We start from the raw sequence: 534555 nt of genomic DNA on the forward strand, positions 1-534555 counted from the left end.
AAAGAATAAAGACTGGAAAGATCTGCACCAAATGGTTACCAGTGAGACAAGTAGGGTGGGGTGGAGGAGTGAGGGAGAGGTGTTCACCTTCTATATTCTTCTTCTCTTTTGTTTGAATTTCAAAAGTATCTATTATTTTTATGTCTATTTAAAAAAGAACAACATTTTAACTTTTGAAAAAAATAAAAACCCAAACCTCTAGCCTCCAACTTGAGGCTAAAGCCAAGTCATTATCCTGCTGTCTTTTGGCACAGGCTTCTGGAAAGGTGGGGAGTGGGGGATGAATAATGCCCATAGTACTTAAAACCCACACACAGCAAGGGGACCTCATCAGAGGAGATTCCTAACCCATTCAAAATCCCTGGGTAATATCTATCTATTAGGTCTAAGCTGAGAAAAGGGAAATACCAGAAAAAGCAAAATCAGACTGAGAAAGTGATTTGAACTCCCACCCACCCATCCTAGGGAAGAGAGTGGGAAGTGTCTCAGGGCTATTGGCCCCATTTGGGTTTATAGGCTGGATATAGGCTGGAAGTAGGTAGTCGTGCAAAGACTCCAATGACCACAGTACTTTAGGAGGGGCAGGTGAGGAGAGGCAACAAGGAAATATACTCTATAGGCCAGGGCCTGAGGGATGAGAAGTGTAGTGTCAGGTAGGGCTTTAGCCCATGGCCTGAAGCTCCTCCTCCAGGCAGGGCTGCTGGAACCTCTTCTCCAGCCCATAGACATCTAGAAGATGCCAATAGGGACCTCATCGTATTATCCATTAGGCCCTGCAAATCGAGGGCTGTAGTTCAAGAGGCTGAGTCTTCCCAGCTGGAGACCCTCTATCCCCACTCCTAGTCTATGTCAGAGGCCCAGGTGGCTATAGCCTCTAGCTAGCCTTGGAAGGGTGGAAGTGGGCTAGTCCAAGAGGGCAATGGGGCTCTTCCTCTGACCTTAGGCCCCTGTAGGGCCTGGGGACAGCAAGTGGACAGGCAAAGCCTAGCAGTTAAGAGTCAGAGCTAACCCGAGTTCAAGTCCTGACTTTGTCCCTTAGCTGGGTCACCCTGGACAAGTCACTTAACCTCCTCGATCCTCACTTTCCGAATCAATAAGGTGGAGACAGTAGTACTAGCCCCATGTTGTTGTTACAAAGATTGAATGAACTAGTGTACGTAAAATGCTTAGCAGAGTGTCCAGCACAAAATCAATGCTTAATGAATGATAACGTGTCAGAACCCCTAAATCCACAACACCTTCCTCCCTCTGTTTCATTCCCTTCAAGGCCCATCTCACCTTGAATCCCTACTTTGTGTAGTGACCAAGGGCAAAGGCTTTGGAGTTAAACTATAATGTCTTCAAATCCTGGCTCCTCCACTTAGTAATTACATGACTTCAGGTAATTACATATATACACATTTCTTTTCTGTAAAATAAAAATATTCAATATCGCAATATATAAATGTATCAAGCCAACACACTGCACATCCTAAATGTACACTATGTTATATGTTAATAATATCTCAATAAAAAGTAATTTTAAAAATTAAATTTAAAAAAGAATAATGGCCTAATAATACCTACCTCTTTGGGTCGTTAAACAAATGAGATCATGCATATAAATTCCTGGCCCATAGTAACAATAAATGGTGGCTCTCTGACTCTTTTGCAATCTCAAGGGTACTGAGTTTAAGAATGAGCATGAAGACCATTTCAGAACATGCTTGTTTACAGACTAACTGCTAGACCCTAGAGACAAACTGATATCCAAGCTCCTTGGATATTGGGATCTAGGCTAGAGGGGGCCAGCTCTGGTACCCAAACAGGCTGATGATGGAGAGTAAGCCCACCTGAGGAGTCGGGGGGGTGGGGAAGCCCTGGATCTGCCCAGTTCGCAATAGTATGATCAGCCCTGAACACCAGAGTTATTTTAGGCAACTCCCTTGGACATCCATGGGCCACTAGAAGGAAGAGGATACAGGCCAGATTCAAGAAGGAACAATTAGAGTCCAGCAAGCTCCTCCCCAATTCAAGGTTAGGAGCAACTTCCTTCTCCCTGGCCCAGCAGGGAAGAAGCTGGGGGAATCAGCACATCCCACCTGAATGAACTCACTGTCCCTATTTCTCAGAAACTTACCTTAGACTTCCCCAGGTCGCCTCCAATCAGCTTCCCTACAACCTCACAACGAAGGCTGTCAACTCCACAAATTCCCTCTTACCAGCCAAACCCTACAGCAGTGTGGTCTGTCACTAGCCCCAGCCATGGCTTCCAACTCTTACTCATAAAGGTCTCCCCACCCAGGTCTTTGGCATAAGTGGAAGCTGTGATGGGGCCATTAGAGACCAAGGGCATTAAAAACAAAAGCTAAAGCAGGGTTTTAAAAGGAAAAAAGGGAGGGCAGCCCTGGAGGCTCAGTGGTTTAGCGCCACCTTCAGCCTAGGGTGTGATCCTGGAGACCTGGGATCGAGTCCCACGTGGGGCTCCCTGCATGGAGCCTGCTTCTCCCTCTGCCTGTGTCTCTGCCTCTCTCTCTCTTTCCCTCTCTGTGTGTCTCTCATGAATAAATAAATAAAATCTTAAAAAAAAAAAGGAAAAAAGGGCACTGATCACTGTAGTCTCAGTGAGTTCCAACACCTTCCCCCCTTTCAAGTCAGGAAATTCAGGATGAGGTATGAGGTTTCCCAGCTGGGGAAAAGAAGTGGCTCTCCCACCTCTCCTTCACAATAGAGGCTACCTTAGCTTTTCACACAACGTCGGCCACATTCTATAATATTCAGCGGACAACACAATCAAGTGGGAAGGAACTGCCTCCCTTCTAGACTCAGCCAAGACTCCTCCTCCAGGAAGGCCCTAAATAAATGGAATTCTATAGCACTTGATATGTAGGCTTCACCTTTTCCTATAACTTCACAGTTACCAATATAGCATTTGTATACCATTGCCTCTGGGACCTGCCAGGGATCGCGTCAGAAGGAGCCCAGGGCAATGACCCTCACAAAGGGACAGCCAACTTGACTGTGGGAACCAGACTAGGCAACTTCCTGACTCTGTGCTAAAGAAACCCCATCATCAGTTCAACCTAAGTGCAGGGATCTGGAGAAATATTTAAGAGATTTAAGTTTAAAAAAAAAAAAAAACTCTGGCAACCACCCCCATATCAGCCTGACTATATATAGTCAGCTCCCTGTATGCTTAAAATGGAGAGATCATTGGTAAAACTAATCCAAAATGATTTTAAAAATCCTAAAATCATTGCTAGTTCTTAACTCACAAGAGAATGGGGTCAGCAATGCAATTTCTCCTAAAGGTAACCCTAGCACATAGTTTTCAACAAGTAGTTATTGAATGTCCAATAAATGAAAGGCTCTCAAGTAGACACTTGGAGATATTCAAACCTCTCTATCTGTCTGCACCTGGGTTATGCCAGAAAGCTCTCTGGACTGGGAGTCAGGACATCTGGGATTTGGTCTCAGCTCTACCAGTAACTGTCTATGTGACCTTAGGTAAGTCACAATATTTAATTTGGTGAGAGAACAAGAGCAAATGCAAGCATGTTCCCTTCAGCAATGTCATTTAACAGAGCCCCAGTTTTATGACAATCATCCTATCTCTAATTTGGCACAAAACTACAACCCTTTAGCCACATGGTAACAACCAGATAGCTGAAGATGGGCAATGGCTGACAGAAAAGGTAACGAGAGGGGGGCTTGAAGAAGGTGCAGGAGTATGGAATGTCAGGGAGGTCATCTACACCATGTTTCAGAGTTGGAAAACCACTTTTAAATCAAGGCCCCCCTCATTTCCTGGCCTGTGGTGGTATGTGAGCTCCAAGTTCTCATTTACTAATTGAGAAGAAAACTTCCCAATACTGGAAGAAAAAGAAAGGGCTTGGACGGCCAATTAACAGAATACAAATGGCAAGAAATATAACGCAGAGGGGAGGTGTGAAAAATGTTTGACCTCATTATTAACAGAAGAGATAGAAATGAAGTGACACCGAGATTTTTCACAAGTATCAAATTGCCAAATGTTTAAATGAGATGTGTTGAAGCAGGCTCTCTGATACACTGCTGGCAGGAGTAACAGTGACAGGCTTTCTGTAAAGCAATTTGGCCATATTTATTGAGAGCCTTTAAAGGAGCACTCCATTTGACTCTAGTGATTCCACTTCTAGGAATCTATCCTAAGGAAATTATCACAGATATACCTATATAGAAAGAAGTTCATCACAATATTATTTATAATAATGTAAAATGAAACTCCTACATGGCTGACAATAGGGGGTTATATATATGTTATAGAATCATTAAGTATTTTCAAATGATTTCTAATGATATGGAAAATGCTAAGAAAAAAAGCAGGATCACAAACTCTATTTATAGTTGAATTCCAGTTACGTGCACACTGGGGCACCTGGCTTGCTCAGTTGATAGAGCATGTGACTCGATCTCAGGGTTGTGAGTTCAAGCCCCATGCTGGGGGTAGAGTTCACTTAAGATATATATGTAAATACATACATATATATGTATGTATGGATATATATGTATACACACACACACACACACGCATGCACAGAAAAAAGTTAGAAAGAAATACACCAAAACATTAACAGTGATTATTATATCTTGGTGATGAGTTTATGGGTAATTTAAAAAAATCATCTTACTTTCCTATACTTTCCCAGTGTTCAACAATGATCATGTATTGCTTTTAAAATTAAAAAGCACATTAAGGGTGTGAGGGAAGAGGAATGTTTGTTTATTTTCTGACTTTTCCAAATATTTAGAGGTAGAAAAGGACCTTTGATATAATACAATAGGTTCTCAACCCTATCAGCCCCAATCTTCCCTTGGTAGATACAATATGATATGCCCTTTGCCACCCTGAAATGACTTTCATAGGTAACATAACCTGCTTATATACATCATTTCCAGAATAGTAATATAATACACTAATTACAATATAAAGGAGAAAAAAAGGAAGTTTGTTTATGAGATAATATATATTTCAATATGCAAATGCCTGAACAAGACTATACTAAAAGATGTAAGAGTCAGAGACTTCCACTTATATATGTAGAACCACTGTGAATGCAATTACTACAAAGAAAGACAAATACAGGTACACTGCACTGGCACCTTAAAAATCCATGAATGGCATTGCTGTTGGTGACATGATTTTCAAGTCACAAATCTTGATAAAGTTCTGAACCAAATAAAATGCCATCTTCCCTTAATTTGCATAATTGTTGCATTCCTGGAAATTCAGTGTGTATATTAAAATTGTAAAAAGAGGGGCAGCTGGGTGGCTCAGTCAGTTAGGCATCCAACTCTTGATTTCAGCTCAGGTCATGATCTCAGGGTCGTGAGATCAAGCCCTCCATTCATCTCTTTGTTCATAGGGGAGTCTGCTTAAGATTCACTCTCTCCCCCTCCCTCTGTCCCTCCCCCTGTTTACATTCTCTAAGTGAATAAATAAATGTTTAAAAATAAATAAAATTGTAAAAACATACTTTGTGTTGATTTGTAAAATAATCAGACCAAGCTAATTACACTAGGTGATCCCACTTACATTAACATCCTATAGGACATTCAAAAATGTACAGATGCAGATTTTTAGCTCCCATTCCCACTTCATATTTAGCCAAAACATGAAATTCACAATGACTCTCTTTTTGTGAGTTGGGCTTGCATCCTTTAAAACTAATGATATGCACAGTTTTAGCCTTTGATACTATTTCTAAAATCTATTGCCTAAGAATAGCAAGTGATTCCTATAATATATATATTTTTTAAGATTTATTTATTTGGGAAAAAGAGAATGCACATGTGCACCTGGGCACACTCGTTCAAGCATGCACGCAAGCAGGTGAGGGGCAGAGGGAGAAAAATCTCAAGCAGACCTCCTGCTGAGTGCAGAGCCCAATGAGGGGACTCAGGGGCTCAATTCCACAAGCCTGAGATCATGACTTGAGCCAAAATCAAGAGTTGGATGTCCAACCAACTGAGCCACCCAGAATGTATTCTTAAAACCGACACAGATGCTTTTGGAATTATTGAAAGCATTCCTGTTCTTTAGTAGTACCAGGGCACAAGGGCAAATTATCAGTTTACTGTGATCCCTTGGTGATTTTCCCTAGCCTGGCCCCAGCCTCAGGAGAATCAATGAACAGAACTAGAAGAAAAGCACTAACAGGGCTAGGCCATGAGGAGAGTGAGGGGGCTCGGTTGCTAGGTTACTACTTGAGCCAATCTAAGCAGTCCCAGAGTACCAAACATAGGACAGGTCCCTCTCCCTGTCCCACTCGGCTGAGGGCTTTCTCAAAGGAAGGGAGTCAAAAGGTGGGGGAAGGGCTGGTTACTCACACTAGGCACAAGTAAAGAAATAAGGCAGAAGCACAAAAAAACAGACATCCCTGTATTTCTAAAACCATTCAAGTCTCCTTCATTAATTGGCTTCACCCCAAAAAGAAAAATTTCTTTATTAAGAAATACCAAAGAGTGAAAAACCTACCACACATACACATTTGTAGGCTCACACAAAAGTGCAGAGATTTACATATTAAATTGCATTTAAGTTAGAAAATAGATTTAAAAACAAAATACTTTTTTCCCCCCAACAAGGTAAAGAGATTTGGTCAGTAGGAAAAGGGTCCTTTAGGGGCAAAGGCAGGAAGGGCAGGGCATGAAGAATGGAATTTAGTTGCTATGAAATTAGAACCCATATCTGTCACTGGGAAAAAAAGCAAAGGGGGCAGATGATGCTCTCCACTAGAGCAAAGAGGGTCCCAGAGCCCAATAGACATGGAGAAGTGGTCCTAAAATAGCCAAACTCCACCATCCCTCAGCGGTTTTGGATCTGTTCCAGCCATCCTGGCCCAGGGAAGTGAGGTGCATAGGAAACTTAAGGGATGGAGAGGAAGGTGAGAGGTGGAAAGAATGTCAGCCATTGAAAAGAGTAAACAATTTAAGGCCTACTCCCCCCGGGAAAGGATCAATTCTTCAATCTCCTCTCTGACCCAAACTCAGACTAGGGATGGTCCCAGCTGGTGCATGGTATGAATGGGACAAATCTTCAGGCCAAGGTCTTAAATACAGAAGATTTATAAAGGAAAAGAAAGAGGGCAGGGAGTATGAAAAAGCAGAAACTTTTTAAAAACTCATTTCACACTAGAGATAAGGGATTTCCAGGTTTACCCTTCACCTCAGAATAGCAGAAGAGTGGTTGAGGTAAGGAGAGAAAGTGATTGAGCAAGGAGAGAAATCTGTCCTAACCCAAGGGAAGAGATGGGCTGAGACAGGGTAGGCTGAGAGTGGGCTAAAGGAGTTCATCTGAGTGTCAGGTTAACTGGAAAAATCTAGTAACTTCCAAATTCTTCAGGCTTGGCCTTATGTTGAACTAATGAAAATCTAGCTACAAGAATAAAAGTGAGAGATCCAGAAAAAGAATAGAAAAATAGAGGCAGATAGGAGAGGAATCTGAGTCACTCAGAACCCATCTCTCTGCTTCTCCTGATTGCTACACTCAAACTCTAATACAAAGAAAATAGGAAGACATACAGAAATTCTGGAAGCAGCCAAATTTCATTAATTTTGATTAACTGGGAAGGGTGAGATAGGCATTGGTAAGGAGTCTTGATTTTAGACCATTTAAAAAAGAAATATATGCCATTGCTTGTAAAAGATCACTAACAAAATATTTCTAAGAGGAGGCTCCAAGGAGCCTGCTTTAATAATCAAGCTGCAATTAACAGCATCCCTCTGCATAAAAACAATATCCTAATAAAGAACATGTTCTCTTAAGTAAATATACCCCCTCCAACCCTCCCAATCATGCTAAACTGTATATTGCTTTGAAAGCCCTTTCTTCATAGTCCAGAATAAGGTAAACTTCAGCTCAAAATGTGGTCTAGATCAGTGGAGAGTTTGGGAGCTATTTCTCCAACTCAAGGCTCCCCTAGAAAATGGAAGTATGTAGTAACAAGCAACCCCTTCAACCCCCACCCCCACCCCCCACACAAAGACATTCACAACCTCATGGTGGTTTTTGAAATGGAAGGGGGGAAGGAGGAGGCAGGCAGTTTGCATTAGACACAGTTTAATCACCTTCAAATAGATTAAAAGTTCTGGTTTACACTCCCCACCCCTCCCCGTAAGTCATCCAGACAGGACCCTGGCTTAGAAAGAGGAAAACACAGGTGCTTTAGGAAATATAGCCACATATAATACATAAATCTTCTTCCCTGAAATAGAGCAGATCCTGAGCAGAGCTGACTGGGGGCCAAAACACACCCCCAGGGTGAAGCAGCTCTGGGACTCTGCCGGTGGAAGTGCTGGAAGAGTGGGGCTTGGAGGAAGCCCCCGTGTGGTTACCAAGCCCGAGGTGGGCCAAGGCCTTGGAGTGGGTTTACCCGGGAGGGCAGCAGTGCTGGGCTTTCCCTCCTCACTCAGCCGAGGCCTAATGGAAGTACTGGTTATTCTTTTTTTTCTTTTTTTTTCTTTTTTGAGGGGACATAGGGGGAGAGGAGAGGAGAGGAGAGCCTCTCTGTGCCTTGGTTTCCCCATTTGTGCATTCAGGGCCTCTACAGGCCTCACACAGGGAGTCTGAGGGGGTAGTGTTTAAGTGAGCACTCAGGCTTCCTATGAGGAAAAGGAACCACCAAAGTGCAGACTTTTATTACTGCTGTTCCTGCTCCTAGCAGGAGCAAGAGTCAAAAGGAAAACAAAAGGGGCTAACGAGAAAGGAGGAGAGATGAGACAAAGAGTGCGAGGGGCCATGTCATTGGCATCTCATAAATTCTTACTAAGAATGGCACAGGTATTAAAAAGTTTCTGGGTAGTCTACAAGAAATGTGGTTGTTTTTTCTACAGTAACTACTTACATATTTCTAGTTGAAAAAGAGTGGGGCTTGGGTGTTAGAGAGTGGGCAGGGGACAGAGGAGAAGCTACATGAATAAATACAAGTGGAAGTTATCTGCCCCATTCCTGAAAGGATTTGCTGGCAATGTTGGCACTTTGTAGCCAGGAGAATCCTCCAAGCCCACTCTCCATCCTCTTCAGTTCTGAAGGCCCTGGGAATCCAGTTAGGATTCCTTGGCCAGAGTTCTCTGTGACTGCCTCTGGACTCATGACATGCAGCAGCTTGGGAGGATTTGAGCCAGTCTCAAGAAACTTTAACCCCAGAATTGGGCCAATGACCCCAAGCAGGAGAGCTGGCATCTGGAGGAAAGAGAGGGGAGTCCAAGGAGACTCCATGGCTAAGGCCATTGAAAGCCAGTGTCGGGGCCCAAGGGACCCATTTGTCCAGTTACCAGAGGTGATTGACATCTTCCGTGACTGCCTCAAGTCCAGAAATTAAAAAAAGCTTGCAGCAAGAAAATGCCAGTGTGCAATTGGGTGAATAAAGACCAAAGGAAAACAATAAAAGGGACAGCTCGGTTGCTCTCTGTCTCAGGTTTATCTTCTCCCCTTAAATCTCTCTCAGCCCTAATTAAACACGAACAAAAGTCTCTTCCATAGATAGGCTACTTCTCAGCTGCAGTCACCTCCTGTGGTGGCTCTGGGGGCTCTGGGGGTGGCATCTCTTCAGGAGTGCTGGTGTCCTCCGGCATCTCATTTGGGCTCAGATGTTCTGTTGGGGCCTGAGAAGGAAAACATATCAAATTCAATACAAAGCTCTCCCTTAAGATCTAAATGGAGATAATACATAGACACTTAACTCTTCCTCTGAATCCATCAACCACACTGATGCTACAAATATACAGCCACCAACACCAAACTCAGAACCAAGACTGAACTCTAGTCTTCTCAACAGAATGTGACTGAAGTTTGAATTCTATTCTTCACTGTTGTGGATAGATGTTTTCATCATTATTTGTGATATTAACAAAAGGGACCACAAATAATTACACAGACCCCTTCCCTTCACAACAGAATGCTATAATATACTTGTCTAAGAAGGCCTGAGTGGTTCTCAGTCTTTTTTATTCCCTAACACACAGCTCACCGGAACACTGATCCTAAATCAAATAGGGTAGGGTGGCAAAATCTTCAGATGGGATATGTGGTTTGAAAATGCCCCCTTAGTGATTCTAAAATACTATCCTTCCCTACCTTCAACTTAGCATCACTAACCTAGATTGTTATAAGATCAGATTCATCAGGAAAATGAAATTCAAAATGATAATATATAAACCAGAGTTTGCTGTACTTCAAAAAAGAATTCAAAATTTAGGAAAGGTAGAGAACAATTATCTACTTTACAAAAATCATCCACTTAAAAGTAGGATTCTATTTGAAAAGAAAGCTCAAATCTACTAAAAATCTATTAGAATAAACTAGTCTAGCAAGGTTTCAAGATACAAGATCAATATAAAAAATTAATTGAATTTCTATATACTTCCAATGTATAATCCAAAAATGTATTAGGAAAATTATTTCATTTTCAGTAACATCAAAAAGAATAAAATACTTATGAACAAATGTAACAAAAGAAGCATTAAACTTCTACTCTGAGGGCGCCTGGTTGGCTCAGCTGGAGAAGCATGTGACTCTTGATCTCAGGGTCATGAGTTTGAGCCCCACGATGAGGGTAGAGATTACTTAAATAAATAAAACTTAAAAAAACAGCTTATACTAGCGGTACCTGGATGGTCCAGTTGGTTAAGCATCTGACTCTTGATTTCAGCTCAGGTCATGATCTTGGGGTCATGAGATTAAGCCCTGCATCTGGCTCTATGCTTAGCACAAAGTCTGCTTGAGATTCTCTCTCCCTCTTCCCTTGCCCTTCCCCCCACTTGCATGTGTATGCTCTCTCTAAATAAATAAATAAAATTTTTTAAAACTTTTTTTTTTTATTTATTTATGATAGTCACACAGGGAGAGAGAGAGAGAGAGGCAGAGACATAGGCAGAGGGAGAAGCAGGTTCCATGCACCGGGAGCCTGACGTGGGATTCGATCTCAGGTCTCCAGGATCGCGCCCTGGGCCAAAGGCAGGCGCCAAACCGCTGTGCCACCCAGGGATCCCAAATAAATAAAATTTTTTTAAAAATGTACTCTGGAAAACACAAAATGTTGAAAGAAGAACTTTTTAAAGATTTTTGTTTATTTATTCATGAGAGACACAGAGAGAGACAAAGAGAGAGACAGAGGGAGAAGCAGGCTCCATGTAAGGAGTCCAATGTGGGACTCGATCCTGGGACCCTGGGATCACGCACTGAGCCGAAAGTAGATGCTCAACCACTGAGCCACCCAGGCATCCCCAAAATGTTGAAAGAAATTAAAGAAGACCTAAACAAATGAAGACAGCCATGTTAATGATTCGTAAGATTTAATCTTGTTAGGAAGACAATACTCCAAAAATTGATCTATAGCTTCAATGCAATCCTCATCAAAATTCCAGCTGGCTTCTTTGCAAATCCTAAGATGAATATGGAAATTCAAGGGACCCAGAACAGCCAAAATAATTGAATAAGTAAAGAACAAATTTGTACGACTCACACTTCCTAATTTCAAAATGTACTACAATACTACAATAACCAAGATGGTGTGATACTGGCACAATAATAGATATACTGATCAATGAAATCGGACTGAGAATCCAGAAACAAACTCTTGCATTTACAGTCAATTGATTTTTGACATGGGTGCCAAGACAATTCAATGGGGGAAAAATAGTCTTTTCAACAAAGGGTGCTGAGACAACTGGATATCCACATGCAAATGAAAGAATTTGAACTCCCTACATTACACCATATGTATACAAATTAGCTCAAAATGGATCAAGGTTCTAAATGTTAAGAGCTAAAACTACAAAACAATTAGAAAAAACAGAGGCATAAGACTTCGTGACCTTGGATTAGACAATGGTTTCTTCCATCTGACAGCAAAAGCCCAAGAAATAGAAGAAAAAAAATAGATAAATTGGACTACATCAAAATTTAAACTTTTGTGCTTTAAAGGACACTATTAAGAAAGTGAAAAGACAACCCACAGAATGGGAGAAAATATTTGCAAATCATATATCTGATAAGAGAACTCTTGGTACTCAATAATAAAAAACCCAACTTGCCCAATTTAAAAATGGATAAAGGATCTAAATAGATGCTTCTCCAAAGAAGATATACAAATGGCCAATAAACTCATGGAAAGACACCCAACATCATTAAGGAAATGCAAATCATAACCACAGTGAGATACTACTTCTCACCCACTAGGATGGCTAGAACCAGAATGTCAAATAATAATGACAAGTATTGCCAAGAATGTGGAGAAACTGGCACCCTCATACACTACTGGTGAGGGATGTAATAGGGTGCAGCCACTTAGGAAAACAGTTCACAAGGTACTCAAAAGGTGAAACATAGAGCTATTATATGACCCAGTGATTTCATTCCTGGTATATAGCCAAGATAAATGAATACATACATGTCTATGAAAAAACTTGCACAGGAAAGTTCATCACTGCATTATTCATAATCAAAAGGTACAAACAACCGAAATGGCTATCAATAGATGAATATATAAATAAGATGTGGCATTATCCGTATAATGGAATATTATTCAGCTGTATAAAGGAATGAAGTACTGTTATATATGACAACATGGATGAACCTTGAAAATATTGTCAAATGAAAGAAGCCGGTCACAAGTGACCACACACTATATGATTCCATTTACATGGAATGTACAGAAGAGGAAAATCTATAGCAAAAGAAAGTAGATTAATAGTTGCTTAGGGATTGGGCTGGGGGAGCTAGGAGGAAAAAGAGTGACTGCTGCTGGGTGCAGGCATTTGGTGAGAGATCATGAAAATATTTTAAAATTGATTGTTGTGATGATTGCACAACTCTGTGACTATACCACAAACCAGTGAGCTGTACATTTTAAATAGGATTTTATAATGTGTGAATTATAGCTCAATAAGGCTATTATAAAAAATGAAATATCAAATAGTAACTTTTTAGGAACATACTTTATAAAGTATATCCTGAGCAAGACAGCTGGGAGATTTGCTACAACCACTGCATATTCCAAGGATGAAGCCCCCTTCTACCAAGGTAACCCCTTCATTAACTCTAACCCACTGCTGCCCTGACCCCTATCTTTGCTCTGATAGCATTTTATGCCTCCCTCCTCAAGGCACTTTTCACAACATTGAGCAATGGCCTGTTTCCTTGTCTTTCAACCCCACTACACAATGAGTTCCTTGAGAGCAGTGAATTGTCTTGTTAACTGGCATATCCTTAGCACCTAGCCCAGTGACTGGCACAGGATGTCAAAGAAATGACTAGCTCTTAATCTACCTCAAGAGCACAAAGATCTGAAGACAATGTCGGGGCAGAAGCAGAGACAGAGAAGCTGGAGCAACTGGACATGAAATTGCCTAATTATATCTCAAAGGCATAAATTTAGCCTACACTTTCTATCACTGATTCAGCCATTATGTCAGGAATACTTACTGGGCTCTGTGGCAAAAGGCTGCTACTGGTCTCTTGAGTACTGGGAGGTCGACTTCCACTTTCCTCCAGTGGCAAAATACCCCTTCGGTCCAGCACACTGAAGGAGAGAGGACAATTAATAAAGCACTTTGTATTCATCCCTTCCCCCACCCTCCCCACTGAACCTTGCTGCATGTACTAGAAAACATAAACCTACCCTTTAACAGACTAGCATTATCCTAGCACATGCCTCCTGTCTTCCATTCATGGTTTTCTTCAACAAACCAAGGAAGAAACAAACAAATGAATTAAGAACGAAAGGTTATCCCTTCAAAACAACTAGCCTGTGGTCTGTGGTCCATGTAGCAAGGCACCAAGGGATAATCCTTGGGAAGACCTATTTGACACCAAAAAGGCCACATTCAGAAGGATGCATCAGGGGCACCTGGGGGGCTCAGGCAGTTGAGTGTCTGACTCTTGTTTGGCTCAGGTCATGATCTCAGGGTCATGAGATCGAGCCCCATGTTGGGCTCTGCACTGGGCATGGAGCCTGCTTAAGATTCTCTCTTTCCTCTGCCCCTTTCCACCCTACTCTTGTGCTCGTGCTTGCTCTCTCTCTCTCTCTCTCTAAAAAAAATGCATCAGACCAGGTAATAGGATTAGGTTAAATTGCTTGTCCCAAGAATCCCAGGGTCTTCTAGTTCTCTGAATACCTGGGGGGCAAGGGGCCACATAGCACTTCACAGCAGTTCTTCACAATGTTGCCATGGCTATAGGGATTCTGGACACGATTCTTCCCTGTCCATGAGCCTTTGATCTGCAAGATAAAAGCCAAGACTTATAGTAAAAAATATGCTGCAGAAATATCTGCAACATGGAAAGATGAAAAGCTCTGGAGATAGATGGTAGTGATGGTAGCACAACATGAGTGTACTTCATGCCAGTGAGTTCTACATTTAAACATGGCTAAGATGGTACATTTTATATTATATATATTTTACCACAACAGGAAAAAAAATACCTGCATAGCCATGGAAAAATGTTCACAATAGAGTGAAAAATCAGAAGCTGAATAATATGTATTATTTTCAACTAAAAAAACAAAATATATATTCATCTAAAACACGGAAACAAGTCTGGAAGACTACAAATCATACCATTAACAATGGTGAATTTAGATAAAAACTTAAAAAAAAAAAAAACCATGGCTCCAAGCAAAGCAGTGTGCTTTCTCTTCCACATGTTGGATTTAACAATCTCCCTAGGGTTCTGTCTGCATTGACCTTCCAAACCCTGGAGACTCAGTTCTCCAGCAGGAAATGAGAGAATAGGCTCTGGATAGAGGAAGAATGTGTGATGAGGAAAAGGGAAAGTTGACTCACGTCTTCATTGGTTGTCTGGTTGAGAGCCACGAGGAAAGTGTGAAACCCAGTCAGTCCCACGACGGACCAGAGTGTGAAGAAGCAAATGAGCACTTCTAGAACAGTGAGGTGATGTTAAGGAATGTTGAAGAAGCTACACCAGGGGGGCTCAATGCTTCAGCCCATACTCTTGGCACCAATCATACCATCCTTACCTCTCAGAACATATATCACAAATGGCCAAGTATCTGTATATAATAAACAGGAATTCTAAACTCGCTGGATATATGAAAGGTAGAGGACTCCTGTTTAGTCATTACAAGTAGCTCTCTAACATTTCTGGTTCATTTAAATACTTGTTTATTCATCATTAGCTCTTTGAAGAGAACATTTAGAAGAGAGCCAAAGCCATCACTGCCAATGGAAGGAAAATCCATTGAAAAATAAACCTTATAAATGAAAAATTGGTGGGAAAAACAGAACATGACTTATAGAAATCCCATCTGAGTCTCCTTTTCAGAAATACAACTGCTGTACAAAATAAGCCTTAGCTGTAACAGAAAGATAGGACTTTGGTCAAGTGACATGAGAGGTGTACTGACACTAGAGGAGGCAGGGCTGAGCCTGGGATCAGAAGGACTTTGGAGGGAGGCAGTGGAGAAAGGGGTGAGGGAAAGACCTTCCTTTAAGCCCTGGTCATCTTCCATTCTGGTTTCTACCATTAAGACTACACTTTTTTGTTTTTTTAATTTTAGACTTTGGCACTCTCTGACATCTGAAAAACGAGATGGTGGGAGAACTGCAGAGAGAAAGCCTACTCGAAACTAGTTTAAGAGGGCGTCACAGGAACATACTGCCAGGGGAGGATATGTTCCAGGAGTTTCTTTCAACGTCTCCAGGAAGCCAATTTTCAAGGATTCTGTTAAATCGGGAGGACAAGTAGAAAGAAAAATCAATGACTTTAGTAAAAAATGCACACTTATCCTAGTACCCACTCATTTCCTTTCCTCCCTATCCCTTGTTACAAACTGGCAAGAGATTAAGCCTTCACTCAGACAAGGGACTCTTACCTACAAGCAGGTAGTATCCTCACCAAAGAGTTTACACTTTCAATGTGGGACCTGGCACTGGACTACAGAGTCTGACAGAAGCCACGCTTCCTGTTCCTCTCCCTTTTCCTTAGCCCCCAACTATGGACATGGATGGAGAACATTCATTCGTAGATGAAAGAAATCAGAACTATCCAAGAAAAATTCTCTCTCCTCACCAATCCATGTCCCTCCCCTCCCTTGTTCAAAATCCAGCTGAGAACTCATCTCTTGATCAAGAAGCCTCCTTTAACTCCACATCTCATCTGCCTTTAGGGGGATTTGGGGGGGTGTATGTGTGCACACATGTGAGTGTGTATTCTCTGTCTCCCAAAGTAGACCACAAGCTACTGAAAGTCATTTCTCTAGTATAACCCTTTCTACTACCTGGCACAGAGCAGGTCTTACAAGGAAGAAGAAAAAAGGATGCAGAACCGAAATACATCCTCAATCTTTGGGATCACCTCAGAAATGCCCCCTACTCTGGGTACAGACCAGTAATCAGGGCCTCAGTCTTCAGCAGAAGGCCAAAGGAGAAGGTCAACACACTCAGTAATACTGATTGATGTGAGTTAAGTTTTGGAGCTCCAATTGAGAGCAAAAAGTAGTGTTCACTTCTAATTGGCCCTAGGGTGCCTTTGCAATGGTAAAGTCCCACCAGGAAACCCAACCACTCCCCTCAGATCTCCTTAAGTCTTCTCCCACCCCTCACCAAGAGACACTGCCCTGCATACTCACTGAGAGCCACATAGACGATGTTGAAGGCGAAGACATAGATCGTGAGGAGGGAGAGAGATAGGATAAAGAGGTAGAAGTAGCGGTAGTTCCTCTTTCCAACACAATTCCCCACCCAGGGGCAATGATGGTCGAAGCGCTCTGTGGGAAAAAGGGAGAATCCAGTGCCAAAGCCTCCAAAACGAAGCACAACACACCATCTACATAGTACCTAATTTATTTTTTTTTAATATTTTATTTTTTTTAATTTTTTTTATTTATTTATGATAGTCACACAGAGAGAGAGAGAGAGGCAGAGACACAGGCAGAGGGAGAAGCGGGCTCCATGCACCGGGAGCCCAACGTGGGATTCGATCCCGGGTCTCCAGGATCGCGCCCTGGGCCAAAGGCAGGCGCCAAACCGCTGCGCCACCCAGGGATCCCGTTAGAGACCCCAATGACCACTGTCAATTTCAATTATAAAAAAACACTGGTTTCTTTTTTTCACTTTTTCACAATGTTTTCATAGTCATCTCATTTCATCCCCACAGTCACCCTGGAAGTCAAGCAAAAGAAGATATTCTTTTCCTCCAATTACAGTTGAAAAAGCTAAGGCACTGAGGGGTCAAGTGAGCTGGCTCACTGCCAGTTGACAACAGAGACTTGGCTTTTCCAAAGAAAAATGTTAGGTGGACTAAGTTCAGGAATAAGAAGTGGGTGAAAACAGCCAAGGAAATTTTTTAAAATGAGTAGTGTGGTTTTTCTTAACTTCTAGTTATCTTTTAAAGTGATAAAACTACAGGGGCATCTGGTGGCTCAGCCAGTTAAATGTCTGACTCTTGATTTCCACTCAGGTCAGGATCTCAGGATTGTGAGATCCAGTTACACATCAGGCTCCACGCTGGGCATAGAGTCGGCTTGAAATTCTCTCTCTCCCTCTTGCTCTGCCCCACCTCATTCCTTCTCTCTAGTTCTCTAAAAAATTTTTTTTAATGTAAAAATAAAATAAAACCATCAAATAACTATAAATAATAGATGAGGGGTGCCTGGGTGGTGCAACCAGTTGAGTGGTCAACTCTTGGTTTTAGCTCAGGTCGTGATCTCAGGGTCGTGAGTTCAAGCCTCAAGCCAGGTTCCACATTCAGCACAGAGTCTGCTTGAGATTCTCTCTCCCTCTCCTTCTGCCCCTCCCACTCCTATTCTCTCTAAAATAAATAAGTAAATAAATCTTTTTAAAAAAAGAATAAATGAACATTTATCCCCTATATAGAAAAGGATTTTCTCAGTAAGCATAAAAGTAATGGAAGAAAACACAGATAGGGGCGGCCCAGGTGGCTCAGCGATTTAGCACCGCCTTCAGTCCAGGGCGTGATTCTGGAGACCCAGGATCGAGTCCCACGTCGGGCTCCCTGCATGGAGCCTGCTTCTCCCTCTGCCTGTGCCTCTAGCTCTCTCTCTCTGTGTCTTTCATGAATAAATAAAAAATAAAAAAAAGAAAACACAGATAAAGAAAAATATATTTGACTCCATAAACCTTAAAAAAATTTTATACATATTAAAAATATCATAAAAGAATATTAAAGAGAAAAAAACCAGTGTAAATATATGTAAATTCTGTACCTTAGTATATGAGAAGTCCTTACAAATCAATAGCAAAATACAAATACTCCTTCAAGAAAATAAGGGTGAAAACAGTTAACAAATACCACATAAACATATAGTTAAATGTTTTCAGATTCACTAATAATTCAGTGCAATACTAGTACAAAATAAGACAATTTTTTGCCTATCAAAATAAGAATATAAAAAATAATATCAAGTGCTGGTGAGAATAGCATAAAATGGATACCACTATACTCTTTGTGGGAGTATAAATTGAGATAACCTTTCAGAAAACCAATTTGGCAGTGTGTATCAACAGTCTTAATAAGGCTCACGCCCCTTTGGCAAAATAAATTCATTTTCAGTAATTTCTCATAAGGAAATAGAAATGTGCACAGAAATTTAAGTTCAGTAATTTTTTATTAGATTTTGTATTGTGGAAAAATATATAACATGCAATTTGCCAATTTATTAATTTTAAGTGTATAATTTAGTGGCATTTTTTTAAATTCACAATGTTGTACAACCATCATCATTACCCATTTCCAAAATTTTTCACCACCCCCAAAGAGAAGCTCTGTACCCATTAAAAAATAACTCTCCACTTTCTCTTTCCCCCAGCCCCAGTAACCTCTAATCTTTCTGTCTCTATGTCTAGTCTAGATATTTCATATAACTGGAATCATCTTGACTTTTTCTGTCTGGCCTCTGTCATTTAGCATGATGTTTTCAAGATTCATCCACAATGTAGCATATATCAGCACTTCATTCCTCTTCATGGCTGAATAATATTCCACTGTATGGATATAACACATTTTGTTTATCCATCCATTGGTTGATGAACACCTGGGTTGTTTCCACCTTTTGGTTACTGTAAACAATACTGCCATGCACACTGATGTACAAAAATGTTTATCTATTTTCAAATATTTTTGGTATTGTTATGGACAGAATTGTGTCCCCCTCAAAATTCCTATGTTAAAGCCTTAACCTCTAATGTGATTGTATTCGGGGACAAGGCTTCTGAGGAGGTAAATGTCTTAAGGGTAGGGCCCTAATCATGTCAGATTGGTATCATTATAGGAACAAGATGAGACATCAGGAGTGCATGAGCACAGAAAAGAGGCCATATGAACACAGCAAGAAGGTGGCCATCTGCAAGCCAGAGACAGAGACCTCACCAGAAATCAATCCTGCCAGTAACCTGATGTTGGACTTCTAACCTCCAGAACTGTTAAAAAATAAATTTCTGTTGTTTAAGCTACCCAGTCTATGATATTTTGTTATGGTATCCTAAGCAAGCTAATTTAGGTATATACACACACACACACACACACATGCACACACACACATACATACATACACACCCAGGAGTGAAATTGCTGGGTAAATGATAATTCCATGTTTAACTTTTTGAGGAATGGCCAAACTGTTTTCCACAGTGGCTATCCCATTTTTTTATCCCCACCAGCAGTATATGAAGGTTCCAATTTCTCTACATCCTTAAATTTAATCATTTTTATTGCAGTGTAATGATAATGAATAAAATGGAATAGCAAATAATATGTAATTAAATAAACTAGAAAATAATACATTCAAAACATATTTAAGATGTAGAAAAATGCTCAGGATATAATGTTAAGTGACAAAGGCAGGATGAAAACTCTATCTAACTTCACAAACAAGTGACACTGGAAGGAGATACAGCAAAATGGAGAGGAAATTTGGGTTTAAGTTTTATTTATACTTTCTGTACCTCCCATATTTTCTACAATGAACATGTATTATTTTAATGAATAAAAAAGCTACATACTAGACAAAATTAATAAGACTGTAAGAATGGTACATCTCTTGGCTAAAGGGCTACAATATATCTTTTCAGCAAAGGAAAAGAAGATGTAGAGACAACCTGCTCAAGTGATTAAGGTAATATCTGGATCAAGAATTACAGATATGGCCTCACTTTAAGCAAACCTGCCATAGAAAAACACTGGAACCTATAGATTTATACAGATATATTTTTACCATTTTTATTTTATTAAGATTTTATTTATTTATTTGAGTGAGAGAGAAAGCATGAGTGGGAGGAGGGGCCGAGGGAGAGGGAGAGAGAGAATCTCCAGTAGACTCGATGCTCCATCTCACAAGCCTGAGATCATGACCTGAGCCAAAATCAAGAGTCAGATGCTTAACTGACTGAGCCACCCAGGCGCCCCTAATATATTTTAAATCATACTTTTTCTGATAATACAATACAATTAATATATGCTCATCACAGAAAACTTGAAAAAAAAAACAAAGAACAAAACAAAAATGAAGGAAACAAAATCATTTGTAATTCTACAATCCATAGATAATAAGCTACTGGTATATTTTCTGGCATATTTTCCTGCATATATCTTTGCATATACTTATATTGTTTTTCAAATGTGTAACTGAGATCACATTATAAATGTAGACTATCTCCTATTTTATTTCATTTAGCTTTCTTATATGAGCTTTTCCCATAAATCTATTGCATGAATGTCCCACAATTTATTTGACCACTTATCTATGGATGGACAATTAGGTTTATCCAATTTTTCCACATTATAACAATCCTGAAGTAAATATTTCCATACCTAAATCTTTTACAGGATCCCTGATTATTTTCTTAGCACAGATCCCTACAAAGGGGATCACTTGCATCCAAGGGTTTACATGTTTTAATGCTTTTAATAGGGGCTCCTGGATGGCTCAGTGCTTGAGCATCTGCCTTTGGCTCAGGTCGTGATCCCAGGATCCTGGGATCAAGTCCTGCATCAGGCTCCCCACTGGGAGCCTGCTTCTCCTCTGCCTATGTCTCTGCCTCTCTGTATCTCTCATGAATAAATAAATAAATAATTTTTTTTAAAAATAAAGCTTTTATGAATCTACTAGGTTGTCTTCCGAAAAGTTTGTTCCAATTTACACTCCTGTCAGGGAGTGTAAGCATGATCAGGTTTTATTTGCTAATGTTCTGGATTTTAAAAGATCTTGTTTTAATTTTTATTTCTCTGATTTATAGTAAGGATGAACCTTTTTCATGTTAATTAGTTAATAACATATCCCATTTACGAACTGTCCATATTTCTCCTGGAACTTTTTTCTTTTTTGCAGAGTGGGGTGGATGCTGTGAAATCAAACAATATAAGTGACATCACCAAGTTTTAAAAGAATGGGGATAGCTATTCATTAGAGAATGAATATAAGTACCATCATTGCCACCTTAATATTTCTTTTTATGTGCTTTACATGAAGACACCTGTGAGACAGGGTTCATGGTTCATCCTCCCCATGAGCCTATGATTCAAGGGAATTACAATGTCATCTTCTGCCCCTCAGCGCCCAGGCACAGAGCATACCCAGAACTGGATGAACGTAAGTTGACAAACAATCACACCATAAAAATTTGAATGACTGCAACATGCATTCGTTATGGAGAGAAACATACTAAAAGGAAGGGAGGTCACAACAATGTGACAGCTCAAGCCTGGGCTCAGGCCCAGTGATCCAGCAAAACAGAATTGACCTTGCTAACACCTGCTGTGAGATGCAAGAGACCAGTTTCTCTATAATGTGAATGGAAAGAGGATGATAAAAGGTTACATCTTATATCATGCTCAGCTCAACAATTAAAAAATCTGTTTATAAACAAGTTGATAATACAATGCACATAAGAGAAAATAAAAATCATTGATCTCTAACCTAGTCTAATCCATGCATTTTGGTCTATTTCCTTAACAAATAAATAAACATTCACGACTTTTAAAAATTAGAGATCACATTATAAGTACAAATTTGTATTCTGTATTTTTCACTTATCATTATATGGTGAACTTTTCCAGGGTTGTTAATTTCTCTTCTGAAAACATTAATATTCGGCAATATAATATTCTATCATATGCATATACTGTAATTTATTTAACCATTCTATATTGTAGGACATTTAAGTGGCCTCTGGGTTTTTACATTTAAATGATGTTGCATGAAAAAACTTAAAATATTACAGGTAAAGTTTAAATCCCCTTTGATCACCACTCCAATCACAATTCCTACCTCCCCTCCTCAAGAATGTATACATGTATTGGGGCACCTGGGTGGCTCAGGCAGTTGAGCAACTAACTCTTAGTCTCAGCCCAGGTAGTGACCTCAGGGTGGTGAGATTGAGACCTGAGTCCAGCTATGGACTCACCGCAGAGTCTGCTTGAGATTCTCTCCCTCTCCCTCGGCCCCTCCCCGCACTCACTCACTCTCTCACTCTAATAAATAAAATCTTAAAAAAAGAATATAAACATGCATTAAAATTAATTTCTAAAACATAAAGGAAAAAAAGGAAAGCATGTTGAAGTCTGAGCAGTAATATATGAAGTTGCCAGCATAAAAATAGCCAGCCCATATTAAAAAAGAAAAAAATGATGTACTGAAAATCCTTCTACAGTAATTTGTATAACTGATTATTTCCCTTAAATAAACTCTAAGTGAAGTGGAATTACTGGGTCAAAGGGTATGAATCCTTAAAGCCCATATTGCTTATTGCCAAAATGCTTCCCAGACAGTATCAATTTGCACGCCCATCCATCTGCAGCATATGAGAATGCCTGTCTCGTTGCACCCTAGATATGCAGGATAATTCTAAAAACAGAATAATTTTTCAATTCACTTTGATTTTAAAAATATCTGCCATATGGAACTTTTTTCCTTTTTTTGCAGAGTGGGGTGGATGCTGTGAAATCAAACAATAACAGTGCATCACCAAGTTTTAAAAGAATGGGGATAGCTATTCATTAGAGAATGATATAAGTACCATCATGCCACCTTAATATTCCTTTGCATGTGCTTTACATGAAGACACCTGTGAGACAGGGTTCATGGTTCATCCTCCCCATGAGGCGCTATGATTCAAGGGAATTACAATGTCATCTTCTGCCCCTCAGCGCCCAGGCACAGAGCATACCCAGAACTGGGATGAACGTAAGTTGACAACAACTCACTAACATAAACATATGAATGAATGCAAAAATGCATTCGTCTATGGAGAGAAACATACTAAAAGGAGAGGTCACAACAATGTGACAGCTCAAGCCTGGGCTCCAGGCCCAGTGATCCAGCAAAACAGAATTGACCTTGCTAACACCTGCTGTGAGATGCAAGAGACCAGTTTCTCTATATGTGAATGGAAAGAGGATGATAAAAGAATAATCCAGATGGAAAAAAGATGGCACACACAACTCTCCCTCCTATCTTGCTCCTAACTACTCCAGCTTTACCAGGTCTCCCCTGAACTCCAGCTGTACCAAGACACCCAACCTCTGCCTTCTCCCCACTATTTCCACTTTCACCCCATCCCTAAGCTCAGATGTGCACAAACCTGTGTCCGCTTAGCTCAACTAAAACAGTCTGGAATTCTTCAAAAAGAAATTCACTAAGAAGCTAGAGGGAAGGACACCTGGGTGGCTCAGCGGTTGAGCATCTGCCTTTGGCTCAGGGCGTGATCCTGGAGTCCTGAGATCAAGTCCCACATCGGGCTTCCTGCATGGAGCCTGTTTCTTCCTCTGCCTGTGTCTCTGCCTCTCTCTCTCTCTCTGTCTCTCATGAATAAATAAATAAAATCTTTAAAAAAAGAAGCTAGAAGGAAATGCAGCTAAAATAAACAAAAGAAATACAAAAGATTGGAAGCTTTCAAACCCCTCTAAAAGAGTATCAAATCAACACTGTAAACTTACACAATGTTGTGTCAATTATATCTTGATAAAACTGGAGGAAAAAACATCAAATGGAAATAGGAGAAAATATTTCATTGATGATAGCATGCATATAAACATTAGGAATAAACTCGAGGGCAGCCTGGGTAGCTCAGCGGTTTAGCACCGACTTCAGCCCAGGGCATGATCCTGGAGACCCAGGATCGAGTCCCATGTCAGGCTCCCTGCATGGAGCCTGTTTCTCCCTCTGTTTGTGTCTCTACCTCTCTGTCTCTCTGTTTCTCATGAATAAATAAGTAATAATAAAATCTTAAAAAAAAAAAAAAAGGAATAAACTCGGGCAGCCTGGGTGGCTCAGCGGTTTAGCACTGTCTTCAGCCCAGGGCTGATCCTGGAGACCCGGGATCAAGTCCCACGTTGGGCTCCCTGCATAGAGCCTGCTTCTCCCTCTGCCTGTGCCTCTGCCTCTCTCTGTCTCTCTCATGAATAAATAATAAAATCTTTTTAAAAAAGGAATACGCTCAATATGAGAAATACAGAAACTAGATTTTAAAACTATAAAAATGTTATTCAAGGGCATAAAATTCAATCAGAAAATAAAGACATAGTATTTTCTTAGGCAGATAATATTATACACATGTAAATTCTCTCAAAAATATAAATGTAATGTAATATATATTATAACTCTAATATGTTTGTGTGTTTCTAGTTAAATAAAATAATATTAAAATAAAAAATCAAACAAACACCCTAACAATCTAAAGACTAACCATAGATTGGTGGTCCATGGGCATACCTTCTAGTCTTACAAGTTCTGGGTCCCGTTCTTCTACTCTATCTGGATTCGATGCTGATTCAAGCTACTTGGGTACTGGACTTGCAAACAATTTAGGCAGGCACTGTTGTTGGTCTGGGGAGCTCCTAGTTCCTCCTAGTACTAGTATCATGGCCTTTTTTTCCAGTGCGAGCTCCTAGGATATTCCCTCCTCTAGTCTCTAGCCCTTAGGATCTTCTGCTTCAATTTGTGGAGCCATCCTGGCTTCTGGCTAGTGTAGCACTTCATCTCTATCCCAAAGAGACCTACCCTGAGCTGAAAACTGCACTGTAATGAGCCTGTAACTGCTTCCTTTACCTTCTTTTACCTTCCTAGAATTCCCAGTGGTTCCTGGCACCACAGCTGTCTCCTCTTACCTTGTGTATTGCCTTAAATCAGGAATTCTTGGTGGGGCCTATGAATGTGCTTCAAAAGATCTATGAATCCCTGAAATCACCAAAACTATATGTATATGCAAATATATAAGAATATTTTTATGAAAAGAAGGCTTAAAGCTTTCATTTAAAAAATCAAATGAGTTCATGACCCCCCAAAAGTAAAAAAGCCCATCCTCTTGGGAACAGTACAGCAGGACTTTAGTAACAAACCCCTCCTGAAACACAACCCAACACAAGGAAGAATGAAGCATATAGCTTTCAAGTCTTGCTAAATCTGCCTTACCAAAATCATAGGGTGGTCATGATCTCAGATTCAGGATCTTGCAGGAAAAATACTAAAAATGATTCTTAATCTGCAATTACCATTATGATTCCATTCCCTTAGTGATTAAAGTCACTCACTGCACAGCATCTCACCAGCTGGTTAGAAAACTCACCTATCTCCATTTCTATGAAAGCCGCTTCATCTGGGAGGGCCCGAGGGATCACTCCTGGGTCACTGAAGCTGGTCCTCAACAGTGTAGCCATGGAGAAAAGGAAAAGCATGGCAGCAAACACAGGGATGGCAGGAGACAGCTGGACAGCCAGGTATCGACATCTGAAGAAAGCAGGCAATTGAACATTTAGCTATACCTACATTAGCTATACCTCAAACTGTTACCAGCGTGTCGATCTTGTCTTCACAATAAAATCAGCATGACCTTGAGGGAAGGGCCTATGTTTTTTTCTTCCCTTGAATTACCCATAACTCCTAATATATGGCTCTGCACATAGTAGGAGCTCAACACTTACTTGATCAATGCCACCTATAACCTAGAGAAGACAGTCTCAAGGGACTTACCCTTATCAGCAAGTCTCAGCCTGCTGAGAACCACATTTCCTCTGTGCCTTGGGAAAGGCTCACACTTACTAAGGTCAGGGAAGCAACTGGGCCTGGACTGGTAAGTACCACAGGCTGCTCTCACTCTGAGAATGTCTAGAGCTTTTCATGACCTCTCATCAGGCATTAGGCCTGAGCTCAAGGAGGAGGAAGAAAAATGAGTACGATCCATGAAGCGGGGTCCCAGCATCAGGCAGAGGGTACATCTGGCATGCTTCAAGGCCAGTGAAAGCTTCAGGGCTGCTGACTGTCTTTGCAACATCCACCTTCTTCTCTCCTTGATCAGCTCTGCTAGTAGGTGCTTAGTGACCTTTGGCAAGAGAATAAGAAAATTGTATCTCCTTGGCACCCATTCCCAACATGTTTGCTCCCCCTCTTTCCTCATAATTCACCTGGAAGGCCACTCCCCTTCCTCTCTGGATATCTCAGCTCTACTCATCTTTCAGGTCCCAGAGACATCAACACCATCACTGTCAACATCACAACTTACTGAGCACTTGGCATATGCCAGACACTGCACTAAGCCTTTTATATGCATTACCTCATTCAATTCTCACACTAACTCTATGAGGTAGAGTCTATTAGACCCATTTGATAGATGAAGAATCTGGGATTTAGAGAAATCTTGCCTCCTCTGATAGGCCTTTCAAGGTGCACTAATCTCTCCCTTCTCTAGCGTCGTCCTCACTGCCAGAGCCTCGCATTGTTTCCTAGCTGTTTTTCACTATGTTGACCTCATCTCCCCAGCTGGACTTCATGAGAGCAAGAACCTTGTCTTTTTGGAGTGGGGATGTTTGGGATTGAATTCTGGCTCCACCAGTTCCTAGTTGGGTGACTTAATTAACTTCAGTCTCCTTAGCTGTGAAATGAGGATAATAATAGTACTACATAGGGTCATTGTGTAGATCAAATGCATGAATATAAATGAAATGCTTAGAACTGCACCTGACACATAGTAAACGTTAAGTAAATGTCAGCTATTAATATCACCATCATGGTTCTCTATCTCCCAGAGCTTAATACAAGTATGGGGACAAAGAAGCTATCAACAAATACTTGTTGCATTAAACTGAATTTCAAACCAAATAAATAGGAATATGTGATGAGAGTTATCACTGACCTATTTTTATTCTCTTCCTCCTGAGGCACACTTTTTCCTTCAATACAGAGATCTTCTCTTGGAGGCAGACTATAAGTGGATGAGCAAGGGCCAGAGGGAGAGCAGAGAAAGTAAGCTAAGGAAAAAACGCTTACCTCATCCACATGGGGATTAAGCAAGCTGCTGTCCACTCAGAGCAAACATTTAACCCCATGTTGTACATTCGCTGTAGTTTTGAAACAATACATATGAGATCTTCCCTCTGCCTCCCTGACACACTGCAGGGGCCAGTGCGAACCAACTATTATATTAGGCTGAGCAGTTTGTCCTGAAGGTGAACATATGTAGTGAACCTGCAAAATGATTTTTGTGGCTTTTTGTTTGCTTGCCTGCTTGTTTGTTTTTAACAAAATCTCTTTGGTCATAGCCTTATTTTATATGATTTACTTCCTTCCCCTAAAAGCTAAGGGTAGGGGGTAAATTTTGAAGAACTAAAGAATCTAAATACAGGGTAATTAAGGCCCTTGAATTTCACTAACTTGTGGAACCCCCTCTTTCCCACTGTTTCACTTTCAGTAGCATAGTTAATCAAGAAGTGAATTTGGAAACAAAAGTCACCTCTGCCTATCAGGGACCCAAAGGACACAGGAGAAACACAAGACTCTGTTTCACGAACAAGCCAAGTAAAGTTACCACACTAACAGAAAACAGCCATCTTTCTAGTCACTGCCCATTTCTAAGATCACTCTTGAAAACAAATAATTTCTCTAGGACTCAAATTGCTCTGGGGGTACAGTCTCCAACAAATGGACTTAGAAAAATCAAAACTATCTGATTTGCCACCAAAGGGATTTTAAATTGTTTTATTACAGGAAAAAGATATAGAGAAAATAGAACTCTCTCTCTTTTTCTCTCTCTCTTTCTCTCGTACACACACACACACACACACACACAATATCAATGTTGCCCCCATGCATGAAGGATCCGAGATTAACCAAGTCCCATTCCAACACCTGCTTGTTAACCAGACAAAGCACAACTTAGATTTGAATTACGCTACACCATCAAGGATAAAGGTCTCTGTAATCTCCACACGGACTATCTTCTGCACCTGCTAAAACAATCCATTCTGTATGTCAACAAGTACACAATAGGCCCATTGTATTGTTCTCCAGAGATGAGGCTATTGGCAGCCAGTTGTCACTAGTGAGTGGGTGTGGCTGGGAAGGCAGATGTGGGACCAGCAGGCCTTTCCACTCCAAGTAAGAGGAAACTTAGAGAGCCAGTGGCTAAGACTGTTGTTAACTACAACCTATAGTGTCTGTCTTTAATAGTTATGGTCAAAAATACCCCCTTAGGTTAATCTGATAACTGCAGTAAGCTAGAGATCTGTCTCTGACAGGAATAGGGTACATGAAGATTTGGTGGCAATTCCCAATACCAACCTGAAAAGTCAGGAGTATCCTAAATCACGAATTCATCTTAGTGGAAGACTGGATATGTCATCCATGAATATAAGCTAACTGTTTTTGAAATTCCCTAGCATTTTCCATTTATATCACTTCTTGGAATAATTATATCCATACACTTCTTAAAACAGAACTCTCTTTTGTCTTCAAGGTGCCAAGAGGCTTTCCCCCTTCCAGAAGGTTTAGAAGTTGCTTTTCTCCCTTTTGAATTTTTTAAACTCAACCATGTCCCCACTAAGTATTCATTTATGCCACCTGAAGAGATATCATTTTAAGCCACCTTCTACCAACTTCTTGATTGGCCTCAGGCTCCATAGCTGGGTAACATGACTGGACTTCCACATGTCCCATGGGCCACATGGTGGTACTGTCTAGCAGTAACCAGCAGTGCCAGGCTGGGCTGGTGTGTCATGTCCCATCCCCCAACCCTAGCATGCTAGTTCATTGGAGGGACAATGATAATGACACAGACTTCAATTGAGATGAAAAAAACTCAAAAGAGATTCATGAGTAGAGCTAGTAAGAAACCAGACAGATTCCATAGCAGGGCTCTGCCTCACAGACTAGGAGAACAGATTGGTGTTCTTTAAAATACTCTACCTCTAAGTCTCCCTAATAGCTCAGTGCAATCAATCAGCCAACAAGTGCTGTGGGTCTAACAAATGAAGAACAAGAGAAAATAGGAGTTAATTTTGTTGGGAAAACATAACTAACATATGAAACAGCTAGAGAATAAGATAAGACCAATAATCAAGTGTTAGGAGGGTGATTCAGACCCTAAGGACTATAAGTGGTCAGAGAAGAGCTCTCTTGGGAAACTGATGGCTGCTTAAAACTGCTCCTACGGCAGCTGTTAAGGGTGGCTTTAAGAAAAAGCTGTGCTTGGAACAACAGAAAGGGCCCAAGGTTAGAGCCCCACGATGGCCCTTGTCCCACATAATAGTAATAAGCCTTTACTATGTCTTCACTCATATGGACAGTTTTCTGTTCTCTTACATACTACCTACCTTTAAAGCATAGTAAACATGTAGAATCACCTATAAGGCTGGCTCAAGGGTCTTCTGATGACACTCAAGGGTCTGCTGATAGGGAAAAAGTTTCCTTGAACACTAAAAACATAATTTAAAATCAGCCTCCAGATTGACTGCTATGTGAAGGTCAGAGGAAGATGCATAAGCCTATTTTGCTCCAGTAGTAATGGGGAAAATTAACCAAACAGGGACATTTTCAATTATGAGGCAATGAGCCATCCTCTCACTGAGGAGGGCCAAAATCTCTATCCAGGCAAACTTGTTAGGTAGTTGCTAAATCACAGTGATAATAGCAAATTTCACTTTCAATTATAACAAAAACAACAAATTTCAAGTATAACAAATAACAAATTTCAGTTATAATGTACTCCTGCTCAAAAACTTAGAACAAATCCCTGCTGCTTATTATATGAATCCCCAAACCCCACAGGCCAGTATTCTAAGGCCTTCCATTAACTGGCCTTATCTAATCATCATCATAAGGTTCTTGCCTTCTCATCACTCCATTCCAGAAATATCCCCCCTAATTATCCTGAATTCACTAGCTTCTTGCTATTGCAAAAGGCATAAGGTGCCTCTTTTGTTCTTAAACACAATACCAGCTCAGGCATCTCTGAGGAAGAAGATTTAGGAGGTCTCTTCTCTCCCTCGATAAACATCTCAACTGATGTCAGCATGCTGGGGGACATCCCTGTTCTTTGGGTTCACTTTTCCTAAAATATATCACTATACTAAATTAAGACTCATTCTCAAAAGATGGAAGGGGTGCCTGGGTGGCAAAGTCCATTAAGCCTTCAACTCTTGGATTTCAGCTCAGGTCAGTATCTCAGGGTCCGGGGATCGAGCCCCACATGAGGCTCCATGCTCAGCACAGAGTCTGCTTGAGACTTTGAGACTCTCTCTCTCTCTCTCTCTCTCTCTCTCGCCCTCTGCCTCTCCCACTTATACCCTCTCTTTCTCTAAAGTAAATAAAGTAAAAAAAAAAAAGATGGGAGATGCATTCAATAGAGACTGACAGTGTGAAACATTACCACAAAAGGTAGTAGAGGCTGAAAATATATAGATAAATTCTGAATGACAGAACTGCAAAGGAAGGAAAGCATACTGTTCAGGAGACATAACCCAACCCTTCTCCAGGGAACGTGCTTTATCAGGAAGTTGAACTTAGCTACGCACTATAACAGATTGATATCAGAGAGGCAACTGTGACTTTCTAAAACTGCCATTTGGTTGGCCAAGTCACACACAGAATCTTGAGCTAGGTAAAGCACAAGACAGAATCTCCACAGAAAAATTTTTCAGAGAATGTTTTCTTGGTTAGAGATCATAATAAAGTCACTTTTTCCTCTTCCCAATCTCATCTAAGTAACTTCAGGAACCTGGACCTTGGTACTACAGGCACAAACATTCTGCTGTGTCAGTTTGGCTTTGGTCTACATAACTGTGTTTCTTTAAACCTGGTAACTTTGTGTTGTCAGATTGCCTTTTCTCTCCCACATATCTGCAGGGATATGGTGCTCTTCTCATCAGGATTAGGATCACCCACATGGTAATGAGGTAGGGAACACACACTGCTTAATTTTTCTCCAAGCCATCCTCATTGAGGCAGCAGGGACTATGAGTAGCTACAGAGGTGATGATCTGTCCTAAGTCACAAAGCTTCCTTTCTAGGTTCATACTTAAAGATGGGCATCTCTGTTCCTGCAAGGCTACCAGAATGCCATGCTAGAATGCTATTAGTTTTCTACAAAGACGCCTTCATTTCCTAGGAGCATGAGCTGCAGAGGCCCAAATAACCTAGATGCCATTAGGAAACACAACAACTAACTAGCAAGAACCCAGAATATGCTGGTCTAGCATTTGGCACTATGTTCGCTTTAATAAATCTAAATGTCTTCAGGATTTCACACCCAAAAGGTAATAATGAGATGAAAAGCAGTGTCATACAGAGGCATTGGCTGGCTGACTAATCTGATAAAGGGACCTCTCTTCTGTGGGCCCAGTTTCCTCACCTGCACAAGGATGGAGATAGTCTCCAAGGCCCCTTCTAGTTCTACCATTCTATGATTCTGCGAGTCAAGATTGTTATATTTTAAGTGTATCCAAAATGTATGAATTCAGTTACATTTATTGACCACCTACTCTGTTAGGTCTGGTGGAGGGCACTATTGGGGCTACAAAGACATAAAAGATAGTCCCTGACATTGAAAGAGCTCAAAGTGTAATTATCATAGAATTTAAAAATCTAAGAACTGTCCTATGATGATGTGTTAAATGAGCAGTATGTACAATTAGTCTTACAAACGCAGAAGTTACTGGAAAGGTTTCATGAAGGAAGACTCAAGAAGGGACTTGAAACAGAGGTAGAATTTGGATAGGCTAGGAGTGGGTCAATTACTAGGCAGCACTACAAGGCTTTTTTCAGTTCACCCAATTCAATGACTCCTCTACACATCAAAAGCATCTGTGAAGGTCAGTCCAACAAGGTCTGATAGTGCCTTGATACAATTTCCTCTACACACAGCACAAGGAGGCATAAGCACTGATCATTGACACAAACTGCTTCTACCTCAGGGGTCAAGAGTCACACAGTCATCCTTGCCACAAGAAAAGTCTGGGTACCTTGACCCCACCAGTAATCTGGTCATAAAATTAAAAGAAACAGCTAGGAAGCCAACACTAGAAGACAGTGAACGTGTTCCTTCCCCCAAGCTTTATCAGGAAGTTGAATTTGGTCAAATACCACAATAGTCTTTGAGTAGCTGGACATCTCACAGTTGTCAGCGTCATTCCACTAGAATGTCCTGACATTACCAGCCAAGCTGGTGGCAACGTGTTCATGCAAGCTAGACAGGGTTTGGGCAGAAAAGACTGAGAATGGTTCATGTGGTCAAAGCTGAAACTGGCACACGCACTCACATCTAAATACCTCACCCTAAAAATAAATTAGGAAATCCTTTTTTATTTTTATTTATGTTTTTAGGAAATCTTTTTTTAAAGCACTGCATAATTTTCACGTTGCTTTTAAAGTCAATACATTTACCATAGATATAATTACATTTAAATATGGAATATATTTAAATACAGCTATCTACTGGTAATCTATCCTTCCCTTTTCAGGGTGTGTATTTGAATCTTCCAGACAAACATAATGGTTATACAGAATTTCAGACTCTCAGGGGTGCATGAGGCTTAGTGATAATCTAGTCCAATTTCCTACTCCCAGCAAGAATTCACTTTGTGACAGCAGCCCTGAAAGATGGCCACCCAGTATCTTTGGAAACACTTATAACAATACAGAGCTAACTAGCTCCTAGAGAGACAAACTTTTCTCATTTTATGTATTCAACCTATTCTCTGTCCACTCAAAATTATAGGTCCCTTCTCTTAGAAGTCAAAACGTGTGAAGGCAAAATCCAAAAACAAAAAGATACCACTGGCACTACTAACACTGCATGTTTTCATCAAGGGGTGCCCGCGTGCCTGGCCAGATTCCTCAAGTCATCTGGCTGACCCAGGGCTGTGCCGGGGGCAGCTATAAATCAACTTGCACTTGTTCCTAAGCACCTGCTGCAGGCAAGACCCTATTATGAAAATGCAGGTCCAGATGTGCAGCAAGATCTCGACTTCCCCAAGGCAAAAGTGCAGCAGTCAGAGGATGTGCAATCCACACCCCTAGACAATTTGAGGATGAAAACAGACAGCCCTCTGTCACTGGTGGTTCAGATGTCATCACCTGCCTGAAGACAGGAGATTAGATCAGCTGATTTCCTGACGTCTCCCTAAGCTTTAATACTAACCAAGGGGCCCACATTCTGCCCCCCAAGTCCTACCCCCTAATGTGTGGTTGGTAGTGAATTATACTCCAAAGGAAAAGGTCGACCAGAAAGAGATTACATGTTTCAGAGGCATGTTGCTGTCCTTTGTACAGCTTGTCACTGGCTAGTAATAAGGCAGCCACCACCTAGAGTCTCTGTGTGTCTATATATGACAGACCCAGGCAAACACATATGCACACACATACAAACACGCACGCATATGCACTAACAGATTTCACTACCCTCAATAAAAAGGATTTATCGCCAGGGTCCTCTCCCCTTTGGTTAGATTTATGCTTTCCCATTCCACTCATTCGCTAACCTGTTAACTTCCTTCTTCCTTCCCCTCTCCATTCTCCTTCCCCCAGCCCTACCCTCAAACATATTTATTCTATCTGAGTGGCTCAGTTGGTTAAGCACTGGACTCTTGATTTCAGCTCAGGTCATGATCTCAGGGCTGTGGGATCAAGCCCTGTGTTGGGCTCCACACTCCGCATAGAGTCAGCTTGTCCCTCTTGCTCTGCTCTTCCCCCAGCTTTCTCTCTCTCTCTCTCTCTCTCTCAAGTAGATAAGGAAATAAAATCTTTTTTAAAAAATTGCTCTATCACTCAGACAGCTGGAACTCATGGCAGTTCACAAACAACCTCACCCCTCATATCTGAGGGCAAAGCACAAGAAGTAACTTGGAGGGGAAAGTCATTTTAGTAGAAAATTCAACCTGCCTCCATCAAACAGTAACTTGGCTAATTATAAGCTTCATCCCACAGGCAGTTTTGTTCAGAGGCCTTTGGGGCCCAAGTGGGACAGATCCGAATCAGACTCTGTCTGGCTCCCAGATACAAAAAGGGCCAAATGCCAAACAGTTCCAAATTTCAAATTCCCCTGGACAGCCAAACCAGAGGTTGTCTGGGCCCAGAATTACCAGATCACTCAGGGCCTGGAAACAAATCTCATCTCTGTTTTAAATGGTTCCAACCACAAAAATTTAACTCTAGGATGGAAGGGTGTGGTGGCAAAAAGAGCTAGTGTTTCAGCAGGGGAAGGACTGAAAGAGAGGGAGAATGACAGAGAGCAGAGTTCAGCTCTGCACTTCAAAAAGAAGCCAGGCAGGAATAAAGAAAAAAAAAACCTTGAAGAGTGACAGGGGAAACATTTTTTTTAACAGTACACATATGCCTGCCTGACTGCACATGTTCACATGGACCACACACAAGTATACACACAGACACACACAGACACACACACACACTCCACCATAAACCTCAGACTAGGAAGCAGCTAAGAAGCCATCACCAACCTGACTTTGCCAAATACTTCACAAAGTCGGCAGCAACAGCAGCAGCAAAAGTGCCTTTTACAAAGAGCCTCTCTGACCTTCCTTTCCTAGCCCTGTTATAAACTGCCCCCCTCCCCCTGCTGTTATCCAAGCCAGCTGCAACCATCAAAAAGTCTGGCAAAGCAGCCTTGAAAAATCACTCTTGATGCACCGGGAAGGCCTGGAGCCCTCACAGAAGAAGGGCAAAAATGAGCTCCAGGAGGGCAAAGCTCATTTTAATTACCCACAAAGGCTGGCTGAGGAGCCCCCTCCTCCCTCTCATGGCCACGCCCCAGCATGGGAGCTCCATTTCCAGGTCACTCTAGTATATGAACTATAGCAGGCTCATACCAGGTATGGCTTCCAGTCTGTACACACACCTCCTGGCTTCCCAGGGCTCTCATAATAATCCCAAAATTAGCATTGCTCCCATCCCTCGAGTATAGAGCATTCTCAGCACACCCAGTAGTCATGCCATAGTACCCTAGAATCCACCTGGCCACCTCCCTAGAGCAGTGACCTATACAGGATTCAAACGGTGACTCTAGTACTAGCTATTACATCACAGAAAAAAAAATAACTCCAAGGCTGGTATCAGGCTCACAGAGAATATGGAGTTGTTTATGTTGAGTGATCTTGAGTGAAACTCACATTTAATAAGCACATATGTGCCACACATTCAGCGAGTTTGTGGCACATTTGAGGCTGGAACCGGTCTGCAGGTCCCCAGTAAGTTAGTTTTCAATTTAATAGCTAGCAGAGAGCTGAGCCCTAAGGAAATAGGACCCAGAGTAACAGAATAGGTGAGTTTTGTGGTACAGAGTAATGACCATGAGGGCTACCCTTAGGCCTAGACCGGGTGGGGAAGAGGGATTCTGTCACTAAGCACCTAAGGAGACCACTGAAAAGGAGAGGCGAATAACAAAGAGAAATTCCTTTTTTTCCCAAGTGTGCCAGGGATAGTCCCAAATCAGTGTTATAAAATTGGGGTCAAAGGTCTTGGCCTTTTTAGGAAGCATGGACTCTGCTATAAGCACAAAGAAATGAATTCAGTCAGCATGATCTAAGGACATTGCTCAAGAGGATAGTGCCATCCAAGGACCATCAACAAACTTCCCAGAAAGAGGGTTCTTCCCCTAGACCCAAAGTAACCGTTATCAGGCAACTCTATTCAATGGAAACTCACTCGAAGGCGAAGAAGAGTGTACATGTCCCCAGGATGAGGAAGAGGGTCAAATAGAAGATGCCCTTTTGCCGGGCCATCATGACTCGCCCATCACAGCAGAAGGTGTTCCTGCCTGGGAGTTTCTCCCATTTCCGTGTCACCTTCTTTCTCACCACCATCACAGACATGACTGGAATTCCTGGTCCAAAATGGGCTTTGTGATTACAAGAGGGAAGAAACAGAAGCTGAGCCCAGGTTTGAAATCACGATGCCTGCTATTGCTGCCGCAGGGTCAAACATCATCAAAAGTCCAATTTCTAGGCCTAAGAAAAAGCACAAAAGGTAAAAAAAAAATGAGGCAGGAACAAGAAAATGCAGTTCAATCCTCCTTTCCCAGAGGTGGAAAGATGAGCACTGCCTGAAGGGGTAGGGGTAGGGAAGTGGGAAAAGTATATTTCTAATCTGTGTTAGCAAAGGAGAAAAGGTTAAAGGTTCTCAAAAAAAAGAGGGGGGCTAGCATACCTTCTTAAATAAATCCCTATGCTTCCAATATAATACTGATGATTTGATCATCATAGAACTTTGGAACTAGAAGGGCTTTTATGGGTGATAACCCCAATTACTTTGTTTTGGAAGTGAGTAAAGTTAAGACCAAAGAGAGGAAGTAACTTGTCCAGTGTCACACAGCTGCAAAGCTAAGCCAAGAAAATACGTCTGCTGACTTCCAGTTCAGGGCACTTTCCACTATACCACTGTTGTATAATCATCAGTAAGAGGCCTCTAAAAACAATAGTAGAGTTTGTGTCCCTAAGGAGCTATTCCCTCCCCTCCTCCACTTCACCTTCTTTCTTCAATTAGCCACTCAAATATGAATCACACCCGGGAACAAGCCACCCTCTGGCAGGGCTAGGAGGTTCTGGACACTCTGTACACATATCCAGGTTGTATTTACTCAAAACAGATTTCCCCTAATCAAACCCTCTGTAACTTCCTGAGTCCGGGAAATGAATCAATCTTGACAGTCTAGCCTAACATTTGTGGGAATCTTAATGAAACCACATCACAGACCCATAGGTGAAAGGCTGACTTAAGCAGGAGAGGTTCTGGAATGGTTAGGGGTGGGGGTGGGGGTGGTGGAGTGGACATGGCAGCAGCTAAGAAAAGTCATAAAGGTGCTTGCTTTCTGGGACATTTCATAAGTGCCATCCGTACTCGGCATCCTGAACACCCCGGCCCAGCCTTTTTCAGCCACTGCCCACCTTCTCCTCTCAGGTGTGGTGCTGTGGCCTCCATTTACTGACACCACATGCCCCACGCTGGCAAGAATGAGGTGGAAGCCTGCAGACTGCCTGACTGATGAGAAACAACCAACCCAAAATCATTCCGGGCTGGAGAGGGCAAGGGTCCAAATAGAGACCAGGAGATGAGCAGGGAAATGAGAAAGCAAGAAGGCTTGGCCAAGGGGAGGGAGCACCAGAGGTGCAGAGAACACTTCCTTTGTGTAAAACTAACCTGGAAAACAATCTCCTCCAGATAAACCGGCCCAGCGGGAGAAGAGAGACCAGGAAGGGGAGCCGGGCCCTGGGAGAACAAAGATCAAAATCCGTCGAGAGCCAGCGACCGGCCCACCAGCCGGGAACCGGAGGCCCGAGTCCGGGGCGGGCGGCGGGCGCGGCCTCGGGAGGCCAGCCCTGCCTCCGCCACGCAGCGGACCACCGCCCCAGGCAGGTTGGGACGCGCGCCACCTCCACACGCTCGTACACACTCACACACGCCCCGCCACGTGTAGTCACCCGCGGCCAGGGGCTCGGCGGCTGCCCAGATGAGAAGGGCAGCTGCCGACGTCCGCACCGCCCAGAGCAGCGAAGGGGCTGGCAGCCCACCATGCGGCCGAGCCCCGGAGACCCCAACCCCCACCCCTCGTTACCTGAACCCGGGAGACCGAACTCGGCCGGGACTGAGGGCAGGAAGTGGACCGTCCCAGGGGACCACGTCAGCTGCCAGAGGTGGCAGCGACTTCTCCTTCCCAGCCCGGAGGCTGCCTCCTCCTGACAAGGGGCCCCAACGGTCGGGGCCCTAAACCAGCTGTGGCAACCGCCCACCGCTGGCCGAATGGAACGCTCCTCACGTCACCAGGTCGTTCCAGTAGTTGCTCGCCCGCCATTGGCTGCTCGGCCTCAGCGCCTCCGCCCCTGCCACCCCTGCCCCAAACTACCATTGGCTATCCCGAATGCCATTCGACGCTGCCTCCGCCCCACTCCCCCACCCATCTCCCGGCTTCGTGCCCACCTGCCAAGCCACTGCCAGCCTCCCTTTGGGGTCCGAGCGCCAATGTGAGAAGCGTCGCTTTCTACTGTTAGAGTTACACAGAGACGGAGATTAAGGGTAGTGCTGATGGGACAAGGAGGGATGGGCCACCAACCTCCCCCCGCCACACACACACGGTGAGACACTGAAGCAACACTGGCTCATAGATCCGGGTGCTCACCCCATACTAGGTCCGCCCTGGGCCCCTTTGGCCCTACATGCATGAAATCAACTTGCGACCTGGGATTTTACTCTTTATCAGCATAAAAACAAGTCCTCTGCCTCCCAAGTCCCATTCAGTAGTTTAGGGACCTCACCTCTGTCCCAGTCACCCTGGCCTGCATCTCTAAGGTTTCCGGAACAAAACAAACAAACATAAAAAGGAACTTGAAAGGGAGAACTGTCCCCAGGAACATGCAATAATTTTGCAGCACTGAAAACAAATAATTGATGGTGATGAAGTTAGAGAAACTCTACTGACAGCACTTAAATTCTTCCAGTTCGGTAATGAGGTAAGATTGCCAAGAAGGTTGCAAATTACTGTTCGCTTTGGAGAGCTTTAGATAACTGGAGGGGGGCGGGGATACAAGGCAGAATCCCCACCCACCAACCACATTGATTCTTTCCTTCGACCTCTCCCTTCTGCAGCTACAGCCACAATGAGCCACTGCTGATCCCAGTGAGCCTCATCCTTTGGAAGTTCGAGATGGGTGTGGGAAAAACAGTTGAGAACCAGGGCATCACTATTATACAGCGGACTTTAAAAGATATCATATCTGCTTCTACTAGTATAGTTCCTTACTTCCAAATATAACGGGAAATATGAGAAAGGGCTGAAAGTGGCCTCTCCTTACCTGTCACACTGTTGGGGACAGTGCCTAGGTTGCCAACCATTTTCCTGAGCTTGAATAAAGTTTCTCTAGGGTGAGAATATTTGCAATTAATATGCAGGAGACTGCCAAAGCTCTTCCCAAGACAATTTTTGTGTGTATTAGTTGAAGGACCATATACATGGTCAGGAACTATTTCTCCTTTACAGTATTTGGGTCCCACATGATAGGAAGAAAAAAACTATGTAATGATAATTACATTTGACACTTTCATGGCACCACCCTTCAATCAAAAATTTAAAAGGATTGAAAAATCACTAGGTAATTCTCTTATGAGAGAGATGTGTTATAATTAATTTTAGGGTTAAGTATGTCTTTATAAAGCTTCTATTGTTCCTTAGCACTCATACTGATTATAATCATTGCTTTATTCCCTATAACCTGTATGATTGGTAGTATCATTGTCTCCAATTCTACCCTCTTTGAATCCTGGAGGGTGCTGGTATTGCATACACTTGGTATGGAACAGAGAAGAACTTCCCTTGGCTCCATCAGACCCCTGGATTCCTCAGCTAGTGTACACAAGATGCCCTTAGGAATTAGCATGTTTGTCCCAGCTGCCATCCCAGTCAAAGATAAATCTCTGCAGCTTCCAAACATACTTTGTCCATATCTCAGATGTAGGTGAAGCCCAGGGAGTCCTGGAATCGATGTGTCACAGCAACACATTTCTGGGCCCTGCCCCTCCCTGGTATGGGTCACATCCCTCCGGGATTAAGTGGCTATGTAGGTCAGGCTTGTTTTGTTTTTTTTTTTAGGCTTGTTTTATTATTATCTGTTATTGCTTGTGTTTACCACTAAAAGAAACATGAGGAAGATTTATATGAACAAATATTCCATAGCACTTCCTTCTATGTACTTACATCAGTTTATATAACCCTGAAAGTCTTAACACACACACACAAGTAAATTGTGACTATAAAATGAGATGGTTTCTTTTTTCTCTTCTCTTCCCAACAAACCTCCCAGGCTTTATGTATCCAAATGAGCACTGGTTCCCTTCAAGGAGAGTTACAGTCACATGATGAGCACTAGAAACACAACTGCAATCACCTTCTGTTGTGTGGTATACTATACATTTTGGTATGCCTCTTTAAAGATATCTGTCTCCATATTTATGGCTCCCATGATAGTATGTGTTTGTGGATGTGTAGGGATAAAGTGCTGGCCTGAGTGCTGCCAGCGGGCTGCAGCTTGCCTGTTAGTTTTGCTCCAGGTGTTTCTTCTGCAAACACCCAAAGACCCATTTAGCACTGCATGTAAGAACAGACCCCCCAAATCAGCCTTCATCCTGCATTCTAGCTCATGATGACCCTTTTCTTTTGCTCCGTCTTAAGTTCCAACCCTCCTCCCCACCCTTGTGTCCCTTCCCACTCCACCTACCTGACCTGCCCTCCTTTCCCAACTCTTTGGCTATAAATTAATATATATTTGTACCATGAATTGATGAGCAAAAGAAATAACCATGAGACACCCTGCCCACACATAACCAACTAGCTCTTAGGCAGCAGCTATTTCCCTGAGGCCTGGGCTGCTATCACTGACATAGAAGAGGCAGAATGGTGTGTATAGCAGAAGGCACAAAAGCTTTATGGCCAAATAGACCTGGATTCAAATCTTGGCTCTTAGTAGCTTATATAAACTTCTGTAAAATAGAGCTAATACCTATTTCATGGAGTTATAAAGGAGATTAGAGATAATATGCAAGAAACATCTGGCACATAGGAGAAACACAATCAACACTATATGTTATGATGATGACTATATGTAACTGCTTTACTATACGTAACTACATCCTATCTCCCTCCTTTATCTACACTGCTGACTAGGGGTAGAAAGGTCAGAAGAAGGAAACCCATTCTTCACTTTGTTGAACCTGTGTCATCCATGTACCCTCATATTTTCAGAGCCTCTAAATTTGTCACTGAAGTTAATCCTTATCTGCCTGACCTCTTGGTTTCCCAATCCCAGGGGCACCCTAGTCCCTGATTAGGAAAAGCTTGGGCAGTAATCTTGTTCTGGCCTAATGGCTGCTCTATAGCACCATCATTTCAACTGAATCCTCAACATTGCCATCATGTTATCCATTTCAACAGGTGAGTGATCAATGGAATCTCTTTCATTACACACCTCCCGTATTCATAGCACTGTGCTGGGATTGTCGGCTCCTGTCAGAGACTGAAAAACACCTTGAAGATACCACTGCATAAAAGCCAAACATACAGAAATCCCCCATCCCCAGAAAATGCCTGGAGTGGCAGGGAGGGTGATATTACAATGCAACTGAACTCAAACCGAGCCTCTGTTTCTATCACTGATACTTGTCTGCTCCTGCTGGTTCTCAATTTTGTTTCATCTCTGAACTGTGGATTTCTGACTCCAGCCTGAATGGTTTTAGGTGCTATGCTTGAACCCTCAACACTAGCCCTAAGATTACTCTCGCACCAAGAAAAGACCACTTATTAAGAACTCATAAGAGCCAGGGACTAAGCTAGGTGCTTTAGGACTAACCTAGGCTCCTAGGTTCCTATCTAGGTTCCTTAGATATCTAAACTTGATATCTAGGTGAGAGCATCTGATACTGACCCGGCACAGCCCTGGTCTCTGACTCTGCCCAGCCTTCTCATTCCAGGAGCTGACCTCGAGGGATTGTGTAGCCCAAAATATAAACTGCCTTATCAGTCAATCATTAAGTATGTACTGAGCATCCACAGTCCTCCCAGCCTAAACTAAGCACTATAGGAAATACCAAAGAAGTATATGACATGATCCCAGGCTCTAAGGAACTTGAAATATTCAAAGACAGAAAAGAACAGCTCATGCAAAGTCATTAAATATAAATAAAAAACAGTGCAGAGTCCAGTTCTCAACCATGCACAGCAGAGCCTCCAACCTTTTAAGGAAAGCTTGCCTCAAAAGTTTGTACTCTCTCAAAGAGTAAATTAGCAATTTTTTTCAGTAGGGCTATTTAGGAGTATCAATGTTTTTACATTTCATAGCCATTGACCCAACAAACGTACTTCTATCAAGAAATAGCACAGGGGGGACGCCTAGGTGGCTCAGTGGTTGAGCGTCTGCCTTTGGCTCAGGGCATAATCCTGGAGTCCCAAAGATCGAGTCCCACATCTGGCTCCCTGCAGGGAGCCTGCTTCTTCCTCTGCCTGTGTCTCTGCCTCTCTGTGTGTGTGTCTCTCATAAATAAATAAATGAAATATTTTTTTAAAAAGAGAAAAAAATAACACAGGGGTGCCTGGGCGGCTCAGTCAATTAAACACCTGCCTTCGGTTCAAGTCATAATCTCAGGGTCCTGGGATCAAGCCCCATGTCAGGCTCCCTCTTGGTGGGGAAGTCTGCTTCTCCCTCTCCTGCTCACCAACCTCCACTCATTCTCTCTCTCACTCTCTCTCTCTCTCAAATAAATAAAAAATCTTAAAAAAGAAATACTAGCGCCAAAGTCCAAAGATATATGTTCCAAATGTTTACTATAGCATTGCTTGTAATTGCAAAAGTTAGCAAACAAAAAATTCTTTATTGCATAGCAGTACTATGCAGCTATTAAAAATAATGAGATATAGCATATATACAGAAAAGAACAGACCATTGCCTTGCTGTATGTGTATATATTTTAATAAAATTATACATTAAAATCTAAGTATTGGGGCACCTGGGTGGTTCAGTCAGTTAAGTATATGACTCTTGATTTCGGCTCAGGCCATGACCTCAGGGTAGTGGGATCGAGCCCCACATAGGGTGCCATGCTAACCATGAGATTCTCTCTATCCGCCACTCCTCCCCCAATCAAAAAAATTAAAATTAAAAAAATTAAGTATCTATGTGCTGATACGCAAATATGCCTAATATATCAAGTTTAAAAACGCATTATCTAAATGTTTATAAAATCCAACTTCTATCAAACAAAAGAATTTATCTTGTGTATATGTATATGATTTTGTATATGCATATTTTAAAAGTATGAAAGGATATTTACTAAACATTAGTCACTTCTGGGGAGTGAGAGTGGTGAACAAACTTTTAAGTTTTACTTTATACACTTTAATGTCTGAATTAATTGCGAGAAACATAATTTTAGAACTTAAAAATTAAGATTTAAAAAGGTATTTTAATAAGGCTCTGTATTTGTTCAATATGTCAGAATGACCACATGCATTTATCTGCTCTCCCTCCTAAGACACCATTAGAATTATAGTGAAGGGATTTAAAAGGTATAAGCACACACCAAAGAAAAGGGGCATCAGATTACAATATATGTAAAAAAATGAAGGGAAAGGTGTTGACAGAATACACAGAACTAAGGCTGATTTGGGAGCTGATCAGCTCAGGAAAAGTGCCATACAGAACATAGGAGGACTCCAGGAAAAAGGGCAATCAGCAAAAGCGATGATATGGTTAAGAGCTAGGAAAATTGGGGCACCTGGCTGGCTCAGTCAGTAGAGCGTGCAACTCTTGATCTCAGGGCCATGAGTTTGAGCCCCGTGTTGGGCATAGAGGTTACTTTAAAAAATAAAAATTGGGGATCCCTGGGTGGCTCAGCGGTTTGGCGCCTGCCTTTGGCCCAGGGCGCGATCCTGGAGTCTCGGGATCGAGTCCCGCATCAGGCTCCCGGCATGGAGCCTGCTTCTCCCTCCTCCTGTGTCTCTGCCTCTCTCTCTCTCTCTCTCTCATAAATAAATAAATCTTAAAAAAATAATAAATAAAAAATAAAATAAAAATTGGGGTACCTGGGTGGCTCAGTCTTTTAAGCGTCTGCCTTCGGCTCAGATCATGATCCCAGAGTCCTGCATCATAATGATGCTGAGCAGGGAGCGTGCTTCTCCCTCACCTCCCAGGAAGTGCTCTCTGTCATTATCTTTTTCTCTATCAAATAAACAAGTAAAATTTTTTAAAAGAGCTAGGAAAATTAAGGATACAATAAAGGCACAGAATGCAAGAAATAAATCCAAAAGGAGCAGTAAAGAAATCCCAGGGAAAACAAAAGCTATACAAGAAGTCCATGGGTCAAACATGAAGAAATGGTTCAAACTAACACAGGAAGTGGGCCTTAAGGAGAATAGAATTTATTTTGAGCAATAAACAAAATGAGAAAGAAACTGGAAAATAGAGATACAATAAAGAAGGCATGTTTAGTCTACCCATAGCATACATACATACATACATACATACATACATGAATGGCAATCAGAAAGTCAAGGAACTGTTTAAAATGTTTTATACATATAAACATATAAAACTGTTTAAAATGTTATTTTCCAATAATTAAGGCAAATGGAACATGGAATGATATAGAGCAAGCCATGGAGGTTGTAACATTGCAACTACAAAGAAGAAAATGTAATCAAGACCCATCCCTTGGCTTTACACAGATATATATTTATATAGTCATAATGACATAAGCACTATCCTTATTGGTTTTCAATTTGGGGGATCCAGTCTAGAGGCAAATAACAAAAAACTTAACTGTGATTACAAAGTATAAAGTAAATGTTAACAAACTTAATGTAAAAAAAATAGCATATAGAAATTGGAGAGTAGACAAAATTAGGGGAGATGGAAAATTGCTGTAAAGGCTAATACTCCAATTTTAGAAAGTGCAGAATCAAGAAATACTATCTGTAGAAGATGGAACAAAAAAGAGTTTTAAGAGTTTAAAAGTCTTCTATAAAGGCAGAGAGATAGCCAGGAAGACATACAAACAAAAAGATACACATTAGAACTGTTGTCTCTGGAGAGGTATACTAAGTAGAGGAACTAAAGAGAGTGAATAAGAGCCATGTATTTGGAAGAAGAGAGTAGTGGGGCTGCTGTGTAAGTGAGCAAAATCCCACCTATTAGAGCAGCAAGTCACTAGATGATGTTTAAAGCTGGTAATCCCTGATGGGCAGTATCCACATATCATTTAGAGAAAAGGGATCATTGGAATACTCCCCTTACTGATCTCCCCATTTCTATCCTTCCCCCATTTGGTCTATTATTAACACAGCAGCTAGAGAGATTCTTTTTTTTTTTTTAAGTATTTATTTTAGAGAGGGAGAGAGATCGTGGGGTAGGGACAGGGGCAGAGAGAGAGAGAGAGAGAATCTCAAGCAGACTCTGTGTGAGCATGGAGACCAACTCAGGACTTGATCTAAGGACCCTGAGATCATGACCTGAGCCAAAATCAAGATTCAGATGCTTCACTGACTGCACCATCCAGGCATCCCTAGAGAGATTCTTTTAAACATTAACCCAGACCTTCCACCCACAGCTTATCCAATGACTTCCCATCTGTGAAATAATAGGAAAAATATATATATTGGTCTCTGCTCCCCAGTTCATGCGTGGCACAGAGCTAAAACCCTTGTAAATTGGGATCCCTGGGTGGTGCAGCGGTTTGGTGCCTGCCTTTGGCCCAGGGCGCAATCCTGGAGACCCGGGATCGAATCCCACGTCAGGCTCCCGGTGCATGGAGCCTGCTTCTCCCTCTGCCTGTGTCTCTGCCTCTCTCTCTCTGCCTCTCTCTCTCTCTCTCTCTCTCTGACTATCATAAAAAAAAAACCCTTGTAAATTCCTAAGTGGTAAGAGTACTACAGCATGTTTAGTTCTAATATTTGGTCTTTGACCCTGATTCCTGACATAGGGCTCCTGAAACCCTTGTAATTTCCTGGAAGATAGAAGCATCTTTTGTTCTAATGAAGCAACTCTAAGTGGGCTCTTGGATGGTTCCTGGATGGGGGCTAGTCACCAGCAAGATCAAACCATGATTAGAAGCTTGGAATTTTCAGCCCCATCTTCATCAAGAGAAGGGAGAAGAGCTGGAAATGGAGTTAATGATTGATCATGCCTACAAGATGAAACCTCCAGAAAAGTCCCAGAAATATGGGATTCGGAGAGCTTCCTGGTTGGTGAACACATCCATATGCCGGGAGGCTGACACATTCCAGCTGCATAAGGACAGGAGCTCCTACACTCGGGACCCTCCCAGATCCTGCCCTATGTAGACACGTCATCTCTTTCTGGCTGTTCATCTGTATCCTTTAGGATATCCTTTAATAACCTTAGATCAACCTAAGTTAAGTGTCTCCCTGAGTTCCATGAGCTGCTGTAACAAACTAACCAAACCCCAGAAGAGGGTCATGGGAACCTCAGATTTATAAGGAGTCAGTCAGAAGCACAGGTGACAACCTGAACTTGCCACCGGCATCTGCAGTGGGATGAGGGGAACCATCTTGTGGGATTGAGTCCTTAACCTGTGGGACCTGCTGCTATCTCCAGGTAGATATTGTCAGAATTGAATTAAATTGTAGGACACCCAGCTGGTATGACAGAAAATTCCTTGTTATAGGGGGGAAAAAAACCCACACACCTGGTGTCAAAAGTGTTGCAAATGTGACAGTAGAGTGAGAGTAAAGGAGACCTGCAGGAGGGAAGAAGGAGACTTTTCTAACACATCATCTCCCTCAGAACAAAAGCCAAAGTCATTACAAGGGCTCACTAGATCTTATACAATCATTTCTCTCAACATCTCCCAACCCCTGCATGTCCTGCTACTCCCCGTTGTTCATTCTGCACCAGCCCCAGTGGTCTCCTTGCTGTTACTTGAACATGTCTGCGATCTTAGTACTGGCTGCACTTTCCATCTAGAATGATCTTTCCCCCAGATAGATGCATGACTTGCTCTCTCACCTCCTTCAGAAGATCCTTACCTTATCCTTATCCTGTCCCCTTCTCAGAGAGCTTTTCCCTGGCTACACTATTCGAACTTGCAGCAGCCCCCCCCCACAAAATCTCCCTATCTCTTTTCTCTGCTTTCTTTTTCTCCCATAGCACTTAGTGTCTTTTAACATACTACATATCTTTTTAAAAAGATTTTATTTATTTATTCATGAGAGATACACATAGGGGGGGGGGAGGCAGAGACACAGGCAGAGGGGGAAGCAGGCTCCATGCGGGGAGCCTGACATGGGACTCGATCCCCGGTCTCCAGGATTGGGCCCTGGGCTGAAGGCGGCGCTAAACCGCTGAGCCACCCAGGCTGCCCACATACTACATATCTTAACTATATATTTACAGTGTATTGTTGCTCTCCCCCACTAGAATATGAACTTAATAAGAGCAGAGACTTTTGTGTTTTGTTCACCACTTTATCCCCAGTGCTGAGAACAGTGACTGGCACATAGTAGGTGCTTATTAAGGGCTAAACTGCAGGGGCGCCTGGTGTCTAAGTTGGTTAAACATCTGCCTTCGGCTCAAGTCATGATCTCAGGTCCTGGGATCGAGCCCTGTGTCGGGTTCTCTATTCAGCAGGAAGTCTGCTAGCCCCTCTCCTGCTTATGCATTCTCATTCTCTCTCTCTCTCTCTCTCTCTCTCTCTCAAATAAATAGAAACCTTTTTTAAATAGGGCTAAGTTGCATTCCCTCAAAATTCATATGTTCAAGTCCCAATATTACAGAATGTAACTGTATTTGGAGATTAGAAGTTCTATAAAGAGGTGATTGAGTGGAAATGAGACCATTGGCATGGTCCAGTATGACTGGTATTCTTAGAAGAAGGGGAAGAGACACCAGGGGTACAAATACAGAGGGACAATCACACAAAGAGGCAGCAAGAGGGTGGCCATCCACAAGTCACGGAGAAAGGCTTCCCAGATGGTCCTCAGAGAAAACCAAGCCTGCCACAATCTTCATACTGGACCTCCAGGTCCAGAACTGTGAAAGAATCAATTTCTGGGGACTTCTGGGTGGCTCAGTGGTTGAGCATCTGCCTTTGGCTCAGGGCGTGATCCCGGAGTCCTGGGATCGAGTCCTGCATAGGGTTCCCTCCGGGGAGCCTGCTTCTCCCTCTGCCTGTGTCTCTGCCTCTCTCTGTGTGTCTCTCATGAATAAATAAAATATTTTTTAAAAAAAGAATCAATTTCTGCTGTTTAAGCCTCCCAGGCTGTGCTATTTTGTTATGGTAGCCCTAGCAAACAGAGAGCTCAGTGAATATATGGTTTGAATGAATGGATGAACAGGTAGGTGGGTACAGCAGGAACATTAGAAAAACTCAAACCAGAAACAGCTTAAAAGTGGTAGACCTCAGGGATGGGAATACAGGTGAGGAGGAGTGGGGCAGGAGATAGTTGCTTTTTATTATAAGTCATTTGGCTTTATTGAATTTTTATCTACATGAATGTGTTATTTCAGTAGATATTCTTAAATGTTGATTTTTAAAAAGGGATTTTACAGAAAAAAAGAATATAGGTTCATGAGGCTTTATATTATTGGTTCTCAATCCAGAGCAGTTTTGCCCTCCAAGGACATCTGGCAATGCCTAGACCTTTTAGATTCTTAAATTGGGGGAGAGTGCTACCAGCATCAGTTTGGTCAAGGCTGGGGACACTGCTAAATATCTTCCGGTGTGCAGTACAGCACCCCACAAAATGTCAATAGTGGTGAGATTGAGAAATCCTTTTACATAATTATGTGGATGATTGTGCCATAACAAGCTGTTAAGGAAAGTTATGGCTATTTAGTAAATAGAATTAACCTCTGAGAAGAATATAATATAGGAGAACGACACTACAATCCATTCTTTGGTGCCTTTGTCAGAGAAATATTCTGGACTGATGATAGTTCTAATGGCAGAGCTAGGAACATGAGAAGTACAGTAAAGATAGGAGGACTGACTTCTGTCTGTAGGTCTTTATCCAAACCTTCAATACAGACAAATGTAAATGGCCATTCATCCCACATTTCCTCACTCTCACCTCACTGCCTCTCCCTGCCATTCTAATTCATCCCCTCTGCTCTCTATAAATCAATATTCAGCACTCTTTTTTTTTCTTTTATCCCAAACTCCAATTCCAAGATCTGCACCAGACCACAACTCATGCTGGAATGCCTTTTCTGCACCTTCCAGTCAAGATTTCTTTCTTCTTTTACCTCTCTCATAAAATCTCCACTCCCTGGAAAAGAGGGAATAATTCCTCACAGGTTCCATCTTGTATAAAAACAGAACCCCTTCCTTGTTCAAAAACCTACCAAAAGCACCTACTTTCCCCCACACACCACTAAGTAAATAATATCTAATGTATGGGTCTATTAGGTGTTTTGATTGTTGTATATTCATGATAAATGTGTCTGTGGTAGTGTTGTCCAGTTAGAGGTGGTGTAGACAAATGTCTGGTGATCTGCTTTGGGAATATGTTTTCCAAGGAGGGGTATGAGAAGAATCAAAGGCAGTCACTGTTCCATGCTATTGGTCAGAATATTAGTTTTGACCTCAAAGAGCAACATTTTCATGTTGCCAGGTACTAAGAGCTTGCTAGGGAAGGGGAAAGATCCTGTTTCAGAAACAGGGCACTATGGAACACCTGTAGAAGGAAGCACAAGAGACTGGTAACAGTGGTTGCCCTCAGAGGTCAAAACTGGAGAACTTAGAGATAAAGGTGGGAGAGAGACCTCTAATTTTCAGTGTATATCCTTTTATAGCTTTGGAATTTTGTTCCATGTGCATTTATTAGCTTAAAAATTAATCAATTTTCGGGATGCCTGGATGGCTCAGTAGTTAAGCTCTGCTTTCACAATCAGGGCGTGATTCTGGAGTTCAGGGATCGAGTCCCATATGGGGCTCCCTGAGGGTAGCCTGCTTCTCCCTCTGCCTATGTCTCTGCCTCTCTCTCTCTCTCTCATGAATAAATAAATAAAATCTTTTTAAAAATTAATCAATTTTTATGTCATTATACTGCACAAAACTATAGTATTTGTATCTCAAGTCAAACTTCTACCCAGCTACAAATGGATATGAAAATATCATGTTTTTTTATACTCAGAACTGAGGTATTAAATATATATCCTGGCAATCTGTTAGACTTTGAATCACACACTGAGAAAAAGACTAAAAAGAAATTATCTGCAATGATATGCTCCTTATTGATATGATTGTCTTTAAATGGCATGGAAATAGGCAGAAGAAAATGGACCTAAACTATACTGTTCATATACTTCCCTAAAGCAACACTTATAAAAATAATTGGAAGTCTGAAAACATGCAGCGAAAAAAAATTATTTACATTTTAATATAATATATAATTGATTCACCAGGAGCTTTATTTAAGTGCTCTGTGTTCTAGATGACAAGAGAAGACCATTTTATCTAGGAATAAATAGTTCTCTGCCTTGTTTTAGTTTGGATGCAATAATGATGAATACCAAATCCCCTGGGATGAAAAAAATGCTTTATCAATAACTCCACTTCCTCAAATTTCCCTCATTTCTCCAGTGACTAAATATCAAATGTCATAAGCTTAAACAAAACCAAGATATGGAAATGTCCCTTGCTCAGCCTGAGCCTCTTGTATGAAGATATGCTCTTTTTAAAAAATATTTTTAAAATTCATTTATTCATGAGAGACAGAGAGAGAGAGAGAGAGAGAGAGAGAGAGAGGCAGAGACACAGGCAGAGGGAGAAGCAAACTCCATTCAGGGAGCCTGATGTGGGGCTGGATCCGGGGACCCCAGGACCACACCCTGAGCCAAAGGCAGACACTCAAACGCTGATCCACCCAGGCGTCCCTACACCTTTTTTTTTTAACCTGACCTGTAAGGCCCTTCTGAACTTGAGGAAGTCTACCAGACCTCTGGCCATCCAAGGTAAAGGGTCATCATTCTGGTGTACCTCCCCCTGGCTACTCCAGGAAATTGACTTTAGTTCCCACTAATGAACCTCATCCTACTGACACCTCCTATCACATTTTGCTTCTAATCTCTGAATTAATTTGCACAGCAGGTGAGCTGGAGACTAATTTTCAAAAGGTGACATGAGCATGTTTTAAAAATGTGCTTCTTAACCCCTCTTATAAATGATGAAGGAATCAGGCAGGCTAAGCTGAATCAGCTAAACGAGGCAATCTACCAACCTGGAGATACTCGGTATATTTCTTTCCCTATAACCTGTGTGTTTCTGTTCTGGGTTGAATAGACATCCCATTGGTTATTATATTTATCTGTGGAAATTTAATCTCTGTTATTCTAAAATTAGAAAGTCATCTATTCACCCTTACAAAGTCTGTGTCTATCTGATGACAGCTTTATTGGTTGTGAATGTATACTGATACATTTGTCTGTTAAGACTGCCATAACAAAATACATAGATTGAGTAGCTTAAACACAGAAATTGATTTTCTCACAGTTCTGAAGGCTAGAAGTCCCAGATCAAGGTGCCAGCCAGTTCAGTTCCTGGTGAGGGCTCTCTTCCACCCTTATGACCTCACTTAACCTTTATTACCTAGTTATAGGCTCTATCTCCAATACAGTCACATTGGGGGTTAAGGCTTCAGCATATGAACAGAGTGGAGGAATTCAGTTCATAACAACTGAATTCACAGTAAAACAGACTGTTTCATATTTTAGTGAATTATCAGGTTATCAAAGATATACGCAGAAGCATGTATCTACCCACATAGATACAAACATTATTTGTAGAATTAGTGGGGATGGTGCGTAGAATGTATTTGAGGGAGGAGGAAGAAGGGTGTTAGGGAGGAATGGAAAAAATCATCTGCTTGGAAAGGAAAGGAGAAACAGCCAAACTCTACAAGGGTGGTCTCTAACCAGGAGAGTGTTAAGTTTTTAGTATAATCTTGCACCAAAGCAAACAAATTCCACAGAATTGAATAGGATTCTTTGAATCCCCACTCCTAATGTGCACAAAGCCAAAGCTCTGCCAGGCAGGCTGGAATATGAACATTGGCCTAACCTGTCCCATCCTGATTTCAAGCTGGAGAATGGCAACTATGTCCCTTTTACTCACTGTCTACACTACTGCTGGGCAAAGAAGCATTTAAATGTTTTTGATGGTGATGATTATGGAGAAAAATGGAATATAAATGGCTACTGGCAAGTTTCATCGAAACAACTTTTATAACCCCATTATTAAAGAGATGAATATCTTCATATTCCTAAATAAGAGGTAATCACATGTCTAAAGCCTCTTCGCCCCTCACTTATTTTCTTAAAATGCTATTCTCATTTATTCTCAATCTTTTCTCCCGGGTGTGCATTAGTTACTATGGAAACATTGGGATACCATAGTTTGAGCATATCAACATTCCCACATTCTATTAGAATATGAAGCCAATTTATACTGTGGTATTAGAGAGAGAGTTCTCACTCAGAGTTATAAATGAATGCAAGACAAAATGAAATGCATGGCACTGCCACACAAATACAAGCCCCACTTAGCACCACCAAATGGGCAAGGCTCATCTTATCTGCCCATTCCATGTATCAGAATCCTGATTGTAGTTATCAATGTAATTGTCTTAGTCTGTTCATGCTGCTATAACAAAATACCACAAAAGGGGTTGGCGGGGGCTTATAAACAACAAACAGTTATTTTTCACAGTTCTGAAGGCTGGGAAGTTCAAACTCACATATTTGATGTCTGGTGAGAAACTGCTTCCTAGACAGTCAACATCTCACCGTGTCCTCACATGATAGAAGGAGCAAGGGAGCTCTATGGGTCTCTTTTATAAGAACACTAATCTTATACATGAAGACTCCATTCTCATAACCTAAGAACCTCCCAAAGGCCCCATCTACTAATATCATCACTTTAGGGGGTAAATTTCAACAGATGAATCTGGGGGGGGGGGGCAAAAACATTCAATCTATAGCAGAGGTCTACCAAGTAAAGACATTTATCCATTAAGAACATCAGCACGGGTTCTTTGTTCTTTTTGCTGTAATTGTCATTTATTCATAAACAATTTATTTGTGTCATTTCCACTTCAACCCAAAAGCTTTTAGGCTAGTCATTTTAAATTTCAAAGTGACCAGATTTTTTTGCTGTAGTTTGTTAATTTCTCATTTTTAATTTCATTGTGGTAAGAATCTTTGCCCACGTGTGTGTACCAACTATACATCTCAACCACAATGTGCCACATACAACTAAAACTGTGAATGTATCATCTTCTCTCTTGAGCTCAATGCTCCTCCATATTCTTTACCTCAGTTGCAATACCACATCCACCCAATCACTCAAGCAAGAAAATCTGCAAGTCAGCTTCGCCTCCTCTCTCCCTTATTCATTAAATTGGATCAACCACCAAGCCCTACAAATTTTACCTCCTAAAAACCCTTCAAATTTCTCCCCTCCTCTATATTTCTTGACATCTACTAGCTAATGCTATGAGAGATAAGGATTAAGTTTACTTCCGCCACTCACATCTCCCATACATCCCTTCCAATATAGTTTTAACGTTAATTTTATTTCCTCAAATGGTTGTCTTTTTAGCTTTTTAAAAATACTTTATTTATTTATTTATTTATTTATTTACTTACTTACTTATGCTGAGCATGGAGCCCAATGTGGGGTTCCATCCAATGACCCTGAGATCAGGACCCAAACTGAAATCAAGAGTCAGCCTCTCAACCAACTGAGCCACCAAGGCTCCCCCTCCTTTTCACTTTAAATAATATGCATAAACTTACATTTCCTGCTTGATCAACCATAGGTAGTTTCTCCTAACTGCCCATTTTGTAAGATGAAGACATTAGTATTCCACATTTCCCTCTCCCTCTTCCCACACCTACCTCCCAACTTACTTCTGCTTCTCCACATCTCTGTTTTCACACTTATCCATGCCATCATCTTTTTAAAAAAATATTTTATTTATTTATTCATGGGAGACACAAAGAGAGGCAGAGACATAGGCAGAGGGAGAAGCAGGCTCCCTGCAGGGAGCCAGATGTGGGACACGATCCCAGGACCCCAGAATCACGACCTGAGTCAAAGGCAGACACTCAACCACTGAGCCACCCAGGTGCACCCTGTGCCAACATTTTATCAAACTCCCTACTTGGTCTTCCTAGTCTCATTCTCAGCCCCTCTTAACTCTTCACATAATAGCCAGAGTGGGGGCAGCCCGGGTGGCTCCCTCTGCCTGTGTCTCTGCCTCTCTCTCTCTCTCGCTCTCTCTCTCTCTAGCTCGCTCCCTCTGCCTGTGTCTCTGTCTCTGTCTCTCTCTCTCTCTCTCTCTCTCTGTCTCTCATGAATAAATAAATTAAATATTTTTTAAAAAATAGCCAGAGTGATCGTTTATAAGCACAAATCAATTTCTACTTTTGTCAATGACAGACTAGCTTGTTTCAGATTAACCATTCCATTGAGAGCAACTCCAAAAGCTGAACACATAAAAACATTTTTAGTTACATTGAAGGGTCATCAAGGCAACAAGAAATTGAGACAGGCCAAGATTCTGGAAGAGAGAGGGAGGAGGAGAGATGAGAGATGTGAACAAGCTATCTGGCTGCATTTTTACTTTTAAGCCATTTGGTCATTTGAAAGCTGTAGAATTATAAGCTAAGAACCTTAGCAAAAAACAAAGCAGAAAATAGTGCCTGAGAGCTAAGAAGCTGAGAAAAGCTTTCAGAAGTCTAATGAAACTGAGAAAGGAAAATGGAGTCGAGTGGCCATGAAGGAGAAGCTCTGGTAAATACCACAGAATTTCAGCTGAATCCCCCAAAGGGCCACAACCCAGAAGTAAGAGAATGGGAAAAAGATCAACTCTCATAAAGATGGAAGCACAGTCCCAATCTCTAATCAGATTAAGGTGATGTATCCCTATCCTGAGTGCTTGCCAGAGTAAAAAGTAAACCCCCTCTGGAGGAAGATAGCATAAACCAGCACCTCAAATTATCTCTTTAACTTTTTATATGTGGTCCAACATTCAATCACTAGTCATAAAGCATGCAAAAAGGTAACCACTGGCTGAAAAGCAAGAGAAAATAGGGACAGAACACGTGGGTGGCTCAGTCAGTTAAGCATCTGACTCTTGATCTCATCTCAGGTCTTGATTTCGGGGTCATGAGTTCAAGCCCTGCATTGGGCTCCATGCCTAGCATGGAGCCTACTGGGGAAAAAAAGAAAGAAAAGGAAATCAGGAGAAAAATAGACAATAGGTACAGAGCCACAGAAAACCCAGATACCAGAGTTCCCAGACATAGACTTTAAAATAAATGTAATTAATACATTCATGAAATTAAATGACATAATGGAGAGTCACAGCTATAGAAGATTAATTGCCTATAGAAGAATTAAGAAAAATTGGGAGCCAGATTTCCCCCTTTTAACCTAGTAAGAGGGCCTGGGACCAGCAGCAGCCTGATTACTATAATAAAATGCCATAGACTGGGGGGCTTAAATAACAGAAATTTATTTCTCATAGTTCTGAAGGTTGGGAATCTATGATCAGGACACCAGCATGGTCAAGTTCTGGTGAGAAGCTCTTCCTGGTTTGCAGATGACCACCTTCTCATGGTACCCTTGTATGCTAGAGAGAACTCTGCTCTCTCCTTTTTCTTATAAGGGTACTGATCTTCCATCCTCATGACCTTATCTAAACCCAATTATCTCCTAAAGGCCTCATCTCCAAATAGCAACACATTGGGAATTAGAGCTCCAACATATGAATTTTGTGGGGATACAAACATTCAGTCCAGGGTGCCTGGGTGGCTCAGTGGTTGAGCATCTGCCTTTGGCCCAGGTCGTGATCCTGGGGTCCTGGGATCGAGTCCTATATTGGGCTCCCTGTGGAGAGCCTGCTTCTCCCTCTGCTGTGTCTCTGCCTCTCTCTGTGTCTCTCATGAATAAGTAAATAAAATCTTTTTAAAAAATTCAGTCCATAACAACCCTAATGACAGTGAGCAAACCCAGTGCCCAGATCTTGGTTTCTAAATACTAACCTCCATTAAAAGGAACCAGGGATCCTTGGAAAAAAGATTAATCCTAGGACGGGGGCACAGAAAGTATAAGACGAGCCTGAACCTTCTTTTTGTCCCTAAAAGTAAAGAAGTGCTCAAAGAATAATGGGGGAAATATCAAAAGGACACAGAAGCCAACCTAAAAGGGCTCCATTGGCCAAATTAGACCATCATAGTAAATGATAGTAATAGATTAAGACCTATTGAATAAAGTAGGAAATCATGAGTGCATACTAAAATGAATGAATGAATGAATGAATGAAAAGTTTGATGAGGAACTGGGGATAGATATAGATATACAGTTATACAGATATACAGTTTCGAAGAACCTGTCCACAAAATACTTAATATTTGTGAAGGCAAAAAGAATCACCCTACAGTCGAGAAGCCTGGAAGACATCAACTTAATGCAATGAAAGAACAAAGCATCACTTCTGTGGTTTCCTGCCGAAAACTTATAAACCAAATATAATCATGAGGAAATATCAGATAAACACAAGTTGTGGGACATTTTACAAAATAACTTGGGCATAACCTTTAAGTGTCAAGGTAATGAAGTCAAGGAAAAACAGAGCAACTATTGTAGATTGCAGGGCACTAAATAGGCATGACAACCAATTGGAATGCTTCATTCTGAATTCGATTCTTTGGCTGTAAAAGACGTTATTGGCAAGTTGGTAAAACTTGAATGGGTATCTGGGTACTGGATAATAGTGATATATCAATGTTAATGTTCTGATTTGATGGTTATATTGTAGTTTTTAAGAGAATTCCCTTTGTTTTTTAGGAAATACACATGAAACTATTTTGAAAAGATAGAACATCATGCCAGTTACTTACTCATAACAGGTTCAGGCAAAAAATTCTTCATAATGTATTTAAAACTTTTCTGTAGGTTTGAGATTGTTTCAAAATATTTTTAATGTCTTATGAGGTTAAAAAACATGATGAATTAAAATTCATAACATTAACAGCATACAACAACAGCTCAATTTATAAGGGAATAAATAGAGTTAAAGAATTGAAAGGTTCTGGGATCCCTGGGTGGCGCAGTGGTTTGGCGCCTGCCTTTGGCCCAGGGCGCGATCCTGGAGCCTCGGGATCGAATCCCACATCAAGCTCCCGGTGCATGGAGCCTGCTTCTCCCTCTGCCTGTGTCTCTGCCTCTCTCTCTCTCTCTCTCTCTGTGACTATCATAAATAAATAAATAAATAAATAAATAAATAAATAAATAAATAAAAAAGAATTGAAAGATTCTTACACTAAGCAGTGGTAAAAGTAGTAACAGAAGGTTCTAGTCAATACTACATGTTGTAATTTTTAGGTTAACAACTAAAAGAAAAACAAAAGAATATATTACTAGTAAACTAAAAGATGGAAAGTAGAATAATAAAAAACACATCATACTTAGTGGCTCACTGCCAAAGGACAGAGTATGGGAGGGGGAAAACATAGTAACTTTACAGTGAAGTAACCTGGCAGACACACCATCTTTTTTTTTTAAGATTCTATTTATTTATTCATGAGAGAGACACAGAGGGAGAGAGAGGCAGAGACACAGGCAGAGGGAGAAGCGGGCTCCATGCAGGGAGCCTGTCGCGGGACTTGATCCCAGGACTGCAGGATCATGCCCCGGGCTGAAGGCAGGGGCCAAGCCGTTAAGCCACCCAGGAATCTCCCCAGACACCGTCTTAATCAAGGTTAATAGGACCAATGATAAGTCATGTTGATAGCATGTACCCTCCAATATGATGCGATGAGAAAGGCACTTCATCTCTGGGATACACTCTCTCAAAACCCAAAAATCTAATCCAACCATGGGAAAACATCAGACAAACTCAAATTGAAGGACATTCTACAAAATGCCTGGTCAATCCTGCTCAAAACTGTTAAGGTCATGAAATACAAAGACTAAGAAACTGTCACAAATCAGAGGAGACTACAGGGACACGACAACTAAAGGCAATGTGGTAGTACAGACTCTTGAAATCCAAATAACATCTGAAGTTCAGTTAATAAAGATGGAGAAATGTTTGTTTCCTAATTACAACAAATGAGAACATCCCAGAAAATTGAAATTAGGAGAAATTGGACCTGAGCGAGAGGTTTACAGGAACTTTCTGTATTACCTTTGCAACTTTTCTGTAAATCTAAAAATAATTCAAAATATAAAGTTTATCTAAAACAAACTTCATAAATCCAAAAGTAGACAAGAAAGGAACAAAAGAAAAGAACAGGTATAATAAAGATGCCAGAAATAAACCTAAATAAGTCAATAATTACATTAAATATTATTAAAGTTCCAATTAAAGAAATGGTCCAGGAGTGCCTACCTGACTCAGTCAGTAGAGCACGCAACTCTTTTTTTTTAAAAAAAGATTTTATTTATTTATTCATGAGAGACACAGAGAGAGGCGGAGACACAGGCAGGGAGAGAAACAGGCTCCATGCAGGGAGCTCGATGTGGGACTCGATCCCTGGACTCCAGGATCACGCCCTGAGCTGAAGGCAGACGCCCAACCGCCAAGCCACCCAGGCATCCCAGAGCACACAACTCTTGATCTCTAGGTTGTGAGTTGAAGCCCCACATTTGACGTAGAGCTTACCTGAAAGAAAGAAAGAAAGAAAGAAAGAAAGAAAGAAAGAAAGAAAGAAAGACATAGTCCAACTATATGAAAAAATCAACCATATATTGCTTGTGAGAGCTACATTTTAAGTGTAAGAATACAAAATGGTTAAAAATAAGCAACATATGGCAAAACAACATATCATGCAAGCAATAATAAAAATATATCAGGAGAGGGACTCCTGGGTGGTGGCTTAGTCACTTAAACATCTGCTTTCGGATGGGGTCATGAGTTGGGCTCGCTGCACAGCTGGGGGCCTGCTTCCCCCTCTCCCTCTGCTCCTCCCTCTCTTTCTTGCTCTCTCTCTAATAAATAAATAAAAATCATGTTCATGCATATTCTCCCTCTCTCTCTCTCTCTCTCTCTCTCTCTCTCTCTCTCTCTCTCTCATAAATAAATACAAATCTTTAAAAAATATGTCAGGATAGCTATACGAATATTAGACAGAATAGACTTTATATTCTGGAGGATCTGGAAGGCTGTGTGCCTACAAAGGGCTGCACACATGCTCAGGGGAGATCAGAGATGGCTGACCTTAGGCCCTATACAAGCAAAGAGTATAAACCAGAGAAGACTTGTAAACTGCCTGAACTTATAATGAGTATACCAACACATGCACAGATTCCCTAGGAAAAAAGGTGGAAACCTTGCTGGCTCAAAGTATTTAAGCAAAATCTTTGACAAATAATTGACTAATCATTAAGTTATGATGACCCAAGGGTGAAACCTAGATGGCTAGGCTTAAAAATAAGAACGATAATTTTTTTAAAAAACTGAGCAAAGATTCCAGTTGTCACACACTACAGGGGAGATGCACACTAGAAAATTAGTCCAAGCATTATCACCAAACAAAAACAAAGGAACATAGTGCAACACAAAAAATCAAAATAGCTCTCCAGCCATCCAAGATGCTGAAAGGAAAGAAGGCTAAATGGAAGAAGATGGTCCCAGCCTCTGCTGTTATGAATAAGAAGGAGGTCAAGAAGGTGGTCAATTCCTATTTGAGAAAAGTCCCAAGGATTTTGGCATCAGACAGGACATCCAGTGCAAAAGGGACCTTACCTACTTTGTCAAATGGCCCTGCTACATCTGGCTGCAGCAACAAAGGGTTCTTCTCTATAAACACCTAAAAGTGCCTCCCACAATTAACCAGTTCACCCAGGCCTTGAACGTCAGCTACTCAACTGCTTAAGCTAGCCCACAAACACAGATCAGAGACAAAGAAGGAGAAGACGCAGAGATTGTTGGCCCAGACTGAGAAGAAAGCTGCCAGCAAAGGGGATGTCCCCACTAAGAGGCTGCCTGTCTTTGAGCTGAGGTTAATACTGTCACCACCTTGGTGGAAAACAAGAAGGTCCAGCTGGTAATGATTGCACATGATGTGGATCCCACTGAGCTGACTGTCTGCCTGCCCTGTGTCATAAGACAGGGGTTCCCTACTGCATTATCAAGGGGGAGGCCAGGCTGCGGCATCTGGTCCACAGGAAGACCTACACCACTGTCACTTTCACACAGTATAATTTAGAAAACAAGAGAGCTCTGGTTAAGCTGGTGGAAGCCATCAGGACCAATTACAATGACAGATACAAGAAAATCCACCGCCACTGGGGAGGCATCGTCCAAATTCGATGACTCTCATTGCCAAGTTACAAAAGGCAAAGGCTAAATAACTGGCCACCAAACTGAGCTGAGTGGATGCTGTTGAATTTTCTGTACATAAAAGTAATAAAAAGTTTTAAATAAATAAATAAATAAACAAACAAATAAATAAAACAAAGAAACAAAGTATAGCCCATACACAAGGGGAAAAGCTTGTATAATATATATAAATTATAATATAATAAGCCTGTATAATATATATATATATATATATATATTGCCTGTATAATATATAAGTTGTCTGCAGCAGGGCCTCCATGATAGTATTAGTACATAAAGACTTCAAATAAGCTATTGATAATATGTCCAAAGAGCTAAAAGAAACCACGTTTAAAAAAGTAAAGGAATGCATAGTGACAATGGCTCATCACATAGGGAACATTAAAAAAGAGATATTAATTATAAAAAAGAAATGAATAGGGACACCTGGGTAGCTCAGGAGTTGAGTGTCTGCCTTTGACTCAGGGTGTGATCCCGGAGTCCTGGGATCAAGTCCCACATCAGGCTTCCTGCATGGAGACTGCTTCTCCTTCTGCCTGTGTCTCTGCCTCTCTCTGTATGTCTCTCATGAATAAATAAATAAAATCTTTTTAAAAAGAAATGAATAAAAATTCTAGAGTTAAAAGGTACAATAACTGAAATGAAAAAATTCACTCAAGGGGTTCAATAGCAGATTTGAACTGACAGAAGAAAGAATCCGCAAACCCAAAGGTAGATCAATAGAGCCTATCCAGTCTAAAGAACAACATGTGAAAAGAATGAAGAAAACTGCAGAACCTCGAAGGCCTGAGAGACTTCATCAAACACACCACATATGCATAATGGGAGTCCCAGAAAAGAAGAGGAAGGAAAAGGAGTATAAGTATTTGAAGCAATAATGAGTGAAAACTTCACAAATTTGATGAAAAATGTTAATCTACACATCCAAGTTGATTTTCTACATCCAACCTGCATCCAAGATCAATGAATTCTGAGTAGAACAAATTCAAAGATATTTATAGCTAGAGAGGTAGAGGTCATAGTCAAACTGTTGAAAGCCAAAGAGAAAATCTGAAAATAGCAAGAGGAAAATCACATGTGATATACAAATGAACCACAATGAAATTAACAAATGACTTGTCATCAGAAATAATGGAGAAAAAAGGTAGTATTATGACATATTCAAAGTGCTGGGGAAGAAACTGTCAAGAATTCTAGGAGGCAGGTCACCATGGCAACAGTTCATGACAACACTTTCTTCTCCCAAGTTTCTGGGTGTCCCTTCAGGTCTTCTATTGTAAGCTGTGCTGAGGGGAAGGTGCGGAAGGTCTTTGACCTGACACCATGGGAGACAGAACAGGGGACAACTTTGAAGATATGAGCATTGACTGCCTTAAACTGGAGTTATTGGAAGAAATCCATATGAGAGATTTAGTACAGCTTTCAATACTTGAAATAAGACACAAGATAGTAGAACTGGAAACCAAACCCAATACTGACAATGAAGGTAGTGAATGGAAAACTCGTTATGAGGCACAACTTGAACTAAATAATCATCTAGAAAAGCAAATTGCTACTCTCAAAGAGAAAATGGAAAAAATCCGTGGAAATCCTTCAGATAGACTATCTTCTATTCGTGTCTATGAGCGAATGCCAGTGGAATCCTTAAATGCATTACTTGCACAGCTGGAGAAAGAGAAAAGGAGTCTTGAAAATCAAGTGAAAAACTGTGCACTTAGACTGGAACAAGAGTCAAAGGCTTACAACCAAACCAATGATGAACGCCGTATATATCTAGCTGAAATGTCTCAGCTCTCTAGCTCACACCAAGTTTCTAAAAGGCAACAGATGGATCAACTTCAGAAAATAAAAGAGAATCATGTGAAAACAGGAAGATATAATTCAGCTAATCAGAAGAGAGTAAATGCCAAGAAGGTACCAGCAAAAAAGATTACAAAACCAAACCATCTTCCAAAACTCAATCCGTGATTACAGAACCCGGTGGATTTCTATTTCTTCCCTTTCTTCATATGTACTACTCAACTTGTGAAGTTAGCATTCACTGCATTTTTCAGGGAATTAAATAGATTTTTTAAAAGAGCTATTAAAACTTCTTTAGCTCCTCTTCCAGATGTTTGTTCCTTTATCTGCGTGAAAATAATATTTTTAGTAACTTAGTTTCAAAAATTACTCTAGAAAGTAATTTTAGTGACTCTAATATATTTAATAGTAGCATTTGTGATTCTTAAAAAGTCCTAGAGAACCTGAAGATTGTCATCATTATACTTGCTTTAAATAATCTCTCTATGATATGCTTTGATAAGTAACGTTGCTATTTCATTTGGTTTCTGGTCAGCTGTAATCTAAAAATGTGAACTTGGGGTGCCTGGGTGGCTCAGTCAGTTAGGCATCTGACTCTTGATCTCAGCTCAGGTCTTTTTTTTAAAATATTTTTTAATTTTTTTTATTTATTTATGATAGTCAGAGAGAGAGAGAGGCAGAGACATAGGCAGAAGGAGAAGCAGGCTCCATGCACCAGGAGCCCAACGTGGGACTCGATCCCAGGTCTCCAGGATCACGCCCTGGGCTAAAGGCAGGTGCCAAACCGTTGCGCCACCCAGGGATCCCTCAGCTCAGGTCTTGATCTCAGAGTTGGGAGCTCAAGCCCGGCTTGGAGCCAACTTAAAATAAATAAATAAATAAAAATAAAAATGTGAGTCCAAAAAATAAATAATAACTTTCAAAACCTGAGTTCACCAAAATTTTTTCTATTTTAGTCTATATCATGCTCATTTTTTAGCCCAAAGTTTAAACAAAGTGGTAAATCAATGGCATTTAAAATCTGACTTGATAAAAATAAAAAAGTAAAAATTAAAAAGAATAAATTTTGACTTGAAGTATCACAGTATTGAGGAAATAGACTTCAATCAGGAATCAGCTTGGTTATAGTCCCTACTTTGCCATGAACTTGGGAGATATGGGGAAAGTCCCTTTACCTCATCAATTTCCTGCATCTGTAAAATGAGGCAAACTATGTTACTTCTAAGGTTTCTTACCATTCTAGAAAATCAATATGTATTCAACTACAAGGTCCTGCCACTTAGCACATGGTGAATTAAGTCATGTTTGTGACGTTTATTAGTTTATAGAAATGACCTTATTTTTTTAACCAAACTTGGCAAATGTCCACAATACTCAAGTCTAGAAGTGGAGATAGAATGAGGATAGGAGAGAGTTCTTTTTTTTTTTTTTTTAGGAGAGAGTTCTTTTAGAAAATTGATTAAGTTCTCGGGGCGCCTGGGTGGCTCAGTTCGTTAAGCTTCTGCCTTCGGCTCAAAGTCATGATCCCGGAGTCCTGGGATTGAGCCTCACATTGGGCTCTCTACTCAATGGGAGCCTGCTTCCTTCTCTACCTCTCACCCCACTCATGCTCTCTCTCTCTCTCTCTCCTCGCTCTCTCAAATAAATAAATATAAATTGAAAAAAATTAAAGAATAAAATAGGGAGGAGGGGCAAGATGGCGGAAGAGTAGGGTCTCCAGGGATCCCTGGGTGGCGCAGCGGTTTGGCTCCTGCCTTTGGCCCAGGGCGCGATCCTGGAGACCCAGGATCGAATCCCACGTCCGGCTCCCGGTGCATGGAGCCTGCTTCTCCCTCTGCCTGTGTCTCTGCCTCTCTCTCTCTCTGTGACTATCATAAATAAATTAAAAAAAAAAAAAAGAGTAGGATCCCCAAATCACCTGTCCCCACCAAATTACCTAGATAACCTTCAAATCATCCTGAAAATCTACGAATTCGGCCTGAGATTTAAAGAGAGAACAGCTGGAATGCTACAGTGAGAAGAGTTCGCGCTTCCATCAAGGTAGGAAGACGGGGGGGGGGGGGGGGCGGGGAAGAAATAAAGAAACAAAAGGCCTCCAAGGGGGAGGGGCCCCGCGAGGAGCTGGGCTGAGGCCGGGGCGAGTGTCCCCAGGACAGGAGAGCTCCGTCCCAGAGAAGCAGGAGCTGCACCAATCTTACCAGGCCGGAAAGGCCTCGCAGGGACTTAGAGCAGGACCCCAGGAGGGCGGGGATGCCCTCGGGCTCCCTGGGACCTAACAGGCACCTGCCCCCGGGGAGAGCGCGCGGAGCTCCCTAAGGGCCGCAGCGCGCACGGCTGGACCCGGGAACAGCTCGGAGGGGCTCGGGCAGTGGCTCCGCGTAGGGGGCTGCGCGGCCCGAGAGCAGCTCGGAGGGCTCGGGCAGAGGAAGAGGCTCCGTGCGGAGGGGGCTGGGCGGCTCAGGAAGCAGCTCGGAGGGGCTCGGGGGGCGGCTCCGTGCAGGGGGCTGTGCGGCCCCGAGCGCGAATCCAACATCGCAGGCCCCGGAGCACAGGGCGCCGGGACACAGCCCAGGATCCGGCCTCCCCCCGGGACAGGCAGAGGCCAGGAGGGCCCAGGACCGCAAGGACGCTCCTGCCCGGAGTTGAGCAGATCAGCGGCCCCGCCCCAGGAACCCCCAGGCCCCTGAGACAGAGAGCTCCGTAGTTACTGCCTGAGCTGAATCCAGGGCTCCAGACCTGGCTGCCGCCACTGCGGTTGTTCTTCCTGGGGCCTCACGGGGTAAACAACCCCCACTGAGCCCTGCACCAGGCAGGGGGCAGAGCAGCTCCCCCAAGTGCTAACACCTGAAAATCAGCACAACAGGCAGACAAGTTCCAGGGGAAGTCAAGGGACTTAAAGTACACAGAATCAGAAGATACTCCCCCGTGTTTTTTTTTTTTTTTTTTTTTTTGCTTTTTGATTTGTTTGCTTCCCCACCCCTTTTTATTCCCTTTCTTTTTCTTTCTCTTTTTCTTCTCTTTTTTTCTTTTTTTCTTCCTTTTTTCTTTTTTCTTTTTCTCTTTTCTTTCCTTCTTTCTCTCCTCTCTTTTTCTCCTTTTCCCAATACAACTTGTTTTTGGCCACCCTGTACTGAGCAAAATGACTAGAAGGAAAACCTCACCTCAAAAGAAAGAATCAGAAACAGCCCTCTCTCCCACAGAGTTGCAAAATATGGATTACAATTCAATGTCAGAAAGCCAATTCAGAAGCACTATTTTACAGCTACTGGTGGCTCTAGAAAAAACCATAAAGGAATCAAGAGACTTCATGACTGCAGAATTTAGATCCAATCAGGCAGAAATTAAAAATCAATTAAATGAGATGCAATCCAAGCTAGAAGTCCTAACGACGAGGCTTGACGAGGTGGAAGAACGAGTGAGTGACATAGAAGACAAGTTGATGGCAAAGAGGGAAACTGAGGAAAAAAGAGACAATCAATTAAAAGATCATGAGGATAGATTAAGGGAAATAAATGACAGCCTGAGGAAGAAAAACCTACGTTTAATTGGGGTTCCTGAGGGCTCCGAAAGGGCCAGAGGGCCAGAATATGTATTTGAACATATAACAGCTGAAAACTTTCCTAATCTGGGAAGGGAAACAGGCATTCATATCCAGGAAATAGAGAGATCCCCCCCTAAAATCAATAAAAACCATTCAACACCTCGACATCTAATAGTTAAGGTTGCAAATTCCAAAGATAAAGAGAAGATCCTTAAAGCAGCAAGAGACAAGAAATCCCTGACCTTTATGGGGAGGAGTATTAGGGTAACAGCAGACCTCTCCACAGAGACCTGGAAGGCCAGAAAGGGCTGGCAGGATATATTCAGGGTCCTAAATGAGAAGAACATGCAACCAAGAATACTTTATCCAGCAAGGCTCTCATTCAGAATGGAAGGAGAGATAAAGAGTTTCCAATTACAGGCAGGAACCGAAAGAACATGTGACCTCCAAACCAGCTCTGCAAGAAATTTTAAGGGGGACTCTTAAAATTCCCCTTTAAGAAGAAGTTCAGTGGAACAATCCACAAAAACAAGGACTGAATAGATATCATGATGACATTAAATTCATATCTTTCAATAGTAACTCTGAACGTGAACGGGCTTAATGACCCCATCAAAAGGCGCAGGGTTTCAGACTGGATAAAAAAGCAGGACCCATCTATTTGCTGTCTACAAGAGACTCATTTTAGACAGAAGGACACCTACAGCCTGAAAATAAAAGGTTGGAGAACCATTTACTATTCGAATGGTCCTCAAAAGAAAGCAGAGGTAGCCATCCTCATATCAGATAAACTAAAATTTACCCCGAAGACTGTAGTGAGAGATGAAGAGGGACACTATATCATACTTAAAGGATCTATCCAACAAGAGGACTTAACAATCCTCAATATATATGCCCCGAATGTGGGAGCTCCCAAATATTTAAATTAATTAATAACCAAAGTGAAGAAATACTTAGATAATAATACACTTATACTTGGTGACTTCAATCTAGCTCTTTCTATACTAGATAGGTCTTCTAAGCACAACATCTCCAAAGAAATGAGAGCTTTAAATGATACACTGGACCAGATGGATTTCACAGATATCTACAGAACTTTACATCCAAACTCAACTGAATACACATTCTTCTCAAGTGCACATGGAACTTTCTCCAGAATAGACCACATACTGGGTCACAAATCGGGTCTGAACAGATACCAAAAGATTGGGATCGTCCCCTGCATATTCTCAGACAATAATGCCTTGAAATTAGAACTAAATCACAACAAGAAGTTTGGAAGGACCTCAAACACGTGGAGGTTAAGGACCATCCTGCTAAAAGATGAAAGGGTCAACCAGGAAATTAAGGAAGAATTAAAAAGATTCATGGAAACTAATGAGAATGAAGATACAACCATTCAAAATCTTTGGGATGCAGCAAAAGCAGTCCTAAGGGGGAAATACATCGCAATACAAGCATCCATTCAAAAACTGGAAAGAACTCAAATACAAAAGCTAACCTTACACATAAAGGAGCTAGAGAAAAAACAGCAAATAGATCCTACACCCAGCAGAAGAAGAGAGTTAATAAAGATTCGAGCAGAACTCAATGAAATCGACACCAGAAGAACTGTGGAACAGATCAACAGAACCAGGAGTTGGTTCTTTGAAAGAATTAATAAGATAGATAAACCATTAGCCAGCCTTATTAAAAAGAAGAGAGAGAAGACTCAAATTAATAAAATCATGAATGAGAAAGGAGAGATCACTACCAACACCAAGGAAATACAAACGATTTTAAAAACATATTATAAACAGCTATACACCAATAAATTAGACAATCTAGAAGAAATGGACACATTCCTGGAAAGCCACAAACTACCAAAACTGGAACAGGAAGAAATAGAAAACTGAACAGGCCAATACCAGGGAGGAAATTGAAGCAGTCATCAAAAACCTCCCAAGACACAAAAGTCCAGGGCCAGATGGCTTCCCAGGGGAATTCTATCAAACGTTTAAAGAACAAACCATACCTATTCTACTAAAGCTGTTTGGAAAGATAGAAAGAGATGGAGTACTTCCAAATTCGTTCTATGAGGCCAGCATCACCTTAATTCCAAAACCAGACAAAGACCCCACCAAAAAGGAGAATTACAGACCAATATCCCTGATGAACATGGATGCAAAAATTCTCAACAAGATACTAGCCAATAGGATCCAACAGTACATTAAGAAGATTATTCACCATGACCAAGTAGGATTTATCCCCGGGACACAAGGCTGGTTCAACCCTCGTAAAACAATCAATGTGATTCATTATATCAGCAAGAGAGAAACCAAGAACCATATGATCCTCTCATTAGATGCAGAGAAAGCATTTGACAAAATACAGCATCCATTCCTGATCAAAACTCTTCAGAGTGCAGGGATAGAGGGAACATTCCTCAACATCTTAAAAGCCATCTACGAAAAGCCCACAGCAAATATCATTCTCAATGGGGAAGCACTGGGAGCCTTTCCCCTAAGATCAGGAACAAGACAGGGATCCACTCTCACCACTGTTATTCAACATAGTACTGGAAGTCCTAGCCTCAGCAATCAGACAACAAAAAGACATTAAAGGCATTCGAATTGGGAAAGAAGTCAAACTCTCCCTCTTCACCGATGACATGATACTCTACATAGAAAACCCAAAAGCCTCCACCCCACGATTGCTAGAACTCATACAGCAATTTGGTAGCATGGCAGGATACAAAATCAATGCCCAGAAATCAGTGGCATTTCTATACACTAACAATGAGACTGAAGAAAGAGAAATTAAGGAGTCAATCCCATTTACAATTGCACCCAAAAGCATAAGATACCTAGGAATAAGCCTAACCAAAGAGGTAAAGGATCTATACCCTATAAACTCTAGAACACTTCTGAAAGAAATTGAGGAAGACACAAAGAGATGGAAAAATATTCCATGCTCATGGATTGGCAGAATTAATATTGTGAAAATGTCAATGTTCAGGGCAATTTACACGTTTAATGCAATCCCTATCACAATACCATGGACTTTCTTCAGAGAGTTACAACAAATTATTTTAAGGTTTGTGTGGAATCAGAGAAGACCCCGAATAGCCAGGGGAATTTTAAAAAAGAAAACCATAGCTGGGGGCATCACAATGCCAGATTTCAGGTTGTACTACAAAGCTGTGGTCATCAAGACAGTGTGGTCCTGACACAAAAACAGACACATAGATCAATGGAACAGAATAGAGAACCCAGAAGTGGACCCTGAACTTTATGGTCAACTAATATTCGATAAAGGAGGAAAGACTATCCATTGGAAGAAAGACAGTCTCTTCAATAAATGGTGCTGGGAAAATTGGACATCCACATGCAGAAGAATGAAACTAGACCACTCTCTTTCACCATACACAAAGATAAAGTCAAAATGGATGAAAGATCTAAATGTGAGACAAGATTCCATCAAAATCCTAGAGGAGAACACAGGCAACACCCTTTTTGAACTCGGCCACAGTAACTTCTTGCAAGATACATCCACGAAGGCAAAAGAAACAAAAGCAAAAATGAACTATTGGGACTTCATCAAGATAAGAAGCTTTTGCACAGCAAAGGATACAGTCAACAAAACTAAAAGACAACCTACAGAATGGGAGAAGATATTTGCAAATGACGTATCAGATAAAGGGCTAGTTTCCAAGATCTATAAAGAACTTCTTAAACTCAACACCAATGAAACAAACAATCCAATCATGAAATGGGCAAAAGACATGAAGAGAAATCTCACAGAGGAAGACATAGACATGGCCAACATGCACATGAGAAAATGCTCTGCATCACTTGCCATCAGGGAAATACAAATCAAAACCACAATGAGATACCACCTCACACCAGTGAGAATGGGGAACATTAACAAGGCAGGAAACCACAAATGTTGGAGAGGATGCGGAGAAAAGGGAACCCTCTTACACTGTTGGTAGGAATGTGAACTGGTGCAGCCACTCTGGAAAACTGTGTGGAGGTTCCTCAAAGAGTTAAAAATAGACCTGCCCTACGACCCAGCAATTGCACTGTTGGGGACTTACCCCAAAGATAGAGATGCAATGAAACACCGGGAGACCTGCACCCCAATGTTTATAGCAGCAATGTCCACAATAGCCAAACTGTGGAAGGAGCCTCGGTGTCCATCGAAAGATGAATGGATAAAGAAGATGTGGTTTATGTATACAATGGAATATTACTCAGCCATTAGAAACGACAAATACCCACCATTTGCTTCAACGTGGATGGAACTGGAGGGTATTATGCCGAGTGAAGTAAGTCAATCGGAGAAGGACAAACATTATATGTTCTCATTCATTTGGGGAATATAAATAATAGTGAAAGGGAATATAAGGGAAGGGAGAAGAAGTGTGTGGGAAATATCAGAAAGGGAGACAGAACATCAAGACTCCTAATCCTGGGAAATGAACTAGGGGTGGTGGAAGGGGAGGAGGGTGGAGGGTGGGGGTGAATTGGTGACAGGCACTGAGGGGGGCACTTGACGGGATGAGCACTGGGTGTTATTCTGTATGTTGGTAAATTGGACACCAATAAAAAATGAATTTATTTAAAAAAGAGAATAAAATAACTTCCCCTTAAAAAAGGAAAATTTATTAAACTCTCCTATTCATTCATATTTCGACTATTTTTGTAACCATCACATAGGTCTTCAATACACACATAATTTATTTGTTCAACTTCATAAGTGCATTTAAATTCCCAGAAATCATCCAATAGTACAGTTTTTAGTTAATGGTGTTCTCACCTTGTATCTGTCACTAAAACCTAAAACCTATTCAGTATCACCAGTAATGAATACCAAATGCATTTCTAAAGCTATCTCTATAGTTATTCACTTTCTTTAAGGAGAATGCATAAATTCCATATAGCCAAATAATTCTTTTATAGGACTACAAAATGTAGTGCAGTGAAATATAAAGTCACTTCCTATAAATCACTCTACATTGGAGCTGTTTGGAAATATTTTCTCATATTCTTAATTAAGCTAACTATAGATATTGGATACTATGGCCCATATTATCAAATATTAGATTTTAATGTTTTACACTACCTTTCTTAGTATTAGCAACAAATTGATAATATTAGTAATAAATATAATCAGAGATCATCACTGAAGAATAACATAAGGTTTTTTTCTATCTTATAGAGGTAGGCCATTGCAGGGATTGAATTGAAGAACATTTAAAATTATCTCAATTATTGTGACGGCCTATTAATTACCACGGGGATCTCTCACATTTAAGTGTTAGTTCTGCAGGGGCTTCTTTAGAATACTTTCCAGATATCAAAATATGTCTGTCTTAAACACAGTGATATAATGTTGATAGGGTAGTGAAACGGGAGACTTTTGAAGATCTGTGTTCTTATATCAGTTTTGCCACTTCTAAGCTTCTGACTCTAAGTAAATCACCTTTTATTGCCTCACTTTCATTATATAGAGAGCTGGGAATATTTACCCTAACTACCACCTTGAGATTGCTGTACAGATCAAGGGTTATTTACAAAACATTTATTTATTTACTTCTTTATACTTTATTTCCCTCTGAAGGGGTGCAACTGAATTTAGAGACATAAAAGCAGCATCCACAACATAGAAAATGAAAATAAAAGTCAAATAGTTTTGCAAGGATTTGTGACTAAGAAAAACTCTAGCTTTAAGCTTTCTAACAGCCAGCACAAAGAAGGAATGAGTTACAGAGCTCTCATTATTTTTGCAGATGGAATACACAAGTAGTGAAAAGGTTTTCCCTTGTTCCCTATTTCTAAGGTCTGAATATAATTTGTCATGCAAGGTTTTAAAAGAAAGTGCAATTATTTATTGCAATATTCAGAGCAAAGATGAGAGTTTGGGATCCTTCTTTGTTTAATATTGAAATACTAATATTGAAATATTAATATCAGTAATTTTTAAGTTTAGAATTTGTAAAACAAAAAAGTGATAAAATAATATTTAGTATATTTCAAATTTTTAAATGTCTAAATGTATTACAAAATATCAAGAAATACCATTTCAAACACAGATGTTGCTATAATCAAAAAGACAGGTAACAAGTATTAAGGATGTGGAGAAATAGGAACCCTCACACACCACTGATAAGGATGTACAATGGCACAGCCGTTTTGGAAAACAGTTTGGCAGTTCCTCAAAAGATTAAACACAGAGTTATCATATGACTCAGAATTCCACCCCTACGGATATACCCAAGAGAAATTAAAGCCTATGTCCACATAAAACCTTGTACATGAATGATTATATCAACATTATTCATAATAGCCAAAAAGTGGAGGCAACCCAAATGTCCATCAACTGATAAATGGATAAACAAAGCGTAGTATATCCAAACAATGGCATATTATTCATCCATAAAAAGAAATGAAGTACTGGGCAGCCCTGGTGGCGCAGTGGTTTAGCACCGCCTCCAGCCCAGGGCGTGATCCTGGAGACGCTAGATCGAGTCCCGCGTCAGGCTGTCTGCATGGAGCCTGCTTCTCCCTCTGCCTGTGTCTCTGCCTCTCTCTCTCTCTCTGTGTCTCTATGAATAAATAAATAAAATCTTTTTTAAAAATGAAGTACTGATATATACTCTGACATGGATGAACTTTGAATATAAGTGAGAAGGCAGTCACAAAATACCACATATGGCATAATTCCATTTATATAAAATGTCCAGAGGAGACAAATCCATAGAGTCAGAAAATAGATTAGTAGTGCCTGGGGCTGGTGGAGCCAGAGGGAGTGTAGGTGATGGGGATGTGACTGCAAAGGGTACAGGGTTTCTTTTGGGGGTGATAAAAATGTTCTAAAGTTGATGGCACAACTCTGTAAGTATACTAAAAACCATTTAACACTTTAAGTGAGTTAATCGTATATGACTTATATCTCAATAATGCTGTTATTAAAAAATTATCTTATACCCACCAAAATAACCTTTAAAAAGAATGAAGGCGGGATCCCTCGGTGGCTCAGCGGTTTAGCGCCTGCCTTCCACCCCTGGCGTGATCCTGGAGTCCCGGGATCCAGTCCCGCGTCGGGCTCCCTGCATGGAGCCTGCTTCTCCCTCTGCCTGTGTCTCTGCTTCTGCGTGTATGTGTGTGTGTGTGTGTGTGTGTGTGTGTGTGTCTCATGAATAAATAAATAAAATCTTTAAAAAAAAATAAAGAATGAAGGCCCCACAGAAAAAGACATTCCCAGTGCAGGGGGAGAAGCCCAGGAGAACTAATTACTATCAGATCTGCCTTACAAGAAATTAAAAAAAAAAAAGGAAGTTCATCAGGCTGAAGAGAAATTGTAACTTGAATCCACACAAAGAAATAGAGCATCAATAAAGGTAATTACATAGGAAAACATAAAATACAATGTAAACATATTTTTCTTTACTTCTCACAACTGATTTAAAAGCCATCTGCATAAAACAATAATTATTAAAATATTGGCAGGTTTAGAATATATAAAGGTGTAACAAATATGATAATAGCACAAAGGAAGAGAGAGGAAAGGGAGCAATATTAAAGCATTTCTGTACGCTACCGGAAATAAGTTAGGATTAATGTGAAGTATATTGTTTTTGGTTTAAAATGTATATTGTAATCCCCAGATCGACCACTAAGAAAATAATTCAACAAATAGAGTCAATAAAGGGAAATAAGATGGCACACTAGAAAACATCTATTTAATGCAAAAGTAGGCAGTAAGGAAGAAATCAAGAAGAAAAAGTACATGAGACATAGGAAATAGCAAAATGGCAGTTAAAATTACATTTATATTATAATCAATAATTATATGAAATATAAATGAAATAAGCATTAAAATAAAAATAGATGATCAGATAGATTTAAAAAGGGGACCTGGGGTGCCCGGGTGGCTCAATCAGTTAAGCATTCGACTCTCAATTTCAGCTCAGGTCTTGATCTTAGGGTCATGAGTTCAGGCCCCACATTGGGCTCCATGCTGGGCTGGGAATTCACTTTAAAAAGGGACCTAACTGTATGCTGTCTAGAAGAGACACTTTAGATTCAAGGCACAGATAGTTTGAAAGGATGGAAAATGATATACTGTGCAAACTGTAAGTAACCATAAGAGAGCTGGAACAGCTATCCCAACCCATTAGTCTGCTATTGCTGTGTAACAAATGGTCACAAATTTAGCAGCTTGGAAGAATAACCATTTATTAGTTTACAGTTCTGCAGGTCATAAGACCAGGCAAGTTCTCTGCTTAAGGACTCAAAAAGCAAAAATCAAGGTATTGGACAGGCTGGCTTCTTATCTAGAATCCCTAGGGAATAATCTGCTTCTAAACTAACTAAAGCATCTGTTTCCAAGTTCAAAGACTCTGTTTCCAAGTTCATGTTGTTGGCAGAAATTCCATTCCTGGCAGCCATAAAATTAAGGTCCCCATTTCCTTGATACATTGTCCCTACTATCTTTAAGCAAGCAATAGAATTTCAAATTCTTCTTGTGCATTGAATCTTTGTCAACTTAATTCAGCACCAGCCAGGAAAAAAAACGTCTTAAAGGGTTCGCCTGATTAGGTCAGGCCTACCTAGACAATCTTTGTATAAGATTAACTGACTTGGGGCTTTTCAAATATTTTTTTTATGTTTTAAGCAACCTCTATGTCTGATGTGGGGCTTTAATTCACTACCCCAAGATCAAGAGTTGCATGCTCTACTGAATGAGCCAGCCAGACACCCCTGACTTGGGGCTTTGATTACATTTGGAAAACTGATCATTTCTTAACAATATACAGATTAGTATCTCAATGAATAAGAAGGGAACAAGAATCTTGTGGGGTCATCTTTAGAATACTGCCTACCACAAATAATAAATAACAGATAAAATAGACTTTAACACAAATAATGTTAAAGGAAAAAATTACAGTTTATTGTGATAAAGAGACTTAGCAATTATAAATACACACCTAACAAAGGAGTTCCAACATAAATGATACAAAAACTGACAGAACTGAAGGGAGAATAGTCTCTAATATCTTACTCTCAATAATTAATAGAACAAGCAGCAATGTCCACAATAGCCAAAGTACAGAAAGATCCCAGATGTCCATTGACAGATGAATGGATAAAGAAGATGATGTAGTGTAGGGACACCTGGGGTTGAGTGTCTGCCTTTGGCTTAGGATGTGATCCCAGAGTTCCAGGATCAAGTCCCAATCGGGCTTCCTGCATGGAGCCTGCTTCTCTCTCTGCCTGTCTCTGCCTCTCTCTGTGTGTCTCTCATGAATAAATAAATAAAATCTTAAAAAAAAAAGATGTGGTATACACGCACACACACACACACTGGAATATTACTTAGCCCTCAAAAATGAAATCTTACCATTTGCAACTATGTAGATGGAACTAGAGAGTATTGTGCTAAGCAAAATAAGTCAATCAGAGAAAGAATTATCATAGGATTTCACTCATACATGAAATTTAAGAAACAAAACAGATGATCATAGGGGAAAGGAGGGAAAAATGAAATAAGACAAAACCAGAGAGGGAAACAAACCATAAGAGACTCTTAACTCTAGGAAACAAATTGAGGGTTGCTAGAAGGAGGTGGCTGGGGGAAACTGAGTGATGGGCACTAAGGAGGGCTCTTGATGTAATAAGCACTAGGTGTTATATGCAATTGATGAATCACTAAACTCTACCTCTGAAACCAATAATATACTATATGTTAATTAATTGAATTTAAATTAAAAATGTAAAAATAATTAATAGGACAATTAGAGAAAAAAATCAGCAAGGATAAAGAAGACCTGAATAACACTGCAATAAAATTTAATCTAAATTATATCTATAGGACATTCCACCACCACCAACAGAATACACAAATTTTTTTTCAAATATACATTGAACATCCCACATTGTTTATGTTTGTGCCCTATGATAGGCCATTAGATAAGCTACAATAGATTTAAAAGGATTGAAATTTTAAAAAATAATTGAAATCATGCAATGTATATATCTGACCACAATGGCATTAGAAATCAACAATAGAAGGAAATTTAGGAAATCCAGAAATATTTATAAATTAAACAATATATTTCTTTTCTTAATATTTTAATTTTATTTTTATTTATTCATGACAGACACAGAGAGAGAGAGAGAGGCAGAGACACAGGCAGAGGGAGAAGCAGGCCCCATGCAGGGAGCCCGACGTGGGACTCGATCCTAGGTCTCCAGGATCACACCCCAGGCCGAAGGTGGCACTAAACCACTGGGCCACTGGGGCTGCCCTAAACAATATATTTCTAATAACCCATAGGTAAAAGAATAAATCACAAGGGTAATTAAAACGAAATTTGAGGGACACCTAGGTTGCTCAGTGGTTGAGCATCTATCTGCCTTTGGCTCAGGTCTTGATCTCGGGGGTCCTGGGATCAAGTGCTGCAACAGGCTCCCTGCATCTTCTCCCTCTGTCTATGTCTCTGCCTCTATGCCTCTGTCTCTGCCTCTGTGTGTGTGTGTGTGTGTGTGTCTCTCATGAATAAATAAAATCTTTAAAAATAATTTTAAAATAAAAATAAATTTGAACTGAATGAAAACCAAATCACAATGTGTTACAATGTGTAAGATAGAGCTAAAGCAGTGCTTGGAGGGAAAACTATAGCTTGAAATTATAGGAGAAAAGAAGGAAGATCTCAAATAAATAACCTCAGTTTTTGCCTTAAGAATCTAGAGAAAGTAGAGCAAACTGAGCCCAAGGCAAACATTAGATGGAAATAATAGAATTTACAAAGTAAATGTAAGAAGAAATAGAGAAAAAATACATGAGATACAGAAAACAGCAAAATGGCAGTTATAAATAAATTTATGTTATCAATAATTATATTAAATGTAAATGAAATAAGCAGTACAATAAAAATAGATGATCAGACTAAATTTATTTTTTTAAAGATTTTGTTTATTCATGAGAGACATAGAGAGAGAGGCAGAGACAGGGAGAGGGAGAAGCAGGCTCTCTACAGGGAGCCCGATGTGACACTGGATCCCAGGACCAAGATCATACCCTGAAAAAAAAAAAAGGATCACACCCTGAGCCAAAGGCAGACGCTCAACTACTGAGCCACCCAGGCCTCCCTGATCAGACTAAATTTAAAAACGGGATGGGGCGGCGGGGGGGCTGGATGGCTCAATGGTTAAGCATCCAACTCTTGATTTCAACTCAGGTCATGATCTTGGGGTCATGCTCATGACCCCGCTCAGCAGGTAGTTTGCTGGAGATTCTATCTCTTCCTCTCTTTCTTCCCTTCCCCCTGCTCTCTCTTCCTGTCTAGAAAAAATAAATCTGTTTTAAAAAATAAATCATATTGGGATGCCTGGATGGCTCAGTGGTGGAGTGTCTGCCTTCCACTCAGGGCATGATCCCCGGGTCCTGGGATCGAGTCCTACATTGGGCTCCCTATGAGGAGTCTGCTTCTCCCTCTGCCTATGTCTCTGCCTCTCTGTGTCTCTCATGAATAAATAAAATATTTAAAAATAAAAAAATAGGGGATCCCTGGGTTGCTCAGCGGTTTGGCGCTTGCCTTTGGCCCAGGGCGCGATCCTGGAGTCCCAGGATCGGGTCCCGCCTTGGGCTCCCAGCATGGAGCCTGCTTCTCCCTCTGCCTGTGTCTCTGCCTCTCGCTCTCTCTCTCTATCATGGATAAATAAATAAATCTTTTAAAAAAATTTTTAAAAAATCATATTAAGAAAACTTTAAGGTGCCGATAATAGAGGTTTTCAGGAGAAGGGCTTAAGTTGTCCCAAATAAGCTTAGACATTTTATTATGGGAGTAAGAAGGAGGAACACAAGTAAAGGCATGAATCCTTATAGGTCAGCCCATAATTAGGTTTCTTATTTATATGCTAACATCTAAGAGAATGGATTTGAAACTTTGGAGGTCTTTAACAATATCTTGGTGGAGTTGTAAAGTGTGTTAGAAATAGGCTCGCGTTAAGGTGGCAGGTCTGGCAATTATGTCGTTGGAGGGTATGAACTGGAAAGTCTATGTAAAGATTAGTCGTATTTGTGTGTAATTAAAGGGAAGGAGTGGTTGTGGTGGTCATGGTCAGAGATACAAGGCAGGAGATTGTGATGGATAGCTGGAAGAGAGTAGTAGAAGGCACTTTGGAGTGAGTAGTCCTCTCCCTAGGAGGTCGAGGGGTTGACTCATATGAGGCAGATGTTTCCTGGGGAAAGCAATGATCTCCATTACTTTTTAGAAAAATGCAGACAGTAGTAACCTCTACCAGATTTCCCTTTAGACATGGGAGTATAGGAGTGTATTTTTTTAGCAAAGAACAAAAAGTATGGCAGGATCATGAGCTCTGCAGACAATGAGCTTAGGAACATAATAGGATCCCTAGTATCAGAGGAAGAAAAGCAAAAATGTTCTGTGTCCATTTTGTGCATTAGGAGAGACAGTTCATGTGCACTGTTTGAGTGGAGGTCTTGGCACCTAGGGTGAAGTTATCTCCAGCACAGGGAGTGAAGTCATCTGCAGTGGTGATGTCTTGCACTAAGGTGGTGTTGTCTGAGGTGCTGTCAACTCCAGTGGTAAGTTCCTGAGCCAGGGCAACGTCATCTAGGGAATTTGGGTATCCTTTTTAAGGCGATACCTACTCAGGTTGATGTGGGTCTTAGCATTTGCCATGTTTGGTTGAAACAATGGCTTACTTGGAGAGTTGGGCCTCCAGATTATAAACAAGTGAAAAAGTATTCAGACTTGTGATAAGACTACAATCACCAGAACGGCGTGTAGCTACAATTAAATAATTTGAGGTAAAAGTTTAGGTTCAAGTAGGTCATAGATCACATGAGCAGCTGCCCTGCCTATGGGAAAATCTATATTTAACAGGTCCTAGGAGAATATGCATGTTTGATCTGGCTTCCAGCTCTTATGGGATGGAGCAAGAGCAAAAATCTATAAAGATTGGTTAAGGCCCAGGGTAAGATAGAAACTCATAGAGACTGAAATTTGAAAAGAAGTTTCTTGAGAAGACCATTATGTCTCTTAAACAGGCTACTTGGAACCTACTAGGGACATGGAAGTTCTATTGAGAGTCTTTTCCAAGAGCCAAGAATTGTATATTTTGAGGAATTAAATGTATACCTTTGTTACTATTATTATTTCTAACCCCCAAAGTAATGAGTGTCTTGGCAAGGCCTTACATTTAGAGGACAAGTCCTTCCATATTTTGGGTATCCATGAGGCAAGAGATTCCCAGAGTTCTTTAACCTGAAAGAGACCATTTTAAGGCAATGGTCATCAGTTGACAATAAATGTAAAGATGGTACCATTTGTTGGCTAGGGAATCCTGTGTTAAGATGACTACCTGAAGTTTGGCTAAGTGTGTTGTTTTTTTTGGGTCCCATCCTTTATATAGAATATCCCGGCTAAAGGATGGGAAGCAGCAACATTTCACTTAACTCAATCATGTATGACAGCAGTGCTACTGGCATAGTCTATGAACTCTATTGTTGATCACTCAGTTAATCCCTGGGGGTTTCTGAGGTATCCAAGTGTCCAGAGGAGAACTGACTTCTAGAACCTTGGCATCTGGCAAAGGACTGAAGACAGGAAAAGCTATCCCTCTTGCAAGTAGAATATGTCAGAGGGCTCAGATGTGGTTGCATCTTATTTTGTTTTTTGTTTTTGTTTTGTTTTTTAGATTTTATTTATTTATTTGAGAGAGAGAGCAAGAAAGCACGCAGGGAGGAAAGGCAGGGGGAAGAGAGAGGGGGGAAGAGGGAGAAGCAGGCCCCCCACTGAGCCAGGAGCCCAATGTGGGGGTGATCCCAGGACCCTGGGATCATGATTTGAGCCAAAGGCAGATGCTTACTCAACTGAGCCACCCAGGCACCCCTGTTGCATCCTATTTTAAGAAGGCCTCTGTAGCTGTGCCCAGTTTGTGGAGTGCTGTTTCCATGACTCGAAGGACACTGGGCAGCGGAGTATGTAGGATCAAGGCTCAGAATCTATGAAAGCCTCTATTTTCAGGAAAGCCCAGTAAATAGCAAGTCATTTTTGTTGTTGTTTGTTTTAATGGTGTATAGTGTAAGATTTGAGGGAGGCAGTTTCTTGCACCTGAAGCCCTTGGTCAACTCATAGCCAGCCATCAGAAGCAGCCCAGACTCCAGCAGGTATGAAAAGTCACCGCCAAAGTGCTTTTGGTGAAGGAGCTGGGTTGTGGTCGGGGGGGGGGGGGGGATGGTGTGGAAAAGTAACTGACAAGAAGGTCGGTGGATTTTAATTTGGGAACAAAATTTGTAAATGAGGAATAATTGTCATCAGAACCCAAGATGGACAAAAAGATCTTGGATTGGTATGCCTTTAGTGAGTATGTTTAATGAATCTCCTTGGAGGAGAGTTATCAATGTAATGTCATACCTGTGTTCCTATAGGAAGGTGGATGTAGTTAAGATCTTGTCTGTAAAGACTGCATAATGGTGTATCGGTTGAGGTGCACCATAGGTAGCTTGGAGGTAGATTGTGTCCCTTCAGAGGTAAATGAAAACTGCAGTTGAGAGGCTGCTGAAATAGATACTGAACAGAAAATGGTAGCCAAATCTATAAAAGCAAAATATTTACCAGTTGCTCACTGAACAAAATCAGTAATTTAATAATATTGGATGTCTGATGTGGGGGGCCTTGATGGATGGGACCACAGCATAAAGATCATAGCGATCTACCATGAGGACTACCTGCAAACACACAAGTTTTTTTTTTTAATTTTCTTTATATATAGGAACAGGCAAAATTGGACTGTCAAGAAGAGGCAGTGAAGATAATCACCTCTTTATTAATTAGGTTTTATATAGTGAGTTTTAATCCTCGATTCCCCCCGTTTTAATTTATATTGGGCTAGGTTAACTATTTTAACTGGGAGGTCTATGGAGTCCCATTTCATTAAGCCAATTTGTAAGTCTCAAAGACCTACTTTATTTTTTTAAGATTTTATTTATTTATTTGAGAGAGAGAGAGAGAGAGAGAGAGAGAGGTAGCAAGAGAGACACAAGCAGGGGGGAGGGGAAGAAGGAGAGGGAGAAACAGGCTCCTGGAAGAACAGGAAGCCCTATGTGGGGCTCAATTCCAGGACCCTGGAATCACAACCTGAGCTGAAGGTAGCCACTTAACTGAGCCACCTTTAAAGACCTACTTTAATTTTAATTTACTATTTATTGTGTCAGAGCATGTATGTTCAAATGGAATATTTTAGGTCAATGGGTATTATAATTTTGATAACTTAGGCAAGGCTGTAATTAGAGTGAGGCAAACCAATTTTTTTCTTCACTTTATATTTAGTTATCTTCTTAAGATTATAGTGGACACAATGCTTAAGTTTAGTGGGATTCCAAGACACAGCTATAATTTGAGCCCCATCTTGATTCAGTCCATAAAAGTCTTATCAATTGATGTATTTCAGCAAATGTTAAAGTTAAATTAGAACAAAGGTTGTAGAGGCACAATAGCCAATCAGCAGTCTTTCTATCATTTAGTTATATAAATTCTTTAGTATATAAATTTTGGATTTCCAACTGGATCAATTTGGGGCTTTGTTTTAATTTAGTTATATATATATTTCATATATGCATATATATAATTAATCTATTATATATTAATATTAAAATCTTATATATGTACACATAATTACTTAATTACATTTAATTTTCTCCCCTTATATCTTGAAGTTTGTTTTAAAATCAGTAGGTAATTTAGGGCTGGGGCGATTGGGAGGCTCAGTCGGTTTAAACACCCAACTCATGATTTCAGCCCAGATCATGATCTCAGGGTTGTAAGACTGAGTCTCACATCTGGTTCCCTGCTGGGCATGGAGTCTGCTTGAGAGTCTCTCTCTCCCTCTCCCTCTGCCCCGCACCCCTGCCTTTTCTCTTTCAATCAATAAATACATCTTTAAAATAAAATAGGGGCACCTGGGTGGCTCAGCAGTTGAGCATCTGCCTTCGACTCAGGTCGTGATCTTGGAGTCCTGGGATCGAGTCCCACATCAGGCTCTCTGCAGGGAGCCTGCTTCTTCCTCTGCCTCTGTCTCTTCCTTTCTCCTCTCTCTGTGTGTCTCTCATGAATAAATAAATAAGACAGAGAGCCTGATGTGGGACTCGATCCCAGGACCATGGGATCACACCCTGAGCTGAATGCAGATGCTCAACAGCTGAGCCACTTAGGTGCCCAAATAAAAATATTTTAAAATTAAATTAAATTAATAAGTAATCTAGGGCTAGCATTATGTTTGTTAGACCTGCATTTGCTTAGTACATAAGGTTTAAAGTTCCTCCTTTCCCCCTTGAGCTTATATCTGCCTAAAACTGCAGTCTTTTCCCCCCTCTGTTTTAGGCTTGCAGCCACCTGAATCCATAGTCTTTAGTTTTTGTCTCCAGTTGATAAGAGGGAAAGAGGGGAGAGAAAAGGGACCTCAAGCCCATAAGCAACCTCTTATTGGCACCATCCTTGTCCCCATTAAGCTTTTTCCTTTTAAAATGGCCTGTGTGCCTAGGTAGCTAAACTCCCTCCCCCCTTTTTTCTTTTGGAACCTAAGTATGTCAAACCAGGGAAATCAGATTTGGCCCAGTGGACCAAGCTGTCCAAGGTAAGTTGATAACTAGTGAATTGGCAACCACCAACCAAGACTTCAGCATCTGAGACTAAATGAGGAATGCCATGAAATGCTCATGCCTTCAAGGTCCTCTTTGTTTTAGCTGGAAGGTCATGGCAGTATTCAGCAGATATATCATGAAGCAGTGGCATCCAGAGTGCCAGCATGCCAAAAGCTAGCCATGCCTTTGCCAGTAGTGCTCAATGTTTGGTAAAGCTAGTCAGTAAGCCAAGAGCAGTCTGGAACCAAGCCCCCTACATAGCTTACTGTACCAAATTGTTCTATGTCCAGGTCTTAATTTATAAAGATGACTGTGTGATAAAGGAGGGATAGGTTTAGGCCACTGACTTAATTGGGATTTCTGTGGGAAAGGTGAGACAGGGTAGCATAAACAGTTTAGGATTGGCTAGTGTGAATAATTTTGGCAGGCTCTAAATTACAGGGATGGTCTCTAGTTGCCTGATACTTGACCCCAGGATGACAAAGGCAAAGGAATATTGCCTCTTGTTTCTAGAGGAACTGCAAGTAACATTAAACTTTTCTTTCAATGGCATTTATCTCTCCATGTTGCCACTCAGTAACATTTATCAATTAAGACCCGGGCATAGAACAACTTCACACCCATTAGGATAGCTATTAGGAAGGAAGGAAGGGGGATCCCTGGGTGGTGCAGTGGTTTAGCGCCTGCCTTTGGCCCAGGGCGCGATCCTGGAGACCCGGGATCGAATCCCACGTCGGGCTCCCGGTGCATGGAGCCTGCTTCTCCATCTGCCTATGTCCCTGCCTCTCCCTCTCTCTCTCTCTGTGACTATCATAAATAAATAAATAAAAAAAGAAGGAAGGAAGGAAGGACAAAGAGTATTAGAAAGGATGTAGGGAAATTGGAATGCTTGTGCATTGCTGCTGAGAATGTAAACTGGTGCAGCTGCCACAGAAAATGATACGGCAATTCCTCAAAAAATTAAAAATTAAAGGTAGAATTACTGTATAATCCAGCAATTCCACTTCTGTGTATATGCCAAAAAGAATTGAAAGCAGGGACTCCAACAGATACTTGTACACCAATGTTCACAGCAGCATTATTCACAATAGTCAAAAGGTGGTGCAGTGGCCTGAATGTCTGTTTATAGGCTACTAAGTCTGTGCCATTTTGTTACAGCAGCCCAAATGGACTAAGACAGGTGGCAACAACCCAAGTGCCCAATAACAGATGAATGGATAAACAAAATATGGTATATATATACGCAATGGAACATTATTCAGTCATATAAAGAAGGAAATTCTGACACATGCTACAATATAGATAAACCATGAAAGACATTCTGCTAAGTGGAAATAAACCAGTCACAAAGAGACAAGTATATGAGTCCACTTATATGAGGTACCTAGAGTAGTCAAAATTAGAGACAGCAACTATAATAGTGGTTGTCAGGGGCTGGGAGGAGGAAAAGCAGGGAGTTATTGTTTAACAGATAAAGAGTTTCAGTTTGGGAAAATGATACAGTTCTGGAGGTTGCCGCAGGTAATGAATGTGCAGCAATGTAAATGTATTTTATGCCACTGAAATGTACACTTAAAAATGGCTTAAATGATAAATTTTATGTTGTTTATATTTTAACATAATTTAAAAATTCTCAATGAAGTCAGAATAGAGGGTAAATTTCTCAAACTGATAACAGACATGAGAAGTCCATAGCTCACATCATAGCATTATCATAGTATCAACGGTGAGAGAGTGAATGCTCCCCCCTTTGATTGGAAACAAATCAAGGATGCCCACTCTTGCCACTTGAATTAAGCACAAAACTGGAGATTATTAAACCAGTGCAATCAGGAAAGGAAAAGAAATGAAAAGCATCCAGATTGGGAAGGAGAAAGTAAAACTGGCTTTTTTGAGAGATGACAATCACCAGTATAAAAAGTCAGATGAAATCCACAAAAAAACTACTAGTCTGATAAGTGAGTTTGGCAAGAATGTGAGATAGAAGATCAATATAAAAATAAATTGTATTTCTATATACTAGCAATGAAAAACTGAAAATGAAATGAAAATAATTCTATTCACAATAGCATCAAAGAGAATAAAACACTTAAAAATAAGTTTAGCCAAAAAGTGTAAAACATACATAAAAGACTATAAAAATTGCTGAGGGGAATTAAAGATCTATATAAATGGAGAAAAATTCCATATCATGAACTGATTCTATAAATTAAATGAGATCCCTATAAAAATTCTAGCATTTTTTTTGTAGAAATTAACAAGCTGAAAAAAAAGAAATTAACCAGCTAATCCTAAAATGTATATGGAGGGCAGCCCTGGTGGCGCAGCAGTTTGGCGCTGCCTGCAGCCTGGGGTGTGATCCTAGAGACCCGGGATTGGGTCCCGCGTCGGGCTCCCTGCATGGAGCCTGCTTCTCCCTCTGCCTGTGTCTCTGCCTTTCTCCCTGTGTGTGTCTATGAATAAATAAATAAAATCTTTAAAAATAATAATAATAATAAAATGTATATGGAAATGCAAAGGATCCAAAATAACAGAATAACTTTGAAAGAGAGTCAATAGGAGAATTTTAGCCTCCATATTTCAAAACTCCCTATAAAGTCAGTTATTGAGACAGTGTGATACTAACAGGAAGATAGAAATATAGATCAATGCAACAGAATGGAGATTCCAAAATGAACCCTTAGGGTCAACGGATTTCTGACAAGGTACCAAACCATTCAATGTGGAAATGACAGTTCTTTCAACAAATACTGCTAGGACAATTGGATATCCATAAGCAAAAGATACATTTAGACCTTTATCTCACACCACACACAAAAAGTGAACTCGAAATGGATCAGAGTCGAAGTAATAGTTAAAACTACAAAACTTTTAGAATTAAACACAAAAAAAAATCTTTGTAACTTTGAGATTTATTTCCTTGTGGTCATATGACTGAGTGCCATGCCAGTTTGACCTATCAACCAACTAAACAATTGACATTTCTACAACACTCCAACCAACAATAGAATACACATATAGGGGTGCCTGGATGGTTCAGTCAGTTAAGCCTCTGCCTTCAGCTCAGGTCATGATCCCAGGATCCTGGGATGGAGCTCCACATCGAGCCCCCTGTTCAGCAGTAAATTTGCTTCTCTCCCTCCATCACACTCTCCCTCTGTATGCTAATTTGCTCTCGATCTCTCTCTCAAATAAATAAATAAATAAATCTTTAAAAAAGAATATACATGTATTTCAAATGCACATAGAACATTTACCTGTATATACTTTATTTTGAGCCATAAAACAAATCTCAATGTATTTATTGTAAGAAATTTACATTATAAAAAGTATGTTCTCTAATTACAATTAAACTAGAAGCCAATAACAGAAAGAATATTTGGAAACCAAACAGCACATTGCTAAATAACCCAGGAAAGCAAAGAAGAAATCAAATGGAAAATTATAAAAATTTTTGAACTGGAAGATAATTTTAAAACAGAATATGAAAATTTGTGAGATGTTGAGAAAGCAGCACTTGAAGGAGATTTATAACACTAAATGTCTATATTAGAAAAAGAAGAAAGATTTCCAATCAGTAAACTCTGGTCTCCAGCCCCTCTCCCCTCCTTGATGTAAGGGCAGGGGCCTGACATTAATTATGGTTGGTTCCCTGGTAACTAGCCCCCACCCTTAGGGTACTTAGGGGCTTTGAGAAGTCACCTCATTAATATAAACTCAGGTGTGATGAAAAGGGCTCCTTAAGAATGATAAAAACCACTTCTATCACTCAGAAAATTCCAAGGGTGTTGGGAGCTTTTGGCCAAGATCCAGGGGCAAAGCCAAATATATTTCCTATTATATCACAGAGGGTGATTGCTAAAGATGGTACAAGGTTTGTTTTTGGGGTGACAAAACTTCTAAAATTTATTGTGGCGGTGGTGGCACAACTATGTGAGTATACTAAGAACCACCAAATTGTACACTTAAAAAAACAAAAAAAGAAGAAACTATTGATATACACAATAATCTGAATGAATTTCCAGTGCGAAAATCCAATCCCAAGAAGTTGCATCCTGTATGATTCTACTTATAGAACATTCTTGAAATGACAGAATTATAGAAATGGAGAGATTAGTGGTTGCCAAGGGTTAAGGAGGCTGTGATGGGAGGGAAGCGGATGTGCTAAAAAAGGGCAATATGACTGATCCTTGCCCTGAAGGAATTTTTCTGTGTCTTGACTGTATCTCAGTATTAATATCCTGGTTGTAATATTGTATTAGAGTTTTGTAAGATGTTACCAATAGGGTAAACTAGGTAAAAGATACATAGCATCTCTGTATTTTTTCTTACAATTTGTATGCAAACCTACAATTATCTCAAAATTAAAAGTTTAATAAAATGCTTAATTAAAATGGCACAATGAAGGTAAAAGCACTTCATCTGTTCAGGCCACTATAATGAAAATACCACAGATTGGATGGCTTATAAACAATAGAAATTTATTTCTCACAGTTTTGGAGGCTAGTAGTGCAAGATCAAGTTGCCAGCCTGACTGGATGAAAGCCCTCTTCCTGATTCATAGCCAGTGCCTTCTTGCTGTAGCCTCACATGGCAGAAGGGGCAAAGGAACTCTCTAAGTCTCTTATAAAGTCATTTAACTAATTCATGAAAGCCCTACCCTCAAGACCTAATTACCTCTAAACTGCCCCACTTCTTAATACCATCACCTTGGAGATGAGAATTTCAACATACAAACTCACACCATAGCAAGCACCCTACAAATTCTAAAATTATGTACAGGCACAGTTTGTTTGTATTGTGCTTCACTTTATCGCACTTGGCATATATTATATTCTTACAGATTGAAAGTTTGAGGCATCCCTGTGTTGGGCAAGTCTATTGGCATTGTTTTTCCAATAGCATCTGCTCACTTAATATCTCTGTGTCACATTTTGGAAATTCATGGCAGCATTTCAAACTTTTTCATTATTGTTATTTGTTATGGTGATCAGTGACTGATGGTTTCTTGAGATGGAAACTATTCCTGAGGAAGACGCTGTGAAGATTGTTGATATTACAACAAATGATTTAGAACATTACATCAACTTAACTGATAAAGCAGGGGCAGAGTTTGAGAGGATTGACTCCAATTTTGAAAGTTCTGCTGTGAATAAAATGCTATCAAACAGCATCACATGCTACAGAGAAATCATTTATGAAAGTCAATCGATGCAGAAAATTTCACTGTTCTCTTATTTTGGGAAACCACCATAGCCACCCCAACCTTCATCAACCACCACCCTGATCAATTAGCAACCATCAACATCAAGGCAAGACCCTTCACCAGCAAAAAGCTTATGACTCACTGAAAGCTCAGATGATGTTTTAGCACAAAGTGTTTTTTTTTAAAGATTTTATTTATTTATTCATGAGAGACACAGAGAGAGAGAGAGAGAGAGGCAGAGACACAGGCAGAGGGAGAAGCAGGCTCCATGCAGGGAGCCTGACATGGGACTCGATCCTGGATCTCCAGGATCACGCCCTAGGCTGAAGGTGGCACTAAACCACTGAGCCACCGGGGCTGCCCATGGCACAAAGTGTTTTTTAATTAAGGTATTTACATTTTTAGATATAATGCTATCTGTATGCTTAATAAACTAAAGTATAGCGTGAAAACTTATATGCACTGAGAAACCAAAAAATTCATTTGATTCACTTTGCTGCAGTATTCAGCTTATTGCAGTGGTCAGGAACCGGATCCACAATATCTCTGCCTGTACAAATAATTATTATTATACATCTTTTATGAGAATGAATAGCATGGAACTATTATGGCTTTATTTAATCATGAATTTAAAAAACACTGAATCCCTTATTATTGTTCAAGGACTAGGTTCGATGCTGCAGAGTATGCAACATCATAAATTTATAGTAAAATCACAGTTGTTACTATTTGCAAGTTTTGGCTGAGCCTGGGTCTTCTTTGTGAAATGTTTAATCAGTTAATATATAAACATTAGGGATAAAACTATATTTACTGATAATCACTAATGGCTATAGTTGAAATCAAAGGCCCTTAGCTAATTATCTTTCACAACTCTTATAGCCAATTACATACTTACTATCTGTACTTAGGTACCTTGCTTTCAAACCACAAAAGTACTCAAATGAACTTTGGGTCTCACTCCCCAGATCTGTTTCCTTCATCGTTATTAGTCTTCTACATATTTTTTAAGATTTTATTTATTTATTTGAGAGAGACACAGAGACAGAGACAGGGATAGTGACAGAGAGCATGAGCAAGGAGAGGAAGAAGCAGGCTCCCCACCGAGCCAAGAGCCAGACTCAGGGCTTGATTCCAGGACTCTGGGATCATGACCTGAGCCAAAGGCAGATGCTTAACAGACGGAGCCACCCAGGCACCCATAGATTCTACATCTTAACAAACAGCCTACTGTACTTGCAAACCAGTAATGTAAGCATAATCTTTCTCTTTCCCTTACCCCCCACATTCCTCTGGTGGGTCCATCAATGACTCTATCTCCAAAGCCACCACCCTATTGCAAGCCATCACCATCTCCTGCTGTACTACACAATAGCAGCTTCCCGACTGGCCTCTCTGCTTCCACTTGTGCCCCCACCCCTGCCAATGCATTCTCTGCACAACAGTCCAAGTGATTTTAGTAAAATCTCTACTATGTCACTCTCCTATATAACCTCTACATAACAAATTGTGAAGTAAAATCCAAATTCTATTATGGCCTATAAGACCCTACAAGACCTGAATCCTGCCCATCTCTCCATCCATCTGTTATATTTACCTTCTCGCTCACCACCATTCAGCCACACAGGCCTTTCAGTTGCTAGAATATAGCAAACTCTTCCTAGACCAGAGCGTCCAAGTATACACCATTTCCGTTGCCCAGAACACTTCCCCTTTCTCCGCAGTGCTGTTTCCTTCTCCTTTAGGTCTCAGCTGAAACGGCTGCTGTTTCATAATTCTATGTAAGAGAGAAAGGGGCATCAATCTGGTTAGAGCTGGAGAAGGGGAGTACCTAGGGAACTTGCCTCAAAGCTGCATTTGCATAGCAAACACACTGTCTTTACTTAGATTAAGTATAGATCAATAAAAAATGTCAATGTTTTCTTATAATGCTTTTATTCGTACTTTTTATAAGATTAAGAGAACATCATCTGTCCACAAAAATATAATTTGGAGTGTCTTGGGGGAAGCAGCAAGCAATTCCAAAGAGGTTGGAGAGGTAGGCAAAGACTAGAGATTTTTTAAATTTTATCTTGAAGGTGATGAGGGTCTATTTGCATCTTTCTGGTAGGGGTGTGACATGATCAGACTTACAGGATTGGATGAGGAGAGACTAAAGACTGAAAAGACAGTACAAAATTCTTATTATAGCTAACATTTATTGAGCATTTAATGTGTGACAGATATTATTCTAAGAGCTTTCCATTTATTTTGGTGCTTTATGTATATGAATTCATTTAGTCCTTGTAACTACCCAATGTACTATCATACCCATTTTAAAGGTGAGGAAATAAAGGCACAGGGAAGTGATTCACTCAATACAAAGCTAGTAAGTAGCGGAGATAAGATTCAAACCCAGAGAGTCCAGTTCACAAGTCATGCTGTTTATCGATATTCTATAATGCTCCCCTTCACTATAACAGTTTATGGCAATACGACAAGCTTGAAATTGCAAGGGTCTGATGGATGATGATGGAAAGCTGGGGAGATGCTCAAGAGAGATTTGGGAAGTAAAACCAACAATGTGAAGACGAAAGGTAACTGGGTGACTCAGTTGGTTAAGGGGCCTACTATTTCAGCTCAGGTCATGATCTCAAGAGTTGTGAAATCGAGCCCCATGTCATGCTCCACACTTGGCAGGGAGTCACTTGAGATTCTCCCCCTCTCCTTCTCCCTCTGCTCCTCCCCCTGCTTGTGTGCTTTCTCTAAAATATGTAAATCTTTTTTTTAAATTTTTATTTATTTATGATAGTCACACACAGAGAGAGAGAGAGAGAGAGAGAGAGAGAGAGAGAGAGAGAGGCAGAGACACAGGCAGAGGGAGAAGCAGGCTCCATGCACCGGGAGCCTGACGTGGGATTCGATCCTGGGTCTCCAGGATCGCGCCCTGGGCCAAAGACAGGCGCCAAACCGCTGCGCCACCCAGGGATCCCTAAAATATGTAAATCTTAAAAAAAAAAACAAAAACGAGGAGCAACTCTGAAGCATAAGGTAGAGAAGAATCAAGGATAATTCTGACTTCTGACTTGCCTAACTAGTAGTTTGGTGTCAGTCATAGAGATGAAAAATACAGAACTCTGGTAGAAAAGATAGAAGTTATTGGACAAATCATGTTTGATATGCCTGTAGAACAAAAAAGACTGCCAAGAGGCAATCAGAAATACTAGTCTGGAACTCTTGAAAAAGATCGGAGTTAAATATAGTAGAGTTTGGATTTCTCATGCAAGTGTTAAAGGCCTAAGAAGACCATGTGGAAGGGCACCTGGCTGGTTCAGTCAATGGAGCACATGAGTCTTTATCTCCAGGTGGTGAGTTCAAGCCCCATGTTGGATTTAGAGATCACTAAAAATAAATAAATAAATAAATAAATAAATAAATAAATAAATAAATAAATAAATAAATAAAAGAAAGAAAGAAAGAAAGAAAGAAAGAAAGAAAGAAAGAAAGAAAGAAAAGAGAAGAGAAGAGCTTGTGGAGTAGACAAACAGGCTGCGAACAGAGCCTGGGGAACATCATCATTTAGAGAGTACAGAAAAAGTATCCAGCAGAGAGGACTGAAAAAGATGGCCATAAAGCTAAGATGCCAGGAGAGAGTGGTGTCATGCAAGCCCAGAATGGAGTTCCGACAATGAAAAAATCATCTGTAATCCCACTAGAAAGTCAATCTATAAGCCATGGAACGTGTCTGTTTTGCGCACTAATGTCCCCATATGTCTAGAGGCCTGGCACATAGTAAATGGTCAAAAACATTTCCTGAATATGAATAAGAAAACAAACTAACAGTACCAAATACCACACAAAGTTCTGGAAAGACAGAGTGAGAAATATCCATTTTATTTTAGCAACTGAGGGTGTCACTGAGGATCTTGTTTGGAGCAGTTTCAGTGGAACAGTGGGGCAAAAGCAAAACGGAAATAGCTTAAAACAGATGGCACGAACGTTTTCGTACTTTTCTACTTTTTAATTTAAAAAAACATTCTTAATAGTTGATGGGAGGTGAGGAAGTTGCAGCCACCAACAGAGGCCCATTCTTGGATGAACCTTTGTTCCCTAGGGAAGGAGGAACTTGGTGCTGCAATTACAAGGGGGCACAAGACGCAAGGAGATTTTTCCTTTGGAGCGGGGGGGAAACTTGCTTTGTTCACTGCCAAATCTCGGGGGCCTAGCACAACGCTGGCCACTTCTCCGGTATTAAAAAAAACCGTGAGCTGGCCCTGGCCGGCGGCAGACTCGCAGGACGCTGTGGAACACGGACGGTCGCCGGAGCCTCTCCTTTCGGATCAGGCAGGGACAACGAAAGCTCGGCCACTCCGGGACAGCGCGGTGCCCTCGCCCTAAGCTCAACCCACCTCGGGCCGCGCGGAAACCACGAGCCGGGGGCGCGAACACCGACGCTCCGCAGAGAAGATGGGAGTAGGGGCGGGGTGGGAGGACAAAGCTCCGCCCGCCGACAGGCTTTAAATTCCAGTCTCCCAGTGTCCCACAGGCCCCTCCAGAGGAGTCTCCAGTTTCTCGCACGCCCTGGGGCGGAGCGGAAGTGACGCGACACGCAGCGCGTGATTGGCGGAAGCAGAAATTGCTTTGCGGCCGGCACGGAAATTGCTTTCCTTTCGGCTTCCGCTCCTGGCCCATGTGTGAGACAGGCTGCTGAGATGAGCACGGTCCGGGCTGCGGAAAGGTGAGGGATAAAGATCGGAGCGGGAGGTCTGGGTGTCGTTTGGGGCCGGGTCTGGAAGCTGCCTTTTAACAGACGACAGTTGTTCCTCCTCCAAGACCTCATCATTCATTACAATTTCCGCGATAACATCCTCGAAAAGTCCTTTTCATTTAATTTAATTCACTTTGTCCTTTCCCCAGCTTTTTGGCCTCATCCCTGTTGGTTCTGATGTGGCCTCACCCTTTTCCAGCTAATTTGTTGCACTTTCCTCATCACGTGACTCCTTTTTCTGCTGCTGCCGAGGCACGTTGCCACTCTGCGCAAGGAGTGCCTGCGTTATAAATTCCCCTTATCTTGATTGGAGTCATTCGTGACATTTTCTCCTCTGATGTTTCATCCCCGCCCCCCAACAAGCGAGCTAAATATAATCCGTTTAGTAATGGTTGCCTTGTAAAGATTGGTACATACTGTTGTGTAATAGTAGAGTCTATAATTTGGTTCAGGGTACCAGTTAGGCATCCACTTTGCTGAGGAAACCCCAGGAAAAATGGTGTACTTAGCTGCTTTCATCCAATTAACCCTTTCCCCATTGTTGGGAACAAGTAATCAACATGTCACTTTTGAGTAAGCTGCACCTATAAAGGTGTCTTCCTATAAGGTGGAGGATGCTTAGAAATATTAATGGCTAAACTGCTTTGCCTCAAGGGCCAGCAACAGTGCCTTCTTGTCACCTTAACCCAGAGTCTGACATGTTTACAGCCTCCCGGAGGTCAGTGGAAAATGCAGTACCAATCACTGAAGGTTAGCTCTTTTTCACTCCATACAGTTGTATAGGGGTGTCACCACCCACTTCCCACCCCTTGGGGTTGATGCCTGACTTAAGTCTAAATTTAACATCTTGACAAATTTCTAAAATACCCATTCTGCTTGGTTCGTACCTCTTCCAGGGAAAAGGGCCATTCTTTGCTATAATAGAAGTTATTCCAATTGATAATAATTCTCTTTTGCCTCCTTTAACAGCCTTCTGGCTTTAAGCCGACAGGAAGAATTAGAGGATTTACCCAAAGACTACCCCTTGAGTCCCAGTGAAGACGAGGTGGGTGACAACTGCTAAACTGCCTTCTCCATTTCCCCTTAGGTTAGACAGCTCGTGGCTAGACAGAAAAATGGTGGCAACATTGTTTATATTTGCTTAGATCTTGCAAAGAGATTACAAATAGTTATATAATGTTTCATGTATAAGATACTGCATTAAGTGCTATGGAAATTTGAAGACTGTATAAGATACATTGTTTTCAAGTTGCCCAAGTATAGCTGAGTATGTAAGACCAAAACATGGGGTCTTCATTTTATGATTTCCCTGTTTCCCAAGTTTGGATTTTTGTAGCATTATTTAATTACAAATCTTCTTCAATTTAAGATGGCATTACATCCTGATAAACCCATCATAAATTGAAAATATTTTAAGTTAAAAATGCATTTAATGCACCTAACTGCTGAACATCATAGCCTAGCCTATCCTACCTCAAACTTGCTCTGAACACTTACATTAGCCTAAAATTGGACAGAATCATCTAACACAATGTCTACTTTATAATAAAGTGGAGAATATCTTGTGTAATTTATTGACTACTGTACTGAAAATAAAAAATAGAATGGTTGTTGTGTGGGTACAAAATGGTTCTAAGCATATCAGTTATTTACCTTTATGATGCATGTGGTTGACCAGGAGCTGCAGCTCACTGCCAGTGGCCAGCATCACAAGAATCCTATCCCATGTTGCTAGCCCGGGAAAAGATCAAATTCACATTTGAAATATAGTTTCTACTGAACGTGTGTCACCATCATAAATTCAAAAATATTAAGTCAGACCATCATAAGTAATGGCTTATCTGTATCTGACTGAAATATACATCTACATAATTAAGCTGGCTCTCCAACAGATGCTATAGGAATGCCAACTCTATTCTCTTGACAAAACTACTTATTGTGGGTTTTTTTTTAATGGCAGTATTTCTGTGTCAGATCATGCTATATATTCTATACTGAAACATTCTCATAGCACTTTTCTTCTTGAGACTGATTAAGACAGAGACATGACATTAGCCACAGATCATCAGACACTGTGGCTCTTAATAATGAAGAAGTTTGGCTTTTGAAGCAGTTCTTTGTTTGAGCTTGAACGCCTGCACACTAGACCTCACCTGATTCCCCAGTCATCCACTCACCAAAAGAACAAGAGATTTCCATGCTCCTTTCCCTTATCATCCTGATGGTTTTTCCTTTTCTATGTCTAGGGGGACATTGATGGAGAGAGAAAGCATCAAAAGCTTCTGGAAGCAATCAGTTCCCTTGATGGAAAGAATAGGTAACATTCCCATCCATTTGGACAGGTTATAACTAGCTGATTCCATGAGACAAATCTGCAACTAACACTTATTGAGTGCCAGGGCCCCTGGCTGGTCAGCTGTTAGAGCGTCTGACACTTGGTTTTGGCTCAGTTTTGGCTCAGGTCGTGATCTCAGGGTCCTGGGATCCAGCTGATCGGGCTCTGCACTTAGCACAGAGTTTGCTTGTCCCTCTCCCAACCCCCACTTGCTGTGCTCCTACCGCATGTGCATGCGTCATATCTCTCTCTCTCTAATAAAGAAATAATCTTTAAATAAATAAAATCTTTAAAAATAAACATTTATCACGTGCCTAAGATAATGAAGACACAAGTGTCAGCATCATTATTAAGATCACATACTTCAGGGATCCCTGGGTGGCGCAGCGGTTTGGCGCCTGCCTTTGGCCCAGGGCGCGATCCTGGAGACCCGGGATCGAATCCCACATCAGGCTCCCGGTGCATGGAGCCTGCTTCTCCCTCTGCCTATGTCTCTGCCTCTCTCTCTCTCTCTGTGACTATCATAAATAAATAAAAATTTAAAAAAAAAAAAAAAAAAAAGATCACATACTTCAGAGACAGACTCTATAGGCAAATTTTTTTTAAAATTTTTTTTTAATTTTTTATTTATTTATGATAGTCACAGAGAGAGAGAGAGAGGCAGAGACACAGGCGGAGGGAGAAGCAGGCTCCATGCACCGGGAGCCTGATGTGGGATTCGATCCTGGGTCTCCAGGATCACGCCCTGGGCCAAAGGCAGGCGCCAAACCGCTGCGCCACCCAGGGATCCCTATAGGCAAATTTTAAACCTTTCTGCACCTCAATTTCAACTAGAAAATAAGATTAATAACATTTCCTACCTCAGAGGGTCATCATGACATTTAAATGAGTTAATAAACATGAAGATCTTAAACTAATGCCCAGCATATAGTAAGCATTATGTAATTGTTAGCGATTATTGTGTTAGAGGCCTTTGTGTGTTTGAATTCTTCATCCATACTTAGTCTTTTGAAGCATTGACTAGGAACTTATCCCCATTAGAGGAGTTGATTGCCTTGCTCCAAAGTCATTCTGCTCGTAAGTGGCAGATCCAGGAATGTTTGAAGCCAAGTCCAATACCTTTTCCACTATGCCTACCTCATATTGCCTTGTGTTTTTGAGTGACTGAGTCTACATTAAGAGATGGCTAGAAAACCAAGCCCAGGTTAGGAACAGATTTCCTGGTTTCTTTGTGACAAAACCTGATTCTAGAAGAGCAGTACATTAAACCAAAGCCTTGTTTGAAAAGAGAAGTGTTGGTTCCCTAGCAAAATGTGTTCGTTCCTACTATATTCTGCTTTGCCTAATTTCAGGTGGAAATTGGCTGAGAGATCTGAAGCTAGTTTGAAGGTATCTGAGTTCAATGTCACTTCTGAAGGTAAGTTAACAAAGGAAGCCATCTGTGTGTGGAGCTTGTGGAGTTAAAAGCATAATGATCACTTCACATTCAACTGTTTTCAATGTGGTTAATGGATCCTACCATAAATACTTATATGAGTGGTCAAAGAAAGTCAGATGCCCTTGAGTTTTTTTTTCCATTTCTAGAAGAAAGCCTTAAAGGTCATAGTCAAGATCTTCTACTGATGAGCTGCTTCTAGGGTACAGGGACATGGATGAAGACTGCTGCCTCTCACTAGCTTAATCACATCCATGCTTTCATTTCTATTTCAGTTCTTACAGAGTTTGGACAGGCAGATAATCTGCTGGAGCTCAGAGAAGTCAAGTTACTTACTCAGGGGCCTTCGCCTAGTACAATGCTTCTCAACCTGTTTTATTCCCCCAAGAAGTCTTTTTAGACTGTTTTTCATTACCTCCCCCCACCCTGACACACACACATACTCCCACTCCTACAAGCCAGGAAATCAGATACCGGGGAATAAGTTTTTTGTTGGATTGGGTTGAGCTTTGGAGGAACACAGAACTTGGGAACATTGAAGATTTTTTTCACCACTCCCCCCACCTCCAGAACCAATTTTCATCCCTTGTGGGCAACTGATATCACCCTACTGGGAATACATGATCTAGGAAATTGCAGAGTTGGAATTTTAGGCTGATAGGAAGTCTGGATGCCATATCTTTTTCACCATATTCACAATTTAGGCAGCTTGAATGAGTTAAATGGTTCTAATAACCATTAATGTAACCCCTCAGAACAAATAATAATGTATTCAAGCTTATTCATTCAACAGATACTTATTCTATTTCTACTATGTCAGTTTCAGGGCAGTTTAGATACTGGGGCTACAGTGATGTCTGTGAGAAAGGCTTCATGGGGTCTAACATTCTTAGGGAAGATCAAGGTGGGAGACAATAAGGATTAAAACATGGTGATGCAGTAAAGTGACTAAGTGGCTGCTTTAGTTTGGCTGGGCCATGTCCTTTGGAATGATGTAATTCCAAGTATAAAGGTAGAGCCACTGGAGGATTTTCAGCAGGATCCTCATGCTGTGACTTACAGTTTCAAAATACCACTTTGGCTGCCTGTGAAGAATGAAGTGCAGTGAGGCAAAAGTGGAAGCAGAAGGACCAAGGAAAAAACAAGTGACTTTTTAAAATAAATAATAATTTTCTCCTCTTTGCTACCCTCCAACACATTTGGGAATGTAGGAAGGTGGTGTCATTGTGGCTGGCGGTTAAAGTAAGAGAATATTCCTTCTTCCCTGCACATCTGCCTATCTGATTTTATACTGAGGCGTCTCCCAATGTTATATTGATATTTTTGCCTCATTTCTCAGTCTGACCAGAAAGTTTGGCCTTTCTGCAGGATCAGGAGAAAAGTTAGTCCTTTCAGATCTACTTGGGCCTGTTAAAACTTCATCTTCATTGGCTGCTGTGAGAAAGCAACTGAATAGAGTCAGATCAAAGAAGACTTTGGAGTTACCCCTCAACAATGAAGAGGTTGAGCGGGTGAGTTATAGAGAAAGTGGTCTGTTAAGGGGAAGAAATCGGACTAACAAGGAAAAATAGGGTAAGAAGGGAAGAGGGGGAACTGGGGGCGGGGAGAGGGGATCCCATGGATTGCCAGGGAAAAGATTAAAATACTTCTTGGGGGAAGTGCATCCTGAGAAGTAAGCAAGAGCTACTCTAACATCCTGACTCTTAGGCTGAGAAACATTGGCACCTGATTCCCTGCAGATCCTCTGAGTTCAGTGCTTAATTTCGTGGCTCTTTCCTTTCGTATACTTTGCCTGCTTCAGATCCACAGAGAAGTGGCATTCAATAAAACCTCACAAGCCCTCTCCAAATGGGATCCCATCATCCTGAAGAACCGGCAGGCAGAGCAGCTGGTTTTTCCCCTGGAGAAGGAGCAGTCTGCCTTTGCTCCCATTGAACATGTGCTCAGTGGCTGGAAGGTGAGTGCAACACCAAGAAACTGCACCTTGGCAGGTGAGATTGGTGTGATTGGACCTGGTAAGCTAAAACCCCAGCTGCAGTCTTTAATGTAGCAGTCTAGCAAGGGGGAGAGGGGATAGTGGGACTCATGGTCAGTCGTGCCATTGCCAGCATTGCTCTGTAGTCACCCTTCTTCTGCTGGTAGCACACAGTACATGGTTCTTTCCATGTTTTTGTGTGAAAGCATCTGATTGCCCATAGAGAGGGAACACAGCGATGTTTTCTGTTTCACACCCGTTTTTAAAAAGCTTTTAAACCTGCATTCTGATCTGGGGAAAATCAGGAACTCAGCAGCATGAATGAGCCTTAGTAGGACTACATATGAGCTAGAGAACCAATGTTTGCTTGTAAAGGACTACCACATTAAAATATAATGTATCCATGGGTAATGACTAGAAGTTTAGTAAGTAACTCCATACGACTCTGAGCTGCAGAAAATAAAAAAGTTATCTTAGGGCTGGGTCATCCAAACACTGATCCCTGGCAAATATTTCATTCGTCTGAAGCAAAAAGGATCGTTGTAAGTACGACAGATGTAAAGTTACCAGCTCTTCTTTACTAAGAGATCATACTTTCCATTTTAATAGTGTTGAAATAGCTTTTCTTTTATGAAACTATGGATAGATGCCTTCTTTATGCTTTTTCTCTGCTTTCTACAAATCCAGAAATAATAATGTTCTACGTGTCGGGAAGTTGAGCTAACACTAATCAAGTAAACATGGCTTGCTGCCATAGCTAGACATTGAGCAAGTCATTGCTTTTTTTCGGGGATAAGCTCTGTTTTGGATATTGTTGTTGAAGTCATTACCAGTCTCTTTCTAGGATGCTTCCTTTTCCACATGAAAAAGAGATCAGGTTTAAAGTATGGCTGCAGGATGGAAGGGAGACTTTAGGAAAAAAAGTTAAGAGGTAGTATAATTTGTAGGATTCAAAAATTTAAAAAAAAATACATAGCTAAAAGTCTGATCCCTGCCCCTGTCCCCCCAATCTGCTCATTTTTACCACCATACTCACTCAGAAATAACCACTTTTGTAAGTTTTTGTTGTTGTTAATATAAAGATATAATTGCTATATTTGTGTTTACCTCATTTTTTTAATTAAAGAGTAGTAATATGCTACTACACATCATTCTGCACCTTGCTTTTCCCAAATGATAGTGTAATCTTGGAGATAGCTGGAAAATGCCTAGTTGGTTATTAAACATGAGATGGTAGAGGAGGAGGGTTGCATTAAGAATGGTAAAACCTGGGATCCCTGGGTGGCGCAGCGGTTTGGCGCCTGCCTTTGGCCCAGGGCGCGATCCTGGAGACCCGGGATCGAGTCCCACGTCGGGCTCCTGGTGCATGGAGCCTGCTTCTCCCTCTGCCTGTGTCTCTGCCTCTCTCTCTCACTGTGTGCCTATCATAAATAAATAAATAAATAAATAAATAAATAAATAAATAAATAAATAAATAAATAAATAAATAAATAAATAAAACCTTTAAGAATGGTAAAACCTCAAAAAAAAAAAAGGGTAGTACAACCTCTACTCTCCAGGAACTCCCTGCATAAGACAGAGTGGAGGCCCCCCCAATCCAGATGCTATACATGAATCCACTGTAGCATTTATTCTAAGATTCATTTTTGAGAAATCAGGCCAGTATGGTACAGAGCAATAAAGAAATGCTTAGTTCAAGGCATGCTTTCTGATTAGCAACTAAGTTCTCTTCTTACAACTTCAAAAGTACCAAGGACTGGAGATTAAGAATCCAAAAAGTATGCACTATAGTTTTAGCCCAGATTCCTAAAATTCCATTTTACTCCAAGAAGATTTAAATGGTATAATGCATAAGAAAGCATTTGTAAACTGCAAAGTGCTAGAAATGATGTAAGGTTACTTCCCACCCTACACTAGCCATTACCCAAAGTGTTCTTCTCAAAACCCTAGTTTCTCAATATGCCCTCAAAAAAGCGGGGTTCCATTGCTAGAAATGTTGCATGCCCCTGCTGGAGATTGGCAGTTCATAATAGACACTAGCATTTTAAAGGCTATGAGAAGACAATAAAGAAACCTCTTTGACTTCTTCTAACCCAGAGTGCACAAACGAAAATCAAATAAATTTAACTTTAAACCTTAAAATAATAAAGTAAACTTTGTTAGTTGATGAGGAACACACTTTAGGAAGAGCTGGTCTTTGCTGCTGCCTCCGTTCTCTCATCTTTCCCTACTACCCTATTGAGTCTTCTCTCAGCGGGCATTAGTGAGAGGCCTCTGAATCACCAAATTCCAAGCCCTCTGAGGCTTTAGCCTTTTGGGTCCTATTGACACATCACATTGGTTAAAAAACAAAAGAACAAAAACTCTCCCCCCCCTTGGTTTCTGTGATAACATACTTCTGGGGGTTTTTTTGTTGTTGTTTTTTTAATCTATCTAACTTTTCCTTAGTTTTTATTCTCTGTAAATTCGTGGCTGTTGGCTATCACCCATAGATACTACAGATCACTCTCAACACCTTCTTCTGAGCTCCACTCTCATATTCCATAGGACCAGTAGGCCTCGCCTGGTCTTTCATAGGCACCTTAAACTTCACACACAGCAAAGTAGGCTTGGCATTTCCTTCCCCAGACTCCCAAACCCTGAACCACCACCATCATTCTGTAACTGAGTCAATAGCAGAACTTCCTACCCTGGTCCCTTATGTTGGAAACCTCAACCATCTGAATCATCTTCCTCTTCCCCTTCCTCCTCCTTCCCCCCACCCTTAATTGCTGCTCCTCCCCAGCCCACATAGTGGGCTACTCCTGTGCACTTTCTCCTTAATAGCTCTCAGAAACCGGTTCCTCTTCTCATTTCCATTGTCACCTGTCATTTGACACTTTATATATAACCCCTTACACGATCGCCATAATTTTCTTTCTGAAACACAAAACCGATTGTCACTCTCCTGCTTCAAATCCTTCAAAAGGCTCTCCACTTATAGAATAAGAGAAGCACCTAGCATTTTAGCTATACTGGACAACACATTTTCCTTTATATATCTCTCCTGTCCATATATCTGTTTTTATTTACACTCATCTCCATTTGCTACCACCACCCCCTGCCCTTACAGAATTGTACTTAATGGCTCAGAGCCACTCAAAAAATCCTTCCCCAAGCCTAACCCACCTCCTAATCAAAATTCATTGTTCACTTCCTTTGTTATCGCTCCTGTGGACTAACACGTGACCCATTATGTTGCCAGTGGTACATGTGTCTTTTCCCTCTGAATGGCTATGAGCTCTATGAGGACAGGAACGATCTTAATCAATTGTGTATTCCTAGCACCCTGCACAAGTGCCTGGAATGTAGCTGCAATCAATAAATGTTTGTAAATTGAATTGGAGGAAGATTACAACATTGTAATATAAATCATTTTGTAGCCTGTGATTGATCACTACTGCAAATACTAAAAATGGAAGAACATTACACCTTTATCATTCACTAGAATAGGCTTATGGTTAAATCAATAGTACCATGTAACATGTGATGATGTGTGTTTATGCATCTGTCCAGATATTTGTAAGTTTTAATACCGACCATGATGTATATGGCTATTAAAGAAAACCACATGTAATACATGTGTGAGGTTTGAAACAGGCTCTGTAGCCTAGGGCTATCTTTGCGCCTTGCCAACCAAAGTGAACCATGGCATGATCAGCCTGATTATTTTAACCATCTACATGGTATCAATTGAGCAGTAACAGCATCTTTTGTTAACATGTGAAGTAAGTGGTTCAGTCCATTCATTTCATATATATAGACTACCTAGCATGCAAAGTTCACTGGAAAATAAGGGACTGGAACCAAAGATAGAAAATGACTAGAGTTAAATTTGAACTGTCAGGAAGCTAAGACTTAACTTTCCCTCTCTTCTAGAAATGTTCTTTAAAGGAGGCTTAAATGAGTCTTAGATTCCTTGCTATACAGTTAATACACATAGATACTTCAAATATACATAATACAGGAACCATTTTGTTTTACCACTATCAAAACTGACCATTTGGTACTGCTGTTCCTCCATCCTGCCAGCATTTACCTAAAGGACATCCTGCTTTGATATTTAAGAGAATGGTATTCTGTTTTACATATTTTGGTAATCTGAACAGAGTGATCACCTCAGTAATATTAGAGAGTAGCTTTGGAATCCCCTTGCTGAAGTTGTCTTAAATCGGAAGAAAATGAGGTTTTATCTACACTGCTGAACAGTAACACTGGAACCCTTTCTCTTGCTGTAACAGCCGATCCTTTCCAGTTTGTGATTCCCATTATAGTGTCATAAAGCAGATGGCCATAAGATTGTACACAGCGAGGCTAGGAGCATGGATTAAGACTTAGAATGTTCTATTGCCTCCTTAAGGCAAGAACTCCTCTGGAGCACGAAGTTTTTAACATCCTCCATAAGAACAAGCAGCCAGTGACAGACCCTTTATTGACTCCCGTGGAAAAGGCCTCTCTCAAAGCCATGAGCCTGGAAGAGGTAAGTGTAACATGCCCTTTGATACACCCAGACATGCTCTGTTCCAGTATTTGCCCTCAAGCCCAGGAGTCACTGTGAATGTCATTCATTGTAGGCTAAGATGCGCCGAGCGGAGCTTCAGAGGGCTCGGGCCCTGCAGTCCTACTATGAGGCCAGGGCTCGAAGAGAAAAGAAAATCAAGAGCAAAAAGTAAGGAAGCCCCTACTGAAGTGGCCACGGGTGCTCTGGAAGAAAGTGATCTGGCTAATCATGAGTCCATAGGAAAGCCTTTGACGTAGCAACTGGGGTCATGTGGAAGAGGTCCCAAATAGGAGTGACTAGCTTTTTTTTTTTTCTCAGTCCAACCTCATAGTTTTGCCTGCTTCGGTAGTGCCCTCTCCTCTGGCTTTGGCTTTCAGTCTTGGTTTTGCTAAAAAGAGGACTGTTCAATTACTTTCTCTCCCTTCCAGGACATCACGGAATGGTTCTGCAGAATGAGCTCTGAATTCTACAGCTGTTGAGGCCAGTAGGGCTTCCTTCCTGCCTTTTTGCCTCTTTGGAACTTCTTCTACTCTTGCCTTGCGCTCTAGAAGCAGAGGGGACTCTTTGCTCTGCAGAGGTGTGCCCCTGGGGGCTGCAGGGACGGAGAGGCTTGCCAGTCTTCTCAGGTCCCAAACTGGTTCCCTATAGTCAGCCAGCTCTGTGATGTCCATTTTAGCCCCTGCATAGGGAAACCCCTTGGGGAGCGGGAACACCTTTTGTGTGTGGCGCCCATGTTTTAGCTAAATCTCTGCCCTCTCACCCTGTAGGTATCACAAGGTCCTGAAGAAAGAAAAGGCCAAGAAAGCCCTAAAAGACTTTGAGAAGCTGCAGAAGGTCAATCCTACCGCAGCACTGGAAGAACTGGAAAAAATCGAAAAGGCCAGAATGATGGTGAGGCTGCCTCTCACCCCCACCCCTTGAACCAGCTTTCCCCAAAAAGTGGTAAGGAGCTCACTCTACCCTTTTTTTCCAGGAGCGAATGAGCCTTAAGCACCAGAACAGTGGGAAATGGGCCAAGGCAAAGGCAATTATGGCCAAATATGACCTGGAGGTAAGAGATCATCGGGGTGAGAGAAGAGATGGAATTGGAGGACAGAAAGGAAAATCAGTCCATAAGGATGCTAGCAGAAGCAGAGTTGGGGAAAAGCCCTGAGGAAGAATGGAAAACCAGGATTCTAAAAAGGCATCAGAAAATCTCTAAGGCAGAGAGGAAAAGAACCAGGAACAAGGTGGAAAAGGAGAGATGAAAGGGAAACAGCATTGAAGGCAAGTCCAGTTAAAGGGGAGAGGAGCTTTTTTCTTTTCCTACCTTGTTTCACATGTTCATTTCCTTGAGGACAAAGAATTTGTCTCCCATTTTATTCCATAGCTGTTAATGCAGTGATATAGTGCAATTTAAACAGTAGGCACCAGTAAGAAATACTTAAAATCAAATTGAGAGGAGGCAGCTTTACGAAATGAACCAGGAAAGGTGTCATTGCAGTCACTAATGACAAGGCGCTTGTGCTGTGACTCCTTCCTCCAGGCTCGCCAGGCTATGCAGGAACAATTGGCCAGGAACAAAGAGCTGACGCAGAAGCTACAGGCAGCCTCTGACAGTGAGGAAGAGAAGGGGAGTGTGGAAGAAGAGGGTGAACTCCTTGTCCCCGATACAGTGAATGAGATTCAGAGGGATGCCGATGGGCCAAACCCCTGGATGCTCAGGAATCCCTTCAATGGCCCAAAAGAGGCCAAAGTCCAGGACGCTGAGCAACTTCTGGAGCCTGTGGCCCATGAGGCTTCTGAAAGTAAGGAAGAAGAAAGACCAGGGGCCGAAGAAGACATCTTGTTAAATACGTTTGAGGAAAGGCGAGCACTTAGGAAAAAGTCTGGGCTCAGCCAGGATGCCGAGCCTTTGAGGAAACAAGAGTCAGAAGGTGAGTTGTGGTGGGCTGGATAGGAGACCTGCCTGGTGCCAGTGCCGTGGACGGGCTGAGGCAGGAAAACCATCCACACACACATACTGCAGTGTGGCTAGGCTCAAGGGCCATGGGTCCCTGAAGAGAAGACTGATTTCATAATACCCATCTTGGAAGGCATTACTATGTGGTCATCAAAAGACAGAAGTGCACTACCCTTGAAGTAAGGGCAGGAGTTGACTTGACTGGTGCCCACAAAGTGGAGAGAACTGCGCTCCCACCCACAAACATGGATGGGTTTTGAGGCATTATGAAATTTCGAATCACTGCTGCAGTTTTCAGTTTTGTTGATAAAGCAGGAATGGCATTTTCAGCACTTCGTGATGTCAGTTGATAGATGTTGGGGGGGGGGTGGACTTTCTCAACGGGAACAAATGACTCCACAAGCTACATGGCAAATTAGAATTGTCACCCCATGCTCAGAGTCGATTTGTATATTATATTTTCTGTTATCTTTTTTTTTAATTTTTTTTTAAATTTATTTATGATAGTCACACACAGAGAGAGAGAGAGAGAGGCAGAGACACAGGCAGAGGGAGAAGCAGGCTCCATGCACCGGGATCCCGACGTGGGACTCGATCCCGGGTCTCCAGGATCGTGCCCTGGGCCAAAGGCAGGCGCCAAACCGCTGCGCCACCCAGGGATCCCTATTTTCTGTTACCTTAAAGAGATTTTATATTAACAACCTTAGCACCCTTGAGATGGGTCAGAAGGCTCCCACTCTGGGGAGAAAGTCTGCTTAGGAAACTACATTCAGAAATCGTTTGGCTATCTGGACAGATTCCTTGGGTCTGATTTTATGTCCTATAAAAATAATGCATTCAGATGGAAAGAATCTGTTTTTCTGTGAAAAAAATATTTGGAAAGAGCTGTAGCTTAGCATGTATCATAGGACCTTTGCTTAGGGTTCTCAGCTGGAGAGTGCTGAGATCAATAGTTACAAGCAGTCACTTCCAGGAGGACTTTGGGAAACAGCACTGCAGGCCGAGATTGTGGGTCCGTCTCTAAATGACCCCAGGACATCAGCCGTATCCTGTTGAGCTTCTCAAAAGCGGGTCATCTTGCTAAATGTGTAGAGCAGTTGGTTGTGGTATAAAAGGTAGATTTGGATTTCTTTAGATGATAATTTAATAGAATGTTCCCAAACCTTCAGGCAAATAGTCCTAAAATAGTGGAAAATTGTGGACTCCAAATAAAATGAGCAAGGACCTTGATCCTTGCAGAATAAACATACAAGTGTCCAAAGGGCAGACTTAAGTAGCTTCTTAGAGTGGCTTCAAGCCACAGCTAGGGAGCAGGATGAACTTGGGAATGGAGGCAACTCGAGTCAAATGAAGAAGAGTTTTTTTTTAAAGATTTTATTTATTTATTCATGAGAGATACACACACAGAGAGAGAGAGAGAGGCAGAGACACAGGCAGAGGAAGAAGCAGGCTTCATGCAGGAGCCCGACGTGGGACTCCATCCCAGGTCTCCAGGATCACGCCCTGGGCTGCAGGCGGCGCTAAACCGCTGAGCCACCCGGGCTGCCCTGAAGAAGAGTTTAGAAGTGTGTCACTGCCATATTTCCCTCAGGACTCTCCGAGCCTGGTGGTATTTGCTCAGATGTTGCCGGTGACTAAAAAATGCCAAGTGACCTGCCTTGGCCACAGCAGATGATGAGATGCTGCTTTTGGATGAAACAGTGCTGGATTTGGTTTGGACAAATCGGAAACGACAACATAAATGACAGATAATAAATTAGAATTACGTTGCATTCAGAGGCTACCTGTAAAAATGGCTTTTTAAAAATTTGGAACTTGAGGCCATCTCTCCAAGTGAGGTTTACTGCAAGGGGAATTAAGCCACAGTTCCAGTTATGCCATGAGTCACTTAAATAGCTGGGAATAGGACCCAGGACATCTGCTTCCCAACATGCTTCTTTTAACTACTAAACTCTTGTTGCTTGCTTCATGATAGGCAATGATTAGTGAACTCTCCAAGAGATATAGCAAATGGAATCCTCTCTTCCCTCTAGTGCCCGGTCCCATGAATGGGAGCATGTAATGCTCCTTGTGGAGTGTGCTCATTGGTAAGGCAACTTCTAGCCTACTTTACTTGACAGCTTTCATTTCTTCCCCTAGATTCTAGCAGCCAGGAGGTGCTGTCTGAACTGAGGGCACTGTCTCAGAAACTCAACAAAGCAAACCAGCAATCTGGGAAGCAGAACATGACTTCACTGAGGACAGTTCTGCCAGTCCAGAGAGAGGAACCTACCGAGGCAGAAGAGGAGCCCCTGTTGATGCAGAGGCCAGAGAGAGCACACACTATGGAGGAGCTAGAGGAGCTGGGGAAAGAAGGATGTTTTCAAAATAAGGAGGTCCCCAGGCCTGTGGTAGAAGGGCAGCAGTTGGAGAGGAACCCACATAATCTGCCTGGTGCTCCCAAGGAAAAGAAAAGGAAGGAGCAAATGATTGATCTACAGAACCTCCTAACCACAAAATCTCCTTCTGTGAAGTCTTTGGCAGTACCCACAACAGTAGAGGAGTTGGTGAGCAGAGCCAGGGGTGTGGGCCATTGTGGGGGATCAGAGCTGGTGCAGAAAATGCCCTTCTTGCCCAAGGAGTAGAATCTGTGGAGTTTTGTTATGCCGGGGGCACATGTCAGTAGTTGAAAGGTCCGGAATAGTATGGAGCCAGGCTGGCCCCCATGACCATTAATAGATGCAAATATGTGAGTGCTGCCGACACTCCCACATCTTAAATCCAGAGCCACCAAACCCTCCCTGGGGTGACTCTAAACCTCCTTCAGAGGAAAGCGGGAGGCACTCAAAGCTCTGGCCAGATCCCAGGCAGGACAACTCAAAGGTGAGTCATTAAGCTGTTGCCAAGGTTGTGCTCCATTCACTGGGATCTGAAACGATTAGAGACTGCCCGATTAAGTAATTGAAACTGCTTGAATGAGGGGCTCTGGCACCTGTCTTTACAGGGATGTAGGCCAGAGGGCACCCACATTCTGTCCAGGCCACTTGAAGATCCTCCTCCTACACAGGCCATTCCTTCCTCCGCGCTGCAGCTTCCTTCCTGGAAGTTTAAAAATTGTGTCATATGATAATGAGTTAGGGATATTTACCCTAGAGAAAAGAAAATTGGAGCATGATTGGCTACCAGTTCATTTATGTTGCCAGACCATCATTGTTCAGAGCTTTCCCCCTAGGGGGCGCTAAAACGTCACAACCCAAAAATTCTAGCTTTCTCGCCAGGGACCTTGGCTCTTAAGGCAAGCAGTAGCTCTCACTCTCGTTTCTTCCCAGGAAGCTGAAGAGGAGAGACATCAAAAGCAGATGATAAAGGAAGCTTTTGCTGGGGATGATGTCATCAGAGACTTCTTGAAAGAGAAGAGGGAAGCTGTGGAGGCGAGTAAGCCAAAGGACGTGGACCTGACTCTGCCTGGCTGGGGCGAGTGGGGTGGTGTGGGCCTGAAGCCCAGTGCCAAGAAGAGACGCCGGTAAGAACAGGGAAGAAAGCCTGTCAGAAGTGCACCAGGTTCTCCCACCTCACCCTCTTGCGTCTTCCCTGCCCTTTTGATTAAGTCCTTAATGCTCTTAGACGTCCTGTTGTTCTGCTTTCCAGGTTTCTCATTAAAGCCCCGGAGGGTCCTCCAAGAAAAGACAAGAATTTGCCAAATGTGATTATCAATGAGAAGCGAAATGTCCATGCAGCAGCTCATCAGGTGAGGGAGAGAGAAACTCTTTGCTGCCTAGCTCCCTTGCTTAAGAGGAATATTCTAGTGCTGTGTGGTCAAAGAAGGATGTGTGATCTTGACCACAGAATCAAAGCTGTTCTCTTTTTCACTGACTGGCTCTGAGATGAATAATTCCAGGTCAATTCTGGTGTTTTAATTTCTGAATTGGAAGAGGTTGAGGATTAAAGGAAAATCTTAACAACGATAGTGGAGCCCCAAATCTGAGTTTTCAGCTAGCACCCCAGATGATTCTGATGCAGATGGGTCTCACCAAACTAAGAGTTACTGTTCTTCAGGCTTGTATTCATAGTCAAGATAACATTGAGAGGCTATGGGTTTAAGCTGCATCTTAAGAAAAATGAAGACAAAGTGGTACTCATTCAGGATAGCAAGTGGAATTAAAATTGTGTACTATGACAAGCCAGGGATGTTTACCTAAGAGAGAAGCAAACTGGAGCATGATCATAGTCTTCGAGTATATTAAAGGCTGTTGTGTGGAGTGCAGTCACATAAAGTAGCAGTTAGAGGAAAATCAGGAAGTTCAGTGCATGGAGAAACCTGGGATGCCTGGCTGGCTCAGTCCGTAAAGCACGTGGCTCTTGATCTCAGAGTCCTGAGTTCAAACTCCACATTGGGCATGGAGCCTACTTAAGAAAAAAAAAACAGGAAAAACTTTCTGCTGGTCCACAGGGAGAATGGGTTGCCCTGGGGATATGAGCCTGTGTAGAGGAGACGCGGGAATGAGACTGGCTGGACTCAATGATTTCTGTGTTCCTGTTCCCTTCAATTCTGAAAGTCTGTGACCCTGAGATCTGTCCCCAGCCTATTTAATACTGAAATGAGTTGTAGTTTTTCTTCTGAAAAAGAGGGGGAACTATTTAGTAGGTATAAAGAAGAAGTGAGAAATGATCACTTCAGTAATACTCTATCGATCTTATTTTGTGAACCAGTCCCTGCAGAAATTGAATTGTAACCACTGTTCATCCCAGTTGCAGATCTATAACCACAAAATAGGTGATGATCAAGCAGTTACAGAATAAAAGAGAGAGAAAAAGGGTGCTTCACCGGGATAGGAAGGGCAGTGTGGACCTCAGTAAAATCGGGAGCTTTGCCTTTTTAGAAAAAAATACAGTCACAGTAAACTGACAGTTTTCCAAGAATCTCCCTGATTTTTTTTTCATCTTTTTAATAAGCTATAGACTGCAGGTCCCAGGATGCAATAGAATAAAGTATGGTTCGAGCTGAAGGAAAAAAGAAAAGCCCCTCCCAAGACTATTTTGCCCAGGTGTTTTGTTCTCTCACTTTACGTGACATGTGCAAATTAGCCAGCAACCCCACCCAATAAGACATAAGACATTCCCTTAACCTGAAGAGAATCTGTGTCCTTCACTACCACCAGGACCACCCGGCAGTACTCCACTTCTCTTGAGCATTCCACTGAGTATCTCCAGAGACTACTGATTGTAACTTCCTGATTTTCCTGCTTATGTTGTTTTTCCCCTCTTCTTCAGCCTTCCGGTCAAGTGTTTAAAGGTGATTTAAATGTCTGAAGGTAGTACTAGGCAAGGAAAGGAGCCCTGGGTTCTGTTCTCCCTTACTGTTCATTAATTTACCTGGGTAAATCCCTTCCCCTCTCTAAGCAAGATTCTGGGGCCAAGGGAGATGACCTTTTCCATTAGCTAGGGCCTTCCAGCTCTGACATTCTGTGATGCCAAAAGAGGATGAAGCTAACTAAGCATCACAGCCCAGTGAGGTTCACCATTTTGGGTTCTTTAAAACGTCAGTCCTGTGTATCAAAGAGGAAAAAGCAAGGTTGATTGAGAGCTCCAAGAAGGTAGGAGGGTCACAACATTCACAGGGATCGATAAATGCCCAGATGTTTCTTGCAGTCTCACAGTACTGGATAGGAAGACCCACTTAGAGTTATAGCAGCCCTGGAGCTACTATAGTGTTCCTGTACTACAGGGGCAGTGTCAGGGTGGGTTTTCAATTCCTAGATTGTTGGGTAAGCCTCGGGGATGGGGGGGCTGTCTCATCCCTGTTAGATGTCTTCCAATCCCAGATGTCCCCAAGCACATTGGAACTTCTAAGGTTAGACTGGGGGTACTGGGATTCCTTGACCTCTCTGTAGCTTCATTCACTGCAGCCACGTAGAACTGTGGCTTATGCACTCAACTACCAACCAGTTGCCATTAGAGTTTACCAACTGCACCCCAGGCCTGACTCCTGACAAGTCCCTCTGCCTTCCTTTCCAGGTGCGAGTGCTTCCATATCCGTTCACCCACCATCAGCAATTTGAAAGGACCATCCAGACCCCTATAGGATCTACGTGGAACACACAGAGGGCCTTCCAAAAGCTGACTACACCCAGGGTTGTCACCAAGCCAGGTCACATCATTAAGCCTATAAAAGCAGAGGATGTGGGCTACCGGTCTTCCTCAAGGTCGGACCTCTCTGTTGTACAGAGGAATCCAAAACAACTCTCCACACGTCACAAAAAACAGCTGAAGAAAAACTCTGTAAATTGAGTTGCTAGAGGAGTGACTGACATCTTGGTGCCCAGAACTAGGAACACCGACTGCTCCTCCACTGGCCCGGATTTACTCCAAGCTGCAGGATCAATTTGCAGGCTGGCTTAGCACATTGTGAGTGTAGTTAAGCCACATTTTAGAAATAAATGCATTTTTATCTATTTAACTGGAGTGTATCCTGTGTTGTCACAAGTCAGACAGGACATCTTTGGGTGCTCCCCATTGCATTTCTCCAGTCACACTTGTCAGGGAAACCTCACTTTCTCACTTAAGTTTATGTAGTTAGTCCTAAATTAGAGAGATGTTACCATAGCCTATGATCTTAAATACATATCAGGCATGATCCACTAGAATAAATTTGAAGAGTCAAGGATAATGACTAAATACCATATACTCTTAACCTCTGAACCTAAAAACAGCATGCACACACACTGCAAGTGGATTGTGCCCTGGGCTGGTCCTCAGCAGGTGCTGAAGCTAGCTTGAGCTCTAGTCCAGCCACTACTGTTGTCATGTGTGAGCCTCAGAGCTTGCAGGGGTTGAGCCTCAGAATTTGCAGGGGTTGTGGTCTGGCGTAGTTGGCACTTTTCTCATTCTTAAGACAGTTTTTACCTTTACCTTACAGATGAGGTAGCTGAACTTCCAGAAGTTCTGTTTTCTTTCCTTCCTAACTCAGGACCAGCATCTCATTCCAACTGCTTTATGGCAGTTCACAGGTGCTTCTCAGCTCTGAAGAATCTGCCTGTCTTTGATTGACATATATATGGAAAGAGTCTCCCTTCCCCCCCCCCAACGGAGATTTCTAACAAGGAATTGGAGAAACTTGCTAAGATTCCAAGAGGACATAACCACTATTGTATGACAACCCCCTGCCTTGGAGGTTGGACTCCTTGGCCCTTTTAGACCAAGATGTGAGTTCATTTTGTCTACACCTCTGAGAATTTGATGGGAGTTATGAACCCTCACCAGAGAAATGCACAAACATGCACACCATTTTACATACAGTTAGAGGAACTTTACAGACATTAGGGATTCCTGGGCCCAAAGCTCTACAACTCGACGGAGTTTTCTTCTGCAATCCTCCCCCAAAGCGGTATAGCCCAGGTTTTCGAGCACACCACTCGCCAGATCAGTTCCAAAATGTTTAGAGCTAGCTAGGTAACTTAGTCTCAATGCCGTTATTTTATAGGCCAAAGAACACAGAGTAGAGTGATACATCTAGTGCTACACATTAATGACTGAGTAGACACTAGGAACCGAGACTAACTCCGAAGCCAATAGCCACACCATAAATTTCTATGAAATTCCTAGTGGTAGCTGTGGACCCTTAATACCATTGCTTATCTTCTCAAAAGCCAGCCTGGGGCTGGGAAGGGAAATGAATATGTTGATCGGGTTTGGAGCCCAGGGTGTATTTTTTTAAGTTTTCCATTGGTTAGAGATTATCCTCCATCCACTTGCTGGTTGACACTTTAGCCAGTGGGGGGGCCCCGGGCACACTCCTGCCTCTGTTTAAGAGACCATAACCTTACCTTCACTCTTGCGCACAAAGCTGCCACCCTTGTCTCACCCACCCCCCAAATTGAAGCGCCCAATCAAGTGCCCCCGGGAAACAACCAATCCTCATCTACTTTCCCGGGACCCTCCTCAGTTCCTTGTGCACCCCGCAGCCCAGGAGTGATGCAAGCGACCCCATCCTTCAAAGGGGAGGGCAGGCGCTGGAACGTGCTATAAACGACGCCCACTCCCAGCCTCTCAAGCCCCCAAACGGATTCGATTGTTGTTTCGTGGAGCTTTTTTTTTCTTTTCTTCCTCCGAACCTCCGAAGTGTTCTCCCTTCCCATTGGTCAAAGCTGCCCCTTGACGCCACCCTGGCCTTGCTCTCTGATTGGTCCATTCTGGATGTGCCCAAGCCTTTTTCCCAGGGTGTGGCGCCCCCCCGCCCCCAACAGGGTTCTGACCCCTGGCTCCTCCCTTCCCCCCCAAGCCCCCCTCTCTGTTCCGAATGGTACCGCCCTGGCTCGGCTCCCCTATGGCCCAGGCCGCTGCCCTTAGGGCCCCCGGACGGGGCGGGGCACGCTGGGGACGGGCAGAGGGCGGTGGTGGCGCCTTCCTGCCGAGCCCGAGGCCGCCCCCGCCACCCTCCTCCAGCCCTCGTAGGTCCCACTTTCCCCTGGGCAGTTTTCGTCCTGCCTTGGGAGCCCCGTCCCGTCTGTGCGGGCCTCCAGTGTGGTCTTTTGGTCATCCCGATCAGCAGTGTTAAATCCCTGCCCTCTGCGCTCCACGCACGCCCATCCGCCTCCACCCTCGGGTTCGCGCAGCACTCCCTTTCCCCGAGTCTGCTCACCCTTCTCCCGAGCCTGCCATAGCCCCGGCCCCCCTTCCTCGAGGACTGTCCATCCCCAGGATCCCCCTCCCTGCGTGTGGCCGTTCCTCCCAACGGCCTCCCCTTCGTGGCCTCCCCTCCCCTCCGTGGCCAGCGTGGTGGAGCACTCCCGGCCCACCCCCCCTTTCTCCGTACCCCCGCACTCCCTTCTTATGTTGTCCCTTCACGTCCCTAAGTCCCTCCCACACCATGGCCCCCCCACACTCATACCCCTCCCTCCGAGGCGTCCCCCAGCGCCCCTCCCCTATCCCCGCTTGTCTATGCCCCTCCCACCCACCCCGTCCTTTTGTCTCCTCTTTGGTCTCTAAGTCCCCCGCCCCTCCCTCACTCCCGCCCTCGCTCCCCGCGAGCACGCTCTTATCTTCCCCAGGTCCCAGCGCCCCGCCCCCTGGCCGCGCCCCGCCGGCCCCCTCCTTCTCGCGGCCCCATCTCCGCCCTCCGCGCTCCGCCCTCCCCCCCGCAGCTCCGGCCCGCCAGCCGGCAGTCCTCCCGGGTTCCCTGCTCGCTCCTCCCGCCGCCGCCGCCACCACCACCGCCACCGCCGCCGCTCCCCGACCCACCCTTCCCGGGCTGGTGGCTCGCGCTCCCGCTCGCTCCCCCCCACCCCCGCACATGCGCTCCCTCCGCCCCGCCTCGCTCGCTCCCTCGCTCGCTCAGGCCGTGCGGTGGCACGGCCGGGAGCTGCACGCAGCCCGCCCTCGGGGGAGCCTCGGCGCCCTGGGGCCAGGGGCACCTCACGGGCAGGGACACGACCCCGGAGCGCGAACCCCGGCCAGGTCGCCCCTGCCCAGCCCAGCGCGGCCTGCGGAAGCCGCCCGGCTGCAGGCGCCCGTCGGAAGTGTTGGGGCGACGGGCGGGCCGCGGCGCCTCCCGCAGCCCAGGCCTCGCTGGAGCACCCGGTGAGACGCCGCGACCGGACCTCCGGGATGGTTTTACACGAGCCTCCTCCCGGCTCCCTCCCCAAATCTGTGTCACCAGAATGCGACACGAGGGTAGAGGAACGGCGGGGGGGGTGGGGGGGAGTGGCTGTCCCGAAAATTCCGCGAGAGACCTCACTCAGCGGCGGACCGAGAGGCCGGGCGGGGCGAGGGCGGGTGACACGACAGGCCACCCAGGCAGAGGCCGAGCGCCTCGCCCCCACCCACCCACCCCCGCGACCGATCCAGCCCGGGTCTCCCCCCACCACGCCGCACAGAGCGATGTTGCCTCTGGCCCTTTGTACTGACCCGCGTGGAGAACTGGCAAAAACCCCTCCATCCGGGTTTTGGGGACGCGGCTCAAGTGGACAGAAAACCCAGCCATGTGCCCATAGATACTTCAAAAAAATACCTGTTCCTTGATGCCCAAGTTGACCATGTTTCCTCTCCTGAACCTCTTCTAAGTCTTCGCTTAGTCTTACGTATTTAGCCACCAGACTAGAAGCTCTTTGAAGGGGGCCCTGTTAGTCACTGTGGTTCAATCAATGGATCCCTTGTGACTGGCAGACAAGTGTATGTGTTAACCACTGGCCTTTGGGATCTGTGTCATTATTGTGTGCCTTAAGGTTGTAAACTTGGGAGGGCCAGGACGGGGTAGGGATTATTAGCTCGTGTCAGGCACAGCATGATGCCCAAAGAGATGGGCCATGAATGTTTTTTGACTGATGAAGCTAATTATGCAGGAGGCAGATGCTTACCTCCTCCTGATCCCCAGAACTCCCAGTTCCAGAACTGGATGTCCTGAGTGAGGAAGAAACTAAGGAGCTGCCTTAGCTCATTCCCACTCTGAGGCTAATTTGCTGGGGCCAGATCCCCTCGCACTCACTATCAGGACACATTGGGTGATGTGACTTTCCAGTACTGGGAGTGGGTTTGCACGGAGTCATAAACTCTCCACTGTAACTTCCATCACTTTGCAACTGGATCTGGAAGGAAGGAAGTAGCCAGTTTTTTTCTCAGTGTGAAGCAAACAGGTCCCATATATGGATCAAACCTGTAGTTCTTCATCCATTTACCCTAAGGCCAAGCTAAACCCCAATCTATCAGAGGCAGAAGGCTACAAACAACTGGACACCAGCAAGAGCAGTTAACTCCAGGGAAGGAGGAACAGTGCAAGTGCAAGACTCACTCTGGACTTTGCAGTGGCTCATTTGTAACCTGGTTGCTTTAGAGTCATTCCAACTCCCTGCCCACTTCACACCCTGTTCCCAGGCAGACAGGTCCTCTCTGTCTCTACTCAGCCCTTACACCATCTTCACCCAAGCCAGCCTGCTCTAAATGGACATGGTCAGTGATCCAAGCAGAAACTGAAACAGTAACAATTGGACAGTGTCAAGAGACTAGGGCAGAGATGCCTCGGAGCGCCCGGCCTCCTCCTCTGCCTTGGCACAGATGTTCTTATTGTCCTGGAAAGAAATAGGAAATACCCTCCCCAAGCATGAAAGGGGGGGTGCTCCAGGGCATAGCCCCCAAGAACAGAGTTGCCCGCCCAGCCCAGCCTTTCTGCCTCCTAATTATTCAGAATAGGACTGTCACCATTCCTCTTCCTCATCCTAGCCAAGGCTGGATCCCTGGGCCATTTGTCCCCCTCACAAGGAAATTAAGGGGAGTGGGACTAGAGCTGCATGAAAAGATTACTAAAATCTGGGTAGTTCTCTTTAGGGACCGTTAGCACATCAAAATACATATTTGGAAAATGCTCACAATTAACACTGGGAGCAAAACAGTAAACACAGTGTCACTTTGCCAGGCTCAACAGTTTTGTTTTGTTTTGTTTTGTTTAAATGCTAATGGCCTCAAATGGGGAGCAGCATCCATCAGTTAAATAAACAAGCCATTAGACTGAGACTAGAAGTGTCAACACATGACTAATCTACTAATTGTGAGCTGGTGAGGAACAAGGCAGCAAAGCATGCTGGAGACTGTGGAGTGAGCAGCTAAAACACACAGTATGTGGGCTTAGAGCTGGTAAGATCCGAGTTTGAGTCCTGCCTCTACACAGTTGATAGCTGTGTGGCCTTCTGTTTCTTATTCTGTACAATGGGGACACTCGCAGGCCTGTTGGGGGGATGAACTGCTATACTACAAGTCAAGTTCTTGCTACTGAGCCTGCCACATTGTAAGTGTTGGATGCCTATTAGCCATTATTGATAACAAAAAGTACCTAGCAAGTGGTAGGCATTCAATACAGATGGAAATGAAATGACTTATGGTTGCTAGGTATTAGCCACAAAAGGTGAATGTAGATCCCTAGTGAGGACCCCTGGTGTCCCCACAGCCTCCCAAACACAACTGGCAAAGGGATGCTTTGGGTTGGTGAATTCCAGCTTCTTAAGGCTATCCCTGTCACCTGTGTGCAATTAGTTCCAGCCCTTAAGGATCAATGTCCTGTCCCAGGGTTGCTGGATTCTGGGGCATTCTCTCCTGACACCTGCCTAAGAAGCTTGGGTTAAGCTGGCACTTGCAGGTGAAGACCAGCCTGGCAGCATCCTGGACATCCTTCCCCAGTCTGCCAGACCTGTCCTGTAAAGAGTATTCTGGACTGTTTTTGACTGCCTCTCTCCTGTTGTGTGTGTAGACAGGTGGGAATCACAGTACTGAGAGGGGCCAGAGAGAAGATGAAGGAGGGTGGAAAGGGGTACACAGGACAACCAAGAGAGATAACCCTGACCTAGACAAAGTTGTTGGTCTTTGCTTCCTTGCCCCACCCTCTACTTTTGAAGCCACTGTCTTCCCCATCACCTGCTGAGAAGGTCATCCTCGGCCAAATGAAGTCTCCCTCTTCAATTAGCAGCCCTGTTCTCCACTGACACTCCCCTCTCCTCTTATCCCTTCCAGTTCAGAGTCTTGCTCTCCACCTGAAAGATTGGTAAGTTCTAGTTTAGATAAGCTTCTCCGCACAGGTAAAGAGTGAAGTAGACAGTGGCTTAACATGCCACCTCCTCCCTGGGTCTTGTAGCTGCGTAGTGGCCTTTTTAACTTGAAAAAAAAATCCTCAAGGTGCCTAGAAAAGAATGAAAACAGACCATGGGGCTTTCTGGGCCTTCCACAGGCTGAGGTGGCTTGGGCGGAAGAAAACTTTCACCCTTCACTGTCCATCATGCTCTGTTCTGCCTGCTTGTACGTCCTGCCTTGAACTCAGGCCCCCAAGCAGACTACCCAGGCAGTCTGCTCTGCAGTTCTACATCTGGAGGACCCCCACCCCAGCAACCAGGTGAGTTCTCAAGCTCCATTCTCCATCATCTGCATCTCCCAGTGGAGCCCTGAAACAGGCCCCTTCCTGGTTCTGCACTTAACCAGGAAAGAGCAGGTTAACTTGATCAGTTAAGCCCTCTCCACACCTGCTTATTGACTGCTAAGGAGTTAAAATGTGTTCTCCCTCCTGCCACACCCAACTGGACTGCAGTCCTCAAAGCCTACCAGTCACGTTCTGTTCCAAAGTCTGTGCTGCTGGCACCTGTTCTCTGAGCCTGGACCACTATAACCAGCACCCCCCCTTCTCTGCAAATCAAATTCCCTTTCTCAAAGGACAGGCTGAACTGCCCCTGCCTTCAGGAAGTAGCCCACCATGCAGCAGGTGAGGTCACTTTTCCCTCCAGCAGGGGTACAGGGTACCTCCTAGTCCTGTTTGAGGGCATCCTTGCACATTCTTCCTGACATAAAAATTAGTTGCTGGCTTGCTTCTCTCCTATGAGATAAAGTAACCTTCTCCTGGACAAGAAATGCCTCTGCTTCCTTTTATAGTTTGGATCTCCAAGCTACACAAAGAAAAGGATCATCCAGCTGAAACCCCATCACCTGGATTCCACAGCTGTCAAGATTTTGCCACACTTCTGCTTCATGTTTGTGCCCCCCCCCACACACAAATGGTCCCTGTACTGCCTGACACAGCACTTTCAAGGGGGCTGGGACCTGTTGGGAAATGGGAATCCAGGTTTGCAGGGCAAGCTCTGGGACTGACAGGGGCTGGAAGAATGGGCAACTATTATAAAAAGTTGTCCCTGCTCAAGTACCTGTTTTGAACTGGGCGCTTTACAGTTTATCTCATTGCACCCTCACCCCAACCTTATGGGGTAGGTACTGTGACCCCCATTTTACAGATGAGGAAATGAGGCTCAGGGAGGTGAAGGGTCCCCCCCAGACGGGCAGTGACAGAGCTGGGATTTGAATCCAAGTCCTGTGCCACTCTCACTGTGCCCTGCAGCCTCCCTCAAAGGGTGCCAAACGGGCTGCCACCTGCTCTGCTTCAGTTTTACAGAGTACAAGACATGCTTTGTGTGTGCCCTTACAGAGTAGTATGCGTGCACACACGCACGCACACCCACGCAGCGAGCCGCATGTTCACAGTAGGATTGTAAAATAATACACTGAGTTTTATCTGTGGGATCTGTCTGCTCATTTTAGAAGTCACCCTTTAGACCTGCAAGCATGGAGGGGGGAGTGTGAGGGGACAGAGGGCTGAGCCCTGTGTGTGTGTGTGTGTGTGTGTGTGTGTGTGTGTGTTGCCCAGGAGTTGAGGGAATTTAGGAAGCCTCCCCCACAGTCTCAGTCTCCTGGGACTGTCCTTCTCAAAAGGGAAACAAAGTCTCTTTCCTGCTCCCACCAGTACAGTACATTCTCTTCAGATCTCCACAATGACCTTGCAACCAGCACCCTCCTCTTCAGCCCTGCTGCCTCCCTCAACAAACATTGCTCTTTGCAGCCTTTGTTCTTTTACACAACCCCCCACCCCACATGGATGGCTTCACGGTGTTCCTCCAGCCTGGGCTATCCTCCCCCACCATTCTCCAAAACTAAATTCTCCAAGTCAAGCTTCAATACTCACCTCCTCCCAGAAGCCTTCCCTGATTCTGCATGTCTCTCATCAACATTTTCATCTGGTCTGTTTTTTTCTTTTTTTTCTTTTTCACCCGAATCTTGATGCTCTGCTCTTCTGCCTTGTTCTCTAGTTGTTTCTTGTAAGCTGTTTCCTTGACCACACTTTAAGCCCTGTGAGCTCACAGTTTCAGCTACAGAGAAATAAAGGAAAGTCTTTCAAGAAAGACACGTGGTCAGCTTCCTTTTTCTTCCCATGGTCCTCTTGCTTCCTCCATGTTGTTGCTTGGGTTTCCAGCTTTGCAGCCACTGGCATGTTCTCTACAAAGATCATGAGGTGTAAAGGAGATCCACGTGTTTACCTTGATCTCTCCTTTTTATTTTTTTCCTTCTTCTCTTTCATTTGCTCAGGTGGGTAGAGGGCTAACTGGGGTCCGAAAAGCCTTAAGCCACAGCAAATTCACCCTGAAGCTACTCTCTAACTTTGCAGGTCGTTTTTCCTAAGCATTTGTGGGAGGAAAAGCAAAATCTATTGGGCATGTTAATGCCTGCAACACTACCTCCCACTTCCCTCCCCTATATCTACTTCACTTCCCCCAGCTCCATTTCCTTACCCCCTTCCTGCAAAAAAAGAAAAAAAAGAAAAAAAAACACCCCACAAACAAAACAAAACAAAAACAACCTCTGCTACACACACAATTACAGCTAGAAAGACACAGCCCACTTTCCAGATTTCAGGAGCTCTGAGCAGGAAAGTGTTGGGAGGACAGGGTCCTGCAGACCCTGAAATGGGGCCACATCATGCCACCAAAGGAATTCTTTCCACTTAGCAAATTGCTGGGCATTGAGGGATCACCTTAATCTCTGAGCAGTGACAGTTGGGATAGGTCTCCCCTGCCAGGCCAGGGAGGATTGAGAGGCAAAGGTTGAGCTCCCTCCCCCCCCAATTTAAGCTGGGGGAGGGAGCAGGGGCGCAGAGTCCTGGCCCTTAGAAAGGTCTAAGCTAAATGCCCAGCCTTCCAGTGCCTGTCAGCAAAGGCACCAAAATTAACTGTAACTCTCTTACAGTTACCTCTGCTTCCCTCCCAGCTGAGCCTGGAACTAGAGATGCTGCAAGAATGTACCCAATTCTGCCTTGTGCATTCTTCTCTATTCCCAAGGTTATGCTGCCCATTGTACAGAAGGGCGGGGCTGGAGACTGAGGCACCGAGGGAGACGCGACTGGTCAAATTATCTCGTAGCAAGGGAAATTCCTTGCTAGCTTTGGCGACCTCTTTATCCCTGGGGGAGTCCCTGTCACCTCCGCTAGGGTTCCCAGCATCGAGGAGTTTTGGCAGAGCTTCTGGAAATGGAGGTGAAGAGGGGATGGTCCATTCCTTTCTGTCACTCGAGTTCCTTTAACCAGGCGTTACGGATCTCATCTTCTTTTCCCTCGATCTTTTCTGGCGCTCCTCCAGCAGCTCTCAACGCTCCCCGCCCCTGGGCCCCGCCCCTGTTTCCCAAAGGCCTTTCAAGAACCGCCCCGTGCAGGGCCACTCCCTCCCCGGGGCTAACTTGAAGACCCAGGGGAAGGCTCTGGGCCTTCCTCTGCTGATCCAGCCTGTGGAGAGCCCCGATAGCCACGTGGGCTAGCGAGAGAGCTGTTCTTAAGAGAAGCCAGACTCTCCCCAAGTGAGAAGCTAGCTCTGAGCATCCGCCCTTGGAGCCATGGACTTGCCCTTGCCCTTCTAGTTAAAAGGTCCCTGCACCTGCCTCTGCCTGCCTATAAGAAAGTGCCTCCCTTGACCTTTCAGGGGAGGAGGCTGTACAGATTTACATATATCCTGCGCGTCCCCCTTTGGAACATACAGATTTGGAGGATGGAAGATGGGGGGATGGGAGGGAGAAAAGGCTCATTGTACAATGGAGATGTGTAGAATTCAGGCTCTGGCCAAGGTTGGGGAGATTGGCCGGTGTGTGGAGTTAGGGCCTCCGTGGGTGCCTGGATTAACCAGGAGAGGATTCAGCCTGTGGTCAGGGTTAGAACCAGGATTAGAAGTCAGGGCAATTGTCTCATCTTTGAGGCATCCTATTCAAGAATGTCCAGTCCCTGTCAGGAACTGGGTTTAACTGGGATCCCTTGTTCTAAGAGGCAGTGAAAGGTCCCTAGAGTGGGCCTGGTGTCAAGCAAGTCACTTCCCCTCTTTGATCCTCAACTGCTTCATCTCAACAATTGAGGAATCAGTTTTAATCTCTAAGGTTCTATCTAGTTCTGAGAATGCACTACTTTGGGTCTGAGGGAATATTAAAAAAGCTGTTCTATTGATCTTGTAATGTTAAAAATAAGACAACATAAGGGAAAAGAATCTGAAAACATGCAAAGTACCAAAAAGAAATGAAATGCTGCTTTTCCTCCACTAAAAATATTATCAAAGTATCACATGTTCATTGTAGTCATTCTTAAAATACAGGAAACTATAAAGATCATAAAAATCACTTGTAATCCCACCACATAACTTACCATCATTAACATTCCAGTATTTTATTTATATTTATTATATATATTTAAGATTTTATTTATTTATTCATGAAAGACACAGAGAGAGAGGCAGAGATATAGGCAGAGGGAGAAGTAGGCTCCATGCAGGAAGCCCCATGTGGGACTCAATTCTGGGACCCCAGGCTCATGCCCTGAGCCAAAGGCAGATGCTCAGCCGCAGAGCCACCCAGGCATCCCTTTATTATATATTTTAAATAAAAATGTAAAAATGCTGTGTATAACTGATCTGTAACCTGTAACCTGCATTTTTCATATAAAATGTAACATTGTATTTTAATGTCAATAAATATTCTTTGGAAACATGATTTTTAGAAATTCTGTACTATTACTCCATCCATCGAATGTGTCATAATTTATTTACCCTATGTTTTGTTGGGTATTTAGATTGTTTACCCTTTTTCCATTATTATGATATAATTCCTTGTGAACATCCTTTGTGCATATCTGATTTTAGGAGCAACTGGATCAAGACATACGTATACTACAATTTATGATGGAAACTTTCGAACATATACAAAAATAAAGTAGTGTAACAAACCCCCATATACCCATCTCTTTGTTTCTTTTGTTTGTTTCTTTTAAAAATATTTTTATTTATTCATGAGAGACACAGAGAGAGAGTGACAGAGAGAGAGGGAGAGAGAGAGAGAGAGAGAGGCAGAGACCTAGGCAGAGGGAGAATCAGGCTCCATGCCAAGAGCCCGATGTGAGACTCAGACCCCAGGATCACCCCCTGAGCCAAAGGCAGACACTCAACTGCTGAGCCACCCAAGGCATCCCTCCTTGTTTTAATGCTTATCAACTAATCATTAATCTTGTTTCACCTACACCTTACTCATTTCTTCCTACCTATGGATTATTTTTGAAGCAAATCCCAGACATCATGTAATTTTAGTAAATGTATTTTAAATATTTTGACACACAGTACTGAATTGACCTATTAAAAGATCTTGCTAGTTTACACTCCTACCAGAATATTCATACCAGCTTTATTCACAATATACCAGTCACCACAAACTGGAAATCGACCCAAATGACTACCACCAGGTGAAAGAATTTTTTTAAATGGTATATTTATTACAAGAGTAAACCCCCCAGTTATGGAAAAGAACAAGCTACTGATACATGCAACAACATGGATGAATCTCAAAAATGTGATGCTAAGTGAGAGAAAGCAGACCAAAATATTATACAGTGCATAACCCTATTATATAAACCCTTAGAAGATACAAATGAAACCATAATAACGGAAAGCAGATCAATGGTGACCTGAGGACAGAGGTAGAAGAAGAAATGGACTGTACAGGGGAATGAGCCTAATTTTGGGGGTGATGGGTATGTTCTATATCTTGACTGTGGCAGTGCTTTCATGGGGGAATACATATGTCAAAACTCATTAAATTGTACCACTTAAATGGATGTCACTAATTATCTCTCAATAAAGCTGATTTCCTAAACTGACAGAATATTATTTAAATAAATAAATATTATGAAAATAAATAAAAATGTATACATATATATTTTCCACCCTGATGAGCAAAAAAGTACAGGTCAACCAGGATGCCTGGCTGGCTCAGTCAGTAGCACATGCCACTCTTGATCTCAGGGTCATGAGTTTGAGCCCCAGGAGGGTTGTAGAGATTACTAAAAAAAAAATGTATCTCAATATGTGATTTGTGCTTCTTTTGTAATATGGAATATTTTTCCTAGTTCAGTAGCCATTAGTATTCCTTGTTTTGTGGATTGCCAATTCCTGTCCTTTGCCTGGTTTTCTCATGAGATAGTGGTCTTTTTCTTGTGGATTTGTAAGACTACTTTATATCTCAAAGTTACTACAACTTCATCATAAATTGCAAGTACTCCTTGCCGTTAGGCTTTCTAATTTTACTTTGTGGCATTATCACTTTTAAAATATAATTTTTTTTCTTAAGCCAGACAGGGAAACACAAATATCAAATGATCTCTCTTACATGTTGAGTCTAAAAACAAAACAAAACAAGTTCATAGATACAGAGAACAGATAGGTGGTTGCCAGAGGTAGGGGGGATGGTGAGGGGTAGGGGAAAATGGGTGAAGGGGATTGAAATGCAGAAGTTTTACATTTCTACATAGCCAAATCTGTATTTTTGTGTCCTTTATTATTTATTGGTTTATCTTCATGCCTAGAATGATTTTTCCCTATTCTCAAGATCAAAGGAATATTCATTCTCAATATTCAAAGGAATATTCATTCATTTGTTCTAGGTTGCATATGGTCTTATTGTTTGCCTTTTTTTCTCTCATTCTTGACCTCTCTGGAGCATAATGGATAAAACACTACAAGTTCCCACTCTGGGACCATACCTCGGTTCCACCCCTTACTTACTAGATGTGTGGCCAAGGGCATCTTCAGAGTCCTCCTCTATAAAGCAGGTGATAAATAAGTTTCCAATTTGCATGGTTGTTTTCAGGATTAAATGAAATAATATATGTAAGGCAATTGGCTCAACACCTAGCACATAGCTAGTGCTCCAGAAACACTAGTGACTGTAACTGGACATTTTTGGCTTTGGTTGCTCAGTATCCACATACCCTGATGATTGAAAGCAAATCTCAAGAGACAAGGAAGGTAGATAGATATTCCCTCCCCCTATCCACTAGCAGCTGAGGTAGTGGGAATGTGGCCCAGGGTCTGCCAGTCAGATGCTCTCTTTCCCTTTGGACTTTGGTTCCTCAGCAGTACAGCACTGCAGGGGAGAACATCAATTATTCCTGAAGGTCAGGGCACCTGGGTGGCTCAGTGGTTGAGTGTCTTCCTTTGGCTCAGGGCATGATCCTGGGGTCCTGGGATCGAGTTCTGCATCAGGTTCCCTGCAGAGAGCCTGCTTCTCCCTATGCCTGTGTCTCTGCCTCTCTCTGCATGTCTCTCATGAATAAATACATAAAATATTTTTAATAAAAAATATTTTTAAAAATTATTACTGAAGTTCTCAGCAGCCAGGCCTCCAGAAGAACAGCATCAAGTCTCTGGAGGGGGCCACACACTTGTGGCCTCCTGAGCAAGGCCACCCTGTGGCATGATCCTGACTATACTTGCTTCCCTGGGTTCCTACCCTTTTCCTGAGGCTGGTTCTTTGTGTTTCCACTCACAGTGAAATCCCCAATAACCTTCTGACAAACTCCTTTTCTGCTTCAGTTAAAACTGGATTATGTAGTTTGCAACCAAGAACCTGGCTGATCAGGTTACTATGATATAACTCTAGAATTTATTTTGGAAAAAAAAAAAAAAAGAATTTATTTTGGTGGATGGCATGAGGCGCTAATTCCCCCTCCCCTCAAATAATCAGATATCCACGAATCATCCATTAAATAATCCATTCTTTCCCCCACTGATTTGAAATGGGTGACATCTATTGAATGGGCTCTCACCCTTGGGACTATCCTATTGACTAGCATCCCACACCTCTCCTAGAAACCCAGAGGGTTTTCTATTCTCTTCTCTCCAGGAAAAGTGGCATGTTCTAGAACCCCAGACCACCTGCTGGATACTGAGCCCTCTGGACAGGTAAGGATTTCCCTGTCTTAAAAGCTGGAGGACTGTATTTGGAAATAGTTCTGCTGGCCTTGGGTCTCCCTGCAGCAAGCCATCTATTTGACAAGCTCTGCTCCAGTTTGAAGAAACTCAAAAGGGTTACAGGGATTTACCTGATGAGAAAAAGAAATGGCCCAAGACAAACACCCATTCTCAGCCCACCCCCTCCCTGTCTCCCTGTTCTATAACTCTCATTCTCACCTGTGGCAAAACTGAAGTGAGAAGGGGACCTATTAACCTTCCTCCTGACACAGGAGCTTGATCTGGCCCTCCAGAGGCCTCCAGTGGCTACAGTGTTTGCCTTCTGGCCTACTTTCTTGGTGACATCAAAACTGATTTTGTAGGGCAGTGGAGGCTCCATCTCTGGCTGCAAAGGTGGAAACAGGACTGGCATCCTTGAGGAACCTCCAGCCCATGGTTAGGGGGCAGGCTAGGGAATTGAGAGAGGTAAAAATGTGGAAGGGGGAGAGGAGGAGTCCTCAGAGATAGTGGTGTGTCAAGTTACAACAGGGTACCACAAGGTCTGAGAATGTCTTGGCTGCCAATGAGTGTATGATAGGGCAGAAATGCCCAAGTGAAAGGATCAATCCCAACTGATGTCTCAAGAAATAACTGGATCTGAGGGGGCTAGGGGTGGGAAATAGGTAGTTCCATAGCTGTCTTCAGTAAAGATTTGGTATGGCTAGGGTCATGATGGGTGAAGGATAAAGGAGATAGGGGGCTGGAAAGCTCTCATTCTTTATTTGTCTTCCAGCTTTACTGAGATATAACTGGCATATAACCTGAGAGCTTTTAGAAAGGGACAGGAATCGGGCGCCTGGGTGGCTCAGTAAAAATACTGTTAGGCCGGGCACCTAGGTGGCTCAGTATGTTAAGTGTCTGCCTTCCACTCAGGTCATGATCCCAGGGCACAGGGATGGAACCCCTCAAGGCGCTCCCTGCTTAGCAGGGAGCCTGCTTCTCCCTCTCCCTCTGCCAGCGTCTCTGCCTACTTGCTCTCTCTCTCTCTCTCTCTCTCTCTGTCAAATAAATAAATAAATACAAATCTTTAAAAAAGAAAGAAATAAAGAAAGGGACAGGAATCAACACAATGGACTATTACGTGACCACTAAGATGATGTTTTCAGGGAACTTTTATAACATGAGGAAATTCTTGTTATAATTTTAAGTAAAACCAAAGAGTCAAGCTATAAAATGGCATACTGAGTTGAATCACAAACTTCTCACAGAAAAATAAATGCAGTTAAAAAAAAACTGGAGGGAAATTCACCCAAAATGTTGGACGGTAGCATTTGATTGGTTTTGGACGGTAGCTGTGCAACAGTAATAGAAACCTGCAAAATGTGAAGAACCCCTTGAGTACCAGGTTCTGCCTTTGGCATTTAACTTACTTAAATTATTTTTTTAACTTACTTAAATTATTGCATGCCTTTGCATAACAACCCTGGGTGGCAATTTACAGGAGGGAAAAGTGGGGCTCCCAGAGGCCAACTCACTAAAATCCACACAGCTCAGAAGTGGCATCATTAAAGATTATTGATTACAAATTATGTTTCTGCTGCTCTCTATTTTCCAAATTCTTGACAGTGAACATGTGCTTTCTACCTTTTCCCAACTGTCCCTTTCTTCATCTCATTAATCCTTCTTGGATTAGGAACAAAGGGCAGCATTCTCTCCAACTCCATAGAATCTGTGATCTCTTTCTCAGCAGAGCAGGAGCTCCTGGTGGAGAGGGACTAAGTCCTGTGTCCTGAGCATAGAGGGGGTACACAGTGGTGCTGAACAAATGTTTGAAGAACAAAAGAGTGAATGAAGCAATACTGGAGTAACATTTATGAACAAGTTAATTGTGATGATGTTAATGTCTTAAGTACACAGGGTGCCTGGGGAGGGTTCAACCTTTTCACTAGAATGTTGAGAAGGGTGCCATGAAGTCTACAGTTTTCCTACGAGGCTTGGGTTCCCTTGCCTTGAGCAGCTCAGCCAGCCATATCTCTAGTTATATCCCTAGCCTTGGGGACTCCACGTACTGGGCCTGCCATCCAAGGCTTATTGCTACTGTGTCCCTCCCCACACTGAAATACCCCTTTGTTTGCCAGGCCCCAGCTCCTAGCAGGCTGGAAGGGAAAGAGGCTTAAGGTCAGGGAGATGCTGGAGCCTTAGAGCACCCTGGAAACTCCTATAGATAACAGGAAGTTGACTGTGTTTTTGCAAGCTAAAAAGGGTAACAGAGAAAGGAATTCACATGATTAATATGCCAGTAAGAAAGGACCAGGATGGCCAAAGAACACCTGACCTGCTTACAGGGACTTGGAATCTGGATTTAGAATCCCTGCTCAGTGACTCTGTCGGCTATGCCAAGCACATGATGAGAGGGAAGGGCAGGGCTAAGGAAACCTCTGGGTGTCCCTGTTCTATACTCACCAAGGGGGTGGCCACCTCCTATTCCTGTGGGGCAGGGGGATATGGGACAGGATAATGATCTCATTTCCTCCTGGCCTGAGCTCCCCCAATGGAAAAAGCTCACTGAGGAAAGTTTTCATTGAACTGGTAGCACTTTGGAAAATTATAGCCAATTCCCAGTAATCAGCATCAACAAGGGGCCAGCGGTAAGGCCTGCAATTAGATAAAGAAAAATAGCAATGTTTACAATTCAATTTGTTTTAAATCAACAGATTTCCCTTTTTCATTGGGAACCAGTGCAGGTTCCCACTAGAAGGAACCGGCTGGTACTCCAGCCCTTCTACTCAGAAGCCCGCCACCTGCATGCACATCCCCCAGAATCCAAAGCTCCCCTCACCCCACAAAGCCTTGTTCAAAGCCTACTTCCTCCAAGAGGACTCAGAGTTCTTCAGTCCTCTCTTTTTCTGCCATACTCCCTCTTGCACAGTACTGGCATTGGGTAGAGCCCCTTTCACCATTAGCTGTTTCTGTCCGTGACCTCCTTTTTCTCCAGAGAAGCTCCCAGAAGGGAGGCCTCAGCCTTCCCACTGGGTCATCCGTCTCAGCAACTCCCCTGGACCTAACACAGTGCCTGGCAAAATGGGTTCCTAGCCCTTGCTTCTTTTGTTCTCACCTGGCTGAATGGACTCATAGACCTGGTGGTTGGGGTATCTCTATGGCCCTGGAGATTCCGGATTCTCAGGGCCTTGGGGGAACCCCTGCAGATAACAGGGAGTTGCCCTTCTTTTGCAAGCTAGCAAAGAGTATTCACCAGGCCTAATGATTCTATCTTTCCAGGAGTGAGGAAGCCTCAAACCTAGCTTCATGGGCAGTGAGACCGCGAACAACCAGGGGCCCCTTGGGCAGGAGGAGGGGTTCTCCGGGCCCTACTCAGTCCCTGGGCCCCCCAAATGAGTGACCAGAGAGTTGAAGCTGGGGCGGGGGCTGAGAGGGAAAGGGAAGAAGAGGGCTGGGCGCGCCGCCCTCCTCCCTCCCGCTCCTCCTTTCTCTCCCGGTCCCCGCCGGCCTCCCTCTACGGCTCTTTGTCTGTCGGTCGGTCTGTCTGTCGGCTTTCTCTCGCGCTGGCTCTCCGGAGCGCTCTCTCTCTCTCTCTCTCTCTCATTCTCTCTCTTTTTTCTCGGTTCACGTGACTGCTCTCAACGGCTCCGATCACCTCTTCCTGAGGCTGCACCTTTCGGTTGGTAACAGGAGACACTCGGGTGTTGGGGCAGGATGGGTTTCCTTCCTCCGCTTTTTCCTCCTCGCCTTCTCGGGCAGCTCGGGCTGCTCCTTTAGGCTCGGCCTCTGGCCCTCCACTCCTCCAGCCTCTCCCAGCCCCCATAGTGCTCGCTCCTTCTCCCCTCCCCCGCCCTGCGCCCGGACTCTCTCCTGCCCTCCGCCCCTGCCAGCCTGATTTGGGGAGAGGGCTTCGGCGCGAGGGACAGACAAAAGGGCCCGGACAGACTCGGGGGCACCCTACTGCAGCTCCCCACCACGTGGCTCCCTCCCTCTGGGGGCGGGTGCTGCTCCCCCTTCCTCTCTCCAGCCTGAGGTCCCGGGAGTTCGCCACCCCCCTCATTGCCCCCCCCCCATCCCTTCCCGGCCTTGTTCGCGCCAATCGCTCCCCGGGCGGGTGCTGAGCCTCCGGGCTTCTCTAATACCAAGGAATGCACCGGTCGCGGGTGGGGGGAGACGCTCAGAGGACAGAGGCAGCTCTCTAGGTTCCCAGGCTGGGGAACCGGCAGCCTCAGTGCCGGGGGTGGGGTGGGGTGGGGGGGTGACTCAGGGCCCCGCCGTCGGAAGGTTCCTGGTCTGTGGGGGTGACGAGGTCTGCAACCTAAAGGAGCTTGAGTTTCATGGGAGAGACAAACTCTTTGCAGTACAAACTCAATAAAAAAGGACGAATCTATAAGTGTGATGAAAGTGCCACGCAAAAGCAGAGCTGGACCTACATCTTCATGAACTTCTCTGGCAGAGCTAGATCCTGCTTCTCTGCCCACCTTGCTCAGCGCTTAGCACTTAGCCCAGCACTGCTGCTCCGCACCCTACCAACCCCCACAGCCAAAATTTGGAATTTAAAAGTGAACTCTTTCATTCCACACCAGGGTAAAAATTTAAACAAAGGCCATTTAAGATGGAAGTTATCAAGTAAATCAGGCAAAACATTTTCAAAGCTGCCTCATTGTAAATGCGCACTTAGGTAGTGGCAAGAGCCATGGTGACTAGCCTGGCCCTAGATACCCTGAGTATGTATTTTAGAGCCTACAGAGGGACAGTTGCCTGAAGCCCCGCAACTGACCACTTAAAACCGTTTTACTCAATAAAACTAAATCCCCTCGGGGGATATTGCCTGTGGCCAAAGCCACACTAGCTGTACCTTTTGCATATCCCAGGCCCATCCCAATAACAAATTATCCAAATGCTGGGAGAGATTAGGTGCCAGACAGAATTCCATCTTTCCAGGATTTTAGGGAGGAACTTGACCTGAGAAATGCCCCAGGCTTGACTGGTACCAAGAACAGTACCTGCTTGCAATAAAATCTAGTAAGAATGGGATGCCTGGGTAGCTTAGCACTTGAGCATCTGCCTTCTGCTCAGGGTCCTGAGATTGAGTCCCACATCGGGCTCCCCACAGGGAGATTGCTTCTCCCTCTGCCTATGTCTCTGCCTCTCTCTGTGTGTCTCTCATGAATAAATAAATAAAATCTTTTATTTTAAAAGCTACAATTTATTGAGCACCTCGAAAGTGCCAAGTACATAGTGCGCATATTTAATACCAAAAGCAGTCTCATGTGGTAGGCACTATAAATACCCCAGTTTAACAGATAAGGAAAGTAGGGTTCAGAGAAGGTAACTTGAAGAGGTCACACATCTGGTTAGTGGCAGAGCTGGGTTTGGAATCCAGGCCTGGCCAATGCACGAGTCCAGGCCCTTAACCACTAGACTATCCCATCTCTTTCCCACAAAGAGTGATTCTAAAACTCTCCCAGAAGGGACAAGGACAATCACAATCACGGGCCAGGGCACAACCCCATTGAAATTGGCTATTCACCAAAATGTAGGTCAACAGGGCGGGGGCGGGGGGGGGGGGTGTTGCAAAGTCATCCCGTTGGCTTCATAAATGCCACAGCCTCCCAAATAAAAGTCTAGACCCTAGATTTTCTACCAGAATCCAAAGGACCTGTCCTATCTGACCATCCCCACAGAAATCATCCCACTTCCGGTTTCTCTCTTTCTTGGGTATTGGTGAGATTTGCATGATGCCAGGACAAGAGAGAGCTTCTTGGAGGCAGTGTTATGGGGGGTGGGGGTGGGCTTGATAATGGACCCCCACTGCCCTACCCCCAGTCCTCCCTGGAGGGAGGACAAATAGGCCCATTGATTCGAAACTCTCCCAGAGGGCATTAGAGTAATGACTCTGGACTGTGTGATGCCTACACCCCCGTTGACCTCCTGACTGACCCCTGCCCTGGGAGGTTCCAAAGGCCACAAATCTCTGTTGCTTGTGGGCCATGTGGTTTGTGGCTGTTTGTAGTTTTGGAAGGGAGGGGGAACCGACAGGGGTAGGGGACACTGCTTCTCACTGTGCCCGGCTTCCCGAGAGAACTAGCAAGGGGCGGACAGGGCCCCTTCCAAACCCTGCCAAGACACACTGCAACTACTGATACGGGCTCCATCATTTATTTTTGAAAGCAGCAGGGCTCTTGGCTCATTTGCATACATGTTTGCACTGCCTGCTATATTTTGGTTCGGGAGAATGGCACCAGGGCACAGAACATAATATACATAACAGATTTGTAACTGGGCAGCTTGAGCTTGCCCTTGGGTAGGTGAGCTCACCAGCCAGCCCAAGATAGCCCTTCACCTTCTGTGCCTACTTTTGAAAGCCCCTCTAAGTTCAGAATCCAGCACCAGCCATATGTAACAATAGAAAGATCTTGTCCCTAAAGGGGAACTTCTAAGCCAGGTGTGTAAGTGAATAAGGAACATTTTGACTTGAAAAGGGCCAGAGTCTGGACTCCTAATTTCTAGTCAGTACAGAAATACTTACTGAGTGTCTTCTACATGCCAGGCACTTTACTGGGCACTGAGATAAATAAGTATTAAGACCCTGTCTCTATCATTGAGGTACTCATAGTTTAGCATGGGTGACAGAAACAGACAGCCTTGGCTTGGTGTGCCATCAGACGGGGGATAAGAGAAGACTGCTAAGGTAGCATTCATCTAGCAGTGGGAAGGGAGTTTGGATAGACTTGGTAGGGGTGTGATTGCTTAATCTGAGTCTTAAGGATCAACACCACCACCACCACCACCATCACCATCTCCACCATCATCTCTAAGCTGTGTTTTAACCTCTATTACTAATGCCTGGAATGTGAGCTCAGTAAATGTTTAAGTTCTTGGGGCTGCCTGTTTCTTCATCTTCAAAATGGGAGCCATAATCTGTGAAGTGAGCCCCTGTGTGTCCTGTGTGCCGTACTTCCCACCTTGCCTGGTCCTATATCAAACATCGACCCCAGAGTGAGAGCCAGGGTGAGAGCCGTAAGTGCTTCCTCAAGATGCACGCAAACATCTGGCAGAGCTGGAGGGAGTGGGAGCTGCAGGTTGCACACATGGGGTGTGGGCCCCAAAGGAAGGTGAGGGTAGAGGTGGGGGGTTAACCTTCTGTTCGGAGGTAACCATCTTTATGGATCTGACCATCATTCCACGGCCCCTCTTCTCCCCCACCATCTTGAAGCGGCAGCAGCACTGGGGAGAAAAGCGGGTTGTTGGGGAGAAGGCACCTCAGGAACAGCAGTCAGGTGTCGCTTGCTTCAGCTCCGCCCCCGTCGCCCCATGCAGTCTATCTTGAGGATGGAGGCACTGAGGAATCAGTTGTCCGTCCGACCTCCACCCTTCAGTGATTGGGATCGCCTTAGTTTCTCTCTGGAGTCACGCTTTTGCCCGCACTTTTTTTTAAATCCTCCATGCGGCCCGCCTTTGGGGTAGGGGTCACCAGTTCCGTTAAGTTTTCTCCCCACAGAGCAAACAAGGGCTGCCTTCTACTCATCCTAAACGACCCCCTTAGGGCGTCGGGAGGGGGGCACGAGAGCTCGGGGCCCGCCCGGGCCGCGCCCGCCGCGCTGGCCGCGCGGCTCCTCCAGGATTTCCTGCGCTCCGCGCCGCGAGGTCTGCTCGAACTTCGGCCTCCGACGAAGGCAACTCGGCTTCCCTTGAAAATGCAGAAACTCCCAGCCCACACCCCCGCCCCTGGGGCCGCCTCCTCCCCCTTCGCCCTCCGCCCCCGCCCTGGCGGAGGCTCCGCCCCGGGCCCTCGGCGTGGGGGCCTCCCTGCCACCTGCCCGCTGCCCATCCCACATGCAAAGCGTGACCGCCGGGGAAGGAAGCCGAGCGCGCGCCCACACCGGCCCTGCGCCGCGGCGACAGTGAGCAGCTCGCCTACTCCGTCCGTCTGCGCTTACCCAGCATGCACTTCCAGGCCCCGAGCTATCTCGGAGCTGCAGCCCCGGGGTCAGAGCGGCCGGAAGAAACAGGAAGTTTGGGACGGTCCTAGTCGTGGGGCCGGGAGTCCTAAACGGCAGGCCCAAACTCCGCGCTGCCTCTCCCTTCCCCCGCCCCCTCCCTCTGGCGCGCTTCCCTGGGGTCCGTTTCGGGGGCTGGCCTGAACTCCAAAAATCCAGATGTGTTGGGGGTCATTCAAGGCACACTCCCAGGGTTCCCTTCGCCGTAGCATCTCCGGGCTTTAAGGATCGAGGGGTGGGAGGGGGAGGGAGTGCTTCCGCCCTGGTGGGGTGGTAGGCCCCGAGGGTGGTTCGCCTTCTGCCCCCGAGAGGGAGAAAGGCGCTAGGTTGGGTGGACATGGAAGGCTGGAGCTTAGCCTCCCATGGCCATCTCTTGGGCAGGTAGGGCCCAGGGTGGAACCTGGTGCTGAGTCCAGGGTTACTGTCTCCCCTCCCTCTGCTAGATACCTTTCCTCCCATCTGCCCTGCACACTAAGGCTGCCCCATCATCCTCAGCAACCATCTATCTCATTAGGGGGCACTGCTGTTCACGAGGGGCACGGGGCAAGGGAGATGCGATGCCTAATGCAGCCATTCAGGGGCAGAAAACGCAAAGGGCATGCCCTGTTGAAGGTGATCTCTTTTCCTCTCTGCACACTCCTTTGGCCAGGCAGGAAGGACTGAATTCTCAGTTCTCTTGGCCTCCCTCTGAGTCTCCACCCCCACCCCAACATAAGTTATACCAGTGCCAAAGGCAACCTCAGCTAGCCCCACTTGAGCCTCTCTGGGCTTGTAGCTGAGAGGGATATAGGTCAAGGTGGATCCCAGTGGGCCTTGTGGATCTTAGTATGCCACTTGGCCAATCCTTTTCAGGTGGTGAAGACATCTTCCTAGATTTCCTGAGAGGAAGAGGGTGACGAGAGCAGGATGAATAGTTTGGAAGTAGGAAGGTGAAGGTAAAAACTCACTAGCTGTGGAGTGCTCCTGAAACTGTCAGTTTTACCCCCAGGCGGAATTAGTCTTCTATGTTCCCATAGCACAGTAGGATTTATTCCTCTATTATTACATTGTATTCTAATTATTTGTTTACATGTTTCTCCTGCTAGACGGTGAGCTCCTGGAGGGCAGAAACTATGCCTTATTTATCTCTGCAGCTCCCTGCACAGATAGTAGCTCACAAAAAGGCTGTTAAATAAATGAACCAGAAATGGAAGAGATTCATTTTGATGACCTCCAGGATCTCGGTCAGCTCGAACACTCTGTGATGCAGTTTAAACATGCACCCATAGATGGACTCGCACATGTGTAAACACACAGACAGCAAATAGACCAACATCATCATGCCACAGTCTGGGTGTCAGTGTAAGACCACTCCTTGGGAAGTGAACAGATGTTACATGATGCCAAGTAACTGGCCTTTTGAAAATTGAATCTCCAAACTTAAACATCTAAAGTGTCAATGGCCAACGTCACAACTGGTTCCACTGTTAGTTTTTTTCACTGCCCTAACTTTTTAAGCAGCCATAGCCCTATGCGTAGAAACAGTGAACATTTGGGCTGAGAGGGCCCTCTGAGATGCTCTGCCACAACACTCTTCATTTTACAGATGAGAATATCCAAAGTCCCACGGCAGCAGAAATGTCAGTCCCACCTTCTCACCACTTAGAGCCTTCACATGTATGACACATGTTTGTATGCAGACAACTGCCTGGATCTGCACAAGTGGCTGCTGACACACAGAGATGTGGGTGCATCCTTGAAACATGTGCCACCACTACACCCTACACACGGGAACCCCCTCCCCCAACATCCACCTCACAAATGAAGATGGCCCCACCCCCATTTGTCTGCTGATGGGGAAGGGAGGGTAGGGGTCACCCTGGGCCTGGGCGGCCCTTCCCAGAGCGGGAAAGGGATAGAGAAGCCTACAGGTTTGCAGCTGTCATTGAATGTGTTTGGCTCGCCCCACTCCCCTCGGCTCTCCTCTGTCTGCAGAGGGCGAGGAGAGGGAGACATTCCGGGCTCATTCCAGCGAGCCGTGTGCACGCTGCAGGCTTGGTATGTAAGTAAGCAGCGCACTTCCAGCTGCTGCCTTACACTTCGAGGGCTGACAGGCAACCCCCTCCCCCCCAACAGAACTGTTACCCACCGCTGGCCTCTCTTCACATGGGCATGATTAAGGCAACCAGGACTGTTCAAGCCCTTCTCAGAAGGAGAGAAATTATGGCTTTTTCTTCACCTCGCCTGCCCGCCTTTCCCTGGGGGATCTCCTTTCTCAGAGCCACCTCTAACTGGAAGCGGACGCAGACTTAACCCCCCACTGGCCTTTGGTAGCCCCTTTACAGCATACTCCTTTAGCGTTCTCATGGATACCTTCACCCTAGTTGTTGGTGCCTACTCATTTTCCCCCATCAGGGTCCTGTCTCCCATCTCCACCCCACTTAACAGGACCATCCCTCCCTTGCCTTTGTAGACTGCTTTATAGCTTTCAAAGCGCTTTCCCATGTGTGTCTGACTTTATTGTTACTACAACCTTGTAAGTCAAATCTTAGTACCTTCATTTTACACACCAGGAGACTGAAGCTCAGAGAAGATAAGCAAGCCACCCAAGGTCACACAGCGAATACCACAATCTCCATCTTTGACTACAGAGTGCACACTTTACCCTCTTGCCACTCTAGTGCCCAGTTGATGTCCAGCTCGCCAAAGGGAGAGAGCCGCCTTTCTACTTCTTTTGTACCTCCAGGCTACCTGCTGTAGGACTGGCTCTGTTCACGATGGGCATTCCAAAGCCTGGGTAGACAGACCGAGGATACAAACAGCAAATCTTGGAATCTCCAGGAAGGAAGAGGCAGTTACCAACCCTGGTGTTGTGTACCAAAGGGGTCTTTTCAGCAGCCCCCACCCGTAATGTCTTCTCTCTGTCCTAACTTGCTCAGAGAGAGCAGCGCCAACCCCAGAGTGGAGATCACCCCTATGGGTGTAGACCCCAGCTCTCCCCTCCTGTTCTCCTTTTGGGCTTTGGAGTGTTCAGATCTCATGAATAAAGCTAATATTGGAACTGGTGGAATACCAGTCGGAGAGGGACTGTTCTCTGGATCCTTTGCAGGGACGTATTGTGCCAATAGAATGCCCCGAGAACCTGGCCCTTTCGCGGTGGCTGGCTCAAACCGAAGGCACCCCCTCCCTTTATGAGTCTCAGCTGATTTCCCTTGAGAGCCGCCCAGCTCCGCAGCGCCCCCCCCCACCCCACCAATCGGACTCCCTTACTATACCTGGGCTCCGCCCCGACTGTTTCAGGGGCGGGGCCAGCCCTAGGGCAAGCTGGGGCAGGAAGTGGTTGCAATTACACACTCCCGACCCCGCACTGGCTGCCACTGCCTAAGCGACAGTACTAATTCGGCTGGCCCCAGCCGTCAGGGTAGGGGCTGGGAGAGAGCTCGGCCAGGGCTCCTGAGCTGGAATGAAGCTCCTTCTCTGATGGAAGGGGGTTTCCGAGGCTGGGCGAGGCTGGAAGCCTCAACTGTCTGCTGGTAACAACCAGGGGTAAAGGGAGGGGCTTGCGGGTCTTCATCCCCAGCCCAGCAGGGCAGCCACACAGCATCACCATCTCTTTTTAACCGGGCCACTAGCTAAAAGCAGCTTTTCCCTGCTATTTGGCCCCTCTGCTTGCGATGGCCAGGACAGCCCTGACCCCTCCTACCAAGGAGGACAAGCTTTGATCTTCTACTGCTGCAAACCACCAGAGCAGCGGCTTTATACCTGCTATTGCTCCCTACTTTCTCAGGCATTCCCATGTGGGGCCAGCTCTGGGCTAGGTGGAGGGTGTGACTGGTGTGGTCATCGCTATGGGCTAAGTACCTTGCAGGGAGAGAGATGGGGGAATTTGAGAATGTTTGGTTGGGGTGGCTTGAGAACTCTCTGGGGTGGCCTTTCACTAAAAGCATCCTTAGCTCAGAAAATCGAGGCTACTACATTAGAGGAATGAAGTAGAGGAGGGGCTCAGTGAAGAGACTAGAGGAATGAAGAAGATATGGAAGTACTAGAGGTAATGGGGATGAATGAAATAGTTAGGTTTTTTTTTAAAGGGTCTACAAACCCAGTGGTTACAATGGGGACTCCTCTTCGCCCTCTAGGAGGATCCTCTCTTGCAAGCCCAGGTTCCTTCGGTATGCCTGCACCCTGCAAAGCCTGCACTTAGCGGTTGCCTCCCCAGCTTCAAAGTCCCATTTCACAACCTACTAATAGCTTCACGGCACACTCCTTTCCCTGTTCTATTGAAACCCTCCCCTTCTCAGGGGCCTGCCCAATCTGCTGAGGTGGGTTGCTGCTCACTTTAGGGCTGCCCAAAGAGGAAAGTCTTCTCTCCCCGTGACACTGATTCTGGCAGAAGCCAAAGGCTTTGTAGCCCAGCTTGGAGAGCTACTGGTCAGCAGCCCCTTTCTCTAGGGTTCCAGTCTGGGAAGCTGAGTCAGAGGCAACTTCCCCAGACAGTACAGCAGGAGAGAAGGAAAAAAGGTGCAAAAAACAAACCAGGGGGCAGGACTCTTAGCCCTGTCTTTGTCTTGCCTCGCTCACAGATGGAGATCACAATCAGAAGATTGTCTTTGAATATGAGATGATGACAGGACACAGGATCAAATACAGGAATAGGGATGGAAGTGTTTTGTAAACTATTAAGTTCTATACAGATGTGAGGGATTACTATTATTATTACTATGCATTACAAATTTTCATTTTGCTCCCATGGATCTAGTTTATTCAATACTCTCCTTAATAAAGGTATGTGACACAGACAGGTTAGCCTTGGGGCACTTGAATCATCGTGTGTGTATGTGTGTGTGTGTGTGTGTGTGTGTGTGTGTGTGAGAGAGAGAGAGAGACAGAGAGACAGAGAGACAGAGACATAGAAACAGGAAAGGAAATAGGAGGGGATGATTAGGTGGAAACCCTTCCCTCATCATTTGTCCCCTGGCAAAATGGGCTATGATGAACAAGGAGAGACTTGAAGGGGAGAGCTCATGAATCATATGGCCAGAGAAGTCTAGGAGACAGGTCTTGTTTGTCTTTGTGCCCTCAATAGCCGATACAAGCTGGGGGATGGAGCTAAAAGATCCAATGTCTGCCCATTTAATGACTGATAGAAGGAAAAGAGAGAGGGGTGCTCCAAGCCTTCTGCCTCCTTTGCTGCCACTACAGTTCTGATCATGTGCGAATGTATTTCACTTCTTTCAGCTATAGGAGTCCCATCCCACCAGCCCAGTCCCCAAATGCTGGTACATCCTTGCAAGTCAATAGCAACAAGTCACTGTACCCCTGATGTGTCTGCCACAAGAAAGCTGGTGTTCAGAGGCCCAGCACACAGCCAAGGCCTCTGACACCACACATACCATTACTATTTGATTCCTCATAAGGCCTTTCAGATGCTTAAAAAGGCTCAGGACCATTCTGAACATCAGTCAACAAACAAATGGGGTCACGGATGGGGAAGCCCTTTGTGACCTGCAAAGCCCCACGTGAATGTAAGGGAGTTTTGCACTGTATTGCAAAAAGAACATTATTATAAAAAAAGAGAACATTCTGATTCTCTAACAGTTGTGGTTATTTGGATTTTGGCAAACAGGAGTTTACTGCATTATAAAATATGTGTTTTTTGGGAGGAGGTGGTGTCTGCACACGTTTGCGTTCAGTGATAAGACCCATAGATAGAAAGTTACCTGGCCAAAAGGCACAGAGTCATTTAGATCATGCAAAGCCAGTATGGCTCAGTTAACAAGAATTCCCTGGCTCTCTATCTTTTTCAATATGCTTTTATACAGGTGCTCTCATCGGATTCTCCCTATAACACTATGCCACTTTTAAGTCCTTCTGACTTAAGTTCAGTAAAATAAAGCACCCAGTGATCTCAGAGGAATCTACTTTTGAGACTTGTAGGCTCTGAGAACTTTGCCTGGGAGAAATTTTCAGGCAGAGAAAAACATTGTCTGTGTAGGTCCTGGCAGGGCACTCCATACACATGCCAACCTCACTCCATTCTCCATCCCCAGAGAGCAGCTCTACAAAGCCTCCATAATGACCTCCAGACCAAGAAGAAAGTTCTCTTTCAGTCATTCAATCAACAAACACGTTTTGAGTGCTTCCTCATCTGTGCCAAGCCTTCCTCTAAGGCCCTGGGGCTACGAAAATGAAGAAGCCTTCATCGTTCACCATTCCTCTCTCACCTCTCAAACAACATGTTTTGTGGCATCTTTTCCCCTTCAAAGGCTTGCCTCCATGTTCATTTTATTCTGCTGAGGGAAACCGGGGCAATTAGTTTTGAATCTAGTCTGGTTGTTCCATCTCTAATGGGGAAACGAAGGACTCCTTTGGAGAGAGAAGTGCTCAGAATATCAAATGGGGCTCTCAGACATGGAGCACAGGTGTCACAAACTCCAGAAGAGACATGGCTTATTTATTTATTTATTTATTTATTTATTTATTTATTTATTTATTATTGGTCCACACACTTGACAAGTCAGCAGAAAAATCATGGGATCAGTGTTGTTTTGGAATAGAATTTTCACCTCAGGTTTTGTCACAGCTGATGCTTTGGATCTGGAAGGCCTCTCTGCTAAGTCCATCTCATGCTGTCACCTTTCAGGGGGAAGTTACAGGGCTGTCTTATTGGTTGTCAGTATATGGCCATGTGTATCCTTGGTGGCAAAGCTCTGGTTAGTTAACTAGAACATTCAGGAAGAATGAATGGATTCCTGGATTTTGGAATTTTCTTGTTTAGTGAAGGTTAACTTCCAGCTCCTTTCTTGTTTACCTTCTTGGTGTGAAAAATCTTTCTAACGGGCATGAGCCCATTTCTTAAATTGTCACTAGAGTCTACTGAGCAACTTGATGGAACCTCTCTTTGTTGATCAGGCACCTCACAGGGAGTTGTCATCAATAGATCCCAAATCAGGGACTCCAAACCCATAAAATCCTGGGAGAGAGTCTATGAATTATATCTGTATCTCATAAAATCTAGTGAAACATACCTGCATGACACTGCAGAGGTTAACTACAACATCAAGTGTTGTTGGCTTTAGCTGTAGTTGAATGACCTCAGTGTGACTATCTTGGGCTGATCAGAAGTTCTGGCATAGTTTTATTTGTATAGGATACATTTTTGTTTTTTCACTTTTGAAGTTTTTCATTTATTTAATAATCTCTATACCCAATGTGGGGCTTGAACTCATGATCCTGAGATCAAGAGCCCCACATCCTTCTGACTAAGCCAGCCAGGCATCCCATCTCTGATACATTTTTTAAGGGTTTTATTTATTTATTCCTGAGACACACAGAGAGGCAGAGACACATGGCAGAGGGAGAAGCAGACACCCTGCGGGGAGCCCAATGTGGGACTTGATCCCAGGGTCTTGGGATCACAACCTGAGCCAAAGGCAGATGCTCAACCACTGAGCCACCTAGGCATCCCTCTGATACATTTTTATTTTTAAAAAAGATTTTATTTATTTATTCATGAGAATTTGACCTCTTTTTATTTTTTTATAAATTTATTTTTTATTGGTGTTCAATTTGCCAACATATAGCATAACACCCAGTGCTCATCCCATCAAGTGCCTCCCTCAGTGCCTGTCACCCAGTCACCCCAACCCCCTGCCCACCTCCCTTTCTACCACCCCTAGTTCATTTCCCACAGTTAGGAGTCTCTCATGTTCTGTCTCACTTTCTGATATTTCTAACTCATTTTTTCTCCTTTCCCAAGGACAAACATTATATGGTCTGATACATTTTTAAATGGCAAATTATTACTTGAAAATACATCCTGTTTAAGTAGATAAGTATTTTGAACACAGAGGGTTAAGAGCCCAGACTCTGGAACCAGACTGCCTGGATTCAGACCCCAACTTCAAAATTTATTAGCTAGGGATGGTCTATCCATACAATGGAATACTATTCAGCCATAAAAAGGAATGAAGTACTGATACATGTTACAATGCGGATGGACCTCAAAAACATGCTGGGGTGCCTGGCTCAAGACATGCTCAAAAACATGCTGGGGCACCTGGCTAGATCAGTTGATATAGCATAAGACAGTTGATCTCAGGGTCACGAGTTCAAGTTCTGCTTTGGGTGGGGAGCCTGCTTTAAAAAAAATATGCTGTGAAAGAAGCCAAAAACAAAAAGCCACAGATAAATGATTTTGCTCAAATGAAATATCCAGAATAGGTAAATCCATAAAAATATGAAGCAGATAGGAGGTTGCCAGAGGCTAGAGGTAGGGAATAAAGAGGAACAACTGCTTAACAGGTATGGAGTTTCATTTTGGGGTGATGAAAACCAACTAGGGAGAAATAATAGCACTTAGCTTATGAGATCGTTAAGAGTATTAAACACGTTACTATTTGTAAAATCTTCCGAACAGTGCCTGGTACATACTGAGCCATATATAACTGTGTTTAATGGGATCCACGAAGGGAGAGACGTAATCAAACCCTTGCAAGTAATAAGTTTGGTGATCCCTGGTGAAGATGAAAGAGGAAAAGTGCTCCATGTATTTCAGTGTATAGTCCAAGAGCCCGCTGTTTTCTAATTCTCAGTAGACATTGTTGGAAATTCTGAGTAGGAGGCACCACCCAGACCTATTCAGGAAGACCCTGGGTGGGAGGGTGCCTTGGAATTTGAATTTTAACAAGCTCCCCCCAGTGATTCTTATGTATATTAAAGTTTGAGAACATTTGGTGTGAGAGTTTAGGCTGAATGTATGTGACAGGCAGAACTCTGTTCTCTGGATTTTTCAAAAACTTAAATCCCAGGTCTCAACTTATTTTTTGATCATCTTGGGACTTTCTTCTCAAAATGGACAATTTTTCCTCTAGAGCCCCTTGCAGTTTAATGAGCAAGAACAAGACACACAGGAATACATATAAACACACACGCCCGAAATAAGAATGGTATATTTACCAAGTTATCTATAGCAGCAAAACTATGTGCTTACTCCATTCGGTGAATGTTGGAAGTGCTATGCTGGGCTGTGTGGAGGACACAGTAAAACGTGGCCCTTGCCTTCTGGATGCTGACAAACTCTTGCATACAAGATGGCTACTGAAAAGGCTGGGACATCATGTGAGTGCTGGATTTAAGAAGTGGTGTGTAAGTGGGGAATGGGGGGTTGGAAAACTGCATGCTGGGCAATACTTGAGGGGACCCATGCCCCCATTGAACGTTACTGTCAATCAATCCCCAAGTATTCATGGAGTGCTGTCTGCTCAAACACTGCCAGGCATTGCGGGGGGGGGGGGGGGGGGGATGCTGCTTTCTGTGGCAAAGTGCCTGCCCTCGGATGGGGGTGTGTGTGTAGAACTAAGTCACACAGCACAGAAAATCACTAAGTGCTAAGCAGTACTTACCAGGCAAAAGCCTTCAGAGACAGCTCCGTGGAAGTGGGGCTTGAAGTATTTGGCCAGGTGGAACAGAACTCAAGTGTAGGCAAATGGAGAGGAGTGAGCATAGAGATGTGTAAGTTCAAAAGGGTAACTCCGTCCCATGCCAACATCTCTGAGCCTACATAGAATTACCACCATAGCCAGAGGAAGTGGAATTGAGTGAGCCCCCATAGAATGTGCGCTACTGAACTGGGTGCTATTCTCAATATTCTTTAGCTTCTTTGGGGGAAGAGAGAATAGTTTTGCTGAAAGGTCTTGCTAAATTTTATTCCATTCCCCTTGCCAAAAATATACCTTTTTTTTCTTTATGTTTGGGTTGTGCTTTTTTCCCCAGGCTTGAATTAAGCAGGTGCTCCCAAGTTCTGGACTCAAAAAACTCCTTGTGCTTGGGGTGCCTGGCTGGCTCGATAGGTAGAATGTGCAAATCTCCATCTCAGGGTAGCAAGTTCAAGTGCTGCATTGGGCATGGAGCCTACTTAAAGTAAATATTAAAAAAATAAATAAAAAATAAAAACTCTCGTGCTTAAAAAAAAAAAAAAAAACTACTGCAGGGTATCCACTAGGTGCCAGGCACTGTTCTAAGTGCTTAACATCCAAGAACTCATCTGATCTCTGTAATATTTTCGGGAAGTATTTATTAGCCCCCATTTTATAAGTGAGAAAACTGAGGCTCAGATAGAAATTAAGGGTCTAAAGTAACATCACTAGGAAATGGCAGGGCCAGGATTCCAACCATGTCTGTCTAACTTTAGAGACCATGTGTTGGCGCTAAATGGGAAGAGAAAGACTAAAGGAAGCTAACACTCAGAATTGAGTCTTTATCGGGCAAGAAGAGAAGCCAGGTCTGGGCCTCAGTTTCCCCACTATGGAATAAGAGGATTAGATTAAATCATCCATCCATTCATTCACTGACAAATTACTTGTAGAAGGCCTACCCCATGCCATAGTAAGAGATTTTGGCAGGAGAGAAAGGAGGCTGTGATAGACAGTTGAGAAATATTGGGTCCCTTTATCCAAAGAAGTGGGAATATTGTTGGAGAGTCAGCAGGCAGACTGTAGAAGTGCTTAATAAAGAGCCAAGCTCAGTCTGTTGGGGGAAACCCCCAGGAGCAGTTAACTTCCATGGGGAGGGAGTGGGGGCCAGGGAAAATGCATGGAAGAACCAGCTTGAGTAATGGTTGAATGAGATTTAAACAAGCCCAGAAGGGCATAGAAAATGCTGAAGGAGCAGTCAAGAAAGCGCTTATCTTGTCTGAGGAATGGTGAGAGGGCTGGTTTGGTGGGAACAGAGGCTTTGTGAGGGACATGGATGAGAAGGAGGCTGGAACAAGATCAGGAGGGCCATGGAAGCTAAGTGAAGGCTTATGGAGTTGATTTTGTTGGCAGTGGGCAGCCACCGCCACTTTTCCAGGAGGCAGATGATATCTTAGTTTCTTCCACCTCTAACACTGTCTGTTTGATTAAAAACCTTGTTAAGTGCCTAGGAGTCTTAGGGAAGCAGGGAGGCTTGACCCCGAGAGGCCTCTGGGGTGATTTTAGCCCCCTTCCTCATTTTCCCCCCTTTGGCTATAAAATCCAGAAAGGCTGTTAGTTGTTTACAGAGTTAAGTTTAACCAGACATGCTGTCTCCCCATCTAGACCTAGGGCTCTTAGGGGGCAGAGAATAGGCTTTCCTCAGCGTGCAGTGGGCTGTTGGAATGCTTCTCCAACAGCAACCTGCTGCAGTAGAGTTTGTGCATGCGAGATATATGAAGAGTGAACAGGGTCAAGGACTTCTCCCCCACGGCCCTTCCCAGGACATAAAGGGAAACACTACCCAGCACATAGTGTATGTAACTCTCGGTCAGCCCTGCTAATCTAGTACCATCCTCACTCTTTCTTTTCTGAACTTGCAAGGCTCTTTCTGTACCCTTCTCTCCCCTAGTCTGCTTTCAACTGAGGTGGCTTAAAATGATCCCTTTGACAGTCCTGAAACTGAGTTCCAAATCTGACTTCACGTTCAACTGACTGGGGCGGGCAGGGGACAAAGAGATGACCAGAAGCTTCAAATTCGTTTCCTTCTGACACTCTAACGAATCTAAACCACTGAAATTGTTGTCATTGTTGTTGCTGTCCTTGTCACAGGACTGGGCTGTTTTACCAGAGACACAAGGAAGGCCTCTGATTTCAGAACAAAGCAGAGAATTGAAGCACTTATCCTATGAATTAAGTCAGAGGTTGGTTTGAGGTCTAAATTACCCCAGGGAACCCCAAATGCCCTGTTTTGTCTGGTTGGTTTCAGGAGGGCAGAGCCCAGGCCTGTGTCACCCCTAGATTTCTGCTCTAGAGAGGCTGGTGATGCGGATGCTGATAATAGTAACACTTGCTTGAGTCCAGTAGTTTATGGTGCACAAAATTCTTTCCCATACACTATCACATTGTATGCTCAGGGGTGTGCTTGTGAGAGAGGCGGGGCAGACACATTGATTTCCATATTTTAGAATTGAGAGGAAGACCCACAACATAGTATTTGGCATTGAGCTAGCACTACTCCAATGTTGGGTCTTGCTTGAGGTCCTACTGCTAGCCATCAACAAGACAGAACTAAGATTTGGTTCTCAGAACTCTCTAAACAGTCCTCTTTCCGTTACACCACGCCGACTCTCTGAGAGTCCAGGCCAGTAGCTGTTATTGATGGAAGAAACAATTATTTAAAAATCTGCATGAAAAGGAACATTTTGGCATGACATGGGGGTGCTATGCCATGTTGAAAAGAACTCTGGATGTGGGGTCAGGATTGCTGGGGTTGAGTCCTGGTTCAGGAACTCACTAGCTATGTGACTTAATTTTATTTTAAAAAAAATTTATTTATTTATTCATGAGAGACACACAGAGAGAGACACAGGCAGAGGGAGAAGCAGGCTCCATGCAGGGAGTCTGATGTGGGACTTGATCCTGGGCCTCCAGGATCACAACTTGGGCCTAATGCGGCGCTAAACCACTGAGCCCCCCAGGCTGCCCCACCATATGACTTAAGCCACTCATAGATGCTCATAGACTCAGTTTTCTCAATTACAAAATCGAGAGTTGTAGTGAGAAACAAATGAAATAACACAAGTGGAAGGGCTTTGTAGACCCCGACATTGTACAAAGGTATTATTATGATTGTGTTGTGGTTCTAGCCTCAAATAAAATAATCATTAATCTCTACTCTTTACAAGGTTTCCCACAGCTCTCCCTACCCTGCTCCTTGATTTCCCATCACCTCCCATAGGCAGGAAGTGTGGCCCCCAACAGGAAGGGCTCAGAGAAGCTAGAGCTTGAGCCAGGAAATAACCATCTTGCCCCAATCTTCATTTCACCAGATAAATGATGCAGCCAAATGGTGAGATACAGATGAATGGGGAACAGAGGTGTCCAGAATCCATTTCAGCCTCAAAGCAAAGAAAAAAGAAGCCCCAGGGCCCCAAGACCCTTAAGAGAAGTGGAAATTTAGTAATTACCAGATGAATTAAAATCAGCAAAGACAGCCAATTTAAATCAAAGCAGAATCGGTGGGGCCTGCATTATTAGGCCCAATAGAGGTGATACCTCAGACCTTAATAATACCTTTAGAATTTGTATGTTGATTAGTTTAAAGGAATATTTTTCAAATTTTCACTTTCCCTTGGTGCAACTTAGGTCAAACATTTTTTAAAGTGTGTGTGTGTTGGGGGGCGGAGTATGTACAGGAGGGTGGGAATGACCAAATAAGACAGCTAGGGAAGAAGTTCCCAAAGCAAAGCAGGCAAAATGGCAAGTGATATGTTCACGTTGCTGGCAGTACATTTTGAGGCTGTTGAGGACAATCCATAGGGGTCACAGAACACCAGGCCTTAGACAACAGAAAAGCCACTGCTACCTTTGTGCCTTACCCTCCTCCACAATACTCCTCCTTTAAACCAGGTGAGGGAGACATACCCGGCAAGTCTTACCTGCCATCTCTAAAGTCCTTTCAACAGAAAGAAGACACCCCATAGCTTAGAGATGGAACCTCTTTGGGCCTGGGACAAAGGAGGGGGGCAGGGAGGAGGAGGAGGAGGAAGACATTAATCCGTCAGGGCTTCCTTCTAGTCCAAATGACCCTCTGGCTTCCTTAGTATAGATAAATATATAATAAATAATATCAATATATTTGCACATAAAGATTTTTTTTTTCAAATTCCTGCTATTCATTTTACATTCCGTGTTTACACAGCCCTGAACCCTCCAGGAACTGCTGGGCACCTCCCCGAATACCCTCTAGGCTGAGGCGATGCCTTTGAAGTCCCAACCACGGGTTCAGGGTTGGAGCTGCTAAGAAACACCTTAATACTGAAAGCAAGTCTGCCGTTAGCTTCAGCTCCTTCGAAAGCTACTCTCCTCCTCGGAGTTAATGTAAAGTCATCAGAGTTCCAATGTGGACCGCAGGCTTCTCAGCTCTTCAGTCCTGGGGTTGGCAGGATGGCCTGGGATGTAAACACATATGAGGATTTATTCCTTTGGCCAGGCGGGGAGTCATTAGGGTAAAGGGTAAGGGTCAAGGGGGCTCGGTTTGGTGACTGAGGAGCCTGGGAGGGTGGGGGGACGGGCAGAAGCCAAGAGTTTTCCTCCAGCCAGGTTTTCCGCCCCAAGTCGTGCAGGCTTCCCCATTTACAGACCTTTCATCCCCCTCCTCCTCCCTCCTCCCTCCTCCCTCGGGCCTCTCGCTCCAGGCACCCCCCCCCACAAAGGTGCCTCCACGCCCAGGCCAGGGGCTATCCTTTGAAGGCAGCCCAGGGGGTTTGCAGCACCGAAGGTTGCCACGAAGGGTGGGCCGCTCGGGAGACGCGAGGCAAGGCAGCGAGCCCCGGCATTTCCCCTTCCCCGGCACCTGTCCCACTTCGGCGCCGGGGCTGGGGCTGCGCCCGCAGGCGGCCTCGGTGCACGAGCGCCAGAGCCTTGCACCGAGGTCGCCCGGGTTAGGGAAGTGGGGGGCCGGGGAAGGGGCGGGGCGTCCGGCGGGCGCGCGCCGCCCCTTGCATGCAAGACCCCACGCCCCCCCATATACGGAGGCTAAACGGAGATAGAGAGTCACACATAAAGCACGAGCGAAAACGCTCGCTCTCCGACCCCGAGCGGCGTTGCTCTCCGCCCCCCCTTCCTGGAGCTGGGGGCTGGCCGGGGAAGGTGGCTCCGTTCTTCCCTCGTGGCCAGTGCGGGGTCTGTGGCTGCCCGGAGAGGTTCCGGCTTCCCCGGGGCTGGCAGGGGGAGCCCCGAGAACTGCAGGCCCGCCCCCCCTTCCTCCTCCTCCTCCTTCCCCTCCTCCCCCACGTGTCCTCCCGGAGCTCAGAGGCCTGATCCCAGCACCCCCCCCCTGCCACCTCCCTCCTCCTCTCGCTTCGCCCGCTTCCCCGGCGGCGTGGAGAAGAGCAAAGTTGCGACAGCGGCCGGGGGGCTCTGCCCAGGTGAAGGGGCGCCGTGGGGGGTGGGGGATGGCGCGGCCCTGCGGCGGGGGCGGAGGGAAGATAAAGAAACTTGCTTTCCGCGGCCCCCACCCCGCGCGGGTTCAGATCTTGCGTGGACCGAGCCCTCGTGGCGAGACGCGGCAACGCCGCTGGGACCGAGGCCGGCACCGGGACCCAGACCCGGACCGCGCGCCTGGGCCGGCTCGGCGGGCGCAGGCAGCGGGCCAGGCCGGCACCCAGGCAAGGGCGGGGTGGGTGGCCGTACACTGGACCGAACCAGAGACTCCAGTGGCCTGGGCGCGGGCCGAACCCGGACCGGGCCGAGTTGGGTGGCGAAGTAGGACGTGGATTCGGGGGCGGGGCGCGGCGGGAGGGGGAAACCAGGCCCCGCCGGACTGGCCTGGGCGTGGGGGCGGGGGGCGAGTTCGGGGCACTTGCTGGGCTCGGGACCGAGCGGTAGGGCGGGGCGGCGCTAGGGGCTGGGCCGGACCCGCGGGGAGAGGGCGAAGGGGGGAGCCGGGGGTGGAGTAGGGGCGTGGAGTTGCGAGCGGGGTCTGGCCTCGGCCGGGGGCGAAGGTAGATCCGCGGGGCCGACAGCGGAGGGAGGGAGGCCCGCAGCAGCGCGGCGGCGGCGAAGGCCAGCTTCCGCGGAGTTTGTGCCCGGGCTTCCCGGGCTCCGGCCGCCTCACGCGCACAAATGGGGCTAGGGGACTGACTGGTAAGCAACTACGAGTGTTAGACGGTGTTTGGCGGCGATTCCGGGAAAAGCAAGGAAAGACACCGTCTGCATTTATGCCGCACCCCCCACCCACCTCTTAGCATCTGGATTTTGCTCTCAGGGGGCCGCGGACCCTCCTTACCACAACCCTTTCACTCTCCTGCACTCCCACCGGCTCCCCCCACTTCCTAGGCCATCTGACTCCCCTAGGGGTGTGTGTTTGAGGGTGGACGACGGCGTGGCGGGGGCGGCAGTATACTCTCCCTCCCGCGGCAGCAGCCTAGTTCGTATCTTATTCCTATATGTAGCGTCGCTTCGAGTCGTGTGGACATTTGGGTTAAGATAACGTACCCCCATTCCCCCCTCAAGCGATTTGATGGCTTCCAAGGAAAGGGAGGAATCCCTGGGTTTCCACGCCTACAGCGAGGTTTGAGGATTGAGATTCACCCCCAGCTCACTTCCACTACCAACCCCACTTTCCTTGTAAGCCATTTCCCGGGGGATCTGAACTTTGGGGGGCGGTATTAATGTGCTTCTCTATCTCTACACAGGGTCGGCGTGGCCAAGGACGGCTAGTCTCTGAGGGAAAGTAGCCACCAATCCAACTTGGGTCGCCCCCACTATTACTTCGGTGAGGGGGGCAACGCTAAGGAGATACTGGTGGGTAGCGACCCAGTATAAAGGAGGGGGCTGGGTAGTCGCCCCCGGAGGGACTCCGTTTCTTGTGAGGTAGGAAGAAGCGAGCCCAGGCTTCAGGGGAGGGGTTCTGGAGAGGGGCATGGGGGGTGGCGACGACGGGGGCGGGGAAGAAGGGGGAGTCACGCCCTGCCAGCAAGGGGGCTTCCCTCAGGCCCCTGGGAGAAGGGGACTGAATGTGTCTGTTTTGTGCTGCCCGACAGGGGAGATCTGGGGTCTCTGGATTTGCACATTGGATCGGGCACCAGTGGCCTGAGAAAGTCAGGTCGGGGCATACGGTGGGGAGGCTTGGGGGAAAGAAACAGAAACCCCTGGCCTTGGCGCCCTGATCTTTTCCTTTCCTCAATCTTCTCATTTGAGGGACATTGAGGGCTGGGGGCGTGGGGCTCTTGCAGCCCCTAGGATTGAGCGCCTCCGCCTCTCCTGGGAGTCTAGCTTTTTGCCCGGCTTGCTGCAGCCACTGCTGCTGCCTCCCTCTCCGGAATCCGCTTGGTCCTCGCAGCGATCCCCTCCTCCTCCCCTCCCCTCCCAGTGTCACCGGGGCTGCTTGGCTCTGCCCCCTTCGCCGCCGCTTGCTCCCTGCTTTCGTCCCTCCCTCTCTCGCTCGCTCCCTCCCTTCGCCTCCACCTCCCCATTCCTCCCCCCCGACAGGTGGCATTCTGGGAGTTGTAGTCCCGCGGAGCGGCGGCTGGCGCCGCCCGCGAACCCCGTCGGACTCCACTTCCCGTCGAGCCCTGCGACCGGCACCCACTCCACCAGGCTTCGCTCGCACACACAGACACACACACACACCGCTCTCCCCCTCACTCTTTCGCTTGCCGCGGCTGCTGCCAGTGTGTGGCTCTGTCTCTCCTCCGCTTTGCCGAGCCCTCCCTTCTTCCTCTCAGTTCCTAGAGTCCGACCGCCGCCGCCGCCGAGAGAGAGGAGAAGGAGGTCGGTGGCGATAAGGGGCGGAAGGGGGGCATCAGATCGGGGCAGTATTAGGCGGGTGGAGGCTCAGAGTGGGTGAGAGGGAGCCCGGGTGGCGGCCTGAGCCTCCCCGCGGAGCCGACCCGGGAACAGGTGCGTCTTTTTTTTCTCTCCCCCAACCCCTCCACCCCTTTTGACTCCCCGGCTTTTTCGTATCCCCCCACCCGCTTCTTTCTATCTTAAGCCTTTCCTCAACCCTGTCCCTTCTTCGCCCCGCGGCCGCTCCGCTTGCCCCCCGGGGGCGCCGTCCTCTTCGTGTCCCCGGACGTAGCGCTCCCTGGAGCTCGCTCTGCCCTCGCCCCTCCCTTCGGGACAGCTCCCCTCCACTTCCACCTTCGTACCCCATCCCTGCCTTACCCTACCCCCTCCTCACCCCCTTCTCCCTTAGCCAGGTGAGACTTGTTCGCCACGATCTGAGAGTCTTCTTCCTGGCTGGGCGGGGGTCTCCATGGAAACGGGGGTCGGGTTGATCCTGGGGGGGAACCATTGGAATTACCCCACTCCTCAGAAAGGGAGGTGGAGGCTACGGTCTTGTTAACTACCTGGCCCTAACAACACCCCCCCCCCCCATCCAAGGATCCAGTGATCCGAAGGGAGGCTGGCCAGGAGGGCAGGGCGAGAAAGGGCTTGTTTTTTGGGGGGGGCGGCTGTCCGTGATGAAGTCTTGAAGAGACCTGGAGAAAATACCCTCCAACCTCTGAGGGGAGGTGCGACGGTTGCTCTTCAGGGCTGCTTTCTCCTCAGTGTTGGGGTGCGGGAACCATAGGGTAAGGGGTACCCCTAGGTGGCGGCGGGGCCTGGGTTCGGGAGTGGGAGTGCTGTGATGGGGGCAGGGGCAATTATCCGAGTCCCTGGAAAAAAGGCGGGGGATGACTTCGGAGCACCCTGGCTCCGCTGCCCTCGCTGTAGGGGCGGGGGCCGCCGGGCCGGGCGCGGCGGGGAGGGGGCTTAAATTGAAGGAGGATGAGATGGGGGCAATTCATACTAGCCCCGGCAAGCCAGGGGGAGATCCGGCGTTCAAGCTCTCCACCCGCTCCGCGCCAGGCCTGAGGCAAGGGGTCTGAGAGCGAAGCCGAGGGGTGGAAGGAGGGAGGCTCCGGTTACGGGGCCGGGTTTCGGGATCAGGGGCAATCCCTCAGCCCTTGAAGGAGGGAGAGGGATGGCCGCGAACCCCAGGGCTCCCCACCCCGGGTCCTAAGGGGCGTGAGGAACAGACAGCAGGCCCAGCGGAGCTGGATTCGAACGGATCACGGCTGGGAAGTGGGGGGGGCTCACTGGTGGGCTTCGGGGGGAGCAGTCCGGCGGCGGGGCGGGCGGGCGGGGCGTGGGGCTCCGGCGGGCGGCGGGGCGGGGCCGGGGCGGCGCTGCTGCCGCCGCCGCCGCTGCCGCCGCCGCTGCTGCTCCTGCTGGGGCCGCCGCAGCCGTTGCTGCCGCCGCCGCCGCCGCTTCTGGGCGGGGAACGGAGGCCAAAGGGAGTCCCGTGCCGGGGCAGAGGGCGCAGGCGGTGCGTGGTGGGGAGGGGGCCGGCCTGGGGGCGGGGGCAGGCGGGGGGTGGAGCCCCCGACGGGGGGCGGTACGAGCCCGGACGACGACGACGAAGAGCCCCGGGGGCCGGGTGCATGGAGGACGAGGTGCTGGGAGAAGGAGGGGGGGGTGGGTCCCGCGACGGGCCTCGTGGGCTTGGCTCCTTGAGGTTCTGCTTCGGGACAGAGCCCTGCAGGGGCGCCCAGAGGCCCGGGAAGGGACAGGGAGGTGAATTGGACGGTGGAGGGGGCCCTCCTCGCCGGGGTCCCGCCGAGGGGAAGGCTGGGCCAGAGGGACGTCCGGGGTAGGGCTGGGAGGAGCCGACCGCACCTCGGCTGGGGATTTCGTGTTATGGAGGGGCGGGAGATTTTTGTAGGGAAAGATGTGGTCGAGGGGAAAGGCGAGAGGGAAGCACACCGCAAGCCGGGAGGCCAACAGCCCAGGCCATTGGAGGTGCCCTTCTATTCCGCCCGCACCTTCCCCCTCCCCCAGGGCCAGCACTATGTTTTTGTTTTATTGTTTTGAAATTTTCAGTGTTGGCTGTAGGAAGCTGTCGATGTGGTGATACTTATTCATTATTGGTGTCTCCTAGAGTAGACAGTAAGGACAGGCATCGCTTGGCGAGGATGCGACTAGCTCGGGGGTTTAGGGGCTCTTTACGCGAGAGCGGAAAGGGGCCTTGCTAACTTCGTGCGAGAGCTGAATACTCTCAAGGCAGTTTGGAGATTGTCCCCGTCGCACAGAGGTGGAGTACAATTGCAAAAATCTTTGATGAGGCTTCTGGGGGTGCAGTTGTACGTTAGTGTTATCCTGGTTGGCCACATAGCTCTTTCAACTTAGAAGGGGATTTCTCAAAGTCTGGCCCCTGACAAACGTTGGGGAAATGAACAGGGGACGCATTTGGTGTTGGAAGTGGACTAGGTTTATAATAAAATCCCAAGGTTGGAAGGGACTTTAAAGGTCACCTCGTTCTCTGTTTACCTGACCTGTCCTTGAATGTTGGGATAGAGGGAGCTTTATTTTGGGGGAGATGGAGCAGAGTTTAGGGGTACTCAAATTGGATGGCCATGTCAGCATGTGGTACTAAAGAAATTTGGAGGATCCCACTGGGGATTAAATGGGATAACCCAATCCCCGAAATCACCCAGAGGCTCCAAATAGAAGCAAAAGTTTGGGGGAGGAACCTGTAAAATTTTTTATGGAAAAGCAAAGTTAGTAAGAAGGACTAGGGGAGCTAGCAGGAGCAGGGGACTTAGTGACTCAAGTTAAGAGAATCTGAAGGTTGATAGAGTTTAAGAGGGACATGGTCGTTTTGGTTTGCGTAAGCCGCTATGTGGCTATTGATAGGCAGACTCATCTTTTGATAAAGCAACTGAGGCAGCCACCTTTGGGATAGATGGGAAGGATAAGAGGCACAGGCCATTGGGCACAGAGCCTTACTCAAATTGACTTTAAGAGGGCTGACCCTGTTACCAGCTATGAAGCAAGGGTAGGTTTCTTTCTATTCTGGTTCCCGGTGTCTTGGAGGAGGAGGTTAAGGAGGACTGGTTCTTTAGAATAGGCCATAAGGAAAATACAGCAAATTATTGGGATAGAGCAGAAGAAAGCTAAGTCCCTGGCGAATTCTGTTGTTGGAGTCTGAATTGGGCAGAATGGAGGGGAGTTCCAGAGGAAATGGTGGCAGCAGCAAGGACACACAGCGATCTGGCTGTTTTGATGACCTAGAGCTGGTAAGGCATAAACTCCCTGTGGCCTAGACTTTTTGGGGAAGCAAAAGGGTTTCCTTCAGGGGTCTGTTTGCTTTATTCATGCTGTAGTTCACTACATAGGAAAAAAAAAGTTTAGTACAGGTGCCAGAGAACCTCACATGATGAGTTTGGATTATGGGTTTCGGAGAGGGGCTTCTTTTAGGGGAACAGAATTATGGGAGAAAAGGACTTGAATACTAGAAAGAAGGAAGACAAAAGGAAAAGTCAAGAGGAGGTTGTTTAGGCAGTGAAGGGGGAAGAAAAGTGATCATCACTGGCTTCATGTTAGGGCCAACTAAGGAAAAAGTGGAACCCTGAAATTTCCAGGCTAAGGTTTTCCAAAGTAAAAAGCTTGAAGAACCTTGAAGGCTCTTTACACTTTCATGCTAGAATCACTAAGGTTGGTGCAAGACAGAGGACGATCTTGAGTAAAAATAGGGTTGGAGAGAAACTGGCTTATAGGAAGAAATATACATGTATACCCATAGGGAAATAGAGAATTTAGAGATAGTATATAGGCTAAAAAATGCAGAATGTGAAAGAGGGTGGAATAAGGAGCCAAAGGGGGAAGATGTTTGTTTGCTTACATGTCATGTAGAGGTAGTGTCAGGGAAAGTAAAAAGTTGCCTTGGATAGCTGTTGTCCTGGGAGAGCCCAGGAAGTAGAGGTTAGCTGAGATCCAGGGCTCACAAGTCTAAGCATTAGTTAGAAAATTTAGACTAAAATAAGGGTACTGGATGGAGTAAGGAATTCACTGACCTAAGTAGAATGGCCTTAAAAGAAGGAGAATGTGGGAATACACCAGTTTTTCCATCTGCAAGTGGAAGGAATCCTAGATATAGGGAGGTGAATTATGGAAATTCCAGAGTGAAACAGGATAAAGAACAGCGGCCCTAGAGCCTTGGGCCAGAATTGAGGGATAGGGTGGGTATATGGAGGAGAGGTGCTAATCAGGGGTTGGGCATCTGGACTGGTTCATTGATTACAAGCTGAGCTCAATTTGAGAAGGAATAGAACGGCCACAGTAGGGTAGAGAGCTGTTTTCCAGCACCAGCCACCATCTGGGATTGAGAGAGGAGGAGTTCATGGTTAAGATGGGTGGGAAAGTGAACACTAACTAGAGTGGCACAGAGAGAGCACGGGGGAAAGTGGACATTGTTGGTATAAAGCAGATGGGAAAGAGGAGAAGCCACTGATGATTATGTAAGTGGGGAAGGAAGACCCTAGACCTTCGAGTTTTCAGAATGAAAGGAAATTTCTTAATGCTGGAGTTCCAGTGAGGTATGAGTCTGTGCTTGCCAGAAGGTTTAGTGTCAGGATGGCCAAAGAGGGAGGTAATAGGAGGTAATCTATCTTTTGGCCACTAGGATGCTAGTACAGTATTTTACATAATCTTACATACTCACTGGGCTTTCTTAATGCCAGTTTTTGAATGGTTATCCTTTAAGTAATGTAGAAGCTGTTCTTTTTCTAAATTGTACCCTTTCCCACTGTTCATAACTTGAAAGCAGTCTTTCATGACAAAAACTTTCTTTGGTGAACTGAAGTTGAATCTTGGTCAAGAGTAAAATTTAACTCTGCCTTCAATCCCCATAATTCAAATATGCTGTTCTTTTTCCCTCTCCCCGCCCCCTTTTTTTAAGCAGATGCCATCCTTTCCCTATAAAACATTTAAAAACGGATAATTGTTTAAAAAGTGGCTGCAGGCTGCATGTCAAGGTCATATTTTCCCTGGTCAATGAATTGTGATGAATTTGAAGAGTGATGATTTATTATTTGTAAAATGTGGTAATTTTCAGATTTATTCGTTGAGAGTATGTGAGGCAGGATATGTCTTCATTTGGATTTTAAGAAGATCTTAAGTTAAGTGTCCGTGAAGAATTGAGAGTACTGAGGGGCAGCAAAGCTTTGTGTTTCAGGCTTCTTTACCAACTGTCGGCTAAGGAACAAAATTTGTTACCTCATTGCTAAGGTATGCCTAGAAATCTTAGTGTTAGTGCCATTTAAGGGTATAGTCAAGTTTTGCTATAATGTTGGTGTCCGGGGACCAGGAAAACAAGCAGGCTTTCATTTTTCCAAGTTCTATAGAGAAGTGCACTGTACATGACTGATCCCCAGGATGAGTCAGTGCACTCTATACCTGGATCCATGAGGTGATTAGATGTCTCATGATGATGAGGCTTTACTCAGTTTAACTTGGTCGCACCTCATATAGGTTAGTGTCTTGCAGTGGTTCTCAAACTTTAGCATGTCTCAGAATCACCTGGAGGGCTTCGGAGACATACTGCCTTAAGTTAGAGTCCTTGCTGTTGTACTCCCTAACCGTGTGACAGGAAGCAAATCACTTAACTTTCTTGAGCCTCGGTTTTCTCATCTATAAAATGGAGATGATAACCCCAGTTTCACGGGACTCTGAGGATTGCACAAGATGACATCTACATAGCAGACCAGGTCCATAGCAGGAGCCCAATAAGTGGCATCTATTATTATATTATAATCTAGTTTTTCTTATTCCGTTGAGTCCTATGACCTTTTATATTACTCTATGGTAAACATGGTGGCAAATAAAAACCATAAATGGCTCCTGAGCACTCCCCATATATCTTGATTTTCTGTGCTCTTTCTCCATATTCCTGTTGTATTAGTACATATTTAGCATTTACAGTGTGATAGGAAGAAATAGCTTGGCTCATCACTCCATTATTGCATCCACCTTTGAGGTGAAAGTGGCAGCTTCTTTAGCAGCTGTGCTGTAACACTGCTCAGTATTTTAGGGTAGGAACTGAAGACTGTATATCCAGTTGAAACTTTAGGGGACATTTTGGGCTATGCTTAAAAAATGACCCAAGCCTAGTTTACTAGGGTGACATTTTAAACAACCATTGCTTTCTGAAAAGGGCTGCTGTATTTAATTATGACTGGTTGGGCTTTCCAGATGTCTCTGACATCTGGAAGTTCTACAAAGGCTGGTAGATAGAGCCTGGGTCTCTTATGGCTCTATGACAAGGATGTTCATCAGTGATTGGATGGTTGAAAACATGTTTTGAATACTTCAGGTATCACCAAACCAAACTTTTCAACACTGAAAAAAAGATGGGCTATAATATAGAGATCCTTTCTGCAGCCAGAGTCGACTTTGATGCCAACAGTCAGCTATGCCAATATAGGGAGAGTGATAGCAGGCCAATTTCAAACAATAGATTAGTTCACAAATTAATAATTTCTTTTTGGCTTGGAAATGTGTTATTATTCTCTACCTGTCCCCCTACCCAGCAGATTTACCTTCCAATTTATATTCTGCTTAGGCAGACTTTAAAATGCATTTGTTCCCTGAGTACACATCTACTATAAGTAGCAGAAGGCAGTCCATCAATTGGCTGGGTTTAAAAATTAGCTGCGGCTAAACCACGCTCAGATAACTGGAAGTTGACTTTGTTTTTTTTTTTTTTTTTTTGGAAGTTGACTTTGTTTTGCCCTGGCCTGATTGTATTTCTGTGACTGTCTTTATTGTGGAAGCAAGGAAAAGAAGGGAGAGAAAGTGTATATGAGAGCAAGGGAAGTAAAAGGCATCCACAGACCCAGTGCTTTTTACGTGGGATTCTTGGTTTCCATATGACCTAGAGAGGATTTCAGTTTTTCCCAGTAGTTTAGCAAGTATTTACTGAGCACATACTATATGCTTTGTATCATGCTAGACACTATTGGGAGTGGTGATTAAAAGAAATAGAAAATATTCTTTCTAGCCTTGGGAAACCTGTAGATCGGAAAGAGGTTGAGTCAATACTGAGAGTTCGAAACTCTGTGAGGTAATTGTGTGTGTGTACACACATACTATATGTATATATTATATATATGCATACATTATATGTATGTACTATATATTATATATACACATACATATAATGTGTATATATACTATATACTGTATATACACATACATATGCATTATATGTATATACTCTATCGTATATATACTATGATGAATATATGTGTATATATACTATATATGTATGTGTATATATTTATGTATATGAGTAATTTATATAAAATGAGTTGGTGAGAGTAGAAAAAATAGTCTGATAATGGCTTTTCCAATTATTTGTGTGGGAGGTCCAGGAGACAAAAAAAGACAAAAGTTTGTTGAGGAGGAATCCACTTTAGATGAAAAATTCCATATCATGAATGCAGTATATTGAAATGGAGATGCCCAAGGGCCACTGTCCCAGTCCGTGGCATGGAAGACACAGAAGCTCCCAAAAGGGATTCAGGTCTCAGATGGCAATGATCCAACTTTCGAGTGTGAAAGACACACCAAATATGCACATGGTTCTTCTGAGGAAAGCCAACTCTTATTTTTGATCTAGGAGAAATGAGAAGTGCTAAAAACAAAAATGACCGTAGTTACTTAAAGTGCCATTTTGAGGTGGCTTTGCATTTTGAAAAGGACTGATGAATTTCATGGTGATCGCTTAGGTTTTCTAGCAATTGGTGATACCTAGAAGTGGCATAAAGTCTTGTGGCTAGATCCTAGGTCTAGCTAGTATAAAGCTATGATGAGATGTTTTCCTTAAATGGGATAAAATTACTTCCTTACAGCAGGAGATGGAAGTACTATTTGAATAATAGGGAAAAAGTACGGCAGTGGGTAGAAAAGCTAAACGAACTGGTGGTATGAAAATGGTAAGAGATGAAAACTTTTGCTTTTTGCCTCCTTCATTGTTGGAATTGATTACCTTTGGTCCTTCAACTTTATTTTTTTAAAGCAAGCTCTACACCTAACGTGGGGCTTGAACTCATGACCCTCAGATCAAGAGTCATACACTCTCCTGACTGACCCAGCCCGGTGTCTCCTATTCTCAACTTGAAGTAGGGACTCATTTATTCCCATTTTGCAGATGATGCAGTAAATGGACATAATGGGGGACTAGAGAGGCTGGCAGGTAGGGGCTGAAAATGCTCTCCTCAACCACCCTCCAACACACACATAGTATAGGTTGTGGATATTAGACTATATCACTCTTCAGCAGTGTTGCTGCTGTGTGACTAGATCTAGGCTGTGAATGGATTTAGGCAGTGTTTTTGTTTGTTTGTTTTTTTAAGATTTTATTTATTCATGAGAGACACACACACAGAGAGAGGCAGAGACACAGGCAGAGGGAGAAGCAAGCTCCAGGAAGAGAGCCTGACATGGGACTTGATCTCGGGTCTCCAGGATCACACCCTGGGCTGAAGGTGGTGCTAAACCACTGAGCCACCCGGGCTGCCCAATTTTGGCAGTTTTTAAACATCAAATTGTCTCTGAATGAGTGGGGATCCAGCACTAGTGAGGCAATTGAGAAAGGGTATGGTTGGGATTGGAAAGGGTTATGATGGTAATAGTAATCTCCCTGAAGCACGCAAGGAGATTGCAAGCCCTGGCCAGTCCATTGAGATGATGTCTAGCCTCCCAAGGTGACTACTTTGGAGGTAACTACATTCATTTGAATGAGTAAGCTCTTGTATGTTTATTTATTTATTTTTAAAATATTTTATTTATTTAGTCATGAGAGACACAGAGAGAGAGGCAGAGACACAGGCAGAGGGAGGAGAAGCAGGCTCCATGCAGGGAGCCCAATGCAGGACTCGATCCCAGGACTCCAGGATCACACCCTGAGCCAAAGGCAAATGCTCAACCACTGAGCCACCCAGGCGTCCCAAACTCTTGTATGTTTAACAGATAGTTAAAATAATTTTGTATCCAACAGTCTCATAAATGTTTATGGGCCAGGTTTTTTTTTGGGGGGGGGGCCAGATTTTTAAACATAGAGGTAGCAAGGAGTCTATGAAGGTGTTCATGCTATAGCCGCATGCGGGCAACTACTTAGTCTTCTCAGTAAATAGAGGAATTAAATGTATCTGGGAACAAGATGCAGTGTCTCCTATAAGACTTATCCCTTGGGATAGAACCAGTAGAAATATTTGGGTAGAAACCCCCCCCCCAGGGGAACTAGAAAGTGCTACAGTAAATTAGTCAGGCAGAAGGCTGGGATGAACAGTGCAGAGGGCCCCTTCCTCCTTTCAGTTGCCCAGCAGATTATTTCTAGTTGATTGTGTGTGTGTGTGTGTGTGTTTGTGTATGGTGGTGTGTAGTGATAGAGGAATCTATTTGCATGAAGGGAAGCAAAGTAAAGTGATTGGGGCATGTATAAGGGACTCTCGAGTTTCAGGGAATGATATTTGGTTAATGGTAGGGAAAGGTAAGGGGATGTGGATATTGGAGGGAAAGCCTGTGGAAGATATTAGAATATCTTTCTATGGGAAATCATTAAATTAGGACAATTTACATTGGGAGAACTTCCTCATCAGGGGATGAGGTTTGGGATATAGGATCAAGCAGGGAAAACAGGAACACTCGTCTCCTGTTGAGTACACATGGAAGAAGGCAAAGCAACAGGGAGAGTCAGATCTGTGGTAGGGGTTCCGTATCTAAAGGCAGGTAAAGTTATCCTTATTAGGTATGGGTACACTTTCCTGTTGAAAACACTGATTTTGAGACATTTTGACCTCTCTCTAAAGGCACTTCAATGACTAGACGGAAGTCCTAGCCTCTTCCCTTCAGCCCCTGGATCTAAATGCCAATGGTCTCTTGGATCTCCTTGGGGGTGTCTTAGAGGCCACTTTTTCCAGAGTGGGGTAATGGGCTGGCTTCTCCTTTGATTTTGTGAGGTTTGAAGGTGGATGTCTCTGTCTTATGGGAGCTGTACCCAGAGCTCTGAATTTCTGCTGGAGCAATAGGTCCCAAAGTTGGTTTTCTTTACACATTAGTCATCACTGACCCAGCCCTCCTTCTTAAACATCTACTGGCCACGCCTATTCTCTTGAGAACAGATTTAGGGCCAGGCTTCAAGAAGAATATTTTCCGGCTCTTTCATTTTTTAAAATCATAATTGCTTCCAGGTCACCAGACAATATGAACCAAAAGAAGCCTGGAGGAGTACTACCAGATTTAGTTAACTGAGACCTTAATCTTGAATTTCTAATGTATTGGCTAGGTGGTAAGAGTCCAGCCATGAATAAAAGTCCAGCAGGTTTCGTGCTATGTGTAAGGGGCCTAGTTGTATTGCATATGTTACCAGTGCCCAATTGTTCTGCACATAGGGGGTCTTTGGTTACCAAGGAAGCTACTTGATTCTGGGGAACTCACTGGAGAAACACCCTGTCCAGCCATGTTCGAGGTTAACGTTTTACCAAGGTAAAGACATTTTGTCAGATAGATGCTGTGTTACCGCCTTTCATGTCCTTCTCTTCCTCATACGCATGATGACCATACTTTTGCTTGTAGTTGTGAAATCTGCTTGTTTTGGCATCTTCATTTCAAAACAAAACAAAAAATGTCCACCCAATCTGTAAAATCTCCTTTGAGATTTTTGTGCTGCCCATTCCCTGTTACCAGCTCCCCTAACCCTGACTTGGATTATAATTTGATGTTCTTCCCCTTTTGATAACATATTCTATCTAAACTTTTCTAAAATGTCTGTGTTCAGTGCTTCCCCATAGTGTTTCAGTTTGGCCCATGATGGTGAAATATCTCAGGTTCCCCTATTTCATTTTTTCTCTTTTAGTTGTTGTATTCTGTGGGCTTCTCTTTTATGCCTTCCACACCTGCCCTTGTCTTCTAGTGGTTTTTTCTTTTCTTTTGGATTTTCTGGGGGAAAGATCTCTGCTTCATTATGGTTTGTCTTCTACTACCTGCTCGCCCTCAGCTTAGCTGCTATTTTCACCGTTTTAAAGTTATTGCTCTCCTGTTAGTCCATTTTCTTTTTGGCTTCCCCTGTTTTGTGGTGTGCCAATTATGTCTGACTGCTTACTTTCTGCTGTTGGCTTGCTAGATTCATCCCCTTGGATCTCGGTCAGTCCCTCTACTTAAGGTGTGTGCATGTGCCTGCTAAATCGAAACGGTGCATGTCTTTATTTTTTCAGCCAGTGCTTTATCCCGTCGGGTTGGTGGAGCATGTGCTCTTCTTTGTTCTCACTGTGAGTTGGATGTGCCTTTTGAGTTTTTCCCTCCAAAGTGGGGATAGCTCACAGTGGTCCCACTGCCTTCCAGGCAGTGACCAGCATTTGAGTCTGGGGCCATGCAGCTGTTCATTTCTTAACAATTACATGGTTGTGATATCTGGGAAAGTCCTTTGAGGTATTTTGTATCCTTGTGCCTGTGCTTCCTGAGCCACTCGGGATTACCAGGTTTCTTCGAAGTTCCTTTTAGGAGCTTTGCCTTCAGCCTTTCATGTGAGGTTCCCATCGGAAAGAGCAAGAGAGACATTGAGAAAGCATACCACATGTCAGTTGGGCTCTGTGAGCAGAAGCAAGTCGGTACCTAAGTGTGCACACCAGCAGAATCTACCAAGTGTGGTATGTCTGTAGGGTTTTTCCTTTTTGCTTACCTCTCCTGAGAAGTAGTGTATAGTAGAATGGTTACTAATTTGATTGGATGTGATAAGGACGAAACAAAACACTAGGCCTACTGAACCAGAATCTCCAGGGCTGAAACTTACGAACCTCTAGTTTGAACAAGTACCTTGGTGATTCTGGCTTAGGAAACATTGGTGTACATTAGCCATTTTGACTCCTCCTGTGCTGTGTGGACATTGACACCAGTCAGTGCTTCTTTGGAAGTTCCCTTTGCTTGTTCTCTGACTCAGGAGGACCAGTCTTGTCTTCTTATGTAGACCACTTAGCTCAGTGCCCTCTTGTCTGTGAGTTCTACCCCTCTCCTCCCCTCCTCTGCAACGGCTACTGTTAATAGCAGCAGTGAGCTCTACATAGGAAGAGAGGTTGCCCTAAGAAATTCCTAACAGAAGAGTGGGAAGCCAAGGTGAAGCAAATATTCTGTCTTCAGGATCTTGTGAAAATGATGGTGCCTCCAGGTAGTGCTAAAATGTGTGGTTTTGTCTAGTAATTACTTTGGTTTTTGCTTGGTTTTCTTTTTGTTGTTGTTGTTATTGTGGTTTTGGGGGATCTAAAAACTCCTTTATCTAGGTGGTGATATTTTGTATGTTCTGTTTTCAAATGCCAGGATTCATTCCCTGCCTGCCTCTGATTTCTGTCCCAGGCCCTACAAACTACCAACCCCCTCTAAATAGAACAAAAATAAGCCCAAGAGTGAAAAAGCAATGGTGACTGACTTATATCTGCTGCCTGCAGGTATTCAGATAGACACTAAAACTTATACTTTGTGTTAAAATTCATTTTATGCAAGTATGACCCCTTTTATTGCTTGATTCTTCTAATGCTTCATAGGGAGGAAAGATTTTTTAAAAGTACCTGGCATATCAGTCAGTAGGCTGAACTGTTATTGTGTTTTGGTTTTTTATTTAAAGTGGGCTCAAGCTCACTACCAACCATGAGATTAAGACTTGCGCTGAGATCAAGAGTTGGACATTTATCTGACTGAGCTACCCAGGTGCCCCTGAGCTGTTGTTGATATCTTAATATCCCAAGATATTCTAAGAAAAAGTTAAAACTTGATTGACCAGGAAGTTCAGTGATGGGATGGGGTCCTGGTAAACTGATGTGAAACAGGGGGGACAATCAATCCATTTGTCTTACCCTTTGTTGAAATCTTTCTAAAATTATGTGTTAACCCACATAACTGTCTTAGGAATGTTAAGGATAATTGTCAGAAAAAGGTAAAACCATGAGTCTTGTACAGATATAAAAATGAACATGTGTTAAAGATTTTATATTTTACTCGTTAATCAACAAGGGAACCAGATAGATGTTAGAGCTGGTTCAAAGAAAAAGTCCAAAAGCACAAATTTATATGGAGTAAAGGAATTGAATTGCAAATGGAGGCAAAACTGGTTTTTCCACAATGGGGAGGGAAGTCAATCCAAACTCTATGGGACAAGACAGAGTTTGCATATCCATCAGTTACCTGCAATTTACAGAGGTGCAAAATAGCTCAGAGACAATGAACTATGCTGCAATGGGGTAGCTGCTAAGGGTGAGCTATGGGCAATGCATGGTGCTTTCAGGGAAATACAGCATTCTTGTCTACAGTAACTAAGCCTGGTGGACACTTTTAGGGGGGGTTGATTTTACTTCTTGTAATTTCTCAGGGTCACCACCTCAATTTCTCATCCAGGATTCAGTTCCACGTAACACTCATTTACTGAGTACTTACTATCCGCAAGACATTGCAGAGGAACCAGAGACAGAAAAGACAGAATTTCTTACCTTAAGTAACTTGATTGGTGGAGACACATGCCACACCCCTGGCTAACCACACTGCAAAGAGTAAGAATCAGTGCTGTGAGGAGGGAAGAGTTAACGGATCAGGGGCTGGGGAGATGACACGATGACATTTAAGCCAGGCTTTGAGGGGTGACAGAGAGGAGGAGGGGCGCAGAAGAGGCCATTTCAGGGTTAGTGAGGAAACAGCAAAGTCCTGAAACTGGATGATGATCTGTTCAGGGAAGGGTCAGGAACTGGGATGGCAGAGGCAGCAGGAAAATAGCAGGATGTGGCCAAAGAGGAGACCAGAGGAGGTTTGAGGCCAGGTCAGGGAGGCTTCTTAGCCCACGTTGCTGTGCTAAGAAATTTGGGCTTGATTCTGAAGACAGGAAAGCTACTGAAAGCTTTTGAGGAGGGAGGGGGTGACGTGATCGAACTGATGCTTTAGAAGATGAATTGATTGTAAAATCAAGAAATTGGAGGCAGAGGGACCAGTTAAGAGGCTATTGTAATATTCTGGGTGAGAGATGATGAGGGCCTATATCAGGGTGGTGGCAAGAAGGGGCAGAAGGAGAGGATGGAGATGGCATTATTAAGGCTCGACTCCTGATTGGCTGTGGGCAGTGATGGAGTTGAAGACAAGCCGCTGAAATTTCCAGGCGGGGGGATACTGGTGCCATTAACTAAGATAGGAAACATGCTGGGCGTGGGGGCTGGGGAGCAGGTTTATGAGAACAGATAATGAGTTTGGTTTGAGACACATTGAGTTTGAGGGGCTTGGTGGACATCCAATTAACAGCGAGTTGCTGGCAGCTGGAAATTCTGGTCTGGGTCTAAGGAGAGAGGTCAGGGCTAGAGATACAGATTTGGGAGTCTTTGGTGGGGGGGGGTGGAAAGGGAGAGTTACAATTAGGGGATCTCAGGAGCTGGAGAAGAGGGACAGGGTTCACACAACCACCTGCCCCCCCCCCACTCATGGAGAGAGGTGGGGTAGGGGAGGGGTAAGGGAGAGCCAGGCTGAGCTAAGAGAGACAGAAAGAGGCAGAAAAAGGGCAAGGGAGACAGAAGGAGACAGAAAGACAAGAGAGGGAGACTGAAGGCTGTGGCGGGGACAAAGAGTAGAGGGGAGGGGGTGCAGGGGGAGGAAAAAAGGGAAGGAGGAGGAGGAGAGGGAGGAGAGAGGGGAGCCTGGAGGGAAAACAAGGATGAGGAAAGAAAGGAGGAAAGGATGGGCAAGAAAGGTGGGAAGGGGAAGAAGGTGGGGGTGGGCCAATTGTGCCAAGAGAAATGGGAGAGGGAAAGGAGGAGCAAAGAAGAGGGGGGGGGCTGGGAGAATAACAGGGGGAAGAGGGAGGTGAGGAGGAGCAATAGAGGGGACTAGAAAGAGAAATTGAGAGGGAAAGGGGAAGGGAAAGAGAGAGAGTGAGATGGGGGTAGGGAATAAAAGAGGCAAAGGGAAGAGATGGGGCCTGGCAGAGGTGAGGAGAGACAAGCAGGACTCAGGCTAGGGTTCTGGGGAGGGAGGAGAGAGAGAAATCCCTGGAGAAGCAAGCAGGCACCAGGTCAGGAAAACCAAGAGATGGGCAAGTACAAAGACAGGCAAGGGCAGCAGTATCCTATGCTGTGGAGAGAGGAAGCAGGATATGGACCAGGACAAGAATGGGGGGCTGTGGCTCTACTGTCCCCATATTGCCTCCCTCCCTTGCTTGGAGCCTCTGCACCAGCCATCTGGCCCACTGGCTCTTTCTTGATCTTAGCACATAGCCTCCTGCCCTAGGACCTTTGCATAGATTGTTCCCTCTATGGGAATGCTCTTCCCCCAGATATGCACATGGCTCACCCTTTCGCTTCCTTCAGGATGTTTATTTGTTTATTTACTTTCTTTAGGATGTTTAAATGTCCCCTCAGCCAGGCCTATGCTGATTACCTCCCTCTGAAAACCGTAGCCCATTCTGTGCGCCCCCACCATCGCCATGCCCCTTAGTGTGTGTTACACCACCTTCTAACATCCTATAATAGGAATCATTTAACACGTGTATTGTCCGTCTCATCCCGCTAGAATATAAATTCCATGAAGGCAGGGGTTAGGGGTCTTTTTGGGTAATGGTTGACTCCCCGGTGCCTAGGAGAGCGCTGGCACATAGTAGGAGCTCAATAAATGTTTGTTGAATGAATAAGTGCTCTTATGTTGAACATGGACAATCTCTGAAAATTATATAGAGAATAAGTGAAACAAACCCCTGATGTGACTGTATTGTACTGATTTACTTCTTGGGAAAGTGGAGAACAGCAGAAAATTCTGATCACTGTAGGGTTCTGTTCAGTCGAGCTTTGATGAAGAAGACTTTTAGCTAACTCAGGAGTTAAAGGGTCTCAAGACAAGCTCATTGGGTAAACCTCTTTTTCCCGATGTGTCTTTCTCTAGGTGAATTGGCTGTGCAGTGGTTGTCAACAGCGACAGCTGGACATTAGCTGCTGAAGGAGGTGGTAGGTCACAGGGATGACAAGGCTGATAGAAAGGGACAAGGACAGAAATGTGTGGTTTGTGATGGAACATTGTTTTTTGTTTGTTTGCTTGTTTGTGGTCAGAGTAGAAGGAGTATTGCATCTGATTTTGAGGGAGCTTTAAACCCGCTTAAATATGTGTGTTAGATCTATAGAATTCCCAAGTCGAAATCAGAACAGTATTTTTGAAGGGCTTATAAAGAAAGTGTGTGCTTCCTCTGGAGAACTTAAATTGGTACGTCACTCAAATACTTCAGTACCCAAGGATTAGAGAGTTGACGAGAAAAAGATCCCCAGTAGTCTTTCAATGCATTGTTCATATATGGGAACAACCCTCTAATTGTAGTTGGTTAGGCTAAATGTGTGTGGAAAAATATACTGTCATCTCATTTGTCTGGAATAGATTGAATTTCCTTGAACATTCTAGCATATCTGTCTTTAAGATAATTTTAAAAATCGCTCTAAGTGATTAACAGCACCCTTGTCTCCATCCTGAAACCTATGGATTCCTGGAAAGTTGGTGTGGCCTCATCCTCATTTGGACCTTAATTTTCCATAGCAGGCTGGCTTGTGGGAGAGACTGCTTTGCCATTTTGGGTGCTATTATTGCCTTTATTTCAATGTTTCCCCAATAAAGGTGGTTCAAGCAGCTGTCCCTGTCAGGAGTTTTGATTTTTTGGAGTTCTTTTTCTTCAGGGGGAGCGGCCACAGCAGGTTCTATCTGGTGGTGAGTGGCTGTCATGATCTCGACAGCACCACTCTACAGCGGCGTGCACAACTGGACCAGTTCTGACCGGATTCGCATGTGTGGCATCAACGAGGAGAGGTGAGGAGGCTGGGAAGGTGGCCATTCTGGCTCCCTGTGAGCTGTACCTACTCACCAGAGGGCCAGCTGCGGCAAGGTCCTGGGAGGGACCCTGGGGCAGAGCTTTCCTGTTGTTTCTAACTTCCCTGGGATGGGATGGAGCTGGGGCCGTGTGAGTGGCCTGCCCTGCCTTGCTGTCCCTGTTCAGATGAAGGTAAGGAGGCCAACAGATGACCTTTTGCCAACTAACATTTGTCTACTCATTAAGGACTGTCAGGCTGTAGAGTAAGGGGAAGCTCAGGCGATTGCAATTTTTATTTGCTGCATCCATGTTCGGTGCTCAAGGATACGCATAAGATATTTTTGGTCCTTGATCTAAGCCTGGAAGAAAGGCAGTTTTATTATTCAGCTGTATACTGGGAGCTGTTAGTGGGTATTCTGGTGATCAGCGCTTTCCTGCCTCACGAGGCTAATGACGATTCGCAGTACGATCCTTATGAAGTATCTCAGGAAGATCCAACCGCTTAATATAGTTGTCATACGAAATTGAGAGTTGGTGATGCCTGCCTAATCCGCTGTGTTTTAAATGTTCTGTTCACCAGGATATTTAGTTGGCCAAGCTATGCCATTTACTGATCATGCCCTGTAGGAAGGACACTCAAAATGGCCTTCAGATTTTATATTTGACTTTCATGACCTTCGGCCAAAGCAAGAGCTATGGGTGATAGTTGCATTGTCTCTCTCATTTTTAGAAAAGGCACGCTTGCTGGTGTTTAGCTGTTGTTTCAGTCCATTGACTGTTTATTTTTTTTTAAAGAATTTTATTTATTTATTCATGAGAGACACAGAGGTAGAGACACAGGCTGAGGGAGAAGCAGGCTCTGTGTGGGGAGCCTGATGTGGGACTTGATCCCAGGACTCCAGGATCATGACCTGAGCTGAAGGCAGATGCTCAACCACTGAGCCACCCAGGCATCCCTCATCGACTGTTTAAATCCAAATGCATCAGATCAATCCCCTAGAACACGGAACATTTATGGCTTTTTCTGAGATTCAAATCCGGTGTTTCCTTGGGTGAATCTCGGAAGTGTGCATGGCTGTGTATGCACATGGGGGATGTTGGCAATTTTGAAGGGTAAAGGAATGTGCGTCTTTGTGTGTATCTTCTTTTTTCTTCTGCTCTCCACAGGAGAAGTGTGTACTTGTCTGAGGTTCAGGTTAGGAGAATAGACCTTTTTATTTTTTTTTAAAGCCATTAGTGCCTAATAGTTTAATGTTCTCTATACTGAGGAACAGGTTAGAGATGGACTTAAAAGGAATTTATTTTAGAATATAAAAGTCAGGACTAAAGAAAATAAGACAGAATTCTTCTCAGATCTGCAGAAGAAAGATATTTTCCTTTGCATGTGAGGTATGTCCTTAGATAATTACCAAGAGGCTGATTGGGGGAAGACAGGGTGGTGGTACTGATTTGCGTAAGCATTCACTGGCCACTTGTTCTAGGCAGTTGAGCCTTGGGTGCAGAGATCTAGACTAGAGCCTTTAACAGATCAGTGTACAGGTTGCCTTGGTTCGCTCTCCATTCTAAATCCCTGCTGAAAAAGGAACCAGAAGTGAGCCCCAAACCTGCTTTTCCCTCTTTATGGACCTTTCTTGGGATGTTAAATTACCAAATATGCCTACTAGTTAAGATGACCTTTTAAGCATTGTCACTTCTGATCTCATCTACTCTTTATTGTCGCCTTCCTCTACAGTCTAGGCTGAGCTAGAGCTGCGTTCCGAAATGTGGTCTCACTTTATTTAAAAACCATCTTCCTCAGCCCTTTACAACTTGTAGGACTTATAAATTTTGGCTATCAGGCTGTACAAGGGGGTCTGCTCTTAAAAGTGTTTGAGAAACCTGCCCATCTTCACCAGAGGCATTTGACTACAGGAACAGGGACAGGGGCTTCCTATGGGCCCTAGGGGGCTGACTGTAGTTAGACCTCTGGCTAACTCTCTGTCTCCTTGCTTCGCTTGCTTGCTTCCTTTGTCGTATCCATTCACTTCTTCATTGGACATACATCTATTAAGAGCAAACCAGCAGCAGTAATGGGGCACTGATGGCAAGTGCTGTAGCGCGACACGTACAGGTCCTGTGGGCGTCTAGATGCAAGAACAGCTGGCTTCCTGGGGGGAATAAGGGAAGGCTTTCCAGAGGTGGTGACATCTGAGCTGGGGCTTGAGGGATGAGTAGGAGTTTGAGGTGAGGGTTGGTATTTCCCACATGGTTTGTTTGGGGAAGACCCTGGCTGGCATGAAGGTGGTCTTGGGGTGTGGTGGGACTCAGACAGGGAAAGTCTACAGGGGCTGGAATATGAGGAGCCTAATGATGTGTGTGGTGAGGTCAGGGCCCAACGGGAATGAGAAAAGGTCTGGTTTAACAGTGGTGCTAGCCCTTCCTAATTAGGAAAACAACCCTGATAGGTTATGGACATTTCTGGTTTAAGTTCAACAAAGCCTTGAGCACAACAGCCTGAGGTCATCTCTACTGGGAAGAAACATAGGGATTGATTTTCAGGCCTGACCGGAGCCTGCTTTGACCCCTGCTCCCTCCTCCCTGCCCGCCTACACCCTCCTAACCTTGCCTGGCTGACCCACTTCTCTTTGTGCACCCCTCCCCTGTAAAAGCTATTCCTGTCCCGGGCTCTTCTCTCCATGGAGCAATTTAATGTTTGCGTAGCTTTGCATACCCCTCTCCTCAGAGAATTTGAAACATGGCCACATGATGATTTCCCAGAGCCTCGGGGACTGGCACTCAGGCTTGGGTATGGCTAGAGTAGCCAGGACTGCTGCTTTCACTGCTGCTGCCACCTCCAGAGTCCCCAGGCCTGGCCGGCTGTGCTGGTCTGCCTTTGAGGGCAGGTGGCTGCATCTGAGGGTGGGGTTTCTGCCTTCAGTTCAAGGTGATTTTATGTGAGGTGGGAGCCTGGCAAGGGCAGGGGGCGAGTATGCAGCTGGCTCCCTCTTTGAATGGTCAGGACAGGACAGGATGGAAAGAAATAACATCTCTCCCCTGCAGTTGTCAGGTGGAGTTGGTGAAGGGAGGCGGTGTCGCTTGTTTCCCCTTGCTGCTGTCCTCCCCAAACCATCACTGGCCAGGCTAATTGGAATGCGCTTCTCCCTGGCCCAAGGCTGAGTGTGGGCCTCGCTTTTCTGGTCTCCCAAGAGCTGATGTCCAAGTGTGTTTTCCCTTTCCCTTAGGGCCCCCTGCCTCCCCTGCCTCAAGACCCCTGGCTGCTTCTCCAGCCCTTGCCTGTCCTTACAGTCATTTCTGTTTGTCACCAGCAGTCATTGCCAGCAGTGGAACCCTCCCACTTCTGCCAGCCTAGCTTCCTTTTAAAGGGAACAGATCTCCCCCCGACCCCAGTTAGCCCCCTCCAAAGCCTTGAACCAATGGGGAGAGGCCTATGGTGATCTCCCTTGCCTTTTTTGCTTCTCTTGCCCCAGGTACAATTTTGTAGTCCATCAGTGATGGCCTGTTCCAGTGAAAGGACCTTCCCCATTTTTGTGGAGGTTGGCTGTGGGCTCCCTGACCATCCTAGGCTGGGGTGGCTGGTGAGGTGGATGCTGGCTTCTTCCTGGGCTGTTGTAGAGCTGAGGGAAAAGAAGAGGGGCAAACTCCAGGGCAGTCCCCCTTCCCAGAGGGCCACAGAGCATTCCTGTGCTTCTCCCTCTCAGAACTGCACCACAGCATTTCTGCTGGAGCTTTATTCTTGTACTGGGACCTTCTACTCAGCCACTCACCTGGGCTCTTGCCCCATCAGTGTCCTCCCTTGGGCAGACAGTGGTAGGTTTCTGCTATACCCAAAAAAACTAAACTTCTAGTGGGTGTTTGTCCTGTCTTCAACTTCACCCTCCTAGTCTTTAGTTTTTTCCCCTAAGGTTCTTGCTGAAAATCTGGAGAAGACTTTTTGTGTAGCTTGGGGTTCAGTTAGGTTTTCCTCCTTTGTGACCCAGCTCTCTGTCCTTGAGCCCTTCTCTTTGCAACCTGCTGCATCGAATTTGGGGTATGTGGCCTTGAAGGCCTCCCTTTAGGATAGGAAAGAATGTGGTGGTGTGCTGGGAGAACTGAGGGAGAGTGAAGAGCTGGTCAGACATGGGATGCAGGAAAGGATAGAAAGGTAGGAAGTCAGGCACTGGCTGGAGCTTGGTGGTACCCTGGAGGGAAAGAAATCCTGCCCTTGAAATGCTCCTCAGCACCCAGTGACCTGGTGGCCTCGAATCAGTAGCATTATATGCACTAATAAATGGGTATCTGCTCTAGGTAACCCCATCGGCTGAATAGGTGATGATTCAGATTTAGAACATGACACACAATGGAGGTGGTTATTTGTTTTAGAAAAGGATTACCCTTATAATACCAGCAGCCAGCTTCCCTTATAGACTTAAAATAAGATTGCACTTAAGAAAAAACTGGTTTGCATATGCCTTTTGAGAACTTTTGTGATTCACCTATCCCTTTTTGGCCATGCCCCCTACCTCCTGGTTGGTCACCTTGATGGGTAAGCTCTGGGGACAAGGCAAAGGGGCTGGGCTATTCCCCACACTTCTGGTGAGAGCCCCAGAGAATAGGACATACAGTCCAATAAGGGTAGTCTTGTCAGATTGGGCTCCTTTGCAGGAATTTGCAAAGCTGGGTTTGGAGGCTCTGGCTTGCAACCTGCCCCTACCACCCCTGATTCCTTATGCTTTCTTCCAAGTCACCCAGGGCAGTGAGACAGTAAGGTTTCATGGGAACCCAGGCAGGCAGGAGGCGTTCTGCCGAAGGTGGTGGTGGCCGAAAGACTAGGCCTCATGGCCCTTCTCTGGTTGTGTCTTCCATACTAGAAGAGCACCTCTTTCTGATGAGGAGTCCACGACAGGTGACTGCCAGCGCTTTGGATCTCAGGAGTTTTGTGTCAGCAGCAGTTTTTCCAAGGTAAGGGGCCACGTGGAGCCACATGTCACCCGCCAAAGGGCGGAGCTGAACTGTCCGGGCGATGTGCCCAGTCTGCCATCCCAAGAAGGGGGGCAGGAAGGAACAGGGTATTTCCCGAGTTGCTGTATGTGAGACAGAAATTGGCCAGCTGCTCTTTGCTTCTGCCGAGACCCGGTTGGTCGAGTTGCAAAGAGGACCCGCAGTCGCCTCTCCTGGGCCTCGGGACACATGCACCATCCACAGAGAGCTAGCTAAGACGGGCACGCTGCTCTGTCGTTACAGGTGGAGCTCACGGCAGTTGGAAGTGGCAGCAATGCCCGGGGGGCAGACCCAGATGGCAGTGCAGCAGAAAAACTTGGGCACAAGTCAGAAGACAAGCCTGACGACCCCCAGCCGCAAATGGACTATGCTGGGAATGTGGCGGAGGCTGAGGGCCTGTTGGTGCCGCTGAGCGGCCCAGGGGACGGGCTCAAACTGCCTGCTCCTGACGGCACTGAGGCTGGTGACAGCCGGGCCAACTGCTCCTGGGCACCCCTCGGCACCCAAATGAGCAAGCAGGTGGACTGCTCAGCAGCTGGGGTGAAGGCTTTGGACTCTCGGCATGGCGTAGGGGAGAAGAATACTTTCATTCTGGCAACTCTGGGAACTGGAGTCCCCGTGGAGGGAAGCCTGCCTCTGGTTACCACTAACTTCAGTCAGCTGCCCGCCCCCATCTGCCCCCCTGCTCCCAGTTCGGCTTCGGTGCCCCCATCTGTTCCAGATCCGTTCCAGGTTCCCCTTTCTGTCCCCACCCCGGTGCCCCACTCTGGGCTAGTTCCCGTCCAGGTCGCCACTTCGGTTCCGGCCCCTTCCCCTCCCTTAGCACCGGTCCCGGCACTGGCCCCGGCACCACCGTCAGTGCCCACGCTCATCTCTGACTCGAGCCCCCTTTCAGTTTCAGCCTCCGTCTTGGTGCCCGTGCCAGCTTCGGCTCCCCCCTCAGGTCCCGTTCCCCTGTCGGCTCCAGCTCCAACTCCCCTCTCAGTGCCTGTTTCAGCTCCTCCCTTGGCTCTGATCCAGGCCTCTGTGCCCCCTTCAGCTCCAACCCTGGTCCTCGCGCCTGTCCCCACTCCGGTTCTGGCTCCCATGCCGGCATCCACGCCTCCAGCAGCCCCTGCCCCTCCGTCAGTGCCGATGCCTGCCCCAACTCCATCTTCCGGCCCACCCTCTACCCCCACCCTCATCCCTGCCTTTGCTCCTGCGCCGGTGCCTGCACCCACCCCAGCCCCAATCTTTACTCCGGCCCCCACGCCCATGCCAGCGGCCACACCAACTGCCATTCCCACTTCTGCACCCATCCCAGCCTCCTTTAGTTTGAGTCGAGTGTGTTTTCCTGCAGCTCAGACACCAGCTATGCAAAAAGTCCCCCTGTCATTTCAGCCAGGGACAGTACTGACCCCAAGCCAGCCGCTGGTCTACATCCCGCCTCCGAGCTGTGGGCAGCCACTCAGTGTGGCCACACTGCCGACCACCTTGGGGGTCTCCTCCACTCTTACACTGCCTGTCCTGCCTTCCTACCTTCAGGACAGGTGTCTCCCTGGTGTGCTGGCCTCCCCAGAGCTACGATCTTACCCATACGCATTTTCTGTGGCCCGACCTCTGACTTCAGATTCCAAGCTGGTCTCTCTGGAGGTGAACAGGCTTCCCTGCGCATCCCCATCCGGCAGTACCAGCACCCAGCCTGCACCCGATGGGGTCCCGGGGCCTTTGGCAGATACTTCCCTCTCTACCGCTTCTGCCAAGGTGCTTCCAACCCCACAGCCTTTGCTGCCAGCCCCCAGCGTGAGCTCGGCCCCACCGCACCCCACCAAGATGCCAGGTGGTGGTGAGCAGCAAACAGAAGGGACTTCCGTCACCTTCTCTCCCCTCAAGTCACCTCCACAGCTGGAGCGAGAGATGGCCTCTCCACCTGAGTGCAGCGAGATGCCCCTCGACCTCTCCTCCAAGTCCAACCGCCAAAAGCTTCCATTGCCGAACCAACGCAAGACGCCCCCCATGCCTGTGTTGACCCCCGTGCACACCAGCAGCAAGGCCCTCCTCTCCACGGTCTTATCTAGGTCACAGCGCACAACCCAGGCTGCCGGTAGCAATGTCACCTCATGCCTGGGCTCCACTTCCTCGCCCTTTGTCATCTTTCCTGAGATCGTGAGGAATGGGGATCCGAGCACCTGGGTGAAGAACTCAACCGCACTGATCAGCACCATTCCTGGCACCTATGTGGGAGTGGCCAACCCAGTGCCTGCATCCCTGCTGCTGAACAAAGACCCTAACCTGGGCCTCAACCGAGACCCCCGCCATCTTCCCAAGCAGGAGCCCATCTCCATCATCGATCAAGGAGAGCCTAAGAGCACCGGTGCCCCCTGTGGCAAGAAGAGCAGCCAGGCTGGGACTGAGGGACAGCCAAGCACAGTTAAACGATACACCCCAGCCCGCATTGCCCCTGGGCTGCCGGGGTGCCAAACCAAGGAGCTCTCTCTGTGGAAGCCTACTGGGCCAGCAAATATTTACCCCCGGTGTTCAGTTAATGGGAAACCCACCAGCACCCAGGTCCTGCCTGTTGGCTGGTCACCATACCACCAGGCGTCTCTGCTTTCCATTGGCATTTCCAGTGCCGGGCAGCTGACCCCGAGTCAAGGGGTTCCCATCAGGCCTACCAACGTCGTTTCTGAGTTTTCGGGTGTGCCCCCACTTGGCCCCAGTGAAGCTGTGCATGGACTTCCCGAGGGGCAGCCACGGCCTGGGGGCACCTTTGCTCCAGAGCAGGACACTGGCAACAAGGGCAAAACCTGCCGGATTGCTGCGAAGCCTTACGAAGAGCAAGTCAACCCTGTCCTCCTGACCCTCAGCCCTCAGACAGGGACCTTGGCGCTGTCTGTCCAGCCTAGCAGTGGGGACATAAAAGTGAATCAGGGGCCCGAGGAGTCAGAGAGCCACCTCTGCCCTGACAGCACTCCTAAGATAGAAGGTCCCCAGGGGCCTTGTGGCCTGAAGCTGGCAGGAGACACGAAGCCTAAAAACCAAGTGCTGGCCACCTACATGTCCCATGAGCTGGTCCTGGCTACCCCCCAGAACCTGCACAAGATACCTGAGCTGCCTTTGCTACCTCATGACAACCGCCCCAAGGAACTCATCTTGGATGTGGTCCCGAGCAGCAAGAGGGGCTCCAGCACAGAGCTTTCACAGCTTGGAACCCAGGTGGACCTGGGGCGGGTGAAAATGGAAAAGGTGGAAGGTGATGTGGTCTTCAATTTAGCCACCTGCTTCCGGGCCGATGGCCTCCCAGCAGCTCCCCAGAGGGGCCAAGCTGAAGTTCGGAATAAGGCTGGGCAGGCTCGAGTGAAACAGGAAAGTGTAGGTATCTTTGCTTGCAAGAACAAGTGGCAGCCAGACTCAGTGGTGACCGATGGGGTGACCGAATCTCTGCCGCCCAAGAAAATGAAGTATGGCAAAGAGAAGGATGGTGAGGAGCAGCCACCACAAGCCAAGGTCATAGCCCGGAGTTCCCATGGACCCAAGGTGAGTACCGGGTAGAGGTCGAGGGCAGGGCCAGGACACTAGAGGTCTGCTTTATCCTGCAGATGTCAACCTCCCCATGGCGGTGTTCTTGAGTAGCTCTGTGAACTGAACTGATTGGAAGGCTTGTGTAACGTGAATAATGACCTGCTGTCCCCTTTTTTGAGTCACGTTGTCCATATATGGTATTGTAGCAGGGAGGGGCTGGCTTGGATTTGTAGGATGTGGGAAATGATTTGGTCCCTGAGGCCAGGGAAGCCATTGTCCCAGATGAGGTTGGAAAGCGGAAGAAGGGATTGACGAGGGAAATCAATTAATAACAGGCCCTTCCCCCATAACCATTCTTCCTTTTCCTTTTCTGAGATAACTGCTGGCCTTGAGAACTTGGGATTCTCAAGGGGAGGCAAGGGGCCTTTGACAGGGTTGTTCTCTGTACCACTGGGGGAACCTGCTCGGGGTATGCTTGGAGTCTTATGGGGGCTGAAGCCAATTTGGCTTCTGTGCTCATCCGCCAGTTTCCTGTCCACCCAGGGCTTGGGGTGGAAGCCTTGTGTTTAGGCCCTTGGGGAATTTAGTGTGCAAGGCAGGTGGGCATCTGAGTCTGGGTTCTTTTTTTTTTTTTTAGATTTTATTTATTTATTCATGAGACACACACACACACACACAGAGGCAGAGACACAGGCAGAGAGAGAAGCAGGCTCCCCACAGGGAGCCCGACATGGGACTCGATCCTGGGTCTCCAGGATCATGCCCTGGACCAAAGGCGGCGCTAAACCGCTGAGCCACCCGGGCTGCCCCATGGGTCTGGGTTCTTAATGGTGGCAGGGATCTAGGAAAAAAGGTGGACCAGGAGGACCTGACTTGAATCCGTTGGTGCTCCAGAGGGGGCCCAGAAGCCACTGGTGATCCAAAGAGATTCTCAAAAACGTGGAGTGATTTAGGCGTGCCCGGCTGGCTTAGAAGAGCACGTGACTCTTGATCTCGGGGTCATGAGTTCGAGTCCTACATTGGATTTAGAGATTATTTTAAGTAAATAAAAAAACTTTAAAAAAATATGGAGCAATTTGAAGTTATGTTAAGAAGTCTTTAAATTGAATTTTTTTAAAAAAAAATGTATTTATTTATTTGCTGGTGGGGGGACACGGAGAAGCAGACTTCCCGCTGAACAGAGAGCCTGGCGTGGGGCTGAACCAGGACCCCAATATCATGACCTGAGCTGAAGACAGATGCTTAACTGACTGAGCCACCCAGGCACTCTGCTTTTTTTTCAGGCTGCTGGATACAATATTTTAAATTTCATTTTATTATTTTTTTATAAAGTTTTATTGGAATGCAGCCATGCTCTTTTTTTTAAGATTTTTCATTTTCAAATTGAATGTTGACATACACTAGTAACGGATTTCTAGCCAGAGTACCATGAATTCGGGTTTGTGGCAAAAGCTTTTTCTTTTCTTTTTTTTAGATGCCCTCCCCAAAGGAAGGAGCTGTGAACAGTCCCACTTATTTTTTTTAAGATTTTTTTATTTATTCATGAGAGACAGAGAGACAGAGAGAGGCAGAGACACAGGCAGAGGGAGAAGCAGGCTCCCTGCAGGGAGCCCAATGTGGGACTCAATCCAAGGACTCCAGGATCATGCCCTGGGCCCGAAGGCAGGCGCTAAACTGCTGAGCCACCCAGGGATCCCCCAGAAGATTTTTCTTAATCTTTTTTCGATCATAGAATGTTTGAGAAGCTCATAAGACCCTGTCCACAGAAACATGACCTCAGAATTTTGCCAGTAATTTTAAGGAGTTCATGGGCCCTCCCCCTCCACAAAGCCCGCCCATGGGCTCCAAATTAAGAACCCCAGGGATAGAGTTTGGGTGGGTTTTCTCAATGACCTCACAGCCACCTCTGTATGGCAGAGACATGCCAAGTAGGAACATAGGTCATGACATAATCATAGTTACTTTGCTCAAGTAACTGATTTGGCTTTGGTGGTAATAGGCATAACAATTCATGTCATTAGTACTGTATGCTATACACGCACACGTGCACACACATATATACAGCATATATACTGCATGCCAAGTGCTTTCTACAGATGTCCTCTAACTTAATCCTTACAATAACCCTATGAAGTGAGTGCTATACCCAATTTACAGATAAGAAAATGAAGGAAACCGACTGAATGGGTAAGTTACCGAAAGTTGCACAGCTACTAAATGGCAGAGCTGGAACTCAGACGCTGGTCATTGGCTCCAAAGTTCACATTCATCTTCAGCTATCTTCTACTCTCCTTAGGCACAACTGTTTCACTGACCATTTGGCAAGTGTTTATTGAGTGGTTACTACATGCTAGCCCCTCCCAGGCAGTGAGGTACATCTTTAGGAGGGCAGTACAGCATTGTGGTGAGGAGTATGCTTTCCAGAGCCAGGTGCAGTGCCCAAGTTCAAATCTCAGTCCTACTTTTTCTCAACTGTGTGCTGTCAGTCAAGTGACTTAAACTCACTAACCCTCAGTTTTCTCATCTGTACAACGAGACAGTAATAGCATCTCTTCACAGGGCTGTGTCAAGATTAAATGAGATGATGTGAAGTGTCCAGATCGATAGAAACAGAAAGTAGAATCGTGGTTGCCAAGGGCTAGAGGAGATGGGGAAATGGGTGTGAGGTTTCCATTTGGGGCAGTAGAAAAGTTCTGGGAACTAAATCATGGTTATACGACTCTGCAACTGTACCAAAAGCAATTGACTTGTAAACTGAATCGAATGAATTGTATGGTATATCTCAAAGAAATTACATACCAATAAAGCTGATGTTAAAAAAAAGCAAATGAGGTGATACATATGAATGCTTAGAACAGTGCCTGGCACATAGCACGTGAGTGCTCAGTAAATTTTCATGGATGCTGGTTGTTATTGTTAGTATTACTAACTAAATAGATGTGCTCCCTGCTCTCGTGGAGCTTATGTCTTACAGGCTACCTGCCCCTTCCTGTAATATAGCAAGCAGGCACTGCCCCTTCCTATATTAGATGACCAGTTCACTGGGCCCACCAACAGATGCCAAGAGCAGAGAATAAAGTTAGAAGATCGGGGTGTCTTTGTCTTGCAGCAGCTCTGAGCAGCTTCCTGGAAGGATTTAGCAACTGTCCATTTTTGGGGAGAGAGTAAATAACTTTGATCTTTTGTTTCTTATCTTCCATTTTTCCCAAGAAAGAAACTGTTGATAAGCAAAATAAGATCAGTGTTTAATTGCAAATAACCCCTTTCAGGGTATGGCCTAGAATCAGAATAGTCTCCAGTCCCCTACACCACCTGCCTCAAGGCCTCATGGAATCCTGAAGGGCTGGCTGAATCATCCACAGAGCAAGAGTTCTGCTTCATCTGGCACTGGGTGTACCTTATTGTCTTCTCATCCTTTGGAAAATTCTTTGGAAAACCTTTCAAAACTCGGTTAACCAGAACATTCGTCTTACATGGTCTCCCCATCCGCCCAACTTTTTGCCTAAGTTGGAGCGTGCAAATACATTTTTCCTTTAGGCGCTGCCCTTGCAGAACATACGGACAGAAATCCCTTCTAGATGTTCTGTTTTACTTGTTTTTGTTTATCTGAGGAAATAAAACTTAATGATCTGCACTTGAAAGAGCTAGCTAAAAGTGGTATTCAGAAATAAGACATGTTCAGATTCATGTGCATTTAACCCCCCCCCCCCCCCGACTTCAAGTGGTCTCTCTCTGGCCATGCCTGAAGGTGAGATTTTAAGCAACATTTCCCCATATTTCTCTTCCCCCATCACAGTTCTTTCTTTTTCCTAGCACTTTGGTTTGTAGGAACCAGCAGCAAGCCAAGGGGGAAAATGAACTTGAATTTTTTTAAGATTTTATTTATTTATTTATTCATGATAGAGAGAGAGAGAGAGAGAGAGAGAGAGAGAGAGAGAGGCAGAGACACAGGCAGAGGGAGAAGCAGGCTCCATGCAGGGAGCCCGATGTGGGACTTGATCCCTGGTCTCCAGGATAGCTCCCTGGGCCAAAGGCAGGCTCTAAACCACTGCGCCACCCAGGGATCCCCTGAACTTGAATGAGTAAGAAGCAGGAGTTCATGGGATAGTAGGAGTCCCGGGAATTTGATGGGGAACAGTCACTCCCTATCCCTGGAGAATTGAGAAAACTCCACCCACCCACACAACACCCAGAAAAGCGTTTCATTAATAAGACATCTGCTATCCCCTTAGTTGGAGCTAGACAGTGATAACCTTCTAGAAGGTACACGTGGGTCTGCTTAGGGGAAAGACAACTCTTCCTTTCTTCCTAGGGCCCACTTTCATTGTTAAAACATTTTGCTTATTCTACACTCCCTAGATGCTAGAATAATGGAAATCCCTACTTTGCCCTATTTCTTGTTTGGTGGTGTGGAGAGACCTCAAAGTCTGGGAGCATATTCCACTGTTAGGCTGCAGGCTCCTTATGCTGCATAAGCATGGCCATTGTGCCTATCCAAGTGAGCGGGCCTGAGCACAAACAGTAGAGGACAGAGTAGGGAAGGAGAAGAGTAAGAGCTGCTGCAGAGGGCGGCCCAGGCGGGGAGCGAGGAGTCCTGGGTCTCAGTCCCACCTCGGCCACTTGCTCACTGCATGCACAAATGAGCTTATTTGCAGATTTGCCTGTTAAGCGGCAGCCGCCCTCAAGTGAATAGACGCCCAGGGCAGTATGTTGCCCCAGACAAAGCATTTAAGCTCATGTCTTGGAGCCTCAGTTTCCTTGTCTGTTCAGTAGAGATGATATTAGCTTTTCCTTTTGGAGTTGTCAGGAAGATCAAATCAAATAAAAGAGAAGAGGACATTTTGAAGTGTCAAAGATACTGCAGAGTATAAAGTGGCATCATTAACGATGCCTCGGCCATTTCCTTGTCTTCCATACGTACGGGGAGATATGAATTGCTCCCGTGTCATGCCTTTCCTCTCGCCTTCACTGAATCTGTTACACATGGAGATAGGCCATTTCTTGAGTGGGCCCGGATGAAGAATTGTTTTCAGTTGTTGGTGTCCGTATCACTTGCAGTGAAGTTATTTGACCAGTGTGGTCACCTGACTTGCCAAGGAGGCATTTTTGTTCTCTGCCAGTCTCTCTTGCTGTTTGGATATAGAGAGCATGGGCCTAACTTTGCATCTTCGAAAATGACTTTGGGGGTCGATGTGGCTTGTGAATGCATCCTCCATAGACCTGTAAAAATAATGGTGTATGGATGTCCATGGGGGTTAGCTAGAGCATGGGCTTCAGGCGCAGAAAGCCTTGGTAGCCCACAGTGGTGGGCAGCAGGCGGTCCCTTCCCCTGTACCCCCCTGTTTCCCCCACCCAGCAGCTCCTGTCTGTATCAGAATGGGGCACCAGACTTACCAGTGGCAAAGTTTTCTTAGGACAGCCAAACTGATCTCAGACTTGACTCTCTCTACCTTTCCACAGTGCCGGAAGCCACCTAGTGACCCCCAGGAACCTACCAAGAAAAGCCCCAGGGGGGCTTCAGATTCAGGAAAAGAGCACAATGGAGTCAGGGTAAAGCACAAGCACCGGAAGCCAGCAAAGCCAGATTCCCAGTCTCCAGGAAAACGAGCCGATGGCCACGAGGAAGGTAGGCTCCACAGGTCCTTGCCCTTTGGACTGGGCTGGAGAGGTCCCTGTGGCAGGTCGGTGGCAGGTTGTGGGGAGTGGAGATGGCTCTGGACTGCCCAGAAAAGTGAGACTTCCTCAGTATGGAAGAAAGATATAATTGACACCTCTGAAATCCAAGGCAAGGGAGAAGGGGCTGATTCTCTTCACCCTGGTCACTAAGGATAAGGGGACACCCTGAGAGCCAAAGAAGGCGGTTTTCAGACAAAAGTCAGTCCTACAATGGAGGAGCTGACCCATTACCCTACAATGGGTCTAGGCTCAGAGAAGAAACGGTTCGCGGGGATTGGGACTAAAACAGCAGGACGGGGTTCATTATTACACCTTTTTTTTCTACCTTGGTATATCTGAAAACTCCTATTATAAAAAGTTAAAAATTAATACCCAGCTAGCTAGCCAGAAGTGCTTAGGGAAATCCTGAACCCTTACTATTGAGGGACTCACAGTCTGTTTGGAGTAGGGAGGTGTGTACTTAACCTGTATGCTCTGCCACTACCAGTTCCTTGGTGCCCTCATCTGAGAGAGACACCCCAGTGTTCCTGCGCATGGTAGCCTGTTTTCATGGCCTTGCCTGTCTGACATGACCTGCCTTTTTCTAGTCTGTTCTTATACAGTAGTTTTCCTTTGTCCACCACTCCCTCCTCCCATCTTCCTGCCTTGCTCGGTGCTCTACAATCCATTGAGGTTGCCCTTGTCTGGGACCTGCCCCAGCTTAGTTCTAACCTCATGGAGGTGCTGCGGCCTTGTAGTCAGACAGGCAGCCAGGCCTTCAACTTTTAGGCATGCAGCGAATCGATTCTGTACATAGTCTTTTCTCGGTGTCCTCAAAAATGACTCAACTCCCAGTTTTCGAAAACCACCGGGGAGTGCTCCTCCTTCTCCAGGAGATGTACAGAGGTTAGAGCAGCATCAGGAAAGCTAATAAATGTGATCCAGGGAAAACACAAACCCTCCCTTGATTTTTCCACCCGAGCCTCTCCAGCGGGGCTTTCAGTTCTTGGACTCCTGATTGTGATATTTCTGCCTTCTGCCCTGAAACCACACATCGCTCCAGGTTCCTTGGAGAAGAAAGCAAAGAGCAGTTTCCGTGACTTCATCCCCGTGGTTCTGAGCACGCGGACGCGCAGTCAGTCTGGTGAGTGAAGCGGAAGCCGTGGCCCATCTTGGCTCTTCTCTGCAGAGAGAGGTAGAAGTCCGGTCGAGCAATTTTGCTGTTAGCCCAGGTGGAGAGTTGAGAATTGGACCAACTGTGCTTAGATGCCCAGCTCCTTGCAGAGTCAAGAGAGCCCAGGGTGGGGAGTGGGGACATGGCCCAGAATTGTAGGACTGCTTGCTTAGCTTTTCCAAGCAGGGCTTTTCCGAACAGAGATTTGACATCTCTGGTTGGCAGCCAGTGGTGGAAAGAGGAAGGGCCTGTGCCACTTGGGTAAATGTGCCTACTCCAAGCTTTGGCACCTCCTGATTATCAGGGCCAGTCTCATGCACAGATATACAGCCTTTGGACTTACTGCCCTATGTGACAGGTATCAACAAAATAGGAAATGGTCATTGAGTTGTCAGGGCCCATAGAGTCACATTTGGTTCCCTGGTTTTGTATTCAGTGTCTAAAAAAAGATAGTTCTCTCTAGCCACCACTGTTGTCTGCTAGTTTCCACATTGGTATGTAGCACTAGAAGTGGTTGCCCTGGTTCACCTGTATTTCCATGCAAAGTGGATAGAATGGGGAAGCAAGGCATGGTGTAAACTCAGCTATCTGACATTCTATTAACTGGCATCTCAGCACATAGAAAGCGCAGTGGTAATTGGGGCTCGTAATGATGGCCTGAAGGCCTTGCAAAATCCTGAAGTGTCTTCTGAATCATCAAAGAGTGATTACATTATGCCCAATCCCGTTTTACTGTTAAACACATTGTACTGTATTTGATTCTTTGGAAATTGGTGATCCCTGTGTGATCTCTATGGTGATTCCGCATTAACCAGAATATTAGATTAACCAGAACACTTCGTTCCCTGCCCGGTCTGTATATGGAAATTTTACTGGATATTTGCTGTCTTTTAAACAATCTGACTGACTTCAAGCTTTCGTTAAGGGCTGCTCTGTTTGCCTTGAAACCATTTCTTTCTTCTGCTGACCTCGCTTGTGTTTGGGGATTGTCGAGTTAATAGCAAGTCCTTGGGAGAAAGATGGTGGTGTCTCAGAGCTACTTCTGAAGAAGATTGTCAGATCTGCTGTTGTGCTAAACTGGGCCAATTTAGGGTCATACTTTTGTGGTTAGCAGAGTGGAAGGAGGGAGTGGGGATGAAATGGCCTCTGGGCAAGATGATGGAGGTGGGCAGGAAGGGTACCATGACACTGGGGTCCTGGGGAGAGGGGAGAGCAGTGCCTGCCCAGTGGCAGTGAGTAACAGCTGCAGTGGGGAGGAGGGGGCATGCAGGGAGGGAGCTCCACCCCTGGACTCTTGGCCACTTAATAGGAGGTGGGGTCAATTAAAGGGAAGAGGGCCTGGATGGAGGAGCTTTTGAGTGGGACTAACCCAGGTTGTGTCATGAAAGGGACTCCTGGCTTCGATCTTCCTGAGACTCTTTTGTGATGATTCTGCTTGTCCAGAGTAGCTCTTTCAGTGAGACTGGTGGTCACATAGTGAGCAGGGGTGGGGGTGCCCTGCTGATCTGCCCTCCCTCACCTACTGCTGAACCCTGATTTCCCAAAGGGCAGGGACCTATGACCCCCTCCTGCTCCTCACATAATGCTTGGCGACTTGTAAGCCACTAAGTCAGAGTTTGTGCAATGAATTAAAGTCATGGCAACATGGATAAGGAAGGGCATGTGGCTTGGATTCTCAATATTTGTGTGGTATACTGAACTCTGTAAAGTGCTTATGGGCTGATTATCTCGTTTGAGCCTCATAACAGTCCTGTGAGGCCAGTAAGGCAGAGAACAGTGTCCCTGTTTTATATAGAGGAGGAAACAGAAGTGAAGGAACTTTCCCAGAGCACACAACTAATAACTGGCAGAGCCTGAACTTGAACCCAGACCTTCAAGCTTCTAATCCAGGGCACTTGCTTCGACATCGTACTCTTTATCCTTTGAAGAGGTACCTGACCGTCCTCTGTACATCCCGTCCACAGGAAGCATCTGTAGCTCCTTTGCTGGTATGGCAGACAGTGACATGGGAAGCCAGGAGGTCTTCCCCACAGAGGAGGAAGAAGATGTGACCCCCACCCCAGCTAAGCGTCGAAAGGTGAGGAAGACCCAACGGGACACCCAGTATCGCAGCCACCATGCCCAGGACAAAACTCTGCTGAGCCAGGGCCGCCGGCATCTATGGCGAGCCCGAGAAATGCCCTGGAGGACAGAGGCTGCCCGACAAATGTGGGACACCAACGAGGAGGAGGAGGAAGAAGAGGAGGAAGGCCTGGTGAAGAGGAAGAAGCGGAGACGACAGAAGAGCCGAAAATATCAGACTGGAGAGTACCTGACAGAGCAAGAAGAAGAGCAGCAGCGGAAAGGGAGAGCAGGTAAGGCAGGCTGGGGGCTTGTGCCCCAGCGAGCTGCTGTCACTCGTCCCCAAACCACAGTGATGTTGGCCTCTGGGGACCCTCGGGCATCCTGGGTGTTCCCATCTCTGCCTTCTCTTCGCCAGCCAAAGGCCTCTGCACCCATAGAAACCTGGTGCTATGAGCTCCAGCTGCCAGAGGGGGTCACTCAACTCCAGTCCCAAGGTTTTGGCTTGGGGTTCAGATCAAATGAGTCTGGACTGACCTGCAGGTGAGCGGAGGACATGAAGGCCCGAGCCCTCGTATAAGAGTCTGAACCTGTGGGCAAGGCCACAGTGGCATCCTTGGCGTAGAACAACTCGTTACCAGGGAGTTCTCTGGTTGGCTTGAGGGGAGCTGGGTCTTGGGAGGTTGGATTCTCTCCTCTAGAATCCTGGGTTCAAGAAGAAAGAGGCATTGGCTGCCTTTCCTGGGATGCCTCCAGCCCCTACACTAAAAAGAAGTACAAAGTTTCCTCAAGTTAACAGAAGAACTTCAAGTAGAAGCGGGCACAACTTTGCTTTCTCAATTAAAGCTACAAAGGTTATTAAGAGGCAGAGAGAAGCTTTGAGGTGACCTGAGGTGGCATCATTTTTTGTTGGACCTGAGTTGGAAAAGCAGGCAGACCAAGGAGAAACCCAGGCTTTCTTTGGCTACATCAGATGCATCATATGTAATCATGGAGGCACAGACTGTCACCAAAGTTAATTTATCAGTGTATCAGTATGTTCTGCTAAGTACTGTTTGGGCCCATTCCTCATGGTTTTTTTTTGGGGGGGGGCACATTTCTGTAGTGGATTTCTAGATGAGCAAAAAGTGTGTCTCTGGGTTCCATAAGAGCACGTCTGTCTCTTGCTCTGTCCCTCTGACCTCTGCCCTTGAAGCAACAATTGATTGTCTCTGATAATGTATGTATCTTGAGCCACCGGGAAATATCTACAGTCTCCCTTTTCTTGAAAACTGAATAACTGCGTTCTGAGGGGGTAGTAGATTCTGGCTTTGCTGCAGTGCAAAGAAGGCTAAACCTCATATCCAGTTCTGTTTAAGTAGAGATGTATACAATGCCATCCCTACACTGCAGAGGACAATGGAGCTCATTTGCATCAACTGTATGAGAGAATGGAAATAATTTTGCCTTTTTCCTGCCAGAGCCATAAGGGATCGGTCAGGAATGAGGTGTCAAGCCATTGGTCTCAGCCACTTGTGTTAGGATGAAGAGGAACTTTTGTGTCACCCAGTCTTCTCTAAGGAGAGCTGGTTTCCTACAAGCTTGGACGCTTCCTGTGGAACTTACTGGTTTTGGAATCAGAAGGACCTTCGAGGTTACCTGGTTCTGTTTTCCACCCAAAGCAGAGATCTCTGGAACACTGCACTGTTGACAGGTGGCCTTTACTTAAACACCTCCAGGAGCATGGAGAACACTGCTTAGCAAGGCATCCTGTTTGATTTGGGGGCAGCTTCAATTGTTGGAACACAGGTTATTATCCCTCCATGCACATGTCTAAGGGTCTTGAGTCAAGGCTGTTGGATTTGGCTTATGGTTTGGTTATTTTTCTCCAGACTGATGGTGACACCTTCATGAAGAGATTGTCTGGCAAACATCTCTCTTCTCAGGAAAGCTCGGATCCTTCCTATTACTACCTATCTTTCAGGTTGACATCAGGGAGTCAGGCAGAGGCCAAACTATAGATAGGTCACCCTACTTCTGTCTGAGTCTCATGGCCTTTCCTGGTTTGTTTGTTTGTTTGTTTGTTTTTAAGGATTTTATTTATTTATTTATTTGAGAGAGAGAGAGAGCATGTTGTGCACTAGTGGGTGGGGAGGGGCAAAAGGAGAGGGAAAAGGAGACTCCCTGCTGAGCGTGAAGCCCAAAGCTCCTCCATCCCAGGATCCCGAAATCATGACCTGAGCTGAAGTCAGACGCTTAACCTGCTGAGCCACCCAGGCACCCTCATGACCTTTTGTTTTGTCCTGGACTTTGGTATCTCCCTCCTTGACCTGCAGAGGGGATAGGAAGAGCTAATTCCACTCACATACCTACTACCTCCACTCTGTTTCTTTCCATGCTACTCTGAAGTTCTTGCTCCACTGCAATTGAATAAACTCTAGAGCCTGCCCTGCCCTGGGTAAACGGTGTAGGGAGCTACTGCTTTTCCTGTGGTGGTGAATGCTGTAATATGGCTTCCCCATGTTTCCTGAGGTCCTCCCTCACAAGGCATAGTTCTGTTCCTTCCTCTTTTGCCTCAGCCCAGACTTGCTGCATCAAAAGCCCTGGTTTAGAATGTTCTGGTTGGAATTGCCATTAGAAGCCATGTAACACAACAGTTCTTAGACAGGTATGGGGACCCACTGGTGGGTTGGGGCTAGTTGGGAGAAAGGACTGGTATGATAGCTGGCCTTCTAAGAGCTGTGTGTAACCTAGAGCCAATTCCTCATACTCTAGTGATGGCTCCAACATCTGGATTTGCCCTTGGTAATGTCACATGTAAGAATACATGCCATAATCGAAGGAGGCGAGTTAAGAACTCTTGGATCTTGCTCAACCCCCTTGGTTCACAAATTGGAGAAACTGAGGCTGCAGTTATTCATTTCCTAGACATCCTGATCTTTTGCTATCTGTTCAGTTCTGGGGGGGAAATAAAGAACACATGGGCATGGCCCTCCCTAAGTAGCTTGCACTGTGATAATATGATAAGGATGACTTCTTTATAGCACCTATAAAGGGGTTTTGTATATGTTACTTCATTTAATTCTCACACCAGTCCTCTGAGGTGGATGGAATATGTCTTCTCCATTTTATAGACATAGAAACCGAGGCTGTAGGAGATTATGACTTGCCTCTAGCCAATCACACAGTAGTGGCCAAGCCATGTAACACTAATATTAGTTAAGAGATGAGGGTAAACCCAATCTATCCCCTCTATACCGGGGGTTTAGGACTGACCTGTGAGATGAGGCTGTTGGCACTGAAGCTCCCAGTGCCACTCAGGGATCTGTGCTCTGCATGTGGAAAGAGCTATAAGAATCACAGCACACTTTCTCTTTCATTGTTGTTTTTTTTTTTTTACAAAAGATTTTATTTTTTTTATTTACTGTGGACAGAGAGCAAGAGTATATGTGAGTATGTGTGCCAGGCAAGTTGGGGGAGGAGCAGACTGGGAGGGAGAGAGAAGGGGAAAGAATCTCAAGCAGACTTCATGCTGACCTTGGAGCCTGACTCAGGGCTCAGTCCACTCTAAGATCATGACCTGAGCTGAAACCAAGAGTCAGCCACTCAACTGACTGAGCCACTCAGGGGCCCTTTGAATCGCAGCCATGCTTTTTGAATCCAGAAAGTGCTTTGTCTAGTGAGCTGTGGCTGAGATGTTGTCCAGTGTATTCCAGTGACTTGATTTTCAACCAGGGCAGACAGCAGCTTTCTGTCACTGCCCACCAGCTAACTAGGCCCATGGCACTTTATGATTTCAGGGAATTTCTGTGGCTTCGATCTTGGTATCCTTAGAGAGTGACCAACCAGGCAGTCAGGTAGGAGAGCTGAGGCAATGAAGGAAGACTTCTCCGTTTACGCCCCATCCTAGTATACTTCATACTTTGCTTCAGCAGAGCTGCTAAATTTGTTTTCACACTGGAATGGAGAGAGAGACCAAAGGGATGGGGGAAGAGCTGAAAAGAAAGCTCTGATTTGCTCTGGGCTACGGGGGAAATCCTTTTAAAATTACCCTCATCTTGGGGACAGTTAGATGGGCTGCCCCCTGCTGGCAGGGCTGGGAGTCATCACCGGCTTGGAGAGAAGGGACTTTGATACTGAGGTAGTGTTCACTTGAGCGATATTTAGTGGAATTGTTGGCACCACACTAGACACAGGTAGCTGATAGTTAGACAACTTGGCATTGAGATTCTAGTCCCCAAAACCTTCTGATTCATCTTAGAGGAAGGCATTGCTTTTCTGTGTTCCATTTCCCTGATGCCCATTTTTTCCTGTTTCTTGCCTTCAGATTTAAAGGCCCGTAAGCAGAAGACTTCCTCCCAAAGTTCGGAGCACCGCCTCAGGAACAGGAACCTTCTCTTGCCCAACAAAGCCCAGGGGATCTCAGATTCACCAAATGGTTTCCTCCCAAATAACCTGGAGGAGCCAGCCTGCCTTGAAAATTCAGAAAAGCCATCGGGAAAACGAAAGTGCAAGACCAAGCACATGGCAAATGTCTCAGAAGAGGCAAAGGTACCGTTGCCAGTGAGGGGAGTTGATGGGAAGGGAGCAGACTAGGATGGCGGGCTTTCTAGAGGCTCCCCGATCCATAGTCCTCTGAATGAGTGAGTGAGTGGATGGGGAGGACCAAATTAACTCATATATTATTTTAAGATTTTATCTCTTTATTTCAGAGAGGGGGGGGAGAGAGAGAGAGAGAGAGAGAGAGAGAGAGAGAGAGAGAGAGAGAAAGAGAAAGAGAAGCATAAGCATCAACAGTGGGAAGGGCAGAGAGAGAAGCAGACTCCCTGCTAAGCAGGGAGCCAGACACAGGATTCAATCCCAGGACCCAGACACAGGACTCAATCCCAGGACCCTGGGATCATGACCTAAGCTGAAGGCAGCTAGCTTACTTGACTGACTGAGCCACCCAGGCACCCCTTAATTCATATTTATTAAAGTATTTTGAAGTAGTTCTAGAAGAGTTGGGGGTTGCATTTGAAGAATGGAAACTAAAGTTATAGTTAACAAGAGTCTGCAAGCTCTCAGGTTTGGTTCTTAATGGTTTTTCCTCAACAGTCCTTGGATCTCCTTTGAGTTAAGAAAGAGTTGAAGAATATGGCAGGATATTAGCCTGAATAGCTTGTTAACATCCAATCAAGAAGCTTTTGTCTGAGCTTAACTCCCTGGAAACCAGTCAGAGTTTTCTGAATCAATCAAGGTAGAAAACAACTTGTAGAAGCAAGGGTGTTGATGTCCAGACAAAGGTTACTTGAGGGTAGGGCTGAAGGAGTTATAGCTGCCCTTCCCCATCCCCAGCTCACCAGTTCTTTGCTTCTACAGGAAGCAGAGGAACAGGCAAGTGGGCACTCACCAATCAGGAGCCAGGCCAGCATTCTAGAATCCCTGTTTATAATTGACATCTTTTTGGGGGTCTGATGTTCACATCATGGGTTTCGGGTTCTACATTGTACCATTTGAAAAAAAAAATCACATAGTCCTCAGTCCTCAGTAAGCTTTACATTTGAGAGAATCAAAGATCCAGGCTCAAATGTCATTGGCGACCAAAAAAAAAAAAATCATACTGGGTTTGTTTGGTGGTTGGATTTTTCTAGCTCTTTCCAGCTCCAGAGCAGGGATCCCTGGGTGGCACTGGCAAAAGGCGGGAGACCCAGGTGTTCGTCTCCCCCTCTTTTTCCCTTCCTCCTCCTAGAATCTGGTTCTAGCTCAGACAAGGTATTCAAGCTTATTTCCTCATCCTTAAAAATGGAGATGATACTTCACATCCTTTCTATCTCACAAGGGTGCTTGGAGGAACAAAGGAGGCAATGGATGTAAAAGGCTTTGATAACTGTAAAGTGCTCTTTGAGGTTGGTGTACACTCTTGAGCTTCAGGTCAAGGCAAGGATGAGAGAACAGAGGCATGGAGTGGCAAGATAGTAGTGACCATTCCCTCAGACCCCCGGGGGGGGGTGAGGGGGAGGAAGAAAGAACTCTGCTTTGTGCTGAGAGCTCCATTCACATGGTTGTCCTTAATTCCCACAACAGCTGTTAGAGGTGGGCATTGTTGTCCTCATTTTATGATGAGGAGACTGAGGCTCTGGGAGGCTAGGGGTCTTGCACGAGGTCACCTAGTGGTTCTAAGTGATGGAGTGGGGACACGAAGCAGACCTGACTGCCCCAGCTCTTTCTATGGGCCTCCACCCTGTGAATGGGTGGCTTCTGTCTGTATCCGGGAGACATCGGGGGTGGGGGTGGCCAGTCAGGGACACACTGCAACGCTGAGCAGCTCTGGTGAAAGGTGGGTGTCCCCCTCCTCTTCCCCCGCTGCTCCTCCCCAGACACTCAGATGGCCCTGTCCCACACAAAGGTGACCGGCCTCCTGACATTCAGCAGCACACGCTGATGGTTGCGTCTGGTTATTCCGCCTGGCACTGTGTCTGCTGAAATGTTCCTCCGAGAGAGGTTTTGTCCCTTCACAGAGCCTCCCTTTCTCCCTCCTGCCTTTCTTTCTTTCCCAGTCACCACCACCTGCTCTGGATGCCCCTGGCACGGTGCTTTGTAGTGGGAAGTGAGGTGGGGGGAGGGTGGGGTATGTGCCTATGACACTAAAGCTGGGGCACTGGCCAAAGGCTTCTTCCCACAGGGGCTCTTAGCCAGGGGGGATGAAGGGAGGAGTGGGGCCCCCCATTTATCCTTGCTCCTCCCCTTCTCAGGCAGCTTCCGTTTGTCTCTGGCAGCTCTTGCCCCCAGAAGGAGTGTTACCCTTTGGCTTCTGGCTTGGCTTAGCAAAAACCTGGGAACTTTACCCTGCATTCTCCAGTATTGCCATTATCTACCTCTGTCCTCGTGGCAGTAGAGTAAAACTCTACACTCATAGGCAGTGCCTTCCTGCTAGTGACTGGGCCTCTCCTCCCTTTAGGAACGGGGATGGATAGCAGCTCTGGTTATCTTGGGATTTACCAGAGGAGACAAATGCCCTGGGCTCTGGTCTTTTCCCTGCTGCCATTCCTTTCTGGGCTTTATGATTTTCTAGGTAACTTTTCTGTCTTCCCAGGGCTCTGCACAGAGATAGCTTGAATCAAGTCAACAAATATTTGTTGTGATGATGTGTCCAGCCCCGAGTAAAGTGTGTAAGGAACAAAAGAGTAGATGACAATATAAAACCTACCCTGAAGGAGCTTCAAATCTAGAAGGGGAGGCCAGACTTGTCCATGAAATAGTGGAAGGAAGTTAAAAGCCTGGCACCAGGTACCAGATTGTTGTAGGCTAGGTGTTCTGAGTATGCGGAGAAGAAGGCTAGAGTGTTTTAGAATGTTATAGAAGACATAGAATTTTCATGAGATTTGGATAAGTGGTACGTATTAGTTGATTATTGTGGTCTGACAGATTACCCTCAAACTTAGCAGCTCAACACAACAACAAACATACTATCTTCCACAGCTACTAGGGTTCAGGGACTCATGAGCAGCTTAGCTGGGTCTGGCTTAGGGTCTCCCATGAGGTTTCAGTCAGGGTATCATCCAGGGCTCCATTAAACCAAAGACTTGACTGGAGCAGGAAAGTCCACTTCCAGAGGGGCTCTGCCACATGGCTGGTCATTGGCAGGAGACACCTTCTCTCCTTGCCCTGTGGGCATCTCCAAAGGACTGCTTGAGTGTCCTCATGATGTGGCAGCTGGTTTCCCCCAGAACAAGTGATTCAAAAGAGAGTGAGGCCGAAGTCACATTGTCTTTTAGGAAGTGGCTTTGGGAGTCACACACTGTCACCCTTGCACTCTCCTGTTGGCTACACCAGTCAGTCCTGTCCAGTGGGGCGGCAGGGGCTGCTATGTAAGAGCACAAATATCAAGAGGGACAGGGGCCATATTAGAAGCTGGTGAGGGCAAAGTCTGCCCCCTGGGTGCCTAATGATTCATGTCCCTCCCACATGCAAGGCTGACCCACCTCTCCCCAAGGCCCCCCGAAGTTTTGTCCAGTTAGGATGTCAGCTCCCAGTTTATTTATTTTTATTTTTAAAATTTTATTTATCTGAGAGAGAGAGAGAGAGAGCGAGAGAGAGAGAGCGAGCACGCATGAACAAAGGCAGAGGCAGAGAGAGAAGCAGACTCTCCATTAAGTGGGGAGCCCGACACAGGGCTCCATCCCAAGACCCTGAAATCATGACCTGAGCTGGAGGCAGATGCTTAATGGACTGAGCCACCTAGGTGCCCCCAGTTCCCAATTTAGAATCTCATCATCTAAATTAGGTCCAGGTGCAAATGAGGCTCCTTGGGTCTGGTTACTTGAGTACAGTTGCTAGAACACAGTTCCTCCTCATCTGATGAGCCCATGAGGGAGAAAGTGAAGCTCAGAGAGGTTGGGCCTTAACTCAGGTCTTGTAGCTAGTGGGTGGCATAGGCAAGATTCCAGACCTAGGTCTGTCTGACTCTTGAGCCTGAGTGCTTCCTACTACCCGATGTGGGCATGAATGTGATCTAGGGCTGTGGTACAGAGGAAGGTGGGAAGAGGCTGGGGCAGATTAGAAGGCAGGTTTTTAAATTTTTATTTATTTTTAGAGATTTCATTTATTTATCCATGAGAGACGGGGGGAGGGGGGCAGAGACACAGGCAGAGGGAGAAGCAGGCTCCACGCAGGAAGCCCGATGTGGGACTCGATCCCCGGTCTCCAGGATCATGCCCTGGACTGAAGGTGGCACTAAACCGCTGAGCGACCCGGGCTGCCCAGAAGGCAGGTTTTTGCAACAAGAGTGAAGGTCTTAGCAGCTATGCCTCTCCAGTCAAAGATACCTGTCTCCGCTTCTCTATTCTCAGTTCACTTCGATGATTTAGAAATAGGACTTGTAAAAACAAATGGAAATTGAGGCAGGTAAAGAAGGCATTCAGGGTCCTTGGGGGAAGCTGGGATGTCTCCTCCATCTCTGATTTCCAATCCCTTGATCATTTGCTGGCGTATGTGATTGAGGAGTTGAGTCCCTTGGCATCTACTTGGGTAGGAATAGATGGGAACCTGCGCTGATCCAGGACCCCATTTCTGCTTTCCAGAGCAAAGGTCGTTGGAGCCAGCAGAAGACACGATCTCCCAAATCTCCCACCCCAGCAAAACCCACGGAACCATGCACACCCTCTAAGTCCCGAAGTGCCGGCCCAGAGGAGGCCACTGAGTCACCTACAGCCCGGCAGATCCCCCCAGAGGCACGTCGGCTCATAGTGAACAAAAATGCAGGCGAGACTCTCCTGCAGCGGGCGGCCCGTCTTGGCTATAAGGTAGGGAGATACCCCAGTGGCATGATGCCACTGCCCTGGCATCTGCAGAGAAGCTTCCATGACTCTTCTGGGGCTTGGGCAGGGCTTTGTTTGGGGCTTCAGCCTCCACTGGACTCTCTTCTACTGCCCACACGGCCTCTGGGGCCACCTGGCTGCCCTCATGGAGTATGGGAATGCAAGCTTGTTTGAATATTAATTGGGAATGAAAATAATTGAAATATTGCTAATCCAACACATTCTTAGACCAGAAATGGGATTTTGATGTTGTCTTGAATTTTTCTTTGTGGTGCTTCCCACCCTACTCAGAGAGGAACAGGGGCTCCTGCTCACTCTTCATACCCTCTGGCTCCCCCTCATTTCGGCTTCCAATAACGGAGGAGTCAGTAGTGCTTCGGAGGGGCAGGGCTGGGCTCCCCTTCCAAGAGGCTACTTCCCTGTGGGTTGGAAAAAAAGGAAAGGAAGCTGGCATTTGTCAAGCATCACTTTTGTCCCATTAAGAGCTCTGATTTCTTCATATCATTTTATCTTTACCACTGACCTACGGAGATAGGTTTTATTAGCCCCATTTTACACACAAGAACATCAAGGCTTAGCACTACTAAATGATGTGTCCAAGACCATTCAACTAGTCTGAGTTCACACCAGGGTCTTTTTGATTCCCACATGCCAGGGTAGGGTAGAAGCCTACTCCAAGACCATAATTCAATTTTGTTGTCAGACATTTTTGTTGATATGAACTCCTTGACCGGGAATCTTTGCCCACCACACTGATGAGTTCCTAAGGATTTGCCCTTAAGGGTAGAGCTGCTGGGTTTTAGAGCAGGCCTTGATTTCTTTAAGGCTTCCAATACGTATAACTGACTCACTTAAAGATGGTTGCACTCCCAGCCAGGCTGGTCGGCACAGGAGAACTGCCTTGACAGTGTCTCACTGGCAAGATGCCCATCTTTCTTGAGCACCTAGTGTGGGGGCCGGGATAGGTGCCAAGGGAGATCTAAGGAGAAAAGATGACCAACCCCTGCCCTCAAGTTTAATCTTCTTTTACCTGGGGCCAAACCAGCAAGTAAGAGACCACAGTAGAGAGAACCAACCAGGACAGGCCAGGAGCGGGTTGGGCACCCTGCCACGGGAGGGAGGAGTAGTCTGAGGCCTGAGGGAATAGGTGAACGCTGTCTGCATTGGTGCGGGTAAGGGGCCTTGCACTCTCTTGAGTGCAGGGAGCATGATAGTTCCTATATCCAAGAGATGGCAGCTCCAGTACAAGCGCACACTCCCTTGCATGTTCGCTCACTTCCTCACTCACCCGTTCTAGCCGGCCAGCCTGTGAGCTAGCTGTCAGACAGGATGCTTAAGCCACCCATGTTGCCCAGGCCTGGGAGAAGGCTGGTAATGGGCCCCTGGTCCTGCTGCCCACCTCTTCCCCTCCCCCTCAGCTTATCCACTGACTTCATGCCAGACTAGCTGGGGTGCTTGCTTCTAGTCCTGGAGTCCTGCCTCAAGTCCTACGCTGTAGTCCAGGGAAGCTAATCACTAGTATATGAGTGAATGGCCACACTGGATTATTCTCAGAGCAATCCCGATTTGAGGGGAGGGCTAGAACTGGGACAGTGCTTAAAACAATTAAAACCAGCATCCACGGATAACACTCAAACCAATTCTTTCCTCCTTGTACTCCAATTACCACCAGAGGCTGTGCTTGTCACCACCTGCCTTATCTCTCTGGTCTTCTGCTGCCTTGCAAAGCCCCAGACTAGGGAACCAGTGCTCAGGGAGTTGAGGCCTGAGAGTTTGAGCTCTGGGCAGGCAGGTGAGTCTCTCTGCGGACCTCACTCCAACAACTCACACCAGATCAGTGAGTATTCTTAGTCAAAAGAAATGTCTCCCCACTGCTAAGGAAATAGCCCAGAATGGAGACCCTGGCCATGGCACCTCAAGACTGACTTTGTCAACAAAAGATTTCAAGACATGCCCCTTAGTCCCTGGAATAAAGTGCAGGCCCTATGACCTCCTCTTTGGACATTTGGAGACCTTCGAACCTACTTGGGGTGATTTCAAGAATTTAGGCCTCTCTTTGCTCACGGAGCCATCCCTGTCCCTATAGGACGTCGTGCTCTACTGCCTCCAGAAGGACAGTGAAGACGTGAATCACCGCGACAACGCTGGCTACACGGCCCTGCATGAGGCCTGCTCCAGGGGCTGGACTGACATCCTGAACATCCTGCTGGAGCACGGGGCCAATGTGAACTGCAGCGCACAGGATGGCACAAGGCAAGAAGGCCACTCCCCCCACTCCTGTCGTGTCCCGTCCGTCCGTCCCCCCCATCTCTCTCCAAAGAATCTGCTGCAGCCTGGACCTGCCCAGCACACCAGGCCTCATCAGGAAGTATTTCTCGGGAAGACCCCGGACTGCAGAGGGAGGCAGTTTAGGGCAGGAGGTGGAGGGAATATATTCCTAGCTGGCCAGTCCACACTAGCGACTAAAGGGAGGTGGGGGTTGTCCAGGGATCATCCTATCAAATGTAGCTTTACCAGAAACAGCACTCAGGTGTCCCTCCCAATCCTCCCGGTGGTACATCTGTCTCAGGTAGTGTCTTGGGCTCTAGGAAATGGGAGGCTGACGTAGGGTATAACATCCCAGATTTGACTCTTGATTTGATGTCTGTATGCTTTAAAAAAAAAAAAAGATACCTGCTGTGTCTTCAAGAAATCACACTCATTCCCCTCTGTCAGAGGGCCTACTTCCTGGGCAAAATTGAGACATGAGCTGCTTACCAAGCAGGGGCACTTGGGTTAGAAGATGCAGGTTTTGCTTCGCTGCCACCTGGCATGTGGAGTCACTCTGCTTAACCCTGCTCCTGGGTGGTCATACCCCTAGCATCTGCTTTAAGCTTATTTTCAGGTTCTTCTGAACTCCAGAGCTTCCAGTGGAGCTACATTGTTACCTTAGGGACTGTCCCAAAATATCGAGGGGAACCTAAGAGAGAGAGATGGGAGAGAGGAGAAAAGAGGCAGAGGAGAAGGAAGTGGGGAGATCTGAGCAAGGGGTGCAGTTCAGAGGTGGTTCTTCCACACTGACTCTTACCCATATGATTCTGGGCTCATCTTATTTGGCTTTCCCCTGATAAAGTAGCTCGGGGCTAGACATCCACGTTCCCACTTGGGCCCTGTTGTCCTCACCCTGTATCACCTCCACAGGCCAGTTCATGATGCGGTGGTCAATGACAACCTGGAGACCATCTGGCTCTTGCTGTCCTATGGGGCTGATCCCACACTGGCTACCTACTCGGGACAGACAGCCATGAAGTTGGCCAGCAGTGACACCATGAAGCGCTTTCTCAGCGGTAAGCACAGCCCGGGCTTGAAGCCATCATCCTTGGGGCTGGCCTCTGATTCCTGAACTCCTGAGGAGATATCTTTCATCTCCCTCCATCTCAAACAGCTCCCATGAGGGGCGTCAGCCCTCTTTACAGGCTTTCCTTAAAGTGTCTCAGAAATCTCTATACACTTTGAAAAGCCCAGAGGTCCACTTCCTCTTGTTCCCGTGCCATGAGCATCCATATCGCATGCATCCTCTTCAGGAACATGGCAGCCCACAGGGACCTGTTTCCCAGCGAGATATGTGGGGTAGGTGCAGCCCCACTGATAGACTGAGCTGGGGGCAAAATGTGTTGACCCCAGTTCTGAGTGGGATGTTAGCTACAAAGAAATGACACTTAGTATTTACCTTTGTCTTTGTACTTTCTCCTTGTTGGTGATCAGAGTGGAACTCTTGGGACCCATCCTGATGTGTTTATTTTATTTTTTTTAAGATTTTATTTGTTTAGAGCAGCCCAGGTGGCTCAGCGGTTTAATGCCACCTTCGGCCCAGGGTGTGGTCCTGGAGACTCGGGATCGAGTCCCACGTCGGGCTCCCTGCATGGAGCCTGCTTCTCCCTCTGCCTGTGTCTCTGCTTCTCTCTGTGTGTGTGTGTGTGTGTGTCTCTCATGAATAAATAAATAAAATCAAAGATTTGATTTGAGAGAAAGAGAATAAGCATGAACAGCGGGGAGGGGCAGAGGGAGAGGGAGAAGCAGGCTCCCCACTGAGCAGGGAGCCTGACTCCAGGGGCTTGATCTCAGGACCCCAGGATCATGACGCAAGCTAAAGGCAGATGCTTAACCCCCTGAGCCTCCCAGGTGCCCCTTGATGCTCAATTTCTCACAGCCCCTACCTATGGTCACTGATGTTCGCTCTGCACCCCCGTTCCTTTTTCTTCCTCCCTCACCTGGCCTCTCTAGAAAAGTACCTTATATTTAGGCCTATGGCAAGGGCCACAAGCCAACATGCATTTATCTTCTCATTAGTGGAGAGCCACTGTTTGTCTACAGTTAGATAGCTCTACTGAGCCGGGCAGCAGGGCAGAGGGCAGGACGGACGTCTAGTATGGGCATGCTCACTGGGATTCTCCTCAGACTTGATCTGATAAAGGAACCCCCCCTCCTTAGTGACATCACAACTCGGCCCTTGCTCTAGCAGTTTCTTCTTCAGACTGCCAGAGTGCTGGACAGATGAAGCAGCTGGCTGTTGTCTCATTGACCCTGTGTGGAGGGTCCCGTGTTTGTGGGGGAACCCCTCTTAGACCGGGAGCCCATAGGGGGCCCTTAGGACCAAGGGTTTGCCCAAGGCCACTCACTCCAACCTAGGCTGTGGCCTTCATTAGTCCTGGATTCCCACCTCCCCGAAGATCCAATTCAGGGCTCCCAACCAGGGGATAATTTATTTACTGAACAAAGATTAACTAGATAGCTGATGATGGAGGGAGAAACAAAGGAATGTGAACTAAAGGTCCCATGGAAGGAGGACTAGGTGAGAAGCACCACCTTGATACTAATAAAAACTGAGGGAAAGTGATGGGAGGCTGTGGAGGGAAGCCTTGACTCCTGCTCAGCCAGCCTTCATCTAGTCTCCAGTCAACCTGACTAAACCCTATAGTCACTGTCTACAGGCCTCAGGCCTCCCTTTGGGACCCAGTCCCTGCTTAGGGGCAGGACTGCCTTTTTCCTCCTCCCAGCTCTGAGGTCCAAGGCCCCTGTCTGTGAAGGGCAGAGCAGTTTGGGGATGCTCATTCTGTCATTTGTCCTGGGCTAGTGATGACTTTGTTTACTTTGGGTGCACCATCATGGGAGCGCAGGCTCAAGGCAAGCCACACTTTGTGGCCTTTTCTCACATACCATGTGCCACACAGACTGTTTTACACACACACACACACACACACACACACACACACACACACATTTACATTCAACTTGATTCCCAGGAGAAGCTGGCACTGATGAACACCTAGGACTTTTCTACATGATAAAAGCACTGCATAAAACTCTGTCTCTGATCAACAGATTTCATCCAGGGGCCTCTCTTGGGGCTAGAAACTGTCATCCTGGGGGTCTTGGGCTGCTCTGGATCCAAACAGAGCCATCTCTGAACACATTAGTAAGCGGACAAACTCTTTTCTTCCCTGACCCGTTCTCCAAAATCCCAAAGGAATTCAAATGTTGAAACCATTTTCAGTAGTTAAAAATTTAGAAACACGTTTTTCCCTATTCTCATTTCTGTTAGTTAATTCCAACTACTAGCCAGCCTTTTGATGCCTCTTTAAGCTAACCCGAATGCCAGCCCACGTTGCAGAGTTAAGAAAAGACTTTTTTCTTTTTTTTAAGATTTTATTTTTAAGTAATCTCTGTAACCAATGTAGGATTCGAACTCACAACTCCAGGATCAAGAGTTGCATGCTCTACCAACAGAGCCAGCCAGGTGCCCCAAGAGAAGACTTTTCTTAATTCTGGCACTTGGTAGCCTGTCCAGGCCAAACACCTTCATTCAAATCTTAACATTGCTTCTCGACTTCATAGGCACTGAGCTATAGCCTCCTAGTGGGGGCCAGGAAATGAAAGGAGTGTTAGAACAGGGCCACCTCTCGACCATGTAAATACCAAGTGCTGGTCAAAGGCAGACCTCTGGCTGGCTGTTTGGGAAAGTGCTAGCAAGCCAGGCTGGGGCCTTGGCTCCACACCCCAGGGAGACAGTCACTGGCAGGAGTCAGCTGGCTCCTGCAACAGGGCACTTGGGGCCCAAAGTCTGTTTTGGGGGAATGAGAAGACAATACTCAGGTTTTTTTAATTGAGGTGAAATCCACCTAGTATAACCATTTGAAAGTGAATGGTTCAGTGGCACTTAGTATTCACAATATCATATACACATCATTAGGAGCTTAATTCCTTGAACGGAGTATTTTCTTCTCTTTTTGAATCCTGGTAGCCCCCCCCCACACACACACACACCAAATCTCACAGAACCACAGGATAGGGCCGCATAGTGGCTGTAGGGGGCACCATGGGGTTGGAAGTTTGGGAGGCGTTTCCCTCACTGCCCCACCTCACCAACTCCTAAACCTGGATGCATTTGGGTGGACTTCTGGATTTATTTTTTTTAAACTTGCCTGTCTGGCTGAGGTATTTAAAAATATTTTTGCTTTCCATCCCCAAGCATTTGCCTGACCAGACTCTCTGTAGATTAATTGTCTTCTTCCTCCCCTTGTGGAGATCCCACTGGGCAGAAGATGAAGGCAAATCCCTGTAGGGTGCGAAGGGCTCCATTTTCTGCAGATGGAAAAGCTGAGCAAGAGCCTCTGTGTTGCTCCTGCTGTAGAGCTCCCCTCTCTTTTGTGCGAGGCCGCTGTTTTGGAAAAGTCTGGGAATCGAATCCTCTTTTAAATACACAAAGGAAAAAAAAGGAAAAAAAAAATAAATACACAAAGGAATGTCACTATTTACAAGTATCCTGTAGTGAATCCTTTTGCAAAGCAGAAGATGCTGGCAATTCATCTGGGTCGTAAGTGTGGGTTTTTCTGTATTGAGTTGGCTTAAAGTGAGGCCCATTTCTCCTGAGACCAGGAACGGTGTGGTGACACCCCTCATCTATTCATTCATCTGTGTGGTTAGTGAAGCTGGGTTTTGGGTACAGCACTGGGTACCGGAGGTCAGGCAGTGGACCCTTTCTCTCTTGTCCTCAGGCTGGAAGCACCAAGCCATCAGACTCTTGGGGAGGTCTTTGGAAGACCTCCTCCTTAAGCCAAATTACAGGCAGGCATGTGATTGATTTGCCTTTGACCCTTTGAAGAAATGAATAATATCCAAACTAGTCAAGGGAAAACAGATTTGTGTCTCTCTTCTGTCAGAGAATGTGGGGGCTGAGGGAAGTTGCCGCCGTTTAATTTGAGGCCTCCAGGGAAGTATCGGGACTGCTTTTCCTTTCACCAACGAAAGGGTTAGTAGGATACCCCTTGGGGTCACTGCATTACAAGTTCTGTTTTTCCTGCCGGAGACCTCTGCCATGTGACCCCATGTCGAAGACCAATTGTTTTTGGTTTTGGCCTCCTTTCATGTCCCTTGGGCTGGTGACTTGCTTGGTGACACAAGGAGTGGTATGGTGGGACTGTGAGGAAGAGAGAATCCCTGATGACTAGGGGGCCACTCCACAGTGAGTACTTAAACATTTTCTTTTGTCGAGGTGAAATTCACAGAACGTAAAATCAGCCACTTAAGGGAGCAATTGAGTGGCATTTAGTGCCTTCACAACATCCTACAGCCACTGCCACTCTCTGGTTCCAAAACCTTTTCATCAGCCCCAAAACAAAACCACAGCCCATGAGCAGTTGCTCTCCATTCCCTCCAGCCCCCCAACAACCACCCATCTACTTCCTATCTGTGAATTTTTCCCCTCTGGACATGGCACACAAGGGAATCGCACACCATGGGGCCTTGCGCCTCTGACCTCTTCCACGTAGAGTCACGTTTTCAAGGTACATCCACGTGGTGGCACGTCTCAGTACTTCCTGCCTTCTGATAGCTGAATAGTATGCCGTCGTCCAGCTCTGCCACATTCTCTGTATCCATTCATCAGCTGGTGGACATTTGGGTTGTATCTGCCTTTCAGCTATTGCGACTAGTGCTGCTGGGAACACAGTCTGTCAGGGAGTGGTGTGAGTGCCTGTTTTCCATTCTTTTGGATAAATACCCAGGGGGCGGGGCTGCCGGGCTGAGGGCCTGTATTGAAGAAAGGGAAAAGAGTAAAGGACTGAACATTGTGGGAGGGCGAGTCAAGTTTCTTGTGTGTGGCTCGTGGGCCTGCTTCTGTGACTGCATCTCTGCTCCTGCCCACTCACGTTGGGCTGTTTCCAGAAGGCAGATCCACCTGCAGATGACGAAGATTCACTGGGAGGAGCATTAAGGCATGTGCTGGGGGGGGGGGGCGGGCAGGGGTGCTCCGAAGGCAGGCCCTAGAGAGGAACCCCAGGAATGTGGTGAGCTAGGGTTGCTGTGATGGAGTTGTCGTGTGGCCTCCCAGCAGTTGGGGGTGGGGTCAGCAGTCATCAGGACCGCGTGTTCTGGCCTGTGCTGCTTAAGCAAGTATATTACTTTTTGGTGTCACCTTGTAGTCATCCCTCCCTCCCCTCTTTTCCCTGTGTAGTTATTACACTCCTACTACGTGCCAGGCACCCGGGTTTAGGCCATGGGGAGATCATGATGAACAAGATGGGCATGGTCTGTGCATCTTGGCAACTTACGATCTTGTGCCACTGTCTCCCAGGACACCTAGCACAAGGCCAGGCACAGAATGGGCATCTGCCTAACTGATGCTTTTGGAAGAAACCCCTTCCAACTCCCAAGGGACATGGGGTACAGAAAAGCACATAAACTGGCAGTCATGACCTCCAGAGTTTTTTTTTGCAGAGTACATAAAAAAGATCTCTTGTACGTGACTAAAGGTTTTCCACTGTAGCTGCTCAGCCATTATTTTGAAAGCTCTCTCTGGCAGCTTTTTCCTACAAGAAGAAACCCTTCATCTCCTAGAAGGTTGCTAAAAAGTTACTTCTTTCAGTAGCTCACAACAGCCAATAGGCATTTTTGCTGATAGCATGTGTGACCCAAAAGGAGAGGATATAGTGCAGCGGCGCCTTTCAACGGGGGAAACTAGCTTTGTGCCTTGAGGAGCAGCCGCCACATTCCTGCTGGGGTTTGGCTTCCCGAGGGCACCCTCACATCACCTGTACACTTTGGACTCTTGCCTGTCCTTTCTCCCAGGTGTCACTTGAGGGCACGTAGCAACCACACAGAGCTCAATCAGCTTGCCAGCCGTGCGAGGTGGCATATTGGCAACCACCAGGCCATGTGCCCGCAGATGACACAGTTGAATTTGTCAGGAAAATGCTTCTTGCCCATGTGGGGCTGCACAGTGAGACAATGGCCTAGGTGCTGTTGAGCCAGGAAATGAGGGGGCGAGGGGGCAACCTGCTGTCTGTCCTCAGGCCAAAAGAGAAGGTGTTTAAAATGTGTTTATTGCGGCAAAATACTTATGGCAAAATACTTATGGCGAAAAATGCATTATTTTTAACCATCTTCAAGTGCATAATTGAGTGACATTAAGTGCATTCATCACCCCAAACGGAAACCCTGCACCTATTAGGCAGTCACTTCCTGTTCCCTTCCAACTACCAGTCTTTCTGTCTCTCTAGATTTAACTATTCTGGACATTTGATATACATGAAATCATACAGTATATGGCCTTTTGTGTCTGGCTTCTTTCATTTAGTGTAATGGTTCGTTCATGTTGTAGCGCACATCAGTACTTTTTTTTTCTTTTTTACAATTGAACAGCACTCCATTATATGGCTAGACCGTGTTTTGTTTATCCCTTCATCAGCTTAACAACATTTGGGTCATTTCCACTTTTTTTTTTTTTTTTGGCTATTGTGAGTAGACCTGCTATGAACATTCATTTGTGTATAAGTTTTTGTTTGAACACCTGTTTTCAATTCTTTTGGGTATATACCTAGGAGTGGAAGCAAAAGGTTTTTATGAGGATAAACTTGGCCCTCTCCCCCATGTTTTTCAAAGATGAAACAGAAGGAATTATGCTCCCTTATCTTACTTTGAGTTGGAGAGATCCTGATTGGCTATGTGAACATTGTAACCTGCGGGAAATTGAAATCTTGGGATAGGTCTAAGATTCTGCTGGCAGAGTCCATTCCCTACACCACTGAAAGTAGGGATCACAGACCTAAATGCCTTTAGGCTGATCATGTAAGAGAGCAGAGCAGGCTGGGTGGGGACTGTTGAAGCAGAGCACGCACATGTCGCTTCTGCCTCCAGCCAACTGTTGACATGCAGGAATGTGGGACGCAGTGTTGCCAGATTTTCTGATTTTTTTTTTCAAGAAAAGTTGGAAATCTGGATTTTTAAGTGAAATCTCTCAATTTTAAAATCTTTGACGTTAATTAACTTTTTTTTTTTTTTTTTTTTTGGTTTAAAACACTGGGCCACATCCCAGGTGGTCAGTGGGCTCGATTTGGCTCCTATCTGCTATTTAGCAACCTCTAATCAATAGCAGGAAACATCTCTCTCTGGTAGCTCCCAGGCCTTCTTGTGGTCCTTCCTTCCCTTCTCCCATCCTCCTAGCCCTCTATGGACACAGTTTGTTTCTAGATTCTTCTGCAGCCTACCCTCCTTGTCTCACTGCCTTCTCTTCTTTCATCAGATCACCTCTCAGATCTTCAGGGCCGGGCAGAGGGTGACCCTGGCGTGTCCTGGGACTTTTACAGCAGTTCTGTGTTGGGTAAGCTTGGAGTCAGATTCCTCCCATGCCTCCCATGCTTGTCTATGGCTCAGAGGCTCAGAGATAGGGGGTGGCTTTGGGTTTCCTGGATTCTTCTCAAAGACAGGAGTGACCCTGTGGAGGCAGCCTTTCTTCACCTGTTGGTAACTTACAGACCCTTTCAACGCAAACCCTAGCCCATGCTCCCCCTGGACTCTGATGCCACAAAGTCACCCCTCAGTAGCCCTCTCCCACTTCTGCTCTGGGTATTGTTTTCATTCTCTGTCCCCCAGGTGCCCTCCTCCTCCCTTATTTTGTCTTAACACTGCCAGAAGCCCCTGTGTGCATCATCCTCTCTTTTGGCGTTGTTTACAAGAGCCCCAGCCCCTCACCTGGCCACTCTCAAGCCCTCCCTGCCCTGCCCCCACTACACACGCTTTCTGAGGCAGCTGCTGTCTCCGGAGCTCTAGCCCCTGATCCAGGCTTTCCTCTCTTGGGAGAATCTTTATCTGTGACCGTCAGCTAGCACTCATCCCTTGGGCCAGGGCCGCAGATTGGGGGAGGTGCCCACCCCGAGCCCCGGGGAGGCTGGAGTGGGAGAAGGTTGGGATGGAATGAACTGAACCACACCCAGACATGCCGGCTGGGGAAGAGAACTGGCTGAGGGGCCCCTCCGGGCTTCTGGGAGCCCAGCAGGCTGGGCAGGTGTTTCTACCTTGCCTTTGACTGCTGGTTGTATCGGCAGGCTTCATCTCCAACAGCCGAGCAACTCACCCTTTACATCACCTGGCTTTTTTCCAACTGAAAGGTGGAGGAGGATAATGAATTTCTGGCCACAAAATAATGTCTTCTAGGGATAGAACTTTCATGTGCCCTCCCACCCTTGGGATCAGCCGTGGGATCAGCAAAACTGGGCCCCGACCAGGGGTATGTGGGTTTGGCGTCTAAATCCTAATCACCCACCTTCACATCTCTTTTCTTGTTAGAGCATTTCTTTTTAGTTTTGTGCATGTAGTGAAGTCCTAATATCCTATGTGCTCTCCTTACAGAGGAAAAAGATGGCTTTGCCTGTGACCTCCTGCATAACCCTCCTGGGAACTCTGATCAAGAAGGAGATGATGTGGAAGAGGATGATTTTATGTTTGAGCTCTCAGACAAGCCTCTTCTCCCTTGCTACAACCTCCAAGTGTCAGTGTCCCGCGGGTAAGTGTCTAAGAGATCTCGAAGGACCGAGTGCCAGGATCCTGGCAACTCCTGGCCTGCCTCCCTGGAAAGGATGGAGTTCTCCAGAAGGAAGCAGCCACCTGGTGAACAAACGCTGGAGCTTGGGAAAGATGCTCTATGACCAAGGCCAGCCTGGCTTCCCACCCTGGTCAGTTATGTTCAGAACAGAGGCTGTAAACTTTAGATATACTGACTATATGTATTTCCCAAACCCTAAATCTAGATTCGCTCTCTGAAGGATCCTGCTGTTGTTCCTGGGTGTAAGAGATGATATGGGAGATATTTGGGCTGATGAACTATTAGAATCTCTGGAACATTTTTGTGGTTTCTGGGAACAGCCAGACAGAATATTTGAAATTGAGATTCTTGGAAAAGCCACAACATATGGTTACCATAGCTAAGGGGCTGCTGGGGTCCTTAAGTAATCCACAGGCTGCTTTCTCATAGCCTTCATGTTGGTGAGGTGATGGCACCAGCACTGTCCTCTCAGATTACTGTGTATGTTATTAACGGGTGTCACCCAGCTTCGGGGACTAGACTATACTTGACACCATTAGATGGAACCCGGTCTAATCTGTGTTTGATGGTCCAGAAGGGGATCAGACAGCCTGCAGGGCCGTGGTTCTGGCCGGCTTTCACCGGGTGGCAGAGCATGGCAGTGCTGCTTGGGAGGATGCTGGATGGACTGTCCTCTTGTTCTTGGCGTCCATCATCAAGTGTTTTCTTCTCCTTGCTGTCTTCACATAGTTTAAATACCTTTGTAAACACTCTTAAGGAGACTTTTTCTTTGATAACTATTTTTAAAATATCAGACCCTGTTTTTTTTTTTTTTTTAAAAATGAAAGCACATAAAGCACACACGGGTTGGAGAGGGGTGGGCAAGGGGTTAGGAGCCCTTCATGTGAGTCCCTCCCAATCTGACAACTCTAACCATTTGGCCACCAGTTTCTGTGCATCCCTTCCCCCAGGGCCTGATAAGAATAAAAATAGCCTATATGATGATACTAGTTGGCTTCAAGTTTCAGGGGCTTTTGGTCCTTATTCTTCTGGGCATCAGTTGATCCCTGAGGGCAGGGCGGGGCCTCTGGGATATAGTATTGCACAGTTAATTAATTCCTCCAGAGTATTCAGCACCTCCTTCTCTGAAACAGGATCTTGGGACCCAGGCAGTAAAAGGACCAGGGTAGTGTGCGTTAGGTGTGGATGGAACACAGGGCAACCGAGAGCCACTTGCCACTCAGCAAGCCAGGCAGCAAGCAGGTTTTCAGTTGAGACCATGGCACAGGCAAAGCTGGTTCTCCTGATGTTAAGTCCTCCCATGCCTCTTCTGAATCTTTCCTTCCCCACAGCTGCAGCACAATGGGAAATGTAGGTTCTTCAAGAAGTAGGGAGGGTGTAGGAGCGCCTGGGTGACTCAGTCGGTTGAGCTCCTCACTCTTGTTTTTGGGTCATGAGATTGAACTCCCAGTTGGGCTTTGCACTAAGCCCTGAGTCTGGTTAGGATTCTTCCTCCCACCCCCGCTCCTCCCCCCACTCCTCACTCCTGTGTTGGTAGGTGTGCACTCGTGTGTGTGTGCACGCTCTCTCATAAACAAAATCTTAAAAGAAGTAGGGAGGGTGTAGAATGATGACCTTGAGGCCCTGCAGAGTTCAGAACTGCCTTCGGAATCAACAAAGCAAAGCTGAATTCTGATTACCAACTGTTAATGTTCAGGGGCTTCTTTTCCACTGTTTGAAAGTGATGGTCCAAATGTGTGGTATCTGTAGTCCTTTTCTCTGAACCCAGAGCACCCCATTTCCTGATGGTGTGAGAAGAGCATTTACTGTCACTGGGGAGAGTGTTGCATTTTAGGGAGAAGGAGTGTGGGTCTGGGTAGAAGTGGTATGTGTCTTGCAAGACACTTGCTTCTATAACTGTCTTCAGCAGGCACACCAGGTCAAAACATGAGGGCCAAAATAAAGCCTTCAAAAACCTCCAGTCTAGTGGAGGATGCAGACAAGTATGCAATCAGCTCTAATAAAAGACAAAATTTCCAAAGCTGATTTATTATTATAAAAGTGTCACACAGTTCAGAAAGGTATCGGGCAAATAGGAGAAGTTCCAGTCTACCCTGAGCCCCCATTCCTGTGCCACGGAGAGAACCACAGTTTACATGGCTTTTGTATTCTTTCTGAAACGAGCTGTGTTAGAAGTATGATAAAAGGGATGTGAACCAAGTGCCATGAGACTATGGAAGATGGGATGAGCGACCAGTTTCATGGGGAAAGGCTTCGCAGGTGATCCAGCTGTGTGTGCTGGGCTGAGAATATGGATGGAGGGCATGGGACAAACAAAGGCCTACGAGTTTAGAAAGTTTAGATAGCAGGGCTTATCCATCAAATCTGGCACTTGAGGGGTGGGGGATACACTGAGTGTGTGACCATGAGTGTGTGTGTGTATGTGTTATGGGGGGAGATTGGGCTGAAGAGGTTGAATGGGGTCATGTTTGAAAGATCTTATAGGGGCATCTGCCCTAGGCTTAGGTCATGATTCCAGGGTCCTGGGATTGAGTCCCATGTCGGGCTCCCTGCTCGGTGGGGAGCCTGCATCTCCCTCTCCCTCTGCTGCTCCCCCTGCTTGTGCTTGTTTTTTCTCTCTCTCTGTCAAATAAAAAAAAAGAAAGGTCTTGTAATAATATCGTGGTAAAGAATTCAGATGGTTTTTTTGTCTTGGTTTTTGGTTTTTATTGCTGGAGGTACTGGGGATCCATCGAAAGCAGTTCAGAGAGTGAGAAGGTCAGATTTTCTTTGTAGAAAACAAATAGTAACAGAGGATCGATCCAGTGAGGGTGGGTGGGGGTGCAGCAGAGTGACTCTTGGCAGAGGGGAACCAGTTTAGAGGCCAATGGGGACGCTGGGAGCAGGACAGTGCAATGGGAGGAGGGAACGCCTTGGAATGGAGACCGTTAACATGGGGATGCAGTATGTCTTCCTGGTTTGGTCAAAGGGAGCGCATGGCCCCTAAGCGGCCTCCCCAGCACCCCTCCCAGCTGTCCCCAGGCCGCCACCGCCACCGGGCTGGTGTGCTCAGCAAAGTCAGCCTGGCTGTAACGTGAGCTCTGGCCCTGCAGAAAGGACGGTGCTGCCGCTGGAGAAAAAACTTGTCTAATGCATTCCAGAGCCAAAGAGAAATGCCTTTTAGATTACCCGCAGTTTAGGCCTTTCTCCACGGCTCCCCGTCTGTTGGGGAAGGTCTTGGAGAACAAGGGGAGGCAGGGGAAGCAGGAGTGAGAACAAGGAAAGGAGACCAGGTGGGGGTAGCAGGGGTTGGTTGGGGGGAAGAACTGGCCCAGATGGTGAATTCCAGGTTGTGGGGTGTGGTGGAAGGCCTGGGGATGCCTCCTCTGACTTTTAGGTTCTGGAAGGTCCCTTTCCCTTTTTGGGGAGAGGTCAGTCATGGGGTTGAGGGCCCATGACTGGGCTGAAAGATGGTTCGGCCACTGTAGGGAAAGGGAGAGTTTGCCTCAGCGACATGCCAGGCACCCTTGGTTGAGTTTGGTGGGGAGTAGCTGGACTGGCAACCTGCCCCGGCATTATAGCACCCCACTGCTTCCCCCTAACCCTTTTCCCTAACTCCCACTCTTGCCTCTTTCAGGCCCTGCAACTGGTTCCTTTTTACCGACGTCCTGAAGAGGCTGAAGCTTTCCTCCAGGATCTTTCAGGCTCGGTTCCCGCACTTTGAAATTGCCACCTTGCCCAAGGCTGAGTTCTACCGGCAGGTGGCCTCCAGTCAGCTTCTGACCCCAGCCGAGAGGCCCGGAGGCATGGACGACAGATCCGCTCCAGGCTCCTCTGAGACTGTGGAGCTGGTGCGGTACGAGCCCGAGCTCCTTCGGCTCCTGGGGTCCGAGGTGGAATTCCAGCCTTGGAACAGTTGACGGGGACACAGCCCCTCCCTTTTCTTTCTCCTCCCAAGTTCGCCCTTCCCCACCTCCCATGTTTTTCCCCCCCACCGAGCACCAGACTGCAGAATGAGGCAATAATACGGACCAACAAGAAGCCGCCTTATCAATGCCAGCATTAGTGACTGGATTTTGTTCTTTCCGGTTATGATTAGTTCTCATCTCCCTGTCATCGTCTTTGTTGTTGTGGTTGGTGATGGGGGTGGAAAGTTGAACTTCACGTCTGAGGGCAAGAGGTCCTGGGGATATTTGGGAGGTGGCGCCAGGGCCCCTTGGACTGGCCTCCTGGTGTATGAACAGGACCACACGTGGGCCCTGGGTGGCCTTGGCCTGTCCGGAGGAGAAATGAGCAAAGCCCAAATCTCTGAGCGCCCCCTCCATTCCCCTGTGTTCTTCTGTCTTCCATAGTATTTATTTTATTAGTATTTAATTTGTATTGTTTCATTGGTTTCTGATAAGTCTGTATCACTGTGACGATTTGAGACAACTTGTTGTATTGAGGGACTTTCTTCACCTCCTTTCTTTGTCTTTCTTGATCAGCTCTGGAGCTGCCCCTTCCCTCTGACAAAGTGATGCCCAGGTTTGTTTTCACCCCACTGGGGAGGGGGCAGGAGAGGTGGGGGGGGGCTTCCCCCCCCAGGACCCATGACTAATGAAGGTGGCTGGTGCTGGCCTGGGGCTGGGGGGTGAGGGTAATCCTGAGGCTTTGGTGCTTCCCTCCCCCCCCCCCATTTTTTTTTCTTGTTTCACCACTTGCCCTTTGCAGCAGCCCTACTATATTGAGATGAGTGTTTCTGGGGAGGGGTGGGTCGTGAGGGGGAGGGGTTCATGGGTTACTGTATTTGGGGAGAGTCAAGAATGGGCCCAAAGGCTGAGGTCTCCCCCCTCCTCACACTTCCTTCACTGCTCCCCTCAGAGGGCACAATATGGGTTTGTTCCCACATCTCCCCCCACCCGCCGCCTCCTCCAGCCACCCTCTGCCCCTTTCTGCCTTCACCCTTTCTGGATGCTGAGCCTCTCAGCCCCCAACCCTTGACCCTCACCTCTCCCCCTTGCCAGACTCAGCAACCCCTTCCTCTCTGCTCCCTGCTTCTCCTGCCCCCATCCTCCTGTGGAATCTGCAGAGGGCTCAGGGATGGATTGCCAGATGTGAGATCCAGGCCTCAGCTGTTTCCTGGGCGAGGGCAGGAGGCAGGGTTCCAGCTGGGCTCCACTTCCACCGAGGGACCCGGGGCTGATTGTGTGGCCCTGGTGGGCCTCCCTTTTGGCCTCCAGCGCTGGATTTGTTCTGGGAGAGAGAGGGCGAGAGGGAGGAGCTTGGGCCCTTTCCCTGTCCCTGCCCCCTCTGTGGCATTGTCTTTCCTACTCTTGTTCTTATTTTTCTACCAATTGCTATTTTTTCCAAACAATCCTTGTAGAGAGTATGTACCATCCAAAGGCAGGAGGGCCTCACTGTGGCCGGCTCTGGTTGGAGATGGTACAGTTTTATTGTACAGGTGCTAAAACAACAACAACAAAAGAAGAAAATGGAAAAAAAAGACAAAAAAAAAGGCAAAAAAAAAAAAGCCAGTTTGAGGATGGGACAATCTGTTCTCTGGAGACTCCTGACCCATGCAGGAGCATTGGTGGTTATTTTCTTTGTATTGTGTTTGTTCTTTGTTCCCAGGGGGATGTTCTCGGCCCCCTTCTGTAGGACTGCTCCCCACCCCCACCATACTGCCCAGTTGGTTTTGAACAGTTGTTCTCCCTTTTTAAAAAAATATATATATATATAAAGTTGAGGGGTTTTGGGTTTTAATTTTTTGGTTTTGTGGGGGTTCATGGTATCGTGTGGTTTATTTTATGTTTGCCTTTACCTTTTTGCATTTGGGTGTGTATTCTGGCTGCCCTTTATGTTTCATTTTGAGCAACTGGCTGTGGAGTCAAAAACACTTGCATACTGAAAAACCTGTGTCAGGGCTTCTGTCTCCTGTCTTTACTCTGCTCCCCGTATTGGATTCTCTGTGGTTAAAACAGACAGGTGTCCTGATGAAGTCGTGGGAAACCTCCCGATCCTGCCTTGCAGTTTGGGTATGATGAAGGAGGACAAGGTGACGGGGCTGGTAAACATTTGGGCCACTGGGGCAAGATCTGGAAAGAAAGGAGAAGGCAGGGGCACATCCTGAGGAGAGGGGAGCGGTGGGGAGAATTTGACCTGTATCCGTTCAGGCACACGTGCGTGTGCGTGTGTGTGCGCGCGTGCGTGCATGCGTGTGTGTTGCTTGTTTGCTTTAGGAGTAGCAGAACTGGAAGGAGGAGCCCTTTTAGGTGACTATAGGGAATGATCCTCTTTAAGTCAAGGAAATCACCTGCCTGCCGGCTCTCTTGCCCTGGGCCACCCACATCGGCATCTGACCACAGTCTTATCACTGCCCTCACTGTTGTGCTCCCCCTGCTCACCTGCACAGGTTTCCCACTTACAAAAAACAGTGGTAGAAACTCCAATTCCTTCTGACTCCTGCCTCCAGAATGTACCCATTACTGGTTGAGGGGAAGGGGATGTTCGACAAGTCTGGAATGTTTCAGCTATATTCCTAGAACCTCTCCCTGGGGCTTAACTCTCTGGAGAGCCCTGTGAGTGTACAGGTGAGGGGATCTATGGGTCTGGCCAACTGTAGTCTAGCCAACCCCAGGAGTGACCTGTGAGCTGCCCTTTACCTAGGCCCCAAGGAGCATGCTTCGAGCCAGGTCTTTCCGCCCAGATGGAGGAACATCCATCTGTTCTTTGAGCCACAGCATTAATTTTCCTTGTTGGCCTTTGCTTACCCACTTTCTGATCTTGTTCTCCTGGAATAGTTGTTTTCTCATGTTCCCAAACAACCTCACAAGACTGATTTTAGCTCAGTCCTCTGTAACTTGCAGTCAAGAAATCCGCCGTGTCAAAAGGTCATGAAAGCTATGTGGTGAGTGCAAGGATTCAGTTCAAAGGGATGAGCAAGAGCACTGGGGTGGTTGAAAGGATTTCCGGGAGAGAGGCTGCCCAGTTGACACTTTAGTAGAAACATAGGAATTAGGGGTGGCCAGGAAGAGTCCCTGAACTGAGGGGACAATTGGGGAAAAGGTTTAGAGACAAGAGGGTAGTGTGTGCAGGGAACTCCAACCCACTTGAGTGTCACTGCAGCTGGAAGGGACAGATGGGGAGGGAGGGGTATGAGTCCTGCCAGGTGTGCCAAGGAGCACAGCTTGGGACTTTTGCCTTAGGTGATGGGGAACCATGGGAAAACTTTAAACTGGGTAATGGGAGGGGTCTTGTTTTTGTTTTAATAAACTGGTAAAAACGTGTTGGAGGTAGGTCAGATGGAGAGGAAGAAAGGAAAGGCTTGAGATTCAGAAGAAAGGCTGAAGGGAGAGTGGTGAGGGTACTCAGGCTTCCATTTAAGAGAGAGCGAGATGGGGGATCCCTGGCTGGCGCAGCGCTTTGGCGCCTGCCTTTGGCCCGGGGCGCGATCCTGGAGACCCGGGATCGAATCCCACGTCGGGCTCCCGGTGCATGGAGCCTGCTTCTCCCTCTGCCTGTGTCTCTGCCTCTCTCTCTCTCTCTCTCTGTGACTATCATAAAAAAAAAAAAGAGAGAGAGAGAGCGAGATGCCACGGGCAGTGTCACAGTGACCCCAGGGGATTAGGCCAGGGTCCTTTGGGGAGCTGTGGAAAGCCATGGGCATCTGGGTTCAGGTGTGTGGGCACACAGGCCCCTTCATTTCCCTGCAGAAAGGAGGCAAGTTAAAAGCAAAACCAACCAGCAGTTCCTTGTCTTCTTGTCGTCGGGCTCATGTCCACACCTTTCCTTAGAGCATCTCACTGCCCCTTTGCCAATGCGGGAAGATCAGGGCAGGAGGTATGGGCTGTGATACTAAGCCTGCATCCCTACTCCAGACTGGGGTGAGGGGAGTGGCCTCTTTTCCAATAGATCTCTTCATCCTTCCAGTGAGGCCGAGGGGCAGGAGCCAGCTCCAGCTCAGCACCTACCACCTAGGCTGACCTCCGGTGAGAACCTAATCGTTCTGTCTTCCTTGCTCCATCTGCCAAACAGGGCTCCGTTTACCCACCAAGGAAGAGAATCCTACCGAGCAAACAGCGTTGTTTAGCTGAAGTTAGTTCCTCCTGCGCACCGAGGTCGTGGGCCTACAGTTAATGATGATTTTACCAGAATGTTCCTCTTTGGGGTGCAGGGTTAAAGGGAGGCCCTGTTCAAGTCTCCGTACATCCGGGGAAAGGACCATCCGCTTTCCTTGCGTCCCCACCTGGGCTGGAGGGGGGTTGATCTGGGCAGTATAGTGTCCCTTCCATAATCTAACCTGCAACAGGGAAGATTGCTGAGTGGTCTGTTGTGTCCCGCCCCCGCTAAGACGAGAGTGGGGGGCGGGGTAGGGAGAATGGGGTCCGCCCTTGGGGCGGCCTGCTTAGCGGCCCGGGGAGGTAGCTGCTCCGGCTCTCGGGACCCCGCAGCGGGGCGGGCCGGGACCGCTCGTGCTCCCCAGACCCCGGGGGCCACCGCGAGGGGAGCTGGCACGCCGCGGGGCGCCCGGGCTCACGCCGCCGGCGGTCGCGGCCCTCCGCCCGCCCGCAAACGGACGCCGCGCTCGCTCTCTGATCTCAAGGTGGAAAGCGGCGCCTCGCGGATGTGCAGCGAAGGCGGCCGCCGTGGGGAGGCGGGGAGCGGCGCTGGCCGGGGCCGCCGCGTGCTCACCTGCCGGCCCAGGAGGCTGGGGGAGGGGACCGCTGCGGGGGGCGGGCGCGACCGGCCAATGGGGAGAAGGCATCCGGCCCCAGCTAAAAGCTCCCTGCAAAGTGGAGGGGTGGGGTCCGGGAGGGGAAGTTCGAAGCTCGGGAGCACTGGAAGGCCTGGGTGGGGGCTGGAGCCACCCAGGGACGGTCGGGGGCGCAGTCCGGCGGGAGGGACGGGAAGACGGCGGCCCCACCCCAGCCGCCTCTCCCTTCCCCAGCTCCGCTGGGCCGTCAGCCCCCCATCGCCAGCTCGACAGCGCCACCTGCTGGACATTGGTCCCTACGCCCGGCGCCCCTGGGGCCGAGGCTCTCGGAGGCTGTGACCTTCTGGGCCTCTGGGCCTTGGGAGAGGGGAATGAGCTCACCCACCCCGGTCACGGCTTTGGAAACAGCGACAACCGCCTCTTGAAAAATACGTTATGGGGTCAGAGAGAGGCACAGCTGATAGCGGTCTAGGGCTCCCCGTGGACCCTGTTGCGGGGGGAGCCTAGGCCTGGGCAAGGAAGAAGGAAGCAGCTGCCTGCAGTGTTACATGAAGGGCCAAAAAGCTGTGAAAGCTCTCAAGTGTGGCTTGCCTTGCTCCTCCCCCTTTTGCCTGTCACAGTCTAGGGCTGAAATCCCCATGATTAGAGACAAAATTCATTCGTTCTTTCAATAAACATTTATTGAGCACCTACTGTGTGCCAGGCACTGTGCTAGGCGCTGGGGATACATCAGTGACTAACACACAGTCCCTGTCCTTGAGGAGCTCACAGTCTATTGGAGGGGAAACGTACATAAACACATAGCTAAGGAGCTACCATGTGCTAAGTGCTACAATAAGAGGTATACACAAAGTGCTGTGGGAGCCCAGAGGAAGAGTAATACATCGGCTGCTAGCAGGTGAGGAGTGTGTCTCCTGACTCCATTACACACCGTCACAAAGGCAAGGATGTTGTTGCCCTGTGGCTCTGGTGCAAATGCACCGGTCTCCTGAGGGTCTCCTCCAGCCCTCTCCCATAACTTGATCAGCACAGGTTAGTTGACCAGATTAGCTAATTTAACACTTTGAATTAGGAAAGAAACTGGACAGGGAAGTTTCTTTAGGGGCAGGGGATGTTCAAAGTAGTAACAACTCTTGGGTGCCAGGCTGGGGGGTGGGAGTGAGGATACTATGAGGGCACTGAGCCAGGGAGGCCTGGCCCTGGGCAGTGGAGCACCTAGAGTGAGTGTCTATGCAGAGGGAAGGTCAGAAAGAGGTCACCAGCCTCAGACTTTGGTCCCCGTCTCTCACCAGCTTAGTTCAACCCATGATATCTGCTGGTGCTCACTAGATGCTTCATAGCACGCCCTGCTCTGCGGGTGATACGGCCCCCCTGCCCTCAGAAGGTAACACACTAACTGCGGAGACAAAATAGGTCCAGGTCATGAAGATTTAAGTAACAGTTTGTGATCTTAACACAGGAGATGTCACAGGCTGTTCTTGATCAGTTGCCAAAAGAGTGGCAATTTGCTACAAATCTAAAACAAAAGACTTCACGTAAGGGTAGGCTGGTCTGGGGAAGCAGCTTCCACAGAGTCTTAGAGGATGGATATGATTGAATCGGTACCAGCAAGGTGTGAGGAGCATCCTGGTCGAGCATAACCAAGTAAAGCGAAACCACAAAAGTGAGAAACTTGGAACAGAGGCCCGCTCGGAGGACAGCAAATCCCTGACTCTGACTGAAGCACTACTTTGGGGGGCAGGGAAACGAAGTGAGAGATGATAGGGGACTTCATGGGGAAGGGCCTTGTCAGGTCAACGACTTGAAATGAAAGCCTTGAGCCCTCCTCCCAGACCCCTGGACTGCATCGAGATTCAGCAAATACGGGGTTAATGCCCAGCTGCCCAGAACAGCCTGGCAGCTCCCTATCTTGAGCATCACCTCCACCGAAGGGCTATGGGGCTATGGGGTGCCACCGGAGGCTTTTTAGCAGAGAAAAGAACAGAGCTGGTGCCCTGGCAGATTGGAGGGGGTGAGACAGGTCACGGTGCGGGGCGTGTTGATGTGTCTGGGAGCGGGGACGAGCTCCGGGTGTGAGCCAGGTTGCAGGCTCTGGGAATGTGGAAGAAAGGCTAGATGTCAGAGATGTGGCAGTCTGACTTCAGGAGCCGGGGGAGGGGACAGGGTCACACGAAGGCGGCCATCAGATGGCTCTGAAATGTCAAGCTTAGAAGGTCAGGAAAATGGTGGTATGATTCATAGAAGTAGGCAAGTCATGAAAGCTTTTCCTTTGGCTTTTTGAGGGGAAAGGTGGTGTGTGTGTGTGTGTGTGTGTAAGGAAAGACTCTAAAGTCCAGTATGTAAGGACGCCTGGGTGGCTCAGCTGTTGAGCGTCTGTCTTCGGCTCAAGGCGTGATCCTGGGGTCCCGGGATCGAGTCCCGCGTTGGGCTCCCTGCATGGAGCTTGCTTCTCCCTCTGCCTATGCCTTTGCCTGCCTCTTTGTCTCTCATGAATAAATAAAATCTTTAAAAAATAAAGTCCAGGATGTATATAAAGACTTCACAATCCATTTCTGATAGAGGGGCTGGCTTTGGGGCACGACAGGCGTCTGGATGGAAATGTCCAGCAGGCAGGAGCCGTGGACAGTAGTAGGGGCTGCTGCTCTCAACTCCAGACCCATTCCCAAAGAGCCAAGCTAGAGCCAGGAGAACGGGTGAAACCCTTGGGGGGCGCACCCACATTCACGGTGGCAGGTGGCAGACATGGAGCCAGCCCAGGCACAGGGAGCAGAGCAGGCAGCGGGGGAAGCACAAGAGCCCAGCTAGTGCGGGAGGGGGTAGTAAGTAGTGTCATGAGCCGAGAAGGCTCATGGGGACCCAGTACCGTGAAGAAGACATCTGACGTCACTGTGAGGGTCTCAATGACCTTCAGCTGATGAGTTCTGTGGAATTGGGGGAGGCAGGGCCACCCCTAACCCATGTAGCACCATCGTGCAAATTTTTTACAGGTGACTCTTGTGGGATGTTTCACTTTCCACCATCAGCAATTTGTCTTGATAAACTGATTATATTAGAAAAAAGCGTTTTGATACCAAGTGCTGGAGACATGTGAGAAATGCACCTGCATGCCCATAAATGGTTCCTTCCCAAGGAGGGAAAGGGGAAGAACAAGAAGAGGGTGGGAGAAGACCTCAGAGGCTTGGCAGTGACCCGAAGGAGAGAGAGAAAAATCTGGGGAGGTAGTTAGGTCAAGTGGATGGTTTTTTTTTTACTGAGGACATAGCTAAGGGCCCGAGGCACCAATTCACACTAACCAGATTCACCAGATAACAGAATTGTTTCTGAGGCTGCTGTGTCCTAGCTCTTAGCCTTGCCCCCAAATTTGGCTTGAGAGAGGTGAGCTAACTCAAACGGGAAGGAGGACTTAAGCAGAGAGAGGTTCACTTAAGAGAGGATCGGCTGATGCTTCCTCAGGAGGAGGAAAGAGAGAAGCAAGGAGCCAGGTAGAGACAGGAGAAGTGGCAGGGGCGCTCACATCCGCTGGCTCCTGTCTTCTTGGCGTAAGAGTCAGGGCTAGGTGCGAAAGTCGGAGATGAGGGCCAACGGTCCACTTGAGATCTGCGGGAGCCATCGTGTAGGTGGGTGGGTTGGCAAACCTACAAGGTGAGTAGAAGGCAGGCTGAACAGCAGGCACGCACAAGCACGAAGGGAAGCAGCCCTGGTGTGCATCGCTACACGACTACCCCAGCCAGGCCAGACAGCAGGGAGCTAGTGGGGCAACACGGACCGGGAGAGATCCCCGGCTCGGGGGGATAGGCTGGTATTACGGCCCAGGCCCTTGTCCCTTTGAACGCCATCTTCCCCAGCACACATGCCCACTGAAATTCTCCTACCCTGGACCTGCTCCGGCTCTGTGACATCTCACCCAGTTGGGGGGATCCAGCCTGTACCCTGTAGCCTCAGAGCAACCGAATGGTTTGTACAAAGGGAACTAGAGAATGCTTTCTCTTCAAACCAAATCCCCATCTCTGCAGCTGACCCGTGGAGACACACACCCTCGAAGATCTCACAGCTACACCCCCATCCTCCCCAAAGAAACAGAGATACAGACCCACGAGTACACACAAATACATACAGAGATATTCACATATGGGATAGGAGGTTCCCCTCGGAGCCCCTGCATCGGCCCTGGCCACAAACTTCTCAGGAGGTTCTCCCTCCATCACCAAGTCAGCCCATTACCCTGACAAGAGCATATCCCCTAGTGCTCTTGAAGGCCATGGTCTGACACCAGGGGTGCCCCAGCTGGGCATGGCTGGGCCATGGTGACACCGGGCAGGGGTCGGGGACAGGGGATCCGGCGGACTGAGATCCCATGGGAAAAGAAGGGCAGGTGTGCTGCTTCAGTCTCTGCTATAGAAAGTCCATATAAAAATGCTGCTCAACTTTGCCTGGTGAGGCATACTGCCCTCAACCCCTTTGCTTACAGGTCATGGGGCTCCATCTTAATAAGAGAAGTGGGGTTGAATGGGGAGAAGGGGGCTGGGGTCGGGGATCTGGTCAGCAGGTTCCCAGATGTGGTCACGCCAGGCTCAGTCATGAACAGGGACCCTGAGCCTGAGGAGAGCTCAAGTTCAGCCACTGGGGTCAGCCCAACAGTGGGGCAGCTGGGAGAAGAGAAAGTCTGGTTCCCCAGAAGGCTCGGATTGTGGGAACCCCTTGAAACCACCTGGGTTGGAAGTGGCTGAAGGTGAGCCCGATCCCTCAGGAGCTCCCTCAGGGTCTCTTCAGGAACCAGCAACCCCTCCATGGGGGCCCCAGTTACCATCCCCTGCATGTACGAGGAGGGCCTCAGCGGCCCCTCCTTGCCCCCAGAGGCTGCCGTGGCACCGGAAGTCCTGATGAAGGCAGCAATGACAGTCCCAGGAGGCTGAGAGCTGGGCCCGGCTGGTCCGGCCCCGGTGACGGAGGATGGCACCGGGTTGGTAGGACGGTTGGCCCCGGCCAGAAGCTGGGGGAGACCACTAAGAATCAGCGGAGCCCCCGGTGCTGCCACCTGACTTTCTTGGAAACTGGTGTTCAGGGGGAAGGAGGCCTGCAAAGTGAAGGTGTCCTTGAAGGTCGAAGCAGGCGGAACGCTCTGGAGGACAAGCTGGGTTGAGGCAGTAGTACTGGCAGGAGGCCCGTTGGTCAGCACTGTGGTCAGTGGAATTGTCTGCAGGGTCAAGGCTGAGCCTGACCCCACTGGGGCCACTCCTAGGTGGATGTTGCTGGGCACTGAAGTACTAAGAAGAGAGGAAACAGATTTGATTAAGGCAAGAGGCATCTCCCAATTGGCCAGGAAGGAGCGCCTGTGAGGAACAGAGCCAGCTGAAGGTGTTCGGTTCCTCTGTGGTTGGATCAGTGAACATCTACCGAGTACCTAGTAGAGTTTGGGAATCATCCTAAAGGACTGGCAAAATAGTGCACTATTTTGAGCCACCTTCCCAATAGCCCACATGCTGAGTAAGATTAATAACCTGACTTTACAGCTTGGGGAAACAGAAGCCCAGAGAGGCTATGCAACTTGCCCTAGACCACACAGCTAGTTGCAGGGACCCACATCTAGGCCTTCTGACCCCAGAGCTCATGTTCCTCACCACTCCACTCTATTGCCTTCTGTCCCCAGAAGGGCACATCGCCCATGCCAGTATAGTGAGAGCAACATACACATATCTCAAAGCCCAGCCTTCTCAAGGAAAATCTGGAGACATGTGGCATGGATAAGAAGCAGCAAGAGCTTGCCTAGAGGGCCCAAGGAATGCAGAACAGGCATCTCTGTAACATTCTCTGTTGCCTCTTTTCCAGAGTGGAGGAGGCTTGGGGAGATGGGCCCAGATGTGGAGGTCCCTGGTGGCTGCTGGGGGAGCACTCAGAGATAACTGGCACAGCCCGAGCTGGTGACAGATGTCACCTAGGCCAAGTGCTGGCTTTGCCATTCTTTTGGTGTGTGACCGTGGGCAGGTCACTTTTCCCCTCTTGACCAACAAGTGCCCCAGTGGCTTCCCAGGGATTCTGTGAGGTTCCCACGAGACTGGAGACATAGCAGAACTTTGCAAGAGGTTGAAAACTCTCCCCACTAACTGCCCCTGCCCCGCCAACACAGGTATGATGGGAAGACGTGTACTTTGGGGCCCTTACCTCACGGTTTTGGCGAGTTTGGGCTGGCTCTCCGGTAGAGAGGCAAGCACACTGGAGGTAGTGGGGGTCTCCTCATCTACAGACAGTCCCAGTTCCAGATTCGCAGATGGCTGTAAGCCAACATTCTGAACCTTTGGCTTTTCCCAGGAAGGGCCTCCCTTGCCCTGGGGAGCAGCTCTGGCGGAGACCCTGGAGCTGGCTCGGCGGGTGGTGCTGGTGGAGGATGTGGAGGGAGTGGAGGCCTGAGGGGAGGCCACCGTGACTTCACTTCTCTCCTCATCATCTTCAATCACCACCAGGTCCTTGGGCATCTCCTTAAACTGGTACACCAGCCTCTGCCCTTCCACTTTGGCAAGGATGCCTCTCTGGTAGTAATATCTGGAGGACAAGGGGCACAGAGTGGGGAGTTAGGCAGGGCGGGCAGTAGGAGGAGGCTGGCCAGGTGGCCAAATGGGAGCCCCAAGGTCAAGAGAAGGGGTAAGGTCAACTCTTGGACTTAGAAGGCTTTTATGAAATTTCTAAGGTTTCCCCCTGAGGACACCAAGGGCCATGAAAAGGGGTCTCAAATGCTAGCCATGCCCTGCTTTGGGGAGAAGGAGGGGACTGTGCCTCCCAGGAGGGGCCAGGGGATGGGCATAGGGGCAAGAACAGGGGAGAGTTAGCAGACCCTAAAGCAGGAGGGACTTCTGGGCCCCCAGGGCAGGCACCAGGTGCCCCAGCATCCCCTACCTTAGTGCCCGCCCCATTGTCTCATAGTTCATGTCAGGCTTGTTTTTCTGCTTCCCCCACAGCTTAGACACAGCTTTGGAGTCCACCAGCTTGAAGATGCCTTTCTCTCGCTGGGTCCACTTGATGTATTTGGGGCAGGTGTTCCTGTCTTGCAGAAGCGCTAGGAGGAACTCCCAGAGATAGATGGTGCTGCCTGCGGGGGAGGGGGAGGAAGCAGGTGGTAAGGCACAGCCTGGGGCCCTGGGCCCCCTTCCCACCCAGCCAGCCTCCCAGCTGTACCTTTGCCATCCTTAGACTTCTTCCGTATGGGGATGCTGGGGTCAGTGACTGGTGAGGTACTGCGGTTGCCCTTGGTCTTCCGGACTGTGAGGGGAAGGGAGGCGGGGTGCAGGATGAGAATGAGGCCACACCCAGTGCTCCAGGGCAGGCTCCCGGGAGGGAGGGCCCCAGGGATCACTGGAGTGGGTGCCATGGCAGAGGGCAGAGTGGGGGAGAGCCAGGTCACTAGGCCCAGAGACCTGAGATCCGTCTCTGCCACCACAGCCCTCAGGTTCCTGCACCTGCCCAATGGCCTGCTGTCATTTTCAGCAGAGCACAGCAGAACCCCAAAGCACAGCAGAACCCTCCTGCTGATGCGGGGCAAAGAATGTGGTGTTTACAAATGAGTCACCTCTAGAAGAACCCAATGGGCCCAGCCCAATTTTGGAAACGAAAAGGTAGCCTAAAGGTGTAGCTGTTGTCCAAGTAAGTGTGGCACTGGGGGTTTGGCTGCCACACTAGCAAGGCACTATCAACCAGTCATTGCCTGAGTAAATCAATAACACTGGGGCTTGGGAAAGCCCAAAGTCCTCTCCCATAGATGGCCCCAGTTCCACGAGTTCTGAGAAGGAAGATAAGCACACAGCCTAAGGCGTCTTTTACAGGCAGAGGGCACTCTCCAACCCTCACAGAGGGCCAGGGCCTGGCCAGGGGGCCAAGCCTGGTGTCCGAAACACCTAGACTAGGATTCAGCCCACGTGGGGTCATTGGCATTTCTGCACGATTTTCCGTACATGCCAGGCTGACAGGAGTGGCATGGGAAATGTCAGGCTTTGGGCAGGCCAACCTATGAGGCCAGGTTTTATAGGAGAGAGGACTTTTCATCCATCCCTGTCACACCAGAGAGCTGTCCCCTTAATGTGTCTATGATCCTTGACCCACACATCCCTTATGGTCTCCCTGACCTGCCCCCCTTCCTACTACGCCCCCCCCTGCAAGCGCGCACACACACACACATCCCCCCTTCCTTACTTCTCTTCTTTGATTTTCCAGTCTTCTTGGCACCTTCCTCTCTGGGGACCGTCTCCTCCAGACAACGCCCCTCCTGGTCATCAGTGTCACCTGCCCTGTTCAGGGCATCAGGCTCAGAGACAGGAAACAGGTAGTTGGGCAGAGTGGCAGCTGGAGCAGGGTCTGAGTCTGGAAGCATCTCGGAGGCGGAGGAGCTGACTGCAAGGAGAAAGGCCTGAGGCGCCCACCCGAGGCCCAGTGCTGGGCAAGTGTATGATCCACCCTCCACCCAGCACTTCAGAGGATGGCACGCTCCCGGGGAAGGCTGAGGAGCCGTTCCCCATAGCTCCAGATACAGGATACACCTGAAAATGCCTCCTGCATCTCACACCATGAGGAGAGGAAACATCTGCAGGGCTGTGGGCATGAGCTGGCCCCAATCACAGCTGCCACATTCACAGCCCCCCGCTGGGAGTGGGGAGTTCCAGGCAACACCCAGGGTAAAAGGCCACCTTGATTTAGTCATTCACTTGTTTTACAACTGGAAGGTGCCTTAGATATCATTTAGCCCAATTCCTCTGCTTTCCTGATAAGAAAACTGAGATCCAGAGATGGCAGGGCATGTGTCCAAGGTCACACAGCAAGTCAGTATCAAGTGATTCATCAAGTATTTGCTGAAGCCCGAGGGAACATGAGTGACAGGGTTGGGAACAGAAGTGCTAGGATGCTTAACTGGCAGCTTCAGGCTCTCTTCCCCCTTGCCGGATCCTAGCATCCCCTTGGGAAGGGGCAGTTAGGGCAAGGAGTCCTTGTGTCCATGAATCAGGGAAAGGCCTCAGAGGGAGCTGGGGCAGGAGCCTCCCTTGGGGGCCTTCTGGGGTGATGGGGGGCCAAGCTCCGAGCCTGGCACATTTCTAGATAAGCCAACCCCTGCATAGTCTTCCTGAGGGCCCGGCAAGAGAGCAGAGAGGACCGAAGAGTCACCCTGGCCAACAGTAGTCAGCCTTAAAAAGAAAGGCAATTCGGACATACGTGACAACATGGACAGACCCTGACGTCATTATGGTAAACGAAATAAACCAGTCCCCAGAGACCACTACTTCATGATTACACTCATGTGAGGTCCCCAGAATAGTCCAATTCATGGCGACAGAAAGTAGAGTGGTGGCTGCCAGGGGCTGAGGGGAGGGGGAAATGGGGAATTAGTGTGTAATGGGCACATAGTCTCTGTTTTGAAACATGGAAGGTTCTGGAGGTGGATGGTGGTGATGGCTGCCCAACAACATAAATGTACTTGATACCACTGAACTGGACACTGAAAAATGGTTAAGGTAGTCAATTTTATGTTACATGTGTTTTGCAACAATTTAAAAATTGGAAAAGGGAAGTCCCCCTGGCCACCTTTCCCTTGTCTACAGTGCCCCTCTGCCCTCTCCCATCCTGTCACAGCTCAAGAGCACGTTGACATGTGTCAATGCCCGTGTGCACAGGTGCCTGGGACTCTAGTACACAATGTGATATTTTTAAATGGCGTTTTTTTGTTCCCTTGAGTAAAGGCACCAGGGTTCAGACTTACAGATCTGCTTCTCATCCAGGATGTCGTTGGGAGACTCGACATTGAGCAAGACTTCAGTGGTTGACATGGTTTGTGAGGTTGCTTCATTGTCATCTGGTTCCAAGTTCCATGGTGTGGGGTGGGGGAGTGGGCAGAAAAAAAGTTCCCTCAGGATATATAGGGCAGGGGTATAGCTATCACCAGGGCCAACCCAGAGGATAGTGTTAAGGAGCTAAGGGACCACTGGAAGGGGCTCGTGTGCCACCTACTGTAACTCTCCAGCTTTTCTCTACACTCACCCCAGCTGATCTCCACTCTTCCTTGTCCCACTCCATCTTGAAAGACCACAGATCCATTTGGATGGTTTCCTCCTCTACCACCTTTTGCTTATCCTAACCACCCTATCTATAATCTCTAACTCTTGCGGCCTGGCTCTTGCTGCATGGGGTCACTGAAAGCCATTGTGGGCTACTATAGTTCCTGAAGGCACAATCCCTTTCTCTTCCCACACTTCCCTGCTCAGGAAAGAAACAAACCTGCCAGCAAAATACTGCCCTCCAGGATCTGATCCTGTGTCATGCACAAGGTTCCATCTGTTATGATGCCATTGTGAACGTCGTCTAGCTCCAGTCCTGAGTACAGATGCAGTAATTCGGGGTAGGGCACCTGCTCCACGATCACAGCTGGGAACACTGAGGGGTCTTCCAGCTATGGACAAGAGAGGGATCCGGTTTAAGGCTCACCTGCCTCTCCCAAGAACCCCTCCCTACCAGAATCTGGCCCTTCTTGCAATTCCTAAATCTTGGAGCCCTCAGAGCTGTCTTTTGTATGGGATGACATTGCTCTGGGTCCAACCTCACTAGGTCATGCTTTGAGTGGATTCTTTTTTTTTTTTAATTTTTATTTATTTATGATAGTCACAGAGAGAGAGAGAGAGAGAGGCAGAGACACAGGCAGAGGGAGAAGCAGGCTCCATGCACCGGGAGCCCGACGTGGGATTCAATCCCAGGTCTCCAGGATCGCATCCTGGGCCAAAGGCAAGCACCAAACCGCTGCGCCACCCAGGGTTCCCCCTTATTTTTTTTTTTTTAATTTAACTTTGAGTGGATTCTTGATTAACAGAGACAGGCTAGCTCTGTGCCACTTGCACTCAGTCAAGGGCGGGCATTTTTAATTGGTTGTAGTTCTCAGGCTCAGTCTCTGGCAATGAAGACAGAACAGAGGCATTATAGAGGTAAGGTGAGGGCCCGGTCCCTGTCTGGAAGAGAGGTTTCCAATTTCCAGCTTGATTCATTGGGTGCATAGGGACACTGCTCATGTGGAGGAGGAGAAACAGGTTTTTGGAGAAAGAGAAGGGGAACAGTGTCTGGATATTGTGAGTTTGATATTTAACACGGAAATACCTATCAGTGGGTCAAAAATACGTGTCCAAGAGCTTAAAAGGGTGGTTGCTAAATCCCTTAGAGTGGATAACAACAATCAGGATGAGAATTTGACCCCTGGAAGATGTAGCTGCTCTCAAATCAAACAAAGCTAAATGAAAAAGGAGTGTGATTGGGGCAACTGGGTGGCTCAGTTGGTTGGGTATCTGACTCTTGGTTTCAGCTCATGTAGTGACGACCTCAGGGCATGGGATAGGGCCCTGAGTAGAGATTATCTCCCTCTCCCTCTGCTCCTCCCCCTGCTCATGCTTTCTCTCTCTCTCTCAAGTAAATAAATAAAAGCTTTTTAAAAAAAGGAATGTGATTGCAACTGTCTTTATTCATTCATTCATTCATTCATTCATTCACTCATTCATGGGAGACACAGAGAGGCAGAGACATAGGCAGAGGGAGAAGCAGGCTCCCTGCGGGGATCCCAGGATCATGCCCTGAGCTGAAGGCAGATGCTAAACCACTGAGCCACCCAGGCTGTCTTTAAAAAAAAAAACAACTGTCTTAAAAAAAAAGTTATTTATTCACTTATTTGAGAGAGAGAGAGAGAGTACGCTTGAGCAAGCATGGAGGGAGGAGGGGCAGAGTGAGAGGGAGAAGCAGACTCCCAACTGAGCAGGGAGCCCAACTTGGGCTTGATCCCAGGACCCTGGGACTATGACCTGAGCCAAAGGCATACGCTTAACCAACTGAGCCACCCAGGTACCCTGCAAACTCTTTAAAAATTATGTAGAGAAGGGATTATATCAGGAGCAACTTTGGGTGACTTTTTTCCCTTTCTTTCAAATTTTCTGTATTTTGCAAATTTTATTTCATGGGGCTGTTAATTCTTTTTTCATGAAAAAAGAATGACAATGCTCAGTTCTGCCTAATGTTTCTGAACAATCCAGAAAAATAAAAATTGATAAACCGCCATTGGGTTTGGCCAGTGGGCAGTCAGCCTAGCTAGAACACTTTCAGGGGACACTTTACAATGGATCTCAGAGAGGCTGGACTGAGTGCCGTCCTACTACACCACTACTGGGGTGTAGTGATGAAGGCCATGGAGTTGAGGGCCATCTGCCCAATATGGTACCCACTAGGCATGGGTGACTATTTAAATGTAAATGTAAACATTTTTCAAGATTAAAAGTCCAGTCCTTCAACTGCATTAGCCATACTTCAAGTGCCCCATAGTCTCTTGTAACTAGTGGCCCCGGAATTGGACAGGGCAAACATAGAACACTTCTAGAAAATTCCATTGATTTGTCCTAATCTAGACCAGACAGCCTGGGCTTGAAAACAAGCTCTGCTACTTACTAGCAGTGGGGCCTTGGGCAAGCTACCTAATCTTGCTGTGCATTGCCTTCCTCATTTGTAAAATTGGAGTGGTCATATTAACCCCATAGGGTTGTGTGAACAGATCAATGCACGTAAAGCCCATAGACCAGGCTCGGTGTAGAGTAGGCTCTCATCGAGTGTTTTAGGTATCAGGGACTTCTGGGAGACTAGTAATGCTTTATTTCTTAACATGGGTGGTGTGTTCATGGGTGTTCGTTTTATCATTATTCTTTAACATATATATGTATACACTCTTGTATTAATGACACATTTTTCAATACAAACCGTTTCCTGAAAAGGGAGAGAAAGGAGGTAAGAATGTAAGCACAGAGTGTGGAGACCATACTGATGAAGAGAAAGGAGTTAAGGAGGCAGTATTTTGAAGGAGGTAGGTAGAAAGGAAAGAAGGGTTTCTTCCAGGGTTGGGGAGATGTTCTAGGTTGAGGAAAAAGGTCTGGAAGGTCTTAAGGACTTATGAGAGAGTCTACGGCCATACCACCCTGAACGCGCCCGATCTCGTCTGATCTCGGAAGCTAAGCAGGGTCGGGCCTGGTTAGTACTTGGATGGGAGGACTTATGAGAGAGATGTTGGAAGTGACCACTGGGTTGAGGTCTTGGAGGCAGGAGAGAAGTATAGGTAGGAGATACTGCTGGAAGGAAGAGGGACAGTTCTTTCTCCTGGGCCCATGGGAAGTAAACTGTTCTTGTTCTTTCCTTATCAGTAAAAGGAAGAAGGGAGGGAGACAGAGGGTGTCCTTGGCTTTGAGCTTCTCTGTGAATTGGAGGAGAAGCTGTCTGAGGGCAGAGGGGCAAGTGTGAATGTGGAAGGGAACAGCCTCCATGAAGCACAGTAACAGCTGCTAAGCAGACCGAAAACAGGAAAAAAATGACTAGCAGTATTGAGAACACAGAGATGGTTAGATTTTTCTTCCCTTTCCCTTTCCTTCCCATGATACCTCCCACAAGGGGAGGCACAGCCCAGGTGTTCGATCAGACTGAGCGCTTCTAGGTGAAGACCCAGGACAGAACACGCAATGCGCTCAATGCCCGCTAGGGGGCAGCCCTCGGTAGGCCGCTAGAGGGAGGACAAAGTTTTCTGTCCTCAAAAGGATTTAGCACAGAGAATGGCAGTATTAAGCTGGGATGCCCTTAGAGATAATCCAACTGGATCTCTTCTTGGTGAAGATGGGGAGATATCAGCCAGATAGGGTAGGGGATGGGACTTGCCCACGTGACTCTGTGGCCAAACTGGGATGAGAACCCAGGACTCCTGACTCTTAAGCCTTCTGTTCCTTCTACCGGACCTGGCTGCCTCTTCTCCAGTTTGTGGAAGGAGAGGAGTCGAGAGGGCCAATGAGTGTGCCAAGACACCATCCAGTGGGTACAGTCAAGCACCCGGAAAGCATGCTCTCTTAGCCTCAGCACGTAGCAAGATACGGAGCGGTGGGGCCTAAGTGCCGAAATTCTGCCCTATTTTTCTTTCACCTTTCCCCCACCAAAGAAACCCATTTCCAGATCTGAATCCTCTGATTGAGGCTGAAAAGATGGTTATGGAAGGGCTCATCAACCAGGCTAGACACATGAGTCTGAAGGGACTGGGAGTTGGTCTTTGCCCTGTGGGTCCAGCTGGCAGCGCTCACTCTTGCTATGTGGGTGTCCCAGCAGCCTTCTCACTGTGACATTACAGGTGGGGGGGGTGGACATGCACGTGAGGGTCCATGTGCACTGGTGCATTCAGCCCACATTGCTGCCTGCCTGACAGCTTGGCTGCTGTGTTTAATAGCTGCACAGCTGGCTTGGTGACTGCCCGTAGGCAACTGGCTCACAGAATGACCGCCAAATGACTAGTGCCTGGCCGCATGAGTGACGGACGCGCAGGCACACAGTCTGGCTGGCACACAAGCCCAGTGGTCTGGACCCAGAGGGTGCTTGATCAATACTTGAGGGCTGGCCAGTCCTGGGCTGGCTGGCTGGCTTGCTGTCTGCCTGCCTGTGTGTGTCTATCTGATAGTCCGTTTGGCTAACTGGGCTCCGTTCTCTGGGGCCATACCTGGTGGATATCATCCATCCCGTTGCTTGCAAACTCAAAGATCAGGTCACTGGGCTGCAAGGTAATAGCCATGCTGTCTCCTCAGAGAGCTGACAGCAGGATTCGCAGGGCCCTCTGGAGCTGCAGGGGGTATCCTTGACGAAGAAATGCTGCTCAGGTACCTTGGAGCTTAGAGCCTATACCCCGAGCCACAGTAAAATAGGGGGTGTGGAGAGCTGGAGTAGGTGGTGGCCTAGGCCAGGTTCAAGGCTGCATGCTGGGCTGGGCAAACCGCAGGAGTGACCTAAGGAGAAGGGAGAGATGGGCAATGAGCAAGTCACCTTCCTTGAGATTTGTTCCCAAGACAGCTAGCCAACCACAGGGACCCCACTGCCCGGGGCAGACTGCCATCTAGCCTGGGAGGGATGGGAGAAGAAAGGGGAAGAAGAAAGGAAGCAGGTAAAAAAAAAAAAAAAAAAAAAGGAAAAAGAGGAAGTGAACTGAGCTGCGTCCAGTGGGAAGTGGCGGGGCCTCAGTGTCAGCCTGTCACCAGCATCTGCCCCTGAGCTGGCCCTCCCTCCCTTCTCTCCTGCCTCCTCTGGAGGCTCTCTCCTCCTTAGGAAGATTAATCCTCAGGGTGTGGCCACTGGGGAAATCAGGGCACCCCATACGTCCCTATAGATGGGACAGCAGCATGAAGAATCCATAAGATTTCCTTGGCTTAGAAAGAATCTTGTGTGAATGGGTGTGGGTTAGGGATACATGGGTGTACCAGGTGTGCTTCCAGACTCTGCCTGGCTTAGTCTACCTTGGAAGTGGAGGCCAGTTAGCTCTGTGGGGGCAGAGTCTATAGAGGAAGAAATATCTCAGCATGTGGGGGGCGGGGGTTGTCACCAGGACTAGTGCTGATCTGACTCTGCTCCTGAGGAGGGGACTTTCGGAATTGGCCACGCCCCCAGACAGCCCTGAGCTGGAGGGACAGGTGGGCCTAAGGCTCTGTGCCCTTAGCCCTTATCGCTGCCTGGCACCCTTGCTACCCGCAGGAGCGGGTGGCTTCTGTGCCTTGTGTGGGTTCACGCTCTTGGTTCAGCTTTGCTTTCAGTTTCAAGACTGAACTGTCACCCTGGGAACTTGAGAGGAGAGCCCCAGCTTGGGGAGGGGCCCCCAGAATCTTCTCCATCCTCCGGGGCTGGCTCTGGCCCCCCTCCCTTTCCAGGAAACCTGTGTGCTGCAGCCCACATGCCTCTCCAGGCCCCAACTGGCCCCAAAGCCTCTGGTACTCCCGGTCTGTACCTCAGGTGCTCACTCACTCGACACCAGGCCTCCAATTGTTTCCTGTGTTTGCTGCGTGGTCACACCCACGCCTCCCTCCCACGTGCCCCTCCCGCCAGCCCACTCTGCTCCTCTACTCCTGAACACTCAGACCTCGCCATGTCCAGGTACCACAGCTTCGGCCCTTGGGCTTGTTTTTCATGGTATCCTCGTGCGGGCCTCCATGCAGTGGGTCTGCGAATGCCTGAGGAACCGGGTCTACGGCCCACAGTAGGAGCAACACATCTGACTCCTATCTCCCTGACAACACCTTTGCCAGTGCCAGGGTGGCCAACCCTTCTCCTGGCTCCGAAAGAAAGGAGGAACTGCAGAGAGGGGCAAAGGGGAGGAAAGGGAGGAGGACCACGGGTGACCTCTGTGATGACCGCTCCCCCCATAGGAGACACCCAGGCCTCTCCCACTTCCTTTCCGTTAGCCCACAGGGCTGGCTCCGCCCGCTCACCACCACCCCCGCCCCCCGCTCACCCCCACACCTTTCCACCCACCCTGAACACAAAACTTCAAGACTGTCACCCAACTCAACCTGTCAGGTCTGAGTTTCCCTTGCCGAAGGAGACAGCCCTGCTAGGACGAAGAGGCGGCCCTGGGGAAAATACGGTCTACAGTCGGGTCCTGAGTCCCCCCTACCCCCACCCCACCCCACCCCCACTGGGCCCTGCCGGTGACCCGGTCTCCTGTGACCCGCTGGAGAAGCCTCCCAGGACCATTTATGCTTGGAAGGTCTGTCTCTGCTAGCCCCAGCGCCCCGAGGCCCCGCATTCCGCAGCTCCCCGCCCGCCCTCAGGCCGGCTGTCTGCCCCCAGGAAGCATTCTCATACTAATCAAATGAAAGGGATCACTTTCACCTAATCCCACTTTGTCTAAACACGAAACTCCAGTGTCTGCCCCCCCCACACAAGGTCATTCTGCCGCAGCCCTTCCCTCCAGGTTTGCTCATCTCTAGGGCTTCTCTTCACAGATCAGCACCTCACGTTTGCGAGTTCACTGGTGCTCTCTGCCTATGACCTCCCTTCCGTGCACCTTCCCGACCTCCCCCATTAGGCAGTGGCTTCCTGGAGGGCAGGGACAACTGTGCTGGTCATCAGTGAAACACGAGCACCTCACACTGTGCTGCCTGTAGCAGACACTCCATTTATTTTTGCAGAACAAACACATGAATGAACAAACTAACAAACGAATGAATGATATTGGTTGGTCAGTACCAGTGAGGTGTATTTTCTGGGCAAGAAGTATTTCCTTTTTTTAAGATTTATTTATTTATTTATTTATTTATTTATTTATTTATTTATTCAGAGAGAGAGATAGAGAGAGAGAGAGAGAGAGAGAGAGAGAGAGAGAGGCAGAGACACAGGTAGACGGAGAAGCAGGCTCCATGCAGAAAGCCTGACGTGGGACTCGATCCAGGGTCTCCAGGATCATGCCCTGGGCTGCAGGCGGCGCTAAACCGCTGTGCCACCGGGGCTGCCCAGCAAGTATTTCCATGTGGGGCGCCTGGGTGGCTCAGTCAGTTAAGTGTCTGACTTCTTTTAAGATTTTATTTATTTATTCATGAGAGACAGAGAGAGGCAGAGACAGGCAGAGGGAGAAGCAGGGCGTGGGGAACCCGATGCAGGACTCAACCCCTGGACCCTGAGATCATGACCTGAGCCAAAGGCAGATGCTCAAACACTGAGCCACCCAGATGCCCTAAGCGTCTGACTTTTGATGTCCGCTCAGGTCACTATCTCAAGGCTGTGGGCTGTGAGATAGAGCTCTGTGAGTCTGGCTCTGCGGGGAGTCTGCTTGAGAGTCTCTCTCTCTCTCTCTCTCTCTGCCTCTCCTCCCTCCCCCTCCCTAAAAAAATATATCCATGTATACATTGGTTGTGGGGTGGGTGTTGTGTACTCAGGCTTATGAGAGAAAGGGAGAGAGAGAGAGAAATGTGTGCCCTGTGCATGTTAGTTACATCTGTGTATTTTTGCATTGTAATTTACAATGGGAGCTCTCACCGTGGGTGTGCAAGCACACCACAAATGTACTTGTGTGCAGGGTGTGCTGGTGGGTCCCCAGTGTGGGGATGTGTGCCTGAGGGCCTCTGTGTGTCAGAGGGCTTCCCTGGTTGGACCAGCAGCGCCACAAGCTTGCTTGTGGGTTCCTCCTCCAGGCCTGCCTTCTCGAGAATAAGAATGAAGAGCCTGGGCTAATGCTGGCTCCAGCAGGCTGTGGCAAACAGGGCTGGGATGGGCTGCCACCGCTAGCACTCCCCTCCACCCCAGCTACAGAAAATTCAAAGTCCTATGCTTCCTGGGAAGAAAATGCCAGCCGCAGTATATGGAGGTGGTGGGAGAAGGAAGGCAGCCCCACAGAATATTGGATGGAATCCTTGGCCATCGATGTAGAGAGGTTTGAAATAAAGGAAGAGACTAATCCAATTGCATTCTTTAAGTGTCTAAATGTCGAAGTATCTAAATTCAGGACTTGGTTGGTGCAGGTTCTGCTGACCCAGGGTTAGGGGGCATTGTGAGGCTGCTGCACCCAGCACCCAAGGCTGATCCTGGTTGTCTTGTACTGTCCGGAGCTCCAGCCTACAGCTAGGAAGGTGAAGGGGTTGTGGGGGGAGGAAGTAGCCGTCCTACTTTTCGGCCAAGGCTAAGAAAACTCCCATCCCAGCCCCACCGCGGAACCTTCCAGTCCAGAAAGTTTCTCCCCTCCCCCCTCAGATGTTTGAGGATTTGAAAGTGAGAGGTGGGGAGAGGCTCATTTGCATGTTCACTCACTCTCCCCGGCAGAGGAGTGAACCACCCCCTCCCCAGTCCCTCAAAATAACCTCCCTCTCCCAGGAACCTGAAACCAAAAAAACCACCACCCCAGAAGGCCCGCCCTGCTGGAGGCCAGAGAGGCCCACACCAGGGGCACTCCTCCCTGCTGTCCTTACAGACACACTGAGACACGATGGGGAGTGGGGCACTAGGTGGGTACACACAGATACTTGGCTAGACGTGCCTGGGAAGCTCCCCACCCGCCCCAGCGTTGTACAGATCACAGCTGGCTGCAGGCAGAGCCTGCTCCCAGGGTGGCAAGAGCTCTACTCCCTTCACTCCCCTGGAGGCCACTGTAGGATCCCTGGCTCCCAGGGCCTGTCCTACTTGCACAGAAAGCAAAGCGTCTGGAGAGCATATGGCCCCGGACACCGTGTGTGAGCGAATGAGTGCCACAGGAGGGAGCAAGCAAGCGAGGGCGCCTGCATCCCCAGCCTGCGAATGCACACCTTTGGCTCACTGTGGTTCTGAGTGCATTTCAAAACCAAAAGAGCTAAATAGAAGTGGTTTGGGCTGCTCCTGCGTCATCACAGCTGGGCCCCCTTCAGACGTACAGACCCTTTCTGAGGTTGTCACTGGAGCGAGTCAAGCGGTGTCCAGCGCCCACCCCTGCGGGCCTCCTCTGCATACAGGAAGCAGCCCCTAAGTGAAAGCCACATCCACAGGCTCTGTGGAGCTACTTTAAATCTACAGCTGTTCAGCTGAGCCAATGGCTCTCACAAAATTGCTGGTAACACCCGTGGCATTTTCACGCACGCCAGGAAACATGGGAGCCAGATGGTCAGCCAGGCCACAAAGCAGAGTTCTCCTTCTCCGGTTCCTCATCCTCTCAGAGCCAGCCTTCACTCCCGAAATACCCAGGACTCCATGAAACCTTTCTGGAATTCTCTGGAAAGGAAGTGACAATTTCCTTCATGCCATTTCCCACTCTCTCAACGCCCCTCCCCCACAACCACAAACAAAATGGAAACTACCCCAGGAACAGCTGTACCCTCCACTTAAAAACAGCCCCTCCTCTGGCTAATAGTCATCCAGAAGCAAATTTGCATGCGGCACCACGTGACCAGTGATGTGTATTTAAGAGCCAGAGGGCCAGAGCCAGGGGTCCAGTCTGTAGTCATGGTCTGAGCACAATAATCCGTCCATGGGACTCCCCCACAGCCTTGACTCCCATCAGCAAGCAGAGCCCTCCTCCTTGAGCAAATGTCCAGTAAAGGGGCCCCAGCCACAACTATTTGGTCAGCTCCTTCTCCTCTATCCCTTTCTTTTCACCACCCCCTCCATTTGAGATGAAATCAGGAAGAGGGAGGAAAAAAATAAAGGTTTTGCAAGCTCTGTTGGTTGGGGTTTCTCTTTGCTTATTTACAAGAAACCCAGTTTCCTTCCTTGGCCCTGGGTCACTGCCTGCTTCCAGTGTAGAGTTTGCCACAACTCCAATGGCGAGGGAGGTCCAGAGCTCATCTCCAATTGCCCTTTGCCTTTTCACAGTTCTAGCCTAGCCTCTACCTTCCCAGGCCCTGAGCTCTCCCAGTGGAGGGGCGATTAGGGCCGCAGGAGGTGACGGGTCTCCCCTTTCTCCAGGAGTCCCATAAGCTCACCCCACAGTGTGCGCCGCCCCGTCCCAGGGAGGAGGAAGGATGTATCCCAAGCAGATGTGAGACCCTGGAGAAGTCGGCCATCTTTCTGGGTTGTGGTTTCTGTCACCCTTACTGTGGGGGAGGGCTGAGGGTAAGCCAGCTTTAGCAGATGCTCACTGGGGAGTCTCGGGTGAATGAAGATGGTGGTGGGAAAGCACTTTGGAAATTAAAAATCAGTCATCCATAAGATGAGTTTCAGGTGACCTCCCGGAGAGCAAAGGGGGCTTGCCCCCCCCCCCACCGCCGTGAAGCCCCCGGAAGTCCCCTGTTGGCTCCAGAACATAGACAGGGCGGGGCTGGAGGCTTCCAGTTGTTGACTTTGAAGGGGCTGGCTCCTCGAGGGGGTTGGGGGGCCCCCCCGCGGGGAAAGGCAGGCTGCTTTGGTCAAAGAGGTGTTCCCAGTCTGCTGTCCTCACCACCTTCACCCCGCCCCAGCCCTTGGGGTTGTGGTTATGTGGCAAGAAGAGCTCTACAGAAGCCCCAGTACGGGAGGGGGGGGGGAAGGGTTACTGACAAAGGAACCTATTTCTCCAGTCCTGACTCCCAGGGGCCTTGTCTGAGAAAGCCAAAAGAGCACCCCCTGGAGGTGCCTGCGACCTCCACATCTTTATCTCTACCGCTCCAGGGACCCACCAAGGGGTCACTAGGCTCTTCTGGGAAGTGAAGGACAAGCCAATTGCAAGGAGAACACATTACAGGAAAGAAGGCAAAGCCTAGTCCAGAGCAGCTACCGAAACCCAGTACTGTGGGCTGCCAGTACAGTCTAGGAGGGGACCCCAGAAGTCCCTGCGGACCATAAGGGCATGAGCCTCCCAGTGAGACGATCTAGCCTTGCCTTGAGGTTTGGCTAGGTCACCTTTTACCTCTGTGAAATGGGGACATCCTTTCTAGCTCACAGGGTTGTCGTGCAAGGCCAGTGAGTTAATGTAGGTGAAAACTCTTTGTTATGTCCCAAACATGTTTTTTCAATTTCCTGATCTGATTTGTGTCGTTTTGGCTACAGTCACTCATCAAATATTCAGTATATCTTTACCTAGACAGACGGGAAGACAGGGACATGGAGATGATGGGGTGAGCCGAAGGTGAGGGAGGACATAACCGACAACCACAAACCTCATGGAACAGAGAGGAAACCAGCCTGGCTATGGGGAAGACAGACTGGCTGGGAGGTCTGGGAAATCAGAGGGATAAGTGCGTAGGCCCAAGATCCACCAGTTGGTGGAACTTGAACTTAACATAGACAGCTACTGAGAGTTCCTGGAGATTCTTGAGCAAGGGAGGGGCCTAAGGCAAGCAGTTCTTTAGGCAGATCCATTCAGTCTGAGTGTAGGGGTGGAGTAGATGGAAAGAGACCTGGTGATGAGGCAGCTGGAACCCAGGAGGTGAAGCCCAGAGCCACCCTGAAGAAATAAAATGACAGAGTGTAGGGCAATACAGTAGTGATAGGGACCCCAAGATGTGGAGCTTGTTCTTATTGTAAACAATGTTAAAAAAATAAGAAGTGATTGGGGCAGGAAAGATGGCAAGAAGATGAACTCACCTTGGACATTCTGAGGTTGAGATTATCTTGAAAACCCCAGGTGAAAAAAGAGGACCTGGAGAGTCATTTTGCTACACACACACACACACACACACACACACACACACGCACACGCACGCGCATGCACGCAGATGCACACACCCCATAGGCAGGAAGGATCTCTACAGGCCTTCAGTGGCCAGAGGAGCAGGCCTGGCCCCGTGAGGCTGGGAACCCAGATACAATACTGTGGTAGAAAGTAGCATGTGATGAATGAAAGGTGGCCTCAAATGGCACACACCTCACCCCTGCCCCCAGGAAGGCCTGCTTGCTTCCATTGGTGGGGGGAGGGAGGGTAATAGAAACATTGACCAGAGACTAATTAAATTCATTAGTGGGTTTTTTAGAAGCTGGGGTAATCTTTGACTCGGCACCAACAGGATATTAAGTCAGATAACTTTGATTGAAGGGACAGTGTTCTTTGTCAAGGCCTGTGCCAGCCCGTGTCCTAGAAACTGATGGGGAGGCTCCTTGCTCAGATCTGGGACTCCTTCAGACGGCAGGGGCTGGGCTGGTTTCGCTGCTTGCTTGGGTGCCCCTTCCAAATGCCCCGTACCCTACCCCACCCACCTACCCTTGGGACCCGGCTGCTTCCCAGGCCAGCAAAAGCAAAGGGTAGTCCAGTGTTGCTTGCACAGAGGGGAGGGTGCAAGCAGAGGTAGAAAGACAGCCTATTAGGATGCAGGCAGAGGGGAGGGCAGCTTCAGCTCTGATGTCACCATGAACTCTTGGGGTTCCTCCTCCCCCACTCCACCCCCACTGCTCAAAGCCTCTTCCTGACTCAGAGTTCCAGGGTATCAAAGTTAAAAGGGACCTGAAAGATCATGGCATCTACCCATCCTATCATCCAACTGCAGACACCAAACCCCTGAGGGAGGATAAATGACTTGTCCAAGGTCACACAACCAGTCGCTATGACTCTCAGGTGACCTTTCTTCTTCCCCTCCTCATTGTCTCTCGGCATCCTCAATAAAGCCAACCCTTTCCTCTGGTGAGAACAGACAGCAGCCAAAGACCCAGGGCTGGCAAATAGCAATGAGGCTGCACTGTGCAGAACACATTTAACTTTTGCAGCAACTTCCCCACCTCCATGCCTTTGCTCACACCATGCCTTAGGCCTGCTGTGCCCTTCCTCAAATTTCTGCAGCTCCAATCCCCACCCAGTATGCAAGATCTGAAGCAAATATTGCCCCCTTTTCACAGCCTTACCTGCTTCCTCCCCACCAAGTATATTCTCCCCCTCCAACACTTTAAACATCTTAGATTAAAGTACTGATTGGCAAACTACGACCTGTATGCCAAATCTAGCCCACCGTCTGTTTGGGACGGCCCATCAGCTAAGAATTGCTTTGACATTTTTTAGTGATTAGGAAAGAAATAAACAGATGAATAATATTTCATGCCACATGAGAATTATTCGAAGTTCAAATTTCAGTGTCCATAAATAAAGTTTTATTGGGATGCAGCATGCTCATCCTTTATAGATTGTCTGTGGCTGCTTTTGCATTATAAGTTGAGTTGTGACAGAGTTCGTAGGGGCCATAAAGCCTAAAATATTTACTATCCATTGGCAGGAAAAGTGTACTGGCTCCTGGACTAAAGGCTTCGCCACCTCCCCCCCCCAGGGTGAATAGATTGATTAAGTTCATTTCTGAGAAGAATGTCACAGAGCCCTCAGAGGCGCCAGGAAGGAGGTGTGGAACACCAAATACAAACTCGGCAGATTTTCATCAGAAAGAAAATCCTGGCCTCTGTTCAGCCCACGGTGTGACCTTGAGCAAGTTGCTTCTGCTTCGTGGGCCTCAGTTTCCTCCACTGCCCAGTGAGGGGTTTTGGGCTGGATGGTCTAAGTCCCTTCCTAGACCTACAGAGTCAGCCATCTGTTGCATGTCCAACTCACGCAGTTTTGAGCACAGTCCTGATCATCTTCTCTCTGAATAAGAGCTTACAGAAGGTTCCCCTGCCCAATTGTGGTTTTCCGCTACTACTGTGTGTGTGTGTGTGGGGGGGGGATTCACCCCATACCCACCTGCCCCACCCCACCCCACCTTTCCCTTCTAGCTGACCTGTCTGCCCTTCTCTGTGAAGTCCTCTCCCGTCCAAATGGAGATGGCTTCCTCTGGGAGCCCCCCACCCCTCCGATCGGTGGGCCAGGAGCATCCATTTTTGGTGGGGGCGGAGCCAGGGGAAGAGGGTGTGTGGCTCTCCCCAGCCTCCCCGGCCCACAGCAGACAGGCAGTCAAGCAAGAGAGAAGGCCAGCTCTCACTGCACCCCTGCTCTGCCAGAGGAAACAGCCCCTCTCTGCCACTTCCTGTCCCAGGGGTTTCAGTAGTTTCCCCTCCAGGGCCTGCAGGCCCTCCTGCCCCGCCCCTGCCCCACACAGGTCAGAGAGTGCAGAGAGGGGAGGAGGGGCCCTGCGGGGGACGGGGGAGGATCCCTAGCAGGAAGGCCTAGGAGACAGCTGTCTATACAAGGGGACGCCCCAGCAGTTCCACTGCCAGCCCGCTTGGGCCAGCGGGCGAGGGGACCAGGAGGGTGTCTGGGCAAACCCTCTCCTGCTAGTGGTTGAGGAGAAGTGGGTTTATCACCTTGCCTAGCTGTCGTCTTGAGGGAGCAGGCACAGAATGAGCCTGGCCTTTCAGGATTGGTTGCAAGACTGGACTCTGTGCTCAGGTCAATGTCCACCTGGGCTGAGGACCAGCCCCCAGTGGTTTAGGATGTAGGGGTGAGCTGAAGCAAGAGCCCAGGGAAAGCAGGCTAACAACAAGGGTTAACTGGGAGGGGCAGGTGACAGTGAAATAGATGCCACTTCACAGTTTTGCATACTTTTGTCCCTAGCACCAATGGCCAGAGACAACAATGGAGAACAAAGTATTATAGTGCATGTGGGTCAAGGGTAGCGGCATTTTCTGGGTGATGGAACAGGAAGCGATCACATTCCATAGCTGCTACTGATTTGGTGTGGTGACTTCCACTTGTAAATACCTCCCAGTTGCCCTTGCAAGGTGGAGCTCCTAGCACTGGGGCTATGTGCCCGTGAGGGATCTGTAGGCATGCAACCAGATCTGCCGGGCCTTCCCTTGGCAATGGGTCAGAGGAGCAGTAGAAGCTCGAGGCCCTGGCCCTCTGCCTAGCTGCCAGTCCTCCTGAGAACAGGTTACAAGTACATGATAATGGCTCTAGAAGCCTTGATGCTGGGGACAGGGGCTCAGTAGTAGATAGACACAATCTCTTTGGTCCCCCTGTGGTAATATTGTTCCTTGAGCTCCAAGCAGCAGTAAGAGAAGTTAAGGGGACCCCCTAGACATAATGGTACTGAGTGAGCCAACAAAAATGGATGGGAAGATGGTCTTGATACCTCTCTCAGTTCTGAGAAGTCATCCTCTTGTGACTTAGCTCTGCCCAGCCAGTCCTCCTGTCAAGAGAACAGAGTCTCTCTTTTCCCTGTCCTCTCTCCCTACATGACCCCCGACCAAGGCAAATAGGACCCAGTGCCCCAGTGATCGGGCGCCACACAAGCCTGCTTCTCCACCCTTGCATTTTGGAGTAAATACTGCTTCACAGCTGGTATGGGGGACGCCAAGGGAGCCTTGGAGACAACATCTGGATGTGCATCTGGGCTTCTGCCAGCCCCTCCTTACATCTGCAGTGCAAACCCAGAGCCAGGGTTTGGTTACAAGCCCGACTCAAAGCTGGTGGCACGTGTTTGGAAAGAGCATCGAGACTGGGTGGAGGGGGTGGAAGCACTTGAGATCAGTGCCAGCTCGGGGCAAGTGCTTGCAGGGTTGGCACTGATCTGAGCTGGTGCTGGGCCTGGGATGGCGGGTGTGGCCACTGTGGTCTTGCCATGGGCCTGCTGGGGGAGGAGCAGAGGGGTGTGGGTATTGTTTAAATGTGGGTAAGATTTTCTTGTGCGCCCTCTGATATCACTTCAAGCTGTCCCCTCTGCATCTGGGGAAAGGGGCCAAGTGGCAAAAATTACAGGGTGACTGGGTGAAGCATTGGGAAGGTGGCAGGGATTTACATTTATTGGGGATGAGCTGTGGAGTTCGTGTGGTGCCAGGCACTTCACCGAGACTATCTTCTTTAATTCTACAAAATCCATACAAAGTAGCTAGTCAGTGGCAGAGCTGGGGTTTGAACTGCGGTTTATTTCCAACTGCTATGCCCTCTGAACTTCATTTTTAGTGAAATATCTTTTGATAATTACCCCATTTCAATAGTTCCATTTTAAAAACAGCAGAAGTGAGGCTAAGAAAAGATTAGGTAACATGACCAAAGTCACACTGCCCGGCAAGAATGGAGGCAGCCCCTTTGTTCAGGTGGCGGGGAAGATGGCGGCCATTGGGACACAGTGCGCCTACCGAAGGCAGCTGATGGTCTTTCAGGATAAGAAGAGGGTCCTGCTTGGAGAAACTGGCAAGAAGACACTCCCGCGATATTACAAAATCATCACTCTGGGCTTCAAGACGCCCAACAAGGCCACTGAGGGCACATCTACTGACAGGAAATGCCCCTTTACTAGCAATGTCTCCATGGGAGGGCGGATTCTGTCTGGCATGGTGATGGAGATGAAGATGCAGAGGACCAGTGTCCTCCACCAAGACTGCTCCCATTACATCCGAAAGTACAACCGCTTCAAGAGATGCCACAAGAACATGTCTGTACACCTGTCCCGTTTCAGGGACCTCTAGATTAGTGACATGGTCACAGTGGGTGAGTGCCAGCCGTTGAGCAAGACTGTGCTCTTCTACGTGCTTAAGGCCAGCAATGCTGCCAGCACCAAAAAACAACTCCAGAAGTTCTGAGACTCGGCAGCTGCCCATATCTCCAAACAAAACTAAATTATTCTCCTAGTCCAAAAAAAAAAGAAAGAAAGAAAGAAAGAAAGAAAGAAAGAAAGAAAGAAAGAAAGAAAACGAAAACGAAAACGAATGGAGGCAGAACTCAAACCCAGGCTGTGTGCCCTTGATCTCAAAGTCTGTGCCTTTCCCACTGTCCCATGCTGGTGACCATTTGCTCAGATCCCTAGGCCAGGACTTGCTCACAACACAAAACTTTGAAGCCTTAGAACCTCTGTGATGCCCCCTCAACAAAAACTTCCCAACCTCAACCAAAGTTCCATCTAATAAGTGAATCCTAACTTTCTGGGCCAAGTCTTCACCAAAATGGTGACAAGTTGAGCCCCTGTGGCCAGCTATGGGGGAAGGGTAAGTGGAGCAGGAGGCTTTCAGCTCTGATGATGAAGGACGCTAACTCTATTCCTGTACCTCAAGGGGCCTACTGTTTCCAGAGAATTCCTGGATCCAGACCTGGAGTGGCCATGTCATGGCCCTGCCCCATAAATATACACTTGCTCTCAGCTTACACATAAGTCTAGGTTCTTATCTTAGGGTGCTGATTAACATGTTTATTCAAATATTTATGGTAAGTCAGCCCTGAGCACCTCATAGATGGCAAGCAGGTCCATGGTCAGGGACTTATCACCAGGCCCACCCTATTCTTCTCAAGGTAGGTTCTCTTTCTATCTAAGTTCGTGGTAAACTGGGTTACCCCATCTGTGTAATCAATATTGCTGGGGTTTTCTCCCCAGAATACATCTATAGCAAATATCTCTCCATAACTGAGGCCCAGGGGTTGGCAGAAAATGGAGAGTGATTGCTATTAGGTAGAGAGTCTCTTTATGGGGTGATGACAATATTCTATAATGGATTGTGGTGATGGAAGTAAAATTCTTTGAATATACTGAAGCCACTGAATTGTATATTTAGATTATATAATTGAATTATATGGCAATGAACTAAATCTAATTAAACTGTTATTTATTATTTTTTTTATTTTGAAAGAGAGAGCTGGGGGTGGGGAGGGGCAGAGGAAAGAGAAAGAATCTTTTTTTTTTTTTTTTTAAGAGAAAGAATCTTAAGCCAGCTCCATGCCCAGCGCAGAGCCCAATGTGGGGCTTGAACTCACAACCCTGAGATCATGATCTGAGCCAAAATCAAGAGTCAGAGGCTTATAACCCACTGAGCCACCCAGGTGCCCTTAATTAAAATGTTATTTAGAACAAACAAATAAACGATGAGGCCCAGAGAGAGGCAGCAACTCACTCAAGGCCATGTGCAAGTTGACAGAGCAGTTCAGGCCAGACTCCAGACTTCTGATTTCTGATTTTGAGGATCTTTCCTTCTGTCAGCCTCCCCACAACCCTAAACAAGGATAAATGCTGAGGTTCAGCGAGTGTGCAAAGCAGGCCGGCTGCAGGCATGAGGGCTGGTGGCTGGGCCTCAGGCAACAGGGTAGGCAGTGGAAAATACTGTAGACCAGGGGCTTTAATTTAGGTCTGCCACGGGCATCATCAAGTCTCTGCCCCTCTCTGGATCCCAGTGTGCCCATCTTTAAAGTAAAGCAAATGAATCTGATGCTCCCTCGTGAAAGGCTCCGTGAGCTCTGACCCTCAGAGGTTCTAATTATAAAGTACTACAAGATGCAACAGAATGGCGTGTCAAATATGTGCTTCTTCTGCAAGGGCTGCAGGAGGTCCTGGACACAATTAGGTGTTCCAATTGATGCTCCTTACTGATAGTGATGACCGGGACTTTTCTGTGAGAATGTGAGAGTCAGATTCTCTCAGACAATTCCACTGCTGGGTTTCTCCGTGGTGGCAGGGTGTGTGGTGGTAGTGGGGAGCTTGGTTCTGATTTCCCCCCCAGCAGCGTTAGGTGGTAGAAAAACCCATAATAGAGACCCACTGATCATGTCCTCTGGAGATGTGGGGAGCAGGGTTCTTGGCCTGGTGCCCCAGCAGCCCCACCTCGTGCTGAGCTCACCTCCTTGGTAGAGGGAGTGATTGCTGAGGGCCACAGCTCTAGCCCCTGCTGGACAGGATATTTCCACATCAAGCCCCACTTCCTGCCGCTAGGCCTGGGCTCCGGTTCCCCCCTTCTCCTGCCATCTGGTGGCCTGCCCTCTGCCCCCTCCCCTTGCTGGGTGTTTACAGGCCATCTTATCAGCCTGGGGAATCTGGGCCTCGCCCAGCCAGGCTGCCCCGCCCCACCCAGCCCAGACAGCCTGCCCAGGGCCCTACCTGCTGTGGTTTCATCACTCAAGGCACTCATGTCTGGAACCCCCTTGCACCTCTAGCAGGCAGGGGGTGTGGATGAAGGCTTACTGTCTACCAGAGTGAAACCTGAATATTCACGGCACTTAATCCACTTTGCCCAAGCTGGAGGAGGGCATGCAGTCTTTGTATGTTGTCATTATCTCTATCTGCAGGCTATGAGGACAGGAATGAGGTGCTTGGGTCACTGAGGATAACTTTGGCCTGGAAGCCTTGACGGCTCTTCTATTCTCAGCCACCAAGAGATGAGCAGGGGCGATGCTAGGCTCTGAGAACATACTGGCAGGTTTTCTTTTTTCTAACTGAGAGTACTGTAAACACTCCATGCTAAAGGTGGGACAGAATGAGGGGCCACAGGCTGAGCATGGTGGAGGAGGGAAGGCTAGGGGAATCTGTGGGCACAGTCTCAGCCAATCCATACCCACTTCGGAGTCTCAGGAGCCCACAGTCTCCATCCCATCCTGGGATCCGTTCACCCACCAAAGGCTGGGATAAGGCCAGAACTAACCACTGAGCAAGTCCAGTGATTTTCTCCGGGGAACACAAGAGCTTAGATTTTTCCAACAAAAAAGTTTGAACCAAGGAGGGGAACTGGGATAAGGACAGCAGGCAAATGAACACGCTGCAGGTGATGGACATGTCTTTCAGCACTTTGGGCAAAGATCCTGAAAGTGTAAGTTCTGACCTGTCCATAAGCAGGTCTCAGAGGGACAGGGCCTGCTTGCTAAAAGCTGACCAAGTGACACAGCAGGAGTCAAAGCCACACTCCAAACCCAGGGCATCTTTCAGGAGCTTCCATGTTGTTCACTGATAAACCAATTAAAATATATTTAGGCAATAGGCTTCGCAACATTCACACTTACAATAAAATGCCATACTTCAAAGAAATGTCTGAGACTGTGTCCTTCTAGGCCTCTAGGAGATAATTCAATAGTTTGGGGGCACTTAGGTGGGAAAGTTTGGAAAAACTCTGCTAAGGCAATTTTGTCAGTAATGGGCCCTATAACCACAGGCAAGCCAAGTCACATGGCTCTCCCAGCCTTGGGCCTCCTGCCCCCCTCTCCACTATAGACTTCATGCTCCTGAGATCTTCTGACTGACCCAAGTAGCAGTTGGGACTCCATAGGCCACCATCCCCTCTCCCCAGGAATGACTTTCCCACCACTCTGAAAAAGCACAAACCATTTGGTGTTAATGTGTTTATGGGTGATATTAGGTTAATGTGTCATGTCACCTCCCTCCTTGACACATTTTCATTGAAAAAGGCCATCTGGAGCTACCTTGCCTTAGCCTAAAGAATGACTCTGGGGCAAGAGTAGGGCAGGCCAGTAGGCAGGTGAGCCAGGTGGGTATTTTTCAGTGGTTCTGCCTCCCCTCACACCGTTAGCTATGGAGCAATATGGCCTTCACCACCCACTCCCCATGCCTGTGGTCCCTGTTAGGAAGCTGCATGGAGCAGATGTGAAAGGCTTCGAAAAGCTAACAACCAGGCCCGATGCAGCAGAAGGCCCACTCAACTGGGTTGAGGAAGATGAACTTCCAGTCCTGGCCTTGCCTCTGCCTAGCTCCTCTCTCAGCCTTTGAGCTGGCACCAACTCCTACCCCAGGGCACATATTGAGATCTATGGCTGTGGCCTTACCAGCTGTACTCGGCAGAGCTTTACAGTCCAAACTCATCTGCTTGGTTTCCAAAGGTCCTTCACAGTCTGACCCCACCCTACCTACTCAGCCTTGTTTCCCATGATTTCTCAACTCAAGCCTGGGCTTGAAGCCCAGTGGTCTCCTCATGGTCCCCTGAGGGAACATTCCAGGCTCATTCACGGAGTTTCTCAGGCCTGCCATGCCCTTGCTGCTCTGTTTTGGTTAATCAAATAATGCCCATCCAGCAAGGTCCCAACCAAGTTCCCCAAAACCACGGAGCTGGTTGCACCCTGATAAGTAGAGTGCATACCTATGGAGCACCCTTTTCTAAACACTCATAACCCAAATTCGACCAAATGATCTCTTAATGCCACACAGGCTTGAATTGCTCTTTATTTCATGTATGTATCTTGTTTTCCCAACAGGCAGGCAGATCCATGGGACCAAGGCCTAGCTCTTCTTCTCCTGATTCTAGCACAGACAGGTCTTTGCATTCATGAATTAAGTTCACACAAAGTCTCTGTCCAAGTGAGATCTCTAGAATAGGGACACCAGGTCCTGACAGATATGAGAGCTATAATCTAAGAGCGAGGATAGGGATAAAGTTGGGGGACAAAGGTACCCAGCCACAAACATTACTTATCTTCACTTGCTCCCTGTCTCTGTTTGGGGAAACACATACCAGCTAGTGTCATTTATTCCAAGCTGCATTGAGAAGGTGGTTGATGATCAATCAAGTCATCTCTCTTTGTACAAAACCACAGCATTTCCACCCTGGGAATATTAGGTGCTGATCTGATCACTGGACTCTCTGGAAAGATTTCATGATTCTGGATCAGGTCTAAGACTTAAAATGATTCAGAAGAACAGGGTTGGGTGCCTGGGTGGCTCAGTTGGTTAGGAGTTCCGACTTTTGATTTTAGCTAGGGTCATGATCAAGCTCTGTGACCAACCACATGCTCAGTGGGGAGTCTGCTTGGGATTCTCATTCCCTCTACACCCTGCTCAGCATGCATGCTCTTTCTCTGGAAAAAAAAAATAAATCTTTAAAGAAAAAAGAATGGAGTGTGAGGGTAATTATACAAAGATAAGCTTTTGGGATCCCTGGGTGGTGCAGCGGTTCGGCGCCTGCCTTTGGCCCAGGGCGCGATCCTGGAGACCCGGGATCGAATCCCACATCGGGCTCCCGGTGCATGGAGCCTGCTTCTCCCTCTGCCTGTGTCTCTGCCTCTCTCTCTCTCTCTCTGTAACTATCATAAATAAATAATAATAATAAAAAATTAAAAAAACAAAACAAAACAAAAAAAACAAAGATAAGCTTTTTTAAAAAAGAGGCCTTATGTCATCTAGACAGAAAAGGTTGGAAAGGGATATGATTGGCGTCTATAAAATGACCAATAGAGCAGATAATCATGGACCCAGTCACCAAACATGTTTATAAATGAAGGGCAAATAATAAATGGTCCTATTTTGCAAATACATAAGTCTGTAGGGACGCGTGGGTGGCTCAGTGGTTGAGCATCTGCTTTTGGCTCGGGTCATGATCCCGGGGTCCTGGGATCAAGTCCTGTGTTAGGCTCCCTGAGGGGAGCCAGATTCTCCCTCTGCCTGTGTCTCCGCCTCTCTGTTTCTCTCATGAATAAAAAAAAATAGGGGATCCCTGGGTGGCTCAGCGGTTTAGCGCCTGCCTTTGGCCCAGGGCGCTGTCCTGGAGTCCCTCGTAGGCATGGAGCCTGCTTCTCCCTCCTCCTGTGTCTCTGCCTCTGTGTGTGTGTGTGTGTGTGTGTGTGTCTATCATAAATAAATAAATAAATAAATCTCTAAATAAATCTTTATTTTTTTTTTTTAAATAAATCTTTAAATAAATAAATAAATAAATAGAATATTTTTAAAAATACATAAGTCTGTAAACTTATGGAACTTTTTAGCTGAAGGATATCAATGAAAAGATTAACCATCTTCTAAAATGACAATTAAGTCAGGGTCACCCATGATTATAAAATAAGATCACAAAAGCACAAACATACATTATAACAATTACTGTAAATAGGATAAATTTGAGTATCAAAAGAAAATGATATTAGTAATTTCATTCTAAAATTCATATGGAATTGTGAAAGAATTAAAATAGGCAAAAACAACTTTGAAAAAGAACAAAGTTGGCGGGCTAGCACCACCTGATTTCAAAAGTGATTATAAAGTTACAGTAATCAAAAAAAAAATAAAGTTACAGTAATAAAAAAAAATTGGCATTGGTGGAAAGATAAACAGACTGATCAGCAGAACAGAATATAGAGGGGCACCTGGGTGGCTCAGTCTGTCAAGTGTCTGCTTTCTACTCAGGTCACGATCCCAGAGTCCTGGGATTAGAGCCTGCTTCTCCCTCTCCTTTTGCTCCTCCACCCCCCCACTCCTGCTCTCTCTTTCTCTCTCTCTCTCAAGTGAATAAGTAAATAAAATCTTAAAAAACCAAAAGAACAGGGGTGCCTGGGTGGCTCAGTCAGTTAAGCATTTGCCTTCAGTTCAGGTCATGATCCCAGAGAGCTAGGATGGAGCCCCATGTCAGGCTCCCTGCTCAGCAGGGGAGTCTGCTTCTCCTTCTGCCCCTGCTCCTGTGCTCTCTCTCTTGGTCATTCTCTCTCTCAAATAAATAAATAAAATCTTTTAAAAAAGAACAGGATATAGAGTCCAGAAATAAGCCCACATTCATAAGGACAACTCCAGTAGCCTAACAATAGCTTTTCCAACAAATGGTACTGGAATAATTGGATATCCATATGTAAAAACAAAAAAAAAGAATGTGAATTCATACCTCTTGATATACAGAAAAATTAAAATGGATCAAGGATCAAAATGTAAAGCCTAAAAATATAAAAATTATAAAAGAAAACCTAAGATAAGGAAGGTAGTAGTGACCTAGGGCTAGGAAAGAGTTCTTAGAGATCTCACCAAAAGCATGATCCATAAAAGTAAAAATTGATTAGTTGGACTTCAATGATATTAACACCTTCTGCTCTGGGGCGCCTGGGTGGCTCAGTGGTTGAGCATCTGCCTTAAGGCTCAGGTTGTGATCCTGGGGTCCTGGGACTGAGTCCTGCATTAGGCTCTTCAGGAGGAACCTGCTTCTCCCTCTGCCTATGTCTCTGCCTCTCTGTGTGTCTCTCATGAATAAATAAATAAAGTCTTTAAAATAAACTAAAAAAAATAAAACCTCTGCTCTTCAAAAGATACTATGAAGAGAATGAAAAGGCAAGCCACAGACTCAGAGAAAACCTTTACCAAGCACATATTATCTGATAAAGGTCTTGTATCCAGAATATATAAAGAATTCTCAAAACTCAACAAGAAAAACAAATCAATTTTATTTTATTTTATTTATTTACTTTTAAATATTATATTTATTGGGATCCCTGGGTGGCTCAGCGGTTTAGCGTCTGCCTTCAGCCCAGGGTGAGATCCTGGAGACCAGGGATGGAATCCCACATCGGGCTCCCTGCGTGGAGCCTGCTTCTTCCTCTGCGTGTGTCTCTGCCTCTTTCTCTCTGTCTCTCATGAATAAATAAATAAATAAATCTTTAAAAAAAGATTATATTTATTCATTCATGAGAGACACAGAGAGAGGCAGAGAGATATAGGCAGGGGGAGAAGCAGGCTCCATGCGGGGAGCCCGATGTGGGACCGATGCCAGGACCCCTGGGATCACAAAGGCAGATGCTCAACCACTGAGCCATCCAGGCGCCCCTAAACAAATCAATATTAAAATGGGCAAAAGATTAAAACAGATATCTCACCAAAGACTATATATTGGTGACAAGTAAGTACATAATTAGGGAAGTACAAACTAAAACCACAATGAGATACCACTGCACACCCATTAGGAGGGCTCAAATTAAAAAGACTCACCAAGTGCTGGTGAGGACGTGGAGCAACTGGAAGGCACACACACGACTGGTGAGAACGTCAAATAGTACAACCACTTTGGAAAAACAGTTTGACAGTTTCTTAAAAAGCTGAACCTACAACCCTTGTATGATTCAGCCATTCCATTCCCAGGTATTTAACCAAGAGAAAAGGACATCTAAGAGCTATGGAAAGATTTGTACTCAGATCTTCATAACAGCTTTGTTTGTAATGGCCAAACATGGGGAGAGAAAGCCACCAAATGTCCATCCACTATGCATAAACAACATATGGCATCTCCACACAATGGAATGCTACTTAGCAATAAAAAGGAATGAAATATGGATGTATGTAACAACATGGACAGATCTTAAACATGCCAAATGAAAGAAGCCATACAAAAAGAGAGTACATGGTATATGATTCCATTATAGAAGACCCTAGAAAATGCAAACTATTACAATGAGTAGTAAATAAGCCCTAGAACTCTAATAAACAGTATAGCGAATATAGATAAAAATATATCATCATCAAACTTGCTAAGAGACTAGAGTCACTTAATCCCACACAGTCTTGCATTGCTCTTTAATCACGAAAAAGAAAGGATAATTAGGTATGGTGATAGAAGTGCTAATTATCATTACAATGGCAACCATATTACAATATGCAAATAGCCCACTATGACGCTAAGTGCACACGTATTACTACAGCTCTAGAACTGGATTTAGATTCTTCAGAGCAGGGGGCTGGGCCTGCTGTGGGTTTTTTGTTGTTTGTTGTTGTTGTTGTTGTTGTTTTGGATCAGCGTGGCACCAAGAAAGTGGTCACTGAATGTAATGAGATAGGGGTTTTCTGTGCATGGATTCTCACAGAATCAGCAGAGCTGAACCAGCCTCTTTTATCCTCTGGGGGCATTATGGGAAAAAAGGCAGATTATCTCCTAAATCTATGTCTAAGTACCTCCTTGCTATCAGGTCATCGGGACTTTGGGGAGGTTAAGACTAATTGCCCACTCTCCCATCCCCCCAAGGCCTAGTAGTTCTAACCTGAGGTACGGAGACCAAGGGACTGAGTGAAGTGGCTCCCAGGTGGTCCATGGGTGATCCAGTTTATCCTGGGCAAACACAAAATCCATCTGATAGCAGATGGAACCTCCAAGGAACCTTCTGGGAGGCCTCTGGAGTGGGGATGGTGTCCAGGCCCTGGGAGCCCTTCTAAGCAAATGCGGTACCCCAGCTCCAACCCAAGACCTCTGGGCACTGGCCCAGAATGGATGCATCATCTAATTCTAGTGAAAGGAGGGAGAAAGTGAGGAGTGGTTGGTCAGTTGGCTCCCAGAATTCAACACCCAGCAGGGTAATAACAACAGACGTATGGTTGCTAAATTCTTGCCAGCGGTGCAACAGGAGGCCTTCTCTCAAAGGAACTAACTTCTCCCTATTCCTGCAGCAAGTGATACTCAAGATGAGAGTGGCCAAGAAATAAAGATGGCAATGTTAATAAAGACATTAAGGACTTGATTTTTGGGGAAGCCTGGGTGGCTCAGCGGTTGGGCACCTGCCTTCGGCTCAGGTCATGATCCTGAGATCCAGGATTGAGTCTCGCATTGGGCTCCCTGCGAGGAGCCTGCTTCTCCCTCTGCCTATGTCTTTGCTTCTCTCTCTGTATCTCTTTCAGTCTGTGTCTCTCATGAATAAATAAATAAATAAATAAATCTTTTAAAAAACTTTTTTTTAAAAAAGGACTTGATTTTTGGTCTTCACAGCACCACTGCCTGCCACTCAGAAAAACTATCTATTACACACACACACACACACACACACACACACACACACACATCCCCTCCTACTCCTGTGTGACAGCAGACTTTAACAAAGGGTTAGCGGAAAGAGATGGACAGTCTCCCTCACAGTTTGGAGAATGAGTATGGCAGGCCCTGCCAAATGATCCCTGGAGTTAGCAAAGCCAAGGGTATGCGAAGGGAAGTGACAGCAGCAACAGCCACAGGAATAATAACAGCTAACACCTGGGGGGCAGTAGCTATGTGCCAGGCACGATGCTGAGTGCTGACCCTGCACTATCTCATTTAATCCTTATGGTGACCCTGGAGGGTGGGCACTTAGATCCAGGGTGCTTAAGAGACCAGCCCACACTCACACCGTCACTAAGACGTAGGTCTGGAATATTAACATAGAGAGACTGTGCTCTTCCCCACTTCTAGACAACGCACTTCTCTGGAAGGATATTAGGTTAGACTGGAAGAGGAAAGGAAGCTTCAGGAAGGGCAGTTGGCCTAAGAAGCAGGAAGTACCAGTTTTGGGACAATAAAATGGTCCTCCAAGAAGGTGGGAATCTAAGGCATAGCTTGCTCAACCTGGGCAAGCTGCTTAACCTTTCTTCTCGTTGGTTTGAGAAATGTTCCAGCACTTTCCCTTGCAGACCCTCCTGCGTGAAACACCTTTCCCTGAACCTCCTTCTCTGATGGGAGGCTGGAGTCTCTGCCAAATAGCTCACCTTAGGACATGATTCCCCAGCCAAGAAGCCAGGGCACTCTCTGGTGTGTCCTATTGGTGTTGCAATGTGCTGGGGAGGGGGCAGGGAAAGAGGGCAGTGGGAGAGGAAAAGTAATGTGGGGGAGGGGAGGATATGTGTGTGTCTGGGTGTTTTGCTCCAGTTAAACCCAGAAAGAGCCAAGTTCCCCTGTACAGTCAGCCATGGGAGACACAAAAGCAGCAGAAGAAATGTATAGCTATCCCTTGCCCTTGCCAGGGTGGTCTGGGTAGAAACATGTGGGACTCTCTAGACTCTTGGGTTCCCAGCTGTCTGAGGAAATGAAAATCTCTATCCTCCACCTAAGCCTCCTGGCTTCCAGAGAAATCCCAACACCCTAGGGAAAGGTGGGACCTGGCCAGCCCATGTCTGCTGCAAACACCACTGGTGTGTCAGTTTTCCTGTCCCTTTGGTGCCTTCTACCTCTCTTCCTCTCTCTCCACCCACCTCCCCCAGGGTCCGTGTGTGTGTGTGTGTGTGTGTGTGTGTGTGTGTGTGTGTGTATGTGTGTTGTGGGGGGCAGCTCGAAATCAAATCCCCTCAGCTTGGGTGGCAGGGAAGCCTGCCTACCCTTTGTGTCTTATCAATACCCGCCAGGCTCCCCCAGCTCCCTGTCTGGGGTCTGGGCCGGCCACTTTCTATCTCCTGCAGTGGAGATCGGGGGTCTGCCCTGAGCCACCCACGCTCACTGACCTGGTCTTTTATGTGACACGCATTTGCCAAACAATTATCCAGCCTTCGAAGGTCAGTCTGTGGCCAGGGAAGACAGAGAAAGGCCTCTTTTCTCCCTTTTTGGCCCAGCCAAATCTCCCCCGCGCCCCACCCCCAAGGTCTAGCTTGCCTAGGCCCTCACAAAGCCTTCCCTCCCTCCTCCAGATGCCGACCTCAGAGCCCTGGCCGCCTCTGGCCCCTGCTTGGAGGAGCACAATTAGCACCTGACCAGCCACTGACCTGGCTGCCCGTCCTCGCCTCTGATTGTTTCAGCATCTTAGTCATCTTTCCCCAGCACCTCCTTGGCTCAGCCCCTCCACCAGGCCTAGCACAGGTTGGGCACACAGTAGGTGTTAATAAATGGCTGTTGAATTGAAACTCAACAGCCCCTGTGAGGTCAGAACCCTCATGAGCACCCCGACCAGCAGTTCCTTGGCAACCAGCACTGGGGCGGGAGCTATAGGGCATTACTGGCGCGGCCACTATTACCGGCCATCCGAGGCTCAGCGGCCAGAGGTTTGCAGGCAGGTTGGTGTTGATGAGAAAAGCCCCTGACCTCTAGGAAAGTGCCCATGGGATTCTGGGTACTTCGGATGAGTTTCCTTCCTCCCCTGCAGAACTAGTTTTCAGTCTGAAAACCACAAAGGGAATAAATCGGCAGTGAAGCCAGAAACCTCTTTGCAGTTTAGAAATCCTGGAGAGATAACCAAGCCCAGGCTAGGGTCAGGCCCAAGCTTGAGGAGAGAAGGCTGCCTGAAGCCCTTCCCAGCTCAGCAGAGGACCTCCGGGAGGTGGTGGGGGTATGGCAGAGGGCTAGAGGGGTGTTTGGGGATGGCGCTAAGTAAATGTGCATCCTGCCCTGGAACCCAACAAATCATGCCACCTGCAGCCCATGAAGAAAGTAGGTCTCCATTTCCCCATCATTCATCCAATTCCCAAAGCAGTTCAGAGGGTACAACCAGACCAAGACCCAGCCAGGGTCCCCAGGCAAGGAGACCTAGGATGCCTGGTTCCCCACACTAGCTCAAGTATTCCAGCCTGGCTTTGAATTATGGTTATTTATATATGACCTTGCCACTGCCCCTGGCTCCCTCCCACGCCCTGCACCCCAACTCTGGCCTACAGCAGAAGCTATACACAATCCTGGAAGGCATGTGGAGTCTTCTTCACCACCATATTTCCTCACTGCCACTTCACCCATGCCTGCCACGGGGACTGGCTCTCCACAAATGTTTGCTGAGTGGAATCTGAGTTTTAGACACCGTATTAGATAATACTATAGTGCTGGTCCATGCTCACTATGTGCCATACACTGTTCTAATAAGCAGCTTATGTATCTCGATATATTTGATCTTTGCAGCAATCTTATGAGGTAGGGCTCATTTGACAGATGGGTAAACCAAGGCATACAATAGACTGAGGTCACATGGCTAGTAAATAACAAAGCTGGTTTTTAGACCCAGATAGTCTGGCTCTAGGCATGGAAGTTGGGGTTGGGGGTGAGGAGTGGCAAGGTCCAAGGCCAAGCTGAGGAGCCAGGATTTCCCTGGGCAAGCAATCCCCTCAGCCTGTGCCTGGCTGGGCCTCTTCAGAGACAAAAGCCCTGAACTTTGCAGGCTATGGGCATTTTGGATAGTCTATCAATCAGGCGTATGAATGACAGACCACAGCACCTTCATTTTTAGATCCCAACATGGGACAGAGAAGACAGAAGCCACCGTGCTACCACTTAGCATTTGGCAGGGGGAGAGTGGATTGCAGGCCCCCACCTTGTCCTGGGGTGGGCGCCAGCTCCTGAGCAACCACCGAGCAAACAGTGGAGCAGTGGGAGGAATGCCAGACATAGTTGCAAACAAGCCACTCCTTCGGCTCACAGTTAGAGGCTGGGTGAGGGTGGCAACGTGGAGTCTGCTCAACACCCCCCCCCCCCCGAAAAAACATCCTGGGGTTTGAACAGAACACAGCCCCAGAAACTACCACATGCGAGGCAGCCTCTTCCCCACATCGGTTAGGATAACCAGTCCTCCAAGATAGTGAAGCCTTTCACTTAACTCAAGACAGCACCCCCACTAGGCTCTGGGTCCACTGAATCAATGGTTGAGAAAGCGCCTTCTAACCGGTAAAACCCTGTGTAACCAACTGCAAGGAGGGATTGCATTCTTACTGGGCATACGTGTTCCCTGGCCATTTTTGGTGCCAAAGTGTCCTGTCTCCCCCAAGGGGAGAGCCAGATCTGTTCCCTTCACCCCTCTCCAACCTGGCACTCTGGCCAGGGGTCAGCCTGCAGGGGGTGAGTCCCCGATGGGCGTGCCCACCAGCTGTTGGGGCCAAGCAGTGGTGGCTCAGGCCCTGAGGTGGTGACCTCACTTCCGCTCCTACCTCCCCACCTCCCTTGCACTCCTCCCATTTGAGGCCCCACCAGGCCAAAATCGAGAAGTCCAAGGTTAACTGTTCCTCCCCACTTTAAGAGCTAATTAAAATGATTAGCCACAATGAACTGTCAAACATTAACCAGAAGAAGCTGCAGGACCAGACAGGCCTCAATCTCAGGCACAGGGATGAGGGGCAGGAATCAAACTGCCATCAAATCCCAAGGCTGGGGTGTGTGTGGTGGGGTGGGGAGCAGCCAGGGAGAACCTGGCTCAGTTTTGAGGTACCAAGGGGTCAGGAGGTGACTCTGGTGAGGAGGTCTGTTTCCCTACACACAGTCCAGAGGAAAGCACAGCAGAGTTAGGGCGCGGTGGAGGCACCAGAAATTCATAAAGCAGACACCGCCCGGGCAGTTCCCCAAAGCAAAGCGCTGCCGGCAAGGCACCCCGCGCTGTGTGGCCGCTCAATCCCCTTGCCTGCAGCAGAGGAGGGAACCGAGAGGCGGGAGAAACCGGGAGAGCGGGAACGCGGGAGCGGGAAGGCTGGCGTCTTGCTCACACGGAAACTCTGGCCCCTGCCAAGAGGTCTCTATTTTGGCAACCCAATTATTCAAGTCATAGGGGAGTGTGTGTGTGTGTGTGTGTGTGTGTGTGTGTGTGTCCGTCCGCGCGCGCGTGTTTTACACTAGTGAGTGTGTTTTACCAAGGCGCCTGGCCCCAGAGGCGCTGGGGGCCGCCCGATCAATCTGGCAGCCCTGCCGCTTCGCGGTCTGACCTCCCGCCCTCGAGCACCGAGCGCTGAGGGGGCCTTCTGTCACGATCGGCCCCGCTACGGAACCCCCGGGGCCCGGGAAAATCGGCCCCCCACCCTGCCTTGGGAATTCGATTCCGTTTCTAACCCTGGCTCAGAAGCCCGGGTTCCCCAACACACGCGGTGGGGCGAGGCAAGGGCGGGACTCAACACGCCGCGGCTCTCCCACCATTCCCTGGGCCCCCAAGCCCTACACTCCGGGGCCCCAGCGTCCCCGATCCCGCCTTCAGGCAAACTTTTCGAGGTCCCCGAAAGCTCGAAGAACCGGCGCCATCGACGTACCTGAGGCCGGGTGGGCTCGCTTGCAGGGCTGGGGTCAGTCGCTGCAGTCCCCTCCCCGCTCCAGGGGCCCAGCCGAGGGTCCCCAGCGGCCCCCACCCTCCCCCCAGCCCGCCTACTCCCCTCGGAAGCAGGGCCGGGCCAGTGGCGCCGGGACCTCGGCGCCGGCGAAAGGAGAAGTGGAAGTTGAGCGCGGCGCCCGGTCGGTCCCCGCAGCCGCCGGGGCCACCGTCCCCCTCCCTCCTTCCCTCCCTCTTTCCTCCCTGCCCGCCTGCCCCCGCGGCCCTGCGCCCGTGACTCACCTCGGCGCCGGGGCAGGCTGGTCCGGGCGGGCGAGGCGCAGGGCTCTCCCACACGTCGCGCCGCCAATGGCAAGTTGGAGGGCGAGATGCAAATACCAGGTGAGACGGCGGCGCCCCTGATAAAACGACTCCGGGGGGCGGGGTGGAGTGCGGGGGGAGCTGGGTGGCCGCCGGGGAGGGCCACGCCGAGGGAGGGGGCGGCGGGGGCGCCCGGGGAGGGGGCGCGAGCCAGCGGAGACCTGCACTGAGACACCCGAGCGAAAGGGGAAATTGCACTAGAGACACACACGTCCCCGCAGGCGGCGGCTAGGGCGGGCGCGAAGGAGGCAGGGCGGGAGGGAGGGAAGAGCCGGAGGGAGGGACCGACGGGAGGGACCGCGGGCGGGCGGGCGGGGTGGGTGAGGGAGCGAGGGAGGGACGAGGCGTCTTGGTGGAAACAGCGCCCCTCCACCCCCGGCCCGCCGCGGTCGCCAGCACGGCAGGGGGAGCCGTGCCAGGGGCCCGCGAGGCCTCTCCTTCCCCTCACGGCTCGCTCGCCCCCGGGGACCGCGAGAGCAGGGACCCTGCAGAACCCACGTCGCGCGCCCCTTTCTTGGCCCGCGCCCCTCATTCCCCCGCACGCGGCGGGGTCGGGGCTCCTGGCCCCCTGTCGGGGCCCTTCCCGCCGGGAAGCCCCCACACAATGCCTCGGAGAGAAATCCCTTCTCCGGGGACCCTGGATGGCTAAGTCCAGCCCCCCTCGGCCTCCACACGCCACTGGCTTGACGCCTTTGGCCCACACCCTAGCACTCCAGAGTATTGAGCGCCTGCTGTGTGCGGACCTGGCGGGAGGGCGGGCGGAGCGCGTGGTGAGGCCAGGAAATGCCCAGAGGATACAGTTCGGGAGCTGTATGCCAAACACTGCAGAATCCTGGGCCAAATGCATCATCCTCGCTTGGAATGACTGGAGGGCTTGGAGGACTTCTTAGGGAAGTGGAGCCTAGGGCTCCTGATGGGGGAGACCCGGCAGATAGGAATCAGGGTGGGGAGGCTGGGGCGGGGGATGGGGGGGGAGCGAGACTGCCACAGCAGGTGCAAAGGCAGCCAGAGTTGGGGTGCTGGGAAAAAGCTCATGCCCCCTTCTCTCCAAAGACAAGCTGCCCTGCTTGAGGCATCCCAGTCTCCCATCCTGTCTCCCCCTTTCTCTCTCTTCTGGCCTGCCTGGAATACATACAAACCCCCACATCCCACCTGGTCCCACATTGAGGAGGCTCTAGGAGGAAGATGGCTGGAAATAGTCACTTCTTATGGTTCTACATGATCTGGAAGAGGGGTTCATCCGTGCCTCAGCCCTGGCATCTCCTTGGCAGAAAGCAGGAAAGCTGAAGAGGATGAGGGCCCTCTGAGGAGCAAGGGTGGCCAAAGGGCCCGAAGTTCAGGGATCTGCCCAACCACCAGCATCTACCTGCTTCCCCAGCCTTGGGAAAGGATGGTCCCTGGCACAGGACTGGGCGGGGGGGGGGGGGGGGGGGGGGGAGGGACAAGAATGGTGGTGGATGATGGCTGTGAAGGCAGCTGCAGATCATAAGTTTCCGGGGAAAAACCAAGGGGCTGAACTGGGGCACTAACCCTTGAGATCTCTTGGCGACTGATAGCCAAGGCCCTGAAATAAGCACCAAGAGCAGATTTTCTTTTTTCTTTTTTCTCTTTTCTAAGTGGCCATGCTTTCTTCACGGGATTCCTGATCTTGGAGCCACACCATTCTCTGCTGGCCTCTTGTCCCTGAGGCACCGCTCTTGAAACTGTGGTAGCTATCCCTAAACCCTCTTTATCTTGACCTTGAGACTCACTGATGGACACAAACACACATACTCTTCCATTCTGCTAAGAGTTCAGTGGTCTCTAACGTCAGACAGACCTGGTTTCCTATTTCAGCTGCATCACTTACCAGCTGTGTGTCTTTGCGCAAGTCACTTAAACTCTCTGTGCCTCACTTTCCTTATTTTTAACTTGGGGATAATAAGAACCTACATCCAAAGGCTGTGGTGGGGGATGCCTGGGTGGCTCAGCAGTTGAGCCTCTGCCTTTGTCTCAGGGCCTGATCCCGGAGACCTGGGATCGAGCATGGGGCTCTCTGCATGGAGCCTGCTTCTCCTCCCTCGTCCTATGCCTCTGCTTCTCTCTGTGTGTCTCTCATGAATAAATAAATAAAATCTTAAAAAAAAGCAAAAAAACAAAAAAAACAAAAAAAACAAAAAAAACACGGGCAGCCGGGGTGGCTCAGCGGTTTAGCGCCGCCTTCAGCCCAGGGCATAATCCTAGAGACCCAGGATGGAGTCCCGTGTTGGGCTTCCTGCATGGAGCCTGCTTCTCCCTCTCCCTGCATCTCTGCCTCTCTCTGTGTGTCTCATGAATAAATAAATAAAATTTAAAAAAAACAAAGGCTGTGGTGACTGGGCACCTGGGTGGCTCAGTGGGTTAAGCATCCGACTCTTCATTTTCGCTCAGGTCATGGGATCAAGCCTCTGCCCCTCCCCGCTTCTCCCTCTCTAAAAAAAGAAAAGAAAAGAAAAGAAAAGAAAGGAAAGGAAAGGAAAGGAAAGGAAAGGAAAAGGAAAAGGAAAAGGAAAAGGAAAGGAAAGAAAGGCTGTGGTGATGAATGAATGAGATAACCTATGTTTTTGGCAGTGGCACCTGGTGCCTAGTAAGCCCTCAATCGATGTTAGCTACCTTCAACGGTATCTTCAACCTCATTTCAACTTTTTTCAACCCCAGCTTTTGGGAGAAAGTCTGATAAGGCTAGGACAGAAGCTGCTGAGGATAATGGTGGATCCCTCCTAAGAGTGTTTGTGGTTTAAACCAGAGCTGAAGCCTAAGGCATGGAAAAAGCAGAGGAGAGATCTTCCTCTTGGAAAGGGCAGGGAGAGAGGGCAAGCACTGCGCTGACCAATTAACCACTAACAGTGACTGGCCCGGATACCTGCCAATGACCTGGAGCCCACCTGTGGGAATCTCATAGGTTCCCACCTTCCCCAGCCACCCGGAACTAACCACAGCCCTAGGATCTGGGAGTCACAGCCAAAGCAAACCCCACCCCCGTTGATGGAAATCTTGTGCTGACTTCCCCATGGGGAGCCACGGGCCACAGGAGTGACTTTCCTGGCTCATGGCTCCAGGTCAGCCAGGCTGCCCTTCCCAATGACCTTGCTGCTCCCCAGCCTGCCAGCCCTTCCCCACCTAGCTCCTTGCTCTTCCATTTTCCCATTGAGTGAGCCCCAGCCAGGTGGGGCCAGCAGACTGAGATCACTCCCCCAGAAGACAGCCAAGCTGTCTCTGCCAATGGCTCATTCCCTGACTTGGCAGGAATTCCCCTTCTCGAGTTGCCCACGGATGCCCAGGCTGCACCATCCATGGTGCACTCTAAGCCTCTTGCCTTCCAGTCTTCCTCCACCCCCACTCTCCAACTCGGATTCAGTCCTCTCAAGCCTCAGAACCTGGGTCCTTCCAAGAGTGACAAGCAGAGGGCCTCCTGGCTTCCTGGCTGCCCATGGCCCGTGCAGAGTCAGGTCGCTGCTTCTGTATTCAACGTGCCTTTCCACCTTGGCAGCTTTCTCAGGCCCTCTTTTCCCCCTCTTTCAAGCAGCGCCTATATTCTTTTGCAAATCACCCCAGGTTCTTTAGAGACAAGGTGGCCAGTTGCTTCCCCCTCCCTTAACCCCTTGGCCTCAACGAATTCTATTCAAACCTGTGGCTAGAACAAAATACCACAGTGCCACAGCTTCTATAGCCATGGCCCTTACTTTGCACCACAGACACAGGCTAGGAAAGTCTACCCATGAATCAGACTTTCAGAATGAGAAGCATATTCAAAAGCCAGGAGAGAAGTTATAGTTTAAAAGAAATCCTCCCATCTGTAAAGCTGAGAAGCCCCCTATAATCCTTTCTGTACAAACAGCAACCATTCCTCTGATACATTCAATAGTTCCAGATTTGCCTCTATTGGGTTTGCATGACAAGGCTCTAGAAAGCTCCAAATGACAGACAGAAATCTCTACATCCCAGGTTTTGGCTGAGCATCATAAAGAGTGTTTGTTCTAAAAAGATTGTTGAGAAAAAAATAATAAAAAAAAACCAATAAGATTGTTGGGTAGCTGCAAAGGATAACAATTCTTTGCGATAAGTTATACCAAAGTGCTCCTTCCCTGGATGGCAGTTGCTTGCCCAGGTCCACATGGGGGTGGAAGTTAACGGGGTAGGAGTGGGGTGTGCCCAGGCCAAAGCATAGGCATGCAGATGCGAAGGTGTAGTTGGGAGCAACTTCCCTGATCATGACTTTTATCTGCCCAGCCACCTTCCTTGGCTGAGTCTTTTGGAAAGCCACTTGGTCTCCCCACCCCCACCCCACGCTGCTCTCATTAAAATGGAGAGTTATTCATTTCCCCTCCAGGCCTTTGCTGGGACACACTTTGGCACCATAAGATCCCCTAAAAAACTTCAGAGGACCATCGGGTTTCACTGAGGGCTGGATGGCAGTTCAGGGGTCTGCCTGGAGTGAGAGGAAAACCTGACTTGCAGGTGCTGTGGGCCTTGAGTCAGTGCTTCATATGTCCATCCTGGGTAGTGCTGCTGGGAATGTTTGGGAAACCAGAAGGGCACTTCAGGCCAGCCCTCTAGGGTTGGTGGGAGATTTTTGAGATGGGGTGGGGAGGAGGAGGGACCGGATCATTTGGTTCATCTGCCAAAACCGGGAAGAAGTGGCTTCCGGCAGAGTTCAGCAAATGAGGGCAAGTCCCCCAATATCTAATCCTACTGGCCCCTAGCCCCTATCTTGGAGTGAGGGATCAGCTTGGGAAAGTCCCTGGGACCAGATCCAAGGGCAAACACTTATTCAGGGGCACCTATCACAGGCAGAGTGGCATCCAGTGTTTGAGGGGCACTGTCCAGTGGAGCCAGATTTAGGTCTTCAACCTCTGCCATCTGCTAGGCCAACATCCATCTTGTGTGGCTGGCAGCTCCACTGTGCTCCTCCACAGCCTTGTGGAGATTCCAAGCGACACTCTAAAGGGGCTTCCCCTCAAAACCTGCAGGAAAAAATGAGTGGGCCTAAGGGGACCTTGGCCTAAGGGGCTGCTGCTAGGGGCCAGAGACTGGGATGGGGGCACAGAGGGATGTCAGTATATAAAGGCCTTTCTTTTTTTTTATTTTAAAGATTTTATTTATTTATTCATGAGACACACACATACACACACACACACACACACAGAGAGAGAGAGAGAGAGAGAGAGAGAGAGAGAGAGAGAGAGAGGCACAGACTCAGGTAGAAGGAGAAGCAGGCTCCATGCAGGGAGCCCGAGGCGGGACTTGATCCTGGGTCTCCAGGATCACACCCTGGGCCGAAGGCAGGCACTAAACCGCTGGGCCACCCAGGGATCCCCTAAAGGCCTTTTTTGAACAGGGCACCAAGTGATTTCTGTGGCCCCTTGAGTGTGCTGGGGGACAGGGAGCAGGCAGTCATCAAGCTGGGTGTTCCCTTCTCAGTTGGAGAGGAGGCTCAGGGGAGTGGATGAGGCACCAGTCTGAACGCTTTGGGTGATGCATATTATAAACATGGTGAATGGCGCCCCCTAGAGTTGTGCTCAGAGGTGGCAGTCCGGACAGACCCAGGAGGGGTGGGGAGGGGTGCTGGATGGAAGGAGAGATGAGGAAGGGTGGAGACTGGGACCCCAGAGTGGGGGCACCAGGCCCGACTCCAGGGAATCTGGGGATGAAATGGAGGAGTGGGGAGAGGCCGTGAAGGGGGCTGGTTAGCCAGAATCTCACCCACTGCACATCCTGCCTAGGGGCGGTTCTGGGCTGGGGTCTGTATCAGGAGGTGGCTGATTCTGCTCTTTCAGGATCGCCCCCTCCCACAGGGAGGCAAGGACACGCCAGAGATGTGCACCAGACAGAGACCCAATAGGAAGCCAGCCATGAAACTTCCCCACCCTGCCATCACAACGGGGGTTGTTGTTGTTGTTTCATCCAGAAAAATACAACATTTAATGTCTATAAAGGTGCAGTATGAGTCATTTCGCGGAATGTCTAGGCCCCTTCGTTGGCAGCAAACAAACTTTCCAGCCTTCTTTTGAGGAAGCCATCCAACTCGGGCTGCTGCTGCTGGTCTGTGTGTGTTTGCGCGCGCGTGCGCGTGTGTCTGTGTGTGGGACGAGCCTCTGTAGGGCCTTGCCTGCCCATGTGTGTGTCCGTGTGAGCCTCTCAGACGTGAGTGAGGGTGCAAGCATGGCTGGGAGGGGGGTTGTGTGTGCGCGCGCGCATGCACGTGTGAGCTTGACTCTCGGAGGGGAGTGGCGAGTCCCCTCCTGCGTGCGTGTGTGTCTGTGGAGGGCGTGCGCATGTGTGTGTGTCTGCGAGGCAGCGTGGTATGTGAGCCTGTGCGTCCGAGGGTGTCTACGTGTACATTTTTTCCTCATCACTGCCAAATTATCTTCCCATCTCTCCCCTCACAGAGCGAAGGGCTGGCTGAGGGAGGCTAGCGATCCAAAAGGGGGGCAGCTGGGGAGGAGAGAGGGCCTGGACGCAAAGCAAAGCAATTCCACTCGGCAGCGGAGGAAAGTGTCAGCCAAGGATGAAACTGAAACCGAGGCACCAGCGCTCTGGGATCGGCCGGGGCTTCGGTTCCTCCCCCTCCCCCTCCCCCTCCAGCGGCCGTGGGCATTAGTCAGCCAGAAATTCCCATCCCCACAGCCTCCACTCGGGGTTGAGGCAGTGAGGCCGGCCTAGAAATTGGCCTGTGGCTAGCACGTGACCCCATTAGCGCCCATTATCACATTAACACAAATTAGTATATCAGCTCCTCTCCCGGTCACCTAGCGGGGCGCAGGGCCAGGCCGGAGGGAGAGGCCGCGGCTCAGGCCTTGTTCCCAGAGGAGAAGCCAGCTCGAGGGCGTCGAGACAGTGGGCAGGCCCGGGACCGCCACGGGTCACGTTAGGGCCATAAAGAGGGGCTGGGGACCTCAGGTTTGACAATACAATCCCTTTTCTCAGGTCGTGCTCTGGGAGGAGACACCTTGGGGAGGGGGTTGGTCGAAAGGAGGGGGTTTCCAGGAATAGCTGGGCACCGCCCTGTAGGAAGGAGGCCCGGGCTCTGAGGTCTGGGCGGGAGACAGACGGTATTTCTCCTGGCACACAGTGAACACAGTGAAACGTTTAGGATCCTTTGGTTTTTTTTTTTTTTTTACCCCTTTCCTCTTCTTTATGGAAAATCCTAAGGATAACTTTCTCAGATGGTTTTGCACATCTTGAAAGCAGGGGAGCTGGACTGATAGAGAAGACGCACCCAGGAACACTAGCAGAGGGCATAGCTCTGATGTCTTGGCACAGAAACGGGAGACACACTCTACCCATATACTTATATGTGAGGTTGTATCATGGGAATAGCCAGGGGAGCCTCTGGAAAGGATGAGGCTGGAGCCCCCAACAACTTTTTTTTTTTTTTCAGGTTAAAGGTGTCTGGCCACAGGTTATTTTTGTGCCTTGATACTCTCAATATGTTAACTAAAGAGCCACCACGTAACCATGAACCAACATGGGAAGGTCAGCAGCATCATGACTTCTAGAGCTCAAGGCCTGCAAAGAGGTAGAACACAAGTGTCTATCTACTGAGAACAAAGTTGCGAGTTGGAGCCCCAAAGGGGCCTCTTAGCTTTTTTCTTCTATAGCTGCCAAAGACTGGATTGAGCCACGCGTAATCCCTAAGGCTCGCCCTACCTCCAGCCCAAAGCTGAACCCATGCCCCTCACCTAGGCTGAGCCCAGGCCCCAGACTGCACCCCAGCCCCAGCCCCAGCCCCAGCCTGTCCCTGTGCAGGAGATGCATTCTGGGTCTCCGGGGAGCCAGGCTAGAGAGTTCAGGGAAACCCACCCCCAACGCCCGAGACGCGACTCAAAGTTTCCATTCTACTGCCCGCGGGTCAAGAGCGCCATCCGCAGAGAGGAAAGACAGCCCCTAAACCACAATCCCTTTGCCGAAGGTGAGCGCCCTAAGCTCTGCGGGACCCGGGAAGTGGCCGCGGGGACTAACTATTAAGAAGCACGCGGGAGCCAGCCCCATGCTGCGGTGCTAGCGCAGCAGGTCGGGACTCCGGACTCTCCCGCCACTTGGGTGGGAGCACGGGATCCGAGAGGCAGTGGAGGTTCTGGCGGCCCCTCCCTCCTCTCCCGGCGGCCGACCCCCACCCCGACCCCGCCCCGCCCCGCGCCTTCTGGGCTCGCGCGCCTTCCAAACCCGGGATCGCCGCTGGGGCCGAGCTCCACCCCCGACCCCAAGCGGAGCGCCCAGGGCGCCTCTGCAGCGCCACCTGCAGGCAGAACGCGCGCTGCACGACGTCTCGGGCCAAGGCGGGAACTGGCGACCGCGAGGGTGGAGGAGGAGAGGAGAGGTCGTTTCCTTGGCCCAGAGCTTTCCAGGCCCCGGCGTGGGCCTCCCGTCCCCGCCCCAGCCCCCCGAGCGACCTGGCCAGCCCCGAGCTCTGGCCCGCGCCCTGCCCGGCGCAGGCGACCGGGGGCTCCGACCTTCCACTCCTGCTGCTGCACTCTGAGCGGCCTTCTGCCCCGGGCGCCTCTTCTCGGGAAGCAATGAAGTCACACTGAGCTCGCTCCGCTGACTCATGAGAATCCTCCCCCATCCCCGGCACACCCCTTGAAACTTCCCCCTCAATCCCTTCTTTCCTTCTCCCCCGCCCCTTCTTCCCGTCCTGTCAGAAGAGCATGGGAGGACTCCCGGGGAGGACTCAGTGGGGCAGCTGGGAGAGCGGCGGGAGAGAGTCATCTCACGGAGACCTCTGCGCTTCAGTCTCAGCCCGGCCCCTCCGCGCCTTTCTGGGGCACATAGGGAATGCTGGGGGAGCTGCATGTTTGCAGCCTCCGGCAAAACTCCCAGCAAGGTGTTTTTTTGGAATTATCCACTTCACACAGGGCAAGCTTGCTGAGAGGAGGGCATCTGGGGACCTCCTTCCCTCCTCAAGGGCCAGGGAGTTCACCTGGTAGCTGAGGTCTCTTTGGAACCTCCTGTTGGAATGAACAGACCAGCTCCAAGGACATTCACCACCAAAGGGACAAGTGTAGAGTGCTCTGAGCCTTGAGCTGCCCTCCACTCCTGCATTAAGTCAAGCTGATCTCCTGAAAGGTCACTGTGGCCCTTCCTCCTAAGACTTGGTACTGGCCCAGGGGCACCTGGGTGGCTCAGTGGTTGAGCCTCTACCTTTGGCTCTGGTCCTGATCACTACATCCCAGGATCCTGGGATCCAACTCCCACATCAGGCTCCCGGGAGAAAGCCTGCTTCTCCCTCTACCTATGTCTGCCTTTCTCTGCGTGTCTCTCATGAATAAATAAAATCTTAAAAAAAAAATAAAGACTTGGTACGGGCCCAGCCCAGGCTGAGGTGAGAGTGACTCTGAGACCAAGGATTCCCTGTTTGTAGCACTCCTCTCCTCCCCCTACACCTATTGTGCCACTAGTTTGAGGACTCCCATGGGGGTAGAAGACCAGAATCCCATTCCGGTTGCTTGGGATATTAGTCTCAACCAGGTGGCCAGATATTTCAGGGCCTGGTCAGGGTAGGCTTCATGCTGGAGGGGTTCTGCTGGCCTCCTCTGAAACACCTGAAGCTCCCCTTTCCCTCTGGAGGGGCAATGATCCTTTAAAGTTTTTTTTTTAAGTTTTTATTCATTTAATTGTCAGAAAGAGAGCAGACACAAGCAGGCGGAGCAGCAGGCAGATGGAGAAGAAGGTTCCCCGAAAAGCAAGGAGCCAGATGCAGGACTCCATCTCTCAGACCCTATCTCCCAGACCTGGAAACATGACCTGAGTGGCAGGCAGATGCCCAACTGGCTGAGCCACCCAGGGGTTCCAAGGGCAGTGATCCTTAAGCATTCTTGTCCACCCAGCAAATCATGATGCTGGATTTTCTTTCCTTCCCTGTATACGGTTCCCAGCTGTCTCTATGGTAAGAGCTGGGTGGTAAAGCTTGCAAGCTTCCTGGCTTGCTTGATACTGCACTTCAGGGCAAGGTTCTGCCTAGGCCATAACCGGTGTAAAATGGCTATGGACCAAGAGCAAAGTGGGTGTACAGGTTGGTCTAGGGGATCAGGGCTTATGTGGCATGAGGGGTGGCATTGTGAGCTCCTCTGTCAGCATCAGGGTGACAGCTGCCCTGGGTTATGGTGGCTATCCACCTGCCAGCTCTGCAGGGTGTGTTTGTTAGGGACTGGGAACCATTAAATGGTTGGGTAGGGATGTATGTGCTAGGATCACGACTAAGAACAGTCCCATCATAAAGCCTTCCTGGGGACATTCTGGGCTTGAAGCCAACATTTGTTAGGGGCTGAAGGATGCCGCCTTTCATGGATCCCAGTTTTGAGGCTGTCAACCTCTCCGTGGAGGGCAAATAAAGCAAGGTGCAATTCCTAGGAGTTGTAGGGGTTCTGATTATAACTTGCTGAGTCAAAAGAGAATCACAAGTCATAAACTAAAAAACCACACCAAAAAAACCAAACCTGTAAATCTAGTTGAGCTAAAGGGACAGCAGAGGCCATGTGGGAGACATTTGCCAAGAGCTTTGAGTCCATTTAGTGTCTGCTCTAGACCTTAGAAATGAAAGGCAACTGAGTCCAATGCAAGGTGAGTACCTGTAGAAGTACCTGAGAGATTTTTCCATACACAGTAGGTTAAAACTGAGGGTGGAGGAATAATCTAGTCTGTTCTCCTCATTTTACAGATGAAGCTATGGAGACCTAGGTAAGTAGCTGTCCTGGGCTATCCAGGCTCAAACAGCAGAGCTGAGATTCAAATCCAGGGGTCCTCTTTCCACTGCACTCTACTACTTGAGAGGAAAAAGAATATGGGCAGAGAGCACTTACTGGCACCTGAGGAAGACACATAGGGAGAAGGAAAACAAGTGGGGGAGACTGTAGAGATTCCGAGAGGAAAGAAGGAAAATGAAGGGGCTGAGGAAAAGTGAGAGAAAGAGGTATAATCTCTTCAGGCAAGAAGAACATTAGCTCCATCCTCTGTAATAAGCTTATCACACATGTTCACTTAAGCATAAACATATTCATGTTTTGTTCGAAGAGATGACAAGATACAACCATAGGATGAGTGATTTGGTGGGTGAAAGAAAAGCCTAGACTAGATAGAAGCAGAACAATGGAGCAACGTGAGGAATCGTGAAGCTCCGACTTGAACTCACACGTCATACTCCTAGCACTGGTGCTGCCCATCCTGTGTCCACCACTAGGTTATACGGCCATGAGGGCAGGGACTATATATTACTCACCCTCTTATCTCTAGGGCCTATCGTACCGTGGCATGCAGTAACTGTGCAGCACATGTTTGCTAGCTGACCAGTAAATCCATTTATGAGTTGGTGTATTTATAAATTCAACGCCCATGTTTGGTGCTCCTCCAGAAGCATCTCTGTGTTGAGTGGTAAGTGCCCAAGGCATCGCAGTAGGTAGGAACTTGCCCAGGAAGCCCGGCACCTCTGTCCACAGACAGCAGATGCGACTCCTGGGCTTTTCCCAAGTGACACACAGCCCCAAGTGACCTTGGGGGCTCCACTGGGACATCTTGGGGCAGGTACAAGATGAGGCAAAATTCAGGAGGGTCTCTGCCTGGTGGTTTCTGGCAGGTATTTTGTCTTTTTGCCTCCAAATTCCCAACGCCCACCAGCCAAAGAGCAGTGGGATGCTCCTGGTCTTGGACAAGTTAGGTTTAATGCTCACTGCAGTGATGGGGAATGCACAACATGGGGAACCACAGATTGGGGCAGAAGGGTACTAGGAAGGATTTATTAGAGGATTTGGGCCAGGCTGGGTGACTGGAGGGAGGGTTGAAGGAAGCAGGGCTTTGCTTTGGATTGGATGCAGTTAAGCACGAAAAATCCAATGATTGGATGCCTTGTTCAATAAATTTTATCCTATAGGAGGGCAGACTAGAGTGAAGCAAAAGCTGTAATTGGTAAGGAAGTAGCAATCACTCACATCAGACAGTATGGGGGATTGGGTGTTGGTCATTTCTGTGGTTTGGTCAATGTTCATGTTTTTGCCTGTATTCACACATGATGATGAAGTGGTCTTGTTTCTGTCTGCATCCACCATGGTCAGAATGGCCTCGTATGAAGCTAATGTCTTGCGAGTATGTTTACATTAAACAGAATACCCGGGCCTAATGGTGAGTGCCAGGCCCATTTGTCGTAATGCCACTGCCTCGCCACCAGTCCCAGGCCCACCCACCTCCGGATGTCAGGGGCTACATCTCTCTTTCTCAAAATATCCATTTTGAGATGATTCCTGTTTTCCAACCAGGGCTTGGCAGTCCAGTATCTAAATGTTAGACCCTCCCTGTACTCTGACCCAGTCACACCCATCTGAAGAACCAGCCAGGCAAGGGAACGTCATCACTGGCTTGGGCTGTGTGTCTGTGTGTGGTTTTGTGTACATGTGTCTGTGCCTGCCAGAAATTCCCTGATAAGTTGGCAAAGAGGCCAGAGGCGGTTCTACTTCACCTCTGGGCCCGTAGGACTTCCCCTCTGCCTGGAGAGCGAGGTACTAGGATGGACTTCTAACAATCTCCAGGGAAGCAAGGGTGCCCAGCCTTAGGTGGGGTCAGGGAAGGACAGGAGGGGATATCACAGCAGCCAAACTTTAGAGGAGTGGGAAAGGGAAGGGGTAGTGGTGGAAGGGAGGGGGGAGTTCTTTTGTATAAATGGGTCTCCAGAGAAGCTGCGAACTTTCCTTCAAGGAAGCAGCCTTGCAGTAGGTCACCATGGATCCTCGCCTCTACCCCTTTCTCCTCCAAGCCTCGTCTCCCAAATGGGCCCTGTTGATTAGAACAACAACCAATCACATATGTTGACCTCGTCCTCCACTAAGAGGCTTACTGTGCCTCTTTTCCAGACAAATGTGCTTTCCTCACTCAGGTCCATCTCTCCAGCTAAAGTATGAGGACATCTCCTGGGTACCTTACAGGTACCAGGCAAAGGCCAGGACCACCATGATGTAGTGAGTGCCATCAGAGATCCTTGGCAAAGTGGCAAAGCAAAGTAAAATTGAAGTCAGGCAGGTGGGCTCCAAACACCAGTGTTTTGGCAGAGCCTCAGCCCTTCTCTGCAGGGCATGAGGAGCTGTGTTCTGTACTGTGCTGTGGCCCAGCTACTCACAGGCCAGCTATCAAGAGTCAGAATTCAACTGGTACTGCTCCTCTTCTGTATGGTTAGAGAGAGGTCCCTGCAATCCTTGGGGCCCTGGACAGACCAAATGCATCCTGGGTTTATGTGGTGAGTCTTGGCAGTGGGTGAAGTGATGGGGGCGGGGGTCTGATAACCTGGATTACAGAGAACAGAGGTTACAAGGTAGAGGGTCACTTTTGCAGTAAGCCCTGTTATCTACATTGTCCAACCAAGCAACCAGGGACTTGTTCAGGACTCTGCCAGGGTTTGGGGGGATGGGGCATGCTGTCCTCCTTCTGAGAAAAAAGAAAGTCTCTGTTCTGGGATATGTTACTATCAATTTAGGGGGTGAACACTAATAATGCAGAGAATGACTTAATGAACAATCAAGCTCAAAGGTAATAGGTACAATTGGGAGTTCAGAGATGAAATCATGCACGGGTGCTAAGCCAACTGGTACCGTGTTACCAAGTGCGATTTCATCTGGGCCTTCAGAGGTAAGCAGGATGGGTAGGTAAAAGGGAATGGGGATGAACATGTGAAGATGTGAAGAGCATGAACCTAAGTGTAAAGGTGTCTACCAGATGTGTACATGTGCACACACATGTGTGTATGTTGTGGGAAAGGAGGCTGGGTGGGATGGGGGCAGAGGGGGCTGAGATCAGGAGCTCTATGGAGGACTTTGGACTTGGTATGGTTGATGACAATGGGGGGTGGGGGTGGGGATGTGGCTGGGAAGACGTGGACTAAGTGACACTTCAGGAAGTGATCTAGCAGCAATAGTTGACGAAGGATAGTTGCGCTGGCTGGTCTCCATCCTTGGTGTGTCCACAGTATTTTGTCTTTTTGTGGACACATCCTACTGTATTATACTTCTGTGTACACATGTCTGCCTTCCTCAGCTGATGCCAGGAGTTCCTGAAGTGGTCATGTTTCCTCCATCTTCCTGTTCTGACATCTACCTGACTCACACTAGGCACTCAATGAACACTGACTAGGTGAATAAGTCATTTCATTTTACTTAACTGAATTACAATGACACTCCATACAAGGATAACAACTGTCAAAAAATTAGATGAAATTGCACATAACACTAAAAAAAAGACACATCACAATTTGATCTTTTTAAAAATGATTTGTGAAGTGCTTCAGGATCTTAGAACTACCACCATCTTTGTAAGTAGTGATTATTACTGTAGAATAATTCCTATTTCATAGGATGCTAGGTGAGTTTTCTACATATGGATTTGGGTGTGCCATGCATCAGATCCTATTTCACTAAACCTGTATACATGTAGTAAGAATCTGTCCTAGTGCAGCAGATTCTTTTTTTAAGATACTATTTTTAAATAATCTCTACACCCAACATGGGGCTTGAACTCGACTCTGAGACCAAGAGTTGCATGCTTTTCTGATTGAGCCAGCCAGGCATCCCAAGATTTGATTTTTTAAAAGGTTTTATTTATTTATTCATGAAAGACACAGAGAGAGAGAGAGAGGCAGAGACACAGGCAGAGGGAGAAGCAGTCTCCATGCAGGGAGCCCGATGTGGGATTCAATCCCGGGTCTCCAGGATCACGCCCTGGGCCAAAGGCAGACACTAAACCACTGAGCCACCCAGGGATCCTGCCAAGATTTGATTTTTTTTTTCAAGATTTGATTTTTAAAAGTAATTTGAAATGTAAAAAATAAGTTGATTTATGAAACTCTGACTTCTGTTCTCAGGAAATCATCTGTACAGCAAGGCTTGTCTATAAGCCTATTACGAAAAAGGGGTTGGGGAGAGCGAATTTCTAGTTTGAGGGGCAGTGCATGGAGGGATTGAGAGATGGGAGTTCAGAGATCATGATCCCTCAAGGAATCTGTCTCCAGGTCTAGCCATGAATCGCCAGGTCACTGAACCCTTGTTTCTTTTGCAGTAAGTGACCTTTTTGACCCCTCGTGGATCCAAGCCAGTTCTGAACAGGACGACAGGAATTGTTCTGGGTAAAGCAGAGTCTATTCCATGTTTATGTGTTCGCTCATTCAACAACGGATGGGGCAAGAGAGACATTCAGGGAACTGAAATAGTTGAGAGTGCGGAGCAGGGACGACAAAGCTGAGAAAAATCATGCACTTGCCTAGTAGCTCCAGTGTGCTTGCCCGCTAATATGCACAGCTCTCCTCCTTTCACCCACCCGTTCCCTCTCAAAGAGAACAGAATTTAATTTAGAAGAATCAGGTTTTATTTAGTTATGTGAACATTAAGAATTTGCCTACATGGTTGAAATATTCACAAAGGACTTTGCCATTCACACTCATACACACAGAGGGAGTCTGCTGAATAAAAAATGCTCCTTTACTCATCCAAGCTGCCGTCAAGGGCAGCAGGGAGTTTGCCTGTTCTGCTGGGGGCTTCAGTCTTCATGAATGTTGAACAGTTTGGCTACTTCGTTGAGATCTTCGTGTTGCTCACCATCCTTAATGATCTGAGGAAGAGAGTGACAAGGGGTCACTGACTCACTTTGCGTGCACTAGGGCTGGCCTGCACAATGGGGCAGCCCAGGCCAGCCCCTGCATTGCACCGGGAGGAAGCTGTGTGAGCAGCTTTGTCAACCCCAAGTGAGTGCATACCAATTCCCGAGCCACCCAGCCAAGTCCTGCGTGAAAAAGAAATGCTCCTGAGCCAAGTCTACACCTTTGTTCTGCTCAGGCACAGTCTGACCCAGGTGGACAATGCATAGCAGGGCACCCGCTGAAGTCCCAGGTGCATACTCTGGCCCGTGCTTCCCATCTTCCTCCGGGAGCTCTGGCAGGTACCCACCTTCCTTGCTATTGGCATTCGGTTGAAGATGTTCCACAGCACAATCCCCACCACCACTTTATCCCTGAGGTAGAAGATGACACCTTTGCCGTAGTCTTCCCCTTGGGCAGGGGTCTGGGGGACTGCAGGACTGCTGGGAGGAACAGCAATTTCTGAGGCCTCAGACTCTGTCTCACTCTCTGAGCGGATACCAGTCCCTGTGGCCAACCCCCAAAACAAACAAAATCAAAACACAACAAAGTCAGTTACGAACTTAGGAAATTCTAGCAGGCAAATATCTTTTGACACCTGCTTCAAGCTGCTCCTAGAGGATTTGTTTTTTATGCTCCCCTCAGTAAACACTGGCCTTCTCCAGCTCCTCTCCATTGACAAAGCCAACAAAAGCTCTTCCTTGCTGGCTCTGGGGCACTGGGTCTAGTCTGACCCAAAACTTCCCCTATTATCTCATTTTAAATTTATGCTATTAATGATTTCCTGGTATCTGGATTTCTTCAGACTGAAGAAGACTTGCTCTTGTCCTCTGAGAAACATTCTAGAGCTGCACAGTCCTGTACAGTAGCCACTAGCCACAAACAGCTTTTCTAATTAAAATTAGTTAAAAATTAATTAAAACTTAATCTATTTTAACCAAAATTAAATAAAATGTAAAATCCAGTTCCTCATTTGCACTAGCCACATTTCAAGTGCCAAAAAGCCACATACAGCTAGTGGCTAATGTATTGGGCAGAGCAGAAATAAAATACTGCCATTAGAGAAGAAAGGGCTATTGGACAGTGCTGCTAGAGAGGCACTCTGGCCAAAGCAGGAGAGGGCGCTTCCATATGGGAAAACCACAGTGGAGGTATCTCCTCCTGGGGAGGGAGCATGTTGTCCTTTGAGAACCACCAGGCTGCAAATAATACTATCCGGTGTACAGAGTAGTGATCCGGAGTTTATAAGTCTCTGGGTCCCTCTCCTGGATCTGATTCTCCAGAGAGGGCTGAATGAAGGAGTAGGTGTATGTCATCCACCTGGAGTACATGGAAAAAGGACCTATATGTCCATATAATATCCTGCTCTCTCCTTCCTAAAGGACAGCCTGTTCTCGAAACGCCTCTGACAAGAGGACACAAAGGTTAAATAACTTCAGCTAGGGTCATGGAAGGGAGAGAGAGCAGGTCTAAGAGTTAATGAAAGAGATGCATGTGGGAGAGAAATTCATTCCATGAGAGGTGCCTCCCATCTAAAGAAAACCCGGTGGGAAGATGTGACAAATGGAATTACAGGCAGCTGAAGAATCACTCAGCCCAGTTCTTCACCACCCAGGTCCCATGGAGGATAGAAGGTCCTACACTAAGGTTCTCAGGCCTAAACTAAGGTTCCTGCGATTAGTGGGAAGTAAATAAGAATGATAAAAAGTATAAAAATCTTAAAAGTTCAGGTTTTCTGCAGCGCGCAGGGCATCCCAGTCCCTAGAGGCACACTGAGCAAGAGTGGCTGAACTCGCTACCGTCCAGAGGCAAGGATGAACAACCACAACATCTGAGTCTCCGTTCTCACCAGGGTAGCCTGATTTTGCTAGCTCTCAGACCACAAAGGAGTGTGGACTTCGGGCTGGGTTTATTTTAAAGCACAACATGAAGAAAGGCTTTCACAGACACTTCCCTCTGGCCAATACAGAAAACCCTTGTTTGGGAGGACTTGGACCACTGCTTCTCAGCACTCTTCCAAGGGAAGCAATTGGCTTTCCTTACCTGACTGCTCTGTGGCAGATTTGGGGTTGTCTTGTGCAGTTGCTTTAGCGAACACACCAACTGTGGGCAAACTACTGTCCACAAGACCAATAGCTTCATAGCCAACATCAGGACCCAAGTCACTCCTAAGAGGGAGAGAGAAGAGGGTGTTCTGTCAAGGGACTGCAAAGAATGACACGGTGCTGTATTTTAATTTTGTCTAAGACACCACATTTTGGGTCATGCCAACCAAAGAATTTGGTATGTGCAACAAGAGAAACGCCAAACCGATCAGTCAGCTTGCTGGGGCATCTGGGGACAACTGGGAGAAAGCATTATTATCCCAAAGCAGCTTCTATTTTCCTTTCCTTCTATTTTTCTATTATACATACATATCCATACAACGATCTACACTTGCTTAAATGTAGCCACACTTTTACCCCATACCATACTTGGAGAGTGATGGGTCCTTCAACTTTACTATTTCCTACCTTCCTTTATGTCATCCTAAAACTGCGTTTTTGAAGCTTTAACGAGTGTTCCATACTTATGGAATTCACAATCTGAGATATTTTAAAGTTTCGTTAATGGGCAGTATTTCCTCTGAGCCTTCATTTTTCAAGATTAGAATGCCTCTATCTACTTGGTTGTTTCAACTGTTCTTGGAAACTTTTCCTATCATCATCACACTGTTCTTAATATGCCAGCAACTTCAAGAGTACTTGTGACACAGACACCATGGTTTTGTAATCATGTGAGGCCACTACTCGTGGTTTTGTTTCTGGTACTCTACCTTTTGTCCTCATTTAATTAAGTGATTAAAATTTGAGTATAATTAACACACCATGTTACAGTAATTTCAAATGTACAACTTAGTGATTTGATGAGTTTATGTATTATGCTGTGTTCACACAAGCATAGCTACCATTTGTCCCCTTACAACACTATTAGAATATCGACTAAATTCCTTATGCTCTTTTTATTACAGTGTTGTCATTTCTTGACCACAGAAGCTCATTGGACTGGTGTCTTCAGGGAATGGTCTACAATAACTTCTTGGATTCTGCTCCTGTGACCTAACTGCTAACTCTATAGCTATGGACTATTTTTTTTCCTAACTGTATTCTTATATGTGTTGACCCTGGAATCCATCTGTTATGTTTCTGCTGCCCACTCACAAAACTGTGTGTGATTGTCCTAAAATGTATTCTCACCAGCTGAGAATTTCCTCAACTGAAACTGCTTAGAGGCTTCTGAAACCTTGAAGTTTTTTATGTATCCCATCTTTCAAAGTAACAAGATGAGAGTGTGTCGAATAAGGCCAATCCCAGTACTCAGGAACATCCACTGGTAACTTTTTGCTATCCAGAGAAGTGCCTATATGTGCCTGACTTTGAACTGCTGATCTTAAGGACATATGAGTAGGCTGCCTTTTTTTTCTTAAAGTAATCTCTACACCTAACATGGGGCTCAAACTCATGACACTGAGATCAAGAGTCTCATGGTTCCACTGATTGAGATAGCCAGGCACCCCTGGGCTGTCTTTTTTGTCAGTATGTTGTGCTCATTAGGGTTAGCACTAAAGAACAAATAAAAATATGCTGCCATTTATAGCTAAGAGTACATGTTTGTATCACCTACTGTAGCTCAAATTCTGAGCTATTTTATCAGAAGTGTTGATGCCATCTACAGTCTAATTTATGCCAGGTGAGGCCTTTTACCGGAAGGCTGCTTGGGTGGAAAATGCATGGAAAAATGGAATCTCTCCCTCTTCTGCATGAAGCTAATTGGCCCACATGGAAAGGAAACTAACGGAGTTCCATTAATTCTATGTTCTAAGCAGCTGAATCTGCAAGGTACAAAACTATTACCAGAACATTGACTGATGCCAATATGGCTTAGCAGCTCCAGTCATATTTTCTCCAGCCAATCTTCCACTCACGACAGCATGATCATGATGCTCTACCCGCCTCCTACCCAACTTTATATCGTAGAAGCATGCAGCATCTCCTGCCTTTGGAAACAAATACATTACATGAGCACATGATAAAAAAAGGAAACTAATGACAGAATATATATTTTGAGGGCTCAAAAAAAACCTTGTATTGTTAACAAATTAGTGTTTTCCATTTATAGGCCAGATTCGCACCTACGCTATTAAAAAAAAAAGTTGAGGGGATCCCTGGGTGGCGCAGCGGTTTGGCGCCTGCCTTTGGCCCAGGGCGCGATCCTGGAGACCCGGGATCGAATCCCACATCAGGCTCCCGGTGCATGGAGCCTGCTTCTCCCTCTGCCTGTGTCTCTGCCTCTCTCTCTCTCTCTGTGACTATCATAAATAAAAAAAAAAAAAAAAAAAAAAAAGTTGAGATTCCATAAAAAAAAAAAACAACTATTCTATGCTACCCCCCCAAAACAAAAAAAATTCTATGATTCCACAAAGTGAAGCTAAATCTTTTATGCTGCAGCTCACACCTATTTCTGCTCTCATTCTGCCCTTAGCAGAGACCAAATATTTAACAACCATGATTTGCAGAATATTTTTTCCTGTGCATGGAAACCATTTTTTAGGTGTGAGACCTAGAAATCTTTCCCAAGATACGATTTTCTTTTAGTCAATTCAGTATCTATTCATTCATTCACCAAATATATGGAGAACTTATTTCTGTACAAAGTACATACTGTCTGGGTGGCTGAGACAAACCTGACCCCCCACAAAGAGTATATAATCTAGTGGAGGAAGATGCAGTGTCATTCCTCACTATAGTGCAATGCAAACCAGCAGTGTGTCATGGGACAGATACAGATGAAGTGAGATCAGGGTTTCAAGCAGAGAGAGAGAGAGGGAGAGAGAGAGAGACAGAGAGAGAACCTTGGCTTGAAGGTGAACAAGGCCAACTTCACTGAAGATGTGGCACGTGAGTGCTCTAAACCTTTGTGGTTATTCAGACTCCCCCAAAGCAACCTAAAAATCCAACGTGTGAGCAATGGTGAAGCAAACTATGAAATCTATGTGGTGGACTATTATTATCAGACCACAGAATCTGAAGCAACATGGAAAATACATGAGAATGGTAAGTAAGAACGAGGAGGATACAAATGTTTATATATAGCACATTTACTATGACCAACTACAACAGGGAAAAAACCCTATGCACAAGACAACGAAGGGAAGGAAATACACCAACATATTGGTGGTTGCTATAGGTGATTTCCCTCCTTTTCCATTCTTGTCTGTGTTTTCCACGTCGAGTGCATATTGCTTTTTTATGGTTTATTTTAGAGAGGTGAGGAGAGGGGCAGAGGGAGAGAGAATCCCAAGCAGACTCCCTGCTGAGCACAAAGAAATCAAGAGTTGGACTCCCAACCAACTGAGCCACTCAGGTGCCCGTGCATTTGCTTTTATAATAAGTTTTAAAAAAATTCAGTACACTTTAGGGGTGTCTGGGTGGCTCAGTTGGTTAAGTGTCTAACTCGTGATTTCAGCTCAGGTCATGATCTCAGGGTCCTGGGATGGAGCCCCTAGTCGGACTCTGCACTCAGTAGTGGGGAATCTCCTTGGGATTCTTTCTCTCTGCCCCTCCCCCTGCTCACACACACTCTTTCTCTAAAATAAATAAATATATATATTTTAAAATCTAGTACACTTTATCTTTAAAAAAAAAAAAAGCTTTAAGGGAAAAACACCCTTCAAAGTTTCTATGTCCTTAGTTGCAGAGTCCATAATCAAACACAATACACTTGTAATGATCTAACAATGGGGAAATTACCTCATGGTTCCTACATACTATAGTCTTGTTTGTGTCATAACGGATTTTTTAAAACAGCTAAAAATAGTGCTCAAATATAATGAAAACAGAGTAATTTTCCCTTCTAGAAACTGTTCTAAAACTGCCTCATCCTCCATTCCCTGGGCTCACTTTCGGGCAAAGGGAAGAGCAGATCAATCTGAAAGCTGGGCACATGTCCATCAGGGGAATGCCGATGGTGGCTGCCAACCGTAAAACGGGAAGAACTCTATTTCTGTAGGCACACACATTGTTCATTTCCTTTTCCACTAGCTTGTGGCATGAGGCCATACCTGATCTTGTAAATCAAGTAGTTGGATTTCTGTTCTTTACCCTTGGCCTCCAAACATTCTGACTCTATTTGGGCAAGGTGCTGATGAGCTTTCACACACTGCCGGGCAGATGTGCTCATGGCCTGGGGACAAGGAACCATCCCTGCTCGTGCTATAGCACACTTACCACCCAGATGTTGGAACGTGCTTGGAGCTCTGCATTTACTCGGAAGCCACCAAAATCAGAGTCTATCTCTAGTCCACCAGTCTTGGCCAACTCAACATTGGGCTCCAGGCCCACAGCTGCCACTATGTGGTCAGTTTCTACCTGAGCGGAAAAAAAAGAAGTAATTCAGCTAATTACCACAGTTTTCACGTATGTCTATGGACATAGCAACTGTATATTATTTTACTAAGAATTGGACCTTTAAAAACAAATCACTGATTAACTTACATAACCCTGGTAAACAGATTTAATGTTCTACTTTACAAATATCCTCTGAACACAAACATACCCCACATCATCAGAACAGAAATCTGGGGGATCCCTGGGTGGCGCAGCGGTTTGGCGCCTGCCTTTGGCCCAGGGCGCGATCCTGGAGACCCGGGATCGAATCCCACATCGGGCTCCTGGTGCATGGAGCCTGCTTCTCCCTCCGCCTGTGTCTCTGCCTCTCTCTCTCTCTGTGACTATCATAAATAAATAAAAAATTAAAAAAAAAAAAAAAAAAGAACAGAAATCTGCCACCCTTGTAAGATCTCAAAAATCTGTGATATAGACAGGAAGGCGAAAGTAGTTCACAGGTGTCTACTCTGGCTCCCATCATTTTTATTTTTATTTTTTTATAAATTTATTTTTTATTGGTGTTCAATTTGCCAACATATAGAATAACACCCAGTGCTCATCCCGTCAAGTGCCCACCTCAGTGCCCGTCACCCAGTCACCCCCACCCCCCCACCCACCTCCCCTTCCACCACTAGTTCATTTCCCAGAGTTAGGAGTCTTTCCTGTTCTGTCTCCCTTTCTGATATTTCCCACTCATTTTTTCTCCTTTCCCCTTTATTCCCTTTCACTACTTTTTATATTCCCCAAATGGATGAGACCATATAATGTTTGTCCTTCTCCGATTGACTTATTTCACTCAGCATAATACCCTCCAGTTCCATCCACGTCGAAGCAAATGGTGGGTATTTGTCGTTTCTAATAGCTGAGTAATATTCCATTGTATACATAAACCACATCTTCTTTATCCATTCATCTTTCGATGGACACTGAGGCTCCTTCCACAGTTTGGCTATTGTGGACATTGCTGCTAGAAACATCGGGGTGCAGGTGTCCCGGCGTTTCATTGCATCTGTATCTTTGGGGTAAATCCCCAGCAGTGCAACATTCTTATTTTAATGGAGGGAACAGTTCATTCAGAAAATTATGACAGGCTAATGGTGGCTGCCATGAAAACTGTCTACTGTTATCAAATGAAGGAGTAAGAATGAGAAAGGGGAGGGCAGACCTGGAAAGTCTGGCAGCCCATCTTCCCCTCCTTACCTTCCGGCCATCTTTCAACTTGATGAGTAACCTGCCACCGCTGACTCCAACTGATTGCACAATAGCATTGGGAAGCACTTTAACCCCCTCTGTGAAGGCAAACAAGACCTGGGGCTGAGCCTGTGAGCACCTCCCCTTCATGACAAGTAGGGAAGCTGACTAAAGGCACCCCATCATAAAACCAGTAATCATCAGTACGCAGGCAGCCTCAGAGAACTGCAAGAACTCACACCCACAGCTCATTTCCAGTACTTCTGGGAATTTGGTGTATCAGATGCAGAACACCTACATGAACTTGGCTGAGTAGAGAATGGTGGAAATATTTCATCTGCCAGGTGATATGGCATATGTCAAGGGAGTTCCCACAGAAGCCAACTTTGCATTAGGCCTAACTGAAAGGAAAGAGTGGCAGCATATGGAAAGAAGTCTCTCTACCTCGTCTGACTTTTTCTGTGGTCCAGTTGCTGAGGTATTCAGGGAGGATCTTTCCCATATTTCCTTTCTCAGGAAAGAGTTGAATCACTTCTGTACCCAAAGCTCGAGCTGGGAAGAAGAAATAGAGTAGGTACAACAGGAGGCAAAAGCCAATCCTGGGAAGACAGGAGGAGAAGTGAAGGAGCAGCAGGTAGCCATTCACTACACACAGGACAATGCTGTGACCCAGGCCAGACCTCCTGTTTGTGGGGCACTGGGGCACGAGGACACCAACAGGGCAAACACAACAGGTGCCAGATCTGTCGTCCCTGGATTTGACTACACACCATGAACTGAGTGCATTATACCCAGGTGTCAGCTCAGGCTCACACATGTGCTTTGTGATCTCTGAACAGGAAGCACCCTCCTGAGAAGACACCCTGATTTCACACAGCTGAAAACTAACATTAAGGAAAAGGGTTGCCATGAAACATTCAAACTGGAACACATAGATCTGCCGAACTGGGAACCATCATGTATCTGAAGAAAGTCTTTTATAGGGAAGAGGAGTTCAGATATACATACAATTCTGTAGTCTACGTTGCCCTCCCCTTACCATCTTAATAACTCACTTTCCTTTATATTTTCTTTTTTTTTTAAAGATTTTTTAAAAGAGATTTATCTATCAGATGCTTAATGGACTGAGCCACCCAGGTGCCCCTGAAGATTTTATTTTTAAGTCATCTCTGTACCCATTGTGGGCCTCGAACTCATCACCCTGAGGTCAAGAGTCACATGCTCAATCGATAGAGCCAGCCAGGCATTCCCTTAATATTTTATTTCTGAGGAGTCCTGGCTTAGAGTCTAGAGGAAGGGAAACAAAGCATTTCTGCTCAGTTGGTCATGACAGCTTTTTGGTCACTAAGGGATTCCTCATGAGAACTAAGCTCCATGCTTAGTTTTTCACCATATAAGTCTTTTTTTTTTTTTTTTAAAGTAAACTCTGTCCCCACCGTGGGGCCTGAACTCACACCCCCAAGATCAAGAGTCACATGCCCTACTGACTGAGGCAGCCAGGTGCCCTTTACCACATAAATCTTAATCAAACTCTTTCTACAGATCCTGGCAAATGCACCCCTGGAATTTGTAAGAGCCCCACAAAGTATGGGATATAAGACAAGAGAAGAGGTGGCTCAGTCAGTTAAGCATCTGCCTTCAGCTCAAGTCTTGGTCCCAGGATCCTGGGATCGAGCCCTGCATTGGGCGTCCTGCTCAGCAGGGGAGTCCGTTTCTCCCTCTTTATCTGCCCCTACTCCCTGCGTGCACAATCTCTCTAAAATAAATAAAATCTTTTTAAAAAGGACCAGAGAAAGAAAAATCGAGGTCATTGCCCAGTACTCACCCTTTCTGCCAAGAGCGCAGGCGAGTTCGCTACCAAGGAAGCCCCCACCGATTATCGTAATTGATTTGACTTCCCGGGAAATCTTCTCTAAGGTTCTAAAGTCTCCAATCTGCAGGATCACACCAGTTTAGTCCACTGATTTCCCAAAGGGGCATAGGATAATATCAAGAAATATTTTCTGCTAAATATTTGACATGTAATTTGCCCATAAAATTATCTCCTTGTATGAAGCCAACACAATTATATAGCCTCTGTTATTGATGTAAATATCTCTCTCCATTGTAATATTCCTTCTGGCATCAGTTGATTCTCAACTGGGGGCAGTCTCGCCCCCTCTTCCTCATGGGACATTTGGCAATTTCTGGAGACATTTTTGGTTGTCACAACTGGGGGTGAGGAAGTGCTCCTTGTAGCTAGCAGGTGGAGGCTAGGGATGCTGCTCAATATCCTACATGCACAGGGCAGCTCCTCACAACGAACAGTTATCTGGCCCCAAATGTCAATGATGCAAAGGCTGATAAAACCTTATTCTATCAAAAATTTAAAAGATGAAACCAATCTTTTCAAATGCCTGTAAGAGTGGCTGGAAAATTTCAGCAGGTGTCATGAGTAAAGCACAGTGTTAAGAAGCAAAGCCGCCACTTCCTTTTTCACTTAGGTACTTGAGTTTTCTCCTCAAAGTCTCCACAGTAGCATTTGCAATGTAAAATGCCAAGAGGCTATAAGGAGTTTCAATGACTCAAATACATCAGGAAAAAACCCACTATGGAGGGGCAATTGGGAGGATCTACAGCAAGCAATAAAAACACTAAATGTATTTTTCACCCAGGAGCTGAAAACTCTTGAGTGAGATATTTGAGGTGCAGGGAGAGGCAGTGACTTGCTCAAGACCAGATAACAAGTCTATAGAAGAGCCATAAATAGAATTCCCATCTCCCAATTCCTAGGTGATCACTTGGGGATCACAAGATTATGCCACCTCTTCAAAAACCAACACATTGAAGGCACTAAAGCAATTACCTTTCTGAAAAGTGTTGTTCTACTCTTCACCTCTGCTCCAGCCCTATCAATGGCAGACAGACTTCTTGGAGTGCCTCCTGGAAATAGGAGGAAAACCCTTTAGCCCAACAAGCAGGAAGCTAGTTCAAACGATCCCCCCCCACACACACAAAGGTAACACAGTGGCAAGCATGGTCCTTGCTGGTGTCTCCTAAGCATCCACAGGGCAGAGAGACTTTGTTTCCTTTTCCCTGTCCTCCCAGCAGGCTTCTGTCAATTTCTTTTGAGAAGCGGTTTCGAAGTCTCTCTACAAAGGGCCCGTCTTCCCCAGAGATGGCCACAAGGCCTCAGTTTTTGCTTCCCCAACCCCTTCTAGGGGTGTCACCAGAAAGCATGCTATGTTGGTTTAAGCGACTGCTTCAGTCCCCTTTCTTGATTTCTGGTTGGAATCCCGGCAATGAAGCCATGAGGCTGTATCACTTTCAGGGCACAGGGCAGAGAGGAGAGGAGAGGGTGAGGGCTAAATGGCAAGAGGGGAAAAAAAGGCCATCCTCTTCCGTACCCATCTGTGCCCTTACCCGAAGGAAGAGCAAGGATAGTCCAGAAGGATTGCTGATCAGATCCCTGTAGTTAGCTGGGCTTTGCAACAAAAGAAGACACCCATTTCAGAAAGATTGGGTTTTGGTTTTCTTAAGATTAAGTAACGCCTGCTACATTAAAACTCGAATGAGTCCTACCAGGAAAGGAATTCGTCTCCAGAGACACTCACCCGTTGCAATCAAGCACTTTTCATAGGTTATCTGAGAGCCATCATTAAGTTTCACCATGTTGCCTCTCACATCGAGATGCACTACCTGGGTCATTCACAGAAAGATGGAGAGATGAGTTAGCTTAAAACTCTTTTTATATGGAGACATAATTTACATAACATTAAAGTTACCATGTTAAAGCAATTCAGTGGTTTTTGGTATATTCACATGGTTTTGCAGCCACCACCACTATAATTAGAGATCATTTCTATTACCTCCAAAAGGAACCCTTGTACCTTTCAGCCATCAGCCCAGCGAGAAGAATTTGTTCTTGACCTAAGGTGATCCTTAAGAAGCAGGCTCCCTGCAGGGAACTTGATGTAGGACTTGATCCTGGAACCATGGCCTGAGCCAAAGGCAGATGCTCAACCACTTAACCACCCAGGTGTCCCAAGTAGTCACAGTTTCTTAAGCAGCCAACATGAAAACAAATCCCTACAGTCCCCAAAGTCCCTTCCCAATCTGTAGAAATGGCAAACAGAGACAGACTTTCACTTGGCTTATTTAGAAACCTTTGTTAATAATGTTCCCACATCCTCAACATTTTTACAAATGTTCAGTTTAACTCTTACCCTTCCCTCAAACTCAGCACTCCCACCAAGGATGGCTCACATGTAGAGGCTGCTCATTCACGCACACTTGTCTCCCATCACACCCAGGGGTGTGGGTACTGGCTGCTGCCTCCAAATTCTTGCACCCTCATGCCCCTCTGAGAAGCACCAACCTGCATCCTACTAATCACTGTTATCCAGCCACCTCCCGGTCACTCCTCATTCACTGAAGACATTGGAACCTGGCTCATGCTTTTCCTCTGAGCCACACCCAGAATCCCATCTCTTCAAGCTGTACTTCTACCTTGAATAGCCCATTTTGGGGTCACAATTTTCCATTCTTCCAGCTTTTTTTCAGTCCCGCTGTCACCTGTACTTGCTTTTGATTTTCTCTGCTTACCCAGTGGGCTGTTCCATTCCAAGTAATCTGGGTCCATGCTAAATCACTTGAACTGTTCTTCTGCCACCACCTCTAATTTCCTTGCACCCTACTCTTTCTTACGGTGAAAAGACTGAGATCTGGAGTCAGAGAGACTAGAGATTCAGTCTCTACTACCCTTCCTACTAGCTGCGAGGCCATTCATTCAAGACATACTTATTAAGCACCTACTATGTCAGGAACTGAGGTAAGTGTTGGGGACACAATGGTGAAAAAAACATACATTCCCTGTCTCCAGAGTATGGTAGCCAAGGCAGACAATTTAACAAACACTATAATCAAGAGTGAGAAATGCTCTGGTAAGGGTAGTACAGGTAGTTTTAGAAACATGGGATAGGTGCCCTCAGTTGAGCTTTCTGAAGGCAATGACATACACTGAATGACATAAATGATAGGATGGGTGACATAAATGACATGAAATGATTAGACGGGTGAGTAGCTTCTATAGCCACCTTTGGTTTGTCCTTGGGTAAGCAACCCAACCTTACTAACTCAACCATCACGCTGCTCACTCTCAGACAACCAACCACCTGGTATCCTACTTTATTATAAGAACAAGTGAAGTCATTAAATATGATCTTCCATGGCTTCCCACCTCCCAAGCCCTGAAGAAAAACTTCCTTCCTTCCTTCCAGCTTCTGGGATGAGGTGTCCTTTCTGTGCTGTTTCTGTGCCTGACACCCATCCCCCTCCCTTCTCACCTAGAACCATCTCCTGGTAGTTACCACTCATTGCCCCCTTCTCTGCGGCTCATTAACACACTTACCTCTTTCTCATCCTCAGGGTCACACCTCTGACTCTGTCCTCCTCAAGCTCCTACCAACTGCTGTCTTCCTTTCCTCATTTAAACTTTTTGAGGGGGTACTTTAGCCTCTTTTCTGACTTCATGATGACATCTGAGCCACTAAGTCTTTATGGCTCATTTTACAGTTCTTTTCCTGCCAGACCTCTTTGCTGCAAGGAGGGACTCTTTCCAACCTTGCTCAGCCCCTGTCCTGGGCTTTCCTCCTTTAACTTCTTTCCTAGTTTCCTCTATGGTCTCTTCTTCAGCCTGCCTCTAAAAGTTGGGTTCCCCCGGGTTCCATCCTTGCCCCACTCCCCTCTGACTGCAAAGTTCTCCACAGGAGCCCTCATCCACTCTCATGGTTTCAACTCTTAAATATACGTAGATGATTCCCAAATCTCTGAGCCCAGACCCCTTGTCTGAGAGTCATTATCACATAACCAACTGCCCACAGGCCATCTCCACAGAAATATTCCATTTCATATATAACGCTCCAAAACTAAATTTTCTTTCCCCCTTAAACTAGGTCTTCTTGTAATGTCTCTCTCAGCTGGGGCTACATCACCATCTACTACACAAGCTGGAAATCAGAAAGGCAAGTTTGCCCCCTCCCTCTCCCTCATATTCTACCTTCAATCTATCACCACAGCCCATCAAGGCTGCCTTCTAAGTATGTCTCCACTGTCTCCCACTCTGTCCTTTCTCTATCAGGAAGTTATCCCATGGTGTTATCATGAGCTTGGGCTCTGGAGTCAGAATTCTGGAGTCAGACAGATCTGGGCTCAAATTCTGCCTCTACCACGTATTAGCTGTATGATATTGGGCAAGTTAGTTGACTTTTTTTTTTTTGGTAGGCTTCATGCCCAGCGTGGAGCCCAATGTAGGTAGGGCCTGAACTCAAACCCTGACTGAGATCACGACCTGGGCTGAGATCAAGAGTCAGACACTTAACTGACTGAGCCACCCAGTTGACCTCTTTTTAATCTCAATTTTTCTCTATGTAAAATGGCAACAATAATAGTACCTGACAAGATTATTATGAGAAAATGAGAATGCTCATAAAGCATTTTAAAATTGTACTTACTACTGCTACGACTGCTTCTTAATCATCCTTGCCACTACTGCCCTAATTCGGATTCCCATCGTCTCTCACCTGGATTATTGCAATAGTCTTCAAAATGGTCTCCCTCTAGTCTTGTCCCCCTGAAATCCATCCTCCTCAGAGGCAACAGAGGGAATACTTAAAAGTCAATCTGCTTTATAACCTTATCTAAAACCCAATAGCCCCTTGGTGCCCACAGGATAAAGCTCAAGTTCTCTTCCATGACAGAGTTCTCCATGGTCAGGCCCCTGTGTACCTTCTTGGTTTCATCTCTTGCTGTTCTTTGGCTTACACTTTCTGCTCTGTCAGTAGCTAGCTTCTTGTCGCCCTGTACGAAAGGTGCTTTTTCATACCCTTGTACCTTTGCTTATGCTGTCTTTTACTTGAACTCTCTTCACTTATCAGTAATCTGGTCAATTCTTCATTACATAAAATTTCCCATTCTCTCAGACCTCTTCCTCCAGGAAGCCTTTCCTGAAATCACAATACTGGCCATGTTTCCCAATGATTCCCACAACACATTATGCCTGTCTTTCTTACCCCACATCTATGTGTTATGATTGTCTGTTCATGTTTTTCCGTAAATACTGTTAAGCCGGGAGACACCTTGGTAGCTCAGCGGTTGGGAGTCTGCCTTCGGCTCAGGGTGTGATCCTGGATCTGGGGATCAAGTCCCACATTGGGCTCCCTATGAGGAGACTGTTTCTCCCTCTGTCTATGTCTCTGCTTCTCCCTGTGTTTCTCATGAATAAATAAATAAGATCTTGAAAAAAAATACTGTCAGGCCAGGCACCTAGGTGGTTCAGTTGGTTAAGCGTCTGCCTTCAGCTTGGGTCATGATCCTGGGATCAAGCCCCAAATCAGGCTCTCTGCTCAGTCGGGAGTTTGCTTCTCCCTCTCCCTCTGCCTTTTCCCACTCCCTCTCATGTGCTCTCTCTCTCTCTCTCAAATAAATAAAATTAAATTAAAAAAAATACTGTTTGGCCTTAGAGGGTAGGGCCTGTGTGTTATTTACACACAGAGGATACTTAATACCTAACGCCTCATTACCAGCTTATCCATAAACCTATATCCACCTCCTCTGCTTAAGTCTCCTTATAGAAGTGGGCTTATCCCTAGCAAAGATCAATCCCTCCCCTTGTGCTCTGGATCCCATCTACTCTGGACTTTGCTCCTTCTGATAACCCTTCCCTCTCTACTGGAACATTGCCATTAGTTTACAAACACTTTCTAGTACCTCCCATTAAGAAAAGTGAAACATAACACAACAAAATACCCTCCCTGGACCCCACAAATTCCCTCCAATAACTGCCCCCATTACTCAGGCACTAGTTTTTGTAAAGTCTAATGATATTTCCCATGCTGACCTAATACTTCTTTTACTATCTTGAATAATATAGTCTCTTGTCATCAATAATCTCAAAGAAATGTTAGTGTGGAAAGTAGAAAGAAGAAAGAAGGGCAGAGGAGCAAATCTGGAGAGGGTACAGCTTCAGGGCCACACTGTCTTCCATGGTTTGACTTCTCTCAGAAAGTTGACATGTGATTCTAGGCTTTAAGATTTGAACTTCCCCCAGGAAGAAACACTAAGCAGTGAAGATTGGCAATATTAAACCTAAAATGGGGAATCCCTGGGTGGCTCAGCGGTTTAGCGTCTGCCATCAGCCCAGGGCCTGATCTTGGAGACCTGGGATCAAGTCCCACGTCGGGCTCCCTGCATGGAGCCTGCTTCTTCCTCTGCCTGTGTCTCTGCCTCTCTCTCTCCTCTGTGTCTTTCATGAATAAATAAATAAGAATCTTTAAAAAAATAAACCTAAAATGACTCCATTCTTCTTCGATGAACTACAATGGCAGGACAGACATAAACGAAAGTGGGAATACAAGTCACCATACTTGCTGCCCACATGGCACTTGACAAGGGAAGCAGCCTACTAGCTCACCTTCTTCCCGGTGAGGACAGCCACACCACCATTCTCAATGTGAGGCAGGTCCTGAGCAGCGACGTAGAAAGATGGTGGCTGGAAATATATGCTGTGCAGAGAAGAGGGATAAAATGCTATAAGCACTTGGAAAATGTTATAGCAGTTCCCCCACGGCTTTAGTAAAACTGTTGCAATCATGAAAAACTTTTAGGAACATTTTCCAGAGTAAAGTTTCCAAGGCTGCTTCATCTTGGTCATGACTTATTTACACAGAGGTATTTCAGACCAGTGGTTCTCAGCTGGGGGCAATTTGGCAAGGTCTGGAAACATTTCTGGCTATAACAGCAGAGGGGAGAGAGGCTTCTGCTATCTAGTGGGCAGAAGCCAAGGATGCTATGAAACATCTTACAATGCACAGAGCAGCCCTCACAACAAAGAATTATCCAGCCCTAAATGCCAATACTGCCAAGGTTGAGAAACTCTGCTCTGGATTTAGGTTCATTTCAAAACTAGAAGAAGAAAGGGCCCCTGGTGTGGCTCAGTCAGTTGAATGTCTGCCTCTTGGTTTTGGCTCAGGTCATGATCTCAGAATAATGAGATCAAGCCCTGCATCAGGCTCTGTGCTCAGTGGGGATTCTGTTTGAGATTCTCTCTCTCCCTTAAATAAATCTTCAAAAACAAAACAAAACAAAAAACAACAAAAAACCCAAAATTAGAACAAGAAGACCACCCAAAGAGCTGGCATTCACACCTCCACCCAAATGTGTGTCCAGAATGGTGCTGGTCAATGGACAGCTAAGCTAGGTAGGTCTAGCTCCCGAGAGGATTTTACCTTAAATAGTAGACATTACCTATTAAGTATTATTTAAGGGATGGCTAACATAACTGACAGTATGCATCCTGCTTGGCAATAGAACATGATAATGGGGGTGAGGGGGATAGGCAGAGTTGTACAACTTAGTCCAGTATCAAAAGTATCACTAGTGAGAAAAAACGGACCCCAAAACATGGTACTGAAATCAAGAGATCCATGGAGTCCTTTAGAAGGAAAAGGCTTCTGGACCTGTATTTCCAAGTCTTTTGTGCAAATGTTTTAATAAAGAGTTTCTTCCTTACAGTGTTCCCACTCTATTCCTGCAATTCTGAATGCCTGCTAGGGTATCAAAGAAAATGCCAGAGAACAGTGTCTTTTCTTTTGCTTTCATGGGAGACACCTCGGCAAGTGGAAATGACAACACAGGCCAAGTTGATCTTCACAGCAGAGGTCCTGGAAATAGGAGCATTCGTACTTCAGAGGCCAACATTACAGCTTTACTTGTTGGCAGATCTGGTAACAGAATCCAGGACTCCTGCCACGGGAGCCTGCTGCCTCTAAGTTGTACCAAGTGTATACCCCAGCAGACTCCAGTGTGCAGCCAAGGCATCTCTCCTATGCACTGTACACAGTCTGTAAAATCCTGACTGATCCCCTGTGCTTAGATGAAGTTGCTAGTCAGGCCCATTTTATATAAGTGAACACACCTTCTCTCTTTTCCATTCCACTGTCTGAATCGCAGCGTCTTTGTGACATTTGGATCATCTGAAAACCACAGCTCTTTTGAAAGAGGAGGTCGCATGTATGGCAGCTCAGGATCTTCAGACACAATCAGTACCTTCAGTGTAAAATAATGATACTTATCATGGCCAAGTCACTTAAGAGGCAGATGTCAAAGGTTTTACACTGGCCAAGTGCTCGCAGACTATACCCTCCGTGCCAAGCAAAATAGTGTGTGCCTTACCCTGGCCCCAGGATCCCGAGCCCGGATGGATCTGGCTGCAGCAAAAGCAGCAGTGCCTCCACCGATGAGCAGGAATGGAACATGACTTGGTACCCTGACTTGAGGAACTGGTTCTCCTTCCGGAGCTGTTAGGAACAGATCAGACAGGGTGAATTTTCTTAAAATCTCAGATGACTCCTTACCACTATTTAAAGTTTATTTACTTTTTTAGTAATCTCTTCACCCAACATGGGGCTTGAACTCATGACCCCAAGATCAAGAGTTGGAGGCTCCTCTGACTGAGCCACCCAGGTACCTCTATTAAAAAAAAATCACCTTTCGGGACGCCTGGCTGGCTCAGGGGTTGAGCGTCTGCTTTCAGCTCAAGAGGTGATACCAGGGTCCAGGATCGAGTCCCACATTGAGCTCCTTGCAAGGAGCCTACTTCTCCCTCTGCCTATGTCTCTGCCTCTCTCTCTGTGTCTCTCATGAATAAATAAAATCTTAAAAAAAAATCACCTTTCACTTATTTCAATCCTTTACACAAAGCTAATAAAACACTGTACCTATATTAATCTTGGCAAATTCACAGGAGCCTGATGGGACAAGAAAAGCACATATCTTTTTCATTTCATAAGTAAAAAATATCCCCCAAAGAGGTGAATGATTTGGCCAATGTCATTCATTCATTAAGTCTTCACAATTAGAACCTAGCTTAAATATCTATCTACTTCTAAAATGTGTCAGGAAGTATGTATCAGAAAGCTTCTGCTCTTCCCATTAACTTCCTAATGACCAACAGGAAAATATTAAGCTCAGTTTCACATTTTGTTAGCAGTAAGGGGGGAAAACCCAGCAGGTTAACTGCGGATGATTATACGATGTTCAAGAAAAAGGAGTTACTTGAAGAAAGCAATGTAAATTGCCTACCTAGAGTTGTGGGGCTTATTAAAGGATTAAAACACTCCTCTCTCTGAAAAATTAAGCCAGTCATGGGGATGGAAGAGGATGGTTAGGGCTATTTGCTTTAGGAAAACAAATATATTTTTAACAACTTGAAACTCCAAGGACTCTGAAGCAGAACAAAACAGACCAAAATAATTTCTTCATTGAAAAAAGGCCTTCATGTCTTTCCCAACAATTTTCTTCACCAAGCTTGCCTTTTGAATTTAAAGTTTGCATTTTAAGAGTCTAATATAGAAAAACAACCAATCATAATCATCATTAATGACTATTCTCAAACCCAAATTCCAGTCAAATACCTTAATAAATTGCTCCCAGGCGTGGGGTAATTCCATAGTTTCTAGAGTTTACAATCTCATAGAATCATTGTGTAAGACATCTGCAAAGCATAGCACCCAAACTATTTTTAACTTGCCCCTCAAATACTGAGTCTCAAATAATACTCACCAGGTGATGTGGCCCTTTTCTGTTTCTCTTCTGGTGTTAGCCCTAACCCTGACATCCTTTCATCGTATCTTTTTTGATCATCTTTTATAGTCTTGTAGGCCTGCAGATCCAAACATGGAGAAAATTTCATCATAGAGCTAGCTCATATCATAAGTAATATCATTATCTTTCAATTAAATGAGAAGCTTTTGTCTAATGAAGTTTTTCTATGTTAAAATCACTAAGGCAAAATTATTTTCTCAAGAAAAAAATAATAGGTATATACACACTTGGTCTAGAAAGAATAAAGGTATGCAGATAAAAAGGTTCCAGTTTCAAATTTCCTTAAGCTACATGTAAAGAATTTTCCTTATATTTAAGTCTGAAGCTACAGCTAAAGAAAAAAAGAAAATCATTTTATACTAGAAGAATAAAGGACTAAACTTCATTGGATTTTAAAGTTTTATCTATTTATTCAAAAGAGAGAAAGAGAGAGAGAAAAAAAACGAGCAGGGGGAGGTGCAAAGGGAGAGGGAGAAGCAGAGTCCTTGCTGAGTGAGGAGCCTGATGTGGGGCTTGATCCCAGGATCCCAAGATTGTGACCTGAACTGAAGATAGTCGCTTAACTGACTGAGCCACCCAGGTGCCCCAGGGTTAAATTTTATAAAAAGGAGGTTTGGACCATGCTGGAAATCATGCTGTGAAACCAAGCTATACAGTTCTGGATAGGAAACCGGGACATTATGTTTTCCTGGTAGATGTCCAAAGTTTTGCTGGGTACTCCACTGCTGTCCTGAAACATGATTGCCTATATCCTAGTCTCATAGAATAACTCATCTTTCCCTTAATGGTCTATCCTTCTTCTGACACTTACTGATATTTACCAAGTGTCAGACAACTTCCTTAATCACCTATTTCAAATCTACTATCTTCTCTAGCTGTTCAACTTGAAGACAGGTCCCTTAGCATTAAGACTAGTCTTTTTTTAAAAGACTTTATTTACTTACTTACTTACTTATTTATTTATTTATGAGAGAGAGAGAGAGAGAGAAAGAGAGAAAGAGAGAAAGAGAGAAAGAGAGAAAGAAAGAAAGAAAGAAAGAAAGAAAGAAAGAAAGAAAGAAAGAAAGAAAGAAAAGAAAGAAAGAGAGAAGGCAGAGACACAGGCAGAGAGAGAAGCAGGCTCCATGCAGGGAACCCGATGTGGGACTCCATCCTGGGTCTCCAGGATCACGCTCTGGGCCGAAGGCGACACTAAACCACTGAGCCACCCAGGCTGCCCATAATTTTGTTTTTTTTCAAACATACAGCATTGGAGTTTTTTGGAGATTTAAAAAATATGGGCAAGAATGACTTGTTTTAGTTACAACACTTTTGCTCTTTTGTACCCCAAAGGCTTAACAAGACAGAAAATTAAGGCACTGATGTCAACTGAAATCCCAGATCATTAATTAATCAAAGGAGAAAGTAAGGACATAAAACCTGTTTGAAGAATATTTCTATGAGCCCTTTACAGAGCAGCCCATTAGGCAGTGGGCTCTAATGAGGAACCTGGACCCTGAGACCTGCACTTAACATTTATCAGCCTGGAAATATCTAACATATAATATGAATGGATTAGAAAATTAAGCACTGAGGTGCCTGGGTGGCTCAGTCGGTTAAGTGTCTGCCTTCAGCTCAGGTCATGATCCTGGGGTCCTGGGATCAAGCCCCATGTCAGCTCCCTGCTCAGCGGAGAGCCTGCTTCTCCCTCTTCCTCTGCTGCTCCCCTTGCTTATGCTCTCTCTTTCTGTCAAATAAATAAATAAAATCTTAAAAAAAGAAAATTAAGTACTGTACATTAAAAGTGAATGGCTATTCCTTGAATTCACCACTAAATTCATAAAATTAATAAACTGAATTCAACTGATATCAATTTCAGGAAGAAAGCTTTTTACCTTGCCATCAGATACTACACACGAACCCAGTATTTACCCATACCTAAAAAATTTTCTTTTAAGAAAGGAAATTTGACCTAAACAGATGGCTTAAGCTGGTCAACATGAGTGAACAGAGAAATAAACTGGGGTCATGTTCAGACAGAGATATCCAAAAATAGCCTAGGCTCTCTTACACCTCCTAATGCCTTCACACGTGAAGGGTAAAGCAGACCAAGAAATACCTTGAGGTTTAGTGGAGAAAGGACAAAAATGAGGTTTGTCATATATTTCTATACATATATATTTATGCATCTAGCTTTTCAATATTCTGATATGAAACTGTTTATAGACATACTAAATAAAAACTTACTTTCCCCCCAAGTGTTGCTGTATTCCCAATTTGCACAGATTTCCAGTTGGTGACATGAATACATGTCAGATTAAGAAAAACTACAAATCTGTGAAAAATATCACTGGACACAACTTTTCTAAACAGATTGATATGGTGGTGTTTATCTTCCATGAAGAAATTTGAAAGGAAAAAGGTCATTTTGTGAGGCAATATGATTTTACCAGTTGAACAACCAGTTGAACAAGTTGGACAAAGGGCCCCAACTCTAAATCTCATTAAAAAGTTTAAAGGCCATGTAGGTCTGCTGACAAATAACAGAACTGAGGTCAGAAGATCTGCCTTCGGTCCTAGAGAAAGTCACTAGAAAGAGGAGGAGGAATGCCCACATCCATGCCAATCAGGAGTTCCTATTTGCGAACTAAGCCAAAGAAGTGCTATTCAGATCAGTGCTTTTCAAACTGAGGTTGCAACCCATTGGTGGGCTATAAAATCAATTTAGTAAGGTTATAATCAGCATTAAAAAACAAATAGGAGAGAATAAAACTATCAGAGTATATCATATATCACACCTACTAAGTATTATTTTGAATTTTGTTTGAGTCTAATGTATTTGTAGTTAGATAATGGGTTGCCAGATAAAATGTAATTTTCTGTGAACTGTGGCAAAAAAAATGTAAAAAATAACTGGTTTAAAGTACAGACCTCAAATAAACATTTCAGAAAAATGTCCCTTGTTCTTAGTTCCACTCCCTTGGTTTTGGAGGGTAGAGTGGGTGATAAGGAGATCCCAAGTCAGGAGTCCCTAAAGTAGTGTTTGTACTCAAATTAGGAACACTTCCTCATGTGAGAGAGAAGTTATGAAGGAATAGCACTGTGGATTGAATGTCTGTGTCTTCCTCCAATTCGTGTGTTCGAAGCCCTAACTCTCAATGTGGTGGTATTTGGAGATGAGATATCTGGGAGGTGATAAAGGTTAAATAGGGGTGGGGCCTTGATCCAATAGGGCTGGTGCTCTTATAAGAAGAATAAGAGACTCCAGAGCTATTTCATTCTCCCTCTCCCTCTCTCTCCCTCCCTCCCCTATGTGAGGACACAGAAGAAGGTGGTCAAGCCAGGAACAGAGCTCTTACCAGAACCTGAGCATGCTGACACCCTGATCTTGGACTTCTGGCATCCAGACCATAAGAAAATAAATCTCTCTTGTTTAAGCCACCCATTCTGTGTTCTTTTGTTATGGCAGTCAGGGCAGACAGACAAACAATACATAACTTATGGCTACATCTCATCAAATCTGAACTCCGATTTTTAAGTTACCAGTTCTTGTGAGACTAAGAGCAATTTTGGAGGATAAAAACCTAAGTGACCTCAGATCACATTTTAAATGATGTAAAACCTAATATAAAACTTTATAGAATGGTTCAATAACAGTGGTAGGTAGACAAAAGCTTATCATTTAACCTGAAACCACTATAATCTAGTAGCTTTACTATTACCAGTGTTGGATAAACACAGAGGGCAATGAGGCATTTAAGTGAATGGCTTGAGAGGAACTTGTGCTGTGGAGGTATTTCCAAGGCGGAAGAAAGCAACAGTGACTCGTGGCTCTGACTTGTGGCCTGGCATCAAGAAATTTGCCTGGCCAGCTCTGTGAAGGCCATCCAACTCTGGTACAGCAACATAAACCAGAGGTTTAATAGGTTTCAGCTGTTGCAAACATATCAGATGCAAACACTTTACACCTATTTTTGAATGAATGGGGTGGAACTGATGGCAAAAGTCAAGAGCTAGGAAATGGAAAGGTAAAGAATCAGAGGGTAGTATCTAAATTGTGAATGAGAGGCATTTACAAAAGCAGTCGACATGAACGTGTTAGCTTATACCACTTCAGCCACTAGTTTGACCAAATTAGAGATTACAAAAGGGACACTGCCAAATGAATTTACTTTGAAATAGAGGCTGGGGGTGGATGGGGAGAGTACTGTAATTCTGTGGCTTTTTGGACCTCCTCAGAAGCATTCAATAAAATGCCTTTTCACAATAAAAGTGGGGTTATTTCTGACAAAACACAAAAATTAAGTTTTACCTAGAATGATCCAAAATGGATGGCATTCAAGCTACTTTTACTTGCTTATTCAATATTTACTCTTTGAGACTATCTTGTTAGGTATGCAGCACTAAAGCACAATATAATTTAGCATCTTAAAAAAGGGTTATGAACTTGGTAAAAGTTTCAAAGGAAGGGTTAATGATGAGGATTTAAAATAATCATTAAATGTATGGCTTTAGATATATCTGGTAGGACTTCAACAGTTTGAAAGATGAGGTCTGAGGGCTCCCTAGTGACTGACAATGTCCCTTTAATAAATACCTAGAAAGCACATGCTGTGATATTTCATTATATTCTAATGGATCAAGTTTTCATTAGTGCCATGGTCTCACCCCCCCACCCCAAAATATATTTTAGTGTAAGCATCTTACATAATAAACTCCTGCCCCAGTGACTGTTGCTCCTACAATTAAGAAGTATACTAGGCTGCTGCCATCTTTCACAGAAGCACCTGTAGACGCTAGTGATCTAGAAGGGGATCCTAGATGATCACACTGCACAACTGTAGGTAAAGATAAGGCCAAGAAAGAAACAAAAGGAAATAGAAAAAGCACTAAGCATTAATGAAGAAACATTCCACACAAAGGCAGGGAAGCATTTTTGGTTACCCTGTGCTTAAAAAAGAAAAAAGTGCTGCTCCAGGACTGGAAGAGGATGTGTACTTCCTCAGAGTCTGTTATCGGCCAGAGCTCCCCTACTTCTGACTCTGGGTTGATTCACAAGTGGCAAAAACTGTCTCTTTGTGCATTTGGGAGTCAGGTCAGGGAATGACAATCTAGGTAACTTTAAGTCATTTTCATCTCCCTGTTTTTATAATCTAGTGACCAAGGAACAAAGATAATTTCACCATCTTACCAATGTGGAAAAAACATTGTAATGGCATCCAACCAGTCACTCTTGGGGAGTGAAACAAACAGCTTCCTTCAATCAAGGGTATTACAAGGTGTTATCTAAGTTGGTTCACTCAACCTTACGTGATCCAATTTTAGATGATCTGCTTAGTCACAGTAAACATTGCCAAGTTAAAAAAAAACACCCACAGAATAATTCCTCTGTGGCCAACTAAGCCAATCAGAGTTCATTTAAGGAGATATAACTGTGTTAATATTACATAGCATTTTAAAACTGTATTTCTCACCTCACACAAATTCCATTCTAAAATTGCAGATCTTAGGCCAACTAACTTCCATAATTTAGTCTTTGGGTGAGATTCAGGGATAGTTCTCCTTTTAGGAACATTTAATATTTTGGATTGAAAGCTGTTGTTGTTTTTTAATGTCTATCCCAAGCTGAGGAAGAAGTATTTGACAAATGGGTCAAAATCAAATATTGTGCTAAGGAGCTGCAATGCATTCTGACCTATTCACAGGTTAGTGTGTCATATCCAAGAGAATGGGTACAATATTGTGTATTAGTCCAATCTAAGAGAACACAGTAGCTTTCAAGTAATGAGTAAAAAGACAAGTGAAAAGAGCAAAGCTAATCAACACGAGATTAAAGTTCCGTCATTCCCAAATTGGCTCTCCCAGGATTATTAGACAGTAGGCACTTTAAAGAAGGCTCTTTGGAAATTTTTCCAAGAGAAAGGGGAATTAGTTGCAAAAGTGTTAAAGCAGAGTAGTACTGAGTCTACTAATGGGAGCTGTTTGGCAGCTTCTTCACACAAGCTGCTTTTCTACTTACATATGCACCAGCTCCTATTGTTGATAAGCCCACAATAAGGACTAACACAGAATTATCGATTTTGCCCCCTGATGCACCAGAGCTAGCCATTTGTCTTGCCATCTGGAGTTCTAGAGGAACATGCCATCGCTGGAACAAGTTGCCTAAGGAACACAATTTATTAAGACACACACACACATACAAAAATAAAATAGTTAATACATGTTTATGACGAGAGGTCAGTGCATTGTACAAGTAAAGGCTTAACTGCCCAATGGGCTGCATGATGCTCACTGTTAAATGACCAAGAAAAAAAATCATCAAAACTGTACAAATACTACAGGTATTAGAATCTACACACTTAAATTGTTGGGGTTTTTAAATAAGAGTATAATTTAATGCTGCCAGGGAAGAAATTCATAGCTTCCAGAAAAGATAATGAAAAACAAATGGGACCTTCTCTGATTGACTTATTTCACTTGGCACTGAGGGGGCACTTGATGGGATGAGCACTGGGTGTTATTCTATATGTTGGCAAATTGAACACCAATAAAAAATAAATTTATAAAAAAAAGAAAGAAAAAAAATGGGCAGTTCATAAAAAAACCCTTCTCTCTTCACATTCTCACTATAAATGAAGTAAACGCAGAGAGATGACTGAATAGGTACAAAAAGTTAACTGTAGGCTGCCTAGGGCATTATAACCACCACTTAAGGGGTAATTTAAATGGCTGGCTCAAACCTTGCACAAAATAATAAAGCCCTGCAACACAACCTAACCAGGACACAGTTCAGTTTTTTTGTGAAAGGTGATGTGTCCTGGAAGACAGAAATGTTAATGCACAAAATAAGAAATAAAAGTATTTTTTAAGTGGGTATATCTTTTCCGAAGAACTAAAGAACTTCAGGTTATAAAATATTTTTAAAATATTTTTTAGAATGATGAAATTTAAAATATCAACTACTTGGCTCTTAGTCCTCCAAAATAATGCAAAAATTATGTTGATGTAAAACTCTGTACGTCCATGTAATTATCTGATAATTATAACAACTCTCATACATGGAAAAAAAAGGAAGGTCTCAGTACCTTCTCTGCTTATGATAGTCCTCATGTTGACTACTGACCTTGAGCAGGGGGTTGCAATTTTTTTCTGTAAAGGACCAGACAGTAAAGATTTTCAGCTTTGCAGGCCATACAGTCTCTGCTGCTGTTGCACAAAAGCAGCCACAGACAATGTATATGTGGGCACGTATGAATGGGCTTGACCATTTTCTAATAAAACTTTATGAGCACTAAGGTGTGAATTTTAAATAATTTTCATGTGTCACAAAACAGTTATTTTTAGTTTTTTTTTCAGCCATTTAAGAAAATGTAAAAACCAATCTTAGTTCAAGGTGCATGCATACAAAAGCATGTGGGTTGGGCCTATGGGCTGCAGATTGCCAATGTGGATCCAGGGCAGTGGTTCTAAACCTGGAGCATGCATCAGAATCCTCTGCAAGGTTTGTTAAAACACAGATGACCAGACCCACTCCCAGAGTTTCTGAGTCAGGAGATCTAGAATGGGGGCTCAAGAATTTGCATTTTTAACAGGTTCCTAGGTGATGCTTATGCTGCTGGTCTGCACTTCTAGAACCAGCGGTCTAGATGCAGATTCCTGGTCTGACCAGGCTTTAAAAGACAACAGAATGGGCACTGGTTGTAGCATCTCATATAAGAAATATGGAGCTTCCCTCCTTGCTTCTACAATTTCAGGGCACGGAAGAGTAAAAAAAGGTCCAAATCAGGTCTGCAGTCTCTTACCTGAAATCCTTAGGAACATGTGTATTCCAGAACTCAGAACTGTTTAAGTATACAGCATATATATCATACAGTAAATAACGCCCAGCACAGAAAAGGGCAGCAACTCACAGTCACACACATTAATGTTTCCATGAAAAATTTCAGAGTGGGATGAACAGAAGATTATAAGCAGCCTTTCACTCCAGTTTGGGTCAGGTTTCACTGGCAAATGAGTCCTAAAAACCTGATTTTTAGTCTTATTGATTCTTGAATTATACATAAGAGACTATAAACCTACACCCTTAGAAGTGGAAATGCATTTTTCTTTACCGTTTTTGTTTCTTACCTGCTTTAGAATCCTTCATCATATGAAAAAAATGGTTTATATTTGAAAATAACAAATCATGAAAATAAAAGCGTGCAAGGGTAGAGAAGCGTATCTCATATGGGCAAGCTTTTGATTTTCAGAAACCCATAAAATGATTAAGCACCAGAAGTAGAAACTGACAACTCCCAGAGCTTAGTAAATGAAACTGGGTAGAAAAAAATTCCACGAGGTTTAGTTAAACAAATCTAGTTGTGTCCCCCACCTCCACCTCAAGTTTATTTACTGAAAATAAGTTGTTTAAAACAATTTCCATTTATTATCCCTCTAGAATATCCCACATCCAGATGTAACAACTTTGTTTTAATGTGATACTAATGTGTTCACTCTGTTTTTGCTGGCTTTTCACAAACTGATAAAACAAAGAATGTAGATTTGGGAAAGTTCAGCAGTTTTTGCCTTGATTTGCCAAAAAAGACACTTAAAAGTAAATTAATTTTTAAAAAGTAAATTGGATAACATTTAAAATATTTCCTGAAAAGAAATGTAATATACTATTATTATTAACAAACCAAATTTTTACATACCTCCCAAATGACTTTAATTTTGCAAGAGTGTGGTAAGTATTGTATGGATGTTTATATTTCCTTTTCCCTCCCTCCCCCCACCGCCCCTAGTTTCCTTTTACCCATAAAATTACTCCCACACCTTTCCCTCATATCTTCAAAATTTTACATCGTGGCCAAACATGTCTTTTCACTTGTCTTGCTAAGGTGGGAAGCCAACTTACTCCTTGACTTATGGCACCAGTGTGTTTCAGATTTTCCTTGAGATTTTCTACAATCAGACCACAGAAAGCGGTAACACTTTCTTCTTCACATTCGGGATTCAATTTTTTTTATTTGATGCATCTGTATTATGATTGCCATTGTAGCAATAATCAGCACCTCTATCATATAATTACTTCTTTTTAGTGGCTGTAATAATTAAGGTCTAGAATCTTAGCAAGTATGATTAGAATACAATATTGTCTATATTCACTATATTGTTCAAGGATTTGATTCTTGAATTGTTGTTACAATTGTATTTAGTGCCTAACACACAGTAGGTGTTTGCTCAATAAATATTTGTTGAACCAATTAATGCAGGAAGGAAAGAAACTCCTTCCAATTCTACAATAAGTACTGAACAATTGATGAATTCTTTGCAAAGAGGTTTAGCCAGATCTCATATATTTCAGGTTGCTTAATAATAAATTAGTAACCTCAAATACTATAGACTAGCATTAGAATAGTACCTAAATCAGCAAGTTCATTTCTGTAGATTTAATAATCTCTTGTTTTTCCATACTCCCAGAAAGCCTTTTCCAGAAACACATCCAAAAAACCGAAGCTCCTAGGGTTCTCAAATTGTTAAGAAGTCCACATACTCTTGAGTCTTGTTTTCTGAATGTCAAACTGATTTTTCTAACATGGATAAAACACAAGACAGGACAAGCCTACACGATCTGTCCACTGTAACTAGGTACCTCTTTGTAAAGAATGCAACAACTATTTCCCTTCATCAGCTCCCTCATTTTTCTTTAGCATCAACCCCTGCTGTTATTTTAGATGAATCATAGTAGTAATAACTAGACAGTAGTGTGAACCACACTAAAGAAAGGCACCGGAGGAAAAATGATTTAGATGACAAAAAAAGACATCTCACTCTGTTCTGCAAAGTCCTTCACGTTACTAGGGTTCGGCCACTGAGAATCTATCACATGCTAGAGACTATTCAAAGCGCTGAGGACACAAAAATAAATAGGACATAATCTCTGGCCTCAGGTATATGGTATAGGATGGGACAATGGCGGTCACTATTCTGAGTATCAGAAAATGGACTTAATACAAACCATGAGACTCAAGGTTGCTCAGTTTGTTTAAGCCTTAAAACAGTATTTCCCAAATTGCCTGATCATAAGAATTACATCAAGGACCTGTTAAAATATAAATTCCCAGGGCTGTCTCTAGGTCATTCTCATTCAGTAGGTTTGGGGCCAGCCCTCCACTTGTTTCACAAGATCAGACAGCTTTGGGAAACATGATCTAGAAAAAAAGTCACACTATGCAGCAACGCCCTTAAAATGTTAGAAAACATAACTTATTAGTTGGATGCAGAAAAGGCTGACTTTCCACAGATTTTTCTCCTGGAAAGCTTTGCCTCAGCCGAAAAAGTGGGGAAAGGCTCAACTTCTAGGCTTCTAGGCTTTGGGGGAAAAAAGTATCATTTGGCAGTTCTCAAGAAGTCTGGATCCTTGCCCACAAGGAGTCCAGCTTCCTTTTTAAAGAGGTGAGAAGGATTCCGAATAGAGAAAAATGTTCAAACATTTGACCCTCAGGTCAGGGGTCGGTGATCACTTTGATCACATGGGCAGCACAATGTTTGGTAACCAAATAAGATACTACAGAACAGAAGATATCTATTACCTAACCTATCTGCTCCTCAGTGCCAAATGCAGACATAAAATAGTCACAATTAATTGCCTTCAATCGGTTCTGGAAAGAGGTAGAGCATCCAAATAAAATAAATAAACAAATAATAACAATCATGTTTTTTTTTAAAGATTTATTTATTTATTCAGAGAGAGAGAGAGATAGAGAGAGAGAGAGAGAGGCAGAGACACAGGCAGAGGGAGAAGCAGGCTCCATGCAGGCAGCCTGACGTGGGACTCGATCCTGAGTCCCCAGGATCACACCCCGGGCTGCAGGTGGCGCTAAACCGCTGCGCCACCGGGGCTGCCCAACAACCATGGTTTTAAGGCAAAAGGCAGCATATAATGAAAATGAATCTGACAATGGTGACAGATGTGGATGAGGTCACTTTAAGATGGGTGTCAAGTGGGCCGCCCAGTGGCTCAGCGGTTTAGCGCCACCTTCAGCCCAGGGCCTAATCCTGGAGGCCCGGGTATCTGATTGAGTCCCCCTTCGGGCTCCCTGCATGGAGCCTGCTTCTCCCTCTGCCTGTGTCTCTGCATCTCTCAATCTCTCTGTCTCATGAATAAATAAATAAAACATTAAAAAAAAGATGGGTGTCAAGTTTGCTAACATCCTGACAGAATTGGGGATGGGAGGAGAAAGGGGAAAACCGAGGAGAAATGGCATATAAAAAAAGAGGGCCTCTCCTCTACCTATGCAAAAACACACGGGAGATGCTATGATGTGAAAAAGAAATCAGATTATAAACAATTAGTAATCAAGCTACAAAACAGGGCTAATTCCTACAATAACAGAATCATTTCTTTTTAAAATTGTAACCCCACCCCGCCCATTTTTAAAGGCATATGATGTTGTACTGGAGCTTGGCCAAAGGACAGTAAGTGCATACAAAGAGATGGATAGGTATGTCAAGAAGTCAGAATATATTCTACAGACTGCCTTTAAACAAAATAATGCAATGGAAGAAACCATTTTGAGTCTGCATTTTTCAGGAGTTCTAATATCACCAACCACCTTCAAATATCTAATAAATCAGTTTAGCTTTGCGGATCCATATTATTTAAATAAGAACTTTTGGTTAGACTTCAGAGTGCTGGTAAAAGTTGTGAATTGTAAGCAAAATAAGTACACAAAGTTTGAAAGGCTAGTATGGATGATAATCTTCAGCTTACCAAAGTTTCTGTGTAAATTTCTATACAACTTACATGGAGCACTATCATTTCAATGCATAAAACCCATACAGATTATACATAGGCAGGGTGTTAGTTTACAAGCTAAGGCAGAGGTTTTTAAGTTCCAAGAGCAATTTGTTTCAGGATATGTCTTCAGGAAGACAAATTAGGAAATGCTTTCATGAGGCATAGCAACTGAAAAAAACTGTTTAAATGCACATTTGCAAATACTCTTTAACATTTTAAGGGAAATATTTTCCACATTTTATTTTTAAAGCATCCAGAAGGTGGTTCCACATTGGAAAGGCCTCCAAGGATAACTTCTGATGTAGCAAATGTGAGTGTCCTAGGTGGTCATTCAAAAACAGATCTTTAAAAATCCAGCATTTCCTACAGGTGGATAATTCATTATCTCCATTAAGTTGTGCAGGCTGAAAATGAGCAAGCTCAAGACACGCTCAGATAAGTTCATGGAAATCTCATGCACAGTGTGCTAAAGGGGAACTGGGTGTATTGGTGTATTCTTAACTTTTTGAGGTCAAAATTTAGGAAGCACATGGAGATGTGGCAAGTGGATTAGGGGCATAAAGACTGGCAAATTATCCTTTGCTCCACCTATTAGTTAGGTATGTGACCTTGGGCAAATAATTTCACCTCTCTGTGTCTCTGTTTATTATCTATAAAGTGAGTGGGTTGAACTTTACCACAAAATCTCTTCCAGCTTTAAAATCTGGTGAAACAACTTCACGAAGGGCAAATACAATGCACTCTGCAAACTGTTTCTTTGAAGCCATAAAGACTATCAAGAATAACACGGACCAGACATTTCAAATTAATTCTGGGTCGACTCTCCTGGTGTCTGGTGCACAACCGACCGGCTCCTTATTTGAACCGCACTGTTTCTCTTTCACAGGGCACTCAAATATATGGATCTCATCTGGGGTTTGGAAAGTAGAACAGGTAATATCCTCATTTACAGAAAGAATTAAGGCATTGGGCTTAAATGCCTTGTTTCAAGTCTCACAATCGGCAAATGACAAAGTCTACTTGACCTCATTGCTCTAAAAAGGCAGACTGGGGGTGGCCGGGAGGTGGTATTGGCCAATACGAGACAGGCAGCTCTTCTGTTATCTCTGAACAGCAAACCCTCCCAGGAAAAGGCCCCAAGCGGACTACTGGGTTCAAATCCCTTGAAGGTCAGGTCGGCACGGCTCGCGAAACTCATGGTTTGGATCCCACCAATTCAGAATTCACGCGGCTGTGAGTGGGTTAAATTTTTCCCGGGGAGGAGGCAGGGGGAGGACTGTGAGGCACAGGGAGCCTATGGAACCCAGGCCCTTGGTCTGCGAGGTCGGGATTGCCTGGGATGGGTCAGTCACCTGGGAGCCGGTTCCGCTGCCTCGGGCCTCGGACGCACACTGTCCGCACCAAGGGCGCCAGCTTCTGCTTGAAAGCACCTGCTGCCAGGCTTCCACACCGGAACATTTCGGCAACCGCTACTCTGTACCTTCTCCTTTCCTTTCTTCTCACGGACCGACTGATGGGTCACACACCGTGGGCCCGGCCAGTTCCCCTCTCAGCTCCCTTCACACGCACTCTACGCAGGCTCCTCCTCCCAGCCCCGGGAGGGCATTGGACAGTTGAGCCGGCCTGCTAGAGCAGGGGAAAGGAAGAGCGACTGGAGCCCTACTGCGCAGGCGTAACACGCAGCGCGCATTGAGATTGGCTCGTACGGCGAGAGATTTGCGCACGCGCCTAGCTGCCCGCCCTGTTGCAGAGAACCCGGCCGGAGGTGTTTGCAAGTTTCCACGGCTTGGTGGTAACGTTTTCCGCTGAGCAAGTTTGGAAAGCTGTCCAAGGAGAGAGCCGTGGGGCCGCCTTGCTTGGCGGCTGTGGCCAGTGCGGCCCCGGTGTCGATGGCGGGAACAGCACCTCACAAAGCTTGGCCGTAGCACCGCGTTTTGTTCTTCTGTTTTAGGCTACGAACTATTAGGTACACTAAGCCTTCCGGATTCTCCGGCTGTAGTCCACTTCCAGTCGTTCCATGGGTCCAAGCCAGAGTACCTGGCTTCCAGATTCGTAGTGGACTTCTGCCTTTCACAAATTGCGGGCACTTTCCCACCCAGCCCTTTTATCTAGGAGAAGTAATCATTCCGTTCTTTCCCAATATCGTTTTTATATTGTGCAATTCTATTCCTAGATGCTGTACCAGGTGCTGCGGATAGTCTCCTACTATTAAGGCTTCTGTGCTTGAAAGCAAGGATGCTGGCAAAAAGTTTTTTTTTTTTTTGCTTTGCAGAGAAATCCTAAGCAGGACCTTCGAGTTGTGGGAGGAGTAGGGTGAGGGGCTGAGTGTAAATAGGTGTTTTGATTCTCCCAACTGTAAGCTAAATTGGAAATAAATTTTTGACTCTTGCAAAACATATGCCTTTTTTGAAGTTAGGAGTTATATATTCATTTAACACGTATTTACTGGGCACTTGCCACTTGAACTATACTATGAGAGGGGTTCTGGGGCATGTGGAAAGTATAGGAAGTAGTCACTAGTTGGGAAGATGACATATACTATCATTTAAATAATACAGAATGTCTCACTCAGTGCCAGAGCAAGAGAAAAGTGTATAGGATGGAGTAGCTAAGGAGGGACTTCATAAAAGTATTACTTGAGCTGTGGTGTCTGGAGGGATGAATAGTAAAATTCAAATAGACAGTAGAGGCAGAGGAATGACATTTCAGATGGCGAATACACTGGGACCAAAGGTAATATTTTTGGTGGTTAGGCACCCCTTGACTTTAGATCCAGTCTTGCCCGGTTGAATCCTGGTTCTACCACTTGGACAAATTGCTTAACTCTCTGCCTCACTTTCCTCATCTACCAATCTCCTAGAGTTGTTAAGAAGATTAAATGAGCTCATAGTTGTCAAGTATCTTAAAAGGAAGCACCATGCTGTTTAAAAGGCTTAGAGGTATAAAACAAGTAAACCAACCCCCCAGCACGTTTTTTGGGACAATGGCAAAGAATACATACTAGTAAATAGATAAGGGCACGCTAATCTGGTGGGGCCAGATCTGACCCCGCAAAAGAGTTTGGCCCTAATCATGTAGGTGATGAAGTTATTATTATTTGTCTCTGTGGAATAGGGATAGAGAATGAAATCACAAAGTCCTTGTTTTAGGAAGTTTAACTCAGGAAGCAGTTTTAATTGGGTGAAAATGATCTAGGGTTCTCTTACTCATTACAAATAATATTCAGAAGTACAAATAATGGGTGACTTTTTAGGGCTGTTTAGGGGCATAATTATTGAAAATATCATTTCTTCAATATGGTAAAATTATATTTATTTAATATATTAAAAGGCCTTACAGATGTTGATATTTATTGCCATTTCTAGAAGCTAATAACAATAATAATCATGGAATACACAATCATCTGTTGGTGAAAGAGACTTTGGAACACACTGTCACAATCATGATGATCAGGTGCCTATGAAAACAGCTGGATGGGGACACCTGGGTGGCTCAGTGGTTGAGTGTCTGCCTTTGGTTCAGGTCGTGATCCAGGGGTCCTGGGATTGAGTGCCGCATCAGGCTCTTTGCAGAGAGCCTGCTTCTCTCTCTGCCTATGTCTCTGCTTCTCTGTGTCTTTCATGAATAAATAAATAAAATCTTTTAAAAAGAGAGAAAATGGCTGGGTATATTTGAAAGGCATTTAGTGATGCACAATTAACACAAAGAAAAGGTGCTGTATAGCACATTTATTTTTGCAATAGGTGCAATGAAGTACTTAAAAAAAACATATTTAGTGGGACCTGGGTGGCTCAGTCATTTAAGTGTCTGCCTTTGGCTCAGGCCATGATCTCATGGTCCTGGCATCAAGCCCTGCATGGGCCTCTCTGCTCAGCTGGGAGTTGGATTCTTCCTCTCACTATCCCTCTATGATCTCTCTCTCTCTCTCTCTCTCTCTTCCTCTCTCTCTCAAATATATAAAATATTTGAAAAAATCTCTTTATTTTTAAAAAGATTTTATTTCTTTATTCATGAGAGACACACAGAGAGAGAAGCAGAGACATAGGCAGAGGGAGAAGCAGGCTCCATGCAGGAACCCAATGTGGGACTCGATCCCGGGACCCCGGGATCATGCCCTGAGCCAAAGGCTGACACTCGACTGCTGAGCGACCCAGGCGTACCTGAAAAAAATCTCTTTAATTAAAAATTGTATTTCATCATGTTTTGTTTTGTTTTGTTTTTTTGCAAAAGCAATATACACACTACAAATGAACTCTAAAAGTATAAGTGGAATTTCTCCAAAACCTCACCCCACACAGGTAACAAGCACTTTTTATTAGGGCATGGTGCCCATTTTGAGATACCATATTTCCAGCAATCAATGTTTCCACCTTACGACTATAAACTCTTGGACTCAGTGACAAGTTTTTGCTGGAAGTGCATAAATAAATGTACTTCTCTAAATAGTCTTATGCAGATGTAACTTCTTTTATATCTCTCAGCATTGATTCTGGGATGAGTTGGCAGAGCTTCTTTCCACTGTACCTACTGGATATGCCTAATTAATAGTTACCCCTCCCCTTTTATAACTACTCTTCTGTAGATAATGATCACCAGGAGCATTGTAAATACAGAGGAGAATGACGCAGCAAACTATGTTTAGACATCAGCCAATCAAAAAACCAAAATACTATACGGTGAAGATTGCTATTCATACTGCACAACAGTAGCTGGCATTCATCATGATGACCTTGGATTAGCCACCTAAGATTAAATCCTTCTCGAGATGGTTTTAATATTGAATAGTATAATCTAGGGTTTTAGAAATGGGTGACTCACATGTATTGGAAAAGAGTTAGCTATAAATATATCTGCTAACTCAGCTAAAAAGCTTATTAACTAGAAGACCCCAAGTTTTCCCAGCCATTTTGAGTAATTTGGACTTGGCTGAGCAATCACGTTCCAATTTGCTTACAGATCTATCACCGATGCACTAGTTTTTCTCATAGGGGGAATGGACTGTCAGGTTTGTCTCTTCTGCCACTCAGCTTCACACACAAGTAAGATGGCAGTGCATAGGCACTGCTGGAAACCTGACTTTGATGGCATTAGCAAATAACTCGTATGTCTGTGCTACTGACATATGTCAATATTGCCTTGCCTTAGCCTATGAAATGCGTTAGAGGAGGGATAAAGTCGTAAAAGCAAACAAAATGGGTGCACTTTATTGTATGTAAAATGTACCTCAGTAAAGTTGATTTCAAACAAGCCAATTCTTAACCTGCAAATCACCCTCAGGAGAAGGAATGCAGGTCTCCACCAAGATGTGTGATGCTTAGTAAGCTTTGGGAAGCTGCCCCTTAATACCGTAAGAAAGTTCTGTTCATTTATCATCTTCCAAGCATAATCTAGGCTTCTGGCAAATTAGACCCAACCACTTTGTTCTACATTCAGTTGCAGAGGGTTGAACCCTCCCGGGTGTGTGTGTGTGTGTGTGTGTGTGTGTTCCAATTCCTTTTGAAACTCCACCATTCTGGAAGGGCTTATTATCCGGACGTTATATCATATGGGAGACACTGTGAGGTTTATGCCAGTTCCTGAGATCCCTCCACCTGGGTCTGTAATGGTTAGCCCTGGAAACAAGGTTCCCTTTTGCTGGAGCTGCTACCACTAGCTTCCCCCCTTCTCCTACCCTCTGTATGGCCCTCTCCGGCGGCGGGCCTTCCCCATTGGCCAGCCAGACACAACCGACCGCGACAGCCAATGGAAACCGCTCTCCTGAACATTCAGAGGATGGATGCTCGTGGTGTGATAAGGGGAGGTTGGCGCCTGGCACGCGCCCCCCTACATCTGGCAGTCGGTGACAGAGACAGTAACTCCCCCTACACACGCACAACCCGTGCCCCTGGCTCCCTCGTGTCAGCTGCGCGGGCCCCCACAGCCCACGGCACGTCTTGGCAGCGCCCTCCCCGGCTACTTGGGGCGCGCGAGTGCACCTGCTTACTCATTAAGACAGTATCCCTTTATCCCAAGGCCTGGGAAGGGGCCGAGGAGACGCGGGAGGTGAAAGAGGTATCTCTGCCCCTCCCCCCCAAGTAGTGTAGCTCCGGGCCCGAAGTGCCCCAGAGATGCTTTAGGGTGCAGCTCTCTTTGTCCTCTCCAGCTGTGCTCCCAGCCCAATGACCCCGTGCGCTCCGAGAACGTGGGGGCGGGGAGCCCGCAACCTATAAAATAAATGGGGACGAGGAGAAAGGAAGACCTTTCCCTCGCAGCGTGTGCCGCTCTCACCCCCTCCTTTCCCTCCTTAGGCTTCCTCCCTCCGGTGTGTCCCTGGGGTCCAGGCAGGGGAGGGTCTAGGTGGAGGCGCGGCGGCGGCGGCGGCCTCTTGGGGAGCGCCAAAGGAGCGCCGGCCCGAGCGTCCCGTCCGAGGGCACAGGCAGAAGGGGAAGGCTCGCGGCCGGCTCATTCCCCTCCTCTCTCTCCCCGGCTTCCTGGCTTTTGTGTTGGTGCCTGGGAGCTGTAAGGAGGGTGCGCTGGCGGAGGAGGGGGGCCTGGGGTGAGAGGCACCCCCTTCACGCGCGCGCGCACACGTTGCGGGCGCACGCACACACGCGCGGACATACACTCACAGACACGCACACACACACACACACCCGCACAAAGCTCGCTCGCCTCGAGCGCACTAACGTGGCCGTTTTCTTTGTGTGGAGCCCTCGAGGGGGGTTGGGGCCCGGGTCCGGTCCGGGGGAGATGGCGCAGCCCATCCTGGGCCATGGGAGCCTGCAGCCCGCCTCAGCCGCGGGCCTGGCGTCCCTGGAGCTCGACTCGTCGCTGGACCAGTACGTGCAGATTCGCATCTTCAAAATCATCGTGATTGGGGATTCCAACGTGGGCAAGACTTGCCTGACCTTTCGCTTCTGCGGGGGGACTTTCCCGGACAAGACAGAGGCCACCATTGGCGTGGACTTCAGGGAGAAGACCGTGGAAATCGAGGGCGAGAAGATCAAGGTGATCCAGATGGTCAGGTCCGGGAAGGGAGGGATCTGGGAGGGGGCTTCGCCAGAGGCATTGCTCTCCTGGTCTAAACCTCCAGCGTGTGGCCCTGTCGCCGCTCACAGAGCCCAAGACCCTCAGCACCTCCTCATTCCCTCCCTTTCACCTTTCTCAGTGGCCTGGTTTCCACCTCGCCCGGTTTTGTTTTGTTGTTGTTGTTGTTGTTTGGGGTTCTGTTCTGTTTTGGTTTTAGGGCTGGCGAGAGTGGATACACCCCTGCCCTTTGCCCCTACCTGTGACAGCTGCCACAGGGAAAGCCTGTCTGATCCCACCCTTGACCCTGAGCCAGGAGCAGTGGCACCTGTGGGCAGAGGGCAGAGGGAGGCATGAGGCATCTCTTGGTCCTGGTGTGTGGGATAGATCCCAAAGCACTTTACACATCCCGGAGTCTCTTCTACCTCTTGGGTGTGAATGGGCTGCAAAAACCCACTTTGGCTTAGCCCTGAGGCATTAGCTGAGGGGTGTGTGTGTGGAAATTCACAGTGAATGAAAACCACTTTATTTTAAAATGACAGCCTACCGGGGATCCCTGGGTGGCTCAGCGGTTTAGCACCTGCCTTTGGCCCAGGGTGCGATCCTGGAGTCCCGGGATGGAGTCCCACGTCGGGCTCCTGGCGTGCAGCCTGCTTCTCCCTCCTCCTGTGTCTCTGCCTCTCTCTATGTCTATCATAAAAATAAATAAATAAATATTTTTAAAAAAATGACAGCCTATGTTTAAGATTAGGACTGAGGTGGAATAAGGGTGAAGTGGGGGTGGTTCTGGCACAAAGCCATGAGCCCTTTTAAAGCAATTGAGACAGGGTCACCCGCCAGCCCTTCATAACAGACAAACTTGTTCTTTTGGAGCAGTCTCTTTCCAATGCTATCTTCTTTTTTCTGGGATACCTAATGAATGAACTGCTTCATTGCTCATTCTGTTGGTATTGTCTTCAGCAGGTCTTTGTAAAAATGCAGAGCAACTTATCTGAAGGCCAAGGGAAAGTGTCTTGCTCCTCCCCCCTTCATTAGTTTATTTATCAAATAGGCTAAGTACGATATTCTTGTCTGACCATTTATGTTCATTTTGATTCAGAAAAGGCAGAAACTCAACAGGGCAGAAATAGTTCATTGTGCAGAAATATTCCTATGTGCAGAAGGAGGACATGGCAAGGGCGGCTTCATGTGTCAGGGGAACAGAGGGGGGCAGGATGATGGGCAGGAAGGCACCTCAAAAGGCACTGGACATTAAAGACCAACTCCACTAGGCCCACAGCTGGTCTTCTCTTGAGGCTATGGTGTGACCCTGTTCGGTGAAGGTCACCCTCCCTCCCGCTGGTCAAAGAGCCCAAATGACCCTAAGGCCCCTCTTCTGAGTGATGTGGAGAGAAGGGCTGAGTAGTAGTAGGGAGAATGATGAAGCATTCTAAACCGTGCACAAGTCTGGAGTCCTTGATTATTAAAATGAATGTGTTTTTATTTTATCATTATTTCTTAAATGGATGTATTTTAAAATGGCTTCAGAGACTGGGCAGAGGCACTGGATGTCAGGAAGATGGGCAGCTCAGTACTGGTAAGGGAGAGCTCTGGAGAACAATTGAGCCCCAGCATCAGTAAGGTAGGGCACCTTTTTAAAATAGTGACCTTTTCGTCCCTTGCATTTTGAGGGGGAATTGCTATATTTCCTTTTTAAAGTCAAAGTAGCTATCCATATCTATCCTTTCCTAGGGCTATCATGTTGAGGTTTGCTTGGTTTGGACTTTCTCTGGTGTGTCTAACTTCTTTACCATAAGGTTGTAAGGTTCTGGAATTTCTAAAACATGCCTTTTTAAAATCCAAAGTGGAAATGTACTTATGGGTGTTCTCTTGAACCCTCAAAGATCTTAAAATTTAATGCTATTGCTTGCAAATTGAGCCAAAGAGTTCTCTGGATTGAAAAAAGGGGGAATAAGCCTACCTGAAGTTCATATGGAGGAATAAAAGAAGTGTTTGGGAGTTTTGGGGAGGAGGGAGGAGAGAGGATGAGAAGAGAGGAGAGGAGGGAGTCAGAAAGTGGGAAGTGGGAGGGAAAACAAGTGGAAGTGGGCCACTGCCCAATGGCCTTGGGGAAATTTTGGAAAGACTCCTTCCTTTCCAACACCCCAGTATTTAGCTAAACTGGATTTTACAGTCTTTGCCAAAGATTCCAGACTTTTTCCCAGAGGGCAGAGCCTGTGACAGTGTGACTCACCAGAAACAGCTCAGCATAACACCATGTGCCGATAAGTGCTTAATACAGGCTTTTTTGGGAAGATGATATTTTTGAGAGGGCAAAGCCTTGTGACTCTGTTCATGGAGGAGCCCTCTGAGTGCAGATTCTGAGGGAGCTCAGGGTGGGGTGTCAGAGCCAGGATATAGTGACCTTGCCTCCTATAAATCTGCTGCAGCTTCAGGACCAAAGGCAGCAGGCGAGAGCAGCATGTCTGTGGGAAGATGGCAGAGCATGGCAGCTAGCACATGATCTATATAGGAGGAGATTGTGCCCCACACTCTGGCTGGCTTGGATTTTTTCAGGGAACAAATACCAAATCCGTGTTAGGAGATGACTGCCAAAGGCTTCTCCCTTCGGGGGAGGGAGAGAAGTCCAGTGTGACAGGCTGAAGTAGACGTAGACCACAGCCAGCCATAAGGCTGTCAGGCTGCAAGTGCCAGCCCTCAAAGGAGAATGGTGGAGAGGTCTCTGCAAGCTCTTTTCTTGGCACAAGAGTAGGGTGTGGACTCTCCTGGGCTGCCTCCCCATGTTCCAGGGTAGCAGGGACATCAAATCCTGCAGGGGGCTGACAGAGTTACCCAATTGGGGGCCACTGTCTTAATTACCAGGGCCATCTCTAGGGTTTCAAAGCCCCATTTGGGGTATCCAATCCATGTATCCCCACTCCCTCCCGATCACAACATTTATAATCCAGTGTTTCCTGGTTGACACGAACATCCAGAAAAGCTTTCAATGAGTAGGCAATAATAATAATAGTAATAATACTAATACTAATTAATAATAATAATAATAATAATATTTCTTAATTAAAGAAACTGCTATTTCTTAACTAAACCAAGAGCCGGGCTAGGGGCTTAGCTTGCACCATCTAATTTGATCTTCACATCTAATTTGCCCTAAGCAAATTGGCCTATTATTATCACTCCTATTTCATAGATAAGGAGATCAAACTTAGATTAAATAACTTGCCCAAGAGCGCCTGGATCTGAGCTCCAGTCTTTGACACATGAGCCCACGCACTACTCTCAGTACCCTGCCTTCCCTAGGACAGGGTTAGGATTTCCACATGGATTCAGAGCCCATGCTCTTTACTGCTGCTCTGCTCTGGGGGGTAATTTCTGGCCCTGGGCAGTGTGCCCAGTGGGTGGTGGCAGGCCAGGCAGCCGGCATTGTGGGCTCTTCTAGGCCAGGAGCCCAGGGTTGTAGCCCTGAAACTCAAGAGCCTTCAAGATGTTTCTCCTTCTGGCAGCCTGGGTGGCTCAGCGGTTTAGCGCCTGCCTTCAGCCCGGGGCCTGGTTCCACAGTCCAGGGATCAGGTCTCACGTCAGGCTCCCCACGGCGAGCCTGCTTCTCCCTCTGACTGTGTCTCTGCTTTTCTCTGTGTCTCTCATGGATAAATAAATAAAATCTTTTTTAAAAAAAGATGTCTCTCCTTCAACTGCACCCCAGACACTGAGCTGAGTGCCTGGGTTTTACTTTACTGTCTCCCTGTGGATATGAGAACCAGAGAATGGAAGAGACCTTGAAAAATCTCTAGTCCAAGGTTCCTCATTTAACAGATAGGAACCCAAGGGAAAGTGACTTGCCCAAGATCACACAGAGGGACAGGCCTACCACTCAGGTCTCCCCATTCCCTGGCCGGTGCTCCTCCCTAGCAATTTGGGCTAGTCCCATGGTGTGTCCAACCATGCAGTTACCTGTGACAGGGACCTGGAGGGGCATTGTCTAGGAAAGATCACAGCTCTTCCTGACATCAGCCTAGGAAGTGCAGAGGCATTCTCCGACCCCAGAGGAAGTTTGGGGCTTCTTTTAATGACATGATGTGTCCATCTCCTACAGGTTTAGCTAAATCATCTTGAGCTTGCCTCAGTCTAAAAGCACTGGAAAATGCCAGATAGGAGTGTGTGGGGAGTGGGACGGGGGAGGTCACAGAGGGGAGGCTCAGAACTAATTTGTGAGCCATTCAAATGCTCATGGAAGTACCCCTGCTCCAGTCTAGTTTGCTTTCCCCCACAGCTGGGCACCCCCTCTGCCCCAGCCCCCCGAACCAGGTCAGCGCTGGCCGTGGGCAGGTACCCCCCAAGACTCTCTTCCTCTGCTGACCACTGGGACCAACACTTTGCCGTGTTACATGACTGCATGGACAGAGACTGAGCTAAGCGTTCCCTCAGAAGCTGCCTGCAGTCAGGATGACATCATGTCTTTCTTAGGGCTTCTGAACTTCCATCCTCTGCCAGTTCACTTAATGGCTAATTATCTATCAGTGTGTGTCTCTGTCTGCCTTGCTGTCTCTATCTCTGCACGTGAATTTCTCCTAGTCTCTGTCTTCCTTTGCCATTCTCTGTGCCAGTCTTGTGTGTGAATGTGTGTGTTATCTTAGGTGCAGATGGGACTGTCTGGATAGTTGAGAAAAGATTTGTTTTAGGCTTTTTCCATCATCCACTTGGGCATCCTCCAAAGGTTACAGATGTATTTGTCTCCCTTTTTCCACTTCTACCCTCCCCCACCAGCCTCCAACAAAAGGACATTCATACCTCATCTCTAGAAAGATGCCAGATATGTTCCACAGGGAAAAGAAATACCCATGTCATCTTAGAGTACGTGAAGGGATGGGGCACTTGCTGAAACTTGCTCAGGCAGCGGTAGCCCCAGGAAAATGGTTTAAAAGACTAAATTTATCTTTGGTAGCTCCCCACGCTGTGCCCCCTGACCCTTCTCCAAAACCTGTCACTTTGGGCCTGCCCCCCAACACCTGTGGCATGTTGCTGGCATTACTCTCTCCTCCCCCTCCCCAGTAACTGCCTTTGCCTTGGCTTGAGCCCATCATCAAGAAGCCAAACTCTCTGTGCTTTCCAGGAGGAGAACCAGTGGCTCCAAGGACCAGGCTACCAGGACGGCCGATGGGCCTTCTGAAACAATGGCCAACAACTAGCACTTGCAGAACACTTCTATTTTGCAACAACTCTTTCCCGTGTGTTATTCAATTTGTCTAATCATTTACTCCCAATACCAAATAGAGGAGCTGAAACCGGGGTCTCAATTCCAAGGCTGCCGCTTGCTGCATTCTCTGCAGCACTGCTCAATTAGTTGTCAGGCCAGACTTGATGGTGGTGATTTCTGGCCAGGGAGGGAGAGTTCGCATTAGGCACTTTGTCATGTACTTCTAAGCAACACTAACCCTTCCAGCATCCCCACGAGACTGCTGAGGTTACCCTCCGTCTCCAGGGGAGGACACTGAAGATAGAATAACTAGCCTACGGACACCTGACGAGGAGCACAAGATTGTGCTGAGGTTTGTACCCTAATTGGCCTGACTCCACTATGCCCCCACTAGTCCTTGCAGAGAAAAGAGGATCTGGGGAGCATGTATATGGCCAAGGGGAGGTCGGTACTCCTTGCTACTGTGTGGATGCAGTTCCCACAGGAAAGGAAGATCAGATGAGAGGAGTACCAGCTGGAAAGCAGAAGGAGATGCTTTCACTGGCTGGCAGGGATCAGGGGTTTGTGAGGATGCTAAGAACAAGGACACCAAACCCCAAAACAGAAAATGAGGTCATTTATGTGCAGTGAACCAACTGCTGCGCTCTCCCTTTGTGATGACTCTGAGGCTGTGCCATCTATTCTGATTTTCTGCTGTGAGCAGCCCGCGTTCCTGGCTCACTGCTTGCCACAGACAGGGGTGCAAAGAACTTTAGGGCGGGGTTTGTAAGGAGCTTGAATGGGAGCAGTGCTACAGTTTAAGTTCTGAGCTTCCAAGGATGCCTGGGTGAACAGATGAACGTCTGCCTTCGGCTCAGGGTGTGATCCCGGGGTCCTGAGATCGAGTCCCACATCGGGCTCCTTGTGGGGAGCCTGCTTCTCCCTCTGCCTGTGTCTCTGCCTCTCTCTCTCTGTCTCTCATGAATAAATAAATATATTTTTTAAAAAGTTCTGAGCCTCCAAACAAAAGCTTCAGGGTTCCTCATGGCATTGGGAAGGCAAAGGAGGTCTACGGCAGTAAGGGTCTTCCCCTCAGCTCTGGCAGTTTGGATGGTGTATACAATTCCGAAGCCAAAGAAAAGCCAAACAGCCAACCTACTCAGCCCCAAACATCTCACACATCCCACCCGTGTTCCTGCTAGTGGCAGGTATTTTTAGAGTTCTGAGCTCATGGTGTTAAAGCATCTGCCACATGCCTGAGGACTGGTAGGGATTCAGTCTTACTCAGAGGCAGGAGTTAGGACTACTGGAGAGTGGGGGTGGGGATTAGGAACCAGGTGGTAATGATATTCTTGTGCCATACCCGCTCTCTTCCCACTGACCTCCATTCTTTTCCTGGCCTGCTCTCCCTTTCTTCCTGCTTAGAGCACTGGAGAGGTGGATGAAATGAAATATTTTGTGTCTCTGCTTTCTGAAGCAAATCAGTATTCAAGGACTTATATTTTTCTGTGTTACCAAAGTAAAATGTTTTCTCTGAAAGCCTTGGCAGAAATGTAGGATGCCAGACTGCTTGTAGTTCTGGTGGCTCAGGGCAATACTACTTTTTGATGATGATGATGGCAACCATCGTGACAAGTGATCTGATGCAGAACAAAAACTGTTTGCAAGTTTGGCTGGAGAAATTCCAAGAGCAGTGATGAAACAACTAGAGAACAAATAATATATTCTAAATGGTGGTGTGGTCTGGGGCACTTGGGTAGCTCAGTTGGTTAAGCGTCTGCCTTCGGCTCAGGTCGATCTCAGGGTCATGGGTTAGAGCCCCGCCTCAGGCTCTGTGCTCAGCAAGAAGTCTGCTTCTCCCTCTCCCTCTGCCCCATCCCTCCACCTCAGCTCGTTCTCTCAAATAAATAAATAAAATCTTAAAAAAATAAATGATGTGGTACAGACTCAAAGTGCACTAGAAAGTTTTAAGAAAAGAGAATTTAAGAGAAATTGGAGAAAAAAATGGAATTTTGGGAAGAAGGCGGACATTAGCTGAGCTGTGAAGGATGGGAGAGATGCGGATAGGGTAACAAGGGGGCGCTATCAAATTCTTCAGGGGAAGGAGGGACTGGCAGAGGAATGAATTGATGTACTCAAGCAGCCCCAAACCAGGCTGGGTGGGGCCAAATTATGACAGAAATTTTTCCCTTTGGTGCCACACACAGAAGAAGGTGGTCATGGTTTTCCGAAGAGGAGGATGCCATCCTGATCTAAGCAGGATTCCTAGCTAGTTTGAAAGAAGTATGCAGGAAGCACTGGAGTGGAGACATCTAGAATCCAAAAGACTCTCCTGTAGCCCTGGAGTGAGGAGAGGAGGGTCTGGCCTAGGGACATGGAAATCAAAATAGAAGATGGGGTGATTCTGACAATTGTGCCAATGGCATGTGGCAGTTATGTCAATAGAGGAGATGAGGGGAGACTGGACAATGAAAATTGATGTTCAGAGTGATGATGACTCTGGAGCCCTGTAAAATCTTCAGTCAGCAAGCAGATTCAATTATACTTACCAGATACTGACTGCTAACTCCAAATAAAGGCTATACTTGGTTTTAAGAGCCGTAGTAGTCAGTTAGTGACCATAATCCGATTTTCTTTGATAACTGAGAATTGTATAGGGCCTTGGGACCATCATTTTGAGTATGAATTTCTCTTGTCCAAGACTTTGGAAGTGTAAAGGGAACAGATGGGGTTGAATGTGTGCGAACTCCACGGTATCCCTTGGGAGTTGTGTCTTTGTATATGTTACTGATATCAGCATTTTTCCTTCATAATTTGGCCTTTATCCCAAAAGCTGAGATGCAGAAGAAAAATCCAGTGAGCTAAATCCCTTTTACATACCAAAGAAGTGAACTTAAAATAAATTAAGCTAAAAGGGGAGATTTTAACACTTTGTTTTCTTTAAAACATCATGCAAAACACTTAAGACAAAGTGATATATGTTTATAGTAGAAAATTTGAAGAATACAAAAAAATAAATACCACCTATAGTCCTGCGGCCCATAAATAACCATTAATGTCCTGGTATGAACACTTCTCGTCTTTCCTAGGCATAAGTCTGTTTAATATTTTTCTTAAAAATTGGGACCATAGCATATGAAAAATGTGGTATCCTGCTTTTTTCCCTTTCTGATATTTTATGAGAATTTCCTCCACCATTTATTCTTTGAAAACATTATTTTTTTAAAGATTTTATCTGACAGAGAGAGAGAGAGTGCACAAACAGGAGGAGGGGCAGAGGGAGAGGGAGAAGCAGGCTCCCTGCTCAGCAGGGAGACCAATGCGGGGCTCCATCTCAGAACTCTGAGATCATGACCTGACCTGAAGGCAGATGCTTAGCCAACTGAGCTACCCAGGTGCCCCCAAATTTTATTTTTAGTGTCTGCATAATAGTCCATTATATAGATATGTACATACACTTTAGCTCTTCTTCTCTTACTGAGCTTTTAGGTTGTTTCCTGTTTTTTTTTTTTTAAAGTATAAATAACAATGAAATTAAGACCTTTGTACAGAATTTTGACCACATCTCTGCTATTTTTTATAGATTTTTGGAAGTGAGATTATAGGCTTGAAGAGTTGTGAACGTTTTCAAAGTTCTTGATAATGCTGCCCAATTGCTCTCCAGAAAAGTTGACCAATTTCCATCCCACTTTTTCAACTAAAAGCCTTAAGATTTTTTTTTTTGCCTTAAGATTTTTTGACTAAAGATTTTCAACCAAAAATTTTAAGAAAAAAAATAAATAAAAATTTTAAGAAAAATTTTACAAACCCTGAGAGAAATTTCTGTCTATACTTTGGGAAGTCCACTCTGCCAGTCTGTGTCAGGGCTTCTCACATTTTTATAAGATCACAGAACCACGTTTTCTTCGACACATTCATGTTTCCTTTTCTGACTCCAGATACTGGTTTTGTATCTTTCAGGTTCAGGTGTGGGACACAGCAGGTCAGGAACGCTTCCGCAAAAGCATGGTTGAGCATTACTACCGCAATGTGCATGCAGTGGTCTTCGTCTATGACGTCACCAAGATGACATCCTTCACCAACCTCAAAATGTGGATTCAAGAATGCAATGGGCATGCCGTGCCCCCACTAGTTCCCAAAGTGCTTGTGGGCAACAAGTGTGACTTGAGGGAACAGATCCAGGTGCCCTCCAACTTAGCCCTGAAATTTGCTGATGCCCACAATATGCTCTTGTTTGAGACTTCGGCCAAGGACCCCAAAGAAAGCCAGAACGTGGAGTCGATTTTCATGTGCCTGGCTTGCCGATTAAAGGCTCAGAAATCCCTGCTCTATCGTGATGCTGAGAGGCAGCAGGGGAAGGTGCAAAAACTGGAGTTCCCACAGGAAGCTAACAGTAAAACTTCCTGTCCCTGTTGAAACCAAATGGTGTAAATACAAGATCCATTATTACTGGAGTTTTTTTCTTTCCCTTTTTTTTTTCCGTGCCTGCATAACGCTGACACCTGCTTGTTTCCATACAAATTGATATCAAAATAAAATTTGTATAGATTATAACATGCCTTCATGTCTTGCTTTCCTCCAAGAAGACATTTCTGATTGTGCTGAGTAGAAGAGCAGCCAGCCCTGCTAGAATGATACACTTTGCCAAGGCACACCCCCTACCAGCCTTCTACGCCACCTGAATCATTCAAGTCACTTCTTCAGGACTTAGGCCTTCTGTTGCTCGGTGTCATCAGTGGGAAGAAACACTCAAGAGAGGTGGGATACAGGCCAGATATGTTTTTCTAGGGTGCCAATGGAGGTGGATAGACATTTCCTAGGTTCTCTGGAGGTTGAAAGTAGGTGGCTCTCTCCTTATTTCCCAAAATTTAAAAATAAAAAGTATTGGCTGCCCAAGGGGCCCAGTTGCTTGCAAAGTAGTGAAATCCTGCTTCCCATGTTTCATCATGCAGTCTCTGACACCTGGAGTGGTCTTTTCTCCCTACTCTTTCTTGAAGAGGGCAGGGCTCAAGTCAACAATCTATTATGCCCCCAGATCCCAGGTGCTAGGGAGGAAACATAGCAAGAGAAGGATTTGTTCCCTATATTCAAAGAAGTGGAAACAATGTACGCACTGAAACTACTTGCAAGCAAAAATTAGACAACATCATCACCTTGGAGGCTGTGCTGTGGGAATTGAGAGTGTTACGTACAGAGCGTTACGTACTGGACATCAGGGAGGAGCCGCTGAAAAATAACTGACTTTATTTTGTGTGTTGAATAAAATGTTACATTTGGATTGGTAAAGTGAGGGGAGTGGGCCAACATAGGGAGGCTGGAATGACCTTGGGGGTCTAGAGTGAAAGGACTAGAGCTGAGCAGCCCTAGTGGGGAGCTGAGGTTGGGGACGCTGACACAAGAGGCTGGACGGTTTGTTGCTCTTTGAGTCAGTGGGAGTTTCTGGTGGCTCTCCAGCAGGAGTCCTGCAGGTATTTTTTAAATGTCTGGTCCTATGGATGTGAAAGCCCCCTGTCTGATTGTTAAAGTCACTAAGAGCGGCTATAAAGACGTAGCTACAATAGCCCCAGATAGATTTGTTTCGGGGTGCTCCTTAAGGCAGTTCTCCTGTCAGGAGCCCAGGGAAAGAGGGTCCCAGGCAGACAGCCCCTGAGCACCTTCCTCTGGTAAGTGAATGTCTCCTGTCCTCCCCGCCACCCCAGCGAGATATAATACATAGCAGATGCACTTCCCACCCAAACAAGTAGCCTGTCTGGTCCTGCCTAGTTGTCCCTACAACCCTCTTCATCCAGAACTGGCTAACTCCCCATCACCTCCCCATTCTACCCTTCACTTGACTTCAGGCCAAGTCCCAGCCCCCAGTCTGGTTTTCGTCACTTGGTTTCTGCCTTGGCCTGTCTTTGGAGCCTGACTACTATCTCAGTTAGGGCTATGTTTTCTTACTGGTTGTCCCCACCAATGCCCCGCCCCTGAATCTGACCTGAGGGCCTGGGCACCTGTTGTCTGATGGTGAGCTGCCTGCTGAAACCCCTGCTGCTATGCTTCTTCCCAACAGAAAAACCTTGGGCCTTGTCTCAGACTTCATGCTGACTCCTTACCCAGGACAGGACCTGCTGTTGTGGTGTCTTTTGGCTCTTGACCTGGCTGCAGGGCTGGGCCATCTCACAGTGGCCGCAGGTACACTTGTCCATTCTAAGGGGTACATTTCAGTCCAAGTTCTGGTCTTGGTCAGGAAACTTCTCTGCTGTAACAAGGTCAAGAGAACAACATTCCAGGTCTTCTAATCAGGATTGCCTCTTCTAGACCCAAATTGCCTCTGATACCTTCTAGGCATTCATCAAGCATTTACTGAGCATCTACTATGAGCCACTGTGCTAAGTCCTGGGGTTATGCAGGTGAACAATATAATATACTGCTCTCATAAAGGAGATAGACACTAAACAAGAAACGAGATGCATAATGAGAGAATTTGAGAGTAATAAGGACTCTGAGGGCCATAAAACAGGGTAAATGGATAGAAAGTGAGGGAGGTGGGGGAGGGCAACATATTAGATAAAGTGAACACAGAAGGTTCCTCTGAGGAGATTACGTTTGAGTGGAGACCTGAATGAAGAAGAGCAACCAGGGATGAGGTCAGAAAGAACCACAAACAGAGGAAACAGCAAATGCCAAGGCCCTGAGATGTAAGTGAGGTCAGTGCATCTGAAGAACAGAGAGGAGGCTAGTGAGAGCAAGGGGGAAAATAACGGGGTGAGGTTGAGAAGTAGGTAAGGCCAGGCCTTTTGGGTTGGGATTTTATTTAAGCACAGTGGGAAGCCAGAGGAAGGTTTTAGCATCATCTAGACTCGGTAACCTTTGGAAAGATTCAACAAGCTTGCTGACCAGCAAGAGGGAAAACTCTTCTACTTTTTATAGCTCCTCTGAGAGGAACAAACAGTCTTCCTGGATGACTCCTGAGTGTGGACCTCATGGCTGTCATTTCCATGCTAGCTGGTCCCCATCTTAAAAACCAGACTCTCAACTTCCCCAAGACTGTCATCTTTTGGTCCTGCCAAGACTCTGGTAATTTTGCTGTGACTAGCAGGCACTCACCAGTCCTCTGAGCCTCACCTTTGTGATCCTGTCCTTTCCTGCAGTAATAACACTGCTCTTCCTCAGGTGCCTGGGAACAGTCAAGAAGTCTTGGAATCCTGAGAATTTCTGGGTCCCACTCTCCCAGCCCTAGAACTTTCTGCTGGCATCAGCAGGGTGGCACAGTGGCACTCAGCCCTCCATCAGATTGAGCAAAAGGATTTGGGAATGGGCTGTTCCCAGAATGCAACCAGAGGAAGGGGACTCAGGAGGCCAGAGAACCATGACACCCTTGTTGCTGTGAGGGTAGTGAGGAGCAGGGAATATAAAGTGAAGTGAGGTGCTTCCAGGCCTCTCATTCAGCCTCACTATGTGTCTGGAATGATCTGAGATGGCCAGTATGTCTCCTCTACAGCTTCTCTTCACTTTTCGGACTATGCCCTTGAGTCTTCACCTGTTTAAGAGATAGGACCCAGAGAAATAACTAACATTTGAATGCCTGTTACATGCCGGGCCCTTGCTAAAACACTACATTCCTTCACTAGCTCACTTAATGCTCCCTCAACCCTAGGAGGTGGGGATGATTTCCATTTTACATATATGAATATAGATGTGCTGAAAGATTTAGTGACTTGTCCAATATAGTAAATGGTGAGTCAAGATCTTTCATACTTCAAGTCTAGGCTCCTTCAATGATATTATATGACTTTTCTAGCTAGTTCCAAGCTCCAGAACCCTTGCAGGGATTGCAGGTTCACTCCAGCCAGTCCCCCTGACCCATAGGGGTTTGGCAAGCAGGTCATTCAGTATCCAGGAGGCCAGAATGGGAACATTCCTCCTTGAATGTGCTGCCCTTGACCAGGTCTCTGCAAGACGCCCAAGTGGCTGACAAAATTGTCAGTTCTGAGCCAAAGGAGTCCCAAGATATCCCTGCTGTGGACAATAGCTGAGAACCACAAAGACAGCTGGAATTTGCTGCTCAGCCTTTGGGGCTGTAGAATATTGTCACTTCCCCTCCCCCCAGAACTAGCCACCCTCTAGTGTCTGTACATTTTCTCAGGCCTCCAGATTCAGTCTGATGACCTGCTCTGGCGAAGCTCAATGAGGCTGAGAACTATATCAGCAGGATCCTTCAGCCAGAAAGCCCAAGACCAGATGCTGCTCTGAGCACCACCACCTATAGCAGTACCTGGGAGGGATACCCAGCCCAGAGGAGCTGGAGCAGCCCACCCCTCGAGTGAAACTACTGCAGCCCATCCTGAGTGTGGGGTGGGGATGGAGGGTGTAGAAATATGCTGAGAGCTCTCTGGATAGCAAGGCTTAGCTTCTCTAGCCACTATGAGTGGCAGATGCAGAAGAGGTAAATCATTATCCTCTTGTAATACCTGAGGGGACAGTCACTGTCTTAACTTATAGGCTCTCCTCCACTCACCATCCCTCATTCCCCTCACTGGGAGAGGCTTTGCTTCCTCCGGAAGGGCTGGCCTAGGCTCCACTGGTTTCAAATCTTGTCTTGACTCCAAGTCCCTTTGAATATCCAGGACCCTAACAACTTGCGCTGGGGCAGCAGGACTGAGATAGCAGGCCCAGAAATTCCCCTAGATTAGTGGCTCCTAAACACTGGCTCATAACCAACCACATGAACTCAGTTGGCAACTTGTTAGACACTAGCCCCAGACACTCTGATCTACCAGATCTGGGGGCAGGGCTCAGGAATTTGTATTTTTAAAATGTCCATGGTTGATTCTCACATGTCTCCAGATCTCTTCTCTCTGGCAAGTATTCTCTCTCTGTGTGGGTAGGTGGGTGTCCCCAGGCTTTCTGATCAACTCTCAAATCAGAAACTACCTTTCCCAAGCCAGAGCTTCAGAACTCTGGTGAGGCAGATCCTTTCAGGATCCTCTTAGGATAGATGAAAATGTTCAGTCATACCAAATGTCCTCAGGATGTTTGTCTGAAATTACTAGGCAAGAGCCTTTTCACTCTGAGAGACAACTGAAGAACTAATCCGAGTATAAACACCTCTATGCTGTGAGGACCACTCAATGCAAGACACAGATCGATAGTTCAATAGAGATTTGCACGTCTGCTGTGTGCCCTCTGCTGGTTAAAATTAGTGAAGTTTGGAAAGTGTTTACCAGTAGGAGTTTTTCTGACTGGTACTGACCATTTCCTGGGTTGGAAGCCCGTACAGAAGGAGCTAATCCTGGTCCAAGTCTGGGCACTTAGACACCTGAAACTAGAAGGGTTACTAATTTAAAAAAATAGCTTTATTGAGATATAATTAATATATAAAAGCTGAACTTGTTTATACAATTTGATGAGTTTGGATATAGGCATATACCCATAAAATCATTACCACAATCAAGATAATAAACATATCCATCACCTCCAAAAGTTTGTGTCCTGTGTGTGTGTGTGGTAAGAACACCTAAAACTTGTTAAGAAGGGAGATCTCATGTTAAGTGTTACTCTTAGAAGCTACCTCTACCAAATCACTGGGGCTCACCTCTCCTAAGGGAAATCTGTGGACCCTGGTAGGAACTACTAGCAGCATCAGGGAGGAAGAGGAGACATTGAGAAGCACCTCACCTTCCCAGGGAAATAGATTATGAGGCTGGGTAGGTAAGGAGCCTTGAGAGTCTTAGGAGGTACCATCGTGGGCACAAGAATATTCCTCTACGCCAGTTGAAATAGACTGAGAAATGGATCTCATGACCTGAGCTGACTCTAGTTGATACTTAGTCCCTTCCCTAGTGATAAAGTAAGTATTAGGACCCTTTGCATTTGATCTTAAAGTACTGGAGGAAGCATCAGGTAAAAGCATGGATAAGAAATCTGACTGACCTGATCCTTACCCACCAATCCCAGGCGGAAATCCCAATGTTTTGGGATAAAGAGGATGCACCCCAGATATTGTGATTTTGCCTATCCTTCCACGGAGATCATTATGTGGGAAGAATATCAGATCTGGCCTAGTTTCCAACCTCTATTCCTCCAACTGAAATAATGGCAGTTTTAAAAAAGATTTTTATTCATTTATTCATGAAAGACAGAGACAGACAGACAGACACAGGCAGAGGGAGCAGGCTCCAATGCAGGGAGCCCGATGTGGGACTTGATCCCAGGACTCCAGGATCATGCCCTGGGCCGAAGGCAGGCACAAAACCGCTAAGCCATCCAGGGATCACCAATAATGGCAATTATTAATGGCAACTGACATTGTTTACTATGCACTAAGTACTCTGATATGTTTAACATGGACTATAATGTGTAATCCTCACAATAACCTCTGAGGTACGGAATGGTCAAAGTAGCTTGCCCAGGGTCACAATGCTGCCCAGTATTAGAGCAAGGTTTGACTAAGATCTAGCTGCAGAGCTAGAGTCATGATGCTAATCTCTCTTATTCTTCTCGCTTTCTCTTAAGCTTGAGAGGAGGATGATGTGCTCCTGGCCCTGGGACTAAGAGCTCTACTCCTGCTGCATTTAGGACTAAGTGGTAGATGAGTTGGGAGTTGATGCTAGATGCCAGGTCTTGAATGGGTTTAATCACCATTAGCTCAGCTCAGGTACAGGCCCAGAACTTGGGGGCAGGGACAAACTAGGCAATTGAGGATCCAACTGTCTTTCTAGGAAGGGAGGGCCAGAGAGGGAGATGGAAAGTCTAGGAATGGTCTGGCTCTAACAATCGGAACAGTTTTCAAAAGAGGTATTTTATTTTATTTAAAGATTTTATTTATTTATTCATGAGATATGGGGCGGGGGGGAGGGCAGAGACACAGGTAGAGGGAGAAGCAGGCTCCATGCAGGGAGCCGGATGTGGGACTCAATCCTGGGACTCCAGGATCACGCCCTGGGCCGAAGGCAGGCGCTAAGGCACTAAACCACCCAGGCATCCCATCAAAAGAGGTATTTTAAAGAGCTTCTTGCACCATTTGAGATGGGAAGACATGACCTCTAAGATTCTTTCCAGTTTTCCATTCCTATTAACAAACAGTGTGATCATGCATTAACTTTTTTTCAATGTCCTTATGTATTTTCCACCACCTATGAAGACAATGCAGTTTTAGGCCTCCTAATAAGGCTTCTTTGTCTATAGATCAGAAGTCACTTTTGAAACTGCCCATATCTTTCATTAATGAAAATGCTCAGATTGGATGAAAACCGGGGCAGGGAGGATAATGTTCCCTTTTTCTTAAGATTTTATTTATTCATGAGAGACACAGAGAAGCAGAGACACAGGCAGAGGGAGAAGCAGGCTCCATGCAGGGAGCCCGACGTGGGACTCAATCTCGAGACTCCAGGATCACACACCGAGCCAAAGGCAGGTGCCAAACCACTGAGCCACCCAGGGATCCTGAGGATAATGTTTCTGTAATGTGAACAAGTCAGGACATCCCGATACTATTTTCAGAATGACAAGTTAACTCAGTTTGCTCATCTGTAAAACGGGATTGAAAATCATCTTTACAGGATTTTTTTTGAAGATTTAACTAAGATAACACATGGAAAATGTAGTTCATGGAAAAAAGTTTGTATATTATACTTATTCAATTCCTCTGATATAAAGAGCACTGGGAAGAAATGAAAATGGAAGACCACTCAGATTTTTCCTGATCATTCGGTTTTGAAATTAAAGCTGCACTGAATATATTCTTCTTTTAAATTATTCATAACTGATAATTTGACCACAAAGCCACTTGAAAGTCACCAAAAGAACTAAATAAACTTTTAAAATCTCTTCACATTGTGGTCTTTAGGACATCCGATTTAATCAATAAGAGACAATTGGTTAAACAGCCTAGTTTTCTAAGCTTGAGGTATTTACTGATTCACTCAAGAATTCTTATTCTCCAGGGGTGCCTGGGTGTCTCAGTCGGTTGGGTGTCCGACTCTTGGTTTCAGCTCAGGTCATGATCTCGGGGTCGTGAGATTGAGCCTGACATCAGGCTCTGTGCTCAGCAGGGAGTCTGCTTGTGATTCTCTCTTCCCTTCTTCCTCTGCCCTTCCCCGCTACTCACATGCATGTGCACTAAAATAAATCTTTTAAAAAATATTTTATTTATGAGAGACACAGAGAGAGGCAGAGACATAGGAAGAGGGAGAAGCAGGCTCCCCACAGGGAGCCTGATGTGGGACTCGATCCCAGGACCCCAGGATCACCATCTGAGCTGAAGGCAGACACTCAACCACCAAGCCACTCAGGCACCCCCAATTAATTAAAAAAAAAAAAAAAAGGAATTCTTATGCTCTGAGGCTCTCAAGACTTGCTAGATAGAATTATCCCATTCTATTCTCACCATTTTATCAAGAAACTTGTACAACTTAAAATGTTCCTTCTATGTTGTAATTAATCTAGTCAGGTTACATATACTGAAGATGGAGAAGGAGAAAGGAGATAAGGTGCAAATGGAACAATTCCAAGACTGAGTAACAATATCCTTAACCTCTGAAAAAAGGGAACTTCTTTATCATTTTAAAAAAGAAAGGCTGGGATGCTTGGGTAGCTCAGCGGTTGAGCATCTGCCTTCGGCTCAGGGCGTGATCCTGGGGTCCCAGATTCGAGTCCCACATCAGGCTCCGCGTGGGGAGCCTGCTTCTCCCTCTGCTTATGTCTCTGCCTCTCTGTCTCTCATGAATAAATAAATAAATCTTTTTTAAAAAGGCCACTTTACTGCTAGTGTTTACAATTAAGCTTTTCCACAGAATCAATAGTATTGGATAAGTAGCCAAGATTCCTGGAAATGAATTCCTGGTAATAATTACTAAAAAGCCTCCTGCAAGGAAAGGACTCTCTAAGTGCAAAAGACAAATTTTCCTCCAAAGCAGATTGGATTCTGTATTAATTTTCAACAAGACAGTGCTGTTTCATAGCCTTTGGACAGAACTACACTCATTTCCAAAGTTTTTTTTTTAATAAGCATTTTTTTAAAAAATTTATTGATTCAGAGAGAGAGACACAGGCAGAGGGAGAAGCAAGCTCCATGCAGGGAGCCTGACGCGGGACTCAATCCTGGGTCTCCAGGATCAGACCCCAAGCTGCAGGCGGCACTAAACCGCTGCGCCACCGGGGGTGCCCTCATTTCCAAAGTTAAAGAATTATACATGTGATTGTATACATGTAATTGAAGCTCTGTGGTGGAACATCATCCACCCAGCAGTTCTGAGGAATGTATGTATTGCAAGACCTGGGAACTAGAATACGAAGTTACAGATAACCACAGGGCTGATGGACTGCCACCAAAACTGTCAAGGAGAAGATTCCACTGAGGAGTAGCTTCCAGGGTCTCCTCTGAGCAGTGGTAATAGTAGTAACAGCAACGAAAGCAATAACAGCAGTAGCAGTTGCAGGAAAAGCACTAACATGAGTGGTAGTAGTGGGAGAAGTAGCATTTGTTGAATGCCTTTTTGTCAAGCCAGTGCCAAATCTTACACACACACTCACTCACTCTACTTGTTACAGCAAATTTATGAGGAAACTGTCATTACATACCTTTCACTAATGAGAAAGCTGAGGCTTGAGGTAGTTTATTTGAGGCTACACAACTGGCTAGACACAAAACCAGGATGTAAACCTAGGACTATCTTATTTCAAGGCTTAATTCCATGTATACCACCATGTATCACAGTGGTATGGATAAATAGGTATTTTTCAGCGTGAAGGATTAAAAACAGTAGAAGAGATACACCTTAGCTTCTGAGTTTGTTGAGGACAGACAGCAAGCTTTTCCAGGTGGTCTAATAGCAAAGTGACAGGAGTGAGGCTGCAGAAGGGTCTCAAAATGAGAGAAGTGAGGGGAGTTTGAGTGTGAGGTGAACCATGGTGTGGTCAAGGGTATAATTTAGGGAAAGTATAATTTAGGGAAAATACCTTAATACTATTTAAAAAGGCAGTTTGGATTCAACCTAGGAGCATTCATAGACATTCCATATATATAGAAGTCTGGTGAGCTTGAGACACTAAAATCTAATGGCATGCTGACTTTTAGTACTATGTGTTTCACCAATGACTTTCAAGAAAGACACACTGGGTTAGGAAAAGAAAATTATAAAAAATGATTGTAGGAAGGTCATAATGAAAAACAGGGTGGGGGCACCTGGGTGGTTCTGTTGGTTAAGCATCTTTTTTTTTTTTTTTAAAAAAAGATTTTACTTATTTATTCATAAGAGACAGAGACAGAGAGGCAGAGACATAAGCAGAGGGAGAGGGAGAAGCAGGCTCCCTGCGGGGAGTCTGATGTGGGATTCAATTCCAGGACCCCAGCATCACAACCTGAGCCAAAGGCAGATCCTCAACCACTGAGCAACCCAGGTTCCCCAAGCATCTGACTCTTGATTTCAGCTTGGGTCATGAGACTGAGCCCCAGCTCAGTTTCCAAACTCAGTAGAGAGTGTGCTTGGGATCCCCTCTCCCACGTCCCTCTCCCCACTGTTGCACATATTCTCTATAAATTAAATAAATGAATTAATAAATAAAAGAAAAATTAGGTGAAGTTTAGGGCCATTCTATCTGAATAAAATGAAAACAAAAATAAAATCAGGAAGGGTGGTAATAAGCTAACAATAATGGTAACAACGGTGCTTTATATTCTTGTGTGCCAATCACTGTTCCAAGTGCTATACACATGTATGTAGTCACTTAATTCCCTTAGCCTTATGAGTACGTACTGTCGTTTGCATTTTACAAATGAAGAAACTGAGGCACAGAGCTCAAAGTCACACACATTTAGTCATTGGTAGGGTAGGAACTCCATCTACCCAGGCAGTCTGCTGCAGAGCCTGGGTTCCTAGCCACTCCAACACACTGCCCCTTTTAAGGTACAGGGAGAGTTTAGTCTGGAGTCGGGTATTGAAGCTCATAATCTTAGTATCAAGGAAGATCTCCTGAAGTGTGTAAGCAGGAAGCAAACTTTACAGTGGAAGAAACTCCTTAATATATAATAATAGGCTGAAAATAGTAATGGTTTCAAGAAAAGTAGGCAAGTAGATTGATAAGCTAAGCATATTAAGTTATGGAGAGAAGCTAGACATTATTACGGTAAGAGTCTGAAGCTTCTGGAGTTTGAAACGATGTAAAATGACGATCCCCTTCAACACAAATTACTGGTCTGTTCCATTAATGTATTTCTTAGAATTTTTAAAAAGATTTTATTTATTTACTCATGTGACACACACACAGAGGCAGAGACACAGGCAGAGGGAGAAGCAGGCTCCATGCAGGGAGCCCGACATGGGACTCGATCTCAGGTCTCCAGGATCGTGCCCTGGACTGAAGACAGCGCTAAACTGCTGAGCCACTGGGCTGCCCTATTTCTTAGATTTTATAAGCATAAGGAGCATACAATTTTTTCCTGATATAAATTCTAAGACTATGAAAATGGATATTGCTAGTCTTCAGTTACATCCGCCACCTTACAAATGATTCACAAACATGAATGAAATGTCCAGAAGTTCATCTTAGTCAATGCCTTCATTCAACTATTTTTTTTCAATTCAGAAAATCTGACAATAATCTAGGTTAGTATTCTCCACACTGTATCTTATGGAGATTAATGTTTAGAAGTTATTAAGTGTGTGTGTGTGTGTGTGTGTGAAATTCCAAGGTCCAATAAGTGCTTACTAAATTCTTCTAGAGAAGCACAGACACATGTAGCATGAACAATCCCATATTAAACTATGCAAATATAACCCAGTATTTCCTACATTTATTTGACCATGGTACCTTTAGGTTACAAACCACTCATAAATTATGGACATTCATTCCAGATCTAGATACTTTCTTTTGGACAAGTGGAAGAGTGTTACTTTTACAAGATCCCATGTAGGAAGTTAACTATGCCTAGGAGTAATCGGGGTATTTCAATCTCAATGTTGAAAGACTTTCTGTTTCTGCTATTGGGGATGGTGGTAGGTAGCATTCTGAACTCACTTCCTCCTAAGAACAATTTGTAAGTGATATTTAGATATAACCAAATTAGCATCACAGAATCCAAGAACTCTAGAACAACTTAGTGCCCACTTGTACAAATAGGGCATCCGAGATCAAGGACACTGTCACTCCCCCAGCATTCATCTCACATTACCAGCCACTCCTCGGTCTCCTCTGCTGATTCCCTCTCATCTCTCTAACCTCTTATTGTTGGAATGCCCTGGAGCTCAGTCTGTGGACCTTGTCCTTTCTCTATCCCTGTTCTATTCCTTGGTGATCTCATAGTCTTGTGACGGTTACTGACAGCTTGGACCTCTCCTCTAAACTCCAAACTCACACATCAGGATGTCTATGAAATCCCCTCGTAGGATATTAGGCATCTCAAATGCAAACCTGTCCCAAATCAAAGTCCTCATCTTCCTTCCCAAATCTACTCTTTCTTCAGTCTTCTCTATTCTCCATTTCAGTTAATCATTTATACCTCAATCATCTTTCCAGTTGCTTGGGCTAATGACTGCGCTGTCCTTGACAGCACCTTTTCTCTCATACTTCATCTCCAAACCATCAAATTCTGTTGGCTCAACTTTCAGGATATACCCTCACTTGAGCCACTTATCACTTACACTCTCACCATCCTAATGAAACCTCTATTATCTCTCAACTGGATTATTACAACAGCTTCCTAGCTCATCTCCCTGATTCTGTCCTTGGCCCCTTGTGGCTTATTCTCAAGACAGCAGCTAGGGTGACCCTGTTAAGACTGTAATAAAGAATTTTTGTGTGGGTGCCTGGTGGCTCAGTTGATTAAGCATCTGACTCTTGATCTCAGGGTCCTGAGTTCAAGTCCTGCACTGGAGTCCACAATGGGTATGAAGCCTACTTAAAAAAAAAAAAAGAATTTTTGTTTTTCATTGAGATAGAAAAGACTTCTCCATTCAGAATCCACTTACGGCTTCCTATCTTTGAATGAAAGCCAAGCCCTTATAATTGTCTAGAAGACCCTTTACTACGTGGTCCACATCACCTGCAGGCCCCATCTCCTACTACACACTCCCCTGTCCAGCCCCACTCCACTGTAGCCCCATCAGTCTTGTTGCTGTCCCTTGGGCTAGGTATGATCCTACTTCAGGACTTGTTCCTTCTACTTTTCATCATTATGTTAGCTGATTTTTATTAGGTTAGTTTAAAAAGGTTTCCTTCATCATCCTAATTTACTAAGCTTAAGTTTTTTTTTTTGTAGAGGTGAGGTTCACATACCTTACAATCAAAATTTAAAAAGTCAACCATTTTATTTTTATTTTTATTTTTTTAAAATTTTTATTTTATTTTATTTATTTATGATAGGCACACAGTGAGAGAGAGAGAGAGAGGCAGAGACACAGGCAGAGGGAGAAGCAGGCTCCATGCACCGGGAGCCCGACGTGGGATTCGATCCCGGGTCTCCAGGATCGCGCCCTGGGCCAAAGGCAGGCGCTAAACCGCTGCGCCACCCAGGGATCCCAAGTCAACCATTTTAAAGTGAACAATTCAGTGGAATTTAGTACACTCACAATGTCATATAACCATCTTTATGTAGTTTCTAAACATTTTATGAACATGCATATATGAGTATCTGAGTCCCTGGCTTTATTCTTTTGGATATATATTTGGGAGCAGAATTGCTGGGTCATATGGTAATTCTGTTTTAACTTCTTGATGAACTGCTGAACTGTTTTCCACAGTTGAACCATTTTACATTCCCATCAGCAATGTGTGAGGGTTCTAGTTTTCCCTTCAGGACTTTTTGCATTTGCTATTCTCTCTCTGGAATGCTCTTTCAATAGATAATCCAGTGGCCCACTTTCTCACTTCCTTCAGGTCTTTACTCAATGTCTTCTTCTCACAGAGGACTAACATGACTACCAAATTTAAAATGGCAGCCTCCCAACCCCAGCCCATACTTACCATCCTCCTTGCCCACTTTATTTTTCTCCATAGCATTGATCATCATCTAACATACTATTTAATTTTCTTATTTTTTATCGTCTTGTCTTCCACCACTGAAATGTAAGCTCCACCAGGGAAGAGATTTCAGTCTGCTTTTCCAGCACCTAGAATAGTGTTAGGCACATAGTAAGTGCTCAATAAATATTTGCTGAACAAGTAAGTGAGGCCCAAAGAGATGTTTTGGCAGTTTGACAAAAAAGAGCAAGAGACTCTGTAGTTCAGAGGTTATTTTTCTAAGAATGGTGATGGATTAAAACTGAGCCAATAACACCTTTATTCAGCAGTAACCTTTTAAAAAGCACACATACAAGAGATGGCTATTTCTGAATCAAATGAAAGAACTATTTAGAAGAGCCTGAGGGTAATGGGATCAAAATGTCAAGCTAAAACTCATTTATACCAATTAAAATTCAACTAACTGCCTATAAGCAAGTGTTTAGTGTTTGAAATGTTTTATTCAAACAAAGTAAAAAAATGGTGCTATAGGGACATAGAACTTTAAGAGTATTATACTTTATGTTGAAACCACAAACAAGTTATATCTGGACAAAAGTTTAAAACTTAGTATAATTAATCAGTGCTGAATTTTTCACTTGAGAATGGTTACGATGGCAAAATTTGTTATGTATTTTCTTTTTTTTAAAGATTATTTATTTATTCATGAGAGAGAGAGAGAGAGAGAGAGAGAGAGAGAGAGAGAAAGGCAGAGACACAGGCAGAGGGAGAAGCAGGCTCCATGCAGGGAGCCTGACGTGGGACTCGATCCCATGTCTCCAGGATCAGGCCCTGGGCTGAAGGCGGCACTAAACCGCTGAGCCACCCGGGCTGCCCCTGTTATGTATTTTCATCACAATTTTAGAAAAGTAAAAAAAAAAGTGGATAGAAAGATGGTGGATGGAAAAACATTCTGGGGTCAGGTATGGAAATAAAGACTTGAATATTGTTAAGTCTACTATTAAGAAACAAGTACTAGTAGAAACACTACTAAGAAACAAGACTTTGGAAATTTTGGAAAATCATTTATAGTCTGGAAAATTAAAACTAATGGATTCAACTTTTTTGACTATGAATTATAAGAAGACTACGTTAACAGTTGGTCATTGGAACTGGCTTTCAATATGTTTCTGCTATAGGCTGAATGTTTGAATTCATATGTTGAAACCTAATCTCCAATATGATGGTATTAGGAGGTGTGGCTTTTGGGAGATAACTGCATCATGAGGGAGGAGCCCTCATGAATGGGATTAGTATCCTTATACATGAGACCCCAGAACTCTCACCCCTTCTGCCAGGAGGATATAGCAAAATCCTTCTACGAATGAGGAAATGGGTCCTCACTAGACACTGAATCTGCCAGTGCCTTGATCATGGACTTCCCAGCCTCCAGAACTGTGAGAAATAAATTTCGTTGTTCATAAGATACCTAGTCTGTGACACTCTGTTATAGCAGCCCAAAGGGACTAAGACCATTTCAAAGTACAATTATAAGTACAAGATACAAGAAGTTTTCATGTTACGATGAGAAAAAACACTCATGGCTGAGTCAAACCACTTCAGAGCCTGACCACCTTAATTGTTATTAAAGATCACAAAGGGACTTTGCCAGCCTCTAAAATTCAAGAAATTAGTAAAACATATACGTAGTGATCTTTTAACTGTGCCAGAGGAAAAACTGCAAGATGCACACAGTAAAGCTCTCCATCTGTAGGCCAAGTAATCAGGCTTCCGTGTAAGAAGCAAAGCAATGCTCCTAGTCATAAGTTCTACAGCTTTTACATGAATAACTCCTGAGGCACTTTACCAATACAAATTTTATTAAAAAAATAAGTAATAACATCAAACTGTTCAGCAAATCTATATTCAATGTAACCAAAATAAACAAACACCAAAATAAAAAAAATATACATCTATATATATATGGGCAAGAAACAAGTGCATTTTTTGGTCCCAATATTTTCTGAATATATTATCTTTATCCAAAGGAATTACATTAATGGCTAAGAAGATATTATGTATTAGATGTACAGAAACATAACTTTAAAATTTGTTTTAAGGTCTGTAGGAAGTGTTTTTTTTTTTGCCAATTCTTTATGTCTTTGAACTGATAATTACTAAGATAATGATAATCCCAAGATAGTATGGTAATAATGTCTAAAGGTCTGAATAATTACCAAATCTAGAAGGTATCAATAGGTAGCTACAAGAAATTTATAGAGAATTCTAAAGAATTTTGAAGTTATTAACAAAACAAAACAAACACAAAACAAAAGTTTTAAAGAGAAGAGATAAAAGTGGACATAACAAAACACACATCAATAAATCTGGCAAAGAACCACGTAAAACCAAGATAAAATTAAACATAAAAAAATTGAATATTAGTATTGCTGAAAACTCCTAGGGTTAATACTGGATAAAACTTTAAATGACAGTACAAATAACTATAACTTTGGAACTGTAATTTTAGAAATTTGTTTCCAAGAACATGAAAGTAACCTTGGTTCCTTACAAACCAGTTTTTATATTCCTTGGACTGCATGCATACTAGACAAAGATTAAAGGGCAGCAGCCAAAATGATTAAACTTCAACTTGGATGTTGAAGCATTGATTTGATGGGTCTTTCTTGGTTAGAATGAACCCATAAGCATAAGATCAAGAACCAAAGCCCCCAATGGGAAGTTGTGCTCAATTTGGTGGGCCTTGAGGTCATCTCTGGCCAAATTAGCATCAGCCTTATGGGAGGCCAGTCATGAAAGAAGGGACTCTCCCTAAGGTCTGATTTCTTAAGGCCACAATCTAGAGGAGGTCTCACAGTCAAATAATTCACATTCCTTGGAAAGAGAGAACAGGCATCAGTTGTGTCCATCGAAGGGGGACACTGACCAGGAGTATCCTGGACATTTTTTGAAATTTCTGTGTTGCTTCTGCATCTGAAAAATATGAAAAATAGAACAATGACAGACAAGGAAAGAGGAAAAAGACAGCTATCTGACCTAAAAATGTAAGACTTATAAGAAATTAACTAAGAAACCAGACAAAACAGACAAAGAAAATGAATAGCCATATCATTTGGAATGCAATATTCTGAAGGCAAGTACAGCAGAGAAAAACACAAATTATTTTAGGCAAAGCAAAAAAAGACCATAGCAACAAAAGTTATTTTTGGAGAGAGCCAACTGGAGAAAAAAGCATATGTTAAGATATGTTAACCTGACACAAAGATAAGGTGGAATAAGAATCTAGTGCCATCTGAAAGCTGAAAAGAGCTGAATCAGAGCTAGTGTCATGAACTTGGCTGTTTAACCGCCTTCGTGTGAGAAAACACTTCAGAAGTTTGAACTTAGGAAACTGCCTTTGTGTAAGAAAACACTTCAGAACTTTGAACTTAGGAAATTCCAACTTGTCTTGCACCAGGTTGCACGAGCTCCATAGAGCAGGAATCTATTTCAACAAGCGGCTTTAAAAACAAAAACAAAAACAAAATACTTTAATATTTTTCATTTCTATTAATGATACATTTAAAAATGCAACAGTGCTAAAATCCATCAAAGAGAAATACACTAAATGAAAATTAAACTTACTCAGAAGTGGATTCAGAAGTTGAGGTACTTTCAGGAACTGAAATTAGAAGAGTTTTACGTTTAAAATAGTGTAGATAATGAGTAAGGCTATCAATTTAATACATAAGAGCCATATTGTGGCTGATCAAAAATATTGGAAAAAGTATCAGAAATTCAAATTAACACAATTATAAATACATACCATTCTCTATTATAACTTGGCAAGTATGAGTTTTACGTTGACATAAGTGTTTAGCCATACGGTCTAAACTGGAAGAATCAGCTAGGAAGTCACATTTAAGGCACACCAGAGTAATGCCCCTGTGAAGAAAAAAAGAAAGTAAAGGTTTTTAATCTTTTATGAAAGCCATATGCAAATTCAGTAATTATTTTTCCATGTAATAACTCTTGAGTTGCTTTTTGTGTGTCATGGCCATCAATTTCCAATTTTGTTATATAAGCCTGATTTATCTGAAATAGTACTCTAGAGAATGACAGAGTATGCTGAAATTATGCTAACATTTAGTGCTTTATAAACTGTTCCTTCTCATATCGATTGCTGAAAGACAGGAGTTAGACCTAAAACCCAGCCATGGCTCCACTAACAACTTGTACAGCTTGTGTAAGTCATCCCATTCTTTCTGTGCCTTTGCCCATCTGGAAATCAAGGATATAATATTCATTCAATATACATTTTCTGAGGATCTTCTTTTTTTTAAAATATTTTATTTATTTATTCATGAGACAGAGAGAGAGAGAGAGAGAGACAGACAGACAGACAGACAGAGGGAGAAGCAGACTCCACGCAGGGAGCTCGACATGGGACTCGATCCCGGGTCTCCAGGATCAGGCCCTGGGCTGAAGGCGGTGCTAAACCGCTGAGCCACCCAGACTGCCCATCTGAGGATCTTCTTTACACACTCCGTACTACTAGGTGTTGTGGATGCAAAAGTGAACAAAAGAGGGTAAACTCTGTGGAGCCTAAAATCTAGTGTCTTATTTTAGTGGTGATAAAATCAGAAAAGGAATGGGAAGGTTTTAAAAATACATCATGTAATTTTGTTATTATCAGTTAATGAGCATAAACATACTTTTACAGTTCACTGGATACTTTAAATTTAAGTACTTCATTTGTATAGGAATAAAAACCAGTAGCATACCTTAGACTGACTTCTCCCCCTGTGGCTTTAGTCTTTTTTTTAAATTTATTTTGAGAGACACCGAGCGAGCACAAGCCTGCATGGGAGTGAGGGCAGGGGCAGAGGGAGAGAATCTTTGACTCCCCTCTTGAGTGCAGAGCCCACCCCTACCTCAGGGGCTCGATCCCATGACCTGTGAGATCACGACCTGAGCTGAAACCAAGAGTCAGACACTTAACTGACTGAGCCACCCAGGCACCCCTACTGCAGCTCTAGTCTTAACAGCCTGCTATATATTTATACTTGGCTGTCACACTGGCACATCAAAAGTGACCTTCATAAACTGAAATTATGTTTTCCTCCCAACCCCTGAAAACCATTTCTCCTAACTAATCTTTCTTATGATGTCATGCTCCCAACACAAAGTCTCAAAATTGGGCAGCCTGGGTGGCTCAGCGGTTTAGCGCTGCCTTCAGCCCAGGGTGTGATCCTGGAGACCCGGGATCGAGTCCCGCGTCGGGCTCCGTGCATGGAGCCTGCTTCTCCCTCTGACACTCTCTCTCTCTCTCTCTGTTTCTCATGAACAAATAAATAAAATCTTTAAAAAAAACCCCAAAGTCTCAAAATTATCTTTTTTCTTAAAACAGTCAATATTTCAAATATTTTATATCAACAATTTATCAAGCATTTAACTCTGTGCCAGGCTGAGAGTTTTAGATATATTTCATCTGAATCCTTTAACAAACCAAAGAGGTAGGTGCTATAAATTATAATTTTATAAAGGACAGGGTCAAGTTTAATAACCTACTAAGGCCAAAATTAGATTGAAAGTGAGCCCTTTGATTCCAGAGCCCATGTTCTTAAACAGTGTGATATCACTTCACCACCTGAACCCAGATTCTTACTAAATCAGTCTTAACTACAATAGTCTTATTTTTTAAGATTTTATTTATTTATTCATGAGAGACACAGAGAGAGAAGCAAGCTCCTTGCAGGGAGCCTGACACTGGACTTGACCCTCAGACTCAGGAACAGGACCTAAGCCAAAGGCAGACGCTCAACTGCTGAGCCACCCAAGCGTCCCACCCCACCATAATAGTCTTAAATAGTCTATGTGTCTCATGCAGCTGCATCTTACCTCATATACCCTCCAAATTGATCTTCCTTGATTCTATACAAAACTCCAAGAGTTTCTCCAATGGGTCCAAACTCCCTAGCCTAGTTTTCAAGGATTCCACAATCTAGCCCTGAGCTCAAAACTATTCCCCCGACTTTAATCTCAATACTAAGTTATATAAACTTCATATTCCATCTAAATTGCACCACTAGTCATTCATTTTGTATGCCTTTTCCTCTTTCCTTTCTGTACTTTTATTTATACTATTTCTTCTAACTAAAATGCTCTTATGCTTCTTTTTTTGTTTTTCGTATATTTTTTTATTGGAGTTCAATTTGCCAACATATAACACCCAGTGCTCATCCCATCAAGTGCCCCTCTCAGTGCCTGTCACCCAGTCACCCCATCCCCCCGCCCACCTCCCCTTCCACGACCCCTTGTTCATTTCCCAGAGTTAGGAGTCTCTCATGTTCTGTCACCCTCTCTGATTTCTTCCACTCATTTTCTCTCCTTTCCCCTATAATCCCTTTCACTATTTTTTATATTCCCCGTATGAGTGCAGCCATATATATAATGTTTGTCCTTCTCCAACTGACTTATTTCACTCAGCATAAGACCCTCCAATTCCATCCACGTCGAAGCAAATGGGGGGTATTCATCGTTTCTTTTTCTTTTTTTTCGTATATTTTTTATTGGAGTTGGATTTGCCAACATATAGTGTAATACCCAGTGTGCTTCTTCCAAGTAGAAATCTCTCCTCCCTTTTTCTCTCTCCTCCCTTTGAAATCAGTAGCTCTAACTGTACTTATTATGAACCTTCCTTTATTACTGTAGTTACTTATATTTACACCTTATCATAAATTGTGCATTCCTTGAAGGTTGGTACCAAGCCTTTCTCATCACTGTCAACTTAATGGGAATTGCTACACTGTGTTATACATAATAGGTACACAATAAATAAAAAATGAACATTGCATTTTAACAAAACAGTAATTACAACATTTACTGTTTTATAGAATTATAAATATGCTAAGTCCCATACACAGAAATTTATCAACTTTCTTTTTATTTTTTTATTTATTTAAAGATTTTATTTATGAGTGGGTGAGAGAGAGAGAGAGAGAGAGAGAGAGAGGGGCATGGAGACACAGGCAGAGGGCGAAGCAGGCTCCATGCAAGGAGCCTGATGTGGGACTCAATCCCGGGTCTCCAGATCATGCCCTGGGCCAAAGGCAGGCGTTAAACCACTAAGCCACCCAGGGATCCCCTCAACTTTCTATTTAAATCTGAGGCCCACTCAAGTTAAAAAAGCATCTCAGATCTTAAAAGTCATAGAATCAATTCAAGATTCAGCACAAAGCACACAACTGAGCTTGACAACAATGAGGTAAAAATAAAATTAAACTCTCATCTTTAGAATTAATAAAACTCTTTTCATTCTTATAAAATTTTTCAGTAAAATTCTACTTCCTTAAATGTTGCAATATTTTAAAAATAGCATTAGTATATTTTTTACAATAGAATCAAACTTGCCTCTACCTATGAGCTGTTGGTGATGTTGACATCATCCCCATGTCATCTTCAACATATACACTAACTTATTCAAAATATTTACAGAATGCCTACCATATGTCAGGCACTATTCAATGCTTGGTAAACAACTGGCTTAGACAAGTAACCAAACCACACATTCTGGTGAGAAGACACATATAATAAACAAAAGAGTGAAGTATACAACATGTTGGAAAGTAAAAAGTGAAGAAAAATTAAAAAAAAAAAATAAAGGGAGAAAGGGAGTGGTGGGAATGGGGCCCAGGGGAAAGGATGCTATTTTAAATGGAGTGGTCAAAGAAAGGCTCACTCATTGGACTAGAGACTTGAAGGAGATGAGGGAGCTAGCCATGCAAATATCTAGGGAAGAGTAAACGAGGCAGAAAGAATAATAAATGCATGGGTGCCTGGGTGGCTCATTTGCTTAAGCATCTGCCTTTGGCTTGGGTCAGGATTGCAGGGTCCCGGGATCGAGTCCCACATCAGGCTTCCAGCTCCATGGGGGGCCGGCTTCTCCCTCTCCCTCTGCTCCTGCTTTCTCTTTCTCTCTCTCCCTCTCAAATAAATAAAATCTTAAAAAAATAATAATAAATACCAAGATTTTGAGATATCATCCCGTCCTCCACTTTCCCACTAAATCAGAGCATCTAAACAAGTACTGGCTAAACTTAAGTCTATGTCTTAGCCTGGTGCTACCAAGACCTTGGTACTTTAATTTCAAATATCAACAACAACATGAACAAAATAATTAAACATAGGAAGATGAAGTCAAAAGAAATCAGAAGAATGCAGAAAAAAACGATGCTTAGTGGGCTGTGAGCTAAGTATGTATGGTATCATCAAAGTTAATTATCAATGCCTTTAGAAATGCTCATCAGCAATTCCTTTTGTAAAGAGGCTGTGTACTTTTCTTTATTTCAAAATTTAAAAAACCTCTAAGAATTATGAAGGCTATATATTAATCAAAACCATGCTGAGTGAAATGAGTCAATCGGAGAAGGACAAACATTATATGTTCTCATTCATTTGGGGAATATAAATAATAGTGAAAGGGAATAGAAGGGAAGAGAGAAGAAATGGGTAGGAAATATCAGAAAGGGAGACAGAACATAAAGACTCCTAACTCTGGAAAATGAACTAGGGGTGGTGGAAGGGGAGGAGGGCGGGGGGTGGGGGTGAATGGGTGATGGGCATTGAGGGGGGCACTTGACGGGATGAGCACTGCGTGTTATTCTGTATGTTGGCAAATTGAACACCAATAAAAAATAAATTATTGAAAAAATAAAAATGGAAACAAAAACAAAAAAAGCCAAAAAAACCCCCCAATAAAGTATTAGTCAATTTACTAGATAACTTAAACATCTTTTTAATCTTCAAATATTGTCAGAGAGCCTTATTTTTTTTTCAATGCAAATCCATGAAAGTTTCATGGATTAATGCCTAATACCACTGAAACAAAGTTTAGCCAGAAAACACAGATTATTTCCTCCTTGATCTATGATATAATGAATAGAAGTATATTATGTCTGGTAGCAATCATTCATTTTCCAAACTAGATATTTAAGCATCAGGTTAAAAAAGTGACTACAATTTTTCAATAGAGATAATGGAAAAAGATCAACTAGTTACCTGAGAGTTCCAGAATGCTTCTTAAAAATATAAAACCGTTTAGTTGGATGGTTGCTATGAGAGCTGGAGAGATAACAGACAAATGAGATTTTTATTATATAATAAGTCCTAATAATTTTATGACCATATTTCAAAGTCCATGTTTAGTTTCTTAGTTTTGAAAAAATTTTGACCTAAGTTATTAAATTCTATTCTTTTAATCAAGTTTTTTATCTTACATTTTGCCTGTGTATTTTCTAACAACGTATTTCCCTGAGAATATTTTTTTCCCTGAGAATATTCTTAATCAGTACCCTCACCATTACTAAAAAAAGAGCTCTCAAAGTTAAAAATGCAAAGAACATCAATTAAATTTTATCAACTATTAAGAGTTGAAGACAATTTAAAAAGTATTTGTTAATGTGTTTTGCTATAATATAAATTGTTATGAATAATAATTATCACTTTCTTATCTTAATATATTTAGCAAGGGGGGAGAATCCGAATGATCCTTGAAGCAAATGCTACTTGGGCTAAATTACATTATTTGCCATCAGTAAAATGAAACATGTAAAGAATATTTTTAAAATATTTTATTTATTTATTCATGAGAGACACAGAGAGAGAGATAGAGAGAGGCAGAGACACAGGCAGAGGGAGAAGCAGGCTTCATGCAGGGACCCTGATGTGGGACTCAATCCCAGGTTTCCAGGATCATGCCCTGGGCCGAAGGCGGCACTAAACCACTGAGCCACCCGGGCTGCCCACATGTAAAGAATCTTTTGCAATTTTTAGGAGAGCCTTTACGGAAAGCAAAACAGAGCTCATGAATTAAAACAATACTTCCCCTATGCACAGAACAACAACAACAAAAAAACCACTAAAATTTTCAGCCATGGCAACAGCTTTTATACCCCCTTTTATTTTCATTTTTAAAAAAAGATTATTTATTTGAGAGTGAGTGAGTGAGCGTAATGGGAGGAGCAGAAAGAGAGGGAGAGGGAGAGCAAATCCTCAAGCAGACGAGCAGGGAGCTTGATGTGGGGCTCCATCCCAAGACCCTGAGATCATGATGTGAGCTGAAAGTAAACCACTTAACTGACTGAGCCCTCCAGGCATCCCTCTACCCTCTTTCAAACTGATAACGAAAGCTTTCCTGTATTAAAAAGCCAGGCAGGATTAGCCAGGACTAGCATTGCACTGGATTACTCAAAAGGTGGTTCATGGACCAGTAACATCCATATCACCTTCCCACTCAATCAGAAATACAAAGTCTTGGGTCCCACTCTAGACCTGCTGAATTAATCGCTGCTAGTGAGGCCCAGAAATCAGTTTCAACATACTTTTCAGGTGATTCATATGTAGGCCAAAGTTTGAGAAACACCAGCCACCACACCAGGTCAATGATTATCCTTAGATCAATGGAAATGATCACCAGCATACCACATATGCACAGGAAAAGAACAGTTCTGGCTAGCTCTAGCCCCATGAAAATAGCTGCAGAATAGATGCCATGCTGCATACAAAGAACTGCTCTTTCAGGTAGATAAAACGGACACATATTTAATGAGGCAGAAGAGCTGAATGGTACAGAACTCAAAGGAAGGAATGATTCCTATGAGTGATTAGATTCTTCACAGGTCAACTGAGAAGGGCATTCTAAGGAATAGCACAGAATAAGGAAAGCCACTTTAGATATTGAATACAAAATAAACTCAATGTTGGGGGAGGTTAATTGGCAGGCCTGACTTGCTAGAGAGTTGATGTGGGCTGAGAATAAAGGTCCACAACCTCTAAGAAAATGAGACTTCTGCAGGTACAGAGCTCAAGTCTATGACAAAAGTCCACATTGGGTGAGGGTGTACCATTCAGGGGGAGCTACCCAAGGCCACAAAGGAACCAAGGCACCACTGAATTAGGGAAATGCAAAGGCCCTTAGAAAAGTAGAAGTGGAAGTTTTCAGTTCTTTATGAGGCTAATAATGAGTAAGTGATGACATGTGTGATGACAACACAGTGCAAAGTTGGGGCTTACTGGAAATTAGGAAAAGGTTATAAAGAAGCCTGAGGCCAATTGGGAATATTTTGGGATAGGATGGTATTGGAGGTCCTGCAAGACAGTTGAAGAACCTATGAAAAATGGGATACTGGAGGATGGAATGACCAGGGGTATAAAAAACACTAAAAATATTTTCCAATTTAATCTCTTATAAATTAGGGGCAGAATTAAAGCTCCACTGGGGCAGCCATGTGTTTGGCACAGAATAAAAGACCAGCATTCTTCATCACTATCAAAATACCAACAACAGGGGCACCTGGATGGCTCAGTGGTTGAGCATCTGCCTTTGGCTCAGGGCATGATCTCAGGGTCTTGGGATCGAGTGCTGCAACAGGCTCTCCGTGGGGAGTGTGCTTCTCCCTCTGCCTATGTCTCTGCCTCTCTCTCTCTCTCTGTGTGTGTGTGTGTTTCTCTCATGAATAAATAAAATCTTAAAAAAAAGAAAAACAACAAAGCTCGAGGTATCATGATTCCAGATTTTAAAATATTCTACAAAGCTGTAGTGATCAAAACAGTATGGTACTGGCACAAAAACAGATACACAGATGACTGAAACAGAATAGAGAGTCCAGAAATAAACCCACACTTATATGGTCAATTCATCTATGAATTATAGGAGGCAAGAATCTACAATGGGGAAAAGACAGTATCTTTGACAAATGGTGCTATAAAAACTGGACAGCTACATACAAAAGAATGAAACTGGACCACCTTCCTACACCATACACAAAAGTAAACTCAAAATGGATTAAAGACCTAATGTGAGACCTGAAGCTAAACTCCTAGAAGAAAACATAGGCAGTAATTTCTTTTTTTGGGGGGGGCAGTATTTTTTTTATATCAGCTGTAGAAACATTTTTCCAGGTATGTCTCCTCTGGTAAGGGAAACAAAAGCAAACAAAAGTAGCTTTCGTGTAAGCTACTGGGCCTACACGAAAATAAAAAGCTTTTCTTTTTTTTAAAGTAGGCTTTTTATACCCAGCATGGAACCCAACATGGGGCCTGAACTCATGACCCTAAGATTAAGACCTGAGCTGGGATCAAGAGTTGGAAGCCAAACCAACTGAGCCACCCAGGTGCCCCCCAAATAAAAGGCCTTTACAGCAAAGGAAACCATCAACAAAACAAAAAGGCATCCTACTGAATAGGAGAAGAAATTTGCAACTGATGTATCTGCCTCTCCCTCTGCCCCTCCCCCACCCCACTCATCCTCTCTCTCAAATAAGTAAATCTTTAAAAAAGAGTACACTTGATGAGCACTGAACAATGTATAGAATTGTTTAATCATTTTATTGTACACCTGAAACTAATATAACTGTATGTTAATTATACTTTAATTAAAAAATACCAGCATTCTTCCTAGCATGTACTGAAAATAAGATTTGCCAGGGCCTGGTTTAGAGCAACTAAGATATAGGAAGAAATCCTTGCAGTAGTTGGGAGGCAGAGTGGTAAATTGTAGAAGGTGGACATTCAGGAAGCCATTATGAATGGTGGCAGATCAAGGCTTCAGAAACTTAAAGTGTATTATTTTCAGTTGATGTTCCATATTTCCGCAAATGATACCTTGAGACAAACTGAGCTTAAAGATAGTAAAGGGCAGCCCCAGTGGTGCAGCAGTTTGGTGCCGCCTGCAGGCCGGGGTGTGATCCTGGAGACCCGGGATCCAGTCCCACATTGGGCTCCCTGCGTGGAGCCTGCTTCTTCCTCTGCCTCTCTCTCTCTCTCCTTCTCTCTCTTTCTCTCTGTGTCTCTATGAATAAATAAATAAAATCTTTAAAAAAAAAGATAGTAAAGAAAACTCTTTAAAATGTAGATAGTAAGACAAGAAGATATGCAAAGTGAAGGCAAATCTCCTTCATCCTAAAAAAATACCTGAAGATATGTGCAGGGGAAGGAACGTGGATAGAAAGAGATGAAGGTACAAAATAACTGAATAAGGTTGTGAAGAAAGTGGAAGAGATGAGGGGCAGGATTTGCTTTCAAAAAGCAAGAAATGTCTTTCTGGGACTAATGTCTGGATAAAGGGAGAAAAACTTTAGGTAGAAAAAGTTAATCTTTGGAAAAATGAGAAGGATGACCTCTGAGTAATTAGTAGGAAAGAGACTAACAACTAAGAGACTAGAATAAAATCTTGAGGGTATTGAAAAGAATTTAAACAGACGTTGTAGATAAAGAAGAATTTTTAAAAACCCAGAACCAAATTAAAATTAAGAATCACAAATCCAGAGATAATTATATCAAGCAATTTGGTAGTTTGGAAAGGCACACAGCAAAAAGAGATTCATGGATAGCAAGGCTAAGCATGACTGAAGATATAAAAGATTCTAGAACAAAGAGAAAGCAACATTCAAAACAGGTGACTATAAGGATGAGGTTGATAATAAGTTAGAGTGGTGCCCTGGACTGGAAAGGAGTCAAGACTCTGAAAATCGTGGGTAATGAGAATTCAAAATGAATCAATATTGTATATGTTGAGCTAAGCTGGGACAGTGGTAGGGAAGGGGGTACAACATGTAACAGAGGTCTTGTTATGATCCATAAAAAAACCACTTTAATTGGCTATATCTTATTTCTGACTGAAAATAAATGGAACTACCTCAGTTTGAGTAATCAACTTAGCGTATTTATATCTGAACAATTTGTACCTGTTTAAAAAAATTCTTCTTGAAAGAATAAAGTTGCTACTAATGATGTCCAAATGAAATTAATGTAGTCTTTGAAGTCTTTCTCTAGCAAAGAGTACATGATAGGTGCTCAAATAATATAAATTGAATTGGTATATGAAAAGGAATTCTAACAGTAGCATCATGACTAGAATATCCCTATAGTCTCTCATTTCACATCTCATTGAATGAATGCAAAGATAAATGGCTTGAAAGACTAATGGATAGAAAGGTGGATGAAAGGAAGGGAGAGAAGGGAAGGAGGGTGGGAGGGAAAGAGTGCACTCATGTGAGTGCCAGTAATATTCTTAGCATCTCTGACAAACCTGGAGTCTCTCAAAGTGAATGCTTTGAAAGAAAACAACACTCATGTGGTTACATGTATTTATTTGATAAATATTATGAAAATATTAAAATTTTTATGTTTAAAAATAACCATTTTTTAAAAGACTTTGAAAAACAAATCTCCCAAACAAATCTATTCTAATTTCATTGGTCTGTTCTTGAAATTTTCTGTCCCCCTAATTTAATGATTTATTACATTGGAAAATAATATTAAATAATATCCTAGAAGTTCCCTATTAGCTCCCTGATGTGACAATTAATAGGACAACTTTATTTTTAAAAAACAAACATCTTAAATGGCAATTTTGATTGGCAGTGTACATGTTTAACTTACCTCACCATATGATTTATAAAGGCTTTGTTACAGTTAGTGTTATATTTGCAAAAATTACAGTGGATATATATTGAAAAGTGGCTTGCAAAATCTTTTATTTTGGAATGACACTCAATGCACTTGTGAACTCCCCGACGACACCTTACAGACACAGAGAAAAAGATGAAAATATGTTACGAAACAAAAATAATAAGGTAAAGCCTTATTAACTGAAGCTAAGATGTTTAAATTAACATCTTTAAGCAGAGACAGAATTTGAAAATTTGATTCAAAACAATAAGCTAGAATAAGTGTCAAAAATCAAACACCAGTTAATGTTTCCTTAGAATAAAAAGGATCACATTAATAAATTCAACTATCACAAGATATAAGCACAAAATATTAGAGTAATTGATAATTATACAATGAACACTAATTCCAGCTCTGCTCAGCAGTTGGCCTTTATGCCAGACAGTGAATGGTATGTAACTGTGTAAGGGAGCTTTGTGATATGGTAAATTATATTAAAATAAATATTTAATATTCAATTAGTATTATGTACAAGGAATAAAAGATATTACCTTAAGTTCTTCAAAGCTATGCTAATTTTATTCTTTCTGTTGCGTTGTTTCTTTTGCTTGTAAGTGGTTTTTGTCTTGCATTTAGATGCACCTCTACCTCGCTTATTGGCATTAGGTTTACTTGTAGTGGATGTAGTTGCATGAGGCTTACTTGTCTTAGATTTACTTGTATTTGATTTGGTAGCATTTTTAGCAGTTGTACTTTTAGACTTTGGAGGTGAGAGCTGAAAAGAAGAGGTGCTTGGAACGCTACTACTGGGAGATGAAGTAACCGGTTTTGAATGAAGAGGTCCAATTGAAGCTCGAATAGTAACCTATAAAAATGAAGGCAATATATAATGAAGGCAAAATATATACATATATATATTTTAGAAAATTAATCACATTAATATTAAAAAGATCACTGCATGCCTTGACATTATAGTCAATTGGTTTTTGACAAGGGTACCAAAACAACTCAGCAGAAGAAACAATAGTCTTATCAAACAAATGGTGCTAGCACAACTGAATATCTAGATGCAAAAGAATGAATCTGGACCCCTACCTCATACTAGATACAAAAATTAACTCAAAATGTATCAAGGATCAAATCATAAGAACTAAAACTACAAAACTCTTAGAAGAAAACATAGGAGTAAATCTCCATGATTTGAAGTTAGGTAATGATTTTTTATATACAATAACAAAAGCACAAGTGACCAAAGAAAAAATAGATTAAATGGACTTCATAAAAATGTAATCTTTTGTATTGCAAAGGACACTGTTAAGAAAGTGACAAGACAACCCACAGAATGAGAAAAAGTACTTGCAAATCATATTTCTAATAAGAAACTTGTATACAGAATATATAAAGAAGTCTTACAACTCAATAAAAAGACAAACAACTGAATTTAAAAGTGGACAAATGGGAATGCCTGGTGGCTCAGTTGGTGGAGCATGTAACTTGATCTTGGGGTTGTGAGTTTGAGCCCCACATTGGGGGTAGAGATTACTTAAAAGTAAAATCTTAAAAAAAAGAGAGGAAAAAATGGGCAAATTATCTGAATAAGCATACCTTTAAAAAAGATATATAAATGGCCAATAAGCACTAGAAAAGATACTCAACAATCATTAGTCATCAAGGAAATTCAAATCAAAACTTCAGGGAGGTATCACTTCAGACCAACTAAAATGGCTACAGTAAAAAAAGGCAGATAACAAGTATTGACAAGGATGTAGAGAAACTGCAATGCTCATATATTTCTGGTAGGAATGTGCTTTGGAAAACAGTTTGGCAGTTCCTCAAAATGTTAAACTTGAGAATTATATAAGCTAGGAATTCTAGTCTTAAGTGTTCCATTCCTTGCAATTCTACCCAAGAGAAACGAAAAAGCATGTCCACACAAAAATTTGTACATGAATTTTCATAGGAGCATTATTTATAACAGCTAAAAAGTGGAAAAAACCCAAATGCCCATTAAGTAATGAATGGATATATAAAATAATAAAGTATTGATACAGCCATAAAAAAGAAAGCAGTACTTATTGATCCAAGCCTTAATACTGATGAACCTTAGAAATGTTAAGTGAATTTCATTTTTTAAAAGATTTTATTTATTTATTCATGAGAGACACAGAGAAAGAAAGAGGCAGAGACATAAGCAGAGGGAGAAGCAGGCTCCATGCAGGGAGTCCGACATGGAACTCGATCCCAGGACTCCAGGATCACACCTTGAGTCAAAGGCAGATCCTTAACCACTGAGCAACCCAGGCATCCTGTGAATTTCATTTTTATGAAATGTTCAAAATAGGAAAATCCATAGGAGTAGAAAACAGATTAAAGTTTGTCTGGGGTTGGTAAAGGGAAAATAGGGAGTGACTGCTAATGGATATAGGGTTTCTTTTGGTAGTAAAAATGTTCTAAAATTGTTTGTAGTGATGTTTGCACAACTCCGTGAATATGCTGAAAACCACTGAATTATATACACTTTATGTGAGTGAATTGTATGATATATAAATTACATATCAATAAAGCTGTTATAAAAAATCACTGCAACTCAAATTTTAAACATCATTTTGAAAATGGCAAATACAGTTAAGTTTCTCATTTATTCTAAATAGTCATACCAATTAAATGATGTTTACCCTTGACATTTATTTACTGTCGTATATTATAGTTTTTTATTGATAATGTTTATATGTTAACAGATATTAATGGATAACTAGGAGTTAGTGCAAATTATATGAATAGCAAAAAAAATTCCCTCGCTATTTTATGTTCTAATACAACTAAGTAGCTTTCACAAACGTAGAGGTCAAAATTTAAATCTCAAAACTAGAATAACAACTCTGGAAAGTTCTGCATTACTCTTTGGTGACTATGAAACAGATCTCCAGTAAATGTGACCTGCTCTGTTTAGCTTACTGGTCAGAATTTATAATTAGGTTATTGTGGAGGTTACATCAATTCATTATACAGCATGAAGAGTTTAACAATATTCAGAATTTCCCTAAAGGGAGCTAATGTAACTTTTCTCATTTAGTATTCAGAAAAAGAAAATGTTCGATTATACCCATTGATTAATAATGGAAAACACACTCACTAACATTCTCTTTAATCACTTCATTATATTATTCCCATGTACTTGAGGACCAGCCAATGAGCAAGTCCTTTGAAATACATGTGATTTGGTATCATGTAAAAAGCACTGAACTAGGACTCAAAAGACCCAGGTTAAATCTCAATACTGCCTCTTTCTAGCCATGTAACCTTGAGTAAGTAACTTATCCTTTCTAAGCTCCTCATTTATAATATAGAAATAATACCTGTCTTGTCTACCTCATTAAATTGCTACATGGATTAAATAGAATGTATGAAAAAGCACACAGAGCTTAATTCTAAAGTGCTACATCTATTATTATGATCATGATTATCATAACATACTTATTGTTACTATTATTATTTTTTTAAAGATTTATGTATTTATTTATTCAGAGAGAGAGAGGCAGAGGGAAAAGCAGGCTCCATGCAGGAAGCCTGACGTGGGACTTGATCCCGGGTCTCCAGGGTCACACCCCAGGTTACAGGCGGCGCTAAACCGATGCGCCACCAGGGCTGCCCTGTTACTATTATTATTAACAAGGGAAAGTATGAGAGAGGACTGCACTACTTATATTAATCTTCTGCACATCTAGTCCCAGCATGGAATGAATGGATTATAGGGAAGAATACTGGGATAGTTTCTCTCACTGTAGGTGTACAAAGCATTGCTTTACATTATTTTAATTAATTCAAATAGCAGACATATTTACATTCAAAGGTAAGTACTCAAAAGCTAAATATAAATGTTTGGGAATTATTTTACTTTGGATTATGTATCCCTCCATTGGTGCAAATAATCAAGAGTTGACTTTACATAAAGTCAGAGAAAACAGGTGTATGTAGGGCATGTAGGGAAAAGGAAATTTGTAGTGAGATGTGTGTTTGCTCACTCAACACAGCAATGCTATTCAGGAGGAGAACTTGCTTTTCTGAGAGTAGACTCAACAAAGTATGGCATTCAAGGCACTATGATAAATGCTAGGGACACAAAGATAAATTAAACATGATTTTTAACCTTACAGTCTAGCAGCTAAAGCAGACATATATGCTGCCAACTAGAAGAGCTCATAAGCAGCCTATAGAAGACTGAAACAACTCACTGGCTCAGTCTACACTTAATCTAGTTGCACTCACTACGAAGGAATATGCTCCAATATAGCACATGTCAAAATTAACTAAAAACAAAACAAAACAAAACAAAAAAACCCCAAAGGATATTAGTTTTTCTTTCCAAAATTAAGAATAATAAAACCTTAAATATCAGTGACAAGCAGAAGTTAATTTTTAATATTATAGATAAATATTACTATATTTACTTCTATTATCACACAAAATGTTAAAATACAACATATTTAAAACTCACTTTTGTACCAGGAGGCAGTCCTTCTAGCTCTTTAGGCTTTATAAATGTCCGATGTTGGGTCTTATGATCCAGTTTCTCTTTGCAGGTCAAAAATTGTAGTCGGCATTTGGTACAACGATGAACTCCTTTTTTCTGTTTACAAAAAACATAAAAAATACTATCAGAAATAAGTTCTACCACCACAAATCCTGGGACCTGAAGTTGCTCTTAATTGTAATAGCTAAATAATTTTTAAAAATCAGTATTTTACCATATCCCATCATAAATAATACCAAAATATTATTTCATTTTTAGAAACACTGTTTGCATTAATATATGGGTTTCAAAAGTATTTGGGGGGTGCCTCCAGTCTCAGTCAGTAGAACATACAACTCTTGATCTCAGGGTTTTATATTTGAGCCCCACATTGGGTGTAGAGATTAGTTAAAAGCAAAATCTTTAAAAAACAAAGTATTTGTTACCATATAGGCAATCAAAATGAAAATTTCATCACTTAGGTTCAAGTGTGATCAGTCCTATACCTTTGTAGTGTGAAAGCTTTTTAAACTAAATTAGAAGTATTAGCCATTAAGTACATGATACTGTGAATGTGATCCTAGAGAAGACCAAGTTATTTTTAATTTTTAAAGATTTTTTTAAAATTTTTATTTATTTATGATAGTCACAGAGTGAGAGAGAGAGAGGCAGAGACACAGGCAGAGGGAGAAGCAGGCTCCATGCACCAGGAGCCCGATGTGGGACTCGATCCCGGGTCTCCAGGATCACGCCCTGGGCCAAAGGCAGGCGCCAAACTGCTGTGCCACCCAGGGATCCCCTATTTTTAATTTTTAAAATTTATATTTGTTTCACAAAAAATTGAAATTCCTAAAACCAAATTAATTAATTTAAATTTAAACAGACACAGTTGGCTAGTGGTTGTGATATTGGACAGCATGAGTGTAGAAGTACAAATCAGAACTGATCCCAATCTACTGTCAGAGAACCCCTTGACTAGGTCCCTTCTCAGACTCAGGCCTATTATTTTATTGATGGGAAACAGAACCCAAGAGAAATCTAAGTCATTTGCTTACAGCTAGTTGGTCTTCTACTATATATTATCAATTGCAATCTTTATGTATACAGTCTCATTAATTAAGCAGTTACTGTTACACAGCAGGCACTTGATAAAATAAAAGTTCTTTAAAAATTTCAAAGCAGGGCAGCCCTGGTGGCTCAGTGGTTTAGCACCTCATTCGGCCCAGGGCGTGATCCTGGAGTCCCGGGATCGAGTCCCACGTCAGGCTCCCTGCATGGAGCCTGCTTCTCCCTCTGCCTGTCTCTCTCTCTCTCTCTCTCTCTCTCTGTCTCTCATGAATAAATAAATAAAATCTTTAAAAAATTTCAAAGCAATATAGAAATATGTTTGTATAATACTACTTTAATTTCATTTTAAAGACAATTTCAGAAGTATGGTGCATTAGATCATATCATAGGTATAGGCAATGTAAACAGATTCACCTCATACGTGCTCAAAAGAGAGAAGAGGGGAAAAAGATCTCAGTCAAGAAACAGATAGCAAGATTACAAGATAGATAGAAAATTCCCCAAAGTACATTTTCCAGATGTCTTTTCTCTGCCTATACCTATACCTCATTCAGCTTCATGATTTAAATAGTATCTATCTAGCTGCCTACTCAACATCACTACTTGACATCTAATAGGCATTTCAAATCAACATGGACAAAACTGAACTCTAGGTTTTCCCCCATCCACCTTGCAAAAAGAAAAAAAAAATCTGTTCCTTGCCTAGTTTTCCCAATATCTCAGCATATGGGAACACCATTCTTAGCAGTGGCTCAGGGCAAAAGAACTTGGTTACTCTTAACTCTAGTCTTTATTTCAAACTTCACATCCATCAACCCATTAATAAAACCTGTCGGCTTCACTTTCAAAAACAATCTTTCCACTTCTTATAACCTTTTCAGCCACCTAATCAGTCCAAGCCACTTACCTGTACTCTGGCAACAGCCTCCTGCCTTCTCCTGGTTTCCACCCTCTCCTCCTAACAGTCTATTCTCTCCATAGCTGCCAGAGTCATCTCTCACATGCTTAAAGCCTCTAATGGCTTTCCATACCACACCAAAATCCTAACTCTGGCTCACAAGACCCTACACTATCTGCTTTGCATTCTATTGGTACAATCTCATTTCCTACTACTCTTCTTCCCACTTGTTTACTATGCTCCTTCCCACTCCTTCAACACCTAGATATATGCTCACCTCACTGCCTCCTTAAAATTCCCTCTCCTTGGAATGTTTTCTCCCAGATATCCACATAGCTAACCCTCTTATTTTCTTTGGAAAGGCTCTCTTTGGCCACCCCATATAAAAAACAGAAACAGCTCCTTCACCTCCGAAGTCCTGGCACTTTCTACCCTCATGTGTTTTCTTCCCATGGTATTTACCACCAACTGGCATACATATACTTTCTCCACTAGAACACAGATTCCAGAGGGCATAAACCTTGTTTCGTTCACTTCTGCAGAAACAGTCCCTGGCATATATTAAGCACTCAATAAATAAATATTTGTTAAATAAATAGTGGGGAAGACAGTAAGAGATTGAGAGTGTGCACATGAGAAGCAGGCACAATTTAACTAGTTCAAAATGTCTGCCATTTCATTCAATAAGCATTTCCCCAGAGCCCTGAGACGGGAGACATTAATCTACTATTCCCTTAGTTGGACTCAAGTCTTGCATATCACTCTTATGCATGTAATTCTTGAGATGTGGTAAAGAAGATAGATAATACATTACATCTTAAAATAATATGACATTCAACAAAAAATTGGTGATCTGTTCCAGGGATAGAGAATAACCTGTCTGAGTTTAACTTTCTGACAAATATACTGTATTGTATGGGTGATTTGAAGAATTTTCAAGGCTAATTCTGACTATATCTCCTTTAGATCTGCTTTAATGTCAGTGAAGGATATGGCTCTATAGTAAAACCTTGGGCTTTAAGTCTATTTTTGGCTCTGCCATTTATTAGAGAATGTGACACTGGGCAAGTAACTTACTCTCTATAAAGCTTTGTTTCCTCATCGATGAAATGAAAATGATCACATACCTGCTTTGTAGGGTAGTTGAGAGGACTACCCTACAAAGTAAAAACACTGTGCAAGTAAAAACACTATCATATGGCCAGTGATTAGTATATATTAACTACCTATGATCTTTATAAAGATCAAATAACAATATTTAACATATATAAAATCATTCTTCTTAAAAGTTGTACAAACTGTATTTGTTAGCTCTAAAATCACTTGAGACATGATAATACATCATTTTTAGGAAAAGATTACTAAAGTCTTCAAAAAGAATAAAATGAGCCATACATTCAATAAATTCCTATTATCTAAAATCACACTTATATTACCTCAATTACAAGTTTATAATTCTGCTTACCTATGGTTTTTGAATCTTTTTAAAAAAATACTTTATTTGAGAAAGAATGTGCACAAGCATGAGAGCACAAGTATGGGGAGCAGCAGAGGGAGAGGGAGCAGCAGACTCTTCACTGAGCAGGGAGCCGACACAGGGCTTGATCCTGGGATCGCGGGTTCAGGACCTGAGCTGAGGGCAGATGCTTAACTGACTGAACCACCCAGGTGCCCTGGTTTTTTAGTCTTTTGTGAACAACTGTGTAAGTTGCAAGTACCTTGAAAAATGCCTGATGATCCTCCTGATTAATAAAGTTTCTCCTCTGTTGACTGCTGATTGCCTACCTCTTAGGTACTCCAAACTCACAAAAACTGGTCACCAATGGTCTGTCAGTAGTCCTCAAGACTACTCCCAGGTTTCGTCAATCAGGAGAACTTATAGGACTTAGAAGTTATACTCGTAGATATGATTTATTCTAGTGAAAGGATACAGAGCAGGATTAATAAAGGGAAAAAAATGACTGGGTGGAGTGTGGAAGACAGTGGCACCAGTTTCCAAGTGCTCTCTCCCAATGGAGTTGCATAGGACATGCCTTAATCAATCCCCCAGCAACTAACTGCAGCAACACGTACGAAGTGCTTTTTACCAGGAAAGTTCTCTTGGGTCTAAGAGGCCAGGATTTTTTTTTACAGGGTTCAGTCACTAAATCTTCAGTCTCCCAGAAGAAAAGCAGGTGCTCATCATAATCATACTTTTTGTACAAATGATCTAGAACAGTGGGTACGATATGGCTCAAGGTTCCAGGCACATAAAGCATTAATCAACTAATAGCAAAGGCACAGTTTCCAGAAATTAGCCAAAGGCCAATTATGCAAGTAGATCCTTCTGAAAATGTACATGAACAATTCAGACCTGCTGGGTTAACTCTTTACGATACATACATGGCAAGTTAAGACACACAATTCAGGGTATGAAGAGTGACTACAGATCAGGTAAACCACTTAAGAGACATAGTCCACACAGTGTGCATATCCATCTCTTTCTCACCTTTCTAAGGATACTATTATTCTCCCTACATCTATATTTCTCTCTGGAGCTTAGGAAAGCATGGCAGAAAGAATTAGGTTAAAACCCTCATAATGAAATAGTTAGATCTACTGTTTTACATCTCATTCTTCCTTTCAAAATCAAAGGTCAAAAGAAATAGAGCACCAACACCAGCATTTTCTGAACTATTTCTCAAGAAATGTTAATAAGTATTATGCAAATAGGTAAATAAGTCTTGGGAACAATATATAAAATATCCCTTTCCTTAGAGATTTATGAAGTTTTCAAGCATATTAAAAGCCCTAATTTTAAAAATAAAAAACTGCTACTTTTGTAAATCCAGCCATCTAATGAATTTCTTTTTCCAGGAGCGATTTTAGAGTGAAACATCTATTAACATCTGATGGAACACTGTTGGGGAAACTCTAGAATAGAAAGATTTTGCCAGAGGTTCTTAAGGGTGAGATGGCATATAAGCAGTTGGAATCACCCCAGTCATATCATAGGTGATCCTGAATGTATCTGGATTTTTTACTTTTATAATTTTTTTCAATTAACAACTACAAGTTGATTTCATGATCATCTAATGACTGGAACTGAAAACAATGTTAGCAGTAGTACTGAGTAAACTGGCCACGACAATGCAAACAATAATAAGAAAATGTAATGAGCTGATCAGTGAAGAGACAAAACTTGATTACATAATCACATTAGTAAACTCAGTGACTTCTAATTTTGCCAAAGGTACCACTGCTCTTTCAAACACTCAAAAAATAGGCTTACTGTTTCATCAGAGTTTTCAGCCTAACTAAAGGATGGTCTACTTGTGTCAGGAAAAGACCCAGTAAGAATAAAATGAGAATTCAAGAGAAAGGTGCAAGTACTAACAGTGGTATCCCAGAAATTACATAGCAGAACTGGCAAAAGTCATCCAGGAAACAAGTTATAACCTAAATATAGTTCTCTGGCATAGTTCACATATCTAGAAGTAAGTGTCATTGCTATTTCCTTTGTCACTGGTTGCTACAAAAGACCATTCTGGGTTGCTAATGACAACCACATGTCTTTTCATAATAAAAAGTGAGCTAGAAAGTAGAAATGAAATTTGAAGAGAAGCAGAGGGAAAAAAGATTGAGTCCTCAATCTTTTCTTCCCCAGTTCAAACATATCCCTTTCCCTGCTCTTAATTATCAAACAACCTTCAAAATCATTCCCATTCTCAGGATGCCTGGGCGGCTTAGTGGTTGAGTGACTGTATTTGGCTCGGGGGTGTGATCCTGGGATTCTGAGATCGAGTCCTGCACTGGGCTCCCCACAGGGAGCCTGCTTCTCCCTCTGCTGTCTCTGTGTCTCTCATGAATCAATAAATAAAACCTTAAAAAACCTTTTAAAAATAAAACCTTAAAAAAACCATTCTTATCACTCTTAGACCCCTGAAATATTTTTTTTAAAGATTTTATTTATTCATGAGAGACCCAGAGAGAGAGAGAAGCAGAGATACAGGCAGAAGGAGAAGCAGGCTCCATGCAGGGAGCCCGATGCAGGACTCGATCCCAGGACTCCAGGATCATGCCCTGAGCCAAAGGCAGGGACTAAACTACTGAGCCACCCAGGGATTCCACCCCCCCCCTGAGATATTCAACTTAAAAAATATTTTGCTTGGGGATCCCTGGGTGGCTCAGCGGTTTGGCACCTGCCTTTGGCCCAGGGTGTGATCCTGGAGTCCAGGGATCAAGTCCCGCGTCAGGTTCCCGGCATGGAGCCTACTTCTTCCTCCTCCTGTGTCTCTGTCTCTGTCTCTGTCTCTCTCTCTATATATGTATGTCTAAAATAAATAAATAAATAAATAAATAAATAAATAAATAAATAAATAAATATTTTTTTGCTCATCTTCCTTTTTTCCCTCCACTCTAGGGTTCCTATTTCTACCTATCTTTCCAAATCTTCACTAGTCAACAGCCTCATCACCACCAGGAAGCAAACAAAAGAAGTGGAAGTTTCACAAGTTATTCAGCAAAAAATATAGATTAATTGTGTCATTTAGAACCACTTAACTTTGTTTTTAGAGCAAATCTAACCAATCCTCAAAGTTTTATATACCTACCTTTTTACAACAACAAAATGAACCAATAACTGCTAAATCTCACCTGATGCTTCATGTAATGATTCATGTAGGGAGTTGCCATTCTACTAACTTTGAGGCAAAATGGACATAGCAAATTCTTAGTGTTTTCATGGGTTGATCTAAAATGACTTTCTACATCAGAAAATGTTGATGATCTAAACTGGCACACCTAGAAATATAAAGAAGGTTTAGTTTAACTTGAAAGTTTATAACTGATACACAATTACATCAAAGTAGCAATGAAGAGTCATTTGCTTAGAGGAACATTATGCTCTACAAATTCATCTCTGTTGCCTATACAACCAAGAATTCTATTGCTGAAAATACCAAGTATACTCTTTGAAATAGAAAAGTTATCTTTCAAAGTTTAGGGATATATTCCTAAATATAACTTAGCATTTCCTTTTTCTTTTTCTTTTTTTCTTTTTTCTTTTTTGCATTTCCTTTTTCTTTTCAGATCTACTACTCCCCCCACCATCTTGCTTGAATTTTCAAACTGTGACACCTCTTGTCCTAGAAAGTTTTTCCTGCTATTAAAATAGACCATTCTTAAAAAAAAATAGACCATTCTTTTCTTTGGATTTTAAATACTATCCAGGCTCTGACAGAGGCAATTTTTCTTATCTTGCTATCTTTTTGGGAACCACTTCAAATTCTGGAAAAATACTGGTCCCAAAGCATTTAGTTGAGTTCCCCACAACTAATACCATTTCCTATTTTTCTGCCATGTCTATATTCTTCTCTATATGGTAAGAAGATCCATATAGAGCAGGGCATTTTGTTTGTCTAGTACAGGGATCAGTGAACTATGGCCTCCTGTCCAAGGCCAAGCCACCATCCCCACATATAAGAGTTATATCAAGGGAGTTTCCACTATTGAAGAGGGTCTTCAATTTTAGCAACTCATTTTATTCAAATGGTTAAAAAATTCAATAGATTAATACTATTTTGTGGCACATGAGAGTAAAACAAACACCTAAGTAGATGATAAAATGTATGTATACCTGGCAAATATATGGCATTTCACCAGGTTTATGAGTGTCCTTCATATGTTGCAAAAGAGCATGTTCCGTTTCAAATGATAATTCACAGATTTTACAAATAGCTGAAAATGGAAAAAAAATACATTATACAATTTTAAAGATGTATATAAATAAAAGATTCCTTTTGTACATACAACAACAGCAATAAGTAATAATAGTAACAGTGGTGCTGGTTCCAACAGTTATATGGCTGTTAACTCTGTAGCGTTGTTCTATGGACCTTACTTATATTAACTTACTTAATTCTCATGCCATCTCTGACAGAGTACTGCAACTTTACCCCCATTTTGCAGATGAAGAGCCTGAGGCACAGAAAGATTAACAGCTTGTCTGAGATCTTGCAGCTATATTAAGATGCAGAACTGGAATTTAAATCCTAGCTAACCCCAGACTCTGATTTTTAACTATCATCACAATTACTTTTCTTATTAGAGTGTAAATCAAGGCCAATGATTTCATAATTGCAAACCAGGGAATCTGAATTTTCTTTTTTTTAATTTTTTTTAAAATTTTTATTTATTTATGATAATCACAGAGAGAGAGAGAGAGAGAGAGAGAGAGAGAGGCAGAGACACAGGCAGAGGGAGAAGCAGGCTCCATGCACCGGGAGCCCGACGTGGGATTTGATCCCGGGTCTCCAGGATCGCGCCCTGGGCCAAAGGCAGGCACCAAACCGCTGCGCCACCCAGGGATCCTGGGAATCTGAATTTTCTAACTTAGCCCCCTGCATACAATGAATGCATGTGTTATACAAAGGAAGTTTCTATTTACAAGAGGGACTTCAATTTTAGAAAGCAATTCTATTGAAAAGTTTATACAAGTTAAAATTTGTTTTTCAACTGTGCCTTCAAATCCAAAGTCTATTTCTTATTCTTAGGATTCTTCTCAGAATTCTTAAGGATTCCTCATAGCTTAGATGCTAGTAATATTTTTATAGTAAAATCATTACTGTTCAAGACTTCAATAAAACTGTGACTTACTAGAAAACTCATGGGGAGTGTGAGTACTCTCAATGTGACACTGCAACTGGAATGGTGTAGGATATTGACGGTAGCAGTGCTGGCAGGTGGTATGATTTTCCCAGCTCTCACTGTTCTGCTTCTCAAGTTCCAAATGGTGTTTCATGTGGTTCATGAACCTATAAATGATTGTCAACAGATGCAAATATTCAGATTTATAACCAAGGAAAAAAAGTCACAAATAAGGATTTGAACCTAAATGTTAAAAATGCAGCTGTAGTACTCAAAATAGTATCTCCAAAGCCGTAAAGTCCTCTAGGACAGTGTGCAATTTTAATTTTTTAAAAAGATTTTTATTTATTTACTTGACAGAGAGCACACAAGCAGGGGTAGTAGCAGGAAGAGGGAGAAGCAGAATCCCCAGTTAGCAGGGAGCCCGACTAGGGGCTTGATCCCAGAATCCTGGGATCATGACCTGAGCTGAAGGCAGACGCTTAACCAACTGAGCCGCCCAGTATCAAAAAGTGATCACTTTCATTAAATGGCTCAGTAATCATTTTTCTTTGTATCTTCATTTTAAAATAAGCCATTGATATAGTTCCTATGAAATACCATTACTTTGCTATAACTTTTCATTATTTCAGATTTTAAAAAATTTTGTTAAGAACAATAGGCTTGGGGGTGCCTGGGTGGCTCAGACAGTTAAGTGTCTGCCTTTGGCTCAGGTCATGATCTCAGAGTCCTGCTTCTCCCTCTTTATTACTTCCCCCTGCTCCTGCTCTCTCTTAAATAAATAAAATATTAAAAATAGAACAAGTTTCATTTCCATACATGAAGTAGTATTTACATTTTAAAATAAAATCCTTAAAGAAAGAAAACCCTACCACCAAAAACAGGTACAGAGTCATAAGAGAAATCTTTTATTTTTTAAAGATTTTATTTATTTGAGAGAGAGGAGAGAGCACAAGCAGCAGGAGTGGCAGAGGGAGAACCAGGCTCCCTGCTGAGCAAGGAGTTCAATGTGGGGCTCAATCCCAAGACCCTGAGATCATGACCCGAGCCTAAGGCAGATGCTTAACCAACTGAGCCCCGCAGGCACCCTGAGAAAAAACTTTTAAAGGCCTTAAAGGCATACAATAAGTTTCAGCTGCTTAAAAGACAAATTAGTATTTTTATTTGTGTTTTGGTTTGTAAATCTGTGTAAAAGCAATTTAAAAGAACTTTTTGTTTTATTTAATGATGCTTGTTTACTGTGAGCACAAACACTGCATTTTTCACAGAACACAACCTCTGAAGCATAGTCCATTTTTTAGCTTTACATTCTGCTGTGTCAGATTCTAATAGGTTTCTTATGAGAAGGAACTAAGACCTTTCAATGGAGGGGGTAAAATATAAAAAGGCAGATCTATTTCAGAGGGCTTGTCGAAACTTTTTACTGAATTTCAAAGTAAAGTTACTCAAATTAACCTTAATAATGAGTCAAATATTGTTATTCATTATGCATCCCTAAAGGATATAATCTTGAAGTGATTATGTCATCAACCTAGATAGCAATTATAACATGCAGGCTTTAACATTTATCTTTTCACATCTCCTGCTTATAGTACACTTTTTTTTTAAGATTTTATTTATTCATGATAGACACACAGAGAGAGAGAGAGGCAGAGACACGGGCGGAGGGAGAAGCAGGCTCCACGCAAGGAGCCCGATGTGGGACTCAATCCTGGGACTCCAGGATCACGCCCTGGGCTGAAGGCAGGCGCTAAACTGTGGAGCCACCCAGGGATCCCCATGGTACACTTTGAAATATCTTTTTTCCTCCTTTAATTTTTATTAAGTTGGCACCACACCCAATGTGAGGCTTGAACTCACAACCCTGAGATCAAGAATCACATGCTCTGCCAACTGAGCCAGTCAGGTGCCCCTTCCTCCTTTAATCTTAACATCATCTCTATTAAAATATTTAAAAAAAAAACTAGTTTTGCCTAAATATTTACATATAATGATCATGGGCCATTAAACTTTCAGCTCACAACTTAATAAATAAAATCTGTTTAGAACTCATTAAACTCAACAGCAAAGAAACAATCTAATCATGAAATAGGCAAAAGACATGAACAGAAATCTCACAGAGGAAGACATAGACATGGCCAACAAGCACATGAGAAAATGCTCTGCATCACTGGCTATCAGGGAAATACAAATCAAAACCACAATGAGATACTCCCTCACACCAGAGAGAATGGGGAAAATTAACCAGGCAGGAAACAACAAATGTTGGAGAGCATGTGGAGAAATGGGAACCCTCTTGCACTGTTCGTGGGAATGTGAACTGGTGCAGCCACTCTGGAACACTGTGTGGAGGTTCCTCAAACAGTTAAAAATAGATCTGCCCTACGACCCAGCAATTGGACTGCTGGAGATTTACCCCAAAGATACAGATGAAGTGAAACGCCAGGACACCTGCACTCCAATATTTATAGCAGCAATGTACACAATAGCCAATCTGTGGAAGGAGCGTCGGTGTCCATCGAAAGATGAATGGATAAAGAAGATGTGGTCTATGTATACAATGGAATATTATTCAGGCATTAGAAACGACAAATACCCACTATTTGCTTTGACGTGGAGGGACCTGGAGGGTATTATGCTGAGTGAAATAAGACAATCAGAAAAGGACAAACATTATATGGTCTCATTCATTTGGGGAATATAAAAATTAGTGAAAGGGAATAAAGGGAAAGGAGAGAAAATTAGTGAAAATATCAGTGAGGGTGACAAAACATGAGAGACACCTAACTCTGGGAAATGAACAAGGGGTAGTGGAAGGGGAGGTGGGCGGGGGGTTGGGGTGACTGGGTGATGGGCAATGAGGGGGGCACTTGGCGGGATGAGCACTGGGTGTTATGCTATATGTTGGCAAATTGAACTCCAATAAAAAAAAATTTTAAATCTGTTTAAAGTGATCTGTTAATTAACTAGCTATTTCTCAATTATTACACTGCCCCCAATCAGCAGTGCACATTTGTCAAACCAGCAGATGGAGATGTGGGAAAAAGCAACCCCCTCACAAAGCTATTCTCAGAATAAAATAGCCCTATCTGGTTTTAGTGACACTTAATGTAGGAAAAAATGATCCTACGATATCTTCACAGGGCAGAGAGTAGAAATCTTGAACTATTAGCTTCTATCATCCTCTAAAACTATTGATTTGCCACCCTAGATTTTACTATTAAGGTAAAATGTTATTTAACACATATTAACATCTTAGTTACCCAGTGTATATTGTTGAGGTTTTATTTACTAACCAGTATGTCAGAAATGCTACAAAATTTCTAAATGTTATAAAATACAGTTAGCTTAAAATTTCTAAATATTCTGGTAGTCTAGAAATCTGTAGCCAATCTTTTGGGATAAAAACAAAAAAAAGGAGATTTCATGTTTAATATTAAATGGAATAATCTTGGAGGAAAAACTAAAAAGCTACTGCTGATAAGAATTTCTAATATCATATGTCTAACATTTAAGTATAAGGAACTTAAACAGTGACCCACTTTTCTCAGAATTTTACCAAATTTATTAATTTAATTTCCTGATATATTTTACTGTAAAAAGATAAACATATGGAAGCAGGTCAGAGGGTTCTATTTTAACAGTGTTTCAGTGTTATATCTCAAAGCACAATTATCTTTTGTTAAGCTACTGGGCCATTAGCAATTGAAGGCTGTTAGGGCTTGATAAAAGGAGATAAAGAAGTATGAAAACTCATATGAATAACATATGTAAAAGATCTCCAAACACTATAAAGCATTACTACAAAGGTAGCATCCATAATTGTTTTAGGTTTATGTTACAGTGTATTTCAGGGTTTTTCTATGTACTTCATTTTGGACTTAAGAATTCATCAGTAAATAAAATAAATTCTAGGCTTAGAAATGACCTATAGCATACTTAAGAATGCTAGTTACAAAGGAAAGTCATCAAGGGTAAATATCTTGAAAAATATCAATATGTCCTGTTACTTTGCTCTGGTTACTATCTTACTTAGGACAATAGATACGTAATATGCCATGTTACTCAAAGAATACAAAGTAGAAATTCCTAAAATGTAAAGCATACATGCATAAATCTCCAAAATCTTTAAAATTGAGAACTAAATCTCTACTTTTAAAATGTGTTAAATCATAAACTCAAAGCAGACATGCTTCATAAACTAGTACTTCTCTAAAGAAGATCATCTAAAAAAATCACTTTCTCTGCAAGGTAAATGTGGTCAAAATGATAAATATGAATTGAAAAACTGGAGCATTAAATAAGACTAATATGGAAGAGCTCAAATTGGATATGGTAGCTCTTCCTGTGATAGGAAAAGTAGATTCAAAAGAAGCTAACTAATAAAATACCTCATTGAAAATTCTGAGTTCAATGATAGAGAAAAGTGATTTTTCTCTGAGTTAAAATAAATTTTGCCCCTTCTTAAGCTGTATTAAAGAAATACAACTAAGTGGATCCAAGTGTCAAATTCTTAAAATACAATAAAAGACAAAAGCTTTGACATTATAATCTGCCTTTATTCTATCTAGAATAGCACAGGAAAATAAAGACATATTTACATCAGCAGCATTCCAATTTTCAGAGAGAAAGAGAAATAAGTGTTTACATACCTAATGTTGTTTTTAAGAACTTTCAAGCAACTGAAGCATTTAAAGGTTGTGTAAGTCTTCTGTTCATCATCCACAGCTCCTTCATGTCTTCCATAGTAAAAGTCACTAACTAACATAATTAATTTTCCTTTCTCTGCACCAGTCTTATTTTTATTTTCAGTAATTTCAAGTTCTGCTTTAATCATTTCCAAAAATTTATTTACCATGTCTGGACAACAACGCTGAAAGAGAAAAAAAATATATGTAAGTTTTACTAGGTCTCTTTAGAAAATCAGATACCAAAAAAAATGATTCTGTATTTATAACTAGGGCCAGCTAATGTAAAAATATGCTTGGCAAGATATCTGGGGAGAGTCACCAAAATGTTGGCTTCTTTCTTTATAGTCTAAAAAATTCCAACAATAAACATCTATCTTAATAAGGAAATAACTTCAAAAACAAATTAAAAACATAAAACCAGGGATGGCTATATATCTAACATTATTTTCCTTGTAATTATAATTTTCAGATATAAATAGTTAATAATTTGATCCTTGGCCAAAAATCATTCATTTCATATCTGTTAAGATACAGCTTAAAAGGAAAGGTAGTTTTATATGCCATTATGTACATGCTAAATTATCAAATAATATAGTAGTATTTTGTTTTTGTTTTTGTTTTTTTAAATTTTTTTCTTATTTTATTTATTTATGATAGGCATACAGTGAGAGAGAGAGAGAGAGAGGCAGAGACACAGGCAGAGGGAGAAGCAGGCTCCATGAACCGGGAGCCCGACGTGGGATTCGATCCCGGGTCTCCAGGATCGCGCCCTGGGCCAAAGGCAGGCGCTAAACCACTGCGCCACCCAGGGATCCCTATAGTAGTATTTTGGTAAGGCCTGGTTGAAACTAGACTTTGAGCACAGATAACCTGCCATTCCCCAGACTCAAGGTAATGGAAAACGTATGGGACACAAAAAAAGAAGCATTAGTTACAATTTAAAAACTTCAACACATTCTACCTAGAATGCTGAAATATGTGAAGGGGAAATCTACCTCATGAATAAAATCAAGACCTCATACAAACTGACCCTAATATGGAATACTTTCATAAATAAACTTTTAATTTTTGAGGAGATAAAACTGTTCATTTAATGTATACAATTTTCAGTTGTGGAATTTCTCTAGAAGAATTCTTTGAGAATAACCAGAGAGCAAAAATATAAATTTCTCTAAAACCCCAAACAACAGGGATGCCTGGATGGCTCAGCGGTTGAGCATGTGCCTTTGGCTCAGGTCGTGATCCTGGAGTGCCGGGATTGAGTCCCACATCAGGCTCCCTGCAAAGAGCCTGCTCCTCCCTCTGCCTATGTCTTTGCCTCTCTCATGAATAAATAAATAAAACCTTAAAAAACCCAAACAACATGCTCACAATGCAACCACAAAGTGAAAATCTTAGAAAAATAAAGCACAACAAAAAACTGTGACAGAATCAAGACCAATTAAATCTATCCTATCAATGAATACAAATAGGTGGATTTAACTCCGCTACTGATGAAAGAAATTTCACATAGGATTACAAAAGAAAAATGATTATGTAAAAGCAAGAAATATATCAAAAACAAAGTGATTTGGAAGGCTTGAAAATAAAAAGATAATGAATATAACAGGCAAATGGTAATAATGAGAGAACAAGGATTGTGAAATTGATGTCAAACATAATAGAATCCAGGCCAAAAATGGAACACTTCATAAGAATGCTAAAGGATACATTCACAATGAAGTTAAAAGAGATAGGTCCAACAGATCTATTTATTACCCTAAATAGTAATGGGTATAAAACAGAATTGGAAGATATCAAGGAAAATATTGCTAATTTGAGACTGAAGCTTACTCAAAAAATGACAGAGCAAGTAGATGAATATAAGATACAGCAACCTCAATAACATATTAGTATGTTAGATCTGATAACTATCAAATACCATACTCTAAAAACAAAAAACACCCCTTATTTTCAAGTTTCTATATAACATCCAAGAAAACAGCCCATACGGTTTTCAAAATGGGGAGGAAAATGTGGGAACCTGGGCTTTGCTTTGCCATCAAAGTGATTGAGGTTTGAATCTCAGCTATACCAGTTAATTGGCCATAAAGCAAGAAGAAAAAGATCTGGCCTAAAGAATTTCCTAAGGATTAAATGAAATAAAACTTCAAAGCTTAGTGCTGTGTCTTAGATGGATAGGATGTTCGACTTACATTCTAAAAATTCTTCCTTTGGATGAAAATATTATCTTTGTGGTATACCAATCTACTTATTTATAACAACAGCAAAAGATCATTCACAAATAATCTAAAATTCACATTTTTTTTCAAAATGGAAATCCTGACATTATATAAATGTAACTGATACATATGAAAATGCATAAGCTAAAATGTAAAAGTCCCATATAATTTTAACTACTAACAATGCTACAAGAAATAAAAACTACATTTTAGAGAACATTTGTCATTTTCTTCAGGTGCAGAAATATATATAATATGCTATGATTTGTGTATAAAATAGATGCAAAATAAGAACATTCATGTGTGCCTATATATTCAGAAATTAAGTCAAAAATAAAACAAGTTAATAAAAAAATGATTTCCTTTGCAAGTTGTATTGGGAACTAGACAAATAGGGTGGGATTCTTTTTTTTTTAATTCATGAGAGACACACAGAGAGAGGCAGAGACATAGGCAGAGGAAAAAGCAGGCTCCCTGTGGGGAGCCTGGTGCAGGACTCGATCCCAGGACCCCAGGATCATGACCTGAGCCAAAGGCAGACTCAATCACTGAGCTACCCAGGCATCCCATGGGGTGTGATTCTTGACTGTCTACCTTCTTTTTTATTTAAAATTTTTATTTTAATTCAAGTTAGTTAACATACAGTGTTATATTAGTTTCAAGTGTACAATATAGTGATTTAACACTTCCATACAATACCTGGTATTCATCACAAGTGCACTCCTTAATCTCCATCATCTATTCTACCCAATTTCCCCCCTCCCCTCTGGTACCATCAGTTTGTTCTCTATAGTTAGGAGTCTGTTTCTTGGTTTGTCTCTCTTTTTCCCTTTGCTCATTTGTTTTGTTTCTTAAATTCCACATATAAGTGAAATCATATGGTATTGGTCTTTGAGTTATTTCACTTAACATTATACTCTGATTCCATCCATGTCATTGTAAATGCCAATATTTCATTTTTTATGGCCAAATATTCCATTGTGTATATATTCCACATCTTTATATCTTTATTCATTCATCAATTGATGGACACTTGGGCTGCTTTCATGTCTTGGCTATAGTAAATAATGCTATGAATATAAGGGTCCATGTATCTCTTTGAATTAGTATTTTTGTAGTCTTTGGGTAAATACCCAGTAATGCAATTGCTGGGTGTAGGGCAGTTCTGTTACTTTTTGAGGAACCTCCATACTGTTTTCCACATCAGTTTGCATTCCCACCCATAGCACATGAGGGTTCCTTTTTCTACACATCCTTGCCAACACCTGTGTTTTTTGTGTTGTTGAGTTTAGCCATTCGGACAGGTGTGAGGTGATATCTTATTGTAGTTTTAATTCGCATTTCCTTGATAGTAAAGGATGACGAACATCTACCTTAACTTCGTATACTTTCTGATTCACATGACTATATTACCCTTCCCACCAATTAAATAAAAAACCAAATTACTCAGCCCTTTCTTTTCTCTTTCCATCTATGATGCAAAACATAAATACATCAAGTATCTCTATACAATATTAGTTAGACAGGAAGATTGAAAACACTGGTAGAATTTTATATAAAACCAAAACCCCGGGCAGCCCGGGTGGCTCAGTGGTTTAGTGCTGCCTTCAGCCCAGGGTGTGATCCTGGAGACCCGGGATCGAGTCCCGCGTCGGGCTCCCTGCATGGAGCCTGCTTCTCCCTCTGCCTGTGTCTCTGCCTCTCTCTGTGTCTCTCATGAATAAATAAAATCTTTAAAATAATAAATCAAATATAATTTTACTCAAGAATAAAGTAACTGTATTTGGAATTTTACACTTTTCTTTCTACATTTTTTTGTAAAATGCTAAATTTCAATGAAAAATTTGCCAATCTTGAAACAGCAAGCAATAACTTTTCCTAAGTTGCTTCTTTGCCTTGCACTCTTCTTATCCCCTCTTTCCTGAATATAATCTGCATTGCCTTTTCTCTTGCCTCCTTTCCCACTTCCTGCCATTTATATTGGGCATGCAAGAAGAATACAGACTACCTTTCCACAGACACACAGAACACTGCAATATCTTCTAAAATATTTTAAGTGGAGTAATACCTAGACCTTATACTTTATTAGTACTTTGAAAATTAGTACTTTGAAAATTACATTAAGAGCTTCCTACACCAACATAAAGCTAGAATTTATATTATAACTATATACTGGATTGAGTTAATGCTATCATTTCTTGTGAAATGCTCCACCATTAGGAGTTTGTGTCTGAGTGTTAGACATCAAAATGTAAGACTAAGATTTTGAATAATGTGACATGCATATGTCACCAAACAAAAAATAACTTTAAAAGAAAGGAATTTTTAGGTTACAGGAAAGATTAAGCACCAAACAAAATGCCTGTCTTACAAGAAGCTTGAAGAATGGCATGACCTAGTCAATAAAATATTCTGATTAATACATTATTTTCATTAAAAGCTAAAACACAATATGCAAAGAGATTCTTTTTTTTTTCTTTAAGTAGGTCCACCCTGGGCATGGGTCCACCCAATACAGAGCTCGAACTTACCACCCTACCCAAGGGCTTACCTCAGCCAAGATCAAGAGTCAGACATTTAACTGACTGTCTCGCTCAGGCACCCTACATATATATAGAGATTCAAATGCCACATGTGTGTGCCAGCTGCCTGGGGATCCTACCGGACAAAGGTTGCAGCTCCTGCATGACTCGGTGGCTGTGGTGTGCAGGACTCACTTATCTGGGAACCATTTGGAGTTGAATAAACCACCCCTGGACCATTTTTGCTGGTTGGGGCAAATGATTTTACAAATGAGACTTGCCCAGAGATCTGCCCGGCAATGGCAAAATGCCAGAAATGGAGAGAAAGAAATGTTAAGATCTGAGAAATAAATTATTTACCTAGGAAAGCTCCAACATCTGCAAATACTCTTAGGGCTGTCACTAAGAGAAACACCGGGCTTTTTACAAAGTCTCCTAGATATAATACTTTAAAGAGGTCAGAGATAGGGAAGATCCCTTCTTCACTTAGGTCTATTTCTTCCATTTCTTAAAGTACTATATACTGTGTTTAATGTATTTTCTCAAGCCTCAGAGAGATCAATGACAATCACATCTCTCAGACAAAGCAACAACTAAAGCTTTGATCTAGCATCCTTAGTTTTAAAGCAACTCCCACACAGTCAATTTCACCTTACTTTGGCATCCAGTTCCAGAAAATGGATATTTTTACCCATAATTTTATGGTTGATAAAGCTATTTTTACATCTAATAAAATTATCAAGGATTACTTGGTATTTTCTAATACTCATCCCCAAAATATATGCATATACTATCGTACATGTAAGCCTAATTTTTAAGATTTCATGATTGGGAAAGATTTTAAAATCTTATATAAAGATAGTCATCATGAATATCAATTTTTACTTAAGTTATATAGAAATACCAAGGAGAAGATTTCTTATCTAAATACCTGGACAAACTAGCATTTACTATATTCCAATCTTTAGTCTTTTCAGAGATTTGTCAATATTTTTAAAAATCAACCTTTGAAAAAGATTTACCTTCATGTGATATTTCAAAGGATCCAGAAGATTAAACTTCACATTGCACTTTGGACAAGATCTTAGAAAAGGTGTTCCAGTTTTATGGGGAGATGAGGTATTTGTACCTAAAATAGATTAAGGACTTTTAAGGCTCAAATTCTTTTTTAAACATTAAATAACCAGTAATAAAAGTTTAAAAATTCATCACAATTTCTAAAATTTATGTATAAATAATATAATTTCTATTTTATATGCCAGATTTGTATTTACCTTTTGATATCATAACATGGGAAGATGTCGCCGGAGGAGAGTTAGTTAAAGACAATGAAGCACAAGGACTTATTTCAGAAACACTTTCGTTGGTCTTTGGCTTTTTTGGAGTAACACTGTTTACTTTAGAAGCAGAAGAACGTTTTAATATAGGTAGAGTCTGATCTATACCTACAATATTTAAATAGTGGGAGAAATATGTGTAAATACTTTGGTATAGAACACTGCTTACAAATGCTACTAAAATGGCTTTATATTTGAATTCAAGTAAAAACGTTTTGGAGCTAAATTAAATAATCTAATTAGATAATACAAATGACTGAATGATAAAAATTTATATGATCAAAAAACTTATAAGATCAATAGGTAGAAAGAAATTGTACAACAGCTATCTTGAACTACACGTATTTGAACAATTCACGAAATAAACTTTTTAATATAAGAAAACTCTAAAAATACTTTCAAATAAAGAAATATATATAGGTATCATAAAAGAAGTCAGACCAAAAGAATCCTAAGCAAAAAAAGAAAAAAAATTAAAGCACAAAGAATGTTCTTTTTCTTGTTATCTTTTGTTATTTTTATTTTTTTACAAAGAATGTTCTAAACTCAATTCCCACAAATGAATTTATCTTTAGATGCTCAAATACATTTGGCTTTGAGAACAAAAACAACCTTTATTCTAAAAATTTGGAGAAACCCTTTAAGATACTTAAAAAAAAAACTTAAGATGTCTAATGGAAAACTCAAATTGGTTCTTTTCCCACTTATTAACAATATGATGGGTTTAAATTTTCTGTTTATTCCTTATGAACAAACAACTAATCTTGAACAATACTTTGCTCATTCATATGAAAAGGTTTAAAAAGCTAGTAATGGTCTTCAAACTATATTCCTGAGGCAGATAGAAAAACTCTTCTTTTACCTTTGTTTTAAAAAATTAGACTTTTTGAGGAGATTTCATTACTACATAGTTCTGAGCTTGAAAACCATCACTTTAAAGGCTAAAGGATCATGTAATTCAGGGCATTTGCAAGACAAGTGGGCATATTTAGGTAATAACCAGACATAGCAAAAGTCTTTTTGAAAATAACACACAATTGTACTTTGTGATATTCTAAAACTGCACATCAAAAAAAATAAAAATAAATAAGAAATAAATAAAAAATAAATAAAAAATAAAACGGCACATCATATCATATTTTAATGCTTCCAACTGTACACTAAGAGAAGGAATAGAATAGAGAAATACAAGGAAGATGAGAGCATTGTGGGCTCCTCTGTCAAATCTGTGTTTTATTCTTTGAGATACCACAGAAATGATTTTTCTCCATCTTCAAGGACATGGTTACTGACAGCTATACTGCAGGCATTTGGGACTGATTCTGTGTAATCACTAACATTCCTAGATGCTTAGGTTACCAATGAGTACTGGTATTTTGGCAACTAGTTATCTCGCAGGCTGTATAGTAAAAATAGACTGTTGTGTATATAATTTTTAAAACCATGAGTGAATCTCCAAGTTAAATAAAATCACTCTGAGCTCAATAGTTTTAAATTTTAACCCTTTAACTTGTTTATCTCTATTGCCTCCGGCTTGTGCTGTCCACTATTTTCAACAGTGCCAGTAAAAACCCTATTCTCCTTCAAAATCAAGTTCAAATCAAACCTTCTCCAAGAACTTTCTGTGATCATCCTTGACAGGAGTACATTAAGCATGTTTCTGAACACATAATACATATTACCATTCTTAATTATTATTCTAAGAACTGTTTATTATCAAATCCTTTAAAGGTTTAATGCATTTTTCATTTGTCACTTATCTCATTTGAGCCTCAAAACAGCCCTGAGATAAGTAGAGCAAGAATTAAAATTATATCTTCAAATGGACTTCAGGTCTGGAGAATGAATGTATTACCTGAGAAAAATAAAAGCACATATTTCAATAAAATGAGAAAATTGAAGTGTAAAGAGGTGACTTGATAAAGGCTACAAAAATCTTTAGGATGCAGGCTCAAACCTACACCTTCCTAATCGACTGTCACCCTATTTACCATCAAGGCAAAGTTCCACTCCCTGAAATACAACAACTTAGAGAGACAGTAGGCCTCACTGTCATTACCGGGTAGAATCTTCAATAATTCAGACTTTTTCTATGAATAATGATCATGTACTTTATAAAATCAAATTTCAGACTACTTTACCTCATCGTTTATTTTGGTTCTTGGCTATTTTACAGACTAGATAAGTGACATGTAGATAAGTAACAACCCACATTTATCAAAGTGGGAAAAAGTATTTTTGGCAAACATATCACTATAATTTTTTTTCTATTTTGATTTGGTAAATATATATGAATTTATTAGTAAACAATTTAAACATTAAAAAATTCTATGTACATCTGTCCATTTAGTGAAATTTAACAAATTTACTAATATACTAACAGCAATTGCTTTGATTATGGGGAATTTTTCTACTAAATAAAATTCCTTCATGATATACTAATTTATTTCAAGTTAATGAAGAACTTTGTTATTGTACACAAAGAATTGTAATTCTTCAATTGAAAATTTTCATTATTCTTTCAATGGATCTTTGCTATGTACAAATTACTATTTTTATAATATTCCCTTTTTATAAGAATACTCTTTAATCATACTTAATTATCATATCAACATAATTTATTTGGAAAGAAAGACACTAGCCTATTTAAAAAATAAACTATAACCATGTACTTTTACTCATATTCATGGCCTTCTAAATGATTAATACCTTTTTTTAATAGTTTTAGGCCACCAGGAGACTGCCTAGACTGACAGAAATTATATTAAGATTTTTCAGCCCATGGCTGGTTCCAAGTGAGAACGAGCTCAAGAAATACATGTTAGCTAACTTAATAGAAAGAAATACAACATCCTATTATTAAGTAGAAATTTATAGAAAAAAAATCACACAAGAAAGGCATTCATGGTTTATAGCTTCTATCTTACGGTATATGGAAAAGCTTAACATGAAGGTATGGGTTTTAAAATAGAAATGCATTCCACAATGTATATTCATCAGGTTTCTTTTTATTATATTCAGAAAAGTGCTAAGCCAAACCTTCTATATAAACTGTTGATCCCTCTTGAGACAATGGAATTGTATCCTGGGTCAAGTCAAACAGTAAATCTGAAGAATCATCCGATTCAACTTGCGACGAATTCTTTGTAAAATCCTGTAAAAAGTTGTATTTTGTTTCATAAACTTTTATAAAGGTAAACTTAACTATATGACAATACTATAAAGATAACACCTTAATAATTTAATTATTAATAAACTATAAAACACTGAGATAATTATTACTCTCAAAATTAGCATTTAGCAGGTATGGGTTATATGGGAACTCTGGATTACTTCTGTAATTTTTCTATAAATCTAAATTTAATTTGAAATTAAAAGTTATAATTAAAAAATAATCACAATATTATTGGCAAAGTAGACATTTTGGTACAGCTTTTCTGCAAGAAAATTTTGGCAATATCTTATCAAGGGCTTTAAAAAGTTAATATCCTTTATTTAAAAAGATTTTGCTTTTTATCTGTTTGGCAGAAAGAGCAAGAGAGCACAAGCAGGGGGAGCAGCAGAGAGAGAGAAAAGCAGACTCCCCACTGAGCAGGGAGCTGGACTCAGGGCTGGGATCATGACCTAAGCTGAAGGCAGATGCTTAACTGACTGAGCCACCCAAGTGCCCAAGTGCCCAAAAAGTTCACATCCTTTGACTCAAATATTCCACTTACATGAATTTATGTTAATGAAATGAAAATATTTAATGGAGAATTATTTATAATAGGAAAAAATAAAAACCTGTATGTCCAACAATGGAGGAGAAATTGTTAGATAAATTAAATGATAGACTAATGTAACATCATGCTTTTGAAAAATAACCAAAAACAAATAAAAATGTTTCCAATATAAAATTCAGTGAAAAAAAGAACAGATATCTGTGTATGAAATAATTCTAATTGATATATTCTATACACTCTAACCATCTGCAAAAAACAAAATCGAAGTACAATATGTATCATTTTCTGTTTCTTTTCTAAATACCACCCCCGTACATAGTACCTTTACAATAGGAATATAAGGCTTTTGCTTGCATGTTTTGTGCTTACAAGTTGAGAAAAATCAGGTTTTAAGAATTTTACTTTATTAAATTTTCTGTTTACATGGGTTTAGTAAGAAGTTATGGAGGCACATACTAAACTGACCCAAACCATTCCACTCCTAGAATTTGAGCGTAAAACAGATTTCTGCATTTGAGCCTTGACATATTTTATATAACATGGCTATATGACTCGATAATGGCTTTATGACTTAACTGTACCCAAGCATAATCTTCCTGCAAGGTACATATTTTCTCTAAATATTTGCACTTAAAAATGGAAAATATTCACTAGCAATTCTCCAAACAGCTCTTTCACAAAAGTTCCTCCAAATAAAGTTAATATTTTAAACCTTTTCCTAGGTGATAACTCTGGCCAATTAAGTATCACCATTTCAGAGAGTAGACATATTATTCAACAAATAACTTATTAAAATAATTCTCCAGTTGGGAATTTTTTATATCTCACAAGATAGTTCAGAAAGATAACAAATAGAACAGCGAGGTACAAGAAGCAAAAGACTGGGATTAAAAGACCTCTATTTAGGGATGCCTGGGTGGCTTAGTGGTTGAACGTCTGCCTCTGGCTCAGGTCGTGATCCTGGGGTCCTAGGATTGAGTCCTGCATTGGGCTCCCAGGAGGGAGCCTGCTTCTCCCTCTGCCTATGTCTCTGCCTTTCTCTCTGTCTCTCATGAATAAATAAAATCCTTAAAAAAAAGACCTCCATTTATTTAACTGTGGAGCCTTGGGCCATTCACTTCTGAGATTCAAGTTTTCACCTTTCCAACTGAAATAACAGCCATCAATTACTGTCTATTTAAAATGTACTTGACTCTTTTACAGTACATGTATTATATCAAGTAGTTATCACAACAGTACTAATAAAGACCTAATATTATTTCCTACTTTATAAATAGGTAAACTAAAGTTCAATAAAGTTAAATAAGGTTCCCAATACAACCCAGCTTGTTATTGATGCTAAAGCTGGAATTAGAACCGAGGTTGGCTTGATTATAAAGCCTGGGTTCTTGGGATACTTGGGTGGCTCAGTGGGTTAATCATCTGACTCTTTTTTTTTTCTCTAAGGAGGCTCCGGGCATGGAGATCACGACCTGATCTGAGACTAAGAGCCAGAAACTTAACTGACTCAGGCACTCAAGGCATCCGTCCCACCTGATCTGAGATCAAGATCAAGACCTGATCTGATCTCAGGGTCCTGAGTTCAAGCCCTATGGGCATGGAGCCTACTTAAAAAAAAAGCCTGGGCCCTTAAGCTATATCACACTGACATTAAAAGGGACAATAATAATCTTCTAGACTGCCCTAAAGAGTTGTTGTGGTAAAAAGAAGAAAAAAAAGCTTAAAATTTTCAGAGAAAATTTCCTTACATAGGATTTTCAATTTATTTGAAAATATAGATCGGTCATTCTCCACCCTGGCTCACATTAGAATCACCTAGAGAGTTAAAAAAAATATATTACGCCCAGACCTCACCCCAGATCAAATGACAAAAACCTGTTTTTAAAGGTCTGGTGGACTGGGAAATTGATTGGGGAGCCTGGTTTAAACAACCATGCCAACAAAAACAAAAAGTCCTGAGTCTGAATGAGCTCTAGTTTCTAATTTTTTAAATATGAAAGATACTACCCCCTCCATTGTTCTCCTTCCCTAGGTCCAACGTAGGACCTAATAATTTTCATCTGTCTCCATGTAAATAATCATGTTCCTTTTTTGTTTTGTTTTTGATTTTGCTTTTCTTAAATGCCAAACGGCTTATGATAGCATGAGAAACCACTGAATCAGTCTGATTCCAGCTAAAATAAAATAATTTTAGCATTTACGGCAGCCTGTCGTTATCAGGAACACCTATTAAGTTTTTATTAAGAACAGCTGTGGTTGCCTAGAGGATCCAAGTTTGAGAGCCAGTGGTTTGGGTCCAGATTCTCATTTTAAAAATGAAGAAAGCAGGATGCCTGGGTGGCTCAGTGGTTAAGCACCTGCCTTCAGCTCAGGGTGTGATCCTGGAGTCCTGGGATCGGGCTCCCTGTATGGAGCCTGCCTCTGTCTCTCATGAATAAACAAAATCTTTTTAAAAAATGAAGAAAGTGAAGCCCACTGAGGTTATAACAATGCTTTAGCTAGAAACAGAATCAACACTCAAGTCTTTCATTTTCCATCTAGGTTTCTTGGACTACTCCTCCAGGACTCATATTACTATTAATTGTTTCAGAATACAGATACAAGTTTGCCAAAAATCTAGTTTTTAAAAAGGTTTTATTTAAAGCCCCAATGTGGGGCTCAAATGCACGACTCTGAAATCAAGAGTCACATGCTCCTCCAACTGAGCCAGCCAGGCACCCCACCCACAAAAATCTAATTTTTGCTTGAAAGCTCAAATCTTATCACTTGCAAGAATACAATCAAGCTTTTTTTTTTTTCTATCACAGGCATGCTTTGTACATTTTTAAGGACTGAAAAACTGTGTGGCAGATTCTAGAAGTGGCCCCCATGACTCCCTCCTGATATATACACCCTCGTGTAATCTCTCCTTGAGCGTGGGGTAGCCGGTGATTGCTTCTAACCAACAGAATGTGGCAAATGTGACAGAATGTACATGATTGTGTTAGCCCATTTTGCTGAGGATTCACTTTTCACGGCTGGCTTTAAAATAGCAACCATGTGAGGAAGGTTTACATGGCAAAGAACTGAGGGCAGTCTCTGGCTGACAGCAGCAATAAACTGATGCCCTCAGCCTGACAACCCACAAAGAACTGGATACTGCCAATGACCATGCGAGTTTGGAAGCAGTATTAAATGATATGGCAGCTCTGGCTGACACCTTGATCACAGCCTTTTGAGACCTTGAAGCAGAGGACCCAGTAAAGCCATGCCCTGACTCCTAAGAGAAACCACGAGATAATAAGTGTATACTGCTTTAAGCTGCTGAATTTTGTGATACCATTGTTACGTTGCAATCATTAATACATGGTGCTTTGTCGATCATTCTTTCAAGCAAAAATGGTGTTCCATTAAAACAGCAGCTAGTTCAGTTTGCAATTCAAGTGGTTTTCCTCAAGAAAACCTTCATAGTGTAGATACAGAAGTCCTTTATGCATACTACCCATTTCATCCCAGAGTATTTCAAAATAAGTGTTAGTTAATGAAAATAGTAATTTATTACTTCTTCAAGGTTATTCTCAAGTGAAAGTGAAATGTTTCTACTGTGAGTGCTTGATGGTCATTAATGAAAAACTATCAGTACCATTTGGTGCCATTGCCTTCATTCAAATTAAGGCACCAGCAGTTTTACCCTCCATTGCTTTTGCATCTTCAGTACAAATGTTGACAGTGAAAAGAAGAAATGTCTCAGCATAATTATCACAACAGTTTTAACTTCATGAACCCCTGAAAAGGTTTTAGGGAAACCCTAATATTCTGTGAACTATAATGTTGCTTTAAGGCAACATTTCTATGTATAGCAATACTTAAATGTATGAATGGATAGGTGTACATGCATATTTTAAAACCTCTGGGCTGGGGCACCTGGGTGGCTCAGTTGGTTAGGCATCTGACTTTGGCTCACGTCATGATCTCAGGGTCCTGGGATTGAGCCCTACATCAGGCTCCCTGCTCAGCAAATCCCAGATCCATCCTTGATTTACCAGCTATGGCCTTGAGTGATTTATTTAGCCTGAGTCTGTTTCCTCAACTATAAAATGGAGATGATAATCATGCCTACCTCATAGGGAAATCAGAAGAATTAAATATATTAATTTAAAATATATATATATATTAATTTATATACAGCATTTAGAATAAAGACTTACCCATAATAACAGAATAACAAATGTTAAATAATACCATTAAATATTACTTCTGTTAAAATTTTTAAAAGCTAAGCCATGAAAATATGTTTTCAAAGCAAACAGCAACAATGACCTCAGAACAATCTTCCCAAATAAGAATACCTGGTTCTGTTTACCCTCTTAGGAATTTTGTCATTATACAACATTCATTACTGATTATTTTTTACTCACCTTTAGATAGCATAGTTTTCAATATTATACCTAGTTAATTTAAGCATATTACCTGATTTACTGACAAGTTGGTTAGTTCCTACAGTTACAGGTATTGGTTGAGTTGTCATAAAGATAGTGACATTTTCTGATCGTGATTATGGAATGGTGACTAGCTATGATAGTCCACAATTCTAACTGGGTATTATAATATTCAATGTGTCCCTGAGCTAATTGTGTAGTTTCAGAAACACTTACAGGTTTAGACACATTCTGAACAATAGCAGAGTTTTGTGAAGATTTAGATTCAGGATGACATTTAGGCAAGGCAGCCACTGGATTTGATGTTGGATCTTTGTAGTGTTGACTTGCAGGCTTGAATGGATCCGTAGCACCTGCATTTTAAAATTACACAATATATTGAATATTTTTCTATACAACCAATTTTGTCAAAATATTTCACTTTAAGATTAAAATGGTAAAAAAAAAAAAAAAAAAGATTAAAATGGTATAATAATGCTATACCTTGAGTGAGTGTCTCATTCTTTATTCCCTTTGAAGATGAGCTGGGGTTGCCTCTGTTCAAAATATCTAAAAAAATTGTATTTATTTTAAAATTCATTATTTGTATATTAAAATAAGTAAACTCCAAAAATATATCCACAGACAACAAATAATTGAAGTATATTTCTTTCTCTCAATGGTGATTCCAGATCAAACCCTTCCCCATTCCCCATGCCACATTCATACCCCCAAAACCCTGGAAGTTTCATCATGGGTAAGCTGATCATAGTATCTGTACCACTGAAATTCTGAAAAGGACACTACTGAAGACTGCAGACTAAATTTAGAGTTTACCAGAGTATCTCAAATCTACTATTATACCAAAAGTCAATTTGAGTCTCTCACAACCCTATGTATCAGTTTAAGATTGCTCACTCCTGTACCCATGTGAACCCATAACTTCTAGGTTATTGAGGAATCAAAAATTTGGAAAAGTAGAGATTTGCCTAAAATTGCTCATCAGGAAAAGGTGGAAGCATTTTAAAAATCTCATAAAACCTCAAAATTTTTCCTTTTTCTCCTCCCAGTAGAAAAGAATCAGATGTCATAGAATAATTCCATAAAGTAAAGGGTCACACAATAGTAGGGTTGTTTTATGATAATGGAAATTCAGTACTCTAAGACTGGGTACTACAGAAGTCTTCTAGGAGAAAAATATCAACCAACTTGATATTGTTTTCATTCAGAAATTTAAAATAAGTATTTACTCAAGCCATTAAAGAGTTAAACCTGTAGTACTTTTTGGTGACTGTAATCTATCAAACACAACTTTTTATCATCGCCCCAACTTCATGATGGTTCTTTTTTAAAAAGATTTTATTGATTTATGAGAGAGAGAGAGAGAGAGAGAGAGAGAGAGAGGCAGAGATACAGGCAGAGGGAGAAGCAGGCTCCATGTGGGGAGCCTGACGTGGGACTTGATCCCGGGTCTCCAGGATCAGGCCCTGGGCTGAAGGTGGCGCTAAACTGCTGAGCCACCTGGGCTGCCCTATGATGATTCTATATAAATATTTAGCTCATGTTCCATATACCAAAAATATTTTATGGCTCACACATAAAACATCAATAAAATCATTTAAATTTTGAGTTCATTTAGAAAAGAAATTTCACTGGGGTCAAGTTTCTTTCTGATAGAATCACTTAAAACTAATACACATTATCCTAGTTAACAGTTATCTACAGTTGATATAAATCCAACGTGAACGGCTATGCTTTCAATAAGATGATCTGAACAATAATTTTGAAATATGGTAATATTTTAGGATAAAAATAATCACAGCAACTAGGAAACAAAAATTATAATATTCTGTTCCACTATCAGCAACAAACATGCCAACATACTTACTTCATTTTATAATTGAAGTGGCATTCCACTTAGCATCTCTCAATTTGCCGCAGGAAATGATATTGAGAATTAAATTATATTATTCTCTCTCTGATAAAACTGAATAGAAGTGCTATTCGAAGTTTAGAGTCAAGAGAAGAACAGGGTTTTCAAAAAATTAAAAACTCATTTCTTAACCACAACATTACACACTGCCTAGGTAAGTAAGAGAACACTGGTATGCTGGCTACATTCTTTGCTAAATCATCCTGGCTTAAAAAAAGTAAATATAATGAAAAAGAACCTACTTCATCTTTGTACCCCGAAATTCAGTACATTGTTCCTCTGCAGGTTACACACTTTTCACTTTAACAAGTGTCATCACTATAACATTATCACAATATCAAGTCTAATTACTCTAACTGAAATCTAACAATCCACCAAATTACTGGATTCTGCTAGAAAGCCAAGATGATTAAGTGTGCTAACTGCCTGCATTGTACAAGTACAGTGGCTAAAGACCAGACCTTCCTTCCTTCATGAATATAATGAGGAGTTGCTGGAAGATGGGTGTGGCCAGAAACTATAGCCCATAGTGGTACACATACTAGAGATTGTATAATCATGCAGTGCCTGTTCATTTTGTAGCCATGATTCAAGATGACACTGTAATGAGGTAGTTGCCTGGATATGAGAACCCCCATCAGAGACTAACACAAACTTATTTAGTATTCTGATATTTTAAGCAAGGCATTCCAAACACTTCCTTTTCTAAGTATGTTTGGGCTTAAAGGAGAAAAAGAAAAATTAACAATTAAGAGGTGAATAGGCTACTTAGCTCCACTAAACTTATGATTTCCAATTTCAGAGGGCTTATAGTGCTGTTAGGTAATCTTAATCTTTAGTTAACTTAGTTAACATTTCCCTTTTCTCTCAAATGATATTTCAACCTCTTCACCCTACTCAAGTCCCCAACCACATCCTCCCTCTGATTCTCACAAATTCTTACTGACCTGTATGCTCCAACTCCTTACAGAATAACAAGGATGTATAAGACAGTCCACGTGTTTTCCTATTAGAAACAGCAACTTATAAAACTTTACTTCCCTGAAATAAATGCTTACTTGAAATGGCTGGTTTTGAACTTGATATCTCTCCAACAAAGATCAGCTCATCATCATCTTCATCCAGAATTTCTTCAACTTTCTTCTGCCATGGTTCCAGCTCTTCTTCTTCACATTCCATAAAGAGTTCTGCCATTTTTGAATTATCTAATTTTCAAAAGGAGAAACACATCTTATTTTTTTTTAAGATTTTATTTATTTATTCATGAGAGACACAGAGAGAGAAAGGCAGAGACAGAGGCAGAGGGAGAGGGAGAAGCAGGCTCCATTCAGGGAGCCCTACGTGGGACTTGATCCCAGGACCCCGGGATTATGCCCTGAGCTGAAGGCAGACACTCAACCGCTGAGCCACCCCGGCGCCCCCACATCTTATTTTTTTAAGTAACTTTTTTGTAATGCATAGTATGATACTTGAGATATACTTTAACAATCTTAATGTTAATTACTGAATTGATATTTGCAGTCAGTACCTGCTACCAAAAATAAGAAATGCCATTCAATTTCTAAGATCTAGACTAGTAAAATTAAGCTAGCCAGCTAAGTAACAGATGACAGTAGTTATTAGTAGTTGCCAATAAATTTTAAGAATAATCAAATCCAAAACTTGTAAATGAAAACTACAATGAGATATCACCTCACACCTGTCAGAAGGATAAAATTAAGAACACAAGAAACAACAGGTGTTGACGAGGATATGGAGAAAGGGGAACCTTTCTGCACTGTTGGTGGGAATGCAAACTGGTGCAGTCCCTCTGGAAAACAGTACGGAGGATCCTCAAAAAGTTAAAAACAGAACTACTCCATAATCCAGCAACTGCACTACTAGGTATTTACCCAAAGGACACAAAAATACTAATTCAAAGGGATACATGCACCCCTATGTTTACAGCAGCATTATCTACAAGAGCCAAATTATCAAAATGGCCCAAATGTCCATTGACTGATGAATGGATAAAGAACAGTATGTGTGTGTGTGTGTGTGTGTATATATACACATACATACATATATACGGTATGTATATACAGTGGAATATTACTTGGCCATAAAAAGAATGAAATCTTGTCACTGGCAACAATGTGGATGGAGCTAGAGAGTATTATGCTAAGTGAAGTAAGTCAGAGAAAGACAAACACCATATGATTCCACTTACATGTGGAATTTAACAAAACAAATGAGCATAAGGGGAAAAAAGAGAGAGAGAGGCAAACCAAGAATCAGATTTCTAACTATAGAGAACAAACTGATGGTTTCATGGAGGAATGAGTGAAGTAGGTGATGGGGATTAAGGAATGCACTTGGTTTGATGAGTACCGGGTGTTGTATAGAAGTGCTTACTATATTGAACACCTAAAACTAATATTACACTGGATGTTAACTAACTGGAATTTAAATAAAAACTTTAAAAAAGAATAATCAGATCCAATCAAAAGGAATTTCAGTTTTATGAACAGAATATGATTATAACTATATATAATTATATTAACAAAAAGGAAATAAACTATAAGAGGTAATAGGTTGGAGAGATACTAGAAAAACTGAACTAGGTTCAGAAACACCAGGGCTGTACAGAGCAAAGCAGGGATGAGGTGCAAGAATGAAAATAGGGGACTTACGTGAGGTTTATTCCATCTCAGGAAAGATGAGACATTTCTCACCTGAAGAAACTAAGCAAAAAACATACTGGGAATACCACCAGTCTACTAGTGCTGACCAAGCAGAGTTCTAAGGAAGCATTTTATTTTTTTATTTTTTAAAAATATTTTATTTATTCATTCACAAGAGACAGAGAGAGAGAGGCAGAGACACAGGCAGAGGGAGAAGCAGGCTCCATGCAGGGAGCCCAACGTGGGACTCGATCCCGGGTCTCCAGGATCACACCCTGGGCCAAAGGCAGCGCTAAACTGCTGAGCCACCTGGGCTGCCCCCAAGGAAGCATTTTAGTGCCTCATTCTTAAATATGGGTAGACAACCAAGAAGTACCAGAAATATGACTAAACCTACAATGTGGCAGGTGAGAATTCTACCATTGAACCACTAATGCTACTAAACCTCCAATGTGAAAGACCAAATTATTAAAACAGATTAAAAGATCTTAAGGAAAACAGAGACAGTACAGAATGCAAGTTATTAGAGATAATGTAATTAGCATTTTCAGAGAAATAAGACAAGAATGTTATAAAAAGTAGCATTCAGAATATATAAAGTTTAAAAATAAGACAGCCAAAATTCAGTAAAAGAACCCCCAAACCCAAACGCCAAAGTTGAATAAATATCCTATAAAAGGAACTAAAAGACAATACACACACACACAAAGTAGATGAAGTTATTAGAAATCAATTTCAAAGGTACAACTCACCTAATAAAAGTTCCAGAAAAGTAACAGAGAAAAAGGAAAGGGGATGTAATCAAAGGAAAAACACCAAAGAAATTCCCAGGTCTAAAGAACATAAATGTCCAGATTGAAAAGGCCTACCAGAACCTAGCAAAATAACCAAGAAAAAAATCTACAGTAGAAGAATACATCATGAGATTTGAGAATCCTGGAGACAGAAACTATCCTAAAATCAGAGAGAGAGAGAATGAGTAATGCTTTCAAAAGTATTAGTTGAAATAATTTTCAATTTAGAATTCTGTATCCGCCAGCCAAGGTTTTCATCAAGCTTAAGGTATATATTCTTTCATCAAAAATAAAGATCACCAATATCATGCAAAATTTACCCCCCATTCACCCTTTCTTAGGAGGAATCCACCAAAATACGGGATTTCAGAAGGAGGAAGATAGAGAATGCAGAAAACATAACATTCAACACAATACAAAGACAGAGAAAGTTCCAAGATAATAGCTAGTCAATAGGTCTAGATAACAACCAGCCAGAGTAGAGCAAGAGAACATTATTCCCAGGAGAAATGTCTCCAGGAGACCACACACACACAAAGATCGAAAAATTAAAATGTTAGATTACCCGATCAGTTTTACCATGTAGAAAATTGAGTTAAGAGGCTATAGAAGGGTGTAAGAAGACTTGGCTATAGACTTTAATAAAACTTAGCATATTTAGTCAACTATACTTCAATAACAAATAAAAGAAAATTTAGCAAATCTTAAAAAATGAAAAATTTAAATATCTGGGTATACACAAAAAAGAGAAAAAGGGAATGTACCCATAACATTAATACCATAGTACTATACTCAACAGTGAACAATATTTGGGAGATGCTTGGAGGGAGGGGTAAGCATCAGAAGACTAATATCATCTTGTTCCAGGACACCTGGGTGGCTCAGCAGTTGAGCATCTGCCTTCAGCTCATGGTGTGATCCTGGAGTCCGGGATCAAGTCCCACATTGGGCTCCTTGCAGGGAGTCTCCTTCTCCCTCTGCCTATGTCTCTGTCTCTCTCTCTCTGTGTCTCTCATGAATAAATAAATAAAATCTTAAGAAATCATCTTGTTCCTTGGGAGAAAAATTATTAGATAATGGCAAAAAAAAAAGTTTGATTTAAGAGACAGCAGTATGTGAATGTGTTAAAAATTTAGAAATATGGAAATAACTATTAGAAAAAAAGTTCAACTATTGAAAATGAATGCCTTACAAAAATAGGGAGTAACAGGCCCAGAACACATGCACACCACTCTCTCACACTTACCGTTCAAGAAACTGGTTATGTACTTACAATTTTCAGATTATTTCTTTTCTAAAACTATGCATGCATTGTTACGCTTTTTAAAAAGTACTGAGGGGGTGCCTGGGTGGCTCAGCATCTGCCTTTGGCTCAGGTCATGATCTCAGGGTCCTGGGGTAGAGCCCTGCGTTGGGCTCCCTGATCAACTGGGAGTCTGCTTCTTCCTCTGTCCCTGCCCCTGCTTGTGTTCTCTTTCTCTCTCTCAAAGAAAATCTTTTAAAAAAGTATTGAGGGAGCCCCTAAATATAATAGCAATGAGAACGGATTAAGTGGTACTGGATATATGGAGTGAGATGTGGATGGAGAAACAACTAAAAAATAACAAACAAAACAAAACAACTCCAGGATTCTAGCTTAGAGAATAATCATCTGTTTTTTTCAGACAATAATATCTTTATTTGTTAAATGCAATCATTTCTAAAGGTAATTTTACTAGATTAAATGTCATTTCTAATTTTGACTCAAAATTAGTGTGTGAAAATAGTGATCTGGGGATGGCTTACAAAAGAAACACCTTGGGGCGTCTGGGTGGCTCAGTCAGCTAAGCGTCTGCCTTCAGCTCAGGTCATGATCCCGGGGTCCTGAGATGGAGCCCTGAGTCAGGCTCCCTGCTCAGTGGGGAGTTTGCTTTTCCTTGTCCCTCTCCCTCACCTTCTTCCCCACTGTGTGATCTTTCTCTCACTCTCACTCTCTACCTCAAATAAATAAAATCTTTAGAAAAAACCAAGCACCTTAACATATAGGCACGATTCTTTTAAATTAAAATTTTTTTAATTTAATTTCCTCATCTATGTAGATATGCCAAAATCATTTCTCAGCATAATGTTGTTTAATGTTTAGTGGTTTACTTACCAAAATACAGAACAAAACAAAAACCTTCTCACTCTTCCAAATGTAACCAGTTTTATGAACTTTCTTGCCTAACTTTAGTTTAAAAACACATATACAGAATGGTCTAAGTCAAATAATTAAAAGAGTAACTTACAGTTTAGCATTTGCATATTCTGAATACTTGAAAACACCATCCTCATTGTGCCCCCTTGAGTCTTCCTTTGTAGTGTTTCTTCTATCTAAAACATTCTTCCTCCTTACCTTATATTGTCCACGTTATTCAAGCATAGAAGGAACATGAACTTGACACCAAATTGAATAGTTTAAATCTTCATTGCACCATTTCTAATCGTGTGACTGGAGAAATTACTTGTATCTTGTTTTTTCAACTCTATTATGGGTACAATATCTACCTAATAGAAGTGGCAATGTAGACTGAGAAAAACGTTACATAAAATACTAACCTAACCTCAAGCAAATACTCAACAAAATCCTAATTCCCAACTCTTGGTTCAGTTACAACTTCCTCAATAAACCAGTACACCTTGTTTTTCCTCCACCTTTTACTACATTGACATTCTATGCCATGCAGTTCAATATTTACTTTATATGATCTCAAACTGCTGTTTCTTTTTTTAAAAAAAGATTTTATTTATTTATTCATGAGAGACACACAGAGAGAGAGGGAGAGAGAGGCAGAGACACAGACAGAGGAGAAGCAGGCTCCATGCAGGAAGCCTGATGTGGGACTAGATCCCGGGACTCCAGGATTATGCCCTGGGCCGAAGGCAGGCGCCAGACTGCTGAGCCACCCAGGGATCCCATGCTCACTGTTTCTTAAAGTGTATTTTTTTAAGTCGGCTCCACATCTAATATGGGGCTTGAGCTTATGACCCTGAGATCAAGAGTCAGGGCTCGACCGACTGAGCCACCCAGGCATCCCTCTTGATGTGTATTTCTTAACTGTACACGTTTCATACCAAACTAAGATACAAAGTAAGAGTGAAGAAATTACTTTCTTTTTCCTTTGTATCTCCTCCTATACATGGTAGTCTATTGGATAAGCATCAGCACTTAACATGATAATCAGTGAACTAAGAAACTAGGCAGTCAGGCAATGCCAAATAAAAAAAATAAGGGCACATATATACAGATAATAGAAAAATCAATAAATAAAATCTTTAAAAAATATAAAAATCATTTATATCTATGTCGATGCCATAGTCTTGATACCACGTCTGACACATAGGTCTTCCTCATTTTTTTAACTGGGTACTACCACTGTCAATATTTCAAGATAGATTGTTGAGTAAAAAAATTTTAAAGGCACATAATAGCATATATAATATGGTCTTATTTAGAAATAATTTATTTTTTGTCTATGCAGAGAAAATAGTTTGCGATTATGTATAACAAACCAATAATAGTAGTTACCTCTGGAGATGAGAAACACTTCATTTCTACTTTACAGACATTTTTATTATATGTTGTCTTCTTTTACTATGATTATGTATTACTTTAATAAATTTAAGTATTTTTTAAATGTGCATACTTGTTTCTCTCATCTATTCTCATGAAGCAAGATTATCAGTACAAAAGCCATGCATACTAGTATCACTTGCAGCAGCAATACTTACTTTTTGATTGAGAAGGGTTGTCGTTGTCGTCATCCATCAAGTTGCAGAGTCACCTAGGCACCAACACATAACATCCACCAATTTTATGAGTACCTTTATTCCTTTAACACCAAATATTGAAACATGAAACTTGGGATTCAGAAATCTTTGGGTCTAATTTTGATCTCCAGCAAACTCACCATATGACTCAAGAGAAGACAGCAAGTTAGGTCTTAGTTTTCTGCCCTATAAAATAAAGATACCTACTATTAGAGTGGATTTATTAAATGTATTCACATTTAATCATTTTCTCCTACATAATCTTACCTTTTGAGTTTGATATGTTTGATATACGCATGCTACTCACTTAACCTAATTGTAAATGCAAATTTAGCAAATAAAATGTTTAAAGTATTACGTCTTTATGACTTGAAGAAATCTCATAGATTATTAAATTACAAATAAGTTTTGAAAAGCACCTTTTTGTAACTATGAGTAATCAATTTGTACTACATGTTTTAGTTAATCTCAATTTTGAAATGCTAAAGTGACATTAATCTTTAACCATTACTTATTTTCTGTATTTCAGAAATAAATATTACAGGAAAACACATACAAAAAAGTTTTAGTTTATATATTTTTATTCTTATTAACACTAACTGTAAGGAAGAGAAAATTAGTTGCATAAACTTCATCATAGATTAATTCATTAATTCATTGTCTTCTGTGCTCGAAGTGATATGCTCAGTTCTAGGGAAAAAATTAAGATGAATAAATCATAGTCCTTGCCTTTAGAGTCTAATATATCTATATAAAAAAATATAAAAAATATAAAAAAATATAAAAATAAAAAATATATATAAAAAATAAAGGAAAAATATAAAAAATATAAAAAAATAATATATCTATAGTTCTTTGGGCTTTCAAAAAGGCACTTATATTAAACATTATCAATTTTTTTCAATTGCTTTCTTTAAAGCAGGAATTTGTGTTCTGAATTCTTATGCACACATATTCTTTACAAACAAAATAAATGTGTTTTTAAAAACTATTTCAGGGATGCCTGGGTGGCCCAGTCAATTAAGTATCTTTCTTCAGCTTAGGTCAGAATCCCAGGGTCCTGGGATCCAGTCCTTCACTGGGCTCCCTGCTCAGTGGTGAGTCTGCTGCTCCTGCTCCTGCTCCCTCTGTGTGTGTGGGTGTGTGTGTGTGCATGTGCATCCTCTATCTCTCACACACACAAATAAATAAGTAAATCTTAAAAAAAACCTATTTCAGTTATAAAACAAAAAAAGTAAAAAAAAAGTAGTCATCAGAAATCTAAAGTATTAGGATAAACAGAGCTGAGCCTTCACATCTGTGTTTATTTTCAAACTGGTAAAAGCAAGCTTTGCTGCTTTTTTCAATTCCAAACTATTTAGACTGAATTAGACCAAAGGAAAAAAACCTACTTTTAACTTCAGAAGAAGTTACAGGTATGAATATTTGAATTACTATCACAAGATCTTAAGTGAATCCTGTACTTAAGTAAATTTCCCTGGTTTTGAGATCTGACTATTCAAATATCTTTAACTCAATTATTTGAATAGTTCCCATTTCTCCCTAAACTAGAATTAAGGTAATGCATATGTCAAGTAGATAAATACATGTCAATTCTTGCTCAGCATTAAAAACCTAATGCTACCAGGAACAACAGATTTTTTTTAAAGAGACACAACTACATAGCCAATGAAGATTCATGTATAACACTTTTATTAAATGCTCACATAAAATATCTATTGGCACAAGTAGCCTAAAATTAGTATTAAACGTACAAGTAGTTTATATAAGCAAGTCATATCCACTGCCTGTGACTACAGAGATGAATTCTGAGGCCTGTAACAGCCACCAAAGAGCTTCAATTGGTACATTTATAAACACTCTAAAAAATCAGAAATCCTCAAATGTCATTAGAATAGTAACTTCATCTAAAGCGGTGCTATCCAATAAGGCAGTCAAGCCCTGCAAAACTATCACCACACACACACACACACACACACACGCACAGAAAAAAACCTCTCAAGTCATAATTTCAGATTTTTGGTGGCAATGCAAGGAATTATATTGGAGGTCAAGTCATCTGTCAAAGAAATGTCAAAGAAACCCAGCAAAACAAGCAATGGGGACCTTAGAGCTCCCATAATAGCAGCTCCAGAGGGTCTCTAGTTTCTGCAACTTGGAGCTGGCACCAAAATAGGTAGAACAGAAAAGAACTCTCTACTTCAGCTATTGACTCAGATAGAGATACTATGCCCATATTTAATACACTATTCCTATGGGGGGGGAATGAATTCCAAGTAACAAATGAGAGACCTCTTGGAATACAATCCAGTTTTTGGAAACTGCTTATATAAATAATTATAATTACTATTTAGATGTTTTATGGTTTCAGTTTCTATATATTTAAAATTCATCTATTTTTTTAAGAGTTCAATTCTACAAAATTCTCAAAAATGTTAATAGATCAAAATAGTTAAAATGGTAAATTGTATGCTATGTGCATTTCATACCTACTAGGATGGCTATAATCAAAAAGGCAGATAATAACAAGTGTTGGCAAGGATATGGAGAAATTAGAACTCTCATACACTGCTGGTGGGAATATGAAATGGTGCAGACACTGTGGAAAATACTTTGGCAGTTACTTACAAAGTTAAACCATAGTTACCATATGACACAGCAATTCCACTCCAAGTAAGAGAGAATTGAAAACATATGGTCATACAAAAACTTATACACAGGAATGTGCATAGCAGCATTATTTATAATAGCCAAAAGTGGAAACAACCCACATGCCTAACTGATGAGTGGATAAACAAAATGTGTTATACCTATATGATGGAATAATATTCAGTCATAAAAGGAATAAAATACTGATATAAATACCATAACATGGATGAACCTTGGGAACATATTAAGTGAAAGAAGCCAATAAAAAAAGACCATGTATTCTATGACTTCATTTGGATGAAATGTCCAGAAATGGCAAATTCATAAAGAAAGTACAGTAGTGGTTGCTTAGGGCTGGGAGGGTTGGAGGAGAAGTGGGGAGTAGCTCCTAATGAATATGGGGTTTCTTTTGGGAGTGATGAAATATTCTAAATTGACTGTCGTTATGGTTACATGCCACCGTGACTATATTAAAACCATTAAATTGTACACTTCAAATGGTTGAATTGTATGTTATGTGAATTTTTAAAAGATTTATTTATTTATTTTAGAGAGAGAGAGTGTGCTCTCTGGGGAGGGCAGAGAGATGGGGGGAGAGAGAATCTCGATCAGACTTCTGCTAAGTGCAGAGCCCAACACTGGGCTTGATCCCAGGACCCTGAGATCGTGACCTGAGCCAAAATCAAGTTGGATACCTAACCAACTTAAGCCACCCAGGCGCCCCTATTATGTGAATTTTCTTTCAGTAAAGTTGATGAAAAAATAATAAGCTGATAGGATATAACCCTGGGAGTGATGGAGTCACTATGTGGAGAAAGAATGTCTAAGAAAGAAACCAACAAATACCAAAGCCATAAGATTCTGGGGTAGAGAAAGAGAAGGTAGGGTAGGGAAATATTCAAGTTCTGATAATACCATTTAAATACCTGAGGCTAGCCATGCTTGAAGTAGATGATCTATTGAGAATTTTCAGCTAAAAGAAGGAATAATTGTTTATTTTTGGTTTAATTTACCTTGAGCTAGGTTTCTGGTACTTGCATTCAAGAGCAGTAACATACTCATCAGTGGCTTATTACCCCTATATTTTTCAAACAGATCTCTGTGGTAAATAGACATATTACAGATAGTGCGAGAGCTCTATCCAAAACAATATACTTTTTAGCTATCTAAAAATGTTCATATATACAATACAGTCTTATTAACTGTAGTCACTATGCTATACATTACATCCCCAAGACATATCACAGAAGTTTGTACCTTTTGGCTATCTTCACCAAACTCCCCATCCCACACCCCCAGCTCTGGCAACCACCAGAGCTGTATCTAGAAGTTCTCTGTGTCCTTATGTTCCTTTTATTTTAAATAGTCCACATATCAATGAGACCATACAGTATTTGTCGGTTTATTTCACTTAGCATAAAGCCCTCAAGGTCCATCATTTTGTGGCTGAATAATAGTCCATTTTATATCTATACACCAAATTTTCTTTATCCATTCATCCAATGATGGACACTAGTTGTTTCATTGTCTTGGCTATTGTAAATAATGCTGCAATGAACATGGGGGTGCAAATATTATTTCAAGTTGGTGTTTTCATTTCCTTCGGATAAATTCCCAGAAGTGGAAATTGCTGGATCATATCAGTAGTCCTGTTTTTGTCTGTCTTTACTACTCCATTTTCATCAAGTACTGTCAGTTTTACTGCTGCTAGCTAATAACAAACTAAAGAATATAGGAAGAAAATATCTAAATGATAAAATTGCACTAAAGGAAGGACAAATGACAGTACGGTTAGCTATAGAAATGATGGTATTGAAAAGATTCAAATAGAAAAATCTTGTCATTGCTTAGATAGGTATAAAAAAGGCAATACAAGTAGGTAGTAACTTTGTTTCATCAAAATACAATACTCAATGTATTAAAGTTGATTCAAATTCAAACCAATTGCATTGGTTTTGTGGTTTTGATTATTTTGTTTTATGATTGTGTAAGAGTTCTAGAAATATTTAATTTTAACATGGTACTGCACTTTTTTTCCTTTAAGATTTTTATTTATTTAATCATGAAAGACACACACACAGAGAGAGAGAGAGAGAGAGAGAGAGAGAGAGGCAGAGGCACAGGCAGAGGGAGAAGCAGGCTCCATGCAGGGAGCCTGACGTGGGACTCGATCCCGGGACTCCAGGATCACGCCCTGGGCCAAAGGTGGTGCTAAACCGCTGAGCCACCAGGGCTGCCCAAAATATTTAATTTTTAAAGGACTTTATTTGGGGGAGAGAGAGAGAGAACAAGTAGGAAGAAGGGCAGAGAGAGAAGCAGATGCCCTGAGGAGCAGGGAGCCTGACACAGGACTCAATCCCAGGACCCTGGGATCATGACTTGAGCCAAAGGCAGATGCTTACTCTACTGAGCCACCCATGCACCCATCTAGAAATATTTAAAACATTTTAAGTAGGAAGATGTCTACGAAAATGTTTTCAGGGTGCCTTGGTGGCTCAGTTGGTTAAGCATCTGCCTTCCACTCAGGTCATGATCACAGAGTCCTGAGATCGAAATTCACTTAAGTCTCCCTGCTCAGGGGAGAGCCTGCTTCCCCGTCTCCCTCTGCCTGCCACTCTGCTTATTTGTGGAGTCTCTCTCGCTCTCTGTCAAATAAATAAATAAATAAAATACTTTTAAAGAAAAAGAAAATGCTTTCTAATAAGAGAAATCGGTATGGTACTCAAATGCAAGAAACACTGGATTATACCTTGGTTCCTTAAACAATTTCATTGGTACCTAAACAATTAAAACTCTCAAACCAGGTTTTTGGAACAAATCACATACAATTTAGAAGGAAAACTTAGGCTCACATCTTATTTCTGTTTAAGAAGTTTTTATATTGTGGGAATTTTTTTGAAAGTCTGAACACATAAATCCTTGCATATTTTGAGAAAATATTTCTTTAATAACTGTAATAACTATTCCCCCTTTTTTATTTAGGTTTTCAATTTTTTATCTCTGTCAACTTTCAGATTTCATCTATTTGTGGAAAATAGCTGACATTATGATTTAAGTTCATTAGCATAATACTGCAAAGATTGCTTATATTTTAAAACATTTTTTGTTAGTTTTTGGGATGAAGCACTATAATAAAATTTATGTTCTGCTAAGTAATTTTTTTTAATTTTTATTTATTTATGATAGTCATCACAGAGAGAGAGAGGCAGAGACATAGGCAGAGGGAGAAGCAGGGTCCATGCCCTGGGAGCCTGACGTGGGATTCGATCCCGGGTCTCCAGGATCGCCCCCTGGGCCAAAGGCAGGCGCTAAACCGCTGCGCCACCCAGGGATCCCTCTGCTAAGTAATTTTTAAAAATATTTATTTATTTGAGAGAGAGAGCGAGAGAACACAAGTGAGGGGGGAGGGGCAAATGGAGAGGGAGAAGCAGACTTTCCCCTGAGAAGGGAACCCAATGTGAGGCTCAATCCCAGGACCCCCAAGATCATGACCTGAACCAAAGGCACTTAAATGACTAAGCCACCCAGGTGCCCCACAAAGTAATTTTTGTATCATATTCAGGGTAAAGATTTTACCTATAAGAATATGTTTTTATTGTAATTCATACGTAAAAAGCATAACCTGCAGAAAAGACTAAAATAATTGACTTTTCAAAGCCAAATTATATAATAAAATATTTTATATAAGCTTCATAAGATATTCTATAACCACTAATTACTAAAGTAACCTCAGGAAATCTTATTAGTTAATTCACATTTTATAGGAGTTAAACTTACCCACTATGGAAAATGTCAAATAAAAGAGTAGAGTATAATAATGAAAACACTTGACATAGGAGCTGAATAACAGGATTTTCAATCTATCACTTTCTGATTGCCAAACCTAAAGGATGTTTAATCGACCTCTCTGAGCTTAGTTTTACTACCTGTAACATAAAAACAGTAATATCTTCCCCGTAGCACTATTGGGAAGATTAAATAAAGCACAAGAAAATTTATTGTACAGTACTTGGCTTTATTTTGCTCAAGTTTTCCTTCTTTACTGGAAGTCATGCAAGTTGATGAATATAAGCGCTACAAAGAAAAACAATACTCTAGTTTATATAAAGAACTGTAAAGATACTGTTACCAATAAAGTATACCATAGCAGTAGTTCTCAAGCTTTGTGGTCTCAGGACATCTCAGGACTTCTTTGTAGTCTTAAAACTTCAGGACACAAATGAGCTTTTTTGTTTATATGGAGATCTATTGATACTTACCATATTAGAAATTGAAAATGAGAAAAAAGTTCAATATGTATTTAAAGTAATAAATCCATTACATGTTCATATAAATATTTTTAATGAAGATAACTATTTTCTAAAACAAAAAATTCAATGAGAAGAGTGGAACTGATTTATTTTTGCAAATGTCTTTAATACCTGTTTTAATAAAAGATAGCTGAATTATTTTTATCAGTTTCTGAAATGTATTTTTTCTAAATATATACAAATAGGTACACCATGTTTCAATCCTTGTTAAATATCTAATAAAGTTGATTTCACTATTTTTATGAAAATTATTTGTAAAATGACTTAAAATATAAAAAAAAGTAAAAATGGTCCATTTTATCCAGATGATACAGTGATCACTATTTTCCTTGACATAGTGAGAGTTAATAAAACCACTCCTTAAAAGAAAACTGCTTTGCAGAGAATGAATCAAAAACACATTTTTGATACAAATTATTGAGTAAACCACATCTCCCTGAGTCATTATTTAAAATCTGATGAAAACCAAACATTTTTAAGTCCTTCTCTGAAGCAGAAGGACAGAAAAAATTATTCAGGGTTATATATTTAATGAGTGAATATATCATAAATATTTCTGTTCTTTGAAAAGTTATTTTTAAAAATATTTATTTATTTATTCATGAGAGAGAGAGAGAGAGAGAGAGAGAAGCAGAGATACAGGCAGAGTGAGAAGCAGGCTCCATGCAGGGAGCCTGACATGGGACTTGATCCCAGGTCTCGAGGATCACGCCCTGGGCTGAAGGCGGCACTAAACTGCTGAGCCACCCAGGCTGCCCAAAAAGTTACTTTTGAAATAACAAGCTATGTTTTCAGTAGAAGTTTCCTATATCCTGTCACTAAAATATGGATTACCTTCTATTCACAAAAATCACTTCTCATCTAAGTATTTTTCCTGTACAATTAGTATAACAACAGCAACAAAATTTTTTTTGTATGGTTCTAAATGTCCTCTGGAATTAAAAAAAAAAAAACAAATGGGAGAGAAGCAGGGGTACAGAATTATATACTCTTTCCACTTAACTCTCCTTTTCTACCAAAAAAAAAAAAAAGGCGGTGCTGGGTAGTAAAACATTGTGCTGAAAAAACCAGATTGGACTAGAAAATGTAAATGAAGAAAAATGGGTTGAACAGGGAAGCTGAAATTTGGAGACCTTCAACATCATAACTACTTCTGATGGAAGAACGGGCTATTATTCAACTTTTCAACATGTTTGAAAATAGTAACGAGATTAAATGTGAAAAAGTTGAGAAGATATGAAGCCTTAAAAATAAAAACATAAAAAGGAAAGGGGGATTGAAAAATATCTCCTATATTTTTTTAGATGAGTGTCCTTGCTTACTCTCCTTGACCACCTCATTCCCATGAAAAGTAGGGCATAACAGTGAACTGAGCATTGGAGGAGTCAGAAGACCTGGGTTCAATAACTGCTTCTATCATTTCCTATCCAAGTGGCCTCAGGGAAAGTCTTCTCCTTGAGGCTATCTCCTCACCTTCTAAACAGTTCTACCAACCCTCCACAGCTCACATTAAAAGGAACGATTATCAATGAATATACAAATGAAAGACGCAATTATAGCGGGATTTGTACCGAAGTTAAAGCACCAAGGGCACACACCCCTAACTTACAAGCAAACCAGTTCCCTCATAAGCTCAGTAAAGTTCTGTCTCCTTAAGAGACAACTTGAGTTTTTACAGTAACCCCCAAAACAGGACATCTCAGAAATGCTAAGAGGAGACTTTTGTAGTTTGAAACTCTATTTCTTGGTTTCAATTTTATGTTTAATGGCCCTAAAAGACATTAAAATTCAGTCCAAACGTGAAAACAATAAAGGCAGAATTTAAGTTCACAGATAAAAAAAAAAAACAAACACTAAGAAATCTTTGCAAACAAAGAGAATCCCTTGGATGAAGATCTCCTGTGCTAGCAGAAGCTAGGTACACTTGATATTTTCTTCTATGATTTCTCCTTTAAAAAAAGCATTAAAACTGAGATAACTTAAGAGGAACTGTGTCTAGGGAAGGATAAAACCTCAAAATTAAATAATTTTTTCCATCTCAGCCAAACGTGCACAGCTCACTGCTAGAAAATTACGTATCTAACTCCACGTTTCTCCTTAGGGCTCTTCTCTTCTAGACAATAACTGAATGGAGCACGATTTCTACAATGTGAAGCACAGTCCCTTTGCCAAGAACAAGGGTATCAGCACTGAATGACCAGTAACCTGGATGAGGAAACCTGTACTGAAAGGAGGGGCCTAAGGGACCCAGAAGCCAGAAAGTTCGGAACCTTCTCTGGTCTCTGAAGACTGAAGAGACTTGAGGGTGGGCGGGTCTCGCCAAATATTGGTATCAAATATACAAAAGACCAAAGGGAGTTGCCTTGAGAAAGAAAAGCCAAAACCAAGCTGAGGACTGACAGACGCATAGGCCCTGCGTGGTGAGGAGGCAGCGGTGGCGGCGGCCCGTCCGGCCACGGCCTGAGCGGGCCGCCAAACCCTGCCGCCGAGCATCTACCTTCCCGAGATCCCTCCCCTGCCTGGGCTGGCGCAAGATGGTGGCCCACCCGCCACCGTGCCGCCAAGTTCGTCCCCTCCCCCGCTCCCTGGGCGATCCTAGCAACACACACCAGCATCCAGACCCTCAACCTGCCCCCCTCAGAGCCGAGCCGGCGCGGCCACCCTCAGAGCAATGAGGCCCTGGCCGTGTGGCGGAGCCGCTGCCTGCTTCAGCGAGAAGCAGGCGGGGGCGGGGGATCACTTACCGCGAGCTGTGCAGGTCGCCCTGACTGGGACTCGAAGGAGGAGGAGAAAGAGGAGGAGGAAAGGGAGGAGCGCGAAGACACTAGGCGGCGGCCACAAAAACAGCGGCGGCCTCGGCGACTCCCAGCGCGGAATGAGCGCCTCAGACCACGGCAAAAGTATATAACTACGCGCAGTGCCTCATGGGTAGACGCCAGCTCCTCCCCGCCCCTGCACATCCGGGTTTCTTTTCTAACCGACAGTGGAGGGCGGCGCGCACATGTGCGTGGTCTTACACATTCTCGAAGGCAAAGGTACTCTTACAGTGGGCCGTGGGACTTGAGCTGCTGGCAGAGGGCCAGGATTAAAGGTCCCACGCTGTTGCCAATCTCCTCAGTGAATTCAATGTTCAACCCGAGTTGCAATCTTGAAATTTGGGCTGCACACTATGAAGATGTGTATTCGGAACATCTTTTTATGTAAGAGATAGAAACACCAATAAAAAGAAATATTGTACCTGAGAGGCAAAGACATAAACCAGAGGAGTAAAAGGAATAAAAGATTATTTAGATTATTGGTTAATTTCATCAAATTTGTTTTAAATAATATAGCTTCACTTGCAACTGTTATTCCTGTCATATAGATGTCTATTATGACATAATAACTATTATGTTATTAAAATGTTAAGAAAAGTATACATTTACCAAAGAGAAACCAAAACCATGTTCCAAGATACTGCTTGCACAAACACTCTCTAAACATGTGTGTTCTGAACAGTAAAGAAAGTTTCTTCTCCCAATAGACCTTCAGAAGGTCTATGGCACTAGTTGCCCCATTCTCAAATTACCCAGACTTAAAATTTTAACACATACACAAATTCAGTCACTGAATCATACCAATCTGCAGCCTGCCCACCATCTCCTTTGGCACAGACATGAAATTTAAAACTTGCAAATCTATAGCCCATGGAGGGAAGCTTTTCCCCAGTCCTACTCACTAGACACTAAAGACCCAACGTACTTTTCTCTGCCTCTTCATCCAAACTAAAATTAGGAGAGGGGAACATCAAATTGCCTCAGTGGGATGATCAGAAAACATTTACAAACCAAATCAAAATTCCACTCCAAGTTATTCTTTTTTCGTGGAAAATATAACAACCAAGAAGATTAGAAAACCCTGGTAAGCAAATTTTCTCTCAAAAGGAAATGTGCAGGGCAGCCCTCAGCGGTTTAGCGCCACCTTCAGTCCAGGGCGTGATTCTGGAGACCCAGGATCGAGTCCCACATTGGGCTCCCTGCATGGAGCCTGCTTCTCCCTCTGCCTGTGTCTCTGCCTCCCTCTGTGTGTGTCTCTAATGAATAAATAAATAAAATCTTAAAAAAGGGAAATGTGCACAAGAAGCCAAACTATAATTAAAAGGATGCCTGGTGAGAATGGAATCAACACATGGGAAATTGTTTGAATGTTGACTCTCCTTAAAACTCCTCCCCAAGCTTCTAGAAAACCATTCTGTTGGTTCTCTTGATTAACTGGCGACTGGTTCTTTTTTCTTTTTCAGTACTGTCATTAAATGAGAATTTACTCCTATATAGTCTTTTCAGGGCAATTAAAAAAATGAGATATATTTAAAAACTCACCATTTTAAAGTGTACAATACAGTGGCTTCTAATATATTCACAATATTGTGTAACCATCATCACTATCTAATTTCAGAACATCTCCTTCATCCCCCAAAAGAAACCTCATACTTGTTAATAGTCACTCCTAATTCCCTGCTGCCCACATATCCTGATCATCCTGAATCAAATTTGTGTCTCTACAGATTTGTCTGTTCTGGACATTGCATATAAATGGAATCATGCAATATGTAGCTTTTTGTGTCTGGCTTCTTTCCCTTAGCATAATGTTTTTGAGGTAGGTTCATCCATGTGGTAGCATGTATCAGTATTTCATTCCTTTTTATGGCCGCATAATATTCCACCATATAGATTACACCATATTTTTGTTTATCCATTCTTCAATGATAGATTATTTCCAATTTGGGGGCTATTATAAATAATACAGCTATGAACATTGGTGTACAAGACTTTTTTAAAAACAGCTTCATATTCCATACAATTCACCTGTTTAATTGTATAATTCAATGGTTTTTAGTACAATCACAGATATGTGTGATCCTAACCATAGTCAATTTTAAGATATTTTCATCACCCCAAAAGGAAACCCCATACACATTAACTTCCATGTCCCTATCTACCCACCAGTTGCTCCCCAGCCCTAGGCTACCACTATTCTGCTTTCTTTTTTTTTTAAGATTTTATTTATTTATTTGAGAGATACAGAGATAGAGATAGAGATAGAGAGACAGAGAGAGAGAGAGAGAGAAAGAGAACATGAATAAGGAAGAGAGGGAAAAGCAGGCTCCCCTTGGGCCAGGCAGCCCAATGTGGGGCTGGATTCCAGGACCCTGAGATCATGACTTGAGACAAAGGCAAACACTTGACCGACTGGGCCACCAAGGCACTACCATTACTATGCTTTCTGTCTCTAAAGATTTCCCTGATTTGGACATTTCATATAGGTGAAATCATATAATATGTCATTGTGATTGGTTTTTCTTTCCCTTAGAATAGTATTTTCAAGGTTCATTCATGTTATAGCATGTACATCATTTCTTTATCTGGCCAAATAATATATCATGGTATGCATGTAGCATATTTTATTTAGCCATTTGTCAGGTGATGGGTAATTGGGTTGTTTCCACATTTGGCTATTATGAAAAATGCTGCTATGAACATTCATATACACATTTCTTTAATTCTCTTGGTATGTACCTAAGAGTGTAAATGCTGGATCATATGGTAACTCTGATTAACTTTTTGATGAACTGCCAATATTTTCCACAGCGGCTGCACCATTTTTCATCTCCACTAGGATTTATTATGATTCCAATTTCTCCTCAATTTTGTCAATACTTGCTCTTTTCTGTTTGGTGGTGGGCTTTTGTTTGTTTGTTTGTTTTTGCTATAGCCATCCTAGTGGGTGTGAAGCCATCCTAGTGGGTATAAAGTGGTAATCCATTGTGATTTTGAATTGCAATCACTTAATGTATGTTGAACATTTTTCAGGTACTTATTGGTCATTTGTATATCTTCTTTGGGTGAATGTCTATTTAAATCCTTTGTTCATTTTTACTCGGACTGTTTATCTTTTTATTGTTGAGTTGTAAGAGTTCTTTAAACATTCTGGATACTAGATTGATACTACAATATATAGTTATATGGTTGGCAAATATTTTCTCTCATTCTGTGGATTGTCTTCATTTACTTGATAGTGATAGAGAGATATTCATATTCCATACAATTCACCTGTTTAATTGTATAATTCAATGGTTTTTTTTTTTTAAAAATGCACCAAAGTTTAATTTTGATGAAATCCAGTTTATATTTTTGTTCTGTTGTTTATGCTTTAGGTATCGTGCCTGCTGCCTAATCTAGGTCACAAACATTTACCTATGTTTTCTAGTTTTAGGTTTTACATTTAGGGTTTTGATCCATTATGATTTAATTTTTATATACAGTGTGACATAGGGGGCCAAATTCATTCTTTTCATGTGGATAACCAGTTGTCCCTCTACCATTCTCTGGAAGGACTATTCTTTCTCCATTGAATGGTCTTGACATTCTTGTCAAAAATCAGTTGACTGTAAAGGCAAAAATTTATTTCTGGCTCCCAATTCTATTCCATTGATCTTTATGTTTATTGTTATATACCAGTACTGTGCTGCCATGCTGCTGAGTGTAGAGCCACACTCAGGGGTCAATCCCTCAACCCCAAGATCAGGACCTGAGCTGAAATCAAGAGTTGGATGTTCAACCGACCTAGCAACTCAGGCACCCTGATCACTGTAGCTTGTACTAAGTTTTGAAATTGGGAAGTGTGAATCCTCCAACTGTTCTTTTTTTTCAATATCTATTTGGCATTTTAGGGTCTCTTGTGTTTCTATATGAATTTTAGGGTCAACTTGTCCATTTCTGGAAGAAAAAGCCAGTTGGAATTTTGATAAAAATTGCATTTAATCTGTAGATCATTTGGGTAGCATTGCTGTCTTAATAATAATAATTGTTCTAACCCATGAATCCAGGATGTTTTTCCATTTATTTAAGTCATATTGAGGATTTTTGAGTCTATATCCATAGGGACATAGGTCTGAAATTCTTTTTCTTCTTTTTTTAAATGATGTCTCTCTCTGGTCTTGGTATTAGGGTAACACTGATCTCATAGAATGAATTGGGAAGCACCACATCTTATTCAATTTCCTGGGAGCATTTGTGAAGCACTGGTGTTAATTATTCTTTAAATGTTTGGTAGAATTCTACAGTTAATATATTTGGTCCTGGACTTTTCTGTGTGGGAAATTTTGAACTACTAGATCAACTTCTTTCCTTGGTAGAGACCTATTCAGATTTTTCCATTTCTTCTTGCATTTGTTTTCATAACTTGTGTCTTTCTAGGAATTTGCCTATTTCATCCAGGTTATCTAACTTGTTCACATAAAATTGTGCATAGGAGTGCCTTGATGGTCAGTGAGTTAAGTGTCTGACTCTTCGTTTTGGCTCAGGTTATGATCTCACGGTCATGAGATTGAATACCAAGTGGGGTTCCACAGCATGGAGTCTCTTCTGATTCTCTCTCCCTCTTCCTCCCCCTCTGCCCCATCTTCCTACTCGTTCTCTCTCATAAATAAATAAATAAATAAATAAATAAATAAATAAAGGATAATATTCCCTTACAATTCCATATATGGTGATAATTGAAATTTGAACCATCTTGTCTTAGACGAGTGTTCCTTAAACCAAACTCTGGTAAGGTAAATGTGTGAAGATTTTAAAATTTACTTATTTTTATGTTATTAATGTTATTTATTAATTGTTTTAGCAATAGCAATATCTATTATATGTTAACATACATGACAAATGCATATATAGTATTGATTATGATTATGGCTAAGGGTTCTCAGCACAGATCCTGCAGATATTGAATAATAAGAAGAAAACACTATGAATAACATTGTGTCAACAATTCAACAATATAGATGAAAAGGACATATTTCTTGAAAAAATACAACTTACCAAAATATACTTAAGGGTTAGAAAATCTAAGTATCCCTTTATATATTAAACAAATAAGATGTGTTAGAAAAAGATTTCTCAAAAAAAAAAAAAAACTGCAGGGCCAGATGGCTTCACTACTGAATAACACCAATCTTACAAACATTTTTCAGAAAATAACCCCAAGATTGCTAGAATTCATACGGCAATTAGGCAGTGCGGCAGGATACAAAATCAATGCCCAGAAATCAGTGGCATTTTTATACACTAACAATGAGACTGAAGAAAGAGAAATTAAGGAGTCAATCCCATTTACAATTGCACCCAAAAGCATAAGATACCTAGGAATAAACCTAACCAAAGAGGTAAAGGATCTATACCCTAAAACCTACAGAACACTTCTGAAAGAAATCGAGGAAGACACAAAAAGATGGAAAAATATTCCATGCTCAGGCGTTGGAGGAATTAATATTGTGAAAATGTCAGTGTTACCCAGGGCAATTTAAACGTTTAATGCAATCCCTATCAAAATACCATGGACGTTCTTCAGAGAGTTGAAACAAATCATCTTACGATTTGTGTGGAATCAGAAAAGACCCTGAATAGCCAGGGGAATATTAAAAAAGAAAACCAGAGCTGGGGGCATCACAATACCAGATTTCAGGTTGTACTACAAAGCTGTGATCATCAGGGCAGTGTGGTACTGGCACAAAAACAGACACATGGATCAGTGGAACAGAATAGAGAACCCAGAATTGGCCCTCAAGTCTATGGTCAACTAATATTCGACAAAGCAGGAAAGACTATCCACTGGGAAAAAGACAGTCTCTTAAAAACAAAACAAAACAAAACAAAACAAAACAAAACAACAAATACCCACCATTTGCTTCGACGTGGATGGAACGGGAGGGTATTATGCTGAGTGAAATAAGTCAATCAGAGAAGGTCAAAACATTATATGGTCTCATTCATTTGGGGAATATAAAAAATAGTGAAAGGGAATAAAGGGGAAAGGAGAAAAAATGAGTGGGAAATATCAGAAAGGGAGACAGAACATGAGAGACTCCTAACTCTGGGAAATAAACTAGGGGTGGTGGAAGGGGAGGTGGGTGGGGGGTGGGGGTGACTGGGTGACGGGCACTGAGGGGGACACTTGATGGGATGAGCGCTGGGTGTTATTCTATATGATGGCAAATTGAACACCAATAAAAAATAAATTTATAAAAAAATGGTGCTGGGAAAATTAGACAGCCACATGCAGAAGAATTAACCTAGATCATTCACTTATACCATACACAAAGATAAACTCAAAATGGATGACAGATCTAAATGTGATTCAAGAATCCATCAAAATCCTAGAGGAAAACACAGGCAACACCCTTTTGGAACTTGGCCACAGCAACTTTTTGCAAGATACGTTTTTCAGAAAACAAAGAAAGAGGGAACACTGTCCAGCTTTATTTTATGAGGCTAGCAGAACCTTCATACCAAAACATAAGAAAAGTGTTTTTTGAAAAATTGCAGATCAATATCCCTCATCAATACACGGGCAAATTTTCTTAGCAAAACATTAGCAAATAAAATAAGCAGCATATACAAAGAATTATACTTCAATATTTAGGAAGGTTTATCCCAGAATGCAATGTTAATTTAACCTCTAAAAATCAATCAATGTAATTCACCATATCAACAGGATAGAGAAAACCCATATGGTCATTTCAATAGATGCAGAGAGCACGTGACAAAATCCAATATCTATTCCTCACAAAAATTTTTAGAGAAGTAGAAGTGGTAAGGAACTTTCTCAAATGAATAAAGGGCATCTATAAAACACCAACACATAACAATCATGATGAAAGTTTGAATTACTCTTTTTAAAGATAGGAACAAGGCAAGGATGCCACTATCACCACTTCTATTCAATGTGGTTCCAGAGATCCTAGCCATTGCAAAAAAGAAAGAAAAACATATTGAAGGCATTAAGGTGATTTTTAAAAAAAGATTTTAAGAGAGTGTGCAAGCACAAACAGGGGGAACAGCAGGAAGAGTGTGAGAGAGAAGTAGGCTTCCACGGGCAGGGAGCCCGATGTGATGCAGGGCTCGATGTGGGGCTCAATGTGGGGATCAATGTGGGGCTTGACCCCAGGAACCTGGGATCATGACCTGAGCTGAAGGCAGATGCTTAATCAACTGAGTCACCCGGTTGCCCCTGAAGGCATTAAGATTTTTTAAAAGCAAAACTATCTCTATTTGTAGATGATATAATTACTAATGTAGAAAATCTTAGAGGACCTAGAAATCAAATGTTAAAACCAGTGAGTGAATTTAGCAAAGTCAAGGGATACTGGGTTAATGTAAAAAATAAATTGTATCCTTATAGACTAACAGCAAACAATTGGAAAATGAAACTCAGTATACAATTCTATTCACAAAAGCACTAACATGTAAAATATTTATAAAAAATCTAACTAAATTTCTCTACATGGAAACCACAAAATGAATATTAGAGAAATTAAAGAATACCTGAATACAGAAACATACTATGTTTATGACTCATTATTGTTAATATGATGATTCTTCCCAATGATCTTTATGTATAACACAAACACAAGCAAAGCTCTAGCAAGTTTTTTTATCTTTAAAATACACCATGGAGAAAGTGAAAAGGCAAGCCAGATACTGTGAGAAATTATTCACAACACATATATCAAACAAAGGACTTAAATCTAGAAAAAAATATGTACACACATTCAATAATAAGAAGACAAAACAATAACAGGCAAAAGACTTGAACATACACTTGACAAAAGAAGATATGTAAATAGCCAATAAGGTAATGAAAAAATACTAAACATTATTAGTTATCAGAGAAATTAAAATTAAAAACCACAATGAAATTCCATCACATTCCCATTAGAATTGATAAAAATTTTAAAACTGACCATACCAAGTGTTAGCAAGGGTGTGGAGCAATTGGAAATCTCATACTTGGCTGATGGGAATATAATATGATACAACCATGTTGGAAATGTCTGTCAGTTTTTGAACATTTTAAACATAAACCAGATACAAAGATAAACTCAAAATGGGTTAAAGACCTAAATGTGAGACCTGAAAGCATAAAAATCCTAGAAGAAAACACAAGTAGTAATTTCTTTGATATTGGCCATAGCAGTATTTCCATAGATATTTCTCCTCAGGCAAGGTAAACAAAAGCAAAAATAAGCTATTGAGACTATATCAAAATAAAAAGTTTTTGCACAGTGAAGGAAACCACCAACAAAACAAGGTCCACCAAAAAAAGACAGTGTACTTAATAGGAGAAGATATTCACACATGATCCATCTCATCGGGGATTAATATCCAAAAAATATAAAGAACTTATACAATTCAACACCAAAACCCCCAAATAATCCAACTAAAAAATGGGCAGAGGACATGAATAGCATTTTTCCAAAAAAGATATGCAGATGGCCTTCAGACATATGAAAAGATGCTCGACAGCACTAATCATCAGGAAAATGCAAATCAAAACCACTTTAAGATATCACTTAATATCTGTCAAAAAGGTTAAAATCAAAAAGACAAAAAATAATAAGGGTTGGCAAGAATATGGAAGGAAAGGAACTGTTATATATTGTTGGTGGAAATGAAAATTTGTTTAGTCACTGTAGAAGACAGCAAGAAGGTTCCTCAAAAACAGTTAAAACGGGGGCAGCACAGGGGGCTCAGGGGTTTAGCACCATCTTCAGCCCAGGTTGTGATCCTGGAGACCTGGGATCAAGTCCCACGTCAGGCTCCCTGCATGGAGCCTGTTTCTCCCTCTGCCTGTGTCCCTTCCTCTCTCTTTCTCTGTGTCTCATAAATAAATAAAAAAAAAAACAATTAAAAAGGGAAATACCATATGATCCAATAATTACACTACTGGGTATTTATCCCCCCAATGAAAACATTAATTGAAAAAGATATGTGAATCCCTATGTTTATTGCAACAGCCAAGATATGATGCAACCTAAGTGTTCAATGATAAACAAATGGATAAGGAAGATGTGGTATATATTCTATATATGTACAATGTGGTATTTATATATGTGGTGTATGCACACACACACACACGAATATAATGCAGCCACAAAAAGATGAAATAATGCCATTTGCAGCAACAGAGATGGATCTAGAGGGTATTAACACTAAGTGAAATAAGTCAAACTGAGAAAAACAGATACCATATGACATCACTCATATGTGGAATCTAAAAAAACCAAATTAATAAACAAAAAGCAGAGTCAGAACGATAAATTCAGAGAACAAACTGAGAGTTGAGGGGATGGAGGTGGGCAAAATGGGTGAAAGTGATTGGGAGATACAGGATTCCAGTTATGGAATGAATAAGTCATGAAGATAAAAGGTACAGTATAAGGAATACAGTCACCTGATATTGTAATAGCATTGTATGGTAATAGATGGTAGCTACACTTGTGGTAGGCACAGCATAATGCATAAACTTGTCAAATCACCATGTTGTATACCTGAAAGTGATGTAATGCTGTCTGTAAACTATCCTCAACTAGAAAAGTTTAAAATAAACCTACCAAAAATTTTTAAAAATCCTTTAACTACCATATGACCCAGTCATTCCAGTTCTAGGTATTCACCTATGAGAAATGAAAATATATGTCCATACTTCTAATAATACACTTATACTTGGAGACTTGAACACGGCGCTTTCTGCAATTGATAGATATTCTAAACACAACATCTCCAAAGAAACAAGAGCTTTAAATGATACACTGTACCAGATGGATTTCACAGATATTTACAGAACTTTACATCCAAACGCAACTGAATACACATTCTTCTCAAGTGCACATGGAACTTTCTCCAGAATAGACCACATACTGGGTCATAAATCAGGTCTTAACCGATACCAAAAGATTGGGATTGTCCCCTGCATATTTTCAGACCATAATGCTTTGAAACTAGAACTAAACCACAAGAAGAAGTTTAGAAGGATTTCAAACACGTGGAGGTTAAAGACCATTCTGCTAAAAGATGAAAGGGACAACCAGGAAATTAGAGAAGAATTAAAAAGATTCATGGAAACTAATGAGAATGAAGATACAACCGTTCAAAATCTTTGGGATACAGCAAAAGCAGTCATGAGGGGGAAATACATCACAATACAAGCATCCATCCGAAAACTGGAAAGAACTCAAATACAAAAGCTAACCTTGCTAAAGGAGCTGGAGGAGGAACAGCAAAGGAAACCTTCACCCAGCAGAAGAAGAGAGTTAATAAAGATTCAAGCAGAACTCAATGAAATAGAGACCAGAGGAACTGTGGAACAGATCAACAAAACCAGGAGTTGGTTTTTCAAAGAATTAATAAGATAGACAAACCATTAGCCAGCCTTATTATAAAGAAGAGAGAAAAGACTCAAATTAACAAAATCATGAATGAGAAAGGAGAGATCACCACCAATACCAAGGAAATACAAACGATTTTTAAAACTTATTATGAGCAGCTATATGCCAATAAATTAGGCAATCGAGAAGAAATGGACGCATTTCTGGAAAACCACAAACTACCAAAACTGGAACAGGAAGAAATAGAAAATGTGAACAGACCAATAACCAGGGAGGAAATTGAAGTAGTCATCAAAAACCTCCCAAGACGGAATGAAGGGGAAAGGAGAAAAAATGAGTGGGAAATATCAGAGAGGGAGACAGAACACGAGAGACTCCTAACTCTGGGAAACGAACTGCGGGGGTGGGGGTGGAAGGTGAGGTGGGCGGGGGGTGGGGTTGACTGGGTGACGGGCACTGAGGGGGGGGTACTTGATGGAATGAGCACTGGTGTTATTCTATATGTTGGCAAATTGAACACCAATAAAAATAAATTTATAGAAATAAAAAAAAACAGGATGTAAACATGTATTATATTAAAGGTATGTATATATTTTTATTTTAATGTATAAATAAAGGTATGTTTATATTTAAAAATAAAACCTTCCCAAGACGCAAAAGTCCAGGGCCAGATGGCTTCCCAGGGGAATTCCATCAAACATTTAAAGTAGAAACAGTTCTACCAAAGCTGTTCGGAAAGATAGAAAGAGATGGAATACTTCCCAACTTGTTCTATGAGGCCAGCATCACCTTAATTCCAAAATCAGACAAAGACCCCACCAAAAAGGAGAACTATAGACCAATATCCCTGATCAACACAGATGCAAAAATTCTGAACAAGATACTAGCCAATAGGATCCAACAGTACATGAAGAAGATTATTCACCATGACCAAGTGGGATTTATCCCTGGGATGCAAGGCTGGTTCAACACTCATAAAGTAATCAGTGTGATAGATCATACCAACAAGAGAAAAACAAGAACCATATGATCCTCTCAATAGATGCAGAGAAAGCATTTGACAAAATACAGCATCCATTCCTGATCAAAACTCTTCAGAGTGTAGGGATAGAGGGAACATTCCTCAACATCTTAAAAGCCATCTATGAAAAGCCCACAGCAAATATCATTCTCAATGGGGAAGCACTGGGAGCCTTTCCCCTAAGATCAGGAACAAGACAGGGATGTCCACTCTCACCACTGCTCTTCAACATAGTATTAGAATTCCTAGCCTCAGCAATCAGGCAACAAAAAAGAAATAAAAGGCATTCAAATTGGCAAAGAAGGGCAGCCCCGGTGGCGCAGCGGTTTGGCGCCGCCTGCAGCCTGGGGAGTGATCCTGGAGGCCCGGGATTGAGTCCCGCGTTGGGCTCCCTGCATGGAGCCTGCTTCTCCTTCTCCCTCTGCCTGTGTCTCTGCCTCTCTCTCTCTCTGTGTATATGAATAGATGAATGAAATCTTTAAAAAAAAATGGCAAAGAAGAAGTCAAACTCTCCCTCTTTGCCGATGACATGACCCTGTACATAAAAAACCCAAAAGACTCCACTCCAAGATTGCTAGAACTCATACAGCAATTGGCACTGTGGCAGGATACAAAATCAATGCCCAGAAATCAGTGGCATTTTTATACACTAACAATGAGACTGAAGAAAGAGAAATTAAGGAGTCAATCCCATTTACAATTGCACCCAAAAGCATAAGATACCTAGGAATAAACCTAACCAAAGAGGTAAAGGATCTATACCCTAAAACCTACAGAACACTTCTGAAAGAAATCGAGGAAGACACAAAAAGATGGAAAAATATTCCATGCTCAGGCGTTGGAGGAATTAATATTGTGAAAATGTCAGTGTTACCCAGGGCAATTTAAACGTTTAATGCAATCCCTATCAAAATACCATGGACGTTCTTCAGAGAGTTGAAACAAATCATCTTACGATTTGTGTGGAATCAGAAAAGACCCCGATAGCCAGGGGAATATTAAAAAAGAAAACCAGAGCTGGGGGCATCACAATACCAGATTTCAGGTTGTACTACAAAGCTGTGATCATCAGGACAGTGTGGTACTGGCACAAAAACAGACACATGGATCAGTGGAACAGAATAGAGAACCCAGAATTGGCCCTCAAGTCTATGGTCAACTAATATTCGACAAAGCAGGAAAGACTATCCACTGGGAAAAAGACAGTCTCTTCAATAAATGGCACTTGGAAAATTGGACATCCACATGCAGAAGAATGAAACTAGACCACTCTCTTACACCATACACAAAGATAAACTCAAAATGGATGAAAGATCTAAATGTGAGACAAGAATCCATCAAAATCCTAGAGGAGAACACAGGCAACACCCTTTTTGAACTTGGCCACAGCAACTTCTTGCAAGATACATCCATAAAGGTAAAAGAAACAAAAGCAAAAATGAACTATTGGGACTTCATCAAGATAGAATGCTTCTGCACAGCAAAGTATACAGTCAACAAAACTAAAAGACAACCTACAGAATGGGAGAAGATATTTGCAAATGACCTATCAGACAAAGGGCTTGTATCCAAGATCTATAAAGAACTTTTTAAACTCAACAGCAAAGAAACAATCCAATCATGAAATGGGCAAAAGACATGAAGAGAAATCTCACAGAGGAAGACATAGACATGGCCAACAAGCACTTGAGAAAATGCTCCGCATCACTGGCCATCAGGGAAATATAAACCAAGACCACAATGAGATACCACCTCACACCAGTGAGAATGGGGAAAATTAACAAGACAGGAAACCACAAATGTTGGAGAGGATGTGGAGAAAGGAGAACCCTCTTGCACTGTTGGTGGGAATGTGAACTGGTGCAGCCACTCTGGAACACTGTGTGGAGGTTCCTCAAAGAGTTAAAAATAGAACTGCCCTATGACCCAACAATTGCACTGCTGGGGATTTACCCCAAAGATACAGATGCCATGATATGCAGGACACCTGCACCCCAATGTTTGTAGCTGCAATGTCCACAATAGCCAAACTGTGGAAAGAACCTCGGTGTCCATCGAAAGATTAATGGATAAAGATGTGGTCTATGTATACAATGGAACATTACTCAGCCATTAGAAAGGACAAATACCCACCTTTTGCTTCGATGTGGATGGAACTGGAGGGTATTATGCTGAGTGAAATAAGTCAATCAGAGAAGAACAAACACTATATGGTCTCATTCATTTGGGGATTATAAAAATTAATGAAAGGGATTAAAGGGAAAAGAGAGAAAATGAGTGGAAATATCAGTGAGGGTGACAAAATATGAGAGACACCTAACTCTGGGAAACGAACACAGGGTAGTTGAAAGGGAGGTGGGCAGGGGGTTTGGGTGACTGGGTGATGGGCACTGAGGGGGGCACCGGGCAGGATGAGCACTGGGTGTTGTGCTATATGTTGGCAAATTGAACTCCAATAAAAAATTTTTTAAAAAAGAAAATATATGTCTATATTAAGATTTGTTCACAAATCTTATTTGTGTTTTATTCATAATAGACCAAACTGGTAACAACCTATGTGTCTATCAACAGATGAATGAATAAACAAATTGTAGTATACAATGGTAATTGGGCCATATCTATACAATGGAATACAGCAATAAAAAGGAACAAATTATGAATACATGGGACAATATAGATGAATCTTAATATCACCATTGTGAGTGAGAGTACAGTGAGTGATAGTATTTGTTTAAAATCCTAGAAATGAGAACTAATCTCATAAGACATATTCTTTCTTTTTTTCCCCTTGAACTTACATTTCCATTCCAATTCTCTACAGAATTTTATCCTAATGAAATATATTTCTATATTTGGAAGTCTTTAATTAAACATCGTCAAACACTTCTATGCAATAAAATCATAGGGGTATCCTCAAGCAGATAAATTTTAGGGAAAAATTCATAATGAAGCAGAGAATCTGGAAATTCTAATTTAAGGATAATGAACTATAACATTCATTTCATGTTTACTACCTTAAATTGCTAAATAACTGAAGTGTATATATCTTATTTGACCAGATGATTAGTTCCTTAAAGGCAAGGATGCATCTCAGATCTTCTATAGCACAGAACCTGGCTCTCAGTAAATGGCTCATTCATTTATATTTCTCATTCATTCATGCAACAAAAATTTCTTCAGTATTTATATGTAAGGTACTTACTAGGCTTTGAGCATATAATGATGGGTACATGCAAGGCTCAGTAAATTCCTCTTGATGATTGATAATTATCAAGTATATTTCAGAAAGGGTGCAATTCTCTTTTCTTCTGTAACTGCAGTTGTGCTATAGGTCCTATTAACCCTGTTGTAAAGTGGGGACACCAAGGCACAGAGATAAATTAAGTGACTTGCTTGGAATCATGCACTTCATTGTGAGTGAAGTTAAGATTAAGACCCTTACAGGTTCTTTCCTGAACTGGGGTGTTGGAGAATTCATTCAGATTGCCTGGGAGTCATATTTCAGTTAAATGCACTCATTCCACATCCATCTTCTCAGACTCTCAGATTTCTAAATTGGTTCAGTTCCACTTTGGACACTGTCAGAATAATGAGAAACCAAGGTCCATGATATCATCTGAAGCAAAACTACTGTAAGTAGAAAATATTAAAAAAAGTATTGTAGTCCCATACAATGTAGCTGTTTTTGTGAAACATTTTTTCTGAGCAAAAATGATAAACTTGGGTGAATTTTGAAACATTAAAATAGAAAATAAAATTCTATTTTACCATATATTCTCAAGTAAGTATAGCCAAAGGTGAGGGTAAATGCTTTATCTCCTAAAAACACATCTACAAACTATTCTGTTAAATAATCAGATCGATTTTTAAATATGAGCAGAGAAAGGATAACGACTCTGATGGCTTGTAGACTTGGATCAGATACAGGTTCCACATTGGCTGTAATCATCTAACCTTGGCTTAGCCCAGTCAGATGACAAGGCATGTTGTTACTAAAGCATATTGTACCACAAGTACATTGCCCTACAGTATTTGTTTATCTTGTTGGAAACTGTAATTGAAACAATGCCCTCAGTGAAAATGTGATATGAGTTGTACAATATCAAAATGCTTTAAAAATAATAGTAGTTGTGAAGGATTAAAATATGAGTTATACTGTACAGAATGAATAACTCAGCATTGTTGTTAGGTTTTGTTTCCATTCTGGTCCCTGCCAGAAAGCCATGAATTTCAAGCCAAATTTTATGAGAGAAACAATTTCCTCCACCAAAAAGTAAGCTACATGGTGGTTGGGAACCCTGATTCACTCACCAATGTCTGCCTACCATTTTGTTCTTGAAACAGAGTTGAACATTTGTTGAATGAATAAATGCATCAGTGACGTGTAAGACAATGGAACAAGTTTCAAGCTCAAGCCAAGTCATTTTCAGTCATTCTCAGATCTCCTCCAGGATGGGACATAGAAAATTACAGTGGAATTCAATTTCCAGGGGATTATGGCTGGTGGGGAAAGGAGTGGGCCCCAAAACATACCCCAGTCAAGTGGTTGTGGATACCACATGTCACTCCTACATACCAGAGTTGGACAGAGAATCCTTGGGTATAGAACTCTGGTAGGAAACAATACAGCATGTTCTTGATTCTCCATCCCCACTCCTGCCCTACCCTATAGGGTTTGAAAGTGTTCTTGAATCTTTAAATTTGTATACTCCTGGGACAAAGAAAAGGGCTTCAGATCTTCTCTGAATTTCAGTTATGGAATGCCACATGGAGCAGCCTGTAGGTGTGGTTCAAGAATTGCTGTGAGGAACTAGGACAAGAGCAAGGCCGAGGATCTATCAGATACACAGAGAGCCAGGTCTTGAAATGGAGGGTTATTACCCCTCAGATTTATACTACAGAATCTGGGTGAAGACAGAACAATATAGAGGTGATGAAGAGGGATATATACACAAACATTTTATGGTAGAGTACGTACAAACCTTTAAAGTGGAGGAGAGGGAAGTTGAAGGAACTTGAGGCCTAAGCCACAGCCACCCTTCCTTATTTCTGGAAAAATATGATGTTGGAGCCTACTCTGCCACATGTTCTGAGAGGGTGATTTTCCTCCTCACCATGAGGAGCTGACTATGATTAGTCTCATTCCCTTTACAAGGAATTAGTTTAGGATGGGTGCGTGACACAATTTTGCCTAATGGGACCCAAGGGAAATTCTGCTAGAAGCCTCCTGAAAGGTTTTTCCTTTCTTTGTTGAGAGAGAGGATGTAGGGAATGAATCACAGGTCTGGAAGGCATCATCCCTCTTTGCTGGATGCCTCCATTTGCATCTGATGCCAAGGAAATGCTGAAGCAATGGTGTAGCCCTGACAGGAGATATTATTATCATGCTGAGGATGGCAGAGTAGAAAGAAGAAATTCACCAGGGTCTTCGGTTATGTACTTGAGCTACTCAATTAACCAACCTTTATATCTTCCCCCAAACATACAAGAAAATACATTTTTTATTTTTAAGAAGTCACTTCTAGTCAGATATTCTGTTGCTTGCACTTGTGTTGATGCCTTGATCCTTTAAGTAAAGTAAGAAATGAGAGCATGTGTAATAAATATGAAGTTTGGGGTTTGAAAAGTTTGAAGCAGATACTTCAGCTTTTCCCTATAGCCCTCCTTCCTCTTCTTTCTCTTCACTCCATCCCATCCCATCATCCTTTGGACTCAGACAAAGGCCAGGAGACAACAAAATTGGGCTCACAGGATCTCTCCCTTCTGCTGACCTAGTCTTTGTTTTTGGCTCGAGCTTATTGTGTTTGGCTTCTTCTTCCTAGAGGACATATTCTCTCCTAGGAGGCTCCTCAGTCACTGGGGTAACCAGAGATGTCTGAGTCCCAACCCACAACTTAGGATCAGGTGGAGGAACCCAACTTCCACACTGTTTTGTGCCTGTATATAGAATGCTCTTCAGCCTTTGAGCACAAATAGAAAGAGAATGAAAATGGACCATCGTCAGGGCTGGGAACTGGCATAGGCATAAGAGGTCAGAGGTCCCAGGCATTAGGCTGGCTCCCCTGAGTTATAACTCCTGTGAAGACCACATAGCACACAACGAAGAATGCTGCATATACAGAGTTAGGGCTCAATAGAAGTGTATTGAATTTAATTAAATGAATGGCTTGTAAAATGAAGGTCAAATGGCTTTATTCTACTGAATCTTCCACCCAGAGCTCCTTTCATCTAACACTCCATTTCCTCGCCAAGAAAAACTGTCAATATTTTCACCTCAATTATAGAAGCTTAGTTTTATAACATACTTGTGAGATAGAGAATGGTAAGAATAGTTTAATTTACTAAAAAGAAGCAAAGATACATCCAGTTGATCTAACTTGGCCAAGGTCTCAGAGGGGATCTGTGCAGAGTTAGGGTGGTCCACTAAGTCCTCAAGCTCTGAAGGCATTGTTCCGATGTCCCTGCATGTACTAGTTTGATATCACTTTCTTTGTTCTTTCTCACTACCTTGCTAATTATCCATGTCAATCATATTTAGGAATACCATGGGCTACATGTCAGCCACAGTCTCAGGAGGATGTAATGCAAGTGAGAAGCAAGGCACAATATAGTATCCTTTTTCAAATGTGTGCATCAGTTATGGCTCGTAAATGTGAAAGTTTGTGCAGGGGGGGGGAGTGGTGCTGTTTTTTTCCTCCTCAGATATAAAAAGTAAAAGATATATCAAATGCTCTGAATGGGTCATAGCTTAAAACAAAATGAGAAATTCATCAGTTTAAGATTCTTTTATTAGAGAACACTCAAGAATGTTGAAACGGTTCATCACAGAGTCGCTAAAGAATCAGGAGGGATGCATTCTTTCTTCCTCCTCACTGAGAAGTCTCCATGGCATCGTTTTCCATGCAGTCTGTTAAGAAAGCCTGGTCAGCAGTGAAACATTTAGTACAAATCTTGACAGAAATGCCAATTACTATTCTAACAAACACTCTCTTTGCTCATTTATTTTTGCTGTAGAGAAAAATATCAAGGTGTTCAGATGATGGGGTCCGGACCTGGAGAAGGTTCAAAGGAGAAACGCTGTGGAAGAAAGGATGCCTAGTGGGAAGGGGAACAAGTGTGGGGGTGAGGGCTGCTCGGGTGAGGAGATTCTCCATTAGCCCTAGGTTAATCTCCTGCCACTCATCCCCGCCAGAGAAGCAGACAAGGGTGCTGGGGCCCCAGAGTCTTGGACCTCCGCTGCAGAAAGATAAATTTTTCTCTCTAGCTGCTTCACTCCCTGGAGGCTGGGCCAAAGGGAGGTGAGAAGACTAGACAGAAGCTCCTCTCTTGGGGCCACATAGGTGGACTGTGCTCCCCTGGGCAAGGCATTCGGTTTTTATAGTTGAGTATGATGCTCTATCATTGTTGAGTATAATGTTATCTGTAGGTTTTTTATTATTTTTTTAAGATTTTATTTATTTGTTCATAAGAGACACAGAGAGAGGCAGGGACACAGGCAGAGGGAGAAGCAGGCTCCATGCAGGGAGCCTGAAGTGGGACTCCATCCCAGGACCCCAAGATCACATCCAGGGGCCAAAGGCAGACACTAAACCACTGAGCCAGCCAGGTGCCCTGTAGGTTTTTATATGTGTGCCTTATCAAGTTAAAGAAGTTCCCTCTCTTCCTAGTTTACTGAGAGATTGTATTCTGAAATGAAGTTGGATTTTGACAAATACTTCTGAGCATCAATTGATATGATCAGAGGATTTTTCTTCTTTAGGCTGTTGAAGTGGTTGGTTGCGTTGAATGATTTTTAAATGTTGAACCAGCTTTTCATACATGGAATAAATCCTTCATGGGCTGTGGTGCACAATTCTTTTGATAAACTGTTAGATTTTGTTTGCTAGTATTTTGTTGAAGATTTTTTTGTCCAAGTTCATGACAGATATTCTTCTGAAGATCTCATTGTATTGTGTTACCTCCTATTCTATTTTCTGGAAGAGGTTGGGTGGAATTTAAATGTTTGGTAAATTATTCAATAAAACCATCTGAGACTGCAGATTTCTTTTTTATTGAGGAAGTTTTAAATTATGAATTAGTCTTATTTAATAGTTACAAGAGCATTCAGAGTATCTCTTTTGTTTTTAGTGAGTTTGGTAGTTTGTGATTTTCAAGCAACTAGTTTACTTCATCTACATTCTAAAATACATGTGTGTAGAATTTTTTGTAACATTTTTCTATCCTTTTGATGTCTTTAGAATCTGTAGTGATATTCCCTGTTTCATTCCTGATATTGGTAATTGTGCCTTTTTCCCTTTGTTAGACTTGCGAGAAATTTGTCAATTTTACTGATCTTTTCAAATCTCCAGCTCTTTGTTTCATTGATTATTGTCTGTTTTCAGTTTTGTTAATTTCTTCTCTTAGATACAGGACTTTTGGGAATTCATATATAAAGAAAAAAACTTGTATAGCAAATAATTATGATTGAATTATCCTATTTATTTGAAATGGCCAGGAAAAGCAAATCTATAGACACAAAAAGTAAATTAGTGGTTGCCCAGTCCTAAGGGTGGATATGGGGATTAACTGTTAATGGGCCCCAGGGATCTTACTGGGATGATGAAATGTTCTAAAACTGGGTTATGGTGATGGTTGGACAACTTGCTAAATTTCCTAAAAGTCATTAAATTGTACACTTGAAATGGGTCAATTTTATGATGTGTACTTTGTATCTCAGTAAGGTTGTAAAAAAAACAATTATTATGAAGTAACGTGAATAAAAGAGATAGTACAATCATGTAGTCTTGTCCCCCTTTAGCAGCTACGGAAATGGAGACCAAGTGATTTCCCAAATCACATAACTGGTTAGTGATAGGGTGGGTATACGAACCTTGTCCTATTAAGCCAAGATCAATCATCACCAGAATAATAAGAGACATAGAAATGTATGCCAAGAAATAGATATCCTTCCCATGGGTGGAGGTTTCCTCTCTCTTAGAATGAAGCTCACCCTATGAGGCAAGGCAAAGGTGACCCTGAGTGGTGACCTGATAGTATCTTACATGTATAGTGCCAACAGACAGGGCAATACAAACTAGCCTCTGGCAGATCTTTTGGCTTGATCAGAAGTCTTCGTTTCAAGCCACAAAGATCAATTCTGAGTGACTGAGGTAGGAAGGGAATTGAGCAGCTCACAGAATCATTATAAGGATTAGGAACCAAGTTCAGAGCTGTGCAGTCAGGAACAATGCCTAAAATCATGCTGCAGATTCGCCCCCACCCCACCGCGTCCCCGAAAGGACTGCTGCTACTGATGCTCCTGCTCGTGTTGGACTCTGCCCCTTCTTCCATCACCCCTACCTACCGCCCTGGGACCTCATTATGGCCACAGCTCCGTCTCTTGTAAGAGACACAACTCACTGCTCTCATAGTTTTTATATGATACTCATTCTTGACTCAGATCCCTTTGTAGGGGCTTCTGATTGGTTCAGTGTAGATCATAGAACTACATTCAGGCTGCAAGGAGCGAGAGAGGCTGATAAGAAGAGTATTTGACACCTTCTATCAGCTTCCCTAGTGGAAACCAGGCTCTACTTTCCTCCAGGAATCGTACACTGGTGAATTTCCTATGCGTCGAAAGTGAGTTCCAATGCTGGGCAGCCAAAACCTGTGTTTGCATATGCCCATGCACCTCTGTGCGTGCGTGCATGTGTGTGTGTGTGTGTGCATGTGCACGTGTTTGTGTATACACACACTCAATTTTCCACCACAGCTTTGCTCAAATGGTGGTCTACAGACCAGCATTATTGTCAACAGCTGTTAAAAATGCAGATCCTCTGGTCCCACTCCAGATCTTCAGAATCAGAATCTAATTTTTAACAAGCACCCCAGATAATTTGTATGTACATTAAAGTTTAGAAATTCTGCTTTACAGGTGCGTGGGTGGCTCATAAGGTTAGGCATCCGACTCTTCATTTCGGCTGGGGTGGTGATCTTGGGTTGTGGGAACAGGCCTCTGTCCAGCTCGGCACTGGGCAAGGAACATGCTTGGGATTCTCTCCTTCTCTCCTCCCCCCACCCACCTGAGCTTCCTCTCTCTCAAAATAAAAATTAAAAGTTAAAAAGAAGTGCTGCTTTACATTATACAATATGTAGTCCTTTTTAATTTCTAAAGTTGAGTCATGGGGCGCCTGGGTGGCCGCGCTGGTTAAGTATCTGCCTTTGGCTCCCTCCTGGTCTCCAGATCCTGGGATTGAGCCCCCAGCCCCTCCTGGGCCACTCTTCTCTGGTGGTGCCTGCTTCTCCCTCTCCCTCTGCCTGCCACTCCCCCTGCCTGTGCTCTCTCTCATTCTCTCTGTCAAATAAAATATTTTTTTAAAAAGGTCTTTTTAAAGATTTTAAATTTTAAAGACTTAAATATTTTTATAAAAGATCTTTTTTTAAAAAGATTTTATTTATTCATGAAAGACACAGAGAGAGAGACAGAGACATAGGCAGAGGTAGAAGCAGTCTCCCTCTGGGGAGCCCAATATGGGACTCGATCCCAGGACACTGGGATCAGAACTGAGTCAAAGGCAGACGCTCAACCACTACACCACCCAGGTGCCCTGAATAAATAAAAATCTTTAAAAATTTTTTTAGGGCAGCCCGGGTGGCTCAATGGTTTGGCGCCGCCTTCAGCTCAGGGCATGATCCTGGAGACCAGGGATCCTGTCCCGCGTCGGGCTCCCTGCATGGAGCCTGCTTCTCCCTCTGCCTGTGTCTCTGCCTCTCTCTCTCTCTCTCTCTCTCTCTCTCTCTCTGTGTGTGTGTGTGTCTCATGAATGAATAAATAAAATCTTTAAAAATTTTTTTTTAAAAGATAAGTCACTATTACTCTCTATTCATAAGTAGGGCTGTCAGATTTAGGAAAGAAAAATCAAGACTCCCAGGTAATTTGAATTTCAAGATAAATGATACATAGTTTTTAATGTAAGTATGGCTTGTATTTTATCTGGCAACTCCACTCATCCATATACCCCTCTCCCCACAATTAGCAAAATGAACAAAAAGGAAAATTAATATAGCCTACAGGAATGTATGCAAACCAGTTTTATGTCTTGCCACGGTAGACTATAGACAGCATGACAGCAGAACATGTTAAATTCTACACAGATTCAAGCACACTGAGTTCTGTTATAAGCATTCCATGCCTGGGGTCTCTATAATTTTAAGGGCGAGTCACTTCCCCTATTAACTATTTCAGAGCATGAAGTCTTTTTTTCCCCAAATACACTATGAATTGCAACTACTTTTATTTAATGAAATTTGACCAAAAGTACCTTTATCTCATAGAACCTGACTTACATTTCTTTCAAAATACAGATGAAATTAGTCTCTAAGTAAATAAAGAAAATACGTGGTAAATTAAAAAAAATATGAAAATAGGGGCACCTGGGTGGCTCAGTGGTTGAGCATCTGCCTTTGGCTCAGGTCATGATCCTGGGGTCCTGGGATCGAGTCCCCATAGGGAGCCTGCTTCTCCCTCTGCATATGTCTCTGCCTCTCTCGGTCTCTCACGAATAAATAAATAAAATTTTAAAAAATGAAAATACGTGCTGACATTTCTCTGGAGAATGCTTCATTTTTTTCCTAAAGAGTTGTTGCACATGTCTAGGAGTCTTAATCGCTCTCAAACATTCTAAGAGAGAGAGTTTATAACGTATCAATAGGAATTAGAAGCATCATGTTCAAAAATTTAAAAAATTTTAGTACTCCAAAATATATGCCAATTGCCTTTATATATATACTAAGTATGATATGGCTTAATTCATTCTAACATTTTAGCCAATACAAATATCACCAAGCAACCAAATAGGTAATTTTAGGTGGTTGGGGGAGTGACTTTCTGTTTGTAATTCTTAGGAGTAAGGGAGTAGTTTTCTAAATAAAAGCTTCTCGCAGAGATGAACAAAAAGTAAGCCACCTCCAATGAACCTTAATAACAAAAACACTCCAAGGCATCTTATTCCCATTGTCGTATCTTCCTGGCTAGTGATGAAATGCCCAGGGACTGACAAGGGAATACAGTACCAGGAAGCAGAACATCCTTAAGGGCAAATGAGTATTAAGGGACTAAAAATACATACTTTTCCTTTCAGATATTTTATTTCATATTTCCTGCCACCTTTTAAAAAAAAGTTTTTTTGCTGCTACCTTTTAATTCATCATTTGCAAGCCCCCTCACTCTATAGGCAGATGTTTCTAATAGATTAATGATGTCCATTAGTTTATGAGTCAGGCCATAAATGAGTCAACTGACTAGGCTTGTATTAAGTATTAAATAATAAAGAAAATATTTATAAGCATACCATCAGTCAACTTATATATACTATTTGTATAAAATAGCTCAGTATTTAATTTATAATACAGAACAATTAGAAACTGTCTAAAGCTCTTTCCCTCCAAATAATGGACTGGTTAAATAAATAATAGTACACCCATAACATGCAGCCATTAAGAATCATCTTTTCCAGGTCCCCTTGGAGATATAGCTGACTTTAGGATTGGAGCAGAAAATTACAAGATGATCCTGGAACATTTTGTCATATCAGCAGTTAAGTATCAAAGACCACTGGATGATGCTAAGGACTCAAGAGCCTTTAGTGCTCTTGGTGAAAGCCTGAAATCCTGTTGGTGCTCAAAGAGGAGACAATTTGAGTAGCCATGAGAAAAACAACTAATGGATTGAAACATATAAAATCTATTTCTTTAGGCCAGACTGACACTCTAAAAAATTGCTAACTTTAAAAACTGGAAAATAAAAAAGGGTGAAATATCGTATCATACCTTTCATACACATATTGTATCTAAGGGTATCCACAGAATTAATAAGGAGACATTTCTTTTTTTACAGATGTATTCCAGCTAATAAGTGAAGAAGATGATAGAATGTCATAAATTTATTATCTTTAGCGAAAAATTACAGCTAGGACAGGATCTTCAGTGGCTGTTAACTTTCCCAAAACAGAGACAAGCAGACATTAATTGCTTCCTGATGGCATGTATACAACACCACATATGAAGTATTCTTGAGGAAAATAAAACTGAAGTCTATTAAGACTCTAACTCTAAATAATAGTTCACAGAAAATACAGAGGACAAGTAAACAGTAAAGGACACAATGAGAAAACTCAGACTATGGAAAACTGTAAGATAGATGACCCAGTATTGTTTCAACAAATGCGTTGAAAGAGAAGGAGGGAGATGCTCTGGATTAAAAGACACCTAAAGACCTATCAAGAAATAGTAGTATGTAATCTTATTTGGATCTCAGTTTGAACAAACTGTATTAAAAAACATTCATGACACGATTGGAAGAATCTGAACACGACTGAAAGGTTGATGCTATTAAAATTATTATTAAAATTATAATACTGGTATTTTTGTCGTAGTTTTAAGACATACCCCATACATATGGGATATATATACATACATATATATGCTCAGTATTTATGGATAATATGAATTGATGTCTGAGATTTGCCTTGAATTAATCAAGAAGTAAGGATGAAGGAAAATTGGCCATGAGTTTAACATTTGTTGATCCAGATAGTAGATTCAAGGAGGTTAATTATACTGTTCTATTCATATTATAAGGGTATGCATTTCTTAAAAGTTTTATTTATTTAAGTAATCTCTACACCCAACATGGGGCTCGAACTCATCACCCCAAGATCAGGAGTCACATGCTCCCCCAACTGAGCCAGACAGGTACCGCAAGGGTATGAATTTTTTTATAAAATATATTTAGGTTGAATTATATTTGAATCTGATCTCACGTTTAATTTTGAAATATATGCTATATATGTACACACATACAGATTATAAGGGAAAGAAAACATACCAAAAAGTCCTTATTAGGGATCCCTGGGTGGCGCAGCGGTTTAGCGCCTGCCTTTGGCCCAGGGCGCGATCATGGAGACCCAGGATGGAATCCCACATCAGGCTCCAGGTGCCTGGAGCCTGCTTCTCCCTCTGCCTATGTCTCTGCCCACCCCCTCTCTCTCTGTGACTATCATAAATAAATTTTAAAAAAAAGTCCTTATTAGCTGTTTGGTAGGATTAGAAGTGAAGTATATTTTTGTAATTTGTTTCTATATTGCTCATTTATAGAAAATATAGTTTTATTCTTTTTTAATTTATTTTTTATTGGCGTTCAATTTGCCAACATATAGATTTTATTGAGTTGTAGTTCACATACCACAGAATTAACCATTTAAAAGTGTATATAATTCAATGTTTTTTAGTATATTCAAAATATTGTGTAATTATCACCAATCTAATGTTAGAACATTTTCATCACCCTAAAAAGCAAACGTGTACTCATTAAGTAGTCACTCACTAACATTCTTTCTTTCTCCCTTAACCATAAGCAACTTCTATTCTATTAGGTGTTTCTATATATTTGTCTCTTCTGCATATTTCATAGAAATGGAATCATACAACATGTAGTCTGTTGTGTCTGGTTTTTTCACATAGCATGTTTTCAAGGTTTATCCATGTGGTACTTCATTCCTTTTTATGGTTGTATAATACTGCATTCTATGGGTATACCTCCTTTGACTCATTCTTTCATTTGATGGACATTTGGGTTGCTTCCACTATTTGGCTATCAAGAATAATTCTGCTATGAACATTGGTTACAAGTTATTGTGTGAACACATTTTTTTCTTTTCTTAGGGTGTGTATTTAGGCATAGAATTGCTGGGCCATCAAAGAGTTGCCCACAGCCACAGTACCATTTTACATTCCCATCACCAATGCACGAGGGTTCCAATTTCTCCATATTCTTGCCAATACTTATTTTCCTTTAAAAAAAAATAGCCATCTTTGGGGCATCTGGGTGTCACTTTTGGTTAAGCATCTGACTCTTGGTGCTGGCTCAGGTCCTGATCTTGGGGGTTGTGAGATCAAGCCTTGTGTCTGGCTCTGTGCACAGTGTGGAGTCTGCTTGAGACTCTCTCCCTCTCTCTCCTTCTTCCCCTCCCCACCCCCACCCCCTCTCTAAAGTAAATAAATAAATCTTTTAAAAATATAAAAAATAACCATCCTAGTAAGTGTGAGTGGCATGTCATTGTTGTTGTGATATATCTCTTTAATGACAAGTGATCTTTTTGCATGTGATTATTGGACATTTGTATATCTTCTTTACCACAGGTGATTATAGCATATTTTTATCACTTCGAAAAGAAACTCCCTATACTTAGCTATACAACTTTCACCCCTAGGTCTCTCATCTCCAATCAAACACAAATATACTTGCTATCTCTATAAATTTGTCTTTTCTGGATATTTCATATAATTGGCATCATACTGTATGTGGCCTTTTGTGCTCTGGCATCTTTCCCTTCACAAAACGTATTCAGGGTTCCTCCATGTGGCAGCATATAGCAGTACTTCATTTCCTTTTAGGGCTGTATTTTATTGTATCGATTTACCTTATTTGTTTATCCATAAATCAGTTGGTGGACATCTGGGTTCTTTCTACATTTTCGGTATTAAGAATAATACTGGAGTGTCTGGGTGGCTCAGTCAGTTAACGTCTGTCTTTGGCTCAGGTCATGATCCCAGGTTCCTGGAATCAAGCCCTGTATCAGGCTCCCTACTGAGTGAGGGAGTCTGCTCTTCCCTCTCCCTTTGCCCCTCCCCCTCACTCATGCTTTCTGTGACTCTCTCTCAAATAAGTTAAATCTTAAAAAAAAAAAGAATAATGCTGCTAGGGGTGCCTGGCTGGCTCAGTTGGTAGAGCACATGACTATTGATCTTGGGGTTGTGAGTTCAAGCCCCATGTTGGGTGTAGAGCTTATGTTAAAAAAAAAAAAGAGTAATGCTCCTATGAGCATTCATGGCAAGTTATTATATGAATGTATGTTTTCAGTTCATTAGGTGTATACCTAGTAGTGAAAAAAAACCCTGCCTAATCTACGAACACAATGATTTACACCTATGTTTCTTTGTAAGAATTTTAAATTTTTAAGTCCAACATTTAGATCTTTGATCTTTTTTTGGTTAATTTTTGCTTATGGTGTGAGGTAGGGGACAAAATTCTTCCTTTGCGCATGGATATCCATTTCTTCTAAAACCATTGGTCGAAAAGATAATTATTTTCTGATTGAAAGGTTGTGGCACCCTCATTGAAAATCAATTGATTATTGATGTGTGAGGTGATTTCTGTACTTTCACTCCTCTATGTTTTCCTTTCTTTTTTTTTTTTTAAAGATTTTATTTATTTATTCATGAGAGACACAGAGAGAAGGTAGAGGGAGAAGCAGGCTCCTCACAGGGAGCTCGATGTGGGATTCGATCCCCGAACCCTGGGATCATGCCCTGAGCCGAAGGCAGATGCTCAACCTCTGAGCCATCCAGGCGTCCCTCACTCCCCTATGTTTTCAATATGATTTTTGCTCTTTAGGGTACTTTTCAAGTCCATATGAATTCTAGGATATTTTTCTTTTGTCCATCTCTGCAAAAAAGGGCAGGTTGTGATAGACTTTTTACTCACTCCTTAAATCAATTTGGGAAGTTTCCCATCTCAACAATATCATGTTCTTTAGTCCATAAAACTGGAATGGCTTTCCCCTTATTTATGCCTACTTTAATTTATTTCAACAATATTTCGTAGTATTCAGTGTGTAAGTCTTTTACTTCTTTGGTTAATAATATTACATAGTATTTTTAAAATCAGTTTTGACTCTATTTTAAATGCAATTCTTTTTTTAAGATTTTTATTTATTTATTTATGAGAGACACAGAGAGACAGAGACACAGGGAGAGGGAGAAGCAGGCTCCCTGCGAGGAGCCTGATGCAAGACTTGATCCTAGGACCTCGGGATCATGACCTGAGCCAAAGGCAGACGCTCAACTACTGAGCCACTCAGGTGTCCCTGCAATTCTTTTCTTAATTTTGCTTTCAATTATTCTATGCAAGTATATAGCAATACATTTTTAAAAAAACACGAGTGCTTGGCTGGCTCAGTCGGTGGTGCATGCAACTCTTGATCTCAGTGTTGTGAGTTCAAGCTCCACGTTGGATGTAGAAATTAGTTAAAAATAGAATCTTTTACAAAACCAGCTTTATTGACATATATTTATGAACATAAAATTCACCCATTTAAACTGCACAATTTAATAATTTTTAGTATAGTCATAGATATATGCACTATCACCAACAGCCAATTATTATTATTATTTTTTAAAGATTTATTTATTTATTTATTTATTTATTTATTTATTTATTTATTTAATAAATAGACATAGAGAGAGAGAGAGAGAGAGAGAGAGAGGCAGAGACACAGGAGGAGGGAGAAGCAGGCTCCATGCCGGGAGCCCGACGCGGGACTTGATCCTGGGACTCCAGGATCGCGCCCTGGGCCAAAGGCAGGTGCTAAACCGCTGAGCCACCCAGGGATCCCCACAGCCAATTATTATTAACATTTTTTGTCACCTCAATAAAAATCTCATAGTCTTTAGCAATCATTTCCCTATCCTGTGAAACCTTTAATCATAATAAAAAAATCTACTTGCTCTCTCTTTAGATTTGTCCATTCTGGACATTTCATATAAATGGAATCATATAATGTTGCCTTTATGTCTGGCTCCTTTCACTTAGCATAATGTTATCAAGTTTCATCCATGTTGTAGCATTGTGTTAGAAATCATTCCTTTTTTAAAGTTGAATAATATTTCATTGTAAACATACACCACATTTTGTTTATCCATTTATCTGCCAATGGACACTTCCACCTTTTATCTATTGTGAATAATGCCGTTATGAACACAGGTGTACAAATATTTGTTCTTTTGGGCGTACATCTAGAAATGGAATTGATAGGTCCTATCGTATTGTTATGGACTAAATATTTGTGTCCCCTTTAAATTCAAATGTTGAAGTCCTAAGCCATATGTGGTGGTATTAGAAGTTGGGGCCTTTGGGGACCGACTGGGTGGCTTGGTTGAGCATCTAACTCTTATTTCAGCTTTAGGTCATGATCTCAGAGTGGTGAGATGGAGTCCCACATTCTCCTCCATGCTCAGCGGGGAGTCTGCTTCTTTCTCCCTCTGCTTCTGCTCTTCACCCTGCTTGTATTCTCTCTTCCTCTAAAACAAACAAACAAACAAACTCAATCAATCTTAAAAAAAATGTTGAGGCCTTTGGGAGGTAATTAGGCTTAGATAAGATGATAAGGGTATGGCCCCATGATGAGAGAAGAGACAGGAAAGAGAGAGAGCTATGTGAAAATACAGAAACAGGGCAGCCATCTTTAAGCCAGGAAGAGGGCTCTCACCAGGAATAGAATTGGCCAGCACTTGGACCTTGGACTTCCCAGCCTCCAGAACTATGAGAAATAAATATCTGTTGTTTAAGCTACCCAGGCCGACTGAGATAATAATTATATGTCTAACTTTTGAAGAACTGCCAAATTGTTTTCTATAGTGGCTACACCATTTTACTTTCCCACCAGCAATATACAAGGGTTCCAATTTCTCTATATTCCTACCAATACTTGTTCTTTTCTTTCTTTTTTTTTTTTGAGTACTTATAATGGTGGATGTGAAATGGTATCTCATTGTAATTTTGATTTGCATTAGAATTTTGTTGAACATCTTTTTTGTGGGTTTGTTAGTCATTTTGGTAGAAATGTCTGCTCAAGCTCTTTGAACTCGATTGTTTTTAAGTTGATTGTTTATCTTTGTTGCTAAGTTTAGAAAATTATTTCTGTATTCTGAACTAGCTTTGTATGAGATATATGATTAAGCAGCTGCCTTTGGCTGGGTCATGATCTCGGGGTTCTGGGATCAAGCCCCTCCTCAGGCTCCCTGATCAGCAGGGAGTCTGCTTCTTCCTCTCCCTCTGCCCTTCCTCCCCCCACAGCTTGTGCTCACATTCTCTCTCTCAAATAAATAAATAAAATCTTTAAAAAGAAACCTGAATAATTCAAAGTCAAGATTTCTACATATACATTCTAAGAAAATCATAATTTTAGATCTTTGACCCATTTTAATTTTTGTATATACTATATGATAGGGGACAAAATCATTCTTTTGTATGTATGTATGTATGTTTTTTTGTATTTTTTGTATGTATGTATGTATGTATGTATCACTTGTCCCAGAAGCATTAATTGAAAAGATTAATGTTCTTCACAAAATGGTTGTGCTACCCTTGTAAAAAATCAACTGACCATATTTGTCTAGGCTTACTTCTGGACCCTCATTCTATTTGATTTGTCTATATTTCTATCCTTATGGTAGGACCACACTCTATTAATTGCTGTAGCTTTGTAGTATGTTTTGAAATGGAGAAATGGAAATCCTCCTACATTCTTTTTTTTACATTTGTTTTGGCTATTTGGTGTCCTTTGCAATTTCTTTTTTTTTTGTATATTTTTTTTTATTGGAGTTCAATTTGCCAACATATAGCATAACACCCAGTGCTCATCCTGTCAAGTGCCTCCCTCAGTGCCTGTCTCCCAGTCACCCCCACCCCCCGCCCACCTCCCTTTCCACCACCCCTTGTTCGTTTCCCAGAGTTAGGAGTCTTTCATGTTCTGTCACCCTCTCTGATATTTCCCACTCATTTTCTCTCCTTTCCCCTTTATTCCCTTTCGCTATTTTTTATATTCCCCAAATGAATGAGAACATATAATGTTTGTCCTTCTCCTATTGACTTATTTCACTTCACTTCACATGTGACTTACTTCACATAATACTCTCCAGTTTTATTCATGTTGAAGCAAATGGTTGGTATTTGTTGTTTCTAATGGCTAATATTCCATTGTGTATATATACCACATCTTCTTTATCCATTCATTTTCTTTTATTTTTTAAAGATTTTATTTATTTATTCATGAGAGACACACAGAGAGATAGAGATAGAGAGATAGATAGATAGATAGAGAGAGAGAGATGCAGAGATACAGGCAGAGGGAGAAGCAGGCTCTATGCAGGGAGCCAGATGCGGGATTTGATCCCGGGTCTCTAGGATCACACCCTGGGCCGAAGGCAGGCGCCAAACTGCTGGGCCATCAGGGCTGCCCTATCCATTCATTTTCGATGGACATCGAGGATCCTTCCACAGTTTGGCTATCGTGGACATTGCTGCTATAAACATTGGGGTGCAGGTATCCTGCCGTTTCACTGCATCTGTATCTTTGGGGTAAATCCCCAGCAGTGCAATTATTGGGTTGTAGGGCAGATCTGTTTTTAACTCTTTGAGGAACTTCCACACAGTTTTCCAGAGTGGCTGCACTAGTTACATTCCCACCAATAGTGCAAGAGTGTTCCCCTTTCTCCACATCCTCTCCAACATTTGTTGTTTCCTGTCTTATTGATTTTCCCCATTCTCACTGGTTTGAGGTGGTATCTCATTGTGGTTTTGATTTGTATTTCCCTGATGGCAAGTGATGCAGAGCATTTTCTCATGTGCTGCTTTGCAATTTCATATGAATTTTATGACCAACTCATCCATTTCTTTCTTTTCTTTAAAATTATTTATTTATAAGAGACACTGAGAGAAGCAGAGGGAGAAGGCTTGGGGGATGGGGCTTGATCCCAGGACCCTGGGATGACGATTTGAGCTGAAGGCAGCCACTTAACTGAATGAGCCATGAACCACCCAGGCACCCTGCAAATCATATTTCTGATAAGGGTTTGACATTCACAATATATAAATAACTCTCACAATTCAACAACAGAAAGACAAGCAACCCAATGAAAAATTGGCAAAAGACTTGAATAAACATTTCTCCAAAGATGTCATACAGAAGACCAACAAACACATGAAAAGATGTCATTAAGGAAATGTGAACCAAAACTACAATGTGATACCACTTTATACACACTAGGGTGGGTATAATAAAAAATGTGGATAATAAACATCTTGGTGAGGATGTATAGATATAGGAACTCTTATACATTCCTGGTGGATGTAAATGTAAAATGGTGCAGCAGCTATGGAAAACAGTTTGGCAGTTCATCAAATATTTAAACATAGAAATACTACATGATCTGGCAGTTCTACTCCAAGGTATATTTCCAAGAGAAATGAAAACATGTCCACATAAAAATTTGGACATGAATGTTTATTGCAGTAACATTCATAAGAGCCAAAAGGTGGAAACAAACCAAATGTCCTTCAATGGATGAAATGTTAAACAAAATGCGGTAAAATCATAAAATGGAATATTATTCAGTTCTAAAAAGGAATGAAGGACTGATGCATTCTACAACATTGATGGACCTTTAAAACATAATGCTAGGGCAGCCCGGGTGGCTTAGCGGTTTAGCACCTGCCTTTGGCCCAGGGCGTGATCCTGGAGTTCTGGGATTGAGTCCCACATCAGGCTTCCTGCATGGAGCCTGCTTCTCCCTCTGCCTGTGTCTCTGCCTCTCTCTCTCTCGCTGTCTTAAGAATAAATAAATAAAATCTTAAAAAATAATAAAAAAAATAAAACGTAATGCTAACTGGGGTGCCCGGCTGGCTCAGTCTGAGGAGCATGTGACTCTTGATCTCTGGGTCATGAGTTTGAGCCCCACGTTGGGTGTAGAGATTGCTTAAATAAATAAACTAAAAAATGTAATGCTAACTGAAAGAAGCCAGACATGAAAGGTCACATTTTATATGAGTTTTGAAAATGTGAAATATCTAGAATAGTCAAATGTATAGAGATAGCAGATTAGTGGTTCCCCGGGCATAGGTCAAGGACTGAATGAGGAGTGACTTTTTACTGGTACAGGGTGTTCTGGGATGACGAGACGATTTGAAACTGAAGGGGCCATTATGAATGTATAATGAATGTACTATGAATCGAACACTTTAAAATTGTTAATTGTATGTGATATGAATTTTACCTTAATAAAAATAAACAAGAATACTAGCAAAGTTCAGAGAAATCTTGGTATCTACCAATGTTCAGAGAGTAAATATAAGTAAAATTTCTTTTTTTAAATAAAGATTTTACCTTAGTGAAAAGGAATACAAGGGGAAAGGAGAGAAAATGAGTGGGAAATATAAGTGAGGGTGACAGAACATGAGAGACACCTAACTCTGGGAAATGAACAAGAGGTGGTGGAAAGGGAGGTGGGCGGGGGGTTGGGGTGATTGGGTGACAAGAACTGAGGGGGGCACTTGATGGGATGAGCACTGGGTGTTATGCTATATGTTGGCAAACTGAACTCCGATAAAAAAAAATAAAGATTTAATTTATTTATTCATGAGAGACATAGGGAGAGAGGCAGAGACATAGGCAGAGAGGGAAGCAGGCTCTCCCCAGGGAGCCCGATGTGGTACTCAATGCTAGGACCCGGGGATCACTACCTGAGCCAAAGGCAGATGCTCAACCGCTGAGCCACCCAGGTGTCCCATAAGTAAAATTTCTACCAGGGAATCCCAGGGGTGGGATATTCTTGCTGGCTGAAAGAGAAGAATAGCGGGATGGAACTGTTATTAAATGCTAAACCTAGCTTATGATAGAGTAGATCTCAATCTTGGATTTTAGTTCAGTGGTGATTGACATGCCATGAACTAAAGTCATGAACTTGATTATTAATTTTTATATCATATTGTTTGCTCTAGTCCCAAGTGGACAGAGCTATATTCTAGGAAATCCACTGGTAAGAATAATAAAATGTCATTAAAATCATTAACAATGACACATGCAAAGACTTCATTACAGTATAAAAATTATTTCTGTTCTAATGTCAAGTGATTGATAGATACCATTCCTACCCCAATTTTTAAAGTGTCTATTGTGTTAGTTATATGTTGTAGAAAGAGGCCTGGCAGCTCCAACCCTGACAGAATTTGCAGTCTATCAAGGAAAATAATGTATAAAATATTATGGGCCATAATATATATGAAAAATTCCACTATTCAAAGGACCAAAATTGGCAGCAAAGTCAGATTTCCTTCTGCCATGTTTTCTTGATGTCTGCTTTATTTTAACTTGGCTCTTTGTTATATTGATATATGGCTGCCCACAGAATGGGGCTCCTTGTTTCTTTGAGCATGTGCAGAAGAGGGGATTACCTCTGAAACTCATCCAGAACATAAAAGAAAAACTTTTCCCAAAGCTCCCAGGAAATTGCTACATTCCCTGGGCCCAGCTGGGTCATGCTCAAAGCCAATCAATGGCAGGGAGTAGGATTATGCTGATTAATTTAAATTTGAATTATGCTAATTTGCTAAAATTGTAATCACACTATCAGAAGGGGGTCAGGGCAAGGATGTAACATTAAACAGAAGGTGGTTACTAACATGAGGAGTGGATATTGGGGAAGTTACCACAGGGTTTGTCTGCCACAGGGTCTTGTTTAGCCATTGATATCTTGGAAATCCTCATCCCCAAACTACAACTGCCTTCCCTGATGGAAAATTTCCTTTGTAAGGAATTATATCCATATATTTTCCATTGAATCTATATTTCTGTTTTCATCCAACTCAGAGTACCAATGGCTCCTTCTTGCCACGGTGTTGCCCTCAGCTATGGCTGTTTCCTTGAATTTATTACTCTGGGTGTGTCTTTCTCTGAACTGTGTCTTCTGCTTGGGCTTACCAGTTCAACTGCATTCACTGACCCAAAAAGTGACTGTCAGTGTAGAAGTCCTTACTTCCCTGAATTGAACACAATAGGGGTTTAGTAATGTTTTCTTTCTCCGTTTGAGGCTTTTTCCTCAAGCCAAGTTCAAAACTTGTGCCAGATTGTGCCTATTTGACAAAACCTGTCTGGTTCACTTCTGTGAAACGTAAAGGATTGCTCTCATCCATTTCCACTGACTGGTTCCACTGCGCAATTCCGCAATTCCGTTCCTCTGAACAGGATTCAGGTGAGTGGAAATGATTGTGGACAAGGAGGGGGTTGAGTGATTGTAGTGTTTGGAAACATGAAGCCCACACTGCTTTGTGGAATTCAAGGGCGGTTTTGCCCTTTATTCTGCATTGGGCTCCACACCGAATTTGACCAACCAAAACCTACTCAGAGTAGGCAGAGATGGGCTGATGGGGCCTGGCCTCCTTTTCCCGGCGCGGGGCATCTTCCACGCCGAGCGCAGTGCAGCCTCCCCAGGCGTTAAGTCTCCTGCATCCAGCGCGACTTGCTGGGGGACGACAGCCAGCCCACGGGCGATGGATCCAGAGGCGTCTGCAGCTGCTTCTCCTGGCTGCACTTCGAGGCAGAGTACAGAGTGAGAAGGCGGGCAGCTAGGCTGTGCCCATGCCCGCCGCGCTGCGCTCCCTAGGGGGCCTGCAAACCTCTCCCGCCACCCCGCCTCCGCCCACTGCGGGCTTTGTCCAGGCAAGCACAGTGGTCTTTCTTGGTTCCCGCCGGATCTTCTGCGTCCCCCCACCCGCCCTACTTCCTCCGCGCAGGTGACGCCAGCGGGCTGGGGACTAAGGGGTTAACTAGGGGCTTTTTCAGGCTTAGAGGGCGCCAGGGCTGGAGCTGAGGCCATGTCTCGGACTGAGACCACCCCAGGGAACAAGTGCTTGCCCAAGACCCACCAGTTCAATTCCGGCGGGGTCAGGGGTGGGGTGGTGGCGGCCAAGGTGTCCAGGGAGAAAGGGGCGGGCTGGAAGCACCCCCGGCTCCTGCTCAGACCCAGAGCCCTTTGGCCCAACGTGAACCGAGCCAAAGGGAACTTTAATCCTGGTGGCTGGATGCAGCCAGAGGGTGGCAGGCAATTTCAGACGAGGGGAGGGGCGCCCCTGGCCCGCGGCTTCTGTGCAGGGTGTTGAACTCAGAGTCAGCTCCACGTGGACGAGCTGAGCGGGGTGGTGACTCATAGTCACTAGCCAGTCCGCGGCGGGCTCTGCTGGTGCAAGTGCCTGGGATCTACGGTAAGTGGGAGAGCATTTGGCTTTAGCGTGCGCAGCGAGCATCGTGGGCTCGGTGCGTCCATGGCTGGTCGCTCGCAGACGGGGCAGCAAAAGTGGGAGCAGGCCAGGAGAGAGTGACAGTAGCGGTCGGTGTCTTTGTTTTTAACAATGCGCCTTGGGCCTGCAGAGGGGAGCTTTCCGACCACAGAGCAGCCTGGATATGTTAGGCGGTAGGTCAAACCCGGCGCTCCCCAAGACGTATTTCCTGCAACATGTCAATTTTTTCCTTGCAGGGTGGGCGTCATTTCTCTTCTCTCCGGCCACCCAGCTGGCGGGACACCGAATTGAGCCCTCATCCGTCCCGGGTTCTCCCACCTCCTGCTCACACTGCTTTGGGAAAGAGTAGGGGACATTGGAAGTCACCTTAGAGCCCCCAACTTTCTTCCTCTTTCCTGATGCCCTGCCTCATCTTCGCATTCTCAACTTCGGGCTTTGGTTGTCTCCCACTGAGCCCCTCTTCTCAGCTTTACGACCTCTTAGAAATGGCCAAAGATTAATGCCAACAGCAGCGCATGGCCACTCATAGCGATCAATGAGCAGCTGAGCAACCTGCTCGACTTCATTGCCATATGAGAATTTTCCATGGCATCTTGGAGTTCTGCCAAGGTTTACAAAAAGAGAAAGAAAGAAGAAGGAAAAAAAGGCGATGTGGAGACTAGGTAGCATGAACTCCATCTGCTTTGGGTGGTAGTTCTTGGGGCTGGAGTCCAACTTCTGCAAGTTGGACATCTCAATTTTGATGTAATGTCTAGACTTGCAGATTTAAAATGTGAATGCCAGAGGGGTCATTTGATTTAACTAGTTAAAAAGGATAACAGTGTATTCATGAGTCACCCTCTGATCTTGCTGTTTATTAGGAATTTAGGGATAGAGTCTTCTATGTAAAAAGAATTTTAATTTTTTTCAACATCCCTTTCCATTTCCCTCCCAAGATCAGATTAACATAGTTTATGATATATGAAACATGACAGTTATAGAAAAGCCAGTACAGGGCTGGAATTTCCAGCCATTTGGGCTGCACACTTATTTAAAGATGGCTTTGGAATTTGGACTGGTTGGAGATAACTTAATGACTTAAAAAAAGTATCAAATCAAACCAGAGGGCCTGCCTTTACTTTTAATGGGTTGAATTTTGTTAAGTGCTGGGTAGAAGGCAGGACCAACAAACACCTGCTCTATAGAACTGTGTTGTAATGAATCTTTCCTGCGGTAGAGTTATTGGACATGATCTTGACTGCATCTGTGTAAATACAAATGTAATGAGATTTAGTTTTTCTCAAGTGAAGAACATAGGCTAAACTTTACAATTTAAACTTAATCTTAAGATCTCTCATCTAAGTGACTGGTTTTCTAGAATAGAACATAACTAATATTTCCAAGTGGGGTTAGGAAATAGTATCAATATATTTGCCTTATTTCTGGACAATTATTTAAAATGTCAATGAAATGAGTGATACAATGAATAGAAGTTTAGATTTAAAGTTAAATTAGATTTTATTCCTATAGTAGTGCTGTCTATGAGTTTACTTTATGTATATTTATGACTAATTCCCATTCTTAAACATTTATCCCATTTGTGTCCTTTGTTTTCTAAATTTTAAAAGTCCTAATTTTTTATAAACATTCTGAAAGCAAGGTCCACTTTATCTTGTAAGGAGGGTGTAAGAATTATATACAGGAAGCTTTTAGAGTGTTTAGCACGATATCTGGAATTTATTAAGCTCTCTATAAGCATTCATTCCTCTTTATCTTCTCTTCCCATGAAAGGTTACAAATTGATTTTGATACAAAACCCATATTAGGGACTTGTAAAAGTCTTGGATGCTCCTTAGCGAGGCAGCTGTTTTGAATTCCTACATTTTGTCCTGAACAAGATAATGCACCTGTTATAATTTTAAAATGCTCAACAAGAAGTTGTGAGTCAGAAAAATTAAACTCTTTATAAAATTAAGGTCATTGGAGAAGTTCACCACATTACAGCAACTTTGGTTTTGAAAATTATTGGGGGAAATTGGGGTAACCCAGATTCTTATAACAGAACTGCAGATTCTTAGATTTAGTTCCTCAAATCTTTTTAAAACAGAGAGATGTTCACTTCACAGAGTAGTTATTAAAACTAAATGAGCTTATGTATGCCAAGAGCTTGTCATGATTAATAATGTTCTTTTTGTGATGTAATTTTGTTTTCATTATATTCTATTTTTATTTTGAGAATAACAAGCTTGAAAAAATTTCCCTCAACATATTGAACTGATACTTATGATATATATTCTGTGCTATCCAAATTAAATAATTACTTATTTATCTATCTCTTAAAGTAGGCTCCACCCCAGTGTGGGTCTTGAATTCAGGACTCTAAGGTTGAGAGTTGCATGCTGTACTGATTGAGTCAGCCAGGCACCCCTGAAATAATCATTTTAATATGGTTATGTCATAATGTGTTATTTTTTTGCATGGAGCAGAGCATTTTATTGGCATTTAGTATAGCTAATTATTTAGAGATTATGCAATAATGCACCAGCTGTCCTGAATCAAACGTCTTCTCTGCATTGGTGACACCACTATATCTCATTGGGTCTACTTTTCTGATTCCTTACTGTGAGAATACTGGTTTTAGTTTTTCTTCATCCCATCTCCTTCCCCTAGATCACTGTTCTTCAGCATGTTTTTCCCAACTTGGAGTCTTATACTCTTTTCTTGGATACCTGTACTCTTGTTATTGGACGGTTCACATAGAAGTCCTTCCCCCACCCCAAGTCCTTTTATTCATGGAACATTTACTGAGATTCCACTATATTCTAGTAACTGGAACTAACTGGGCAAAACAAAAATGATCTTTCCACATTCCCTGGGCAGAGGGAGTGCTCAGTCTACTGTAGTCAATTGTACTATATAATGGTAAGTGCTATAATAGTCCAGCCTCTGGACTAGTGGAAGCACAGAAGTAGAAGCAGTACTTGCTTATGAAACCTTCAAGATATATCCCATACCTAATGAAAATGATAATCTGTTGTGTAATGCAAGGAGTGCAGAATTTATGCCTGGAGACATTGTTAGGCAAGTGGTCTTGGTCAAGTGAGTTACTGTCTCTGGGTATCAAATTCCTTACAAGTAAAGCAAAAGTGTTGAAGAAATAATAGTTTCTAAAGTGTGTTTCATAGAATATTGCTAATGTGCAAGTAAAGAGCTTCATGATCAAATACATTTGATCAAATACAAGTACATAGCCACCCAGGCGCCCCATTATTTAGTATTTTTATTTTTATTTTTATTTTTTTTTATATATTTTTTTTTTATTTAGTATTTTTAATGCCTTAAAAAAATTTAGGATCTCCTGGGTGTCTCAGTCTGTTAAGCGTCTGCCTTCAGCTCAGGTCATGATCCCAGGGTCCTGTGATCAGCCCTGTATAGGGCTCTCTGCGCCTCGGGGAGCCTGCTTCTCCCTCTACTTCTTTTTTTAAATTTTTTTAAAAAAGATTTTATTTATCCATTCATGAGAGAGAGAGAGAGAGAGAGAGAGGCAGAGATACAGGCAGAGGGAGAAGCAGGCTCCACGTAGGGAGCCCGACCATGTGGGACTCCATCCCAGGACTCCATCCCGGGACTCCAGGATCGCTCCCCGGGCCAAAGGCAGGTGCTAAACCGCTGAGCTACCCAGGGATCCCCTCTCCCTCTCCTTCTGCTGCTCCCCCTGCTTATTGCTTTCTCACTCTCTGGCAAATAAATACATAAAATATCTTTTTAAAAATTTAAATGTCCAGTTTTCATGGCTAATATATACAAATACAACTGATTCTCGTATATTGACTTTATATCCTGCAAACTTGCTAAACTCACTTACTAGTTGTTGTAGCTTGTTTATACTTTCTGGAAGATTTTCTGTTTTGACCATTTATCATCCATGGCTAATGAGAGTTTAATGTTTTCCTTTCCTTAAGGTTTTCCAGTTTAGATGCATTTTTTTCTTGACTTACTGGCTTGGCTAGAGTTTCCAGTATAATATTGACTGGAAATTGTACAAGTAGATAGCCTTGCCTTGTTCCTGATGTTAGGGGGAAAACATTTTAGTCTGTCATCATTAAATGTGATGTTAGCTGTAGGTCTTTTGTTGTTACCTTTCTTCAGATTAAGGAAGATTCCTTTTATTCCTAGTTTTCTAAGAGATTTTTATTAAAGATTTTATTTATTTATTCATGAGAGACACACACAGAGAGAGAGGCAGAGACACAGGCAGAGGGAGAAGCAGGCTCCAAGCAGGGAGCCCAACATGGGACTCGATCCCGGGACTCCAGGATCATGCCCTGGGCTGAGGGCAGGCGCTAAACCGCTGAGCCACCCAGGGATCCCCAAGAGATTTTATTTAAGAGATTTTATGCTAAGATGTTGCATTTTGTTAAATGCTTTCTCTGTATCTAATGAGATGATGATATGTTTTTTTCTTTATTCTTTTGTTAATATGATGAATTACAGTGATTTTGATTGTTCAACCTACTTTGCATTCCTCAGATAAACCTCATTTGGTCACAATGAGGTATCCTTTGTACTTATAGTTAGATTCAATTTGCTAAAATTTCGCTAAGAATTTTTGCATCTAAGTTTTTGAACAATATTGGTCTTTATTTTCTTTCGTAAAATGTCTTTGATTTTGGTATCATAGTAACGCTTGTCTCATAAAATGGGAGGTATTATTTTATATTTTCTAGAAGAGTTTGTATAGAATTATAATTATTTCTTAAATGCTTGGGAAATTCACCAGGGAAGTCATCTGGGCCCAAAGTTTTCTTTGTGGGAAAGTTTTTAACTACAAATGAATTTTTTAAAAGATTTATTTATTTATTTATTTATTTGAAACAGTGCACATGAATGTGCAGGGAGGTGGGGGGCAGAGGAAAAGAATCTCAAGCCGACTTCCTGCTGACCATGGAGCACAACCATTGTCTGGCTTGATCTCACAACCCTGAGATCATGACCTGGACTGAAATCAAAAGTCTGACATTTTACTGACTGAGCCACCCAAGCACCCCTACAAATAAATTTTTGTAATAGTTACAGGACTATTAAGGTTATTGATTTATTCTCTTTTTAAGATTTTATTTATTCATGAGAGACACAGAGAAAGAGAGAGAGAGGCAGAGACACAGGCAGAGGGAGAAGCAGGCTGTATGCAGAGAGCCCAACGTGGGACTCCATCCCAGGTCTCCAGGATCACACCCCCGGCTGCAGGTGGCGCTAAGCCGCTGCGCCACTGGGGCTGCCCTATCGATTTATTCTTGAATGAGTTTTCATTGTGTATTTTAAGAAATTTGTCCATTTTTCCTTTTCCATCAAAGTTCACAAATTTATTAGCATGAAGTTGTTGATAATATTTCCTTATTTTAACATTCGTACTAGTGACCTATTTCTGCATAAAAAATTACTACAAATTTAGCAGCTTAAAACAACATGCATTTTTTATTTCACAGATTCTGCAGATCCAGAATTCAGGCACGGCTTAGTTGAGTCCTCTGTTTGCAGTCTCTCACAGGGCTGTAACCTAGGGCCAGAGTTTCATCTAAAGACTTGACTTGGGGAAGGATTTACTTCTAAATTCACATGGCTGTTGGCAGGATTAAGTTCTTTGTGGGTTGTTGGACTGAGGGCCTCAATTTTTCTGTTGGCTGTTGGCAAGAGGTTGCCCTCAGTTCCCTGCCATTTTGCCTTTCCAAATTGGCAGCTTGCTTCACTAAAGCCAGCAAAAGGGAGAATATCACAAGATGATAGTCACAGCCTAGTCATGGAAGTGATATCACACTACCTTTGTTGTATTTTGTTCTTAGAAACAAGTTACAACTTTACACCATACTCAAGGAGAGAGTATTACACAAGCATGAATACCAGGAGATAAGCATCAATGGGGACGATTTTAGAGTCTACCTGCTACAATATTTGTAGGATCTATAGTTTATGTTCTTTCTTTCAACCTTAATATTGGTTAGTTGGATCCTTTTTTCCGTGGTCAATCTGTCTAGAGGTTTATCTATTTTATTGACATTCTCAAAGAACCAGCTTTTCTTTGTTGTTGTTGTTTTTCTTTTTTTGATTTTCAGTGTGTTTGATTTCTGCCATGTTTACTTTAGATTTAAGTTTGCTTACTTTAGGGTTAATTTACTCTTTTTCTTCTAGGTTCTTTTTTTTTTAAGAAAATTTTTGTGGTTTTATTATATCATGTGCCATTGAAACATCCAAACAAATCAATATCTGGGCAGTGAGGCAGCTGCTTTCTCCTTCACTTCTCTGGGTTACTAGAGCAACTTGTCAGTAGATTAAAAAGAAAAAAAGAAAAAAAGACAACCTTTTGCATTACTTAAGTCTTTCCAAGGCATGCGCTGGTACAACACAAACTTCTGTCAGATGCAACTAGTCTAGCATCCAAACATCATGCACAATACCTCGGTAGTAGCAGCATACTGTGCCCGCTCCCACTGCGGCCCTGCTCATTTGTGTGTATTTGGAGCATCTGGAGGAGTGTGAATAGTAAGTATCAGGAAGGGGAGGGAGGAGGAAACAGCATGAGTGCCTGGCTGGGAAGAGGTCAGCCGAAGTTGTGCAGGGCAAGCCTGAACATGTCACTGGTGCAAACCTAAGCATCATCAATGTTAATAGAACTTCTGGTGGAACCCATGATGGAGTCTTCATCAGCCTTGAGCTGGCCCACAACCATGCTGATGATGCAGCTATCTGGCGTGGGCTGATGGTCCTGTGCTGTGATGCTGTGTTGTGTGTCTAATAGAAGGCTAGACAACTTCTCCATAATTGCAGCTTTCTCCTGGAACTGCTGTCCTTCCCACATAAGGCATGATGCATCAATATAAATTATGCCTAGTTGGGTTCTGAGGTTATCAAATAACTGGTAGTAATGCTGAATGAAGCTGGATCCCATCTGCTCCCAAATTGGCTTGTCTCCCATTCTGGAGTGTCACCGGGTTCCTTGAGACCAGAGGGGCTGGCATGATGGTGGCAGCAGCGATGGCTGCAACCCAGCGTGGTCTGCCTTCTTCTAGGTTCTTAAGGTGAAAGTTGAGGTCATTGTTGCAAGATCCTTAATGTTTTCTAATGTAATAGATATGGTTTCTGCTATAAACTTTCTTTTAACCATGGCTTTATCTGCATTCCACAATTTTTGCTGTTTTCATATTCATTTAGTTCAAGATGCTTTATAATTTTCCTTTTGATTTCTTCCTTGACCCATGTGCTATTTAAAAGTTTGTTTTTCAGCTTCCAAATATTTGGGGATTTTCCAGAAACCTTTGCTTTACTGATCTAATTTAATCTAATATAGTAAAATCTAATTTAATTGCATTGTGTTCAGAGAACATGTTTTCTAATTCTAATACTTTTTAAATGTTTTGTGGCTCAGGCTATTATCTATTTTGGTAAACGTTCCCTGGCCATGTGAAATGAATGTATATTCTGTTGTTCCTTGGAGTGTTTTATAAATTTCAATTAGGTCAAGTTGGTAGATAGTGCTAAGTCTTCTATATCTTTACTGATTTTCTGTCTACTATCAATTATTGAAAGGTGTTTTGAAATCTCTAAGTGTGTATTTGCTTATTTTGCATTTCTATTTTATCAGTTTTTGTTCCATGTATTTTGAAGCTTTGTTATTAGGTATATAAATGCTTAGAATTGTATATCCTCTTGCAAAATTTACCCCCCTATCCTTTTATAATCACATATTATCCTTCTCTTTCCCTGATAATACTCACTTTTATTTCTTTTTAAGGCTTATTTATTTATTTATTTATTTGGGAGGGGGGAAAAGGGAGAATGAGAGAGAATCTCAAGCAGACTCTGTGCTGAACTTGGAGCCCCAACTTTCCAACTCCAGGCTGACCTCATGACCCTGAGATCAGGACCTGAGTTGAAACCAAGAGTCAGACACTGAACTGACTACACCACCCAAGTGCCCCTGTAATTATTTATTTATTTAAAGAGTTTATTTATTTCAGAGAGAGAGCACACAAGCATGAGCAGGGCGGGGGGGGGGCAGAGGGAGAATGAGAATCCCTGCTGAGCAGGTAGCCTGTCAGGGCTTGATCCCAGGACCTTGGGATCATGACCTGAACCACAGGCAGATGCTTAACCGACTGAGCCACCCAGGCGCCCCCTTATACTCACTTTTAATTGACTTGTTTATTTTTTTGCTGAGTTCTGTGAGTTCTTCATTCTAGATACTAAACTATTATTAGATACATGGTTAGCACATATTTTTTCCCTTTCTGTGGGTTATTTTTCCACTTTATTGGTAGTGTACCTTGAGACACAAACATTTTTATTTTTTAATTTGATTTTTTTAAGACTACAAAAATTTTTAAATTTGAACTCCAATTTACCTAAATTTCCTATATTGTTTGTTGTTTATAATATTCCCTTATCATTTTACTCTCTGGAGGGTCTAATGGTGATATCCCTGCTCTTATTTCTGCCAATGATAATTTGTATCTTCTCTTTTTTTTCCTGGATATAGGGTTATAAATTTTGTTGATCTTTTGCAATAACTAGTTTTTTGTTTCATTGATTTCCTCTATTTTTCCTGTTTACTATTTCATTGGTTTCTGCCCTTACCTTAACAATTCCTTTCCTCTGCTTACTTTGAGTTTAATTTCTTCTTATTTTTCTAGTTCATGAGGATCAAAGGTGGAGACATTGATTTGAAGCCTTTCTTCATTTCTCATATAGAAATTTAGTGGTATCAATTCCCTTCTAAATACAGCTTGAGCTGCATCCCACAGCTTTAGCTATATTGTGTTTTCATTTTCATTTAGTTCAAAATACTTTCTAATTCCCCTTTTGCTGTTTTATAACTGTGAATTCCAGGGACATATGCAGAATACCTGTGCCCATAGAGACCACTTTGAGTCTCAGGGTTTGGGTCACAGATAGGAGGGTTGATCACGTATGTATGTCTTATTGACAACAGGCCATGACCAGGAGACTCAGGACCTCAATACTGTTGACCCCAACAATGAAACCAGGTTCACATTATCAATATTCATGTTTGTGCAAAGTAATCCTAACAAGGTGGCATGGCATTGCCTATTATTCTAGGTGTACACAACAAAATCATCAGTTTCAGAGACACATTCTCATGTGTTTCCTTAGGGTCTATCCTGGTTCTCTTGGAGATAGGCAAGGAAATGAGCCACCAAACCTGTTATGTTAACTCATCCCTTGTAACACTCAAATTCCCTATTGCTAACCCCTGCCAACCCCTGCCCTTTACCTTTGAGGTAAAGGTCTCAGTGATGGGGGAGTGGTTAGGGACTGGGCACCATTTGGTCTATAATCGCATAGAACTAAATTATTTGTTGGAAAATGAAAATGGAAATTATTCCTTTTGTTTAAAAATATAAGATAGACACACCTCTGCTTTTTGTAGGCTTGCTTTCTTCTGATTATGTCAACCTTCCCAGACTCATAAAATAAAATCCAAAGTTTTTACCATGACAGACACAGCTCTACCTGATCTCCCTCAACCCCTGAACTTTCTGCCCTCATCTGCTACTGCTCTCTCCCTTTATCCCTCTGCTCCAGTCACCCTGGTGACCTCAAAGTTCATCAAACACACCTCCTGCTTCAGGGCCTTTGCTGTTGCTGTTCTCTTTGCCTGGAATGTTCTCAGAAATCCTCATAGCTCACTCGCTCACCTCCTTAATGCCTCTCCTCAAATCTTTCTGCCTGGCCATTTAATGTAAACTGGCAGCCCCCCTCCCCCATTCTCTTTGTCCTTTCCCTGCCTCATGATTCCTCACACTGGATGGTGAAATTCACATGGATATTGAATTCCTTTTTGTTTGCTCCTCCCCCAACTAGACTGTTGGCGTCAGGGGGGCAGGGGCTGTTTCTAGTTCACTGCTAGATCCCCATGCATAGCACCATGCCTGGCACCCAACAGGTGCTCTTTAAGTACCTATTCAGTGAATGGACGAATACACTGCATCTATCTATGGACACTGTGTAGAGGGGAAGAAGGAAGGTATTTGGAGCACATAAGATTTCTTATTCTCAGCTCCAGAATGTAGAGGAAAAGCTCAATGAAATTCTCAACTTTTTTCTCAGGATTTGAGTATGCAGACATTATATTTAATATCACAAAATTTCTCTTATAAAGATGATTTTAGTTTCCCCTTGGAGGTTAACACTCTGTCTAAAAGATGTTTCTTTCTTTCTTTCTTTCTTTCTTTCTTTCTTTCTTTCTTTCTTTTTTTTTTTGATTAGAAGTAACAGTTTTGTAAAAGAAAACAACACAGAAAGAACTAAAATACAAAGCAAGAGTTCTCTGGACTGGAGGATGGGGAGAGAGGGAGGCTGGGGGAGTGTACCGTATTGGGGACAGCTGAAACAGGTGGCTGTGTCAGGGCAACTGTGTCAGTAGGGCTTATCAAAATGTTCCTATGCAGAAACTGGCCACATCAGACTGTCTTGTTTGACTGTTTCTATCCTTTATCTATTTTTTCCTGGGAAAATACCATTGTTCATAATTTTTTAAATTGTAAAGCATGTTGTATATTAAAGATCTTAGCATGTTGTATATTAAAGATCTTTTTGTCTGTCAAATTAGTTATGATTTTTCCCCAAATTATGATTTATCTTCTAACTTTTTGGTGTTTCCTGTCACTCAGCCATGATTTTTATTGTGTGGTCAGTTCTGATAATCCTTTGCTTTTATTGTCTCTACCTTAAATGGTGTGCTCAGAAGGTCTTCCCCACCTGCGGGATTATACTTCTCATATATACTTTTTTCTTTTTTCAGAGAGTGGGGGAGAGTGTGGGTTGGGGGAGGGGTAGAGGGAGAGCGAAAGAATGAGAGAGAGAGAGAGAGAGAGAATCTTAAAAAAAGCTCCACACCCAGCACGGAAGCATACATGATGTGGGGCTTATCTCACAACCCTGAGATCATGACCTGAGCCAAAATCAGTAGTCAGATGCTAAACCAACTGAGCCACTAGGCACCCCTAGTATATTCTATTCTTTGAGTACTGTGAATATTGTCATCGCTGGATTTTATTTTTCATGTTTAAATTGTCAGGGCACCTAGAATTTATTTGGTGAACATAAACATTTCTTGAGGGCTGATAATTAGCCAGGCCCTGTTCCAAGTGCCTTATGTGGATCATCTCATTTGAATGCTCAGTAACTCCAGAGGTAGGTGCTAGTAGGTTCTTTGTTTTCACAGGTGAGGAAATGTAGGGACAGGAAGGTTGGTACTCACTCAAGACTGCTCAGCTGGCAAAACCTGGCCCATCCAATGGTAAAGCCTACACAGGGTTGTAGTGAGGATTAGAGACAGCACGTGTCAAGTTTCTGGAACACAGAAGGCATTCAATAGAAGATAAAGCTTATTATTATGATTGCCAGTTCTCATAAACAATTTCTTAATTTTTTTAAAAGATTTTATTTATTTAATTCATGACAGAGAGAGAGGCAGAGACACAGGCAGAGGGAGAAGTGGGCTCCATCTAGGGAGCCCGACGTGGGACTCGATACTAGGACTCCAGGATTACACCCTGGGCTGAAGGCAGGCACTAAACCACTGAGCCACCCAGGGATCCCTAGTTCTCATAAACAATTTCTGATAGCTACATATTATTTGAAAAATGGTATATTTTTATTTATTTATTTTTTAATTTTTTATTTATTTATGATAGTCACAGAGAGAGAGAGAGAGGCAGAGACACAGGCGGAGGGAGAAGCAGGCTCCATGCACCGGGAGCCTGATGTGGGATTCGATCCCGGGTCTCCAGGATCACGCCCTGGGCCAAAGGCAGGTGCCAAACCGCTGCGCCACCCAGGGATCCCGAAAAATGGTATATTTTTAAGGCAAATACATCTATAAAATATTAGTCCTTCAAAAGCATGTTCAGAATTCCATGGCAACAAACAAAACCTTTATTTATTTATTTATTTATTTATTTGAAAGAGAGAGAGAACACACAAGTGGTGGGGAGGGGGAGAGGGAGAAGCAGACTCCCCACTGAGCAGGGAGCCCAATGCAGGGCTGGATCCCAGGACCCAGGATCACAACCTGAGCCCAAGGCAGATGCTTAACTCACTGAGCCAACCAGGGGCACCATAAACCTTTTATTTTTTTATGAACAATTGTCATAAAATCAAATCCTGCAAGAATCTGTATAAACATGTGAAAGTGCCTTTGGATAATGGGATTACAGTTTTTTTTAAAAAATCTTTTTTTCTCTCTATATCCCAGTTTTATTAAAAGAGCATTTTTGAAAATTTTCTGATCAGAGAAATAGTCACAAGTATATGACCTACCAATATTCATCTGAAGGGTCTCATGACTAGTTTTTACTAAACAGTAATAAATGAGGTTTTCTAAGAATAACTAGCCTCCTCAGGATCCTGTATACCTTGTTTCCAAAATACCTGGGAGGCTTACACTATCCCTAACCCCCTCCCAACTTGAAAATATATAATGGGCAACTCTGGGATCCCTGGGTGGCGCAGCGGTTTGGCGCCTGCCTTTGGCCCAGGGCGCGATCCTGGAGACCCGGGATTGAATCCCACGTCAGGCTCCTGGTGCATGGAGCCTGCTTCTCTCTCTCTCTCTCTCTCTCTCTGTGTGTGTGTGTGTGTGTGACTATCATAAAAAAATAATAATAAAATAAAAAAATAAATATAATGGGCAACTCCTCATGACCCGAGTGCTGCTCTTTCTGCCCAAGGGTCCTGTCCCAGTGCTTTAATAAAACCACCTTTTTGCACCAAAGATGTCTCAAGAATTCTTTCCTGGCTGTCGGCTTTGAACCCTAATGTTTTTCCTACATCACATCAGATGGAGCAATGAGTTAGACTTCTGCTGCCCAGTATGGTGGCCAACTTACATGTAGATATTGAGCACTTAAAATGTTAGTCTGAACAGAGATGGGCTGTTGTGTAAAAAACACAAAAACTTAGTATATAAATAAACTGAAATATCTCAATACTTTTTATACTGATTACATCGCAAAATGATATTATTTTGGATATACTGGGTTAAGTATTGTTAAAAATTTTACAGGGTTATGAATGGAAGGTGATCTGGCAGTATCTGGAGGGTGACATGGGGTTAGAAGAAGATTTTCTTGTTTTGGTACACTGGGAAGAACATGAAGTTAATAGGAGGGATAAATGGAGGAGGAGGTTGGCTGTCCAGCATGTGTGGGAGTGAGATTTGTGAGAAGCCAGGAGGTGAGGCAAGGTTTAGGAGGTATATATACAATTATATAAACAATGGAAAGGCAGGAAGGAAACACGCAGAAATGTTAATGGTGTTATCTGGGTAGTGGGGGTAATGTTTACATTTTAAATTTTTTTTGCATTTTTATCCCTTTGTTTATGGTTTTTATAATTTCCTTTTACTTCCATAAAGATACAAAAGTTTGAAAATGGGGGAAATGTGGGAGGACCATAAGTAAGAGGTAGCAGGGGATACTGACTTCAGCACAAGGCCACCATGCAGGAACATGTGACAGGAACATGCACATCACAAGAATGATAGTATAAGTAGGTGTGTATGCATGGAGGAAGAACTAGAAGGAGGCGCTCCATACTGCTGAGAGTAGTAGCCTTCGGATGTTTGGGTTTTGGGTGATTTTTACCTTCTTTGCACTTCTGTGTACAGTTTCAATGTTTTATAATGACTATGTATTTTTTAATAATCAGAAAAAGAAGCTATGGTAATTTTGAAAAATAGGTGTAGCCTTCATCACGGAAAATAATAGTCCCATTATATTCTGTGTTGATAAAACCACATCTTCGGCTCTCATTCTTCTGCCAGCATGGGTGAAGCGAGTGCCAATTGTGAACTGCCCACAGAGAGGGCCATGCTGTAAGAAACTAGGACAGCCTCAGGAGCTGAGAGTGGCCTCTGGACAACTGCCAGCAAGACATCGAAGCCCTCAGTGCTACAGCTGCGAGGAAGTAAATTTCATAACAACCAGAGTGAGCTTGGAAGTGAATTCCTGGGCAGCCTGGGTGGCTCAGCGGTTTAGTGCCGCCTTCGGCCCAGGGTGTGATCCTGGAGACCTGGGATCAAGTCCCACATCAGGCTCCCTGCATGGAGCCTGTTTGTGTTTCTGCCTCTCTCTGTGTGTGTCTCTCATGAATGAATAAATAAATCTTTAAATAAAAAAAAAAAGGAAGTGAATTCTTCCCTAATCGAGTCTTGAGATAAAAACACTTTGATTTGCAGCCTTGTGAGACCCAGAGCCCAGGACCCTGTTAAGTCATGCCTGGATTCCTGATCTGCAGAAACTGGAAGACAATTAAATGTGTGGTGTTTTAAGCTGCCAACTTTGTGGCAATGTTTTTTATGCAGCAATAGAAAACTAACACATCCTTCTACCAGCAGCATATGAGAATTTGACATGCTTTCCATCAATCCCCTTGTACTGTCAGTCCTTTTAACTTTGGTCATGTTGGTGGATGTGTAGTGTAATTTTAATTTTACTTTTCTAGATCACTAATAATGTTGAATATTTATTCATATGCTTGTTGATCATTTGGATATACGATTTTATGAAGTGCCTCTCAAGTATTTTCCCCATTAAAAAAATTGAGTTGCCTGTCTTTATTTTTTTATGTATGTAGACTTAAGAACATTTTTTTCATTATTGGAGTAGAATTGACATACAATGTTATATTAGTTTTAGGTGTACAGCATAGTAATTCAACAATTCTATATGTTATTCAATGCTCACCATGATAGGTATACTTAACAACTGTCACCATACAATGTTATTGACTATCTTCCCAATGCTGTACTTTTTATCTCTGTGACTTACTTATTTTATAACCAGAAGCTTGTACCTTTTAATCCACTTCACCTATTTCACCCATTCCCCCATCCCCCTCCCCTCTGGTAACAGCCAGTTTTGTTCTCTATGTTTATGAGTCTTTGTGGTTTGCTTGTTTTTTAGATTCCACATATAAGTGAAATCATATGGTATTTGTCTTTCGGTCTGACTTGTTTTACTTAGCATAAAACTCTCTAGATCCATCCATAGTGTCACAAATGACAAGATCACATTATTTTTTATGGCTGAGTAATATTCTATTGTGTGTATATGTGTTCATACATACATACACATTGAGGTGCCTGTCTTTTTATTGCTGAAGTTAGGAGTACTTTATTTATACCAGATATGAGATTTTATAGGATACATGGATTAGAAGTCTGTTTTCCCAGCCTGTAGCTTGCCTTTTCACTATCTTAATTGTGCCTTTTAATAAAAATAAAAATGTTCTCGATTTTATATATTTTTTGTTATTTTTAAAGTTTTATTGAGATATAATTGAGATCATATTGTATTAGTGATGTAAACTTCACCTTAATAAAAAAATTTTTCTTCTGGTTTCAAATACAATGCTTTTTTCATTCTTTAAGACTAGGTAATTTGGGAAGAGAAAAAGAAAAGACTAGGTATTTTGGGGCACCTGGGTGGCTTAGTCCGTTAAGCATCTGCCTTTGGCTTAGGTCATGATCTCAGGTTCCTGGGATCGAGCCTCACGTTGGGCTCTCTACTTGGCAGGGAGTCTGCTTCTCCCTCTTGCCCTGCCCTCGTCCCCTGCTTGTTCTCTTTCTCTCTCAAATGAATCAATAAAATCTTTTTTAAAAAAACACTGTTTCTTTGGGAAGAAAACTGTTTCTTTGGGAGAGTAGATAGAGGAAAGCATATTCTAGTATAACATAAATGAAAACTTTCTATCAGTTATCCAATAGTGTAATGGGCTGACTTGTGATGTATACTTAGACTGGAAGTATTCTAGCAAAGAATGGAATAACTGTCCATAATAAATATTATAGAAGGGACCTCTAAGTGTCCCTCCAACTTGAGGATTCCAGTATTCTATCCTCTTGAATACTTTATCTCCTGGAGAGATCAGAATTCAGGCATAACACAAGACAGAGTATAATCAAATACTTATCTATGAGATAGAGACTACAAATAGAAGGTAATTAAAAAGGGAAATGGTCAACTTTGATAATGAGGATTAGATCTTTTTTATGTTGTTTTAGAAAAATGTTGAAAACAACCTAAGCCATCAAATAGCAAATATGTTAAGTAAAAGTGTGGTATGCGTCTATGTTTCTAGAAATGCTATTTTTATTTAATCTATTATAGAGCTTTTAAAATAAGTCATTTGAGGGGCACCTGGGTAGTTCAGCTGGTTGAGCATTTGCCCTCCACTCATGTCATGATCCCAGGGTCCTGGAATCCAGCATTACATCAGGCTCCTTGTTCAGTGAGGAACCTGCTTCTCCTTCTCCATCTGCCTGCCATTCCCTCTGCTTGTACGCTCTGTCAAATAAATAAATAAAATCTTTAAAAATAAAATAAAATAAGTTGTTTGAAAACAAAGCTCTTTTTAACAAAGTTTACCTAGGTGGTCAGTGAGTGATATTAGCTGGTGGTGGCTGCAGCTGAGGCAAAAGTGCGGTCTTGTAGAAAAGTTAAGACAGTGATTTGCTCACAGAGAAGAACCTTAATTCTGTAAGGTTCAGTGACCTGGATGTGAGGGACAGGACCAGGCCAGAGCTGGAGACATAAAACTCCCATCACTGGGAGAATACAGCCCTTCCAAGTAAGAAGGACTTTAAGCTACAACCCTCTTTGTCTAGCTGGAAGAGTGCTTTGCTGAGATATAAATTGAAGGGAATTCACATTTTGGAATGCATGCACATGGTTTTTATATTATCTATTTTTAGTAAGAAAGTTTCTGAAGGTAACAAGGGTATTATTAAAGTTGAGAGCAGTATAGCATGGTAGTTAAGAGCCTAGGCTCTAGGGGCGCCTGGGTGGCTTAGTTGGCTCAGCATCTGCCTTCCATTGGGGTCATGGACCTGGGGTCCTGGGATGGAGTCCCACATACTTTCCTGCTCAGCGGAAAGTCTGCTTCCCCTCTCCCTCTGCCACTCCCCCTGCTCGGGCTCTTTCTCTTTTTCAAATAAATACATAACTTCTTTTTTTTTTTTTTTTTTTTTTTTTTTTTTTTTTTTAGGAGTCTAGGCTTCTCAGTCAGACCCAAATTTGAGTCTCAGCTCTGCTAATACGAAGTTACTCTCTCAAGACCTCAGTTTTTTTATCAAAAGGGTAAAAAAAAATAGTACCTGTCTCATGTAGTTGCCTGCACATGAAGCTCTTGGCACTGTCCTTGGTAAGCATTCCACATCAGGTAATATGTGTGCTGCCTGAAGACATCTTTTTCATGGGTGAAAACCAAAGTGTTAACTAAAATGAGAAAAACCCTTTGGAACAAAGTATTCCAAATATTTATTAATTCAACAATGATCTAGGGCCATGTACCTTGCCACTTTTACTTGTACACAACACACAAACTGTATTATTTCGTATTCTCGCGTGATTATGGAATCTTCTCGTGAGAGGTTTAAAAAGAAAACGTAGCCCATTGGAAAATGGAATTACCCAGGGTGCTTTGCAACCATTCCTTCCAGGCCCCCAAGGGGTTGGAGCCAGGAGCCGAACATCAGGCTCTCCTCTTTCTGGCTGATTGTGAGGTACGGATTAATTTGAACTCCTCTATTAGCTTTTCTACTCTTCAGATTCTTTAAGTTTTTATGGTCTCTCTGTCTCCAACCTTTTTTTTTCTAAACTGTGTGCTTTGAGTAAGGGTTTGAGTCTGATTCCTCAGTCCCTAATACCTGGCGCCCATTCAGTGCTGGCGGTTTATTTACTTTTTATTTTCTTTTCGATTTCAGGCACCTCACTAAATACTGCTCACTCCTTTCCTTCATTTTCTTTTAAGTCCCCTGCCCCGCCTCCCTCACTTTCCCTCCTTTTTTGTAGTTTGCGCGCAGGCGCCTCGCCCCGCCCCGCCCCTTCACAACGATTGTCCCGCCCCTTCACTACGATTGTCCCGCCCTTCGCGTCCTTTACATTCCGCTAGGCCTCTCCTCTTACCCCCGCCCTTTCCTAGCCCTAGTACAGGCATCGTGGGTGGTAACGCGGTAACCAGGTGACGTCTCTACCCCCCACTGGCGAGCACGTGAACTGCAGAAGCTGCCAAATTCTCACGACTTGGTTCTCTTTCCCTACACCTCCCGAAAGGTTGCCCTTTCTGGGTCTTTGCACTCGCAGCCTGCTCTACTCCCCGGTTAGGACCCCTGTCTTTTACACCTCTCATTTTGCGCCTTCTTTTTTAGGCTTTGAGGAGGCGGTGTTGGAATGCGTGTGCCACCGTTGCTAAGGCGACGACTTGGTTACTTCCGTTGGTCTCAATGCTTCCGGGTTGGCATTGCGGTGGCGTTTCCGACTGTGGGAGCCTCGGCTTCCCAGTCGTCCGCTGAGCCCGAGCAGGTGAGGGGGAGCTCCTGGACTTCCAGGCTGGGGAGCGGGGCTGGGCCGCGCCAGGCCGCGCGGGGCCGGCTGGCCTGGTTCCCGGCCTGGGAGGGGCTTAACGGTCCTTTGATCTCTCTCTCCCCTCAGCCGAGTCCCTTCCCTGTCTTTCACTCTTCTGGCATCGGTGGTTTTACTTCTTCGATTGAACCCTGCTTCCTCGACCCCCTTGGGAGGCCGCCTTCTTGAGGCGCCTCCCTTCTCTCCACGAACTCGCTCTGACAGCTGAGGAACTGGCAAGATCCTGCTACCCAGAGGGTGAATGGGTATCTTTCCTGGAATAATCCTAATTTTTCTAAGGGTGAAGTTTGCAACGGCGGCCGTGATTGTAAGCGGAGTAAGCAAACACCTCCATTGTGTTAGTGTGAGGGATGCTGTTAAAAGATGCTCCCTTTCAGTTTCTACCCCCTGCCACTCCTTGAGGTCAAGGCATTGAAGGCATCTATTAAAATGCAGTTCAGCTAACTAATTGGGATGACAGCCATTATCAACATGAATTAGATTCTCAGACAAGGTAACAGCAGGGACGTTTAGTTTTCTGCCAGTGTTTCCTTGTTTTTTCCAGGCTAGGGATGCTTGGAGTTATTGTGAACTCTTGTCTTCATTCCCTACATCATCAAGTTCCTTTGTGTTTCCATTTTAGAAGTTTATCTCTAATCTCATTTCCAACAAACATCTTGTCTGCTTTACTTTGCTTTATTTTGTCCTTTTACTTCATACCATCCTATGCTAGTTTCCTTGCCTCTCTTATTTGTAATCCATTGCTTCCTGCAGCCCTAGTATGCTAAGATGTGGATATCCTCATGTCCCTTCCCTGTTCAAAACCTTACAGTATCCTTCCCGCCCTGCCACACACACATTTTAGTTTCAAGCTTTTCAGTCTTTTTCCTTATCATAGTTGTCCCATAATTGTTTCAGTCTGTTAAGGGAGTTCTCTGTTCCAGTTATTTTGCACTCTTTGTTCTTGGAACAAACTATACTGATGCCTGCCTCCACATGCTGTGCTTTTCCCACATTTGTGTCTCTCTTCATCCTGTTTTCCTCCTCTACCCCTCCCTTATCTACAGCTATTCTGATTCTACCTGCACTCTGTCAAGGCCCATTTTAAGTCTGTCACCTCCAGAAGCTTTTCAAATTATTCAGGCCCATGTTGATTGTCTCCTTTTCCATGCTCCTGCTCTTGCAGTTTGTGCTATATAATTTAGTACTTAATTTTTCTCTAATGAACTACTTTGATTTCTTCTGCCAGACTATAAGCTCTTGAAAGGCAAGTACTATATTTCATACAGCTTTATTCCTACCCCAATCTCCTTGATTGTCCGGGAAAGATAGGTTGAATGATAAATATTGTCATGTGTTAGAACATATGTTTGTTTTTAACATGATGTTTATGCCCATAGCATGTTGCAGTTTTGGGCATTTAGTATGCTTCCAATAAATATTTGCTTCTGTCTCCATTATTACCTCCCAAGTCTGAGAATCTATAATGGCTACTCCTTTCTAAAGGAGAAAATGAGAAAAGCACCCAGATTTTTCTGACTAGATATTTGGAATAGTGTAGTGCTATGTAACTTATGTTGTAGGATATTCCTCTCACTCTTTAGGCTATCAGATTTTCCTTAGACTTCAGAATACATGTTTGCATTTTATAGACATATTTCATTGGCTTCTTTATGCGATAAATATTTAAGGTAGTGTATTTCTGTTTTAACTCCGATGTAACTTATTTCCTTTTTACCCATATCTGAGGATAGTTCCCACAGGTAAAAACCATTTTTAGCATGCTTGGGGTCTTTTACACAAGTAGTTCTCTGCAACAAAAGCGAGGGAAGAGAACTAGAGAATCTGAGGATCAATAAAAACAAAATGTTATGTACAGAGTGTGTAGCATTGCTCAGGTCCCACAAGTTAACTTTCTAATTTCTCATATAATCTTTTACATACACACTGCATACATAGATAAAGGACATTACACTGGCATCAACTAATTATTTAATGGATATATATACCCAATTCTGTACAAGGGTTATGAGAAGTACTGTGAGACATGGTATTTGCCTTCAGGGATCATACCTAGTTAAGAGAGAAAATAGCATGGGGCAACTGGAAGAGAAATTTCATCATGGGTGTCTGAAATTAAGATATAGTAGGGGGTAAATGAAGATTCAAAAAACAGTACACAACTGTGGAATAGATATGCAATGACATGCATGCATGTATACATCCTTATGTAAGAGACTTACAGGTTTTAGCTGACATTTTAATGATTTCAGTAGTGTGATATGGCCCCCACAAAAGTGCAATTTTCAGCTGTGGTAAGTGGAGTATAATATAGTGAGTGAAGAAAATTATGGTGAATGTTTACACTGAGAAAGATAAGATGTAGGAGAACATGATAGCTTTCTTTAAAAACTTGAAAGACCCCCCCCAAGGGAGAGGTCTTTTTCCCCCAAGGGAGAAAGAATAAGTTTGTTTAATATTACCTCCCCAAATGGGTGAAAACTAGAGAAAAGCAGACTTTTGGCTCAGTATGAGGAAAGAATGTCTAAAAGCAGACCTAATTAAAGATGTAAATGACTTTTTTGTAATAAGATTCTTTCCAAACATGGAGTAAAAGGGATTTTACTGACAGATGGGGGAGTGGTAGCAGTGTTGAATTTAGCCAGTGGCCCCTAGACTTATGGATTTCATGGACCAATCATATTAAGTGATAGTGTGGGGAGGAGGCACAAATTAAGGTAGCCAGCCTTATTTTGCTGAGAAGAATACTAAACAAAATCAACTACCAACTACATTTCATACAGGAAAGGTGATTTTTAAAAATGTTCCAAGAGGAGGAAGAACATAATTTCCTAATAGATAATCCTCTAAATTAAGTATGTTCAGCTGAAGAAGGAGGCACTGGGTGCCCTTATTTTCATTTCACCTCATTGTGAAAACTTCATTAAAGAATCTCTAGGCTGACCTAAAATTCCATTCCCTGCTATGGCTCTGCCCCCTGCCTTTAATTGATTTATTATTCCCTGAACCCTGGGAGCATCTTCCTTATTAAAAGTCTAGGTAGCAGATAATAAAGCCTTCTTATAGAGGCTTTCTCTGTAATGAGATGAGTGGAAAGAAGTTATAAAAAGAAAGCTTTGGAGAAAAGCATAGTAGCCATTTGAAATGCTTGACTGTTTAGGAAAATCTCCATTGACTAAGAGAGAGAATATACCACGGTTCTTGCTTTTCCATGCTTACCCTTTCACTATGTGTGTCATGTTTATCAATTGTAATAAAATGTGAGTGTTAATAAGATAATATTTAGTACTTAAGACTCATTTCAAACTGTAGCTGGTTCTTGAAGTGCCTATTTCTACTCTGCTTTTCAGAGTTTCTTTCAATAACTTTCTTCCAAAAGAGCTACATATTCCAGACTCTGTATATCAGATGGACTGGCTGATCATACTATGCTTTTCTAAAAAAATTATTTATTTATTTATTCATGAGAGACACACATAGAGAGAGAGGCAGAGACAGAGGCAGAGGGAGAAGCAGTCTCCAAGCAGAGAGCCCAACATGGGACTCGATCCCGGGTCTCCAGGATCATACTCTGGGCCAAAGGCAGGCGCTAAACTGCTGAGCCACCTGGGCTGCCCCAATCATACTATGCCTGAAAGGAAGTGCCCATACTTATTTTTGTGGCCTGTAACTAAAAACATTTGCATGTTTGCTGTCCTCTTTGGGGACATTGTTCATTTGTGCTTAGTTACAGAGATTGCCTTTTGTGGAAATAAAGCAATATATAGTCTACCCTAGAAAGAGACTGTGACTCAGTGGTGCTAACCTCAAGTTGGGCTGTGGGGGTGGTGGGCAGTAAGTAGTATTTGCTAAAATACAAATTTGAGTACTTTAAAAAATGTAGTAATGAAAATAGCTAATAATTCAACTAGAGGGCTCCTGACTGGCTCAGTTGGAAAAGTATGTGACTCTTGATCTTGGGATTGTGAGTTTGAGTCCCAGGTTGGGTGTAGAGATTACTAAAAAAAAAACTGAATAAATAAACCTAAAAAAATAATAGTTGAACTACGTGCCAGGTACTTTTCTAGGTATCTTACATACATCATTTAATTTTTTAAAAAATATTTTATTTATTTATTCGTGAGAGACAGAGGCAGACACACAGGCAGAGGGAGAAACAGGCTCCACACAGGAAGCCCGACGTGGGACTCGATCCCGGGACTCCAGGATCACACCCTGGGGTGAAGGCAGCGCTAAACCGCTGAGCCACCCAGGCTGCCCCCATTTAATTTTTGCAATAACCTTATAATATAGTATTTATTATTGTCCCCATTTTATAGTTCAGAAAATGCAGGCATAGAGTGGTTAAGTAACTTGGTCACAGGGCTCATAAGTGGCAGTACCCAGTATAGGTACTGTGAAGTTCTGGAAAGGGAATATGTAAAAGAAATCTGAGTCCATCTTAAAAGATATTACTTCCAGCTGGACCAGGATTTAGTAGGTGATGCATGGAGCATCATTAGTACATATACTAATGAATTTCAAAATCATCTCCAAGTGTTTTAGTCAGAAATAAAGACTCAGACAAAAGTCAGACTGCCTAGGTTCAAGTCGTGACACTACCAAAATGATCTGGAATTTCTGATTAGTGCTGTGGGTAGCACTAGCATTATTTGGAAACTTGCATATTCTCAGGCCAAATCCAGGATGGCAATCAGAAATTCTGAGGATGAGACCCAACACTCTATGTTTTAATCCACCTTTCAGATCATCTTGGTGCACCTAAAAATTGAAAACCACTGTTCTAAAGGGCATACCTGTGGAAAAAAATAAAATCCAAGAGAAAAATAGCTGAGAGTGACAGGAAACACAAACATGAAAAGATTGAAGATGACAGATCTAATGGGGGCGGGATGGGGAAGAAGGAGAGAGGGCCAGGAGTAGAAACACATTGTTAAAGAGTCTGAACATCAAAGAAAAAATATTTGTATGTATGTGCTTTCAAAGGCCAGGGAAAATGAAATTCAGTAGATGGATGTACGTTAAATGTTAGAGAGAAGAGAGACATCATTTTTATTGTTTCATTCCTCTGGGAACCAGAAGGAAGATGAAAAAGTACTTAGTTCCAAGTACTTGGACTTTGGAAGTAGCTAGATGGGCTAAAACCCTGAAGTTTAGTGGAGAGATGAGAGGGCTAAGAATGTGAGAGGGTAGTGGTGTCAGCCTTTCCTTTGCACCCGAATCAAGGTAACTGAATACCATGAACTGCTTTTATGAGATGCCTCAGCCTATATATTTTGAACTCCACGTTCCTTCACTTGTAATTGTCTAGTTGAATGTCTAAGCTGATTGTGCTGGATGGACTGAATCCTCTTCTTTGGGTGGGGACATGGATAATATTAAACTGGAGAGAATGAAGGGCGCAAGTTCATCCTTGAGGGAATTGCACGCCTACCCATACAAAATGGCAATAAAGAACACGTTCATCATCATCTATCACATAAAACAGGATCCTCCATTTTGTTACATTCCATTTGGTAGGGTTTTTCCTCTACTTCTGTTTTATTTGCCAATTTTGTTGATATAAATAATGTGATCAGATACTAACAAATGCTCCTCACTCTTGTGCCTTGTTCTGATTTATGTTTATTTTTAGCACCAGAACAGTGCCACTGTAAGCCATGAGATGTCTGGTCTGAATTGGAAACCCTTTGTATATGGCGGCCTTGCCTCTATTGTTGCTGAATTTGGTAAGAATGTGAAAACTGACAAATGTGCTTATGGTATAGATGGTTAGCTTATGGTGGCAGTTATTTTTGATGAAAACTAGAGAAAAAGTAATGCTCATTCTGTTTGTTCTGAGAAAGTACTAGTGACATGGTGAGTGAGATTAAGAAAAGTCAAACTTGAGAAGCTCTTTTGATAGTTTAATGATTTGTTGATTTGTTCTAGGCTTAAGTAATATATGGGAAAAGATAAAAGGAGTTAGATAACATAGGAGTTTCTGCTCTATTTTTGTATTAATGGTCTTTCCTTTATGCTGAGTTGTTTATAACTTTCTTAGTAAGTATCCAGATTTCTTTCTTTCAAACCTCTGTCCCATTTTAGAAGAAAATTGACTAATAGGATCAAATTAGAGTCTTCTCTATTTGATTTTAATTTTAAAATATTTTTAGATTATTTTTTTCTCATTTTCCAAATTTCTCCTTCCTAAACTATTTATAAGCTACTGTAATCCATTAATCTTTGTTGACTTTCTTGGCAAATGCTCTGATGTGATATCAAGGTCATCAGTGACCAGAGCTACATAATTACCTTGTTAATTTTATACTTCGAAATATTCCCTGAAACATATTTTGTCAATGTAATGGCCACTTCTGTGTGTTGATATAATAAAAGAAGTTGGTTGAAGAAATTTCCTAAGCACCCTGCTGGTATTAGTCCCAAATTAGCTGCAAACCAAGATGAGTAGACCAAATAGGACTTTGCCATTATCTTTCATAATATTAGGGAACTATTTCTTTCTTGCAAACAGATAAAAGAGAAAAAAAAACACAAAAATTTTTTTTAAAAAATATTTTATTTATTTATTCATGATAGTCACACACACACAGAGAGAGAGAGGCAGAGACATAGGCAGAGGGAGAAGCAGGCTCCATGCAGGGAGCCCGACATGGGATTCGATCCTGGGTCTCCAGGATCATGCCCTGGGCCAAAGGCAGGTGCTAAACCACTGTGTCACCCAGGGATCCCAAAACTTTCTAATAGTATATAAGGGTACCTGGAACAAAAATTTCTATCTTTGTGAAAATCTGGGGAGATTTTATGAAGAAGAAATGAGATGAGATGGGGGACAGAGGAAGAGACAAATGCCAAATTGTATGTTACAGATGAAATTAAAGCATCATTTAAATTATTTTGTATTTACAGTATATTAGGACTATCTTAAAGCACTTTATTATGTCACACTTTGAATTATACTGTGGGTAAATCCTACTGCCTAGATACAGTACAGTATATTTCAGTTTACCACATGCGATTCTTGACAATGGTACTCTTAGTAGAGATACCCTCTATGTGTTATAAAAAGGCCTTAGTCTTATGTTATAAAATTGTCATTGGCTGAAATTTGGCCAAAATTTTAACTGTGACTCTTTGGAAAAACATATAAATCAGTGTTTCCCTTCACAGGAACTTTCCCTGTGGATCTGACCAAAACGCGACTTCAAGTTCAGGGCCAAAGCATTGATGTCCGTTTCAAAGAGATAAAATACCGAGGAATGTTTCATGCCTTGTTCCGAATCTATAAAGAAGAAGGTGTATTGGCTCTGTATTCTGGGTGAGACTGGGTTCTTTCTTTACATCAGTAATAGAAATACTTTTTAAAGAAGCCATGTATTTCAGCTGATAGTATGTGCCCTTCGTATTCATTCCAACTTGTAATTCAATATTAACCTACCAGTTTATATTTCACTTGCTTGTAGGTCTTGAGCTTTGGATTTAGTGTTCATCTGGCTTTAAGTGATACATTTTAAAATGGATATCTCATTGCAGCAGTGGCTTTCTCCTGTTTTCCTGAGAGTCCTCGATAGCCACTATGAATAGCAGCACCAATTAACTGTCTATTTCCATGATATTCTTCCTGAATTGCTAAATACTCAGTTCTTTAAAAAATATTCCTCTTTAAAGAAATAATATTCTAGCAGTTTAAACATAAAATGCAGAATTAGAGACCCATCGTTTTTTTAAAGATTTTATTTATTCAAGAGAGAGACACAAGAGAAAGGCAGAGACATAGGCAGAGAGAGAAGCGGGCTCCCCGCGGGGAGCCCGATGTGGGATTCAGTCCCTGGACCCTAGGATCATGACCTGAGCCAAAGGCTCAACCACTGAGCAACTCAGGTGTCCTGAGACTCATCTTTTTTTGGTCAACTTTTAATTAGCTGTAGGTTTGTGTTTTATCATCCATTTTGTTATGTATCTGCTCCCAATTTTCTAGGTCACTCCCACATCTAGGTTGCCAGTTTACTGCTCAGAGAATGGACATCAATTTTATTATTACTGTTTTTTCATCAATTTTATTATTAACCTGTGTTGGACTTCATTTTAAAAGATAGCTTTCTTAGAGAAAAAAAATCAAGTAATTCATCTTGAAACTAGTGAATCATAGATCAGCTGTTCTACCTTTCTTTAATCAGCATGGATAATCCGAGATTATTTTTTTCTAATAACAAGCAATAATGTCAGAAATAGGCATATTTAGTCATCATTTTAAAAATCATAACCGTCCAAGCTTCTGTCGTCTTTCTATTTTTAACTACTAAAGTGTAGTTCTGCAATTTGGAAGAATCTCAAAGGAGGTATGAGTGAGAATGTTTTCAGTTTATAGGCAGAATTAAATAGGGTGAAATCTTGGCTTAGTACCTCCTTGATAGATTAAAGATGTATCTACAACTCTAAGGAAGTAAGGTTGATTTTTTAAAAGTCTCCATGAGGGCTGTGGGGGGAATGGGATAACTGGGTGATGGACATTAAGGAGGGCATGTGATGTAAAGAGCACTGGGTATTATATAAGACTGATGAATCACTGAGTTCTACCTCTGAAACTAATAATATACTATATGTTAATTAATTGAATTTAAATAGAAAATAATTTAATAAAAAAATAATACTGTATAACCCTCCCCCACCAAAATCTCCATGAGGTGAATACTGGTGTATACTTCTTTTTCTGCATTGCTAGATTCAGTTTGCTAATGTTTTGTTAAAGATTATTGCATCTAAATTCCTGAAATATATTGGTATATAGTTTTTTACTTTTTGTATTCTTTTTGTCTGGTTTTGGTATCAGAGTATTACTAGCCTCAAAATGAATTGGGAAGTATTCTCTCTTCTTTTTTCTGGAAGAGATTGTGTAAGATTAGTGTTGATTTTTTAAATGCTTAGTAGAATTCCCCAGTGAAATTATCTGAGCCTGGATATTTCTTTTTTGGGACCTTTTAATTATGAATTAAAATTTCTTTTTTGAGCAGTAGTAGAGTTTATTGAGTGATAGAGTGCAAAGCTCCTGAAAAAGGAAGAGACCTGAGAGGGTTGCCTTGAATTAAAATGTTTTAATGGTTATGGGACTATTCAGATTATCTATTTCATCTTTCTTGATGATTCCCATATTTTTATCTATATCATTTTGAGTTTTAGTAGTTCGTAGTTTTCAAGGAATTAGTCCATTTCTTCTGAGTTGCTGAATTTATGAGCATAAATTTATTTATAGCCTTCTCTTATTATCCTTTAAATGCTGATCTGGTTCATTCCTGATATTGGTGACTTAGGTCTTCTCTCTTTTTATTACTGTGAACCTTGCTAGAGGTTTATTAATTTTACTGGTTTTTTCCAAAAGAGCTATCTCTTGGTTTCATTGATTTTTCTCTATTTTTCTGTTTTCAATTTTATTAATTTATGTTTTTTATTATTTCTTCCTCTTCTGCTTGCTTTGGGATTAGTTTGCTCTTCTTTTTCCAGTTTCTTGAGTTAGGGACTTAGATTATTGATTTGAAACTATCCCTCTTTTCTTCTCCTTCTCCTTCTCTTTCTTCTTTCTTCTTTTTTCTTTGTTCTTCTTTTTTTTTTTTGGTGGGCAGCAAAGCAAAGTTTATTGAGTGATATAGTAAAGTGATAGTACAAAGCTCCCGGAGGGGAAGGGGACCTGAATGGGGTGCCTGAGACTTTCACTCCTTTTTAACGTAAGCATTTGTGCCATAAATTTCCCTCTTAGCATTGCTTTGGCTGTATCCTACATATTTTAATATGTTCAGTTTTCATTTTCATTCAGTTCTATGTATTTTTAAAATTTCCTTTGAGAGTTCCTGTGAACCATGGATTGTTTAGAAATGTGTTGTTTAATTTCCAAGTGTTTGAGGATTTTCCTTATTGATTTCTAGTTTAATTCCATTATGGTCAGAGAACATACTCTATATGACTTTAATTCTTTAAATTTGTTGAGGTTTGTTTTATGATCCAAACATGCTCTCTCTTGGTGAATGTTCCTTGGGTGCTTGAAAAAATGCATATTCTGATATAGTTGGGTGGAATGAGGTGAGTAATGGAAATGAGTAGACTATCTAGATATGTATAATCTGCAAGTACATGTTGAGTATACTTGACTTTTTCTTTCTTTTTTGGCAGAATTGCTCCTGCCTTACTAAGACAGGCATCATATGGCACCATCAAAATTGGCATTTACCAAAGCTTGAAGAGATTATTTGTAGAACGTTTAGAAGGTCAGTATAGACTCATTCTCTTTTGCGATAATACTGAAAGGGTTCATTGAAATCATGCTTACTGAGAAGTATTATCATGGGATGCCTGAGAGTGGGTGATAGTCATCACAGGGACAAAGTGAGCCCCTACTAACTTGGGATTAATCCTTGCAGAGGTGATTAGTAGGTTAAATGGACCTACTCTTTAAGTTTGTTCCTTTTACTATCAAAGGAAAAAAAAAGGCTTCTGGTCATCACAGAAGGACCATGGACAGGTTTGTCCAGAAAACTAATGCTGTCCTCATCAACAAAAAGACTTGAGTTATAAGCAATTCTCTAGCTGCTAATTTTGATAAGCTTTTGTTAGATGTAGTAACTTTAAGCTATAGTAGATTCTTTTGTACCTGTGGCCACCTTACCCACTTTTAGCATTATCCTGTGTCTTTAAATTTGCTGCTGCAGTGTTTCCAGTCTGATACTGTACTAAATGGGTATTTTACCAAAGACCTGGGGCTGTTTCATGGGTGGGGATAGCTGGAGAGCCTTTTTATTAGTAATGTCCTTTGAATTACTTTATTGTCCTAAATTGACTTTTTCTGGAGCTTCTTTGAGGATTCTGAAGGGTTTGCTTCCTAAAATAATTTCCTTTCACAGATGCTTCACTTGGGTTTACCTAGTTTCTATTTGTAGGCTCTTCATGGTAAGGAGGCATGGTGAAGATGAAATTTTCATTTTAGAACATTATGCTCTGTGGTTTCTTCTTTCTTTTTTTTTTTATCTTTCGAACGGATTTAGTTTCAAATGACTGGTTTTTCATACTTGTCTACAGAAACCTTCTTTAAATAAATGGAAGCTAGTAAATATCAAGGTCAGTCAAAATTAGTATTTAGCTGATTTTTTTCTGTTATGCATTTTTATTCTTTTAAACATTTTATTTTATTTTTTAAGATTTTATTTATTTATTCATGAGAGACATAGAGAGAGAGGCAGAGACACACAGGCAGAGGGAGAAACAGGCTCCATGCAGGGAGCCCAACGCGGGACTCGATCCTGGGTCTCCAGGATCATGCCCTGGGCTGAAGGTGGCACTAAACCGCTGAGCCACCCAGGCTGCCCTTAGTTTTCATTTTTTAACATTTGGTTCTTAAGTCTTTAGAGTTGATGATTCTACAGAAAAAGAAAAGAATTTTCTTTAGGTGTTTGAAATGTTTGAAGAAATACCACATTCTGAATTTATGTAGATTACTGGCAGTTGCTTGCTGTATATAGAATAATAGGACATGCTCTAGTGTCCTTTAGAAATACTTTAAAAAATAATGATTTATATTTCAGTAGACTTGGGATCTAGAAATACGAGTTTCTTCAGTTTCATAAGCTTTGTGGTTCGTTTCTTACAGTCATTTTTCTGCCCAGGGTTCCTTTACTCTGATAGATGAGTACTCTGTTCTTTGAAATTCGTACTTAATACAAGCAGACTTTATTTTTCCCTTTTTACAGATGAAACTCTTCTAATTAATATGATCTGTGGGGTAGTGTCAGGAGTGATATCTTCCACTATAGCCAACCCCACTGATGTACTAAAGGTAAGAGCAGCCTGGTAGCATTGGATGTATGCAATGTGATATGAAAAGAGCATGAACTTTGAGTCACATTTGGGTTTAGAGTTCCATACTGTCACTTGCCAGCTGTAAAACCTTGGACAAATCATTTAACTGCTTTAAGCCTTAGTTTCCTCATTTGTAAAATGAAGGTAATTCAGTACTTATTGCATAGGGTTGTTTAGGATTAGGGATAATATATAAAATAGTAGTTAATTTATTATATTCATTAATCCATTGGTCTTTAGAGTATGCGAACCCTATACAATTCTTTCCAAGGACTATGCAATTTTAAGGGAGTCAATTTCAAGATCGCTTACTTCCATTTGTCTTCTTCTAAAACTGATCTGAGAATGAATTTGTGTTTTTAATAGTTCTTTCCCCACTTTACAGAAGAAAGGCATATTCCCCACCCATTTCAAATCTTAGTATGTAATCTAGGGTGCCAGACAAAGGGATAATCAAAATATAGTTTTTGGAGAAGCCTCCTTTAATAGCTAATTGAGGTACCTTAGTCTATAATGCATCTGTATTTTCTTGGCTCACTTATATTTCCATTAAGGGTGAGATTTGGCTTTAAAATGTTATATTTTGGATTGTATTGGGATATTCCGAATTCAGAACTAGAACAGCATGGCTACTGGAGTTGATTTTTAAAAATTTAATTGGATTTTTTTCACATTTTATCAAACACAGGATGAAACATTTAATAACATCAGTAGTCATTTTGTTTCATAAAATGGTACACATTTTCTATGTAGTTACTAACCTAAACTTATGATTAATTAAAAGCATTAAATATATGATTGTAAAATGTGCGAGTCTTAAGTTTTTCACATTTGGGGAATGTAAGAAAAAAGAGGACATATGCTTTATTTATTTGAAACCACAGGTGACTGGGTTATGAAAGAGAGATCTATTGCAATTCAGAGAGTTTTGAGAACTGAGAGAGTGACTTGAAAAACAGCACACATGTAAGAAACCAAAGGCAGTTGATGGAGAAAAGATATGAAATTATCTTTCTGGATTAAACTGATAGTAATGTAGCTACAGGATTTTTATATCACTTTAGACTTACAGAGCAAGTATTTATGAAGAGGATTGTATCCTAAAACTGTAAAATATTTATAATATAATTACACTTGACCTTTTCAAGAACAGTAATACTTCCTAAAGTTTCCTTTCTTATCCATCTGGATCCTTGATTTAATCACCTAAGTGCTTTGGTTCAATTTCCTGTCCCTCTCACCTGCCTGGTACAATTACAACCATTGGCCAGTACTATAATCTACTTTTTCCCTTCTTATACCTAGGTAGGACTGAGGGTGGTGGGGGTGGGGAGAATCATAAACTTAGACCCTGACAGTACCAATGTAGGATCTATAATCACAGTTGAGCTGTTCAGTCCTTTCACATATCCTTGGACAACTATTTCTTGGATCTACTATGTGTTGCTTCCTTGCTGTGGTATATGTAGCTCTCTTTCTGACTGTAATGCCTTTTTCCTCTTGCATCATGAATTAATCCTTCAAAGCTGCTCAGGAACAGGGCCAGGACTAGAATGAGATAAGTGAGATATTCGCCTTGGATGCAAAATGGAAGAGGGCATAAAAAACTCAGTAATCAAGAGAAATAACATTTTTATGCATATTTTTCAAAAACTAAAATGAATATAAAATATTTATGATGAATAAAATACCAATATTTTGTATAATTTATCTCACTCCCCTCATCCTAACCTCACCCCTTTGGATACTGTCTTTAGTGAGTTTTGATATTTGGTTCATTGTGGGGTTTTGTGCATAAATTTTCTTTTATTTTTTATTTTTTAAAGACTTATTTATCATGAGAGACACAGAGAGAAAGGCAGAGACACAGGCAGAGGGAGAAGTAGGCTCGCCGCAGGGAGCCCAATGCAGGACTCTATCCCTGGACCCCAGGAACACGCCCTGAGCCGAAGGCAGACGCTCAACCGCTGAGCCACCCAGGTGTCCCTGTGCATACATTTCGAAATACTGCATTATTTTTTGTCTGGATTACTGAGGTTTTTTTTTTTTTTTTGAGTCTTCCTCCTACATTTTATGCCAGAAGAAAATGCCGCACTTACCTTACCCTAGTCCCAGCCCTGCTCAGGAATCACCTCCTTAAAGAAGTCTCCTATTTAGAATAGGATATTTGTAGTTTCCATTTGTCTTTATGATAGCTTCTATTCCAATTTAATTGAATTTAGTTTTTTAAAAAAAGATTTTATTTATTTATTCATGAGAGAAAGAGAGAGAGAGGGAGAGAGAGAGAGAGAGGCAGAGACATAGGCAGGGGGAAAAAAAGGCTCCATGCAGGAAGCCTTGATGTGGGACTCGATCTCGTGTCTCCAGGATCACACCCTGGGCCAAAGGCAGTGCTAAATCACCGAGCCACCCGGGCTGCCCGAGTTTAGGTTTTTATTTCAAAACTCTTAGTAGCAATTGACATTCCACATAAAAACATACTGTTGTCTCAGGATTTCCCAAAAACATTTATTGAAACCTAGAGTTGCATGTCATGAAAATCAGGCCCACATTTGGGCCACTAGTATTTAGTGACTAACTACTATGATTCTATGTGTTCAGTCAGTGGGAAATTGTACCAAATCTTTCACAGGGCTTTTTAATATTAGCTCTACTTTCTTGTGCCTCTCAAAGGCTACTTTGCAGAGTAAGGTATCATGATTTTTTAAAAAAGATTTTATTTATTTGAGAGAGATAGAGATAGTGACAGAGAAAGTAAGAGAGAGCATAAGCGAGGAGGAGAGGGAGAAGCAGTTCCCCTGCTAATCAGAGAGCCCGATGTGGGCCAGATCCCAGGACTCTGGGATCATGACCTGAGCTGAAGGCAGATGTTTAAACTGAGCTACCCAGGCACCCCTAAAGATTTTATTTTTAAGTCATCTCTACACCCAACATGGGGCTCGAACTCAAAACCCCAAGATAAAGGGTTGCATGCTCAGAGTGCTTGGGTGGCTCAGTTTGTTAAGCATCGGAATCTTGATTTGTGCTGAGGTCATGATCTCAGGGATGTGGAATGGAGCCCCATGTCAGGCTCTGTGCTCATCAGGGAGTCTGCTTGAAATTCTTTCTCTTCCTCTCCCCCGGCTCCCACTTCTGCACATGTGCATACTCTTAAATAAATAAATCTTTAAAAAATGTATAAAAAAGTCTCATAGTCTCATGCTCTACCAACCAAGCCATCTAGGTACCCCATAAGTTACATGTTTTTAATAAAAATGACATAGCCGTACATACTGCTTTGCAACATGCATTTTCAGTTTGGTGATTAATTGCTGACATTTTCCGTGTCAACAGATAGTCTACAACAAAATTTTATGGCTGCATAGTATCCCATTAAATGGACGTATCATAATTTATGCAACCAATCCTTTGTTTTTGCTTTTAGACATGTGGATTGTTTCTAATTTTTTACTAAACTAATCAAATTTTAAATGAATCATTTTCTACCCTCACTGAATACTGGTTTTCTCTTTTTTTGCAAAATTTCTTTCAGCTCCAGAATTGATGGGCTAAGTATAAGGAATTTAAGGCTGATGAAAATCATTTTTATAAAATATACTTTTTAAAAAAGATTATTTATTTATTTATTTATTTATTTATTTATTAGAGACACAGGGAGAGAGAGAGAGGAGGGGGTGAGAGAGAGAGAGAGAGAGAGAGAGAGAGAGAGAGAGAAACAGAAAGAGGGAGAAGCAGGCAGAGGGAGAAGCAGGCTCCATGCAGGGAGCCTGACGCGGGACTCGATCCCCAGTCTCCAGCATCACACCCTGAGGGGAAGGCGGCGCTAAACCGCTAAGCCACTGGGGCTGCTCTATAAAATATACTTTGACATAAATTACATTTTAAAAATATATAGTTTGTCATTAATTTTATTGTAATAGCAGGATAATTTTTCTGATAATTCCCAAATACTGTTTTCTTTATTTTGAATGTGTGAAACATCTTATTTTGGTCTCTGTTGAAACAGAGAATAAGAATCTTCTTATTTTAGATTCGAATGCAGGCTCAGGGGAGCTTGTTCCAAGGCAGCATGATTGGCAGCTTCATCGATATATATCAACAAGAAGGTACCAGGGGTCTGTGGAGAGTGAGTACTCTTTTCCTGGTATCGTTTTATGCCCATTTCATATAATTTGCATATATAAAGCCATAAACCTATGAATTGTCATCTTACACTGATTCTTGGTAACCCAGAGGATAAGGTAAGAAGCTTCTATTACCTATGAAAGGATCAAAGCTTTCTAGTTGTCTTTATTTCTGCCTAATATTTGGAGGTTGAGAGAAGTTACTACATTATTTGAGGTAGTCATTCTGATTTGCTCAAATTCACAGTGAATTTAGTTTTTCAATATATATTATGCCACCAGTTTTATATTAACACAGCAATATATGTTTATGATAGTCTCTGTTTACCTAAAACAACTTTTTTTAACCTTATAAAAAGTAAAAATTGTACTATAAAATACTGAGATCTTTAAAGAGAAAAAAAAACCAGTACTTTTACTAGCTAGAGATAATCACTGTTAACATTTTGTCATATTATTATCCAGTCTTATATCTATATTCCTTTTTTATTGTTCCTATATCTTTTTATCTTATTTTAATCACTTAATATTATAATACTAAAGAGGACTACTAGTAGAATATACAGAGAGTAGAATGGGAAATTCATTAATAGACTCTTAAAGAAGAGAGCTTTTTTTTTCTTCCTTTGTTATTTCCCCCCAAATTCCTATAAAAATTTTCAAGCATACAGAAAAGTTGAAAGAACAACAGTGAACACCTTACCTACCCAGATTAAATGACTGTTAAAGTCTGGCTAAATTTTCTTTATCTCTATGCATGTGTAGTATACACAGATAAATGTACACATCACATTCATTGTTTTTTTAAGATTTTATTTATTCATGAGAGATATAGAGAGGGAGGCAGAGGCATAGGCAGAGGGAGAGGAAGGCTCCCTGTGGGGAGCTTCATGTGAGACTCAATTCCAGGACCCCGGAATCATGACCTGAGCCAAAGGTAGATGCTCAACCACTGAGCCACCCACGTGCCCCTGTTTTTTTTTTCCGAACTATTTCTAAGGAAGTTGCAGACATCATGGCCCTCTCCTAAATAGTTCATTATGCATTTCCTTCTAAGAATAAGGACATTCTCCTACATAATAATGCATAATAATGATACCATTATCACACCTAAGGAAGTTAAAAAGTCCCTAATATCTAATACCTAGTTTATATTCAGATTTCCTTTATTGATGACATCAGGTCAGTTTTCTTTTTTTTTTAAGATTTTATTCATTTATTCATGAGACACACACACACACACACACACACACACACACACAGAGGCAGAGACACAGGTGGAGGGAGAAGCAGGCTCCACGCAGGAGCCTGATATGGGACTTGATCCTGGGATTCCAGGATTACACCTTGAGCAGAAGGCAGACTCTTAACCGCTGAGCCACCCAGGCATCCCCAGATCAGTTTTCTTATAGAATATTTCCCCTGTATTTCCTGCAAACTGGAAGTTAGATGTGTTGGCTTGATTAGATTACTGTTAAACATTTTGATAAGAGAACTTCATAGGTGCCACTGTATATTTCATACTGCATCACAGCAATAAGTACATGTTAGGTTATTGCACAATTAATGATGCTGAATTTGATTACTTGGTAAGATGATGTCCACCAGATTTCACCATCATAAAAGATAAAAGTTTTCCCCCTTTGTAATTAGTGGGTAATCTGTAGGGTGACATTCTAACAACATGCATATATTTTATTATTTAATAACCTTTCACCTAATGATCTTAGCATCCATTAATGATCCTTGAGGTTTGCTTTTTGACAATAGAGGGTGTACTTTCTTGACTAGTCTAATTTAAAACCAGAAAATGGATCTAACTAGAAAATTTTCACAAAGTAATGCTAAGGGAAAGACAAAGAACAATAAATACAATAGGGAGATTTTGTCAGGGGAACATAGCTACTTTATTCTTAATAAAAAAGTTTTAATTGTGGTAAAATACATATAACATAAAACTTACCATCCTAGCCATTTTTAAGTATACAGTTTAGTAGTGTTAAGTACATTTACATTGTTATTCAGCCAGCCTCCATAATGCTTTTCATCTTATACAACTAGAACTCCATACCCATTAAACAACTCCTCCCCATTACCCCCTTTCCCTAGCCCCTGGTGACCATCCTTCTATCTGTCTCTATGAATTTGACTTTTCTGGGTACTTCGTGTAAAGTGGAATCATACAATATTTCTGTTTTTGTTACGGGCTTACTTTATTTAGTATAATGTCCTCCAGGTTCATTCATGTTGTCACATGTATCAGAATATCCTTCCTTTTTAAAGGCTGAATAATATTTCATTGTGTGTATATACCACATTTTATTTATATGTTCATCTGTTAATGGGCATTTAGGTTGTTTCCATATATTTGCTCTTGTGAATTATGCTACTCTGAATATGGGTGTGCAAATATCTCTTCAAGACTCTGATTTCAGTTCTTTTGTGTATATGCCCAGAAGTGGGATTGCTGGATCATTTGGTAATTCTATGTCTAATATTTTGAGGAATGGAGCATAGCTACTTTTATGATCCAGGCTGCTTACATCCTCCAGACATGTAAGATAAAGAAGTGAAGTACATTGTGTTATGTATTCTTTTAACTCAGCCATGTATTATTTGCTTGTTAAAAATACATGAATATTTTTTCATTTCAACAAGAAAATAGGTTTGCATTTTTCCTCAAACACATGGTCTTCTTTGTCAGTGTTTTCTTTTCCTGCTTTGCTTGTCACATGGGTACTGGTAACATTTTATTTTCGGACTCCATTGTAAGAATTAACAGCTCAAGTGCAGTAACAAAGTAACTGGAACTTATATCAGAGTTGAAGAGACTGTAGAGAGTGATGGGGACTGGTGAATTGGAGAGCACCTGCCCTGTTCATTGCTGTCATGCATGATGGGAATCCAGTGTGGCCAAATTTTCTGGGCTTTCAAGAGAAGTTGGAAATCTGCATTCCTATGTGAAGTATCCTGTTTTTTTATGTTGACAGCTAATTCAGCTGTCTAGAAATACTGTGTAGGGCACACAGCATGTCTATAGCCTGAATTTGGCCCATGGGCTCCAGTTTGGGGCCTTACTGTTCAGCAAGGTAGACTTCTGTGAAGATCATCTTCTAACACAGTTGAGCAGGTGGAAGGATCAGAGAGAAAGGCACCGTTGGGCCAGCCAGCCTGATCAGCACAATCTGATATTTCCTGGTGATAGCACAGCTATATTGCTTCCACTTTATAAATTGAGTTTAGGAATTTATAGGTGATTGAGAACTTTAATATAACAGGTATCCCAGAAAGCAGTTGTCCCCGTGGAGTGTTATTTTTAATTTTAAGTTATATTTAAACAGAGTTATGAAAGTAAAACATTTATTGTGAATTTTTAAAATATATAAAGGCATAACAATGAAAATTAACTTATCTCTTACCCTAATTCCAGATAAAGAAAAATATTTTGCTGTATTCTTTCTAATCCTTTATAAAAATTTTGTGTGTGTGCATATATCCTTTTTCTCAAAGTTAGATTAATACTAAATGTCTTGCCTTCTTTAATGTTATCAGCATTTTCTTCTATTATTAATATTCCTCAAAAGCATGACTTTTAATGTTCTAGCATCCCTGTGCTGTAACATGATTTGTAATAGGAATATTCTGCTAGGGAGCAAAAAGCTGATAGCAGGAGGACTTGTAAGGAAGTACCTCCTTATCTTGGCCTCCCTGGCTGCATTATACCTTTGTTGTCATCCTGGTGTATCTTTTCTGCACATCCTAAAATTCTATAAATTAAACTAAGAAGCTCTCCTCTCTCCACTCACTTTTGTGTCATGGTTTTATTTTTTTTGTAACATCTTTATTTTTTTAAAAAGATTTTATTTATTTATTCATAGACACAGAGAGGCAGAGACACAGGTAGAGGGAGAGGGAGACACAGGCTCCATGCAGGGAGTCCGATGTGGGACTCGATCCTGGGTCTCCAGGATCACATCCCAGGCTGCAGGCGGCGCCAAACCGCTGCGCCACTGGGGCTGCCCCTGTAACATCTTTATTGAGATAATTCACATACCATAAAATTCACCATCTTGAGGTGTGTAATTTTAAAAGATTTATTTATTTATTTTGGAGAGTGAGCGAGCCACGTGAGCAGGAGGAGGGGCATAGAGGGAGAGCATCCTAAGCAGATGCCCTGCTGAGCAGGGAGCCGGATGCAGGGCTTGATTTCAGGTCCCTGAGATTATGACCTGGGCTGAAATCAAGGGCAGACACTCAACCGACTAAGCCATCCAGGCGCCCCTTAAAGTGTGTAATTTAATGGTTTTTAGTTTACTCACAGACTTGTGCAACCATCACCAGTGTGTACGTTTAGAACATTTTAATCATCACAAAAAGAAGCCCCATAACCATTAACAACCACTTCCATGTTCCCCAACCCTTCCAGCTGTAGACAACTACTAATCTATTTTCTATCTCTATGGATTTGCCAATCCTGGCATTTCATATAAATGGAATCATGCAATATGCAGCATTTGTGACAAGCCTCTTTCATTTAGCATACTATTTTCAAGTTTCACCTGTGTTTTAGCATTTATTAGCACTTCATTTCTTTTTATGGCTGAATAATAATTAATTGGTGTGAAATTGCTGAGTCACATAGTAATTCTATGTTTAACTCCTTTGAGGAATTCCTGAAGTATTTTCCACAGCGGTTGCCCCCCTGTTACATTCTCACCAGCAGTGTATAAGAGTTTCAATTTCTCTACATCCTCACCAATACTTTTTATTATTGTTATTATTATTATTATAGCTACCCTATTGGTGCGTAGCATTATGTCACTGTGATTTTGATTTGCCTTTTTTAATGACTGATAATGTTGCTCATCTTTTCATATTCTTACTGTCCATTTGTGTATCTTTCTTTGTGGACATGTTTATTCAGATATTTTGCCCATTTTTAAATTGGGATTTTTTTTATTGTTGTATTGTAAGAGTTTTTATACATTGTGGCTACTAGTCCCTTATCAGATATATATGATTTGCAAAATTTTCTCCCATTGTGTAGGCTGTCTTTTTACTTTCTTGATGATATCCTTTGAATCACAAAAATGTTTAGTTGTGATAAAGTCCAGCTTATTTTCTTTTGTCACTTGTGCTTTGGGTGTCATATCAATTATTTTTAGTACAATAAGTAAATTTGGATTTCTAAGTGTTCCACTATTAGTCATTGATTTGAAAGAATGACCCTCTGTACCTCAGACTTGGATTTTTATGTTATGTTACTTTCTAACTCTCAAACTATATTGTTCACTTTTAGACTTATGTCACTACTTGTGTATTTTTTTTTACTTGTGTATTTTTTTGGTGTGTAATATCACTTATGTTTTGCAGGGTGTCGTCCCAACTGCTCAGCGGGCTGCCATCGTTGTGGGTGTAGAGCTGCCAGTCTATGATATTACAAAGAAGCACTTAATATTGTCAGGGGTGATGGGAGACACAATTTTAACTCACTTTGTGTAAGTGTGAGAGGTTGTACGTATTCCATATTTCTATTATTTGGAGCACAAAAAGCATCTTTCACTGAAGTCCTCATATAGAATCAATAATGGGTACAGATGGTATAAATACCCCTGTCTTTCTTATCACTAGAACTTCAAGCCTTCCAGTACTTGTACAGAGATACCACATGCTATGGGTATTTTGGTACTTGGTAGCAGTGTCTATTACAATAGCCTATCAGATGTCTGTAGGATTTGCATTTGTTCATACACAGCCTCTATATCTAAACTTATCCCTTATATGCTTTGGTTAATTTTTTATTAGAAAGTAAACTTTTCTCAATGAGAATCACAAAAAAGTGAAAATTTATAGGGCCTGTGAAACAAAACCACAATTTTGGGCTGAAAACTGTTGTTAATCTCATCTTACATTCTCTCCATCTTGCAGCTTTTATGACACTACTGCTGAAATGCATTTGGTATATGATGCTGTGATATGAAAATTTAATGTAACTAATAGATGATGAGTGATACTTTCTTCTTAGAGATCTTGCTAGACTTATAAGTCCCTCCCCCCCCCCGCAAAAGGCTGAGTTTTGGATTAAAAAGTAAAGGATAACTTTTTTTTAAAAAAATTATCTGTTCTTTCTAGAGAGAGCAAGCATGCATGAGCATGAGTGGGGGGAGGGGCAGAGGGAGAGAATCACCAATCCCTAGGGGCTCAAGGGGCTCAATTCCACAACCCATGAGATCATGACTTGAGCTGAAACCAAGAGTCAGAAACTCAAGCGACTGAGCCAGCCAACTACTGTAATAAGGGGCTCAAACTTACCCTGAAATCTAGAGTTGCATACTCTCCTGCCTGAGCCAGCTAGGTACCCCATAGGAATAAATTTTGAGTCCTGTTTCTTTAGAAAATATTTCCTTTTTCTTTAGATTGGAATGAAAAGGCAAGTACCAGGTTTTATCTGATGAGTCTGACTCATTGTACATTGGGCTCAATGTATGTTTAGTCAGGGTTGGAAGTGGTGCAGTCTGTCCTAAAGTTTTCACCTTTAGTTACAGCTTTGCATGTGGCTTGGCCGGGGCTCTGGCTTCCAATCCAGTTGATGTGGTTCGAACTCGCATATCTGATGAGTCTGACTCATTGTACATTGGGCTCAATGTATGTTTAGTCAGGGTTGGAAGTGATGCAGTCTGTCCTAAAGTTTTCACCTTTAGTTCCAGCTTTACATGTGGCTTGGCCGGGGCTCTGGCTTCCAATCCAGTTGATGTGGTTCGAACTCGCATGATGAACCAGAGAGCAATTGTGGGACATGTGGACCTCTACAAGGGTACTTTGGATGGTATTTTAAAGGTATGCACACTGTAAGCTTGGTTTGCATTTTTAATTTTCTTTGATGTCTCAGACATTCAGTCCTTATTCTTAGTTGCTATGTATCATTTTGAAGATGGAAGAATCATTATGTATATTTTAATAGCCTCTCAGAATAATTCCCAGGTAGAAAAGATGTTTCCTTGGCAATCTGCTGATACACAGTGGTCCTTAATAATTATCATTCCAGTTTGAATGCTTGAGACTGCAGGATATTTTTATTGATAGTACCATGTAGAATTATTGAGAGAAGGGACTAAACATATCCCACATTTGCCTGCTTCATACAAGATGGGGACCCCGTAATAGAAAATCTGGTACTCAATTTCAGTTCAGTATTGTGCTGTTGCTCACACTTTGCCTTTGAAAAGTTTCTGCTGTTATGTAGGAAGCTGAATATCAGAAATGTATTATATAATCATTGGTGATCATCTACAAAAAGAAAATTTGCAGCTAAAATATGACATTTCCATATGGTTTTTCTGCTGCTATCAGTTTAGTTTAACAATGATTTATTATCTAACAGGCACCATTTTAGTAGATACAGATAAATAAGAGTATACTGCAGGTATACAGATAACCAACACAGCTTGGTAAGTGATAAACTCAGGGACCCATGGGAGGGAATTTTAGTCTAAGTTGGTGGCATCTTGAATAATAGTAACTCACATCTGTTGAATGCCTTACTGTGTATGAGATACTGTTCTAATGAGACTTACATATATTCATTCACTTAATCCTCATCATTATCCCATGAAGTAGATCCTGAAGCACTAACCTGACCAAGGTTTCACAGCTAGTGGGATTTCAGCTCAGACCATTTGGTTTCAAACCAACATTTTTAACCTCTATACTATAGTGCCTTTTTCATGTTGACGGCCAAGGGTTAATTATGTTATAAAGGCTATTGAATGCTATGCTGAGGTGCTTGGGCTTTTTTCTTATTACTTGACGGGGAGCTATTTAAAGATTTTAATCAGGTCAGATTTGTATTTTAGATCACTTTGGCTTTGTAGAGATTGAATCTAAGACAGTGGTTCTCAGTCTTAGGTGCACATTGGAATCACCTGGGAAACTTAAACAGCTCCTGCATCTACCTTATAGACCAATCAGAACTTCCTAGGGTAGGACCCAGGTTGAATGTATTTAAAACTCTTCAGGTGATTGCGGTGTTTACCTAATTTGAAAGCCATTAATCTAAGGTGATAAGCCTGGAGCAGTGGTTCTTAAGACATTAACATGCATCAGAATTACCTGGAGGGCTTATTAAACTGCAGATGGCTGGGCCCCATGACCAGAGGCCCCATGACCAAATTCTGATTCAGTAGGTCTGGAGTAGGACCTGAGAATTTGCATTTATAACCATTTCTCAGACGCTACTGAGGCTGCTAATCTGGGTACTACTCTTTGAGAAACCCTGATTTAGAGATAAGGAAGCTGATTAGAAGGCTTTCATAGTAATCTAAGTTAGAGGCAATGAAGCCTGAACTTGAGCATTGTAGTGGGGATGCAGAAGGTGGGATAGAGTTGAGAATAGTTTAGTTGATAAAGTCAACAGGAGTAGATTGACTGGGTGTGGAGAGGTGTAGGAGAAAGGAGGTGTCAGAGATGACTTCCTGTTTTTTGTTTTGTTTTGGTGACCATGTGGTGGTACTCATTGACAGAGATATCATAGGGGAGCAGGTTTTTGGGGAGACAGTACAATTTTGACACTTAGTTTGAAGTGCATGAGGAACACCCAGTGGATCTATTTGGATATCTTACTCTTAACTCAGGGGAGAGTTTAGGGGTATAGATGGAGCCTGGGGAATCAGTAGTGTACGGGTGTTATGCAATTGTGGAGGGGAAGATCAAGGAGAAAAGGTAGAGGAGTTCTCAACTTTTTTCCCTTTCTAGCACACTAGAGTATTATGAACTACTTCCATTAATAGTGATTCACAGAGGAAATGATTCTCAGACTCTGGGGAGTAGAGTTTGGTAAAAGCTCCGCCTTGATATTTCTGACATGCTTCTCCTTTCGTTTGACAATAGCTGCTATAGGGACAAAGGGTAGGGCCAAGGAAATAACTTTGGGGAATTACCAGTTGCTAAGGGCTTGGCAGGTGGGGAATTTAGGAAAGACACCAAAAGATAACAGAAGATAATGAGGAAGCTTACAAGAGTAATGGAAGCCAAGGGAGTAATGAGTTTCAAGAAGAAATGAGTACTTATTTAATGTCAACTGGAATAGAGAGATCCAATATAAAGACTAAAAATTTCTATTGGATTTATTATGTTCTAGAGGGGGTTTTCTGGGTTTGTGTTTGCAAAAGCTAGATTAGTATGAAGAGTGTGTTTAATTACTCATTCGTTGAATACAAAAATGTTTAAGTCTTATGTGCCAGGTGCTGTTCTAGTTGGGTGAACAAAACATTTTAGCCTTCATGACAGTTTAATTCTAATGGAGACAGATAAACCCATGGGATTCAAGAGTAAGTAGACAAGTGTAAAATATTCTTTCAAGAAGGTTGGCTAAGAGGAGACAGAAGGTACAATAATAGAGTAATAGGTAGCATTTAGTGAATGCTTATTATGTGCCACACACTATCCTGTGGAGTAGATATGTTTTCCATTTTATAAAAAAGGGAGCTCAGATCAGAGTGGCTTAACCAAGATTATACACCTAAAAAGTTTACACCAAAGTATACACCAAAATTTATACTTAGAACCTCCATGTTGTGTTGTATTGGCAGAAACATATATTTTTTAAAGATTCTATTTCTTTCTTTCTTTCTTTCTTTCTTTCTTTCTTTCTTTCTTTCTTTCTTTCTTTCTTTCTTTCCTTCTTTCTTTCTTTCTTGACAGAACATGAGGGAAGGAGGAGGGGCAGAAGGAGAAGGAAACTCCCCACTGAGCAGGGAGCCCGACACAGGGCTCAATCCCAGGACCCTGGGATCATGACTTGAGCATGATGCTTAACTGACCAAACCAGCCCGGTGCCCCAGAATAATATTTTCTTCCTTTTTTTTCCCAAAGATTTATTTACTTATTCATGAGAGAGAGAGAGAGAGAGAGAGAGAGAGAGAGAGAGAGGCAGAGACACAGGCAGAGGGAGAAGCAGGCTCCATGCCGGGAGCCCGATGCGGGACTCGATCCCGGGACTCCAGGATCGCGCCCTCGGCCAAAGGCAGGTGCCAAACTGCTGAGTCACCCAGGGATCCCCATTTTCTTCCATTTTAAAAAAGATTTTATTTATTCATGAGAGACACACAGAGAGAGGCAGAGACATAGGCAGAGGGAGAAGCAGGCTCCCTGCAGGGAGCCAGATGTGGTACTTGATGCTAGGACCCCAGGATCACTACCTGAGCTAAAGGCAGACGCTCAACCACTGAGCCACCCAGGCATCCCAGAATCATATTTTCATATTGTCAGTAACCTTTACTTATGTTTACTCATTCACTTGCTGTTAACATTCTTTATAATGATTGCTCTATATTGTCATTATATATGATGGCATCATGCTTTATTTTTTCATCAGTAACAATCCCAGAGCACTGGTGAGTGAAGTCATGCATTCATCTCTGACATAGAAACAAACAGCTGCAAATCTTATCCTGTTACTTCTATCTTAAAATCCTTAAATGGCCTCTCGTTGACCCAAGACTCTATATGATTTGGCCCCTTTTTCCTCCTACAGCTTAATCACTACTACCTTTATTCTACATTCCAGAAGGACTGTACAATTTCTACTAGTAGACTTTCTTTCATTCTCAAATTTTCATCTATGCCATATGCTTTGTTAGATGCGCCTACCCAAATATCAGAAAGGGAGACAGAACATGAAGACTCCTAACTCTGGGAAACGAACTAGGGGTGGTGGAAGGGGAGGAGGGCGGGGGGTGGGGGTGAATGGGTGACAGGCACTGAGGGGGGCACTTGACGGGATGAGCACTGGGTGTTATTCTGTATGTTAGCAACTTGAACACCAATAAAAAATAAATTTATTATTAAAAAAATAGATGCCCCTACCCTAGCCTAAATATCCTTTTCACTTGGCTAGCTCCTATTCATTCTTCAAATCTCATTACTTTTTCATACAGGCCTTCCCTGACTGTTGAACTAGGTTATCTGTACATAGTTTCTTGTACTTGCTCTGTCAACATTATTTTTTTAAACATCTTTTTTGAGGACTAATTTACATATCATAAAATTTACCTGTTCAAAGTGGCTTTTGGTATATGCACAGATGTGTGGCCATCATTATCACAGTCGATTTTAAAATATTTTCATGAATTCAAAAAGGAACCTTGTACCCTTTAGTTATCATCCCCCTTTCCTTTCCTCCCAGTCCTAGGATACTACTGAACTACTTTCTATCTCTATAGATTTGCCTATTCTGGGTATTTCCTATAAATGGAATCATACAATATGTGACCTTTTTGACTCATTCCTTTCACTTACCATAATGTTTGAAGACTCATTCATGTTGTAGTGTGTATCAGTGTATTTCTCCTTTTTATGGCTGGATAATATTCCATTATATGATTATATTATATTTATTCACACTTACTACATTTTATTTTAATTGCTTTAAAGTCTTCCTGCCCCCCCCCAGACTGTAAAGGCAGGACTGTGTGCATCTTATCACTTTATCCACAGCAAACTGCTTATTGAACGAATGCATAAGTTTATGAAGTAGTCTGTTGTCTCTGTTACAAAAGTTCTTGTTTGTTTTCACAAAACTGCGTAAAACCAAAAAATGGGCCTCCTAGTCTTAATGTTCTGAAGGAGTTGGTCACTGTTTGGAGCTTTTTAATATTCATATGGCTCATGGGTATGTCAGAGACCCTCATTGTATTTGTATGTTCGTTTACCCAACAAATACTCATTTAGGTATTTATAGGAAACTTCCTTGTGCCAGACAGTGTTAGTTGTTGGGGATATAATGGTAAACAAGACAGGCATACTCCCTGTTGTCCTGGAGACCACATTCTAGTTGAGGGAGACAGACAATAAACACACAAATAATAATATAATTTCAGGTAGAAGTAAATGCTGTAAAGACATTAATAGAGCATTAGACAGTGACTTGGTAATGATGATAGGCAACAACTTCAGCTAGGCTACCCAGGAAAACACTGTGAGGATGTGACATTTGAGCAGAGATCACATCTCTTCTTGATGAGAAGAAGGTGGCCACGTGAAGATTTAGGAGAAAAACATTTCATAAAGAGAGAACAGGCATAGAGGTCCTGAGTTGGAAATGAACTGCTAATGTTTAAGGGTTAAAGAGAAGGCTTGTGTGGCTGAGTGTGGTAAGTGAAGGAGAGAGTAGCAGGAAATGAACCTGGAGAGACTGGTAGGGGCTGAGTCATGTAGGATCTTACAGGTCATCATAGAAAATGTGCAATTAGAATGAAATCCATGGGGAAGCCTTCGAAGAGCACCAGGCAGGAAAGTGATACCACTTATAATTTAATATATAAATTAACTATGTTTATTATATTGGATGTATCTCTAAGGTCCCTTGCCATTTTAGCAGTCTGTGATTCTTCATCTAGGTTTTATTTTGGCTGAATTTCACAATTTTCTAACATTAATTTTGGTCTGAGACTTCAGCATTTGCTGGTAATCTGTTGCGGGGGGCGGGGGGAGCCTGTTACCACTATGTTTCTATAAAAGGTGCCTTTATTCTGCTACTGTTGGTTCAGAAAAGTAGTTAGTAAAGATAATTATCTCTAGTATTCCTAAACTATAGGATGAAAATAGAGGATATTTATAAGTTTGGATTCTCATATTATTGTCTTATCCAAATATATCCATTTTTAGTATAGTGGTGGATTTTACTTCACCAATGGAAGGGCAGAATAACATTTTCAATGTACCTAACATACAGTAGTTACTTAATAGATATTTTAAAACAGTCCACTAAAAAAAAACCAAAAAAAAAAAACAAAACACAAAACAGTCCACTAAATAGGAACTGTTTCTGTTGGCTGAATTCAACACACCATCAGTTTATGATCTTTGGTATGCATAATTTGTAATTTAATTCTAATAACCACTCAGTTGGTATGTGTAGGACTCCCATAGTATAAAACAGGAAACCTAAATTGAAAGCAATTCACATTGTTCCTCATGTAATCTTGAAAGCATTTATATGAGGTAGTCCATGGCATTACACAGAATTTAATATAATGAAACAGAAGGATAGTGACTTGGCCAACTCCCTATTGCCTTACCCTACTTTCATTTTCCTATTAGCATTTATTATTTCTGAATGTAATATATATTAGTCTGTGTATTTGGTTGTCAGCTCTGCTAGAGTATGCACTCCATAAAAGCAAGGACTGTGTAAGTTCTCTCTTCCTGTATAACAAATCACTCTAAAACTCAGTGCTTTAAAACAAGCATACATTATCTCCCAGTTTCCATGGGTCAGGAATTCAGAAGCAACTTAATTCAGTGATTTCAGCTTAGATTTTCCCATGAAATTGTAGTCAGATGTCAGCTAGGGCTGCAGCCATCCGAAGGCTTGACTGGAGCTTCGATATCTGTTTCGAAGATCACTCATGTGTCTATTAGCAGGAAGCCTCTGTTCCTCTCTGGCTGTTGGCTGGAAGCCATATTTTCTCACCCATCTGGGCCTTTCCTCATGACATGACAGCTGGCTTTCTCTACTCTGAACAATTCAAGAGAGAAAAAGGCAGATGCAGAAGCCTTTTAGATAAACATTTTTTAGAACATAACATGGAAGTGACAGACTACTGCTGTATTCTCTTGGGGACACAGACCTCTCCTGGGATGTTGTGGGAGGGGTTATACAAGGGTATGAAAAACTGGTAGTAGCTTTCATTGGGGTCATCTTGGAGGCTGGCTACCACACTTTCTTTGGTTTGCTATAATAGTAATAATAGAAAATAATTATAACATTAATAATAGTAAACCAGAGAAGAGTATAGTAAACATCAAGAAGAGTACCTTGCATGTGGAAGGTGCTTAAATATTTGTTGAATGAGCAGGTAGATTTAGAGTATATATGAATTCAAAATTATGTCTTTAGAAAAACAGCATTCATGGAGCCATAAGTTGTTGGGGAGGGACATGGAAGAGGAGTACTAAAAGAAAAGTAAGTGTCAGATGTAAATAGTAAGGGGAATTCACTATATTTTTTATTATATCTTTCCCTCAGATGTGGAAACATGAGGGATTTTTTGCACTCTATAAAGGATTTTGGCCAAACTGGCTTCGACTTGGACCCTGGAACATCATTGTATCCTTTTAGAATATGAGAATGAAAACAGATGCTTCAAGCTACCAGGTAATTCTAGGCTATGGGAAGGAAATTTTGATTATTGATACCTTGAGGCAAGTGATTAACTCAGGCAATCTAGTGGTGACCGTTGAGGATGGAACCAAGTAGAGAAATGGCTTTAGGATGGAGTCTAGTACAAACTAAAGGCCGCAGAAAAGATGTACCAAGGTTTCCTCTTTAAGGACAACCAAATCTGGAAGGGGTTACAAAGTTTTTGGAAACCCTTTTGGGATTTGCCCAACATGCTGAGGTGGTCCATATTTCCTACTCCTAACTATAGGACCAAAATAACTGGGGCAATAATAAAACAGAAAACATTCATAGAGCAAAGGAAGTCAGGCCAAGTAGGGTTCTTTCCTCATGGGTGGATCTCGTTTCTTTAGCTTGTGTTTGAGTGCCTCCTCTGTGCAGAGAGGTGAATTGCATATTGTGTATGGCTTCTGTGTATTGTGAGGATTGCAGGGTGAAATTTGATTCCTTGCCCTTGTGGAGTCTATAGGCTGAGGGAGATAGTATCTCTCTCTTTTGGGATTGATTTAATCACCTGAAGACTGTAACTATTCTTAGCATTGAATTATATGTTGTCATTAACATTCTTGTGTGTGTGTGTGTGTGTGTGTGTGTGTGTGTGTGTGTGACCTGTTTGCCCCTGAAGACTATAAGTATGTTAGAGTTTTAATCTGTTTTTATTGCTACATGCCAAATCATAATGGGCACATAATGGGCACTCAACACATCTTGACTTGCCAGGTATTGGTTTTAAAAAGACTTAAGCAAGTATAACTCAGAAGAGCACACACTACTCAGTGTAAGAGAATGCAATACACACTTTTAGAACAGGGTTAGGCTTCACTATCAACCCAGTGATCTTCCATGACTTACTCCTCAGTTTTTTATTACATACGAGCAGCTCAAGAGGCTTCAAATCTAAGGACTGAATTATATGTGAGCCAAGCCCTGCCAGTCTTTCTACTCTTTTCCCTTTTTTCCATGTTCTAATGTATTTTGACAAAGTTGTGTTTACTGAACTGCTGGTCTCCCAAGCCTCCTGATGGAAGAACTCTAGGGTGGTTCAAAATTGTTCATGTGTTTGTGTTACCATGTTAACTTTTCCCTGAGAGGAAGTGTTAACATTACGACTCTGGCCCCAGATTGGTATCTTCTATGAAGATGGATACTGATGGATGACATTCAACATGGCCTTCTTTTCAAATGTTGGTTAAATGTAGTTGATTAGCCCCAGATTTGGGCTAGAGCAGAAGGCATAGGCCAGGGCAGTTACTGCTATGTATGTTACAGACCTCGGTTCTCATTAAAGTATTTATTGGCAAAATCACTTTGGCTTGGTCTTCATTTACTGCTTTCTTCTTCGCCATCTCTTTAAGTTATATTCTCTAGACAGTGTTAAAGAGAAGGTTTCTATGAAATTGAGTCTGGACTCTTAAAGCACATTTATGGGAATAGACAAAGAGCATTGTGTTTTCCCACTGCCACTTGTCATAATGCTGCTCACTTATAAACACCAGATAAATGGTTCTTTCCTAAGCATGAATAAACAAGTGGCTCATTTGGAAGTTTCTACAGATAAAATGTAAGAAGAGACTTAAAATAGAACTATGTGTCCAGGGTTCTAACTGTCTTAGAGGCAAAAAGTTCTGGCTCTTTTCTTGTACTATAACAGTGCCTAGCATGTTGTAGGCACTCAAATATTTGTGGATAGAACCAGAGGTTATTATGCTAAGCAAAATAAGTCCATCAGAGAAAGACAGTTATATGATCTCATTCATGCGGAATTTAAAAAACAATACAGAGGGTCATAGGGGAAAGGAGGGAAAAATGAAACAAGGTGAAATCAGGGAGATAAGCCATAAGAGACTCTTAATCGTAGGAAACAAATTGAGGGTTGCTGGGTAGGGGTGGAATGGGGTGGCTGGGTGGTAGACATTGGGGAGGGTGTGTGATGTGGTAAGCACTGGGTGTTATAGAAGACTGATGGGTTGCTGAACTGGTAATGCCCTGTATGTTAGTTAATTGAATTTAAATTTTAAAAATCAAAAAAATATTTGTGGAATGGCTAGTTTAGCTCTTTTTATCCATTCATTCATTTGTTCAACAAACATTTATTGTATGTCTATTATGTCCTACGTGCTGGGAATATAAAAGTAAGTTAAGTCATAGTCTCTGTTTTCAAGCTCACATTATAGGAGGAAAAACAGACATGTAAGTATATAGTTATAGTAGGTACTAAGTACTATACGGAAGATGAACAAAGTGCTAGAAGCACAGAGAAGGGAATAGCCAGTTACCTAGGGATTGGCCAGAGGCTTCATAGCAGAGGTGGCATTTGAGGTAGATAGCAAATCTACCTCATATGAATAAGGCAGCAAAGGACATTAGGAGCAAGGAAATAGGGGAAAGTTCAGCGTGGCTAAAATGTAGGGCAGTGGTTGTCAAATACTGTGCAAGGCCAAATCTCCTGGAGATCTTATGAAAATGTAGATTCTTATATTCCTTTGCCTGAGATCCTAACCTTATTTGGGGGCAAAGTCATTTGATTTCATCACAGGTACTTGATACAGGTGGTCCTTAGACTACACTTTGGGAATCACTTGTATAGAACTGTGGGGTGGAATGAAATGAAGTAATTGTGTGACCAAAAGGGTCAAATTAAAAAAAAAAAAAGGTCAAATTATGAGGAATCTTTTTTTAAAGATATTTATTTATTTATTTATTTATTTATTTATTTATTTATTTATTTATGAGAGGGAGAGAGAGGCAGAGACACAGGCAGAGGGAGAAGCAGGCTCCATGCAGGGAGTCCAATGTGGAACTTGCTCCCGGGACTCCAGGATCAGGCCCTGGGCTGAAAGCAGGCGCTAAACTGCTGAGCCACCCAGGGAGCCCAAGGGATGTTTATTTGCACTAAGAAAGTGATTTTTTTCTTATCCTGGAGCGGGAGGGGTAGGTAAAGGAAGTTTAAAATAGGGGAATCATATAACCAGCTTTTATTTGTTAGAAAGATAACCCTTTTGTGGAGGGGAACAACTGAAAAAAAGTTAAGACCCACTGAAATCTAATTTTTATATACAGGTAGACAAAATATGGTCCACAAAAATGAAGACAATTTGTCCTAAGTCACATAACTGGATTGTGGCAGATTTGAGACTAGTACATAGTTCTCAGATATTTTCTATGTCTCATTCTACCACTCCATAGTGCGTTCTTAACTATCAGCCAAAAGTACTATCTTTGAAATTAATTTTAGTAGACTTTATTTTTAAGAGAAGTCTCAGATTCACAGCAAAATTGTTTGGAAGGTATAGAGATTTCCCATGTACCCCTAACCCTACATATGCACAGCTTCCCCCCATTGAAATTCATCACCAGAGTGATTCATTTGTTACAGTCAGTAAAGCTACAGTGGCATATCATTATCTATTCCAAATCATCATCTACATTAGGACTCACTTTTGGGGTTATGCATTCTGTGGGTTTTGACAAATGTACAATGACATGTACCCACCATTTTAGTATCATGTAGAATCATTTCACTGCCCAAGAAATGCTCTGTGCTCTGCCTATTTGACTTTCCCTCTCCCCTAACCCCTGAAGTCTACTGATCCTTTTATTATCTCTATGGTTTTACCTTTTCCAGAGTGTTGTATAGTTGGTATATAGTATTTTCAGATTGGCTTTTTCACTCAGTAAATTCACGAGGGTCTAGTCTCTTCATGTCATGTCTTTTCATGACTTGGTAGCTCATTTTCTTTTCTTTTGAATGTACCACAGTATATTTATCCATTTACCTACTAAAGGATGTCTTGGTTGGTTGCTTCCAAGTTTTGGCAATTATGAGTAAAGCTGCTAGAAATATTCATGTGCAAGTTTTTGTTTGGATATAAGTTTCAACTCATTTGCATAAATACCAAGGAGTCCAGTTGCTGAATGGTATGATAAGAGTATGTTTAGTTTTGTAAGGAACTGCCAAACTGTCTTCCAAAGGGCTGTACCATTTTGCATTCCCACCAACAATGAACAAGAGTTCCTGTTTCTCTATATCTTTGCCAGCTTTTAGTGGTGTCAGTGTTTTGGATTTTGACCATTCTTATAGGTGTGTAGTCATATCTCATTGTTTATTTTTTTCTCTTTCAGTTGTCACTTTAAAAAGTTTCTTTAAAGTTTTTACTTTTTTAAAAAAGATTTTATTTATTTGACAGAGAAGGAAAGAGAGCATAAGAAGGGAGAGTGGTAGGCAGAGGGAGAGGGAGCAGCAGATTCCCCACTGACCCGAAAGCCCAATGCAGGGCTTGATCCCAGGACCCTGGGACCATGACCTGAGCCAAAGGCAGATATGCCTAACCAACTGAGCCACTCTGGTGCCCCAAAGTTTTTAATTTTAATTTCAGGATAGTTAATATACACCGTTATATTAGTTTCAGGTATATAATATAGTGATTCAACACTTCCATACATTAATCATTACCCATCATGACAAGTGCGCTCTTAATCCCCTTCACCTATTCCACCCATCTCCCCCCCCCTCTGGTAACTATCAGTTTATTCTTTTTTTAAAAAAAAGTTTTTATTTATTAATGAGAGAGACAGAGAGGGAGAGAGAGAGAGAGAAAGAGAGAGAGAGAGAGAGAGGCAGAGACACAGGCAGAGGGAGAAGCAGGCTCCCTGCATGGGACTCCATCCTGGGTCTCCAGGATCACACCCCGGGCTGCAGGCGGCGCTAAACTGCTGCGCCACCAGAGCTGCCTGATCAGTTTGTTCTTTATGATTAAGAGTCTGTTTCTTGGTTTGACTCTTCCTTTGTTTTTTCTTTTGTTCGTTAGTTTCTTAAATTCCACATATGAGTGGAATCATATGGTATTTGTCTTTCCCTGACTGACTTATTTCACTTAGCATTATATTCTCTAGCTCCATCCATGTTGCAAATGGCAAGATTTCATTCTTTTTCTGGATGAATAATATTCCATTGTATATACTTTTTAAGACTACTACACCAGTAAGATACCTTACTCATTCCTGAATAGATGAGCAAAAAGGAAGCCATTTTTTTTTCACAAGGGCATAGACTGTAGTTTCTTAAAGGATTTATATAGGAAATTGGCTTTCTATTCATCTCAGCTTAAATGTTACTCCTTTAAGGAAACCTTACATTGATTTTCTCTCTACCAATCTAAATAACTTTCCTCATTATAATTTCTTATACCACATATTTATAACTACATACTATATTTGTGTGATTATTTGATTAATATCAATATCTCCCATTAGTCTGTAAGCTCCATAAAAATAGGGATTCTGTTGATTTTGTTTACTCCTATGTTCTCCATGCCTGGCACTATTATGTATACTCATTAAATATTAAAATGAAAAAAATAAATTTATCTATATCCAAAGTTCTGATAAAATGCCTAAAATACAGCAAAGGTTAAACAAATTCTGTGGGATTTCAATGGAATGGAAAAAAAATAAATGGAATGAAATTAAGTTTTGAATTACTAGATAAGGATGGGATGATAAAGAGTAGGATATTAAGGATACATAGAGGTGCTTGAGGGAGATGCACCTAATCTTTTATTTATTATTATTACAAGTATTTTATATAATAGTCTCCACTCCCAGTGCAGAGCCCAATGCAGGGCTTGAACTCATGACCCTGAGATCAATACCTTAGCTGATTTCAAGAGTTGAATACTTGACTGGCTGAGCCACCTAGGTGCCCTGATATATCTAATCTTTTAAATTATCTTTTTATTCATTAAACAAATATCCCTGCCTCATAGAGCTTACTGTCTGCAGAAGGGAGACCTAACAAAAAGATTAATCAGTAAAATATAGTATACTGGATGGTGATAAATAGTTCATAGAAAAATAAAGCAGGGGAGGGGGAATATTGGGGCAGGGTCACATAACGAGAAAGCCAAATTTAAGTCTACAGGGGGTGAGAAAAGGAGCCAATCTAGAGTTAAAGGAAATGCAAAGGCTCTGAGGTGAGGGTGTACTTGAAGTTTAATGATGCAAGCAAAAAGTGATGGTGGGGTGGCTTGGATGAGGGTAGCAGTGGAGGCTGTGAGTAGTGGTTGAAATTCATATATTTTGGAGAAGAGCAAGTAATGACCTGCTAGGGCATAGGATATGTGTTGTAAGAGAGAAAGCGAGCAGTGGTAAGAATTATTGCAAGGCCTGGGTCTCTAGAAGGCCAGTATTGCCATAGAAGTGGAGAAGGCTCTGGAAGGTACAGGTTGTTTTTGGTCAGGAAAGTACTAATTTTGTTTTGTACATGTTAAGTTTGAAGTGCCTAGCAGATTATATTTTATTTATTTTAACTAAGTACTTGTCTCTCCTTATAGAACTGTCCTAATTTTTTTCCTTTTTTATTTAAAGATTTATTTATTTTACTCATGAGAGATACAGAGAGGCAGAGACATAGGTAGAGGGAGAAGCAGGCTCCCCCTGGGGAGCTCGATATGGGACTCAATCCTGGTACTCCAGGATCATGACCTGAGCCAAAGGCAGATGCCCAACTACTGAGCCATACCTGGATGGCTACTAGATTTCATCCCCCTACTAGATTTCAATAGAGATGTGGAGTGGGTAGTGAGACATAGAAGTGTGGAGTTCAGGGGAAAGGTATGGGCCAGGGATGTACATTTGGAAATCATCAGCATATATATGGTGCTTAAAGTGATTATAATGAGATCACCAAGGGAGTGATAATAGCAAGAGAAGAGGTTCAAGAACTAAGCATGGGCCAGTCCAGCATAAAACAGTTTGGGGAGGACATCACAGAGGACACTGATGATGACGAAAAACTAGTCTGAAGTATAAAAAAACCCCTAATATTCTAGTGGTAGAAAAAGTATAAAAGGGCAGGAAGGGCCAATTATTTTCAATATAAAATTTGAAGAAAAAGAGTTTGAAGATGCTATCTTTATCCAAATTACCAAATCTTTAAAGATTGATGCCTTTATGGTAGCCATAATCATGAGTAGGTAATTCAAATGAAAGAATTTGACTTGTTATTTTTGTTTTAGGTGTATTTTCCAATCCTATTCTTAGTCATGGACTAATGAAGTATCCCCTCAGGTAACCAATATGATGTATAGAGTATTTTGAATGAACACTAAGGACTAACCCATTTCTATAGTGAAATAGACTACAACACACAGTAAGGATGCCTCAGAGAGTAAGTAAGGGTCTGACTCTTACTACAGAACATTTGAAGAGGATTACTTTATATGTGTGTGAAGAATTGTGTTTTACAAAAATATTCACCATAGAGTTCCCTTAAGTAACAGCTCCCCATTGTATATTGAATTGCAATTTTTGACTGAAAAATAACTTTTTAGGGACATAACAAGTATGAAATAGACCCACCGGTGTCTTTTGAAGGTAGATTGATAAGGGAAATCTTTCAGAATCAGTGAGTACAAGGAGATAATCTTTTAAGGGACTAAAGACTTTTTTGGCAGGGGGGACTAAAGACTTTGGATGAAAACTTGTCAAAAGACAAAACAAGATAAATTCTTTGTACTGTCAGCTCAATTTATGTGTAAACCTAAAGCTGTTCTAAAAAACAAAGCAACTGGGGCTCATGGGTGGCTCGGTCCATTAAGCATCTGCCTTTGGCTCAGGTCATTATTTCAGGGTCCTGGGATTGAGCCTCGCATGGAGCCTCACAGTCTGCTTCTCCCTCTCCCTCTCTTTTCCTCCCTGCCTGCTTGTGCTCTCTCCCTCTCAAATAAATAATCTTTAAAAGAATGAATAAAAAATAGTCTATTAATTTTTTAAGTGCTCAGAATGAAAGGGTGTAATACAAAGGTGAGCAGGCACCACTGATTTGGAAGAGAAATAATGGTTTTCCCAGCTAAAAAGCCCAGCATATCAAAAAGAAATCCAGACAATAACAGGAGCTGGTGAGGATGTGAAGAAATTGGAACTCATACATTACAGTAGAGGTTGTAAAATGGTGTAGCCCTTTTTTTGTTTGTTTTGGTTTTTTGTTTTTTTTTTTGGTGTAGCCCTTTTGGAAGACAGTTGGGCACTTCCTTAAAAGTATAGGATTGCTCATAGGATTCACTCATGTGTGGAATATAAGAAATAGTGAAAGGGGTTATAAGGGAAAGGAGGGGAACTAAGTGGGAAAAATTAGAGAGGGAGACAAACCATGAGAGCCTCCTAACTCAGAAACAAAGAGTTGCAGAACGGGAGGTGGGTGGGAGATGGGGTAACTGGGTGACAGGCATTGAGGAGGGCACTTGATGGGATGAGCACTGGATGTTATACTATGTGTTGGCAAATCAAACTTAAATAAAAACAAATGTAAAAAAGTATAGGATTACCTTAAGACCCAGTATTTCTGTACCCAAAAGAATTGAAAACAGGGACTCAGATACTTGTACACCAATGTTCATTGCAGTATTATTCATAATAATGAAAAGATGGAAACAACCCAAATAGCTATCAATTGATGAATGGATAAACAATTTGTGATATGTCCATACAATGGCATATTCAGCCATAAAGAGGTATGAAGGGCTGACACATTGCTACAACATGGATGAACCTTGAAAACATGCTAAATGCAAAAAGTCAGATACAAAAGTCCACATATTATATGGTTCCAGCTTTATTTTTTTTAAAAGCTTTTGTTTGAGAAAGAGAGAGCAAGTGAGCATGAGCTGGTGGGAGGGGGTGTGGGGAGGAGCAGAGGGAGAAGGAGAAGCAGAATTCTCGCAGAGCTGGGAGGCCAACACAGGGCGATCCCAGGACCCTGGGGTCATGACCTGAGCTCAAGGCAGATGCTTAACCGACTGAGCTACCCAGGTGCCTGTGTATGGTTCCAGTTTTAAATAGAATGTGCAGAATAGGCAAACCCATAAAGATAAAGAGTAAATTAGTGATTGCCTAAGGCTGAGGGAAATGGGGGAGGACTATTAGTGGGTATAAGGTTTCATTTTGGCATGATAATGGGCTAAAATTAGATTGTTTGCTGGTTGCACAATTCTGTAAATATACTAAGAAACATTGAGTTGTATGATTTGAGCAGGTGATCTTTATGGTATGTAAATTACATCTCAATAAAACTTTTCAAAAACCCAGCATGTGGTTTAACTTGATTAGGATGGCCAGTGAGGAATTTCAATGAAGCTGTTTGGTCATAAAATAAAGATTGATTAAAAGAATGAATAAACTCCAGAGGATCACATGGATATTTTCCTTTAGAATCAGCAAATCCATCATGTTACCAGCAACCAGAAGATCAAATATATAGGCTATAGGGTGAAAAAAACTTTCAATGTTTTTTTCCTTTCTTTTGAGAGGCTATATCATGAGGCAACTCAGATGATAATAGCTAATACTTATATGGATTTATTATATGTCAGATACTGTTCTAAGTGTATTGTGTTTATAAAACTTTACATTTTTTCAACCACTCTAGGAGGTAGATACCATCCTTTTAGGTGAGAAACTGAGGCACAGAGAGATAGAATACTTCGTTCCTAGGCAATGACAGACCCAGGATTCCAACTCAGGCAGTCTGGCTCATGAACCCATGCTTATAATCATTATGCTAGGGGTGTACTGACTCAGCCTTGTCCAGGGTCACAAAGTTTATGGCAGGTGAGCAGTAAAGAATATTGATTTCATTAATTCCCCTATCTTTATAGCACCCTGGGAGAAAGAAGGTCAATAGTTGTCGTGGTTGGTCACTCTTTGACACTTAACTGTAACACTGGCTTTAAATTATTTTTTTTCTGGAGACCTGTAACTGCAAATATATAATATCCTTCTTATTCTCCACTTTCTACTTTTTTTAAAAAAATTATTTATTCATGAGAGACACAGAGAAGAGGCAGAGGGAGAAGCAGGCTCCCCACAGGGAAGCCCAATGTGGGACTTGTTCCTGGACCCCAAGATCACAACCTGAACCAAAGGCATATGCTCAACCACTGAGCCACCCCAGCGTCCCTCCACTTTCTACTTCTTTCCTCTCTTTTATCTGTTGGCCTTTTTTCTCTACACGCTCCTTCCTCACCAGCCTACTTCTTCCTTCTCCAGTGTGAGCACAGTTCACCATACACACAGGAACTTGTTTTTGTTGTATGTTGTACTATTAATGGAAGAACTTGGAATTATTGATACAGGTGCCATGAGTTTGAAATGGAATGATTTGGACAAGGGGCTAGATTTCTCACCTGTTTTCCTCCAGTGCAAACAAGTATGTTCTTAGGCATAGAAATAGATTTATGGGAGGAATGATTAGACTATTAAGAACCTGATTATAAATACTTATTTTCTATTCACCAAAGTATATCACTTAAGGGGTAATATTTTTGCTAGGCCAACCTAGTCAGTATATTGCATGTAAATTAGTCATAAAATTGCCTTTTAAAAAATATCTTCTCAGAGTAGCTACTCTGTGTTAATTCCTCCAGTTTCACTAAAGGATGTTTCTTCTTCCTGTTTACTTTCTGAGCATCAGAATTCAGTTGTATTTTGGGATGTGCCTAACTCACTATAAACACTATGCAGGGATCCCTGGGTGGCGCAGCGGTTTGGCGCCTGCCTTTGGCCCAGGGCGCGATCCTGGAGATCCGGGATCGAATCCCACGTCGGGCTCCCGGTGCATGGAGCCTGCTTCTCCCTCTGCTTCTGTCTCTGCCTCTCTCTCTCACTGTGTTCCTATCATAAATAAATAAAAATTAAAAAAAAAAACAACAAGAGAAAAGAAAAGAGAAGGGAATGAAAGAGAGAAAGATAGAGAAAGGAAGAGAGAGAAAGAAGGAAGGATTTTAAAAAAAAAAAAGAAAAAATAAAAAAAAAAATAAACACTATGCATCCTCGTCTTTCCTATTTATTTAGTAAATAAGAAAAACAATTTAATGCATCATTGTATAAGATTACTAAGGGAATTGGTGATCTTAAAGTGGTAGTTGGAATTTTGGATTATGAATCTTTTCCACACTTGAAATAACCTCATAGCCATTTGGCTATAATTTCTTGATTTAGTTTTCTTACTTTTTTGATTTTGGGGTTTTTTTGAGAGAGAGAGAAAGAGAACAAGCAGGGTGGGGGGGGGTGCAAAGGGAGAAGGAGAAAGATAATATCAAGCAGGCTCCATGCCCAGCGCAGGTGAATCTGTATCTCACGGCCCTGAGATGACCTCAGCCGAAATCAAGAGTTGGATGCTTAATTGACTGAGCCACATAGGTGCCCCTAGTTTTCTTTTTAAGCCACTTCTGGGATGACATGGCACCAGTTTGCTCTTCTATAGAAAATGCTTTAGTATTTGTTGAATGGCTCAGTGTGCAAATCTGTAAAAATATTGAGTGGCAAAAGCACAATGAACAGTTTTATAAGACAGTGGAATTTTACTGGGCCAACAACTTTTATCTCAGCATGTTTATCAGCTTTTTAGTGCCTTAATGTCAACAAAACTGAGACAGAACTGGAACTGATACTGATTTATTATAGTAAATAGGAAATATGATTCAATCATGGGATTGTTCGGCAACATGCACCAAATAAAAACAAACCTAAACCAAAAAAGAGGCCCTCATTTAGTCCCGTCCAGTGTGCTGGAGCAAATGGATCCTGCCTGACGCATTGTGTAGAAGGCATTTTAAAGAACCGGGAACTGCTTTGTGCATTAAAACAGACTCAGACCCTTAACAGCTGTATTGGTTGTTTCTAGGACTCTTCATGAGAGGGCTCTTTGAGCCCAGTGACTGATTATGGTCCCAACAGCTTGTAAATCCAGTGAACATATGGCTGGGTAGTAGCATGTTAAGCTCTCATGCACTTTACCCTGCTCAGTAGATCCATTAGGTGGAGCACATCTTTCCCTTTCAGCAACTCAGCAAAACTATGGCTTCAAGGCTTCAAGTGCATCAGGGCTGGTCTCCTGGCTCTATGTGATTATGTTTTCATATTCTCATGCCTACTTAGCATTTTGTGGTGTTGCACAAAGCAACTAACTCAGAAAACTTGAAGAGTGAAAATACACTGAAATTGATAGCTGGATATTACACAGTCCATACTGATGATGTAGTTGTATTGTAAAAGGTGTTCTTAAACTGCTGTGCCCTATAAGTCCAGCTTTCTAAATCTATAGATTAACTCTAGCAGTAGGACATGTCAATAGGCTTCTGCTTGAAAAAACAAAAAAAAAACAACTGGTTAACCCCTTGGCATGGTTTATACTTTCAGGAAGCCATGTACATTTATTGCTTTGAGATCTTCACATCAGTGTGGTCTATTCATTTATGTCTTGCTCTTGACTTCTCTTAGCAAATATCCTAGACAAACGTTACACTTTAAGAAACACCAGCAAAAATATAAATCAAAATTTTTTATATGTTTAATGCTCCTTGACCTAGTAATACTTCTTTGTAGAATTTATCCCAAGGAATTAAACAGATTGGTCAAAGATTTATACACAAAGTTATTTATAGTGGTATTATAATGAGAAATTGGAAATAACAAACATACAACTATAGAGAAATGGTTAAAATATTATATACTCATGTTGAAATAACATGCAACCATTACTAGTCATTTTTTAAAATTTATTTTAGAGAGCTAGAGTGAGCACGGGGCAGGGGGCGGTGGGGGAGGGAGAAAGAGATTGAGAAACTCCAGCAGATTCCTCTCTGGGCTCAGAGTCCGACAGGGACCTCAATCTCAAGACCCTGAGGTCTTGACCTGAGCTGAAACCAAGAGTTGGCTGCTTAACCGACTGTGCAACCCAGGGGCCCCACAAGTCATGTTTTTGAAGAAAAGTTAATTACATAGGAAAATATGCACAATATAATGTTAAGTGAAGAAAACACATGGAGAATAACAGTGATCATCTCTGGATGGTACAATCATGGGTACCTTTATGATTTTCTGTATTTTCAAAAATTTCTGAAATGAACAAAAATTGTTTTAATAATCAGAAAAGAATACCAAATGTCATATATACATCAATATTTATCTCTGAAAGAAATCCCAGCAAAGCTGGGGCAATTTCAGCACCTAGCTATCAAAAGATGTTTGTGGAGTAGGTAGAATGATAGATAGACAGACGAATGAATAACAGTTGACACTTGTAGGTACCATTATCGAGTTTATATGACTGCAAAAATGACATATGAAGATTTGTTAATTCAAAGGAGAAGATTCCAGACCAGTCAGCAGTTTGAAGGATGGCATGGGAGGTACTGAAGGAGTCACAAAATAAGTGAGTGGCCAATGACAGCTAAGGAGTTGTGATCTGGCCTTGGGTCAGTTGCTGCTCTTGTTACCCAGCTGTCAACACCATGTTGCCTCTTGTAATATGTGTGTCCTTGAAATATCTCTTGTGCCTGCTATTTTAATTGGTCTCTATTCAGTTTGGCCATTGATTGAGCAAGTGTGAATGAGATCAGTCATAAGAGTTCATTTTCCATTTGACTCAGTAAATACTTTTCCATATGGGGAGAAGATATCTCAAGGCTAACTCTGGCTGGCCAACTCTCAAAGATGGGCTTATTAAACAAGAAGGAGAGTTTGGTAGATCAGAGCAACCTGCCTCTTGCACTCAAATGCCCCTGTACAGAGGGCTGTGTGTTCTTATGTTCTTAAGAGTTGTCCTCTGAAACAGGTGTGCTGTGCATAATGTCAGCTACCCAAAGAATTAGTAGAAAACTTAGTCATGTCACACAGTTTTTATAACAAATTCATAAGCTCTTTATGGTAATTATAAATGGGACTGACCTGCATTCTGTCCTACAAGGTCTTAATATCTTTTGGCTGTTTTGATCAAATTGCTGAACAGGATCTGGCTTCTTTGCCAGTTCATCAGGAGACAACATTGGATGCATGAATGAAATCTAAGTGTTTCCTCTCCAGTGCATTCCCTTATCTGTGCTGGGACCTGTGTCAAAGAGAACCATTAGACTTTTGCATATCATTCTGTGCCTCTGCTCCTGGTGACTTATTAAATACCGTGTTCATAATTGCAGCTACTCTTAAACTCAAGTGTATGATAATAGTGCCTTGATGTATCTGCTGTCTTTTGATCCTGCTAAGGCATTAGATTTACTGTTTGTCTTTTTCAACCTGAGTCCTCACTCATTTTCAAAAACATTCAGGAGTTGAGTAATTCACAGTTTGGAGCTAACTGTCCTTGTCTTAGAGGCCATAGTATCTACAGAAATGCCAGACTCCCTAAATTGGTCAGCTGAATATTTAATTCTTCAGGATTTTTAAGGATGAGGAAGAAAACATTTTCTGAGCACTAACCAGGTGCTGTAGTTTACTAGGCATTTCCCCATACATTATCTGAGATAATCCTCTCTATAATCATATAAGGTAGGCATTATTACCCCAGTTTTACAAATGAGGAAACTGTAGCTTTGGCAGTTTAAATAGCTGAATCATAGTCTGAACACTGGTCTATTGGACTTCAACGCCTATGACTTTTCCACTCAACATACTGCCTCCCAGGGATAGCAAGGTTTCTTACACTGGACCTAACAATACAACAGTCACATTGCTTCCCCTCACCTCCTTTTTCTTGTAACTAATTTCCATTCCACTTTGCTTGTATTACCTTGGCAAGATCAGTCATCTGCATCAAGGTCAGGAAATTAAACTTTGAACCACCAATAAGGAGGGCATGGATTTGAACCAGCTTCCCATCTTGTCCCCAAACCCAGTTACTGTTTGTGTTCTGTGTAGTTCCCAGTAACTCAACCCAGTCCAAGAAGGTGTCTTCTTGCTGGCATAAGTGGTAAATTCTTGGTGCTCAGCACTTCAAAGCACGTTGGGTTCTATCGTCCACTTGAAAGCCAAGAAGTTCTTCAGTTATGGGAACATAAAGCCTGCTATGGTGAAGGCAAGCATGGCCCTCCTCTGGGACAGAGTGGTAAATGGAGCAACTGCAAAAAAAAAATTCTACCAAAGGAGGGTTGATGTGTATTAGAATGGATCAGTGAGCAACAGGCCATTTGTGCTGAAGGTAGAGGGTGAAAATAGAAGGGACTTTTCCAGAGTATGGAAATGGAAAGGAATTATCATTAACCTCTAAATGACTGAAGAAAGCCAGCTGGGAGTTAATCTAAGACTGAAGGGGAATTAAAACCCAAGTGCAAAACATCATGATGTGGTACTATCCTGTGGAGAGGAGGATGGCCATATTCCATCCTGGTTCTGAACATTTTAGTTTCAGATTTGAATGAAAAATTTCATGGGCCTCTTAGCTTTAGCCTTTACACATTAGATTCAAATGCATCCTCAGGCCATCATTTTGGACATACCAATGGGTTAACCTTCCAAGGTTGTTTTGGCACCAAATCCAAGACAAATTTAATCTGTTCTGTATTGGTTTCTTCTTGCCTTCTTTGGTTGTCCACTCAGCAGCTTTCTAGGGAAATAATCTAGTTGAGGGCCTTAAGAGGCAAGCTTTCTAGGAATCCACTGTGGCGACCAGGAGATTAAGGAAAGGGTTACAGGGAAGCTCAGGAAGACTGAGCGTATTTCCTGGGTTTCTTCCCCAATCTGTTCTTGAATTTCTGCTGCCAGGGTTGCCCAGAGGGAGCCTGGCCATAATTCCCAGCTGCCAACAGCCATTTCCTGTACCCACAGAAAGCAGGATGAGACACCACTTCCTCGGTTGGTTTTCTGGGACAGGTCGGGGGCATCCTCTTAGGCCACTGAGTTTCTTAGGAACATGTGGATCTAAGAAGGTCAAGCTCAGATGGGAAAAAGTGAGCCCAGTGTGAATAGCCTGGAAGTGCCTTTCTTGGCACCTACCCCTTTTTCCTCTGCCTTCTCTTCCAGTGTCTCAGAATTTGTGGTTCAGCACTGTCATCAGCAAGTAGCTACTAGTGACATAAGAAGCCAACTGAGAGGACGGAGCACCGAAGAGAAGAGTGGTTAGATTAGGAGGGACAGTAGCAGAAATAACCACAAGATTGGCCGTTTCCAAAGAAAACAGTGTTTTGAATACCATGAAGTGTGAAAGAACACAAGCTGTAGAATCCAATTCAGGTTCCTACATTTTAGGCAAATTCACTACCTAGAAAGTCTGATTTACATCAGGGAGGGCAGGAGTCCTCACTTTACCACAGTCAGTCACTATAGAAAACAGTTAAGAGGAACAATCTCATTTCTCTAGTGCTGTGCTGTCTGCTATGGTAGCTACTAGTCATATGTGGCTACTGAGCATTTGAATTTGAAATAGGGCTACTTTGGATTGAGATGTTCTGTAAAGGTAAAATACACACCAGATTCAGAGATTTAGCATGAAAACCCTAGTGCAGAAATTTTTATATTGATTACATACCGAAACCATGTTTTTGGCATATTGGGTTAAATGAAATATTAACATTAGTTTTGCCTGGTGTTTTTCTTCTTTACCTTTTTTCAACATGGTTACTAGAACATTTAAAATTATATTTGACTGGCATTATATTTCTGCTGGAGAGTGCTGCTCTAGTGCATTCAAAAATAGGATTTGCTTTTTTTAAGCATCATTTCAGTAGTACATTTCTTTAAGGAAGTATACCTGTACAGGAGAAACAGACTCATTACAAAAGAAGGATAGGGAAGAACAGGGATTTGCAGATGAGGAAATTGATTCTAGAAGAAAGTTAGTACCCTGTCTCAGTTCCTCTCAGTCTTGGGTGAAGGTGGTTGGCTGCCTGAAGCAAGTGCTCTCATTCCCTAGCTCCATCTAATTTCCTAGCTGGGGCCCAGACAGGGGAGGCAGAAGGCACTCTAAAACTTCTCTGCCCTTACCGTCTTAGCCATCAAGCTGTGAGTGGGAGATAGTGGCGATAGGACAGAAATTTTCCCTGGGCCTCTCAGGGCGACCAGCCCTGGCTGAGAGAAGGAGAAGGCACGAAGTGAACCCCTTCTTCACTCCCAGGACCATCTCGTAGAGCTGCTGCTGCACCTCTTTCTGCCAATAGGCATAGATGAGTGGGTTGAGCAGGGAGTTGCCCACACCGAGCAGCCACAGGTACCGTTCCAGCACCAGGTAGAGGTAGCACTTCTGGCAGGCCACCTGCACAATGCCAGTGACAAGGAATGGGGTCCAGGACAGAGTGAAGCTCCCAATGAGAACAGCCACGGTGCGAACAGCCTTAAAGTCACTGGGAGTCCGTGGAGGCCGGCACGCTCCAGTCCCGGCTCCTGCTTGTTCCATCTTTCGGATCTGCTGGCTGTGCATGGAGGCAATCTTGAGCATGTCGCAGTAGAAGAAGACAAAGAGGAGCAGGGCTGGGAAGAAGCCAACGCAGGAGAGGGTCAGCACAAAGCGTGGGTGAAACACAGCAAAGAAGCTGCAGGTACCGTGGTAGGTAGTCTGCTGGAATACGGGGACTCCGAGTGGGAGGAATCCAATGAGGTAAGACACCAGCCACAGCCCACCAATGCAGGCTCCTGCCATGAGCCCATTCATGATCTGGAGGTAGCGGAGGGGCTGCTTGATGGCAAGGTACCTGTCAAAGGCAATCAGCATGACTGTCAGGACAGAGGCAGCGGCGGAAGAGGTAACAAATGCCATCCGAAAGCTGCACAGGGTCTTCTGTGTGGGCCGAGCCGGGGTGGAGAGCTGGTCTGTGACCAGGCCAGAGATGGCCACACCAAGCAAGGTGTCAGCCACAGCCAGATTCAAGGTGAAGCAGAGACCGACACCATCATTCTTGTGTATCAACAACAGCACAGCCACGGCCACTAGCACATTAACAGCAATAATGAGGGAGGCCAGGACAGCAAGGATCACTCCAAATGGGAAAGATGACTCCATGTCTTGAAGTGGTAGGACTTCCACTTACCAGGGCATGCTGGCTCTCTGGCTCAGATTCTCATGGACTAGGGGAGAAAGAGGTGGGTTCAGAGCTGCAGCACAGGTCTGGCCACCACTGGCAGTACAGGCTGGCAGCTTGCCATCTCTGAGATCCTGCTGGTCACGAAGAATCCATCACCCCCTCTCTTTCAGTCCTCGGCCTCTTGCCTCTCCCACTCTCTGAAGGCGACAGTCCCAGTGCGGACCTCCCCCTGGGCCTTGAGCTAGTCCCTCCTCCTCCAACAACCAAGTTACTAGACAACTCCTGAGTACCTGGTACATACTGTCTGGCCAGACTCTCTTCCTTCATTTATGCTTTGAGGACTTTTCTTTGGAGGGACTTGGGCACTCATCAGGTCTCCTGTCTGGCATAACGGACTCTAATCACACTTTTTCTTCCTTCATCGCTTTATATGAAACTTCCCCTTCTTTCCCTCAGCCTCAACTAGTTTAACAACTAATCTCAGCTTAATTTAGTACTTGCTTCATAATGAATTCTCAGTAAATACTATTACTGCTTTCAATCAAGCAGGATGATCATAATCAGTTGAAGTGAGGGCAGGGCAGGCTATTTCAGCGCCCAGCATACTTTCAGGGGAGTTACCACACATTTAAGCTGCTTTTTAAAAAAATCTCTTGCTTCCTAACACCTCAGATTCTAATTCTCTCGAATAGGATATGCTGTTCCCCTCTTATCCATCAGAACTCAGCTGATTCCGAAGGGCAGGAACACGAAAGGAGAAACTTGTGAATGGTGCTTATTCAGTTTAGAATAGAGCCTATTCCCTGTCTAAAGCTGCTATCTTTGGCTATACTCATTGAAAACATGTCCCTGATCATAAGTACTGGCCTCCAACCTTTTGCTTTTTTTTTTTTTTTTAAGATTTTATTTATTTATTCCTGAGAGACACACAGAAGCAGAAACATAGGCAGAGGGAGAAGCGGGCTCCCTATAGGGAGCCCGATGTGGTACTTGATCCCAGGACTCCGGGATCATGGCCTAAGCCGAAGGCCAATGCTCAACCACTGAGCCACCCTGGCACCCTAAGCCTTGTAATTCTTGATCCTGCAGACCCGAGATCTCCCTGAGATGTGACAAAAGGAGGCGGGCTGCATCCTTGAGGGTATCTATTCTGTTTGATCATGGAAGTTTCCATTTCCAGGGTGGACAGCGTTAGGCTGAAGGGTTGCAATGTTGCTGAGACAGGTGAGATGGGCTCAGGCAGGGCAGCCACGTAGGGCACTCCTATTTTAGGTTGTATATCCATTTGTTCGGGTACATTAGAACTAACCTTTTGCCTGCTACTCTCGGCTACCAAGGAGAGACGGGTGGGGAGAAGAGTGGTTTGAAGCTTATTTACTCATTTCAGGTGAGAGCACAAATGGGAAAGGTTAGTGTTTTAAGTGAGGGAGTGGAGAGCAAGGTACAGGGTTGGAGGCAAATATTATATTCCAGTATGTTTTGACAGTCAGAGAGGGCCCTTGACAGATGTCTCTCTCACAAAGGATCGGAAGGTCTGTGGCATGGGGACTCAGTATTCCATTTGCCAGTCTGAGAACAGTTCTTTTTCTTTGGTACCCCTGTTAGGAAGCTGACTTCGGTTGCATAGCACCTGGCCTCATTTTATGCCTGCATCTAAGTCTGTGCTCGTGTTTCCAGAGCTTGGAGTCAAGATGGTCCTTCTGAAGCCCATGCTCAAACTTGAGAGTGTGTCAGAGTCCCTCGAAGGGCGTCTTAGCACAAAGGTTCTGAGGCCTCACCCCAAGGTTTGATTCTTTATGTCTGGGGCAGGCCTGAGAATCTGCATTTCTAACAAGTTTGCAGGTGATGCTGATTTGGGGACCCCATTTGGGAACCACTGCTCTGGTGAAATGGTTCTTAACCTTAGCTGTGCTGTGGAATAACTTGGTGATTCTGAAGATATAGACGTTTGGGTCATACACCAAGAGTTTCTCATATCATTAGTTTGGGGTCTGACCTATGCATTTGGGGCTTGGGAAGCTCCTCATGTGATTCTAATGTCCTGCCAGGGGCAAGAAACACAGGCAGCTGGAGTCAGGACACCTGGGACCCAGCCCAACACAATCTCTGTGATTTTGCTTGGACAAAATCTGACTTAGCTTTGGCTTCCTCATGTGTAACATGGGGACAATAGCCCCTATGTCACAGGGTTGTGGGGATGACAGAATGAGGTGTGATGGATATTTTTTAAGTAATCTGGACACTCAGTGTAGGGCTCGAACTAATGACCCTGAGAACAAGAGTTGCAGGCTCCATAGACTGAGCCAACCGAGTGTCCCTGAGGTATGATGGATATTAAAAGGCTTCATGAACTATAAAATGCTACATAGGTATTTTTATTAAGTGTCTTCTAGTCTCTTGTTAATCAAAGTGTGTTTCAGATCAGGAACACTGGTATGACTTGTGAGCTTGGTAGAAATGCAGAATCTTAGGCACTGCCCAAGATCTACTGAAGCAGAGTCTGCCTTGGAACAAGATCTCCAGGTGATCTGTAGGCACATTAAAATTGTCCTTTCCTCCTTCTCACTCTCAAGTGCCTGGTATATTAGTTTACTTTTACTACGGTAACTAACCGCCACAAACTTAGTGGCTTAAACAACGTAATGGTATTATCTTACCCTTCTTGAGGTCAGAAGTCCAAAACAGATCTTACAGGGCTCAAATCAAGGTGTTGGCAGGGCTGGATTCTTTTGGGAAGCTCTAGGGGACAGCTTCCTTGCCTTTTTCAGCTTTTATAGGCTGCCTGCATTCCCTGGCTCATGGCACATCACTCCAACCTCTGCTTCTCTCTGACCCTCCTGCCTCCCTCTTTTAAGGTCCCCTGCGATTATACTGAGTCTACCTGGATAATCCACGATATCCTCCGCATGTCAAGATCCTTAACTCAATCACATTTGCAAAGTGACTTTTACTGTGTGGGGTAAAATTTTTACAGGTTCTGGGGATTAGGACATGTACATCTTTGGGAGGAGGCATTTTTCTGCCTACCACACCAGTCTTCTCTGCTGCCTATGTCTTTTCCCACCATCCCCTAAAGATGCTCTTCTCAGTGTAATCTTCCTTTATGTTTGTCCTAGACATTTATTTCTTTTAGCCATCAATGCTCTCTTGTTTTCTGTCTTGTCCTCTCAGGCACCCACAAGCTGATTTAAACTAATCTCATGGGTATGGCGTACCTGAGTCGCTCAGTGGTTGAGTGTCTGCCTTAGGCTCAGGTCGTGATCCCGGGGTCCTGGGGTGGAGTCACACATCGGGCTCCTCGCAGGGAGCCTGCCTCTGCCTATGTCTCTGCCTCTCTCTGTGTGTCTTTTATGAATACATAAATAAAATCTTAAAAAAATAAACTTACCTCGGCAGCCTTGAAAAGTAGTGATCGCCCTGTCATTGGAAGTATGCAAGCAGAGCCTGAATGCTCACATGTTGGGAGGGCCTTAGAGGGAATTCCTGCAGTGCTGTAAAATATCTGCAAAACATTGATATTCCCATTGAGCTGGCTTTAAGTCCCTATGCAGCCTGTTTTTGATGGGACCCTAGGAGTCTTTTCTCTCCCTTAGCCCCCTCCCTTCTTTCTCAGCGATCCCCAACTCTGTGTCCTCCTTGGGCTTTTCTGTCCCCTTTCTCGCACTACTGCATGGACTCAGCTGTGGGTCCTGTGGCTGTGCCCATGCCAGGGGATCAAGACCATGGAGAACGTGGTTCCTTCTTGGAAGGTCAGTGCTTGGTCCTCATGATCCTGAGGCTGAGGGTTCTCAGAGTCTCCAGCGTGGAGCACCAACAAGGTAAGCAAGCTGGGGTTGACAAAGGAAGGTAAAGGATGAGAGGGCTTATTCAATGGCCAAACTATCCCGTAACTAACACATTGAATGCTGATTGTAGTGGGCTGTCACCAAAGATGCAATGGGGTGCTTCATCCACCCTGAGGCCATGGGACCAAGGACCAGAGGTTTCAATTGGAATGGGAGTGGAGGAGAAGCCAGGCTTCAACAGAGGCTGCCTTCAGAGCCAGCTCTCTGGGCAAGGAGTTCTAGGAAGATATCCAAAATAAGTCACGCCTGGTTCCTTGTGGTGCCTAGACCAGCCATCTGCCTCTGTGGTTTAGCTGCATCATGCCCAGAGACAAAGGCAGCAGTCACATTTAATATTGCTTCGTGAATGACTAGACTGCTGCCTCCATTGCTATTAAATATTATGCAATGGTATGAAAAGAATGGGATAGGTTTATATGTCCTGACACAGACCTCCAAGGCATACTGCTGATGGATAAATCAAGTCACATCAATATGTACATTTGGACCCACTTGGAACATAAAGCCCCAAACCACAACTTTATGTGTGTAAAAAATGAATAGAAATCACAATAAATGCATGTTAATGGAGAGTGAGTAACTTTGAGGAGGGGAGTGGGTCCAGGGGCAGTTTGAAGGGTGACTGTCACAATTTACTTTGAATACTTCTGACTTGTTATGTATTTTCACAGTGAGGAGGTATTCATATAATTTCAAAAGAAAAAACCTCCTCAACCTCCTCCCCACTCCAGCTCAGACACCACTTTGCAAAGGCCTTTGCGGCCCACACAAATATGTATGTGGTGCACATACACATTTTATATATAAATATACATAGTTATGTATTTGCTTTTGCTCATACTGTTGTTATTTGCTTGTGCAGTACTTGTAGAAGGAAGTGTGTGTGTGTGTGCATTGGCAGGGCAAAATAGGATGGGAGAAAACAGTATTTGAGGCTTTAGTCTCTTCTTGGGGTGGGAGGCACTTTGAGGCAACGGCCCTAGACAGCTTGGGCTTCTGAGCTGCCTGGTAGCAGTGATACTAGCTAACATACATGGGGCCTTTAAAAGCTGAGTGCTGTGTTAAATATACAACATATTCTCCTTTAATCCTCCCCCAAATTCTATAAGGTAGGTACTATTAATAACTCATTTTTACAAATGAGAAAAACGAAGTCCTGCAGAGGGTGGCTGATTTGTCCAAGGCCGCACAGCTCATAAGCAGCAGGTGTTGGAAATTGTCAGAGATGCCAGAAGCCTGTGTGGAACAGCCAGCAGGAATTTGTTTTGTCTCTTATCAACCATAGGGACTACGTGCTGTCTCCTTTTCTTGTCAGTTTGTGCCTCTGTGCCTTCGTCCATCCTATGACTTCTGCCCTACAATCTGACATGTCTATGCTTTGGGTTTTTTCACAGGTGCCTGAGCTGAAATTAAGTAGAAGACCCTCCCCCCCCCTTTCTGGGTCACTAAAGCCCAGGGATTGTGGAAAATGAGGATTGAGTTATTTTTTACCCTGAGCCCAACGAAATATAGGACTCTGGACTCACGTATATCTCTCCATTTATTTTCCCACTCCTGCTTTCCATTCTTGCTAGTACCCTCTCATTTAGCACTATGTTTTCTTTCATCTGCGCTATGGTCGTCCTCTCTTAACTGCTTGTCCTCTCTTTCCCCATGTTGATGTACCTCCCAGTGTGTTTACGGGGTGCCTGCTCTGTGCTCACTACTATGCTCAGAGCTTTTCACCTGTTCAAGTGACACCTTGTGAGCTCAGTGTTATTCTCCCCAGCTTACAAGGGAAGCTGAGGCTTGGAGAGGCGAAGGGACCTGCCTGAGGTGACCCAGCTAGGAAGCAGTGGCAGAGCTGGGATCAGCATCCCGATTCTTATCACTCCTTATCCATTAGCTTTTTGCTACTCCATGCTGCAAAGCCTGGGTACGGTAGGCTGAATAATGGCCCCCAAAGGGTCCATGTTCACATCACTGGAACCTGTGAATATCTTGCCTTACATGGCAAAAGGGACTTTGCTGAGGTGATTAAGGAAGAGTCTTGAGATGGAGTGGTTATCGTGGATTTTCTGGGTGGGCCCAAGGTATAATCCCAAGGGTCCTTGTAAGAGGAAGGCAGAATATCAGTGAGCAGTATTAGGGGATGATGGAAGCAAGAGGTTGGAATGATGCCAGGAAGGGGTCACAAGCAAAAATTGTAAGAGGCCTCTAGAAACTAGAGAAGGCAAGGGCATGGATTCTCCCCGAGAGTCTCCAGAAGGAACAGGGCCTAGGGCAGCCCGGGTGGCTCAGCGGTTTAGCGCCACCTTCAGCCCAGGGCGTGACCCTGGAGACCTGGGATCCAGTCCCACATGGGGCTCCCTGCATGGAGCATGCTTCTCCCTCTGCCTGTGTCTCTGCCCACCCTCCCCTCACATGAATAAATGAATAAAATCTTTTAAAAAAGAAAAAAAAAGAAGGAATCGGGCCTACTGATGGTTTGATGTGAAATTGATTTCAGACTTCTGACCTCGAGAACTGGAAGATAATAAACTCATGTTTTAAGCAGCAGGTTTGTGGTGATTACAGCAGCAATAGGACACTCATATATTAAACTAAATGATTAATATAAGGATTAAAAACTGGGTCCTGGTTATATTGCTGCTTGGCAGTGCCTGCCGCCCAAGAGGCATTTAGTTGTGATCCTACAAAGGTTACTACTTATTCAGGAAGGAGCAGCTTGCTGGCCTGAGGTGCCAAATGCTAATGACCATGAAGCCCAGCAGAGGGCAGGCACTCTGCAGGGAGAAAGCAATCCTTGGAAGGGCTTTGCTCCAGTCTTAGCTATATAAATAGGAAAGGGTCTTTAAAAGGAAGAAAGACCATATAATGTTTGTCCTTCTCTGACTGACTTATTTCACTCAGCATAATACCCTCCAGTTCCATCCACGTCGAAGCAAATGGTGGGTATTTGTCGTTTCTAATGCCTGAGTAATATTCCATTGTAAACATTATATGGTCTCATTCATTTGGGGAATATAAAAAATAGTGAAAGGGAATAAAGGGAAAAGGAGAAAAAATGAGTGGGAAATATCAGAAAGGGAGACAGAACATGAGAGACTCCTAACTCTGGGAAACGAACTAGGGGTGGTGGAAAGGGAGGTGGGCGGGGGATGGGGGTGACTGGGTGACGGGCACTGAGGGGGGCACTTGATGGGATGAGCACTGGGTGTTATGCTATATGTTGGCAAATTGAACTCCAATAAAAAAAATAAAAGGAAGAAAGATCCTTCTCGGCACTTTTGGGTTGCTCTGATTGTGTTGCATCTTAGCTATGCCTTCATGCAGGCTGGAGGAGCACAGCGAGTACAAAGATGTTTTCATTTGCCACCCCGGGCTCAGAACTTTCTTGCTCCTTTTATTTATTTATATTGCTGGGGCAAGTGCATGGAAAGCCTTCCCTCCCCCTGAAGATTAGGAGATGGGTGATGAGGTGCAATGGAGATGGGGTGAGGGGAAACATATACATTCAATGAACAGTTCTTGCTTTTTTTCATTGCAAGTCTTTATTGAAGGCTATTCAGGGTATTCTTCATGAAAGACTGCACTCCAGGGGCCCTTCCAGCCTAATTTTAGATTGTAGCCCTCTCAAGACGGCCATTTCCAGCTTCTTCCCGAGGAAGATCTGGGGTTAGGATTTGGGGGTTGCAGAAGTGGAGGCATTTGAACAAGGGCTGGGGGTATTTGGAATCTGAGAAGACGATTATTATTAATATTAGTAATACCTCTTATCACACACATTTTACATGCACGATCTCATTTAATGCCCTCAAGGTGATATTACCACCAGTGCACATAGAAGTTAATTAGAGCTAATTAAATCCCCCAAGTTCCACAGCTAGCACGTGGTAGAGTTGGGCTTTGAACCCAGGTCTGCCAAGTCTCAGAATCTAGATTCATCTAACTCTGCCACCTGGTCTCTAGAATTGTAATGTTACAGAAATGTGAGTTGCTGACCAGAGGCAGAGGGAAAGCCGTATGGCACCATCCTATGGCTTTGAAAACTTGTGCCCACCCTCGTGATGGATGTCAGCATTCACCATGCACAAGAAGAAGGCAGTCAGCCTACCTGCAGTGTCACTGGGCCTTGAGCCAAGATACCTGTGTTTCATTTCTGAGGGATTTGCTTGCTTCTCAGTTTGTCTTTATAAGGATGTGTCTCAGTTATCTGGCTTCTCTGCTGTGTGGCCACCTGCCCCTTTCCCTAATCTTTGGACTGTCTCCTAATCTCTGGATCAGTGTCTCACCTAGCACTCCTGCTAACTGGCTTCTCACTTTGGCCTCAATATGTCATCCTATGATGTGGTTCAGCAACAGAGCACCCCAGAAGTCTGGCTCAAAATAGTGAGAATCACTGTGAGGAGGGTAAAAGTTGTTAATGCAAGGAATATTTTGGAGACTAGAGGGCAGGGCACTTATTAGTCATTGACTTGGATATTGACCTGCTTTTAGGAACTCCTGCTCTAGGCAGGGTCCTGTCATTCCTCAAAAATACTTTTCTAGGGACACCTGGGTGGCTCAGTGGTTAAGTGTCTGCCTTTGGCTCAGGGCCTGATCCTGAGGTCCTGGGATCAAGTCCCACATCGGGCTCCCCACAGGGAGCCTGCATCTCGCTCTGCCCATGTCTCTGCCTCTCTCTCTCTGTGTCTCTCATGAATAAATAAATAAAATCTTTAAAAAAATACTTTTCTATTCAACTCCAGTTCGATTGGCCCACCTCTACTCCTCATCCCACCTGGTCTGATGATCCTATTCAGTTCAATTCTGCATGCATGGTCCTTAGGCCTGTATGCCAGGGATTTAACATCATGAATTTAGAGTAAATGTCATTTGTGATTACAGGTGGGCTCCACTTGAATTGGAGCTGTCTACTGCCCCAGCAATTTCTTTTTTACTCTCTTCCTTTCTTCTCTGAAACTGGATTCTGTTTTTAAAATCAGCTCATCAGAATCCTTATCCACTTCTGAAATTTATCCTGCATGGGGTTTGGAAAGCTACTGCTTTGTCCTGGGTGCTGGAGGAAAGTTAAACAATGACAAGCAGGTGATAAAAGGGCATCTGTCATATATCTTCTAGAAGGCAATATTCACCCCTGGAAGTGACTTGGTCTCCTCTTCTTCAAGAGTTTGGGATTCTCTGTCCAGATCCTCAAGATTATACCTAAGAGATTGCTGGGAGCAAGTAGCTGTGCTGAGCTTAGAGGGGCCTGTGGGGGTGTAGTATGCTTCCAATTTATCAATATCTGACTCACATAACTCATGCCAGTTCTCTTGCAACAGTTCTTGCCAAGTTTTGCAACCTTCTCTGAACTATCTGTGGATGATGATATTCACAGATAATGCTTAGATGCTCTATGGCAGCAGTCCTTAGCTGTTGAGCTGTTGTTTACTGAACCATGGAACCATTTTGAAATCTTTTGGAAGCTATGGACCTTCTGCTTAAAAATGCACATGTTCATGTAACATTCACATCATACAAACAAATGCAAGGTCCTGAAGCCCATGTATAGATTCAGGTTAGTATCCCTGGAAGAGATGGTAAGATATTGTTAACACACACATCATGTCTTATTCTATATTCCTCCAGGCAACCTATAATTAAGAAACAGACATTGTTTTGGACCAATTGGCATAAGTAGGCAGGAACACTGAAAACTTAAAGGTGCTTCCACCAAGAGAACTTCTCTGCAGTGTTTGACAGCATTGATCACTTTTTGCTCTCTTCTTGAATCCTACTTTCTCCTGTTGCTTCATCTTCATCTATCCTCCTCCTTGGTCTCCTTTGTTGGCTCCTTGGGTGCTTTAGACTCAACAATTTGCCAACCAAATTCATCAGTTTTCTCCCAAACCAGTCTTCCTCCCTGCCTTTGAACTATCCCTTGACTTGCTGTAGCTTTCCCTGACAACCTGTTATCCAATCCCAGCTCCCTGACCCCCTAGGGGTCAGAATTAATTGATTTCTCAACTGGTTCCAATAACATTCACTCATACCTTCATTTTGACTCTCATACCTTTGTATTATGTTTATTCATACATGCAACTATCTGGCAATACTGTGAGCTCTTCAAGGGCATGGACTGGGTCTTGTGGTCCTTACGGTCTTATTTCCTGTAGTAGCCCTAGCACCTACCTCACCACCTGAGCACTCATAAACATAGAATATGCTTTTCTGTTGATGTCATGTGTGTTATTTTTTATTTTTATTTTTAAAATTTATTTATTTATTTATGAGAGAGAGAGAGAGAGAGAGAGAGAGAGAGAGAGGCAGAGACACAGGCAGAGGGAGAAGCAGGCCCCATGCCAGGAGCCTGATGCGGGACTCGATCCCGGGACTCCAGGTTCGCGCCCTGGGCCAAAGGCAGGCGCCAAACCGCTGAGCCACCCAGGGATCCCCTGTTTTTTAAAATATATTTTTTAGTTTAAAAAATACCAGTATGGGACACCCTCTCCTTTGCTGTCTGAGATAAACCATCATCATCTCTTGCCTGAATTACTGCAAAGCTTCCTAGTCTCCCTGCCTCTACCCTAGGCACTCTCCCCAACCCCACAGTTTGCAGCCAAGGTGATTCTGCTAAAACGTAAGCCAGATTAAAATCCTTTGCTGGCTTCTCACCTCACCTAGTTAAATCTAAAGTTGCAACTTAACATGTCCCTGCCTGATCTGTTCCTCTCATCCCCACTTATCCTGTGCATCATGGTTAAGGGTGCAGACATTGGAGCCACACTACCCAGGTTCAAATTCTGGCTCTACTATTGACCAGCTGTGTGACATAGGGCAAGTGACTTGACCTCTCTTTGCTCCAGTTTCCTCATCTGCAAAATGAGGATAATAGTATCTACCACATAGGATTGTTGTGAAAAGTAAATGAGTTAATGTATGTAAAGTACCTAGAACAGTGTCTGGTATATATATGATGGATATGAAATCAGATTTTGTTAAATAAAAAAAAATCTGTCATTCTCTTTCTTGCATGCCCCTCTCCAGCCACTCTGGTCTCCTTATTGTTCCTCAAACACACTCCTGTCTCAGGACCTTTGCGCTTACTGTTCACTCTGCCTGAACATTCTTCTCCCAAATACCCTCTGGCTTGTTCCCCATCTCCTTGCAGGTCTCTGCCTCCATGTCACCTTATCAGGGAGGCCTTCTTTGATCCATCACTTTTAAAAAATAGCAACACTTCATCACTCTCTGTCCCCTTACCCTTCATAGCACTTTTCAACATCGCATGTATATTTATACATTTATTTTCCTTTTTCCGCAACAAGAATGTAAACTCCATGAGGACAGGAACTCTCCTTGCTTTGTTCACTGATACAAACCTAGCACCTATAACTGTGTCCAGCATGTAATAGTTGCTCAATAAATATTTGTTGAATGAATGAACAAAAGACAAAAGTGAGAAAATAAAGGTCATGATATCTCTGCCAAGATAACATGGCAATAAAATATGTAAGTGATATCTGGATAAAGGGAAGAAAATTCAAACAATATAGAAAGAAACAAAAGGAAGGTAAAAGCTTTTCTCCTATCCTCATCTGTTTCCCTAAAGGTTACCCTAGCTCTGTGTATTTTTAATTTCATTGACCAATAGTTGTATTGGTGGCTTGCTATGTGTGCAGAAAAGGTTTGAGGTTTGAGGTGCTGTGGGCTTAAAAATGAGGGACCTTTATTTTCCAGGATCTTACATACTTTCTGGGGAGATAACATGAAAGAACTCGAAGTAATGTGCTAATGAAACAGAACTGTGACTAGATGAGATGCATTTTATAGACATTGCAGTACCACAGTTATGAGGACCTGGTGATTGGATAGAAATCTTTGGGTGAGGAATAATAAGGACCATGGAAATATGAAACCCCTGTTTTTGTACCTGGGCAACCAGGAAAATGGTTATAGCCTTGCTTGAAATAGGGAAGTTAGGAGGGAAGGCTGTTTTGGGATGTGGTATAGTGGGAAGTGAAGAGATGAATTTAGCTAGACTCATTGTTTGACCTTGCCTTGAATGTGAGGACTGCCTTTGGCTTCCTTAGCATTGCCCATAGAACCTAAACCTGAGCTCTCCATACAGTGGGTGCCAAATGAATGTTACTAGTGGAGATCACTAAACCTTGAACAGCAAACCCTGGTCCTCCTCTCACACACTAAGTTCAGAAGGTCCCCTGGATCCTCATCCCCTTTCCGCTTAGACTTATGGAAATCTCTAGGCACCATCTGACCTACCAATTCCTACCAACTGGAGGCATGTTGTTGGAGATGTCCCAGGCAAACTGGGATTGTTTGAACTCCCAGGTTCAGAATATCTCTGCCGAACCTACTAGCTAGATAGTAGCAGTCTTCCCATGTCCTCTTCCAACTAAATTGTCCTTCCCTTTGGTTGTTCTTAATCTACTCTTTTGCTTCAGCTTTCTTTTGAAACTTCAGGATGATCAAGTTCCAGATGTAGCCCCATTTCTCTCATTTCACAGTTGCCTGAAGAATCCAGCCAGATAATGCTGCATGCTAGTTTACCACTTTGCAGTGGCTACTTCAACCCTACATCTAAGCAACCTCAGATTCCCAGGAGCAGATAAAACCTGTATGCAATCTGTCACTGTTTAGTTTTCATTGCAAAGATAATTCCATAAAGTTAATGAATAGCTGAGTTGGACGGGGTGGGGGCACAAACACAGAATGAATGAAGGGAAACTTTGATTGGTGGAGAGTCTCCTGCTTTTGGCAGGATGTGGGTACATGATGAGTCATTGAGGGTACAGTTGTCATAATCCCATCATCAAAGTACTTTTATGAAATGCTTAATTTCTGGGGCTCTAAGCTGGGCCTACACAGAGAACTACCCAGCTCTGGAACTTCACTTTTAGACCAGGCATGGTCTGATACCAGTTATTGACATGGACACATAGAAGATGGATTCAAAACTTCAATATGGCTTATATCACACATCATATGCCACCATACCTGCTATGGGTTCCTCATTATTTCTAGAGTGAAATCTACCAAGCAAATATATTTTGTCTCCTTAATGATATCATTAGCTCCAGAGGGCAGAGGACTTCACCTTACATTCCTGTCTAGAGATTTTACTGTACAAGACAAATATAGATCCTCAGTAAGGACTAAGTCAACAAGACCTGATAGGTAGAGGCAGAGGACATCCTTTGAGTTAACTAATTCCTTCGAATCTCAGTTTCTTCCTCTGTACAAGGAAGGTAATTGTATGTATAGACTCCATGGGGGTAGTTATGAGGAGGGAGGGCCAGTACAAGTGAATTGCTTAGCATACAACGTAGCATATGCTCAACTATTAGCTTTCTCATTATTTATTTCTGCCTCCTGCTTAAGTAGGAGCGAGACTATGGAAAAAGGGTGAGCTCTTAGACAAATCTGGGTATTCGATCATACTGGTTAGTTGCCTATGCATTTGGATTTAAGGGAGAAAAAAATGATTTACCCTCTAACATACCTTCTTCACTTTTCTGCTGCAATTTCTGATCATGGATGGTTTGAGGGGTGTGTGTGCGTGAGCGACTGGCTGGGAGTGGAAGCCCGAAAGTGGATTTGCACTGAGGGCAGAGCCTGGGACTACAGTTGCTAGAGCAGCACCTTTTTCAATGTCAATTCAGTAAACATTTACAGTTCGCGCAATCAATGCCAGGCGTCCTCCAGCAGCTGAGCGTCCTGTAACAAACCCGCTTCACACCCATGCCGCGTTTCACAGACGGACTAAGCGAGAAGCTAGATAAAAAGTCCCTAGTAGAGCGAAACACGCACAGCGAGCCAAGGGCCTCTCCGCGCTACTACGCAAGCGCAGATCCCCAGCGCGCCCGTCTTTCCGGCGTGGCGCGGCGCGAACTCCGCGGAGCCCAATGGGCGCACGGCATCAGCGCTGCGCACGCGCGACACAGACTCACCCGGAAGTTAATGTCTCCGTGCTGAGCGCGAACCTGAGGAGATGAAGTAAGGCCTCAGTTTACCTCTTAAGAAGTAGGGACCGGCCGCGGGAAGTTGCCCACCGGGGCTGGGGTGGTAGAGAGCCTGTCGGGCCGAGGGGTGGGAGAGGCGCGGAGCCTGGAGAACTAGCCCTCTAGTTCTGCTCTCCCTTACCTCTGGCCAGGCCACACTTAACGGCCGCTTTTCCGCCTCTCTCTGCAGCCCTTTAACTAAAGTGAAGCTGATCAACGAGCTGAATGAGCGTGAGGTCCAGCTTGGGGTGGCAGATAAGGTGTCCTGGCACTCTGAGTACAAGGACAGCGCCTGGATCTTCCTGGGTGAGGGTCACATCTTTCTGCACTGCTCATTCTCTCCTGGTGCGCTTCCTAACCTTTCAGCATTCCCGCCTTTCCTTCCTTCTGGCGTTCATCACGCACTTCGATTTCTTTCTGCTGGCTGCCCCGTAAATCCGTTTTCTGTATCTCTTTTCTCTTCCATTTCTAGTTTGCTCCTCCTGCCAAGTCAGTGACCATGATAGTTACCTTTGCCGTTCACTGTGGTCCTTGCCACTTGTTTTCAGAGACTGTTATCATACCGCGCCCCCCTGTTACATAGCTGAGGAGGCTAATGGACTTCCTTAAAGTCAAATGAGTAGTAAGTGGAACAACCAGAACTATGGGATTCTAGAACTGATTATCTTAACCACCATCTTGTATTACTGCTAGCGCCCACCACCCCCCGCCCTTTCTCCTTCCCTCAGAATTCATTTTTCTCGTTTACTTAACTCCTGCCTTCTGTCCATGGCCATATTGTCATCTCTGTATTCACTTGTGTCGCATCCAATAATATGACAGTTTGGTCAAAGAAGTTATTGCACCAGATATTGTGCTAAGCACTTTATGTCCATTGTTTTATTTAATTCTTACAACAGTTCTGTGAAATAAGTACTAATATCCTCATTTTACAGATGAGGAACAAAAGATTTGCAGGGGAATTTATTTCCTATGAAATGCTGAACAGTTGTCTATAGACAACCAAGGATTCCTTAGTCTATGTGAGGTGGGGTAATATTTTCATATTTAAACTGATTTTGCTGTAATCTTAGCTGTGAGTTTGTGAGTTCCGGGCACCTGGGTGGATCAGTGGTTGAGCGTCTGCCTTTGGCTCAGGTTGTGATTTTGGAGTCCCGGTATTGAGTCCTGCATCAGGCTCCCATTTCTCCCTCTGCCTATGTCTCTGCCTCGCTTTCTGTGTCTCTCATGAATAAATAAATAAAATCTTAAAAAAAAAAGAGCAGGTGAGTTCAAGATATGTTTGTGGGAACAGAGTTTTATGCTGCAAACTGTCTGCTTTGCAAGATTTTGGGTGTGGGGAGTATTTGGTTAGTGATGACACTGACCTTTCCATAAAGTTAATCACTCCTTTTGCTGCACTAGTGCTGCACCTTATATATGATTCTGTTAAATTGTCAGACTGTGAGTTCTTTGAGGGCAGGCCCTGTGGCTTACTCTTCTTTGCACCCCCATTGCTGGGCCTAGTGCATGGTATGGAGGAGGTGCTTGGTAAATGTTTGTGGAACTGAAATGTGGTTTTCTCTCCTAGGAGGGCTTCCTTATGAACTGACTGAAGGGGACATCATCTGTGTGTTCTCACAGTAAGTCCTTTTTCATTTCCTGCCTTCTGGGTCATCAAAGTATGCTTGCTTAATACATTTTGTGGCCTCACAAAATCTATTTGTTTTATTCTAGTCTGACTGGGCTCCCTGCATGGGGAGGGCTGGAGCTTCTGCTCTAGTCTAGATCAGCCCCAGGACATGGTTATAGAACTCCCAATATGGAAAATCCAAGAAGTTAGATGATTTAGGAGGCTGTCTTGGGGATTCTGGTCTATTTTTATTGCTTTTTAAGTGAGGCTTGTTCAGCCTGTGCCTACACCAGAATAGACTGTAGCTCACAGGAAGCTACCATGTTGGACTCCTTGGGCTCCTGCAAACCCAAGGGTAATCCATGATCACAGGGCCCTTCTGGCCTACACCTATGTGGTGTAAGATTAGGGCAAAGCACAGAGGAATGGGAGAAAAAGCAAAAAGTTTAGGCAGTTTTCTTGTTTCTAGATGGGTATAAGATTAGTAAGCAGAGCCGGTCTCTTTACCCAGAAGCTGAGAATTATGGGCTGATGAGGAACAAGGATGAATAGGTGAACCTTATATTCTTCATTCTGCCCATAGATGAAAGCAGCAGCATTGGGTGGGAGAGCATCTTGCACTGGTAGTGGCGGCTGGTGGGAGAGGGGCTGGGCACAACCCAGAGCTACACAGAGTGGTTAGACAGTCCGTGGGGCCATAGGGACCCTGAGGGCAGAGGACTGTGGCAGAAGGATTTGGAGAAGCAAACACTGCCAGCACACTGTGGCGGAGACATTGCCATGTCAGGGGATGGTGGGGCCGTCCAATAGGAAGAGGACCGTGGCTGAGTGGTGGGGCAGCATATGGGGGAGAGGGTCATGGAAAAGAAATTGGGCAGTACCCATGAGAGGGCCATGAGAGAGGGCTTTGGCAGCCCACTCTGGCAGAGCGTCCAAGAGAGACAGAGGCTGCTTTCTCTGACTTCTGGGCAGCTGGAAGTTTACAGCAGGTGCAACCTGTAGTTTCCACCTGTAGATACCTCTGTCTGGTCCAGCCTTCATAGGGGCTGTTTTTGTCTTATTTGCGTTGAGTGATGATCAGCTAGTGTGTTTGCTTATTCTAATTCTCTATTCTGGCTGTACACCTTGCTCTCCATGAAGATTGTCTTTGCCATTGGTAACAGTGGTTTTCAAAAAATGTTTTGTTTTCTGATTATCAAGGTAATGTATAATCATTATAGAACATTTGGCAAAAAGGAAAAGCATAAAGAAGAAAATAGAACCTACTTTAAGGAAAAACTTAACATTTTGGTGTATTTCTTTATCATCTTTTTTTAATCTTTTTTAAAAAATGTTGGGTATTCTAATATTTTGCTGTTATAAATTGTATTACACTATACATTGTAGAATATATATCCTTTGTATGCATTCCTGATAGTTTCCATAGTGAAATTACTAGGTCAATATGTTAGCATTTTTCAGATGTTTTATGAATATGGCCAAATTGCTCTCTGAGAAGTTTGTACCAGTTTCTACTCTAACTAGAATGCCCATTTTTTTTTTTTTGGAATCCTAATTGGCAGTGGTTATTTTTAAGATACTTGTATGGTTTCTCATTATGATTTTACTTTGCCTTTATTTAATCATCAGTGAGTTAGAGCATCTTTTCATAGATGTACATGCCATTATTATTTTTTTTAAGATGTCTTTTCGTGTCCTTTGCTTGTTTTCTTCTATTGGTGTGTTCCTCATTTTCTTAGTGATTTTACAAAAACTCTTAATGGTTTTAATTCTGTTATACCACTTTGGCATGTGTTGTTTACTGTGGACTAACTTTTCTTAATTTGATGTGTTATACTACATTGCCATCATTATTTCTTCATGTTCCAGTTGTCCCAATTTGGTCTGTAGGAGTCTGTTTAAATGTGTTCTTGGGGGGATCCCTGGGAGGCTCAGCGGTTTAGCTCCTGCCTTGAGCCCAGGGCATGAACCTGGAGTCTCGGGATCGAGTCCCGCATCAGGCTTCCTCATGGAGCCTGTTTCTCCCTCTGCCTGTGTCTCTGCCTCTCTCTCTCTCTCTTTCTCTCTCTCATAAATAAATAAAATCTTTTATAAAAAAATAAACGTGTTCTTATATTTTTTCTTTTACTTTTTATTTTGAGATTATTTCAGGCTTAAAATAGGAAAGTTATGTAAAGTGATATGAAGAATGCCGGTTTCCCCTTCGCTTAGAGTCCCCAGATGTTAACATTTTACCACATTTGCTTTGTCATTATTTCTCCCCATGTATACCTATTATTTTTTCTGAACCATTTGAGAGTTGCAGACATGTTGCTCATTTATCCCTAAATTCTTCAATATGCATTTCCCCCCCAAATAAGGGCATTCTCTTGTTTAACTTCAGTATGGTTAGCAAATTCAAGAAGTTAACACTGATACAATATTATTATCTAATTTGTGGACTTTATTTGACTTCACCAGTTGTCCAGATGATCTTTATAGCAAAAGGAAAAAAATTGCTTTCTGGTCCTTTATCTGTGATATGAGTTGTTAGTATTTTCTCCTATTTTGTCATTTGTCTTTTGACTTTGTTCTGATATTTTTCTGTGCAAAACTTAAATTTTTTATTCATTTATGTGTTTATATGGTAAAATTGACTTTTTAAAAAAGATTTTTATTTTTGAGAGAGAGAGAGAGAGAGAGAGAGAGAGAGAGAGAGAGGCAGGCTCCATGCAGGGAGCCTGACGTGGGACTCGATCCTGGGTCTCCAGGATCAGGCCCTGGGCTGAAGGTGGCACTAAACTGCTGAGCCACCCGGGCTGCCCTAAAATTGACTTTTTTAGGGGGTGTAGAGTCCTGTGAGCTTTTTTAAAAAAATATTTTATTAATTTATGAGAGAGAGAGAGAGGCAGAGACATACGCAGAGGGAGAAGCAGGCTCCCTGAGGGGAGCCTGATATGGGACTCCATCCCAGGACCCTGGGATTATGCTCTGAGCTGAAGGCACATGCTCAGCCACTGAGCCACCCAGGTATCTCAGTCCCGTGAGCTTTAATACGTGCATAGATTTGTATAGTCACCCCCACAATTAGGATGAAGAGTAATTCCATCTCCCCAAAAACTCCTTTGTGCTGACTCTTTACAGTCTCATGCTCTGGTGTTTTATATGGCCAAATTTATCAGTCTTTTTTTTTTTATTGCTTCTGAATTTTGGGTCATAATTAGATAGATGGGTAGGTAGGGAGAAATACCGTCCTCTCTTCTAGTACTTGTATGGTTTCAATGTTATGCATTGAAATCTGATCCATTTAGGGTTATTCTTATGTATAGTGTGAGACATGGATCCAATTTCAGGGTTTTTTTCAATGGGTATCCAGTTGTTCCCACATTTATAAAAAAGTCCATATTTCCCCCCAGCAAATTGGGATGTCACACTTATATTACTAATTTTTCCATGTATACTTAAGTCTCTTTCTTGGCTTTCTATTGTGTTCTTTTGGTCTGTCTTTCTCTTCATGTGCTAGTACCACATTAACTAATCAGAATTTTTTAGTATGTTTATTGTCTAGGAGAGTTACGCTCCCTCATTTTTCTTTTTTGAAAATTTTCTATCTATTCTTACATGCTCATTTTTCCACAAGAACTTCAGAATTATCCAGCTCCAGGAAAATAAAACACAACTTGTATTATATTACATTTAAGTATTAACTTGGGGGAGGATGTTGCTATCTATATGATGTTGAGTCATCCTATCCAAAAACAAGATATGTTTTTATATTTGTCTAAATCTATGTGTGTGTCTTTCAGTTTTAAAAAGTTTTCTCTATGTAGACTTTGTACACTGTTTATTGTTAACTTTATTTCTAAGTATTTTATCTTTTTGTTGCTAATTCAAATGGGGTTTTTCTTTTTGGGGGGTTTTTTCTTTGATTACATATCTTCTGATTATTGTTTGTACGTAAGAGAGTTTTATTTTTTTAACTTTATATCCTGTTACCTTACTGAATTATTACACTGTTTGTTTTTATTATTGTTCATGATTGATTTGCTTGGGTTTTCTATCCAGAGTATTATATATAATCTTCAAATAGAGATAGTTTTAGTTTTTTTTTTTACATTTTTTGCATGTTTTCTCCTAATTGCATTGGCCTATACCTACTGTACTAAACAGTGTGAAATAGTTCCTGACCTAAGCTGAATCAGCTCCAGTACAGATTTCCCCTGCTCTCTGAAGGTAGACTTCTACAAAAGCTTTCTAAGCTAAAAATGCGTGAAGTGGTGAAGCAGTTACCATAATCATAAAAGCAAAAATCCTCTTCACCTGTCTTCCAGTTAGTGAAAACAGGGACTAAGTACGTGTTTTGTAAAAGCAAAGTGGCATAAAGTGAACCTTCGGATAGCGGGGGAAACCTGTATTTTGTTAGGTAAGATGCAAGATATCTGGCCCAGATGTATTTGTATGATTGTGTTATTAAGTATCCATCAATTCTTGTTTTATTTTTATGACTCTACCTTTTAATTTATGAATCTTTAACTTATCTGGAATTTAACTTTGTATAAGGAATAAGGTAGATTTTTTTCTATTTTCTATTTAATTTCTGCTTTTATCTTTATTAACTCCCATCTGCTTTCCTTAGATTTATTTTCTTTTACATTCATTGTGCCTTTTTATTTTATTTTTAAATATTTTATTTATTTAATGAGCGAGCGAGCGAGAGAGAGATCTTGAGTAGAGGGGAAGGGCAGAGGGAGAAACGGACTCCCTCCAGAGCTGGGAGCCCAACACAGGACTTGATCCCAGGAGTCTGGGATCATGAACTGAGCTGAAGGCAAATGCTTGACTGACTGAGCCACCTATGTGCCTCCTATTCTACCTTTTTAACAGTAAAATTCTTTAAGGTTACAGATTTTCCTGAGTGTAGTTTTAGCTGCATCTTCTAAGTTTTGGTATATATTCTCATTTGTGTTATTTTTTAAATAGTCTACCATTGATTTTTTTTCTTTATTTCAATTTCTCTTTCATCCAGTTGTTAGGAGAATAGGCTTCAAGTTCTAGCTTGTTGGGTATTTTTTATTTAAAATATTATTTCCAGCTGTATAGCATTGTGATTGGAGAACATGTTCTGTTTTTGGAGGTGATTGAAGTTTATTCTATAGTCCATTTTAATACATGTTTCATGGATTCTTGAAATGGTACTCTTTTTGTAAGATTCAAATATATATATCCACTAGTTTGACATTAATATTTATTAACAACATAATTGTTATATTATTGTTTATATTAATGTTATAATTATATGTTGATATTAATTTCTCTGACCTTATTTTTTTTAGCTTTATGTGTTATAAACTTAAAGTGGTATGCTAAAATATAACTTTTGTTATTAGTTTCTCTTGGAATTTCTAAGAGTTTCTTAAGTTAAAATTTTTGACTTGTGAACTTATGTATAAAGTTTCATGACATATTTTTGTAATATATTAGGACCTTTTTTAGTGTAAAAGAGCTCTCTTAGTCCTGCTTAAGGGGAACTATTTTTTTTTTTGGCCTTGAATTCATCTTCGATCTTAATATTACCACTCATTTTGTAATTGGATGTTCCTGCTCTGTCCTTGTCTAATTTTTATTTTTAACTTTATGTCATCTTTTCCTAGATGTATCTCTTGTATAGATTATATTATTTGAATTGTTTTGTCATTCAATCTGAAAGTTTTTGCATTTTAAATCAATAGTGTCTTACTCTTTTATGAAATAAATAGATATGGGGAGATTGTTAACATTAATCTGGTGCGGGACAAGAAGACTGGGAAATCCAAAGGATTCTGTTTCCTTTGCTATGAAGACCAGAGGAGCACAATTTTGGCTGTTGACAATTTTAATGGAATCAAGGTGAGTGTGTTCACTAAGCAGGATCTGGCTGGACTTTTCCTGTATGTAAGGGTTCGAGTTAATTTCCCACCTGATTGGCCCAAGTTCAAGGACAGTACTGGTCACCTGGATGTGTTGAGGGTTGTAGAGGTGTGGGGACATACTGACCAGGAAATTATCCCAGGAAATAATTTCATTGGCTTATGACCCTGCTGACACTTGTTCCTTTTCCTCATGTTCATCTTCCTAGGAACATAGGTACCATGTCCCTCACCCCCAACCAAGCCTCTGGTTTCTCCCCTTTCCATTCTCATACCCTACTCTCATCTCTGATGTATTGGGCAGTAAAAAGACTAGCAAATACTGCTCTTCCATGCTATGCTGTGTCAGAGGATTTGACGCTCTCTTATGGCTTCATCCTCTAAGATATAGCTTTGTGTGTCTGTCCTATGTCTCCATTGACTTAGCATGCCTGGGCCTTGGAAATTCTCTAGATGAAGTCTGATGACAGATTCTACAATAGTAACTAATTCTGAAGTTTTCCCTTGTCTGTTCCCTCTCAGACCACTCTTGGCCAGAGAAGGTGATAGACAAGTCTGGCTTGTCTGTGCTCTCCCTGGTTCCTCTGCTTATTTAGGAAAAGCACTGCAGTTAGATAAGCATTTTTTATAGGTTTGGGGGTGACTTTGGACTTGGAGAATTTGTCACTGATTGCAGCAGTATGGAACAGCTGAAAATCTCCATGAAAGGGAGATTTTCTAAAATGTTTTCAAAAGGGGAATAGGAAAGATGACCTTTAAGTTCAGGCTTAAAGGTAAGAATGAAACTCTGTTCTTGTATAGGAACAATAAAAGCCAGACATAAACTTTTGGATGATTTTTGCCTATAGAATACGTCTGTATCTGCCTGACTATTTTTAAGTGAGGGGCTAATTTTTTGTTGTTCACCCAGAGAGTTGTGATCCACAGCATAAATGAGTGTGAGCCAGTTGTTCCAGTATGGTGGGGATAGAGCAAGGCGTGAGGGCTTAGGAAAACAAATTCCTTCCCCTTTCCCAAATATTGGTCTGCCTTGACCTCATCCTAATTGCTGTATCAAGAAAACAGCTGTAGTGCTGCACTCGCTTCAGGAGTTCTAACTGCCAGGCCATGGTATGTTTTACTGCAAATTAATGTGATTGAGGGTAATTCATTGTTTATGCATGTAAATTCTCAGTTTTCCCTGCTGCTTGTGCTTTGGGGCAGTACTGCTGAACATTTTTTCATTTAATTGCTTATGTAGAACCTGAAGGTTATTGTGTGGCACCCTGGGGTAAACTGAGGAGGCTGCCTGGTAGAGTTGCTTCAGGGACTCCAGCTGCCTACCTGGTTGCCCCAGGGGCTGGGCAGATTATTATCTAGGTATATGTGCTGTGGCATACCAGTTGGGCAGGTCTGGCTTAGAGATTTCCCCAGAAATAGAATTAGCAAGAAGGTAAAGGGTGTGGTTTGAACCATGGCTTCCTGCAGCTGGGTTCAAATAGTTCAGAAGTAGGGCCCTCTCTGCTGAAGCATTGCCTGTCTGTCTTAGATCAAAGGAAGAACTATCCGAGTGGATCATGTGTCTAACTATCGGGCTCCTAAGGACTCAGAAGAAATGGATGATGTGACCAAAGAGCTCCAGGAGAAGGGCTGTGGGGCTCACACCCCCTCTGTGAGTTCATCTGAGGGTTCCGAAGATGACAAACCCACAAAAAAATACAAAAAAGGTAAAGCACTAAGACCTGAGAGAAGATTCTGGGTAGTCTTAGTGTTTGCTCCTCCTAGCATTCACTGAGAATTGGTAATCAGTTATTAGGTGTGAAGAGGAAGGGTGTGGGGAACCTTATAGTAATTGGGAAAGGAGAGGTATCAGTGGAAGACTAATATCATGGGCTGAATTCTGTTTCCCAGTTCATATGTTGGAGTCCTAATCCCTCGAGACCTTAGAATGTGACTGTATTTGGAGGTCGGGTCTTTAGAAAGGTAATTTGGGGTGAGGATTGCCTTATCCAGTGACTTGACCTATCAAGGGGGACAGTTGTCCAAGTTGACTTCTCACAGATGCTTTTCTGGAAGTATAGATTATGAGCGCTTCCCAGTGCTACCAGCAGTGCTTTCCTTTCCTTTCCTTTACCCTCCCCCTTCCCCCTCTTCCTTTCCTTATTGGTTGTGCCCCTTTTTCCCTCCAGACAAAAAAGAGAAAAAGAGAAGAAAGAAAGACAAAGAGAAGACTGACCAGGAAGTACAGGCAGAGCAGCCAGTCTCCTCTTCATCCCCCAGAAACCAGATGGAAAAGGAAAAGGATGACCCTGGCTCTAAAAAGCACAGCACCAAGAACCCAGAGAGGGGTCAGAAGTCAGAACCCAGAGAGGTGCGCAAGCACCATCACAGCTCTCCCGAGGTCAAGACCACCTGCCGCAGCAGAGCAGAGGACAGAGAGAGGGAGCCGAGGAAGGAGAAGCCCAGGCACGAACGTAGGTCCTCAAGCAGGAGGGAAGAAAGAGAAGAAAAGAACAGAGATAGAGAGAGAGAGAAAGATAGAGAGAGAGGAAGAGAGAGAGACAGAGACAGAGACAGAGGCCGAAGCTCAGACACTCATTCCAGCCGGCACAATGGGCGTTCTGAGGGGCGTAGCCGGAGAGGTAGAAGCAGGAGCCAAGAGAGATCGCACAGGCATAAGAGGGCCCGGCACTCGCGTGACCGGGACTCCTCCAACCCCAGTGACCGCAGGCACCACTGAAGCTGCGGCCTATTTGACAGTCTACTAGTACTGGAAATGGACTTGATCTTGAAAATGCAGTCATACTCAATTACACTTTTACTGTTACTGTGAGTAAAATCTCTGGGCTAAATTCTTCCAATCCCTTGAGTATGAGAGTCATCGAGAGCTGTAGTCTTAACAGCCACATATCCTATACTTTTGACAAAATCCATTGTTCCTGGGAACATGCTCAGGACTTAAATTTGGTTTTGTAAATATGGCCCTTGAATTTACGACCCCAGTTTATGACATAATTGCCAGGAAAGGGGAAATACCAGGCAATCTAGGGATTCTAGTCTTTGTGCTAGATGTTTAGGTGGCAAGCCAGTTGGCAGGTACAGCCATAGAATAGAAGAGTGTGGTTTAACTAGATCTGGACAGCTTGATGGGAAGGGGATAGTGATTCTTAACACCAGCCCCCTCTCTCTGCCCCCTGCCCTCCTTTAAAAAATTTTTTAAACATCTGTTTTTCAATGTCCATGCACCGCCTCACTATTTATTTATTTATTTATTTATTTAGATCGAGGTTAAATTCACATAACATCAGATTAACCATTTTAAAGGGAATGATCCAGTGGCCTTTGGTACCTTCACAGTGTTGTAAAACCACCACTCCTGTGTAGTTCTAAAACATTTCCATCACTCCAGAATGAAACGCTGTGCCCATTAAGCAGTTACTCTCCATTCCCCCCTCTTCGTCTCTGTCAGCCACCAATCTGCTTTTCATTCCTATGGAACTACCTATTCTGCACATTTTATGCAAGTGGAATCGTACAATATATGGCCTTTTGTGTCTGGTGTCTTTCACTTAGTATATTTTTGAGGTTCATCCATGTTGCGGCATGGATCAGTACTTTGTTCCTTTTTATGGCTATCCATGGCATGGATAGACCACATTTTGTTTATCCATTCCTTGGTGGATGGACATTTGGATTGTTTCTACCTTTTGGCTAGCCAGCTCTGTTTCCACATTTCAGACACGCCAGGCCACTTTTGGGCCATTTCCTTTTCAAGTAGCTGTTCTTGCTGAGATGGGAACACTTTGTCAGCTTCATTGCATATCTCTGGTTAAGGCGACCAGAGGCAGTTTTTTTGTTTTTGTTTTTGTTTTTTCTCATTTTGAGAACCTTGTCCTTTTAGTTTTTCAGTCAGTCCCTTATTGAGTTAGGTAGGAATTAGTTTGCAGGACCATAACACCGCTGCTGAATTACTAAGCTTGCACTTCTGACCCTTCAAAACAAAGGAACAGAGCTTTAATAGTGAGCACATTTAATTAGTTTACTTGGTATGTTAGTTTGGGTCCAAGATTAGATGTGCAAGAGATTTTGTTTTTAGGAGAAAATGCCCATGAAAGAAAATGGGAAAGGAGGCTGGAGAAGTCTGGAAAAGCAGTCAGACTCTGATAGAAGTCTAACCTCTGGAGAAGAGGGAAGGCAAGAAGGAAGGTTGGGTAGGAAAAAGGCTTAAACTGCTATGGAGTTGTGAGAATGTTTGAGCAAGACCAGTGAAATGGGAGTCCTAGAGCCAAAGCACCTGTCAGAGGATTCCCACTAGATCAGCTTTGGTAAGCAGGAGTCCTTGCTCTTGGGCCATGGCACTCTCTTTATGTGTCCATCATCCCAGTTGTGTAGTAGCCACTGACAAAAGGCCTATGCACCTCAGTCATTTTGTCTGCCTGGCAGTTTAGTGCCTCTTCCGTGGCGGATGCTCTGATGAATGTTAGCATGTGATACAAAAGTATTCACACTTTGCCTTATCTCTCACATGTCAGTCCACAGTTTTTACACCATACCTCCTTGTCTCTGATTTTTACCTCTTGTCCTTCCAGTCTCTCAACTGGATGGCCAGGCCACTGGCCACTGCCCAGGAGTCTGTGTATACCCAATAAAGAGTCTCACATTATGCCTCTTCTTTTACACCAAGTCAGGTGTACTACGTTAGATCCCATTCATTGAAAGATGTTTCCTTCTCCACCCCTGAATGTGGCGGTAGGGCAGATACCATTCATCATCACTTTGTGCCCACATACTGAACGAACCCACATAAAAACCAAGCTCAAGCTGTTTTCTGCCTCAGCTGGTCATACAGGGACCCCCATTTGGCTAGAGGTGCAAAGATAGAGGGGCTACCATTCTTTGCATCTTCTAGGTTTTTAATAGTAGCACTGATCTACTCTGGCTCCACTGAGATGTAATATTGTTTTGATTTATGTATCAATTAGGGTTTTACCGGGAAAATAACCAGTAGGATATGTATATCTTGCTGTAAGCCAATTCCTAATGAGAAAACATGCAGGCATACCTCATTTTATTATGCTTTGCTTAATTGTGTTTCACAGATAAACTGTGGTTGTTTTTGTTTTTGTTTTTTGTTTTTGTTTTTTAAAAGTAAGGGTTTGTGGCAACGCTGTGTAAAACAAGTCTCAGTGTCATTTTTCCAACAGCATTTTCTTAGTTTCTCTGTCAGATTTTGATAATCACAACATTTCAAACTTTTTCATTATTATTACATTTGTTACGGTAATCTGTGATTGATGGTTATGATTTACTGAAAGCTCAGATATTGGTTAGCATTTTTTAGCAATAAAGTATTTTTAAATTAAGATATGTTCATTGTTTTCTTTTTTACATACAATGCTATTGCATACTTAGTAAACTATAGTGTAAACAAATTTATATGCACTGGGAAATGAAAAGATACATGTGACTTGCTTTATTGTGATACTCGCTTTATTGTGGTCTGGAACTAAACCCCCAATAGCTCTGAGGTATGCCTGTGTGTGTGTGTGTGTATGTGTGTATGTGTATGGCAAGGAATTGAATTATGCAGTTGTGTGGACTGGTTAGGCAAGTCTGAAATTTATAGGGCGGGACAGCAGGCTGGAAACGCTTGGGCAGTAGCTGATACTGCAGTCCATAGGCAGAATTTCTTCAGGGAAATCATAGTTTTGCTATTAGGTTCTTCAACTGATTAGATAAGGCCCACCCTGATTATCAAGGATAATCTCTTGAAAATCAACTGATGGTAGATGTTAATCACATCTATGAAATACTTGCATAGCAACACCTAGATTGTTGTTTGATTGACTAGTTGGGTACTATAGCCTGAGCCAAGTTGACACAGATAAGTAACCATTCAATGTATTCTTGTCCAAGGTGGAGGAGAACAGTTTTAGAGGTTTCCACTTGACTTTCCTCACTGTGACAGCTCCTGCCCTACAAGCCAGGGACCCATGTGGGGAATACTCTTTAAGTACCAACTCAATTCCAATTCCATACTTGAGGAGTGGGAAATGACCACTAGGTCTGCAGGCCCCCCTGTGAGTCTTGTTTGAGGCCAAGACTTCAGTGATTACTCAGCCCTGGAGCCCCCAGTCAAATAGGGCCATGATCATGCTTCAGGTGTCTAGGTATCAATGTTAACTTTGATCTTGAGTCCAGTATTCCTTGAGTGTCTGGCTGTCTCCCCAGTGTACAGACACTGATGTAAGTGACTATAGGTCCCATTAGGGGAGGTCCTGGGGCATATATGTCATTGTTCTTCCTTCTAGGGACCCAGTTAACTCTTCCAGGTCTGGAAACTGAGCAAGAAATTAGGACTTTTCATTGGAGAAACCTCCCTCAAACCTCTGCTCCTCCACTGTTGTCTTTTTCAGCTTGTAGATCTTGATACCCTTGCTGGCTTTCCATCTGTATCATTTCTAGGGACACAGTCCATTTGCCATCTCTGCAACTCCCTGTAGGTAAACTTCCTTGGCTGCCCCTCAGGTCTTGTGGTTGTTTTTGGTATTTGTAGCCTCCTGGCTCTTGGTAGGTTGTGCCTCTACCTGTTCTCTGTTACTCCGGTGCCCAGTTCCGTGATGGTCTCTTACTGTCATCCCTGACCTACAGAGGAGGTCACCTGTGAATGTAGTGATGCTGATGCCCCTTTGGCCACTGCCTTCTTGATGGCCTTGGTAAATGAGGTGTCTGCTGCCTCCCCTCGTGGAACACTACTCTGTAATGTGGTTTTTGACCTCATGTAATCTCTCCACTGCAGTGTGTCCACTACCCTCTGCTTTTCCATTCCTTTTGCCATTTGTCAGGACAGCTCAGACATCCCTACGTTGCTCAGTGGTAACCATTGCTTTCTCCAGGCCTCTAAGAACCACCTTAGTAGAGACTTCATATCCCCTGTGGGCCCTTGCCAGGGGATTAAATCTGTATTCTGAGAATGTGCTCCCAAGTTTGAATTTTTGCTTTTCTGCCCCTCTTGATACAGCACTCTTGAAACCCAACCCCAGGGCTTCCTTGATTCCTGTCAGTATCTGTCAGCTAATTCTTGCTGTTCTTTGGTGTAGACTTTCTTCTCTTAATTAGACTTAGGACTAATGTGGCCAGGTTATGCTGGGATTTAATCCTAATTAGCAGTTTAGTAACCAGAAGAGGGGCTGGACACACCCTCTTAGAGGGGAACACAAGTTGCCTTCTGGGGGAATTAGGTTCTGCAGCATCTTCCGGCACAGAGGAAATACTCTTATTAGGGAAGAGTCCTCTCTGCAAACTGAAGTCTGAGTGGGGATGTCTGCAGAGCCAACACCCTGAGGAATATCTGGCCAGATGTTCTTGCTCCATGTGTCAGGGTCCCAGGATTTTCCAACCACATGGAGTCATGTGGCCCTGACTTGGGCAAAGCAGACTCGCCACACGTTAAGTATTGAGTATTTCATCTGCCTTGAGTTCTGCCACTCCATTATGCTCTCCCTTTATCTGCTCCTCCACTGCAGAAGAGGACTTTGTAAGCTCCACAGAAGCCCTCTGGCTCTCACACTTCGTCTATAGCTACTTATTAACTGTCAACCATTTCCATTACCCTGCTGCAGGGTGTCAGTACAACATAACAGTGTCCAGACATCTCTACTGTCTTTGTAGGCCTTATTCTTCTCATATATTTAAAAAATCTGAATCCCTACATCTGCAAGATCATTCTCCCAGTTTTCCCAGGTTACTTCCAGAGAAATCTTTAGCAGTTGGGCTGCCCTCTTGTGCCTGGGACTATCTCTACTCCACACCGCCATGAGGACAGTGTCTCTTCTGTTCACCAGGCAATGACTGATGCTGTCCTGGAACCCCATCTTATCACAGCCTGTTTTCTTGGACCATCAGTGGCACCACTTGTGCCAGTTTGGGTTCTCTGAAAAGCAGATGCCAAGGTAGGATTAGGCATATTAGAGACTTACTAGGGAAAGCACCCTTAATGGAAAATGGGTGGCGGACAGAACTGCTGGACAGTACTCGATGCAGGTCTAAATCCTGTGGAGGAGAGAGGGAATGAAGGAGGGGTGAGTAGGAAAGATCTTGGACTATCTGGTACAGTTCTAGAAACATTCTGGCAAAGCAAATGGGTCTGTTGGGAGAGGCATCCACTGTGGGTCGTGAGCATCCTTGTACATTCTTGGTGAGGGTTTTTAAAGCAAGGCTTACCAGTCTCCTAATACAGAGCCATTTCTGTAGAACAAGGGGACCACAGTGGGACTATTGTTTGACTGCTTCCTAGGGGAGCGGTGCTGGTTTGTTGCTCATTTCTCAAAGTCCCGGACCCTTGACCCTGGGCTCCTCAGCTGCCATGCAGCCCACTGCATTGGTGGCATCCACCTGAGCCCATTACATTGTCTGTGGGACTTGGAACAGGGCAACTGGCAAAACTACACTGATAACTCCTGCTGATGCTGTTTGCTGTGCTGTAATAAGTTGTCTTGTTCTGACCCACTAAGTTTCACTACTTTCTACACCTGTTAAGTAGTGACAGGTCTAGTCCTTGCTATCCTTTGTGAGGTTGGAGTTCCTCCCTGGCAGCATCTCTGACTCCAAGTCACCTGTTTTCTTATTTTTTGTATATATATTTTTTGTATATATTTTTTATTGGAGTTCGATATGCCAACATATAGCATAACACCCAGTGCTCATCCCGTCAAGTGCCCCCCTCAGTGCCTGTCACCCAGTCACCCCAACCCCTTGCCCACCTCCCTTTCCACCACCCCTTGTTCATTTCCCAGAGTTAGGAGTCTCTCATGTTCTGTCTCCCTTTCTGATATTTCCCACTCATTTTCTCTCCTTTCCCCTTTATTCCCTTTCACTAATTTTATATTCCCCGTATGAATGAAATCATATAATGTTTGTCCTTCTCCAATTGACTTACTTCACTCAGCATAATACCCTCCAGTTCCATCTACATTGAAGCAAATGGTGGGTATTTGTCGTTTCTAACGGTTGAGTAATATTTTTTATTGGAGTTCAATTTGCCAACATATAGTATAACGCCCAGTGCTCATCCCGTCAAGTGCCCCCCTTAGTGTCACCTGTTAAGGAAGTCCCGTGTCTCACAGGAATGGCCAGTCTTAATATCCCTGCCACAGTCATTGACAAGCAGCCTGTGGGAAGTTTGGCCTTGGTGAAAATGCAGGGATAATGGATTTCAGCTGCAGCAGCATTGGATTTCAGAGCTCAGCAGCTGTGGCTGTTCATCACTTATGCTCCCTGGAGTCAGAAATCTGAGAGGTGCATATTCACCCTGCACTGGGCCAGGCCTGAAACAACCAGCTAGCAACTGGTGTTAGCAGATCTTTGGGAATGGTGAATGTTTACTTGTTTCTTTTGTGGATTCACTTTGCAAAAGATAGTTGGAATTCACTGGTAGACAAATTTCCAGTGATCTTAAGGTTAAACAACCACATTGAATGAAGTGCTCATAAAGCATGCTTTTCATGGGGCAGCCCGGGTGGCGCAGCGGTTTAGCGCCACCTTTAGCCCAGGGCCTGATCCTGGAGACCTGGGATCCAGTCCCACGTCGGGCTCCCTGCATGGAGCCTGTATCTCTGCCTCTTTCTTTGTGTCTCTCATGAATAAATAAATAAAATCTTAAAAAAAAAGAATATTTTTCATTTTTTTGTATTTTTTTATTGGAGTTCGATTTGCCAACATATAGCATAACACTCAGTGCTCATCCCATCAAGTGCCCCCCTTGGTGCCCGTCAGCCAGTCACCCCAACCCCCCGCCCACCTCCCTTTCCACTACCCCTTGTTTGTTTCCCAGAGTTAGGAGTCTCTCATGTTCTGTCACCCTTATTGATATTTCCCACTCATTTTCTCTCCTTTCCCCTTTATTTCCTTTCACTATTTTTTATATTCCCCAAATGAATGAGACCATATGATGTTTGTCAGTTCTTGCTGTATCAGGATTTCTTTCGTGGTGGCCTAACACCCTAGTCTGTCCATTTTTGCTTCCTTTAACCCATTGGAGCATGAGCCTAATAAGTATCTTTCTTGGCAGTTTATGGATTCATTGAATCCTAAATTGGAAATGATCCTTATCTGGTACAGGACATCCCTTCTGTAAACATGTTTCAAAGCTCTTGGAAAGGAATAACCTGGTTATTGTCTAAGTGGGATTCTAGTGAAGTGTAAAGTGTTCCTCGCTGTGCTGTTAGGACCAAAGAATAAAGTTAAGCGTTTCCTGATGTCTTTTATTTTATCTGAAAATGTAAACTTAGAAGACATAATTTGGGGTGTGATTATTTGCACTAGAAGGATTTAACCTAGCGTTCTTCCTTTACTAAATAAGTGGCTCCTGATTTCTACAAGTGTTACTGGAAACTGCGTCATAAAATAGATAAGAGCAGGTCATATTTTTCAGTAGGAAATAACAATTACATTTATGATAAGCATTTGGTATTCTATAAATTATGACCAATAGTGTGCCATCAAAGATACATTGTTCCCTAGATAAATCATTAAAAATACTGAAATAATGTGCCAGGTCCTATAAAGGGGCAAAACCGTATGATATATGTTAATAAGTTACTCTTAAAGTATATGTGGAAAAGATTTGTTTAAAAAATGAAGTGTATGCATATTATGCAGATATATGGTTGTTGTGATTGTATATTTATTTTTAAACATTATTTATTTATTTATTCACAAGAGACACACAGAGAGAGAGGCAGAGACACAGAGGGAGAAGTAGGCTCCAGGCAGGGAGCCCGACACCGGACTCGATTCCAGGTCTCCAGGATCACACCCTGGGCTGAAGGCGGCGCTAAACCGCTGGGCCACCCAGGCTGCCCGTGATTGTATATTTAATTTGAGGCCAATATACTCTCTACAATGAACTTCAATACAAAATGTGACTACCTTTTGCCAGCTTAGGGTTTAGAAGAGTACTTTGAGGATGATTGGAGATGAACTAGCCTCTTTAAAGAAGCCATTTTAAAAAGTCTGAACTGATGTTTTCCTTTTTCTCTTGCCTCATGAGAAACTGAGGTATTAGCTATCATTCCATTCAGCTTAGGATAGGGTTACAAGTGGCTTAAGAAGTGATGTTGATGATGATCATGATGTTTCTTTAAGAGAAAGGCATTTATTAGCAAGTAGCTAACAATAGCCAAAAACCTTCATGATTATTAAATCTCTAACTTCTTTGGATTTTTTTTTGTTAGTATGCCATATGATTAACAAATCAGAAAGTATACTCTGTGGGTGTTGTCAGAGCACACATCTTATTTTGCAAGCTGGTTTTGCTTATTTCCAATGTACATTTCTATTTAATTTTGTCACTATCCTTGTAATTTTCAGTGTCTGTATAGCATTCTTTCTTGTTAATACACTGTACCAGTTCCCCCTGCTTGGATTGTTTTAATTTTTCATCATAATTAATAGTACTGTTATGAACTTTTTAAATAAAGATTTTATTTGTTTGAGAGAGAGAAAGAGAGAGAGAGAGAGAGAGGCAGAGACACAGGCAGAGGGAGAAGCAGGCTCCATGCAGGGAGCCTGACGTGGGACTTGATCCTGGGTCTCCAGGATCATGCCCTGGGCCGAAGGCAGCTGAACATTTTTATATAGAGTGCTTTTTAAAATTTTCCTTTTGTATTATCCCCTTGGACCACATTCCCCAAAGGGGAGTTACCAGATCCAAAAGTACAAACAGAACCATCACTTGTCTTACTTATTGTTAGATTGCTTTTTAGAAAGATAAAATTTGTGGAACCATCAGCAATGTAGAGCTTAAATAGAATTTTTCCCTTGCATTCTGGACAGCACTGGATTTTATTATTTTATTCCTTTTCTCTTCTCTGGAATGTTTATTGTGATGCCTTCAGGTTATTCTAATTTGCATTTTCTTTCATTGCAAGTGAAGCTGTGCATTTTTACTTTTAGTACTTTCATCTATTTCTTTACATTTACATGGTTCCATCTCTAAGGACTGTAGCTACCAGCTCAAACATGCTTAGTGTATTTTGGCCAGCAGGCTTTGAACCACTATGATAGGCATCTTTCTTCCCATTGTAGTATTCATTCACCTTTGACATTTAGTTCATTTGACAAAAAGCACTGTTTAAAAGGAGGGCTGACTTTATTTGAAGTCACAAATGCAACCATAGAAACAGACCAAATCAGTGGCTCAAGGAAATAGTATCTATCTGTCCAATAGCATGTTTGCATTCTCTATCTCCTTCCTTTCTCACCTCCTCCCATCTCTTCCTCTCTCTCTGTTTTCTGCCTTTAGGAGGGAGGATATTCAATTAGACTTCCTTCTAAAGCTATACATTATATACTTGTTATTCATATAGTATGTATCTCAGGAAGAGCACTAGATCCACTGGTAAAACAGATGGCTTCTGGAGAGGAGAACCAGGTAGCAGCTAGAAGAGCAGAAGTGAAGAGGCTTACTTTTCACCATACCATTTGGACTTTTGACTTCCAAACTGGATTTATATTATTTATTAATAAAGACAAATTAAATCCATATGTAAGATCAGTATTTGTCATCATTGCAAACCATCAAAAATGACTTTTTAAAAAACATTTTATTTATTTATTCATGAGAGACACAGAGCACGCGAGAGAGAGGTAGAGACACAGGCAGAGGGAGAAGCAGGCTCCATGCAGGGAGCCTGACATGGGACTCGATCCTGGGTCTCCAGGATTACAATCAGAGCAGAAGGCAGTGCTAAACTGCTGAGCCACCTGGGCTGCCCAAAAATGATTTTAAAACTTAGGCTGCTGCATATGATGAATTT

At 43.3% G+C, this 534555-nt stretch overlaps 12 protein-coding genes, 1 non-coding gene and 1 pseudogene across 34 annotated transcripts; 8 read left to right on the forward strand and 6 right to left on the reverse strand.

The window, feature by feature from the left end:
- Positions 1 to 8063: 8063 nt before the first annotated feature.
- On the reverse strand, positions 8064 to 38027 carry ZDHHC9 (zinc finger DHHC-type palmitoyltransferase 9). Its single transcript, XM_041740486.1, has 10 exons — positions 37828 to 38027; positions 37413 to 37481; positions 35922 to 36223; positions 25561 to 25721; positions 16611 to 16820; positions 15655 to 15703; positions 14806 to 14908; positions 14137 to 14240; positions 13445 to 13541; positions 8064 to 9624 (listed from the first exon to the last, which is right to left on the reverse strand). The coding sequence occupies exons 3-10, from the start codon at positions 36086 to 36088 to the stop codon at positions 9508 to 9510; spliced, it is 1008 nt and encodes a 335-aa protein (XP_041596420.1). The 5' UTR covers positions 36089 to 36223; positions 37413 to 37481; positions 37828 to 38027; the 3' UTR covers positions 8064 to 9507.
- A 23419-nt stretch (positions 38028 to 61446) lies between these two features.
- LOC121482750 (coiled-coil domain-containing protein 169-like) lies at positions 61447 to 62091 on the forward strand. The gene has a single exon (XM_041740567.1). The coding sequence runs from the start codon at positions 61447 to 61449 to the stop codon at positions 62089 to 62091; it is 645 nt and encodes a 214-aa protein (XP_041596501.1).
- A 29819-nt stretch (positions 62092 to 91910) lies between these two features.
- Positions 91911 to 110736, forward strand: UTP14A (UTP14A small subunit processome component). Of its 2 annotated transcripts, none has more exons than XR_005985742.1 (15): positions 91911 to 92043; positions 93043 to 93118; positions 94320 to 94390; positions 95761 to 95825; positions 97212 to 97354; positions 97645 to 97800; positions 102218 to 102337; positions 102432 to 102526; positions 103126 to 103249; positions 103332 to 103409; positions 103884 to 104274; positions 106440 to 106846; positions 107609 to 107710; positions 107928 to 108027; positions 110295 to 110430. XR_005985742.1 is itself a non-coding variant. In XM_041742201.1 (15 exons), the coding sequence occupies exons 1-15, from the start codon at positions 92018 to 92020 to the stop codon at positions 110565 to 110567; spliced, it is 2319 nt and encodes a 772-aa protein (XP_041598135.1). In that variant the 5' UTR covers positions 91911 to 92017; the 3' UTR covers positions 110568 to 110736. The 2 variants fall into 2 exon arrangements, 1 of the variants encoding a protein (XP_041598135.1); XM_041742201.1 differs by having other exon boundaries at positions 107609 to 107802; positions 110295 to 110736.
- A 36686-nt stretch (positions 110737 to 147422) lies between these two features.
- Positions 147423 to 211257, forward strand: BCORL1 (BCL6 corepressor like 1). Of its 11 annotated transcripts, XM_041741028.1 has the most exons (16): positions 148263 to 148400; positions 148952 to 149031; positions 165978 to 166039; positions 166754 to 166883; positions 171732 to 171822; positions 172105 to 175377; positions 180823 to 180988; positions 182081 to 182161; positions 184156 to 184545; positions 188559 to 188782; positions 193294 to 193515; positions 195617 to 195783; positions 196711 to 196856; positions 204089 to 204166; positions 205195 to 205348; positions 209004 to 211257. In XM_041741028.1, the coding sequence occupies exons 4-16, from the start codon at positions 166798 to 166800 to the stop codon at positions 209284 to 209286; spliced, it is 5361 nt and encodes a 1786-aa protein (XP_041596962.1). In that variant the 5' UTR covers positions 148263 to 148400; positions 148952 to 149031; positions 165978 to 166039; positions 166754 to 166797; the 3' UTR covers positions 209287 to 211257. The 11 variants fall into 11 exon arrangements, with proteins under 11 accessions (XP_041596964.1, XP_041596965.1, XP_041596966.1 ...); XM_041741030.1 differs by lacking the exons at positions 148263 to 148400; positions 165978 to 166039 and adding an exon at positions 147423 to 147682 and having other exon boundaries at positions 148952 to 149129; XM_041741031.1 differs by lacking the exons at positions 148263 to 148400; positions 165978 to 166039 and adding an exon at positions 147423 to 147682.
- A 3463-nt stretch (positions 211258 to 214720) lies between these two features.
- ELF4 (E74 like ETS transcription factor 4) lies at positions 214721 to 255849 on the reverse strand. 3 transcript variants are annotated; one of them, XM_041742035.1, is made up of 10 exons: positions 255281 to 255365; positions 242007 to 242105; positions 228574 to 228856; positions 224307 to 224478; positions 223792 to 223884; positions 222237 to 222434; positions 221226 to 221309; positions 220947 to 221139; positions 220218 to 220595; positions 214721 to 219322 (listed from the first exon to the last, which is right to left on the reverse strand). In XM_041742035.1, the coding sequence occupies exons 3-10, from the start codon at positions 228643 to 228645 to the stop codon at positions 218521 to 218523; spliced, it is 1992 nt and encodes a 663-aa protein (XP_041597969.1). In that variant the 5' UTR covers positions 228646 to 228856; positions 242007 to 242105; positions 255281 to 255365; the 3' UTR covers positions 214721 to 218520. The 3 variants fall into 3 exon arrangements, with proteins under 3 accessions (XP_041597969.1, XP_041597967.1, XP_041597968.1); XM_041742033.1 differs by lacking the exons at positions 242007 to 242105; positions 255281 to 255365 and adding an exon at positions 255580 to 255849; XM_041742034.1 differs by lacking the exon at positions 242007 to 242105 and having other exon boundaries at positions 255281 to 255498.
- On the forward strand, positions 240234 to 240707 carry LOC121483464 (annotated as a pseudogene).
- A 15141-nt stretch (positions 255850 to 270990) lies between the features above and the next one.
- On the reverse strand, positions 270991 to 303878 carry AIFM1 (apoptosis inducing factor mitochondria associated 1). Its single transcript, XM_041741651.1, has 16 exons — positions 303646 to 303878; positions 296531 to 296673; positions 290491 to 290590; positions 289102 to 289226; positions 288845 to 288975; positions 287342 to 287432; positions 282486 to 282570; positions 281738 to 281814; positions 280718 to 280826; positions 279337 to 279444; positions 278902 to 278990; positions 277543 to 277683; positions 275170 to 275312; positions 273320 to 273444; positions 271587 to 271783; positions 270991 to 271251 (listed from the first exon to the last, which is right to left on the reverse strand). The coding sequence occupies exons 1-16, from the start codon at positions 303749 to 303751 to the stop codon at positions 271180 to 271182; spliced, it is 1842 nt and encodes a 613-aa protein (XP_041597585.1). The 5' UTR covers positions 303752 to 303878; the 3' UTR covers positions 270991 to 271179.
- Positions 303879 to 308212: 4334 nt separating this feature from the next.
- RAB33A (RAB33A, member RAS oncogene family) lies at positions 308213 to 319010 on the forward strand. Its single transcript, XM_041741641.1, has 2 exons — positions 308213 to 309280; positions 318432 to 319010. Exons 1-2 carry the CDS (start codon positions 309023 to 309025, stop codon positions 318885 to 318887), a joined length of 714 nt encoding a protein of 237 aa, XP_041597575.1. The 5' UTR covers positions 308213 to 309022; the 3' UTR covers positions 318888 to 319010.
- Positions 319011 to 320525: 1515 nt separating this feature from the next.
- On the reverse strand, positions 320526 to 397855 carry ZNF280C (zinc finger protein 280C). 4 transcript variants are annotated; one of them, XR_005985741.1, is made up of 21 exons: positions 397718 to 397855; positions 388155 to 388200; positions 387976 to 388028; positions 381827 to 381973; positions 379340 to 379405; positions 379073 to 379209; positions 373756 to 373870; positions 370654 to 370824; positions 370402 to 370508; positions 364597 to 364817; positions 359954 to 360111; positions 358935 to 359035; positions 357953 to 358099; positions 351337 to 351468; positions 347393 to 347706; positions 346833 to 346973; positions 341451 to 341513; positions 336217 to 336335; positions 336036 to 336072; positions 332415 to 332560; positions 320526 to 320712 (listed from the first exon to the last, which is right to left on the reverse strand). XR_005985741.1 is itself a non-coding variant. In XM_041742144.1 (20 exons), the coding sequence occupies exons 3-20, from the start codon at positions 388010 to 388012 to the stop codon at positions 332482 to 332484; spliced, it is 2292 nt and encodes a 763-aa protein (XP_041598078.1). In that variant the 5' UTR covers positions 388013 to 388028; positions 388155 to 388200; positions 397718 to 397855; the 3' UTR covers positions 331899 to 332481. The 4 variants fall into 4 exon arrangements, 3 of the variants coding, with proteins under 3 accessions (XP_041598078.1, XP_041598080.1, XP_041598079.1); XM_041742144.1 differs by lacking the exon at positions 320526 to 320712 and having other exon boundaries at positions 331899 to 332560; XM_041742145.1 differs by lacking the exons at positions 320526 to 320712; positions 332415 to 332560 and adding an exon at positions 333276 to 335911.
- Positions 397856 to 424936: 27081 nt separating this feature from the next.
- On the forward strand, positions 424937 to 425009 carry TRNAN-AUU. Its single transcript has one exon. It is a non-coding gene; the product is annotated as a tRNA-Asn (tRNA).
- A 15694-nt stretch (positions 425010 to 440703) lies between these two features.
- LOC121482327 (nuclear transport factor 2-like) lies at positions 440704 to 441030 on the reverse strand. The gene has a single exon (XM_041740209.1). The coding sequence runs from the start codon at positions 441028 to 441030 to the stop codon at positions 440704 to 440706; it is 327 nt and encodes a 108-aa protein (XP_041596143.1).
- Positions 441031 to 452057: 11027 nt separating this feature from the next.
- SLC25A14 (solute carrier family 25 member 14) lies at positions 452058 to 483950 on the forward strand. 6 transcript variants are annotated; one of them, XM_041740287.1, is made up of 11 exons: positions 452058 to 452099; positions 452287 to 452440; positions 458136 to 458229; positions 459671 to 459818; positions 462662 to 462756; positions 464233 to 464318; positions 468372 to 468467; positions 473839 to 473963; positions 475167 to 475302; positions 482492 to 482572; positions 483504 to 483950. In XM_041740287.1, the coding sequence occupies exons 2-11, from the start codon at positions 452309 to 452311 to the stop codon at positions 483543 to 483545; spliced, it is 1035 nt and encodes a 344-aa protein (XP_041596221.1). In that variant the 5' UTR covers positions 452058 to 452099; positions 452287 to 452308; the 3' UTR covers positions 483546 to 483950. The 6 variants fall into 6 exon arrangements, with proteins under 6 accessions (XP_041596221.1, XP_041596220.1, XP_041596224.1 ...); XM_041740286.1 differs by having other exon boundaries at positions 452083 to 452191; XM_041740288.1 differs by lacking the exon at positions 452058 to 452099 and adding an exon at positions 452570 to 452816 and having other exon boundaries at positions 452303 to 452440.
- Positions 483951 to 499400: 15450 nt separating this feature from the next.
- On the reverse strand, positions 499401 to 500408 carry GPR119 (G protein-coupled receptor 119). Its single transcript, XM_041740620.1, has one exon. The coding sequence runs from the start codon at positions 500406 to 500408 to the stop codon at positions 499401 to 499403; it is 1008 nt and encodes a 335-aa protein (XP_041596554.1).
- A 13745-nt stretch (positions 500409 to 514153) lies between these two features.
- On the forward strand, positions 514154 to 527262 carry RBMX2 (RNA binding motif protein X-linked 2). Its single transcript, XM_041741799.1, has 6 exons — positions 514154 to 514256; positions 514452 to 514567; positions 515832 to 515883; positions 521609 to 521738; positions 523287 to 523464; positions 523927 to 527262. The coding sequence occupies exons 1-6, from the start codon at positions 514252 to 514254 to the stop codon at positions 524475 to 524477; spliced, it is 1032 nt and encodes a 343-aa protein (XP_041597733.1). The 5' UTR covers positions 514154 to 514251; the 3' UTR covers positions 524478 to 527262.
- The last annotated feature ends 7293 nt before the right edge of the window (positions 527263 to 534555 follow it).

Source organism: Vulpes lagopus, chromosome X, assembly GCF_018345385.1.
Source record: "Vulpes lagopus strain Blue_001 chromosome X, ASM1834538v1, whole genome shotgun sequence".
NCBI classification, from domain to species: domain Eukaryota; kingdom Metazoa; phylum Chordata; class Mammalia; order Carnivora; family Canidae; genus Vulpes; species Vulpes lagopus.

Excerpts from the sequence above, each read along its gene's own strand:
- ZDHHC9 (XM_041740486.1), bottom strand. The coding sequence starts at position 36,088 with ATGTCTGTGATGGTGGTGAGAAAGAAGGTGACACGGAAATGGGAGAAA. Across the intron at positions 16,821-25,560 it reads TTTCATAGAAATGGAGATAG|AGGTACTATGTAGATGGTGT; the intron begins GTGAGTTTTCTA and ends AAAAAATAAATT. Across the intron at positions 15,704-16,610 it reads CATCGTCTATGTGGCTCTCA|AATCCTTGAAAATTGGCTTC; the intron begins GTGAGTATGCAG and ends CCGATTTAACAG.
- LOC121482750 (XM_041740567.1), top strand. The coding sequence starts at position 61,447 with ATGGGAGACAGAACAGGGGACAACTTTGAAGATATGAGCATTGACTGC.
- UTP14A (XM_041742201.1), top strand. The coding sequence starts at position 92,018 with ATGAGCACGGTCCGGGCTGCGGAAAG. Across the intron at positions 93,119-94,319 it reads TGAGTCCCAGTGAAGACGAG|GGGGACATTGATGGAGAGAG; the intron begins GTGGGTGACAAC and ends TTCTATGTCTAG. Across the intron at positions 103,410-103,883 it reads TGGCCAAATATGACCTGGAG|GCTCGCCAGGCTATGCAGGA; the intron begins GTAAGAGATCAT and ends TCCTTCCTCCAG.
- BCORL1 (XM_041741030.1), top strand. The coding sequence starts at position 166,798 with ATGATCTCGACAGCACCACTCTACAGCGGCGTGCACAACTGGACCAGT. Across the intron at positions 182,162-184,155 it reads GCGGACGCGCAGTCAGTCTG|GAAGCATCTGTAGCTCCTTT; the intron begins GTGAGTGAAGCG and ends TCCCGTCCACAG. Across the intron at positions 195,784-196,710 it reads AGCGCACAGGATGGCACAAG|GCCAGTTCATGATGCGGTGG; the intron begins GCAAGAAGGCCA and ends TCACCTCCACAG.
- ELF4 (XM_041742033.1), bottom strand. The coding sequence starts at position 228,645 with ATGGCTATTACCTTGCAGCCCAGTGACCTGATCTTTGAGTTTGCAAGC. Across the intron at positions 224,479-228,573 it reads GGATGGATGATATCCACCAG|CTGGAAGACCCCTCAGTGTT; the intron begins GTATGGCCCCAG and ends TCTTGTCCATAG. Across the intron at positions 222,435-223,791 it reads CCTGGATGAGAAGCAGATCT|TCAGCTCCTCCGCCTCCGAG; the intron begins GTAAGTCTGAAC and ends TTCTCCTTGCAG.
- AIFM1 (XM_041741651.1), bottom strand. The coding sequence starts at position 303,751 with ATGTTCCGGTGTGGAAGCCTGGCAGCAGGTGCTTTCAAGCAGAAGCTG. Across the intron at positions 275,313-277,542 it reads CACGTTCCAACATCTGGGTG|GCAGGAGATGCTGCATGCTT; the intron begins GTAAGTGTGCTA and ends TTGTTTCCAAAG. Across the intron at positions 271,784-273,319 it reads ATCTGCCACAGAGCAGTCAG|GGACTGGTATCCGCTCAGAG; the intron begins GTAAGGAAAGCC and ends GGTTGGCCACAG.
- RAB33A (XM_041741641.1), top strand. The coding sequence starts at position 309,023 with ATGGCGCAGCCCATCCTGGGCCATGGGAGCCTGCAGCCCGCCTCAGCC. Across the intron at positions 309,281-318,431 it reads TCGAGGGCGAGAAGATCAAG|GTTCAGGTGTGGGACACAGC; the intron begins GTGATCCAGATG and ends TGTATCTTTCAG.
- ZNF280C (XM_041742144.1), bottom strand. The coding sequence starts at position 388,012 with ATGGATGACGACAACGACAACCCTTCTCAATCAAAAA. Across the intron at positions 359,036-359,953 it reads CACTCCCCATGAGTTTTCTA|CTATTTGTAAAATCTGTGAA; the intron begins GTAAGTCACAGT and ends TTCCATTTTCAG. Across the intron at positions 358,100-358,934 it reads AAATGCCATATATTTGCCAG|GTGTGCCAGTTTAGATCATC; the intron begins GTATACATACAT and ends TTATATTTCTAG.
- LOC121482327 (XM_041740209.1), bottom strand. The coding sequence starts at position 441,030 with ATGGGAGACAAGCCAATTTGGGAGCAGATGGGATCCAGCTTCATTCAG.
- SLC25A14 (XM_041740287.1), top strand. The coding sequence starts at position 452,309 with ATGCGTGTGCCACCGTTGCTAAGGCGACGACTTGGTTACTTCCGTTGG. Across the intron at positions 452,441-458,135 it reads CGTCCGCTGAGCCCGAGCAG|CACCAGAACAGTGCCACTGT; the intron begins GTGAGGGGGAGC and ends GTTTATTTTTAG. Across the intron at positions 459,819-462,661 it reads GTATTGGCTCTGTATTCTGG|AATTGCTCCTGCCTTACTAA; the intron begins GTGAGACTGGGT and ends CTTTTTTGGCAG.
- GPR119 (XM_041740620.1), bottom strand. The coding sequence starts at position 500,408 with ATGGAGTCATCTTTCCCATTTGGAGTGATCCTTGCTGTCCTGGCCTCC.
- RBMX2 (XM_041741799.1), top strand. Across the intron at positions 521,739-523,286 it reads ACAATTTTAATGGAATCAAG|ATCAAAGGAAGAACTATCCG; the intron begins GTGAGTGTGTTC and ends TGTCTGTCTTAG. Across the intron at positions 523,465-523,926 it reads CACAAAAAAATACAAAAAAG|ACAAAAAAGAGAAAAAGAGA; the intron begins GTAAAGCACTAA and ends TTTTCCCTCCAG.